Source organism: Cervus canadensis, chromosome 33, assembly GCF_019320065.1.
Source record: "Cervus canadensis isolate Bull #8, Minnesota chromosome 33, ASM1932006v1, whole genome shotgun sequence".
NCBI classification, from domain to species: domain Eukaryota; kingdom Metazoa; phylum Chordata; class Mammalia; order Artiodactyla; family Cervidae; genus Cervus; species Cervus canadensis.
Genome location: NC_057418.1, coordinates 25,751,955 through 26,241,706, shown reverse-complemented (window position 1 = coordinate 26,241,706; position 489,752 = coordinate 25,751,955). Strand labels below are relative to the sequence as shown.

At 41.6% G+C, this 489,752-nt stretch overlaps 2 protein-coding genes, 1 non-coding gene and 3 pseudogenes across 8 annotated transcripts; 3 read left to right on the top strand and 3 right to left on the bottom strand.

Annotated features, from left to right (window-relative positions):
- Positions 1-86,514: 86,514 nt before the first annotated feature.
- LOC122434231 lies at positions 86,515-86,678 on the top strand (annotated as a pseudogene).
- Positions 86,679-171,588: 84,910 nt separating this feature from the next.
- On the bottom strand, positions 171,589-171,861 carry LOC122434199 (annotated as a pseudogene).
- A 7,276-nt stretch (positions 171,862-179,137) lies between these two features.
- CNKSR3 (CNKSR family member 3) lies at positions 179,138-281,222 on the top strand. Of its 2 annotated transcripts, none has more exons than XM_043456870.1 (13): positions 179,138-179,802; positions 241,422-241,585; positions 250,215-250,417; positions 250,890-250,977; positions 256,956-256,997; positions 260,136-260,255; positions 261,836-261,895; positions 266,842-266,910; positions 267,178-267,324; positions 273,452-273,576; positions 276,151-276,356; positions 276,841-276,930; positions 279,760-279,944. In XM_043456870.1, the coding sequence occupies exons 1-13, from the start codon at positions 179,751-179,753 to the stop codon at positions 279,942-279,944; spliced, it is 1,551 nt and encodes a 516-aa protein (XP_043312805.1). In that variant the 5' UTR covers positions 179,138-179,750. The 2 variants fall into 2 exon arrangements, with proteins under 2 accessions (XP_043312805.1, XP_043312804.1); XM_043456869.1 differs by having other exon boundaries at positions 179,140-179,802; positions 279,672-281,222.
- TRNAG-UCC lies at positions 278,906-278,978 on the bottom strand. Its single transcript has one exon. It is a non-coding gene; the product is annotated as a tRNA-Gly (tRNA).
- A 136-nt stretch (positions 281,223-281,358) lies between the features above and the next one.
- On the top strand, positions 281,359-481,941 carry IPCEF1 (interaction protein for cytohesin exchange factors 1). 5 transcript variants are annotated; one of them, XM_043456871.1, is made up of 12 exons: positions 281,359-284,026; positions 367,856-367,899; positions 394,601-394,653; positions 409,386-409,427; positions 410,043-410,211; positions 441,715-441,788; positions 443,225-443,296; positions 450,196-450,254; positions 451,565-451,653; positions 460,370-460,742; positions 473,994-474,187; positions 480,725-481,941. In XM_043456871.1, the coding sequence occupies exons 1-12, from the start codon at positions 283,945-283,947 to the stop codon at positions 480,929-480,931; spliced, it is 1,458 nt and encodes a 485-aa protein (XP_043312806.1). In that variant the 5' UTR covers positions 281,359-283,944; the 3' UTR covers positions 480,932-481,941. The 5 variants fall into 5 exon arrangements, with proteins under 5 accessions (XP_043312806.1, XP_043312809.1, XP_043312807.1 ...); XM_043456874.1 differs by lacking the exon at positions 281,359-284,026 and adding an exon at positions 324,306-324,430 and having other exon boundaries at positions 409,389-409,425; positions 410,042-410,211; XM_043456872.1 differs by lacking the exon at positions 281,359-284,026 and adding an exon at positions 324,306-324,430 and having other exon boundaries at positions 409,386-409,425; positions 410,042-410,211.
- On the bottom strand, positions 283,488-283,927 carry LOC122433986 (annotated as a pseudogene).
- Positions 481,942-489,752: the final 7,811 nt, after the last annotated feature.

Below are 489,752 nucleotides of genomic sequence, written 5' to 3'. Positions count from 1 at the left end.
AGAAACAAAAGCTTGGGATTCGGGCGGGAGCAGGGGAACGAGGGAAGCACGCCTGCAGCCAAGCTTCTCGGTGCAGGAAATGCAAGCTGCATAAAATCCGGCGGGGGGGGGTGGTGCTGGCGTGGTGCAGACAATGAGTGCATTTGTCTGCGCGGCGGGAAGCGGTGCCCAGAACGCAGGAGATCTGCATAGGCGAAAGGGCCCCCGTCCTCTGGAAACGGTGAATTATTCTAAAGGAATTTTTCCCCAGGTTGCTGAGAATCAGATGGTGAATACCGTTTTTCTAGATGAAGTAGGAGATGCTGCTAGCAAAATGCCTCCTCTGTCACTTGGTGCGATGTAAGATAACCCATACCAAATTAAAAGGGAGCATTTAAATGAAAAGTTAGGTGTGTATCAATGAACCCCAGACACCACTGTCGTTTTGCTGGGAGCCGTTTTTCAGCAATTGCTGCTCATCAAAGGAAAGGGAGATAGACGACTGCGGGATTTTTCCTTAGAGGATTATTGGAATCGAGGTAAGAGCTGAGCCCAGAGCCTTGTGAAACAGGAAGACAGACCCTTCTTAACTTGGTAGGGCCTAGTAGTTTTTATGAGTCGTCTTCATTGACAGCTTTAATATGGCTGCTGGCTATTTAGAAGGTAAAATGGAAAACTTCGTAAGAGCTTATGTTTCCACCTTGAAAAATCTCATACCTCCCAGAGCTCCTTTTGCCTCCCATCCTCATAGGCTAAGCCGTTTGTGATCTCTTGCCAGCAACTACAGTAGCCTCCCAAACTGGTCCCTATCCTTCCTTCTCCAGACTAGCCAGAATGGGTAAATTCTTTTTTAAGACACAAATCAGATCAGCTCACTCCCTTTTTAAAATCTTTTTTAAGACTTTCCCGGTTTTATCTTAACCGGTTACCTTGGCCTAAAGGCCCTACCTGTCAGCTCACACTACTTTTCCCCCTGCTGTCTCCTCCTGCCACTCTGGTCTTTGTTCCTTGACCACACTGAGCACTTTCCTGCCAAGGACACGGGGTTTGCCTTTGCCCTCTGGGGTGCTGTTGCTCTGTTCTTTTTTTTTTTTTTTGGTTATTCAAACCCTTTTTTTTTTTTCCATTTATTTTTATTAGTTGGAGGCTAATTACTTTACAATATTGTAGTGGTTTTTGCCATCCATTGACATGAATCAGCCATGGATTTACATGGATTTTCTTCCTAGCTGACTCCTCATCCTCTTTCCTCTTGCCAGAGGAGGTTTCTCCTAATCAGCTCGTCTGCAGTAGCATGCTGGGACTTGCGGAGGTACCCACTCATTTCTGGTCCTGCGGGATCCTAACACACCATTTGCTGCTCTGGCCTGTGAGGGATTATTGATTCAGTCGTTGATGAATGTTGACTGAATTACTTAGGCCTGAGAGACTAAGGTGCAATACAAGCTAAAGAATTACATTAAAAAAAAAAAAAAAGATTTAAATCCATCATTAAGAGTAGTACAGGACTTGATTTCCTAAAGCTTCTATACCCAGAATTGCAGAAGGCATATTTTTATCAAAGGAAGGAAAAGAATTAAAAACAAAAACAAAAAAACAGAAGACAACTTAAGCACACTTTAAATGAGAAGGAAGTTAAACAAGAGGGAAAAGTAGTCTGGGGGCCCAGTGCAATGACTTAATGCAAAGTTTGTATACAACTACACACACCTCTGTGTTGTATGTCGATTCCCATGTGTGTAGTGTATGTATACATGTATATTAGGAGTCTGAGACCCAGATAATAAGCCCACTGGAGCTAGCTTAAGCATTAATGAATTCACTGTTAGGATGCAAACTTCTCTCCTGTAACCCAAAGTCAAGGATGTAGATGGTCCTGAGGAAGGAACCTGAACCCAGAATTAAGAAAACCCAAAGTAGTTTAATCTCCACTTACCTGCTTGAGCTTTCTTTCCGTTGCTATATGCAGCTCAGTTTTACATAGTGGGATATGACTGTTTCTCCTGAATTTATAGTTCTAAACGGCTAGAGGACCACCTGACTGACAGCCTCTCCCAGTTCCAAATACCTTAAGGGAAAAGTAAGGAACTGGATTGACCCAGCTTGGATTAGGTGACCGTCAGTAACAAACTTAAGACCAAGAATTCATATTCTAAAGAAGACTTGACTTGGGAAACAGTGGGCAGGGGTAGTCCAGCCACTGGAAGAGATATTCCCAATGGTGAATTATGAAACTCACATTGCAGAGTTTATGGTGTTTTCTTCTAAATGTGTTTATCATTGACCTTTCTCCTAGGATTTAATCATTTGGGGGAGTAACTCATAGGCTCTAATTCAGCTGTAACGAAGTGGTCAGAGTCAAAAACAGTCTGGAGCAGCGCTCACCATAGAGCTGAGATGGTGGACATGTTCTGTATCCGTGATGCCCAATTCAGTAGCACAGGCTCCTTGTGACTGTCATACACTTGAAATATGTCAGGCACAACTGAGAAAATGAGTTTTTAATTTTATTTCACTTAAGGCAATGGTAACCCACTCCAGTACGCTTGCCTGGAAAATCCCATGGACAGAGGAACCTGGTAGGCTGCAGTCCATGGGGTCACTAAGACTCGGACACGACTGAGTGACTTCACTTTCACTTTTCACTTTCATGCATTGGAGAAAGAAATGGCAACCCGCTCCAGTGTTCTTGCCTGGAGAATCCCAGGGACGGGGGAGCCTGGTGGGCTGCCGTCTACGGGGTTGCACAGAGTCGGACACGACTGAGGCAACTTAGCAGCTAATTGACTCAAGTTTAAATATTTGCTAGCGGCAAATATTTATCCCACATGGGAAAGCAGAAGTCAGGCTAGAGAGGATTTACTCCCATCAATGGGGCATGTCCTTGAGAAGAGTCAGTTTGAGGTGGCAGTAAGCAAAACCGTTATCAACTATCAGAGGTAATGTTTCCAGAAGGTGGGGGGCAGCTGCCAGTAAGCAGGCCAGATTGGTGGAAGATTTGCTTTATTTCAGATACCGGCAACCAGTAGGGAGGGCAGGCGTTTGTCCAAAGGCCAACTCTCTGCACTGACAATCAATTGCGCAAGAGCTTTTCTAACCAGGGTTGGGGGTTGGGGTGGGCTCCATGCAGAAACAGCACAGTCAGCTCTGACAGTCATCTTCAGGTTGATCATTGGTGGTCTGACTAGCCTCATCTTGATTGTAGTTAATTCTTCAGTTCCAGGGTCAGTTTGTTTCCATGTCCTTGAGGCCAGTTCTTGGAACTGTGGCAGCTTATGTCTCAGGTGCAGCCTGATCATCGTGTAGTTAACTTCTTCACCCTTGCAGGGTGGGGACGGGGGTCGCTTTTAAGACAGCTCACTGGATATGGCTCACAATATTGTTGATAGCCCTTGAGAAGGAACTAAAGGTCTTTGACAATGCTAAAAGACCCTGATGCTGGGAAAGATTGAGGGCAGGAGGAGAAGGGGATGACAGGATGAGATGGTTGGATGGCATCACCAACTCAATGGGCATGAGTTTGAGTCAACTCCGGGAATTGGTAATGGACTGGGAGGCCTGGTATGCTGCAGTCCACGGGGTCGCAAAGAGTCGGACACAACTGAGCGACTGAACTGAAATGACTACGTTATTATTATTTGGTCTTTGACAGTTTTTCTGTTTTTTTGGTTTTGTTTTGCATGTTCTCATTTCTCTGATCAAACATATTCTTTGACTAAAGTCTCCACAGATGAAAGAGAGGCGGAGGACACTGGGGCTGGGGCAGGGTGGGTGAGGGCAAGAACCATAGGGTCCTGCTCCGTTTCAGTATATGTATGTGTATGAGTTATTTTTAAACTGGGGCAAAAAAACCTGAAGCATCGTCTAAGCCAGAACTAATGTCCATCCAACAGAGAAAATGAAAACTTGAGATTTCTCCGTATACACTTCTGGAGTGGTTTAGTATTAGGACATAGAAAGAAAATGAAATTTTATACAGCCAACAAAATGATTAGACTGTCAGAAACAATAGGATGGTTCCTCAAAATTTGAATAGAATTAGCATATGCTCCAGCTATTCTACTTCTGGTATCCATCCAAAAGAACTGAAAAGGTGGCGGCACCCCAAGTGTCCATTGACAGATGTTGTTTAGTTGCTAAGTTGTGTCCGACTCTTTTGCAACCAGTCTGTAGCCCACCAGTCTCCTCTCTTCTTGGGATTTTCCAGGCAAGAACACTGGAGTGTGTTGGCATTTCCTTCTCCATGGGATCTTCCCAACCCAGGGATCAAACCCAAGTCTCCTGCATTGGCAGGTGGATTCTTTGCCGCTGAGCCACCAGGAAAGCCCCTATTGACAGATACATTTATGTAAATATATACATTTATACAAACAAAGCAGACTAGGGTATATGCATACAATGGAATATCACTAAGCCTTAAAATGGAAGGAATGTTGATGTATACTACAACATGAATGAAACTTGAAGACTATTCTAGGTACCCCATGTAAGTTGGAATCATACAATATTTGCCTCTTGCTTATTTCATTTAAAGGCAAATATTGTATGATTCTGCTTATGTGTGGTACCTAGAATAGTCAAATTCATAAAGGCAGAAAGCAGAATGGTGGTTTCCAGGGGAGGAGAAATGGGGAGCTACCATTCAATGGGCATAGAATTCATTTTGGGAAGATAATAAAAGTTCTGGAAATGAATGGTGATGATGGTTGCACAAGAGTATGAAGTATTTATATTTAGTGTTACAGGACTGTACACTTAAAAATAGTTAAAATGATAAATACTATATTATGTCTTTAATTACAATTTTTAAAATATTTTAATGGTTAGAAAAAGATTAGAAATATAGGAAAGGGTAAATGCATATGTTAGACTATTAAATAAGGAATGTGAATCAAATTGAAAATGTATTTTAGTTTTAAGAATATATATGCAAAGATTGAAAAAAGATACAAAAATAGTTATATTAGGGTGCTAAGTTTGCAAGGGTTTTTTCAGAAATATTTTTGCCCCATTTCAGTAATTCAGTAATTTCTATCTTTTGGGCTTCCTTGGTGGCTCAGACGGTAAAGAATCTCTGCAATGCTGTAGAGCCGGGTTTGATCCCTGGATCGAACCGGGTTGGGACGATCCTTTGGAGAAGGAAATGGAAATCTCATGGACAGAGGAACCTGGTGGGCTACAGTCCATGAGGTCGCAAAGAGCCAGAAATGACTGAGCGGACTAACACACACACATACATTTAATTTTATTTTATTATTTTTGGCCAAGCCATGCAGCTTGTGGAATCTTATTCCCAAGCAGGGACTGAACCCAGACCCAAAACAGTGAAAGCAGGAAGCCCTAACCATTGGACCACAGGGAATTCCCAATCTTATTATTTTGAATGAACCCAAAAAAACTCACCAAACTTGATACTGAAACCAAGTATATTTCCTGAAAGAATCATAAGATGTTAAAGGTACATAGTAAATATTTTACTTCTACCAGTTTCATTTTTAGAAATTTTGAGTTTGGCAGGTGTGTTTTATTGTCCGTTAAAGAAGTGGTTCTTCAAACAGCTAAAGGTAAAACATCACACATTGTCAGTAATAGTGGTCAAAGATTAAAAAAAAAAAAAACTCTAGATTTTCAGGCTTTGAAATTTGAATATTGATTTAAGCGTAACATTTTCTCCTCAATGAGTAAACCAACAGATCCGTGTCTTTTTCTCATTCATGATGAATCTTTTCTTACTTGTTACACACACTCCTGACCCAATATATTTGCCCAACCCACATACACAACCTTTAGTGTTTCCCCAGACTTTCCAAGTGGACACTACTTCAAGTTGATGGTGAGAAGGAGCTGTTCTGCGTGCCTTAAAGGTTTATGCAGCTATTGTGAAATGACAGGAATTTTCTGACTATAGGAATTTTCATTCATTTCAGACCATTGAAAAGGAGACCAAATTATCTTGTTGCAATAGAATTGAGAGAAGACTCGGGGTGTGATTAGAGAGGTTATATCACCCAGAAGGCATTTCCTTACTTTCCTAGACTCGGTTTAACTTCCTGGTACAAATAGCTGTTATAAATTGAGGGCAAGTGGCATCAAGGTGGCTGTCCAAATAATGCTTCACATGGTGACAATATCTTGTGACCATTGTATTCCTCATCTGTTGATGGATTAGTAACCCAATTTAATTCATCCAGATTAGATCAGAGCCTCATGGACAAACCAACAACAACCAAACATAAGACAATGATGTATGCCCCCCAGAATGCAAGTGTATTAATTTGCTGTTTCATTTATCTCATTCAAGTGACTAGAATTCTCACATCAGCTATACAGGGCAAAGTCTTCTACACCAAGGTACCTGGGAAACTAATAATCTGACAGTTGCTTTGAATTATTAAGTTGTAAAAAATAAAATTTTAGTGACTAGAACTTTTATATCCTTCCCCCTGGATTATACCCTGGCTTCAGTTTTCCTTTTCCCTGTACTATATTGAATAAATACTGCAAACATCTCTCTGATGTTTTTGAGATGTTTGATGATACCTCTTTTGTTTTTGTGCTGGTATCTTTTGGCTAAATTCAAAGCCTATAATAAGACAAGCAAAACCATGGCTTTGTGAAGATTTGACTTTATTCCTTATGTATTAATTTGTATAGATTTTAATCTAAATCCAAAAGTTTCAAGGCACTTTAAAAAAAAAGTCTTTAGTTTATCTTAGCTGTGCTGGGTCTTCCTTGCTGCATGGGCTTTTCTCTAGCCACAAGCAGTGGGGCTGCTCTCTAGTTGCCGTGTGTGGGCTTATTGTGGCGGCTTCTTTTGCTGCAGGGCATGGGCTCTAGGTGAACAGGCTTCAGTAGTTGCAGCATGTGTGTTCAGTAGTTGAGGTTCCCAGGCTCTAGAGCACAGACTCAATAGTTGTAGCACGTGGACTTAGTTGTTCAGCAAGCATGTAGGATCTTCAAGGATCAAAGGTTGAACCCATGTCTCCTGCATTGGCAGGCAGAGCCACAGGGGAAGCCCTTCAGATCAGTTTTCAAAAATCAATTTTGGGTGGTGTTATACACTGTATTGTGTCTCCCCAAAATCCATATGTGAAGACCTAACCCCCAGTACTTCAGAGTGTGGCTGTATGTGGAAATAGGGTCTCTCCTGCACCCCAGCTTGAGACATGATTGACAAATTAAAATTATATATATTTAAAGTTTCAAGGTGATGTTTAGATGTACATTGTGAAATGCATACTACCATCAAGCTAATTAACATATCCATCACTTCCCATAGTAACCACTTTTTTCGTGAAATGGAAATACCTGAGATTTACTCTCTTAGCAAATTTCAAGTAGACATTACGCTATTATTATCTACAGTCATCATGCTGTCTCCAGAACCTATTCATTTTTGTAACTAAAAGTTTGTATCCAAAAAATAAAAAATAAAAGTTTGTATCCTTTGATCAACATCTCCCCTCTCCCCCAACCCCCAGCTTTTGGTAATAACCATTCTGCTCTCTTTTACTATGAGTTTAATTAAAAAAAAAAAAAAAATTCCACACATAAGTAAGATTCGTAATATTTGTTTCTACGTCTAGGTTATTTCACTTCATAGTGTCCCCCAAGTTCATCCATGTTGTTGCAAATAGCAGGATTTCCTTCTTTTTATTTTTTACTATTCTTTGCATGTGTATATATATATATATATATAAATTGTGAAATAGTTGATGTACAATATTATATGTTTCAGACATAAAACATAGTGACCCATTGGTTGTTCAATAGGATGTTGTTTAATCTCCACATACTTATGAATTTTCCAGTTTTTTTTATATAATTAATTTCTAGTTTCACACCATCGTAGTTAGAAAACAAACTTGAGCACAGTAATGGTAGAACTCTGCCAATCCCTAGTGTCAGTAAGCTTTGATTTTGATAACTATACAAAGTTATAGGGAGGAGGAAGAAGCACAGACATTCCTGTATCTGTATCAACAGGAACTGAGTGAAGAGGGAAAAAATTCCCCTGAGAATGTATAACCACAAGTCAAACTTCTTGCATGTTTGTGGTCTAATGCATAATACCTGGATAATGTGAAAAACCTCAAGCAAAGGAGTTGTTTTAAATTGGGATTGTGTTGGCCTACCTCCAGGCAACTGAAAACACAACTGCAATTATTTTTTTCTAGAGGGAAGTGACATCAATGTAACCTTCAAAGAAGTTTAACAAATAAAGGTTTATTGAAGATAAGAGTATAGGGACTTCTCCGATGATCCAGTGGTCCAGAAGATTTTGCCTTCCAATGCGGAGATTGCGGCTTTGATTCCTGGTTGGGAAACTAAGATCCCACATACCTTGTAACCAAAAAAATAAAGAAAAGAAATAAAACCAAAACATAGAAGCAATATTGTAACAAATTTAATAAAGTCTTTTACAAATGAGATGATAATTAAATGAACAGGAAAACAAAACATCAAGAATGGGAGCCAACAGAAATACAAGACAGTAAAATCAAACCAGCCAAAAGTTTAGATGGTGGAATTGACAGATTCAGAAGAAACAAAATTTTAACAGGTGCCCAGGAATATTTTGGACTAGGTTATTCAGATCAGCCCCATTACTAAAAACCACAGTGAATGCTGGTTAAAAGAAAGATAAGTAAGAAAAACTTGGAAAGCACTGAAAATAGGACGAGGCTTAAAGAAAGTGAGAACCAGAGAGAACCTTGAAATTGCTTTTGCCTTGGGTGATTTTCTATTCTGGGCAAACTTGAACTTTGGATTTTGACAGCCTTCTGGGGTGGAAGGGGCAGAAATCAACGCCTGGTGGCCCCCAAGTTGAGAAGTCTAAGAGGAGGGTCTCTACACTTAGCTGGACCCACAGAGGGTGATAACTCAGAATTAGGGTGAAACAGAAGTAAATTCATGTCTCTCTCTCCTCCCAGGGACTCTGAGAAATTTTTCCTTGTCTAACAGAGCAAGAAGAGAGGGGAGGGACTTCCCTGGTGGTCCAGTGGTTGAGACTCCACGCTTTCCATTCAGTGAGCACAGGTTCCAACCCTGGTTGGAGAACTAAGATCCTGAATGCCATATCGTGCAGCCAAAAAATAAAAAGGGAGAGAAAATAGTGGAAAGCATAACCTAGCCTAGCCTTTACATGGATTTGCTGCTCAAAACACATTACCTTAAGCCCTTAATGTAGTTCGAAGCATTCCCAGGCTAGTAGTGCCCCGAAACAACTAGGAGAAGGAAACACAAGTCCTCTCTGAAAGATTGGTCCTTCCTCAAGGCCAAGGAAATCCTTCAAATGAATTCGTAAGACAAATGAATGTCTTTGTTTCCCATTGCTGTTGTGACAAGTTGCTGCAAACTTGGTCGAGGCTTATAACACAAAGTTATTGTCTTACGGTTCCAGACATCAGGAGTCAACAATGAGTCTCACTGTGCTAAAATCAAGGTGTATACAGGACTAAAATCAAGGTGTCTACATCGAGTGTTATCGACTCGATGGACATGAGTTCGAGCAAGCTCCAGGAGTTGGTGATGGACAGGGAAACCTGGCATGCTGCAGTCCATGGGGTCGCAGAGTCGGACACAACTGAGCGACTGACTGAACAGGGCTATGTTTCTTCTAGCTGGAGACTCTAGGGGCAGCATTTGAAAATTATAGACCAGGAATGAGAATCAGCAGAAAAGACAGATGAAACACACATGCATACACATATATTGCTATATCATGAACCAGTAGGGTTTATTGTAGGAATGGAGGGTTGGTTTAACATCCAAGAATCTCATTAGTGTAATTCACATTTTAGGAGATTAAAAGAGAAAAACTATATGCTTGTTTCAGTGGATGCAAAAAAACAAACAAACAAAAAAAACCTTTGAGGTAGTTGAATGTGCTAAGTCGCTTCAGTCGTATCCGATTCTTTGCAACCCTGTGGACTGTAGCCCACCAGGCTCCTCTGTCCATGGCATTCTCCAGGAAGAATAATGGAGTAGGTTGCCATTTCCTACCCCAGGGGAATCTTCCCAACTCAGGGATTGAACCCATGTCTCTTACATCTCCTGCATTGGCAGGTAGATTCTTTGCTACTAGTGCCACTTGGGAAGGCCCGTGATTCAATAACACAATTAAATAAAAGCAATATTAGATTCCAATGGCTCCTGTAACAAATTACCCTGAACTTCGTGACTTAAAGCAACAATTCTCTCACAGTTCTGAAGGCTGTAAATAAAAAACCTGAGCGTCAGTAGGGTCAGGCTCCACTCAGGTTCTAGAGGAGGGTTGGTTCTTGCCTCTCACAACTTTTGTCACCGATCGTGTGTTTTCACTGATGGTGACGTCATTCTGCCCTCAGCCTGTGTCTTCACGTGCCCCTCTCCTCTGTGACTGTCTATAAAATCGCCCTCTCCCTCTTTCTTTTAAGGATACATGTGATTGCTTTTAGGGCCAACCTTGATAATTCAAGATAAATTCCAGTCAAGGTCCTTAATCACATCTTTTGCCATATAAATTAGTTTTCATTCTTGCTGTATCAGATGATATTCACATGGTCCAGCAATTAGGAAGTGAGTATAACTTGGGGGGAGGGGATGTTTTTTCAGCATACCGCAAAACAAACCACAAAGGAGTTCTAAAAGACAACTTCCTTAACTTGTATTTTAATCAGGATCTAAAAACAGTAGCTACAGCTAATTTTAATCATTCCTTTTAAAACCAGAAATAGGAATGGATGACCATTATTACCAGTTCTGTCCTACATTATCCCAGAAGTCCAAACCAACACAGCAAAATAAAGACATAAAAATTCTAAGAACTGAAAAGAAAAACACACAAAAAATATTATTTTAACATAGCTATCTGAATGGGAAACTTTAAAAAAACATCTCCAGATAAGTTACAGAATTAATAATAGTTTAAGTCAATGGCATTTCTATACGCCCATATATGGATTATATTAGCAACTGTTGTCAGTTACAGAAATATATACCATGTAAAATAGCAACCCAAACAGTAGAGGGTGTTATGCTTCCTTCTGTAATGGAATACTGGGACCACACTTGGCTTTTTATGGTAACAACTAAAGGATGTATAAAATATAAGCAGCAATTGTTTTCAGACATCAGGCAATAGAGAAGGATAATAAAAATGTTATCCTGGACTTCCCTGATGGTCCAGTGGCTAAGACTCTGCTCCCAAGGCAGGGGTCCTGGGTTCAATCCTTGGTCAGGGGACTAGATCCTGCATGCTGCAACAGAGATCAAAGATCCCAACTGCTGCATCTAAGACCTCGCACTGCCAAATAAATAAATATATTTTAAAAACCTTTATAAAATAGTTATCCCAATAACACCTCTAGTTTCTTCCTGGTGGCTCTTTCTGAACCACAATGTGGGGAGGAGGAGCCCAAACAGAACATGAGAGTCTTACTGAGTTGAGGAGATGGAGCTCAGATTTTCAAAAGGCGGCTGGAGTTTGGAGGGTAAGATACTCGAGAGGAGAGAGCTATGTGCAGAAAGCGCTCCAGAAATTCATCATAAAGGTCACCCTGAGTTTTGGCTGAATACAAAGCAGCACGTGTCTAGAGAAAATACTACAAGGTCAGGCAAAGCAAAGCCCTTGGGAGCTCATGCTGAATAATTCTCAGAACTAGGAAATACTGAGTTCTCATCAACCAGAGCAGAGAAACCTTACTGAAAAGCTGGGAAGAACTATAGGCACACAAATACACACCCACATGCCCTTTGATGATGGTGTGAATCAAAGCAACACAGGAACCAACTGAAAGAGGTCCCAATGCTAAAGCAGGAACAGTTTACACAAAATAAAATACTTTTGAATTATAATCCAAGAGTGATAACCACACTCAAGAAGTGAAGGCAGTATTGTTAAGGTATCAGTTCCTCAAAATGCTTTAAATGTTCAATGCACTTTTCTAAAAAAAGCAGGGTCTTTTTTCCCCTAGAAATAGACCGGATGATTCCAAATATTATATGAAGATGAAAAGGATTTAGCATACTACGACAATTTTAAGGAAAATTGGAAAGACTGCTACTACATGATCTAAAACAAAGAGGAAGGATATTTCCCTGAGAGTGGTTAGGCCTTGGGACTTTCACTGCTGTCGCTGGGTTCAATCCCTGCTTGGGGAACTAAGATCCCACAAGTCATCTGGTGTGGCCAAAATAAATTTAAAAAATAATAATGATGATGATTATAAAGCTACAGCTTCAAGACAGATTCTTGAACAGGCATATTCTTATTCACTGTGCTACCAGGGAAGTCCAGTTTATCATTTTCAACAAAGGTATCAAGGTAATCCATCGTCTTGCCAAGAAATAGCAGTGGAAAAAAGGGGGATCCATATGAAAGGAAATGTGCCTCAATATTAAAAATAGATAAAAATTAGGAGGAGATGGAACAGTATGTGGAGGGAGGATGGGACTAGGGAGAACAGGGAAGATCATTTCATGGAAGTCACAACGATGGCTATTTCTGGTTACTTCTCCAGTTTTACCATTTCCTCTGATTCCTCTGTCTATAATTTCAGCTCCTTGAATGAGATATTCTATGGTTTGATTCTGATAATGCCATGCTATTTCATTTTACTGAAATGCTTTCTACACAATTACATTTATTCTTTATTTGGGTAACTCCTATTCATTTCTTCTTTTATTTTTCTTTTGATTAATAGGCAAATACATACAATATTTATGGCTTCCCTGGCGGCTCAGATAGTAAAGAATCTGCGTGCAACCCAGGAGATGAGGGTTCAATCCCTGGGTCGGGAAGATCTCCTGGAGAAGCTACCCACTCCAGTATTCTTGCCTGGAGAATTCCATGAATAGAGGAGCCTAGTGGGCAACAGCCCATGAGGTCGTGACTAACCCTTTCATATTGCAATATTTGTAATATATTAAAGAATTTTTTGAAAGAACATCTGTGTAACCCTCACTGAAAGGGATGTCTAAAATCAATCCTAGCTTTGATATTAGCTAAGAGAACTCATACACTCAGAATATGGTCATTTTCACAGTGTGATTTATTACAGTGTAAGGGGCTCCCCAGGTAATGCTAGTGCCAAACAAAATGAGAGTGGTAAAGAACCCATGTGCAATTGCAAGAGATGCAACAGACGTGGGTTTGATCCCTGGGTCTGGAAGATCCCCTGGAGGAGGTAATGGCAAGCCACTCCAGTACTCTTGCTGGGAAATCCCATGGACAGAGGAGCCTGGTAGGCTACAGTCCATTGGGTCACAAAGGATTGGACAAGACTGAATGATTGAGCAAGGATACAAAACAAAATCAGCAAAGGGAAAAGGCACAAGGAATCCAGTTGTAAGCTTCTAAGAGCCCACTCCCAGGGGAGTCTTATAGATGTGACTAACTCTTCCAACAGTGAGTTGTAACAACACACATAAAATGTTGCCTATCAGGGAAGCTCCTTAGAGACTCAGCGCCAAGAGTTTTCCCTGGGAACTGGACATGCCGGCTCCCTCTGCCTGGCATGTATTGAATACCAAAATTCAAGACTTCTGGATGGAAAGCAAGTGTCTGGGATAAACCATATTGTCTAGGCACAGTGAGCCACTCTCATTAGGCAATGGTGGAAACCCCTCCCCTCAAAATGAAATCTAAGCCTCCCAGACACCAGCCAAGGTCAAACTTGCAGGCAGGTCTTTCTAAGGATAGCATCTCAGGCCTGCTATTTATTCTGGTATGCACTTTCTGTTAATGCCCATTCCAAATCCTGAAACCTCCATCCCAAACACTCACCATCCATCCATCGAGTAACCACTCAGTTAATGAGTATTTACTGTGTCCTTCCTATTTTCCCCCTACAGATTTATTACATATGTATGTGTGCCTATGGACTTCTCTGGTGGCTCAGATGATAAAGAATCTGCCTGCAATACTGGAGACCTGGGTTTGATCCCTGGGTGAGGAAGATCCCCTAGGGAAGTGAATGGCAACCCACTTCAATATTCTTGCCTGGAGAATCACATGGACAGAAGAGCCTGGCAGGCTGCTAGTCCATGGGATAGCAAAGAGTTGGGCACGACTTGGCTTCTGAATAACATAATACTATTCTAATATTTTAGGCTTTTATATATCATTATATGGCATGTTGGTTCCACCTTATTGCTCTTCTGTTTAAAAGATTTACTGTCTTATTTCTTGATTCTTTTTATATATGAAATTGGAAATCATGTGCCTACCCTCATACATATCCACGGATGTTTTTATTGGGATCCTATTAAATTTACAAATAGATTAGAAAGGACTGGCATCCTTTTTAAATTTAATCTTCTGCATAGAAATAGATAATAAAATAAGATAGGTATATATTTTTTTATGATAAGTGCTAAATAAGTCAGAGAAGGAGACCAGAAGGTGGGGGTGGAGGCTGCTTTCTAAATAGGAGAGACTTATTGATATTTTTCTAATTAATGAATTAATTTGGCCGTGCTGGGTCTTAGTTACCGCACACGGGACCTTCAATCTTCATTGCGGCATGCGGGATCTTTAGTTGCAGTATGTGAACTCTTTATTGCAGTGTGTGGGGTCTAGTTCCCTAACTAGGGGGTCAGAACCAGGCCCCCTACATTGGGAACTTGGAATCTTAGCCACTGGACCACCAGGCAAGTCCCCTGATGATATTTTAGTATAGACTCTAATGAAGTGAGGAAGGGAGTTCATGTTCCAGATAGAGGGAGTGGCAAGTTCAAAGGCCCTCAGGGATTGGTCTTTAGCCAGAAGCTCAAACAGCTCAGCCATAGACACAGGAGACTAGGCAGAGTGTCCTGCCAAGATGCGGTTTGATGGGTAGATGCAGTGGTAGGCTGGGGTAGACATTCTCCTGTTTTCTTAGTGAAATAGGAAGCTGCGCAGAGTGAGAATCTGGAAGGCAGTGTTAAGAGAAGGGAAGGACGTCGCTGGTGGTCCAGTGGTTAAGAATCTGCCTTGCAATGCAGGGGACACAGGTTTGATCCCTGGTCCAGGAAGATCCCACATGGTGAGGAGCAACTAATATCGTGCACCACAACTCCTGAAGCCCTCAGCTCTGGGGTCTGTGCTCCACAACAAGAGAAACCACTACAAAGAGAAGCCCCTGCTCACTGCAACTAGAGAAAAGTCCACATGTAGCAACGGAGACCCAGCACAACCAAAAATAAATAAATGAATACAAAGAGGAGAAGGGGACCGTGGTATTTCTAGCAGGTGGCAGGAAGGGCCCATTCAACACTAGTGAATGTGTATTCACAGTGAGAATTATGCTCGGTTCTCAGCCACATTCAAACACGTGGGTAGAGGCTCAGAGGAGGCAAGAGGTGGACTTATTCAGGGTTGTGGTTTAACCAAGAAGGAATCACAAGGCAACAGAAGGGCAAGAAAACGGAGGATGAAGTGTTTGGGAATACGGTAATAACAGTAACCATGCAATTTCCGCTGGATAAGGAGAGAAGTAAGGACAGAGGGAGGCCTGGCGTGCTGCGATTCATGGGGTCGCAAAGAGTAGAACATGACTGAGCGACCGAACTGAATTGAACTGAAGGACAGAAGGAGGCAAGGGACCGTGACCTTTCTTGAGTCTTAAACTAGCCCATCAGAATTATTTTGTAAAATGTACTGTAAAACTAGCTTTTTAGAGATCATCCTTCTAACTATAAACCTGTGAAGAGGTCATTAATTACTTGAATGAATTAACATAATTATTAGTACTCTTACAAACCTGAACATTTTTCTATCCCTAGAAGTTATCATATAACCAAGAATATAACAATGGTTAAAGATTCTCTTATTAAACTTCAACATCAATCATAAAAGGAACTTGACCTTTGTAATACTCAAATAATTCTTGATAATTTATGATGTTAAATACAGGCCTGGAGCAAGTAATTAAAATTGACAGAAGGTGGGGATTTCCCTAGCAGTCCAGTGGTTAAGACTCCATGCTTCCAATATGAGGGGCATGGCTTTGAGCTCTGCTTGGGGAACTAGGATCCCACATGATGCAGGGCACAACCAAGGAAAAATGAAATAAGAAAAATTTTTTAACTTACATAAAGTGGGGAAATTTTGGATAACAGTTAAGATAACTGCTCCATTGGAAGCCCAAGCCTTTTTGATTTTTGATACACCAGAATAGCAAATCTGATTAATTACCATTTTATATTCTTTCTTCCCTTGCAAGGGATCTGAGAAATCTTAGGCCCCGCTAAAAACAAGGCCATATTTTGTAAAGTACTGATTCATTGTCCAGATATAGTTAAGCTGACTTTTTTTCATTTCTAACTCAATAAAGCATCAAACCTGTATTTCCTTTCCTCCTCCACCTCCTCCTCCTGTATTTCCTTCCATTCTTCATAAAATCTCAGAGTTGAAAAGAAATAAACATACACCAGTGCTTGGCTCCTATGTGGATTTTTGACAAGGAATCATACAGTTTATTCTTTGGTCGTGCCAGTGATAGGGAAGTCCAATTCATTGTCCAGTGGATTTCAGCTCTGTTTGCTATAAAGTTCTATCTCAAACTGAGCCCAAATATGCTGCCATAAAAACTTTTACCCCCTTGTCTCAGGCTTGTATCCAAAGTCACACTACATAGATTTGACTCCTCTCCCACAGTATAATCTTTCAAAGAATGTTTTTAAAAAACTGCCACACTTTTTACTCGACATAAACAGCTATACTTTTCCTCACTTCTTCGAGTCATTCTTCATATGATGGTCTCACCAATCAAACCCTTGTCCTCAGATCAGCTCCAGAGAGTGGTTTTCCTCCTCAACAGTGGCTCCCAACACAGTACAACAAATAAGGATGGCCCGCCTCAGAGAAGACCAGACCTATGAAGGTCTCTGTTATACTTCCATTCGGACTGAAAATCCCATTTGCTATTTATAGCATCTGTATCACATTGCATTTGTTGCTCTTAAACTGTACTCCTGTGCGGTTGGTTTCCTGGGCCAAGTTCCAGCCATTACATTTGTCTGTATTAAACTTTGTTCTCCTAGATTAAGCCCATCATTTCAACCTACTGCCTTTTCGACTGTCATTCTGTCAAATGTATTAGCCTTCTACATTTACCTCTTCTAAAGATCTAATCAGTGCATTCTCAATGTCATTATATCAATAATGATATTAAAAAGTCTGATTACTAAGCAGTCTGCTCTTTAGCTTTAATGCCCTCTCTCAGTCCTTGTTTCAGCCTTTTCTGATTACTTCACTGAATACAGATCCACTCACGTCCCATCATCTCGTCTACAAAAGCATCGTGCGATGCTTGACATTTCTTCTAAGTGCTGTAGCACTCTTTTCAGAAATCATCTTTAAGTACAACTCCATGGTGGGTACCATGGAGTTAAGCCTACAGCTAAAGACCTCCCTTTTCTGACTGCAATACTGCATAGCACCACAAAGTTCTTTGAAGACCTCTGCCTCAAGATAATGGACTGAGCACAAGCAATTGCCTCGTGTTCCTTCAGAGACTCCACTGATATTTTGCTATGAAATTGTAAAAAGTCATATAAACACTATAAGAGGGAAGATGGTGAGGGGATTTATCAGCAGATAAGAAATTTCAAACACATCTGGAAGGCCAAAGGAGACGGAAGCGTCTTAATGTGATGGGTGAGCTGAAGCTCAAACTCCAGTTCAGTTTGGGATGTGAGCTAAGTCGCTTCAGTTGTTTCAGTCGATTCCGACCCTGCAACTCTATGGACTGTAGCCCTCCAAGCTCCTCTGTCCATGGGATTCTCCAGGCAAGAATACTGGAGTGAGTTGCCATGCCCTCCTCCAGGGGATCTTCCCAGTCCAGGGATCGAACCTACAGCTCCTGCATTGTAGGGTGATTCTTTACCACTGAGCCACCGAGAAAGCCCCTCAGTAGGGTAGCTGTGTAGTTAGGAGGCCAGCCAGAATCTGTGAGTTACGGAGTAGGAAAGCAGAGTGGGGCTGAAAATATGGAAGAGCTGTGCTAACCTACTCCCAGCTTTCCCGCCAGAGGCTGCATCACAAAAGGAGGAAAAAAAAAATCCTGATTCCTAAGGAAATTAAAGGCTATGTTTTCCACTGTGAGTACTGGGTTTGACTCCCTAAAGAAGAAGTACAGCGGTCACACTAAATGACTCTCTAACACATAACAGCTTCCCCTTTGGGGAAAGAGGCTTAACCAGAGGGAGGCAGTGGAAGGAGAAAGTCACACCATGAGATGAAATAATCCATCACCTCTTTGATCTTTAAATACAAGGGAACTAGAGCTTCCCTAGTGGCTCACTGGTCAAGAATCTACCTGGCAATGCAGAAGACGCAGGTTCGATCCCTGGGTCAGGAAGATAGTCTGGAGGAGGAAATGGCAACCCCCTCCAGTATTCTTGCCTAGGAAATCCCATGGACAGAAGTGCCTGGCAGGCTACCGTCCATGAGGTCGCAAAGAGTTGGACACGACTTAGCGACGTTGTAAACAACAACAACAACAATAAAGGAACTAACAAGGATCAACAGAATTTATCAGGAAAAAAAAAAACACATGAATGAGCTAGATCAAGATACACAAGCAAAAATTAATCCCAGAGGAAACAGATAATTCAAGAAGCAAAAAAGGGTTGAAATAAAATAGTCTCAGAAAATATTATATAGATAAAACAAAATAGAAGGCTTTGAAAAAGAAACAGAATAAGAAAGGGCTACTATAATAATAGAAATGTGACAATAAAAATATTTCGATAGAACTAGAAGATAAAGTTGAAAATTATCCCAGGTACCTCTCAAGGATTAACGTGCTTAAGAATCACCTGGGGATCTTATTAGTAAGGAGTCTAATTCGGTAGTTTTGAGGTGAGACCTGAAACTCTACATTTCTAACAAGCTCCCAGGTGAGGCCGACGCTGCTGGGCCATGAACACACATTGAGTAGAAAGGCCATAGATACAGAAGTTTTTAAAAAAGAGAGAGTCCAAAATTATGAAACAAGAAAAAGGAGGGAGGAACTTCCCTGGTGGTCTGATGGTTAAGAATCCACTTTGCAAGGGACACAGGTTTGATCCCTGATCAAGCAACTACGATCCTACATGCTGTGGAGCAACTGAGCCCGCGAACCGCAGCTACTGAAGTCTGTGCGCTTTGGGGCCCGAGCGCCGCAACTGGAGAGCCGGTGAGCTGCAGCGAAAGATGCTGTGTGTGCAGCTAAGACCTAATGCAGCCAAATGAATAAACAACACAATTTTTTAAAAAAGGAGGACAGAAAGACAATCTAGGAGAGCCAACATACGCAACTAATTAAAGTGGCAGGAAGAGAAAATGGGTAAAATGTGTCAAAGAAATAATAGAAGAAACCTTCTAGAATTGAAAAGGGATTCAAGTCCTCAGCTTAAAAGGGCTCATTACTGAGTAGGATGAATTTTAAAAAGGCTCACTTCTAGACACATTCACACACAATTTCAGAATGCTAGAAAATAAGTAAATATAAAGATCCTGAAAGCTTCCAGAGAGTAAAAAGTAGGACAACTACAAAGGAGTTTGGAAGAGACATATATAAAATTTCTATTAGATGGATTGGATGCTAGCAGGCAATGCCTTCGAAATTCTGAGTGTAAACACTGAGGACGTGAATTTTTAGATCCAGTTACTCCTGGTCATTCAAGTTAGGGTAGAACAGAGACCTAAGTAAGGTGTAACAGACTTGAAGTTTGGCTGATACATTTCCATTCCCACCTGCCTTTCCAGTGTGTGTGTGTGTGTGTGTGTGTGTGTGTGTGTGTGTGTGTGTGCACGCGCATGCATGCATGCATGCTAAGTCGTGTCTGACTCTGCTACCCCATGGTCCGTAGCCCAGCAGCCTCCTCTCTCCATGGAATTTTCCAGAATAGTGGAGTGGGTTGTCATTTCCTACTACTGGAGATCTTCTGGACCCAGGGATCAAACCTGCATCTCTTGCATCTCTTGCACTGGCAGGTGGCTTTCTCACCACTGCGCCAAATAGGCGCTGGTGTATCCCAGTGCCTGCTCATAGGCTTTGTACAGCTAGGGAGTGGCCATCAGACACCTGTCTGGTCAGTGAGGTGTAGGCAAAGATCTGCTGAAGATACTTCTGGGGAACTTGGTCCAAGTTTCCTGTATGCTCCAAAAGAAGTTTTGTTTACTGGTTGGTTATATAACTATTTATGTGAAGTTATTAACCATGCTAAAGGATCTGTGTCTTCTCTTACTTTTACTATGCTTTGTCACTAAATTTCTGAGAAGATTAAAATCTCAGCTACATTTATCAATTTATCAATCTTCCCCTGTAATGTTACCAGTTATTGCTACATATCTCTTAAGACATTAAGAATTGATCCTTGGTCATACCATTAGTCTTAACTGTTCCCTTTGCCTTTAGAGCTGAGTGAGTTTGCCATTATTTCTCGAACTGGGAGGTTGGCCTATACCTTGAGAGACTCTTCATGGCTTAAGATAGAACATTTTATAAATATTCCCAATATACTTAAAATTTACTGATGTAGGGTACTTGCTCTTTTAAATATATCTATAATACTTTTTTAGGTCTCTGACTATTCAGTTCAGTTCAGTTCAGTTGCTCAGTCATGTCCGACTCTTTGTGACCCCATGGACTGCTGCACGCCAGGCTTCCCTGTCCATCACCAACTCCAGAGCTTACTCAGACTCATGTCCATCGAGTCGGTGATGCCATCCAACCACCTCATCCTCTGTCGTCCCCTACTCCTCCCGCCTTCTCTGACCATTATTGACCATTATTTTTTTCAAAAGCAGTCCTTAATCAATACGTCTATAATGGCCAACATCAATCATGAAACAAAAATCTTTTGAATCCCTTTCATTTTTGGCAAACAATTTCAGTATAAGCTGTTCAGTTTTCTCCCCCTCCCTCTTTCCTTCTTTTGTTCTTGTTTTAATATAATCCTAAATTAATTCAGACACATTTAATAATAAAATAATCAAAGTAATAAAATTAAAAGTTACTTTTAATATTAGCTAATCATTTTGAGAGCAATCTTTAATATGTGTTTCATTTTATAGTGAATTTAAGGTTTCTATTTTTGCATATTTTAGCTTGTTTCAGTTCTTACCACTCATTATTGCGCCCTGAAGCCTGCTTTGTCTGGGCATGAAGCAAAAAGCAACTTTGAATCTTGCTAAAATATGAGAGAAGATATGACTACAGGCTAAGATCAAAGGGATTAGGCATAGCTTTGGGTGTTTCATATATATTCCACGTTGACCCCAATTAATGAAGAACAAAGTTAAGAGCTTCTCCCCACCAACACTTGGGTATTTTTATACCCGTACCACTGAAGATGGGAGTTCACAGCACAGGACTAATTTTATTTGTGATTTCTAGCAAAAGACTCCAAGTGACTTCAACTGTATAGGCTATAATTTCTGATTCAACATAGCTGAGAATCTTGTGGCAAGAAAATTTCCTGAATCCAAACTTAGGGTCCTTGTCGTGATTTTTCACTGTCCTAGCACTGAAAAACCATTGATATGTCCCTTCTCCATTTAATTTTTAAAAAATCCTAAACTGTAAAATAGACATTGGAAAACCCAAATCAATTCTGGCATTTCTCATGCTGACTTCAGTGGTTTAACAACATAAAGATTTCAAAAACAATTCTATGTATTGGGGTCCTGTTTTCAGAGCACCTTAAACACGTGCATCGTTGGCCTACATGGTCAAGGAACAGTGGTCACAGTTCTCCCCAAAATCCCACTAGGCCACAGTGGCAAAAATCTAATGCCTATAAGGGGCAGGAGGTAAAACAAAATGACTGAGGCACTGTGGGTGAGCTAATGAAGAAGGCTGGGTTTGTGGTGATTAAAAAAAAAAATCCCCCTTGTAAGAGGGATAGAGTTTTTCCACCTCTGGGCAGTTGTGGCCAAAAACTGTTTGCAAATATTGCCAGATCTTCTGATTTTGTAAGAGAAGCCCCAAATACAAATTTTACATGAATACTTCCTGTGTTAGTTTTTGTAACTATTGATACTTAGAAACATTTCAGTATCTACAAATTTTATTTATTTACAATATATATGCTTCGAAGGCCAACAGAAGACATCAATGAATTAAATCCAAGCCAGTGGGTACCAATTTGTGACCTCCGTTGCGTATATATACATGATTTCAATACCTTCTGACATACAAGTGTTAATAGACCATCTTTGTTTTCTTTCTGACTTTAGTCTGTATGACAAATTCTAGGTCCATCTGTACAGATGACCCAATTTTGTTCCTTTTTATGGTTGAGAAATATTCCATTGCACATACGTACCACATCTTGGGCCTCTCAGGTGGCTCAGTGGTAGAGAATCTGCCTGCCAACGCAGGAGATGCAGGAGACGCAGGTTCGATCCCTGGGTCAGGAAGATCCTTTGGAGGAAGAAATGGCAACCCACTCCAGTATTCTTGCCCTGGATAATCCCCTGGATAGGGGAGCCTGGGGGCTATAGTTCATGGGGTTGCAAAGAGTCGGACACAGCTGAATGAGCACGCACACACTCCACATATTAGTGCATGTATCTGGAAATCTAGAAAAATGGTGCAGATGAACCTAGTTCCAGGGCATGAATAGATATGTGGGCATAAAGTGTGGGCCTGTGGACACAGAGAAGGAAGGATAGGGTGGGATAAATTGGGAGATTAGGTTTGACATAAATAAACTACCGCGTGTCAAAGTGATAGCTATTGGGAACCTGCTCAATAGCACAGGGAGCTCAGACCTGTGCCCCGTGATGACCTAGGTGGGTGGGGTGGAGGGGCGAGGTGAGGGGGAGGTCCAAGAGGGTGGGGGTGTAGGTACACACAGAGGCGATTCATTTCACTGTACAGAAGAAACTAATACAACATCTGAAGCAATTATACTCCAATGAACATAAATACCTTCTGAGTCAGACCAGGTAAGATAATTCAGATTACATTTCCCATCATTCAAGGGGGTAGAGATGGGGTTTTCAGGATGAGATTTAAGTTGCTTGAAATAAAATGGAGAAATTTGCTGTTTCTTACAGGTGTGTGTGTAAGTGTGATGTAAGTGTGTGTAAGTGTAATGGCATGTGTGATATAGTAACTCATTACACAAATAATACTTTGGTATCTGATGGTGCCTCTTCTTACTGAGTTCAAAAGTTCTTCGTGAGATACTTGATGTTTACTAAGCTCCATCCCAGAGACCAAGTCTCCAATCAGAATGTGATTTACCAGGCTTGCAAACTTAAATCCTTTTCAGTAGTCATGACTATAAATACTGATCAACTCCTCTTTGCTCTGATAAGTGCATTAGCATTAAACCAGTTTTCTTACCTAGTCTCTGTATTTCAAGATCTGGCTACCCATCAATAAGAATTTAATTTTTTTTTTCCTCAGAGTCTTTGAAATGTATTTTGGATGGCACAAAATTGTTTTTCATCTCACTTCCAGGGTAGTTTTCTAACAACCACATAAAATATTTAAATTGCAAATGCAGCCACTCCAAATAGCTAGGCAAATTAGCATAAATACAGAAGTGAAAGCCGTTAGGATGGTCCTAAATTAAGTCAGGCGACAAGAAGAAATTTTAGTGAACAAAAAAAGATGAAATGTAGAGAATTCACAGAACTGGTGCCGTAGTTCTGGCCATTGGGCCCTACAGCTGTGCATTCTTCCCACTAAGCCCAGGGCATTTCACATAATTTGGTTGTTCAGTGTATACTTGCTACGGGGATGAATGGCTAGGTCTCCTGGCTTTCATCAGGCACCTATCCTAAATGCTCCTGTTGCATTAATATCCCTAAAAAGCTGATTTCCTCACGTCACTCCTCTGCTCAAATACCCTTGCATTATCTATTGACTCAAAGTAAACATTTTCTGGGCCTGAATAAAATCCTGTTTTAATTATCGCTACTTCTAAAATAAATGAGTCCTCTTGCTCCAGCCAACCACGTTATTTAGCACACTTCTTAAAATACACACGGGCGGGTACACATACACAACCTGTCCCACCTCTCAAACCTAATTAAAGCGTCTCCATCCTGTTAGCTTCTGTGGAGTGCTTATTTTCTTCATGAAATACTCCTTGGGCATAACAGCTAGCTTTGCTTTTGCTTTTATCTTAATAATCATCAATATCCGGCTCATCTAAATGCAGACGCCTTGACTCTTCCCCAGACCTAATCAATAAGCTTTTCAGAGGAGGAGTCTGGAAATTTCCTCCTGGAGATATTTTTAATAGGAAAGTTTAGGAAACTGACATAGCACGCTTTCATTGTCATGGAATCATTGATAGCCTTTTACTGTTACCTGTCTGCCTCCTCGGTACTTCTCCTCAGTAAGATGTATGTGTGCGTGTAGTTCCTTGGCTGTGTCTCACTCTTTGAGACCCCATGGGCTGCAGCCCGCCAGGCTCCTCTGTCCAGGGGGATTCTCCAGGCAAGAATACTGGAGTGGGTTGCCATGTCCTCCTCCAGGGGATCTTCCCAATCCAGGGATGGAACCCAGGTCTCCCACATTGCAGGCCAATTCTTTACCGTCTGAGCCACCAGGGAAGCCCGCTCTTAATGCATAGGGATTATATTTATGTTCATTCTTTTTACTCTTCCATGCTGAACATTATGCTGATAATAGATGATTTACCAGTTCCTGTTATTTGAATGGATCATCCGGTAAAAATTTTGCCAAGGCAAATCTTTTTTTAAAATGTGATTTTCTGGACTGACTTACAATGTAGGAGGAGACTCACGGATTTAGAGAACGAACTTATAGTCGGGAAGGGGGTGGGGGAGGGAAGGGGGGAAGGGATAGTTAGGAAGTTTGGGATGGACAAGTACACGCTGCTACATTTAAATGGATAACCAACAAAGAGCTACTGTACAGCACATGGAACGCTGCTCAATATTACTTGGCAGCCTGGATGGGAGGGGAGTTTGGGGGAGAATGAATACGTGTCTATGGCTGAGTCCCTTTGCTATTCACTTGAAACTATCATAACATTGTTTGTTAATCAGTTGTACCCCAATACAAAACAAAAAAAAATTTTTTAATGTGATTTGCAACACTGGTCCCTAACAGAAGTATTTGTGAAGAACAAACACTTTCTAGCTTAAACCGTTCCTTTTTATTTAGATAAGAAAAGAATCGAAATATATACAGATTCAATGTTAAAAGTGAAAAAGGGCATATGGGCTTGTTTAGGAGTAAACTGTGGTGAAATGCTTACTCATCAGAGATTCTATATTTAAGCACGATGTTAGAACAAATTCAAGAATAAATTAAAAAAAAAATCCTCCATGAGTACTTAAGTAAGCCAGAAATGTGAAATGGAAAAGTGAGGCCTTTGAAACTGGAGTCAAACATCTGAAATTACATGATCAGTTTTGATATTTAAAGAAAAAGTTTAGTGAATGGAACCTTGGTTTAATACTAAAGCATCTTCTTCAGTTTGCGTTGTATCAAGTACTTCATTTTATTTTGAAAGTCTTTACTATTGGGTGTCTTTTTGTGAATTTGTTGATCTTCATAATTCATATGTTCCCTGTATAAAATGAGAAAATAGAAGTTACCTCTGATTTCGTAAGATGTGAAAGGTATGTATAACTCCTATTCACTGGCTTGAAATAGAATTAAGTGTTCTGTTCAGCTACTCTATATGCCTTTGATCTGATGAAAATGACACAGTCAATAGCTGTTTACAAAGTTTTATAGGCACATATTCTTGACTGTCTGATAAAGGATGGCTGTATAAGAAGTTAGTTTTAGCTTCAATGAATTTCTTAAGAGGAGAAAACTGCATTTCTAGGGGAGAAGAAAACCTGACCAAAATGATTTGCTATTTTTTAAAAAACTTTATTTATTTATATCAACTGGAGGATAATTGTTTTACAATATTGTGATAGCCTTTGCCATATGTCAACATGAATCGGCCACATGCATACATGTGACCCCTCCAACCTGAACCCCCCCCCCACCTCCCTCCCCACCCCATCCTTCCAGATTGTAACGCAGCATCAGCTTTGGGTTCCCTGACTCATACATCAAACTCCCACTGGCTATCTGTTTTACATATGGGGATGGCTATGTTTCATTGCTGATCCCTTAAGTCATCCCACCCTCTCCTTCTCCCACTGTGTCGAAAAGTCTGTTCCTTATGTCTCTATCTTTTGTGCTGCCCTGCACATAGAGTCATCAGTACTATCCTTTTAGATTCTATACTTATGTGTTAATATACGATATTTGTCTTTCTCTTTCTGATTTACTTCACTCTGTATGATAGATTCTAGGTTCATCCACCTCATTAGAATCGACTCAAATACGTTCCTTTTTATAGCTGAGTGATATTCCATTGTGTGTATGTACCACAACTTCTTTATCCATTCATCTGCTGATGGACATCTAGGTTGCTTCCATGTCCTAGCTATCATGAAGAGTGCTGCAGTGAACATCGGGGTACGCGTGTCTTTTACAATTCTGGTTTCCTCAGGATATATGCCCAGGAGTGGGATTGCTGGGCCATATGGTAGTTTTATCCCTAGCTTTTAAAGGAATCTGCATACTGTTCTCTAGAGTGGTTGCATCAGTTTGCATTCCCACCAAGAGTGTAAGATGGAGCCCTTTTCTCCACACTTGATGTTTGTAGATTTTTTGATGGTGGCCATTTTACTGGTGTGAGATGATACCTCATTGTAGTTTTTTTTTTTTTTTTTGCATTTCTCTAATAATGAGTGATTTTAAGCATCTTTTCATGTGTTTATTATTCTTCTTCACAGAAATGTCTGTTTAGGTCTTCTGTCCACTTTTTGATTGGGTTGTTTGTTTTTCTGGTATTGAGCTACATGAGCTGCTTATATATTTTGGAGATTAATTCTTTGCCAGTTGTTTCATTTGCTATTATTTTCTCCCATTCTGAAGACTGTCTTTTCACCTTGCTTATGGTTTCCTTTGTTGTGTAAAAGCTTTTAAGTTTAATTAGATCCCATTTGTTTATTTTTGTTTTTATTTCCATTACTCCAGTAGGTGGACTGTAGAGGATCTTGCTGTGATTTATGTCAGAGAGTGTTCTGCTTATGTTTTCCTCTAAGAGTTTAATAGTTTCTGGTCTTATGTTTAGGTCTTTAATCCATTTTGAGTTTATTTTTGTGTATGGTGCTAGGAAGTTTCGAATTTCATTTTTTTACACATAGTTGATCAGTTTCCCCAGCACCACTTGTTGAAGAGACTGTTTTTTCTCCATTGTATATTTTTGTCTCCTTTGTCAAAGATAAGGTGTCCATAGGTGAGTGGATGTATCTTCAGATTTTCTATCTTGTTCCATTGGTCTGTATTTCTGTTTTTGTGCCAGATGATTTGCTATTAATAAAGGAAACTTAAGAGATAACCTAAGGAGATTTTAAAGAAGCTGAAATATCAGTTTGGCTTAGGAGGAAATGCCAGGGTTTCTGTACTATTTTCAAAGTATTTTTATACACTTGATAACAATCTACTTTGTAAACACTTTTGTGACAGCAATGGTCCATATCACACTAATTTGCATTTGCTATATGTAGTGCCAAATAGAATTCTTCTCTTGCTACACTTCATGCTCCAGAAGTATCAAACCACTTGTAAGTCTGCAAGTGTAACATGCTCACCCAACACTTGGTGTTTCTCCAGTGCTGTTTGGTATGTCCGTCCCAGCTTACACACTGCAGATTCCTGCTCTTCTAAGTCGAGGTTGAAATATTATTGCCTCTACAATTATTTCCTTGTGTGTGTATGAGTGTGTTCAGTCACTTAGTCGTGTCCAACTCTTCACAGCCATGTGCACTCTAGCCCGCCAGGCTTCTCTGTCCATGGAATTTTCCAGGTAAGAATACTGGAGTGGGTTGCCATTTCCTTCTCTAAGGGGATCTTTCTGGCCCAGGGATTGAACCCGTGTTTCCTGCGGCTCCAGCTTTGGCAGGCGGATTCTTTCCCACTGAGCCAGCTGGGGAGCCCACAATTATTTCCTTATCTCAAGACAAACTTCAGGGCTTCCTCTTCCATGGTGTCAGGGCGCCTCTCGAGGTAAATGTGTCTATTTTAATCTCTCCATTTTACCATAATACTGTAAAACAATTATAGGTCTAGAATGTGAGGGGGGAATTTGTTTGTTTGTTTTTTGGTTTTTATTGGTCTTGTTCTTTTTGGTATCCAGAGCAGTTAGTTGCACTTGTCCAACAGTAAGAAGTCATCAGTAAATAGATTGTGAATGAATGGAAATTAGAAATCAACGGTGATCCCTAAGTGTCCTTGTAACCGAGAACCTCTATAATATTTTCCATATTAAAAAAAAGAAACTTCCAAAATCATATAAAAATATTTTTCCTAGGTGTGGTGTCATTATAGGATTGAAAACCAGTGAGGCCAAACCTAAGGAAAGCTGTTTGATGGTTTGCCTGTCTTCCTTCCAGACCTGATTTTCTGAGCGGCTCTCCGGTGTCTTTGTGGATTCCCCTGCTTCAGGCACTATTCTCATTTCCTAGTATTCTTCTCTACATAAAATCACAAAAGGTTTAGGTTCTATTTGTTTGCGCTCATTACATGATGGATTATAAATTAGGAAGTTCCAACATGTTACCTTAATGATGTGTAAATAATGTAGTCTAGTTTGGGATACAAATTTCCTTTTAATATTCCAATTAATTTTGAGATTTCTGGTTTAAGTGGATGAGATGAGCTCATGCCTTTTAACTTTTCTTTCTTACATCCCAATGAAAACTTCTAATAATGAAAAAATGTGTAAAATCATCACAGCAAAGGAGAGGAAAGATGGACAAGGATTCTAACCTATTAGGTAAAATGGAAAACATATGAAACAACAGCTGGTCATGTAGACTAGGTGGCCCATCGCCTAGAAACAATGTATATAGGGTTGCTGTCAAAAGAGGGCCAATTGGCCATGCTGAATGTTGCAGACACTCAAAATTTGCAGACACCATGCACAGAGTGTGTGTGTGTTAGTCATTTAGTTGTGTCTGACTCTCTGTGACCCATGGACTGTAGCCCACGGCGTTCCTCTGTCCATGGGATTCTCCAGGCAAAAATACTGGAGTGGGTTGCCATTCCCTTCTCCTGGGGATTTTCCCAACCCAGGGATCAAACCTGGATCTCCTGCATTGCAGGCAGATTCTTTACCAACGGAGCCATCAGGGAAGCCCCACCATGCAAGGTAGGGGATGCTAAAAGCAGTGAAAATGTGAGGAATAACGGAGGGTCTTCTTCTTCTTTTTTTTTTTTCCTGGAGACGTTAAATAAAGTGGACACAATCTGGAGGAGAAGATGAAGTGTCTGGGCAGAATCAGGGCACCTTTGGCATTCTGGAACATGGGGCTTCCTCCCTGTCCATCTTAAAGCAACACCTGCCAGTTGACAGACTCAGCCATAGGTTCAGACCATCCCATCAGCTTTTCTGGTTCTCCAGTCTTAATTATGATGACTGAAGATCATGGAAATGAATGAGGAAGAACAAGATAGCAAGCAGGAAAATTGATCTGAGATGAAACAAAAGACACAGGAAACATAAGAGAACATGATTTTATTTTTCTCTAATGACTAATCTCTTTAAAATTCTAGGTTTGTAATACAAGGGAAAGATACCCTGAAAAAGGGACAATCAGATAAGAAGAAAGATTTTCTTAACAAAAATGCTATGGAATACCTGAGGGTGGGGTGGGGGGAAGCTGAAGAGAAATCTCAGGAAGTTGAATAAAACCAGATGGAAAAAATAAGGTAAGGGTGAAAGAATCATTGCAGCGGGTCCAACAATAGGTGGGTTGTCTGTCTTTGTGCAGCTTGTGCGGTCCACAACTTGTATGTGACAATCGAGATGGACCTGAAATGAGAGATTAGAAACAACAGGGATGAGGAAATGAGAACTTCCCAGAGTGAAAGTGTGCATCTTAAATCTGAAGATTTAAAGGAGTCATTGGAAACCCAGCAAAATTAATGCAAAGCCAACACGTAAAGAGAGCAATGTAAACTTTCAAAACATTTAGGCTAAAGACACTATTTTCATTTCTATTATTCAGCTAGTGTATCTTGCATTGCAAATATAGAATTCTATTGGGCCTTGCCTGTTGGTCCAGGGAAGACTCTGTGCTTCCAATTCAGGGGCTGCGGGTTCAATCTCTGGTCAAGGAGAAAAGATCCCACATACCTCATGACCAAAAAACCAAAACATAAATTAGAAGCAATATTGTAACAAAGTCAATAAAGACTTAGAAAAATGATCCACATGAAAAAAATCTTTTAAAAATTCTTTTAAAAAGTAAAGAAAAAAGAAAAGCAGAGAGTTAATGAAGTATAATTTTTCTATCACTTTTTTCAATTGAAAGTGTTTTCTGTATCCTGTTTAAGAAAGATTTTTCTATCCCAAGGTAATGAATCTTTTCCTCTGCTATCTTCTAGTAACTTTATTGCTTTATATTCCATAGTTAGATCTATAATCCACCTGGAATCAATTTTCGTGAATGGTGTGAGGTATGGAAAACTTTTATTGTTCCATTTAGTTGCCTAACTGACCTAGCATCATTTATTGAAAAGACAGATTTTTTTTCCCCACTGCTGCGTGTGTGTGTATTTAAATTTTAAAAATTTACTTATTTTTTTAGACCGAGCAGTGTGGATTGTGGCATCTTAATTCCCCCGCTAGGATCTAGGCTGTGTCTTGTACATCGGCAGTGCTGAGTCTTAACCACTGGACTGCCGGGAAAGTCCCTGTGTGTGTGTTTAAAAATTACTCTTGTAAGTAAACGTGCTTTTTTTTTTTCTTTTTGATATGTTCTGTGTCTTGATTATTATATGTAGTCACAAGTAGATGCAAATGTATTTAAAGTTTCATTTGTAAATTACAATTGATTCATAGCTCATAAGAAAATCAGAGGAAAAAGGAGAGGCAGATATGACATAGGCTAGAAATGGGAGAAGGCAGAAACAAATCTGTAAGGGATTCCAACAGTGAGGAGGTGGATCTGAGCCCCCTTGATGCTCTCAGATGATTAAAAGGAGAATATATGGTCTATATTAAAGTCCAGGTCATGGCCACAGGAAGGATCGACCCGACCAAGTTTGAATACACCCACATCTCCAGATTGGCGAGCTGATTAGCCATGATTTAAGTTACAATTTACACCTGAGGCAGAACGAAGAACCCACAGGTCACTAGGAGATACTAGATGTGGGCTTCCTACAAGTTTTAAATTACTGAAGAAAGTTAGGACAGCAACACCCAATGAGCGTGATTTAGATTTGAATAAAATGATTCATTGCCAAGTAATTGTATTGTTCGTTCCCTATTCCTTACTCTGAAATTCTTCCCCATAGTGACTAAATAGAAATAGTGCCAAAAAAAAAAAAGAAAGAAATTGTGCCATCTGAGGTCCCCAGATTCCAGCAGCTTACATTTAGAGACTTAGGAGGAAAACAAGAAGATGCTGAAGAATGACAGCATCCAGAGTTTCACTTGATACTTTTCACTTTCTAGAAGGGAAGTCTGGATTTCTGCCTCTGGCTGGTGATCATGTGAAGATAATGAAGAGGTTTGCAAGGGGACAGGGAGGTGGTACAGGCCGCGGGGTTAAGAGTAAAAGAGCTTGGATGTTTATTCACTGCAGACAATAATGCGATAGCTCTCCATCAGTTTATTAGGCATAATCTTTCATTCAGGTCACGTATAGTCTTCTGATTTACTCACTCGGTTGGCATATCCATGGCCAGCCGTTAATAGAGCTTTCAGGTGAGGGGAAAAGAAGTGTATGGTCTTTGGTGTTCCCACTGAAATACGTCTCCAGGATTATAATAAGTGGTGCTTGGTCTGAGACACTCTGGAATTCCCTCAGCGTAAAGCCAAAGAAATTGCCATGTAAGCACAAAGTGGTAAATGCATTATCACAGTCTGTTCAAGCTCTGAGCTGGTAGCTGAACCATTTTGTGGTTGAATTATTGATATTATGAAACACGTGATAGCTTGTATCATGTCTGTAATCCAATCTCTGAAGTATCTAGTACAGTGCTCCGAGTATATAGGTACTTAATAAACGCTTTTTGATTGATTGCAAGTAAATCTATAGCAAAATTCTGTAATACTAAAGCTGAGCTCTATTGAATTGGGGATAGTCAGGTGAATGAACACTCAAAAACAACACAGTGATTCACAATAGTGTCTCCTTTGTGGTTACAATAAACTGTGCAAAGCAGACACACAAGAAAGAAGAGGGCCTCGCAATAGCTCCTGATTTCAGCCATCTCAGCCTTTATCTTTCCAGTTTGCATGATTCCCAGCATCTATCCTCTGTGAAGTGGTATAAAAATCCCCCTGTGATTCCCTCAATAGTCCTAATAGCTTCTAAATTCTTGAGGGAAAACTCCGGGTTATTTTGTTTTCAGCTCCTAAAATCCATGTCCTTTATCTTTCCTTAATTTTTGATAGTTTAGCATTTTTCTGTTGAGCTAGTTAGCTTTATCAGCCATCTGGCATCCTGGTGTAGTACCTTTTGCTTGTTCAGAGTATAGCCGATCCTGCAGGAAGAATCAGGAAATGACTAGTAAATAGTTCTGGAGACTGGACAGTAGTCTTTACTATGCTGAAGTCCTCCAAATGAGGGTTTAATTTAGCCTTACAATTGTTAGCACTCCATCAGTATAAATTCTGGGTTTGGTATGAAATTTTTGGTATGGAAAACTTTGCACCTGATCAATGTTTTTCCTCCCTTCCTTATTCCCTGAATGTCCTTAATGTACTCTGGTAAACCTTCCACTCCTGGGTACATAGGTGTGGCCTTGGGAAATAGTGGCATCTAAAACCATCTTGAGGTCTTGATGGTGCCTTGAGGTGCCTTGAGGATATATTTTGATTTGATGTCCTTCTGGATCTTCTCATATTAGTTCAGTTTAACAAATATTATTGATTTCTCCCATATGTGCAACGTTAACCCAAGTGATGGAAATGAAAAGATGAGTAGTTTCTCTTGTCAATGGTAACAATATAATGCAATGATTCCCAACCCTAGGGGAGCTGCTTACTTAGAGAGGCCAAAGCATATCATTACCTGAGTTGCTACATTCAGAATCCAGAATCTTTTTTTAAAAATATGTCTTGGGTGGAGTCTGGGCATCAGTATTTTTTTCAAAAGCTCCCCAGGTGATTCTATTAATAATATATGGTGAAGACCAATTAACCTAGGTGAGTTAATACAAGTTAACATTTATTGTGGACTGCTTTATGCCAGGCTTTTTTTTTTTCATATTTTATATCATTTTATTCTTACAATAACCCAACAGGATGAATATACTGTAACTTCCATTTATGAATGATCAAACGAATCAGGACAAAGTTTAATGACATATCTAAGGCTACTGAGAGTCCCTTGCATAGCAAGATCAAACCAGTCAATCCTAAAGGAATTCAACTCTGAATATTCATTGCAAGGACTGATGCTGAAGCTGAAGCTCCAATCTTTTGGCCACCTGATGTGAAGCGCTTACTCGCTGGAAGAGACCCTGATGCTGGGAAAGATTGAGGGCAGGAAGAAAAGAGGGTGACAGAGGATGAGATGGTTGGATGGCATCATCGACTCTATGAACATGAGTTTGCGCAAACTCCGGGAGATGGTGAAGGACAGGGAAGCCTGGCGTGCTGCAGTCCATGGGGTTGCAAAGAGTTGGACAGGACTGAGCTACTGAACAAGTCTACAGAGTCAGAATGTGGAAGAAGCAAGCATCAACACTGGAGTCTGCTCTGGAGCCTGTGTTTCTCAGCACTATACCTTGAGTTATTTACCTTGAGTGATTTAATTAGACAAGCTCTTTCCTGATGGCTGATTGTCACATATATGGAAGGAGGGCAGAGCTGTTGATTTTGACCATGATTGAGGAGGTTGGGGAATATTTCACAATGGTAGACCATTTGAATTTACCCTTAAATGATGAATATGATTTATAAATAGACAGGACAGTTCAAACAAAAGAGATAGTCTCTGAAAAGTCCACTCAAAAGATGGGCACGGGATAGTCCAGAAATGTGTTCTGTCTTCTGGGTGAGTTCTCCAGTCCCTTTAACCCTTTACCTATGAACGGTCTTTTCTCAGTATCCCAGCCTGCCTAAAAAGTCCACTTTTCCTCAGGGCTTTCTCCTCTTTCATCTTAATATTTCAAGATACATAGATATATGTTTTAATATGCTTCACGTTTTTAAAACTAAAATGAGTGAACACACACATGGAAGCCCTTGTTGATTGTCTTGATCTTGTCTTTCTTAGCTCTTGGTTCTTCTAAGACACAGCACTGATAAGTGGGGTAGATACTGCCTCAGGTAAAAGAGTCTTCATGACCAGGACAGAAGTTTTAGTTATTTCAGCTGTCTTAATAAAAACCAAAAAAAGATGTTAATGATCATCTCCATGCCCATCCTTACTGGAGAGCCTTTTGTCCTTGGAATGTCATATTTATGTATTTATGACATGAGCAATAAATAGAATAGGGTGACATTCACCAGACTCTGGGGGTTGTTGACAAGGGACCTCCATGAATGTCTCATCTAGGCCGTATCTGCCCATGATGTGATAAACTGAGATAGCTCTCCAGAGAAATCAAGTCAAGTCCAAGAGGTAGAGTGTGGGTCGAGCTGTTGTAGGTATGCTCAAGGCATGGGGCCAGAATTCGAAAGCAAATACTTGGTGCTGCAAGACGCTCCTCATAAGGTAATAGGCTTGGTCCTTCCAGGCCGACCTGGCCTCCTTCATACATGGTGTAAAAGACCGTGAACGTGTGTTCTGGGCTCCTCTGACACAGTCAAGCCCTCACTTGACCCAGGCTGCACTGACCACCTCTGTTGACCCCTTAACATGGTGCTGTGGACTCAACTGTGTCCCTTCTGCCCCTCCCCCCGTTGATATGTTGAAGCCTTAATCTCTAATGAGGTGGTATTTGGAGATGGGGCCTTGGCAGAATATTCATTGGAAGGACCGATGCTGAAGTTGAAGCTCCAACCCTTTGGCCACCTGATGCAAAGAACCAACTCATTGCAAAAGACCCTGATGCTGGGAAAGACTGAGGGCAAGAGCAGAAGCGGGCGACAGACGATGAGATGGTTGGATAGCATCACCGACTCGATTGACATGAGTATGAACAAACTCCAGGAGATAATGAAGGACAGGGAAGCCTGGCGTGCTGCAGTCCATGGGGTCGCAAAGCGTCAGACATGACTGGGCGACTGAACAACAAAGATGAGGTTTATGAGGGCAGGACCCTCAGGACAGGATCGGTGCCCTAGTAAGAAGAGCTTTCAGAGGGCCCGCTTCCTCTCTCTCCTGGGTGAGAACGCATCGAGAAGGCGGCTGTGTACAAGCCAGGACCAGTCCTTACCAGGAGCTGAATTGGCTGGCAACTTGATCTTGAATTTCCTGGTATCCAGAACCCTGAGAAATAAATTCTGTTGTTAAGCCTATGGTGTTTGGTTGCAGCAGCCCAAGCTGGCACTTGGGAACGCCTTGTTGAGAGAACAATGGAAATGTTGGAAGCGCTCATTTGTTGTCTGTGATCTGAGGTATCGTGTGGTTTTCGGTGAAAGCTATTGAGAAAACAACCCTGAACCCAGTCTGAGCTGTCATTCCTATCAATTAGCCCTCTTATCTTTCCCTCCACTTACCCTGTGATGGCAAGCAAGATATCCTCCTTTGTTTTGTGTTGTCAGAAGATAAGTGAGTTGTGTTTGAGTTTTGGGTAGACTATAGCTCAGATGGTAAAGAATCTGCTTGCAATGCAGGAGACCTGGGTTCGATCCCTGGGTCTGAAAGATCCCCTGGAGAAGGAAATGGCAACCCACTCCACTGTGCTTGCCTGGAGAATCGAATGGAGAGGAACCTGGTTGGCTATAGTCCATGGGATTTCAGAGTCGGAAACGCTGAACAACTAACACAGACAGACATCTTGACAACCAAGTACTGTGTTCTATTTCAAACTTTATTAAAAGAATAACCAGCATAACCTCTCTTGACAGAAGTGAGATGCTTTATTTTAGTGTCAGTGAAGTGTAGTTGGTGGAAAAAAAGCAACCTCAGGATCTGTGGGACTCTGGTGACACCTGCTGGACACATTGAATAAGACAACCATACCCCACAGTTAGGAGAGTGACCTCTAGCGAAAAAGCCTGGGAAATGTTCTTTTTAATTGAATGTATAAAAGTTCAGAATACCATTTGGACAATACGAAATTAGAAGGAAGAAAAGTGAGAGTGTAAGTACTGAGAATATTCAAATTTATCAGTGATGTTCAGTTCTTTTCCCTGTGAAGAGATGTACCAGAATTAAATTTTAATGATTGTAGCCTATTTTATGGATTTATCGATTTGCGTTCATGTGTTGTTTTATACTGAAAGCTACATAATTTAGTCGTTTGGAGCAAAGAATCTGGAGTCAGAGCCAGGGTTAAAACACAGGATTTGTCACTTCCTAAATTTTTTGCCCTGATCAGGTTATTTAACTTTCCTGTGACTTAGTTTCCTAGGCTTAAAATGTGAACAATTGTACCTACATTATAGAAATGAGAACACTGCCTGACAGGAAGTAAAAATCTCAACAACTGTCAGCATTTTTATTACAAGAATAAATACAATCCCTGTTCAGTTCAGTCGCTCAGTCATGTCCAACTCTTTCCGACCCCATGAATCGCAGCACGCCAGGCCTCTCTGTCCATCACCAAATCCCCGAGTTCACTCAAACTCATGTCCATTGAGCCAGTGATGCCATCCAACCATCTCATCCTCTATCATCCCCTTCTCCTCCTGCCCTCAATCTTTCCCAGTACCAGGTCTTTTCTAATGAGTCAGCATCATGTAGCCAAAGTATTGGAGTTTCAGCTTCAATATCAGTCCTTCCAATGAACACCCAGGACTGATTTCCTTTAGGATGGACTGGTTGGATCTCCTTGCAGTCCAAGGGACTCTCCAGAGTCTTCTCCAACATGACAGTCCTTGTAGTTTCTATCATTCTGTGATAAAAATTAGTCTCTTAGCAATCTCTTTGGCAGAAATAAGTGGAGGACAGATGACTCATCACAAGGATGGGGGGAGCCATTCTACAAAAGGGGGGATTCACATTTGTGCTCGTCACCTCATACCATCTAGATGGAGATTCCAACGAGACGAAGATATCCTAGCACTATGAATGGGGTGGTTCTGGCTATCACGGGAAGTCCAGTTGTTGCGAGTGGATGTGCAGTCACAAGGATGGCATTGGATTAACGACCTACAGTGATTGGGCAGGCAGTCATAAAACACCATGAAGTGATTAGTCATTGCAGAGGGCTAGGACTGGATGCTTGCGCTGTAGGTCCTCAGATATTGTCATTATCTTCCTGAGGTGTCCAGCTGGAATCACACAGTGGGGTATGTGGCTCGAGTGGTAAAGAACCCACCTGACAATGCATTTTTCTTTAAACTATCACAAGTGGGACTTCCCTGGTGGTCCAGTGGCTAAGACTCAGCCTTCTAATGCAGGGGTTGAGAGTTCAATCCCTGGTTGGGAAGCCAAGATCCCAGATGCCTTTTGGCCCCAAAGCTAGAACATAACCCAAGCAACGTTGTAACAAATTCAATAAAGACTTTAAAAAGGGTCCACATCAGAAAGATCTTTAAAAAAAAAGCCACAAGCAAAAAATAATCCTATGTGGGTGAGATTATTTTGCAATTTTGAGAAGACACCTTTTGGCTCATGATGATTTTCTCTATTTTCTCCCATTGCTTCAATATCTAAAATCCATTTGAGGTAGTACATCTTAGTTTGCAATTAGAGAAAAAGCAAATACCCGTGGGAGGGGTAGTACGTTGATTTTAGTTTATTTTGAGTATAAATGACGAGTCTGAGGTGCTCTGCCGGAGAACAGGGTTGAGGGTGTGAGGAGGCAACCACAACGGTGGAATTCCGTAGTGAGCCAAAGGGTCATGGAAAGGACAGAACTGTAATACCGAATAGAAACTCTGCCTAGGGGAAAGCGCGCCCAGCAGCATTATTATTTATTCACTTACTTAAAATTATCCGCATAATGAAAGGAATTCAAGCCTTCTTACAAAGATACACATCATTTATCAAGATCCACTGAAAATAAGAAAATGTAAGTGAGTAGAAAACGTGGGGAGGAAAGAGGCGGGGCCATGAGTGACGTCGGCGGAGGCATGCGCAATGTTGGCTACTTCTGCACATCGGAAGGAGGTGAACCCCAGACCGGGCACGAGTGTTCGGACAGTCCCCGTGGCAAAGACATGTGTGCCCATCACGCTGTTTGTAGTGAACTAGAGCCTCGGAGAGTGAGCCCCTGACATGCATTTTGAATAGCGAGTCATGTTATTCTGATCCATCAAGACTCTAAGGCTTACCCTTATCCTTACTCTAACCTGGCCCCTTTCATCAATGCCTTGCCTTCCACTCACTCCTATGTGGGTGCTGAGGCAACATCCAGATATCTATTCCAGATAAAGTACTGGAAAATCATCTGAGAGTAGAATAAAATGTTTTAGGAAATTGCTTTCTTTGATAGCGATCAGTTGACTAAAGTAATATAAAAGAAGGAAAAAAAGCTTTGAGAGTGCAGACTGGAATGAGATGATCTCCCCTTTATTTCTAAAAGTTAAATAATTTAAACCTAAGACGTTTTAAACGTAAAAAAGAGTCGGACGTGACGTAACAGCTGAACAACAAAAAATTTTACATACAAATATGTTTATAAATGAGACCTCCTTGAATCTTAAAAGTCAACTAATGAAATGATTCTTTAATTCTGCCAAGTTCTTGGCTCTTAAGGGAAAAGTGTTGGACTTGTTAATTATTTGGGAAAACCTCAGCGAAGTCATTCCCAGACGCTTTAGGAATGCTGATTTGTCAAGTTGCATTTCTTAATTGCTTAATGAAGTCCACAGTTTGCCGAGCACCAGTCTGCTGGTGCTCCTTGAGTGTAACATTTTTAAAGAAAGCAGATCAGGGCATTGGTATTCTCTGCCCCCCAACCGCCCCCCCCCCGCCCCGCCCCACCCCGTGTGTGTGCCTGTGCATAGCTTTTCTGAATGTATCTGAACATGAAGTATGCATTGATTTTCATATACTGATTCCCATTACTAGGACATCATTTGAATCTATGGTAAATTTAAATTTAGAGTAAATGCTTTGGCCTCTGTCTCTGATGTTACTGTAATTGAAGTAACTCAGAAGCATGGAAGGTCATGTCAGGCGTTCACGTAAAACTTATTAGAGCTGTTTGTAAAGGCACCTTGTGTATTATTGCTTTGTGCATGCACTTTACAGGAAATCCTGTCATTCTATCATTTCCTTCCATATTTCAACTCTTTCTCATTATAAATAAAAACCTTTATTGCTAACGGCCACTGAGCCACACAAGGTGGGGTGTGGATCTCTGTAAAATCTCACTCACTCTTCACTGAGGCTTGAGGACGGAAGGTGCAGGCTGGATTTCACGTACATTGCATTGCCAGGTCCAAACTGCAACGTGTCATCACTAGACGACCTTCCCAAGAAGACTTTACACACTGGATCACAAATGTATTCACTCACCCATTGTTCATCTGCCTTCTCCCTGGTTAGCAAACCTGACTCCATCACTGAGACAATGGTCATTTTTATAGGATTTTTTTTTTACATAGACTTTTAATAAAGGTCACTTATAAAAATTACCCAGAGATATCTGGCTTCCATTCTCTTCCTCCTCCCTATTGCCCCCTTCCCCTCCTGGAAAATGCAGGATTGTTTGTAAAAGCATCAATAGGAGATAGCTTGAAACCACTAATTTGTATAGAAGATACATGTTCTTTTTAAAATATTTATATATTTATTTTTGACTGTGCTGGGTGTTTGTTGCTCAGACTTTCTCTAATTGCAGCAAGTGGGAACTAGGCTCACAGGCTGTAGGCATCCGAGCTTCAGTAATTGTGGTGCTGGGTTTAGTTGCCCCTCGGCATGTGGAATCTTCCCAGACCAAGGACTGAACCCATTGCCCCTGATTTGGCAGATGGGTTCTTAACCACTGGATCACCAGGGGAAGTCCCATAGAATATATATGTTCTTGATTCACCCCTTGAGAGAGAGCCATGCAACCGGCATCAGAGTATGTCGTGAGTAAGAAATAAACTTCTGGGGCTTTCAAGTCCCTGGACTTTAGGGGTACTGATTCCATCACATAGTCTATTCCATCCTGCCTCCCAGCACATGAGTTTTAAAGTGAAGTGGTGGTCAGAGAGGGAAGTCAGAATTCCAGTTCCTGCATGCAGGGCATGTCCACGAGATGGCCATGTTTAAAATATGACCACATTGATCTGTGACTCAGGTGGAGATAAAGATCATTCTGATCACGGGTGGGAAGCTTTGTTTTAAATTTTGTTTTGGGATGTAATGTCTGACTGCGGAAGTTACCATCAGAAATAAAATGAGGCTTTGGCACTTGACATGGGGCACAGGTTAGCCTGTGCTGATGCATTGGTACCCAGAGGGGCAGTGGGAAAGCTCACGAAGCCTGAGAGAGATGCTGCATGCCCCCTTCAGGCACTCATCCCATCCCCAGTGAGCCTGGATTTGTATTATAATAAGTCCTACCTGTGTGTAGTCAAGATATTGAAAGCAGGTGTGGCTTAGAAAGCAGGTGTGGCTTAAAGGCCTTCCTAAAATCAGCAGTAAAACAGTTGCAAAAATTGCCAAAGTCATTTTAAGAAAAGGTGGTTTCCTAGTCCGACTCCACAGTATCATCACTACCCTTAGTGGCAGCAGCACCTGTGACCCTGCAGGGGGTTGTCCGGGGTGGGGGAAGGGAGTTGGAGGAGTGATGTAGCTACTCTGTAAAGCAGCAGTGGCAATTATTAAACATTTTTAATTGGAGGATAACTACTTTACAATATTGTGACGGTTTTTCCATACATCAGCATGAATCGGACATAGGCATACATGTGTCCCTCCATCCTGAACCCCCTCCCTCTCCCCCCAGCCCTCCACGTTGTCACAGAGCCCCGGCTTTGGGTGCCCTGTGTCATACATCCAACTCGCACTGGATACCTATTTTACATATGGTAATGTATATGTTTCAATGCTATTCTCTCAAATCATCCCACCATTTCCTTCTCCCACTGAGTTCAAAAGTTTGTTCTTTATGCTTGTGTCTCCTTTGCTGCCCTGCATGTAGGAGTGTTAGTACCATCTTTCTAAATTCCATATATATGTGTTAATATACAGTATCTCTCTTTCTCTTTCTGACCCACTTTGCTCTGTATAACAGGCTCTAGGTTCCTCCACCTCATTGGCACAGACTCAAATGCCTTCCTTTTTTTTTTTTTTAATGCCTTCCTTTTTATAGCTGAGTAATAGTCCCTTGTGTATATGTACCACAACTTCCTTATCCATTCACCTGGCGATGGACACCTAGGTTGCTCCCATGTCCTAGCTGTTTTGCATAGTGAGCAGCAGCAGTTCTTATTCTGGATAAAAGTTTAGATTAGGCAAAAAAAAAAAAAAAAAGGTTTTGTTTGGGGGCTTTCTCCCCTTCCTCTTCTTAGTCCTGGGTTCCTTTCTCCTTTAACTAGCATGGCCTCCCTTTGACTCTTTTTTTCCTAGAAATCCTTTCCATATATGTATTCATTCATCCAGCAGACACGTATTGAGCACCTTCTATGCCATGTGTCAGGAATACAAAAGTGAATAAGAGATAGTCTTTGGTCTCCAGGATGGTCTAATGAAGTGAGAAGATGATGACAATAAGGGGGGAAAACCACAACAGAGATGTCTTTGCCAAAGGTATTACATTCTTGAGTGGTTAGAGTACCAATATGTGGATGAAAGCTGAAGGTAGTAATTAATTTCCCTACAGGGACTTCCAATTTGCCACAATATAAGAGCTTAGGATGTCACTCAGCTCTGGTATGTTTACCCAACTAGACTCAGAAAAGATAGGAGGGAAATAGTATATTCTAAGTTCCTGTTGTCTCACCATTTCTCACATATGTTGTCCTCAGGTAACAGATGTGGAAACAAGGGTTCACAGAAGTGGCCTGCTAAAGGTCCATGGTGTGCAGAAGTGCTGAGGCTTAAGCTCAAGTCTGCTTGAAATTGGGGTCCAGGCTCTTTCTGTTTGATCACACTGCCTACCGGAAGAACCCTCTATAGTATCTCAGATGCTATAATAGGTGAGGGGCCCGGTACTTTGGGCAGGGAGCCCTCCCAGCTTCCGTTTTGTCATCCAGGCAGGCAGATGCTTGTGAGACCGGCCCTTTGTAGTGACAGCTGAACTATCCTGCCCTTGTCTGCTGAGAAAGCAAACCGGAGGACCGGCAGGCAGAGTGGATGCGCTCAGCGGGTCTGGCTCCGGAGAGACTGATGGTTCAATGGGGGCTATTGAACCCGCTCCAGGTCCAGTGCCTTTCGCTGTGGTTCTCGGCTTCATCCTCCCGTCGCAGTTCTCAGTAGGGCCACCCTTCCCAGAAGGCCTCCAGCAGCTCTTTCCGGGCAGGGGACGTGCCTTGAATTATTAATAACTTTGTAACCCCTTCTGTGCCGGACATAAGATTCAAGGCTTCTTCAAAAACCTTTTTGGCAAGCTCTGGACACAATATTCTTCCAGGGATGTTGCCTGTCTGTATTAAAGAGTTGAAAATTGATATCTCGTGACTAAGACAGATTTTCTTGTGAACTCCACCCTGAATGCACTGTTGACTGGGACAGGAAGCGCTGTTGTGATCACAAAGAAATACATGATTCACGGGAAAGGCCGCCTTGATTCCTCAGCTGCCGCTGCGTCTGCGGTCATGTGCTTTGAGATGCTTGAACATTCGGGGAGTTTCCAGTCTTGTTTTGATTTCTTTTCCATGAACCTCCCTCTCATCCAGACCCCCCTCCCTGAAAATGGCACGTTTTCCACGTAGTTAAAAACAAAACAAATGACGACAGGACACTGCATCACAAAACCAGGAATTCTTAACCAGCCTGCGGTGATCATTTAAAAATCAAACAAGCACATCTCCTTCACTCCTTTGACATTTTGCTGCTCAAGGCCAGCAGCGTAAACTCTAGAAGTTTCCTTTGGCAGGCAGACACCGAAGATACATTTTCCATCCCTTACAGAAAGAAACAAGAAACACTATTTTCCTTTGCTTTCTTGGAGTCGCTGGGGTTATTATTTCTGCTTCCAGCAGTGACTGGTACAGAGCTTGACGCCTGCCTGTTTCCTGGGTCTGGCCCAGGCTTCCAGCTCATGTCTCACACTGGCTTAGCCAGTGTTCCCTGTTTATGGGCTGTGAACACAGGGATTTGAAGAGTGTGATCCAAATTCTCCTTTCTCCAAATACCGTTCTGCCCTTCCATCTGCTCCCAAACCTGAACCACAGAATTGCTTTTCTTGTTAGTGAGGCAGATGGGGGCAGAAGCCCACCCTGGAGAGGCTTCGTTAACACACATGATTCTGTCAGGTCAGCTGACCAGCAAGTGGGCAAATATTGAAAGTCACATCCCAAGGTATAAGGACAACGGACAGACAGGAAAAACTTCAGGTGACCGTGCGCACCTGAAGCTGAACCAAAGCAAAGGAAGGCTTCCCAAGTAGCTCAGTGGTAAAGAATCCACCTGCAACACAGGAGACCCTGGTTTGATTCCTGGGTCAGGAAGGTCCCCTGGAGAAGGGGTAGGCTACTTCATGTCACCTTAGAATATCAGACTCCAAACTTCTTTGATTTCTTACTTCTATTGGTAAAACATATAACTTATTTATTTTCACATCCCTATAGGCTTCCCAGGTGGTGCAGTTGGAAAGAATCTGCCTGTCAATGCAGGAGACTCAAGAGACATGGGTTCAAACCCTGAGTCAGGAAGATCCCCTGGAGGAAGAAATGGCAATATATATTTAATTATTCCATGGTAACTCAGATGGTAAAGAATCTGCCTGCAATGCAGAGACCTGGGTTTGATCCCTGGGTTGGGAAGAGCTCTGGGAGAAGGGAAAGGTAACCCACTCTAGTATTCTTACCTGGAGAATTCCATGGACAGAGGACCCTGGCGGGCAAAGAATTAGACACAACTGAGCAACTAAACATATACAGTACCTATTGCATATACTGAAAATCATTGACAAAATAGAAATTAAAACTAGAAATAAGCAATCTGATATTTTCTTCCTACCCCAATCTTATCTGTCCACTTTGGACACAACAGCTCTTTAGCACTTGTTGAACTAGATTCTCAAGTCAGATTAAGGCTCACTTCTTATTGAGTAGCAATATCTGTCTAGCAGAGGGAGAACGCTATATGCTCCAAATGGCTGACATCTCTGATTAGAGTTAGGATTTTCTTGCAAGAGTTGGCTACTCTACATTCATTTTTGTGTCTTTCCTATTATCACAAGACATCCCACCCCAGGTCTCCATTTTTAGATCATGCTAAATTACACCCCTTGACAACTCTTCCTTGACTCTTTCAAGCTGGCTCTTCCTAAGCTGAATCAAGTGGATAACTGCACAGAGGAATCTACAAGCATCTGAAAGTTCACAACTGCAAGCAGTTAGAGAATGGTTAGCAAGTTGGATCCAGAAACTATAAACAGTATCTGTAAAATTTCATAGAGTGTTTCTACAATATGAAAGATGCCTCAACTTTTTGTAGTAAATGTACTTTGACTCATCTACAACATTTCCTATCAAAACTAATTGTAAGCTTAGGAATCATAAATTTGAAGGACAGAAACTACTAGGTTTTTTGCATAATAGTTTATATCATTCAGAAAATGACTGGAGAACTTTCTGTGTTCACGGTTGGAACTACCCAAGTTTTATCTATCTTTATCATAGAAAGTGATTTTAGAAGCACTGAGTTTTCAGGGACGTTGAAAGGTTGAGGAGAGAATTTGGATCTAAAAGATGGACTTCTAGATCATTGTGACTAGTGATAATGCATTTTCTTTCCTTCTTTTACTTACTGAACTCAAGTGGGAAGATCAGGTACTCTGGCGTTTAGATGTTGATGCATTGTGATAGGCCAGAAATTTTGTTCAAAATACAAAATAAACATATCATCTTTCCTAAGAACTGGTATTGCAATGGAAGTGTCTATTTATGTTTTAATTTGTTTGTTTTGGAACGAGGGTTTTAATATACTGTGCAAAATAATATTGAGTCCCTTCAAATCTGGTCATGGTTTGTAGGAATTATCTAAATCAGAAATTCGCAAGAAGTTAGGCGAACAGATTCTGTGTGACAAGTGGAATTGTTTAAGAGTTTAAAGAAGTGGGAGGAAGTAAAGGTGGTAACTTTCAAAGAGATCTACAAGGCTACAACAATTAATGAAGACTTTATATATTATATATAAACAATACATGAATTATATATAATTATTTATTATGTATAAAATAATTTATATTTTGTGTATGTTTAACAGCCCAGCTTATACAAGTAGGCTGTTTCCATGGGGGATGTGTTATATAAACACAAATTATTACTTGTTCCACTGAACTTGTGGCTTCTAATCCTAACATGGTTCTTTATCAAGCACTTTGGAAAGACAAACATTTTTTTCATGTATCAAAAATGCTTAACTGATGATTGACATTGCATCTTTCCAACAGATGGTGCTATCTTACTGCCAACTATTCCAGGGCAAACCCTTCAGATAAATAAAATAAATCCCTTTCTCCGCTTATCAACCACTGGTTCAGGTATGTTTGTCCCATGAAACAATCCAGTATCATAATAGCTTCAGAAAAAAAATCTCTTAAAATCTCTCTAATAATACATGTGTTTAATTTCTCAGTAATTTTCCTACATGAGCCTCTTCTCTTTATTGAAAGCCAGACATATAATGGGTGCACAACTTAGTTCTATTGACTTGGCTGTCAGTAGATCAAAGCAAGGAATTTATTAACACAACTGGTTAATAAATTAACAAAATGCTTCCTTAGTGGCTCAGTGGTAAAGAATCCGCATGCCAATGGAGGAGGTGCAGGTTCGATCCCTGGGTCGGGAAGATCCCCTGGAGAAGGAAATGGCAACCCACTCCAGAGAGAATTCCATGGACAGAGGAGCTTGGTGGGCTACAGTCCATGGGGTCACAAAGAGTCTGATGTGACTTAGTGACTAACCAAAAATAACAACAATTAATAAGATACCAAAGGGATTTTAAATAACTCTTCTATGTGCATCTCTGAATATTTAAAAAGAGAATATTATTGTGTGAAACTTTCTAAGAAGCAGAGGCCATATGGTGACTTCTTTAAGTCTCTTTAAGCTTCGTGATTTCTTGACATGATTTTTGAAGTCAGTTAAGGATGTTGGATGCAACATATAAATACAGATCTGGCTAACCTGTAGGTCATTTGCATCTCCTTGGCCAAGTTTCTCTTGAATATTCCCACACTTAATGGAATGGCTTGAAAAGTAAATATAGGTATAACAATTGAGTTATATTAAGTATTTAATAAAATATGCCTTTATAAAGAAATTTTAGTTTAATCTCTCATTACCTTTATTAATGCTTTAACTTAGAAAAATTTCAAACATACATAAAAGTAGAAGGAATAGCATAATGAAACACCATTACCCATCATCTATCTTATTTTAACTCTGTCCCTACTTCTAATCCTGTGTTGGTTATTTTTCCTACAGTATTATTGAGGTATAAGTTTACATACCATAAAAGTCACCCATTGTAAGCAAATGTGCACTTACATTGAATGGTAATAGTGTTTTTTTAGTTGAGGTATTAGCTGATGTACAATATTATATAAGGGTTTCAGGTATATAATAATACTGAGTCATAGTTTTTAAAGTTATATTTCATTTACAGTTATCATAAAATATTGGCTATGATCCCTGTGCTGGTTATAATATATCCTTGTAGCTTATTTATTTGATGCATAGTAGTTTGTACCTCTTAATCTCCTATCCCTGTATTGCCTTTCTCCCTCTCTTGCCCCACAGGTAACCATTGGTTTGTTCTCTATATCTCTAAGTCAGTTTCTTTTTTGTTATATTCATTAGATTTTTTTTTAAGATTCCACATATAACTGATATCACATAGTGTTTGTCTTTCTCTGTCTGATTATACATAACACCCTCCAAGTTGAAAATGGCAAAATTTCATTCTTTTTTAGGGCTGAATAGTATTCTAGTAAATCTATATCTGTATATCAAATCTTTATCCATTCACCTGCTGATGGACACTTAGGTGGCTTCCATTTCTTGGCTATTGTAACTGGTGCTGCTATACACAGTGGGGTGCATGTATCTTTTAGAATTAATGTTTCCATTTTCTCTGGATATGTAACCTAGAGTGGAATTGCTAGATCATATGGTAGTTCTACTTTTAGTTTTTTGAGAAATCATCATACTGTTTTCCACAGTGACTATACCAATTTACATTCTTACCAATAGTACATAAGGGTTCCTTTTTCTCCACATCCTCTCTAACATTTGTTATCTGTGGTCTTTTTGACGATAGTCATTCTGACAAATGTGAAGTGATAACTCATTTGATTTTCATTTCTCTGATGATTAGTGATGTGAAGCATCTTTCCATGTGCCTGTTGGAAATGTAATATATCCATACAATGAAAGGCAATCCAGTAATAAAAAGGAATAAACTACTCTTACATGGTATAGTGGGACTTCCTTGATGACTCAATGGTAAAAAATCCGACTGCCAATGCAGGAAACTCGGGTTTAATCCCTGGCTACGGAAGATCCCCTGGAAAAGGAAATGGCAACCCACTCCAGTATTCTTATCTGGGAAATCCCATGGACAGAGGAGCCTTGTGGGCTACAGTTCATGGGGTAACAGAGTCGGACATGACTTAGTGACTAGACAACATCACATGTTATAGCATTGAGGAATGTTATATCAAAAAACATTATGCTAAGTTAGAAAGGTAAGATGCAAAAGGCTATGTATTGTTTGATTCCACTTATATAAAATGTTTAGAAAAGGAAAATCTATAGGTTTGACAATGAGTGGTTACCTGAGACTGAGTGTGGGAGTGGGGTTTGACTGTAAACAGGCACCAGGAAACTTGTTAGGGTGATGGAAATGATGTGGTGATGATTTCACAACCCAATACATCCACTTAAAACTATCGTATTACAGCACGATGTAAGTGCACATTTGCTTTCCATGCGTGGCTTTTGTGGAGGTTAAAAGTCTAAGATCAAGGTGTTGGCAGAGTTGGCTTGTAGATATCTATCTTCTCTCTGTGTCTTCACAGATTTTTCCTCTCTACATGTGTTCTAAGCTCTTCTGATAAGTAGTCATTCTGAATAAGGGTCCACCCTTTTGTTGTTGTTCAGAAGCTAACTTGTGTCCAATGCTTTGTCACCCTATGGACTGCAGCACGCCAGGTTTCCCTGTCCTTCACTGTCTCCCTGAGTTTGCTCAAACTGATGTTCATTGAGTCAGTGATGCCATTCAACCATGTCATCCTCTGTCTCCCCTTCTCCTCTTGCCCTCGATCTTTCCTAGCACCAGGGTCTTTTCCAATGAGTCGGCTCTTCGCATCAGGTGGCCAAAGTATTGGAGCTTCAGCTTCTAGCAACAGTCCTTCCAGTGAATATTCAGAGTTGATTTCATTTGGATTGGCTGGTTTAATCTCCTTGTTGTCAAAGGGACTATCAAGAGTCTTCTCCATCTCTACTCATTTTAACTTAATTATCTCTTGAAAGGCCCTGTCTCCAAATATGGTCATATTCTGAGGTATTTGTGGTTAGGATTTCAGCTTATAAAAATAATTTTTTCCAGTCCAAAACAAGACAAACTCAATTTACTGCAGTTTGTAATAATCACAAGATTATAGTAGTCTCACCAGTGATGGTTGGGTTGCAGCAAAAAGCGAGTTAAGAAAAACAAAAGCTCTATTTTTCTTAGTTGGTACATTTATTAAAAATATAGACTAATAATTTCGTGCTTAAAGGACATGGTTGTGCACTGGTTTCCATAAAACCTACCTAATGGAAAGGAACTCTTCAACAAATATCCTCTAGACAGAAGTGAAAAAGTACACAGAAATGACTCACAAGACAGCACCATTGCAGACATCATTCTGTTACAATTAATACTTGCTAGAAAATGGAGTTTGACATCATGTACAATTGCACCAGCTTTCATGGAAGCTGAATATCACAGCCATGATGGAGTACCATGGCCATAAAATGACTCTTGATACTTCCCAAATTGTTTTATCTTTTAGTTATAAAGTTCAGGTACCAGAGCCAAACTTGTTCTTAACAAATAGAATTTTTTCATCTATTTAAAGAGTCTCTTACATCCTTCTGGGCCCATTCATTCACAGACAGGAGCAGAAACTGTAACCAGGCTCTTTGCATCATGCATTTACCCATGATGTGCACTCTTCACACACTGTCCAATAACAGGAGTGACTTGCAGCAGGGCCACAAAGATGAGGAATTTGCATCTGGAGGAGATCACATCCTTGCACATCTTTCATTTCATCCCCTCGGGGTCCAGCTTGGGTGAAATGCCCTCCATCTGAAACATCCCAGCTCTGCTGCACGGCTTCCGGCAGACCCCCTCTGTTCTGCTCAGCGGTCTCCTCAGCATGTGAATTTTGGAAGGACATAATTCAGTCCATAACAATGATTAGAAAGGAAGAAACACAACTCCTGTTATCCATGGGTGACGTGATTGTTTACACAGCAGGTAAACGCTCTATGGTTAAACTATTAGAATTAATGCATGAATTTATTTAAGCTGCTGGATATAAAGTTGATGTATAAAAATCATTGTATTTCTATAAAATAGCAAAAAAGAGTATAGACATTAAAAATATGATTTATTAGCATCAAGACCACCAAACTCATAATAACAAATCTGATAAATGATGCACAAAACCTTTTTACCTAAAAAAAAAAAGTAACTACAAAATGCTGTTTAGAAAATTGGAAGAAATGAAAGAAGACGTAACTGTATCACATAAATGACTCAATATAGCAGAAATATCAATTCTCCTTAGTAGATTTGTAGGTCAAATAAAATCCCAATTAAAAAAATCACTGCACATTTAATTTTGTGGACTTTGAGTTGATCTTTAAATTTATAGAAAAATTCAAAGGGTAAAAAATAGCCAAGACCATAGCGAAGAACAAATTTGACAAACGTATGTTACTAGATATCATGACTGTAAAGCTGTAGTAGTTAGCACTGCATCATGGGTCCCCAAGACCATCCTGAGGTTTGAAGATTTTTAGAGGAGGTATACATGACTCAGCCTGGAGTCAGACCCGTGGATATGGTTTATTACGTGAAAGGATATAAACAAAATCAGATGTGGGAAAGGCACATGAGATGAAGTCTAGAGGAAGTCGGGGCAAGCTTCCAGAAGTCTCCTCCCAGTGGAGTCACGTTTAAGTCCCCCAGCAAAGGATGACAACACGTGTGAGATGTCGTCTTGCACAGAAGCCTTCAAAGATCCACTGCCCAGGGTTTTTATTAGGGGCTTGTCATGTATGCATATTCTGCCAAGTATACACCCAAGTTCCAAACACCTAGAAGGATTCAGCATAAGCCATTATTGTTTGAGGACTTCCCAGGTGGTCCAGTGGCTTAGAATCTACCTTCCAATGCAGGGCATGGGGGTTCTATTCCGGATCGGGGAACTAAGACCCCATATACAGTGGGGGGCAACTAAACCTGTGTGCTGCAACTACTAAACCTGTGCTCCACAGCTAGAGAGAGGCCCGTGAGCCACAGCAAAAAGATCCTGTGAGCCACATGCAGGATCAGATGCAGCCAAAAAAGATAACAAAAAACCATATTGTTCATACAAACATTTTTGACACAGTGAGGTACTCCTTAGTTCTGGGAGTGATAGGAACTCTCCCCAAATCTAAGTTCCCACACTCCAGCCAACGACCAACCTTATATGCTGGCCTCTCAAAGAATAGCATCCTCAAGCCTGCTTTGTTAAATCTTTTCTGAACAGGTGCAAAGATGAATAAATAGAATAATAGAATGGGAAAAGAAGTCCAGAAATAGATCTACACATACACCTGATATATGACAATGGTGTCATTATGATACGGTGAGGAAAAGAAGGAATTTTTAATAAATGATGCTGGATCATTTGGTTATCTAAATGGAAAAAAGTAGATTTGGACACCTTCTTTATGTGATATCCAAATATCAATTCCAGACAGGTCAAAATGACAAAGCTTATGGAAAACAACTTGAAAAATGTCATCAGGATCAGTTCTAATGAGATGGATGAAACTGGAGCCCATTATACAGAGTGAAGTAAGCCAGAAAGATAAAGAACATTACAGCATACTAACAACATATATATGGAATTTAGAAAGATGGTAATGATAACCCTATACGCAAAACAGAAAAAGAGACACAGATGTACAGAACAGACTTTTGGACTCTGTGGGAGAAGGCGAGGGTGGGATGTTTCGAGAGAGCAGCATCGAAACATGTATATTATCTATAGTGAAACAGATCACCAGCCCAGGTTGGATGCATGAGACAAGTGCTTGGGCCTGGTGCACTGGGAAGACTCAGAGGGATCGGGTAGAGAGGAAGGTGGGAGGGGGGATCGGGATGGGGAATACATGTAAATCCATGGCTGATTCATGTCAATGTATGACAAAACCCACTACAATATTGTAAAGTAATTAGCCTCCAACTAATAAAAATAAATGAAAAGAAAATAAAGTAATTTACAGCGTTAGGAAAAAAAAAAAGTCATCAGGAGCTTATAGGCAAAGCGTTCTTGAAAATTCCCCCAAAGCAGTAATCATAAAGAAAAGGATAGATGATTAAAATTGGAAACTTTGTTTCATCAAAATCTAGCAATGAATAAAAGAAATAAGCCATGAAGTGAAAGAAAGCATGATAAATATTGTAATTTACAAAGGTCTTGAATGCAGAATCTATAAGGAATTCCCACAAATCAAAACAAACAATTTAAAAAAATGGACAAAGGACTCAACCAGATAGCCATTTCATAAAAAAGCGTATCCACATGGTCAAAAAAGGTATACATATGGGGCTTCCCTAGTGGCACAAAAGAATCTGCCTGTAATACAGGAGACCCAGTTTTGATCCCTGGGTTGGGAAGATCCCCAGGAGAAGGAAATGGCTACCCACTCCAGTATTCTTGCCTGGAGAATTCCAAGGACAGAGGAGCCTGGTGGTCTGCAGTCCATGGGATTGCAGAGTCAGACACGACTGTGAGACTTTCACTCACTCACTCGTAAGGGCAATAAACAGATGAAAAGGTTATTACATGAAGTTCCAACTGTTGCTATAACAAGCTGCCATAAGCTTAGTGAGCATTCATTCTAAAACATGCAACAAACTCTCAAGACTTGTGAACTTTCCTACATGTATGCTATACTTCAGTGAAATAAAGTTAACTTATTAAATAAGTATATAAACAGGTATGGAGTCTTTCTGAGAAATCTATTCTTGACTGCTTGAAATAAATCCAACAGAAATGTGTACCAATACCCATCAAGAGACATATGCTAGAATCCACAGAGTAGCACTATTCAGAATAGCTCCAAACTGGAGCCATCCAAATGTCCAGCAGCAGGAGAATGAATAAATAAACTGTAATAATAAAGTAAATATTATTTATTTATAACTACAGCAATGAGAATGAAGGAACTACTACTATTACTCCATGTAACTACATGACTCTCAAATGTAACACAGAGCAACGTGGAGTACATACTATCTGATTCCACTACACAAAGCTCAGAATTAGGCAAAATTACTGTATGGCGTTAGAAGCCAGAATAGCGGTCCTTTTGGGGATGGTAATGGACAGGAGAGGGCATGGGGAGTTTTGACAGTCTTGGTGATGCTGTAGATCTTGATCTGGGGCTGGTTACACACAAGTATTCATTCTTTTTTCTTTTCTTTTCTTTTTTTTTATTAGTTGGAGGCTAATTACTTCACAACATTTCAGTGGGTTTTGTCATACATTGATAATGAATCAGCTATAGATTTACACGTATTCCCCATCCTGATCCCCCCTCCCACCTCCCTCTCCACCCGATTCCTCTGGGTCTTCCCAGTGCACCAGGCCCGAGCACTTGTCTCATGCATCCCACCTGGGCTGGTGATCTGTTTCACCATAGATAGTATACATGCTGTTCTTTTGAAACATCCCACCCTCACCTTCTCCCACAGAGTTCAAAAGTCTGTTCTGTATTTCTGTGTCTCTTTTGCTGTTTTGCATATAGGGTTATCGTTACCATCTTTCTAAATTCCATATATATGTGTTAGTATGTGGTAATGTTCTTTATCTTTCTGGCTTACTTCCCTCTGTATAATGGGCTCCAGTTTCATCCATCTCAATAGGACTGATTCAAATGAATTCTTTTTAATGGCTGAGTAATATTCCATGGTGTATATGTACCACAGCTTACTTATCCATTTGTCTGCTGATGGGCATCTAGGTTGTTTCCATGTCCTGGCTATTATAAACAGTGCTGCGATAAACATTGGGGTGCACGTGTCTCTTTCAGATCTGGTTTCCTCAGTGTGTATGCCCAGAAGTGGGATTGCTGGGTCATATGGCAGTTCTATTTCCAGCTTTTTAAGAAATCTCCACACTGTTTTCCATAGCTGCTGTACTAGTTTGCATTCCCATCAACAGTGTGGGAATTTCTCCACATCCTCTCCAGCATTTATTGCTTGTAGACTTTTGGATAGCAGCCATCCTGACTGGCATATAATGGTACCTCGTTGTGGTTTTGATTTGCATTTCTCTAATAATGAGTGATGTTGAGCATCTTTTCATGTGTTTGTTAGCCATCTGTATGTCTTCTTTGGAGAAATGTCTGTTTAGTTCTTTGGCCCATTTTTTGATTGGGTCATTTATTTTTCTGGAATTGAGCTGCAGGAGTTGCTTGTATATTTTTGAGATTAATCCTTTGTCTGTTTCTTATTTGCTATTATTTTTCCCAATCTGAGGGCTGTCTTTTCACCTTACTTATAGTTCCTTTGTAGTGCAAAAGCTTTTAAGTTTCATTAGGTCCCATTTGTTTATTTTTGCTTTTATTTCCAATATTCTGGGAGGTGGGTCATAGAGGATCTTGCTGTGATTTATGTCGGAGAGTGTTTTGCCTATGTTCTCCTCTAGGAGTTTTATAGTTTCTGGTCTTACATTTAGATCTTTAATCCATTTTGAGTTTATTTTTGTGTATGGTGTTAGAAAGTGTTCTAGTTTCATTCTTTTACAAGTGGTTGACCAGTTTTCCCAGCACCACTTGTTAAAGAGGTTGTCTTTTTTCCATTGTATATCCTTGCCTCCTTTGTCAAAGATAAGGTGTCCATAGGTTCGTGGATTTATCTCTGGGCTTCTATTCTGTTCCATTGATCTATATTTCTGTCTTTGTGCCAGTACCATACTGTCTTGATGACTGTGGCTTTGTAGTAGAGTCTGAAGTCAGGCAGGTTGATTCCTCCAGTTCCATTCTTCTTTCTCAAGATTACTTTGGCTATTCGAGGTTTTTTGTATTTCCATACAAATTGTGAAATTCTTTGGTCTAGTTCTGTGAAAAATACCGTTGGTAGCTTGATAGGGATTGCATTGAATCTATAGATTGCTTTGGGTAGAATAGCCATTTTGACACTATTGATTCTTCCAATCCACAAACACGATATGTTTCTCCATCTGTTTGTGTCCTCTTTGATTTCTTTCATCAGTGTTTTATAGTTTTCTATGTATAGGTCTTTTGTTTCTTTAGGTAGATATACTCCTAAGTATTTTTTTTCTTTTTGTTGCAATGGTGAATGGTATTACACACAAATATTCATTCTAAAACATGCACAAACTCTCATGGCTTACGAACTTTCCCACTGGCTTGCTATACTTCAGTGAAATGAAGTGAACTTACAAAATAAGTAAATGCATGGAGTGTTTTGGGGGAGGCTTCCCTGGTGACTCAGGTGGTAAAGAATCAGTCTGCAATGCAGGAGACCTGAGTTTGATCCCTGGGTGGGGAAGTTTCTGTGGAAAAGGAAATGGCAACCCACTCCAATATTCTTGCCTGGGAAATCTCATGGACAGAGGAACCTGGCGGTCTACTGTTCATGGGGTCGAAAAGAGTCAGACACAAGGGAGCAGCTAACACTTTGACTTTGGAGTCTCTTTGAGAAATCTTTGAAGGGGAAGCAAGCCATTATCTTGTGACCTTTTCCCTTTCCCACCCCACCCTGTAGTTTTTTACTTGAAGAAAAGAATTGTTTCCTTTTCAGGGTCCTCACACTCTCCAGCTGAAGGCTGGTTCCAATTTTAAGTTAGCAGAGTAGCAGGAAAATCCTTTCCGGAAATGGGTCCTAAATTGTTTGAATGTGTTTCACGGGTTACAGAAACAGGCTTGGTGGGATTTTCAGCCGCAGCATTTAATCTACTGCCAACTTCACTTGACGGAGACATTCCAGTGACTCATCATTTCAGGTTGTGACGATGAGATTAAGATGAGTTCGAAAGTTCAGACACAGAGGGGATCAGTTAGTGGTAAACCAGTGTCTCTCTGTTTTGTCTTTTCAATAATGCAGATATTCTCAGATGCAGATGGCTTTCAACCATCTGCATGACTGAAGATGTGCTCCGAATGTAAGACTCCACAAGTTCTTGAGTGTTTCTTTCAAACTCCCTGAAAATGCTTGTTTACTTGTTCATACACTTGCTTAAAAAACTTCCCTGTGGTCCAGTAGTTAAGAATCCACCTTGCAATGCAGGGGATGTGGGTTTGATCCCTGGTCAGGAAACAAAGATGCCATGTACCGTGGAACAAATAAGCCCGCACACCCCAGCTACTGAACCCATGTGCTCTGGAGCCCCCACATCACAGCTAGAGTCCATGCCCTGCAGGAAAAGACCCTGCATGACACAACGAAAATCCCACATGCTGCAACTAAGACCCAACACAGCCAAGTAAATAGAGAAAAACTTGCTCTAAAAAGCCTGTAGAAAAAGATGGCTTCCCCAGTGGCTTGCTGGTAAAGGATCTGCCTGCCAATGCAGGAGACGCTGGTTAGATCCCTGGATTGGGAAGTTCGCCTGGAGAAGGAAATGGCAATCCACTCCAGTATTCTTGTCTGGAGAATCCCATGCACATAGGAGACTGGGGGGTTACAGTCCACGGGGTCGCAAAGAGTCAGGCACAACTCAGTGGCTGAGTATGCTCATAGTGAAAGACCGACAAGGAAGACTACATTTCTTTCCTTGGGAATCACAGAATTTCGATTGATGGAGCCCTTAAGGATCATTCAGCCAACCATGTATCCAGAGAGTTGTGGGGACCATATGGCCGCGTCTTTGTTTCCATAAAAGAGAACTTCCCCTCTAGTTTCTTAGAGATAACCTGCTCTTCTGTCATCCACTTCCACTTGTTGACTTATCTGCTTGATGAGACTGGAAGAGAACTGTGAGTCCTCAGTGCCTTGGTTCCCTGTCTCTCTCAGAGCCATGGGTCCTGAAGCTGTTGGCATTATCTCTCATCTGATGGAGCCCTTGCTTAAGACAGTGCTGGCTCTGCAGAGGGTGGGCTTGTGGGAGTATAAGCTGAACTCATGGCCATAGACACCAGGAAGTTGATTGTGGTTATGGGTTCAGGCTGCCTCCTTCAATATGCTTTTGTCAGCAATAAATGTGGCTCAGATGGTAAAGAATCCACCTGCAATGCAGGAGACCAGAGTTTGATCCCTGGGTTGGGAAGATCCCCTGGAAGGGCATGGCTACACATCTCAGTATTCTTGCCTGGAGAATCCCATGGACCATGGAACCTGGCGGGCTACAATCCATGGGGTCACAAAGAGTCGGACATGATTGAGCTATTAACACACACAGTAATTAATCTTATAATTTGATAGTTTTTCTCTCTGACTCTGTTTCTTGATTGGGCTCATTCTACTTTGATTTCAAATGGTCACATTTCTTGGTGTGTTCAGGCTGCTATAATGAACTAGCAAACTGGGTATCTTATAAAGAACAGGAATTTATTTTTTGTAGTTTTGGAGGCTGGGAAGCCCAAGGTCAAGTGTCCAGTAGATTTGACGTCTGGTAAGGACTGTCCTGTCACATGGTGCAAAGGGCAAGGCAACTTTCTGGGGTTTTTCTGTAAAAGGGCACTAATCCGCCTCATGGGGGCTCTGCCCACAGGACCTAATCAACCTCCCAAAGCTCCCCCTTCCAAATACCTAACCCTAACCATCACATTGGGAGCTAGAATTTAACACATGAATTTTGGAAAACACAAACATTCAGTCTATAGCATCACACAGCATCCAGGAGTGTGCCGTTCTTCCTGCGAGGCTCAGAAACCAGGGCCCTGTGGCCCTGAACAGTTGAACAGATTAGATTGTTAGAATAAAAAGAAAGCTTTGCTAAGTTTTAAGGGGAGATCAGAAAAGGAATGCAAGAAATATGCAAGGAAATACTATATGTTATCACTTATTTCTGTGATCTTGTGCTCTGTCGCTTGGTCATATCTGATTCTTTGCGACCCCATGGACTGTAGCCCACCAGGCTCCTCTGTCCATGGGATTTTCCAAGCAAGAATTCTGGATTGGGGTGCCATTTCCTACTCCAGGGAGTCTTCCTGACCCAGGGATTGAATCCGCAAATCTTGGGTCTTCTGAATTGGCAGGTGGACTCTTTACCACCAGTGCCACCTGGGAAGCTGATGTCACTTATATGTGTAACCTAAAAATAAAACAAATTAGTGAATATTGAAAGAAGAAGCAGACTCACAGGTATAGAAAACAAACTATGGTTATCAGTGGGGAAGGGCAGTAAAAGAGTTGACGGGTGGAAGGTACAAACTCCTGAGTATAAGGTTGTAAGGATGTGTCATACAACATAGGGAATAAAGCCAATGATTTGTAATAACTATAAATGAAGTCTAATCTTTCAGATTGCAAAAAATTAAAAAAAGAAACATATAAAAAAGCACAAAAATAATAGTTATATAATGAAAGCTAGGTAAATGCTGGTATCAGGAACTGAGATGCCTCAAGACTCTTTTCTTGAGATTGGTTCCTTAGTAGTTTTGCTGCTCCAAAAGTCAACAAGGAAAATGATTTTGTTATTTTTCTGATTAGATAGGTAATACTAAGACATAAAACCCTAGCAACGGAACAGTGTAGAGAAGAAAGTTGAAAATCCCCTAAAATTCCTTCAGTAGAATGCCCACTCAATGTCTTGGGAAACAGTCTTCAGAGAACGGGGCTTCCCAGGAGTCAACAGTGGTAAAGAATCTGCCTGCAATGCAAGAGACATGGGTTCAGTCCCTGGGTCAGTAAGATCTCTTGGAGAGGGAAAATAGCAACCTTCTCCAGTATTCTTGCCTGGAGAATTTCATGGACAGAGGAGCCTGGTGGGCTACAGTCAAGGAGTTGCTAAGAGTCGGACATGACTGAGCACATACACACTTCAGAGAAAGGGCCCGAGGGAGTCTTTTGGAGTCCTGGGAGTGTCCTAGAATTTTATGTGGTTGGTGTAGTCACATGGGTGTATACAAATTAAAAATTCATCAACCTGTATGAGATTTGTGCACTTCAGTCAGTTCAGTTCAGTTCAGTCGCTCAGTCGTGTCTGACTCTTTGCGACCCCATGAATTGCAGCACACCAGGCCTCCCTGTCCATCACCAACTCCCGGAGTTTACTCAAACTCACGTCCATTGAGTCGGCGATGCCATCCAGCCATCTCACCCTGTCGTCCCCTTCTCCTCCTGCCCCCAATCCCTCCCAGCATCAGGGTCTTTTCCAACGAGTCAACTCTTCGCATGAGGTGGCCAAAGTACTGGAGTTTCAGCTTCAGCATCAGTCCTTCCAATGAACACCCAGGACTTATCTCCTTCAGGATGGACTGATTGGATCTCTTTGCAGTCCTAGGGACTCTCAAGAGTCTTCTCCAACACCACAGCTCAAAAGCATCAATTTTTTGGCACTCAGCTTTTTTTATATATCAATTTTAAACTTTTCCACATATTTTCCTCTGTAAATTTTGTAGAAGCAGAATTATACTATCTATGCTGCTTTGACAAGTCATTCCTGAAAGGATCATAAAAATTCTTTCCATAGCAATATATTTTCTTATACATCTTTGTCTCAGACAAGGAATGTTTGGTGCCATAGTTTAGAAACTTATGAAAGCTGGCTTAAGAAAATAGAGGCTTTAGGGAAAGCAAATAATAGGCCTTCTCACAGCATCCTAGATAAATTATAAATCTTATTTTAACATTTTTTTATTATCTCTAAGCCAATTTTCTGAGCCTTTTCTCATTTTCTTACTTGCTATTAGTTTGGGAATCTTAGAATTTTATTGCAACCTCAGAGAAGTGTCATGATTTCTATCAGACAACTTTCTTGATAGAAGGTCATTTAATGAGGTCTAGTTGAATCCATGGAATCCACTGTGTTTGATTTTGTGCCACCCAATGTAGCCATGTTCACAAAGTAGAAAAATAAATGTCAGGGACAGTAACCTGAATCTTATCAACAAATCAGAATCATAGGCTTAACTCAGTGGGCAAGTGGCAGAAAGAGCTTTTCTTGCTATGTTCGAAATTCATTCAGTGGATATTTTTTTGGTTGAGAATCTAATAGGTGCAACATTGTATAGGATGCTCGAGATACAATAAAGAGCATGATGTTTATACTGGATCTCAGTGGTCACAGACTTCAGTTTAAGGGTGAGTATAGACTACTCCAAAGCCTTCGACTGTGTAGATCACAATAAACTGTGGAAAATTCTGAAAGAAATGGGAATACCAGACCACCTGACCTGCCTCTTGAGAAATCTGTATGCAGGTCAGGACGCAACAGTTAGAACTGGACATGGAACAACAGACTGGTTCCAAATAGGAAAAGGAGTATATCAAGGCTGTATATTGTCACCCTGCTTATTTAACTTCTATGCAGAGTACATCATGAGAAACGCTGGGCTGGAAGAAGCACAAGCTGGAATCAAGATTGCCAGGAGAAATATCAATAACCTCAGATATGCAGATGACACCATCCTTATGGCAGAGAGTGAAGAGGAACTAAAAAGCTTCTTGATGAAAGTGAAAGAGGAGAGTGAAAAAGTTAGCTTAAAGCTTAACATTCAGAAAACTGAAGATCATGGCATCTGGTCCCATCACCTCATGGGAAATAGATGGGGAGACAGTAGAAACAGTGTCAGACTTTATTTTTTGGGGCTCCAAAATCACTGTGGATGGTGACTGCAGCCATGAAATTAAAAGACGCTTACTCCTTGGAAGGAAAGTTATGACCAACCTAGATAGCATATTAAAAAGCAAAAGACATTACTTTGCCAACAAAGTTCGGTCTGGTCAAGGCTATGGTTTTTCCAGTGGTCATGTACGGATGTGAGAGGTGGACTGTGAAGAAAACTGAGTGCCGAAGAATTGATGCTTTTGAACTGTGGTGTTGGAGAAGACTGTTGAGAGTCCCTTGGACTGCAAGGAGATCCAACCAGTCCATCCTAAAAGAGGTCAGTCCTGGGTGTTCATTGGAAGGACTGATGCTGAAGCTGAAACTCCAGTACTTTGGCCACCTCATGCGAAGAGTTGACTCATTGGAAAAGACCCTGATGCTGGGAGGGATTGGGGGCAGGAGGAGAAGGGGACAACAGAGGGTGAGATGGCTGGATGGCATCACCGACTAGATGGGCATGAGTTTGAGTAAACTCCGGGAGTTGGTGATGGACAGGGAGGCCTGGTGTGCTGCAATTCATGGGGTCGCAAAGAGTCAGACACGACTGAGCGACTGAACTGAACTGAACTGAACTGATAGACTACTCCTTTCAAAATAAGTTCTTGAGACGGGTATTTCCTGACTCCCTGATTGCCCAAGGATGAGAGCTGCCCAAGGGGAATCTCACAGGAGGTAACGATGGATGCCAAAAATGAAGGAAATGTGTAGAGTTCAAAAGATCAAAGGAAAACACAGGTCTATAAACCCAGAGAGGAATTTGGAGGTTGGTTAAAAAGGTGAAGCAAGTCAGCAGAAGATAAGGAGGTCAGGTTTTGAAGTTAGGAATGTGAGACCTGGGCAACAGAGATGAATCCAGGGGTAGAAGGGGATGGGAAATAAATGTTCTAAAAGAGAATGAAGAAGGATAAAATGAAGTAACTGCCAGTAACTGCTGGCATCAGAGGTTTGATATTAAGGTTGAGTACGTGTGGTTAGATGGCCAGGGGAACAATAACGAACAGACACTCAAGATGAAAAAATATAAATGCAGGAAGTGTGATATAATTCTGAAACTCACAGAACCCACAAGAACAGCAAACCCAGATAAACTGCACTTGGTTCTGTTTGAAGTACCATCTTCATGGAAAAGAAGATAAAAGCTTTAATTACTTGGTACAGGATGCATAAACAAAGTTAGTTATCTAACCTTCTCCTCTCCCCCTGCCCCCAAGAACAGATTACATCTTCTGGTATTTTCTAAGATTCCTTTTCCAGTCCACTTAGATTACACGTTGAATAGAAAAAAACAGCAAGAAACTTAAGTCTTTTCATTAACAGAATATAAATTCTCCTGAAGATGGATTAAAGCACACAACTTAAAATACAACAAAATATTACCAGTTGGCTGTTGGTGGGTGGTCTGGTTTGTTGACTGTCCTAGATTAAGCCTCTTACTGTCAAACTGGAAAAATGAAAGAACTAAACAAAAAATCTGGCCCAAGATAAGATAATACTTATCATTAAGAAGGAGAAAGGGCATTTGAAGAAATAAAACACAGTTAATTGAATGTGAATTGTGTGCGCGCTTAGTTGCTCAATCATGTCTGACTCTTCGTGACCCCATGGACTGTAGTCTGCCAGTTCCTCTGTCCTCTGTCCATGGGCTCCTCTGTCCACAGGGATTCTCCAGGCAAGAATACGGGAGTGTGTTACCATGTCCTCTTCCAGGGAATCTTCCCAACCCAGGGATTGAACCCGAGTCTCCTGCATTGCAGGTGGATTCTTTACCATCTGAGCCACCAGGGAAGCTGAATGAGAATAAATATTCCTATTTAATATAATGGCTAATGGACTTACCTCTGCTAACCCCTGACCTGACATCTAAGCCAAATACTTAGCATGAAAGAAATGCTAATCAGCTCTGTGGAGTTTGATCCCAGTGGAAATTCTATTGTTTCTCAGAATAAGTAGATTTATCTTGGCTTCCACTGTTCAAGGAAATGCTTTGATTGCTGCCTTCTTTCCAGCCAAGGGCACAGAAAGACTTCCAGAGTAGGAAGCAAGCTCTGTGTGTGTGTGTGTGTCTGTTGCAGACTTGGACAGTTATTAGGAATTTTCAATTCAGAATTGATGTGGGAAGATGGAAGAAATATTATGATGAGAAAAGTGACTATAGCCCAGAAGTTTGGTTCCTCTAACCTGCTGAATCAGAGCTAGTGGAGAAGTTTTAACTGTGTTGCTTTCTCTTTCATATACAAAATACACGTATTTTAATTAAATTTCTCATTCACAATAGCTTATCAGAGGGAGAGAGAGATAGAACAAGAGTGGGAGAGAGGGAAGCTTCTCTTGTACTTTTGTTTGCTGTGAATATAATTTTGATGTTATTAAATATGGACACTTCCTAATACTTGCTTTTTAATTAATTTGTTTTCACTACATATTTGTATGTGTGTGTGTGCTCAGTCATTCATTTGTGCGATTCCATAGATTGCTGCCAAGCTCCTCTGTCCATGGGATTTTCCAGGCAAGGATACTAGAGTGGATTGACATTTCCTCCTCCAGGGGACCTTCCCAGCTCAGGGATCCAACTGATATCTCCTGCATTGGCAGTTGGATTCTTTACCCCTGAACCACCTGGGAAGCCCACATGTATATATGTGTATGTGTGTGTGTGTGTGTGTGTGTGTGTGTGTATGTATGTATAGCAGTTGGCCATATTGGCCATATCCAATGTTTTAGGTACATAAGAATGATCTCATGACCATTGGGTAAATATGTACTTAAAACACAGGAAAAATAAAGACCTCATTCTATTCCCTGGAAAGTGCTGGCAAGATCACTGGAGGTTGGCATGTACTTGCCTCTCATAAAGTGCTTGAAAAACCCATGGTCATGAAATACGAATGGGAAAGCCCCATTTGTGGGAAGGAAAAGGAAAAACGAGATGGAGGAAGAGAAGAGAGGATAAGAGCAGGAGGAGAAAGCAGCAGAAGTAGACCAGGAAAAGAAGGAAGGAAGAAAAGGATAAAAAGAAAGCAAGAAAGAAGAAAAGAAAGAAATCACCAATTCCCACTCTTTTAAATATTAGTAGTTTTTACCAAATTCCTGGCACGGGCAGGCTGGTTCCACTTCTTTTTAGCTAGTACCTTGTCCTGAAATATTTTTATGACAGCACAGATGTTTTCCCTGAGTCTTTCTGTCTCTAGCTTCTCTGCATATCAGTTGCATTTAGAAGTAGTTTAATACATAGTATTTTTCTAATATGTTTGCTAGTCTTCTTCTTCTTTTTTTTTTAATACACTGTATCTTCATAAGATACAGTGTAAAAAGCAGAAACATTACTTTGCTGACAAAGGTCCATATAGTCAAAGCTATGGTTTTTCCAGTAGTCATGTATGAATGTGAAAGGTGGACCATAAAGAAGGTTGAGTGCCGAAGAATTGATGCTTTTGAACAGTGGTGTTGGAAAAGACTCTTGAGAGTCCCTTGAATACCTAGGAGATTGAACCAATCAATCCTAAAGGAAACCAATCCTGAATACTCATTGGAGGAACTGATGCTGAAGCTGAAGCTCCAGTACTTTGACCACCTGATGTGAAGAGCTGACTCATGGGAAAAGACCCTGATGCTCGGAAAGACTGAAGGCAGGAGGAGAAGGGGATGACAGAGGATGAGATGGCTGGATGGCATCACTGACTCAATGGATGTGAATCTGAGCAAGCTCTGGGAGATGGTGAAGGACAGGGGAGCCTGGTGTGCTGGAGTTCATGGGGTCGCAAAGAACTGGACACAACTGAGCAACTAAACAACAACAATAACAAGAATCTTCATAAGGGCAGAAATTCTCCCTGTGTGTCACACTGCCTGGTGATACTGAAATAGGAGGGAAGTGGAGAGGGTATAACCTTTAAAAGAATGACGTAACTCTTGCGGGTATGACATAAACTGGTTAGAACAAACTAGGTCCAAGGTGGTGAATGATTCAACTTCCAGGGGACCTTGAGCCTCATTACATGATCATTGAAATACACTAGCATGAGCTAAATGACCCACCCACCAGTGCCGTGACAGTCCTGAAACATGCCATAGCATAACATGGCATGCCATGACAAAGGCCAAAGTGTCGGCAATGGCCCAATTCATGGAAATCTTCACCGCTTTCTGCAAAGTAGTTGGAATACCCACATAGATACATACATGGCTTCCCTGATAGCTCAGTTGGTAAAGAATCTGCCTGCAATGAGGGAGACGCCAGTTTGATTCCTGGGTCAGGAAGATCTGCTGGAGAACGGATAGGCTACCCACTCTAGTATTCTTGGGCTTCCTTTGTGGCTCAGCTGGTAAAGAATCTGCCTGCAATGCAGGAGACCTGGGTTCGATGCCTGGGTTGGGAAGATCTCCTGGAGAAGGGAAAGGCTATCCCCTCCAGTATTCTGGCCTGGAGAAGTCCATGGACAGTCCATGGGGTCGCAAAGATTTGGACATGACTGAGTGACTTTCATTTTCACTTTCATATGTGGAAGGTTAATTTCATTAGCCTATGAAATTACCCAGCCCATAAAAACTAACCATGCCATATTTTGGGGCCTCTTATCTTCTGAGATGGCACACAGTCTGTGGAGAGTGTTTCTCTCTAAACAAATCCACTTTTTATCTATCTATTTCAATCTCTGACTGAATTTTTTTCTATGATGAGACATAAAGAACCCAAGCTTCATTATGTCCTGACACTAGGTATGTGATCTCAATTAGAAGACAGTTCAAGTCCCAACCTGGGTTCTGGCAGGGTTGGAGTCCTGGGCCATGGATTCAAGTCCCATCTGAGTTGTGTGGTTTCAGTACTATAAAAGCAATAAGTACTCAGCTGGTCCCCAACTTTTGGAAAGTTTCACTTTACATTGTTCCCCATCCACGCAGTTCCCCTCTTCAGAGGAGTATATTAGCATTTTCTTGGATGTCCTTCCAATGATAAACTCTTCATATTCAAATAATTACATGTACAGTTCCCACAACTCCATTTTCACCCAAAAGATATTCTGCACTTTGCTTTTTTTTTTATCTGAAAATATATCTTGATTTTTTCCTTCACATCAGAATATAAGGAGCTTCCTCATCCTTTCTTTAAATAGCTCTTTAAGCATTCCAGCATAGGGAGTGTAAAATTTTTTCAATTAGCCAACTCTCAGGACTTCCCTGGTGGTCTAGTGGATAAGACTCCACCTTTCCACTGCAGGGGGCATGAGTTCAATCACTGGTCAAGGAACTAAGATCCCACAGCTTGAGGGACTTTAGTCCCCTGGGATTGAATCCAGGCCCTCAGCAGTGAGAGTGCAGAGTGCTAATCACTGGACAGCCAAGAAATTCCCTAAAATCAACCAACTGTTGATTGACTTTTATGGCATGCCTGCCATTTGCCACTTAATATCTTTCTGTAATTAATAAATAGCCTAAAATATATCATCTTACAGGGGTGTGAATATATATGTAGAGTGTGTGTGTCTAACTGGCTAGGTTAAAAGGTATACATATTTTAAATATTAGTAGTCCCTACTAAGTTCCCTCCATGGAAACATCAAGTACAACCCAATCACTCTTGTCCAAGTATGCACTAACACACCGAATCATTAAAAGTTTCACTTGACAAATCTGATCATTGGAAAAAATATCTCAGTAAAATTTGAATTCCATTTCATGGATCACATCCGTGTCATGGTGAAGGAGTTTGCATAACTCACAATGAGTTATGTAATGATGCTATGAGCCATGGCAGGCAGGGTCACCCAAGATGGACAGTTCAGTTCAGTTCAGTTGCTCAGTCTTGTCCGACTCTTTGTGACCCTATGTATCGCAGCACACCAGGCTTTCCTGTCCATCACCAACTCCTGGAGTTTACTCAGACTCATATCCATTGAGTCGGTGAGGTCATCCAGCCATCTCATCCTTCCGTCTCCTCCCCTTCTCCTCCCGCCTTCAAGTTTCCCCAGCATCAGGGTCTTTTCAAATGCATCAGAACTTCGCATCATGTAGCCAAAGTATTGGAGCTGCAGCTTCAGCATCAGTCCTTCCAACGAATATTCAGGACTGATTTCCTTTAGGATGGACTGGTTGGATCTCCTTGCAGTCCAAGGGACTCTCAAGAGTCTTCTTCAATACCACAGTTCAAAAGCATCAGTTCTTCGGCACTCAGCTTTCTTTATAGTCCAACTCTCACATCCATACATGACTACTGGAAAAATCTTAGCCTTGACTAGACAGACCTTTGTTGGTAATGTTTCTGCTTTTTAATACGCTATAAACGTCTTTTAATTTCATGGCTGCAGTCACCATCTGCAGTGATTTAGGAGCCCAAGAAAATAAACTCTCTCAGTGTTTTCATTGTTTCCCCATGTATTTGCCAGGAAGTGATGGGACTGGATACCATGATCTTCATTTTTTGAATGTTGAGTTTTAAGCCAACTTTTTCACTCTCCTCTTTCACTTTTATCAAGAGCCTCTTTAGTTCTTCTTCATTTTCTGCCATAAGGGTGGTGTCATCTGCATATCTGAGGTTATTGATATTTCTCCCTGCAATCTTGATTCCAGTTTGTGCTTCATCCAGCCCAGCATTTCTCATGACATACTCTGCATATAAGTTAAATAAGCAGGGTGACAATTTACAGCCTTGATATACTCCTTTTCCTATTTGGAACCAGTCTGTTGTTCCATATCCAGTTCTAACTGTTGCTTTCTGACCTGCATATAGATTTCTCAAGAGGTGGATCAGGTGGTCTGGTATTCCTAACTCTTGAAGAATTTTCCACAGTTTATTGTGGTCCACACAGTCAAAGGCTTTGGCATAGTCAATAAAGCAGAAGTAGATGCTTTTCTGGAACTCTCTTGCTTTTTCAATGATCCAATGGATGCTGGAAATTTGATCTCTGGTCTCTCTGCCTTTTTTAAAACCAGCTTGAACATCTGGAAGTTCATGGTTCACATATTGTTGAAGTCTAGCTTGGAGAATTTTGAGCATTACTTTACTAGTGTGTGAGATGAGTGCAAATGTGTGGTAGTCGGAGTATTCTTTGGCATTGCCTTTCTTTGGGATTGGAATGAAAACTGACCTTTTCCAGTCCTGTGGCCACTGCTGAGTTTTCCAAATTTGCCAGCATATTGAGTGCAGCACTTTCACAGCATCATCTTTTAGGATTTGAAATAGCTCAACTGGAATTCCATCACCTCCACTAGCTTTGTTTGTAGTGATGCTTCCTAAAGCCCACTTGACTTCACATTCCAGGATGTCTGGCTCTAGGTGAGTGATCACACCATTGTGATTATCTGGGTCATGAAGATCTTTTTTGTACAGTTCTTCTGTGTATTCTTGCCACCTCTTCTTAATATCTTCTGCTTCTGTTAGGTCCATACCATTTCTGTCCTTTATTGTGCTCATCTTTGCATGAAATATTCCCTTGGTATCTCTAATTTTCTTAAAGAGATCTCTAGTCTTTCCCATTCTATTGTTTTCCTTTACTTCTTTGCACTGGTCACTGAGGAAGGCTTTCTTATCTCTCCTCGCTATTCTTTAGAACTCTGCATTCAAATGGGTTTATCTTTCCTTTTCTCCTTTGCTTTTCACTTCTCTTCTTTCTCAGCTATTTGTAAGTACTCCTCAGACAGCCATTTTGCTTTTTTGCATTTCTTTTTCTTGGGGATGTTCTTGACCCCTGTCTCCTGTACATTGTCATGAACCTCTGTCCATAGTTCTTCAGGCACTCTGTCCATAACATCTAATCCCTTGAATCTATTTCTCACTTCCACTGTATAATCATAAGGGATTTGATTTAGATCATACCTGAATGGTCTAGTGATTTTCTCTACTTTCTTCAATTTAAGTCTGAATTTGGCAATAAGGAGTTCATGATCTGAGCCACAGTCAGCTCCCAGTCTTATTTTTGCTGACTGTATAGAGCTTCTCCATCTTTGGCTGCAAAGAATATAATCAATATGATTTCAGTATTGACCATCTGGTGATGTCCATGTGTAAAGTCTTCTCTTGTGTTATTGGAAGAAGGTGTTTGCTATGACCAATGAATTCTCTTGGCAAAACTCTATTAGCCTTTGCCCTGCTTCATTCTGTAATCCCAGGCCAAATTTACCTGTTACTCCAGGTATTTCTTGACTTCCTACTTTTGCATTCCAGTCTCCTATAATGAAAAGGACATCTCTTTTGGGTGTTACTTCTAGAAGGTCTTGTAGTATTCACAGAACCATTGAACTTCAGCTTCTTCAGCTTTACTGGTCAGGGGATAGACTTGGATTACTGTGATACTGAATGGTTTGCCTTGGAAACGAACAGAGTTCATTCTGTCATTTTTGAAATTGCATCCAAGTACTGCATTTCGGATTCTTTTGTTGACTATGATGGCTACTCCATTTCTCTTAAGAGATTGTTGCCCACAGTAGTAGATATAATGGTCATCTGAGCTAAATTCACCCATTCCAGTCCATTTTATTTCGCTGATTTCTAAAATGTTGAAGTTCACTCTTTCCATCTCCTGTTGACCACTTCCAATTTGCCTTGATTCATGGACCTAACATTCCTGGTTCCTATGCAATATTGCTCTTTATAGCATCGGACCTTGCTTCTATCACCAGTCACATCCACAACTGGGTGTTGTTTTTGCTTTGGCTCCGTCTCTTCATTCCTTCTGGAGTTATTTCTCCATTGGTCTCCAGTAGCATGTTGGGCACCTACCGATCTGGGGAGTTTGTCTTTCAGTGTTCTATCTTTTTGCCTTTTCATGCTGTTCATGGGGTTCTCAAGACAAGAATACTGAAGTGGTTTGCCATTCCCTTCTCCAGTGGACCACATTTTATCAGAAGTCTCCACCATGACCCATCCATCTTGCATGGCCCTACAGGGCATGGTTCATAGTTTCATTGAGTTAGACAAAGCTGTGGTCTATGTGATCAGATTGGTTAGTTTTCTGTGATTGTGGTTTTCAGCCTGTCTGCCCTCTGATGGAGAGGGATAAGAGGCTTTTGGAAGCTTCCTGATGGGAGAGACTGACTGAGGGGGAAACTGGGTCTTGTTCTGATGGGCAGAGCCATGCTCAGTAAATCTTTAATCCAGTTTTCTGTTGATGGTTGGAGCTATGTTCCCTCCCTCTTATTTACCTGGGGCCAAACTATGGTGGAGGTAATGAAGATAACGCTGACCTCCTTCAAAAGGTCCCATGCATATACTGCTACATTCAGTGCCCCCAGCCCTGCAGCAGGCCACCACTGACCCATACCTCTGCTGGAGACTCCTGGACACTCACAGGCAAGTCTGGGTCAGTCTCTTGTGGGGTCACTGCTCCTTTCTTCTGGGTCCTGGTATGCACAAAGTTCTGTTTGTGCCCTCCAAGAGTCTATTTCCCAGTCCTGTGTAAGTTCTGGCAGCTCTGTGGTGGGGTTAATTGCAATCTCCTCCAAGAGTGCTTATGCCATACCCACATCTGCTGCACCCAGAGCCCCTGCCCCTGTGGTAGTCCACTGCTGACCTGTACCTCCACAGGAGATGCTCAAACACAGTTCTGTCTCAGATAGACGGGTCATAGTGAAAAGTTCTGACACAACTTGGTCCACTGGAGGAGGAATTGGCAACCCACTCCAGTGTTTTTGCTCGGAGAACCCTGTGAAGAGTAATAGAAGGCAAAAATACTTGATACCAGAAGACGAAATCCCTTAGGTCAGAAAGTTTCCAATATGCTACTGGGGAAGAGTGGAAGGCAATAACTAATAACTCCAGACAGTAAAGAATCCACCTGCAATGCAGGAGAGATGGATTCAATCCCTGTGTTGGGAAGATCCCCTGGAGAAGGGAATGGCACCCCACTCCAGTATTCTTGTCTGGAGAATTACATGGCAGAGGAGCCTGGCGGGCTATAGTCCATAAGGTTACAAAGAGTCAGACACGAATGAACAATTAACACTTTCATTTTCCAGAAAGAATGAAGCAGCTGGGCCAAAATGGAAATGATGCTCAGTTATGAATGTGTCTGGTATGAAAGTAAAGTCCAATGCTATGAAGGACAATGTTGCAAAGGAACCTGGAATGTTAGGTCCATGAATCAAGGTAAACTGGACATGGTCAAAGAGGAGACAGCAAGAATGAACATCCATATCGTAGGAATCAGTGAACGAAAAATGGATGGGAATGGGAGATTTTAATTCAGATGACCATTTTATCTACTGCAGTGGGCAAAAACCCTTTCCAAGAAATAGAATAGCCCTCATAGTCAACAAAAGAGTCCAAAATGTAATACTTGGGTGCAACCTCAAAAACGACAGAATGTTCTCAGTTCGTTTCCAAGGCAAACCATTCAGCATCATGGTAATCCAAGTCTAGGCCCCAACTACTGATGTTGACAAAGCTGAAGTTGGCTGGTTCTATGAAGACCTACAAGACCTTCTAGAATTAACACCAGAAAAAGACATACTTTTCATCAAGAGGATTGGGATGAAAAAGTAGGAAGTCCAGAGATACTTGGAATAGCAGGCAAGTTTGCCTTTGGAGTACAAAATGAAGCAGGGCAAAGGCTAACAGAGTTTTGTCAACAGAACATACTGATCATAGCAAACATCCTTTTCCAACAACCCAAGAGATGACTCTACACATGGACATCACCAGATGGTCAATACCAAAGTCAGATTGATTATGTTCTTTGCAGCTGAAGATGAGAAACTCTATACAGTCAGCAGAAACAAGACCTGGAGCTGACTGTGGCTCAGATTATGAGCTTCTTATTGCAAAATTCAGGCTTAACTTGAATAAAGTAGGGAAAACCATTAGACCATTCAAGTATGACCTAAATCAAATCTCTTATGATGATAGAGGGGAGGTGACAAATAGATTCAAGGCATTGGATATGATGGACAGAGTGCCTGAAGAACTATGGATGGAAGTTTATAACATTATACAGGAGGCAGTGACCAAAATTATCCCAAAGAAAAAGCAATGCAAGGCAAAGTGGTTGTCTGAGGAGGCTTTACAAATCACTGAGTGAAGAAGAGAAGCGAAAGACAAAGGAGAAAGGGAACAATATACCCAACTGAATGCAGAGTTCCAGAGAAGAGTAAGGAGAGATAAGAAAGCCTTCTTAAATGAACAATGCAAAGAAATAGAGAAAAACAATAGAATGGGAAAGACTAGAGATCTTTTCAGAAAAACTGAGATATCAAGGGAACATTTTAAGCAAGCGTGGGCACAATAAAGTACAGAAAGATAAAGACCTAATAGAAGCATAAAATATTAAGAAGAGGTCACAAGAAAACACAGAACTATGAAGGAAAGGTCTTAATGACTGAGATTACCACAATGGTATAATCACTTACCTAGAGCCAGACATCATGGGATGTGAAGTCAAGTGGACCTTAGGAAGCATTACTACAAACAAAACTAGTAGAGGTGATGGAATTCCAGCTGAGCTACTTAAAACCCTAAAAATGATGCTTAAATCGCTGTGCTCAATATGTCAGCAAATTTGGAAAACTCAGCAGTGACCACAGGACTGGAAAAGAGTCAGTTTTTTCCAATTCAGTACCAAAGAAGGGCAATGCTAAACAATGTTCAAACTACCGTGCAATTCCACGCATTTCACATGCTAGCAAGATAATGCTCAAAATCCTTCAAGCTAGACTTCAGCAGTACATGAACTGAGAACTTTTCAGCTGGGTTTTGAAGAGGCAAAGGAACCAGGGATCAAATTGCCAGCATTCATTGGCTCATGGAGAGAGCAAGGGAATTCAAGAAAAAAATCTACTTCTGCTTCATTGACTACACTAAAGCCTTTGGCTGTGTGGATCACAACAAACTGTGGAAAATTCTTAAAGATATGGGAGTACCAGACCACCTTACATGCCTCCTGAGATACCTGTATTTGGATCAAGAGGCAACAGGTAGAAGAGGACATGGAACAATGGACAGGTAAAAATTAGGAAAGGAGTACAGCAGAGCTGTATATTGTCACTCAGCTTATTGAACTTATATGCAGAGTACATCGTGAGAAATGCTGTGCTGAATGAATCACAGGCTGGGATCAAGTTGGCTAGGAGAAATATTGACACTCTTATTTATGCAGATGACACCACTCTTTTTTTAAAAAAAATTAATTTATTTTAATTGGAGGCTAATTACTTTACAACATTGTAGTGATTTTTACCATATATTGACATGAATCAGCCATGGGTGTACATACATCCCCCATTCTGAACTCCCCTTCCCACCTCCCTCCCCATCCCGTCCCTCAGGGTTGTCCCAGTGCACTGGCTTTGAGTGCCCTATCTCATGCATCAAACTTGGATTTGTGATCTACTTCACATATGGTAATATACATTTTTCAATGCTAGTCTCTCAAATCATCCCACCCTCACCTTCTCCCACAGAGTCCAAAAGTCTGTTCTTTGAATTTGTGTCTCTTTTGTTGTCTCACATATAGGGTCATTGTTACCATCTTTCCAAATTCCATATATGTACATTAATATACTGTATTGGTGTTTTTCTTTCTGACTTAATTCACTCTGTATAATAGGCTTCAGTTTCATCCACCTCATTAGAACTGGTTCAAATGCGTTCTTTTTAATAGCTGAGAAATATTCCATTGTGTATATGTATCACAGCTTTCTTATCCATTTATCTGCTGATGGACATGTAGGTTGCTTCTATGTCCTAGCTGTTGTAAAAAGTGCTGCAGTAAACTTTGGGGTACATGTGTCTCTTTCAATTCTGGTTTCCTCGGTGTGTATGCCCAGCAGTGGGATTGCTGGGTCATATTACAGTTCTAGTTCCAGTTTTTTAAGGAATCTCCACACTGTTCTCCATAGTGGCTGTACTAGTTTGCATTCCCACCAACAGTGTAAGAGGGTTCCCTTTTCTCCACACCCTCTCCAGCATTTATTGTTTGTAGACCCTTTGATAGCAGTCATTCTGACTGGTGAGATAGTACCTCGTTGTGGTTTTGATTTGCATTTCTCTCATAATGTTGAGCATCTTTTCATGTGTTTGTTAGCCATCTGGATGTCTTCTTTGGAGAAATGTCTGTTTAGTTCTTTGGCCCATTTTTTGATTGGCTCATTTATTTTTCTAGAATTGAGCTGCAGGAGTTGCTTATATATTTTTGAGATTAATTCTTTGTCAGTTGCTTCATTTGCTATTATTTTCTCCCATTCTGAAGGGTGTCTTTTCACCTTGCTTACAGTTTCCTTCGCTGAGCAAAAGCTTTTAAGTTTAAGGTCCAATTTATTTATTTTTGCTTTTATTTCCATTACTCTGGAAGGTGGGTCATAGAGGATCCTGCTGTGATTTATGTCAGAGAGTGTTCTGCCTATGTTTTCCTCTAGGAGTTTTATAGTTTCTGGTCTTACATTTAGATCTTTAATCCATTTTGAGTTTATTTTTGTGTATGGTGTTAGACAGTGTTCTAGTTTCATTCTTTTACAGATGGTTGACCAGTTTTCCCAGCACCGCTTGTTAAAGAGGTTGTCTTTTCTCCATTGTATATTTTTGCTTCCTTTGTCAAAGATTAGGTGTCCATAGGTGCATGAATTTATCTCTGGGCTTTCCATTTTGTTCTATTGATCTATATTTCTGTCTTTGTGCCAGTACCATACTGTCTTGATGACTGTAGCTTTGTAGTATAGTCTGAAGTCAGGCAGGTTGATTCCTCCAGTTCCATTCTTCTTTCTCAAGATTGCTTTGGCTATTTGAGGTTTTTTGTATTTCCATACAAATTGTGCATTTATTTGTTCTAGTTCTGTGAAAAATACCATTGGTAGCTTGATAGGGATTGTATTGAATCTATAGATTGCTTTGAGTAGTATACTCATTTTCACTGTATTGATTCTTCCAATCCATGAACATGGTATATTTCTCCATCTATTTGTGTCATCTTTGATATCTTTCACCAGTGTTTTATAGTTTTTTGTATATAGGTCTTTTGTTTCTTTAGGCAGATGTATTCCTAAGTATTTTATTGTTTTCATTGCAATGGTGAATGGAATTGTTTCCTTAATTTCTCTTTCTGTTTTCTCATTGTTAGTGTATAGGAATGCAAGAGATTTCTGTGTATTAATTTTATATCCTGCAACTTTACTGTATTCATTGATTAGCTCTGGTAACTTTCTGGTGGTGTCTTTAGGGTTTTCTATGTAGAGAATCATGAGATGACACCACTCTTATGGAGGAAAGTGAAGAGCAACTAAAGGGCTTCTTGATGAAGGTGAAAGAGGAGAGTGAAAAACTGCCTTGAAACTCAACATTAAAAACACTAGTATCATAGCATCTGGTCCCATCACTTCATGGCAAATAGAAGGGGAGAAAGTGGAGAAATAGTGACAGATTTTGTTTTCTTGGGGTCCAAAATCACTGTGGATGATTACTGCAGCCATGAAATTGGAAGATGCTTGTTCTTTGGAAGGAAAACTATAACAAACCTAGGCAGGGTATTAAAAAGCAGAGACATCACTTTCACAAGAAAGGTCCATATAGTCAAAGCTATGGTTTTTCCAGTAGTCATTTATGGCTGTGAGAGTTGGACCATAAAGAAGGCTGAGTGCCAAAGAATTGATGCTTTTGAACTGTGGTGCTAGAGAAGACCTTCAGAGTCCCTTAGACAGATAGGAGATCAAAAAAGTCAATCCTAAAGGGAATCAACCCTGAATATTCTTGAGAAGGACTAATACTGAAGCTGAAGCTCCAAATCTTTGGCCACCTGACGCAAAGAGCTGACTCCTTGGAAAAGACCTTGATGCTGGGAAAGATTGAGGGCAGTAGGAGAAAGGGGTGACAGAAGATGGGATGATTGGATAGCATCACCAACTCAATGGACATGAGTTTGAGCAGACTCTGGGAGATAGTGAAGGACAGGGGAGGCTGGTATGCTGCAGACCATGGGGTTGAAAGGAGTTGGACATGACTTAGCGACTGAACAACAGCAAAAGCTGAATTAGCATTTCCTTTATTTCAAGTGAGATAGCCTACCTTTCCCTATGCTAAAAAGCTATTTGTATTTCCCTTTCTGTGATCTATCTGGTAACATTTTTAACCTATTTTTCTATTGTTTTGTTTTTTTTCTTATTGATTGTGGGATATCTTTATATATTAGGAAAATGAGCTCTTTGTCATTGACAAGAATTGCAAGTATTTTCCAGATTAGTATCACTTTTATGTAGCCAAAATTAGCAACTCTTCACTGGTTTCTATATTTGAGTCATATTTAAAAAGACCTTCACTGTGTTTTAAGACTTTTTCTCTCTTCAGTTACATTTAATCCTTTGATCCACATGAAATTTATTTTGGTATAATTTGTGAGATCTTTTAACTTAAATTTGTTGCAGTATCAGATGATTACTTTGCTGTTGATATGCCCACTGTCATGAATTTAGTTACCATATAAGTGATGTTTATAGAACCAACAATGTCTTTTAGAAGGAAAAATCTTGAATCTAGTAAGAACTAAATCAGTGTGCCCTTGAAGGTTATGAAATATTGAAAGCGCTACCTAGTAGACTGCAAACCACATAAACATTGTTTTCCATTATACCCTTAAAAATATCTTTACATTATGGTGGGAAAAATGTATTTGCATAATTTGAGGTTGAACTTAACTGCACTTCTCAAAATAAATATTTCTTGCAAAAGACTCAGTGTTTAACATATTGGATAAAGTAATTCTAAGTGATGTATTTAGGATGCTTTCCATGTGAAAGAGGTCATTTTGTAAGCCAGATCACACAGAAAGTTTCAGCAACTTTCAACTTTGCCTAAATGGGGGCATTGAAAGGATACCACCATGGAAAGATAGTAAATGTCAATATACAGATTTCAGGGCCAAAGACAGAAGAAACTTTGTTAATCTTCTCTATCATTTTGCTAAGTTTCACTGAACAAAATTAAGGAATTTGAAGTAAAAATGGATAATTCAATTAAGTAAAACATTTTGGATTTGTGTCTACCCGAGTGACCTTGGTTGGGCTTTGCTGTTTTTGTTCCGGTGTAGTGCCAGCTAAAGAAGGTCACTGCTGCCTCCTAGGTCTACAAGAATTGAGTCATTAGCCACAGCAGTCGTTAACCTTCAACACACCCTGAAAGGAATTCAGGACAGAGATCAGGAATGAGGCACTCTGTACTCTGGGAAAACTGGCAGAACAGGCCTTCAAAAAGTTACATATTTTCATGAGAAATGGTTCATGAACCTGGTTTATTGCATCTTCCCATACTTAGGAAAGACTGGTGTGCTGCAGTCCATGGGGTTGCAAAGCGTTGACCTGACTGAGAGGCTGAACAGCAGCAACGAAGATATCTGTTACTTGTGACGAGCAGGAACCTGTTAGATGTGTGCTTGAGTGCATGTCCCCGCTTCTCCAAAATCACACATATGCTGACTCTTACCCTTACCTCTGTGGAACAGTTTCTCTGAGCTCTTTGAGAGCCTGTCTCCCAGGCTGTAGTCCTCTGTAAGACACTGAATAGACTCAACGTACAGCTCTTAACATTGTGAATTTTTTGTTTGTTTGTTGTTCAAGTCAACGTAGGACTGAAGTAGAACTCATATTGTGAATAAGTTTAAGCTTTCATTGAAACTTTAGTTTAACCATTGTAAGTTACTTTAGAGATCATCTCCAGCCAATCTTTTCATTTTGCTGATTAAAAAATCAAGCATGGGGACTTCCCTGGACTTTGTGCTTCAAATGCAGCAGCTGTGGGTTTGATCCCTGGTCAGGGAAATAAGATTCCAAGTGGCACAGTCAAATGAAAAAAAAAAAAAAGAAATCAAGGATCAATAATATCAGATAACAGGTCTACAGACTTCATATTACTAGCTATTAGGCTTAAAACAAAGTATGTATGGATTTATTTGTTGCTGTTTTAGTTGCAAAGTCATGTCTGACTCTTTTGCGATCCCATGGACTATAGCCCACCAGGTTCCTCTGTCCATGGAATTCTCCAGGCAAGAATAATGGAGTGGGTTGTCATTTCCTCCTCCAGGAGATCTTCCCAACCCAAGGATTGAACCCGTGTCACCCTCGTTGGCATGTGGATTCTTTACCACTGAGACACCAGGGCAGCCCATTGGTTTATAGGAAAGTATAAAAATACAGAAAAAGGGAGAGAAAATAAAAATCCTGCAACCTGGTGGACAACATCACGGGCCAGTGGCTGCTGGAGGCCCAGGCCTGCAGTGGGGGCATCATCAACCCCAACACCGGTGAATGCTTCCCCGTCACTGACGCTGTCAACAGGGGCCTGGTGGACAAGATCATGGTGGACCGCATCAACCTGGCCCAGAAGGCCTTCTGCGGCTTTGAGGACCCGCGCACCAAGACCAAGATGTCGGCCGTCCAGGCCCTGAAGAAGGGCAGGCTCTACTACGAGGCAGGGCAGCGCTTCCTGGAGGTGCAGTACCTGATGGGTGGCCTGATCCAGCCTGACATGCAGGGCCGCGTGCCCCTGGATGAGGCCCTGCAGCGCGGCACGGTGGACGCCAGCACTGCCCAGAAGCTGCGCGACGTCAGCGCGTACTCCAAGTACCTCACCTGCCCCAAGACCAAGCTCAAGATCTCCTACAAGGACGTGCTGGACTGCAGCATGGTGGAGGAGGGCACGGGGCTGCGGCTGCTGGAGGCCGCCGCCCAGTCCAGCAAGGGCTACTACAGCCCCTACAAGGGTCAGCGGCTCCGGCTCCACTGCAGGCTTACGCTCCGGCTCGCGCACCAGCTCCTGGGCTGGCTCCCTTCGCTGCAGCTTCGACGCCACGGGCTCAGGCTTCTACATGACCTTCTCCTCCTCAGGCTACGGCCGCCGCTACGCCTGGGGGCCCACGTCCTCCCTGGGGGGCCCCGAGTCCACGGCAGCCTGACCCCTCCTGCTCCCCGCCTCCCGCTCTGCATGTGGCCTCCCGCCCAAGCGCTGGAGCCTCTCTCTAACGCTGAAAGGTGTCTTCCTCCCAAGAGGTGCCTAAAGTTAACCAGAAAGACTAGACTAACATATTAATATATACCTGCTGTCCAGACAGCCTGTCTCCCGGGCTGTCTCCAGCCCCACTGACCACCCCATTCCCCGGGTCTGCCTGCTCCTCTTTATCTGCCACTCACCACAGCCAGGTGCCTTGGAGGGTCCAGAGGTGGGCCCCCCAACTAAGCCTTCCCATCTTCCCAGGGGGTCCCGTCTGGGTGAGCTTCCCCCAGCCCTGTAGACCAGCCACACCCAACCCCCAGCCCGACCTGCCTGGGCAGCGGATGTAGCCCCCAGCAGCAGGGCCCTCGGGACCAGCGCCTCTGTCTCCAGGACAGACCCTCTCGCTCTGCGCGGGCGGCAGTGAGTCCTGGTCACCCTCCTCTCCTGGGCTGCTCAGGAAGCCCCTTCCCCACGGGAGGGTGCGGTCCCCAAGCAGACCAAGCCGGCCCAGGCCAGGCCCCCCCAGACCCCAGGCCTCTGGCTTCAGCCTTCCAGCCTCAGCTCCCTAGAAAGTGCCTTCTGCATCCCTCTTTGCACCCCAGGCCCCAAGGACCCAGACCTGGGGTGGGAGACAGACCCTCCTGATGAAAGGCTCGCCACTGCCCAGCTCTCAGGCGTGCCAGCCAGGTATGGCGGGGCCCCGTAGGCTTCCGCCCACTGTGGGCCCAGCGCCCCCCAAGGCCTGTGGGACACCCCTTCCCCGGGTGCTGCCTACCTGCTTCTCCCAGGGAGCCTCAGCCCCCGAGTGGGCCCAGGTTGCGGCCGGGGCAGTCTGTGCCAACCAGGCTGCCCGCCGGTGCCGCCCGCTCCTGCTCCATCGCCTGGCCCTGGCGGCTCCACCCCTGCCTCCGTCCTCTGACTGAGCTTTGCATGTCCACTAACCCAGGGAGGTGGCGGGTGGAGGCACCCGGCTTCGGCTACCTCCGAGGGCAGAACACTAACCTGACCATGGCGGGCCTACCGCGCTTGCCCCAATAAAAGCAATTCCAAACCCCCCCAAAATCATTTAATTCATCAATCTTCCTAAAAGAAGGTAAAATGTATTGCCTTGTAAATAAATTACTTGAAATAAGTTTTCAAATATTAGAAAGATTTAGGGGCTGCTTGAAAAGCTCAACTGTGTCATTTTAGGGCAAACAAAAATGATTTTTCTATGTGAAGAATAAGTTCATGGAATGTATTTCCTCAGAAAGTGCTCCCTGTTATACTACAAAGAGATTAAGTTTATGAATGATTATAATTATTAAAAAAAAACTAGAGTTTTTCTGAGTACATTTTTGACCTTTTGAGTTTAACTTCGTGGAAGGTAACCATGGCTTTTCAGAATACATCCCTGTCAGGAAAAGGATAATAAGTTGGTTTAACTAGGTAGGAAGTTTTCTTAGTGAAAGTCAGTTTAAATAGAAATAACATTATGTCTCTCCCAGTCACCAAAAACTTCCTTCCAGAATATCTATTCTTCTAAATGAAAAACAAATATTAGGAACAGTCAGATATGAATGAGATTCCTTTGTCCTAACTGTCCATGTGATTAGAAAAACAATAAAGTCAATTGCCCATTTTGGCTATTGGAAATCTCTCAAGAAGCAGATTCAGGGAGATTCATATTTGTGGAATTATAAAAAGAATTGAAGTTTTGAAGGCCAAGAGTCCTGTGATGAGAACTAAAATCTGTGGAAATATTTAAATGCAAAAGGCTTTATGTTTAGAATTCGCCACAAATTCTTATCATTCATGCCGGCTGTTTTTCTTCTAAAAAGAAAACAGGAAACTTCTCAAAAAGTCACTGGCTCTAGGCTTAAAATCAAAACAACCTTTAAAGGTAACTATGGGGTTTAAAAAAAAATCAAATGAAGACTATTTGTCACTGATTTCAAGACTTGCTCTTTATCTGTTATTAATGAAGTGGAGAGTAATGACATTTCAGGAAATTGCGGATAGATTGTCTGCAAGATGTGGAAAAGGAAAATATGAAGCAGAATTCTTTCTGAGTTGTGTTCCTCACTTAGCTAAGCCAGCTCCTGTGGCACATGTTCTTGTGAGTTTACATTTGGGATTTTTACCAAGCAGACTTTCTTCTGGGAGCAGAATACTGAGTACTTATATACTTAGGATGGGGCTTCCCTTGTGGCTCAGCGGTAAGGACTCCACCAGCAGTGCAGGAGCCACAGGAGACTTGGGTTCGATCCCTGGGTCGGGAAGATCCCCTGGAGGAGGACATCACAACCCACTCCAGTATTCTTACCTGGAGAATCCCATGGACAGAGGAGCCTGGCTGGCTACAGTCCATGGAGTCGCAAAGAGCTGAACACGACTGAAGTGACTTAGCACACATATACTTTGGATACCTATGTATATAATTTTATCAAAGAAGACAGCATTTTCTTTGAACTTTTGTCCTTATTATTTATTCTTGTGATTTGGAATAGGGCTCCATTTCTAAAGAGTTTAAAGTTTCCCTTGATATCTCTTGCATTCCCTATCTCTTCTATCAAAACACATCAATATTTTATATGTTGTATGTTGGTTACAGAAACTCAACCAGTAATTTGGGAATAACACAATTTCTTTTTCTCTATATTTGGGAACAAATAGGGTTGATCTGTGTGAACACTGGCAATTTGGGTCATTTCTGTGCTAGTATTAGAATATAAACTGAAACAGTCCATAGATTCAGGGCAAAATGCTAAGCGGAGAGACAAAAGCAAGTTCTGGTCACAGCGGTTTAACTCTGTCTCTTAGAAAGAAAGTATGACCTCAACTTGGCTGGCTTAACGTTGCCTCCATAAAATGGTCATTCTTTCCTTCCACTCCAGAGCCAAAGATATAGGGGAGAATAAACATATGAGCTTCTTTGGTTTTGCTCATTGTTCCTACTTTAGTGTTTAATAACATCATCTCTGAGTTCATGCTTGCATATATGATTTCTTGAAAATCATTTAGATATTTGAGAAGTAGGATGGAATAAGGATATTTTTATCTCCATTAATTTGAATAGTCAAACGAGATAGCTATTTCTTACCAGAATTATCTTGGCATAATTTAAAGAGAGCCAAAAGGAAGAGTGTCATACATGACTTCAATTTGTCTTTCCATAAACATAACAAAATACTGAGGTATTCCTAGGCAGAAAGAAGCATGCAGAATATAGCTAAACATAGAAAATTGCAATCTGAGAATAATTAGGATATTTCTTCTCAAGTTTGGATGTTTCACTTATTTTGCTTTTTATGTTTCTCTCTGTAGTCTTTGGAGTGATATTTGTAAAACTTTCCCTTGACCTCCCTTCACATGTTGGAAAATCAGCAATCAGCCATGTGTAAGTTTTGGAAGCCAAAAAGTTCATGTATGTGCTCCTCCTGACTTCTGGCAGTTAGGATAGAGGCCACTGGCTCAGGAACTCAGAGGTTGCTGTTTAGTCTTTGAGAGACAGATGAAGTGGTGGAGCTGGTCTGCCTGGGTTTGAGGATCTTAGGCAAGGTGCCCAGTCTCCGTAGCTTCACCTGGCAGTCAGTCAGTTCAGTCACTCAGTCGTGACAGACTCTTTGTGACCCCGTGGACTGTAGCAGACCAAGTTTCCCAGTCCATCACCAACTCCAGGAGCTTGCTCAAACTCATGTCCATTAAGTCGGTGATGCCACCCAACCATCTCATCCTCTCTCATCTCCTTCTCCTCCTGCCTTCAATCTTTCCCAGCATCAGGGTCTTTTCCAATGAGTCAGCTCTTTGCATCAGGTGTCCAAAGGATTGGAGTTTCAGCTTCAACATCAGTCCTTCCAATGAATATTCAGGACTGATTTCCTTGGATTGAGTGGTTTGATCTCCTTGCAGTCCAAGGGACTCTCAAGAGTTTTCTCCAACACCACAGTTCAAAAGCATCAGTTCTTTGGCACTCAGCTTTCTTTATGGTCCAACTCCCACATCCATACGTGACTACTGGAAAAACCATAGCTTTGACTAGACAGACATTTGTTGGTAAAGTCAAGTCTCTGCTTTTTAAAGTATGCTGTCTTGGTTGGTCATAGCTTTTCTTCCAAGAAGCAAGCATCTTTTAATTTCATGGCTACAGTCACCATCTGCAGTAATTTTGGAGCCCAAGAAAGTAGTTTCTCACTGTTTCCATTGCCATGATGTGATGGGACCGGATGCCGTGATCTTAGTTTTCACCTGTAAAATGGGACAATTATTTTCTTCCGGGTGTTATCAGGACAATTAAGTGAGATAGTGTTAACTTGCTTAGAACAGACTTCACAGAGTGTAAGCTCACAGTAGATGTGAACTCTTACTGTGCAGGGGCCAACAAGGCAACCAAACAAAGACAGCTTATAATTTATAATTCGTCTGACAGTGCTTGTGTCTTGTACTTTGAGTGTGGTGGTGGCTTAGCAACCAAGCAGTTCTTTTCACTTGACCCCAGTTGTGGATTCCTTTGGTTTTGTCCTGTTTTCCAAATGTAGTCCTCCAAACCTCCAGTCAGCTTTGTGAGCCACTCAATAACCTTCTGGAAAATTCTTCTGCTTTAAGTTTGTTAGAATCCATACCTAGATGGATATTGTCTGTGACGATCAGATGAATGTCTGAGTACTGTGTCAAACCGTTTTACTTTGGTTTCATTTATATGAGTCTTTTCCTGATGAAGAGGGAGTTAACTTTGAAACGGTGAAGAACCTACCTTGCTTTTTGTTTGCATCAGCCCCGGAGTCCTGCAAGGTACTGGTCCAAGGCACCAAGTGCCACTTTCTCCTGGCCCCTGATCTGGTGCCTAGGAGGCCAAGAGAATACTGAAAGGCACGTTGGATGAAAGAATGAATGAACTCAACAGATGTTGTCGACTCAGGGCTCCAATGTGGTTAAGCTGTGCTATCAACCCTTCAACAGACTTCTGGTTAAATGAAACAGAAATTCTTATATTGTTTGTCATTTTTGATCGAGTATTCTGTGATTATAGCCAAATAGATCCTGACATGAAGATTATATGTGCTTTTTATCCCCCCAGACTCTTTTTTTCTTGCTGTCTACCTACTGCCAAAGAAGCACTTCTTGCCATTTTTTTTGGAGAAGTGGAGAAGTGATTTACAAGTGTGCTCCACAAAGTTCTGTTGGAAACAAATACTGCTTTGGACAGATTTTGTATGGTTCATCGAAACAGGCACTGTTTCACTCTTTTCATTCAGGAGACTCTTCAAACATATGACTGAGGCAAACGCTTTTATTTCAGAATGGAGATTTTTGGAAAGTTTTTGCATGAAGTTTGGCATATTTTGCATTAATTTGTCATTAAGGGATAATAAACTTATTTGGATTATACACGTTCCAAAAATTTAAAAAAAGAATGAAAAAAATTCTATTTAATTCTGAACTGCTACTGTGACCTGTTTTTATAGAAGTATTTTGTAAAAAAAAAAAGGTTGAGTCAACACAGAACAAGAAATCTGAGTGTACACAACAAATCCTTGGAAAGAACTCTAACTGAGCTTTCATCTGACCACCAACCTGAAACACTGATCACAAGCCAGAAAAATCTCTCCACGTCGTCTCTCTTCAAAGGGTGTTAAAGTGCAGTGCAGTCAGGATGAAAAAACAAAGCAGATTTTAATAACATCCAGTCTTAGATGCCATCAGCAAGATGACATTTCCTGGAAAGAACTATGTGATTACAGTATTATTATTTGTAATGATGCTTGATATGATCAACAAAGGAAAAGTAAATGATCCAAATGGGACTTCTGGCAGAGAACTGCATTCTCATTAAAAGAGGTATTAGTGGGCCAAACACATTTGAGTAAACATGGAATATGAACTTGATGTTAGAAAAGAGGAGATGTTTGTGGAGACCAAAGGAATTTATAAGGCCAAGGAATTCCGGTTTCACCCACTTAGAGTAAAACCAGGCTGACCTTTGTCAGACCTCTTGGCAGCCTGAGCCAGGATTTATATTGAAGGAAAACTTAAAAGTCAAAATTACATAGTTTATATGATGTCATGTGCTTTATCGTTTCCATCTTTTAGATACACAGACATAATGGCATAAACCCTAGTACTCAGGCATGTCAGAAAAATACCAGGAAGCGTGGGGGTGGTAGAGAAGACTTCAAATTCTTTGCCATGAGGTCAGTAAACTTGAGAGATAATAAAAAAATTAGAGCTGGCAGGCTCTGAATATGTTACTACTCAGTTTGCCAAACTCAGAGAGAAACATGAAACAAAAACTTTTAACAATGACATCGATGGGTTACTTATGAAAAAAAAGACTAGAGACAATTTAACCAAGCATGTTCATTTCTATTTTTTTGTACAGTTGTCTTTTAAAAATACATAAGGTGGGGAATAAATCAAGGAAAATTTGAGTTAGGTAATGATTATCTGAGACAGTTTCCTGATAGACGTCTGCCAATTCCTGATGTAATAAACACCAATCTTATTTTCTAAAAATTTCTGTATAAATATCAGATCTCCAAGTCCCAGATGTTCAGTGATCTAATTCAAGTAACATTAGATCCAATTCATAAATGGAAGACATTAAACAATTTAAAATTATTTGTAATAGGGTAAGAGTAAGGCTGTATATTGTCACCCTGCTTATTTAACTTATATGCAGAGGACCTCATGTGAAATGCTGGGCTGGATGAAGCACAAGCTGGAATTAAGATTGCCGGGAGAAATATCAATAACCTCAGATAAGCAGATGACACCACCCTTATGGCAGAAAGTGAAGATGAACTAAAGAGCCTCTTGATGAAAGTGAAAGAAGAGAGTGAAAAAGCTGGCTTAAAACTCAACATTCAAAAAATGAAGATCATGGCATCCGGTCCCATCACTTCCTGGCAAATAGATGGGGAAACAATGGAAACAGTGAGAGAGTTTATTTTCTTGGGCTTCAAAATCACTGCAGATGGTGATTGCAGCCATGAAATTAAAAGACACTTCTCACTTGCTCCTTGGAAGAAAGGTTATGACCAACCTAGACAGCATACTAAAAAGCAGAGACATTACTTTACCAACAAAGGTACATCTAGTCAAGGCTATGATTTTTCCAGTAGTCATGTATGGATGTGAGAGTTGGACTATAAAGAAAGCTGAGTGCTGAAGAATTGGTGCTTTTGAACTGTGATATTGGAGAAGACTCTTGAGAGTCCCTTGGACTGCAAGGAGATCCAACCAGTCCATCCTAAAGGATATCAGTCCTGGGTATTCACTGGAAGGACTGATGTTAAAGCTGAAACTCCAATATTTTGGCCACCTGATGCAAAGAACTGACTCACTGGAAAAGACCCCGATGCTGGAAAAGATTGAAGGCAGGAGGAGAAGGGGATGACAGAGGATGAGAGGGTTGGGTGGCATCACTGACTCAATGGCCATGAATCTGAGCAAGCTCCGGGAGTTGGTGATGGACAGGAACGCCTGGTGTGCTGCAGTCCATGGGGTCACAAAGAGTCGGACACGACTGAGTGACTGAACTGAACTAAACTGAAAGAGCAATACTGTTATTTAATAACTATGAAAGTACGGAAACAACTGTTCTACAAAGAAGCTATTTTTCTGTTTTTAAATTTATTTATTTTTAATTGAAGGATATTTGCTTTACAGTATTGTGTTGGTTTCTGCCGAACATAAACATGAACCAGCCATAGATGTACATATGTCTCCTCCCTCTTGAACCTCCCTTCCATGTCCCTCCCCACCCCACCCCTCTAGGTTGTTCCTGAGCCCTGGTTTGAGCCCTCAGCAAATTCCCATTGGCTATCTAATTACATATGGTAATATATGTTTCCCTACTTTCTCCATACATCCCGCCCTCTCCTTCTTCCCCCAACCCCCATGTCCATAAGTCTGCTCTTTATGTCTGTGTCTCCATTGCTGCCCTGAAAATAATTTTATCAATAACATCTTTCTAGATGTATGTATATGTATGTATATGTTAATATATGATATTTGTTTTTCTCTTTCTGAATCACTTCATTCTGTATAGTAGGCTCTAGGTTCATCCACTTTATTAGAACTGACTCAAAGCAGTCTTTTTCATGGCTGAGTAATATTCCATTGTATGTATGTATACAGTTTACAAAGAAGCTCTCTTACAATGGATAAGATAGGTTACTTTTTTCTACCCTAATTTTATAATGATGATAAATTATCATTCTACCATAATGATGATAAATTATGCTGCTGATCGCCTTCTAGTTGTCATACTAAGAAATGAATCAGTCTTGAATGATACTCCATTCATCTGTAAAATAGCAGTAGGTTCACTCAGAGACTTGCTCAGAATATTAAACATTATGCCCCAAATGCTTCCAAACCAGCTGGGGAAATGGATCCAAAAGTCACATTCTTATATCGGGAATGTGGTATGTATTTTAAAATGAGAGAGTCAGCTTGGCGCAGTGGCAGTATCGTAGCCAATGAGATTTATCCGGGGCGCGATTATTGCTAATTGAAAAAAAAACAAATGAGACCTCAGTCATAGGCTTGTGAGGGTAGTGGAGAATGAGATGCAAAGAAACTTGGGACCACTTTTTTGGTTTCTTACAAATTTGTGATGGATTACAAGGAGAAGGAAATGGCAACCCACTCCAGTATTCTTGCCTGGAGAATCCCAGGGATGGGGTCGCACAGAGTCGGACATGACTGAAGTGACTTAGCAGTAGCACAAGGAGAAGGGACTGACTACCCATTCCACTATTCTTGCCTGGGGAGTTCCATGGACAAAGGAGCCTGGAGGACTACAGTTCGTGGGGTCAAAAAGGGTAGAACATGACTGAGCAATCAACACTTTCACAAAGGATTACCAGAAGGCAGGCTTCCTTACACTTCTCGTGAAGTTCTTTTTAGGGGTAAGACACTAGGAAAATTGGACCCTTTACAGATGTCAACCTCTCTCTCCCTGCCCCTCCCTTTCCCTCCCCACCCCCCCAATACCTTCCCTCCCTGTTCACATTCCCTTCATTCCGTGCACAGAATGAAGTTCCAGGTGATAGCCAAATTTGAATCACGTTCCTGTCCCTTAGGACCAAATACTTTGCACCTGGCTCCACCTTTAAAACAATACCCTGCATGGAGTCCAAATGCTTTGATTAATATTTGTTGAACTAAAATATAAAGAGTTGGTTACAAAGGGGATCTGAGCCTTTGGGGCTCCTGACACATTTGCATTCATTTAATGCTATTTACTGGGTCTCTGGGCTCTGGTGCTGTTAGATGAAGACCAGCCAGCCTGGGGAAGAGTAATCCTGGTTGCCGTGCAGATGTGGAGCTACCAGAAGCCCAAAGGGCAACATGGAAAGAGAAGCTTGAGAAGTTTGAAACAGTTTCCCTCTCAGGTGGCTGTGTCACGTCTGCCTGGAACAACATACTCTTTCCACAGGTGAAAATTTAGATCCAAATTTCAGAATCCACTTGGGTAGATTTTAACACCTGCAGTAGGAACCATTTGTGCTCATTCAAAAATGTCCACTTTCTTCTGCAATTTTTTTCACCTCGTATAAAACATAGCCTTCCCTTGAGGGCCTCCCCCTTCTCACTGCTGAAGTCAGAGCTCAGTCCTGGCTTTTGCAACTGTATCCATGGAAGGTTTCCCTTTGTTGGGCTGGAGTTCCACCTAGAATGGGGAAGAATCCGCTGAAGCTGGCAGGCCGAATATCCTCTTCTGAACCTGTTATTTCTTTACTGATTCTGAGGTACACAGTTTTTCATATTAGTATCTCTGACACAGAGATGCTTATTTCCACCTGTGGCATCTTATATTCAATAAAATACAGTGTAATGACCAATACTTCCTTTTTTTAAAAATGAAAATGTTTACCCATTTATTTTACTTTTATTTATTTATTTGGCTGCTTCTGGTCTTAGTTGCAGCACATAGGATCTTCGTTGCATCATGGGGGATATTTCTGTTGTGAGCATGAACTCCTAGTTGCAGTGAAAGGGCTTAGTTGCTTGGCAGCATGTGAGATCTTAGTTCCCTGACTAGGGATTAAACCTGAGTTCCCTGCATTGCTAGGCAGATTCTTAGCCACTGGACCACCAGGGAAGTCCCATGACCCACACTTTCTGATAATGGCGGTAATGACATATCTTTAGATGTTCCTAAAATTATACTTGTGTGGTAGTTTGAGCATTTCATGGCATTTCCTTTCTTTGGGATTGGAATGAAAACTGACCTTTTCCAGTCCTGTGGCCACTGCTGAGTTTTCTAAATTTGCTGGCATATTGAGTGTAGCACTTTCACAGCATCAACTTTTAGGATTTGAAATAGCTCAACTGGAATTCCATCACCTCCACTAGCTTTGTTCGTAGTGATGCTTCCTAAGGCCCACTTGACTTCACGTTCCAGAATGTCTGGCTCTAGGTGAGTGATCACACCATTGTGATTATCTGGGTCTTGAAGATCTTTTTTGTACAGTTCTTCTGTGTATTCTTGCCACCTCTTCTTAATATCTTCTGCTTCTGTTAGGTCCATACCATTTCTGTCCTTTATTGAGCCCATCTTTGCATGAAATGTTCCCTTGGTATCTCTAATTTTCTTGAAGAGATCTCTAGTCTTTCCCATTCTATTGTTTCCTCTATTTCGTTGCACTGATCACTGAGGAAGGCTTGCTTATCTCTCCTTGCTATTCTTTGGAACTCTGCATTCAAATGGGTATATCTTTCCTTTTCTCCCTTGCTTTTGGCTTTTCTTCTTTTCACAGCTATTTGCAAGGCCTCCTCAGACAGCCATTTTGTTTTTTTGCATTTCTTTTTCTTGGGGATGGTCTTGATCCCTGTCTCCTGTACAGTGTCGCAAACTTCCATCCATAGTTCATCAGGCCTTCTGTCTATCAGATCTAGTCCCTTAAATCTATTTCTCACTTCCACTGTATAATTGTTAGGGATTCGATTTAGGTCATACTTGAATGGTCTAGTGGTTTTCCCCACTTTCTTCAATTTAAGTCTGAAGTTGGCAATAAGGATTTCATGATCTGAGCCACAGTCAGCTCCCAGTCTTGTTTTTGCTCACTGTATAGAGCTTCTCCATCTTTGGCTGCAAAGAATATAATCAGTCTGATTTCAGTGTTGACCATCTGGTGACGTCCATGTGTAGAGTCTTCTCTTGTCTAGTCAAGACTATGGTTTTTCCAGTGGTCATGTATGGATGTGAGAGTTGGACTATAAATAAGGCTGAGCGCCAAAGAATTGATGCTTTCAAACTGTGGTGTTGGAGAACACTCTTGAGAGCCCCTTGGACTGCAAGGAGATCCAACCAGTCCATCCTAAAGGAAATCAGTTCTGAATGTTCATTAGAAGGACTGTTGTTGAACCGAAACTCCAATACTTCGGCCACCTGCGCGAAGAGCTGACTCATTTGAAAAGACCCTGATGCTGGGAAAGATTGAAGGCAGGAGGAGAAAGGGATGACAGAGGATGAGATGGTTGGATGGCATCACCAACTCAATGGACATGAGTTTGAGTAAACTATGGGAGTTGGTAACGGACAGGGAGGCCCGGTGTGCTGCAATCCATGGGGTCGTGAAGAGTTGGTCATGACTGAGTGACTGAACTGAACTGAAAATTACACTGCAATCTATAGTTTCATGATATCTAAAGTTCCTACCTCTCAACAGCCGTCTGTGTCCTGTATATTCAGAGGCCTGTGATTCCCTATATGGCTTCTGATCCTCTTAAGGTCCTCTGACTTGATTAAGAGTATATAATGTTTGAGTCAAAAAAAGAGTTGGTTTTTCTGTTTTGTTTTTGAAGGCTAGCTTCCCATTGTTTGCCTATTATAGCCATCACATAAATAATGATAACTAATATTTAAATGGCACCCCACTTTGGTATTCTTGTTTGGGAAATCCCATGGACAGAGGAGCCTGGCAGGCTACAATCCATTAGGTCGCAAAAGAGTCAGACACAACTTAGCAACTAAACAACAAATATTTAGTGTTGACTTTGCAGCAGGCACTGTTGTATGCACTGGAATGGTATTAAGTCACTTAACCTTCACAAGAAAAGCTGTGGCTTTCCCAGTAGAGGAACAACATAAGGCAAGTACAATTATTAACTCCATTTAACAGAGGATTAAGTGGACCGTAAGAAGATCAAACCAGTCAATCTTAAAGGAAATCAGTCCTGAATATTCATTGGAAGAGCTGATGCTGAAGCTGAAACTCCAATAGTTTGGCCACCTGATGCAAAGAACTGACTCATTTGAAAAGACCCTGATGTTGGGAAAGATTGAAGGCAGGAAGAGAAGGGGATGACAGAGGATGAGATGGTTGGATGAACACCAACCAATGGTGATTCGATGGACATGAGTTTGAGCAAGTTCCAGGAGCTGGTGATGGACAGGGAAGCCTGGTGTGCTGCAGTCCATGGGGATGCAAAGAGTTGGACATGACTGAGCAACTGAACTGACTGAAGCGGAAGCTCAGAGAGGTTAAGCAATTGGCCTTTATACCAAGTATTGGAACAGGGATTTCAACCCTGGGTCCATACTTTGAGCACATATCCTCGTCCCATAAAGATTTATGGTGACGGAATTGACTAGCACATCAGCTGCAAGAAGTCAAACTCAAAGCTAATATCATGCAAAGATTTCCACTGAGCATGGTATTAGCATATTATATGATTTGATTTATGATCTGAGATGTGAATTTTAGGGCTGTACAGAAAACTCAACAGGTTTTTACATCCAGCTGGGAAAAAAATATCATTGAGACATGTAGAGATAGACAGCAGGGCCAGGATGCAGAGGGTAAGAGTATAGTGACCACCTTTCTTTTAACTTCTCCTCTGCATGAATGTTCTTGCAAATTACCACACATCTGTGATTGCCTTCACTATCCAACCCTGTTATTCAGTTTTCCTCAGGGTTGTCTGGAAATAGGTGTTGCTTGTTTTTGAAGGTCAAACTCAACCTCCAAAGGCAAAGATTTATCATCACTGAAAACTTTTAGGAGAATAAACTGTAGTCTGCAGAGGTAATTCTAAAAGAAGCTGTCTAAATTGCTTAAATAATGGCAACCTCATTGGGAAAAAGGATGTGTTTTCCTGGGTTGACTCCTGCAAGCATACACAGTCTCTGCAGATGTTTAAGTTATAACTACATATTTTAAAATATGGCTTTTTTTATCTTTAGAGCTCATGGTGATGGTGGTGGTGGTTTAGTCACTAAGTCATGTTTGACTCTTGTGACTCCATGGACTGTAGTCTGCCAGACTTCTCTGTTCGTGGGATATCCTAGGCAAGAATACTGGAGTGGGTTGCCATTTCCTTGGAATAAATGAAATTTCTGTCACTTGCTTGCATTCTTCATGGAAAATTACATAATAGATTTTCCTTTGGTTTTTAGCATTATAACTCTAAATCTACAGTGAGTAAGGATATAATTTGTTTTTCAATCCTAAAGTCCTATTTACACACAATTATTTTGCATCAAGATCATGCTATAAAATAATTCTCCCGAAAAAAGGGAAAATTCCAACTTACCCTATGAATAAAAAATAGCTTCTATTTGAATAATTGACCAGCATGTCAGCATTTTCTCTCTCTTTCTTGTTTAGCTTAATAATCTATCAACTAAGATTTCAAAGAGTTCAGTTAAAATGTTGATACATTTTTGGGACTTCCCTGGTGATCCAGTGGCTAAGACTCCAAGCTCCCAATGCAAGGGGCCAGAATTCAACCCCTGGTTAGGGAACTAGATCCCACATGCCACAGTGAAGAGTTTGCATGCCACAGCTAAAGATCCCCCATGCTGCAAGAAGACCTAGTGCAACCAAAGAAATAAATAAATGAAAATAAATTAAAACAACAACAACAACAAAATTTTCTCCTAAAAAAAGTTGATACATTTTTGTGGATTTCAAAAATGATTTTGTGTAGCGGTTAGCCCTGTTCTCAAGGTGCTCTTAGAGATACAAAGGATTCTCTTGGGACCAGATAGGGTCCATTCTTTCCTCTGGGCAGGAAATGGGGTTGGGATCACATTGGAATCTGCAATGGCTAGCTGAACATCAGAGTGTGGCCCAAACTCCCTTTCTTCTAGTGCCTGAAGGCATACAGTTACCCTTACATGTTAAGTGTATATTCTGGGATCCAAAAAATTTCGTAAGTCTCAAAAACATTTTTAAAAAACATTCAGTTTTCAGTCACTTTCATTCTTAAATTGGGCATAATTTTCAATCAAGTACACTTAAGCAAAAAAAAAAAAGTTGTCAATTGTTAAGTGTATATGAAACCATGTGTGCCAGGTATCAGAGTTGCATTTGGTCCTCAATTCTCTGCTTTGGAGCATTGGTTCTTGCTGTGAATCTAAACAACATTTTGGATTTTTCATACCCGCCTATGCAGGTTAGTAAATTAATTGTTTTTTTGTAATCATTGTATATTTTAAAAAATTTAGGATTCAATCAACTATCAATTTTATACAATTTTTATGAAATGCTTTAACTGTATGAATTACATAAATTTTTATATTAACTATAAATGCATGTGCATGCATGCTCAGTCTTTGTGACCCCATGGACTGTAGTCTACCAAGCTCCTCTATCCGTGGGATTTCTCCAGGCAAGCATACTGGAGTGGGTTGCCATTTCCTCCTCCAGGGGATCTTCCCCATCCAGGGATTGAACCCATGTCTCCTGTGTCTCCTTCACAAGCAGGAGGATTCTTTACCACTGAAGCACATGGTGAGCCCTGATCAAATTGTCCACCATCTCCTAAACTGCTTTTGCAACTCTTTAGGGAAGTGACCAATAGCTGGGAATTAAAAACAACTTTTGACACCTATTTTATTAAAAACTAAAAGGAATGTCTTTAAAAATAATTATTTATTTTATTAAATGCCAAAATAAAATACACACTTAATGGTACAATTTGGAGTATGCAAGGTATTTAAACAAAGAGACAGTCATTTCGTCTCTTCCGTCTCTGAACCAGCCTGAACACATAAAACATGAAGCACTTAAAGTTTCTTCTTCTACTTTTTTAATAAAAAGGATTAACTTTTTTTAAAAAAAGTAGACATATGACATACTGCAGCACAGGGTTCAGTAAGCACCATTTGTGCTTAGCTCTGCTTGAAAGTCATAAAAAGTTGAATTCCACACACGGGGACCCAGAGGCGAGGGTTACAGGATGTCATATCCGGTCAAGAAGGAAGCGTGGCCCTTGGTCAGGGTAAGAGAACCAAAAGAGCTGCACTGGGAGGTTGACACCCTTGACCATGAGGTCAGGCTTTAGTGGTTTGGGCTCTTCAAGAATATTTCAAAGTCATTTTGGCAGAGAGCTAAAGTTTTTTATTTTTATGTTCTGGACTACATCCTTGGAAGGTTATCTGTTGTTTTTCCTGATGACTTATGCAGAGGCAGCATAAACACTTCCCTTCTGGAAAACAAGCTGGTGTTTTGCGTTAGTAGACATTACCCTGGGTCCCAGAGTTAAGGAACTGTTTAGAACCAAAAGGGGACCACAGGGTTATGGTCTGTACCTCCAGGACATTCATCATGAGGGATTTGCCCTCACTTCCACTGCAGGTTCTGGTAGGTGTTGATCTTTGGATGGCTGCTCCAATACCTGGCACCATACTGGGCCCCACTCACGTTTAGTTCTACTTTACTGATGAGGAAATTGAGGCTCAGAGAGTTACATCACTTGTCCAAGGCCTGATACTTGGAGTCTGATAGAGCCTGCCTTTGATTCTAGGTTTAACTCCAAATGCCATGTGTTCTCCATTGCATCACACTGACCCCCACAATCCGGTGCCAGAATTGTACCAGCTTGCGGGAAATGCAAGTATTTATCCCACATAAAAAGAAACTCTACCAGATATAGCTGTGGAGGGCAGAACAAGGTGAGAAAGGATTGAGGTGGGAATGGTGAAGAGGATTATAAACCCAGAGACTTAGATTCCAGGGCAGTTGTGTGCTATTAGGTGAATCACTTCACCTAATTGGACTCAGTCTCCCATTCGTCAGTCAAGAGTGTGATCATGGAGAGAGTAACATGGAAACATACATTACCACATGTAAAATAGATAGCCAATGGGAATTTGCTGTATAATTATAGGGGCTCTGAAACAACCTAGAGGAGTGGGATGGGGAGGGAGGCTCCTGAGGGAGGGGACATATGTATACCTATGGCTGATTCATGTTGATGTTTGGCAGAAACCAACACAATTCTGTAAAGCAGTTATCCTTCAATTAAAAAATAATAAAAACAATAAAAAAGAGTGGGAGCAGTTTGGACTTTGGTCTAGTGGTTAAGACTCCCAGCTCCCACTGCAAAGGGCTCAGGTTTCATCCCTGTTGGGGAACTAAGATCCCACTTGCTGTGCTGAGTGGCCAAAAAAAGAAAAAAAAGAATGTGAACAATAGAAGTAGAATTGCTAACATTTTCTGATTCTCATCAAGGAAGTTTGGAGGGAAAATCATATGAACTTGATCTTGAAGAGAGAAGTGAAGGAATGATGAAACGGCAGTTCAGATTAGGGGAGTAACTTAAGCTCCGAGATGAGTTCAGACGAGCTGTGTTCTTGGGGTCAGTAACAGACCTCATAAATTCATTCACAAAGCAAAGTACAGACAGTTTAGACAGAGGGTGAGAGCAATGCCAAAATAGAAAGGATTTGGAGGTCTATGTTTAGCCCTCTGGTTCTGGATCTCATCTCATCTGTTTTCCCTCCAGTTAAAAGTATCTTATCTTCTCTCTGAGATGGTGAATTGGAAATTTAATCATTTAATGATGAGAATTCTTACAATATAATGACATAAGAATTCCCTGGCAGTCCAGAAGTTAGGACTGTGTGCTTCCACTGAGGAGGACATGGGTTGGATCCCTGGGAAGGAAGCTAAAATCCTGCATGCCTTGCAGTCAAAGATATATGTATGTGTCTATAATAACATACAGGGGACTTCCAGCTAATGCTTTTTCTTATAGACAAGGAAAGAGATCAAATACAGACTAGAGACTTGGGGAAACTCCGACGCATATGCTGAGTCATGAGGTTTGCGTTTATCTCCTCTTATCCTTGCTGGGTGTCCAATGCCATCCAAACAACAGTTTTGAAGAGCTGATTATACAGAGGATGTTATGGATAAAAGCAGCCCACAGCCAAATGAGTCATGCGGTAAAGGACAGTGAAACTGCCAGAGAAGAACTGTGGGGAAGTGAGTGATTAAACCAGGCCAGAAGGACTGGAAAAGGCTTTCCAGAGGAAGGAACAACTGAACTGTACCTTGAAGGAAAGGAATAAGGGGGAGGGAAAAGCCAGTGAGATGAAGGGAACAGCATGAGGAAAGGCATACCTTGCCCAAGCTGGTCACAGGAAGACGAGATCCCTGGAACACGGGCGTCCCGTGTCCATGACAGGGTCCATGGAAAGCTGGAGGAGGACTTAGACATACGTGACCTAAGGTTTCATAATGGCTCTACATGTTCTGAGCAAAAAATGTTCTGAATTTTAAAAACATGTTAATTACTATACCACATCACAAGACATAGCATGGAATTCTGGGAGTGTATCTGGGTTTGTTGGAACACTATAGTTGGAGGACAGAAAGAAATGGATTAAAGTGGCTGATTGAGTCAAACACCAAACCAAACACACTTATTGAGGCTAATAGGCTAAAAGAGGGGTGGGGAACTGAATATGGGGAGGATTAACTGTATATGGGCTTCATAAAAATTCCGGTATAAAATTATATTTTAAATTTATTGTATAGCACAGGGAACCGTATTCAACATTTGTGATAAACTGTAACAGAAAAAGAATAGACAAAAGAATATAGATATATACACGTGTATGCTGTGCTGTGCTTCGTTGCTCAGTCGTGTCTGACTCGTTTCAATCCCATGGACTGTAGGCGCCAGGCTCCTCTGTCCACGGGCTCCAGGCAAGAATACTGGAGTGGGTTGCCATGCCTCTTCCAGGGGATCTCCGCAACCCAGGGATCGAACCCAGGTTTCCTGCACTGGAGGTGGATTCTTCACCATCTGAGCCACCACAGAAGCCCATATATGTGTATATGTGTGTATATATATATATATCAGTTCAGTTCAGTAACTCAGTCGTGTCCAACTCTTTGGGACCCCATGAACCGCAGCATGCCAGGCCTCCCTGTCCATCACCAACTCCAGGAGTCTACCCAAACCCATGTCCATTAAGTCAGTGATACCATCCAACCATCTCATCCTCTGTCGTCCCCTTATCCTCCTGTCATCAATCTTTCCCAGCATCAGGGTTTTTTTCAAATGAGTCAGCTCTTCGCATTAGGTGGCCAAAGTATTGGAGTTTCAGCTTCAGCATCAATCCTTCCAATGAACACCCAGGACTGATCTCCTTTAGGATGGACTGGTTGGATCTCCTTGCAGTCCAAGGGACTCTCAAGAGTCTTCTCTAACACCACAGTTCAAAAGCATCAATTCTTCGGTGCTCAGCTTTCTTTATAGTTCAACTCTCACATCCAAACATGACCACTGGAAAAACCATAGCCTTGACTAGATGGACCTTTGTTGGCAAAGTAATGTCTCAGCTTTTTAACATGCTATCTAGGTTGGTCATAACTTTCCTTCCAAGGAGTAAGCATCTTTTAATTTCATGGCTGCAATCAGCATCTGCAGTGATTTTGGAACCCCAAAAAAATAAAGTCTGACACTGTTTCCCCATCTATTTGCCATGAAGTGATGGGACTGGATGCCATGCTCTTAGTTTTCTGAATGCTGAGCTTTAAGCCAACTTTTTCACTCTCCTCTTTCATTTTCATCAAGAGGCTCTTTAGTTCTTCTTCACTTTCTGCCATAAGGGTGGTGTCATCTGCATATCTGAGGTTATTGATATTTCTCCCGGCAATCTTGATTCCAGCTTGTGCTTCTTCCAGCCCAGCGTTTCTCATGATGCACTCTGCATATAAGTTAAATAAGCAGGGTGACAATATACATATGTATAACCAAATCATTATGCTGTATACTTGAAACTAATGCCACATTGTAAATCAACTGTACTTCAACTTAAAAAATTATATTTTGAAAAATGAGTTCAGGTTCAGTCAGAATCATCAGAGACTGATTCAGTAATTTGGGAAATAAAAAGTTGACTTTTATCCTGTTGTCCTATGTTGAAACTTCATTAATTGGGCTTTAAATTAAAGCTAATTAAATGAACATGCCCTACTTCAAGAAAAGCACAGTTAAATGATGGGTGTTTCTTAAAGTTGGTTTATTACTATTGTTCTTGGACTGGCAGTGTTGAAGGCTGTCCCCTTATGAAAATAACTTCAATAAATATTTAAAAGGTGAGTCATTGTTTAAGATCGAACATTTGCACTTTTATGTTTTTCATCTGAGGGCTAAGAAAATTATTTAATAGACTCAATTAGTTTAGTCAATGCCCATTCATTCATCTTACTTGGCAGTCTTCACTGTACTTTGTACTATGTCAGTAGGAGGAAGAGATTCATAGACTCATGGGTCTATGTCACAAGCTTGCTTAAGAATCTCAAGAGAAAGATTTAAAAAAATTAAAGTATTGTGTAAGCATGTATGCATTTAAAAATTTTTATTTATTGTAGTTTATCTATTAATTGTTAAATGTGATGGGGCTGGGGAGACTCAACTTCGATGCAGTATTCCAAGTAAAACTCCATTATTCCTAGCTTTTTTTCTCTCCTTCATTTGCTCCCAAATCACCTTACTCAACCCCACCACAAATTCAATCTGTCCCCAAGTCCCACTGAGTCCACCTCTGAAGTGTTATCTGTCTGTGCTCTATTCATCCATGCTCTCTGTGCCTTGGGTTCTCAAAGTAGGTTCTCAAGATAACTGGGGTCCCCAAAACCCCTGCATAAGAGCTGTGAGATTGAAATACTTTCATTGCAATTATGAAATATTAATATCTTCTTTCACTCTCATTTTTTGAGGAGTAGAAAGTGGAGTTTTTCAGAAGTTACAGGAACTATGATGATATCATGTTTATGATGGCTAACAGAATGAGTGCTTACATTCTTATATTTAAGAATTCTCTTAAATTTATAATACAATAGTATTTAGATACATATAACTCTCATAAAGGAAAGCTCTTTGGCGCCTCCAATAATTTTTAAGATGGTAAAGGAGTCTTGAGGTCATTAGTGTGAGAATTATTGTCCTCAAAGAATGTCTTTACTTCTCATGCTTCTCTAGACTTGTCCCTACCCTGATCATCCTCCATACAAACAACAGTCTTCTTTCTGAGACACAGGTCTACTAGTTGACTTGAACTTAGAAAGTTACAATGGCTTTGTTTATTATTTATTAACAAAATGACACCATATACTAGCATTGAAATGTTGTCACAATCTGGACTAAATCTTCCTTTCTAGTTCCATCTCCTACCATATATCACACCATCTACACCCTAAGAATCCAGAGCCAAAAACGGCTGATGATGACAATTAACTGGGTGTATTTTCGTAATATCCTCCTAGTCAATGAACTACTCTCCTAAAAAATGAAAGCTCTCCTAGTCCTCCTAAAAACGAACAGCTCTCAAGTTCATTGCAGCACTATTCACAATAGCCAAGATGTGGACACAACCTAAATGTCCACTGATAGATGAATGGATAAAGAAAATGTGTTATATGTGTACCCTAACGTTCATTGCAGCACTGTTTATAATAGCCAGGACATGGAAGCAACCTAGATGTCCATCAGCAGACGAATGGATAAGGAAGCTGTACAATGGAATAGTACAATAGTACAATGGAATAGTACTCAGCCATTAAAAAGAATACATTCAAATCAGTTCTAATGAGGTGGATGAAACTGGAGCCTATTATACAGAGTGAAGTAAGAAAGAAAAACACCAATACAGTATACTAACACATATATATGGAATTTAGAAAGATGGTAATGATGACCCTATATGCAAGACAGCAAAAGAGACACAGATGTATAGAACAGTCTTTTGGACTCTGTGGGAGAGGACAAGGGTGGGATGATTTGGGAGAATGGCATTGAAACATATATATTATCATATGTGAAACAGATCACCAGTCCTGGTTCAATGCATGAGACAGGGTGCTCAGGGCTGGTGCACTGGGATGACCCTGAGCAATAAAATTTGCCAACACTGGGGCTATTAAAAAAATGTGTCATCTGGCTCTGGGATTAATAACAGTTTGGTTCCATTCCATTCAACAGGCACTTACTGGGCCTTAGCAGCACTGCAGGAGGTGGCAGAGATGAAGATGGAGCTAGAGATGACAGCGGAGGCGGAGATGGAGGTGGGTGACACCAAGCTCCCGCCTTCCAAAGCAGCTCACAGGCTAATATAAAAAACAAAGATAAACGTGTAAAAAACACAACTCCTCGTGATCAGGGAGATAATAGGGGGCAGAGGTAGGACCAAACAATGTTAATTCTGTTGAGGTGGTGGTGATGCGAAGCTAAGGGATGGAACCCAGACCCTGGCAGTAAAGGCACCAAATCCAAACCACTAGACCACCAGGGAGCTCCCTACCTAATGCCTTTGTTCTGTCCCAGGACTCCATCCAAAGACCACATGGTGATGATTTGTCATGCCTCTTAGACTCTTCTTGGCTGTGACAGCTTCTTAGATTTTCCTAGTTTGAGGGAATTTGGAGAAGTATTAGTGTGGTGCTTTGTAGAAGGTCCTTCAATCGGGATTTATCTAATGTTTTTCTCATGGTTAGACCTGGGGGTTGTTTTTTGGGGAAGGAAGTACACAGATAGGAAGTATCCTCCTCATGACATCAAATCCAAGGTACCTACTACCAACCTGACTTATCACTGTGGTCGATGTTGACCTTGATATCCTGGCTGAGGTCATATTTGTTAGTTTCCCCTCTGCCTTTCCCCATTGTCCTCTTTGGAGGGAAGTCACTCTTGAGCAGCCCATACTTAAGCAATAGGAAGTTATGCTCCACCTCTTTGGGGACAGAATTTCTATATAAACTACTTGGAATTTTTCTGCAAAAGGTTTTGCTCTTCTCCATTTATTGATTTATCACTGGTGATTTTTTTTTTTTTAACATTTACCATGAAACATGTACTCAGTAAAATGATATTTACTGAAGTCCTGTTAAATGCAAAGCATTCATAACACATTTTTGCTGAACACCATTTTGGTTTTCTCAGAAACAACTTGTTTATAAATGGAGAGAGGCCTTCCCTGGTGGTCCAGTGGTTAAGAATCTGCCTTCCAACGCAGGGGACGTGGTTTTCATCCCTGGTCTGGGAACTAAGATCCCACATGCTGTGGGGCAATTAAGCTTGTGTGTCACTACTAGAGATCCCATGTGTTGCAACCAAGACCCAATGCAGCCAAGTATATATACATATATATATTTTAAAATTGGAGAAATCTGCCTTCCTCCCCTGCCTCTGACATTTCGTTGCTGCGAGCATCAGGCAGGAAATTTCACATTCAAGTCCCAGTGTCCTCTTTTGTAAAATTCAATGGTAGAAAATGATTAACTCTACCATTTTTTTCCAGGTTCAAAATCATAGAAATAGGCTTCAAATAGTCTACCAAAGGGGATTATTAGCATCTGCAGTGGGCTGGCTCAACCCAATGAAACCTGCGTTGAAAATCTTCTTCATCATCTGCTATAGGGAATGTGTCTTTTGCTGGTTATATTATTGTCTTATGACTCAGAGCTAAAATATATACACCCAGTGAAAATATAGCAAGTGGACGATGTTAACCTTGTTAGTGTAAGATATTTTATGATGAAGAAAAAGGTGCCAGACCATCTGCAAATGACTGATTTATGGCTGTAATAGAAACCGCTACCTATGGAAGAAGTTCAGTTCAGTTCAGTCGCTCAGTCGTGTCTGACTCTTTGCGACCCCATAATAAAATGCACTGAATAAAAATGAAGCAAAGGAATTTGGAAGCTATTGCAATATCAGATTGAGGTGGCATTGGGAACTCAAGGAAAGATTCATGTGGACGCTTCCTCACCATTACCTCTGTTAGGAGAAAGAAGCACAAGACAAAAGTGAGAAAAGTTGATCAAACCAGAAGATAAAAAGGAGAGTTTAGATTTGAGAGAAAAATAAACACAAACATTTAAGACTGGCTTCTTAGACGGCTCCTCTTCAGCCAAAAGGAAGGAGGCGTCTTGGGAGGTCTCACTGTCAAATGCCAGTTGCCTCTTGGCTTCATTTTAGGGGAAAGGCAAAGTAACTTTCTTCTACTCCGGCCCTTCACAGACTTCTTCAGGCTCTTCTGGGCAGCTGTAGCCTCTCTCTTCTCAGATGAATGTCTGCTAATGCATTTCTTGCAAATGCTATTATGGATGTTCTTTCCAGGGTTTTTTCTGAAGGTTTGTTTCTGTAAACTCAGTAGTTGTCATGGCAAATTGTAGCTTGGGAATTCTCAGGCGGTCCAGTGGTTAGGACTCCTGTGTTTTCGCGGCTGGGGGTGTGTGTGTGTGAGCGTGGGGAGGTGGGGGCCGGGGGGAGCACGGTTCGATCCCCGGTCGGGGAACTAAAATCCCACAAGCCGTGCAGCACAGCCACAGATCCAAAGCAGTAAAGACCAGGTCTGAGGTGATGCAGTCCGTGTCTCAGAGTGCCTTGCCCAGGCGAAATGCTGTACTAAGCTTTGCTGAGAAGAGGTGAGTAAAATGGAGTCCTTAAGAGCGAACAACTTGGTAAGGGAAACAGAGAAGGGAAAACAGCTGCAATTCCAAGTGGCCCAGACGAGGGCTTAGCAGGAGCACAGAGGCTGGGGGAGGGAGCACTACTCGGCAGCCCGAGCTGCCCGGCTCTGGCTGAAGCAGGGAGGGACATGTGTGGGGAAGGGAAACATACTGGAAGGAGCACTATTTTTCCATTTAGCAGCGGTCGTGGGACCCAGAAAGGTGACGCAGAAAGCACGGAACTCCCTCGGCTTTGTTTTTCTGTCCTGCAGCCTCGAGGCTCAGAGCCGGGCAGCTGCAGGAGGAGGACTGAAGCTAAGGGCCTCACCTTCGAGGCAGGGCGCGGATTCTCTCCAGGTAAGAGTAGGTGAGCAATGGGGAGACGTCCAGCTCAGGGTTAGGTGATTTATATGACAACGAATCTATTCAGTCTGCATGAGGTTATGTTTAACACCTGAGGGATGCTCAAACAACCCTCTTACTCCAGATCGGAGGAGGCCACTGGAGAGTTTCTTCCCTCTGCCTACCTAACGTGCAGTTGTTCTTTAGTCGCTAAGCTGTGCCAATTCTTTTGCAACTCCATGGTCTGTAGCCCGCCATACTTCTCTGTCCATCCAATTTCCCAGGCAAGAATACTGGAGTGGGTTGCCATTTCCTTTTCCAGGGGATCTTTCGGACCCAGGGATTGAACCCATGTTCTCCTACATTGGCAGGTAGGTTCTTTACCACTGAGCCACCAGGGAATCCTGATAGCAACTCCATTATTTGACTTTTTTTTTTTTTAAGGTTAATAAGAATGATCTCTGTTCAGCTAGCCCCAGTTTAAAATGCAAAGGCCATATTATACAGAGTGAAGTAAGTCAGAAAGAAAAACTCCAATATAGTGTATTAACACATATATATGGAATTTAGAAAGATGGTAATGATGACCCTATATGTGAGACAGCAAAAGAGACACAGATGTAAAGAACAGACTTTTGGACTCTGTGGGAGAAGACAAGAGTAGGATGATTTGAGAGAATAGCATTGAAACATGTATATTACCATATGTGAAATAGATCTCTAGTCCAGGTTGGCTGCATGAGACAGGGTGCTCAGGGCTGGTGCACTGGGACGACCCTGAGGGATGGAATGGGGAGGGAAGTGGGAGGGGGGATCAGGATGGGGAACACATGTACACCTATGGCCGATTCATGTCAATGTATGGCAAAAACCACTACAATATTGTAAAGTAATTAGCCTCCAATGAAAATAAATAAATTAATTTACAAAAAAATAAAATGCAAAGGCCACTAAGGAAATCGGTACGATCATTCACTTCACTGAGTATCGGTCATCCCCTCCTGCCTCTGCTCCTAACTAGTGTCAAGAACTATGATGGGTCTGAGGTGTCATCCCTCCTACAAGTTAGTAAGTTAGCCTGTCACGGTTTTGTAGATAAACGGCCGAAGACATGAAACTCCAGGGTCAGAGACAAAGGACTGTGTTATTCATGATGCAGTAAAAAGCAAAGGGAGGTGGAAATCAGGCGTAGTCATGTCTTATAGTTTGTCTAAGCATGATTCGCTTTCATTCTCCCTTGATCAAAACTGACTTTTGCCTCTTGGAGGTTGACCTAAATTAATTACTATATAGGACTCCTTTGATGTGTTACTAGCATAACTTTTTGTCAAACACCAGGAAATGGCAGAAGAGACACTTGGGGATAATTTACTGAATCATTTAACAAAAAAAAATTACAGGATCTGGGACTTCCCTGGTGATCCAGCGGCTGAGCCCGTGCTGTCAGTACAGGGGGCCCAGGTTCGATGCTTGGTCAGGGAACCAGATCCCACATGGCACAACTAGAGTTTGCAAGACATAACTCAAGATTCCGTATGCAGCAACTGAAAGATCCTGCATGCCACAATGAAGACGGACGATGCCGCAACTAAGAGCTGGTACTGCCAAATAAATAAATAAATAAATTCCAGGCTCTTACTATGTATCAGGCATTATGGCAGATGCTGGCGGTAACAAGGGGGCAGACCCTGCCCTCAGGGGACTTACAGTCTGTGAAGAGAGATAGCTAAGTATAGGTGTAGGAATGATACAGACCATTGCAGGCTCCATCAACACCCAATCTGTACTCGTGGAAAGTAGCTGGAGATGGACCAGCCTCTGGGATGTGGATAGGGTGTAACTGGACAGTCAGGTGAATCCTCATTTTCTTCACTGATCTTATTTCACCAAGGATGCATTACATAGTGTTTACAATGAGTTTTAAAATATGGATCATTATAATGAAATTTGTTAGAGTCATTATTATTTATCTTCTTATTCGGGAAGTCTAAGGAAGTATTTACTGTTTGGAAAAACAGGGCGGTCTCTGTAACCACAGCCCAAATGAGAAGCAGTTTTTTAGAAATTCTGTGCTCATGAAATGAAAACATTCCACAGCAGTATTGTTTCCTCCTTCACGCTGAGAAATTAAGTTTCAAAACTGACGTAAATATTGGTAATGCTCCTTTGATGAGCTTGAATTCCTCCCAGTGAGGTTAATGAGTTAGAGGTAGTGATGAAAAATAAACATATCTAAGCTGACAGCGAGGGGAGGGTAACAGAATTCCTTTGGCTAGCCATGCTCATGAGTTTGCAAACTCAGATTCGTTATGGAGGATGAGATGGTATATTTGGTCCAGAATAATAACTTCCATAAGGAACCAGGAAGTGTAGGGAGGTGATCCAGATGAAGTGCAATCTTTTACCTGATCCTTTGTTCGGCTACACTGGGTCTATTTGCTGGGCCTTAACTAGTCCTCCTCCTTGGAGGCCCCAGACATGCAGTTCCTACACTGGACTGTCCCCTTGCCAAATCACACATCCTTTTTGGTGGACAAATTTTCATCTTTCAATATTTGATTAAAGCTTCATCTGCTCAGTGAGGCCATGCCCCAGTACTCCAGAAGATCAGATTTGTGAGTCAAATACAACTAGATTAGAATCCTGGTTCTGTTATACTGGTTCTGAATCCTGGTGTGTGTGTGATGATGGACAAATGCTCTTCAAAGTTTTCTTTTTGAAACTTGGAAAATGAATGTAATAATACCTACTTCATTAGATTGCTATAAGAATGAATAAGATACCCTCAGAAAAGTGCCTCCCACAGGGCATGCCCTCAGGAAAAGTGGGTTCCTGTCCTCTGTGTGGCCACAGATCCCACTCCACAGTGAGTTTTTGATTGTCTCTTTCCCCCGATTGATTGCAGTCTCCTTGAAGATAAGGAATGTATCTTAATTTTATCTTAGAATCTTCTCCACTATCTAGAAATATACTTGACAAGAGAAGGGACTCAATAATGGTTTAATGAATGAAGAAAGAATAAGTGAATGAATTAATAAGTGAGTAATTAACTGATATCTCTTAATTCAGTAGTCCTTAAGTTGCTGTTTTGTTTTTTTTTTCCAGAGAAGTACTACTTGACTGCCTTCAGGAGATACATTGGTGTGTGTGTGTGTGCACACATGTGTGTATGTGTGCATGAGCGTATGTGCACATACATGTGTGCTGAAGGTGAGGTTAATGGCTGTTGTCTATGTCAAGGTATAAACTGGATTGGAAGTTAATTTTCACCAGTGATACAGATGTGAAGAGAAGTGCTTGTGTCTTTATAGTTGATCTGGAGGTCCTCGGGGGTGGTGGTTATCAATCTGACTCATGGCATCTGGTTGTTACTGAGAGGTGTTTGGTTCTCATAAATATTGTGGGAGTGAGCTATGATGACTAGCCCAGCCTTTCTGTGACTAAAATTTGATTATCCTGTATATTAAATAGTAATGTTGACTGTTAATGTCTGCCATGAGTTGATGACTGGATAGTCTTTTGTTTAATTGTTTATAGCACTAGACCTAGATCATCTGGGAGCATTTGGTCTTAGGTGACTCAGTGTTGATTTCACATTCACCTCTATTTAATGATATATCCATCTCATCCATAAAATATATGACAATTATTGAATTCCTTTAACCTACTAGAGAAAAATCATGGGTTTCCCATCCTAGAGAAGGTCTGGCACACGGGCAAGCATTCATCCACCAATTCATTCATTCTTATTCATTCAAGGAATATTTATCGAGTCTACTATGAGTCAGGCACTGTTTCAGGTGCTGAACATACAACTGTGAACAAGGCAGCTAAGTTTAGGGTTGGAGCTAAATCTATTATTACTGAGGGCCTCCTGTGTTCCAGGCACTAAACTGTACTCTGGAGATACACCAAGGAAAAAGAGAGTTCTGGCTGCATAGGAAACACATGAATGATGGAATATACTCACAGATGGGGAGAATGTGAGTACCAGTAAAGACAGTTTTCTGCTTCTTGGAGTGTTAACACTTAAGAATCATTGCCCAGTCTTGTATGGCTACATCAATTCTCCACTTCTGTTGCCAAGTCATGGCGCCAGGCATCATAATAAAGAGGTTCAGCAGAATTTTACAGCTGGTTAACAGCTATAATTTTGAAACAGTTGCCTTAAACTATTCAATACATGACATTCTTTCCTCATTCTGCTTTTCTATTCTCTAGATTAATCTTGAAGCTTGAACTTGGTGTTCAGACCCTGGGTTCTTGTGGACCACAGTTAGAGCTTTCGTCCATCTATACCTGCTCAGACTGCTTTGGCTTAACTCCTGTCCCAGTTCAGCCAGACCCAGCATTGAGGATGTTCCAGCTGACCAACATATTATGAGGCCCTTCCAAACCCAAGAGTAGGATTTGAACAAACCCAATTTATTTCAAATCTTGTTTCTCAAAATCTTTCTCAAATTTCTGTATCCATTTCTGCTTTATGTCTATACCATCTGTTGAATTGAATCTTTCTTTGATACTTGAGGCTCTTGTATTGCTTTGAAGCTCATCAACTTAAATCTTTGTCCTTAAACATTATAATAATCCTTATAAAAATTGGAGATATTTAGAAATCAGCCTATACTTGGTTAATATTCTACTATTCCAATCAATCAAGATGAATTTTTAAAAACTGAAATAGAGCTGATTTACAATGTACTGTCAGTTTCTGGTGTATAGCAAAGTGATTCAGTTTTACATATATGTATTCCTTTTCATATTCTTTTCCATCAGGATATATTACAAGATATTGCATATAATCTCCTGTGCTATACAGTAGGACCTATTGTTTATCTATCTATCCTATATGTAATGGTTTGCATCTGCTAATATCAAACTCCCAATCCATCCCTCTCCTACACCGCTTCCCCCCCACGGCAAGAAGTCAGTTCTCCATGTCTGAGTCTGTTTCTGTTTCATAGATAAGTTCATTTGTGTCATATTTTAAATTCCACATATACATGATATATATGGCAAAACTAGTTTATGAAGCACTAATTATGTTGATATCACTGAACAAAGAGGGCTGACTGCCAAGAGATACCAGAGTTCCAAAGAAATGGAGGGAGAAAGTTGACTTCATTGAAAGTCAGCAACATAACACGATCCAGGACAGATACCAAATTAGCGGCAGGGGCAGCGAGCCCTATCAGAACCCACAGCTGTGAGAAAATCACTGCCGAACAGCGTGGAATCTGAGCTGGGCCTTGAAGAAGAGCTGGGATCTCAATAGGAGGAGAGGAGGGGCGAAACCACAAGAAGGGTTGGTGGTGTGAACAAAGCCGCAAGGGCGAGGAGGTGCCCGCCTCTGGATAACATCAAAGGGCTTCAGTTTTATGATCTGGCCAAAGCTTCCATGGCTTTCAGGTGGCCTTTGTGTTACAGGAGAATTTGAGTTCCTAGATAAGAATGACTGGCAGCTTTCAGAAGACTTCAGTTGAAAAGCAGAGAAATGATGATCCTGGGGAGCAGTTTGTTTAACTCCATAAACCTTGAATCCCTTTGGGTATCGCTCAGAAGAGCCATGCCCTTCATCATCAGTGATTGGACTTTTTCGGTTTAGCTTCTCTACCAGGGGGAAAAAAAAGACTCTTTGGCTGCTTAACTCAGGTCACTAGAGGTCTTCTCTGGAAAATTACTCTTTGTGGATAATTTCACTCATTGCCAGTCAGATTAAGACCTTCACCTGCAGATAATGACATTTTCCCTGGACTGCTGTTTCTGTGAACTTCATTGTGACAGCTTATATTTGAAAGGTGAATTTGTGTAAGCTATGTGTCTAATGGGATTTTTTAAAGTTTGGTATGAAAAGTGTTCAGTACAGCTGTGACTCAGAGGGTTTTGGTTCTCTACAGTTTTGCAGGAATGATTTTCCTGTATTAGACAAATGATCAGTTTTGTGCCTAGGGAAGAGTGAAGGCTGGGGGTTGGTACCTGCCTCCTGGTCTGGGTTACACTGGAGAAATACACTTCCATCGGGGAGGGGTGGGAAAGGGTTACTATTGATCAGGAGGTCTGTAGAGGGTGTTCAGAGAAGAGTAGCTGGTGTGAACTCTGATTTTAAATATTGAGATGCCAAGGATGTATCCAGAAGGATAGTGTGCGTGTGTGGTCTCTGTGACCCCGAGGACCGAAGCCTGCCAGGTCCTCTCTCCATGGAATTTTCAAGGCAAGAATACTGGAGCAGGTTGCCATTTCCTACTCCAAGGATCTTCCTGATCCAGGGATCAAACCTGTGTCTCTTGCATCTCCTGCTCTGGCAAGGGGATTCTTTACCAACTGTGCCACCTGGGAAGCACAGAAGGGCAGCACTTGGTGTTAAATCTAAGGGTAGAAATAGGATACATTTGAAAAGTTGGAAGTTTGAGGACTGTGGGAATTCCCTGGTGGTCCAGTGGTTAGGACTCCATACTCTCACTGCTGAGGGTCTGGGTTCAATCTCTGGTCAGGCAAGTAAGTTCCCACAAGTTGCGCAGTGTGAACAAAAGAAAAAAGGTTAGAGTACTTAAAGCAGGACAGAGTGCAGTGTGAGGAATGGGTGTAACAGGCAGTTCTTCGGGAAGGAGCTGAAGGCACGATGCCTGGTGTGTGATGCAGCCATTCTCTGAGGAACCGTACTAAGTCTGGACTCCATTCTTTTCTGTGGTGTGTGTGTAGGGGGGATCTTATCTGGGTGAGGGGGGGTGTTCTGTGCCAGGATCTCAGTGTAGAGGAAATTGATGGTGTTTCAGGGAAAGTCAGGGTTGGAAGGTGGTGACCCATCATCCTGTGAGCAAAGGTCACTGGGCCAAATTCCTCAGGGTGAAGTGGTTCATGCATTCCATGTGGAATGACTGTGGAACTTGAATGGCAGAACATTGGGAACATTGCTTTGTAGGAATGGAATCTTGAAAGGCAACTCTGAACCGCAGAGACTTCCAGTTAAGTTGCTTTGGGCTTTGAGTTGGACATATTCAAGGGTGCTCAGGTGAAATCAAGTGGTTTTGTTTGTTTTTGTCTTGTGTGTGTGCGCGTGCCTGTGTGCATATATCTGAACAGAAGGGGTGTGGCTAGAGATGGGCCAGAACAGGTCTCTAATGCAAGGGCTCCAGAACCTGGGTCCATGGGGCATTCCCTTTATAGCCTGCAGCGTGGCGTTATAACCTTGAAGGAAAGGACTCACTAAATCCAGGGTTGCTATTTTGAGTAGCTCCAGGGAGGCAGCCAGATCTCATGATCATGAGGTATTAAACCCTCTTGAAGTCATGTCTCTAAGCCCAAGTAGGGTGCCTCTTGTCATATGGCACCATTGGTCATGGCAGGGTCCATTGAAATAGCTATGTGTACACGAATAGGTTTTTGGCAACATGTCCCATCCCTCCCCACCCCTTCACTGCTTGCATCTATCTGAGGAATTCCTCAGTTTGTGAGAACCTGCCCCTTATTATAGAAGTGAAAGATGACAATTGACACTCGCTTTCCCAGACTCCTTTGCACCTGGGGAATATGACCTACGCTCAACCAAGCAGACGCATCTACCTAGAGCAGAGCTTCTCAACCACCATGCTGTGGCATAGGAAGCCTGAGATAGGGAGCTCCTCAGTCCTTGGAAGTGTCAAAGCTCCTGGACATGTCACCTCTGGCCACAGCATCCTCATGTACCCCAGGGCACTGTAAAAATACAATTTTCTGCAGTGCTGTGGCATGAAAAAGCTGTGAGACGCCAGACTAGGAAACTGAACTGGGAGCTGGTAGCACAGTTATGGAGACCTTGGAATCTGAAGTTCTCTCTGTGACTCAATGCTTGCTGCAAGAGATGGTATCATGGGTTGCCCTGGGCTGAATGTTTGCTCCTGGGATCACTTTTGTGAAATAGTTCTCCATCCCTTCAGCTAATACTTAATTTTTTTTTAATAGATTCATTTTCTGTTTCAATCAGTCAGCATTCTAGAAGAGCTGTACAGTAACAGAATACAGAAACTCCACAAGAGGGGAACCAGGTAGGAGAGTGCATACTGAATACTTCTTCCCATTCCAGGGTAAATCTGAGCCAACTGAGCCCTTTGTTGGACAAAAATATTCCTGAATAGGTCACACACTGTAAAATTTGGAGCTGGAGGAGACTTTGTAGTCTCTTGTAGTTCAGTCCTAATAACCCAAAGTGAAAGGGCTCCCAGGATCCCATAGTTACTGGAAAAATAGCGAAATATGGCTTATTTCTATTGTCTGAGTGGGTATTTCCTTTAGCAATGCCATCTCTCACTTTTTAAGAAAATCTTGGACCATTTGAGGGTCTAGCTGTTCCTGGCATTCCCTTTTCCATAGGAAAGAATGCTTTTAATGGCTTTAAGTTAAAGCAAATACTTTTTTCGCCCCCCAACGCTTGCTAAACAGGCCAAGTACGTTCTTCGCTTCCTTGGAATTTTCTTGTATTTTATTTGTTTTTGAAGGTGAAGCGTGCCAGACAACTAAGCAGATTGTGGTGTAAATTGCACATGGATTAGCAAAAAGCCCTAGAGCGTCAGAAGGTTTAGATGAAGCAATTAAAAGAGTATTTGCAAAGAATCACTTTTTAAAATTTTTTTGTTTATTTCTTTTGTTTTGTTTTTAAGCCAAAGGCTCTTGTGGGAGACTTTGAAGATTCTTGTAGTTCAGTCCTAAGAAGCCAAAGTGAAAGGGCTCATAGGCTCCTATAGTTACAGGAAAAATGGTGAAGTCTGGCTTATTTCTATTCATTTTTAAGTGATGCCTGGGGATGCGAGTTGGGGTGCAGGAGGGGTTGTGGGAGGAATTACCGAGGAGTGGGAGGATACTTTGGGGGGGGTTGTGATGAGATGTTCATCATCCTGATAGGAGCAAACATACCTCAAAACTAATTAAATCATATGTTTTAAGCATGTGCAGTCTGTTCTATGTCAATTATAGCTCAACAAGGTTGCTTATAAAAAATGAAACAAATGAAAGACCAGTTCACGAAAAGACTGTGTAAAAAGTTAGGGAAAGAGAGGAAGCCAAAGGATCAGAAACTCTGCTGACCAAGCTGTTCCAAATGACCAGAGAGCATATGGAAAACATTATTTTGAAAAAGCTGCCCACTCAGCTCACAGGTTATCACCAGATTGGAAGACCTACACCACGACCACACGCCATTTCTTTATGAATGGCACTTCCAAAGGCCTCCTCTTGGGTCTACTTTCTCTAAACTCTTTGCTTAGGCTTTCTTGATCATCTCTGCCTAACATAGGAGACGGGCCTTTCTTGTGTTTGAAAAAAATTACCCATTTATTTTTCAGAGGAGTGCAGCAAGGATTTATGTTTATTAAACATAATTCTATAATTGATCTGAAAGTTCTTGGAATGTGTGAATTATATGTCAAGCTTTTGACCATAAATCTAAGGCACTGCTCAAATTATGTTTCACAGGAATTCATGGAATTTTATCCTATCAATTGTTGTGTGGAATAAATGAGAGAGAGGCTCAGAAGCAGAGGCTGAGCTCCTACTGAAATTGATTAGAAGCAGGGTGACCATGTAATTTACTATCCAGAGACAATTTTGAGAGTTAAAAAAGCCACTATTGATTGGTGTCTATGCTGACAGCAGAGATATAAACTAGGACTGTTCCTGGTCACCCTCCTAGAAGACTCTTTGAATTTCTAAAAGTAGAAATTGATGGACCCAGGTCACCTTTTCTATGTGCTGGGGAGTAAAGCAATGTGCATACAGTTCAAGGTGGCTAGATCTCAGTCCATCTGGTAGACTTGCTTTACTTGGAGCTGGAGAGAGAAGTGGGCAGTGGAGAAGAAAGGGAGGCAGGGATTACTCAGAGATTTCAAGGACCAAGTCAGCCACTAGTGACAAGGATTGATTACTCCTTTTAAGAGCTTAGGGTGAATCTTTCCTTATTCCTTTGACTTGAGGAACATCAGAGCTATACAGAAGCAAATCCTTGCACTATGGCAACAATTCGGCCTCTCATATTTGAAGAAAAAATTGGTTATGACAAATATGACTTTTTTTTCAATTAAGCTTCCTAAGTCTACCATAATCTTTGCAATCCAGAAAGCAAAATTTAAGTGGACTCTATTGGTTATTTCTTTTATTGATTTTTTAATTACAATTTTTAAAATAGCTTGTACTTCCTTTTCCTACACTCTTAAAATTGCTGTTGCCTAATGCCAGCTGCTCTAAGTAGCTTGAATTTGGAAATGAAAGAGTAGATGGCAACATCACAGAGATGAGAGTTACAAAGGTTTTCAATATGAAAATATCTTTAATATCCTGCCTGGGTATGAAAGTGACAGGCTGTGTCTTGGATAAGCTTTCATGAGTCCATGATAATTAGTTTTTATTACATTGTATTGAACAGCTTTTCCTAACATGTAGCCTTTTCCAAACAAGGTGGTGTGCAAGGCTGTGTATGATTTTAGTCTTGCTTATCTCGCTAGTTTCATCTCTCAATCCTTGCTTGACTCACACTTTATATTCTAGCAATATTAAATGTCTTGTAGTACCTTGTGTCCCACATAGAAGATTTTAGAGACTTTGAACAGCTCTTTATCTCTCAGTCTTTTTTGTTGCTATGTTCTTTTTTAGAGAATGTCTTTTCTTCTACTTCATTCCTCCTCTTTAAACATTTAGTGGTCACTGTTTCCAGGAAGCCCTTCCTAATTCTTTTCCTTAATTCTCCCTTAGTTACTTTAGGATTCCTTTTCTCTGCTTCCTTAATATGCATGCAACTCTCTATTCCTATGTGTTGTCTTATCTTATAGTTGTGTATAGGGGAGAACAAATCTGACTCCATAGTGAATCTGTTTCTTTTTACTCTGACCTTTGTATTCTATTGTTTTTCCGACAAGTTAAGAGGTCTATAGCCTGAAATATCCAGGAAAGCCCATTCTCAAGGTTCTGACTTTTAAAGGTCTGACACTTTCCCATTCATACAGAGATTGAAAAACTGCAGAACAGAGAATAACATCTATCTTGCTGTTGATTTATATGAGCATTGTGACTAGACCAATGCGGACAGCTGCAGTAGCAAAGAATTCCAGCACTAAGAAGCTTTGCAGTAACCATCCACACCACCTACCCTTTTAGTGAAAAAGAACCCTAACTTCTAACCTAGGGAATATGGTTCTTTGGGTCACTAGTTCACCATCTTTTCTGTCTGTTGGCTTTCTGAATAAAGCTACTATTTCTTGCCCCAACAACTTGTCTCTTGATCTACTGGTGTGTTGATCATGTGGGGAGCAGTATAAGCTTGGATTCAGTAACAGTTATAAGGTTTTATATTTGTGTCTGACATACACTGAACAAGCATCTAGAAAACTGAATCTAGTATAGAATGTTTTCTGTCTGTCTGTCTCTCTAATGGCTGGCATAGTTGACCCAGAGTAGGTGTTTCCAAAACCTAATAAAATTGTACATGAACCTGAGAAAACAACCAGTTGAAACATTTCCAGGAAAGACAGGTGTGTAAACGATTCCAGCTGAGAGTAGGTGCAATGCTGTTTACTTTAACTGCTCTTGAGACAGCTTTGCTTTCTCATTTCCTCAGAGTAAATATGTGAACATATTAGATAGAAGCAGATGCATAGAGTTTAAGTGCAGTGGTGCTATCATCAGATCAAAATAACACAGGCTTTGTTGACCCCACAATATTGGATTCATTTTTAGCTATTAGTTTATTTCATGTCAGTTTCCATTTTTTTCTTGGAACTGAGAAATAACACATATTTAACTGCACATTTTTAAGGAAAATGAGGGTAATATAATGAATACAAAGTGTTACTTCCAAACTGCTATTAATGAAAATGCAAGGTTTATTTTTCCAGTATCCTTTTTGACTGAGAAATCACTGTTTCTCAGTGGTTGGACCAACATTGTTGGACAGCATCTTTATTTTTGAAGAAGTACATTACCCCAAGTAGCAGGGATTTGAAAAGACTGAAGGAGAAATGATTAGAAACTAATCATTAGTTCAAATATATTTAGTTTTTAAACTTTTGAAATCTTAGTGGTTATTATGTGTTCAAATGGTAAACTTAAAAAAATATTATTCTAAAAGCTGAGAATCAGGACTTGAAGTTTGTATAATATGTTTCTTAAATTAATGTTATTAGAAAGTTAGCAGAAAGCAGGGTAGTCTAACCTGATTTCTCATTGCAGAAGATAAGGTTCAGTTCAGTTCAGTTCAGTCACTCAGTCGTGTCCAACTCTCCGACCCCATGAACCACAGTACGCCAGGCCTCCCTGTCCATCACCAACTCCTGGAGTCCACCCAAACCCATGTCCATCGTGTCGGTGATGCTATCCAGCCATCTCAACCTCTGTCTTCCCCTTCTCCTCCTGCCCTCAACCTTTCCCAGCATCAGGGTCTTTAAAAATGAGTCAGCTCTTCGCATCAGGTGGCCAAAGTATTGGAGTTTCAGCTTCAGCATCAATCCTTCCAATGAACACTCAGGACTGATCTCCTTTAGGATGCACTGGTTGGATCTCCTTGCAATCCAAGGGACTGTCAAGAGTCTTCTCCAACACCACAGTTCAAAAGCATCAATTCTTCAGTGCTCAGCTTTCTTTATGGTCCAACTCTCACATCCATACATGACTACTGGAAAAACCATAGCCTTAAGTAGATGGACCTTTGTTGGCAAAGTAATATCTATGCTTTTTAATATGCTGTCTAGATTGCTCATAACTTTCCTTCCAAGGAGCAAGCGTCTTAAGCAGTCTGATTGTTACCAAACCCAAGTTCATGTGCCTGACATACAGTGAGGATAAACTGAAACATGGGAGTTTGAAGCAGAGAAAGGTTTTTGCAGGGCCATCCTAATGGCAGAAAGCAAAGAGGAACTAAAGAACCTCTTGATGAAGGTGAAAGACAAGAGTGAAAAAGCTGGCTTAAAGCTCAACATTCAAAAAACTAAGGTCATGGCATCCAGTCCCATCACCTCATGGCAAATTGATGTGGAAAAAATGGAAACAGTGACAGACTTTATTTTCTTGCACTCTAAAATCACTGTGAACAGTGACTGCAGTCATGAAATTAAAAGACGCTTGCTCCTTGGAAGAAAAGCTATGACAGCATATTAAAAAAGCAGAGACATCACTTTGCCGACAAAGTTCTGTCTAGTTGAAGTTATGGTTTTTCCAGTAGTCGTGTATGTGAGAGCTGGACCATAAAGAAGACTGAGTGTCGAAGAATTGATGCTTTCAAATTGTGGTACTGGAGAAGACTCTTGAGAGTCCCTCGGACTTCAAGGAGATCAAATCAGTCAATCCTAAAGGAAACCAGTCCTGAATATTCATTGGAAAGACTGATGCTAAAACTGAAGCTCTAGTATTTTGGCCACCTGATGCAAAGAGCCAACTCATTGGAAAAGACTCAGATCCTGGGAAAAATGTAGAGTAGGATGAGAAGGGGGTGACAGAGGATGAGATGGTTGGATGGCCTCACTGGCTCAATGGACATGAGTTTGAGTAAACTTCAGGGGATAGTGAAGGACAGGGAAGTCTGGCATGCTGCAGTCCATGGGGTCAAAAAGAGTAGGGCATGACCCAGTGACTGAACAACAAACCAGCCAGTCCTAGATGGCTCCAAGCAAAAATGACCATACTAAGATTAACTGAAATCCCTGAACAGGGTGTGGCTAAGGTAAAGAAACTGAAGTTCTACTAATTATTTAATCCTCTTACATTGTTATAACATCAACTTTTACAGGAGAATTGGAAGTCCCTTCCCTATGATATACACACATGGCCAAAAAGCTTTTGGTTTTCTGGAATTGTTGTTTAAAATTCCAAGTAGTCTGAGTGCAAATTAGAGGCATTAAAGTCTTGGCTAGTACTGACAAGTTCAGGAAGATTATTAACATATATTTCATTTAAGGTATTATTTTCTGGAAGGCAGTAAATATGCACTTGTAAAGCTTTTCTTTATGAAACATACAGAGAAATATTTAATCAATACTTTGCGTGATAGTGGTGGTCGTTGAGGATTACATTGAGAGTGCAGATAATTATGATGAACATAATTTTTTCTAAGCAGAGAACCAATTTGGCTCTCTTAACTAGAGCTATTGCCTAATCAGTTAAACCAAGAGCCAGAATGGCAGAGACATGTACTAAGCTACAAATGACCTTAGTAATAGGCATTTGGATTTCACATAACTTAGAGTAGTATAGCATTGTAAAAAGAGATCAAAAAGATCACACAGAACTAATTGTGTACAGATTTGTAAATTATACAGTAAGGCTACGCATTTCAGTTACATTGGCAAAGTCAATTACATATAATTGCAATTCTAGCTCATGTGCCTGCATAATATAAATTTTACTAAAAGTTTACTACGTAGAGCAGGTTTCAGCACATGGTAATGATTTTAAAGTAAATTTCTAATCATATCATACAAGAAAAATTTTAAATTACTTTCACATTTTGATAAAACTTTACTCACCTCCAAATAGGAAACATGTCCAACTGTCCTTAAAATCCACAACTCTGGTATATATTCTCTGAAACCAAACAGAAATGTTATATTTAACTACCAGTAAGTAAGTCATATATCAAGATGAAATACCAGCTTAATTTTTTAAAACTCAGTTCTTACAAACCTCTTTGCTGAACACATTTTTATTAGTTCTTCTAATTTATGAATATGACAAAAATCTGTAAATGGAGTGAGTAACCAGATATTCCATACAAAATACAAAATAGCTCATTTTTTTTTAATATAAAAAATTCTTGCTTTCTTATATATAACTTGGATTCCTTTTGGCCAGGTTTGAAGTTGGAAACACTTTAGATCCAGGATCTGCTACATCTATGATCCCATGAGCCTCTGTCATCAGAGACTGTGTTCTAGGTGAGTTCATTACTCATCTGCTGTTTGGCTTTGGAGAGCTATATCTCTTGGCCTCTGTCTCTTTAGTTCTCATTTCCTTTTCTGTAAACTAGGGGATAAGTAGATCAATGGTTTTCAAACTGTGCACTCACTATAAAGCCTTGATGTGACTGTGGATACTCTTAGAGACCTCTGCATGGGATGGCAGCAGTGGGCACAGGGTCTGGGGCTCTGGGATCCTATAGTACCTGCTCAAATGAAGCAGTTTTACTTACTTCTACTGGATTTATTGGCATTCTATGTGAGCTTTCCTTTGAGGAAAGAGCTGTAAGGTAAAAAAAAAAAAATTGTAAACCATTAGACTAGATAAAAATCAAGGTTACTTTTCTAGGATTATTTTACTCCAAGCAATTAAATGGGTCTGGCATGAAATGGCTCTCAAGAAATCTCTGTTGAATGAATGGTGTTCCTGCCTTTACAGAATTTATAACCAGATGAAAAATCTTTCTCATTTAAAAAAATACTGTAGTTCAAATAATGCTTCATTTATCCTACTACCATTACACTTTCAATTGTTTCTTAATCTTTAAATTTTGTAAGCAGCAAAAAAAATGTCTATTCTTCATCTTCAAATGTACCTGTACTGAAATCATCCCATTCAGATAAATATCAGATGACAAATTGCAGGCTATGATTGTTAGAAGCTTCATCATTAGTTTGTCTAGCTCCTATAATAGATATAGCCTAGAAACACTGAACTTACTGTATAAATACAGAACATTTTGGCAGGATAAATAGAAATATTTCTTTGTAGAAAGAAAGCTCTTCCAATGATGTGTACATGAGTACAAATGAATATATCTTAGTATGTTTTCTAAAGAACTTCAAGAAAACTTTCAATGAGTTCACATTAGAACAAGTGTAGAAAACCATGGAGTTGAAACAGTGTTCAGTTGGCAACTAAGCAACAATTTCATAGTAGACTAGAACTATGATTTATAAATCAATGAAAGAAAATCAAAAGGAAAGAAGGAAGAAATTCTGACATATGAGACAGCAAGGATCAACCTGGAGAACATTATGCCACGTGAAACAAACCGGTCACAAATACTGTATAATTCCACTTTTATGTTGTTTAGTCACTAAGTCATGTCCAACTTTTTGTCACCCCATGGACTGTAGCCTACCAGGCTCCTCTGTCCAAGAGATTTCCCAGGCAAGAATACTGGAAAGGGCTGCCATTTTCTTCTCCAGGGGATCCTCCTGACCCAGGGATTGCACCGGTGTCTCTTACGTCTCCTGCATTAGCAGGCAGATTCTTTACCACTGAGCCACCTGTGGCGCATGGATTTAGTTGCTCCTGGGCATGTGGGATCTTACCAGACCAGGAATCAAACCAGTGTCCCCTGAATTGGCAGGTTTTTTTTACATTTAAAGTGCTTTTCTCATAGACAGCACTGTAGTTAGGTCTTGCTATTTTTAAATCTAACAATCTGTGTCTTTTGTTGTTTTTGTTTTTTGCCTGTGCTGCGTCTTCACTGCAGCTCATGAGCTCTTCATTGTGGCATGCCGGTTTCTTCTCTAGTTGCAGTGCACAGGATTAGTTACCTAATGTGGCATGTGGGATCTTAGTTCCCTGACCAGGGATCAAACCTGCATCTCCTGCATTGCAAAGTGAATTCTTAACCACTGGACCCCCAAAGAAGTCCCACATATTCTTCAAATTTAAAGACAGAGTTTCCACATCATATACTTCCCATTAACTAGTAAAACAGGTTATGAGAATTTTAGAGTTTACAAAATGGAAGTAAAAGCTTTGAAAAGATTTTTGAAAGAGATTCCATGTTTAAAAACACACGACTCTGAAGAAGTGCATAACCAAAGCCGAAGACCAGAGCGTCCAATCCAGTTTTGATGTTTGCTTCAAATATATTGAGAGATTCAAAGAGATCTTCAAATAATCTTGCTCAACCCACATGATGCTTCCCTGAAAGAGGAAGAAGCCTCCTCTCTCACAGAACCCAGTTGCCCCAGATCACCTTGGCTTTTGAAGAATTATTGGTTTGGCTGGGATCCCACTTTCAGAACATAATTCCTTAGATCTGGAAAACTTGAATTGTGGATTGATGACCACTTTGCTTGTTTGAACGGATTCTCTGGTTTACTCTCTGATGTGGCCTCACGTGTAATGCACATTGTCCCCCTCCCCCACCCCAAGGAAAGCTGGGTACCACACGCACCTACTTCACTGTCTCTTGGGCATTGTACTTAATCACACTTAGATAAGACTGTAAGCAATGACTATAGATCCAATGTTCCAGACAGTGAAGTAGCTGCAATACCACCATGGGGCTGTGATGGGAAATTTGGGCTCTGCAACCCTATGGAATGTATAGCCACAAAAAGAAAACTTGTTAGAAGCCCGAGGTTCAAATGCCTGACCCAAGATCTATTTCATATGGGTCCTGGGGGAAAACCAATTAATTGTTTTCTGAGGCTCAATGACTCCAACTCTAAAATGAGGACAATAACAACTTTGCTCATGAGTTGATATAAGGATTATAATGAAATGTATGTCAGAATGAGTTGTAAGCCACAGAGCATCGTATGCACATGTGCCTACACACACCATACATGGATGCATTGCTGTTGTGGTCAGTGATGAGTAGGGTAGGGGGCCTGTTGAAAGATTCCAAGGTCTGAAAGAATCTGTAGCCTGCTGGCCAGTACATCTGAATGCAATGTTTTGCTGCTCTTCCTGATCAGACGACAATAAGCTTTTGCCCTCAATACGCTTTTCAGAGTATTGAAACTGAAAAAAAAATACAATTTTCATGTCCCTTTTGGATCTATAGTCACTGCTTATGGTCTAGTCTAAATGTGATTAAGACGATGCCCAAGAGACAGTGAAGTAGGTCCATGTGGTACACAGCTTCCTTCATTACTGTGGGAGCTTCTGCCCAGGACTGACCTCCATCTCTGGGTTGGAGGCAGTCCCTTGTAGCTACCGCAAACTGGCCAACCTGAAGGAGATCCAGACACCCCTGTGAATTCCTTACCTTGCAGGGTGGTGCCAGTCCTGGGGCTGAGAGGGCATGCTTACTCCTGTGATCTCGGCTGTCCAGTAAAAGATGATTATGGCCCTGCTTGCTGTGTGGGAGGCAGGGATGTGATGACAGCCTCCCTTGACAGATGGCAGGCATGTGTTCCTGTGCTAACAAGAATTTCTTGCTGGATCATCAAAAGGCGTTTCCCTTATGGGGACTGGACCTTGCAGAATCTTACTCCTAGGTCTGGTGCTTCAACATCTGGGTTTCATCGTCAGTCGACCTGTCCTCATACAAGAGATCTGGAAAGAAACGCTTTTCCAGAAGTCATAAACGTGCTATTGACTTTTACTTCCTACTGTTAGCCCTTCCTCACTACCCCCCAGCGGTTTCCCAAGAATAGTAAATATGTGTCTTAGGCTAATTGGACTAAACTGGTTTGTCAGATCTCCTTACAAGCTCCTTTTAGTTTATTTGTTTGCTAAACTTCAATTCTGTGTGTGCTATTTTAATACCTTTCTTGGCTTAGATTAAAAAAAAAAATACAAATCGCAGTGCTTCCATCAATACAATCATAATAATAATAATCCATTTCCAGACTCAATTGTCAATCAGATGTTTTATACACATGATCTGATTTAATGCCCATAATGTTCCAGAGTAGGCATTATTGTCTCCCTTTTACCTATGAGGCTTAGAGGGTACAACAATTTGTTTAAAGCTACATAGTGATTATTAGACCTGGAATTGAAATCTAGGTAGATTTAAATCCAAGAGTACATTCTCTTCACTATATCATCCTGGATCTTGAATCTTTAGTTACTCTTTGGCATGGCATTGGAAATCATTACTATTTTCGAGTTTAAGCTCAGATTCCTTTTAGTTTCTCTGTGCAGGGCTGGACGATAGGATACAGGTGGTTTCATATTTTACAAACCAACATGTTTCTAGAAAGCATACTATGAAGCAGATTGTCATGAATTTCACTAAACACCCAGAGTTAGTCCAGATAATGTTGATAGGGAGAAGGAAACACAATTACCATGAACAGTATCAAATGGTAGATAGACGCCCTGTTCTGACTCCCTTCAGACCTCCTTTCAGTAGCCAGAGTAATCATTCAAAAACACAAGTCTGATTATGCCTTGACCATAATGTATAAACTTACTTTCATCTGTGTCATTGTTCTTAAGTTAATGGCAGCCTCCCCCAATATGGCTCAGCTGGTAAAGAATCTGCCTGCAACATGGGAGACCTGGGTTTGATCCCTGGGTTGGGAAGATCCCCCGGAGAAGGAAACAGCTACCCACTCCAGTATTCTGGCCTGGAGAATTCCACGGACTGTCTAGTCCATGGGGGTCACAAAGAGTCGGACACGACTGAGTGGTTTTCACTTTCACTTTCCCCCAATAGACTCTAAGCTCTATATGGGCAGGAAGCATTTTTCTTTCGTTTGGCCCTGAATCCTGTACTTAATGGTCTCTAGCCCTTTAACACACCAGGCTTGGTCCTGATTCCAGGCATCTATGCCGACTGTTCCTTCTGCCTGGAAAGCCACCTTCCTCCCCACTGCGCCTGAATGCCCCTTTCTCATCTCATGCAAGATTCTGCTCAAATGTTCCTCATCCAAGAGCACTCCCTGGCCATCCTGTCTAAAACAACACTCCCTGCCCCTACCCCACGTCCATCACCTCTGCATCTTCTGCTTTTTTAAAATTAAAAATTGTTTTTCCTAGCACAAGTCACTGACTGATATGATATGTTATATTATTACTTACAAAAAAAGTCTGTCTTCCTTCACTAGATTTCTAAGCTTATCAAGGGAAGGGACTTATTTTATTTCCTGCTGCATCCTTAGTCCTTAAAACCATGCCTGGAGACAGTAGGTGCTGAGTAAATATTTGATGATCTAATCAATTAATACAACTGCAATGCAGGAGGCCTGGGTTCGATCCCTGGGCTGGGAAGATGCCCTGGAGAAAGAAATGGCAACCCACTCCAGTATTCTTGCCTGGGAAATCCCATGGACAGAGGAGCCTGGCAGGCTACAGTCCATGGGGTCACAGAGAGTCGGACACGACTGAGCGACTAAACCATCACCAATCAATGAATAAGTAATTTAATTAAGATTTACTGAATTCACGAATGCCTCCCGCAATCCCGACAGCGGCAGACACTGCTGGTGCCCTGTGCCGCATCCCCTCTTGCCCAGCTCTGCCTGCAGCTGTGGCGGGGGTGGGATGTGGGGAGCGGGATTTCTGTGCATGTGGACGCTGGTTCACTTCTGCAGGCTGAGTCCCCTGTTTCTCTGCATCAGGCTTTCTCGGAAATGGTCTGGGGAGTTGCCTGACAGCCTGGAAGTACCGGAGAGTTATAGCCCAGAGGCAACCCTCTGGCCCCATGAAGGGAGTCAGGGGTAAGTGCCAGGCTGCCCTTCCTCAGAGGGACAGCGTGTGCCTCCTCCAGAGCTGCCCCGAGTCTCCAGCAGGCTGCGTCCACAGTGGTGAGCCGCTCAGGAAGCCCTCTTCATGGCGTTCCCTCCTCCTTCCTTGCTCTGGCGTCCTTGCTGTTGCTCAGTCTCTCAATCACTTCCGATGCTTTGTGACCGCATGGGGCATCCTTGGGTCATCTTTTAAACTATTTGCCCTCAAATCTTTGCACCAGGAAAACCCAAACCAAGGCACGGTCCTCTTCAACACTAGTATCAGTGATTCAGAAGTGACTCTTTGTCAAATGTGCATGAATATTAGCAATATTGTTTGTTTACAGTGAGTTTTATAGGTATCAAATGCTTCAACTTAGGTTGATTAACAAGTTGCCTCACAGAATCACGAGCCAAGTAAAATACTAAAGTATCTTGAAAAATGAGCTAAATTCAAGACATGAAATCAAAGGAGAAAAACTATAAAAGGACAAGGATTGGGACTTCTCCAGTGGTCCAATGGTTAAGAATCTGCCCTGCAATGTACAGGAGGTGGGTTTAATGGTTGGTCAGGGAACTAAGATCCACATGTCATGGAGCAACTAAGCCCATATTCTACAACTACTTAACCCTGCACGCTCTGGGCCTGTGGGCTGCAACTAGAGAATAAGAACACAGCAAGGTTAACATCCCAATGCCACAGCCAAGACCTGATGCAGCCAAATAAATAAGTAAATAAATAAAAAAATAAAATACTAGCCAGATTCTCTGTTTAAAAAAAAACAACCCTTATAGACACATACATAGAATGGGAAGAAATAACCCAATCCTCACTCCAGTGGTTGTTGCTCAGTAGGCAGCTTGGATATTGCAGAGAGTGATTCCCACGTCCTAAGTGATCCTTGACATCTTACACAACTTTGTTTCAGCTGTTTCCACAGCCTCACTGTGGTTGACATGCTTCCCGTGGCATCAGCTTTACAGAGGAGGCCTACAACCAGGGATGTGCCTGTAAATGTTAACAGCCAGCTGTCTGGAGAAGGATCAAGCCTTGATTTGCAGCATAATGCATATTTCCATGGCGGAACTACTTCCCCCAAGGTTGACTTCAGGCTTCTGATGGGATGCATAGAATGTGGCGTGGGGAAGCGATGGTGGTGGGGTCAGCTCCAACAGGCCACTGCTGGTAACGGCATTTTAGAAGAGGCTCGAGGACTTCTCTGGTGGTTCATTCGTTTAGACTCTGTGCTTCTGCTGCAGGCGCCGCGGGTTGGAGTCAGGGGGCTAAGATCCTGTGTACCACGTAGTGCGGCCAAAAAGAAAAAAGAACTGCAGAGGCTCATTTAATTTTTTTATTTTATCAAGTACTGCTCCAGATTATCAGGGATGTAGGGCAATCACAGTGGGAAATTTTAATCAGTCACTTCAATTAAAAACTAACAACATCTATAGATGTAAGAAAATATCTGATGAGTATTGGTTTCCATTTGGGAAAGTTTGCCTTCTGAATATAGGAACAGTAGTCTTGGTACTCTTCCTTTTCTCTTAAATCCTTGGCCTCTGTAAGGTACTAAAGGTCTTAAAAAAAATAGTGGATTTCATTTGTTAGTTCAATACATGAAGGTCAGGTCTAAGCAAACAAAGCCTAGAACAAGAAAAGATTTTAATCATATTTCTTACACAGGAGTCCCACCAAAATGAGAGAGCTCAATGGAAAGCCAATAGTCTGATTAGGCAGAATTTTTCAAAGCACACTTCCCTCAAAGGACCCAAGCTTGTTTTAAGACAGATCATCAGCCCAGGTGGGATGCATGAGACAAGTGCTCGGGCCTGGTGCACTGGGAAGACCCAGAGGGAGCGGGTAGAGAGGGAGGTGGGAGGGGGGATCAGGATGGGGAATACGTGTAAATCCATGGCTGATTCATGTCAATGTATGACAAAACCCACTGCAATATTGTAAAGTAATTAGCCTCCAACTAATAAAAATAAATAAAAAAAAAAAAAGAAGAAGAGTACCCAACGTTACCACATTGCAGAAGTACTGAGGACTCCTTCCTACCAACAGGCTGGTCTCTTATCACTAAGAGACACTTTTTTGGAGCGTCTGGGGTCATTTCCCCTTGGACCACACCCGGTGTGTTCTCGGCCCATGAGCACGAGTGCTCCCGTTAGGATACGGCTGTGGGTGCCCCTGGACACGTGTGCGGGCTGGTCCTTGCGGGTGAGTTGTCTGCCTGTACCCAGGCCTGCCATGCCCTGTACTAAACTGCCTCTCGGTGATAAAAAACCCCCAAGAACAGATGTTTCCTACGGAACGCAGAGTGCAGCAGATCGTTCCAGGAGAAATATAAATAAGCAGATTTTGAAACAGTATTCAGTTTCTAGAAGGTTTGTCTGTAATAATAACATCTCATTATTAAAATCAGAATAGGAAAGAAGGACAACTGATGTAACGGATGTTCTGATTTAGAAATTTCCCCCATTTATTCCAGATTGAGAACTAGAGAAGACATAAAACAACAAAAGCAGCCGGTTGAAGGACCACCCAAATATTGAGCCAGTCATTAAAAGGAGCTTTAGGAAGAAGCCTGTGAAAATTCTTAATTATTATCAGTTCTCTAAGGACTTTGTGTACTTTTGTTGAACTTAACAGTGAACAAGAAGCTGATTGTTTGAGATACAGAGCTCTCTTGACAAAGCTAATGTTGAATTCCCCGCCTTTTTAAATAGGATGAAAGTGAAAGTATTAGTCTCTCAATCCTGTCCAACTCTTTTCGACCCCATGGACTGTAGCCTACCAGGTTCCTCTGTCTATGGGATTCTCCAGGCAAAAATACTGGAGTGGGTTGCCATGTCCTCCTCCAGGGGATCTTCCTGACTCAGGGACTGAACCTGAGTTTCCTGTATTGCAGGCAGATTCTTTACCATCTGAGCCACCAGGGAAGCCTTAAATAGGCTAATAGGCCCTCAAATAAGATACTTGTCTTTAAGTTTGAAAACCATAACTCTCCTTCAACACTCTGATTTTTTTCTTCCTGAAAAATTAATCCATTAATACAAAGCCCATTAGTAAAGGCAAGAACAATAATAACTCAAAAAAAAAAAAAAAGGACAATAATAGCTCTTAACATGTAGTGAGTACTTGCCTAATGAGTTATATGTCATTTAATGTACACACACACACACCTCTCTAAGATGAGCATTATAATGTGCAGACTCCTGTTTATAGGTGAGGAAAGTGAAGCTTGAAGGAGTTAAGTGACTTGCTCATGAGTACCTGAATAATAAGTGGAGATGAGGAAGATGGGATGTGAGTCCACATGGTCTTTTTCTAGACAGTCCTATAATATTCCAAAGAGGGTTAAAGGAACCTCCCAAATAACACTGGGTGAGAAATCCCTTGTCCCTGTTTCTGACATTTTTATCTTGTTCAAGTCAAAGGTAGCAAGGGTGGGGAAGCTGGCAGGAGAAGTCAATGGGAGCCTGAGCTGTGACAGTGAAGGAAGTATCCAGGCAGCTCATTATCTTTAATTTTTTAAAAATGTAATTCCTTTCTAAACTCTTTTAAGAACACACACGTTTATTTAATTGGCTGCTCTGGGTCTTAGTTGCAGCTGATGGGAACTTGTTCCCCAACCAGGGATTGAACCCAGGCCCCCTGCACTGGGAGTGTGGAGTCTTAGCCACTAAGTCACCTTCTATTTGTTATTAATATTATCAATAACCAATCATTTTATGTTATTAATGTTGTTGTGGCAACATTAATTATTTATTAATAAACAATTAATTATTGATATTTCTGGTATTATTAATATTTTATGATAGTGATTTTGTCACCTTCTTCTGATCGCCTTCTCTCCCATCCCCCCCTGCACCAACACTGAACACGGGCTGCTTGATTCTCCCAGGACGGCACAGGTGCTTTAAATCAAGGGGCCTCTGGGGGTCTCCCTGATCACCTGTATTCCATGAACCATCCATAGTTTAACTGACTCATCCATGACTCCTGTACCAGATATAGAATATAATGATGCCATTATTTTTCCTATTTCCTAATGGATATTATCAAGTGGCCAGTTTGATCAGAGAAACAGTTCCCCTACTGTTGAAGGTATTAGGTTTTAGTTATTAAATACAAATTAAATATAGTTCTTGGTTGACTATGATTGTAATCAATAGAGCAAACATTTTCGTGTCTCTGCAAACTTCAATATCAGTCATCTTGAGCTTAATCCAAAACTCAGTAGCCATGAGCTGTAGGCTTGGGAAGCACCCTCCCTTGATATCCTGCCCACTATACCCACTGTTGACTCAAGCAGCCCTTTCTCACATGACTGAGGTACCTAAACTCTCAGCAAACAAGAATCCCCTTAGTTCCTCGGAGGATATATGGTGTGGGTGGGGTCAGGCTGTTCAGAACTGGGTAAATAAAATTACATCCTATAGCATTTTCTGTAAGTTGACTTGCTTGTTGCGGCCATCATCAAAACATCTGTAAAGATTAGGGTTTTTGTGTGGACTATCTGGCAAACTTTGAACTGCAGTGCTAAAGAAGACTCTTGAGAGCCTTCTCTCAGCAAGGAGATCAACAGTCAATCTTAAGGGAAATCAACCCTGAATACTCATTGGAAGGACTGATGCTGAAGCTGAAGCTCCAATCCTTTGGCCACCTGATGCAAGAAACCAACTCATTGGAAAAGATCCAGATGCTGGGAAAGATTGAGGGCAGGAGGAGAAGGGGGCGACAGAGGATGAGATGGTTGGATGGCATCACCGATTCAATGGCCATGAACTCGGGCAGACTCTGGGAGCTGGTGATGGACAGGGAAGCCTGGTGTGCTGCAGGCCATGGGGTCTCAATGAGTTGGACAGGACCTGGTGACTGAACAACAACATGAGGCATCTGCATTTGGGGAACCTCTGTATGTGTGTGTCTGAAATGGTGTGAGCGGATCAGGGCCAACGACGTTTAAAAGCAATCAGGCATCAAGAATTTTCCCAAGAAATATGTCCAAGTATCCCTTTTACCTTAAAATTATTTGAATTAGAGGTGAGCATTTTTTTATTGGGCAGGTCCCACTATTTCTCACCCCATCTTTTTTTTCTCCTACATACCATATCCCTGTCCACCTAAAATGATAACTCATACTTCTAACCCTGTGTTGTTGACAGATCACATTCACATACCTTATTCTATGGCTCCTTGACCTCCCTGGATTCCACATGTTTAACAAAGGAGGAGACTCAAGGTCAGAGACCTCATGACCACAGTAAGCTCACATCTGTGGTGAATGTGCCACCGGCTGGAAGCCAGGTCATGTGAGTCTCTCTCAGTTCATTTCCACTAGACTCAGGGCCAGCTGGCCTGTTTGGTGCTGGGTTTGGGGGATCCTGTTTTGTTTCTTGGGCGATGAGGTTTTGGCCCACAAAGAACATAGTATCAGCCAGTCATAAAAACACAAACCAAAAAGTAAATATCACTTTCCAGGATGTTAGGAGAGCAAATGTTCCATGCCACATAGAATAATACTGTGTCCAACCCCGTTTGGCACTTCAATAGAAACGTATTTTAAAATGATACCATCATCCGTCTGGTGACATTTAAACTGACCAGGTCTAGAGTTGTGCATTCGGACCAGATGCTATTCTTCTATTGGGCCATTTCCCCTCATTGTATCCACAAAATGGTTACTGAAACACAAAGCTATGCCTGTAGGTTGCTGGTACCTGATTGAAATTTTCCTGGATGCTCATCTACTTCCTAGCAGCAGTTTAACTGAGGCAGAAATATGAAATGAACTTGCCTTCTGGTTTTGACATGTCATCAGATTGCAAGATGCTTCCCCCCACAAACCTAACCACTGGCGTATACAGAAAGATCTGAAAATATCATTCAATAAAGTTTATCAGAAAAAAGTATCCGCCCCCAAATGCTATTTTGACAGCTGTTTAAGACACAGGCAGCTAAAGTGAACCCACTCAAGTACCCTCAGTTTTATATCTTTAAATCGATGGATTGAATTTATTGTTGAATCACCTGATTTCATTTATTGTTTGAGTTCATATTTTCAAACCCAAGTTTTTGTCTTGTATTACAGTCACAAAATATAGCGACACCTTATTGTGCTTTTCTTAGGAATTACAATGGATTTTAGAAAAGGTTTTGCATCATGATTTCTTTTCTTATAGATTCACTAATCTGTTCACTCGTCCATGATGCATGTTTGAACGTGGTGTGTGCAGCTTTGCTTCTTGTCTTTATTGAGGACTTTAGCTACACAGGAAGTCTTTCCTTCTTGGTTTTGTTTTTTTACTGTAATGACTTTATAGATATGTAATTTAAATACCATATAATTCACTTGTTTGCAGTATAAAATTCAGTGGTTTTTAGTATGTTTACAGAGTTGTGCAACCATAACCACAATCAATCTGCGAATATTTCATCACCCCCAAAAGAAATCTCATACTCATTAGCAGTGCATGGACAATCTTCTGTGTGTGATTATAACCCTGTAAATTCTGCTTAAATGTAGAAGATTAATACATGTTTTTATCTCTGCTTTTTTTCAAAGCCCCACTAAAATAATAGTAAAGAAAAAAAATTTAAAGCATAAAACCAAACAGAAAGAAGAGAGGAGATAACAGTAAATGATTCTAACTGATTTTGGAAACTGAACTGTGAATGGACAAGTTGTAAATGACAGGTGGCAGTCAATCAGCAACAAGCCAATTGTCATGGCAGGACCCCAGAAAGTCTCAGAAATTTGGGGCATCAGCAACCTGAAAGTAGAGGTTCTGGATGGGGCTGTGGTTAGACGCTGATGATTGGGAAACTGGTTGAAACACTTTTAAGGGAAGAAGTGACGTTTCAGTTTGAGGCTGAAGACTCCATGAAGGAAGAAAACAATGTACCCCCTTGAGAACAGGCAGGAGAAATCTCCTTATTCTGAGTGAGGTCAACTTTTTGTTCTAAGCAGGCCTTCAACTGATTCAGTGATGCCCACCCAGATGAGGGAGCGCAGTCTGCTTTACTCATTTTACCCATTTAAATGTTAATCACATGCCAAACACCCTCAAGAAATACACAGAATAGTAACTGACCAAATATCAGGGCACCCCATGGCCCAGCCAAGTTGACATATAAAATTAACCATCATAGTCACCCTACCTGGCTTTGTAAGTCCAGCAACATTCAGAACCTTCAAGAGGCTTCTGAGTGTTTTTTGCCCAAATATGAGTAGACAGCCAGGGATGGCCAGGCATCTGAGGACAGTCTTTAAGATGCAGGAGTGATCCCAAATAAAGGCAACTTGGGGGAAAAAAGCAGAAGGAAACATGAAAACAAGCAAAGAAATAAACCAATCACTGTCAGTTAATACACGCAGAGAGGATGAGTGACAAAGTTCTTATAAAAGAGAGAAAACTTAAAAAAAAGGTATGATTCAGAGACTCCTGGGTATTAAAACAAAGATGGCATCCCCCCGAAAGTTAAATAGAAGGTAAGAAAAATGAAGTTGAGAAAACTTCCCCAAAGTAAAAAAGACACTGGGATAGAAAACAGAATTTTAAAAAATGAAAGAAAGAAAGAAAGGAAAGAGGAAAGGAAATTAGAGGACCAATCAATAGTTATACTAACTATTGAGAGAACAGTGAACACAAGGGATGGGGTGGGAATGGAAGGAGAGGAGAGAATTATTTAGAAAACTGAGTCTGCTGCTGCTAAGTCACTTCATTCGTGTCCGACTCTGTGACCCCATGGACAGCAGCCCACCAGGCTCCCCCATCCCTGGGATTCTCCAGGCAAGAACACTGGAGTGGGTTGCCATTGCCTTCTCCAATGCGTGAAAGTGAAAAGTGAAAGTGAAGTCGCTCAGTCATGTCCGACTCATAGCGACCCCATGGACTACAGCCTACCAGGCTCCTCCGTCCATGGGATTTTCCAGGCGAGAGTACTGGAGTGGGCTGCCATTGCCTTCTCCGAGAAAACTGAGGACTCAGCAGTAAATGCAGGGATGCACGTGACCCAAGCCGCAAGAGGCTGTGTGCGGGACACAAACCAGGACCAAGACAAGAAGATGGCTTACTCTGGGAAGTTGGCAGGATGCAAGTTCATTGTTTCTGGTGGTGGTTCCTGTTTCTCTTAATCTTTGGAGAAAGCTGCCTACTTTATCCAGGGCAGAGATAAGATAAGGGAAGAGACAGAGAGAGATAGGGAGGTGAGGAGGAGGGGAGAGAATTCTGTGTTGGAAACTCTCATTGTAGCCGTTTGTGAGACCAGACGCGCCTTCCAGTCTTCCTCCTCTAGAACAATGGGGAACAATAACTTCTTTCCCCGAGATCTTGAGAATTTTGTTTTCACCACTTTCAGTACAGGGGACATTGGTGGTCTTGACCCACAGGCCACCCATGCTCATGTTATCTACAAACTGCAGATTGTAAGAAAGAACTTCATTTGACCACTCACAAAAGCAAATACTCTTTATATATATATATATATATATATATATATATGTATCAGTTCAGTTCAGTTCAGTTGCTCCAACTCTGCGACTCCATGGATAGCAGCACGCCAGGCTTCCCTGTCCATCACCAACACCCAGAGCTTGCTCAGACTCATGTCCACCGAGACAGTGATGCCATCCAACCATCTCATCCTCTGTCATCCCCTTCTCCTCCCACCTTCAGTCTTTCCCAGCATCAGGGTCTTTTCAAATGAGTCAGTTCTTTGCATCAGGTGGCCAAAGTATTGCAGCTTCAGCTTCAGTATCAGTCCTTCCAATGAATATTCAGGGCTGATTTCCTTTTAGGATTGACTGGTTTGATCTCCTTGTGGTCCAAGGGACTCTCAAGAGTCTTCTCCAACACCACAGTTCAAAAGCATCAATTCTTCCGTGCTCAGCTTTCTTTATAGTTCAACTCTCACATCCATTCATGACTACTGGAAAAACCATAGCTTTGACTAGAGGGACCTTTGTTGGCAAAGTAATGTCTTTGCTTTTTAATATGCTGTCTAGGTTGGTCATAACTTTCCTTCCAAGGAGTAAGTATCTTTTAATTTCATGGCTGCAGTCACCATCTGCAGTGATTTTGGAGTCCCCCAAAATAAAGTCTATCACTGTTTCCATTGTTTCCACATCTATTTGCCATGAAGTGATGGAAACAGATGCCATGATCTTAGTTTTCTGAATGTTAAGCTTTAAACCAACTTTTTCACTCTCCTCTTTCACTTTCATCAAGAGGTTAGGTGTAAGGGTGGTGTCATCTGCATATCTGAGGTTATCGATATTTCTCCTGGCAATCTTGATTCCAGCTTGTGCTTCATCCAGCCCAGCGTTTCTCATGCCGTACTCTGCATATAAATTAATTAAGCAGGGTGACAATATACAGCCTTGACTTACTCCTTTCCCTGTTTGGAAACAGTCTGTTGTTCCATGTCCAGTTCTAATTGTTGCTTCCTGACCTGCATACAGTTTTCTCAAGAGGCAGGTCAGGTGGTCTGGTACTCCCTTCTCTTTCAGAATTTTCCACAGTCTGTTGTGATCCACACAGTCAGAGGCTTTGGCATAGTCAATAAAGCAGAAATAGATGTTTTTCTGGAACTCTCTTGCTTTTTCAATGATCCAACAGATGTTGGCAATTTGATCTCTGGTTCACCTGCCTTTTCTAAATCCAGCTTGAACATCTGGAAGTTCACAGTTCACGTACTGTTGAAGCCTGGCTTAGAGAATTTTGAGCATTACTTTGCTAGCATGTGAGATGAGTGCAATTGTGTGGTAGTTTGAGCATTCTTTGGCATTGCCTTTCCTTGTGACTGGAATGAAAACTGACCTTTTACAGTCCTGTGACCACTGTTGAGTTTTCAAAGTTTGCTGGCATATTGAGTGCAGCACTTTCACAGCATCATCTTTTAGGATTTGAAATAGCTCAACTGGAATTCCATCACCTCCACTAGCTTTGTTCATAGAGATGCTTCCTAAGGCCCACTTGACTTCACATTCCAGGATGTCTGGCTCTAGGTGAGTGATCACACCATTGTGATTATCTGGGTCATGAAGATCTTTTTTGTACAGTTCTTCTGTATATTCTTGCCACCTCCTCTTAATATCTTCTGCTTCTGTTAGGTCCATACCATTTCTGTCCTTTATTGAGACCATCTTTGCATGAAATGTTCCCTTGTTATCTCTAATTTTCTTAAAGAGATCTCTAGTCTTTCCCATTCTATTGTTTTCCTCTATTTCTTTGCACTGATCACTGAGGAAGGCTTGCTCATTTCTCCTTGCTATTCTTTGGAACTCTGCATTCAAATGGGAATATCTTTCCTTTTCTCCTTTGCTTTTAGCTTCTCTTCTTTTCACAGCTATTTGTGAGGCCTCCTCAGACAGCCATTTTGCTTTTTAGCATTTCTTTTTCTTGGGGATGGTCTTGCTCCCTGTCTCCTGTACAATGTCACAAACTTCCGTCCGTAGTTCATCAGGCACTCTGTCTATCAGATCTAGTCCCTTAAATCTATTTCTCAGTTCCACTGTATAATCATTAGGGATTTGATTTAGGTCATACCTGAATGGTCTAGTGGTTTTCCCTACTTTCTTCAATTTAAGTCTGAATTTGGTCATAAGGATTTCATGATCTGAGCCATAGTCAGCTCCCAGTCTTGTTTTTGCTGACTGTGTAGAGTTTCTCCATCTTTGGCTGCAAAGAATATAATCAGTCTGATTTCAGTATTGACCGTCTGGTAATGTCCATGTGTAGAGTCGTCTCTTGTGTTATGGAGGAGGGTGTTTGCTGTGACCAGTGAGTTCTCTTGGCAAAACTCTGTTAGCCTTTGCCCTGCTTCATTCTGTACTCCCAGGCCAAATTTGCCTGTTAGTCCAGGTGTTTTTGACTTCCTACTTTTGCATTTCAGTCCCCTATAATGAAAAGGACATATTTTTGGTCTGTCCCTGTTATTCATGGAGCTTTTTGTCAAACGGCAGAAAGATGTGAAATTTAACGTGGTTGATCCATGAAGCAGAGGACTGAAGGAAGACATAGGAGTGATGTCCCTCCTGTCTTGGTGGCAGAGACAGTGAACGGCTTATTTCAGAGTTGAACAAGTGAGGATGCCCTGGGGACAGGAAGGGAGAGGGGAGAGTGTTTGGAAATTTGCAAGCATTTCAGTATGCCCTTGCAAGGAGATCAAACTAGTCAATCCTTGAGAAAATCAACCCTGAATATTCACTGAAAGGACAGATGCTGAAGCTGAAGGTCCAACCCTTTGGCCACCTGATACAAAAAGAGCCGACTCATTGGAAAAGACCTTGATGCTGGGAAAAGCATCATCAACTCAATGGACATGAGTCTGAGCAAACTCTGGGAGATGGTGATGGACAGGGAAGCCTGGCGTGCTGCAGGCCATGGGGTCGCAAAGAGTTGACATGACTTAGTGACGGAACAACAGCAGTGTGCCCAGAGCAAGAGGTGAACTTGGGGGGATAAGCAGGACCTACCTAGCGGTCACGAAGGAATAAATAACTGTAAACATCAGTGCAGTGAAGCTGGTAAATAAGGAAATCGGAGAAGGACAAAACCAGTCTCCTGACATGTTTCCTTGGTACTTGGCTGCAGCTTGTTGTGGTGATTATGTGAACTCGGTCTGACTTTTGACCTTCCCTGGGGGCCCAGTGCTAAAGATTCCGCCTGCAATGCAGGAGCGGCAGGAGATGCCGGTTCGATCCCTGGGTTGGGAAGATCCCCTGGAGAAGGAAATGGCAACCCACTCCAATGTTCTTGCCTGGAAAATCACATGGACAGAGGAGCCTGGTGGGCTACAGTCCATGGGGTCGCAAAGATTCAGACACGACTGAAGTGACGGAGCTCAGCACATGTTTGGCTTTAAACTTGTCCCAGGATTTTCAAAATGCCTATTCTCCACATCTGACAGTCTGAGTTCTCGGGTCATGTCCACGATTGCTCATCCTGGGTTTTAGCTAGACCCTAGGTACAGGAGAATGCAGGGAGCTTGTGTGAATTGAGGGAGAACCTGCCTCCCCCCAACCCCCTGAAGGATCCGGAAAGAGGCAGCACTGTCCAAGATTACGCCATTTGGCCATGCCAAGTGTGGTCAGGGTGACCACACAGAGTACCACACCGGGAAGCCACACAGTGGGCAAGCTCATGAAAGCTGCTCAGCCTCTAGAACATACTCATGCTGGTCGCCCGTGGGCCTGTCCACTCGTAACCTACCAGTCTGTGGACACTTTCTTCCCCAGGCTCCTAAAAGTTCTAATGGGACACAAAGATGTAAATTTCCAGACAGTTATTCCGGATAGCTGATAATCTGCTTTGTATATCGGTAATTGTTTTCTCCCTCACATCAACCCTGCCTTTTTTAAAAAAATTAATTTGGCTGTACTGGGTCTTAGTTGCATCATGTAGGATCTTTAGTTGCGGCATGTGGGATCTAGTTCCCTGACCAGGGATCGAACCTGAGTCTCCTGCCTTGGGAGCGCAGTCTTAGCCACTGGGCCACCAGGGAAGTCCCTCCAACCCTGCTTTTTAAATGTGAGGAATGTGGTTTATTGAACCTGTCCTCTATAGAGTCATTACATGTAGAAAAATGGAAAACACTTCCATCAGAACATCATAACCAAATTTTACTCTGATTAGCAGTCCTTGTACCTGGTCAGGGATAGCAAATATTTGCAGAGCTTTTTTTTTTTGTCCATATGAAAGAAAGACAAATACAAAAAATCCTTTCTCTTCCCCAGAAAATAAGTAGTGAGAGTTACGGGAACAGTTGCCAGTTTAAACCCTAGAAGAAGTTTTATAAGGATGCCTGTCTCCTCTCTTCGGTTGGGAAAAACCCTTTGAGTATTGTGCCAGGCCTCGGATGGAATGGGTTTCCCAGGGCATTCCAGCTGCAGCTGAAGAATTCAGGAGTGTTAGATGTCCTGTTACCAAAACACAACTCCTCACTGCAGCCTGTTCAGATCGGCGACCTCTGACCCCTCTGACTTCTCACGCCCTGCAGTAACAAAACGGAGTTCCTGCTTGCCTGTGGTGGGTATTACTGGGCTCCAAGATTACACATTAATCCAGACTATGTAATTACCTTGAAACTTAGTTCTCTTAATTGTGCTGAAGTATCTAAGGAATTCGACAGTGCTGGTGCTAAGCTTGGCATTTGTTTACACCAACAACATACATCATTAAGCCGCTTAAATTGGCATAAATGTAAGGCATTAGGAAATGTTATGATTCAAAAGTGAAATCGTATCAGAACATAGCTTAACCGAGGTGCAAAACTGTGGCTTTTTATCATGAGTAGAAGGAGTCATTCCCTTGGGTTAGGGCATGGTTAGGTTGAACAGAGAAGTGACATTATTCTGACTTTGGGCATTTGGCCACATGGGTAGTACACCTCGCATCCTCAGTAAAGGGGAGCGTTAACTTGTGTCTTTCACCGTGAGAGGGAAGGATGTCAGGTTTAAATCAAATTAAATGCAGATCGTTTTCAAAGTCTTCAAACTGGGCTTCCTGGATTTCCCAGGCGATCTAGTGGTTAAGACTCTGAGCTTCCACTGCAGAGGCACAGATTGGATCCCTGATCGGGGAACTAGGATCTGGCATGCCATGTGGTACAGCCAACCCTCTCCCCGCCCCAAACTGGACTTCCTAGAATTGGACTCAAAGGAGCAATTGTCTATATGCGAACTGGATTGGGGGAAAATTTGAAGTGGCCCACCTTTCCCCGTTCTTTATCTACCGCTGATACTCTCGACACCACTAAACAGGGGATTCTGTGACAAAAGGGAGTGGCTGATGCCTAGAACCCCTAAGTCCCTCCAGAGAGCCTTGGCATGGTAACACGATGACCGTGGAGAGGGTCTAGAGATAATTGTGTGGCTGTGGGTTAAATGTTGAGTTTCCATGTGTCACAAACAAAATTGTCTCAATTTTTCCAATGATCCTTTTTGCTCAGGAAGGAAAAGGCACAGGGCTGGGACAGAAACTTGAAAGGCAGGCAGAACTCTGGATCTTCTCCTGGCTCACTTTGAACTGTCTCTACGACTTTACACAGAAAATGGGAGCATTTTAGAAGCGATAAAACATAATGTAGATTTGCAGTTTCTAGAAATAAATCGTGTAGGATAGGGGGGCCAATGAGTGGTTTGGGCGGCAGAGAGGTCAGGTCTGAACCTTGGCTCTGGGATTGAATTTCTGAATCGTCCAGGCAAGTTACCCTTGGAATCTCTCAGGGATTCCACTCCCTCTTAAATAAAAACAACTACCTCATAGAGTTTCCTGTGAATTAATGCCATGATATCTGTTGTGCAACCAAGTCATTGCCTAAAAAGTAGGAGGTCCTCAGTAAACAGTAAGAAATCTTATTGTCTGTAATATGCACAAGTTGGGTAACAGACCTCTATGGTCTTTGTTAGTAGCAACTCCTTTGCCCCATAGTAATTAATACCTTCTTTACTTAAGATTTTGCAAGAACAACAACATGTTCCCCATTGCTTTGGAAACTCCTAACCTCCATTAATTGGTGCCATTTTTATTTAGCTGTTCAATCAAACACAATGTCTTTTCATAATCTAATTGTTGGTGGTGGTTTAGTAGCTAAGTCGTGTCCAACTCTTTCGACCCCCACGGATTATGACCCACCAGGCTTCTCTGTCTGTGGGATTTTTCAGGCAAGAATATTGGAGTGGGTTGCTGTTTTCTCCTCCAGGGGATCTTCCCTACCCAAGGATTGAAACTGCCTCTTCTGCAATGCAGGCAGACTCTACCTCTGAGCCCTCCATCTAATAATTAATAGTACTAATGGTATTAATAGTACTAATTAGTATTAATAGTACTAATAGTATTAATAGTATCCCTCAGATCCATTCATTTGATCCCATATCATCACTGCCATAAACAACTATTATTTATATCATTATTTCTCTTTCTCTTTTTTCCCCCTTTCCTCATCATGGCCACTAATCCTGTCAGTTGCTGTCTAATAGCCTAGGATTATATGCTGTTAGAAGCCATTTTGGTGTATGAGCTGTTAAATTTCATTTAGAAATGTAAGTTTCTCTTCCAACTCTGTCATCCACTTATGAGAGTACTGAATTTCCTGTTTGTTTTACTTTGAGAACTGTCTGAAACTTAAATGATTATCTCTTGCATAAATTGTTCCAATTGCCTTTTTTTGTTTGTTTTTTAAGTTGAAGTGTAGTGGATTTATAATGTGTTAGTTTCAGGTATATAGCATAGTGATTCAGCGCATATATATATATATTCAGCATATATATATGTGCTGTGCTTCATGGCTCAGTCATGTCTGGCTCTTTGTGACCCCATGGACTGCAGCCTGCCAGACTCCTCTGTCCATGAGGATCCACCAGGCAGGAATACTGGGGTCGGTTGCTATGCCCTCCTCCAGGGGATCTTTCCAACCCAGGGATCAAACCTGGGTCTCCCACATTGCAGGCAGATTCTTTACCGTCTGAGCCTCGAGGGAAGCCCATATATATGTATAATTCTTTACCACTGAGGGAAGCCATATGGTTGACACCTGCCTGTGTAGGAGACACAGTTTTGATCCCTGATCCAGGAAGATCCACTGGAGAAGGAAATGGCAGCCCACTCCAGTATTTTTGCCTGGGAAATCCCCATGGACAGAGGAGCCTGGCAGGCTACAGTTCATGGGGTTGCAAAGAATTAGACATGGCTTAACTAATGAATAACAACAACAATATATATATACATATATGTTACATTTATTCATGCATATATAATATATATATTCTTTTTCAGATTTTTTTTCATTATATTTTACTACAAGATATTGAATGTAACTCTTTATGCCACACAGTGGGACCTTGTTGTTTATTTATTTTATATGTAGCTGTTTGCATCTGCTAATCCCAAACTCCTAATTTATCCCTCCTGTCCTCTCCTCTTTGGTAACCATAAGTTTGTTTTCTAGGGCTATGAGTCTGTTTTAATTTTATAAAGAGGTTCATTTGCATCACTGTTTTAGATTCCCACATATTTGGTATTATATGGTATCTGTCTTTCTCTGTTTGACTTACTTCAGTTAGTATGATCATGTCTAGATCTATCCATGTTGCTGCAAATGGCATTCTTTCATTCTTTCTTATGGCTGTGTAATATTCCATTGTATATATGTACCACATCTTCTTTATCCATTCATCTGTCAATGGATGTTTAGTTTGTTTCCATGTCTTGGCTATTGCAAATAGTGCTGCTATGAACATAGGGGCACCTGTATCTTCGCAAATTTGAGTTTTCTCAGAATATATGCCCAGGAATGGGACTGCTGAATCATATGGCAGTTGTCTTTTAACTGACTTTCAACCTTCCAGACTTGTACTTCTGACTTTATCAATGTGTAACCATGAATGGATTCCAGGTGTGTTCATCCCTTCAGCTCTCACAGCAGGGCCTAGAGTGACCTCTTTCTGTCCCCTCATCGTGCCTTACAGTATTACTATTTTCCATGAGTATCATGGGTACAAAATTTGGAAAGCACTAGCATCTAATCCACTTTCTACATTGCAGCCAAAGTGACCTTTGAAAGAAAATAGAATCATGTTTGTGGCTCTTCATATTGCCTTTAGGATCAATCAAAATTCCTTTAGCTGGCCAGATTAAGTTCGCTTCATCAGCTTTAATTTATATCAGGCTTGCCAGGCTATCTTGAGAAAATATTTTCCAAATTCTTTTAATTCCTTTTTTTTTTTTTTCCAGCAAACCAACAACTAACTAAGCTTGGAGAAGTGAGCTTACAGAATTCTCCCGCAGTGTAGAGGAGAGAATCCTACCTCAACTGTAGATGGAGTCAGAAAGAGGAGGACAGGATGGGGCAAAGTACGAGGAAAGTCCCCCTGTTTTCTGGCCCTGGGGAGCATGGGGAGGAGAAGGGAGACCGAGAGTGTCTGTGTGAAGAGTAAGGAGAAGGAGGAGAGACAAATGTCAGTCCCGAGTCTCTGAGATGGTGAAAGCAGAAATGTTAGTTGCTCAGTTGTGTCCGACTCTTTGTGACCCTGTGGACTGTAGCCCGCCAGGCTCCTCTGTTCGTGGAAATCTCCAGGCAAGAATACTGGAGTGGGTAGCCATTCCCTTCTGCAGGGGATCTTCCCAAGCCAGGGATCTAACCCAGGTCTCCTGCATTGCAGGAGGATTCTTTACTCTCTGAGCCACCAGAGAAGCCCCTCTGAGAGGGTGGGGACCCACGAAATCAGTGGGTTATGCTGAGGGCAAGTTCGGGAGCTCTTGCCACAGCCACCATCATGTATGGTCTCAAAAAATACAGCAGCGTGGGTAATTTTTGAGGTTCAGCCTCCTTCTTGTGTAAGGATGAAGCTAAGTCAGCCTGGGGTGCTGAGGCGCAACAGGGCAACCTGCTGCGGGGCTGGGAGCCCCGGGCACTCGGGTCAGAGAAGGCGGCTGGCAGGAGCCCAGAGTGAGGTGGGGGTAGCCACGTCTGGTCCTGGCCAGGCTCAGAGGGCCCGACTACGGGTCCAGCTAACACCTAGGATGCAGAGGAACTCTGGATGATGCTGTGTGGATCTGGGAATCCTAGCATCACCCCCAAGCCTCAGAGACATCTCCATCCCATACCTCTGTTTCTGTTCACCCAGAAATACTTCAAGAAAGAAGTGGGAGACGGGCAGGCGTCTTAAGTATCTTTTCCAAAGAGAGACTTGGCATCCCCTACACGTGCTATTTCAATTACTGCGCTGAGCTATGCTTTTAACAGATGTGAACATTAACTGAATATATTTTTTTATTAATCAGACTTACGAAAAAGGCCAGCATAAAGAAGTTACATTTTTTTCTGCACATCCCGGTTGGAATGTGTGAAGCAGTCCACTCACCGTTGGTATTTGTAAGGCACAGTAAAAGTAGGATGTATGATTCTCAGTTCCCCTTTCTCACTTCCCCCCCTTTCTTCTGCTTCAAATGTTTTACAAAGTCTGGAGAGAACCGAGGGCAATTTTCTGAGGCTCCAAATTCGGGAGACTGACTGGGTGAGGCTGCTGCTAACGTACTCAAGATTAGAATGGATTTGAAACGGGAAACATGATTAAAACTCCATTTAGGACAAGTAAGAAGAGTATACATTGATGGTGGAGGAGACAACCAGTAAAAAAGACTGAGAAGGAAGAATGTTGCTCGTAAAGTGTTCAGCTGGAAGAAAGCAAGACGAGGTCGTGGAAGGCGAAGAAGAGACAGCGTCAGGAATTGGTCTGTGACAACCTGGGTCAAATTAGTTAATTAATTATTAATTCATTCAACAACAGCTAAGCGCTCATCCTGTGCCTGGTGGGGAATTAGGCTCCAGGGATACAAAGATGAAAAGACAAAAGCTGCAAAGTCGTTGGCAGCTTGCCAGTTTGGGAGAGGTCACTGGATTTTGCCCCCAGGAAGGCTTGTTGTTGTTCAGTCGCCCAGTCGTGTCTGACCCTTTGCAGCCCCGTGGACTGCAGCATGCCGGGCCTCCCTGTCCCTCACCATCTCCCAGAATTTGCCCAAGTTCACGTCCATTGCATTGGTGATGCCACCCAGCCATCTCATCCTCTGATGCCTCTTCTCCTTCATGTAGTTTTAACAAAATGATGGGATCAGGGTTAAAGCCATAGTAGCTGAGGCCTGGCTGGAAGAGAAGAGCTTCCTTCAAGACAATTTGGGGTGAAATGTAGGAAAGCATTGGGCTTCCCAGGTGGCGCTAGTGGTAAAGAGCCCATTTGCCAATGCAGGAGACATAAAGAGACACGAGTTTAATCCCTGGGTTAGGAAGAACCCCTGGAGAAGGGAGTGGCAACCCACTCCAGTATTCTTGCCTGGAGAATCCCATGGACTGAGGAGCCTGGCGGGCTACAGTCCATGGGGTCACAAAGAGTTGGACACGGCTGAAGTGACTTAGCATGCATGCATGAGGAAAGCAGTGGGGAATATGCAGGAATGCATATTGGGAGGCAGAATGTCTTTGGAAGGGAAATAAGAGCATGTGTGTAAACTGAGTGGAATAAGGCAATGGATCGGACATGACTTTTCCAGCAAATATTTATGGACTAGCTTTTCTGTGTCAGACACTCTTACCGGGTGAGGGGGCATGGAGCAGTACAGTAAAACCCTGTCCTTAGGGGCCCCGTTCCAGTGGGGGAGACAGACACATGTTCTGAACATGTAGAAACATTTTCAGATTTGGGGAAGGTAATAAACAACCTACAAGGCCAGTGATGTGGGAGAGGGGCCCTTTGTCCAGAAGCCAGGACCCCTGTGGATGCTGAGGCCAGGGGGAGGGGGAGGGGCAGCACCCAGGCACCCATGTGAGCAGCCAGGGAGTGGGGGAGGGGGTTGGGGGTGACGGGGAGGTGGGTGGAAGCGAAGGAAGGATAAGCAGGAGCAGGGCTGCAGGAGGGGAGGCGAAAACCCAGGCAGGGTCAGCTCACCCTTGGCTAGTCAAAACAAAGCATTTGGCTTTTGTTTTAATCTCAGTGGGAAATGACTGGAGGTTTGAAATAGAGGATGGATTTTTTTTCCTTGTTGGCTGTTAATGGAAAGAGTCTGTTGGTATTGCGGGTAGCGGGACCCCTTCCAGGGCCCAAGAGGGGGCTCTTGTCTAACACTTGGAAATGAATTGTCCGAGGAGTCGCAGGTGCTGCCAAAGCAACAGACTTCATTGGGAAGGAAGACCTGGGCAGAGAGTAACACGGTAAGGGAACCCAGGAGGACTGCTCAGTCACGTGGCTCGAATTCTTGGGTTTCCCAAGTGGTGCCTGTGGTAAAGAACCTGCCTACTAATGCAGGAGATGTCAGAGACGTGGGTTCGATCCTTGGGTCAGGAAGATCCCCTGGAGGAGGGCATGGCGACCCACTCCAGCATTCTTGCCTGGAGAGTCCCATGGACAGAGGAGCCTGGCAGGCTTCGGTCCATAGGGTCGCACAGAGTCGGACACCAGTGAAGCGACTTAGCATGCACACATGGGGTTACTTTCCGGGTTGTTGTTTCTGACCTATCACTCTGACTCAGGGTCCTTCCTGGTGGTGCACGCCTTGCTCAGACAAGATAGATTTCAGCCAGAAGGATTCTGGGAGGTGGTGGGATACGTGGTGTCTTCTTTTGACCTTTTCTGAACTCTTTGGGGAGGTGCTGGCGTTTTAGTTCTGTGCTCCTTCCTAGGTTCTCCTGTTGTAAAATAACTCACACGAATGGTTACTACGGTGCCTGGCCAGGGTGGGTGGCTTCAGCCGGTGTGTTTCCCCCAATATTGGGACAGGAGATGGGGCAGTGAGAACCCTCAGGAGGCGGGCATGGTGGGTGAGGCCTGAGTGCCCGGCCTGGACCAGGCCCAGGTGTTGGGCACCAGGATGTTGGCAAGTGGTGGCATTCAGGACATTTTGGGATGGAAGGCCATCAGGAGACTGTGGGAAGTCAGTGGTGGGGTTCTGTCCCAGCCCACGGGCTGGTTTAAGGCCCAGAGCCCGAAGGCTGGAGAACCAGCAGCGCTGATGTGCAGAGGGTGGCAGTGAGTGGAGATTCGCCCTTCCCTCCGCTTCTGTTCTTTAGAGGTCCCTGGGAGGCTAAGGGTGCCATCCTCACAGATGTGCGTGTCTTTACCTTTCACACAGATTCAAGTACTGTTCGGAGAAGGCAATGGCAAGCCACTCCAGTACTCTTGCCTAGAAAATCCCATGGACGGAGGAGCCTGGTAGGCTGCAGTCCATGGGGTTGCTATGAGTCGGACTTGACTGAGCGACTTCACTTTCACGCATTGGAGAAGGAAATGGCAACCCATTCCAGTGTTCTTGCCTGGAGAATCCCAGGGACGGGGGAGCCTGGTGGGCTGCCGTCTATGGGGTCGCACAGAGTCGGACACAACTGAAATGACTTAGCAGCAGCAAGTACTGTTGGAGAATCAGCCTCACACACACACACCCAGAAATAACGTTTTCTCAGCTATCTGAGCATCCCTCAGCATAGTCAAGTTGACACATTAAAATTTATCCTCACGGGAGGATGGAGTAATTGATAAAGCCTCCAGAGGAGGTGAGAGGCATGGGTGTGCATTCACAGGTGTGTGTGTGCAATAGAGATGCTTTGGTGGTTTTTTTTTTTTTTCTCCTATAATTTTATTTATTTACTTTTGGCCGTTCTGGGTCTTCGATGCTGAGCGCAGGTTTTCTCTAGTTACAATGAGCGGGAGCTACTCACTAGTTTCGGCATCTGAGCTTATTGCCATGGCTTCTTTGCACAGGCTCTAGGCAGGCGGGCTTCAGTAGCTGCAGCATGTAGACCCAGGAGTTGTGGCACCTGGTCTTAGTCGCTCCTCGGTATGTGGACTCTTCCCGGAGCAGGGATCAAATCCATGACCCCTGAGTTGGAAGGCAGATTCTTAATCAGGAAAGTCCTGTTTTATTTTATTTAACCACCTCCGCCGCCCCCCCCCCCCAACTAGCTTTGTTGAGGTATATGATGAACAAATATAATTGTAAGGTTCTTCAAGTGCACAATGTGATGATTTGATGGGTATATATATGCTGAAAGATTCCCCCCCCCACCCCATGATGTTAACACGCCATCACCTCACTTACTTACTTTTTGGGGGTGTGGAGGTTCTGATGAGAACATTTCTATTCTACTCTCTTAGCAAATTGCAATTATGCAACACAGGGTTATCAACAATGGGATGGTTCTTTTTAGACTTAGAGGAGGGATACATAAATGAAAACACTCTGGTGAATTCCTGAACTTCTCTGAGTCTTTTTTTGTAGATCAGAGAATTACCCTTGGGATTAAATCGGCTTTCAAGTGCTAAGGGCTTGGCATAATGCCTGGCACCACAGCAGACAGGTAGCCACTAGATTGTACACATGGGGAGAAAGATGCTGAAACAGGGCAGAGGAAGCTGAAGGGCTTCTTACCCTATGAACAGTATTTTCCTGGAGACCACTTGAGGGACTTCTCTGAGAGTGAGGGCTTGGAGGGAGGAGCAGGAAGGGGCCAGGAGGAGAATGATAACATTTAGAAAGCTGCTGGGGAGGAGGCCAAGGGGGGTCAGGAACTGCTAAGGCTGCTAAGGTTCTTGTTGCTCTGTAGTTCAGTGATATTTTTTTCCCTGGAAGTATTTTTTTAAGCCAACAGTTGTATCCAAAAGTGAAGTCTCTCTGTACTGATTCCAAGAACAACAGAAGTCATATTACAATGATAGGACTTGACAGGAAAGCAGTACCCAAGAGAGCTGGCTGAGGATATGTTTGGGAGGGATTCCCTGCTCATCCCCCAAGCTGACCGAGTCTGGTCCAACCTGAAGACTCTTACCTGGAAACAGGACCTCACCTTGGAAAGGATGGCCTTGGTGATGCTGATGGTGGCCACGCCAGTTTACTTCTAGGCCCCATCCACACGTGCGTCATGCCTGATCAGTCGCTCAATCGTGTCTGACTCTTTTTGACCCTTTGAACTGTAACCTGCCAGGCTCCTCTGTTAATGGAATTTCCCAAGCAAGAATATTGGAGTGGGTAGCCATTTCCTCCTCCAGGGCATATTTCCCACCCAGGGGTCGAACCCGAGTCTCCTGCACTGGAGGCAGATTCTTTACCGCTGAGCTACCTGGGAAGAGCTATGGGATTTGGTTACACCCAGTAAGAGCCTGAAGAATAGCCACTGATAAGTAATGTTCTGCTATATAGTTTATATGGTGCAAGATCCAATTAGGATATATTTTGATGGATTTAAATACCAAGTTCATTCTCTTTTTTTTTTGCCATTTAAAAACATATTTTGAAAGCATAGAATATGTGTATAATACTCCTATCCTAAAAAATTACTGAAACTTTGTGCTATTTTTCTTTGTAACTAGTTTTCCTTGCACAACAAAAATAAGTAATTTCGTCACTAAAATACTGTGCTTTTATTTTCCTAATGTCCACTGTCTCTGAAGTCATTAGGTGAATTAAACTTCTTTTGCATGTCTTGTTTTCTTTATATAAAAAATAAAATATACAAGTATTTTCATGCAGCTGTTAATAAAAGAAGTTAATGTAATCCTTTGTGATACTGATTTCACAATGTTTCTTTTCTATAAACTGCTGTTGCTTGTTTTAATGAAATAACCTGTGAAATTTCCTGAAGTACTGTTATTTTTCTTTCTCTTCCTTTTTCTCACCTACTTTCAAATTTAGTTTGGAAGTTTGCAGCATCTTTATTTTGGTAGCTAACTGTTAAGGTTCTTATCCTTTAAAAAGCTTTCCTACACAGAAATTAAAAATCCAGAATATATTTATGGCTTTAGACTTGCATTTAAGTTAGGAAGCAGTATCTATTGCTGGGACTCACCTGATGGCTCAGACAGTAAAGAATCTGCCTGCAATGCAGGTGACCTGGATTCAAGCCCTGGGTTGGGAAGATCCCTTGGGGAAGGAAATGGCAATACACTCCAGTATACTTGTCTGGAGAATTCCATGGACAGAGGAGCCTGGTGGGCTGTGGTTTATGGGGTCTCAAAGAGTTTGACTTGACTGAGCAACTAATACACACGTACACATCTATTGCTGATCAGTAGAAGGATGATCTTCACACAAGCAGCTGTCTTTGACTTTTCTTAGAAAGTGACCTTTTCTTGTTAAATGGCTATTATTAGGAGAGTCATGAGAAGAGATGGAAAGACACTGCATGGGGTTTATTAATGAGGCTCCCTGATATTAAGTCTAAGAAATTTACATCAATACTTCAGATGTTGGTTTGAAAATCTGATCAGAGATCAATGTAATTGCAATCCTTGGACCATCTAGACCCCTCCACTGGTGCTGTGATTCCTTTTGGCAGGCCTGCTGGCTCCACTTTCTGGACTATTCCTCTTCAGCTTAACTGAAGTTGTATGTTGTCTTATGTAGCTGTAGAATAGCATCTGGCTTCCTCAGTGGCTCAGTGGGTAAAGAATCCACCTGCAATGCAGGAGACGCAGGAAACACAGATTTGATCCCTGGGATGGGAAGATCCCCTGAAGAAGGGAACAGCAAGCCACTCCAGTATTCTTGCCTGGAAAACTGCTTGGTTAAAGGAGCTTGGTGGGTTACAGTCCAAAGGGTCACAAAGAGTCAAACATGACTGAGTGACTAAACACATATAGTAAATAGCATCTAGGCACTGAATATCATGTCTGTAAACATATGCCACCACATGAGCAAACTGAAAAGCCAATTACCAATGCTTTAATTTATTTTATAACACTATTTGCTTTAAGTATTTTTAAAATTTTCTTGCTGCCTTTGGACTGTAGTCAAATTCTCAATGGAAACGATGCAAATATTATATTCAACTGAATTTCTATGCAAGTTAAATTTCCACTCTTGGAGAAGTTAAAATAGCCATTGCTTTTGGGCAATCATTTTCTCTTGATGGTTTTATAATTTAGACTTCAAATTCTGCTTTAGTGATCACAAAAAAATGTAGTTTGACATTTGAACAATGACAGCATATTAGTTTTTTTTATTTTTTGGCTACACCACACAGCTTGTGGGAATTCCCTGACCAGAGATTGAACCCACGTCCCAGCCATCAAAGTATGGAGTTCTAACCACTGGACCGCCAGGGAATTCCCCAGCATATTTGTTATTTTAAAGAACATAGGCTTAGGATGGAGGGTAAGTATGAAATAACAGCATTGGGGATTTAGATTTTCTGGTCACCAGGAAATGGATATGTTTTCCCCCCACCAAGCATGATAATGGGGAGAAAATTTGAAAGTCCAGATCAGAGAATCATGAAATTTTTGAGGTATGGAGAATCTTAATTCTAATATGATCTAATACAACTCTCCTATTTTTATAAAGATGAAAGCAGAAGGAGGTGATTTGTCTGAAGGTGTTTAGTTTTTAGTGGTAGAGATGGAGCTGGGTTTGAACTCAGGCCTCCAGACTCAATGTTCTGCTTATTAGCCAACAAATCATGTAAGTGGAGGTAGGGGGAATAAGGAGGGCTGGGCAGGATTTTGAAAGCAATTACCACCGAGTTTTCCTTTTTGGAACTCACAACTCTGAACCAAAGGGAGCTAATTAAGCAGTTACCAAGGGGAAATGCAGATGAGATTTGCCTTGCTATGTTTCACACCTTGAAGCCTGCAAGAGATTTGGAATTGAATCCCAATTTTGACATTAATGATTTTAGGCTTAGATGCCTCAATTGTTAAGAAAAAAAAGGGCTAGCCTAAATCAGTGATTCGAAGTTTACCATGCATCACCTGGAGGATGTGTTCAAAACTAGCTGTGTAGGCTCAGTCCCCAAGCTTCTGGTTCAATAGGCCCAGGTGAGGCACCAAAATTTGCCTTTCTGATAGGTTTGTATGTTGTCTGAGAACCATATTTTGAAAACTAGTGGCTTAGAGATAATTTTAAAGGTCTTTTCCTGCACAAAAGCATTCTTTTTTTTTTAAATCAACTTTATTGAGGTATAATTTATATGCAAGTGAAATGCATGAATCTTAAGGAAATAGTGAGCTGTGACAAATGTATTCATGCATGTAATCACCACCAAAGGCAAGGTGTTAAGATTTTTCCACCAAGGCAGTAAGCTCCCCAATGCCCTGCTAAAGTCAGTGTCATTTTCTTTTTTCTTCTTTTTAACCAGTTTTTACATGGAAGTATAGTTCGTTTAGAAAGTTGTATTGCTTTCAAGGGTACAGCAAAGAGATTCAGTTTTATATATAAACATATATTCTTTTTTGGGCTCTTTTCCATTATAGATCCTGCCTGAAAAATTCTTAACCTTCTTACCTTAACTTTCTCAACAAACGAAAAGTTTATACATTCATGGCCCTTGGAAAGCAAGGGCAGGGAGATGTTTTATTTGTATGAGAAATTAAGTTTTGTGAGGTCTTCAAATGAAAGATGCAAGTTATGTTCAGTATGACTTTAACAGAGTATTATTTTGAAAGTCACAAATGTTGTAGGAAAAGGAATGTGAGCTATTTTATGTAACTGGCGAAAGAAAATTGTGGAAGAACTGACTCCTCTAGGTACTGAGCACACACTTCTCGGTGGGGCCTTCCCAAGGAAGCCGAGCTCATAACAAACCTTATTTATTTAAATTGGAGCCAGTGGGAGTTCCCGACAAGAAAAAACAGTTATAAGATCAAAGCCCTAAGTGAAAAACCAGGAAATAAGAATTTTATGTAACTTCTATCTAAGGAATTCTGAGGGTAAGAATTTTCAGTTACATTTTATTGATGTTTTTTCAGAGTTAAAAGAGCATGAAGTCATGGTTTTAATCCCACTTCTTTCTCAAATGTTAGTACAAATACACTTGGTTGTTCTATTGAGTTTGGCAGTTCTTTAATGATAACAAAGAGAAATGGGGGAGTCCAAATGGGTACTAAGTTTTTGTGCCTATTACAAATTGCAGCATCTTCTTACAGGAATATATGTTGGCCGAGGTTGCTATGCTGAGGTTTTAGATATTACATTTTGTACCATATGTAATGTAATGGCTAAATGGACACACTGTTTAAACACTGTCTTAGGCCAGCTTTTAAAATATTCCCAAGAGTTGGAACATGTCTTTGAAAAGGTAAAAATTGCACTTTAGGTGTGAAAATACACCCCCAGTATAAAAAAATAATTTACTTTTTATTTCTTTAAAAACAACCTCAAGTCTGATGTAAGCCACTTAAAAAGAGGTGACTTGCTTTTTCTGGTAAAGATCGAATACACTATTGATCTGCTTTTGTCCTAATGAGATATGACCCTTATAAAATACAAACGCATAGGAAAGAAAGAAAACGAACCCATACTTCTCATTTGGCTTTCTGTTGGCTGTATAACAGACGGTGTTTTACATGGTTTTTCACAGACTCAGCAGGGAGGAAGTTGTGTGAGAAAGGGTCTTGTGTTGAAAAGTAGCCTGACTGATCCTTTAAAGACCATCTGGGAAACCTGCCTGCAAATAGCTGATGGGCCTCCTGACACTTAGTGCTGGGCCGCATAGTCCTACATAGCACAGAGAAGCTCTGCGACTGGTGTCCGGCTTAATTAGGGCTCCGGAATTTAAGAATTTCTTTCTTTCTTCCTTCCTTTCTTTTCTCTATGTTTTGGCCGCACTGCAAAGCGTGTGGGATCTTAGTTTCCCGACTAGGAATTGAACCTGTGCCCCTTAGAGAGGAAGCGTGGAGTCTCAACCACTGGACCACCAGGGAAGTTCCCTTTTTTCCCTTAATCTGGGTGATTTGTGACACTATCTGTGATTTTGTTTCAGAAGTATATATATCAGTTCAAAATGAGGTTCATTGTGGTTATTTTTTGGAAGTCAGATAATAACAAATGCTGGCGAGGATGTAGAGAAATTGGAACCCACGTACTTTGTTGACCGGATGCAAAGTGATGCAGCCACTTTGGAAAACAGTCTGGCACGTCCGTAAGTGGTTAAACACGAGTTCCTGTGTGACTGGGGAGCTCCACTCCTCTCCCCCTCTCTCTTCCTCCCCCTCTCTCTTCCTCCCCCTGCTTCCCGTATTCTTTCAAACTCTCCTCCCCGGAGTGTAAGCTCCGTAACAGTCCAGGCCTGCGCTGTCTGGTTGTTGCTCTGCCTCTGACGTCTGGGACAGAGTTTGGCACGTGGCAGGAACTCAGTGTATTTTTAATTGAGCAAACCAGTAGGAAATAGGCATACAGTAAAGTTATTCAGAGCATAGCCTCTGGAGTTACCCTGCATCACTATGAATTCAGGCCCAACTCTCCCCGTGGGACCTTGCTTTTATTACTCAGCCTTTTTGAGCCTCAGTTTCCTCAGCTGTGAAATGGGATAATAACAGCACATAAGATTTTTGACTGACAAGCCCTCAAGAAAACGTATTAAGAATAAATAAGATTCATTTGAAAAGTGACTAAAGAAATTCATTTAATAAAAAGTTATTAAGAATTGATTGCATAACACTTTGTGCCATATAAAATGAGCGTCATCTCCGTAGATGAATAAGATGTGGTCTCCGGCTTCAAGATCATGAGGAAGTGTCACCCTAGTTGAAAAGAGATCCTTAAAAACCAAGAAAGAGACCTAGGCCTGAGGAGAATATGTAAAGTGAACGCACAACCTTAGCCAAACACTTTAGTTTAGCCTAACTTTGTTCCCAGTCTTTTGCATTAAGGAGAGTCATTTTGAATTGAACTTGTTTCTCCAAAATATTGTATATGGAGACATTAATTCCTATGTATTTCAAGTGGACACAATTTGGCCATTGTGAGAAAATTTAATTTTATGCCTGGCCTATTTGCTTCATTTAAAAAGAAGGAAGGGAATTCCCGTGGTGGTCCAGTGGTTAGGACTCAGTACTTTGACTGCTGAGGGCTGAGGTTCAGTCCCTGGTCAGGGAATTAAGATCCCACAAGCCTTACAGTAAGGCCAAAAAAAAAAAAAAAAATAGAGCTTTGTCTTCCTCCTCTTTAAAGTGTATCCAGTGGGAGTTCTTTCCCCTGCCCCTGATGATAGCTTGGGCAGGTGCTTTGACTCTGGGGCTCACTTGTAGATCCTTTTAGTTCTGTTAGCTGTGATCATAATAGCAGGCTGTGCCTTTCTTGATCCAAAGTTCCCCTTATGCCAGAGTTCCAGAAGATGTGAAAGAATTCACAGTTCAGAAATGCAATACCTTATGGGAAAACAAAATAGAGATAAGAGACTGGGCCATAAGTCAATCGATTCTTTCCTCAGATTTGCCAACTCTAGCTCATAACAATCAAACTTGGAACATTAATCCGCACAAAAGCACCCCAAAACTTCTGCAGCTGTTGTAAGATCACTTATAGCTGGGGACTTCCCTGGTGGTCCAGTGGCTAAAACTCCGCACTCCCAATGCAGGAGGCCCAGGCTCGATCCCTGGTCAGGGAACTAGATCCTGCAAACTGAAACAAAGAAAAAGAAGATCCCGCATGCTGCAATGAAGATCAGAGATCCTGCGTGCCGCAACTAAGACCTGGCACAGCCACGTTAATAAATATATGCATATTTTTAAACAGATCCCCTGTGGCTGGAGGTCTATAGTTGGGACATTTTTCAAAGTTTCTCAGAAGATTATGATGATCTACAGACGCTTCCAAAACATGGAGGCAAACGGAATCATTGCGAGTTCTGCTAGTTTGGGTGCTCTCAACCTGGCTGTTTAAGTACCCGGAAACGCGTCTCGATGACATCCTTAAAAGAGAGGAGAATCCTGGGGAGAAGAGAGTGGCAGCTGGGAGGTGGCACATTCTTATTCTTAGCAGACTGATATTGGGAACTTGTGTAAAAGAATCAGGGCTGGGTTTTTAACCAACACAGTTTTTCAAAAGTGCATTTTTTGGAAATCTCTAATGTAAAAGTCGTTATTAAGAACATTACTACAAGCATAGGATGTCTACCTAATGGTTTTTACGGTTATCACTATCACACCTAAAAATATTATAGGTATATATGGGATGTGAGTCTCTTTTTTTAGTCCTAATACTTGGTGAAGGCACCAAGTATCAACAATCTGCTTTCTGTTTAAATAGTAGAGGCATTTTCACCACTGTCCGGTTAATACTGGAATGCCAGTGTTTGCCATCTCTATAGCAGAGGCTCAGCATGGCTTCTCTGTATAAGGTAAAACTAATTCTTTACAGAGCAGACAAAGATCTGATTAGTAACAACCTTTGTGTGATGAAAATTCATGTAGTCTGTATAGTCCCTTGTGCCTATTTTTCCATTTAATTAAAGAAAAGAATACACTAAATTAAAATGTTTTTGGAGGCATTTTATACATGTTAAATTAATAATAATGAGTACAGGGGCTTGCCTGAGAGCTCAGTTGGTAAAGAATCCGCCTGCACTGCAGGAGACCTGGGTTTGATCCCTGGGTTGGGAAGATCCCCTGGAGAAGGGAAAGGCTACCCACTCCAGTATTCTGGCCTGGAGAATTCCATGGACTGTATAGCCCATGGGGTCGCAAAGAGTCAGACACGACTGAGCGACTTTCACTTTCAAGGGACCATTCCTTGTCATATACTGTAGCTAGGAGCTTTCTTTCTCTCCTCCTTTTCTAAGATTTTAAATAAATTCAATTTACTCTATAACAAAATAGATCCTAGAAGTAGTTTTTCCCCTTTCTGGTTCTCCAGCCACACGTTCAGAGCCTCTTGTGGCTTCATCCTCCAGAGCTACGAATGCTGGTCTCTAGTTGCAATGGGAAAAAAATTGGAGAAACTTTTACTAAAGCTATTTGGTATACTTAGTCATTTCTCAGTTTCCCAAACCCCTGTCCTCACTGCGACCAGGATACAGGTTGTACAGTCCTAGCTCTGCTCACGATCACTTCTTGCCGATGTGCCTGAATCTCTCTGGCCCCTGGAACCGATCTGAGTCTCAGGTTCACTTTCCCATAAACTCTCACGTTATGCTCAAGGTTTGTACCTGACTTGATCACAAAAATCTCAGCTTCTGCTTTGCTTATGTGAGTCTCAGGTGTGTCTCTTTGCGACCGCATGGACTGTAGCCCACCAGGCTCTTCAGTTCATGGGGTTCTCTAGGCAAGAATACTGGAGTAGGTTGCCATTTCCTACTCCAGGGGACATTCCAGACCCAGGGATCAAACCTGTGTCTCTTGCAGTCTTTGCTGTGATCTAAATGCCATAGTAAAGTGAGTCCACCGTACTTGATAATGGCATCAGGGAATGTGTGGCTGGGGAAGGAATTTAGTATTTAAAAATTAAAAACAAATTGACAAATAGCCATATACTACAAAACATTTCACTGATGGGCTTCTTAATATAGGATTTAGTGCTGAAAAAATTATCATGATTATTGCTAAATCTGTTCAGTAGATTTTGATCACATGTTGTAATTAAGCATTGTTTGCCCTCCTCTTCTATTTTTTTAAATCTAAAACTTTAATGGAAACATAAGCTTTTTGTTCTGCAGCGTCCTAGTGCATTGCTAAATGGGAAAAGGCCACAATGTCTCCTTATATCACAATTACAGTATCCGCAGCTGTTTGACCCTGGTACTATGTTGTAATACTTCTGAAATCAGGGTTAGATTTTATTTATTTTTGCATTTCTCCTTGGCTTTTAACATGTTTAATAAATTATTAGGGGGAGAATATTTCTCATCACTGTTTTTTTTTTTTCTTCCTGGAAGATGATTTACAAAAAATACTAAGGTCATTGTGAATATATATCTCCTAAAAGAAATAAAATTTATTTTGTGCCAATTAGTCTTTTATTTCAATAGCATGAAAAATTGCAAAGCAAATAAGGAATATAAAATCAGGACAGTCTCTCCAAATTCTTTTATAGCTGAAAAATCACACAAGGACCTTTTGTCTGAATGTTTTAGTTTGCTGCTACCATTAAAAGAACTCTTAAATCACTACCTGAGACACAGTTGTTGTGGGCAAGTCTTCAGGACTTGCCAATCTTTTCTCTTCTTCAAACTAAAGCAGGTCAATAAAAGGGAGAGATGGAAGACACAGAGATGAAGGGGCGCACGCACGCACGCACGCACGCGCGCACACACACACACACACACACACACGGCTGCCTCTGTGACCACCCTGCAGGCTCATTTGGTGTTTTACGGCCTTTATTGTCTTGCTCAGGACAGGGAACTGATGACCCCACCGCCTGGTGACCTGTGAACACCCAGATGAAGCTGAGCTCTATTGTCAAAGAAAACAATACAGGTGAGCTCACATATGCTAGTAACAAACATAAGCATCACAGAGATGCAAGGTAATTAAGCAGCAATATTTAGCATCTTGTATAAATTACTATAATAATTATTTATTTTTATTTAAAAAAAAAGTAGAGGTTTATAGTTGCTTCTTTGGTGTATTTGTAATCAGTCCAGAATGTTCTCCGTAAAACCTGCCATTCCTTTTTGTCATCATCAGCAACGACTCCAGCTGCATTTACTCACAGTACTTGGGACTCCTTGCCTTCGACAGCATCCCTTCTGCCTCCCCCAGCCGACATCCTGCCTGCGCGCTCGGACCCTCCCCCAGCCTCCTCCATCCCGCTGCCCTACCCGTTACTAGGGGGGCCCTTACACCACGCCTCCCGACCCCGAAACCAAGGGGTGAGCATGATGCCTGTGGACTCTACGGTGGGTGAGCCAGAAGATAATAATCCATCATAAAAGGGTGAGTAAGAAAGTAACAATCCGATATAATAGGGAAGGAGGCCGAAGTTCAAGGACAGTCATGTAGGAATAAGAGGGCCCCTTGAGACTGAAGCCTGGCTCCCCAGAATCCTTGAACTGTGATCCCGTGTATTGAAGGAGAGGCCTCAGGAAGGAAGCAGAGGGCCTCTCGCAAGCACCTTATTCACCCTCTGCTCAACACCATCCCCGACCCCGACCTGAAGCCACAGACTTCTCACCCAGCTCCTGTCAGGACTCACAGAGTGTCTCTGACACCCCCACGTTGCACGCCTAGTGTCAATATTCTACACGGATTGAATTTAAGGAGGTTAATGACAGTGGGTTGGCCAAAAATTTGTCCATTTCCCCATAGAATGTTATGGAAAAACCCAAACAACCTCTTTGGGCCAACCCAGTAATAACACGCCAATTAGGTCTGGAACTATAAAAAGAGTGTTTTCAGGTAAGCATAACTGTTGTTCCCATTTAAAAATAACTTTAAAAATTTCAACTTTATTGAGGTATAATAGGCATATAAAATTATAAGATAGTTAAACTGTACATCTCAATAACTTGATATACTTTTATACCTTGTGAGGACTTCCCAGGTGGCTCAGTGGTAAAGAATCCGCCTACCAGTGCAGGAGATGCAGAGTGAATCCCTGAGTTGGAAAGAACCCCTGGAGAAGGAAATGTCAACTCACTCCAATATTCTTGCCTGGGAAATCCCATGGACAGAGAAACCTGGTGGGCTACAGTCCATGGAGTCACAAAGAGTCAGACATGACTTAGTGATTAAACAGCAACATAATATTGTGAAAGAATTCCCCCATTTGGTTAATTATTAGGTCTATCACTTTACATATTTATCTTTCTTTTTCCTTGGTAAGAACATTTAAGTTCTACTCTCTTGGTTGTTGTTGTTTAGTAAACCCTGTGGACTGCAGCGGGCCAGGCTTCCCTGTCCACTATCTATCACCCAGGGTTTGGTCAAACCCATGTTCATTGAGTCCATGATGCCATCCAATCGTCTCATCCTCTGTGGCCCCCTTCTCCTCCTGCCCTCAATCTTTCCCAGGATCATGGTCTTTTCCAATGAGTCAGCTCTTCGCCAAAGAGGTGCCCAAAGTATTGGAGCTTCAGCTTCAGCACCAGTCCTTCCAATGAACATTCAGGATTGATTTCCTTTAGGATTGACTGGTTTGATCTCTTTGTGACTAGTCCAAGGGACTCTCAATAGTCTTCTCCAGCACCACAGTTTGAAAACATCAGTTCTTTGGCGCTCAGCCTTCTTTATGGTCCAATTCTCATATCCATATATGACTACTGAAAAAACCATAGCTTTGATGAGATGGACCTTTGTCGGCAAAGCGATGTCTCTGCTTTTGTGTGAGCAAGCTCTGGGAGTTGGTGATGGACAGGAAAGCCTGGTGTGCTGCAGTCCATGGGGTCACATAGAGTCGGTCATGACTGAGTGACTCAACTGAACTGAAGGCTTGTCATAGCTTTTCTTCCAAGAAGTCAAGCGTCTTTAATTTCATGGCTGCAATCACAGTCTGTGGTGATTTTGGAGCCCAAGAAAACAAAGTCTACTCTCTTAAGAAATTTCAATTATACCTATTTTTAAACAATTCATTTGAGACTCAGAGAGGAGCCGTTCTGTAGCTAGCTGGCTACAGAACCCTGGCTCATGAAGTAGGGGGCTTAGAGGAGATGCTATGAGGGGCAGGGAAAGAAAAGGGAAGGCAGATACCTGAGTAGGAAATTTCTGTCTTCCTCCCTACCCTCTTGTTGCGCTGGCCTCAGTTCATTTTCATCTCTGTGCAGTCATTGAAGGACTGTCACAAAGGGTAAATGGGCCCTTGGAGGTGGGCCCACTTTTTCATCTCAGCAAGGATTATTAACTGCAATTTTGAAAACATGAACAAAAGACTACCCTATTTTTGGAAATTGTTTCCTACAGTTTTCATTCGAGTTATGTTATCACATTCTGTTTATCCTTCTGAATTTGAAGGAACCGTAAAAATCCTCAACTGTGCTGACATCTGGCCTGTTGCATCTATGAGTCATCTTAGGAAGCCTTCTTCCATGTATAAAACATTCCACTGTAGCTTATGAAATATTGAACTGCTTCCCTGCTAATCCTACTCTTTTCTAATTCTAAAATAAGAAAAAAGTTCATTTAATTTTTAAATGAGATTTAAAAATCTGTTGTTTTTAGATGGCAAAATATTCTCAGCCCACTCTTCACAGCTGGGAAATAGTTGCTCTTAGGGCCTTTTCTCTTGCTTTTTACGCTTGCCTTCTGAATTTTATGTTCAGATCATTTTTCTATGAGTTGAGAGAGGTTTATGTTACTTATAATGTACTAGCAGGTCTCTAAATGACCAAACCAGTGGTTCTCAAACTTTTTAGTCTTGGGATCTTTTTATGTGGTTTTTTTATGGGATGTTACTACCGATTAAAAAAATAAGTTTATTACTATTTTTATTTATTTATTTGGCTATGCTAGGTCTTAGTTGCAGCACACAGAATCTTCAGTCTTTGTTGTGGCATGTGGAATCTATTTTCCCGACCAGGGATTAACTCAGGCTCCCTGCATTGGTAGCAAGGAATTTAGCCACTGGACCACCAGGAAAGTCGGGAAGATCACCAATGTTTACCCATAATGGAAAATAAAACTGAGAAAATTGTGATATATTTATTTATAATTCATTTAAAGGAGCAATAATAATGTTAACTGAAGTAACATTATTTTTTAATAAAAAAATATACCAAACCAAAAGAATTTGTGAGAACGGCATTGTTTTACATTCTGGCAAGTGTCTTCACTATCTGCTTTAATGGCTGACAGCTGATACTGTAAAGAAATTATTCTTCAATTAAAAATAAATAAATTTAAAAAAGAAGACAGTTGAATTCTCATATCTGCTTCTGCTTCGATTTGTTGCAATATCACACATCATGTAGCCTCTGGAAAATTCCACTGCAAAAAGCCCAAATAACTTTGTTTTATTTTGAAAGTGGTTTGACTTTGTGGAACACCAGGAGGGTCTTGGGACCATGATAGTCTCCAAACCACACTTTGATAACAGCTACACTCAACCATCATGATAAGGAATTAGAAGAACCTAAGAGGCTATTTCTAATAAGTACGGTCATTCTTAAACCCCTCCAAAATGTTAGCTATCCACAGGTATGCTTATAGGGTGCCTTCCCATGACTGCATTAGAGCATTTCCTTTTTTTTTTTTTTTTTGGTGAATTTCATCATTTACATGCTATCAGAAGATCCTAATGCTTCGAGGTAAACAACATAATACAATGGCTAAGAAAAATTGCTTTACAAGATGCAGAACACTGTGCGCTCCCATTTGTGTTAAAAATAAAGAGTGAAGAAGAGATACTTTTATAGACTTTCTAGAAGAATATATAAAAAACTAGGAATAGTGGTTCTTTTTGGCGTGATGACTAGGGAACAGAATATTGGAGTAGAAAAGAATGATTACCTCCCATTTATGGACTTCCCAGGTGGCACAGTGGTGAAGAATCCACCTGCCAATGTAGGAGACACAGTTCAATCCTCAGGTCAGGAAAATCCCCTGGAGTAGGAAATGGTGACGTGCTCCAGAATTCTTGCATGGGAAATTCCATGGACAGAGCAGCCTGGCAGGCTACAGTCCATGCGGTTTCAAAGAGCTGAACATGACTGAGCACACACACACACAGACCTCCCATTTATGGTTCATGATTTATTTTTTATTAAAATTTTTTTTGTCCATGCCATGTGGCATGGGGGGATCTTTGTTCCCTGACCAGGGACTGAATCTGTGCCCCCTGCAGTGGAAGCACAGAGTCTTTACCACTGGCCCACCAGGGAAGTCCCCAGCATTTTTTAACCAGATGCATGTATTAGTTTCTCAATTAAAAGATGTAGCTAATAAAAGGAAAAAAACAACAAAATCTTTAGAATCAGAAAGATTTAACTTAGAACCTTCAGTTCAGTTCAGTTCAGTCACTCAGTCATGTCTGACTCTTTTCGACCCCATGGACTGCAGCATGCCAGGCCTCCCTGTCCATCACCAGCTCCCAGAGCTTGCTCAGACTCATGTACATTGAATCAGTGATGCCATCCAACCATCTCATCCTCTGTCGTCCCCTTCTCCTCCCGCCTTCAATCTTTCCCAGCATCAGGGTCTTTTCCAATGAGTTAGCTCTTCACAACAGGTGGCCAAAGTATTGGAGTTTCAGCTTCAGCATCAGTCCTTCCAATGAATATTCAGGACTGATTTCCTTTAGGATAGACTATTTTGATCTCCTTCAACTTAGAACCTTAGTCTGCCATTTATTACCCACACAAAGTATGAAAGTGAAAGTGTTAGTCACTCAGCCACATCCGACTCTCTGAGACCCCATGGACAATAGCTCACCATGCTCCTCTGTCTATGGGATTTTCCAGGCAAGAATACTGGAGTGGGTTGCCATTTCCTTCTCCAGGGGATCTTCCTAACCCAGGGATCAAACTCTGGTCTCCTGTATTACAAGCAGATTCTTAACTGTCTGAGCTACCAGGAAGCCCACACAACTTTGACCTAATAACTTAACCTATTTATTACCAATTTTTTTTAACCTGTAAGTTGAAGTTACTGCTAGTATCTACCTCATAAGACTACTGTGAGTATTAAAAGAGAAAGTAAAACTAATATCTTACTCTTGGCCCATCGAAGCATATGTTTTACTTATCACTGCTAATCATAACCATCGTCATTTTATGAATCAAAGGCTTATTTTGAAAGTTGCTAATCATTCTTTCATTTTCCTTTTATTAGGTGATTCTGAAGTTTCATTAGACAAATATGATAATGTAATTGCAATCATGATCAGCTCATTGAAGACCTGTTGAAAAGTCTAGGTTGGGCTTCCCTGGTGGTTCAGTGGTAAAGAATCTGCCTGCCAGTGTGGGAAACTAGGGTTCGATCCCTGGTCCAAAAAGATCCCGCATGCTGCGGAGCAGCTAATCCTGGGTGTCACACCTGTGGAATCTGTGCTCTGGAGCTCTTGAACTGCAACTACTGAGCCCATGAACCCTGGATCCCATGCTCCACAATAAGAGAAGCCCTCACACCACAACTAGAAAGTAGCCCCCACTCACTGCAACTGGAGGAAAGCCTACCCAGCAACAAAGACCCAGCACAGACCAAAACAAAAGTAAATAAATAAAAAATTATTTTAAAAATTCTAGAGTATTCTATCAATTTTGACTACATCTTCTTATCTTTATGCTTAACACTGTTCGTGCATAACCATACATCTTATGTCTCACTCCTGTCCTTGATCACACTTAAGCTGGGTCTGATTCATCAGTCCAGTCTTACTTAACTCTGCGGCAGAATCTCTAGCTCTCGGTCAAGCACTCTGAACTGGCCTTTGGCCCGTGTTGTGTTTGAATGTGCTTCATTCTGCTCTGTCATCCCTGTATGGGATTTGGAGTCATCCGTTTTTAGTAAACTTTTAATTTCCTGATTATTCTATTCAACTAGGCTAAATTTGTAAGTTCCCACTGATTTTGATTCGGTATATGTTCTTTTTTAAAAAAAAATTGATGTGTTTCTTTGGCTGCGTTGGGTCTTAGCTGTGGCATGCAGAATCTTCGTTGTGATGCACAAACTCTCTAGTTGTGGCGAGCAGGCTCGGTAGTTGCAACGCCCAAGCTGAGTTGCTCCGCAGCATGTGGGATCTTAGTTCCCTAACCAGGGGTTGAAGTTGCCTCCTTGCGCTGCAAGGGGGATTCTTAACCACTGGACCACCAGGGAAGTCCCTCTGTGTATATTCATTCCTGTACCGTATTAATGCATTCCTACTTAACCTAATATCTGTATGATTATTTTCTTCTTGCCTCACATCCCATTTTTCTGGGGTTGGCTCCCTGCTGGTCACTTCACAAGTGTCTAAGCTTCATCTCCTACATCTTGGCGCCTAACAAATCAGAACATGCCTATCTCATTAATGTACAGATTTATGTGAGAAGCAGAGTCCTGATACAAGCGTGTCCCCTAGCAGAGATGGCTTTGGTTGAGACAGCACTCTATAAAGGGTGATGCTTATTAGATTTTGCCAGAATCTTGGTAGCGACTGTTGTGAGCTCACCCAGTCCAGATATCTGTATAAAATAATAGCTATGAAATTATTGGGAAGACAGAAGGATTTGTTGAGTATGAAATGAGAAATATATACTTTTTCTATAGACCTTTCTTAAATTCTTATGGATTTATAATGGGTTCAGGTATCAATCTTTAGGTCCTTTTCAATAAAGAAGTGGCGGTAAACTTAAGGAGTGCAGCTAAAAAAATAGCCTTTATTATAGTTTAGTTCAGTTTCTCAGCCTGAGCACCATTGACACTTTGAGTGGATAATTAAGTCAGTGTTGTTGGGGGCTGTTCTGCGCATTTTCAGATGTTTAGCAGCTTCCTTGGTCCAACCTGCTGGATACCAATAGCACCCCCTTAGCCACGATGATCACAAACATCTCCGGATTTTGCCAGATGTCCTCTGGGTGTGAAAATCATCTCCTGCTGAAGACTACTGGTCTTGTCTTTGTAAATTTATGACAGTATAGTCTAACTTAATTTTCAGCAAAATGGGTGCAAGAGTATTGGACTTAATTTCCTTCTTCAAAGTTTTCATTTTGTGAAAATATTTTATTACTGTTAATTTTTTGTTTTCATTCTTTCATCTTTTGTTTCCCTTACCAGAATACTGAATTTTTATATTTGCTACATTTTCTTGTAATTGTTTTTTTGTTATGATTATCATCCCTATTAATAGCTATCTATTTTCCCCAGGGCTTCTGAACATGGTGCAGAAAAGAAAAACTTTTTCTGGACCAGTGTATGTCCTTGTCTATATTAATTGCTGTCGATTGGTAGGTGCTTAATAAATATTTGTGAAGTGAGTGAATGAATGAATTCTTATGCTTGAATTGGAGGCAGGAAGTTCATGCAAGACTAGAATAAGAGTCAGAAACTCTGGGTTCTAGTCTTGCTTGCGCTGTGGGCGCTTTGGCAAATCTTTTCATTTCTCTGGCTTGCCATTTCCTCTTAGGTAAAATGATGACCCACAAAAGATTCTTCTGTTAACTTACTAGGGCTGCTGAAACAAAAGTATGAAGTACTAGCTCAACAGGTAAAGAATCTGCCTGCAATGCAGGAGACCTGGGTTCAGTTCTTGGGTCAGGAAGATCCCCTGGAGAAGGAAATGGCAATCCACTCCAGCATTCCTGCCTGGGAAATCCCATGGACAGAGAAGCCTGGCGGGCTACAGTCCATTGGGTTGCAAAGAGTCAGACACGACTTAGTGACTAAACCACCACAACCGCTGAGTGGCTTAAAGTAGAAATTTATTTCCATACTTCGCTCTTAGACTGGAAGTCTGAAGTCAAAGTGTTGGCAGGGCCATGCTCTCTCTGAAGCCTGTAGAGGAGAATCCTTCCTTGCCTCTTCTAGCTTCTGATGTTTGCCAGCAGTCCTTGAGTTCCTTAGCTTCTTCTATCTGTGTTGCTCCAATCTCTTGCTCCACTGTTACATGATCTTCTTCCTGGTGTCTGTCTCTCTGGGTCTTTTTACCTTATAAGGACAACAGTCATACTGAATTAGAGCCCACCGTAATGACCTCATCTTAACTTGATGACATCTGCAAAGACCCAATTCCCAAGTAAAGTCACATTCAAGGTACTAGGAGTTAGGTCTTCAATGTATCTTTTAGGCAGACACGTTTCAACCTATAACAGATCCTATTTAGCCTAAATGCTTCTATTATGGTTTCTGCCTTTGTCCATTGCTCTTACATTATAGATAATAATTAGTATTGAGAACAGAATTATTATTTGAATCTAGTTTTGTGATTAGATCCCTTGAAAAGAAAGGGCTGAAATAGTGCTTGGGGAACCTCTGAGGATTGGCTTTGTTTCACTGTTACTACAGGCTAATGCTGTGAGCATGTGGATACCCAAACTTTATCTCCACCCCCTACACACGGCCCGCCTTAGAACTTGATGGAGCGTACTGCAGCCTCTCCACACTTGGGAAGATGGACTTGAAGAAGAGCTTTGCACAGGCACTGACCGCAGACTTGCGTCTATTGGGGCAGTATTATTTTCCTAAGGACTTCCCTGGTGGCTCAGCTGGTAAACAATCTGCCTGCAATGCGGGAGACCTGGGTTCAATCCCTGGGTTGGGAAGATCCCCTAGAGAAGGGAAAGGCTACCCACTCCAGTATTCTGGCCTGGAGAATTCCATGGACTGTATAGCCCATGGGGTCACAAAGAGTCAGACACGACTGAGTGACTTTCACACATTTTCTTAAACTAAGAGACTGTATATCAAAGTACCATTTGGGTACGTTGAGTACTTGGTGGCTTAAACAACACAAACTTATTGCCTCACAGTTCTGGAGGCTGGGAGCCTGAATCAGGATGTTGGCAAAACTGGTTCCTTCTGAGGGGTGGGAGGACCCTCCTCCCGGCTTGTAGATGGCCATCTCGTCCCTGGGTGTCTTCGCATCATCTCTGCTCTACTTGGGTTTGCTTCTGTACTCAAATTTCCTGTTTTTTGTTTTAAAATAAGAGCACCAGCCATATTGGAGTAGGGTCCAGTCTAAGGATGTCGTTTTGGTATTTCCCTGGTGGTCTGGTAGCTAAGATTTGGTGCCTCCATTGCAAGGGCACGGGCTCAATCCCTGGTAAGGGAACTAAGATCCTACATGCCACACAGCACAGCCAAACAAACAAATAAAACAAACACGTAAATATCTAATGACATCATTTTAACTTATCTTTGTAAAGACTCAGTCTCCGAATGAGTGCACACTCTGTGGCACTGGGGGTTAGGACTCCCATCATGATTTTTGTTTGGAGGACACGATTTACCCTTATCAGACAAGAATCCTGGGATTCTGTGGAGCCTGGCCCAGAGGGGTCTATGGGTTTCATGTGGCCAGGTCCTCTTAGCAGAGGAAGGTCCCCTATACAGAGGAAGACCGCAGGGGCCCAGTGGGTAATGGGCCTGTGAGCAATGCACTCTGTAATGTAGCATATGCAATTATAAACTGTACCAAACTCTGCCCCACCTTTTCCTCCTGCCTTTGCCATTCCAGAGTAAGCTGGGTCCAAGATGAGTAAGACAATTTGGTTTTAGCTCAAACAACTCATACAAGACCTGGCATTAAAGATTTTTCCTGAAATGTTTATGTTTTTTTTTTCTCTTGTAGAATATTTTTTATTCTATGAAGGAGAGTGTAATAAGTCAACAGGTAGAGAAAATAAAATAGGAATATGTATTGGGTGAACGATAGGAGAGGAACATTAGTCAGGGTGGTAAGAGAAAGCTTCTGAAGAAATGACATTTGGCTTAAGACCTGACTGATGAGAATGGAATGGCCATGCAAAGAGCTGGGGAAGAGTGATCCAGGCAGAGGAAACAGCAGGTGCAAAGGCCCTGAGGCAGGACTAAGCTTGCTCTTTAGGAGGACAGGAAAAAGGACAGGATGACTGTAGCCCAGTGAACAAGGGTGACAGTGATGTCGAAGGAGGAGGAGGAGGAAGGAGAGCAGGAGAACAGATTTTTGTTGCCTGAGATCACACAGCTCATCAGTTACTCATTCAGCTCTGTGAATTTTGAATTCTAGCTCTGTGTCAGGTCTCATGCCAGGCTCTGGAGCTTCCAGTGCAAGAGATGACTGACGCTTGTGCAGTGCTTTATAGGTTATCATTGAATCATCAGGGTGGTTTTCTTATGAGAGATTCCTATTTGTCAATAAAGGCAGAGAGGTAAAGTCTTTATCAGGGTCACAGGCTAATTAGTGACAGAGCCCAGTCACTCGTATACTTGAACATACCAGTCCTCAAACTGCAAATCCATGTCTTTTTGCCAATACCAGGTGACCTAAAAACTGATGACAATATGTTACTTATTTATCTTAAAGAGGATTTCTAGATACTTATATTTGCATTTTGCTGCTTGCTAGGTCACTTTAGTCATGTCTGATTCTCTGCAACCCTATGGACTGTAGCCCACCAGGCTCCTCTGTCCACGGGATTTTCCAGGCAAGAATACTGGAGTGGGCTTTATGTATTTTTGATATCACCAGGCTTCCATAGTTTCCATTTCTGTTACATAATTCAGTCAGGAAATTGAATTAATCAATATACAATTTCTCCAATTGCCTAACATAAGACTAGTGTGATAATCCTGTCTATTACAGTAACATTTCAGGGCGTGGGTTTTATTTCCTCTTAGAAAAGATTATTTAATTTTAAAAAATCTTATTTCATTTAATAAATTACTTAGAGCAGTAGGGGCTGGTGGTAGATACTCAACTCCTTCATGAGTTAATGACAAGATAAAACACAGACTTTTTAAAGCTGTCTTAGACCTGACTGGTAAAATACAGCATAATCGTTTACTAAGCATCTCTTTTATGTCCAGTGAGTATTAAAAAAAGTAAAATGGTACAATGACTGCCATGGAAGAGCACAGAGGAATTGTATAACTTTAATAAAGAGTTAATTTAATAGAGAAAGATTTAGTTGGACACGGGTGGAAAATAATTAGATTGACTAGATGGGTCTTTAGATGCAAATGGAAAACTGTTGAAATGAAGAAAACCAATGGACCTATCCGAGTCTGTAGTAAACACAGGAAAGCAGCTGCTTTGTAATTGTTGAAAATGAACACTGTACTATTTATTTTGGTTCTGAGAAGACTTACCACATTGTACTCATGTTACTGCTCCTCAGCCTTTTCAAGTTATCAATAGAGTTAATCACATGACTTAGAGAACTTTTAGTCCATTCTCCCACACTGGATTCTAGGGTGTGGTGTGCATGTGTGTTACTATTTTGGTTTTTGTTTGTTTCTTTATTAAACTCTCTTCTCATACTTATTTGTTGGTTAACACTATGTGGAAAGATTATAGAATTTATCTCCAGTTGAGCCTGTTCCTTTTGTCAACAAATAGATTTCACAGATATTTTGTCTATAAAATAAAAAATTATCTGAACATTAGAAAGGTTATTCCACATTTAGTATAAATATTATTACCATTTAGCACCTTTGCTGATATTTATTCAGTCTGTGTGTGTGTGCGTGCTCTGTCACTCAGTTGTATCTGACTCTTTGAGACCCCATGGGCTGTACCTCACCAGGCTCCTCTGTCCATGGAATTTTCCAGGCAAGAATGCTGGAGTGGGTTGCCATGCCCTCCTCCAGGGGATCTTCCTGACCCAGGGATCGAACCCATGTCTCCTGTGTCTGCTTCATTGGCAAGTGGATTCTTTACCACTGTACCTCCTTCCCAAACTAAATTGGGAAGCCCACAGTTTAGTTTACTACTGATGAAACAGCAGTTGAAAACATATTTTTTTAAATTCTGCACTCTTCATCTGATAGAGTATGACAAATTCATCAAATGAACTGTGCACTCAAGAAATGTATATTGAGTACCCACTCTGTGCCCTGCACTGTTTTTCCCTGTAAATGCACTGCACAAAATAGAAATTTTCTGCTTTCTTGCAGCTTATTCTGTTGAGAGGGGTTTGACAATGGGCAAATTAATAATGTTTGAGATAGTGACATACTGTATATGTGAAAGAAGTCTATGTAGAGATGGCTCAAATATTCTATACTAGTTATCCATTGTTACAGAGCTTAACCCTAAATTTAGCTGCTTAATTTAGAGGTTATCTTACCCACTTTCCATGAGTCAGGATCCAGGACTAGCTTAGGTAATGGTTCAGTCCAGGGCGTCTCATTGAGGTCACGATAAAGATGTTGACCAAGGCTGGAGTTATCTGAAGGTGGATTGGGCGTGAAGGACTCCTTCCAAGGAAGCTCCCAGGGCTGGCAAATTGGTGCTGGTCTTTGACTGCAGGCCTTAGTTCCTGACCACGTGGACCCTCTGCAGGGCTAGGGGGTCACTGCAACAGGGAGGCTGACTTCCCCCACTGAGGCTGATCGAAGAGGAAGAGGCAGAAGCCACATGTCTTTTAAGCCATGATCTTAAAATAACACATCGTCACCTCCACCATATTCTGTTAGAAGAGAGTCACTCACTCAAGGAGTTGGGAATTAGGGTCTACCATTTAAAGGGGTAATAGTAAAGAATTTGTACATTTTTAAAAAACCACCATAATTACTTAGATACATTGAAGAGCAAATAAGCAAATTAAATATGTTACAGAGCTATTCCACAATGAATTATGCCTTTTTAAATATACATTGTTAGTATTATATACTAATATATATATATATTAGTGTATATATATATACATATATATACTTGTTGTGCCTTATTTTGCAGCTGTTGGTTTTTAAAAATTGTTTTTAGACCAAAAAAAAAAAAAATCATTGAAAATTTAGGTTTCCTGAACTTTACCTTTTTCTTACTGTTTTGATTGATTGTTACTATGCTGTCAACACTGTCTAGGGTTCCACAGATGAAAATACTCGAGATCATTTTTTTTTCATTTCTGGAATTAGTTGATGAATTTAAGGTTATTTGTATTACTCCACATTTGTATTGAATATGGTTTGTCTAAATGACTGGAAGACTGGAGTTTCATAGCCCAGGAGTAAACTAAAATCCCCTTTGGTTCTCAAATAAGTTACTTTTGGTGGGGCATCTAAAGTCTATGAAACATGGACTTCCCTAGCACAGTGGAGAAGAATCCGCCTGTCAGAGCAGGGGACACAGGTTCGATCCCTGGTCTGGGAAGGTCCCACATGCCATGCCTCGGAGGAACTAAACCTGTGCGCCCCAGCTACTGAAACCCGAATGTCAAGAGCCCATGCTCTGCAACAAGAGAGTAGCCCCTGCTTGCCACAACTAGAGAAAGACTTCATGTAGTTGCAAAGACCCAGTGCAGTCAAAAATAAACAAATTAATTAAAAAAATAAAGTCTATGGAAACATAACTCCTACATGGAACCCACATAAACCTGCCTAACCACAAATGCTGTACCTTGAGATTACAATTTAAAATTGTGGTCAGCTACACTTTAGCTTAGAAACCTGGTGAGAGATTGTGTACGGTTGCTCAGAGGATGTAAATAACACATAGAGAAACATGGATAATTCTCTGGCTACGTGGCTATAATATTTGTATATTTGGTTGGAATAGACAAGAGGCACCCTTTTGTGGCCCGTGTGTGGCGACAGTTCCAGGGCTTATCTCTTAATGATTTGAAATGATAAATTTGGAATTCATCAAGCTTAACTTTTCTCTGTGACTGGACTTCCCCTTTGGGCAGTCTTCCATGGGAAGCCTTTAGTGAGTCTTTAAAAGTACAGCAGCTCTATTGGAGATGGACAATGATTTAGCCTTTGGACCTTTAAAGATAAAAGACTCTTGTCAACTGTATAAGGCCTCCTTTTCTCAGAAGGGAAGAATGCTCTTAAGTTTCTTAGTGGATTAATTAGTAACTGAAAATAGCACCATTCTTTGAATTCTTCCCTCTTTTACGGCAGAAACAAGTGCCACCAGAAGGAGAAAAACAGATAAAAGATGATCAAATTCCAGACCTTATCATTTATGTGAAGATTTCATCCCTACTCCTAGATCCTGCCCCAAATAGAAGAAGCTACTGATGGAGTCAGGTGCTGAGGAAAGGGGGAACAAAAGAGGCAGTTTTTCTCCCCCTGTATTGGTGGGAGTTTACTGTCTTGAATATCTGAGACATTTCTAATTGTAGAGAAGGATGAGAGCTAGTTGTTTCAGAAAAACATACTGGTTTACACATGCATGCATGCTAAGTCACTTCAGTTGTGTCTGACTCTTTGCGACCCTATGGACTGTGGCCCTCCAGGCTCCTCTGTCCGTGGGATTTTCCAGACAAGAATACTGGAGTGGGTGGCCATGCCCTCTTGCAGGGGGTCTTCCCGACCCAGGAATTGAAACTGTACCTCTAACCTCTCCTGCATTGGCAGGTGGGTTCTTTACCACTTTTGCCACCTGGGAAGCCCTGAAAGCAAAATGAAGAACAAGAATAAGGGGCGGGGGGTGCTCCCCAGGTGGTCTAGTAGTTAAGAATCTGCCTTGCAATGCAGATGACACTGGTTGGAATCCTGGTCTGGGATCTACGAGCCCACATACCATGGAGCAAGCAAGCCCGTCTGCCATGACTACCAAGCTTGAGCTCTAGAGCCCACAAGCCACAACCACTGAAGCTTGCATGCCTAGAGCCCGTGCCCCACAAGAGAAGCCATCCCAATGAAAAGCCCATGCACTGCAGCTAGAGAAAGCCCGTGCAGAGTAAGCAAGACTTGGCATAGCCACCCACCCCCCCCCCAAAAAAAAGAACCGCAGGTTCTCACTCAGGTAAGATGGTTCCTTGGGAAAAACAAACAAACAAACAAAAAAACCCCCCAAGTGCTGAATAAAGCCATACTTGGATCCAGGGGTTCTTTTGAATTGGATGAAGCAATCCTCAGATGTAGTACTTATGTTTGTTCTTAGATAACGTTATACAGTGTTGCAATGGTTAAATTCATGATGCAGAGCTGGGATAGACTTTGTAGAGGGTTTGGTTCTGACCCCAGAGAGATGGAATGATTTCGTAAATCATCACTTGGTGAAGGGATGTGGTCAGAGCTAGTTCTAGAAACTTCCAGTACGTTATTTTTTTTTTTCTGAAGACACCAAGCCACTGATTTTTGGATTTTTACGTTTTATAAAATAGTAATCTAATTAGAGGTTATTGTGTGGATATGTTTTCATCTGAGGAGGAGAAAGAAAAAGAAACAAGAGCCGCAGAATTTAATAGAATAGGTATTGTTTAAAAAAAAATCAGTTGAAATTATAATTTAGTGTTTGCTTGTGGGCCATCCTGGGCTGGGGAGAAGACAGGGTGAATGGGCAGGATGTAAGACAGCGGTTTGGGTTCTAAATGCAACTGGGGTACCTCCCTTCACACCAAGTGACATTTATTTCTTGGGGAGCCAGACCCTCATGGTAGGGCCAGAGTGGGCATCTGATAGTAGTAAGTACTTTTTTGTGTATTTAATATTTTTATTTATTTTATTTTGATACTGGCACAAGTGAGACCCCTGGTTTAACAACAAAGCATGATTTGTATCATTACATTATTGATAGCTTCTCACAAACTTCATCCTGACCAATGACACAGTCAGTTCAGTCTCTCAGTCATGTCTGACTCTGCGACCCCATGGACTGCAACATGCCAGGCTTCCCTGTCCATCACCAGCTCCTGGAGTTTACACAAACTCATGTCCATCGAGTTGGTGATGCCATCCAATCATGTCATCCTCTGTCATCCCCTTCTCCTCCCACCTTCAATCTTTCCCAGCATCAGGGTCTTTTCTAGTGGGTCAGTTCTTCGCATCAGGTGGCCAAAGTATTGGAGTTTCAGCTTCAGCATCAGTCCTTCCAATGAACACCCAGGACTGATCTTCTTTAGGATGGACTGGTTGGATCTCCTTGCAGTCCAAGGGACTCTCAAGAGTCTTCTCCAACACCACAGTTCAAAAGCATCAATTCTTCGGCACTCAGCTTTACTTTATAGTCCAACTCTCACATCCATACATGACCACTGGAAAAACCATAGCCTTGACTAGACAGACCTTTGTTGGTAAAGTAATGTCTCTGCTTTTTAATATGCTGTCTAAGTTGGTCAAAGCTTTTCTTCTAAGGAGCAAGCGTCTTTTACTTTCATGGCTGTGATCACCATCTGCAGTGATTTTGGAGCCCCCCAAAATAAAGTCTCTCATTCTTTCCATTGTTTACCCATCTATTTGCCATGAAGTGATGCGGCTGGATGCTGTGATCTTAGTTTCCTGAATGTTGAGTTTTAAGCCAACTTTTCACTCTCCTCTTTCACTTTCATATCTCCACTCCGAGTTAAAATCTATAAACAATGTACAGAATATTGAATCTCCTCCATTTTCTCCTCTTATCACTACTCCGTATCTTATTTTGAAACTCAGTGTCAGCAAGTCAGTTTACGCAATCACGATGAGTCCTCCAGATTTATAGAAGCCACGAAGCAGGGTGTCAGCTTCCTCATGCCAAACTGCCCTCCCTCTCATCTGCCCAACTAATTGATACTGCAGCATTAGGAAAGAGAATTTTGATGATTTAAACAAAAAAAAAATTTTTTTTTGTCTGCGCTGGGCCTTTTTTTTTTCCAAACCAAACTGTACCTAGCTCTATTAAGTATACTTTTCATAAACAATCATGGTATTTCAGGCAGGCCATGGGCAATCGTTAACAGTATACAACTTTCAAACTCCCTTTTTCAATGGACCACCAAAATCGGAAAGCCATTATAAAACCCAGGGAAGTCTTCATGCGATGCTCTGAACAGGGCAAGTTTAGAGTGAGGGCTGACTGTTCACATTTCGCGTGTTGTTTGACAGCTTTTCACAAGCTGACCCTACCTTTCAGGAAACGGGAATGAAAATGGGGGCGGTATCAACCCGAGGAGGAGCCACAGTCTAAAAAAGGAACCACTGCTCTTTCAAAGAATGCCATCTCAGTGTTGACACTGGAAAGTCCAAATTGCCTGACATACTGGTAACCAATTTTGGGGGGGGGGGTCAGGTTCTGACAGGTCTCTGGGATTAGGGGAGTCAAGTCTATGCTGAAGTAGAGAAGGAGAAGAGGACATAAAATCTAACTTTAGCTTTTCCATACCACAAGGCGTTTGTGCCAAGGTGGCTAATGTGTGTCAACATCAAGGCATCCCTCCTTCCTGGGAATCAAGAAGTCTCTCAAAGCTAGACGGGAAAGATGTTTTTCCCCCCATGTCAACCCAGCTTTGGAGATGCTCCATTAGTGACATGTATCCTTCCCCTCCTCCCAAAACAACGATGAAGTGTTCTTTGTGCTAACAACATAGCTTAAAAAAATTCTGAATTTTTATAAAACTTCATAAAAAATAGCATTTCCAGCTGTACAGTCATCAGAAGTACACAGTTAACAAAAATGCACAAACTTCACTTGGCATCTCCAGCACCTTCAGCTTTCTGAGCCTGGTCAGTTTTGGCAACTCCATCTTCTGCAGGGTTATTCTCATCCCTGCCAGCATCAGCTTTCCTCCTTCTCCCTTTGGGTCCCTTCTCTCCCTCCTTTGCAGGGGCCTTTGCAGGCTTGGTTCTGGCTTTGGAGGAATAGGTTGAGCAGATGACCTTGCAGATCTTCTCTGTGGTCCAGCCTTCACCTTGGCTTTAATCTCCTGTAGCATCACTTTCAGCCTTTCTCTTGGGCATGATGGTGACAGTGGCGGGACGTAGGCGCTGCACCCAGGCACCCAGGGGCACGCGGGCACTGGTCGGTCCAGGGGTCCCTCTCACCTCTTCTTCTGTGCTGGCTCTTCAGGGGGCGCGGAATCTTCTCTATTGAGGTGCATGGGTTTAGTTGCTCCCCAGCAAGTGGGATCTTAGTTCCCAAACCAGGGATCAAACCTGGGTTCCCTGTATGGGAAGGTGGAATCTTCACCACTGGGCCACCAGGGAAGTCCGAGAAAAGAGAGTTTAGAAGCTAGAAGGATTCCCAAAGTTCCTTTAGACCTAAATCTTCAATGCATAAGCCCCCAAAAGCTGGCTTGCTCAAGGTTACAGGGTGGCTTATAGACTGCTTCAGGACTGGGGTGATCAGGTCAGTTGGGATCTCAAAGCATTTCCCTTCAAGATATGGATTCTCTAAGAATAAAACCAGCCTGAGCCAGCACCTCAGTAGAGATGAGGTTATTTAACCACGGGACACGGGCACACGGGGGGAGGAGGTGGCCTTGGAAGCAGAGGCGATGCAGGCGGCAAACCTGGCCTCCTGACCGTGTTGCCTGGGTCCTTGCAGATGAGGCCAGCATCGTGTTTCTCCTGTTCTTATCTCTTGCTCCACCTGGCCGGTATCCACAGGGGACATTATTTGGAGCAGGACAGAGGTGAGGCCTCTCTGGTGTTATGCGGGTCCTTCCGTTGTTTCTTTCCTGCCAGCACCAAGGATTTCCTAGGACCCAGGCATCACAAGCTCGACCAGCAAAGGGCTTTCTGTTGGCCCTTAAACTGAGGTTCCTTTAGCTTCTGGAATCAGCCCCCACCCCCACCCCATCCCAGCTCTTTCACTGGAACTAAACCCAGAAGAAGGGAAAGAACGTGAAAAATGAACAAATACAACCCCATTCCTTTGTAACTCAAAGCAAAACTTATATGGAACTCAAATGGAAAAAGAGATTTGATCTGGCAGGTTCTTTTTTTTTCCCCCAGAGTGGCATGCATACTGTAAAATGATTACTGTAAAACAATTACTGTTGCTAGCATTTGTGAGCTGGTTGTGGGTTTAACAACCATTTTGCTGACTTTTTGGCAGCAAGTGTGAGTTTTCCTGTTCAATTAGACCTTTGGGAGTGCTCTTAAAATCCTATGGAATCATCTGATTCCCTCCAGGAAAACACTGATTGGTATTAATTTTCATCCTTTCCCTTTTGATGCTGAAGTAGACTGAAACACTTCCTGCTTTTCTAATATGTTCCTTTTCTTTCTACCTTTCCTCCATCCCCAGTGACTACAATATTTCCGAATACAAGGCCTGGTTGTGGAAAATTAAGGAATAGGGTCCTGTTACAGGCTCAAATGTACAGATCCTCAAAAAGGATCCCAAATGGAAGGCATAAACATGTCTTTAGTGAAAATCTGGGTGTGTTGAATAGCAGAGGCTGAATAATTTAAATATTCTGATAGGTTACAACTAGAAGAAAATTTCTTCTTTGGTGTGCAATTGTAGCTGTATAATGAAAGAGCAAACTTCTTTAATGAACTCAAAGTTCATTAAAGCTGCTTAATTATAGTCTGAGCACGTGGATTTATATTTCTATTTGATGTAAAATGACATTATAAAATATCTCTGTAAAAAAAAAAAAATCTCTGTTATGCCAAAGTCAAATTAGGAAAACATAAAATAGTAAGTAGACAACTGCTTTTATGTCCTTCCTGTTAACACTTTAGAGATTTTTGTGAAATTGTGACGTAGTGTGTTTATGATTCTCAAATCTGTGTTTTATTTCTCATGTTAAAAGTTTACTTGGTTTGCTATGGAGAACAATATGGAGGGTCCCTGAAAAATTAAAATAGAGTTACCAGTGGGATCCAGCAATCCCATTCCTGGGCATATATCCAGAAAAGACAAAAACATTAATAGGAAAGATATATGCACCTCAATGTTCTTAGCAGCTGTATTTATGATAGCCAAGACACGGAAACCATAGAAATGTCCCCTGAGAGATGAACGGACAAAGGAGATGTGGTATATATGTACATTAAATATTGCACAGCCATGAAAAAAGAATGAAATAATGCCATTTATAGCAAGATGGACAGACTTAGAGATTATCATACGAAATGAAGTAAATCAGACACAGAAAGAAACATACCACATGATATCACTAATATGTGGAATCTAAAAGAATGACACAAATTAACTTATTTATAGAACAGAAGAGATTCAGAGACACAGAAAACAAACTATGGTTATCCAAAGGGAAAGAGGGGTGGGGAGAGGCATAAATTAGGAATAGATTAATAGATATACACTACTATAAATAAAATGGATCTTAAAAAAAACAAAGAAAAAAAAGAAAAAGAAAACAAATAAATAAAATGGATCTACTATACATATACAGTATAGTATACACACTAGTAATATATACTACTATATATAAAACAACAAGGACCGACTGTATAGCACAGGGGATTATATTCAATATCTTGTAATAAGCTAAAATGGAAAAGAATCCGAAAAAGAATATACAGATACATATATGTGTGTATACAATTGAATCACTTTGCTGTATATCTGAAACATTATAAATCAACTATACCTCAACTTAAAAAATATAAAGAAGTATTTTTTGCTTGGTTCATTTCATTATAGTTTTATTTTTAAGTTTTATTATGACGAACAAAAGTACTTTTTCACCCTAAGCTTTTATCTGTTATCATCAAGTTGGAATTTATGTTTCAAGCAGAAATCACTGGATCTGAAGCTCTTGGCACTGTATTTTCATGTGCAGAGATGATGAGTCTCACAAAGTTAAATGGAAACTGTAAGAGCAACCAGTACAAATGGCATTTGGTTCCTTCCTGGACTCTTGGCAGCTTGAGAGCTGGAAGGAAAAGTAGCATAAATTCATGGGGGAATGTGTAGGATTGATTGTTTCTTCTTGGCCTATAGCAAGCTCCCCTAATGGCTAATTTAACAGTTGTACATAAAGAACTTTTTTTCTGAGTATGACCTCATGTAACAATTCTTTCAAAATACAGCTCTAAGTCCTGGAAAAGAAGATTTAACAGTGTCAACCCTTCTCTTTTGTGCTACAAAAGTGTCACCAATTTCTGCAACTCTGATTTCAAAAGATGAGGTTTCTGAACATTTATCCAATCAAAATTGATCTCTGAGTTACAGATAGGGCTCAGTAAAAGAAAGCCAAATATCAACTTTCCTGCTGTAGGAGGAGTTAATGTAACTGATCAGAAGAATATGGATAAGTAGGGCAGCCCTTGTGAGAATTAAAAAGACAAAACAAAAAAAGTTGGAGGACTTTCCTACTTGAAATATCTGATAAAAAACTCAGCATATTTAGGAGGGTAACTGCATGATTGTGGTGTGAAGTTCTGACCAAATGGAATTGACTGACAGACAAGATCATCAACAGCTTGGATAATTTACTTAACCAGTGACTTTGCAGTGAGGTCATGTTACAGATAAGAATGCTTAATGCAAACCAAGTAGAATACTTCCCAGGTAGCATTTTGAAGAATGGTTTGGGATCTCTCAAGATGTAAGATAACATAAGAGATATACATGAGACAATTGTATGTGCAGAGAATATTAAGTAATTTGGAATGTTCTGAAAAGAATAAAAAAAATCAATGTGATGGGAAAAAATGATAATCAAAAGAAGGATCATAAATTGTGAGAGAAAGTAGACTGGGGAAGCTCACTTTATTATATTTTTTTCTCTTATTCTGGAAAACATTGCTTTGGATTGGGGGAGGAGCCTGGGTCTTTACAGATTAATTTGCTTACAGGTTTGCTTATTTTGCTTCTCTTGTATTTATCAACTAAATTATGGTAATAACTACTAACACAAATTGTTTCATCTCTAGTTCTCAAAAAATTAATAAAGTATGGACTGGCTCAAAAATGTTCATATCTTATTGATCCTTAGAACTCTTTGGGTCAAACAGGGTACTTTAGTCTGATTAAAGATTAGAGGAGAAACTCCTCCCTCTGAAAATCCCATGATATCTTTATTCTACAAAGGCTGCGAAGAACTGACTCATTGGAAAAGACCCTGATGCTGGGAAAGACTGAAGGTAGGAGGAGAAGGGGACGACAGAGTATGAGATGGTTGGATGGCGTCACTGACTCAATGTACATGAGTCTGAGCAAGCCCTGGGGGTTGGTGATGGACAGGGAAGCCTGGCATGCTGCAGTCCATGGGGTCACAAAGAGTCAGACATGACTGAGCGACTGAACTGAAGTGACAAAGGCTACTTGGCATTTGTTTCTGTGCCTAGTTTCGTGCTTTAATAATACAGAGTAAATATCTCATTGACTGAATAAATGACCTATGCGTGTAAGGAGACCCCAAGGCAGAAAAATAAAGGTGCTGAAAGGAGAAATCTAGGGAGCCTGGGCTTTAGTATCAGTTCTACAAATTCAGTTAAAAAGAGGATTTATTTAGCTCTTTGTTCTGTGTCAGGGATTGCGGTAAACATCAAGCTGCCGGTGAGAAATTCTACTTCTCAAGAATCTAGCCTGGCTGTTGTTTGGTAATGTGCCTGCAAGTGCAGTGTAATAGAGTGGTAAAAATTATAGCAAGCAGAGAAGGAAAATTGGCACGTTTATAAATGATCATTTTGTATCCACTTTAATTTCCAAAGTTATTTACCTAAGATTCTGCCTTTATTATCTGCCATTAGTGACTGGACATCTTCAAGTCTGCATTTCAGATAGGAAAGCAGGCCTCCCTCAAACTTTCACATGCTAACAACTGTAATTAAGGTAGAAGGCCTTATTTAAATAGTAATTAGCCTTCAGGACTTGAAGTGTAAACAGAATGCTAATTCATTTAGGTAGTTAATTGGTCTTCCGGGTTAGAGATCTTCACATAGCCTTCCTTTTCAGCAATGATGTATTTATCATCAACACACAGATAATAGGTTGACTCAGTGGGATAAAATTTTGCAAACTCTTGTTTGACTCTCAGAATTTTAGCTTTTAACACTCTGGTAGTGACGAATGCAAATGAGTTTGAAAACACTGTGAAAACATCAAGTAGAATGCTATGGTAAAATCATTTGACATCATTTGACGTTTTCTTCATAATTACAGGGACCATATGGCTCAGTTAATTCATGTTATTCCATCTTAAGTACTGGTAAATCCCCTTTCAGATTCAGGAATATCTTGGCTTGCAGATAAATTGTGTGGTCACGCTAATCATGACTGAAAGAAGTCACAAAATTCAGTGATTACTGTAAATAAAGCTGTAGATAAGATTGGTTACATTTTCCAATGAATTCAGTGACAAACATTGAGAGCTTCCCTATCTGTTGCCATAAAGAAAAGATGGTTAACAATTGATGTTATTAATTTTAAAAAGTCATTTTTTTGGAAAGACTACTCCATCTGGAATTTTGTCATTGCCTTTACCAAGTTTCCTGGTCTACCGGTAACTCTTGCTCAAACAACAACAACAAAAATCACTATATTTGATAACTTCATATCGGTGTTGTTATGGCTTCTCTGTCCTATAGGTAAGTTGCATGGAAGGTGGGTCTGATGTTTCACTTTTCCAAATATGTTTTTTCTTCTTGGGCACTCCAGCTCATCACACCATACAACAGAAGCATAGGCCTTCTGTTAGCCATCCTTCCAACACTGTGCATTCAAGCAGACCTGTATAAATAGTACATATCACCAATTCAACAGATAGTTCATGAATGCCGGGGCTGGCTGGCACTCAGGAGGCATCCACAGATACATATTAAGTGAACGGAGAAACGCCAGCCACACCTTTGACTCCTGCTAGATGCCAAGTGGTAGGAAGAGGGAGAGAAGAAAAGCTCTATATAATATCAGGTAAGTTCTGCCCCCCAGGAGTTACCAGTCTCCAAGGGGAAGACATAAATGAATAATGCAATTGAAGCTAAGAATCACTAAGTGCCAAAGAATCTCTGTGAGTGGGAGGTAGAGGCCACAGGGACTGGGGTGTGGTGGGGGGCGGTGCAGTCGGACTTGAGGGAGGAGAGGTAGATATTCGAATTTAGGATTTTCTCCCAATGCTGGGTTAACTCTGGCCTCAGACAGAGTTCCTGAAAGTAAAAGGGCCCTCTGTCAGTCGCTGAAACAGTGCACGGGCCTTTTTTTTTTTTTTAAGAGTTGGCTAACAACTTTCCCTTCACGATTGATGACTAATTCAAATAAGCGTTAGCTCCGTTTGCAAATCTAAGTATTACAATACAGCAATATAGAACGCTAAACGCTACCAGTTTTTTATGACTCATTTTAGTTTCGAAGTTGAAATATTGCAACAGCGTTAAAAGAGAAGTGAGTTACAGACATAGACTTGTGGTTGCCCAGGTGGGGAGAGGTGGAAGAGGAATAGGTTGGGAGTTTGGGATTAGTTGATGCAAACTATTACACATAGAATGGATAAGCAAGAGCCTACTGTATAGCACAGGGAACTATAGTCAACATCCTGGGATTAACCATAGTGGAAAAAAATATGAAAAAGAATGTACATACATGTATAACTGAATCACTTTTTGTACTGTAGAAATTGCGTGCGTGTGCGTGCTCAGTAATGTTCGACTCTTTGCAACCCCAAGGACTGTACCCAGCGAGGCTCCTCTGTCCTTGGAATTTTTCAGGCAAGAATACTGGAGTGGGTTGCCATTTACTCCGCCAGGGAATCTTCCCCACCCAGGAATCGAACCACACTCTCCCGTGTCTCCTGTATTGGCAGGCACGTTTTTTACCACGGCACCACGCAGCAGAAATTAACACATGTTAGATCAACCATACATCAATAAATTTACAGAAGGGAAGTGAGTTAAATTACCACAATGTCATCTAAGATATAAATAAAATAATTTTCCCTAAAGAAATGTAAAAGGAGGAGGTCTGGCTCGAAGAGCAATATTAACACAAAACACTTAAACACGCAGATCTCAACTTTAGTTTTTGACTTTATTATTTTTCATTGTATTGCTGGTCACAGCCAGACAAACTGAACTAGTACTAAATAGGACCCTGGCCTCCCCCAAGCCCAACGGGCTTTCCAGGATGCACGCGCATCTACAGTGGGCCCCCTGAAAAGGAAAGTCGGCGGGGACCACTCGGGGTGAACGAACGCAGGTTTCCAGGGCGAAAGTAACCGGAGTCGGCCGACCGGGGCGGCTCCGCCCCCTCCCACGAGTTTCGCCGGGTGTCCGGCCCCGCCCTCTCTTTTATTCCGCGCTTGCAGCCGGGAGCTGGAACTTTGTAACCCGAGCGCGCGGGCTCTGCGCTCCTCCCAGCCCCGGTGCGGCCCTCCCGGGAGGCGCAGGAGGTGGGACCTGCGGGCGGGAAGGCTCGGGACGCCGGCGCACGAGGATCGGGGACCCCGGAGAGCTCAGCCGCCCAGAGGAGGAGCTGGACGGGGAGCCGAGCGCTCGGTCCGGGAACCGGAGGCAGCGGTGCCGGCCCGGGGGCGCGGAGGGGCGGCGGAAAGGTCCAGCGCTCGCAACCGAGGCCGGCGGAATCTGGACTCCTTGCCCCGCGTCGCCGCAGCGGCCGTCGCCTAGGAGCGGCAGCTGTGTCTGGGGTCCCAGCGGCGGCGGCGGCCGCGGGGGACGAGGAGGCGGAGCTGCAGCTGGACGGTGGCGGCCGGAGGAGGAGCCGCGCCGCTGTCCCGTGCGCCGGGGAGCGGGCAGCGCCGCCCGGGCCGAGCCGTGCTGGGATGCCCCGCTGACGGCGGCGGCCATGCACCCTTGACAGGGCGCTCGGGCGCGGGGACCGGCCGTGGGGCGCGCCCTCCCGGGAGGGGGCTACGGGCGCGGGCAGCAGGACTTCACCGCCGACTCCAGCCCCGCTGGGTGCCCGGCCCTCTACCATGGAACCCGTGACCAAGTGGAGCCCCAAACAAGTGGTGGACTGGACTAGAGGTGAGCGAGCCTGGGGGTTCCCCGGCGTCTCCAGCCCGGGGGATCGGGCCGGCGGGGAGCTGGGATCGGGGAGGGGGTGCTCAGCCCCTGCTGCAGGCGAGAAGCTTTGAGAGCGCAGCGCGGTGAGCCTGCAAACTTCTCTGCGCCCGTGGCCCTGGTGCCCGCTTTCGGGGCTGCGGGTTGTGCCCAGCCGAGGGGAGCCTCATCTTTAAACCCGGGGGGTACGGGTGGCCTCTGAATGGAGGATGAGGGTTGGGGGCGCGGATGTCGGGCCGGGGCGCCCGCCTTGCCCTGCCCGGGTGCGGAGCCCGGCGTCCCGGCCGCCCACCCGGGAGCGCAGAGGCACAAGGCGCCTTTGTGTGGGTGACCCCCCTCGGACCTCGTAAAAACGCCGCCTGCCCAGAGCAGTTCGCCGCGTGAAGAGGCGGTTGGACAGGTACGGGGAGACTCCGGCGGCCCGGCGAGCCTCTCTGTTTTTGTTGGAGAAGGAGACAGGGCAGCACCCGAGCCAGCACTGAGGTATTCGCGCCGGCGAGAAGCCTGGAGCCAGACTCCCCGGGACTCGGTGACTTTTGCTCCGGGAAGGCGCCAGTACCCCCCGCTGGCGCCGCAGTCTTAGGCCACATTTAAACCCTGGGAAGAAGTCTGCGTGGAACCATTATCCTGAGTTACGCCGTCTTTGGGGACGAGGACAGGCCGGGGGTGGTGGACCGAGTCTGCGGACTTGGACTGTCAGCTGTCACTCTTCCTGTTAAGTACCTCCCACGATTTTGAAGCAAAAGTGATAGAGGTTCCTCAAGCCTCTCTGAACCCTGTCTAGAGAACGGGTCCGCCAAGAACACCCCGTGTTTTCGTGGGTTCCGCAACCCCCGCCCAGCTCAGCATCTCTCTGTGTCAAGTTACTATTTTGTTTTCTTTCTTCTATCTGCTCTTTCAGGTGAGGAATGGTGTCCTTTCTCAATAATAATAACTAGAATTGGGTAGCGCTTTACAGTTGGCTAAGAGCTCTTCTCTGTTATTGCCCTTGGTCATCCGTAAGCCGGAGAGGTAGGTAACGCGGGTAAGATCAGGTCATCTTTCTAACTGTCTCACCCATGGCTGCAGCATCTCCAACACCGGTCATCTCTGCATCTCATTTCTCCCGCCTGCCGAGTACACACAGACCATGTGCAATGGGGTGTCCCAGACGTGTGGGAGATGTGGGGTGTCAGCGGGGGGAATGTCTGACCATTCATTCTGGGAGAAGGGACAGGATACACTCTCTCCTGAGAAGAGGTTTGTCCAGGGACCAAAATTTGGGGGGTTCTTACTTAAAACGAAGATGAAAACACCAAATACTTCTATGTGGAGTAATGTGTAACTAACAATGTCTGTGCTTAATATAAAACATAAAATCTGTAGAGACCCAGATGCTATTTTGAAATGGGATGTGTTCCCCCATCCAAGATACTACTAGGTCCCTTGTCTAGTGACTTGCCTGGCCTGAGGTGGTTGGCCTATTTTACCATCGTGTCCATCAGAGAAGCAACCTGAAAAATTGATGACATCAGTTTTTGATCTGGAGAGCTGCTCTGTCTAATATGGTAGCCAGTAGTCACTCATGGGCCTTGGGCTCTTGACATATGGCTGGTCCGAATTGCCCTGTGCTGTGAAATATACACTAGGGTGAAAAATAGCATATAAGCTATCTCATTACTAGTTTTTTTAATACTCATTACATGTCGAAATGATAATATTTTGACATTGGGGGTAAATAAAGTTTATTACTAAAGTTAATTTCACCTGTGTATTTTTACCTTCTGAAAGGTGGCTCCTGAAAAATGTAAAGTTACACAAGCGGCTGACTTGTACAGCTCCCATTATATTTCCGTGGACAGTATTGCGCCGGAGTGAAAGAAAGGGTTAAACTTAGCACTCTTTGGCTTTCCTGAGCAGTTGCCAGCCTACCTGATAAAGTACAACCAGAAAAGCGGTAACAGGCACACAGGGGGATTTTGGAGTGAGGTCTTCACACCCTCAAGATTTCTGTCTTTTTTTTTTTTTTTGGTCCCTTTTGGGATTGGGAGAGAAGTGTAAATTCACAATCTATTATGCTTGTTTAGCATTTAAAAGGCAGAGCAGATTAAACTGCTTTTGGGATCCTGCTGCTCTGACGTTGTGACTTAGTTTTGAGACTGCTTTCATTGAGCGGAAGTTCCCTATTGGCCTGCAAGAGAAGTTATGGGTGGTTCAGTTTTCAGTGTCTTGATTTCTGGAGCACTGGATGCTGATTAGGGTACATACCTGTGGCTGCTACTTGGCAACTTTGTACAAAATGCTTGTGCCCTTTAGACCCTTAGGTGCAGCCCCATAGAATGACCCGGATACTTTCCGTGTTAGAATCTAGAAAAGATAGAAAGAGCAAGTGTGTAGCCAAGTCTTAAACAAGAGGCTACATTCTCCCAAATTGCTTGACACATTACTTGCATATTTCTCAAGAGTCATGATGTGAAAGTATTGACTTTTTAATGAACTGTTGGCTTATGCAAACTTGTTTGCTTATACGACTATTTTTAGCTGTCTTTGTTAACCTTTCTACCCAACCCCCATTTTATAAATACATCCTACTGATAAGCAGCTCTTCATGTAGACTTTACCACTCTTGGCATTGCGTGAGTGTGGCAGCGGTGATGGTGAGCACTGGAGAAAGCCTTAGATTTAAAACTGTCTAAATCCAACCGCAATCTATAGCTTGCTTTCTTGCTGATGTTATTAGGCAGATGCATACATTAGGAAAAAGGTTGATGTCTACAGAATGAAGTAATTCATCTGGTTTTTATTATTGTTACTATTTTCATTTGTTAATCGCTAGCACTACCACCACCAGTGTTGAAATATTAGTAGAGAAGTGAAATGAAGTGAAAGTGTTAGTCGCTCAGTCATGTCTGACTCTTTGTGACCCCATGGACTGTAGTCCGCCAGCCGCCTCTGTCCATGGAGTTCTCCAGGCAAGAATATTGAAGTGGGTTACCATTCCCTTCTCCAGGGGATCTTCCCAACCCAGGGCTTGAACCTGGGTCTTCCACATTGCCGGCAGATTCCTTACCTTTTGAGCCACCAGGGAAACTGTACCAGAATTTTAGTGACACTCAGTGAGTGTTAGCACAGGTCTAAGCATTGTACATGTGTTAGCTCCCTTAAATACGTAAGCACCCTGAGGCAGGAGCTGTCATTTCCATTTTGCAGCTGAGAACATGGAGGCACAGGAAAGTTAAGTGCCCTGACCATTGGCACACAGCTGAGAAGTGTTTGACCACAGATGGTTTGGCTTCGTTTCCTTCCATCTTCTCATGAGGTTCTTCCCAGGGTCACCCCTAGAGGACTGTCAGCATCTTTACCATACTGATGAGGAGACCATCAGAAGCCCCACCAAGAGTTCTCTTTTATATGTTAGTGCGGGAGACTCATCTGCTGTGTGTGTCTTATTCTCCCTATTCTGTATGTGTCAGGAAAGTTATTTGTGAGTCATATCACTTCATCATTTCATGGCATCATGCCTTCCAGATGATTTGGTAAAGGATTTTGCAAAGCAAATGAGCTTTTACAACACGTATCAGGCAAGAAAAAAGGTCAGCTGTGTGTAACAGAAAACCCAGTTTTTGGTGGACTAACCAAATGAGTTGTGGTTTTTCCTTGTCAAAGAAGTCTGGGGATAGGGAGTTTAGGACTTCATGGGGGCTTCGTGGTGCCGTCCGGATCCCAGGCTCTTTGTCATCCTGGTTCCAGTTAGCTGATTCTTCTTCCTTTAGCCTCTAGGGTTGCTGAAAAAGGAAGGTCCTTTTCTTTTGGCAGCTGTAGGTCTACCATTTGGCCATGGGTCAAGAACTCTTTGCTTTATTCCAATTTCTTGCCAGTTCTATCTCCTGGACTCCAGCCATAGAGTTTTCTTAATCATAATAGTAGAAAAACATTCACTGAAGCATTTATTATATATCAGACAGTGGGCCATGTACTTCATTTAGGCTTCCTCATTTCATCCTCAGAAAACCCAGAGAGGTGTAGGAACCATTATTAGCCCACGGTAAAGACAAAGAAACTAAAGCAGAGAGATGCAGTGTTTGGCCCCATGTTGATAGGCGGTGATGCTCTAAACACCTTTTTCTGCTCCATTATTTCATTACTTCTGTGGCTTATACCAGGTATTGGAACTTAGAGATGTGAGTAGGGGCTGTGGAATCAGATTCCTGGTATCTCCTCTGCCGGTTTGAGCTTATGTAAGCTCTTATATTACTACTCCTTGTTTTATTGCTTCCTCTCCTCTTTAATCCTATGGCTCCAGGACATGAATTGTTCTCTCTGAGCAGCCTTCTGTCAAACGGTTGATTCTTACCATTCAGGGATACCAGTCGGTGTCATGGAGATTTCTCTGCCAAGCACGCAGGGAACCCGGGGTGGGACTTGTAGCTGGTCAAGAAGGTTCTTGTTTCCTGCCCCCTTCCCCCTTGGCTTTTTCTACGTTGATATTTTATTAAATTCTTTACATTTTATACTCATAACAATACTGTTGCATCCTATGTGCAAAGTAAATTCTAGGTGTAGCTAAAGCTTAATTAAGAAGAGTAAACTTGAAAATATTAGAAAAAAAGCATATGGAAGACTTAATTCATCTCAGGCAAATTTCTTTTAAAAATACTAAAATGCAGAAACAATAAAAAGTGACAAGACGCACATAGATGCCCAACAAGTATATGGAAAGATGCTCAGCATCACTAATCAGGGGAAGATTCTTGGTTTGCCGTGTGATAATAGGGGCTTCTCGCCAACATCATGAGCCCTCTTTGGGAAATAAGTTCCAACCGTATTTTCTCAACTCTTTTCTTGCAGTAACTGGACTTCCAGTGACCATGGCGTTAGGACTGGCTCTTGCTTTGGACTGTGGACCCCTGTCTGGCGCCTAGTCCAAGACTCGTGGCACCCGAATCACCCGGGAGCTTGTTAGAGATGCAGAAGCTACAAGCCTGCTGACTCAGAATCTGCATTTTAACAAGAGGCCCTGGTGATCCGTGTGCTCATTGTGGCTGGAGAGCTCTGTTCTAGCAGCCACTGCATTTTCTTCCTTCGCTGGCAGGTCCCGCTGTCTGATCAGACTTGGGCTCCATCTGTTTTATTTAAGTTCCCCAGGGATGACACTTAATTTCAGGGTGCTTGACTTGGCCACTAATTAAAGCAGAAAAGCAATCTTAGGGTGTGTGTTTATGTTTATAAGCGCCACCTAGCAACAGCATCAGTTTCTTCTCTGCAAACTGAATGAGACATCTCTCTTGAGCTTTCTTCCATATTTCATGGGACATGAAGCGTTCTCATAACAACATATTTTTTTTTTAAGGTAAGTAGTAGGAAGGGTGTCAGGGAGTGGCCGTGGGTATGTGTGGTTGAAGTGTGCTTTTAAGATCCTCAGGTGGACTCAGGGGGATGAGATGGCCTTTTGGCCAATCACTGGGCCATACCATCTGCGATTGCACCAGGTTCACCAAACTTAGATGATTTTGAAGGGAGACTTATTTGTTGCTGGAAAATGACACTGAATGTCATTTCAGGGCAGGTCTCAAAGTTTGGAAGCACATCGAGACCGGGTGTCTGAGCTCTCTGTTGGTGGAGATTGTTCAGGCCGCCCCTGCACGCCACCCTTATGCGTTCACATCATTGCGGAAAGCTGTGGGTGCATCTTTTTTCTGTCTCGCTGCTTCTGTGTCACCACCTCGATGTTTGTTCATTTCTAGCCTGTTGTGTTCCAGCTCTGGGACATCCGTGTCCTCAACTCCTTTTCCTCTTTGCTCTCGTCTCGTGAGGTTTCTGGGGTTTTCACCCCTGGCTTAGCCATTGCCGCTGCTGCTGCTGAGTCGCTTCAGTCGTGTCCGACTCTGTGCGACCCCATAGACGGCGGCCCACCAGGCTCCTCTGTCCCTGGGATTCTCCAGGCAAGAACACTGGAGTGGGTTGCCATTTCCTTCTCCAGTGCATGCATGCATGCTAAGTCACTTCAGTCATGTCTGACTGTGCGACCCCATGGACAGCAGCCCACCAGGCTCCTCTGTCCACGGGATTCTCTAGGCAAGAGTACTGGAGTGGGTTGCCACTTCCTTCTCCAGGCTTAGCTATTAGCTAGGCTTTAAAGCAGGTTTTATTTACCCGAGCTCTTCTGACATTTTCACAAGCCCCAGAGGGGCACAGTGAAGGTATCCCTCTACCATAAATGAGGAGAGAGGCTTCGGACATGAAATGAGTTGTCCCAGCTCAGAAGGCCAGACCCCGCAGACTTCTTGTTCCCTTGTTCTGTGCAGCCCCTGTGCCTCCTCTGGCCAAGATGGTGCTTTTCATTCTCTCCATCAACAAGTGATCGGAGGGGCAACTTCAAAGAACTTTTGACTTTTCTATATCCTGAGGATTGCTTCAGGGTTTCCACTCAGGGGATACATTCCTTTTCTTTCTCTTTCCTTCTTTCTTTTTTTATTTCACAGCTTGAGTAGAACCCTACATATTTTGGGCCTGACCTTTTAGCATTTGAGACACTTCTTGCCAGTTACTTATTTTTATTGTAGTTTGTTGACTGTGTTGTATTGTTTCAGAATGCAGCTCCGTAATGGAATCAGTCATTTCACTTTTTGACTCTCTTAATCTGATTTTTATTTTATTTTATTTTGAGTGTCATATGGTAGGATTTTTTTGTCTGTTACAATTAACATTTCTATTTGAGGGAACCACATCCATCCATCCATATATACCTTTAACTTTCTTCAACAGCACCTGCGATTTTTATGGCTTCATTTCCTGCTTGCCTTTGATTCCTCACAGCTTTTTCATTGTAACTGCTATGGGAGAGATCAGGCCTGGTGAATCATACACATGGTTTGGGATAAAATAGATCTGGATTCAGATTCTGTATGTGACAGTAACTGATTTGAAAACTTGGGTAAGTATCTTATCTTCCCAAAGCTTGCCTGAGTTTTCTCATCTGTGAAATGGGACTGCTAATTAACTCAGAGTGTTTTTATTAGAATTAAAAGAGGTAACGTTACAAACCATTTTGCATAATGTATGGCATATACGTGTTCACAAACTCGTTATTGATTAACTTATAATGACTCCAAGTTAATATGTACTGTAATTGGGTTATTATTGCTTAAATATTTTATTCTGTTGTGACTGATCATCATCTTTCACATTTACTAATATTTTATGACAGTTCCATCCTCCTCTGTGTTGACAGATAGGTGGTGAGTTAACTTCCTTCTCTGCCTTCTCCTCGTTATTTCCTTGGGCACTTTTCTCTCACTTCCTTTGGGGACCTTGTGTGTCCTTTAGGGGGCTTCCCAGGTGGCTTAGTGGTAAAGAATCTACCTGCCAATGCAGGGACGCAGGAGGCGCGGGTTCAATCCCTGGGTCAGGAAGATCCCTGGTCAGGAAGATCCCTTGGAGGAGGAAGTGGCAACCCACTCCAGTATTCTTGTTTGGAAAATCTCGTGGAGAGATGAGCCTGGGGGGCTACAGTCCAAGGGGTTGCAAAGAGTTGGTCACGACTGAACAATTGATCACGTGTCCTGTAGGGAGGTGGTTCCATGGAAAGGTTTAGTCGTGGCTCTCTTGGAGAGAGCTCAGGAAGAACACTTTGCTTGACGTCAAATTCCATGCTGAGTAAAAAGAGAATTTCATTCATTCAATAACAGATTGCTGCTGCTGCTGCTGCTAAGTTGCTTCAGTCGTGTCTGCTGAGGACCTACTAAGTTCCAAGCATTGTGGAATTTAGCACCTCTAGTTCCAGGCGCTGGAGATCCGTCTGTGTTTTAGGTGCAGGGGTCCAGCTGGGTGCCCACTTTAATGGGGTAGAAGTAGAGATGACGAACAACAATAACAAAACCCCCACCAAAGCAAAGCAGATGACCAAGAAAATATCTAGTCGTGATCAGCACTGAGAAGAGAGTGAAGCAGAGAGGTGAAGGAGCATGACTGATTGGGAGGCTTCTTTGGATGGTGTCTTCCTCTGAGAAGACGATACTTGGGTATGAAAGGCAAGAAGGAACCAGTCACTGGAAAATTAGGGGGAGGGCCATTGTAGGCGGAGGAACAGTCAGTGCAAAGGCCCTGAGGCTTGGAGCCTTTGAGGAGCAGAAGCACGGTGGAGTCATGAAGAGCAAGGACAGCCGGGCTGTGCTGGATGGGGTTGGGGTGAGAGAGAGACACAGCGGTCAGATCATGGAGGGTCTTACACGTCTTAGGCATTTGCGATATTTTCTAGTTACTGTCGAAAGCAAGGGAGTGACTTGATTTGATCTGGATTCTCGAGGCAGAAATGAGTTTAGGGAGCCCCGCTGGAAGGCGCTGCGATATTCTGGAGATGACACTATTACTATCTTGGTTGAAGGTATTGGTGACTCCAGCATCTGAGAAGCCAAGTTCTAGGTACAGTTGGTTCACCGGTAACATCACATCTGGATAATTTAAGAATTATCTTTGAAACTGGGATGTAGATTCTTTTTTTTTTTTTGCTTTCTCTGCCAGGTTTAAGAGCTCCCCGTCCTCTCCCCTCATCCTGATTACTCTCTTGTCATTTAAAAGGGAGGGTGCAACCCTTCTTTCTGCGTTCACATGCTTTGTTCACGTCATTGTTCTCTTCTGGCACATTTTGCTGGGAGCTACAGTTTCTGAGGCTGTTTATTCATCTATGAATAGGGTTTTTGTGAAAGTGGACTTAGCCTAGTTTGTTTTCTTTGACATCAAATGACTGATTGAACAGTTTTTAACCTGGGATCAGGAGGGCAGAGGCAGTTGTGTTTACTAGAGCAAAACAGTTCCTTAGAATTCAGTAGGTTGTAAAAATCAGAAAGCTTTTTGTATGAAAACTTGAAAATAGTTGAGTCAAAGGAAGCTGATCAATAGATCTAATGGAAAATATTTTGCTCCACTAAAAGACTATCATAATTTTACTTTACAAAATTGAGTCACCATATTTTTGATTGAGCAGATGGTATTTTGAGAAATTTTCAACAGGTGAGAGTTGAACACATTAAAAAAAAAATCGCAATGCATTACTTATCAACAAGGAAGGAGTGAGTGGGAGAGAATTGAAGGTTGGTAGGGCTTCCCTGGTAGCTCAGACAGTAAAGCGTCTGCCTACAATGCGGGAGACCCGGGTTTGATCCCCTGTGTCGGGAAGATTCCCTGGAAAAGGAAACGGCAACCCACTCCAGTATTCATGCCTGGAAAATCACATGGACCAAGGAGCCTAGTGGGCTACAGTCCATGGGGTCGCAAAGAGTCGGACACGACTGAGTGACTTCACTTCACTTTGCTTCAGGTTTATACTGGGGCTTCCCTGGCAGCTCAGCTGATAAAGAATCCTCCCGAAATGCAGGAGACCCCAGTTCAATTCCTGGGTCCGGAAGATCTCCTGGACAAGGGATAGGCTACCCACTCCAGTATTCATGGGTTTCCCTGGTGGCTTAGATGGTAAAAAATGTAATGCGGGAGACCCAGGTTTGATCCCTGGGTTGGGAAGATCCTCTGGAGAAGGGCACAGCAACCCACTCCAGTATTCTTGCCTGGAGAATCCCATGGACAGAGGAGCCTGGCGGGCTATGGTCCGTAGCGTCGCAATGAGTTGGACCTGATTGAAGCGGCTTAGCACAGTAGCACAGGTTTATATTAGAATAACCTAGAAGCTTTACCTCACACACCTGATGTCAGCCCCACCCCTTTAAGGAGAGTATCTTTCGGGCTTTTAGAGGAAACCCCCCTGTGTCATCAGACAGAAAAGGGGCGGTGAGCATGACCATATGAATCATGCCTTCCTGAGGAAGACCTTTTAGTGAAAGGAAGTATTCTATTTCCTATTTTCAGAGATTTGCAGCAGAGGGGAAATTCAGAAGTTTGGGGTTTAGGAGTGGATGTGTGTGTACGTGAGTGAGTGTGTGTTTATGTGTTTCTAACTTTAACCTATGTTAATTGAACAGACTTTTGTGTTCTCAGAGTAATTTTATATTACCATGTCTTGGAGAGAAGCAAGTCAAAAGTCTACCTGGAATATGACCTTTGAAACAGAAAAACTAGCTTACTGTGTGGAGTGGGACCAGACTTCACGAAGCACCATTGATATTGTCAGCACCGTCTTTGTATGGATTCCAGCTGGAATCTTAAACTCGCTGTGATCAGGTGATACACCTGTGAGTAGGGTTTATGAAAACGACTGTCTACACTAAAAGCTAAAATTGTTGGTAATAAGTATTAAATAAAAAACACAAATACTCCTTGCTGGTAAGACATCGAGAGGCAGATGGTATGAAGTGACTTGGTTACAAGCACCCCTAGGCCTTTTCATACTGTTGCTCAGACTACCGCACAATTGCACTCATCTCACACGCTAGTGAAGTAATGCTCAGAATTCTCCAAGCCAGACTTCAAAAGTACATGAACAGTACGTGAACCATGAACTTCCAGATGTTCAAGCTGGATTTGGAAAAGGTAGAGGAACCAGAGATCAAATTACCAACATCCGTTGGATCATCAAAAAAGCAAGAGAGTTCTAGAAAAACATCCATTTCTGCTTTATTGACTATGCCAAAGCCTTTGACTATGTGGATCACAACAAACTGTGGAAAATTCTCAAAGAGATGGGAATATCAGACCACCTGACCTGCCTCTTGAGAAATCTGTATTCAGGTCAGGAAGCAACAGTTAGATCTGGACATGTAACAACAGACTGGTTCCAAATAGGAAAAGGAGTACGTCAAGGCTGAATATTGTCACCCTGCTTATTTAACATATGCAGAGTACATCATGAGAAATGATGATGGATGAAGCTCAATGGGCTGGATGAAGCTCAAGCTGGAATCAAGATTGCCGGGAGAAATATCAGTAACCTCAGATATGCAGATGACACCACCCTTATGGCAGAAAGTGAAAAAGAACTAAAGAGCCTCTTGATAAAAGTGAAAGGAGAGTGAAAAAGTTGGCTTAAAACTCAACATTCAGAAAACTAAGATCATGGCATCTGGTTCTGTCACTTCATGGCAAATAGATGGGGAAACAATGGAAACAGTGAGAGACTTTATTTTTTTGGGCTCCAAAATCATTGCAGATGGTGATTGCAGCCATGAAATTAAAAGACACTTACTCCTTGGAAGAAAAGTTATGACCAACCTAGACAGCATATTATAAAGCAGAGACATTACTTTGCCAACAAAGGTCCATCTAGTCAAAGCTATGGTTTTTCCAGTGGTCATGTATGGATGTAATAGTTGGACTATAAAGAAAGCTGAGTGCCAAGTAATTGATTCTTTTGAACTGTGGTGTTGGAGAAGACTTTTGAGAGTCCCTTGGACTGCAAGGATATCCAACCAGCCCATCTGCAAGGAAATCAGTCCTGAATATTCATTGGAAGGACTGATGCTGAAGCCGCAACTCCAATAGTTTGGCCACCTGATGTGAAGAACTGACTTATTTGAAAAGACCCTGATGCTGGGAAAGATTGAAGGCTGGAAAAGAAGGAGATGACAGAGGATGAGATGGGTGGATGGCATCACCGACTCAATGGGCATGAGTTTGGGTAAACTCCAGGAGTTGTGATGGACAGGGAGGCCTGGCATGCTGTGGTCCATGGGGTCACAAAGAGTCAGACTTGACTGAGCAACTGAACTGAACTCCTCAGCCAGGTTTAAGAATCTCATCTAAAGCTGATATGCAAAGAAAGACTCTTTTCAGAGGTGGAGAAACACTAATTCTTACTATGTGCTTAGTCACTCAGTTGTGTCCAGTTCTTTGCGACCTCATGGACTGTTGCCCACCAGGCTTCTCTGTCCATGGGATTTCCCAGGCAAGAATACTGGAATGGGTTTCCATTTACTACTTCAGGGCATTTTCCCAACCCAGGGATCGAACCTGGGTCTCCTGCTTGGCCGGCAGAGTCTTTACCACTGGGCCACTTAGTTGGGATACTTAATGAGCACCTGTAAATCTGTGACAATTGTCCCTGGTTCCTGACGTTTACAAGAAGTAAGCATAATGTGGCTCAATGTCTTGTCACCACTGCTCTTGAACTTTCTTTTTCTTTTTTTGTTTTAGTCCTTCCAAACTGCAATCTACTTTTTGTTTTAAACAAATGTATATATTTAAAAGCTGGATCCTGTTTTAATTTAATTAAGCGTAAGGTTTTTAAAAAAAAATTTAGTGAAATATAGTTGATTTGCAATGTTGTATTTAATTTCTGCTGTACAGAAGAGTGACTCAGGTATATGTATATACACATTTTTTTCATGTTTTTTTTTTCCCATTCAGGTTTATCACAGGATATTGAGTATAATTTCCAGTGCTATATAGTAGGGCCTGGTTGCTTATCCATTCACCTTCCCTTTTCAACATCAGAGCTTAGACATGTAAATTCTCAGGCCGTATCTGAGAGCCACAGATTCAGAAACTCTGGGGGTAGGATGCAGGAAGCTCTGTTTTAACCAGTCGGTCACTGATTCTGGTGCTGGCTAAAATTCGAGAACCACCGATGTGTACCACTCGTGTGGAACCATAAATGATGTATGTCAGACCATCCTCCATAATTCTTGTCTCCAGCTGGTTTTCAGCTAGTACATAACGGTTGATTAGGAAAGAGAACTTTTCTAGTAGGGACAGTTGTTACATATTTCAGTAGGTGTGTCCATGCAACGAGGTCTATAAGCGTCCTTTCCACAGAGTGGGCAGGGAAGGGTTAAAGCCTTTGCACCTCTGGGCTTCTAGCCAGTTGCACCACCCCAGGCCCAGGGGATCCTTTGGTCGTGAACCTCACCCAGGTGAGTGTTCAGCCCCAGGAAGACACAGAATGAGGGGAATGTTTTACGGTCAGGCAGCACCTGTTTAGGTTTTTGTGTGGGATTTCCAGGCCTGGTTCTCAGGCAGGAGCAGAATGTGACACCTCCTCCGCCATTCCACTTTGAGGGAGAAAGGATAGTTTTTCTCTTTCATTGAGCGTGCTGGCTTTGAACAAGCCCTGCAGTTGTAAAGGTCAGGGAGGGAAAGAAAAAGCAGAAAACAGTGGCAAACATGTTGCAGTCCAAGGTGAAAAGCTCTTTTGTTTTAGGCCGGTGGACAGGAGGCAGTGCAGGTGGAGTTTGAGAGCTCCCTCCTGCAGCTGACAAAGGCCAGGAGAATCCAGAAGTAAAAAGCTGCTACAGAAGTGAACCCTGAGGACCAGGGGCGGTGCTGAGACTTGCAACAAGAGTTGCGGACTTGGATGCCGACAGGGGCCTGGAGGCAATGGCAGAAATTGAAATGGGGGGGCAAGTGAGCAGCAGGGAGTGGTGGAGACTGTGGCAAACCCACAGATACATGTGCTACTCAGTCTCTGCTGACGATGAACCTGCAGTTTCCAGAATCTTCTGATTTTTTGTTGTTCTTGTTGTTTTCGAATGAAGCTGGCTGTCTGGCTTTATTTGTGTCATTTTCTAGTTTTTAGGAATCTGTCAACAGTTGTTTTTTTTTTTTTTTTTTGGTATAGGCCAAACGTCACATGTCTATGGGCTAGTGTGCTGATTCTCCCATAGACAGCTGTGTGTGCATCCTCAGCCACTCAGTTGTGTCCGACTCTTTTGTGATCCCATGGACTATGGCCCTCCAGGCTCCTCTGTCTATGGAATTTGCCACATAAGAATACTGAAGTGGGTTGCCTTTTCCTACTCCAGGAGATCTTCCCTACCCAGGGATTGAACCCATGTCTCCTCCATTGGCAGGTGGATTCTTTACCACTGAGCCGTCTGGGAAGCCTGTGGACAGTGGTGGTCAGATGTTAATTGTCTTAGTGAGAAACAGACATATAAGATGTGAATACACTTAGCTACGTAGCAGTCCATTAATTATTTAGCCTATCTGTTATCTTTAGTTTCATTTTGCTACTTAACTAATTCTCTTATTTCTAGGATTGTAATATGTAATTCCCTACAAGTATTATTAAGCCAGAAATACCAATGCCTTGATGAGCCCAGCAGACCATTGAGTAGTTACTCTTCAGTGTGAAAACAGGAATTTGGCTTCTCTGGATTGAGTTTACTTTGCCACTGGGATGGTGGTATTGGTGCCTGACAGGAAGTGTTTCTGTTTGTACAGTAAGATTTTACATATAAAATAAAGCATATGCCCTGAAATAAGGCATTTGCTCCTAACTTCTCTGCTGGCTTTTGTGGTTGTCTTTGAAGAGTTACCAGTTTACTCAGGGTCTGCCTATCTTCCCGGTGTTCTGAATTGGGAGACACGCAGGAAAAGCAGTAGTGTTAGTGCTTAAACTGGGGCAGTGCTCACCCCAAAATGCAATCCACAAAACTTCACGACAAAGGTTTCAGGATATTTCAGCTTTCCAGCTTGCTTTGTAAATAAACAATCCATTTGTGAATGAACAGTGTGTATATGTGTGTGTAAACACACACACGTAAGTGTAAGTATACAGGCTGTGTTTATATAAATACATACACATGTTCATTATGGATCATCTTTTGTTAAACTTTCATTAAGTGTTTATTTCTACTATTTATTCTTTTTGAAAATTTAAAATGAAAAAATATGTAGATTTCCTTTTTGGTACCAGTTCCTCTGCTTCGTGCAAGGAACAGAAAGACCAGTTATAAACGACAGTTTGAGAGCCACTGGCCTTTAGGAAGTTTGTTGTTAATTCAGTGGATAATGGAGAAGTAATACAGGGGTTTTGAAAGGAGGCATAATGCTGGCAGAACTGTGGGGTGTTGGGGGGTGGGCTTTGGATGGAGGAGTGGTTGGAGTCTGAGACCAGCTCCAGGAGGCATTTGAGCTGGCCTCTTGGAGAGAGTTGAAGAGGCCTGTGTAAGACCAGGGGTCTTGAGGGGGGATGGGAGGAAGAGCTGTTGAGAGAGGCATGGCCCATGAGCGGTCCTGAAACCTTGGCAAGGTCTGCTCGTGGGGGTGGAGAGCAGGGGACCACTCGTGTCTGCCTGCCGTAGCATGGCCGTGCCTCACTGGAGTCTGTGGAATTCTGGAAACAGCTGCTCTGTGGGTTTGGGAGTGAGCGCACCTTCCAGGTACCACCCTCAAAAGCCGATCCGGTTTGTAGAGGAGACATCTTTTGCACGGGCCCAGCATCTCGCATGATTCAAACACTCCAGAAAACACAGTGCCCTCCCTCACAGCGGCACTCTGATCGTCTCATGTTTTAATGAGGTGTAAATATCATGCAGGTTGGCACACGGAATGTGTTAAAATAGGAGAGTGTTAGCGGAAATTTAGGTCCTCCACCTTGAGTGTGAAATGATGCAATACACATGAATTTGACACCCTGAATTATTTCGGTACGGTGCAGTCTAAGAACGGCACACGAGGAGAAGATTAGAGCCCTGCAGGACAGCATGTCAGTGGAGATCCAGTCAGTGCTCAGTGCAAAAAATGCATCTTAGAGGAATCGCTTCAGTCTTGTTCAACGCTTAGTGAGATCAGCGTTTCTGGCTGCCATTCCCGTGTGGGTTGAGGAGCCGGTTCCCTGAGATTAGTGGCTCCTTTGCATGACAGCGGCTGGAAGAGTGCCAAGGGTGTGTAGGTCTTGTCCAGGGCCTGGCACTCAAGGGGATGACAGGTCTGTCCTCCACAGGCGTGACATGACCTGTTTTCTTATTCGTCATTGGCTTTACCAGCCCTTAGAAGTAGATACGATCTTTTCTGTGAGTTTCAGGTAAAGCTAATAGATTCTTTACTCAACAGGAACCACTGTAATACGGTGGGGCTTCCCTGGTGGCTCAGATAGTAAAGAATCTGCCTGCATTGTGGGAGACCCAGGTTCGATTCCTGGGTCAGGAAGATCTTCCGGAGAAGGGCATGGCAACCCACTCCAGTATGCTTGCCTGGAGAATCCTTCTGGACAGAGAAGCCTAGCGGGTTATAGTCTGTGGGATCACAAAGAGTGGGACACGACTGAGTGACTTAACACCACCATAAAATGATAGGCGATCTTTCTTACAACATCTTGCCTGGTATTCTACATGCCTGACATTTCTCTTAAAATCTGTTCATTTCTAAACTGTGACTTTTAAATACTAACGGCACTACCTGGTATTCTGAAATGATGCCACATGTCTTTCACATTAGGTGTAGCTCTGGAAATAAAGTTTTGGATGAAGTCGTGTCGCTAGGCCATGGTAAGAGGAATATAACTCTAACTCTTTTGCATTTAACTTTTCCATCTGTTAACTCGAGTGCCCTGTTAGCTGGTACTTACACCAGGCTTGGTGAGGGTAGCTAGTCACCAGGCAGTCATTCAGCAGATTTGTATCAAGTGCCTACTCTGTACAGGCGCTGTTCTGAGAACTGAGGGTCCAGCAGTGAAAAGAAGAGAGAGTCGTTCCTATCTTCCTGGAGCTGATGTTCTCATGGGGCAGACAGACAGTAAGGAAAACTCGTAGCACGTGGGTGTGGTACAGGCTGCGGGCCAGGCCCATAGGTGGATGCAGAGGGACGTTGGACATACGGCATTTGCTGGGATGACCAGGGGAAAGCTTTTGGTGGGCACCTCGGCTAAACGGGTGAAAGAATGTTCCTGGCAGAGGGAAGATGCTCTGAGACGGGCCAGGTCCTGGCATGTGGAGGGAGCAGGGAGGCCAGGGTGTCTCGAGCAGAGGGAGCCAGGAGGAGAGCAGCAGGAGATGAGGTCAGAGGAGGGGGGGGGCCCACATCGTGCAGAGCCGTAGGGATCGTTATGTATGCTTTGGCTTTAAGTTGGCATTTGAGGAGTCTTTGGAGGGATTGGAGCCAAAGAGTGGTATCAGATGTACGTTTTAAGGTTACCGTGGTTGCTGTGTTGAGTCGACAGAAGTGAGCAAGCGGCGGGGATCAGGGAGCTAGTTAAAACACTGCGGTGGGCTTCCCGAATGGATCAGTGATAAAGAATCCGCCTGCCATTACAGGAGACACGGGTTGCATCCCTGGTCTGGGAAGATCCCACATGTCTTGGAGCAACTCAGCCTGCGCACCACAACTATTGAGTCTGTGCTCTGTAGCCCGGGAGCTACAACTCCTGAAGCCCGTGCACCCTGGAGCCCCTGCTCTGCAACAAGAGATGCCGCTGCAATGAGAGGCCCTCTCACTGCAACCAGAGAGTAGCCCGCTGCTCTCTGCAACTAGAGAAAAGCCCGTGCAGCAACAAAGACCTAGCATGGCCCCAAAATAATAATACTAAGAAAAGACACTGGGGCAATAATCATCTCAAGGGTGATGCTGGGACCGGCGCTACCTGTGGCCCTTCTGTGAGAGGTGGCCGCGTTCTGGGTGTTCCAAGTGGCCGTATCCTGGGTGTTCTGAAAGACCAGGGGATTTACCAAGAAATCAAATGGTGGTGTGCGACAATACCCATGATGTTTTTGGTCTGGGGAGTGGGAAGGACAGAGTTGCCATCCACAGAGAGGTGGGGGAGTGTGGGAGGAGGTGGTTAAGAGAATATCTGGATTTGAAATGTCCAGTGCTTACTGGTTTGCTGAAAGAAGCAGGTGGTTGGATGAGTGTGTGTGCATTCATGGGGGAGCTTGGGACGAGGAAGACATTTGGTGACCACTGGGGTATACGTTGGGGAAGGAAATGGCAACACACTCCAGTGTTCTTGCCTGGAGAATCCCAGGGATGGAGGTGCCTGGTGGGCTGCCGTCTATGGGGTCGCACAGAATCAGACACGACTGAAGTGACTTAGCATGTCCATCCTAAAGGAGATCAGTCCTGGGTGTTCATTGGAAGGACTGATGTGGAAGCTGAAATTCCAATACTTTGGTCACCTGATGAGAAGAGCTGACTCATTTGAAAAGACCCTGATGCTGGGAAAGATTGAGAGCAGGAGGAGAAGGGGATGACAGAGGATGAGATGGTTGGATGGTATCACCGACTCAATGGACATGAGTTTGGGTAAGCTCCAGGAGATGGTGAAGGACAGGAAAGCCTGGCGTTCTGCAGTTCATGGGGTCGCAGAGTCGAATACAGCTGAGCGACTGAACTGAACTGAACTGATGCATTGGAGAAGGAAATGGCAACCCACTCCAGTATTCTTGCCTGGAGAATCCCAGGGACAGGGGAGCCTGGTCGGCTGCCATCTATGGGGTTGCACAGAGTCGGACGTGACTGAAGCGACTTGGCAGCAGCAGCAGCAGGGGTATACACAGTATTAAAATCTCTGAGGCTGGATGATATCACCCAGTGAGTGGGCAGAGGGAGAGAAGAGAAGAGAGGAAATCTGGGGTATCCCCACCTTTACAAGACTGGAGGAGTTGAGCAACCAGCCAGTTGCTGCCAGTAAATAGAAGGACATTTGTGGGGAGGGGGGTGATGTACAAGAAAGAGTGGTCAGTGGGGCCCAGTACTGCTGCTGGGCCAGTAAGGAGAGACTGAATACACACCAGTGTCTTTAGTGTGTGGAAGAGATTGGTGACCTTGACAGTTTTGGTGGGTTGATGGATGCAAAAGTCTGAGTAAAACTCAAGAGCAAATGGGAGAAGAGGCATTGATGTCCTGAGAGACCATGCAGTGTTAAAGCGACTTCCCGAATGTATGACATAAGGACTGAATGCATTTTATTTTATTTTTTTTAATTTTCTGAATGCATTTTAATTGTTTAAAATCCGTAACCATCTTTTGGAATAGACGATGGCCTGGCAACTAGGTATTTGATGAATTGGGACATGTTTCGCCCTCCCTAACTGGGTAACAGAACACCATAGATTATGGAGTCTCTTAACTTTTTAATACTAACAAAGCTATTCATTCCCTGAATGACTATGGACCAGTGGCTTCTATATAGAAAGAGTTATTCCGTAGAAACTGTCTCTCTGCTTCATGCATGCGTGCTCAGCTGTGTCTGACTCTTTGTGGCCCCATGGACTGTAGCCCGCCAGGCTTCGCTTGTCTATAGAATTTTCCAGACAAGAAGACTGGAGTGGGTAGCCATTTCCGCCTCCAGGGGATCTCCTCCCCGGGGATGGAACCTGTGTCTCTTGCATCACCTGCATTGGCAGGTGGATTCTTTACCACTGGATCTCCTGGGAATCCCTCTCTGCTTCATGTTTTTCCATATATATATATATATATATATGTATATATGTATGTATATATATATTTTGAAATGAGAGTAAATGGCTTTCTATCTGGGTTTTGTGTTATTCCATAGTTTACCCACTTAAGTAGAAAAGATTTATTATGGATGGACCCCAAACCTCAGAAGAATCCCTTGTTTCATATAAGATTGATATGAAATGTTTTGAATGCAGTGAAATCATGTATGAAAGTGAAAGTGAAGTCGCTTAGTCATGTCCAACTCTCTGCGACCCCATGGACTGTAGCTGAACAGGCTCCTCTATCCATGGATGTTTCAAGCAAGAATACTGGAGTGGGAATACATTTCCTTCTCTAGGAGATCTTCCTGAACCAGGGATGGAACCCGGGTCTCCCATATTGTAGGCAGACGCTTTACTGTCTGAGCCGCCACGGAAGTCCCGAGATCATGTATAAATGATGTTTATTACAGCCCAGCCAGAAGTGGAAGCCATTTGTCAGCAGGAAAACTGGTGCAGATAGAGATAAACCAGTCAACTTTAAATGTAAATCATCAAACATTCATCAAACACCTATCCTTTGTCTCTAGTAGGTGCAGTGATAGGGTCCCTGTGTCTTTGGCACCTTCTATTGAATGGCGTTTACAGGCAAGTGCATAGACACTTCAGCTCCAGGGCATCCTAGGAGTGCAGAGGAGTAATCGAGTGATTGAACGGGCATAGCACGGAGGGCTCTTGGATGAAACCACATCCAAGTCCTGACCTGTAGGGTGAGCAGAAGGTAGCCAGATCTAGAGGAAGGAGGAGGGGAAAGAGAAGGGGAAAGAGGAGGCGAAGGAGAAGATTTGGGAGAAAACTGGGCAACCAGAGAGACATGCAATTTACTCGCAACTGAAAGAACTTGATTGTGCTGGGTCTGTCCAGAGGTGGTGTGGAGAGAGATGAGCCCAGAGGAGTGGTGTGTGCGGAGTAGGCTGCGTCGCCAGGGACCTGTTTATGCTTCTGAGCAGGTGGAAGTCAACGGAGGACTTTATGTCTTGGAGTGGCCTTCCTTTGGGAGGAAATAGGTCAAGTAGATGGGGAAACAATGGAAACTGTGACAGTTTATTTTCTTGGGGTCACTGCAGATGGTGACTGCAGCCATGAAATTAAATGACGCTTGCTCCTTGAAAGAAAAGCTATGGCAAACCTAGACAGTATATTAGAGAGCAGAGAGGTTACTTTGCCAACAAAGGTCTGTCTAGTCAAAGCTATGGTTTTTCCAGTAGTCATGCGTGGATGTGAGAGTTGGACCATAAAGAAAGCTGAGCGCCAAAGAATTGATGGCTTTCAAACTGTGCTATTGGAGAAGACTCTTGAGAGTACCTTGGACTGCAAGGAGATCAAACCAGTCCATCCTAAAGGAAATCAATCCTGAATATTCTTTGGAAGGGCCGGTGCTGAAGCTCCAGCTCCAATCCTTCGGCCACCTGATGCGAAGAGCCAACTCATTAGAAAAGACCTGATGCTGGGAAAGATTGAAGGCAGGAGAAGCGGATGACAGAGGGTGAGATGGTTGGGTGGCATCACTGACTTGATGGACTTGAGTTTGAGTCAGTTCTAGATGATGATGAAGGACAGGGAAGCCTGGCATGCTGCAGTCTGTGGGGTCGCAAAGAGTTGGACATGACTGAGCACACACGAAATGTATGGGAAACCCTTGAATCTCAAGGAGAAATAGCAGTTAAAGCCTTTGTGCAAAAATTAACTTGGCTTCCTGGGTATTTATTTCCTTTGATCTGTAAATGTGAAATTGACCAGACTTTTATAGCACAAGGGAACATAACTCTTCATTAAAAAAAAAAGAAGTTATTAAAACATTGACTTGATTGAAAAAAGAGATAGGAGTTGGGCTGCCAGGCAGTGGGAGAGGGGAGGAGGTGGTGAGGATTGGAGGGGAAAGGCGTCTGAGGAGGAGGAGGGGGCCGGGGAGCTGGAGGAAGTGAGGCTGAGGGGGTGTGGCCTGGAGGTCACACCTTGAGCTGTGGGTATTCAGTGTGTTATCACCTGCAGTCTGCTGCCCGAGGCTGATTAATGATTAATGACCCGTCCTAGCTCCGAGTATAATGTAGTCTTTATGTGAGTCAGAGTTTTCACTCTAGTGGGTGAGCTAAAGCAATAGCGGAGTTATTTGTAGGAATTGACGCTCTAGAAGTGGTCATAATGTGACCGCCTGGATGGGAGGAGAGTTTGGGAGAAAATGGATACTTGTATGTGTATGGACGACTTGCTGGGCTCTGCACCTGAAACTTGGGGCTTCCTTGGTGGCACTAGTAGTAAAAATCCTGCCTGCCAATGCAGAAGATGCAAGAGATGTGGGTTCAGTCCCTGGGTCAGGAGGATCCCCTGGAGGAGGGCATGGCAATCCACTCCAGCATTCTTGCCTGGAGAATCCCATGGACAGAGGAGCCTGGCGGACTACAGTCCTTGGGGTCGCAAAGAGTTGGATACGACTTAAGTGACTTAGCATGCACACACACACCTGAAACTCTTACGCTGTTTTTCAATTATAGTCCAATATAAAATAAAAAGTTTTTTTTTTTTTTTTTAAAGTAAAGCCTTGGAAAAAAAAGTGGTCATAAATATCATCCAAGGGTTTGAAAGTCTCCTCATCCCTGCAACCCAAAAGTATGCTAGAGCATGTAAGAAATGCTGTCCTCTACTCCCATTTCCAGTTTTAGTTTGGTGCAGTTGATAACTGAAATCTTAACAGTTCATACTATGAACATTTCAGATGCAAGCCCAGATGAATCACACTGGCTCTACCAGAAGTGGCTGCGTGGGTATTCATTTCTGAGGTCCTGAACTCTGGAAGAACACGCAGATTATACTTAAAACTAATGGGACTTGATTATGGTAGGATGAAAAACAACAAATGGGGACCCACCTCTGCAGGGCGTGGCTGTCCTTCCTCTTGCTCGGCATTGTTTCCCAGATGGTTCTGGGTGGTGGACGTTGCCACATCACTCCCAGGGTTAAACATATACCCAGTTCTGGGAAAGCTTCCATCTTCAACAGTCCACAGTGATCCTTCAGTGGAATGTGGTTTTAAAAATAATTTAACAAGGTAAAATTTTAGTTTTTAATAGTTACCACTTAAAAACCCCAGCCAGTTTTTCTGCTTCTATCCTCCCTGCTTGCTTCCCTGTGATTTCTGAGTATCTTGGAAGATCTTTATAGCGTTTACTGTAATCAATTTCACATCGTTCTCTAATATGTTTTAGCAATGGGAAGTTCTGTAGTGTCAGTTCTTTTTGCATCACTGAAGGTGTTCCTGTTTCTCCTTCATCTTTAAAAAAAGAGCCTTAGAATGGAATGTTGCAAAAGTGTTTTGTTAGCTACTGTATAGTGCTGGAACTCTGCTCGATATTTTATAATAACCTAAATGGGAAAATAGTTTGAAAATGAACAGATACTTGTATACGCATAACTGAATCACTTTGTTAAACACCTGAAACCAACACAACATTGTTAATCACTTACACTTCAATATAAAATAAAAATTAAAAAAGTATTTTATTAAGGTAGCATGTATATTGATACCTTTTTCGTATTTTCTGTTTTGAAACTAATTAACTTGAGATAGTATGTAATATCCCAGTTCTGCTATAGAAATTCCAGCTTCTAAAATCATGTTATAATGAATCAAGGAGAAAAGGAACATTTATGACTGACTAATGATAAAAGAAAAGTACAAATGCCTAGAAGCAACTGTAGAAATTCAGGGAGAATGCAAAGGAGCTAAGAAAAAGCTGTCTTATTAAAAATAGCTGTGGTAGGCTTCCTGGAAGTGGTAAATGCAGTGAAATCAATCTTTTATAATGACATAATTGTCATCAGAATATCTGAAAACAGTTTTATGGGTTAGGGAAGGTAATTGGGCTTCCCAGGTGGCTCAGCTGTAAAGAATCTGCCTGCCAATGCAGGAGATGTGAGTTCAACCCCTGGGTCAGGAAGATCCTCTGGAGAAGGAAATGGCAATCCACCCCAGTGTTCTTGCCTGGGAAATCCCATGGACAGAGGAGCCTGGTGGGCTCCAATGGGTGGCAAAGAATTGGACATGACTTAGCGACTAAACCATCGTCATGAAGGTAATTATCATCTTTGGTGATAACTATGCTTCCCTGATAGTTCAGCTGGTAAAAAAAATCCGCCTGCAATGCAGGAGACCCTGGTTCGATTCCTGGATCGGGAAGATCCGATGGAGAAGGGATAGGTGAAAGTATAATGTTATAAAAACATTGCTGGGCTCTTTTTCTTGTAAAAGCAGACTTCATACATAGATCTTGTTATTATAATTATTGGTTTTATTTGCTTTTCATAGATCCAAAAGGATAATGAAAGGGACATGGTTGCAGTGAGATGTAAGGAGTAGAGTTGTTTTGTTTTTTGTTACATGCAGTTAATATTCTTTTTCTCTTTTAAAAGATAACAGCACAGTTTCATTCCAAAGCCTCATGACAGGATTAACATTTGCACTTGAGGTGGTCAGGCATGGTGTTTTTTTCTACTCAAATCACGGCCTGCCTGTGCAATAAAGCCCTTTGGTCAGCGCTTGATGGGGGAGAAGGTAAAACCTAACAAAGTTGGAGTCAGCTTTTAAAAATCATGGCTGTCGATGGAATGTGTTTACTCTGTAGTTAATTGCCTGCGGTAGAGGAATAACTGTTTTAAGGAGTTTGCCTGGAGAGAAAATGTATTCGTGTATCCATTCATAGCCGCTCTCTTTTCTGTCTGTTATGATTGTCTAAATTTGTGTGTTTCTGTTCGGGCCATTTCTCATCCTAAAAACACTTGTGGCTGCCCCAGTAGTACATAGTGGTTGAGACCAGGAAGGGCTGCTTGCATCTGGATCCTCTGCCAGGCACTTACTGTGTGTGATGTTCACCAGTTTCTATGCCTTGTTTAATCAACTAGCTTATTTTTATTTTTTTAAGTTTTTAGTTTGTTTTGGTTTTCATGGCCAGGCCACGTGGCATGTGGAATCCTAGACCAGGCATCGAACCCACGTCCCCTGCATTGGGAGCTCGGAATCTTCACCACTGGGACCGCCTGGGAGGTCCTTCAACTAACTTATTTTTAAATTTGGGATCACGCTGTTAGTAAACTCCTAGGGTTTATGTTGAGGATTCAGTGATATAATGCTGGTAAAGTGTTTCCCACAATAAATGGTAAAATAAACTATATGGTATATAGTCAGTGCTTAAAAAAACTCTAGCTCTTGTTCTGTTACATACATCACAGGGATATCCTGGAGAAAACACTTTTCACATTTCTGAGAGAATTCCCCTGTGGCTCAGTGATAAAGAATCCGCCTGCAATGCAGGAGCCGCGTGAGACTCAGGTTCAATCCCTGGGTTGGGAAGATGCCCTGGGGGAGGAAATGGCAACCTGCTCCAGTATTCTTGACTGGAAATTCCATGGACAGAGGAGCCTGGCAGGCTACGGTCCATGGGGTTGCAAAGAGTTGGACGTGACTGAAGCGACTTAGCATGCGTGCATGAACACATACTCTGCCTTTAACAAATGGTAAATTACAACTCAGTGAGGAGACTGGTAGAGAGAGGCTGGCCCACACACCCTCTGGGGAGTGTGTCGATATCAGGTAGCACTGAAAATGGGAGATGCCAGTTGTGCCCCTGAAACGTAAAGATATGGGCGATTTCTGAATCTTTCTCCCTAGTTATTCCACTAACATTGTGTTGGGAGGCTTAAGAGCTTCCTATAGCAATCTGTAGGATACACTAGCAGAAGTCAGAAGAAAGGCTGTCGCCGGCGACGGGCCCTTCAGTTTGTATTTTCTGTTTTATCACAATTAAAGTCCACGACTTACTCCATTTCCTGCTCTGCTGTGGCATTTGATAACCGGTGGGTGTGACAGTAATCCCTGGGTGTGTCCCTGCTGGAGTGTATATTCCACTGACTAATCGTCTTCTGTCATCAACTACCGTCCATTAGCCCCACATGGAAGGTGCTCCGTCTCGCCAAGCCCCAATTAAGGAAACCAGCCCGGTTTCTTCTTGGGAGCCAAGAAGTTATTTCGTAAGACGTGCTCCTGTAAGCACTGTGGGAATAGCTGTCAGCCTGGTGATTACTTGTGTTCTGTAGTCCCCAGGCTTGATTCCCTCAGTTTGAGAACCACCGAAAGTTGCAAACTTTTCAAGGGATTTTTAGGGTTACCCGTGCAGAGGGAGAAAGAATGGTCCCCATGGATCTCAAAGAGGCATCTTTGCAGGTAGGTACCTGGAGTGAGATGGACCATGCTGGAGCAGATCTGGACTTAACGGGCAAGACCCATCCCTGATGTTTCTTAGGGAGGCACAGGGGGCTAAAGAGAAAGCTTGGAGTTGATCTTTGGGCAGAGTACTTTCTGTAAGGCATCTTTGAGTGGAGGGAGTGAGTGTTGTTTTGTTTTAGTCCATGTGTACCTGCTTCCAGAACAGGGTTTCAGCAGTGATGAATGTAGACAAGTTCTCTTAAAACCGGATAAATCTGTATCAGGCCCTTCCCCCCTCGAGAACGTGTGTGTTCCGTCGCTCAGTCGTGTCTGATTTTTCGACCCCGTGGACTGTAGCTCTTGAGGCCCCTCTGTCCATGGAATTTTTCCAGGCAAGAATACTGGAGTGGATTGCCATTTCCTCCTCTGGGGTATCTTTCCAACCCAGGGATTGAATCCGCACCTCCTGCATTGGCAGGTGGATTCTTAACTCCTCAGCCAGGAGGAGTATATTCCTGGAAGTATTCCAGTAGGAGTATATTTCCAGGAAAGCTGGGAATATAAAGAAAAGGGTATTTTTTTTTTTTTTTTTTTTTTTGCTGAGGCTATGGTTCCAGGCTGCCTCCCTGGTGGCTTAGCGGTAAAGAATTTGCCTGCAGTGCTGGAGCCACAGAAGATGCAGGTTCGATGCCTGGGTCAGGAAGATCCCCTGGAGGAGGGCATGGCAACCTACTCTAGTATTTTTGCCTGGGAAATCCCATGGACAGAGGATGCTGGAGGGCTACAGTCCAGAGAATCGCAGAGTCAGACTCAACTGAAGTGACTTAGCATGTACACATACCACTGTGATTCCAGCCCGCTGTTTTTTCCCCCACTGCTGTCTAATCTTGAGTGTTGGCAATAACCGTTGGTCATGCCGTCCAAATACATGTTCTTTTGAATAAATAAATTGTTTCACTTTAAAACTAAAGAAACTGGCCCAGAGAGTCCCATGGCTAAGATGTAATGGCAGGACCTAGACTAGAAAGGGAATTCTCCGGATTCCCAGTTCTGGATGTTTCTGATTATAGTATTTCCGCAATCTTACCCTAACTGCCCTCTACCCACAGATCCTATAAAACTGATAGCCTTGTAGGTCCCACCCACCAGCAGTGGTGTGTAACGTCACTTGCCCGTCTGTACTGCAGTCAAGGGCAGTGAGCCTGGTTAACCATCTGTGATGCAGACTGAATGTGGACTTACGGGGGGTCCAGTGGGGAGGAGCTTTCCATCTAGCAGGGAGGTGGCCATGCTGATTATTATACCATATGGTGCGGTGCATTCAGTGATGGACGTGTTTGCAGGTCTAGAAGCTGTACAGAGGAGCAGAGAATGCATTGTGTGTGTGTGTGTGTGTGCGTGTGTAGGGGACAGTTGCTTGTGAAGGTTTTAAAGGATAAAGGGGAGTTTGCCGGCCAGATGCAGGTTGAGGGTGGAGCCTTCTAGGTGAAGATTTTGGGAAACTAAACAGTCCATTGGCGGTGCTGGAGGATGAACTCGGGGGTGGGATCACAGCCGCCTGCAGACGTCTCTAGGTGGTGCTCACATTGTTCACTTCCCCCAGTCTGTTTGAGAATGGAGAGAGATATGGAAAGTTCATCAGTGACTCTCAGTTTCCTTTTGGGCTAAAGAACATGAAGTGTCTTTGAATAGGACGGTTGGTGTGACCCAGAGAGGCGGTGACGAGTGTGGACTGCCAGGTCCCTGGGGGCTCTGTGGCTCAGGTGTCATCAGGGGAGAAGGTTCAGGAATAGTGCTTGGCTTTGGACTCAGAAAGGCAGCAGGTTCTGCCCGGAGCCTTCCTGCCCTTCTTCCAGGATGCTGTTGGGTGAAGATGTGGGTGCAGGTTTACATGTTCAGCTTCTGGAAGCAGACACCACTGCCTTTGGTTTTCATGGCTTTGGAGGAAACAGATAACGAATGATAGGAAACAGCTGTTCCTAACGTGGCAGCCAGAAATGCAGCCTCATGGAGCAGCGTGGTCATCACGAGAATATTCACCCAAAGTCCTCTCTGATTAAACACTGAGAGCTGTGGAATGTGGCTTGTTTTTGTCTATTTACCCCCCTCCCCCCATTGTCTTTCTGTTTGCCTGCAGCTTTTATTTTTATTTGTCCAATAACACAGAAATGTTTCCTTGTAAAAAAATTTAAACAAGTTAACTCTCGATAATTAGGGTTTCCCTGGTGGCTCAGATGGTAAAGAATCCACCTGCAATGCAGGAGACCCGGGTTCCATTCCTGGGTTGGGAAGATCCCCTGGACAAGGGAATGGCTACCCACTCCAGTATTCTTGCCTGGGAAATCCCATGGACAGTGGAGCTTGGAGGGCTACAGAGCAGTGGTTCGCAAAGAGTCGGACACGACTGAGCGACTAAGCTTACACACTAGATAATTAAAAAGATATCTAATTTCTGCCTTTGTGCTAAACCCTTTTCCTTTGTCAGAGTTGGGTGTGAGCACCTTCTAGAATCCTTCTGGACATTTACATACATGTTTATACAGGTTCATGTGTAATTATTTTCATTTATATAAATGGATTTACATATAGTTTGAATCTGATCCATAGTTTTCTTTTTTTCACATTTCATACTGTCTTAAAGGCCTATCACTCTATTTAGATAATCCATTTTAGAAGTAAGTTTTTTATACAATCAAACTTAAGTAACTTTGTCAGGAATTTGGGAATGGTGGTATAGAGATCTGGGTGTCTCTTAGGAATAGGAGGTTGTGGTGGCTTATATGTTGGTGCCTAATAAGAATTCAGGATGTTTTATGGCAGACGGGCTGGCACCTGGCAAAATATCTTGGATCAGCCTGACGGGAGAACTGAGTCAGACACGTGTCCGACTGTGAGAGTTTATTACTGTTTGTAATAAACTAGCTTGGTTTCAAGCACACAGTTAAGTCTTTTCTTGCCAGAATCATATTAAAGTGAGAGATGGCTGATACACAGTCTTTGAGACCTCTGACTTCATTGAGAGAATGTGGGACTTGAACCTTTCCTCAAAACGTGCTTCATAATTTTGCACAGCTTACTTAAGAGAAGTTGACCCAAGGGGACAAGGGAACTTTGGATTATAACCCAGCCAACTGGGACCCAGAATTGATGAGAGGGAAACCTTTGGAAGGGGAAATGGGACCAGTCATTGTTGTGATACATTCATGGGCTGCTGACATCATGGGAAGCAGTTGATGACCTCTTGCTAAATTTGCTCATTTGGGCTTGCCAGACCCAAACAGACTGTGGGCATTTGTGGCTGTTTCCCAAAGCAGAGCAGCAATTGTCCCAGGAGCTGTTGGAATGCTGTTGTTATGAGCTCTGTGCATGTTGTTTAGACAAAGGGGGGAGACACCTTCTCGGCTTGATAATTTGCCAGCCACCTGCTGTCATTCTTTTTCTTCAGTGCTTTGAAAGTGACCAGAACATGGTCATCAGGCCTCTTGTAAAAATAACAACATGGGCATGCGTAAAATCACAAAGTCCAAGACGCTGATGTATTACAGAGGACACATGGCAAGGGGTGCCTACGTTCCTCATCTGTTTTCTTGATGGCATCAGTCTCTCATATTTCATGTGGCCAGTTGCTGCCTTAAAGGGGACATTCTAGAGGAGAGATGGACTTGTACTTAGATCTTTTACTGGAATTAGCTATTATCAAATAAGCACTGCAGTGACCTTCACATTTCTTGACTATGTGGGGCCATGTGGTGGCTTTATAAAGAAATCTTAACTGAATTAACTATTTTAATCTGGCTTTCAAGGAAACTGGGGTTGGTGGGAGATAAAGCTGTTAGGAACGTGGTATTCTTTCAGCTGTGAAATTGAGCTTTGCAGCTCCGTGGTGTCATGGTACAGTGGGTGAGAGGGACAGGGTTCGTGCGTTCTTCTTTATCACCCACTGCCTTCCTTGGCTTAATGAAGCATCAGCCAGTTTGATCACATGAAGGACCAGTCAGGGAGACAGCTCTGTTGGCCTGATCCATCCTGCTCTTGTGATCCTCCCATGCTTGAGGGCAGTACTTGCCTGGGGAGGTCACGCTGCAGGGAGGGAGAAGGCAGAGCCTGCTTCAGGCGGAACAGAAAACCCTGTGTGGAGTTCTCATGCCAGTGCCTCCTGGGGGCATAACCTTACACATGGAGCCCTTCAGAGCGTGCTTCCGCATCTGCCAGTGGGGCTAATTAGGACTTCTCTGGTGGTCCAATGGCTAAGAATCCGTCTTCCACTGCAGGGGACACAGGTTCGATCCCTGGTCAGGGAGCTAGGATCCCACATGTCTCGGAATGACTAAGCTACTGAGCCTGGGAACCTCAACGGAGAGAAGCCCGCACACTGAAACTAAGATCTGATGCAGCCAAAATTAAATAAATAATATATATATTTTTAAACGGGGGATAATAAGTCCATCCTCTTCATCTGCATCTCCATTGCTTCCCTGAAACTAGGTTCATCAATACCATTTTTCTAGATTCCATATATATGCGTTCAATATAGATTTGTTATTCTCTTTCTGACTTACTTCACTCTGAAGTAGAGGTTCTAGGTTCATCCACCTGACTACAACAGCATCAAATTCACTTCTTTTGTGACTGAGTAGCATTCCATTGTGGGGCTTCCGCGGTGGCTCAGCAGTAGAGAATCTGCTTGCAATTCAGGAGCCGCAGGAGATGCAGTTTTGATCCCTGGGTCGGGAAGATTCCTCTGGAGGAGGGCATGGCAACTCACTCCAGCGTTCTTGCCTGGAGAATCCCATGGACAAAGGAGCCTGGCGGGCTATGGACCATAGGGTCACAAAGAGTTGAACACGATCAAAGCAAAGTGAGCATGCACGCCTGCAGCGTTCCATTGCGTCTGTGTACCACATCTTTATCCATTCATCTGTCGATGGACATCTAGGTTGCTCTGTGATGACCTAGAGGGGTGGGATGGGGGGAGGGGAGGAGGCTCAAAAGGGAGAGGAGATATATATATATATATTTATAACTGATTATCTGTATAATTATGACTGCGACTGATTTGTAGTACAGCAGAAACCAACGCAACATTGTCAAGCAACTTTCCTCCAATTAAAAAAAAGAAGAAAAAAAATGTAGATAATAATACATTATAGGGTTCTTCTGAGGATTAATCAGACCCTAGGAGTGAGTGCCCAGCTCATGTTACAGAGTACAGAAAGATCCAGAAATGGAACTTGTGATTTCTTTCTTTGTCTTTCATATTCCCCTGTCCTTAAGTGAGATGGCCCCAGCCCTGGACATTCTGGTGCTTTGTTCTCATTCATCAGGGATAACTCTCTGTGATTTACAGTCAACAAAAAGAAGGTTTGCTTCTTTAAAAATCTCCTCCTGGAGTTGCAGCCATCCTGCCATCTGTCTCCCTCTGGCCCTCCCCCAGCCTGACCACTGCAGTGCAGTAAACCCCAGGTCTGTTCAAGGGAAGAACTAATTTTAACCACAGTGTGAAGGCATGTGGGGGCTGGGGGAACCTACCATATAGAGTTACAGTAAGTTGCAAGCACACAATCTCAAATTATGACTTTGGCACAAATTTTACATTTGTAAGTCTCTTCCAGGTGCTTCCTCTAGACCAAAGACGTTAGAATTCCACAGAAAAAGGACACTTGGTTATTTAAAAAACCATTTTGCAATACGTAAACATGAACGTTTCACAAAGCCGCTGCAGTTCTGAATTGCACATCTTCCTATTAATCTTTCGCAGGGGGCTCGATTTGTGTGGTGATCACTGTCGGCCCTGGTTTGACTCATGCATTCCTCGCGGCCGCAGTAAGATCTGTGTTTATGTGAAATATGGAAACGATTTCTTCTCCCTCTTTCTTCTGTGCTTGAGTTGGGATAGAGCCGCTGAGTTGTTTTCCATTGTTATTTTTAAAGGGTCTTCAGTTTCAGAATTCCAGTCTGGGCTTGAACTGGACAGCTGGCAGTGTGGCTTCGGCTGATCTTCGGGTGATCTGGCCTTGGATCCAGCATCCTTACCCCGAAACAGGAGGCCTTCCTTTCTAAAACTCTGATGAGCCCCACCCTGAAAACAAAGTGGAAGCTAAAATAGTGGTAGAGAAGTCGGCACTGATGGAAGAAGTTTTTTACCCTGAAATCTGTCTTCTTTATCAAGACCAAAATGTCTTGTGTCTTGGTCTCTGCCATTTTTTTTTTTTTTCCTTCTCCTTCAACTGCTTGGGTACCATGAGGATGGGCAAGGTGTAGGCTGAGTCATTAGGGGTCCAGAGTTTAGTTGTACAAAGAGAAAAAACCAGAAAAAGAGTGTGTTTTGATCCTCCTGGAAAAGAAAGTTTTGTGAGAAGGATTCCAGGCTATGAAAGAGAGGATTAGCTGGCTTTCATTGGGTCCAACACCACATTCTCATTGCATCGTTAGCAATCCTCGTAAAGTGTCTTGGCAAATAGGGGCGCTTCCTTCACAGCGGAGTGTTTTTCCAACTGCAGATTTATAACTGCTTCATGTGCCATGACGCATGGCGAGGTGTCAAGATCATTTTATGGGAGGAAAACCCCCTAAAGACTTCTAAAGCATGCAGCTTTCGGGGGAAAAAATAAGTCAGTTTTACAAAGAGAGTTTTAAATAAAAGGGTATTGGTGGGTTTATGCTTTGCTCACGGGCAGACCTTTTTAAAGATGACAGTGTAAAAGGAGGACATAGGTCTCATTCATTCATTCACTGAGTCCCTAAGGCACTGCTGTCTTGAAGGGCCAGGTGCTGGGAGTGTAAGGATGAGTGTCACTTTGGACTTTAAGTGGTGGTGGTTGCAGTTTTGTTGCTAAATCGTGTCTGACTCTTGTGACCCCGTGGACTGTAGCCCACCAGGCTTCTCTGTCCGTGGGATTCTTCAGGCAAGAATACTGGAGCGGGTTGTCATTCCCTTCTCCAGGGGATCTTCCCCACCCAGGGATCGAACCCATGCCTCCTGAATTGCAGGCGGATTCTTTACCGACTGAGCCATCAGGGAAGCCCCTTTTCCTCAGGAGTCAGAGGCATGAGTCAGAATACCTCGTCCAGATGGCAGGAAATTAGGAGTGATGAACTCTACTGGGGTGGGAGGCGGTGGGTGGCTGGTGTCCAGAGACGACCTCATAAAGGAAGGGAAGCTTCAGGTGAATCTCAGAAGATGGAGAAGAATTTGCCAGATCAAATAAGAGTGTGGGAGGCGTTGCAGGCAGAAGGAGAGCAAATGTGAAGGCGTGAACGTATGAAGCAGCAGGATGTGATAGGAGAAGGAGCCCAGGTCTGGGAGGCCTGAGCTTCCGGATGCGGGAGGCAGCAGGCAGGGGAGGGGTGGTCAGGAAGCCTGGGGGCTTACTTCCAGAGGCCTTTGTAGGTCACAGGGTCGTGCTGTGGCTTTCTGGACTTTGCTCCCCTCACGTGAGAGGCTTTCCCTGATTAGTACCGTTCTTATTTCTTTTCCCTGCCTTCTTCCCAGCTCTTACCCCTGACCTGTCATTGGCTGGTGTGTTTGGCCTGTGCCCCACTGTTTGAATGGAGACCCCAGGAGAGCAGGGGCTTCCTCCTGTTTCCCCAGCGCTGGACACCAGTGATGTTACAGAGTGTGGACTTCCTCCTCTGAGTGCTGGAGAACTGTTGAAGATGCTAACTAGGAGTGGGGTGGGGTCACATGAGTGCACCGGGGTGTTGGGAAGAGCAGTGTGAATGTCACGTCCAGCTGATGACAGGTGAGGAAGGAAGCGCCTTGGTGCATACGGAGGGCAAGGGAAGGAAGCCGAGATCCTGCTCCTCGGCTGCCTTGGATGGGGCCCAGCCTTGCTGCCCTGGTTGATTATCAGTTGGTGGTGCTAGTGGTAAAGAACTTGCCTGCCCGTGCAGGAAACTTAAGAGACCTGGGTTCGATCCCTGAGTCGGGAAGATCCCCTGAAGGAGGAAATGGCAACCCACTCCAGTATTCTTGCCTGGAGAACCCGTGGGCAGAGGAGCCTGGCAGGCTACAGTCCCCGGGGTCACAAAGCAACTGAAGCGACTTAATACCCACAGTATTGATCTCATTCTATAGCAGATGTTTTGAAACTTTACTAAACGTTACAGAGAAGCTCCAAGAATTTTCTTTCCTCTCCTTTACAACCCAGTAGCTGCCTGAACATTCCAGTAGATATCCTGATGTCATTATATGATAATCACTTTAATCACAATAATATGATAATAGTCATAGTAGTATGTATGATAGTCACATACATGTATGTATGATAGTCACAGTAGTATGATAGTCACTTTCTTTATTGATACTTCAGTGAATTATCTTTCTTTGGAATGCATTGAATGCTTTGATATAAAATGAATTCTTTAGGTAAAAATAGGTTTGAGGACTTCCCTGGTGGTCCAGTGGCTAAGATTCCATGCTCCCCATGCAGGGGGCCTGGGTTTGATCCCTGGTCAGGGAACTAGATCATACATGCCACAACTAAGACCTCAGGGCAGCCAAATAAATAAATAAATAAAAATAAAAATAGGTTGATGTCAGAATATGATAATCATTTATTGCATTTATTTATACTTCCATGATGGATTTGAGAAATCTTAATGAATTATCTTTCTTTGAAATGCCTTGAATGCTTTAATATGAAATGGATTCTTTATGTAAAAATAGGTTTAATAGTTTCAAGACAGCTGACCTCATAGCTATTTGTGGCTTGCAGCTAGATTGTCTGGAAAGTTAAAAAACAAGATAAGAAAGAGGACATTCTGCAGTTCTTCTGAGAGCATTAATATGATGTATTATCCTGTTGATTGGACTTGAAGAAGGAGTGAATAGTTTCTCATATATAACTTTTCTTGGTAACAGAACTTCATCACTTTAAGGCCTGGGTATTTTTTATTTTTTTCTTCAACTTTGGATGAATATTTTCCTAAAATTATTTACTTTCTTGTGTTCATAAGCAGAGTGTATTCAACTTCCCTTTCCTGGGAAAGAAAGAATTTTGCACAATGATTGAGGCACATGATTACTGTAATGGTTATTGATTGGCTGAATATACATTAGAAGGACTGATGCTGTAGCTGAAGCTCCAATATTTAGGCCACCTGATGCGAAGAACTGACTCATCGGAAAACACCCTGATGTTGGGAAAGATTGAGGGCAGGAGGAGAAGGGAATGACAGAGGATGAGATGGTTGGATGGCATCACTGATTCAATGGACATGAACTTGGGCAAACTCTGGGAGATAGTGAGGGACAGGAAGGCCTGGCATGTTGCAGTCCATGGGGTTGCAAAGAGTCAGAGATGACTTAGTGACTGAACAACAACAATGTATTGGCCACTTGTGACTGTCCTGACAAGTGACTCCAGAATGCCAGGTTTTCAGTTACTGTCCTTGGTTTTTAAGTAGCGGGTGCTCCCCACAGCATACCCATGTGTGCCTTTCTTGAATTAATTCAACCTTCCTCTTGAAGCCTGGTGAACAAGATAGTTTATTTGCTTTGTAAAATGAGAGTAAATAGGCCATGGGAGGGGCTCTGTCTGAGAAGACCTGGGTAGGTCAAGTGAGTGGATTTTATTGCATAGACTTTCTCATATCCTTAAAAAAAATATAGTTCCCTGTGATATACACTCAATGCTTGTTGCTTATCTATTTTATTTTATTCATTTATTTTTATTTTTTGGCCATGCCACAAGGCATGTGGGATCGTAGTTCCCCGACTGGGGATTGAACCTGTGCTCCCTGCGTTGAAAATGCAGAGTTTTAACCACTGGACAGCCAGGGAAGTCTTGACTTTATCATAGCTTTAACATTTCAGAGAAAGAGGACTCATTGTTTATTTTTCAAGCTTTCCTAACAAGTAATCTGTATCTGAAAAAAAAAATGATTATCTCTCTTCCACTGTCAATGATGACACTGGGTTTGTGAAGGGAAAGAAAAATCCTCAAGTCTCTTATAGTGTTTGTCCAAAGGCCCCGTTGCTTCCTTTAGGTCGAAGGTGTTTGAGAGGAGGTCACTGGAAGTGTTTCTGTACTAAAGGTTGCCATCGTCTCTGATGACTTTCTGGGCAACTACCATACATAAGGCACTTTGAACAACACAACAACACAGGAAGTGCCTTCTTCCTAGAGATTTGAATCCTAGTTTGGAAGAGCAAGTAGTGGAGGAAAACAACCGCAGCGCTTGGACGTTGGAAGGGGACGCAGCAGTGTGGTGTAACCCTAGAAAGCCCAGGGCTGAACAGGAGACGTGTCTCCAGAAGGTTGACAAGACAACTCAGGTGGAGCCGAGGGGAAGAAAGAGCCCCGGATAAGGCTCGGCAGCCAATCAGCCGTGTCCATCAGCAGGGTGGTGCATAGTGACCAGGTCAGCATACCGAGTTAAAGCTTGTCTGCACATGCCTGGAGAGTGGTGTTAACAGCGAGGGCCACGGGAGTCGGAGGGAGGTGATCACGTCCATATGGCGGGGGGAGTGGTTCATGAAAAGTGCATAGAGTGGGAGGGTTTTTTTTTTTTTTTTTTACTTTTTATTTTATAAAGAAGTATAGAAAACTCCAGGAGATAGTGAAAGACAGGGAAGCCTAGTGTGCTGCAGTCCATGCGGTCACAAAGAGTCGGACACAACTTAGAGACTGAACGACATAGCTGATTACAACCTTGTGATAATTTCAGGTGGTCAGTGAAGGTACACATATACATGTATCCATTCTCCCAGGAGGGTTAGTGCTGGATCTTGATGATTTGAGTGCCATTGCTGAATCACAGGAGCGGGAGGGCCGGCCAAGAGGAGGCGAGGGCTAGGATGGGGAGGGGAGGGGTGCTGAAGGGCCAGGTGTGTGTCACGACTCTGTCCTGCTCGAGAAGAAGGCTCCTGTCTTTGAGCCTCCCAGTGGAAAGACAATGGGTTCTGGAGTTGGATGAACTGGTCCCAAGACCAGTTCTACCACTCTCCAGCTGTGTCCCCTTCAGCAGTTTTCTTCATCTCTGTAATATCAGCTTCCCTGTAAGAGGAAGGGAGATAATAAGATTGATCTGTGGACTCTTCAGAAGAGTACAAGCCTTATATTTGACCGTGCCCCACAGAAACGCAGTATGTGCTCAGTCATTGGTCGTTTCCTTGGGCTAGCCCTTCCTCGGGGCCCTGATCTGCAGCTTCCTGATGCCCACAGGCTGTGTCCACTTGCTGACTCCTTTGTAGGTGCAATCAACTCAGTAGGTGAGGGACCAAATGCATTACATCATCTTCTAAATGTCTCCTCTCTCATATCAGATCTTTCCCGTTTGCCCTTTTCTGTGGCTGGGATTTTTTTTCTTTCTTTAATCTGCTTGTTCAGTTGCTCATTCATGGTCAACTTTTTGTGACCCCGTGGACGGCAGCATGCCAGGCTTCCCTGTCCTTCACCATCTCCCAGAGTTTGCTCAAGCTCATGTCCATTGAGTCGGTGATGCCATCCAACCATCTTGTCCTCTGTCATCCCCTTCTCCTTTGAGTTTGAATTCTTACAAGTTAACCCAGCTCAAACCCTTGGTGTCATCTTTGGTTAATTTTTGTCTTTCATGTGACATTTCTTCTTCTTTTCAAAAAAGATTTATTTATTTGGCTGCATTGGGTCTTAGTTGCAGCTTGTGAACTTTTAATTTTTTTATTTATTTTTTTTCTTTCTTTCTTTCTTTTTTTTTTCAGTGAGTTTTGTCATACATTGATATGAATCAGACTTTTGTGAACTTTTTAAATTGCAGCATGTGGGATCTAGCCCCCCTACCTAGGGATTGAACCCAGGCCCCCTGCATTGGGAGCATGGAGTCTTAGCCACTGGCCACCAGGTAAGCACCCTCATATGACATTTATAGTGAAGTTAATGTCTTTCTCTTGCGATGTTACGGACTCCATCTGCACCGGGCTCACATCGTGTCACGAATGGATTCCTCAGAAGCTTCCTGACCTTGGTCAGTCTGTCCAGCTTGCATCCTTTAGGTTCTACTGAACACCTCCGTCCTTCCACAGTTCTTTGTTGTAGCCATACCTTTTCCATCTAATCTTGCTTTTCATGAGCTCTTAGAGTAATAATAGCTCATGTTGGTTTATGCTGCTTGTGAGCCAGGTATGTGACAAGGACTTAGACCATTTTCTTTATTTCAGCCCCCGACTTTGCACAGCTTAGTCAGTGTTTGAACCCAGGCAACTTGGCTCCAGACCTTACGCTTTTAAGACCTGCCTGTCTTCACTGTCTTCCTTCCGTATAAACTCCTAGGGAGCAGGATCCATGCGATTCATCTCTGCTCGCCACGCTCTGTGCCGTGTCCTGACATGTAGTAGACACCACTGAATGCACTCACTGCATAACTTCCTCCTTCCTCCTCTGGGCCCTAGTTCACGCCGTCCTCTCCCAGTATCACGGTAGGAGGTTCAGGAAGGGGTTAGTGCTCTGACATGAACTCGTACAACCGGGTTCAGCTCTCGGACATTATACCCACTGTCTCACCTTGTTCTGGTCACTTCTCTGAAGCCACAGTTGTACTCCATAAAAGGGGGATAATAGTAATGTCACCTCATAAAGCTGATACAATGAACCAGTGAAGTAATGTGTGTCAGATACTTTAGTTCTGTGCCTGGCATATGGAAAAGGGTCCATATGTATTCGCTCTTATAAGCAGTTGTATTAAAATGCCCTCCTCTGCCTCTTTCAGCTCATTTTTGTCTGTTCTTTTAGGCCTTTTTCAACTTGCATCGGGCTTCCCAGGTGGTGCAGTGGTCAAGAATCTGCCTGCCCAAGCAGGAGATGTGGGTTCAATCCTTGGGTTCAAAAAAATCCCCTGGAGGAGGAAATGGCAGCTCACTCCAGTATTCTTGCCTGGAAAATCCCATGGAGAGAGGAGTCTGGTGGGCTACTGTCCATGGGGTCTCAAAGAGTCAGACATGACTGAGCGACTGAGCCCACACACAGCTTGCATCATCTATCTGGCACTTATGTAACTTCTTCAGCTCACAGAGAATCAGATGCTTGCTTCTTTTTGACCATTTATTAGCTGTGTGACTGAGCAAGTTACTACACTTTACAAGTCTCAGTTGTCATGTGATAAAAAGGATTTTTTTTTTTGAGATTAAAGAAAGAGTATGTGACACATTGTAAACATTTCGTAAATTTTAGTTTTCGTGCCTTTTTTCCCCTCCCTGGTCGCCAGCTCCTCCACCACTGACCAACAGGTCCCCGTAAAGGCTCATTGATAGACTCAAGTCCTAATTTCATTGTTTGGAAGTTACGTGAAAGAAAGAGAGGCTTCTATTGTACGGAAAGAACTGGATTGCAGTCCAGTAGCAGGAATGCGAGGAAGTTGAAGAACATCTGTCCTGTGCCCTTTGGTCTTTTTGAAACATAGTTTTGATGGTCATTGTAAACATTGTTGTTGTTCAGTCACTAAGTCTTGTCCAACTCTTTGCTACCCCATGGACTGCAGCCCACCAGGCTTCCCTGTCAGTCAGTGTCTCCCAGAGTTTGCTCAAACTCGTCCATTGAGTCAGTGATGCTATCTAACCATCTCATCCTCTGCCACCCTCTTATCCTTTTGCCTTCAGTCTTTCCCAGCATCAGTGTCTTTTCCAGTAAGTCAACTCTTTGGCGTCAGTTGGCCAAAGTATTGGAGCTTCAGCTTCAGCATCCGTCCTTCTAATGAATATTCAGGACTTATTTCCTTTAGGATTGACTGGTTGGATCTCCTTGTAGTCCAAGGGATTCTCAAGAGTCTTCACCAGCACCATAGTTCAAAAGTATCGATTCTTTGGTGCTCGGCTTTCTTTATAGTCCAACTCTCATATCCATACATGACCATTGGGAAAACCATAGCTTTGACTATATGAGCCTTTGCAGGCAAAGTCATGTTTTTGGTTTTTAATACACTGTCAAGGTTTGTCCTAACTTTCCTTCCAAGAAGCAAGTATCTTAATTTCATGGCTGCACTCACCGTCTGCAGTGATTTAGGAGCCGAAGAAAATAGAATCTATCACTGCTTCTACTTTTCCCCCTTCTATTTGTAAACATAGGCAAGCCTTATACTGTATAACAAAATTTTGACATTTTTTGAACTCATTCATTCAGCAAATAATCCTTGAACACCTCCTTTGTGCCAAGAACTGGCCGAACTGTTGCGGGAATAATGATGGGCAAAACCAACCTGCTTCTTGTCCTCCTGGAGCTCGTCCTGCTGGGGAGACAGACACCAGGATGCAAATATTAAATAATAAAGTGAGTTGTGTCACGAGGGACAAGCGAAGGTGCTGGGAGATGCATGCTAAGGGGATTCAGTATTGAGGGCCAAGAAAATATTCCCACTGGAAGAGAAGTTTGAACTGAAATCTGAGGGGTGGATCGGAGTACCCAGAGAGGCAAAGGAAACCTTCAGATGGAGTGCTGCTTCTTTTTCTCTTAAAGTAAGATGCAATTTAGTGTTATGCGAAGCTTGGATGATGACGGATGATAATTAGTTTTCAAACCTGGAGGTGCCTGAATATGCTGTCACTGACTGTTTTTATCTCACTTGTGCATAAATAGTGCATGTGGCGGGAGAGGGAGGCTGAGTGTACCTGAGCACAATCAGGCGTTGTGTTTTCATTGTACTCGGGGCCAGCGCCGTCAGTCAGGCTCTTCCAGGCAGTTTGTCACATTACGCGTGGTGCTGTCTGGACTTGTCTGCCCAGGGGCAGATGCTCTTTCCTTTAATTCGCATTACATCTATTTGCTCGGAAAGTTGTTTTTGTTGGAACTTGGAGGGCCAGGTGCTTGCAGCTGGAGAACAGGCCAACTTATTGGAAATTTGAACGAAGTTCATTAAAACAGAGAAGGGACACCGCTCAACCAAGTGTAACAGGCTACCGAAATATGACAACTCTTAGGGAGCCGTCCTTTAACACCCCTCCAATCTAATCATCGTGATGGGACTCATTTCCTGACCTCTTTCAGGAAAGGTATTTCCTGAAACGTTGTAGTAGACTTTTCCAAAGTGAGGCGCCCATGATAGTCTTCGAGATGACTTTAGAGTCTGACAGGTCAAGGGAACTGTCTTTGTAGCTAGCCTTTTTTCAACACCTGTTCCTTGCAAGTTCTCTTTTAACATGAAGAAGCAAGCCCTTGGAGATTAATAGCTAGCTAACTTTGCTTTTGTTTTCATTATATTTATGTTTATGATGCTTTCTGCTTATGGCAAGTGATAACTAATATATAGTAGTGATTTACAGACTACTGTAAAAAATCAGTAGTTTTTTTTAAAATGACTTTTTTTAAATGACATATTTTTTTAAAATGACATATGGAATAGTAGAAATGGCACCCAGGGTTGACAAAATCATTTAGGTGGTTCTTGAATGACTGAAGTTAGGGGAACACTGCCTTTGTATCATCTGGGCTTTTTCCTGCTATCTGGCATTTTTATTCTATTTTGGAGGACCTATTAATAATTTGGATGTTAAAATCTGATAACAATAAAATATTACACCACATTGACTAGTATAACTCTAAAAAAAGATGGATGATAATAAGTGTTGGTGAAGATATGGAGAAACTAAAACCCTCATAAATTCAGAGTAAGAATGACAAATGGTGCAATTCCTTTGGGACATATTTTGGCAATTTCTCAAAAAGTTAAAATATAGAGTCATGGTATGGCTCAATAATTCCACTCCTAGGTATATACTCAAGAGATTTGAAAGCATATGTTCAGGTAGACACCTGTGCATGAATGCTCATGACAACATTATTCATTATGGCCCAAAAGTAGAAACAACCCATATATCCATCAACTGCTGAATCAATTAAAGATAAATATATAGTCTATCCATACCATGGGTTATTATTCAGCCATAAAAAGGAATGAAGTATTGATGCATGCTGCAACGTGGATGAACCTTGGAAACGTGCAAAGTGAAATAAGCCAGACACAGGAGGCTACATCTTGTAGGGTTCTATTTCTAAGAACTGTCCAGAAAAGGCACATACATAGAGGCAGAGTATAGATGAATGGTTGCAGGATTTGGGTAGAGGGAGGGTGGAGAGTGGTTGCCACTGTGTATGGGATTTTCTTTTTTGGGTGATGGAAATGTTCACAAATTAGATGGTGGTCATACAACCTTTTGAATAGACTAAATATCACTGAATTTTACATTTTTAAAATTTTTTATTAAAATATGTTTAATTCAGAAGATGAGAAAAGTTCACTCTTGCCAGATTAACTAATTTACAGATGTATTCTCATGAACCTTTTCATTGGTGCCACTACAAATATCCACTCAAGATGTCTTTCATAACCATGACAGAATAATTCATCATTTGCAAAGTACTCTCAAACTCAGTACTTCTTGTTGTATTAGTTCAAAGCTAAGGAAACTGAAGTCTAAAAGTTAAGTAATTGGCTCTGGACACACAGCAGAGTCAAGCTGGATTATAAGCCGGGTTGTCTGACTCTATGCCTGCTGTGTTTTGTCTCTCTGTTCTTTCCTCATGTTTTGTTTGGAGCATGTGGATCCATGCATTCTTCATTCATTTGACAGTTACTGAATGCCTTGTAGGAGCAAAGATGTTCTCGGAGGTGGAGTCATGCAGGTGATAAGATAGAGAAGGCCTGCAGCTCTTATGCTTTAGATGGTTTAGAGAGAGGAGACTGACGGGAGCCCATTAGCTAGTAAAGCAGGCACTTTCAGAGTGATGTCTTAAGAAGAAAATAAGATGGTAAGATAGAAGTGACTGGGCCGTGTCTCTGGACTTTTAAAGATTAGGTGGTCAGGGAGGGCCTCTCTGAAAGGTGACATCAAGTTGAGACCAGAAGGACCTGAGAAAGGGAGCTGGGTAAAGATCTGGCAGAAGACTATAGAACATCCATTGTAGTGTAGACCCTCAGCATTTCCTGTGTTCTTTTAGGAACCAAATTCCTAAAGACTTAAGCCACTGTTCTGAGACAGATCACTGTTCTGGTTTTCTGGATATATCTATACTGCCAGATAAACTGTGTGTATATCCATACTGCCAAAAAGTAGAAAATGACAGAAGTATACATATACATACAAACTCACAAAGAGTCACACGTGACTGGAGTGACTGAGCACACACACATATGATATGTACATGTATGTGTATTTATCTATATATATAATGTCACTTATGTGTATGTATCTACATATGTAGCTATAGATATACACACGGTATGTTATATAGTATAAATGAATAAATAAGAAACGATTATAAAAAATCAATTTCAAATTAAATATATTTTCAAGAGAAAGATAATCTGGAGGTGTGAGTTTCCCATCAGGCATAAGCCTTTTACGAAATCACTTGAAGCGATTCCCTCTTAGGAATCTGACCTGTGGTTTTTGCTTGGGTGACTGAACAGTTGTCATGATGACCGTGGAAGAAGGTGGTGTCTCCAGTTGCTGTCCTTCATCAGGACCACCTGTTGACCATACTTTTCATGAGACCACCCCCGGCCTCCAAAACCCTTGCACGCTGAAGGCGTTTGCAAACCCTCCACACATGAGTGCTAGTGAATGTGCTCTGCTGCGCTTGGTTGGTCAACTTTGTCCAGCTGTCTGCAGCCCCAGTGAACTGTAGCCCTCTAGGCTCCTCTGTCCATAGGGATTCTCCAGGCAGGAATACTGGAGTGGGTTGCCATGCCCTCCTCCAGGGGAATCTTCCCAAACCAGGGATCAAACCCAGGTCTCCCTCATTGTAGGGAGATTCTTTACCATCTGAGCCACCAGGGAAGCCCCAGGCAGTGAATGGTTGATGCTAAATGAATAGATCAAAGTTGGCTCACATAGAATGAACTCATTGTTCTGAGGAAAATGTCACTCTTTCCGGACTTACGAGCAGAAAGCTTGTGTTTTGTTGGTGTGTGTGTGTATGTGTGTTAGTCACTCAGTCGTATCCGACTCTTTGTGACCTCAGCCCACGAGGCACCTCTGTTCATGAAATTCTCCAGGCAGGAATATTGGAGTGGGGTGCCATTCCCTTCTCCAGGGTATCTTCCTGACCCAGGGAGCAAACCCGGGTCTCCTGTATTGCAGGTAGATTCTTTACCATCTGAGCCACCAGGGAAGCCCGTGTTTTGTTGGTAGTACCATGCTTTTCTAATATAAGAAACAGGCTGATGAAAGGATAGAGGTGATTGGAGTCAAATACTGTGAGCTTCGAGCCACGGGTGGTGGTGGTGCGGTGGGATTGGGGAGGATAAGGTAGGAGGGTCTCCTGAAAAAGATTTCAGTAACCGTTGTTGTCTTTAAGGTCCAGCTGGTCTCCATGATGATTGTCAAGGCTTTTTGGGGTCTCTCAGTGGAAACAGAGTAGCCGTCGAATCTGCAGTTCCTCTTCCTCAGAGCTTCTCCTCTATCTTTACTTTCCAGTACAGTATGGCCCCTAAGAGTGTGTGTGTGTGCGCGCGCGCACGCACTTAGTTTCCCAGTCGCGTCTGACTCTTTGTGACCCCATTGACTGTAGCCTAAAGGGTACCTTTGTCTATGGGGATTCTCCAGGCAAGAATACTGGAGTGGGTTGCCATGTCCTCCTCCAGGAGATCTTCCCAACCCAGGGATCAAACCCAGGTCTCCTGCATTGCAAGCAGATTCTTTATCATCCGAGCCTCCAGGGAAGCCCAAGTCCCCTATATACGTGCCTTCAAGTTGCAAACTGTCAAAGATGTGAATGTGCGTTTGCATGTTCAATCATGTACGTAGGTCACGTGTCTGGCAAACGTCACACGCGTGCACCCTCTGCACGTGGTTGTGTCCTTGTGTCCTCCGCTGTACCGTGCAACAATGACAACGATGACTGGATGGAGTCCAGGGCTCCCCAGACATCACCTGATCGTCTTTTCAAGGGGGTACATAGAACTGAATCCAGCCAGGAACCAGAACCTGTGCCGTCAGTGTCAGGCAGGGGTGACGCTGCACCTTGCTCTCCCATCGTCGCTGACGATCCTTCAGCCCTACCACCTCCCGCCTCCTGCCTCTCCTCCAGGCAGGAGTTCTTCTTGCCTGTTCACTCGATGCCAGCCCCTGTATGCCAGCTGTTGTCCTGAACTACTGGACTCTTCAGGGTGCTGGACTGTAAGATTAAAAATATCTTCTTTACTTTTTTCTGGTTGTTTTGTTCTTTATGTATTATTAAGGTGAAAATTATATAAACCTGTTAGAGTGCAGTACTATATAGACGATTGTGTTACTTGGATTCCTTGGCTAATTCTGTTGGGCTTACCTATGCGCTCTTGGAGTGGAACTCGTTTGTATGGAGGGACTTACCGAACCTGCCTGCTGCCTCCCTGTCTTGCTTATTCTCTTTGCAGTTAACTCTTGTTCATCAAGCAGCACCTTACATTTTCTTGGTGGTGTTAAAAAATACAAGTGCAGGACAACAGCTCAGGACATCTTTCTCCCTCTTCCTCTTCTTCCCCCACTTAGGGTTTCTTCCTGAGAGTTCTCCAGTCTTGCCCCGAGAGCAGAACCAGGTAGAGCCCTCCAGTTTTGTGCTATGTCCCAGTTTTTGCACCATCCTTGCTCATGCTTGCCCTTGCTCATGTGCTTCTGGAGGGCAGGTGCTTCTCTTCATTTTTTTTTCTGTGCTAGATGCAAGTCCATACAGGAGCCCAGTGAACTGAGCTGTTCTCTGCTTAGAAAGTGCAACATACACAGGCCCCTCTCCCCCCTTGCCCCGCACCCCCCCGCCCCTGTGGTTTACTTGGCTGATTTTTTAAATTGGAGTCTAGTCAGTTAATGATGTTGTGTGAGTTTCAGGTGTGCAGAGAAGTGATTTGGTTATATATATATATATATATATATATATATATATATACTTCTATTCTTTTTCAAATTCTTTTCCATTATTGATTATTACAAGATACTGAATGTAATTCTCTATGCTATCCAGTCGGTCCTTGCTGTTTATCTGTTTTATACATACTTGTGTGTATCTGTTAATCCTAAACTAATGTATCCCTCCCCACCCACCTTTCCCCCTTGGTAACTGTAAATTTGATTTTTATGTCCGTGAGTCTATTTCTGTTTTGTGAATAAGTTCATTTGTATCACTTTAAAAAAAAATCTATTTTTAATTGGAGGATAATTAGTTTAATATTGTGTTTGCTTCTGCCTTACAACAGTGTGAATCAGCCATAAGTATATGCATGTCCCCTCTCTCTTGAACCTTCCCCCCACCCCACCAACCCCATCCCACTGCTCTAGGTTGTCACGGTGGAATCTAGAAAAGTGCTGCTGATGATCCTACTTGCAGGACAGGAATAGAGACGCAGACAGAGATGACAGACTTTGGACACAGCAGGGGAAGGAGAGAGTAGCATGGAAACATATACGTGATCACATGCGTGATCACATGTGAAATAAATGGCTAATGGGAAGTTGCTGTGTTGCACAGCGGGCTCAACCCGGTGCTCTGTATGACTTTTTTAGAGTGCACATCTAAGTGATATCATACGGTATTTGTGTGGCTCTGTCTGACTTGCTTCACTTAGTATGACAGTCTCTACATCCATCTATGTTGCTGCAGATGGCATTATTTTGTTCTTTTTTATGGCTGAGTAATATTCCATCATATATGTATACCACATCTCCTTACCTGTTCCTCTGTTGATGGACATTTAGGTTATTTCTATGTTTTGGCTATTGTAAACAGTGCTTATGAACACTGGGGTGCATATCTTTTTTTTTTCCTCTGTCGCCCTTAGGATATACAGTTAAGTGTTGCACTGACAGCTACTTCTCACTTTCCCCTTCTCTTTCTCTTTGTTTTTGTTGTATTTACTCTCTTTGCCTTTGTCTTTTTCTGGGATGCTAATGGCATACAGAAAACTTGAAGTATACTGCCTGATCTTCCCTATTTTTATTTGATCTCAGAAAGAGATAGCTTGCCTTTTCTTAAGTTCAAGGTTTTGAAAAGTTGTCTGGGAAATGTAGGTGTAGAGAGAGTTTGGTGAAGCCTACAGATATTTAATTCTTTAAAGGCAGTCGTTTTTATTGGTGTATCGCTACCTTCTTACGGTCATCACTGGCCTAAAAGGCCGGTTTCCAAAGTCACTTCAAAAAATGGAAGACCTAGAAAAGACTTAAAGTTTCCTAGGATAAAAGTGCAGTTTGTCTTACCTGTGTCTTAGAGTGTTGTTAGGAAATGAGGCATCAACAGAGTGGGTGCTTCATGAGCAGGGAGTGGATCCAGGGAGGTGGGTTACACTGCGTCCTGAATGAGTCCTCGATGAGCCGGCACAGGGCCAGTCCTTAAATTATATACAATACAAAAGCAAGGAGTATACACTTTACAATTCCACCTTCATTCTGGCCCATATGATCTTATGAAAGTGAAAGTTGCTCAGTCGTGTCTGAGTCTGCCACCCCGTGGACTATACATATAGTCCATGGTATTCTCTAGGCAAGAATACTGGAGTGGGTTGCCATTCCCTTCTCCAGGGGATGTTCCCAACCCAGGAATCAAACCGGGGTCTCCTGCATTGCAGGTGGGTTCTTCACCAGCTGAGCTACCAGGGAAGCCCATACCTTATGGTATTAAAAAGTACTCTGTTCCCCATGTTAGTTACTGTGTATTAATAGTGCTAACTACCTATCCTTTGGATGGGAGCTGTAGTCATGTATGGACATGAGAGTTGAACTATAAAGAAAGCTGAGCGCCGAAGAATTGATTTTGAACTGTGGTGTTGGAGAAGACTCTTGAGAGTCCCCTGGACAGCAAGGAGATCCAACCAGTTCATCCTAAAGGAAATCAGTCCTGAATGTCCATTGGAAGGACTGATGTTGAAGCTGAAACTCCAATACTTTGGCCACCTGATGCGAAGAGCTGACTCATTTGAAAAGATCCTGATGCTGGGAAAGATTGAGGGTGAGAGGAGAAGGGGATGACAGAGGATGAATTGGTTGGATGTCATCACCGACTCAATGGACATGAGTTTGAGTAAACTCCGGGAGTTGGTGATGGACTGGGAGGCCTGGCATGCTGCAGTCCATGGGGTTGCAAAGAGTTGGACACAACTGAGTGAACTGACTGACTGACTGACTGGCTTTGGTATTTGAGCCCTTGCCCTTTCTTTTAACAGGAGGTTGGATGATGGTGGTATTTTACTGATTTGAGGATGGGAAGAAGAAGCTGGTGACCTAAGATCCATGTGACTCCATGTAGTTTAGCCTGCCAGGCTCCTCTGTCCATGGAATTCTCCAGGCAAGAATACTGGAGTGGGTAGCCATTACCTTCTCCAGAGGATCTTCCTGACCCAGGGATTAAACCTGGGTTCCCTGCACTGCAGGCAGATTACTCACTGTCTGAGACCCCAGGAAAGCCCCAAGATTACAGAATTATATGACAATTCTCTGGCAGTCCAGTGGTTAGAACTTGGTGTTTACACTGCTGTGGGCTTGGGTTCGATCCCAGGTTGGGGAACTAAGATCCCGTAAGTCATGCAGTGAGGCCAAAAAAAAAAAAAAAAGAGACTACAGAATCGTAGAAATGTATTGCTTTTTTGACCATAGGGTCAGCTTTCCAGCCCTTGCCTTTGCACGTGGGAGGATTGGGTGACATGATCTGCTTGAGGTCACAGAGCTCCTAAGAACTGGAGCCACAGGCCTGCATGCTCTTCACAACATAAAAGTGACTTTGCAAGATGAGGACTTATGAGATCAGTGTCACTCAGCAGTGCAGGACGTGGGACATTTCATGTTTTACCAGAGAGTAGTAAAAACTGGGATTTTTCTGGAGAATGCGGGAAAAGCGTCACTTAATCCTTCAGGAAACCAGATCGGACATTTTCTCAAGCCACAATTATGGAAAACTTGTGGGGATTTTGTGTGAAAGAACCCAGACGATTCTTCTGCCGCCACACCATAGCTGCAAAGGCTAGGACCTTCTGTATTTGGTTTTCCCATCAGGAATATCAGGAATATTCACAGCTCTGGTCTGAGGGGGTTCCAGAAAGAAAGATGAGGAGATGAGGGCTAGACAGGGTCCCTCAGAGGAGTATGGCAGATGGAGGGAGGTGGGGTCCTACAGCCTTCACCATTCATCCCTTCGGAGTTGGGGTCTTCAACCTCAGGCAGGATTTCTTTTCTTTTTTCTCTTTTATCCAGTCAGTATCTGAGGTGGGTCATCAACAGAGGCCTGCCCGGGCCCCATGTTTTAGAGAGGCAAAGGCAGACTAATGAACAAAGAGATGCTCACAGGCTCGCTAAGTCCCAGGAAGGAACAGATAGGACATACAGTGAAGAACAGTGGTGATGGGGCTCCTTTCTCTCCTGGGGTCTCCCTGTAATGTGATATCTGAGCTGAGATGAGGGGCGAGGAGGAACAAGTGTTCCGGGTTAAAGGAGCATCGTGGGCACAGGTGTTGAGGTGGAAAGGACCAGATATCCTCCGTGTCGAGCAGGGCGGTCTGGGGAGGATGGGGCAGGACCCAGACACACCAATCTGGACTTTGCTGGCCACGGATTTTATCCCAGGTGCCGTGGGAGCCGGCAGGACTTGGAGCAAGGGAGTAACATTTAAACTGTGTGTTGAGAAGGTTTTAATGAGTCTTGAGAATGTTAATCTACGTGAAAGGCGCCAATCACCAAAAAACATATGACCCGATTTATGTGCAGTATCCAGACTCCATTATGTGAAATAGCCAGGTAAACCCAGAAAGACAGAAACTAGGTTCATTTGGGCCTACTGGTGGGGGTGGGGTGGTGAAATGGGCAGTGACTACTTTAGGGGTCCAGGGTTTATTTTTGGGGGGGGTAGGGTTGAAAATGTAAATTTGGTTGTGATTATGGTTGCAGAATATACCAGAACTCATTGAATTGTACAGTCTATATAGGCAAATTGTAGGTTCTGTACATCATAGTTCAATAAAGCTGTTATTAAAAAATAAAAAAAAAAGATCGATGCTGCCTGACAAACTTGCTCCGTTGTCCGAGGCATCTGTCTCCAGCTTAGCAGCTGTGGGGGCCTTTCTCCATTCCCCTTGTATGTGAACATCCCTTGCATCAGCTGCTGATACTGTCAGCTTCTTGCATCAGACTGAGACAGGCTGGGACCTGGGACAGTGTTTGCATCTGGACACACCTGTTCTCCAGCAACAAAATACAGAGAAACTGTATGGGCCTAAAAATAGCTGCATGCAGGAGCAGTTGGGTCCAATTATGGACAGGAAGGTACAAAGAGACCAAGAAACCAAACTGCCCCTTTTGAAGAACCCAGAGTGAAAGTAGGGGGTCAGGCAGAAAAGCAGATTCTGTGCACGCCCCCTGCCCTCAACACCACCTCGGGTGGTCAGGCCGCCTCTCCTCCCCCCAGCCCCACCCTGGACACACCACTACCCTCACCCTGTAGCTTGTTCTCACTCCCCCTGCTGCAGGATAAAGCCTTGCCTGAACTTCTTGCCTGGCCTCTGATCAATTTCTCTAGATTAAGGAGGCCAAGATCTCTGGAGGGTAACAAAACCTCCAGGTCTTCCAATCTCACACGGGCTTCAGTACTGTCCTTTCACATGGCTCACGTGTGTGTTGTGAGTGTGTGTGTGTGTGTGTATGTGTATATAGGTGCTCAGTTGTGTCCAGCTCTTTGTGACCCTGTGGACTGTAGTCTGTCAGGCTCCTCTGTCCATGGGACTCTCCAGGCAAGAATACTGGAGCGGGTTGCCGTTTCCTCCTCCAGGGGATCTTCCTGAACAGGGATCGAACCCATGTCTCTTGTGTCTCCTGCATTGGCAGGCAGTTTCTTTACCACTGCACCATCTGGGAAGCCCAGAGGGTTGGATAGACTATAGTTTTTCCACGGAAATCTCAATGGACTCAGGCAGGCAAACTGGAGGTGATTGTGTTGTGTGTTTAGGAGCAAGGAAGAACTTGCTCCTGGGTGGTACTGATACTCAAGCAATGAGTGAAGCTCCCAGGTTGCTACTGTGGCCTCCACCTGGTCCAGATTCTTGAGTGGATCGTCTGCAGTTCTATGAACTTGAACTTGCTGTGAGTCCAGGAAACTGGTCAACTCTTCCCTGGGTTCAGGGTTAGCATGCCAGTGACAGTAGTTTTAGCCAATGTTTGGTTTTTAGACCAAACCTAATTTATAGTTTTGGAAAAATAAACTGTGCTGGGGGTGGTGGAGAGTATGAGTTACTGGGCAAAGGACAGTAAATTCTTTTCTCATCTTTCACGTGTTGCCCGCCTCCCTCCCCTCTTGGTCCACGGTTCCAGAATTGGATACAGTGGTTTGGTTACTGAATTACAACACCAGCCTTGGAAAGTTCACTTTTCTTTTACCCGAGAGTATTGTGGCTTGCTTTGTGTTCATCTTCACAATTTTATTTTTGTTTTTAGCATCTGAAAACTTGGCTTGCCGTCTTTGTTTAATAACAATGGTTATATGTATGTGTATGTACGTACACACACAGTCGCAGACATCTACATCACTGTTGAATTTCTTCCCTGCCCTCGGTGTTAATCTTTCAAGTTTATCATACTTTTGGGGGTTGGGGGCAAGGGAAGGGGAATGCGATGCTGAGCTGTCAGAGCTATTATATTCTGAATTTTCATCATCCCTTTAGACCATCAGTTCTTTGGTTGATTCTGATTCGCATGTCAGTGCTTTTTCAGTGATTTAGAGCAGGATAAATATCTTCCTCAAATGATGGTTTCAGACAACAGTAACTTCTGTCCTTTCCCCTGTCCCCACTCTGGGCACTTCTCCCCTTTGTGGCCAGACTCAGGATGCTGGGGGTATAGCAGGCTGCCCTTTCACAGCATCAGAGGTTGTGCAGAGTCTGGGTAGGGGTGGGGGCAGGGGAAGAGTTGCCAGACTTGCATCTTGGAAGCCAGAGTTTCCTGGTGAAAATCTTCAGTTGAGTTGCATTCCTTCCTAGTTCATAAACCTCAAATGAGGGCAGCTCATCTGACTGTTGTTTTCTGGGTAACTTGAATCCTTGAACTCCTATTTTCACTTTCTTAAATTATCCTGGTGTGGATATATTTGCTATTTCCAAGTTTTGTTTCAGTCATAAATCTTCCACGTATATAGTAAAACCCAAGGAGTTGGCTGGCTTTTTGGTTCCATCTTCTGATGTCCTTAGAGTGATGTAAGTCTTAGAAGATGTTGGTTACTAGCAAGAAAGCTGAGTTTGCTTTAGAAACACAGTACTTATTTTGATTGCTTCTCCATAAGACATCAAAGCTACATTCTTTTGCAGCTCTTCCATGATGTAGGGACCAGCCTCCCCTAAATGTTTAAAAGCACAGACTTTTTAAAATAATTAATTAATTAATTTTAATTGGAGGCTAATTACTTTACAGTATTGTGGTGGTTTTTGCCATACATCTACATGAATCAGCCATGGGTATACATGTGTCCTTCATCCCAAACCCCCTCCCACCTCCCTCCCCATCCCATCCCTCTGGGTTGTCCCAGTGCACTGGCTTTGAGTGCCCTGTTTCATGCATTGAACTTGGACTGGTGAGCTGTTTCACATTTGGTAATATACATGTTTCAATGCTATTGTCTCAAATCATCACACCCTCGCCGTCTCCCACAGAGAAGTCCAAAGGAGTCCCAACAGAGTCCAAAAGTCTGTTCTTTACATCTGTATCTCTTTTGCTGTCTCACATATAGGGTCATCATTACCATCTTTCTAAATTCCATATATATGCGTTAGTATACTGTATTGGTGTTTTTCTTTCTGGCTTACTTCACTCTGTATAATAGGCTGAAGTTTCATCCACCTCGTTAGAACTGACTCAAATGTGTTCTTTTTAATAGCTGAGTAATATTCCATTGTGTATATGTATCACAACTTTCTTATCCATTCGTCTGCCAATGGACATCTAGGTTGCTTCCATGCCCTAGCTATTGTAAACAGAAAAGCACAGACTTTTATTTTGTCTTCAGTACTTCTATTTTTTCAGCTTGGTGCCCGTTCCCCTCCTCCCCACCCCAGATAGTCAGCAGAGTGTCCCTCCTCCTCAAAATAAGCTGCTCCATCCCATGAACATAGTGAAGAGGCTTTGTTGGTTTGCAGTTGAGCTTTAGTATCTCTGTTTCTTTGGCTGCATCTTTGGCTGTGTTTGGATTTCAAGCAGCTTCTGCTTTCAAGGCGGTGGCAGCCTTGGGCATGACTTCGTACAGTCAAAGCTCTTATGAGGGCAGAAACCCTGATGGAGTTTTTCTCAAGACCAGATTCATTCATTTTGATGTTTGTCTTTGGCTCTAAGGAGGTTTGGGATTCCAGTTTCTGAGCAATTTATTTCCTTCTTTATAATCTGCAACTGTAAGTACAGGTATCAGTACTAAGTGGAGAAGTGTAGACTTTTAGATCTGAAAAGTACTGAGAGAGCTTTTTAAAAATTTATTATTTTTTTTAGTTTATTTTTAATTGGAGGATAATTGGTTTACAATGTTATATTAGTTTCTGCTGTACAACAGGGTGGATCAGCCATATGTACACGTACATCCCCTCCTACTGGAACCTCCCTCCCACCCCTGAGAGTTCTTTTCAGACATTATGTTTAGTTCTGGTCCTCTTTCTTTAAATTATATTTAATCAGAGGCCTGGTAGGATGACTGAGTAAATCAAAGAAGTGAGTAAAAAGTGTGTGGGGGTGTCAGTCTTAATGGAAGTCTGTTAGTTCACACGGGGGGCCCAAGAACTGGAAATAAGTGATTTTGTGTGCATGGCAGGACAGGGACCAAAGCCAGGCTGAGAAATCAGGTTCCCTTCATTAGAAACCAGGGCACTGGTTACCAGGGGCCATGGAGAAAGAACTGACCCAGCAAAAGGGCCCAAGGCAACTGTTTGGGGTGACAGAAATTTTCACATCATGATTGAGGTATCACTGCATGGCTGTAATATCAGTACATACATGGCTGTATGTATTTGTCAGAATTCACTGACTTGTAAACAGAAAAGGGGTGAATTTTGTTGTATATAAAGTGGATAGAAGTTGTAAGAGGTCTGGACTTTCCTGGTGGTCCAGTGGTTAATGCTTCATGCTCCCAATGCAGGAGTCCTGATCTCTAGGTCAGAGAGCTAGATCCCACATGCTGCAGTGAAGACTGAAGATTCCCCATGCCACAACTAAGATCTGGTGCAGCCAGATAAATAAATAAAATTATTTAAAAAAAATTGTAAAGGGTCTCCTAAAACATGTTCAGGACTTTTTTGGGGTGAGAGGAAGGGAGATAACATTTTTTTCCTGCTTTTTAATTCAGTGTAATTATATCAAGTGATTCTTCTAAAAATATAAAAAGAAAAGAATCAGAGTCACTTCTTTCCCAATCTCGTCTGTTTTTCCAGTTGGCAGATTTATCATCCCTCTGAACTCCTCGTTGCTGCTATTGGTTATACCAAGGCTTGGCGCACCTTTTCTGTCAAGGGCCAGATAGTAAATATTTTAGGCCTTGGAGGCATTTGGTCTCTGTCTCAGCTACTCAGTTCTGTTATTGTATCTCAAAAGCAGCCAGAGACAATATATAAACAAAAGAGCGTGGCTGTGTTCCCATGAAACTTTACCTCTCAAACTGGGCAGTGGGCTGGATTTGGCCCATCAGTTGTATTTGCCAGTCTCTGAGTTACACCTTTGTTCCTTTCAGAGAAACTCAGGGTGTTTTCTCCATTATCAGCAGAAGGAGGAACGTTATAGAAAAGTGAGATTGTAGAGGTGTTTGGAAGAGGACAGTTCCTGAAAGTCTTGGAATGCCCTGCTAAGCTCACAGATTTGGATCTGTTGAAGGAAAGTTATGATCAACCTAGACAGCATATTACCCACTCCAGTGTTCTTGTCTGGAGAATCCCAGGGATGGGGAGCCTGGTGGGCTGCCGTCTATGGGGTCGCACAGAGTCAGATACGACTGAAGCGACTTAGCAGCAGCAGCAGCAGAGCATATTAAAAAGCAGAGACATTACTTTGTCAACAAAGGTCCATCTAGTCAAGGCTATGGTTTTTCCAGTGGTCATGTATGGATGTGAGAGTTGGACTATAAAGAAGACTGAGCGCTGAAGAATTGACACTTTTGAACTGTGGTGTTGGAGAAGACTCCTGAGAGTCCCTTGGACTGCAAGGAGATCCAATCAGTCCACCTAAAGATCAGTCCTGGGTGTTCATTGGAAGAACTGATGTTGAAGCTGAAACTAATACTTTGACCACCTGATGCAAAAAGTTGACTCATTTGAAAAGGCCCTGATGCTGGGAAAGATTGAGGGCAGGAGGAGAAGGGGACAACAGAGGGTGAGATGGTTGGATGGCATCACCAACTCAATGGACATGGGTTTGGGTGGACTCTGGGAGTTGGTGATGGACAGGGAGGCCTGGCGTGCTGTGGTTCATGGGGTCGCAAAGAGTCGGACACGACTGAGCGACTGAACTGAACTGAAGCAGAGGATGGTTTTTGCTCAGGTGGCCTTGTGGAGGCTGAACTAAGGGGAAGAAGGGACTGAACATGGAAACCAGTTTCTAGATGAGTGTAGAAACCTAGGCAGCTGTGACAATAAGATAAGATGGAGGGGTTCTAGTGGAGGGGCACTCAACATTGAGATGGTGAGAATTCAGAGGCCTAAAGACTGGAAGTCCTGGGGATGAAGAATCTGGAGGAGGAGGAGAGGGGGATGGCTCCCACTTTCTAGCTTGGACAACTCTGTAAGTCTTGGAGTCATTAACCTAAATGATGAAAGTGGGGGAGAGGCAGGCTTGATGAGAAAGATGAGGAGTTCCGGTTTGAATTGTGTTGAGTTTTAGATTAGTTAAAAGAATTTGGGAGGCATCACTGTAGAGCTCTGTAGCTTTCAGATTTTTTGTTTTTTCTTTTTTGCCACAGTTCACAGCATGTGGGGTCTTAGGTTACCCAGCCAGGAATTGACCTGCACCCCGTGAAGTGGAAGCACCACTAGCCTGCCTGGAAAGCCCCTGTATGTTTCAGATTTTTGATCGTGCTTTCCCAGGGCACACATCAATAATACATGGACACTTAACTATAAGTAATGTACACATTCTGCTGGACTAGCATGCATATTATGAAACCTAATATAAGAAATTTATTGTTCAGCGGCTAAGTTGAGTCCGACTCTTTGTGACCACATGGACTGCAGCACGCCAGCCCCTCCATCCTCCACTATCTCCCGGAGTTTGCTCAGATTCATGTCCATTGAGTCAGTGATGCTATCTAACCATTTCATCCTTTCCCGCCTCCTTCTCCTTTAGCCTTCAAGATAAGAAATATGCTGAGTTGGTCCAGTCGTATCCAACTCTTTGTGACCCTGTGGACTGTAGCCCATCAGGCTCCTCTGTCCATGGGGGTCCTCAAGGCTAGAATTCTGGAGTGGGTTGCCATGCCATCCTCCAGGGGATCTTCCTGACTCAGGGATGGAGCCCTCGTCTCCTGCATTGGCAGGTGGATTCTTTACCACTAGCACCACCTGGGAGGCCCCAATATAAGAAATAGGCATTTCCAAAAGGGTAGGAAATATTTTTTTTAGAAAAATCACAAAGCAAATACCTGTTTAATGTGTGATTCTTCATTAGCATGAGATGTGATGCTGTATTTCTCTTAGATTTGGTCGTGACTAGATTAAAAGCATCAATTCACCCCTTGTAATAGTTAGCTTGTGCTTGTGTTATCTTCAGCGTGCAGTTCATTCTGCTTTTCATCCTTTTTCAGATCAGTAGGGGAAGACAGATGATCTTGAGCCGATAAAGGGAAGTCATGGCTGTAGTTTCTCTCCTCAAAGCGGACACGGGATATTCTGATAGGGGAGAAAGAGGATGGCTTGGGAGGAAACTGGCTTCTTCCATGTTGAGAGGGAGGAACTGTGCTTCCATCAGGGGCCTCGGCAGGTGCAAAGGCTGGCGGTGCCCTTTTGTCTCAGCCTGTCCCTGGGGCTGAGACAGGCTGGGGCCGGGGACCCTCTGCTGCAGCCCGTGCACCTGGACAAACATCTCCTGGAGCAATAAAATACAAAGAAACTAGAAGGGACAAAAATAACCATGTGCATGCCCAACTGGGGCAAGTTATGGACAATAAGGTACAAAAAGACCAAAAACTCCCACCTGCTGCTTCTGAAGAGCTGGGAGCAAAAGCAGGGTATTGCACTTGCCCCCAGCAGACAGCAGCACCAAGGGGGTGGGCAAACCGCCCAAGCCTCCCCTCCAAACCACCCCTGGACCCGCCCCTACCCTCCCTCCATATAAGGAACCAGCTTGCCTGCCTTGGGGAGGGAGCAAGGGGACTTGTTACTTGTTTTTGCTCCCCTTGCTGCAACAGGGGTCCCAATAAAGCCTTTCCTGAATTTCTTGTCTGATCTCTTATCAATTTCTATTGATTAAGGAGGCCAAACACCGTGATCCGCAACAGAATTACCTCCCTTTCTCCTTCCTAGAGACACTGGTTGTTCTTTTGACTCATTAAGAAAGGCCAGTGGGTCAAGGGCTTGTCTGATAAAGCAAAAAGTATCCCTCAATCTTTAACTGAGCTAAAACTCAGTATACCCTGTGTTTCAAACATGCTGTTACTGCCTAAACTCAGACTGCTGTGGTTAAACCACTTGTATCAACTAGCTTTAAAATTAAGGCCAACAGACCTTGACAAAACGGGGTGACAAAGAGCAGTTATTCCAGAAGGATAGAATTGGGTGGTAGGTAGTGTTATTACCTCTGTTTTACAAGTGAGCCAACTGGGTAACTTGCCCCAGGCACCAGTTAGCAGGAAGTGGACGGAGACTGGACTCAGGCTCCTAGCCGCTGCCCTCTTGGCTTTCTGATATAAATCAGAGAATAGTATTTTTAAAAATCATGAGATGTTTGTTTTTTTTCCTTTTTGCCTTTGGGATTTCTTTGAGAGTGTAGGATTATTTTCAGGTTTAAGGATAGGGGAGGGAGTCTGGGTGTCTCTCCCTGCGGCTTCCATTCTCTGGGAACCCTATCCTTTTCCTTCGTGGTTCTTTTTACATTGAATTGTGTGTTTAATTTAATTTGTATAAATGGAATGTCTTTAATCTAATTTGGTGTAATTATGTCTTTCTCTCAGCCCTGCTGGACTTTCTGTAAGTTCCTTGAAGCAAAGAACTGGTAAATAGATACATTTGACAAATAAGTTAAAGTGCAAGGTGTATTACAAATTCTAAAACTGGTTTATTTTAAATTGGGGATTTTCCCCTCCTTTGTGGGATCGCATAATAGTTTGATTTGGCTGTTTGTGAGTGTTTAATTGTATTCTAAACAATAGGATAACTGAACAATAGGCCATGATGTATTGGAATAATAAAACTGGAGACAATACTCTTTAAAACATAGCATATTCAATATATGTGTCCCTTGTGGGGAAAGTCTTTTTATTTTTAAAATTTTTTATTGAAGTATAGTTGGTTTACAATGGTGTGTTAGTCTCGAGTGTGCAGGAAAGTGATTCAGTCATACATATATATGTATGTTTCTATTCCTTTCCAGAGTCTTCTCCATTGTAGGCTATTATAAGATATTGAATATAGTTCCCTGTGCTATACAGTAGGTCCTTCTTGGTAATTTATTTATAGTACTGTGTATCTGTTAATCCCAAATTCTTAATTTATCCCTTCCCCTTTGGTAACTGTAAGCTTATTTTCTTCATGAGTCTGTTTCAAAGTTCATTGTATCATTTTTTTTATTCCACATATAAGTGATATCATTTATTTGCTTTTGTCTGACTTACTTCCCTTAGTATCTCTAAGTTCATCCATGTTGCTGCAAATGACATTATTTCGTTCTTTTTTATGGCCAAATAATATTCCAGTGTGTGTGTGTGTGTGTGTGTGTATCACATCTTTAGCCATTTGTCTTTTGACAGGCATTTAGATTGCTTCCACAGTGGGGAGTCTTTAAGTCACTCTAGATTCTGTATTTGGGTAGGTAACCACATGGTGTTTCTACTTGATAATTCTACTATATCTTGGGGATCTTTTGATTAGTTGAGGTCAAACCATTTACAGTCCTCCAAATCCTCAAGGAGATTCTGGACCTTTCGCAGGCAAATGTTCTGCTGTTTTCTTCACTTCTCTCTTGTCCTATCCAGAAACGTCTTTACATCTCTCATATCAACCTTCTTCTTTGTGTCCAAAATATTTCCTTAATGCTCAGAAGCTATTTCTGAAATCCTGTTTCTTCAGTGGAACTTTTCACAGTTAAAAGAGAAGCCTGGCCTCATCTTTATTTCTACTTATTATTAAGGGATGAAGCTTATGAACACCTATGGTGCATGGGTCCTTCACTTTAAGTGTAATAGACTCGTTTATTCTGCACATGAGAAGTAATGTGAGCCAGTCTTATTCTCGTATTTTGAGCAAAGAACTTGCTTGGCACAGTAATTCTGTTGGTCATTGGGCCTTGTTTATTTTAGGAAAAAGTTTATCACATGTGGATGAACATGAAGTAAAGTATCATTAGGTTTGTGTTGGTTTGTTAGAGCTGTCATAACAAAGCACCACAGACTGGGTGGCTGAAACAACAGGAATTTAGTGTCTCCAAATTCTGGAGGCCAGAAGTCTGAGATCATAGTATTCGCAGAGATGGTTCCTTCCGAGGCCTCTCTTCCTGGCTTGTAGAGACCTTCCCCTCTATGTCTTCACACGCTCCTCTCTGGGTGCGTATGTCTCCTCTTCTCCTGAGGACGCCAGTCATCCTGGGTTTGTGTGCTCAGTCGCTGTTGTGTCCGACTCTTTGTGACCTCATGAACTGTAGCCCACCAGGCTCCTCTGTGCATGGGATTTTCTAGGCAAGAAGACTGGAGTCGGTTTCCATTGCCTTCTTCATACTGGATTTGGGCTCGCCCATATGACCTCGTTTGACTTCTTCAACTCTTTAAAAACATTACCTCCAAGTTCAGTAATGTTCAGAGGTACTGCCAATTAGAACTTCAACATATATATCTTGGGAAGATCAATTCAGCTGTAACAGGGTTTAAATGTTTAATATAGTTATCCTAAACATTTATGACAAATTAAACAAAAAATTCCTTTTAAAGCTTAAGAGCAGGCAAGGAAAGAGAACATTCTGAAGGAGGAGAGGGTGTAAGATATTGAATCAATCTGGCTTGAAACTGGCTCAGTAATTTAGGGTAAAATTCACAGTGATTAGTCTTTCATTCATACTTTCCCACTTTTGGGGGTCAGTGAAATGTGAAGTACCTTCTCAGGACCCCTAGGTTTCCATGATTCTGTTTTAATAACTGGAATTAGACCTTGCTCCTTATTTAGGAGCAAGCTTGGAGAGGAATTTTTATAGTCCATGTTTGCTGGGTAGAATGCAAAAGGACCGGGGCTTGTGTCAACAAGCCTTGATGTTAATTTGGGCTCTTTTCTTCTATACGAGGCTGAAGAAAATGGCCAACAAAGTCGTTCTCTTGGCATTGTACCAGCTATGTAACTGTGGGCAAGTTACAGAACTTCCACGAGCCTTGATTTAGTCATCTGTGGAATGGGGACAAAGTTTTAAGGAGGCTCTCCTGTCTCTTGGACTATCTTGGACTGTTGTGTCCTGCAGATAGACTCTGCCCGCTTGCAGACTGCCCTGGGTACCCTGGATGGCCACCCTCCATACCTGCTGGCTGGTGTGGCCTCCATTGCCTGCGTGACACATGCGATGGAGGCCACCCGTGGCTCGAGGCTATCAAAGTGGAGGTGGGTTTATATCGGTGCCACGACCTCACTGCCGTGTGACAGAACCCTTCTGCTAGATAGATGTCTCTTCAGGGAGGGTGGGTTAGTTCTGACTAGTTACCATAGTAACTAGTTACTACTTACTACTAGTTACCGTAGTAACTTGTTACCATAAAATTAATTTTTTCTTAGTTTCTTCTTCAGGTATTTGATAGTCCCAAATGGTTATTAGGACAACTGTTTTCTCTTTCTACATCTTACCAGGAGGCAAATGGTGAAAGTTTTTGCCACTTTCAATACTTTCAAAATAGTGGGGCAGAGATATCATTTAACACATTTTGATTGCTAAATGGACTCTAGATTTTGAGATTTGTGAACTCTAGTATTGCCAAAAGTAAGTGCCGGACTTATGTATACTTTCCTGGTTCAGAGTACCCACATAGAGAGCTTTCGGGAGGGGTAAATGAAGCATGTGTGTGTGTGTGTGTGTGTGTGTGTGTTTAGGTGGGGAGGGGACAGCAGCATGCTTTCCATATACTTTGTTCTGCTTAAATTGAGTTTTCATCCTTTGTGTGGGATTGAATTTATATAAATCTAGTCTTTTAAAACACTCAGATGGCTTTTATTATTAGGCTTAATAGATAAACTGATTTCATGTAAAATCTTCTAGTAAAACCATTAAAACATGTTGACCGGAGAGTTCTCTATACAGGAATAAAGAATCCCAAGTTCTATTAGGCTTACCTATTTTAATCATTGTATAAGAATATTAAAATACAGCACTGTTGGCAGGAGAATTTGACCTGGAAAAATTCCATAAGCGAACCCATTGAACACTGTCTTTGTCTGGCTCCACTCCTGATACCTTCTTCCCTGGATTCTATATTCATCAGAACTTTTCAGTTGCAAGAGACAGAAATTCAACACAGATAAGCTTAAGCTAAAATGGAAATTTATTTTGATGTAAGTAAAAATATTCTGGGGTTAGAAGTATCTTTAAACAGGATTAGATCCAGGGAAACATAGGATATTACGGGGGCATCTTCTTTGTCTCAAACGGATTTATTTAAAAAAAAAACAAATCAGAAAAATGACTCCCAGAATCTCCAAGACTGTATCTTTATGACTTCTAATTGGAAAAGAAGAAGGAGACTTTGTCTTCGTTTGTCCACGTAACAAATATCAGGGGAGATTTTGATTGGTTCTGCTTGAATCACATGTTCATCCCTGAACCTATTACTGGCTGGTGGCTAGAATAGTGTGGCCAATCACTGTGGCAGAGCATCTTCATTGGCATGTCCACTGGGATCACATGGGCTGGAGAGGGCTGATGTTCCAGAGAAAGACTGCTTAGCCAACCGACAGATGTGTGTGTAGCACAGATAACTAGCATTGCAAGCCACTAGGGGTTAATGTTTATTCTTCTAGCTGAAAGGGAATGGAAAGGTGACTGTCAAAACGGTGTGGGATCCATCTGAAAATTTAAGCTGTGATTTAAATTTAAAATTTAGATTTAAAATTTGTTTAAGAAGATGAGAACACACTTGATTGTGTGGACAGTCAAATAGTGGAGCATAATTGGTGATCCTGAGGCTGATGTAAACGTGGGCGTTTTTTGGAGTAAGGGGACAAAATGACAATAATGGACTCTTTTGCTTTCTTGGTAGGGCTGGATGACTGCCTGCAACAGTACGTCCACAAATTTGAACGAGAGAAGATTAACGGAGAGCAGCTGCTACAGATTTCCCACCAGGATCTTGAGGAGCTGGGTGTCACACGCATTGGACATCAGGAACTTGTGTTGGAGGCTGTCGACCTTCTCTGTGCACTGGTTAGTTCAGGAAAAGATGATCTGTACTGCGATGATGGTTTTTTAAGAACCTCACCTTTTAAAATCTCCTTGGTTTTGCTATCTTGCTTGTCATCATTTTCTTAATGATCCACTGAAGTAGAGCATGAGCTGAAGATAATATCAGAAGGGAAGAAAAGAAATAATTTTCTAGGAAGAGCTGGCAAACAATAGCCTGCACCTTCAATCTGGCCCACTGTCTATTTTTGTAAATAAAGTTTTATTGGAACACAGCCATACCCATTCATTTTAAGTGTTATCTGTGACTACTTTTATGTTACTGTGGCAGAGTTGGGTAGTTGTTTCAGGGACTGTGTAGCCCCTTAAAGCTGAAAATATTTGCTCTCTTGGCCTTTACAGAAAAAGTTTTCCTTTTATGGAAAAAATTCTGTATTCATTTTATTTTCCTATCTTTCATAAAGAATAAAAAGATGAAGATGGTCCTGAATGAACATGTAATCTTCTCCATTGAAATGACAAATGGGTTCTGATTTTTTTGGTGTGTTTTTGTTATGTAAAAATCATTTTTATATTTTACAGATATTTGTGATATTTTAACAACTGATGCTGGTGCTTGAAATATTCAGCCTATGAAATGGCAGCTGGATGGGGAAAAAAAAATGTGAACTTAGTTACATTTCTCAGTTGACTGAGTTTTGGCTTGAACATGAGTGAGTTAAATCCAGCCAGGTTCTGACTCTTCATTGCATCTGTGATGTGGGGAGTATTGATAGCTCTTTTAGGTGTGGGCTAAAACCACCTCCAAGGGCATCGTGTTTATAAACTGGTTGGCATAGGGTGGGATCCACGTCAATTGTGGTGCCATGCAAAGGATGCCATTTCCTTAACTGTCTTGCTTTGGACAAAGTCGGCAGCATTCAGACTGCTCTGCTGTGAACCTGAGCCAAGGGCATATACAATTACATCACTGAGAATGGTGGGAAAAAATGTGCTCCCGATTGCTTGCCATTGGCGGTCTGCATCCCGTTGATTACATAACACTTGCTGCATTGTGCGTGTTCTTCTTAAAATGGACAGAGCCTTGTCTTCTGCTCTGAGATGCCCTACTCTTGTTTAGGAAAGTAACGGGGGAAATTGTGGTTGATGAATGAGCTGCCGCCAGGGAGACGCTGTGGCCAAGTGGTGTGAGCGCTGGCCTGGGAGGCAGGGTTTTGCATTTTAATCCAGGCTCTGCTGCACACTCTTGGCTCTGTGACCTCCAGGGAGACGGCGGTGTCTGTTTTCCCCATTTGTGCCGTGACACTCCCCTAGATGTGAAAGCCTACACTCTGTAGCAGCAGAGGGCATATGGGACAGGGGTGATCAGTTTCCTGTTTGGAGCCTCGGTAGGAGATGGGCCCCAGCCTCCCTCCTTCAGCCAGTGACCCGTCCAGCATCCATCAATCAGGGAGTCAATCCACCCCAAAGTGGGGCCCCCTGCGGTCTTCACACCTTGGAGGCTTCATGCGTGGGACTGCGTCAGGAGTAGCAGGGAGATTGTCCTTGCCTTCAGTCCCCGGGGAAAGTAGCCTGGTTCTTTCTGGATGGGGCCAGCTGCTCCATGGCCTTCTGGCTTGGTTCTGGAAGCTGCCACGGCCCCAGGGCAGTGCTGAGCAGCTCGATCAGCAGCTCTACCAGCGTGCCAGTCTGCTTCTCTAGAGCCTGGTGCGAGCTTTCAGACACAGCTGCCCGTCACACAGGATCATGTGCATCTGGGCAAAGAGAGGTCAGAGGGATGGGGCCGGGGGTTCGGGGTCAGGGAGACTTCCTCCCTGCCCTGCCGAGTAAGGCAGCAGAACCAGCATTTAGCTGTGAACTAACATGTGAGTGTTTTGCGCTGCCCAGAAGATGTCTGAGTCCTGTTTATGATGAAAACGTACATGTTTCATACAGTAAGACATGTTTGAGTTTACTCTTGTTGCACTTTCTGGGAACATTGCTTTTTGGTCTTTTTCTGCTGTTTCAGATCATCTCTTCGGCTTTGCGGTAGTGCTTGGAGGGCAGGTAAATTACTTTGAAATCCACAAGATGGAAGGGGAGGAGGCAGGATGGACTGCAGGCACGTTGTGGACGACAAGCGGGCTAATTAACATAACAGCTGCCTCTCTGCTTCCCCTCCCTTCCCTACCTCTTAAAATATTAGACTAAAGTGAACAAAGCTGGAGAAATGCCAGAACCTAAAGCTGTGTTTTATCTCCTACAATTTCCTTCTAATTTCCTTTGTAGACAAAGTTTTGACCTCAGACTCTTTCTGGGCATGTTTCATGTAGCAGAGTGCCAGTGAATGCATTTGACAGGAGGGTCGTGGAAGGGTCTTAAATGAATGTGCCTTTTTTGAGTCAGGCAGGGTTTTCAAGCATTCAGTAAAATATCTTTGGCCTGGCTATAATCTCCTTTTAAAATATTCTTATTATAATGCATCTGTTTATTATATCAATACTGTGTTTAATCCATTTACACCATATAGATCTTTGTATATTTAAACAAGTGTATATTTAATAAGTGTATATTTAAATAACTTCTTTGGCTTGAACAGTCCATCCCCTGGACAGTTAATATGTATTTGCAATTGTCCCTGGTATTATGAGAGACATTTCTATGTAAACAGTTTAGTGGATGTTGATTTTATGATGGACAGGAAATGAGTAGAATTAGAAGCAAGAGAGGGAGGAAAAAAACAAAACCACTGGAAAGTTTAGGAAAGAAAAGGGCAGATAAAATCTATAGGAACCTAAAGTAAGGAACTGCTATTAAGATCCCGAAACCAGCAAGCAGATGGGCCACGAAGAGCTGGTTCTGGATACAGAACAAGGAGAACTCCCTTCTGTGAACACTGGCCTTGGCTTGCTAGAGTGGCTTAGGAGAGTGACTTGTTTTCTGAGGCAGAACCAAGACCAGTTCTCAGGCTTGAGCTCAGAATCCAGTTTTTCTCCCTCTGTCTGGAGCCGGGGGTGACTGGGACCGGCTGTAGAACTGCTTTTTTTCCAGTAGCTGCTACATGTGACCGTTTAAGTGAAAATGAATTAAAATGAAATAGTGAAATTCAATTATCAGTCGCACAGCTACATTCCAAATGCCCAGTAGCTACTTGCGGCCAGTGGCTACCATATCTGGACAGTGCAACTAGAGAACATTTTCATCATTGCAGAAGATTCTGTTGGACAGCATTGGTCTCCAGGGTGGGATGGAGAGTTAAAAAGTACTAATGTAACTGTAAAATCCATTTTCTTTGCCAGATCAACCAGACCCTAGTTTCCTGAAGATCAAGGCAGGGACAGATGTGTTTTTAAGGTTGGAGTAGGCTGAGGAAAGGGAACAGAGTTGGAATTCATACATACATCAAGTGATGCCATCTACTTATGTGCTTAAAACGAAATACCTGTGATGTGTCTACCTGCCCAGGGTGCTTCTGTGCACTTGTGTACCCCAGAGATGACCCATTATTCATCATTTACCATTCAGTGAAGCAGTTTAAAACAATTTTTAAAAGTTTCAATATGTATTCATTTATCTGGTGCATGGGGTGTTAGTTGCAATGTGCAGGATCCTCATGTGTTGTGTGAGATCTTTCACTGGGGTGCATGGACTCTAGTTGTGGCGAGTGGGCTTGATTAATTGCTCTGAGACACGTGGGAGGCTAGTTCTCCAACCAGGGATTGAACCCACATCCCCTGCATTGCAAAGCGGATTCTTAACTCCTGGACCACCAGGGAATTACTGCCTGCGCGCCCCCATCAAATATTATCCTTTTTGTGGGAGAAATCACGCAAGAAGAGGAATCTTTGCTAGCCATTTGTGTTTACCTTGGTTTGCTTATGAATGGGAAAAGAAAGTAGTGGAGAAGATGTATAAGATTTGCCCTTAGCTAAAATGGGTGCTTTTGAACTGTGGTGTTGGAGAAGACTCTTGAGAGTCCCTTGGACTGCAAGGAGATCCAACCAGTCCATCCTAGAGGAGATCAGTCCTGAATATTCATTGGAAGGACTGATGCTGAAGCTGAAACTCCAGTACTTTGGCCACCTCATGCGAAGAGTTGACTCACTGGAAAAGACCCTGATGCTGGGAGGGATTGGGGGCAGGAGGAGAAGGGGACGACAGAGGATGAGATGGCTGGATGGCATCACCAACTCGATGGACATGAGTTTGAGTAAACTCCGGGAGTTGGTGATGGACAGGGAGGCCTGGCATGCTGCGATTCATGGGGTCGCAAAGAAGCGACTGAGTGACTGAACTGAACTGAACTGAGCTGAACTGAAAATGTGTGCAATTAATGACACCAGAAGAGGGGACTGCTTCTTCCCCCTGTCTCATCTATTGTTTTTCTGGCCAGACCATGAAATGACCCCTGATGGCTAACTTCTAATGAAGTGGGATCTTGGTGGAAAGTTTTTAGTACATGTCTAAATTTTTGGAGATTCATTTCATTCCCTAGTTTGTACCTTCTTGATACCTTATCTTCAATTAAGCAGTTTCTGAAGGAGACAGACGTTAGGGAAAAGATTAGTGAAAATGATCAAATCTGGTCTGGGAGATTATTCATTTACTCTCTTTCATTGTGGGGCACTTAAGTCAATAATCCTTTGCTGATTATGTTTCTACAGTACAGGTTCTTTGGAACTAATATAATCGGTTTCTTGTTTTCTTATTGTGGAATGGGGTGGAAGGGGAAAGAATTTTCCTTTCTTCCTTTGTTCCTTCTTTACTGCTTTTTAAAATCGTAATCTATGTAGAAAAAGCAAAACTATAGTGACAGAAAGAATATCAGAAGTTGTTGGGGACGAGCAGTTAGGGAAAATGACTGTGAAGTGGTATGAAGGATGTTTGGGGGTGATGCAAGTGTTCTATAATTGTCATTGTGATGGTGCTTATGTGACAACATGCATTTGTTAAAAGGGACTGTGTGGTGCATTTAAGATTAGTAAATATTATGGATCATAAAGTATATCTTAATAAAGCCTATTAAAATCTCTAAAGTACCTTAAAAATAGAATTATAATCTGTTATAGCTACATCTGTTCATCCTTCTAGTCCCATGATTTGTGGGAAATGGAAAAAAATTTTCATCTCAGTGGAAATGAACCAGTTAACAAGCTACATTCCTCCTTTATTTTAATATTAAAAGTGGTTGGTTTATAGGAGATTGAGGTTTAAAATTTCCTGTAACACTAAAGTGCATTGAATCCTCTTTGAGTTCAAGAAATAAATGCTGCGTACAGTAATAAAAGTTCCAAGTAATTCATGGTGACACTGGCTATAGAAAGCCGAGCTTCCCGATCTTAGTTCAGAGCTCCTGCCATAAGTTGGCAGGCTGAGTAATTAACTGAATGAGGGGACAGTTCCCTTTAATCATAGTCACAAGTCCTTCAAATAGGCTGTATCAGGTGGCTATTTATCCATTCAGTTGTGAGTCTTTGATTCTCTGAATTTAAAAAGCCATGGTGAAAATCCATCTTTTTATTTCTGTCTTCTCTATTGAAGAACAGTGCCATGTTTTGGTTTCCAGAAAATGACAGTGAAAAAAAAAGAGTGGATGCATGTAAGGTTTAGATGGAACGTTCCTGTTGATACAGAAGACTCATTTTCGTTATGAAATTTAGATTTTTGTAAACACTTGCAAAGAGTTTTCATATAATGCAGCTGAAGAGTTTTTGTCTTTATATTTGTTCTTAATTTTTTTTCTATCTAAATTCTTTTTTTTTTTTTGGCTGCACTATATGGCATGCAGAATCTTATCTTAGCTCCCTGACCAGGGATTGAGCCCATGCTCCCACTATAGGGAGCATGGAGTCCTAATTACTGTACCACCAGAGAATTCCCTCTAAATTAAAATTTTTAAAAAAATTTTTTTAAGAAGTAAGATGCCACATAAATTTAAACTTCACATAAAATCTAATTAAAGTTAGAAATGTTTTCATTCAAGGTATTGTCTTTTGTTGCTATTGTTACTATTTACCATTGTTCATCTTGCCAAAAGAAAAAGTTCTCACAGACTCCCTGGTATATTTATACTTTATGTATCTTGACTTGGGGACATTACTCACCCCTCCCTGAGACATTAGAAATGGGGGCTGTAAGAGAAAAAGACTGTATCATTTTAATACCTTTGGGCCATGAAATTTTTGTACTTTGTTTTATGTCCCTGGATATGTTCCAGTGTCTGTCTCCTAGTTTATAGTCTATGGGAACTCGAGTAGAATTTGTATCCTACTGTTGTGTGAAAATTGTATAAATCTTAATTATGTTGAATTGGTTCATGGTGCTTTTTAGGTTTACTATATCCTTCTACTTTTCTGTATATTCGTTCTATTAATTTTTGAGAGTTTGAAATGAAACTCCAACTAAAGATCTTAATTTACTACTTAAAAAAATAATCATAATATATACAGAAACTATATGTAACTTTATTCTGTATTTTCCAAGTCTCCTGTAAATGTTGTCATACTTTCATAATTTAAAAAAGGAAAAAAAAAAGAAATGAAGGCTGTAACAGAGGAGGGACCAAGGGACAGGCTAAATGCAGTGGGGACGAAAAGCAGCAATTAGATCCAAAGAAAGTCTGCTGGCCTTCCAGAAGGGTGTAGTTCTGGATGGCTGCAGCTGGTGAAGGAAGCTTCTAACACATCAGAGGGAATGGAGCGGGTCAGGATAGAACTTAGAGGGGTTAAGTTTGGGCTGGATCCAGGATGACTGGCCACTCTTCTTTTTCCTTGTCCAGTATCCGTCCTGTTTTCTGTCTCATCACTTTGCCCTTTCTTGGACAGGGGGTATGGAAGGGGGGATACACAGCTTTGGGATCCAAAGCTTGTACCCTTGATGCAGATCGCCTTGGTTAGATCCTACCGCCTCCACGGATTAGCTGTGTAACTTTGGAGCATTTATTTAACGTCCCTGTGCCACAGGCTGCTTACCTGAAGAATACAGATAATACCACTTTCACCTTCATAAGCTGTTTGCCTGTGATAATGTTTGCCAAGCACTTAGCCCAGTTTCTGGCATAACATGTTCAATAGTATTGGCCATATATTATGACCAAATTTTGCATGCTTTGGGATGCTATCGACATAGTTTAATATACCCCAGAGATATTTGTTTATTTTTGTTAAAAAGTGATGAAACACCTATTTAGGACATGTACATGGAATATGAAATTCATCCCTCCCCTCTAAAGTGGTCTCAAATTTCATGTTGTTTCTTGGGATTTGTTCTTTATCTGGAAGGGAGTTCAGTCACTAAGTCTTATCTGACACTTTGCAACTCCATGGACTACAGCATCCCAGACTTTCCTGTCCACCACTGTCTCCAGGAGTTTGCTCAGATTCATGTCCATTGAGTCGGTGATGCCATCCAACCATCTCATCCTCTGCCGTCCCCTTCTCCTTTTGCCTTCCATCTTTCCCAGCATCAGATTCCAATGAGGTGGCTCTTTGCATCATGTGGCCCAAAGTATTGGAGCTTCAGTTTCAGCGACAGTCCTTCCAATGAATAGTCAGGGTTGATTTCCTTTAGGATGAACTGGTTTGATCTCCTTGCAGGTAAAGGAGTAGTCTAGGGCAATACTGTCATATGAAATGAATTTTTTAAAAGCACCCATGTAAGTTGAATGTTGTTCAGAAGGAACAGAGATTAGAAGCTCACGGGACAGTAATGACCTTTCAGGTGAGCTGATGTTTAGACAGTGCTGCTCTGTTTCTGCGTGAGTTTCATTTGATGGAAATTCATCTATTCAATGTCTGCTGTCCTGGAAGTGCAATTCTGAGGGATGTATGCAGAGCCGAGCTCTGGCGGACCATGCATCCGAGTGAGGAAGACAGTGAACAAGGTTGTCCAGAGACAACGGAGAGGTGATGGACTAGAGAGTGACCTCAGAAAAAACTTGGCCATGTCTGAAGACATTTTTGTTTGTCACAACTGGGGAAGGGATACTACTGATTTTAACAAGTAGAGGCCAGCTAAACATTCTACGGCTATAGGAATCCCACCTTAGTCCATCCAAACAGAGAATTATTAGATTTTAAATGTCAGTAGGGTCCAGATTGAGAACCTGCTCTAGATGGTCCTGGAAGCTTTGAAGAGGAGGGCATATTTGGGCTAATTAGGATGTAAATGGCCTTCCCTGGTGGCTCAGTGATAAAGAATCTGCCTGCAGTGCAGGAGATGCTTGGGAGATGTAGGTTTGATCCCTGGGTCTGGAAGAGTCCCTGGAGAAGGAAATGACAACTCACTCCAGTATTCTTGCCTGGGAATCCCATGGATAGAAGAGCGTGGCAGGCTACAGTCCATGGGGTTACAAAGAGTCGGATATGACTAAGCAACTGAACACACAGGATGAAAGTGATAAGAAAGAGCTATCTATGCCAAAATTTGTGGGAGAAGCATTTTGGGAAGAGAAACTATCAAGAACAAAGTCCCCGAGGCAAGAGTAGGCTGTGGAAGGAACAGAAGGAAGGCTGGTGTGGCTCATGTGGGTGAGATCAGTACTGTGGGTAAATCATGTAGGGTTTTGTGGCTGACATAGGAGTTATTCAAGTGACTCAGTGGGTTTTGAGTTATTTTAGGAGATTTTGGACATTGTTGATTGTTTTGAATTTTTCCCTTTGATTTTGTTTTCCAGAATTATGGCCTTGAAACTGACAATATGAAGAACTTGGTTTTGAAACTGCGAGCGTCCTCCCACAATTTACAGAATTACATAAGCAGCAGGAGGAAAAGTCCAGCTTATGATGGGAACACCTCACACAAGCCCCCCAATGAGTTCCTGACTTCTGTAGTGGAGCTCATAGGTGCTGCCAAGGCCTTGTTAGCTTGGCTGGACAGGTAAGTGATGGGTGTGCTTTACTGTCCTATGAAAGGAGGTCTGTACTTTGCCTGAGGAAAATGAACCATTGCCCTTGGCATAGTTCAGGAGTTCGGGGTCAGTGGTCCATTTTAGGGTCCCTTTGGAAGTCCTAGAGAAGGTGAATAGCAGGAACAGATTAACCTCAGCTTAGAGAAAACTTGAGTTTTACTGAGGTTAGACATTACTGATTATCTGGTTACATGAAGGCTATTAGTTGACTTTTGAATGGATGTTCATTCTCTTGGCTCATTTTTGGATGTCTTTTAATCTAGAACTTCTCTGTCTCTTTTCCATTCAGATTCCTATTTTGTGTGTTACTTGAGAGGAAACTTACATAACAATTTAAACCGGCCTGTTGTGTGTTGTGGTTGTTAATACACTGTGTGGGATTCTGGTGACTTCAGCTTCTTCACTTTTTTTTTTTTTAAGAGAATTTTTATTGCTTTCTAGGGCTCCATTTACAGGGATCACTGATTTCTCAGTGACGAAGAATAAAATTATTCAGCTTTGCTTGGACCTGACCACTACGGTCCAGAAGGTGAGTGCATCACTGTTGTTTTCTAAAAGTTTTTTCCTTTTCCCTTTTCTTCAAAGATTTACATTCAGGTATGAAGTACCACTCTGTCTTTCTCTCCTTCTCCCCCCCTTCATCCCCCCTTAAGAGCTAGGGAGAGATGAAGGGCTTTAAATTAGATGTGTTATACAGATAGTTTCTGTGAAAAATGACCAGTGGCCTTTACATCAAAGATTGCCTTCTTTTGTTTGAAAATAGTTGACCTAATAATCCTGTGCTTTCTGTAAAATGTTACTGCACTGAATTTTTTAAAAAATAGAAGTTCTGGAGTAACAACATTGCACCATAATCTTTGTTCCAAGTATGCTATGGTATCTGCTTCTTAATTTTCATTTTGACCTGTGGTGGTTGGATTTGCCAGTCAGGATGAGCTCAGTGATGATGCAGTAACAAACATCCTTCAAACCTCAGCGACTTACTCCCTACGTGTAGATGGGTCAGCTGGGAGATCTGCTTCAGCTCTCCTCCCTGCAGGATGTAGGCTGACAGAACCTCATGTTGTTTTTCCCCAAGGCAGAGGGACAGAGAACCTGGGTGATTCTCACACTGACAGATGTTCTGGTTTGGAAGTGACACGTCAGTTTCATACACCACTCATTGGCCAGGCTTTCAAATCTTAGTGAAGGCCAGGAAGATATTAGCTGGCACGTAGCAGACGCTTGTAAAATTATTTTTGAATTGAGTTGAAGCCATGAAAATGTAAGGAAGAGCTTGTTCATTTTTCACGTCCCACTTGGTTCAAATATTCTGAGATTGCACGTTTGTTTCCACTGCTGATTTGGCAGAGTAAAGAACATCCTTTCCTCAGTTCTAACCATGCCATAAAGTAGATGCAGTTCTGAAAAGCCACGTGCTTTCTGTCTGTTCCTGGAACATGAAGAGTGAAGTTTGGCTGTTGGTTCAGGTCCAGTCCTGAGCGGCCCTTGAACTTGAAGCATGTGTGACTTCATTGTATGCTTTTGAGGCCACGTTTTTAGGAAAGTGCCCAGAGCAATAGAGAGATGCTGAGTTTCAGCTCTTTATGTATAAAGTCATTTTGACAAAAAGTCTGATACCAGTCACGTTGCATTCATTATGTAGCCACCACGTCCTGGCATTTCTGGTGGAGGGTGCCCAGGGGTACAGATCCTATTCAGAAGGGTGCCCACTCATCGCACTTGCCCTTGTTTACTGGGGCAGCCTGACGCCCGGTCCGTGATTATTGGCGCTTTCTAAATGTGTGTTGAAATGAATGAGATAATGCTTTTGACAAATAAGCTGGTGAGAATTTACTTCTTATCAGGAAAAATTTAACCCAGGCTTAAGGGACACCGGAGATATTGTTTTTGTTTGTGTTTATTTTTTGTTTTCCCATTAAGCATATGCATATGCTTTAAGCATTAAGCATATGCTTCAGAGATAGACAGCTGCAGGCTCAAATTCTACCTCTACCATTAATTAGCCCTGGGACTTTGGACAATTCACTTAAAACTTATGAGCCTCAATTTTCCCATCTGTTAATTGGGAATACTAGCAATTACCTTACCAGATGGTTTGCTTTAATTTCTACAATTAATTGTGGAATAAGAAAAAAGGAGGAAGAAAGTGTAATATGAAGACACATTTTAAAATATATGTGTATTTGCAATACACAGATACATCTGAAAACCTATATACAAAGAAATATCTAAATATAGTGGGAAATTTGGAAGAAAAGTTGGGTTTACCTTGGCAGGGAGAAAAGTGGGGAGAGAATGTATGAGTCAAGCTAAAGAAAAGAAAACATTTTGTCATTTACAAAAAAGCACGTATGTGATCACGTTTATTTATTCACGTAAGAATGGATCTAGAAGAGAAATATAAAATATTTAAAACATAGTAAACCTACCTCAAAAAGGTTATGAAGATTAAAGAAGATATATGAAAAGCACAGTGCCTACTTAAGAAATAACAACCTATAGTAGGAAATACAAAAGTCTTTGCTGGTACCAGTTTTCTGGAACCAAACTTGTTGGCTTAAGAAGGAGATGAAGTTAAGACATATGTTAGTATTTCTTGTATTTTCTAGCTTATTTAAATTTGAACAATTGTTATGGATTAAGACTGGAAATGTATAAAATATATATGGGAATGTCATTTTATGAACTTGGGTTGAAAAAACATGTTTAGGTTGTGAGGAACATGCGTTTTCTGCAGTGATTAGAGCACAGAGGTGCTTTGGCAAGTGCTAGGATTTGCGTGCATGGTTGAAGGATGTGTGGACTGTCTTCTTCCATGGGAGGTGTCATGGCAGCCACAAGGCTCATCTTGCCAGGGATTTCACACCCTCTTACAACTGGGGGACGTGCAGTTTTTCTCAGAACTTCTTGGCAGAGAATCTTTTGACTCTTTAGGAAGAAGCCTGCCTTTTACATTTATTGCTTTTTTTTTCCCCTGGGGGAATTTAAAGAGTGAAAGCTGGGTCTCTATTATTTCTAGTGACAAGGAACATGTTCTCCTGGAGTCTTTATTTTGGTGTCCCTGTCTGTGAAGAGAGGCGTTTGTTTGTCCCTTTTCTTGTTCCTCTGTTCCACATGCTGCCCTTTTCCTGTCCTCTTTCTTGTAACTTTCTCTGCATCCTTCCCTCTGATGACAGTGTGGTGTCTCTCCTGATTGGAAGGATAGAGAGTTGTTTTTTTTCCCCTGCAAGGAAACGGCACACTTCTTTCGTGTGTGTGTATGCATTAGTTTTTTTTTTTTCTCTTTTCTTTTTTTAATTGAAGTGCAGTTGATTTATCATGTCATGTTAGTTTCAGGTGCATAGCAAAGTGATTCGGTTCTACTGCACACTTCTTTTAAGCCTGCTTGGGCTGGAGTCCCCAGCCGCCCCAACTGAGTCCACAGATAGATCTTCCATCCAGTTTCCAGGTTGTATTTCAGGGGAAGCCTCCTGTGGTGGGAAGGCCTTCTGACCTCTGTCTTCATTCTCTCCTCTTTGCGAGGATGTGAACACTGGCGTGGTGCTGACGAGGGACAAAAAGGCAGTGGCAGATGCTGGGTCCCAGCGTAGAATGAAATGGGGGGAAATGAGCCCTAGAAAGTGAAGTTGCTCAATCGTGTCCGACTCTCTGCGACCCCATGGACTGTAGCCCACCAGGCTCCTCCATCCATGGGATTTTCCAGGCAAGAATACTGGTGTGGGTTGCCATTTCCTTCTCCAGGCGATCTTCCCAACCCAGGGATTGAACCCGGGTCTCCCGCATTGTAGGCAATCACGTTACCATCTGAGCCACCAGGGAAGTCCTAGAGAGCCCAGGAAACGGAGGAGAGAGGACCATCCTCAGAGAAGGGAGAGCCAGGGGACCATTTATTGGGCCATTTATTGGTTAGGTCTCAGCTGTGGACTACCTGCCTGACCTGTCTTATCACATTTAATTCTCAACAATTCTCTGAGATGGCTGTTATCCTCCTGGCTTTGCAGAGGAGGAGGCTCAGGTGTGGAGAAGTTAAACCCATCTTCCAAGGCTCCTCAGTCAGTAAGAAGGTAGAGTAAGGAGGGAGGGGAGCGGATGCTGTCCTTGACTGGGGCTCGGCTCATCCACGTGACCAAGGGACGTGACAGACCTCGGCCCTGCTGTCGGAGTCCCGAGGACCTGATTTGGTTCCAGCGCTTCTTTTTTCCATTCCGTTGCTTTCATGCCAAACGGCATGAAGTCAGGCCTGCAGCTGCTTCCTCCCGGTAGGAATGGGTGTGGGAACCCACGTTCACGAGGGCAGAAGGTAAAAAGCGCGCCCTTTCACACGCTGCCTTGGATGGTTCGGGGAGGCAGGAGCACCCCTCACCCACCTTGGCTCCATCACCACAAGGAGCCTGTTTTCTTTCTTAGTGGCTCCTTGGATCCATCAAAGAATCAAATATGAGGAACCATGAGGTCACACATGCACCTTGATGCCTGGGCTCCGGTGTATGGAGAGGAGCTCTCTGCCTGTGGGTGATTGCCTCATCAGCATGACTGTCCTCCTGTTATTTGGGGATTTGTAATGCTGGGCTACCCAGGTGGTGCTAGTGGTAAAGAACCCGCCTGCCAGCGCAGGAGATGTGAGACCTACGGGTTCGATCCCTAGGTTGGGAAGATCCCCTCAAGGAGGGCATGGCTACCCGCTCCAGTGTTCTTGCCTGGAGAAACGTATGGACAGAGGAGCCTGGTGGGCTACAGTCTTAAAGTCACAAAGAGTCAGACACGACTGCGCGCGCACACACATACAAAAGGAAAAATCATGGACACAAACCATTAGTTTTATTTCCAGAACAAGACCTTATGAATATTCTGTTTTGCTCAAGTTGACATTTCCTTAATATTTCTGTCCTTCAGCTGGTTTGAATTAGGGGCGGGGTCGTCATGGTATTTGATGGTCTAGTTTCATGCTCAAGATGGAGGAGGAAAAGCACATTTTTGGGCTCTCATCACTCATATTTTACAGAAGTTGCTCCTGGAGTTTGAATTTACATCAGACTCACACGTGCAAAATTGTACTCCTAAATTTCTTTTTTAAAGTGTTTTCTCACCAGGCTGCTCTTTTCCTGAGAGTCAGTGTAAATTTTGGGAGCAGTAGAATGACTATTATTTCCCACATTTTTATCTAGTAGATAAAATTAAAAAAAATTTTCAGAAAGCGCTAAAATCTGATTATGAAGTCATAGGGTAGAACGCCATACATTTTAAGCCCTATCCCCAGTGGCAGAAAAAAATGACCTAAAGTGACATTTCGACTGAAGCAGAAATCCCTATCATTCCAACAGAGTTGATGAGTATCCTTCCCGTACATGAAATACTTTGAATTTTGCTTAGGGTGCCCCAGTTTGGGATTATACTTAGTGCATGCTGTATGCTAAACTGCTTCAGTTGTGTCTGACTCTTTGCAGCTCCATGGACTGTAACCTGCCAGGCTCCTCTGTCCATGGGATTCTTCAGGCAGGAATACTGGAGTGGGTTGCCATCTGTCCATGGGGCGAGAATACTGGAGTGGGTTGCCATTTCCTTTTCCAGGGGATCGTCCGGACCCAGGGATCGAACCCCCATCTCTTGTGTCTTCTGCACTGGCAGGCAGTGGTGCCAGATAAACTCTCAGGAATCGCATTGGTCTCCCTCTTCTTCGGCATGCACAGTGCCATGTAGCTTGAACTCTTCTGCTCTGGATCCTGTTCTAGAAGGTTAACTGAGAGTTTCACATTGTCAGTTTCACTTTGGCTGCTTTCAGTCAGGACAATGGTGAGTCCTGTAATCAGCTAACTGGGTTCATAGGGTTCTGAGTCTTTTGTTCTTAAGCTGAGTAAACAATGCTTTGCATTCCGGCCCATTATTTAATGTCATCAATAGCATACTTTAAGACCACTTTTTTGGCAGCGTGTTAATGAACGTTTTGTTGAACCCCTTTCATCCGTTAAGGACTGAAATATCTGATTTAATCTCAGTGGTGCTTAAAATAAACTTTGTGGCTAAGTTTACTCAAACCCTTATTTGAAAGCTATTCTTATGGGCAGGCCCAGAACTAAAGGCTCCTGGCTTGTTGGCCCAGTGCTAGCTCGGCCTGGGGTCACGTTTGAGAACCATTAGCAACTTGCTTGGACTCTGACTTCTGGCTTCCTCCTCTCTGTACAGTCTGGACAGTGGGTAGAGTTTAGTTCAGGTGATTTCTATAGGCTTTCTGATTAAATAATTGGTCAGATGGGTTCCTTGGATGATTAGCCTCCTGGATCTGGAGACAGTAGAGTCTTAGGAGGAGTCTAATGTCAGCCCCTCTCTTGCTCTGCCCCTCTTTTCGAAGCCTTCTCGTCCAGGTGGTCCAGGAGTCCAGGCCGCAGGGTCGGGGGGTGTGTGTGTCAGGGACCTCCTTGGGTCCCAGGAAATAGCTAGCAAGCTAAGCCAATTGTATCTGAAAGTTTTTGTCTCTTATAGTTTTAATTTTCTTCTTTCTTCCTTTAGGATTGCCTTGTAGCGGAAATGGAGGATAAAGTTTTGGCTGTAGTAAGTATACCTTCTAAAAGTTACTGTAAAATTCCTTTTCTCAAAACAGTGGGAATCACATTAATTAAAGTAAATGTATTGTGGCTAGGTATTTCAAGATTTGCTTTGAAATACTGACGTTTGGGATATGAGTCTATTAATTTAGGTAGAAAGGCAAGAATACAAGTTATTTAACAGCAAGACCAACTAAACTGGGTATATTGGGGTCTCTGCTTTGCTCCCCCAATGCTTTTTCAAGGTATAATTATATTTAGATAGCTAACTCTCAGTTCTCAGGGTTAAACTGATGAGCAAAAATTTCACTTTTCTTTTAATTAAAAAAATCTTGGCAAAAATCTTATGATGGAAGGGGGATGTACTGTGACTGTTTAAAGAGCATTTTGTAACTATTCATCATCACTTCCTCCTTTTGACATAAGCCAGCCTGTGCTCTTTTGATAAGGCCTTCCTCCTACTGATGTTGAGGAATTTAGCAATGAAACCGCTATAAATATATTTTCCATAAATAGGGAGGTTAAACACATTGGAGGCATGCAAAAAGTGTCACTTCTTGGATTCTTCCCCCTTAGAAGAAAAAAAATCACTCTTTAGAATTTCCTGATTTCTTTGGTTGTTTAATTTTGAAAGGTTAGATGAATCTGATTGGGAGAAATAACCACACGTAGCCACTATGATTTCTGCATGGAGACCACTTAATAGGGATCCTCATGTCTCTATATTTATTTTATCTGGTCAGTGTTTGGTGTTCAGAGAATGTGAGTCATCACTGAAGACAGACCTAAATGTAAAATGGGAAACTATAAAATGCCTAGAAATAAGAGGAGAAAATCTTGCTGACCTTGGGTTTGACGATGAGCTTTTAGATATGACGTGAGATGTGTGATCCGTGGGCTTCCCGGGTGGCGCAGTGGATAAGAATCCGCCTGCCAACACATGGGACTTGGGATCTATCACTTATCTGAGAAGATCCCACATGCCACGGAGCAAGTAAGCCCACAGACCACACTACTGAGCTCATGTGCTGCAAGTACTGAAGCCCGCATTCCCCAGAGCCCATGCTCTGCAACAAAAGAAATCACTACAGTTACAAGCCTTCGCAATGCAACTAGAGAGCCAGCCCCCTCTCACTGCAGCTAGAGAAAGGTCCAGCTCATGCAGCAACAAAGATCCAGCACAACCAAAATATCAATAAATAAAAACAAATAAGAAGATTAGAATAGTCTGCTTGGAAAAAAAAAAAGAATGCCTTGGGTTGGGGATAGATCAATTTGTTGACTCTTTTTACTAATGAAAGATGGAGCCAATCCCAGCTAGGGAGCACATCTGGATGTGTGAGTCTGCTGGGAAGCTCAGGAGTGAAAAAATAAAAACGTGTGATCCATGAGAGGAAAACGGGTAAGGTAGACTGCATTAAAATTAATATCTCTGCTCCATCAATGCACTGTTAAGGGAATGAAAAGACAAGGCACAGACTGGGAGAAGTTGTTCTCAGAACACACATCAGATAAAGAACTTATATTCCAAGTGCACAAAGAACTCTTAAAGCTCAGTAATAAGAAAACAAACAACCTAATTAAAAAAGCAGGTGAAAGATCCAAACAAACACCTTCTGATAAAAGATATACAGTTGGCAGGTAAGTATATGAGAAGAAATTCAGCATCATATTTCATTAAGGAATTTCAAATTAAAATGACAATGAGGTACCACCATACACTTAATAGGATAACTCAAATCTAACACGTGATGACACCAAATGTAGAGCGGTAGGAACTCTCCTTTGTTGCTGGCGGGAGTGCAAAATGGTGCAGCCACCCTGGAAAGCATTGCGGCAGTTTTTTTCCTTACAAAACTAAATGTACTCTTACCCTGCAAACCAGCAGTTATCCACCTAGGTGTTTACCCAAATGAAAGAAACTTAGATTCACCAAAAGCTGCATGAAATATCATAGCCACTTTAATCATAACTGCCAAAACTAGGAAGTAGCCAAGGTGTCCTTCAGTATATGACTGGATAAACCTGGTACATCCAGACAATGGAATATTATCCAGCAATAAAAAGAAAGGTGCCATCAAGCCATGAAAAGATATGGAGGGCCCTTAAATGCATATGACCAAGTGAAAGAAGCCAATCTGAAAATCCAAAATCTATATACTGTATGATTCTAATCATGTGAGATTTTGGAAAAAGCAAAACTATGGAGAAAATAAAAAGGTCAGTGATCGCTAGGGGTTCATAGTGGGGGAGGAGGGACAGACAGGTGGGTGGAACTGAGGGAATTTTTAGGGTAGTGACACTGTGATGGTGAATATATGACATTGTGCAGTTGTCAAAACCTGTAGAACCGTACACCATAGAGAGTGAATTCTAATGTAAACTACGGAACTTAGTTGACAATAATGTGTCACTATTGGTTGATCAGTTGTAACAAATGTACCATATTAATGCAAGATGTTAATTGTGTCTTATTATTAACCATTATAATAATATAGCTGTGTTAGAAACGGTTGAGATGAAAAAGAAAGTAGATGGAACTCTGTAATTTCTGCTTATTTTTTCTCTAAAATGAAAGCGGCCTTAATTTTGTTTATTTACTTACTTAATGTTTTGGCTGTAACACTCCGGTGACATGTGGGATCTTAGTTCCTGACCAGGGATCAAACCCACACCCCCTGCATTGGAAGCGCAGAGTCTTAACCAGTGGACCGCCAGGGAAGTCCATAAAACTATTTTAAAATATGAAATGCAATTTTTAAAAAAAGGTGCAGGACAAAATAATTTATTTTTACATTGTTGGTATTGGGTATGCAGAGAATGTGAGCCATTCTTAAAAAACCACAGAGATGGCTGGGAATACGTGGTTCTCTTTAGCTCCTGAAAGGGGGTTTCCGCCCAGCCTTCTGGAGCTGCCCAACTTCAGCAGTTGTAAATAAGTTACTCTAAAAGCTGCACTTTTTAAGCAAAGCTGGAATAATGGCACTGTTCTACACATTGCAAATATGGAAGCCACATGCCACGTGTTCATGGGGTGGTATCATCACAGTAAAGATGATCGGTGAAGTGCATTTTTAAAAAAAGATTCAGCCGGAGATAAACTTGGTTAATGATTGACCTTCTCTATTTGCCTCTCCAACTCTAGGTCAAGGTTTTAAATGGCATCTGCGACAAGACCATCCGATCTACCACGGATCCTGTAATGAGCCAGTGTGCGTGTCTGGAAGAAGTTCACCTACCAAACATTAAACCTGGGGAAGGTTTGGTAAGACTTCTAACAGCATTTGTTTATTTTCGGACACCATCATTTATTAAAGTTGCTGTGTTTTTTTCAAAACAATAATTCCGTATTGCTTTCACTAGAATTCTGAATAGTAGAATTAGACTGATTTCCATTATGTAGTTAAGAATTTGCCGTCTTGAACTGTTGATACGTTTTATATCAAAGCGTCTTCAAAGTATAAAAATAAATACAGTTTTAAAACTGTAAACTCGTATCTTGAGGAATTGTCTTAACAGTTTTATTTTTAGGTCTTAGCAATATAAGGAGATAGAGCACATTTCCATAAAGGAAAGATGGTCTCTGGGTAGGAAACAACATCTGCTGTGAAGTCTCTATTAGCACTTAGGCTTTATGTGAGAAGAGACAGGTTGAAAGAAATGATTCTTTTAAAAAGGTTCAGAAATGTTTTAGAAGTAATGTATGAGCTCTGGAATAACAGGCCCCGAGAATACCTACAGGTCGATAACCTAGATCAGCACCTCGGTCCACATTCTTGGTAAGGAGAAATGTACAGACCGAGACTGCTCCACTTCAAAGTAAATGATGGCTTATACGGACGTATAAGCCGGAAGGCTTCCTGGGGGTGGGCTTTTTCACGTATTGAAGTGGAGAAGTGCCCGAGTGGGCAGAAATGGAGTTGCCGTTCCAAATGGTGACGTTATCCAAGCAAAGGTCTGTGAAGAGGAATACCATGTAGGGGGAGAAGCTGATAACTCTGATATGAAAGTGACAGGAGCCGAGAGGCAGGGCAGAAACCTGAAGGTTAGTGCTGGATGAGATACTCATCCCCAGAGGCTTGTAGATTGCTGAGCGAGGCAAGTTCACGGTCAAAATGACTTCTGAGGAGGTTCTGTGTTATTATAGCATTGGTACCAGGGTGAGCAACTACTCTTTGCTCTCTCTACCTTTTATTCTTTCCCCATCTTATAAAAGTTTAATAAACATTTTTTAAAATAATACATAGTGCCTCAAACTGCAGAGATGGTTTCTTCCAGGCTATGCATTCACCTCTGAGTTTGCCCACTGGGCATTTGAGGATGGAGTGTATTAATATTTATGCCTCCCTTAAAATGCAGGAATGCCTGTTTCTAATTTATTTCTTATATTGTGTTACTGAGCAGGCTCTGCTCTTACATCCTGGTTTGGTTGTTTGTGGCTTGAATAAGTCACCGTGCAGTGACTGCTGAGACCAAATTAAGTGAATATATTATGTCACTACAGAGAGAGATGGTCGGGAGAGGACCGGCCTTGTTTGAACTGCCTCATTCATTCAGCAGATCTGAGAACGTTCCTTCTGAGTCCTCAGACTTAGGGCAAAATTCTGTGTGCCTGGTACACACATTTTAATATCAAAGAGATCTCGTTTCTGATTTCTTTCACTAGTATTTGGTTAGTTCCCCTTCACCGCTCTTTGGATCTTGTTTTACAGTGTTTCGGGAGGCTGAAGAATGAGGGGTGTTCTGAAATGACTGCCTTTAATCTTTTGTTACGTCTAAGTCTCACTTGTGGCTCTGTTTCTGAACGCTGGAGTAATGAGTTAATATGTTTGTGACTCACTCTAGGGTATGTACATCAAATCGACCTATGATGGATTGCACGTGATTACTGGAACCACAGAAAATGTAAGTGCATATCCATTTAATGTAAAAGCTGTTGTGTCTGCAAACAGATTTGACAGTGTCCCTGTTCTTTCCATTTAAATATGTGTATGTTGTTCTGTTATCTGTAAGGGAGTGCGGGCGCCTGTTTTGTTTATTTCTGTTGTTAGTGTGCTGCTCATAACCAGCTGTCATCAATGTATTATTTAGATTGTCCTTTATTGCTCTCGTTCACACACCTTGCCCAGCTTTTGCCATCCTGTGTTTATTTTTCTTTTTTTTTTTTTTTGCACTCTTGGAAGTGTTAACTCATAAATACAAAAGCAGTGATCTCTTTGTTGTCGAGAATCACTCTTATAAGAGCTGGAGTTGGTGACCATATGTGTTAAATATGGTGTTTTTTTAAAAAGTGAAATTTATATGTGTCACCAGAGCAACTATTTTCGGGTTTTTGCATGACAAAGTTTCTTTTTATAGAGCTGTATTTCATAATATTTGCATGATACTGAAATTTAGTTTTTTCCCCCCTTAATCATTTGAATAGAAAAAGCAGGGCCATTTCTGTTGTGAGGAACTTGTACTCTGTTATCATCCTTTAGGAAATTCTGCCACATAAAAGGTTTTTCCTTAGTCCCTCAAACATTTTGAATTTGTGAAAAGTAGAGCTAGTTGAATGCTTTCTTTATGCAGCCTACAATACGGCTAGCTTTTGAATGACATTGATACAGAGCTTGAAATGTCTGAAAAACTTCTCTGCATCTGTGTAAAAGTACCATGTGTCTATGGAATTAATTGCTATTTAATCAAATAAGACAAGAGGATGTAATTCAAGACACAAGAAACTTGGTGACTACTTTGCTTCATCGTTGTTGTTTTAGTCGCAGAGTCATGTCGGACTCTTTGTGACCCCATGGGCTGTAGCCCCCCAGGCTCCTCTGTCCCTGGAATTCTCCAGGCAAGGATACTGGAGTGGGTTGCCATTTCCTTCTGCAGGGGATCTTCCTGACCCAGGGATCGAACCTGGGTCTCCTGCACTGGCAGGGGGATTCTTTACCACTGAGCCACCAGGGAACTACTTTTCTGATCTGGTGGAAAAATATGTCGAAGTTTGAGCTTCAGCTGCTAGGTCTGTTGATAAAATAAAATGGCATGATCTTTGATGAGGGTTTGTGACATATTTGATTGTTATAATAAGAAAGAAAATGACACCACCTAAGGCATTCAGTGAATTACAGATAAGTTGTGTAGTTCTGGCAGACAAATGAGTAGAAGCTGGTAGTGTCTCTAAGCATTGTTTCTTGGGTGAGAGCACTCAGACCACTGGGAATGTTTTATACCACGGCACCTGAGAGGCAAAAATGGCACAGGATCCTCTCTCCTTTTAGGCTGGGGACGGTGCAAAAAAAAAAAAAAAATCACAATAAATGTTCCTCCCTTATCATTGTCAGAGACTTTGTGTATTTAGCTGAACATACTCATGTACCACTCAGTACATTGTTCTGAAGTTGGATAGATTCAGAGGGATGGTGAATGTCATTTCAGTTTTTATATTTTATTTATTTTATTTTTGGCCTGGGTCTTTGTTGCTTTGCATGGGCTTTCTCTAGTCATGGTGAGCAGGGCTACTCTTCGCTGGCTGCTCTAGCTTCTCAATTCGGTGGCTTCTCTTGTTGCAGAGCAGGGCTCTAGGTGTGTGGGCTTCAGTAGTTGCAACACTCAGGCTTAGTTGTGGAATCTTCCTGGACCAGGAATTGAACCCATGTCCCTTGTATTGGCAGGCAGATTTTTATTCATTGCACCACCAGGAAGGTCCTATTTTAGCTTTTAAACAGTTGAAGTTTTGCATCTAGTAATTTGGTGATTGCATTAACAACCCAGACCTGTGCAGTTCGAGACTCAATCAGGGCTTTGAACCAATTTCAATCTTGGATAAACATATAGAACACTGTAATATTACTTCCTTTCACTGTCTACCTCATCCCTGGCCTGTTTCCCCCCACGCACGGTCACTATTAAGGATGGAGAGCTAAAGAAAACTGCCTTTGAATCAAATCAAATGTCAACTGATATATTCTATAGAATTCCTACCAGACTCTTTACCTGGATGTGGTCGATCCTAGTGCTTCCACACAAGATGGTACCTAAGTCATCCTTGAAAGAGATGGTTTCCTTCTTGTTCGAGATCAAAGAAGGGGAAACTGGTCTTATTCTATCTGGTAATCTGCTAGAAAGTGTCCCTCATTCTCGCAGTCACCTATGTTCATTGTCTGGAATATGCTACATACTGTGTAATTCTTGTCGATGACAGTGAGGAGTTAGGTAAGAGCCCACTTCTCAAAGACTTGATCTGAATACTGTATACTTGGTGCTGGATGTTTTACACTTAAATGTTAAATGCCAGTAGAAAATGCCAGCTCCAGGACAGCTTTCTGTCTGTCACTGAAGGTTGCTATGACTTTAGTGTCAGAATGTTTTCATAAAAGCCTAGTGTTGGAGGGTGAGAGTGGACAGAATTCACCAACTTCTTTCTCATGTGAATTGTCTCTACACTCCTCTGTCTTGGACTCTGGCTGATGCGATGCCAGCAGGTCATCGCAGGCCTTTAGTCCTTTTTTTTTTTTTTTTTTTTGAGGTTACCTGAGAAGTCAGGATCATTCCAAGATCAGACAACCAGGATCTAGTGATTCTCTATCTCCTTTTTTTGATGTTGCTCAAGACCTTGACAGAAGTCTTGATGGGATCTTAGCCCTATTCCTCTTCTCCACCCCTGACATGAGTTGGGAAGTAGGTGAGCCTCTGAAGAATGGATGCATTCTTCTCCAGGGCATCACTCTTTTGCAGTAAGCCAGATCAAGCATCATTTTTCAGGAGTCCGGCACGTGGTTAAGGTCATCAAGAGTGACTGCCCTAGGGAGAATGTTGATATCAGGCTCTCTATTTACCAGTGTTCTGCCAAGCACAACACTTAATCACTTGGTAGGACATTGGAGAAATGAATATGTGAAGATCCTTAGGAATGGAAGTCAGTTCAGGACACTGGGGCTTGTTTTTTTTGTTTGTTTGTTTTTTTTTTTTAAGATTGCTTATCTGTAAACAGGGACTTTCTGGCTTCAAGGCTATCTTTTAGAAAGTGAAGCTTACCTTAGCTGAATCCCCAGCCCAGGAAGATTAACTGGGACTGGACTGATTATGATCAGACTTGCCAAAGTTGACCTGTAACCATGGGTTCAGCATCTGACACCAGGGGCAAGAAAGGAGCATTGACACATTTGTTTGTTTAAGAAGTGCCTCAGGAGCAGCGGATTGGAGACAGACCATCTCCCTGTGGTACCCACGGTGCTGGTCTCTGAGGTGAGGCACAGCTGGTAGTTATGGTGGCAAGTTAAATGTTTGCAAAAGTAGCTGGCATAGTTACCTGTGCCTTGTGTTGGCCCAGGTGAATCCAAGAAACTGTCTCTACAGTTTAATGCTAATCTCTCATTTTTTTATTTTCCTTGCTCATTTCTTGTTGCGCCTATCACAACAGCTGAGTGAGAAAGTTCAGCTAGGGTGTCTTGAGTTTAGTTGCTCCCCCCATTGCTGTGTTCAGAGGTGTTATTTTTAAAGGATGGTTGTAAATTGCTTGAAGATTTCAGTTATATAAGTCACAAAATAAAACATTCTGGCTTAGATAACAGTTCATTATAATTTGAAATCAGAGTTTCATCCTTTCCTTCTCTTTTGATCATATGAAGTGTCTTTTTTTTATATAATTCTGTTTTGTTTTATTTTATTCCATGAATTTATTGTTTTTGCAATTAAATAATAATAATAAACCTATACTTCTAGGTAGGATTAGATATTACACTTATCCTAAAATTCTTTTCAAATTCTTTGTCAAAATGTTTAGTCTGTAAAATGTATTAATGAGAGAAAAAAAGTTGAGAAGAAATTATGGCACAGGATCCCTTTAAGATGAAATAATACTTCAACATATAGGTACAATTTATCAGGGGAAAAGTTTGAAGGTATTACTTTCATGTTAAAAACCACCTAATAAGCATAAAGTTATATTCTACATCTTTCACATACTGTGTGTCCATAACTGAGTTATTTACCACTGAATGTCAATTTCCTCAAAACTCCATAAAATAAGCCTAATGATATCTGTAAAGTTTGTTGGCAGAATTTTTTAAACATATTTTAAAATCGTATGAAATATCTTAAACACTGAGTTACAGTTTGATTAAATGAACAAGAAACTATGAGAAAATATTTGACGAATAGATTACATTTATTTATCTGCCTATACACACATATGTGGATGTATATATATATATATATATACAGATAATTGCAAATTTGTAGCAAACTATTATTTGAAACAAGCCAAGTCTGGACTTTGTTTTGATACTGTGAAAACACACCCATTTAGAATTCAACCTGAAGACAAGAAAATTTAAATTTTCTCTAAATATCTTCTGTTTTCACTATCTTTCTATTTTAACAGTGTGTTGATAACATGTAAAACAAGTTTGAGTAAAAGAAAGATTTAGTTTTAATCATCACGTAACAAACAATTGTATGACAGAGTTACAGGGACCATCTGTACATGTTAAGCAGTTGGTCCGCTTTTACAAGATTAACTTTGACAGGGATATAGGGAAGGTAGCTTTTAGATGAACCAATGGCTTTGATCAGCCTGTTACCTGGACAGTGTGTGCCACTCTTCACGGTAGGTTAGATGACCCTGGCTGTTCCTACTGACAGATTATCTGTTGTAACAAACCACTGGAGATAACACGAATATTCACATGCCAAGTTCTACAGGCTGTGTCGTTTCAGGAAACTCAAGCACACTGTGTAACCGTTCTTGAGAAAATTGTATTCCCATTGCTTATTTTGTGTAGAAGAAGGGAGACGAAATAGAAGCAGAAAGAAACAGGAGGCTTAAAAGATAAGACAGGTCTCTCTCTGTTTGTTTCTAACAGTCTCCTGCAGACAGATCTCAGAAGATTCATGCTGGTGATGAAGTCATTCAGGTTAATCAGCAAACTGTGGTGAGTTTGTTCACTGAAGCTTCAGATTTCTTCTTCCCCTTCTAGAACTTTTAATCCATTTTGCTTGCATTTTAAAAATTTGCAGTTTATATCCAGTTTTCCATAATTTTAAGCAGTGCTAGAACGAACAGATTTGTATCTGCCTGTTTGCTCATAGCTGATTTCCTTGAGATGAATTCAAGGAAATTTGAATTCCTTGAACTCAAGTAGGCTTGAGTTTTCATTATTCATGAGTAAGCCCCCTCTCCTCATTGTCTTTCTTTGAAGGTGGGATGGCAGCTAAAAAATCTGGTGAGAAAGTTGAGAGAGAATCCTACAGGAGTTGTGTTACTGCTTAAGAAGCGCCCCACGAGTTCCTTCAACTTCACTCCTGCCCCCCTGAAAAACCTGCGGTGGAAGCCGCCCCTGGTGCAGGTACTGTTATTGGTTGTAAGCCTTCCTTTGACATCGGTGCAGGAACAATGTATAATATCTGAGTTGTCTAAAAAAAAAAAAAGATTACAGTTTGATTGGTTTCGGGAGTGTATGGATAATTATTCTATAATCCCGTACGTACAAGTGCTCAGCTGTGTCCGACTCTTTGCGACTCCATAGACTGTGACCTGCCAGTCTTCTCTGTCCATGGGATTTCCCAGGCAGGAATACAGGAGCAGGTTGCCATTTTCTCCTCCAGGGGGTCTTCCCGACCCAGGGACCAAACCCTCATCTCCTGGGTTGGCAGGTAGATTCCTTACCACTGTGCCACCTGGGAAGCCCATCCAATAGTCTTACTTACGTGAGAACAGACTTGCTGGATTTGCGCTAATATGGCAGCCACTAGCCACCTGTGACTGTTTCAATAATTAAAATGAAAGCTTCAGTTCCTCTGCCTCACCGGCCACATTTCAGGTGCTGGGTGGCCACTTGGGGCGAGTGTCTGTTATCACTGCAGACACTTCCTTCTGGCCCTTCTCCTCTCTCATTTCAAACACACACTCCCATAAAGGAATCCAGTTTGAACACAGATCTGAGAGAGACCGCCTGGGGTAGAGTCCTCAACAGTGGTTTATCAAGGCAGGGGTAGGGACTGTGAGACCAACCCCCAGTCAGGGAGCTCTGTCACGCCTTTGTTTAGATTTAGTAGTCTTGGATGATAATAAAAAGTGGACTGGCTTTTAGTTTTATTATTTGAATTCTCTACAGACAATGCACTCCTTACTGCTTACACTTGGGTGGACATGCACCCCACCAACCCTCTCCTTATATCATCGGTTCTTTGTGTTTAATTTCTAAACCATGAAAGAAAATCAGCACACTTTAAAACTCTTTTATAAGATTGAGATTGTCACCTATGTGTAACTCTCTGTGATTTTACTGTCCATCTTCAAATGGAAAGAACGGCAGTATCTCACGCCATCAATGGATGTTTCGTGATGCACAGGGCGCTGGAAATCTGTCTGTGTGTGTACCTTAGGGGGGCGGGGGACACATAAAAATAAAGAACAGGATGTGGAGAGTGGAGCCAGGAGGGGCACATAATTAAAGCCACTTAAATAAAAAGGGAATGTATCAATCGCACTCCGGCAGCTTCTGTTTGCTTTGGTTCAGTTCAGTTCAGTTGCTCAGTCGTGTCTGACTCTTTGCGACCCCATGGACTGCAGCACGCCAGCCTTCCCTGTTGTTCTGTCTGCGTGACTCAGTATACAGGGCACCGTCTTTCAATACTTCTGGAATTCTCAGAATGTGTTACTTAACACAGAAGAGGTCTTACTTTATCATTGATAGTTGATGGAGGGCTTCCCGCCAGCCAGCTCTGCCAGCTCCTTGGTGCAGGGGGGTGAATGTTGGGTTCTGAGGAAGGGGCGGTGGGCATGGACAGGTGAGCAAAAGCGCCTTTTCCTGAGGAGGTGGGAGCCTGGGAAACTCGGTGGGATTTCGTAGGCAGATGGGAGGCTCTTGGTGGAGTAGATGAACGCTGTTCACACGGCCACCAAGGAAGGATGCATTGCTGTCAGGGCAGGTGGTGTCCAGATAGGGTTTCCTGGAGGCAGAGAATGTGGCAGACGTTCTTATGAAATGATTTAGGGCACGTGCTTCCCGTGAAACTTGTCAGGGAGGGAGGGAGGCAGACGAAGGAGGGGAAGCCCGCAAGATGCTGTCTCAGGTAGGGTCTAGTCTTGGGCTGTTACCCAGGTGTAACCACACATCACAGGCTCTGGCAGCTGTATTCAGGGGTGTCTGCTGTTGGCTGAGGGCAATTCTATGGAGCAGGGGGTGACCGTGAGCTTTTAGCAACAGATAATCGCAGCAGCTGAATTTACTGGCTGACCAGAGGGGCTCTGGGTGAACATCACAGTTCCCCTGCATGAATAAGTAGACCAGACTCTCGGGCAGAGGGTGGGAGAGGAAGCTGGACCCGTGGGCTGGGCTGGACAGGTGGGTATAGAGTTCTAGGCTAAGGAGCAGGGACCTCATCCCACAGGTAATGTCAACAGGTTGACAGTTGGTTTTTACACTAAGGTCTGGGTTGGTTTGCTAGGGCCGCCATAACAAAGTACCTGCGACTGGGTCACTGAAATGAAAGTGTATTCCTTCAGAAGTCTGGGGGCTGGCAGCCTGAGAGCAAGGTTGGCTTCTTCTGATGTCTCTTTCCTTGGCTTGCAGATGGCCATCTCCTTGTGTCTTCACGTGGTCTTTGTTCTGTATGTTATTGTTTAGTCGCTAAGTCATGCCTGACTCTTTGTGACCCCATGGACTGCAGCACTCCAGGCTTCCCTGTCCTTTACTGCCTCCCAGAATTTACTCCAACTCATGTCCATTGAGTCAATGATGCCATCTAACCATCTCATCCTCTGTTGCCCCCTTCTCCTCCTGCCCTTAGTCTTTCCCAGCATCAGGGTCATTTCCAGTGAGTTGGCTCTTTGCATTAAGTGGCCAGAGTATTGGAGCTTGCTCTGTATGTCTGTGTCCTAATCACTTCTTCTTACAGGGACACCAGTCGGACTGGATTAGGGCCCACTCATGTGACCTTATTTTAAATTAAGCATATCTTTAAAGACTGAAAGTACAGTCACATTCTGAGCTACTGGGGATTCAGGGGACCCAGTTTAGCCCATGCCAGTATCTAAACTTGAAACAGCAGGTGGGAGGTGTTACATGTCTTTTGTTGTTTTTGTTTTTTAGTGGCTAAGTCATGTCTGACTCTTTTGCGACCCCCATGGACTGTAGCCCACCAGGCTCCTCTGTCCATGGATTTCCCAAGCAAGAATACTGGAGTGGGCTGCAATTTCCTTCTCTAGGTTTCTTCCTGACCCAGGAATCAAATCGTCGTCTCTTGCATTGACAGGAGGCTCTTTACCACTGAGCCACCTGGGTTCTGAGTGAGGCTGGGACAAGGGCGATTCTGTGAAAGACTAACTCAGGAGATCTTTTGGAAGACGCATCAAGAGGACTCAAAAAGCAGAGGAAGGGGCTCCAGAACTGAGTTTCTTGCACTCAAATCCCATCTCTGCCTCATCTTAGCTGTGGGGCCCCAGATAAGTAGTTAGTATTTCTAAATCTCAGTTCTAATTACTTCATAGTGACCTTTAGAAAAGTCTTTGAGTTAGGCGTAGGCAGGCAGGGAAAGTGAGCAGCAGATGTGAAATGTGGCAATGACCTTGGGTGGTGATACCAGTAACAGAAATCAGACAGTCAGAAAAGAAGCATCTAAGAGGCAGAGATGACAGGTCTTCCGAGCATCACTGAGTTTGATATGACAGAGGACAATTCAGGTGGATGTGTTCAGAAGGAAAGCGAACATTATTTCTAAGTATAGGCTAGCATTAGTTCCTTGACCTCTGGAAATTCACTTAAGAAGGGACATGCTTCCTTTTTCTTTTGTCTACCTTCCTGTCAAGTTCCACTCACTGTGCAGTTTCGGGGGAGAGATGAAGGTGAAGAATGAGACATGTAGCTTCATTTCCAACCCAGCTAGAAAACAGCCATCAGAATGCAGAGGCTGGGGACTTCGCTGGTGGCCCAGGGGTTGAGAATCTGCCTTCCAACGCAGGGGACCCAGGCTTGATCCCTGGCTGGGGAACTACCATCCCACATTCCACGGGAAAACTAAGCCCCCAGCTCGAGAGCCCTTGTGCCACAAACTATAGAACCCACACACTCTGGAGCCTGTGTGTCCTGTGAGCATAGCTAGAGAGAAGCCCGCGCACTACAGCAAAGATCCCTTGTGCCTCGGCTAAGACTTGATGCAGCCAAAAATTAAAAAGTAAATAAATAAATAAATACTCTGAAAAAAAAAAATGCAGAGGCCGTTTTACAGCTTAGCCATAAAATATCCCAGCGCTGAGTCCAGGATTTTTCAGAACAAGCACTCTGGTAGACCAGTACTCTGTACACTTTCTCAGCCCCCATCCTGGGCTTTGCCCCTTGTGTTGTTCTTGAGGGGTCTGTGTGCCTGGGTGCCCACCTCTGTTGGGAGGGAGCATCTCTAGTTCTTGTCAGTATCATTAATGTTGTTCCCAGAAAGGTGTTCATTGCTCTGTTTTTAGGCCACCATCCTGGTAAATGAAGGTTATTGATTTAGAAGTAACAATCAGTGTTGATGTTTTGGGAAACACCTGTTCTGTGAAAATGCCCCAGTTTCCTTCTACTTCTCTTTGTGGAGAGCCTGGGTCCCGGGCCCTGTGTCTTCAGATGTTGTCCAAGATGATCAGGCTGAGATGTGGATCCGTTCCTTGGTGCAGAGAGCTGACAGGCTGTGTCTTAGGCACCGATGCCTGGGATGTGAGGATGATGCTTGGGGAGTCTGTCTCCCTGAGTCTCAGCATCCTCCCCGAAATGGGTCTGTTGCTCTCTGAGCACTGATACTCCCAACCTCCCAAGCCTCAGACTCCATTTCACACTCTCACTCCCGGGAGGGTCTCCAGCCATCATCACCTGGGCCAGACAGGGCTTCAGTGTCTTTCTCTGGCTCCCCAGGGCCTAGCACAGTCCTCAAATGGTGCTTCCCCCTGGCCTCCCCTAAATATCTTCGTGCCTTGACTCAGATTTCCTTGCTGTTGTTCCTTTTGTTATTGTTGTTTAGTTGTAAAGTCATGTCCATCTCTGCAACTTCATGGACTGTAGCCCGCCAGGCTCCTCCTGTCCATGGATTTCCCAGGCAAAAATGTTGGAGTGGATTGCCATGTCCTTCTCACTGTTCTTTTACCAACCAGAAAGGGCTGATCATCGCTGTTAGACTATAGGAGACATAGGATTGAAGGTCTCACAAGCTTTTAAAAAAATAGGTCCCCTGAGACCAATAACACGATTAAAGTGAAGCCATGTGAATTTAAAATTTAAAAAATTAGCTCTTGAATACTCAAACTGCATGAGGTTGTGTACTTACTGCGTGATGAGCCTGTGCTAAGCCCGTTACATGTGTTACCTCATTTAATTCTCATAGCTGCCCTTTGTTGCTACCGTGCGTGTGTGTGTGTGTGTGCGTGTGTGTGTGTGTGTGCGCACACTCACTGAGTTGTGTCCAACTCTTTGTGACCCTGCGGACTGTAGCCTGCCAGTCTCCTCTGTCCATGGGAGTTTTATGCTTGTTCCCGTTTATTCCCATTCTGTAGATGAGGCACAGAGGAGTTGAGTGATTTTGCCTGGAGACACGCACGCATCAGAGGTATAACGGGGATCGCACCCAGAGAGTCTGAGTTCCGAGGCCACACTCTAGTCAGTGGTAGTGTTGCTAGTGATGAGTGTGAACTCACTCACTCTGTCCTCACTGCAGCCCTCCGTGAGAGGTACTGTCAGTATGACTGCTTTTCAGAGGAGGAAGCTCAGGATTGGGAGTTTAGGTGCTTTGCTCAGAGCTAAAATTCTAACCTCCTGGTCTCCTGACTGCCAGGCCTCTGATTCTCACAATGCATCTAGCCTTTCAAAACTCTTGGTAAATGGTTTATACATACTATGGAGTATTAGTCATAGAAAAGAATAAACTAATGTCATTTGCAGCAGCATGTATGGACCTAGAGATTATCAGACTCAGTGAAGTAAGTCAGACACATGTCATATGATATCACTTAAATCTGGAGTCTAAAGAATGATACAAATGAACTTATTTACAGGACATAAACTCACAGGCAGAAAATGAATTTATGGTCACCAAAGGGGGAAGGGCAGGAGGGATAAATTAGTAAGTTGGGATTAAACATATACACCCTAATATACATAAAATAACCAACAAGGACCTACTACTGTGTAGCATAGGGAGCAATATTCAATATCTTGTAATAGCCTATAATGGAAAAGCATCTGAAAAAAAAATATTGTTACACATATATACATAGGTATAACTGAATCACTTTGCTGTCCGCCTGAAACTAAAGCAACATTGCAAATCAACCATATTAAAAAACGAAGACTTGTGAGTGTCTCAAGGAAGAATATATGTTGAGTGTTGCTAGTAGCTGCAAACACACAAATGACCCAGGACCCTGTTTACCCAGAGGCTGGTGTTGGTTTTGCGGAGAACGATCTCCGAGCTAACCTCCATGCTTTTACACTTGCTCCCTTTCAGACCTCGCCTCCCACCACCACCAGCCAGTCCCCAGACAGCACGATGGATGCCTCGCTGAAGAAGGAGAAGCCGGCCATTCTGGATCTTTATATTCCTCCTCCACCAGCTGTCCCCTACTCGCCCCGGTAAGTCCGTGACCATTTTTGTGATGTGCTCGTCTCCTGGGCCTGGGGATGTTGCGGGTGGTGGGGAGATCACGAGCATCTCAAGAGGAGGCTGAAGCTTGAATCCACTGTCAGAAAGCATCAACCTGAGTGTGGGGGTCAGGAATGGGTGAAGGGGTTCAGAAAAGTACAGACTTCCAGTTACAGGCTGAGTGCTGGGAATGGACTGTTGGGGTCAACAGCATGGTGACTGTTGTTAACAGTACTGCGTTGTGTATTTTGAAAGTTGCAAAGGGACTAGATCTTAAAAGTTCTTATCAGGAGAAAGAAGGAATTAGTCTCTGTGTGGGGTGATGGATGTTACCTAAGCTTATTGTGGTGATCATTTTGCAGTATATACATAAATCATTGTGTTGCACGTCTGAAATGAATACAATGTTATATGTCAATTATATCTCAGTAAAACTGGGGGAAGGAAGTGTAATTCTTAAAGGGGAAGTATAGGGATAGATCCAGATCCAGATCTGGACCTTGAAGCCAGACAGTTTGATGGGGAGGAGGTGGCTCATTAAAGCATGTGCTTTTGGGTCACATCATTTTCGTTCTTCACTGGGCAGCAGAATGGGCTGTTTGGGGGTTCCCCAAAGCTGAAGTTTCATTAACTACATGGTAAACTTATCTCTGGGGCGGAAGATAATAAATATTTCTGCGAGGTCAAAGTTAGTTTTATCTTGCAGAGAGAGATATGTGTTCTTCATAGGAGTTAAAAAACGTGAAAACAGGTGTGAATGGGAGGTATTTGCGCATTCATCTGTGTTTATGTGTATATATCTATTATGAATTCTTAAAGATCATTACTTTCTTAATGGCTATTTAAAATGTTTATGGTGAAGTGAGGATGGTCATGCTAAACGTTATATAGAGGGTGATTGAGGTATGAAATACAGGCTTATTTATACCATCTGACATATTTACATATGCTGGTAAAACTAGAGATTCTGGCTCATTTATTCAACATACATTTCCTGAGAGTTGGGCCTGATTTACCACCTCATGCAAAACAGATGTAGTTCTTGCCCCTAGAGAACTGGCAGTGTCTTAGTCAACTGTTCAAGAATAAATTGAGAAATACGTAATCATGCTGTAATATTTCATAAGATAAAAGTTTGGACGGAACTTGTAGTGATGTTTCACTTTATATTGGAGTTTTTCATTTGTTTTTGTTTTAAGCTGAACTCTTTGCATCCACTGTGTTTCTTTCCTGGGCACAAAAAAGAAGTAACATTGTTTTCCTCCTCCTTGAGTCTTGGTTTGCCCAGAACTTATTACAGGTGGAGCAGTGACCTCACTGATCAGGGCATTCTGGTTGGTAGATAAGACTCTTTCCTGGATTCGCAGACCAGAGTTCCTCTGGTTGTGGGATCTTAAGTGTATATAAGGAGCTGTTTGTTGCTTCTGCATGTGGTGAGCAGAGGGTTTCGCTGATGACCAGCATGTGGACTGTTCTATCAGAAACTGTAGGGAGGATCACCCTGATACCCCTAATCCTGAATATTCTTGCCTGAGTCTCGGTGAGGGGGGTCACAAGAGCCATAACAAGAAAAAGAGTATGCACATAGTAAGGGCAAAAGGGAACTGGGGCTTTTAATGTATTTGGGAGAAGACATGTGGGGACACATACATACAGAAAGACACCATTAATAAAGTATATTTTATTAGGAATGAAACATGCACATGGTCATAAGAACAAGTGGTGAGTGTGGAAAGCATTGAGAATGGGGAAGTTGTGTTCCAGGTTTAAAAGTATAGAAGGAGACAGATTCATGGTGGCGATGAAGGGGGAGAGCTACAGGTACAGGTATTCACTGGGAATACCAGTAGGCCAGGCTGACCTTTAGACTGTTTGGACTTAGTAGACTCTGTATTTATATAGTAGTTTTGCAATGATCCCCTAATGGAATTTACTAAATGCAAAAAGTTAACCAGCTGGTAACTTGGACTCAACTAAAATTAATTTTATGTCTTAGTATAAGCTGACATTCAGAAAGAATTAAGTTGCAGGCGGTGGTCCAATTTTTGCTGATTTTCTGTACTTAGTTCAGAAAATAGACAGTTTCCATTGGTCACTATAAAGGCCCCTTTGTATTTTTTGACATCATTTTCAAATCCAACAACTGCCATTATACTTCAAGTGTCTTCTTTGCTTGATCTTGGCAAGGATACTAATCTTGGCATGAGAAAAAAGGTTTGGTCATATCTTCACTTGTGGTGTCTGTGGTAAATAGGAGATTCAGTTCTACTATAGGGTGGGTGTACAGCAAAACCAAAGCTAGCTTTTCAAAGGTATATTTGTATCCTTTAAACTGTATATATGAAAAAGTCTCATTTGCCCTTATTTAGTAGCATCATTTTCTTTTATTTAATAGGATCTCTATGTATTTGAGAAGCAGCTGTGCTTGAAAAAGTATTGCTTTTTCCTCCAGAGGAAAAGGAGAATTTAACTTGTCTTCCATGTGCTGGCAATAGTATGTCTCATAATTCTTTTGTTTGAGAGGATCTTCGTAAGCAACTTAATTATTGCCTTCCATCCTGCAGGGAAGAGAATGGGGGTTCTGTTTACGGATTCAGCAAATGTAAACAGCCACAGCCTGGTCCGAAGGGTTCCGAGTCCCCCAATTCCTTCCTGGACCAGGAAAGCCGGAGACGGAGATTCACCATCGCAGATTCTGATCAGCTGCCTGGCTATTCCGTGGAAACTAATATTCTGCCCGCGAAAATGAGAGAGAAAACGCCATCTTACGGTACGTTGCTGAGTGTTCATTTCTCTTCCCCTCCCCCTTCCTTATTTGGAACTGTTGGATGAATTTGGCAGACTTGAAGGGTAATCTGAGGAAAACATAAACCTCAATGAAATTCAGAGTATGAGACCTTTATTCATCTCTCCAAAGCCAAGGCTGGTTGAGTCATCACACCGCCTGTCATCCAAGCCCAGTGGGGTGAGATCATGTTACAGTTTTAACTTTCAGTTGCCTGCATTTCAACTTGCAGTTGCTTTGCTCCGGGGACCCACAGACTCAGGTTCAGCTCGCCTCTGTCCTCATGGCGTGTTGAAGAAACCCAATGCTTTAAAACACTTTTTCCTTATTTTAAACTAGGTTTTACTTACACTGCAGTGAGCGTGGTATTGGGGTGGTATTGGGGTATTTCTTAGTCTAGTACTAAAGAAAGGGTTCTCTGAAGTCCAGAAACTCTCAACTTCTCCTTTTTCTTCCCCTTCCTCTGAAGGCAAGCCCCGGCCTTTGTCAATGCCTGCGGATGCGAGCTGGATGGGCATTGTGGACCCTTTTGCTAGACCTCGAGGTCATGGGAGGAAAAGTAAGTTTAAGCAAACGGAAAAAGCACCAAACGTAAAGCCCAGGCCTTCATCTCGGGCCTCTTCCTGAGTGTGCTCAGTGACCACAAAAACCATCTTCTCCTCTACAACATCAGGGCTGCTGAAGGCCTCTAAGGGTCTATCTATGTCTGTGTTGTTGTTCACCTGCCCAGTCATGTCTGACTCTGTGCGACCCCACGGACGGCAGCACGCCAGGCTTCCCTGTCCTTCACGGTCCCCGGGAGTTTGCTCAAACTCACGTCCATTGAGTTGGTGAATCCTAGTTAGCGCTTGTAAATCTCCTAATTAGTATCGTGTGCTTTACACAGACTGTAGAGGTCGATGGTCCAATTTCTAAGCAAGTAGAAGTACCTTATTCATTAAACAATTCCATCCTCAATTTTGAGCTTTTCATTAGTGGAGTCTGTCTGATTTTTGATGGACAGGAGTAGCTTTTTTCTTCCCCGTCCTTATGTTAGAGAATAATTACTATTGGAAAAGAAACTTGTGTTTAATTTACCCTCTATTCCAAGTTACTGATGATGATGCTTCTCTTAAGGGAAATGTTGGCCCAGATTACACTTGATTGTCAAGACATCCTAACATTGATTTTGCAGTGCTGAAACAAAGAGCTATTGAAAAGATAGACAGCAGGTAGGCCTGAGATAGTAAAAGGAAGAAGAAATAAATTCTGGTGCCTCAACTGCCGAAGTGCTCAACCCCTGACATTTCCCTGGGACTTGGTAAAGTTTGTCACCTAAGTAGCTGAATCGCCTGGATGAACTAAATTGGAAAAAGGAAGAAGATGCCATCTAAGGTCCAAGACACCCTTAGCTGATGTGAAAAATCTGTGGAGCAGACAGCAGGGGGCAGGGCAGTCCTTTGTTTAGATCTGAAATGTCCACAGCCTTGTTGCCAGTCTTTTTAGCCTTTGAAGTCCCAGATGTAGTCTTTTAATATTTGAGATACAGGGTGTAGGGGTGGGGAGTGTGAGGCTGGGAGAATGGAAAGATACTTGACCTCTATCCCACCTGCCACATTTTCCTGGTGTTATGATTTTAGAAGGAAAGTTATCTGCATAAAATAATGGACACTTCAGGAAAACAAAACAAAACACCTTTTTTTGGAGAGACAACTCACATACTATAAAGCTCACCCTGTTAAAATGTACAATTCCGTGGGTTTCAGTACATTCACAGAGTAGTACTAATTCCAGAATATTCTGTCACCTCAACAAGAAAACCCTGTAAGCAGTTATTCCTCATTCCCACCTCCTTCAGCTCCTGGCAACCAAAAATCTTTCTGTCTCTTGATATACCTACTTAAGGCATTTCCTATGAACAGACTCCTATGGGCACTTTAAAAAAGTAACTTTCTCCCCCTTTGATTACAAAAGCAAAACAAATAGAAAATATAAGAAAACTTATCTGTAATCTGCTTCCCAACCTAGAAATAATCACTCTTGAGTGTTTTGTATTTCTTCTAATTGTTCCTATATTTACATATTATACACTTAGGAAAAATATGCAAAATGGAATAGATAGATGTTCAGAAATATTATGTAAGAGGAACACGTACATTTTTTGTAATAGTTGCGTTAGTAATCTGTCTTACGGCAATGGTGGTGGTTTATTTGCAAAGTCCTGTGCAACTCTTCTATGACCCCACAGACTGTAGCCCACCAGTCTCCTCTGTCCATGGGATTTCCAAGGCAAGAATACTGGAGTGGGTTACCAATTTCCTCTCCAGGGGATCTTCCTGACTCAGGGATCAAACTTGTGTCTCCTGCATTGCAGGCAGATTCTTTACCATCTGAACCACTTATTCAGTTTGCTATGGTTGGACATTTGGGTTATTTCTGTTTATTTCCTCTCAATTGTAAATAATGCTTCAAGAAACACCTTGTACATACATCTTCCTATGCTATTTTAATTTTTTTTTCTGGCCAAACCTCACAGCATATGTATGGGATCTTAGTTCCCTAACCAGGGATTGAACCTGTGACCCCTGCAGTGGAAGAGCAGAGTCTTAACCACTGGACTACCAGGGAAGTCCCAATCTTTGTACATTTTTAGAAGTGGAATTTCTTGATCAAAAGAAGGCTGCCAGGATGCCCTGTATTTTACATTTCTATTTGATTTCTTACCTCTCCCGCCCTGCTCCCCATCCCAGAGGGGGTGACTTTTAGGGTAGGATCATTCTTCCTTCTCCAGAAATGTCCCAAGCCTTGCAGAGCGGTAGAATCTTTGAACCCCACCCATTAAAGGTGGAGAGTGCCTGCTCTGCAGTCAGGGTGACAAGCAAAGGTACCCCACCTTCCTGAATGCCCCTGAAGGATGCTCCTGGGTAAGAACCACGGTTCCCAGGGCCGGTGCTCCAGGGTGCAGGCATTGAACAAGCACAGATGTGGAAGGAGTGATAGCATTACAAGATTTTCTTTGTTTTTCGATTTCAAGTGAAATTATGAAAATCCTACACTGATGAAAAAGGGCAGGCTTGTTGATTCTTCTCTGCCCGTCGTGTTACCTCTCTGATAGAAAAGCAGCCTGAAGTGTGGCTGTCTTCCATATCTGCTTTCTTAAAGCCCCGCGGGGTGGGCCCAGCCGCCTGGGGGACCCGGGAGCCCATCCCCGAGTGGAAGGCAGGGTGCGGTGCCTCTTTCAGAAGCAGGGCAAGGCTGAGCAGCGGGTGTGCGGATGACGGGTATTTTAATGGACCGCTTGTGGGCTTTATCCGGTAACAGGTGAGGATGCCCTCTGCCGGTATTTCAGTAACGAGCGTATCCCTCCCATCCTCGAAGAAAGCTCCTCGCCCACGTACCGCTTCTCAAGGCCCGCGACCGAGAGGCAGCTGGTCCGAGGCGCAGACTACATCCGAGGCAGCAGGTGCTACGTCAGTTCGGATCTCCACAGCAGCGCCACGATTCCGTTCCCGGAAGAAGGGACCAAAAAGAAAGCCGGCTCCTCGGCCGCCAAGTCCTCGTCTCCAGAGCCGTCCCTGCTGGTCAGCTGGTTGACTCGCCTGAAACTGTTGACTCACTGAGCCCCGCACTTCCTGGGGCTTCCCGGACTCCTGCTAACAAGTGCCTTGTTTCCTCGGTCGGCAGTCTTGTTCTTATTTTCATCCACAGTATTATGTAGCGGTCTTACGCGATTTCGTGGGTTTCCTTTTTTTTTTTTTTGGAAAGTTGTATATTGCACTTCTTGGAATCTTGAAGTCATTGGATGGGAATAAATCCAGAGAATCTTAGATCAGATGCTGACTTGTGGCGGCCAAAGGAGAGAAATGGGGAGAGTCTGCCCCCCTGCCCCCACTTTTTTTTTTTTCCCCCTTCCTTAAGAGTCAGAACACAGAGACACACTCTCTAGAGCAGAGCCTTGGCCAGGAACGGTATGATCGTTACAGAGAACTGGGCCATTGTTCGTTTTGAGGGTGGAACTGCAATTGGTGGCTGTTGTCACACAGATGTGTTGGGTTTTGGTCCAAGTTCTTCACCTGAAAAAGCCAGTGGAGAAAAGTTTTGTTTTGATTTTTCAAGCTATATATACCACATGTGTAGGTGTAGCAGCCTTGACCTTGAAGTAACACGTGGGCAGCATCTGATGCTCTTTCAAAGCAGAGGTATAAATGTAGGCCTGTTACACTTGTTTAATGCCATTTGCATAACAATCAGTGTAGGTCAGTTAATACAGAAACACGTGAAAACAGTTAGATAGGGCTTACTACACACAAAGAAGTTTATGGTTATTTGTGAGGGGTGTCATTGTTGATGTTGTATATTATTGTTTTTAAGGGAAAAGAAGCTATAAGACTTGCTGACAGCCAAAGTCTCATTCAGAAAAATGAAGCAAGCATACTTAGGTTTATGAGAGAGACATCAGTTTGCATTTTAACCTGTTCAGTGACTATCTTCCAGAAAAGAATGGATGGTTCTTCAAAACTGTACACATTTTGCTCATTAGAAACCTCTTGGAAAAATCTCACGGTCACTCATTTTCAACTAGTATATGGTATTTTGGAAAAGTGTGTCTGTGTATTAACTCTTGTTTAAACTGAATGTATGATACTTTGTTAGAATGGAAAAGTACTATCTTGTTAATTTAAGTGTTTTAAATATAGTTGTATATTTTTCTTACTCTTAGTCACATATAATTGGTATATTTCTGTTTTGTGTCCTACATGAAGCTAATGAAAAAGTGTTCAAGATGTTTTCAGGTTTACCAGTGAGCACCATGGCTGTTGCCACCGTGGGCACTATTGTTAAAAAAGAAAAAAAATAAACCCTCTGAAGCAATTTTAGAATTTTATGGATTAGAAATGGGGACCTTGAGCGGGCATGTGTGAAGTTTACATTCGGGGAATTTTCTGAGCTGTACCCCTGGACAAAGCTGGTATTTGTCTTGAATTGTCTACTTTGCTGAACTGCCTGAAATCAGAGATTCCTTGGAGTTAGCAAACATCTTCCTTTTAAAATGCCTCAGTGTGATTGAGGGAGTTGGTGAACTTCAGGGAACTGGCAACCACTTGTGTATTTGTGTGAATGAATTCAGTCAGGCTGTTTTGGTGTCAGCCAACCCCCAAAGGAACTGCAGTGAAGATACAGTTGTTTCATGGAAGTGACAAGGGGTTTGGCAAATGGAGGGAAGAAGAGGCTTGGAATGTGTGATTCACTGGGTGCTTGGCAATACAGTATAAGGGCAAAGCCAGGGCGGGGTGGTCTGCTAATAGGGCACTGATGACTAGGAGGACTATGGAAAAGAGGGAGCACCAGGCTTGGCCTTTGTATGTTGGCTTGGCTGGCTTTAAGCCCAGACAACAGGGGCAGGGGACAACTCTTCCTCTCACTCCTCAGCTTTAGGGGAGCTTTAGATCCCCTGAGTTATGAGTTTAATGGCTGTGGAGGTCTTACCTGGAGGTCAGCCCCTTTGCTGTGGACTAAATGCCCTTTGTGATCAAATGACCATCCTCAAGCGAATTTTCAGTGCCCAACTCAAGTAGCTGTACTAGATTGGTGTTTCTCAGACTGTTCCCTGAAGTCCTAAGATGGGGACTTTCTATCTCTACGTCTCTCTCCACCAAACTGAATGTACCTGTTTTGTGGGGCTTATGATCATTTTGTTTTTCCTCCCTGAAAATAAAGCAGTAGCCTCCTGGCCTGAAGACCATGAATATTCCCAAGTTTCGGCTTATTAGCCCTCAGAGAACTCTTAGAGGTATTTATACTTACCTTTTCATCCCCCCTAAAGAGCTGGTATAAGTAAATCTCTGATACTTGAGCATGTTGCTGTTTTGCCACCACAGGCACAAATGGAATGATCATGCAGGCCTAATGTGGCTGTTTCCACCTGTTGAATATGTGGTTAGTACTTGCAGAGAGTGTTAAGTCACTCAGTCGTGTCTGACTTTGTGACCCCATGGACTGTAGCCCGCCAAACTCCTCTGTCCATGGAATTCTCTAGGCAAGAATATTGGAGTGGGTAGCCAATTCCTTCTACAGGGGATCTTCCCGACCAGGGATTGAACCCAGGTCTCCTGCATTGCAGGCAGATTCTTTACTGTCTGAGCCACCAGATGTTGGTCACATTTTGCTTCCACCCTTATGAATAGAATCACTGCATGATTTGCTTTGGGATGAAACTTCTGCCCAGTTCTTCCTTGGAGGTTATTTGGAAGGTGGGCACCTTGAAAAGGAAAAACCTCCTCTTGGTATGGGGTTGGCCAATGACATTTGAGGGCTTCCCTGATGGTAAAGAATCTGCCTGCAATGCAGGAGACTCGCGTTCGATCCCTGGGTTGGGAAGGTCCCATGGAGAAGGAAATGGCAACCTACTCCAGTCTTCTTGCCTGGAGAATCCCATGTATAGTCCATGGGGTTCCAAAGAGTTGGACAGGACTGAGCAACTTTTACTTTCACTGACATTTGATTTCATTCACCTTTGCAGTTCCCCTGCTTGTGTGTGTGTGTGGTTTTTTTTCCCCACTTAAAAGGCAGGTAGGCCATTTACTAGCATTGGGAGAGCATTCCTTTAAACAAAAGAAAAAACTCTGAATACTAGAATCTCACCCAGTCTATGAAAACTTGAGACCAAACTCTCCAGCGTCCGTACACAGCTTAATCATGAACAAGAGCAAGAAGTTGAGTTAAATAAATTAAACCAAACTGTCCTGCTACAAGGAAATGAAAACTGGGGGACCGCTTATGCCCTCCCTTCCCCCGCCTCCACCTCTGAAGTCCTCGCTTTCACATTTCAGTGTTTCTGCTCTACGAATGTGAAAATTCCCCAGTGCAGTACAAAACCGCTTCCCATTGTCTCTTAAGGCAGTCATTTAATTACTAATCGCCAAAGGCTAAGAAATTTCGTGGGAAAGGGGCGTACCCTTTGGCTCTGTGTGTGATCTGTAGCTGAGGAGCCAAGTTCTTCAGACCCCACCACTGGCGGACACCTTTTTCGAGGAGAGCGCCCTCACAAAACCTCAGGCTTCGGGGCTCAGCGTCTCCATCTGTAACATGTAGGCCTGGAGAGGGAAGACCCGCTAAGCTTGCGGATCGAGGTCGTCATTATACTCCAGCACGTGTCCCACGAGTCAGCCCAGGGGACGCGAAGGCCCCCAGCTGCGCGCGACGAGGGTCAGGGCCGCCGCGGGGGCCAGCGCACACGTGGCCCTGCTCCCGGAACGCCATGGCGGCCTGGCGGTGCTTGTGCCACGCGCAGCTTGAGGAGCACGCTGGGCAGGGCAGAGGGTCGAGGCCGTGAGGACATCGCAGGCTTCCAGCGACCGCGGGCACGAAGCCGGAAGCGGGGCAGGCGCCCGAGGGTTGCGCAGGCGCCGTGCACACCTCGCGCCCCGCCCTGCCCCGCGGCTCGGAAGCCTGTTGTCCTCTGGCCGCTGCAGTGACGTCGTTGTCGCGACACACGCAGCAGCTCGTGGAGGTTGTGATCCCTGACCTCCCAGTTCAGGCAAGTCCACCTCCGTCAGCAGCTTCTGCTTTGCGGCACTTAAGTTTCTGCACCGTGATGCTGCTGGGATCCTGCAGGACCCAAGGCCCTCCTGCTTGTGTTATTTTTAAAAAATATGTTCATGCTGATCACCCGGAAGGTGAGTATTTAAAAATCTGCTGATGAAAAACTGGCTTAAAGAGTACGTAAGGCCGGGCTTCCCTGATAGCTCGGACGGTAAAGATTATACAAAACTGACGTTTCTGATGTTTCTTCAAATATGTAGAAGACCTTGCGTGATGAATCAAGCCCAGGAGGACCTTAATGCAAGTTTACTGATACCTAAAGGGCCTCATGGAGAAGGCAATGGCATCCCACTCCAGTACGCTTGCCTGGAAAATCCCATGGGCGGAGGAGCCTGGTAGGCTGCAGTCCATGGGGTCTCGAAGAGTCGGACACGACTGAGCGACTTCACTTTCACTTTCATGCATTGGAGAAGGAAATGGCAACCCACTCCAGTGTTCTTGCCTGGAGAATCCCAGGGACGGGGGAGCCTGGTGGGCTGCCGTCTATGGGGTCGCACACAGTCGGACAGGATTGAAGCGACTTAGCAGCAGCAGCAGCAAAGGAACTCATAAGTTTCCCTCATAGCTCAGTTGGTAAAGAATCTGCCTGCAGTGCAGGAGACTTGGGTTTGATTCCTGGGTCAGGAAGATCCCCTGGAGAAGGAAATGGCAACCTACTCCAGTCTTCTTGCCGAGTCCTCTAGTCTGGCGGGCTACAGTCCATGGGGTTGCAAGAGTCGGACATGACTTAGAAACTTTCATTTCACAAAGGGGACTCATAAAGTAGATTTTATAAACTGTAGAATTTGGGATTAGAAAATAAATTATTACTCTTCTTACTGTAAAAATTACTTTATAATTCTCTGGAAATTTCTCAAATGCTAAGTTTTTACTTAGGGATTTTATTTATTTTTGGCAAGAATTGTTGCTAGAAGTGTTCTGGTGTGTGACTGAGGTTTGGCAAACAAAAGTAAAGGAAAAAGTGATTACATCAAATTTGAATTTACTGGAGGGCCATGTATTTCTCTAGTTTTAGGAACTTGAGGCCTGTCCCAAACCATATGTGTGTGTGTGTGTGTGTGTGTGTGTGTGAGAGAGAGAGAGAGAGAGAATTTTTTCTTGTTTCTTCTAAGAGAATTTTTTCCTACTACAAAAGTCCTGAAACAATGTCCTATGACCTATTGATTTTGGGAAGAGAAGAGGTAAGAGTTGTCTATAAGCAACAAAATAATGTTACTTTGTCAACAGGGTGTCATAGACAGTATTTCAGAACCTTTGGGGCTCATCTTACATAGAAATGCACCTAGTACTGGGCTTTTAAAGTCTAGATTCTGGATGTAACCTGGTCATTCCTCAGTGTGTGGTAAAACTCTATGGCAGTGTTTATGAAGCACATCTTCTAAGTCAAACATTTACTGTTCATGGGATGCCGGTTTACAACAGCCCACAGGGGTTAAAACATGTGAGGAAACAATGGAAGAAGAGGATGTTAATCTTCATTCTTTCCGGCATCTGACTGCCCTGGAGTCACTATGCAGAGAAAGGCAATTCCCAGCCTGAGGTCTTCATGTCATGCTTGTGGCTGAATATTGCACATGCTCTCCTTTCCCAAGCTTCTTGTTTCTCTGAAAAGTTGTGAAACTGGAACTGTAGGAGAAAATGAAGAAATCAACCTCAAAGGTGTTTTAAAAAGGACTCCATCACCCCCTCAAATCCAGGGATGTTGATAGTCTTATCATTTTCTCCCCCCTTGCCAGGAGCATTGTAAATCCTCAAATGTTTGTAAAGGAATGATTAAAAGGGGAGAAAACATCAGAGGAAAAAAAATCCTATTTTTTCCCTTGTTCTTTCATTGTCTAGACCCACTGAAAGGGATTTCCCATTTAACTTTATTTTTTGGATGACGAAGTCTAAATTTGAGGATGCTTCTTCAACATTTTGACATATCTCCGTGTGAACATTTTGATTTATCTTGAGAAAACAGTAAGAACTTTAAAAATGAACTTTTAATATAAAGTAATATTGTGTCTGAAGTAAGAAATTGTCCATTTTAATTTTGTGAGTGTGGGGTTCTGTTTTCTTACTCATCTATACCTCTCTGTCCTTCTACTGAGGTCATGCCAGGGTAAGAATGGAAGGATTTCAGGAATTAGTGTTAATTTAGAAGTCGCTGACCTTTGGAAGTTGGCATCCAGTAGTTAGAAGCAGTTGAGGGCTCAGCTTTTGAAGTTAGATAATTCAGCTGTCTCACTGTAGCATTTACAAGCTCTGTGACATGAAACAAGTTACGTATCTCTCTGCTCCTCAGTTATCTGTGAAGTGGGGATAAAAATAGAAGCTCATTCGTAGGCTTACGGGAATTAAATGAGATAATGTTCGTAAGGCCTGTAGGATCCTCCAGCACCCAGGACTCAGGAGATGTCGACTCTTGTTGGAACACTTGAGTAGCAATGTTTGCTCCATCTTGCATGCATGCTCAGTCATGTCTGACTCCTTTCGACCCTATGGACTGTAGCCCACCAGGCTCCTCTGTCCATAGAATTTTCCATGCAAGAATACTGGAGTGGGATGCCATTTACTTCTCCAGAGGATCTTCCAGACCCAGGGATTGAACCTGTCTCCTGCATTGGTAGGTGGAATCTTTACTACTGAACCACCTGGGAAGCTCCTTGCTCCATCCTAACCTCCAGGAAATAAGGCATTCAGTCATAAGTCATAAATCAATAGGCTTTTGTCCATAACCAGCAAAATTATGCTATGGCCACACTGTTAGAAGGTTGCTGTGTAGTCTGCAGCCTGGAAATGTGGCTTTTACTGGTACAGATCTCAATTATTCAGAAGTTTTGGATGAGTCAAAATTCAAAAATGATAAAAGTGTATGATTGGATGCACTCTGAATAATAGAGTATTATTTTAATATTGGCTTGATATATCAGCATATTTTCTCTTTAACTGCACCCCCCCAACTTTCTTCAACAGAATAATGTATGAAATAAAGGAAATCTCAGCATTTCCCCATCTCCTAGTTGACTGAATGACTTTTGCCTCCCATCCCTGTTTTAAAATGGTACCCCTAAATTTATTTCTGTGTTTCATATAATTAGAAGAAAAGGGATCGTGTGGAATGGTTTCTGTGTTGGAAATTCTCATGCAAAAGGACTCTTTCATACATATAAAACTAAGAGATTGTGTTGCCTTTGTAGAAGGTGAAAAGGATTGTCCTCATGTGCTACTCCCAACTAATGCTCTGATAGGTCCAAGGAGACATACGGAAAGAAATTCCTTGAGATGGTCAAGGGGAACTAGAAAATGGTTGTTGGGCTTGACTTTCTTTTCTTTCTTTCTTTTTTTTTTTTGCATTTTGCCTTTCAACCATCCGGACGCATGGAATGTATCAGTGAGCACACAGACCAAGAGATGTTAGGCTAATACAGATGTAGCAGCTCCATTCCTGCCCATCCTTGGTTTGTCTCACTCATCTGTTAAGCAGAATCATATGAATCGTGAATATTTGGCCATATTAGAATAAAAACCTACATAGCCAGCAGTCAGTTTGATTCCACCTGGTAGATTACAGATGCCCCAAGATCAGAGATCATGTTTGTTTCTTCTTTTTCAGTTCAGTTCAGTTCAGTCGCTCAGTCGTGTCCAACTCCTTGCGACCCCATGAACCGTAGCACGCCAGGCCTCCCTGTCCATTACCAACTCCCGGAGTTTACTCAAACTCATGTCCATCGAGTCGGTGATGCCATCCAACCATGTCATCCTCTGTCGTCCCCTTCTCCTTCTGCCCCCAATCCCTCCCAGCGTCACGGTCTTTTCCAATGAGTCAGCTCTTCGCATGAGGTGGTCAAAGTATTGGAATTTCAGCTTCAGCATCAGTCCTTCCAATGAACACCCAGGACTGATCTCCTTTAGGATGGACTGGATCTCCTTGCAGTCCAAGGGAATCGCAAGAGTCTTCTCCAACACCACAGTTCAAAAGCATCAATTCTTCTGTGCTCAGCTTTCTTTATAGTCCAATTCTCACATCCATACATGACCACTGGAAAAACCGTAGCCTTACTAGACGGACCTTTGTTGGCAAAGTAATGTCTCTGCTTTTTAATATGCTATCTAGGTTGGTCATAACTTTCCTTCCAAGGAGTTAGCGTCTTTTAATTTCATGGCTGCAATCACCATCTGCAGTGATTTTGGAGCCCCCCCCAAAAAGTCCGACACTGTTCATGGATGTTAATTGAATGATACTCTTTAGATAACATAAAATACAAATGATCGGGGTGTAAGCTTTTGTTAGTGTGTTAGTTAACAACTAGTTAATTTTAGTTAATGCTATTCCAGAAACCCCTGCTGCTGCTGCTGCTACTGCTAAGTTGCTTCAGTCGTGTCCGACTCTGTGTGACCCCATAGACTACAGCCCACCAAGCTCTGCCGTCTCTGGGATTCTCCAGGCAAGAACACTGGAGTGGGTTGCCATTTCCTTCTCCAGTGCATGAAAGTGAAAGTGAAGTTGCTCAGTCATGTCTGACTCTTCGAGACCCCATGGACTGCAGCCTACCAGGCTCCTCCACCCATGGGATTTTCCAGGCAAGAGTACTGGAGTGGGTTTCCATTGCCTTCTCTGTGAAACCCCTGACCTAGCATTTACTTCTGGGTTTTCAACCTGAGGATGGACTCGTCCTACTAGGTCCAGCCCCCAAGGTGACTCCCAAGGTCATTGCTATGAAGCCTTCCTTGAACTTGCTCTGGACGGAATTCACTGGTCTCTGCTGTTTTTCTGTAGCATTGACTCCTTCTGTTAAATGTTTGACTCTCCAGCTTGGACTATGAACCTTTCTGAGCAGGATCTCTTTAACTCATATGGTAGGTAGAGTCAATATTATTGAGGTAACTAGACGGTAAAATTAATGACTGTACAGATGGGAAAAAATTTTTAAAAAATTAAAGTTTTAGGTGAGAAAAAAGATTTTATATTAAGATTTTTTTTTGCATACTAATACATACAGAATTTCATGACATAAGCTCTCATGCCAAAAGGAAAACATTATACCAGGTGTCAGAACTTCATCATATTTATAGGACAAATAAACTTAGGCTGTCAACAATAGCTCCTTTGCTTACAGGATTACAGTAACAGCTGAAAATGTAAGCATTTGCAGAAGTCTACAGAGGACTCATTTAAGAATTGTACAAGCAGTTTCAAATTAACCATAGGAAAATTAGTAGTGGGGAGTTGGGGCAAAAGGACCTTCCTAGAAATTTAGGCAAGATGGAGGACAATTTCAGTTGTGTGAGGTTTGGTCGAAGGAGACTAGTTTGGACCTGAGAAAATCAAGTGTATAAATACTAAAGCTGTTGATGAGACAGTGAAATTCTGTCTAGAATTTCATCCTAAGAGATTCAGAGATAGAATTACGGAGAATATTGTTGCTGTGTTTTCGAGACAACCAGCAATGCTGCCCATACTGTCTTCAAGACCTGAAAGTCTAGCTTTAAAATGATGTCCTCTGCTTGAGGCTACACGGGACTCACCTGAGCCTGTGGAAATCTACTCTGTTGATGTATGAAGACAAGCAGAAAATATGCTCCCCTCCGGAATCTGACTCTCCAAACGGATGACAGGTAGCAGGAGACATTCCACTAGGATGTAGCTCAAAGACCAACAATGAAGTTAAAAAGGAAGAAGTATCAGATGATTAAATAAACTCCTTTCCAGATCAAAATTAGTGATGGTGCTGATTCCTGGGCCTCTGGAGGGCTGCTTGCGCCAATGAAGACAGCTGTGTACTTTGAGCTGGGAAGATCCTCTGGAGAAGGGAAAGGCTACCCACTCCAGTATTCTGGCCTGGAGAATTCCATGGACAGTCCATGGGGTCGCAAAGAGTCAGACGCGACTGAGAGACTTTCACTTTCACTTTTCTTCCCTTTGATCAAAAGTGCTCTTGTTGAATTAGCTGAAAATGTAGGCTATGCTTATTATATGGGAAGTGGGGTTGGATCCTCTTCTTGGCAGTGGAAAATACTTTGTGCGCTCAAATGACAGTGCCTACCCTGCTTCTGTCTCTTCTTGCATGGGGAGCCCCTCCCCCGAGTGCCCCAGGAAACCCTGCTTCCTGCTCTGCTTGCTTTTCTTCCTCTTGCCCTTTTGCTCACCTTCACTCTCTACTTTTGGCCTCTTTTTCTGCTGTTTGTCCTTTGTGTTTTCTCAGTGCAGTTCAAACCCTGGCCACCCTTGTTCCTCGGACTTGCTCTGCCTGCTCATTCCACCTCAACGCCTTCTTCCCACGTTGAGAAAACATAGCACATTTATTTGCCAATTGGAAGAACAGGAAACAAGTACTCCAGCGCATTCAGTTTCATGTATGAAACTCGCAGTATGTTCTTTCGAATAGAGTGGAGAGATGGAAACACGTTTGACAAGGGGTCCAAGGCCAGGGTTGGGCAATCAGTTACCTGATGGCTTTTCTAAGGCTCAGGAAGGAACAGTTGTCCCTCTGCTGAGTCTGCTGATTCTTTGTTTTCCATTTCATTGCTCTTTGCTTTTTCCTTTTCTCCTTCCGTTTCCTTTGGGTTTTGCTGTTTTTTTTTTTTTAATTTCTTGTTTTAGATTCATACTGTAACACCCCCAATATCTCACTGATTTAACACACCGAGAGTTTACATTTTCTCATGTGCAAAGTCCACGGTGGGTGTTCCAGGATGGAAAATACTCTACCATGGCCCTGCTCCAACCAGTGACTCAGGGACTCAGGCCACACTTCTGTCTCTGGTTTTTCCAACTTGGGGCTTCAAGCTTTCCCTGGCATCCTCCATCTGGTAGACTGGGGTATGAGACACGAGAAAGGGAAACTGAGTAGTTAACCGTGTTGGCCTAGAAATGACATTCGTGGCCACCTTACTACAAGGGAGGTTTGGAAAGGGCTATTGGTGAGAACTAATGGTCTCTGCCATGTTCCCTAAGTTGGATACTTAGTTCATTAATATATGATTTTTCTTGTCTCATGTTAACACTCAAGGCTATAGATTTCCTTCGAAGCATCACTTTTGCTATATTTTACAAGGTTTGGTGTGTAGTGTTTTCATTATCATTGAATTCCAACTAATTTAAAATTTCTGTTATTATTTATTCTTTGGTCCACACATCATTTTTAGGCTTATATATTTTTATGACATTGAGATAAGGAAGGATTTCTTATACAAGACAATAAAAAGGTCAACTATAAAAGACAACATTGAGACTTCCCTGGAGGTCCAGTGGTTAAGACTTCCAAAGCAGGGGCTACAGATTTGATCCCTGGTCGGGGGACTAAGATTCCACATGCCACACAACTTGGCCAAAAATAAAAAATTGAGGGAAGATAACAAATCTTAAAGATTCATCTAGAGTATATAAATAATCCTTACAAATTGGTTAGAGAAAGACAAATCAGGACAAAAATGAGCAAAAAACATTTCACAAAAAACCCCACAAATCATCCATATGCACATGAAAAGTTACTCATTAGTCATCAGGGGAGTCTAAATCAAAACCACAGGGAGATAGTCTTCCATATCTAACTGATTATCAGAAATGAAGTAACTGAGAAATATTATGGGGATCCGTGGATGTGCTCAGAGGGTCATTGCTGGTACGAGGTTGAATTAGCAGTGAATGTTCATACCGTCAGCTCTAGCAGTTTCACTCCTGGGAATATATGCTGGAGAATAAAACGGTAATGACCTGAGATGTAAATGGGCTTCCCAGGTGGCCCAGTGGTTAAGAATCCACTTGCCAATGCAGGAGACTCCAGAGATCTGGGTTCAATTCCTGGGTTGGGAAGATCCCCTGGAGGAGGGATTGGCAACCCACTCCAGTGTTCTTATCTAGAGATTCTCATGGACAGAGAGCCTGGCCTACAGTCCATGGAGTTGGGTTGCAAAAGAGACATGACTGAGCAACTAAATGTGCACACAGGAGACATAAATACTAACAGGTCAAAGATTGATTCCTTATAAGCTCTTATCCCCGTAAAGGAGGTGGGCTCCTGCAGAGCTCCATAGAAGCTAACTATGACCTGTCATTTAGGGCAGTAAAATCTGATCATGTGCAAGGCTTCGAACCTATTTACCTGGGTCTACCAGGGGAATGAATGGCGGGTTGTTTCCTGACCCCCGATGGTAAGGGAGCAACTCTGCGGCTCAGCTGCAATCCTGCACCCTGATCATGCCAGGGGAGGGCCTGCTGCTTCCTTAAAGATGCAGCTTGAAAGCCACACAGGTCAAAGGACTCTCTTCCAGAGACCGAGGTTGGGCTCTGTAGGACCTCTGTCTGCTGTTCTCCGTGAAACTGACAGAAGGACCCGTGTTCCTTCTGCTGCTTTTTCTGAGGGTCCTCAACACGTGGTCTCTAAAAGGCCTGTTTGTGCTTGCTTGCCTTTGTTTGCTTGCCTTCTGCTGATGTCTATCAGCAGAAAATGTTTATACTGTGGCTTATTCTTAAAATGGAACAGTCTGCAGCCAGTGAAAATGAATGGATGATAGCTGTTCACATCAAAGAGATGGAATTTTATCAATGTAATGTTGAGTGGAAAAAGTACCAGAATGCAGCATATAGTGTAACACTCTTTATCACATTCTAAGACAGGCAACACCAAAGAAAATATTATTTAGATATAACATATAAGTGAAGAGAGAAAAGAGAGGGGATGAAAACACTCAGTTTGGGCTGTTGGTATCTCTTGTGGGATGGCAAGAGCATAGGAAATGAAGGAACCCACAGGCAGATATACATAATGAATTCTCATATAACTCAGCTCTCTCTGGAGTCAAGGATGAAAGTATTGATGCTTTATCTGCAAGTTAAAGCTCAGGGCAATTGGAGTGAGAAGAAAAGGAAGGGAGGCAGAAGATGTGAAGCAACAGAGTGTTATGGGCTGAATTGTGTCTCCCCCACAAATTCATGTATTGAAGTCCTAACCCCAGTATCTTAGAACAGAACTAGATTTGGGGGTCAGATCTTCAAAGAAGCAGTAAGGTCTTACTCAGTTAAGGTCCAAGTAGGATGGCCCCTACTTGGATCCATCAATGTTGTGTCCTTGAAAGAGGGAATTTGGACACAGACATGTATGTGCACAGAGAAAGGACCGTGTGAAGACGCAGGGAGAAGACAGCTGTCTACAAGCCAAGGGGTGAGACCTCAGTTAAAAAACAACCCCACTGACGCCCTGATCTCCTGGGCTCCAGAACTGTGAGACAATAAATTCCTGCTGCGTAAGTTGCCCAGTCTGCGGGACTTTGTTAAGGCATTTTAGCAGGCTAAAACACAAAGAGATACCCACGGTCACTTCTCAGATTAGCTCAGAAGACACACAGCGGGTCTCCAGGCAACTGTGTTCTACTCAGTGAGGCTCATCTGGAATCTCCAAGAGGGGAGGCTGAAGGGAGGATTTATCTTCTGGCTCAGGGCAGCCTGTGGGAAGTCCGTGTACTGTTTTGTTGTGTCACTTACTTCTCTTTAGTGACTGCTCAAAATGCCAGCACCCATGCTATGCTGCATAGCCTTTCACCCGAGTCCAGAGAGGGCAAGAATAGCTGGATGTGTAGGAGGTTCGCCCAGTTGACCGTGGTTGATGGTTAAGGAGATGCCCTGCCCTGACTGGCCCTGGACAGGGGACTCCAGAAGCCCAGCTGGGTTGGATTTGTGACTCATCAGTCATATTCTAGCCCTTGGCTAGCATAGTGGGTCTGTAGGTATTCGTTTCATTATTTTTAAAATAAAATTTAATGTACAAAGAATCAAAGGCTAAATGATGCTTAATTCAATCCTGTGTTTCTGAGGATGTGTGTTTTTCTGTTCAAAAGAGAATAGCAGCTGCTTTTCAATTCTGAGAATCCCTTGCTCTTCCTTACATCCAGGAAATTAGTTGGTTATTTTAAAAAAGCAAATTTAAACCTATTTGGGGGACAAAAGGTGTCAAATATCCAGTAAAAATTCAACTCTTACGTCTCGGACCAGTTTTATTCATGAGCTATTATTTCTTTTTTTCATTTAATTTTATTATTTTATTTTTTCCCAAAGTTTAAATTTTTTATTATTGAGATGTAGCCAGTTGACAATGTTGTGGTAGTTTCTGGTGAACAGCAAAGGGACTCAGCCATACTTTTACATTTATCCATTCTCTCCTAAACCCCCCACCCAGTCAGTGTTAAAAAAAGAATGTACAATACATTTGATTATAGAAAATATTTCTCATTAAATAAGGCATAATAAAGTAATTGAATACATATGTTTCTAATTTCCACTGCTTGCCAGGTTCTTAAGTTTCATTAAAAATGGAAGAATTGTTGCATGTGCATGTTCAAGTCTGTTGTGAATTACTCATGCGCCTTCAACAGGCAACAATCCATGGTTATCACGGATCCTGAACATGGCAAACATTCCTACTTTTCATAACATTCCTTTCCTACTGCCTCGATTAGTAATGTACACAGTGAAACAGCTTTCTTTAATTTTCTTCGCAGCAATGCCTTCGTTATTTCACGAGTTATGTAAAGTTGTGCATCCTGCGGTTGGCCTATTCTTTTCTAACTTACTCTCCTTTGTAAGAGAGTGGACTGCTTGATGTATTGCTACGAAGGCTAAAAACGTCATTGATGCCCAGTGCTGGTCATGGTCATTGCAGGAAACAGATGGCACCCTTGAAAGGGTCATGGGTGAGAGTCTCATGAGTGGGTTATTTGCAGTAGGTGCGGAGATTCCAGAAGGGGTGGTGAAGCATCCCAGAATCAGCAAGAGGATGGAGAGTTAGGGGAGGGGGAGGTCCCTAGAACCCAGGGAGAATGTGGCAGCTGGAGTGGGGCTTACTCATCAGGAGCCATGACCTTTGGTAGAAGGTCACTGCCAGTGCAGAGAAGGTGGGCAGGAGAGAGAGGGAGGGGAGAATATGAATCCTGAGCATTCTCTCCTTCTGTCAATTCCCCCCTGATTGGCAGGACCCAAACAGAAGCCAGAGGGCTGAAGAGCCCCAGTGATGGAGTGGTCCATGGAGAACAGCTTCCCTGGCACTTGGCATTGGTGGGAGGTTCGAAGGAGCGCAGGGTAGATCTGAAAGGACAAGCAGAAAGCATCTGACACGCTCACAGGGCAGTTCTACAGGGCTGAACACATTTTTAATCATTCAAAAAGTACCTTACTCTCCATGTTTTGATAATTGCCATATTTGTTAGGAGACTTTTTTTTCCCTTTTAAATTTTAGGTTTTAGTGACTTAGTCCAATTTCAAAAGTGAAGCACCCCAGGGGAAACTTTCCTTTAGACTTTAGGGGACAGCTCTTACAATGTTTGATCCTGGGGACAAACAGGTGGAAGGATAATGTCTGAAATGATGTGCTCTTTGTTAGGGAGGAGGGACACAGGAGGGTGGAATGGTAATAATTTCATATGAATCTTTGTGACCCTGGTACTGGGAAAGAGTGAAGGCAAAAGATGGAAGTGGCTGAGAATGAAGTGGTTGGATGGCATCATCGACTCAATGGACATGAGTTTGAGCAAACTTCAGGAGATGGTGATGGACAGGGAAGCCTGGCTTGCTGCAGTCCATGGGGCCACAAAGAGTTGGACATGACTGAGTGACTTAACAACAATGACAATATGTACTTTAAAATTACTTTTAAATGGAAGGTTTTGGGATTGCTAGTCTGTAATGCAGCAATCCTGAAAGATGATGCTGTGAAAGTGCTACACTCAATATGCCAGCAAATTTGGAAAACTCAGCAGTGGCCACAGGGCTGGAAAAGGTCAGTTTTCATTCCAGTCCCAAAGAAAGGCAATCCCAAAGAATGCTCAAACTACCGCATAATTGCACTCGTCTCACACGCTAGTAAAGTAATGCTCAAAATTCTTCAAGCCAGGCTTCAGCAATACGTGAACTGCGAACTTCCAGATGTTCAAGCTGGTTTTAGGAAAGACAGAGGAACCAGAGATCAAATTGCCCATGTCTGCTGGATCATCGAAAAGCAAGAGAGTTCCAGAAAAAATCTATTTCTGCTTTATTGACTATGCCAAAGCCTTTGACTGTGTGGATCACAATAAACTGTGGAAAATTCTGAAAAAGATGGGAATACCAGACCACCTTACCTGCCTCTTGAGAAACCTGTATGCAGGTCAGGAAGCAACAGTTAGAACTGGACATGGAACAACAGACTGGTTCCAAATAAGAAAAGGAGTACGTCAAGGCTGTATATTGTCACCCTGCTTATTTAACTTACATGCAGAGTACATCATGAGAAACGCTGGGCTGGAAGAAGCACAAGCTGGAATCAAGATTGTCGGGAGAAATATCAATAACCTCAGATATGCAGATGACACCACTCCTATGGCAGAAAGTGAAGAGGAACTAAAGAGCCTCTTGATGAAAGTGAAAGAGGAGAGTGAAAAAGTTGGCTTAAAACTCAACATTCAGAAAACTAAGATCATGGCATCTGGTCCCATCACTTCATGGCAAATAGATGGGGAAACAGTGGAAACAGTGGCTGATTTTATTTTTGGGAGCTCCAAAATCACTGCAGATGGTGATTGCAGTCATGAAATTAAAAGACGCTTACTCCTTGGAAGGAAAGTTATGACCAACCTAGATAGCATATTGAAAAGCAGAGACATTACTTTGCCAACAAAGGTCTGTCTAGTCAAGGCTATGGTGTTTCCAGTGGTCATGTATGGATGTGAGAGTTGGACTATAAAGAAAACTGAGTGCCGAAGAGTTGATGCTTTTGAACTGTGGTGTTGGAGAAGACTGTTGAGAGTCCCCTGGACTGCAAGGAGATCCAACCAGTCCATCCTAAAAGAGGTCAGTCCTGGGTGTTCATTGGAAGGATTGATGTTGAAGCTGAAACTCTAATACTTTGGCCTGCTGATGCGAAAAGCTGACTCATTGGAAAAGACCCTGATGCTGGGAAAGATTGAGGGCAGGAGGAGAAGGGGACTACAGAGAATGAGATGGTTGGATGGCATCACCGACTAATGGACATGGGTTTGGGTGGACTCCGAGAGTTAGTGATGGACAGGGAGGCCTGGCGTGGTGCGTTTCATGGGGTCGCAAAGAGTCGGACATGACTGAGCGACTGAACTGAACTGAATGCAGCAAGATGTATTTGGCAAATACCATATTATCTCACTTATATGTAGAATCTTAAAAAAAACAAAAACAAAAACAAAAACTCAAGCTCATAAATGCAAGGAACAGATTCAGTGGTTCCCAGAGGCGGAGGGTTGGGGGTGAGCAAAATGGGTGAAGGAAATCAAAAGGCACAAATTTCCAGTTATAAAATAAATAAGTCTTGAGATTTAATGACAGCTATAGTTAGTAATCTTATGTTGCATATTTAAAAGTTGCTAAGAATGTCAATCTTAAAAATTCTTGAGAGAGAGTGAAGTCACTCAGTCATGTCTGACTCTTTGTGACCCCATGGACTGTAGCCTACCAGGATCCTCCATCCATGGAATTTTCCAAGCAAGAGTACTGGAGTGGGTTGCCATTTCCTTCTCCAGGGGATCTTCCCGACCCAGGGATCGAACCCAGGTTTCCCGCATTGCAGGCAGATGCTTTACCCTCTGAGCCACCAGGGAAGTTCTTGAGCGCCTCAAAAAAGTTCTTGAGAAAAAAATGTTGAAACTATGTTGGTGATGGGTGTTAAGTAGACTCATGGCGATGATTTCAAAATATATACAAATACCGACTCATGTTGTACACCTGAAACTAGTACAAGGGTATATGTCAATTATATTTCAAAGAAGGAGGATGTTGTCTTTAAGAAATTTAGATATTGCGAGATGGAAAAGACACAGAGCTCTGTCCCATGAACCTAGCTGCTTTTGCATTGTGCATTTTTCTTTTCAAAGAATTCTGAGAGTTAGATAAATGGAAGGAAGTTGATGCATATAAATTTAAGGATTAAAGCATTTGAGTGAGTCTTCAGTTTGGATGGGGTACAATTATATTTCTTCCTCAGGAAAAGAAGAAAGTTCCTAGATATATGTACCCTGAGGAGTCTGTTTGATGTTTCATCTTCCAAGGGGTCTTCCCAACCCAGGGATCGAACCTGTGTCTCCTGCATTGGCAGGCAGATTGTTTACCACTGGGCCACCTGGGAAGCCCCTAAAGAGTCTATTTGGAAAAACATTGTTCCTGCCACTCATACTCTCCTTTCCCTGGCAGGTTGTCATTCTCTGTCACTTGGACAGTGTTCCTTGCAGACAAGACTGTGGGGGAGCTCTGGACCCACCTTCCTATATAAATCACCAGGGGCTGAGACTTGCTTCTGGATGCTGTCATATCATAAAACCACAACACTGGCAGGATGAAAAGTCTAAAATCTGAAAGTAATGCCCGAACAGGCTCACAATAGATGTTGAGCAGATTTGGAGTAGATTTAAACAAAATCAGATTCCAAACATCTAAAATTTGAAGGGAAAAATGTTCCTAGAGCCAGCTCTCTCCAGGTGTGCTGTTCCCAGGAAAAGTGAGGGGCATGGTTGGGGGGGTGCATAGAATACAAGAGCAAGGCAGAGGTGTCCTTGAATTCCCTTATCACCAGATTTTATATCTTCTTGCAAGTTGATAAGGGGAAGTGGACATCATGAAAACACATCACAAGGTCAAAGGAGTTTCCCACACTGAGCTGTGATGTGTTGGCTCCTGAAGGGCAGGCAAATCTTAGCTTTCTTATTATCTCCTAGAATTCTAGAAAATTGTCTGGCACATTCTGGTGGTAGCTTCATACACATCTCTTGAATATGATTATTCAGGATGAGGAGGGGCTCAGAAGATATTAGTGATGTTGATGTGCCTTGTGGAAAGATCCAGGGCTTCTTTATGCATTTGGCAACTGAAGTTTTATGTAAATATTTTATAACCACTGCTTTGTTGTACTTTGGCAGATTTCTGGCTTGGTAACCGAGCAGTGACAAGGGTAACATTGTTTTATAATTAAGTTTAGGACTTCCCACCTCCTTAGAAGATGGCAAGGAAATTCCAAAAGCCCTGCAGGTGCTAGCCTATCAGGGATTCCTGAAAGCAAAACAAGACAAAGAAATGGAGTCTGCCATGATTCCACAATTAAGGTTACTGTCAGAAGTAGAAGAGGAAGACTATTTTTTTTTGTTTTCATTGAATGGAGCTTATTATTCTGTGGAAAAATAACTAACCTCCCAAAACTCTCAAGAGACATACTTAGGAACCTTCCAATAACAACTTTCTGCCATGATCCCATTGTTTCTATCAACTTGGCTGCTCCTCAGTCTTTAGTCATGAAATGTAATTTCATTTCTGGAATCTCAGAAAGACGTAGGTGATAAGATAAGCCCCAAAGCTGTGAGGTTTCTTGCAAAAATGAGAAGTCATCATCTTTTGCACAGAAAATGTAACAGCTTACTTTCTGCTCTTTATTCAGCAGACTGGAGTAATTTACAAATTAGCAACCTTCAGGTTTTGGGGGTCTTTGGCTTTAAATCCCTTTCATAGGAAAAGTATTTGCCAGGCTTGGTAGGCAGCCTAAGGGAGACCTCCAGTGAGGTCCATCACCAAGTGTTGAAACCCATGTGTAATTTCCTCCCACCCTGAAAAGAGAGGACCTGTGATAGCAATAGTGATACAGTGGAAAGGACACCATGTGGTTTTTGAGGTTGGTCATTGGAGATGTGGAGGCCTCCACCTTCTTCTCTCTTAGACCACTCAACCTGGGGCAGGCCAGCTGCCATGTCGTGAGGGTACTCAAGCAGTCCTGTTACGGAGAGGACCATGTGCTGAGAAACCGAGGCTCCCAGCAGCACTCAGCACTGACTCACCAGCCATGCGAGTGGGCCAGCTAGGAGGTGGATCCTCCGACCGGTCAAGTCTTCAGATGACTGCGGCCCCAGCTGACACTGTGACAATAACCCCACATGAGATCCGGGGTCCCTCAACTGTTCATCCCCAGATTTCTGACTAATATAAACGGGATGAGAAAATAAATGTTTATGGCTTTTCCAAACTGTTAGATTTTAGAGGATTTGTTCTACAGCAACGGGTAACGGATACCAAGTGATGATTATTAGCTAGGAAATAGAATTAGTCATTAAGAATAAGGAGAATAGGACCTGAGATGAGGCACAAGTTCAGATAAAAAGCGTTTCTTCACTGCATAATTTTTACTAGGATTTTAAAAATCAAGGGAATGCAAGGCTCTTGAGTTTGGGAAGCCTGCTTTATAAGTAGTGCATGAATTACAGCAGGGCTTGAGTGAGTGAAGGATGAGATAAGAAATGGGGGAGGGAGAGAAGGGCCTTCCCTGATAGCTCAGCTAGTAAAGACTCTACCTGCAATGCAGGAGACCGCGTTTCAGTTCCTGGGTTGGGAAGATCCTCCAGAGAAGAGATAGCCTACCCCTCCGCCCCCAGTACACTCCAGTATTCCTGGGCTTCCCTGGTGGCTCAGATGGTAAAGAATCCACCTGCAATGTGGAAAACCTAGGTTCGATCCCTGGGTTGGGATCCTCTGGAGGAGGGCACAGCAGCCCACTCCAGTATTCTTGCCTGGAGAATCCCCATGGACAGAGGAGCCTGGCGGGCTACAGTCCATGGGGTCACAAAGAGTCGGACAGGACTGAACAGCTAAGCCCAGCACAGGAAGAGAAGATGTTTGGTTTTTAAACTCTTACAATCTCATTAGTAACTTGGGCTCTGAAGGTAGATTTAGGTAGTCAAAAACTAATCCTTGAAGAGTGAAATACCAACCAACACACATTCATCTGAAAAATGCAGAGGTCGGAACTGAGGCTGTCAAGGCTAAATTCCTGGTGGGCTGTCACTCATTGCATGCCTACTCATAGTAGAAACTGAACATGCATTCCTGAGGGGCTTAGAAAAAACAATCCAAACTCCTCCAAGACAGAATTTCCAGTAACCACTACCAACTATTCGAAACTGTCATAGATAATAATGCTCTTCAGGGGTAGTAGCATTTGAAGTAGGATTTGTTATAATCCTTCCTTAGAATATAGCCAGGAAGGGAGATTCCATTGAAGGCCAGAGGCTAGAATTATGAAACCACAGACTTCCACTCATAACCGTTTGGGCTCCTAGCTACTACGAAGAACCCTCTTGCTACACGACAAATAAATCTTGCATTCATCACCGTGAAGATATTTTATAAGGTGCTGGAATATTTGTAAGAATGCATGAGCTCAGAAGGAGGAGAATGGACAGGGAAGTGTTCCTGAGGGCAAACTCTTAACATCAGTCCTGACATGTGGAACCTAAGCATTGTCTGTATAACACAGAGTCTCACCCAGTAGGACTCTGAGGAGGCAAAGGTGGCCCCAAGTCATCACTCAGCTCTTAGCAAATGCAAGCACACACCCTCTTTGGCAGAGGCCTGAAGGAAAGAAAGGAAAGAGGATCAAGCAAGAACACACAGGTAGCTTCAAGGATATTGTGATAGTCTAGCTTTTAAATTGCAGCATGGATTGTGTTTGCATTTACATCATTAGTTACCTAGAGTTTGCACATGTATATGTGTAGCATTTTTATTTAAAGCAAATAAAATGCCTCGCTTACCTGTTCCCACAAACAAGAACCATAGGACTGGAAAAGGTCAGTTTTCATTCCAGTCCCAAAGAAAGGCAATGCCAAAGAATGCTCAAATTACTGCACAATGCACTCATCTCACATGCTAGTAAAGTAATGCTCAAAATTCTCCAAGCCAGGCTTCAACAGTACATGAACTGAGAACTTCCAGATGTTAAACCTAGATTTAGAAAAGGCAGAAGAACCTGAGATCAAATTGCCAACATCTGTTGGATCATTGAAAAAACAAGAGAGTTCCAGAAAAACATCTACTTCTGCTTTATTGACTATGCCAGAGCCTTTGACTGTGTGGATCACAACAGACTGTGGAAAATTCTGAAAGAGATGGGAATACCAGACCACCTGCCTGACCTGCCTCCTGAGAAACCTGTTAAGAAGCCAAGAAGCAACAGTTAAGATCTGGACATGGAACAACAGATTGGTTCCAAATTGGGAAAGGAGTATGTCAAGGCTGTCTATTGTCGTCCTGCTTATTTAACTTATATGCAGAGTACATTATGTGAAATGCTGGATTGGATGAAGCACAAGCTGGAATCAAGATTGCAGGGAGAAATATCAGTAACCTCAGACATGTAGATGACACCACTCTTACGGCAGAAAGTGAAGAAGAACTAAAGAGCCTCTTGATGAGAGTGAAAGAGGAGAGTGAAAAAATTGGCTTAAAACTCAACATTCAGAAAACTAAGATCATGGCATCTGGTCCCATCACTTCATGGCAAATAGATGGGGAAACAGTGGAAACAGTGACGGATTTTATTTTTTGGGCTCCAAAATCACTGCAGATGGTGACTGCAGCCTTGAAGTTAAAAGAAGCTTGCTCCTTGGAAGAAAAGCTATGACCAACCTAGACAACATATTAAAAAGCAGAGACATTACTCTGCTGACAAAGGTCTGTCTAGTCAAAGCTATGGTTTTTCTAGTAGTCATGTGTGGATGTGAGAGTTGGACTATAAAGAAAGCTGAGCACTGAAGAATTGATGTTTTTGAACTGTGGTGTTGGAGAAGACTCTTGAGAGTCCCTTGGACTGCAAGGAGATCCAACCAGTCCATCCTGAAGGAGATCAGTCCTGGGTGTTCATTGGAAGGTGACTATTCATCTTCAGTGAATATTCAGTGAATACTTTGGTCACTGATACGAAGAACTGACTCACTGGAAAAGACCTTGATGCTGGGCAAGATTGAGGGCAGGAGAAGAAGAGGACGACAGAGGATGAGATGGCTGGATGGCATCAGTCTGAGCAAGCTCTGGAAGTTGGTGATGGACAGGGAAGCCTGGAGTGCTGCAGTCCATGGGGTCGCAAAGAGTCAGACACAATTGAGCCACTGAACTGAACTGAACTGAACAAGCATTTGCTTCTCAGGGAAATACATGTCCTTTCCATTCATTCTCAAGATGGATTAGATGTCCCTCCCTCTGTTTTCAAAATACACTGGGCAGATCTCTGACACTGCACTCCCTGAATTGGGCTATAATTATTTGCTTGTGTTTCTGTCAGCTAGTTCAAACAGCTGACTCTGAGAAGATCATCTTGACACATCCAATGACTGATAACAACCTTGTTGAGTGAAAGAATGAAATAAACGAAGAATGTCAACTAAGGGGTTTGAACATTATCTGAGATATTGAGGACGCAGGAGAGGTTTTTTTTTTTTTTTAAAGGGCAATGATTTTAACTCACTTTTGACGACAAAGCATTGATGAGAACAAAGATATGGAACTACTAGCTGCAGAGGCGAGGAGAGGGCTGGTCCATGGTCCACTTGGTGGAGGAGGTGGGAAGGCTTCTCGGAGGAGGTGTTGTCTGAGGTGAGACTTGAGGACTCAGTCATCCATTCATTTATTCAAAATGGATTTTACTGGGCACGTACTATTGGCTAGGCTGTGGCAGAGGCTAAGGCTGTAAAGATAAACAGACAGGTCTCTGAGTTAGGCAATTGGACAATGGGGGCAGGGCAAACATTCTAGAGGGGAAATGACTCTGTGACTATCTGGGCCATCAAAGAGCGAGGCATTTGAGTGAGTAGCTGGCATTCAGCACAGAAACAGAATATGTGAAAATGTAGTATGTGAGACTTGACTGAGGGGAGAAATTCACGCACATCCGTTATTTTGAGGCTGAGAATGGGCGTGAAGATGACAACTACGTTCCAGGTATATTCAGCTTGTTATGCGGAAAGATGCTTGAGGTGGGGGGCACCCCAAGTTTTAGCAATCTGTCTTTGAATAGCAGATGATCACCCAGGGGTGGTTACTGAAATAGTTTTCTTTATATGTGAAATAAGGATGATGATCCCCGAAAAAGGGCATTGAGTTTTCACTCTAACAGTGAGTTTGTTGATCTGGAGGAAGGATGATGCTGCTGACCATTTATTTTTTTTCTTTTTGGGGAGAACATGTGGCAACGCAAGGTAGGCAGGAGGTGATGTTGCCTTCGGAATTATCAAGAGCATACATATCAATACCTTGGGCAAAAAGAGCAATTTACGTCCCCTTGTTAAAAGGGTAGACAGTTCTTGCTTTGTACACTAGTGCAGGGCCATAGGTATGATCTTGCAGACAAATACCTTGCAAGGTGATCTTAATAATCAGGGGGCAAAGTTATAATTCTTCTGTGAACTCTCAAATTTCCTTGTCAGAACATCAAATGCTCCCTTTCTGTCAGTTATGAATATATTGTTGTTGTTTGGTTACTCAGTCATGTCCGACTCTTCGCGACCCCATGGACTGTAGCCCGCCAGGTTCCTCTGTCCATGGGATTCTCCAGGCAAGAATACTGATGTGGGTTGCCATTCCCTTCTCCAGGGGATCTTCCCAACCCAGATATCGAACCTGGGTCTCCTGCATTGTAGGCAGATTCTTTACCGTCTGAGCCACCAGGGAAGTCCTGTGGCTTCCCTGGGACTATAGGGAAATGAAAAAAAAATAGTAAAATTGATGTATATGTATATATTTAGTATATGTATATATTTATGTATATGTATATTTAGTATATTTATATTTAGTATATGTATATATTTAGTACCCAGTAATTTCAAATGTTAGAAAGATTGAGAATGAAAATATTTTATTTCTTTGTAAAAGCTATGTCAAAAACAGTTTTTACAGCTTGCCTTCTTTGGATCTTTTTTCTGTCTTAAAGAATTCTCATACTCCTTTTAAAATTTGAATCGGCTCTCAACATTTTATCCTTTGTGTTTTAATGAGGAATAGCTCTCAGAATTCTTTCAAGTGACGTTGTTTCCCTGTTTTGTGTCTCAACCGCATCCTCACTCACGAGACTAACTTCATCTTCCTTAATCTTCTGGCAGCACGTCTGGAGTCTCAGGAACCAAGGCCACATCCATGTTCGTATGATCGACTCTTTCTTCTCTAACCCTGCATTTGCTTGGAAATTGACTTCCAGCCATATTCCTTCTTCTTTCTTTGCCGCACTTTAACGTGTGCATGTTTCACTGTCCGTTTTGGTACACACTTTGCTGGCTCCGTGTGACCTGAATAACAGATGCACAGTTAGACCCTCACTGATAGACAGTGGTAGAAGTGAGGTCACTGGTCTTGGTGTGCGCCTGCTAGTTACATAGTGATTAGGGGACTGAAAGCCTAGCTGTGAAGTTTTTGCAATTGCCCACAGTTAATACACTTCGGTACCTGCCATTTGCGCCATGTTATTGTACATCTGATGTCATCTGATTAAAACATAGTAACAGAAGTTTAGGTATATTGGAACTGTTGCATTGTATAGTTTTGTGTATATAGAAGATTGCTCTATCTGGATGTGTTTCATTTCTTAATTTTTGATAAGGAAAATCATATTAATACAATAAAACCACCTATATTATCACCTTGGGGCTTCCCCAGTGGCTCTGCAGTAAAGAATCCACCCGCAGTGCGGGAGCCACAGGAGACACAGGTTCGATCCCCTGGGTTGGGAAGATCCCCTGGAGGAGGGCATGGCAACCCACTCCAGTATTCTTGTCTGGAGAATCCCCATGGACAGAGGTGCCTGGCGGGCTACAGTCCACAGGATCGCAAAGAGTGGACACGACAGAAGCGACTTAACATGCAAGCGCATGTTATCATCTTAATATAAAATTTTAAGTTTACTTACAAAATGCTATCACTGCTGATAAGTTAATCTCTGACACCGTTTCTCCTTCCATCCAAACACTAACCAGGACCTACCCTGCTTAGCTTCTGAGATCAGATGAGATCCGGCGCGTTCAGGGTGGTATGGCCATAGACCCATTTCTCCTCGAGCTTCTTTCTTTGGGTCTAAAATGATCCCAGTAGCACTTTTTTTCCCCCATGCTAATAATTTTAAAAACTGAGGTGTCCCTTACAAATGTGACCCTGAGTTCCACATTCAACTTCATGTTAATTTTCTCTTAGATGCACTTTGCTGCCAGTCACAGCCTTATAGTTATAATCTTAGTTTGGACTCAGTTTTTCAAACAGAGCCAGGATTTTCTGGCTTTGTTTTCCTTCTCCCAGTGCCTGCAAGGGTTTCTCTGTAAATTCCCGCCAGGAGCAAAACGTGCAGATTCCAGAGAGAGATGCTTGGACCACCCTGCAGGAGGGCCGTCTGGTGTTGGCCGCTCAGGTCCGGGGGGGCTTGCGCAGTCTTTGATGGGAACTGGAGTTATGTCTTTGGCTCAGTGGTGGTGCTTGGGGCGTGTTTTGTGAGCTTAGTCACGCGTTTGGTTCCTTCTCTGTCCCTGCTTGCTGTCTGGAAGGATATCAGAGCAGCACAGGCCGGGGGGTCATGCAAGGCTGAGAACAGTGAGCCTGCAGGAAGATGCCCTGGAATTCGTTTCTCCTTGAAATGCAGAGCTTAGCATGCGTGCGTGCTAAATCACTTCAGCCATGTCCAGCTGTTTGCAACCTATGGACTACAGCCCACTGGGCTCCTCTGTCCACGGGATTCTCCAGGCAAGAATACTGGAGTGAGCTGCCACCTCTGTCTCCAGCAGAGCTTAGAGCCACAATCAGGATGCTGATGACAAATGGTGGAACTTTTCTATGAAAGTTTTCATTGTAGGAATCGCTGACTTGAGAGTTGAATGCTGTTAAGCCCTGGGTGTTTTTTTGCCCAGCTTGTAGGGCAGAATAGTCTTTTCAGCATCCAGTCTCTGGGGCTTCTCATGCTTTTCTGCTCTCTGGCTGTTGTAGCGTGAGCCCTAAATCTTACTGGTTTGGCTCTGATGTTCAATTTTTTCCCCCCACTTATAATCAACATGTGAAAATCTCCACTTTACTTGGGTCTGCAGAAATTTAAATCAGAAATGCCACGTTAAAAAAAAAAAAAAAGACTCAGCTATATTTTAGCTGGTTTCAGTGTTTGTGGCCACCTAGATTTCCTGGCTGTGAACAACCTGTTTAGAACATACTGTGGTAAAGAGTCTGCCTGCAGTGCAGGAGATGCAGAAGACACTGGTTCAGTCCCTGGGTCTGGAAGATCCCCTGGAGGAGGGCATGTCAACCCACTCCAGTATTCTTGCCTGGAGAATCCCATGGACAGAGGGGCCTGGTGGACTGCAATCCAATGGGTCACAGAGAGTTGGACACGACTGAGCAGAGAGACAGAGAGAGGGAAAGGCAGTAACAGCATAATGATTGAGAAGTTGTAAGTGAGTATATTGGACTTCAGAAATTTCCTGAAATTCCCTGAGTTAATAGCTGTGTTTTAAACATAATTGAGGGATGGCATTTTACCAAGAATTATAATCTAAATATACCACAATATTATTATAAATATTAAAAAAAAATCTCTAAATAGATCCAAACAAGAGAAAGGCAAAGGCAAAAAATAATGGACAGTGCCTGTATAAAAAGGAAAATGAACCATGTTGTGATTCTGATACTAGGCCCATCTGTATGTACGTATTAGCAGTTCTTTGCATCAGATACTTCTAAGTAGCTTAGAGGGGCTATTCCAGAACTCTTCTTTTCAAGAATCTTATTTTCCATCCTGTAATTTTAACTGTCGGAAGAAGTATTTGATCTCAAGTAGGAATGAGAATCATTTAAAGTTTTCTAAACAGGATTCCTAACCATATCTTAAAAAACAGTTGGCACATCAGCTTTATAAAGGTGAAAACATAATAAGACCAATTTGTTTATATTTGTCATAATTAGAGATAATTTCCCTCTAAAGACTGTTGTTTAGCTTGATGCCAGTGGCCACAACCGAGGAAAAAACAGAAGAGAAAGGTCAGAAGTCCACAGATCAAATACAGAATCTTAATTTTTAGTTCCTCAGTGCCACCTTGTTAATTAATGACTGCATATCTCAGCTCTCAAAGTTCTTGGTGACTCAGATGGGTAAAGAATCTGCAGTGCAGTGCGGGAGACCAGAGTTCGATCCCTGGAGAAGATCCCCTGGAGAAGGGAGTGGCTACCACTCCAGTTTTCTTTCCTGGAGAATCCATGGACAGAGGAGCCTGGTGGGCTGCATGTAGTCCATGGGGTCGAAAAGAGTCGGACACCACTGAATGACTAACACTTTCGCTTTCTCTTTCAGCTCATATGTTCAGACCACAGTAATAGATTCTAGGACACCTGGCCCCTAGTTGCCACTAATTCTGTGAATGTAGTCAAGAGGATGCTTCTTTGTTTCTTTTGATCTTGCGGCCTGTAGGATCTCAGTTCCTGGTGTGGAATAGTCATGGTGAGGTTAGTGGCTGCATCCTGGACACTATAAATCATGAAACATTTCTGTCTTTGCAGGAAAATTCTGTTGAAGGAAGAACCTAGAGGTAGAGGTTTCCTCAAGTATAGCTGAGTTTGGGTGTTTGAGCAAAACCTCTGGCACTCACTTCTTTCTGCCTTTCAACTAGTTTCCTATGGTGTTGGCTCTGTTCTCATTCCAGCAAGGTGGATTACTGACTGTAATCTCACATCTTGACAAACTTAAGTTCAGCATGAAAGAGAGTCTCTTTCCAAGAAGTCCTGTACAAATGCTGGAAGCTGGCTGATTGGACCTGCTCAGATCACAAGGAAGTGTCTGATTGGCTTAGGCCTAGTCACTTGCTCTAGCCCTGGGCCCTGGACCATTAATGAAACACAAAGGAGCAGAAAGCATAAAACAAGCTGACAGAAGAGTAGATACAGCAGTTTTGAGAAACACAAGTAGATATAAAGTCTTCAAGTATGTTTCTATAAAGTATCAGACAATATCCTATGAGCAACAAAAAACACCAAAAATGAAATTACTTAGAGGTGCAAGGAAAAAAGAAAAAAAGGTGGGCAAAGATTAGAAAACAGAAAGACCCAAGAAAATGGGAAAAGACAATATTAATTTCAGATAAGATAAATTTCAATGCAAAAGCATTGGGTAAGACAGAATGTCATTTTAGATGAAAGATACAGTCTACAAGGAAGATGTAATACTCAAAAACCTATGTCAGCCCAAGTACATGAACCTGAAACATATTAAACAACATCTACTGGATATATAAGAAGAAATTGACAATACCCAATGTCATCAAAGTTAACAAATGTCCCTGTCTTTGACAGATCAAGCAGACAAAGTAAATAAAGGCTTAAAAAGCATGACATAATCTGAAAGTTGAATTAATAGATGTAAATTATTTACAGTACAAAGAACTGACCTTTTAAAAAGCATTCATGGGACATATATGGTAATTAATCATAAACTTAGATAATACAAATCTATTTTACATAGCATAAATTGTACATCTTACAATCTAGTTATTATTTTGTGGTAGATGTAGAGATAAATAGCAAAACAATGATAGAAAATGATCAGTGCTCCAAACTTAAACATAAAAAAGCAAACCAAGACATCACTGCTAATGACTTTCAGGTTTAATATTGATACTATTTTTAGCTCATCCTTTTGTTTTCAAGGATCAGAGATTCTTGTAATTTATCTCAGGAAAAGGGGAACAGATTGCTAAGCTACAGGAACTAGAATAGGAGGAAAAATGCCTTTGGAACTTGTTCCCTGCTTCTCTCTGTTAGGGGGCGTCTATGTGTCCCCCTCTTCTTTCCTCCTGCCCTGAACCCCAACCCCTGTTACAGGTACAGAAAAGAATAATTAGGTTAAAGCCAATGTATAATGCGTTGCACTTCTTTTACCAAACAAATACATAAATCTGCTTTCAGGTTTTTCTGTGTGACTTGGTTAAGGTGAGTCAGCATCCTTGCATCCAGGAAAACCCCAAGGCAAGTGCAAAGTGGAGTTTCTTTGTCATAAGGATGGGCCTGATCCTGGATGCTGGTGAATTTACAATGTTACAGGCATGAAATTAAAAGATGCTTGCCTCTTGGAAGGAAAGCTACAACATTAAAAAGCAGAGACATCACTCGTCCAACAAAGGTCCATATAGTCAAAGCTATGGTTTTTCCAGTAGTCATGTATGGGTGTGAGAGTTGGATCACAAAGAAGGCTGAATCCCAAAGCGCTGACACTTTTGAACTGTGGTGCTGGAGAAGACTCTTGAGAGTCCTTTGGACTGCAAGGAGATCCAACCAGTCAATCCTAAAGGAGATCAACTCTGAATATTCATCAGAAGGACTGTTGCTGAAGCTGAACCTGCAATATTTTGGCCACCTGATTCAAAGAGCTGACTCACTGGAAAAGATCCCGATGCTGGGAAAGATTGAGGGCAGGAGAAAGGTTGAGGCAGAGGATGAGACGGTTGGATGGCATCACTGACTCGCTGGACAGGAATTTGAGCAGACTCTCATAGACGGTGAAGCAAACTCTGGGAGAGCAGCCTGACATGCTGAAGTCCATGAGATCACGAAGAGTCGAACACGACTGGGCAACTGACAATAGCAGTAGCAGGAGCCAGCCCTCCAGGCAGTGACTGGCTTTTCATGGCTGCACCAAGGGAGACTGACACATCATGTTATTCTAACTTCTGTGTCAGCGAAGTTAGAACATTATAGATGGTTAAATTGTCAAAATAATTCTTGAAGACACAAACTTGAGTTACCTTGAAAATAACCTTCTAGATTGTCATATTCCCTTTAATATCAAGAAAACAAGGTATTACTGTGTTTTGCAAGGCTGAATGTGGAAAATAGAAGGCAAGAACTGATTTCTATTGTGACACTCACAAGAATTTTTACTTCTTTTTTCCTGCTGTGATATAAAAATCCCATAAATTGCTGTTCTGAGTCTCAGCTCATCACTGAACCAATGAAGGTCTGAGACATATTTCACAACCTTTCTTATGCTTCAAAGGCTTAATGGGAAGAATGAGAGGCTGCGGTGTCTGGCTTGCTGATTCAATGACAGCATTTGCCACATGGTGGCAGTGATCAGACCTGCCTGAGGAGTCGATCACAGACTCCTGTGATTCATTCTGGATTGTGAAAATCTAATGTTATAAATACGCAGTATCCACTCTTGTGAATAACGTATGAACTAATGGACCACTAATGGGTTTCCTTATAGAACGAAACATGTGAAATCCAATTAAAATAATCGAAATAATAAAGAAGCGGCAGATTCTTGATGATAGGGTCTGGTTTTCAAAGAATTTTTTTTTTTTTTCAAATCAGTATCTATTATCGCCAGTTATGTTCAACAACTATTTCAGCAAATATTTCTTTGGTGTTATATGCAACTCCTGGGGAGGGACAGATGTGTGTCTTTAAGGGGTTACTCCAATCAGGGAGAATGACTTGGCGAGACCCATTAGAGGTGAGGGGTTTGGTCGGAAAGGTATCACAGGTCTGCCGAGGACGAGACCTACACGTGGAATGAGGTGGTTGGCAGAGTTGGAAGGAGATTAAAGTGATAAAGTTTGGTGATTTACTCCTAAGGATAGATAGGGATCTGGAAAACACAATCTAATGTCTGTCTTGCTTTGGCTTGTTGTTTAGTCGCTAAGTGGTATCCGACTCTTTGTGGCTCCATGGACTGTAGCCCGCCAGGCTCCTCTGTCCATGGAATTTCCCAGGCTGGAAAATACTGGAGTCAGTTGCCATTTCCTTCCTAACTCAGGAATTGAAACCGCGGATTCTTTACTGTCTGAGTTGCCCAGTGATGTCCATGTTCTAATCCTTGTGTGTGCTAAGTTGCTTCAGTCATGTCCAACTCTTTGAGACACTATGAACTGTAGCCCGCCAGGCTTCTCTAGAGGTTCGTGGGATTGTCCAGGCAAGAATACTGGAGTGGGTTGCCATGGCTGCCTCCAGGGAGGAGATCTCCCCGACCCAGGGATCAATGCACATATCCTTTTATGTCTTCTTCATTAGCAGGCGGGTTCTTTACCACTAGCATACCTGGGAAGCAGTCTATGTATATGTTATTTCACCTGGCAAAGGGACATTGCAGACGTGATTAAGTTAAGGATCTTGAGATGGCGAGATTATTTTGGATTATTCTAGTGGGCCTGGTGCAGTCATAGGGTCCTTACAAGAGGGAGGTCAGAAGGTCAGAGCAAGAGGTGATTTGACAACAGAAGTGGAGGTTGGAGTGATATGGGGACAGTGGGCCAAAAGTGAAGGCAGTCTTTGGAGGTGGAAAAAGCAAAGAAGTGGCTTTCCTTAGAGCCTTCAGAAGGAGTGCAGCCCTGACAGACCGTCCGGAACCTCTGGCCTTCACAGCTATAGGACAGTAATAGGGCTGTGATGCTTTAAGCCCCCGAGTTTCTGGCGATTTGTTACAAGAGCAATGGGAGAGACTTCCCTGGTGGTCCAGTGGCTAAGACTTTGCTTTCTAATGCAGGGGATGTGGGGTTGATCCCTGGTCAGGGAAGTAAGATCCCACATGCCTCAGGTCCAAAAAATCAGAACATAAAACAGAAGCAGTATTGTAATAAATTCAATAAAGGCTTAAAGGGGCTTCCCAGGTGGCGTTAGTGGTCAAGAATCCTCCTGCTAATGCAGGAGATGCAAGAGACATGGGTTCAATCCCTGTGTCTGGAAGATCATCTGGAGTAGGAAATGGCAATTCACTCCAGTATTCTTGCCTGGAAAATTCCATGGGCAGAGGAGCCTGGTGGGCTGCAGTCCATGGGGTTGCAACATGCCTCAGGGTCAAAAAACCAAAATATAAAAGAGAAGCAATAGTGTAATAAATTCAATGAAGACTAAAAATAGAACATATGAAAAAATTTAAAAAAGAGCAATGGGAAACTGATGCATCCACTTACATTGTTTCTTTACTTCGTCCATCTTTCCTTCATTTTTTCAACAAATATTTATGGAGTGTCTGCTACGTGCTGAGCATTGTGAGATATATCAGTGAAGAAGAGACTGGCCTTGGCTTCTAGGAATTTATAGTGTATAGTGAATTATTATCATAGAAGTACTTCAATTTACTGTATCATGAATTTTGGGACTTGTAGGTTTTGAAGAAACTATCAGTAAGTCCTATGTCTAGACGAAACTTTGTACTTCAACACTTTCTGTCTTCATTCTATACTGTCTCTAGTTGCTAGTAACATCTTGAAAATTCAACAAACAATGTGTACTAGAAATCTTGCTGCAGATATATATTTAAAAATATTTCCAGCACCTACCCCATTGCTTGTATGTCCAATTCTTTGATTATCTATTTTGTGAGAGTCTCTTACCCTGCCTCCGCCACTACCCATCCTTTCAGGCTCCAGACTGTCTGCTGGTAGATGGCACTCAGACATGGCATGGAAGATCCAGTGGAGCTGAGCCTCTGAGCAACAACCATGGCTGGAAATGTAGGAGATGGGTAAAGAGTGATCAGGAGTGTTGGAAGGAGTCCTTTGGGAGAAGCATTTGTGGCTGAGAGATGCGACCCTCACTTGTCAAAGGCCTGTTTCACTAACCAGCTACTGTGTGCCTTGGGTGGGCCCTGGCCTCACCTACAGAATATTGGCTTTGTCCTGTCCTCAAGACTGAGTGAGTTAAGTGTGGCTGAAATGTTGTGTCTCACCTGGGCATGGTCTTCTTCTTATTGATTACTGCTTGATTCAAAGGTGGTAATACAAGGTTCTCAACCAACAGCATTGCAGACTCCCTGGGATTTGTCAGCAGCTTGCTAAAAGGCTAAAATTGACCCATTTACCAACTCATTCACTGAAACAGGGAATGGTTATTTTAAATTTTTAATTCATAAGCATAGGGGTTTCTGAAAGCTGATAAACAACCCATTAGGTGAGACTGATATGGGGATCTTTGCTGGTTAAGATGAAGACTCCAAAAGAATCATGTTGGAGCTATGGATTTTCCTATTAAGTAAGTGACTGAGGATTGGAAGGGAGAGAAAGAGAGCAAGGCCAAGCACCAAGCTTTTACATTCAGTCGTTAATACTGGAAAGTATAAATAATTCAACCAACATTACTTGATCATCAGATACCAGGCATTGTACATTGGGGTTTATAGTTAAAAAAATCCATGCCTTTCAAAATCTTCCTTATTTTAACAAAGAGAAGATTTCTGTAGAGAAAAAAATAGAATATTAAGAAATTACATTATATTCAGGATGCTTTTTATTCAAGGAGGCTGGGATCCTTCTATACAACTCATCCCACACCCCTTGGCTTGGCAGGTGAGCTGTGCCCAGTCCCAGCCATCCTTTCACTTTTATTTCTTGTTACTTTTCTTTCTCATCAGCTTTAATTATCAACTGTGCCACTGATTCTCCTCCTTATCCAACTCAATGCTTTCCTTTTCTTGATAAAATATGTGGAAATGTCCTCTTTACTAGCTTGGAATAAGATCCATAAATGATACAGCTTACTTATAAGCTTAAAAAAAGCATCCTGTGTGTGTGTTAGTCGTTCATTTGTGTTCGGCTCTTTGTGACTCCATGGACTGTAGCCCACCAGGCTCCTCTGTCCATGGGATTCTCTAGGCAAGAATACTGGAATGGGTTGCCATTCCCTTCTCCAGGGGATCTTCCCGACCCAGGGCTCAAACCCAGGTCACCTGCATTGTAGGCAGATTCTTTACCATCTGAGCCACCAGGAAATCCTTTTTTACCTTTAAACTTAAACAAACAAACAGTGCAATCCAGTACAATAATTTGATTAAGGGCGGGAGGCCTAGAGCCAGCTTGCCCAGGTTCAAATCCAGCCTCTGTCATGGGAGCTTGGGCAAGTTACCTTACCTCTCTTGGCCTTAGTTTCTCCTCTCTGAGTTGGGGGTAAGAATACCCATCTCAAGGGGTTATTGTGAGGATCACAAGTGACTCATATGTGTAGCTCTTAAAATACATATGGCACACAATAAGCTCTCTGTTAACTCATAATGTCCTCAGTGAGATATAAGGAGGAAATAAAAGTAGTTTATAATAAAATAATTTATATTTTAATATAAGAATGCTCAGACATGATCACATTAGGAAAACAAATGAAATAGTCAGACTCTTACTCCGATTTATAAGGAGTAAGTTTTTATTTGAGTAAGATATTCAACTGAGTGTTGTTGATATTTGAAAGGATATTTGGCTTTTGAAGAACACCTAACTCACTGTATCCTCATACTTACGTCAAATCAGTGTAACCTGATGGCTACTAATACAAGTGTACACAAGACTGATTCCATAAGCAGGCCTTCCAGGGCTATGGTGATTTTCTAAAATGGTAACTTGTTCTTTATAAACTTCTAAACAAAAGAGATTTATAGGATACATTCGGAAGTAATGATACTTTAATGTATGTTAAAGACATGCCAAAAATACATTGTTTCTAGACTGAGGTAAAAATCTACTATTCATCTCTATGAATATCTGTTCATAAACTGGGCTTCCCAGTGGCCCAGTGGTAAAGAATCTGCCCAGCAATGCAGGAGACTCAGCAGACTTGGGTTCGATCCCTGGGTTGGGAAGATCACCTGGAGAAGGAAATGGCAACACACTCCAATATTCGTGCCTGGAGAATTCCGTGGACACGGGAGCCTCGTGGGCTGTGGTCACAAAGAGTCAGATCCTGTTTGCTGCTGTTGTTCCGTCTCCAAGTTGTGTTCGACTCTTTGCGACCCCATGGACTGCAACACGCCAGGCTCCCGTGTCCTTCACTATCTGCTAGTGTTTTCTCAGATTCATCTCCATTGAGTCAGAGATGCTATCTATCCATGTCATCCTCTGCTGCCCCCTTCTCCTTCTGCCTTCAATCTTGAATACTATATAATAGTAGTAAATAATAAATAAAGTAAGGGTTATTATGTTGATTAGTGGAAAAGGTTGAAAAAATATTTCAGGTCAGGCAGAAATTAGAGATGATGTCTTATGTTTTGGATGGATTTTTTAAAAAAATCTTGAATATTGATATATTTTCATGTATCACACTAACATTTTCACTTCACTGATATGCAGTGGCTGAGGTTCAGGAAGTTGAGTTATTTGTATATATGTTTTACCAACACGGTCCTAAATCAGTAACACAGCTGAGGGTTGTGTTCAAAATAAGATCTTGAAATGATTTGCCTGCTTTTGGAATAGGGTTGTTTCTATCTGAACTGAAAGGATCTAACAAATTCCTATTGGTTCAGGTTTGCTAGTGGAGCTTAAAGGCTGCCCTCCCAGAGGGACTGACAGTGAAGAGAAGGAAATGTCTTAAAAAGAAAGGAATAAAACTGTAATTATGGCATTTCAGCCACCCGAGAAAGAGTCAGAGATGCTTTATGGATGGTGTTAGGGTGATCCCTGGCATACTACAAATCACAGCTTTCCTGAAAGATAGATTATGTTCTTGGATCTTAGAGTATAAAATTATAGCCCTCACAAGTAAAATATGCATAAATATCAGTTATGAGAACAGTGATTTACTGAGGGCCTTATGCTAGTGTATGGGGATACAAGTTTAAAAAACAATCCATCCCTGCTTTCAAAGAGCTGACAGTCCAGTTAGGAGGCAAACTTCCAAACAGGGCAGCTGCATAGTTTGCAGGTCCCAGTTCAAAGTGAGAGCAGGGGAACCCGTGTCCATGGATTATTGAGAATTTTGAAAGGGTGAGCATTAAACCAGAACGGGGGCCTTTCTAAGGACCAGGACTTGAGAAGACACATGTCACATGTGCTTATAAACATAATTATAATAAAACCTAATTTGAGATTTTGTACAGAATTCTGTGAGAGCAACGAGGAGGGAATAGCTGTCTGAAGGATGGGGAATGCTTCCCTGAGGAAATGACTCTTGGGCTGAACCTTGAAGGGCGGTAGCTAGGTCTGGCGGGTGATCAGTCAAGGGGAGTGAAGGGACAAGCACTTGCCCTGTTTCAGCCCTCTCCACTCCAACCTGCTGACAGGCTTCCTGCTTAGCTCTTCTGTTTTTAATCCTCCTTGTGATTTCTTTACACGGTGTTCATGGTCTTTCTGTTGTTGTTGATGTCAATTTCAGATGTTACCTTTTGACCTCAGAGGACACGAGGTGAGGGTTTGGCTCACTTGAGAACACCATCCTCAGCGCCTTCCTCATTCCATGATAATACAATCTCCATTTTTTAGTGTTTTATTGTTGGTTACTTGGGTGACTCCCCCCCCACCCCTCCCCCCCGGCTCCTTTTTTTGGTGTGTGCGTTTTAGCATTAAAAGAAATTATTTATTTTTAATTGAAGGCTAATTGTTTTACAATATTGGTTTGCTTTCTGCCACACATCAACATGAATTAGCCATAGGTGTATATGTGTCTCCTCCCTCTTGGGAGGAGAGCCTCCCTCCCACCTCCTATGCTTTCCCACCCCTGTAGATTGTTGCAGAGGCCCAGTTTGAGTTCCCTGAGTCATATAGCAAATTTCCACTGGCCATCGGTTTTACATATGGTGGTATATAAGCTTCCACAATACCCTCTTCATTCATCTCACCCTCTTTTTCCTCCCCCACCCTTGTCCATGAGTCTGTTCTCTATGTCTGCATCTCCATTGCTGCTCCGCACATAGATTCATCAGTACCATGTTTCTAGATTCCATATATATGTATTAATATACATCGCTTCTTTTCACTCCATTCCCAAGTTTGGTCTTCTCTTCTCTGGATTCTGCCTCTTCGTTGTCTGGTTTACTCCCCCCATTTGCCAGGCTACATCACCAAAGAATTTCCTAGGAAAGGGTTGTGGGAGGTCATCTTTCTGAGTCACCTTTTCTGGGTCTGAAAATAGGCACGTTCTGCCTTCATGTTTAATTGATAGCTTAGTTCAGGATCAACAAGCTTCTGCCCATGGGCCACACATAGCTGCTGTCCTGCTTTTGTACAGCTCAGAAGTTAAGATAGTGTTTGATGTCCTTACATGAATGAAAAAAAAAATCAAAAGAAGAAGACTATTTTGTAACACATAAAAATGATACGCAATTCAAATTCTGGTGGCCATAAATAAAGTTTTATTGTAACACAGTCTTGTTCATTCATTGATATATGGTCTATAGCTGCCTTCGGGCTGCAGCAGAGGTGAATAGTGATCTGTGACCATTTATTACTTAAATATTTACTATTTAACCCTTTACAGACAAAGCTTGCTGATTGCTAGTTTAGGTGGTCAGAGTCAGAACCCAGGTTCTCACTGTGACTCCATGCAACCAAGCCATAACTCTGTATGGCCTTCCTTCACTTTCCTGAATGCTTTTGCTCGACTCTGGTCAAACTCACCTTGCTGCTGTTCCTCTCGCCCATCATCACTCAGGTTTCAGGGTCTCTGGACTTCTGCATCTGCCCTTCCCTCTTCCAGTCATTCTCTTGGCTCAGATGTCTCCTGGTTCTCTCCACTTCTTTCAGATCTTTAGCCAGAGGTCATCTGCCTTGTGAGTCCTTCCCTGGACACCTCATCTAATTTTTAGCCTGATTTTCTCCCTGTATTCCATGTATTTCTTCAGTTCAGTTCAGTCACTCAGTCAAGTCCGACTCTGCGACCCCATGGACTGCAGCACGCCAGGCCTCCCTGTCCATCACCAACTCCCGCAGCTTGCTCAAACTCATATTCCTCAAGTCAGTGATGCCATCCAACCATCTCATCCTCTGTCGTCCCCTTCTCCTCCTCCCTTCAATCTTTCCCATCATCAGGGTCTTCTCCAATGAGTTGGATCTTCACATCAGGTGGCCAAAGTATTGGAACTTCAGCTTCAGCATCAGTCCTTCCAATGAATATTCAGGACTGATTTCCTTTAGGATGGACTGGTTGGATCTCCTTGCAGTCCAAGGGACTCTCAGGAGTCTTCTTCAATGCCACAGTTCAAAAGCATCAATTCTTCGGTCCTCAGCTTTCTTCATGGTCAAACTCATACATCCATACATGACTACTGGAAGAACTATAGCTTTGACTAGACGGACCTTTGTCAGTAAAGTAATGTCTCTGCTTTTTTATTTTTCTTTACCCTGCTTTTTCTTCCTTTCTTCCCCCCCTTCTTAGCACTTATTACTACCTAACACATTAGATGTGGCTTATTTTTTTAACTTTAACTTTTTATTTTGTGTTGGCGATTAGCCAGTTAACAATGTTGTGATCACTTTAGGTGGACAGCAAATGGACTCAGCCATACATACACATGTCTCCATTCTCCCCCAGACTCCCCTTCCATACAGCCTGGATGTGGCTTATTTTGTGTAGAGAGCACACCATCCTGATTGGAAGGCTCCTGAGGGCAGGGTTCTCCTATCATTCAATCCCTGCTGTAACCCTTGGAATGGTGCACCAAGATGTTTGCTGATTGTATGAATGAATGAAAATAGTGTAAAATTAAGCAGAACTTCAGAGGTTTTACTCACTTGCCTTCTAACCCTTAGTTCTACTTCCAGAGAAGTCTGGAACCCTTCTGTTTCTAGTTTCTGTGGACATGACTTGTTTTTTCTCTTTGGGAGATTTTAGGATTTTTCTCTTTTTTCTTTGGTGTTTGGGAATTTGACTGTAAGTTGAAACTCTTTCTCCTGGGCCCTCAATGAGGCTTTTTAATCCAAATACTCTTGAACCTCACTTAAGGGAAATCTTTCATGCTATTTCTTTGATAAAGTCATTGAGTAGCATTTCCTGAAAGATTTACTTGAATTTATCATCCAAGCCTTCCATTAAAATCTTTATTTTGCAGTCATATTTATACTATTTAAGGGTTCTTTCTTGTTCTCAGATTATTTATCTTTCTTAATAGCCTGTTTTTTTTTATGGATACACCATCTTCATATACCATCTGTAAGGATACCGATTAGAAGGTAATTTTCCCTTCTTTTTTACATTTCTTGTTTTACCCAAAAAGGAGATATGCTATGCTCCAGCACGTCCTGAGTGACACTGTCATTCCAGAATGTGGTGTTTTCCCTTTGAAGCGCCCACATGCACATAATTGTCTGTATTCTCTGTATAATTTTAAATTTTTTAAAGAAGAATCCCTCATGATATTGCTCAGGGTAGGGTGAAATGCTGCCTGCAGGATTGTGTGTGCTTGCTGTGTAAAGGCTGGGCCGATAGAGGTGTTTGGCAGAGGGGTATGGGAGAAGGCTAGGGTCTTAGAAACTTTCAATGAATCTTCCAATTTTCATTCTCCTTGCTTACTTAGATGTTCCACCTTCTCTTGTCTTTTTGAGTTGTGATTCTCTCAGGCATTCTGCATCACAGATGGCCCGTTTCTCCACCATGGTGTCCTGCTCACTGATGGAATTCTGTGACTCCCCTGCCCTCCTTCATCTCTTTCCCCTCCTCCGTCATCCTATCTTCTGGAAATTTGTTGAGATCTCTCCAGCTCTAATGCTCTTCCTTCATTTTTGCTTCTCCAGAAGTAGCACTGTGGGCTCATATGTTTTTTCTACTTTTCCTACCATTTTAGGAGTCTTGGGAAGGAGGGGAAAGGGCAAAAAGAAAAAAAAAAAAAGGAAATCTGTGATAAGCCCATCTTGAATTGGAAGGACTAGAGGAGGATTCCACTTCTATAAATCAGGTGATTATGCTTGGAGGATTTAAGTGGCTTCGATCCTGGCCCCACAGTTGTAAATTACATGCCCTTTGAGGATGTCTTTGAAGATGGCATTTAAAGCCTGATGAGAAACAAGGCCCTGCTACTGATGTCACTAAATACTTTTCGTATCATCTATTACTTTTCACTGCTATTGCCTAATGCAGAGCACTAGAGGACAACTCAGCACAGGGAAAAGATGAGCAGAACTGCCTCGAAACAGATGTTTCTAAAGCAAGAAGCTACTGGGAGAACTTTCATTGTATCCCTGGTCAAAATGTACAGCATCTTCTTATAATCCTGTCACTCCTCCACAGATTTGATTTAATTTTTATCATCTCATGAAATTAATATAAAGAAGTGAAAGGATGTCTGAGACCAGAAACTGAACTAGTTTTCAAACTACTCTTTATTCCTCAAAGGCAAAGCTTTGAATGAGGTAGTAACTTGGTTATGTATTCTCTTTCTTTGTTCCCTCAACACTTACTTATTTTTAATGAAGTTTTTATTGACATTGGATGGTGAGGTATGGGGGGTGTTGGAATGCAGACTATGTTTAATCTATAAATTAAATAACTTCTGAAAAAACAGAGACACAAACCATGCCTTACAGAGGATTTCCACTTTGCTTTTGAGAATGTTGCCCTTAATCTACTGACAAACTGCAAATCCAGTGACACTGGTCTCTGTCAGCTGTTATCAGCACCTCTTCACATTAGGAAGATCCAAAGTCAATTTAGGTCTTAGAATTATTTACTTCTCCGCCAAGAATGACCCTTCTTTCCTCATCCCCAGTGGTTGTGCACCAGGAAACAGGCCCTCTGTCCTGGTCTAAGTAGTTCATGTTTGCAAAGAAAGATGGAAGGAGTGACCTGCTTTTGTGTCTGGGGGCTCCATGCAATAAAACGTGCCTTGTTGTCCTTGGAAGGAGCAGATTCATTGACCCTTAAGAGGAGAAGGGCCAGGTGTCAGGGAGTTTTGATCCTAATGGGACAAATGATTAAGGTGACTATATAAACCTATATAAACTTACAGAAAGGCAACTCTGGGCTTATGTTGAGGTTTTCTCATGCCTGTGGTTAGGTAAAAAGTTATACTTTTTTTTTTCTGACTGAAATTGCTTCAGCCACCTTCCAGATTTTAGGCTAATTTTATAGTGTCATTTAGGATTTTCTCATGTGGTACTTTGTTTTTTGGCGATGGAATGATGGAGATCATTAGGTGTCCAGGGCTGAGCAGTGTAATCTTGGTAATGACTGGAGTGGGCTGCAGGCTGATTTACTGCCTGGATGAAAGTCTCAGATTTCCCGCTGTTGCTATGTCTATACCAAGGATTATATCTTTAGGTGAGTCTTTCCTTTTGTTAATATTTGGATGGACAAGAACAACGTCAGTTTGGATACAATTTTGTATACTTTATCTAAATAAACCTGTGTGCGCCCCACCTCCTGGAATGAATGCTTTATAGCGTTCTCTCCCCCAGAGTGTGGACTGGATCAAGAAACTAGCTTCTAACAAGCAGAATGTGACAGAAGTATTAGGATATCACTTCTGAGAAAAGGTTACAAGAGATTATGACTTCTGTCTTGCTCATACTGTCTTTCTGTCAGGAGGTCAGCTGAGCTGGGCAAGGGAGAACTGAGTTGTCAGGGGTTGGAGTAACAAGCCAAAAAGGAAAGGTCACTCACTGTGAAGGCACAGGCGAGTCTACAACTGGAGGAAGGTCAGAGAAGGGGCATGGTGGAGGGTCAGGACTGGTGTGGGAATCGTCTCATTGTTGCTGTTGTTCAGTTGCTCAGTTGTGTCTGACTCTTTGCAACCCCGTGGACTGCAGCACACCAGGCTTCCCTGTCCACCATTTCCAGGAGTTTGCTCAAACTCATGTCTACTGAGTCGGTAATGCCATCCGACCATCTCATCCTCTGTCATCCCCTTCTCCTCCTGCCCTCAATCTTTCCCAGCATCAGGGTCTTTTCCAATGAGTCAACTCATTATTGACTTAGTTCTATGAGTCATCAGGTGGCCAAAGTGTTGGAACTTCAGCTTTAGCATCAGTCCTTCCAATGAATATTCAGGACTGATTTCCTTTAGGATGGACTGGTTGGATCTCCTTGCAATCCAAGGGACTCTCAAGAGTCTTCTCCAACACCACAATTCAAAAGCATCAATTCTTTGGTGCTTAGCCCTCTTTGTGTTCCAGCTCTCACATCCACACACGACTACTGGAAAGACCATGGCTTTGACTAGGTGGACTTTTGTTGGCAAAGTACTGTCTCTGCTTTTTAATATGCTGTCTTGGTTTGTCATAACTTTTCTTCCAAGGAGCAAGTGTCTTTTAATTTCAGGGCTGCAGTCACTGTCCACAGTGATCTTGGAGCCTAAGAAAATGAAGTCTGTCACTGTTTCCATTGTTTCCCCGTCCGTTTGCCATCCCCAAAGAAAAGACAGAGCAGTTTTATGGCCCCGGAGGTGCATGTAGGTATGTGGGAGGAGGGCCAGGAATAGACTGGTCCTAACTGAGTAATGGGGATTTCCTACCTCCCTTCACAAAGAGGCCTCTAGCAGAGGCCTCAGAAGAGAACCCTGCCCCAAGGTCTCAGGTAAAATTACTCTGGAATGTCAATAGGCCAGAGAGCAGGGCTGACAGGCGGCCTGGGCCTTTGACTGCAACTCCCCTCAGATGCTGTGGTATCCTGCTGTCACCAAGTCTGGTGCGGGGAGGGCAGGATCCCTATGAAGCCTTCCAGGGAGAGCCTTCATAATTGCCTGTGATCAGGTCTAAAAGATGACGGGTGGGGATTTAGGACGAGTTGGGCTCCTCATCCTCCTTCACTCTCACTTATGTGCTCTGATGAGGAGCCGCCATGGCCTGAACGGCCTGAAGGGAGACCCACGGGAACAGCTGGCACTGAATCGAGGCCGTCAGTCCTACTGCCCTTGAGAAACTGAATCCTACCAACAGTCATGTGGGTGAGTTTGGAGGCGTTTCTTTTCCTTGAGATGGTTACAGTCTCTCCTGATTCCTTGGCTATAACCTTGTGGAGACTCCAGCTGAGCTGGGTCCAGATTCCTGGCACTCAGAAGCTAAGAAGTAATAGATGTCTGTTGTTTTCAGCCTCTAAGTGCTGGGGTCATCCATTACACAGCGATAGATAACTAATACACGTGCTAAGGATCTAGTGACCATATTTTGGGAAACTGCATGGTCATGAGCCTGTTTCGAATGATTTGATTCCTTTTCGTTGAAAGTGGACCATAAGTACAATGAGATTATGTTCTTTCCTCAAGAAGGTTTAAGGAGGCAAGATGCTGGTATTGAAAAAGAGAAGTCGGAAGGCAGGCATTTATTGGTGGTGAGTTCAGGTCTCTCTAATTTTCCCCTGTCATTTTCCTTTTCAAGCATGTGAAAGAAAAGTTTTAAAGTTAGAGAATCTATTATATATGCTATAGGAGAAAGGCAGGCTGACTTATTTTTAACATAAGATAGTTTTTGCGCATTTATCTGTGTCATCTATTTAGGAGTAATACAAACACTAGGAGATGAGAAAGAGGGGAAATGCAAAAGAACATTGAGCCTAAAAGAGGTTGATGATAAAAAAAAAAGTGGCATTTCAACTAAACACACCGGGACCAGCTCTGCAAATGACCTTACCTCACCCCACCCCACCCTCGCCTGCAAATAAACATCTTTACCTCCAAAATGAGAATGCAAAACCATATAATGTTTCCCACATGTGTCCTGGAAATGAACGTACTGAGTAGTGTTTAGTGATCAATGGAATCGGACAAAGGGGACGTAATTAATTTACATGAATTGTGTCCTGGGTTTTGGAATCAAGGAAGGCTTATTAACAATAAGAAGGAAGAACAATGAGATTGGGGAAGTAGAGATGACACTTCCTCTTCTTTCGAAAGAGCTTTATTCTCTGGCCAGCTTCTAATGGGCGTCCTGTGGAGCTGTCCGAGCTGTGGCCGAATACAGTGGAATCCTCAACCTTGACCTCAGAGTATTATGAATTTTCTGAAATCAGGGATAAAGATCTGGTGCTTGGATTTACTCTCTTTTTATTGCATGTAAGTAAAACCACTCCTTGGCTGATGTATAAAGTCATTGCTTGGCATCTCAAGATGGTGAAGCAATGGATACTCTGGCACTCTCTTTAAAATAGTGAGCTGTGGGTAAGATGTGACTCTTGGGATGTCACGTTTGCTCAGCTCTTCATAAACTTGCGGTTGGGAAGTCCAGTGCTATAGACACTCTAACTCTGTTAAGAGTTTTGAAGGAGAGAACTGTGAACTCCCCTTTCCTCTATTTCTGTAGTGGATGTTGTATTGATAACTGCTGGGACTGCAGACCACGGGTTTGATTTAGAAAAACACAGTTTAGCATGTGTGTGGTTCCTGAGGAATTCATCTGGGAAAACACTCTGTGGACACCCTCTTTTGAGAAAGTGTGTTCTTTGTAGAGAATCCTCCTTTGTATGCAGACCACTGGAGGGGATTTTAGTTTTAGACTAAAAAGTCACAGACTTGATAAGATATCTCTGTATGAAAATGGGAACTTAAGTAATGTTGGTTCAGAGGTTTTTACCCAGGACGTCTGGAACGTTTGGTTTTCTTTGCTTGTGAGTGTGTGAAAGAAGCTTAATTGTAAGAGACAGGATTATAAGCCCCCAAGGCATTGCTGACTGTAGTAGTGGAATTTATTAGTATGTAGGGGCCTCTGTGTTCTTAGGCATTGTATAGTCATACACAGACTCAGATTCCTCTACAGCTAATTAAAATTTGACTTGTAAATAGAAACAGAAATAGCATAGGTTTTCTTCTGCTCACATCATTCAAGTGAGAAGAAAAAGGACTTCAGTTTGTGTACTTGTTGATATACTCATTCTTTTATTTTTAAATGCCCCTCTTCTCTCTTTATATATCAAGTGTCTTTTCTGAAGACAGTCCATGTGTGAACTCTTAACAGGCAAGCTGTGTTAAGCAGTATGGAAATAGGAAGTTCTTTCCTGTGGTGGCTTGCTGTGGCAATAAATGATAAGAAGTTACTTCATGACTATTGCCTGAGACTTTCCTTTTTACTCGTGCATCCTTTTTGAGCAGTTCACTTCTGCTTTCCATCTGGTGTGGAGGCCAGGCAGAATGAGTTGGGAACTCAAGCAAGTTTAATGGGGTAAATGGTGTTGTGAGAGTGAAGAAAATCCTATAAGCTCCTCGGTATTGATGAAAATCCTACAAATGGAAGAATTACTGGACGCTTCAGTGCTCAGAACCGTGCCTGTCCCATACTATGCTGTCAGTCATGTTTGTGGAATGGATGAATGAATGATTGGGATTGTTCATAAAATGAGTGTGGTCCAGCAGTATTTGCCTTGTCTCTATGACTCAGGCACATAAGGAGTCCGGGTTGGAAAAGGTCAGAGTGAAGCAGGAGAGGAGAATATGAAGGTGGGAAGAGAAGAAAGGGTATATAGAAAAGAGATGATCAGAAACCTTTAGGGTGGCATTATGGTGGTATGTGTGGAGGTGTAGGAGTGGCGGAAGTGGTGGTGGTGGTGAAGGTGGTGGTGATGTAGAGTTTGAGCTACTGGTAGAGATGATGGTGGAGGTGGTGGCAGAAGTGGTGATGACGAAGGTGATGCAGTGGTGGTGGTAGAGGTGGTGGTGGAGCTGATGATGGAAATGTGTGCTGAAAGCGGTGATAATGGAAGTGGTGGGGATGGCAGAGGTGGTGGTGGAGATGGTGGAGGTGATGGTGGAGATGGTGGAGGTGGTGGTGGAGACGGTGGAAATGATGGTGGAGATGGTGGAGGTGGTGGTGGATACTGGAGGTGGTGGTGGAGATGGTGGAGGTGGTGGTGGATACTGGAGGTGGTGGTGGAGATGGTGGAGGTGGTGGTGGATACTGGAGGTGGTGGTGGAGATGGTGGAGGTGGTGGTGGATACTGGAGGTGGTGGTGGAGATGGTGGAGGTGGTGGTGGATACTGGAGGTGGTGGTGGAGATGGTGGAGGTGATGGTGGAGATGGTGGAGGTGGTGGTGGAGATGGTGGAGGTGATGGTGGAGATGGTGGAGGTGGTGGTGGAGGTGGTGGTGGAGATGGTGGAGGTGGTGGTGGAGATGGTGGAGGTGATGGTGGAGATCCTGGATGTGATGGTGGAGATGGTGGAGGTGATGGTGGAGATCCTGGACGTGATGGTGGAGATGGTGGAGGTGATGGTGGAGATCCTGGACGTGATGGTGGTGATCCTGGACATGATGGTGGAGATGGTGGAGGTGATGGTGGAGATGGTGGAGGTGGTGGTGGAGGTGGTGGTGGAGATGGTGGAGGTGGTGGTGGAGATGGTGGAGGTGATGGTGGAGATCCTGGATGTGATGGTGGAGATGGTGGAGGTGATGGTGGAGATCCTGGACGTGATGGTGGAGATGGTGGAGGTGATGGTGGAGATCCTGGACGTGATGGTGGTGATCCTGGACATGATGGTGGAGATGGTGGAGGTGATGGTGGAGATGGTGGAGGTGGTGGTGGAGGTGGTGGTGGAGATGGTGGAGGTGGTGGTGGAGATCCTGGACGTGATGGTGGTGATCCTGGACGTGATGGTGGTGATCCTGGACATGATGGTGGAGATGGTGGAGGTGATGGTGGAGATGGTGGAGATGGTAGAGATGGTGGAGGTGGTGGTGGAGATTCTGGAGGTGGTGGTGGAGATGGTGGAGGAGATGGTAGAGATGGTGAAGATGGTGGAGGTGGTGGAGGAGATCCTGGACATGGTGATGGAGATCCTGGATGTGATGGTGGATACTGGAGGTGGTGGTGGAGGGAATGGTGGAGGACGTGGTAGAGCTGGTGATGGAAATGGTGTTGAAAGTGGTGATAATGGAGAGAGGTGTTAGTGAAGGTGATGGTAAAGGTCCATAGATGTGAAGGTAGAGATGATAGTGGTGGTGATGGAGGTGGTGGTGGAAGAAGTGGTGAAGTGGAGGTGATGACGGGGGGTAGTGTGATGTAGTTGGGAAACAGTCTGGAGATTAGACACATCTGTTCAAAATCTGTATGCACCACTTACCAGCTCTATGATCTCTGAACCTTCAAAGTGATGGTTATAATAAAACGACCTTCTCGTGCTGTCGTAAGGGTTAGAAATGCAGTTGCATGGTGCCTGCCATCTCATAGATCTTTACCAGATGGAGCTGCCAACATATTTTCTTCAGTTTTTAAAACCCTATGGTCACACTTACAAATTTAATCACCAATTTATCTTTTCATTTTTTGCTGTTTCCTAAATTTCATAAAATAAGCATGATTCAGGAATTATGGATTAAAAATAAATGTTGTATGCCTAGTTTTCAAGGTTGTTAAGTACATGATAGTGTATTAAAAAGACCATCAATAAAATGATGTTTATGAAATATTGTGATATACTAAGGTTAAGTTAACAAAAAGAAGAAACACAACTTTCAGCTAAGTTGTGTTTAACTAAACACTGCAGAAAAGCACGACTGAGGTAAATATGTTACTACATTAACATATAATTAATTTGGTTTATGGGCTTCCCTCATAGCTCAGCCTGTAAAGAACCTGCCTGCAATGCAGGAGACCCAGGTTTGATTCCTGGGTCAGGAGGATCCCCTGGAGAAGGAAATGGCAACCCACTCCAGTGTTCTTGCCTGGAGAATCCCATGGTCAGAGAAGCCTGGCAGGCTACAGTCCATGGGGCTGCAAGTGTCAGACATGCTTAGTGACTACACTACCACCACCAATTTGGTTTATAGCTGATAGTTTTATTTGTCTTCAAGCTTTTCTATTTTTTTAAAAAATTTTTCATTAGTGAAGCATATTGAGACCACCCTAATAATCTGAAAACAAAATAAATGTGGAATTAAAAAAAATCCACAAAAATTTAACTCTCTTAATCTTCCACTAAGTAGTTTTTAGTTATAGTGTGCTAAAGTTTGTGGTTCCTTGCAGTTGAAATGACATGATTTATATTATTTAATCTTCATGGGTAATCCCTTTGAGAAGAAGTCTGGTGCAGAATTGTGTGACAGCTCTAAAGAGAGAACAGTGAACCAGATCCCCTCTGGGGCTGACTGGTCTCCTTGGTTCCTAGAATCACATGAAAAAAGGCTATTTTCTCTAGATGATTTATTACTGCCTCTGAAGCTGTATTGGGTGACATTCTAGCAAGTTCAACAGTCAGTTGGATAGTTCTAAATTAAGTATACATCTGCTGTTGTTAGAGTAACTAGTTTTTAAGGGAATATTGACTTGTCTTTTTCATGTTGGTATACCTGGGGAGAGATCAGAAAAATATTTTTGTAGAGTAACAAATACTTCTTCTTAGGATCTTGGCCATCCCACTCAGTACTGACTGGTCACTGTGGAGGAGGCCCTTATCAGAGACTTAACCAAAATCATTTATTTCGGCTTATAGGCACTGGAACAAATCTCCTATCCTTGTATTAGAAATGGTCAAGTGAGAGATTATTGGCAGGAAAGAGGCAAAAAATGAACAAATGTGAGCAAAAAACAGGTTTCTGAAACTGACACAGGAGTTGAAATGGAAAGCATTGAAAGGTGAAAATTTAACAAGTTTAAACTCATCCCCAAATTACTAGAGTATGGAAGAACTCTTAAAAAAATTCTGAATAAAAAATGACCAGTTCTTTAGTGAAAACTGAAATTTAGATTAGGGATGAAAGAATTAAACCAAACAGACAGTGAACCTTCTGCCCAGTTGTAAAAACCAGGTAACCCAGTCAGTATGCAATGCAAATTGAACTAGAAGTAGCACCGTGGTAGACTTTGGAACAGATGGTCCATAGCATTTACTGAATGTTCATGTGTGGAGCATTGAATACAAAGCAAAGATATTATTGAACAAGGCACTGTAATCAACACGTTTATTTTCACATGAACAATTGTCAAAGCAATATCTTTTCAAAACAGTCCTGGAAAATGCTAATAGCATTGATGGTATGTCCACGAAGTTGAAGCTTCAAGAGTTAAAATAGCCTAAAAGCACTCGGCTAGGCAGGTACAGAGACAGGACTCAAGCCCAGATCTTTGTGCATTTCTGAGCCTGTGGCCTAACTACCAGTGTACATGACATTGCATTGATTTCATTTGCATCCAATATTTTCTTATATAAGATAGTGAACTGAAGCCAAGAATTGGGAGACCAAGGGGGAATATGAGCAGATTCACTTCCTACTTTGAAATTTCCTTAACTGATATTCCTTTCTATTTCTTTGTTGAAGAGTTCATGGAAAGGAATTTTTCTTTTTGGTGGGGGGACTCCCTGTGTCCTGACCTGACAGCATGTATGTGGTTGTCAATATAGCTACTTCCTGGTGGTGGTGTTTAGTTGCTCTTGCATTGACTCTTGTCTGACTCTTGCGACCCCATGGACGGTAGCCCACCAGGCTCCTCTGTCCACGGGATTCTCCAGGCAAGAATACTGCAGTGGGTTGCCATTAGGCTGACCTAAAGGTTTATGTAGGGAGTACTTCTCAACCAAATGGAATGAATGGAGTCTGGAGAGCCAGTGGGCTTCATGACTTTCAGAACCATCCTTGGATAGTCTGTGACCTTCGTCAAGAGACATAACACTTGACCATTGCAAGGGTCTCTCCTGTTGCTCTTTTGTAACAATGTCCTATTTAATTTGAAAAATAGTGATGATACTACATGTTAGGCCCTGTTTATTAGTGGGAACAGCACAGATGAAGAGGTTAGGATGCCTGAGTATTCTGCCTGTGGCAGTATGAAGGTTGTGTGCTACCAAGCAAGGCCTTTAACTTCTCTACACTTCAGGTTTTCTCATCCATAAAACCTGAGATAAAAATACCTATCCAGTTTGTTTTGTCATGTGGACCAAATGCAATTAAGTGGAAATGCTTTGAAGAAAGTGAAAACATTATAAACCAATGGGGCCTTCTGTCTTGGCTCAGATTTTATTATCTTACCATGTAGAGACTCAGTTGGTATATAAGAGCTTTATGGGCAAAAGAGGATTGGATGAAAGTAGTAGGGAGTGTTATGAGTTAAACTGTGCCTCCTCCCCCAAGGAAAAAACCTGCTAAAGTTCTAACCTCCAGTACTTCAGAGTGTGGTCATATTTGGAAATGGAGGAGTTGTGGATGTGATTAAGTTAAAGTTATAATGAAAGGAGCCCTGATCCAAGCAGACTGATGTCCTTATAAGAAGAAAGCCTTTTGAAGCCAGAGGTAGCCAGGGAGAAAGCCATGTGATGAGGGAAACAGAGATCTGAGTGATGTAGCTGCAAGCCAGTGGTCACCAAGGAATGGCCAGCCCTCCAGATGCGTAGGGGAAGGTGAGGAGGAATTCTCCCCTGTGGGTTTTATGGTGAGTGTGGCTCTGATGACACCTTGATTTCAGACATCTGGTCTCCAGGGTTACGAGAGAGTAAGTTTCTGTTGTTTTAAGCCACTCAGCTAGTGTTTTTTTGTGACTATAACCCTAGGAAACTAAAGGGAGTAAAGAGTAAGAGTCATAAACTCATCTAATTGCTGGCAAGTGCTTCTAGGGACCAAATCCAGCATGACTCATTTCTCTGACTTTAACTGGTGGCTCTGGGCCTCAGACAGTAGATCCACTTCATCACTGAATGGGAATGAATACAGACACTGAACAATGGGACACATTAACAAAATGGAAATTAGGCTATTGTGAAATCTGTGAAAGAGCCTCCTTTCATGAGTTGAGTCTAGCTGGGGATTCCAGATTGTTATACTGTTGTGGTCATCTACTAGATATGGAACATGAGTGTCCGTTTGAGAGGATGTTTACTTCCTCAAGCTGTACAGCGAAAGAAAAGTTCAAATATTCTGAACTGGAAAATGATGCGATGTGATAGTGCTTTGGTCCCAACATAAAAACTCAAGACTTCAATCTACACATATAGCTAACAGAGACTTCCAAGGTCATTGATGTTGGGTCATTTTAGTTGTTTCACCTATGGTTATTGATCCCTTTGATACATAAAGTTAGTTTGGTATCTGCATAGCTGTTTTAATGGCAGCATAAATAGCCAGGATTTTAAGTATATTCTTGGGTTTTTCTGCAATTTGAGAATCTCTTACATCCTCTTTTCAGTCAGTCCAGTTTAAATTACCCTAATCCCTATTACCATAATTATCCCTAGCAGAACAACATTCTTATAGCAGGAAAACATTACTGTAGGTTGGCTAGTTCATTTAATCTATTCAAAACTAAAAATATCTCTTTTGTTCCTCCTCTTAATTTATTAATAATCAACTTTCTTTAGACTTGTTATTAATATTAGGTAATTTCTTTCAAAATGCTCAATGGAGACTTGTGACTGGTTAGATTCTTTCACACCAAACAAATTAGAATTTCTTTTTCCCCCCTGACTTTCATGAAGGGAAATACTTCCTTAGGAGTCTGGTGTACTAATCTCTAATATTACATAGGAATAGAACATTTAACCATTTATTGACAAATTTTTATATTGATACCAAACATATCTAAAGTAGGAAAATACAAGACCTCTTAGAAAAAGGAAAGAAATGGAGCTGACTCAAAATTCTTCCCAGGAGTCTCAATTTAACATTATCCACTCCCACAGAATATAATTCGGTGTAAGGTGTCACTTCTTACCCAGAAGACACTTGGCTATACTTATATTAAGTCACGTTTTAAGGAGGAAACCTTTAATTCTTTTAAAAAACTGAGAAAATGACTGGGAACATGAAAACCATGCTTTTTATGGGTATAAAGCTACTTGTTTATGATCATTCTGTTTGGATAACTCGGAGTATAAAACCATATGGGGGATGTTTGTACTCCTTTTTCTGGTCTGATGACTCTATGTTACCTCATCAACTTCTTGAAACTTCTGCGAGTTTAGCAAACTAATGGTTGTGGCAGGAACATTTTATTAAGTCACTTGAAGTACAGGTCAGTTAAAACAACTTAGTTCTTTCTACCTATTAAAAGCCTAAGGCAAATTATGCCGAAGGCCTTATTTGCTGATTCCTTGTTGAACCATGAATCCAAGCCTCTCTTATGATCCTGATAAAATAGGCAAAGAATTGTTCTCACTCGTGAAAGTAAATATTAATCATATAATATGATGAAAAGGCCATGTTTGAATATTTAACATTCACCAAGAGCCTTTTGGAGATCTCATGTTTTCCAGGGGTTTTATTGCAAGAGAACAGACATGATCACCTTTTAAGTTCCCTTATCATCATGTGAATTAATATTACCTTTCCCTGGTTAGATTCAGCTACAGCCATTCTGTCAAAGAGAAGGCTCTGAACTTGAACTCTCTTGGTGAAACTTGGCCAGGATTTTCCAGCTCGAGCTGCATTTCACCCTGGAACACAAGCCACCGAGCTCCCTGGACTTGAATTTTCAACTTGATTAACCAACTGGAGGCGTTTTGCGTAGGCAACAGGGACTTAGAGGGAACTGTCGAGCAGGGTTGGAGGTAGGCACTAGAGCACAGTTTATTTTGTGGACGCTCACCAGCATTCCAGAGTGAGGTACAGATCAGTTGCCCTGAAAAGAGCGTCAGACCCCCAGCTATCCTGTCCTGAGAAGCCAGCAAGAGGAGAGAGACCCCAGACCACTTAGCGGAGTAAGTGAGCAGAGCAAGCCAGGCTCGGCTGTTCCTTCGGAAGGGACTTGCTTTTCAGTTTGGTGTTCCTGGGAGCAGCAGAGTCCTAGACGTGGGGTCCTTTCCACGTTGCATCAAACACCTACTCCTCTGTGCTCTACGCCGGGCGCAGGTTGGCAAGATTCTCCTGTCAATCCCGGGTGGAGTTCAGATACCGAGCACTGCCGTCTGCTCCCCGCAGCCTCGTGTTCCTCACCATGGACCTGGGCCTTTTGCCGATGGCTGGAAGCCCCTGGCCAGTGAGGTCTCCTCTAGAACTTCCTGGGCAGTGAGCGCCGCTGAGGTGAGCTTTCGAGTGAAGCCAGAAAATAGGGTTCATGAGGGCCCCTGGTTTCCAACCATAGCTGCCGACGCAGGCTGCATTGGTTTCCACACCCCCAGCTGTGCGTCACGTGTAGTTGGCATCACTGTTATCACTGACTTAACATGAATTGTCTACTTGCTGCCTCCCAGGGACAATGTTAAAGGCAGTCTAATCAGTGTCTGATTTTCTCAATCAAATCACCCTGGAAAGTGCTACCTCCCCTTCATCTGATGAAGAGACAGGCTCAGAGAGTTTAAGAACTTGGCTCAAGGTCACACAGAAAGTGGTGTAGTCGGGAGCCCAACCCCAACAGAGCCCAACCTTTGATTCTGGCACCAGAATTTAACATATGGCTGCCTCGGGGGAAGAGGTAAAAGGATGCTGCGAGAGTTCTTATTTTTAGATAAGGCTGATTTGTGCTTCTTGCCCTCTCCTCTCATTCCCGGGCTGGGAGTATGCGTCATCTAACTCCATTTAGGCCAGAGGATGCTTGTTTGGGTGAAGAATATAATGTCAGGAGTGCTTGTCACTGATTTGCCCAAGTGCTGAGGAATATCTCATTTCTAAAGACATTTCCAGATCACAGCTGAGGAGGCTTGGGACAAAGAGATAGGCTCTTTGCTTTTAAGCATTCAGATTGAAAAGGAGAACAAAATAGACATTAAAAGTTAGGCAGGCAGGATTTTGAGGTGTGTTTGAATAGTCTCCTTTCATGGTTTCAATTTATTATAAGGCCAGAAGAAGTTCTTGAGAAAAAAGATTTGTAAATACCAAATTAGATAAAAGGAGAGTATAAGAAGATTTCTTTAGGCAAATGCTTTGCATTCAACCTCATACTAAATTAATATTATCAACTGTCATGCTATTTACTGCTTGTTTTTAAAAATACTTTTTTTTTTAGCATGCATATAATACATGTTGATTGCCAAAATGCACATAAGCGAGGAAAAGATAAATATTTCCCATTTTCCTACCATGTTGAACTAAACATAGTTAACATTTTGGTGCAAAAATTTCAATACTTTGTCCTTTTTCTTTATATATGTGTGTACTTGAAAAAAAAAGAGATACAACTGTACTCTGACATATTAAAATCATTTTCCTATTACATTACTTGTGTTTAGAATTGAATACTCAATATTCTTATAGCCTTTTGAGAACTCATGGAGAGTTGATCAAAACAAACTTGGTTGGGTATAATTTTAAAAAAATCATCAAGCTCTCTTTCCCCCTCATTCAGGGGTTAATTTTGCTTTGTCGAATCACACTTGTATTGATATTTTCTAGGTCAAGGTAGCTTTGTTGTCTAATATTTCTCTTCCTAGTTATTCAGGCAAGAAAAACTGTCTTCTTTTCCCCTACCTGTTGACCCAATCAGTAGCCCCCAGGAAATCTTGGCTGTGCCCTAGTCTTTTTTCTTTACCCTTACTTCCAGATTTCTGTGCCTCTTTTTCATGATTACCTGGGCACATTGGACTAATCCCTCTGCTGAACCCTATCGATTGCCTCACCTCTCAGCATGTGTCCTGTTTCCTGGTGTAAACCAGAGATTCTCTGACTCTTTTGATTCCTTGAATGTCTTGTGTGGTCCGGGGCTTTGAGTAAGTATGACAAAGACTTGGGTTTAGCAATCTTTTTATCATGCCATCATTTCCAATGAAAAGTCTGCTCCCTGTTCTCTTGGAGAGCCTAGAGACAGTGAAGTGAAGTGAAAGTGAAATAGTCCCTCAGTCATGTCTGACTTCTTTGTGACCCCATGGACTATAGCCCACCAGGCTCCTCTGTCCATGGAATTCTCCAGGCAAGAATACTGGAGTGGGTAGCCACATTCCTGTCTCCAGGGGATCTTCCCCACCCAGGGATCGAACTTGAGTCGCCTGCATTGCAGGCAGATTCTTTACCGTCTGAGTCACCGAAGTTTCACCTATTGACATTTCAGTGTCCATATTTACAAGTGGAAAAGTTGGAAGCGATTTACTCAAAAGATGTTCTTCTATCCTTTTGTTTGTTTTTGTTTTATTTTTGGGAAGGAGACCTCCTTCTAAATCCTAAATGCCTATTCATGTGGAACCTCTGAGCTATGATGTCTTTACAATCACCCAGGGGTGCTTGTGCACATTTTCTTAGATCAACTTTGGCTGTCTGTGTGCAGGGCAGATAGTAATGGACCCATGGAGGAAACTGAGGCTCAGAATGGTGAAGTGACTTGTCCAACATCATTTTACTAGTGAGTAACTGAACTGAGGCTCTAGTCTAGCCTATTGCTTCTTACAGGAGGTTTCTGCCTCCGGAGCATCCTATTGCCTTTTGTCAGTCAGTTGTCTCTACTGATTTATCATCTAGGTAAAGTTTGAATTCAAGCCTAATTATCTTCTGCTCCTCACTGTGTCCTAGCCTGGGTCATCCCACTGAGCAAGTATTCTTAGCTTATATTGGATGTTTCAGAAGGCCTCTCCCCAACTGTGTTGGAGGCCTGATGTCAGTGCCTACTGCATAGAATCAGACACCAAACCTATTTTAGCTCAGAGGGACTGTGGACTCCATTTGGTCCCCATTTATCACTTTATGGATAGGGGATGGAGGTCCAAAGAGCTTTTGTGATTTTTCAAGTGTGAGCAGCTCGTTAGAGGTAACACTCAGTTCACTGCCTAGATTTCCTGACTCCCAGACTCTCCACTGGGTTAAATCTGGGTTAAAACGAGCACATTCTTGGAAAGGAAAAGTCTTTCAGTTGTCATGAGTTACAATACCATTGTGTGAATTAGCTGGTTCTGACTGGGAGCTAGTTTTGGTTGCCAAACCACTTGGCTCATCTGTCCCACAGCTTCAAGCTGATAAACACTTAGCCTAAACCCTCTAAATGTCAACTGCCCGGCAACAAAGACTGCAGCATTTATTCTTGAAGATTCGTTCAGCTTTTTTTCTGATTTAAAATGTCTTTCAGTATAATGCGGTATTGTCCTGTGTGTGTGAAGATAGTAGATTTCCTTCATTTCATCCTTCCTCTCTCCTAATACTCATCTCTGTCAAGGCTATGCCTGTACAAAGCACTAAGGTTGAGTCTGTGACTGATAAGATATCTAAACAGACTGGCTTATTTGAGGAGCCAACCCGTTACTGGATTTTCAGTAACACTCCAAAGGCCGTCAGAAAAGTAAGTCGATCTGGGTTTGGGCACTTTGGATAAGAGACAAGCCTGTATTTCCACAAGGCAGCAGCTAATGCTGGCTTTTTCATTAGAAGAAATTTCTTTCAAGTCTTTCCAACCACGATCCCCTCCAGGGCACCCCCCACCAGACCTGCTTCAAGATCAGCTGAACATGGAGATGTTGTAAGGTTTTGGGGGAAACCTCCTGATTACACAGATCTTTACTGATAATTTTTCTTTACCTTGTAATGTGCTTTTTTTTTTTTTTTCAACAGAGCCCCTACCCAATCTCCCTTTCTCTCCTCAGGCTCTCTCATTAAGTGACAACTTCTTTTGGGCTCGGAGGGTATTTGTGCTGACTTTTTGCCTGGTGGTTTCCCCAGTGATTTAGAAAGCTGCACAGATGGGGCTGGGGGAGGGCACCCAGCTGGCAGAGAAGATGTGGGAATTCAAGCAGAACTGGAGACAAAATACTTGAGTCTCCAGTTCTATTTGCCAAAGGAGAGAAATCTCTTCAAAGTTTTCAAGGTATTTTTTTTTTTTTAAATCAAGAAGTTCTTAAGTACACCCTTAAGCAAAATGACCAGTTTTAGCTTCTTGATAAGCTTAGATTCTCAGATAAATATTTGTCACTCACAGGCTTTCACCAGGAGGTGAATTTGCCTCATAAAAAGTTATTAAATGTGAGGTCAAAGATCTCTCATAAAGTATGAAAATGTCATGGTCCCTGATTTTTCAGTCACGTATGTCCTGCGTGCTTGCTAAGTCACTTCAGTCATGTCCGACTCTTTGCCACGCTATGGACTGTAGCCCTCCATGGGATTCTTCAAGTGGAATGGGTTGCCATTTTCTCTTCCAGGGGATCTTCCCGACCCAAGGATCAAACCAGCTTCTCTTAAGTCTCCTGCACTGGCAGGCGGGTTCTTGACCACTAGCACAACCCAGGAAGCCCATGTTTGTCCTGCATCTGCATTAAGGAAATTGTAGCAGGATTTTCTTGGTGAGAACATCACCTTTAAAAAAAAAAAATGGAAACAAAGAATTCTTTTATTAAGGTTCACCTTTAGCTAGTAGACTGTTTTGGTCCAGGAAGCTTTGAAAGCAAGGCGTAGCAATAAAAAGTCAAGAGCTAACAGAACTTTGGAAGGCTTGGATCCATGTCTGAACATACTTGTAAGAGAAAATTCTTGGATTCGTTTTAACATTTCATCCAATAAAACTTTCTTGGGCAGAGTGTTCGCTGAAAGAGAGGCTGTAATTTTAAAAGTCCCATTGGTATTCTGTTAACAGGGAGGTTGTTTCCCATCCTATTTTGTTTTGAGGAAGTGGTTTGAACTGGATCTCTTTTGTTCCATGCTTGAAAAAAATGGGTATTGCATTTGTTGTTATTGGTTATCGCTGTGTTCTCTCAGAGAGGATTATCCTTATGAGGAAGTAATCTGGTAGGTAGTATTGAATTTCAGTTGTTTTAAGCACACACATGTTCAGTCTTCACTTTCTTCTACCAGGGGACCAAGAGTGAGCTCCCTGTGACAGAGGTATGTTATGCTGTAATTCTTACCAATAGAAGCTGGAAGTTAGCTGTGAGCTAATAAGAACTATGACCACATGACTTTCAGAGTAGGGCCAGGAAGTACGCTAGAGTTTGCTGAGAGGAAAGCAAAGGTTAAAAATGGAAACTTGTCCTGCTTTGAGCACAGATGATAATTTCCTCTGATGGCAGGAAATCTATTAATTAGCATAGAGAAGGAAGAAAGAAACAGAGGCTCAGAGTGAAGCACACTTCTTCCTTGAAGAATTTTTTTAGGGGACTAATATGCTAACAGGTGCTGTTAATCTCCAACATGGGGAAAATTTTTAATTGTGGGGAAACTTAATAAGCGGCTTTTTCCAGTTTATTGGCCAAGAAATCCCTTTATGACCAAACACTGAGCAAGCCTTGTGCTTATCCACTGTATTTTAGAATATTGGTCTTTAGCTCACTCCATCCTTTAACTAAAGTATACATTTTTAATAAGTGAAGCAAATTCTTAACAGCTATAATTTTACATTTTGTTGGCATAGTTGTTCTGTATCTAGAGAAAAAGACACAGAGATGCAATGGAAATGAAGACAGGCCACTGGTGAAAATTCTATGTGTATGAATGACAGTAAGTCTTTGGGGTGCTTTTTGTCCTGAATCTTGGTGACATAATTTAGGTTTGAATTCTAAAATAATGAATAATAAGCAATAAGGGAGTGAGAGGCTTCTATACCCTCAATAGATAAATTGTAGAACAAAGGCATAGCGGTTAGAAATGTTTTGCTGCAAGGACAATGAAGTTTTCCTGCTGCTGTTGAGTCGCTTCAGTCGTGTCCAACGCTGTGTGACCCCATACATCTATGGGGACCACCAGGCTCCTCTGTCCCTGGGATTCTCCAGGCAAGAATACTGGAGTGGGTTGCCATTTCCTTCTCCACAAGGAAGTTCTAAAATGGTATAAATACATATGGAGGTACGAATCATGTATCTCTTCTTGCTTCTTCTAACTTGACAAAGCCTATCCAAATTATGATGATGACAATTGTGTCAGTTCCACAGAATGCGTTTCTATAGTTACTATTGTATGTAAGACTCAGTGTATTCCCTTACATTGAGAAGGGCACATAGCCAAAGAAAACATTTGTCAAGTTGCTGTCAAAAAATAACTAGACTGAACAGAATTCATTAGAGACTTTTATGGTTCTTCCCTCGGGAACATGTTACAGCTGGGGATAGAGGTTTATGTTGGTTTTCCATCACCTATATTCTTAGCATTTCAACAGTGATTGACACAAAGAAATACCTATTGAATGTATTAATTTAGCTTTTTTAAAATCAACTAGTTATTTTTTCATTGAAAAGATAATACAGATATCCATTTAAAAATTTAGACTTTATATAAAGCACACAGGATGGAAAGTTATATTTACTATTCACACAAGATTTCCAGGCTTCCAGTATAAAAACAACCACTGTCACCGGTTTATACAATGTTCTTCTAGAAAATTCTATGCATATAGAACATACGGATGTATTTCAATACATATGGAATGTATTTAAGCATAAGGCATATATGTGTATATATAGATACGCATGTAGATACATATTTAGTTATTTAACATGGGTAGAGGTGTACTATATAGATCATGCTACATCTTAAATTTTTTCCCTTAAATACTCTTAATGATGTATATTTTAAGAATTGCTTTCCAATACATATAACATTTCAATTTTGCTTTTCATTTCTTTATGATTGAAGTTGACTGTCTTTTCATTTGTTGCAAACCTTTTGTGTTTGTTTTCTATGAAGCGCCTCTAAGTTCCTTTTTAATTTTTCTATTGGTTTAATGGTCTTTTATAACTGATTTGTAAGAGGTCTTTTTACATTAAGAAAATGAGCTCATTGTCATATGTGTTGAAATATTTTTCCCAGTTGATCATTTGTCCTTTGACTTTGCATGGTATTTTTTTCTGTGCAGAAGAAAACTTTTATGTCATCACATTCACTCATCTTTTTGGAATCTGGGTTTTGTGTATTGTTTAGAAAAACTTTCTCATCTCCAGAGGGAAATACATTCTCCTATACCTACTTTTAATAGTTTTGTTCTTTTATTTTATGCATTCAAAATTTTTATTCACCTGAAAGTTACATTGGTGAAACAGCTTTTTAAGATGTTTTCCACACAGCTAGTCAGTTGACTAAGCCATGTTGCTAAATTTTAGCATATGGACTTTGTGACCCCATGGACTTTAGCCCTCCAGGTTCCCCTGTCCATGGAATTCTCCAGGCAAGAATACTGGACTGGGTAGCCATTCCTTTCTCCAGGGATCTTCATGACTCAGGGATCAAACCCAGGTCTCCTGCATTGTAGGTAGATTCTTTACCATCTGAGCCACCAGGGAAGTCCCAAACATTTATTTTTAAAAAATTAACTTTATTATTATGGAAAATGCCCAACATATAAAAGTATATGGTGAACAGTGTGGAAGATGACCCGATAAGCAAGATTTTGACATTATTGACCATATCTAAGACTGGAAATGTTTATTTCTTTTCTCTAACAATTTCAGCTACGTAAATAAGAATTAACAAAGATGTTTATTTAAACTGATTTCCTGTATTTCCCCCCAAAAGTAAAATAAAACAATCATCTTCATTAGAAAGAAATTAGGAAAATTTTTCATAATTTTTACATGCCAAATAGGATGATTGCAGGGAACAAAATATCAAACAGTATTGTATAATTCCGTTTCTGTGCTATCTTTCTGTTACTTTGTGCTCCATGATTCTGGGGATGCCTACAATTACCTGAAAAGTCTTACTAACAAATTGCACTGATTTTCTAAGAGTCTAGCTGGATTTCTTATCTTTCTTCAGTATATATGTGAATAGAAGCTATTTCTTAGAAAACAGTACATCTTAGCATATTTTGTTATTTTGTATTTCTGGTAATATATTGATTTTTATCTTATTCATTTTTGTATATACACCTAGCTAGATTTAGCAGACCGAAGGCATAATCAGTATCAAATGAGTGACATTAAAATATAATCATTGTCAGAGAATAAGACAAGCCACAGACTTGGGGAAAATATTTGCAAAAGGCATATCTGATAAAATACTGCAACCCAAAATACACAAGGAACACTTAAAATTCAACAAATAGAAAACAAACAATGTGACTAAAAAATGAGCAAAATATCTGAACACATACCTTACCAAAGATACAGATGACAAATGTGTATGAAGATACTCAGCATCTTATCTTGTTAGGGAAATGCAAATTTAAACAAGGAGATACGTCTACACATCTGTCTGAATGGTCAAAAACCATAAACACTGCCAATACCAAATGCCTGTGAGGATGTGGAGCAATAGGAATTCTCATACACTGGTGATGAGAATGCAAAATATGTACAGCCATTTTTGGAAGTCAGTTTGTCAGTGTCTTACCAAACTAAAATATTCTTACCATATTATCCTTCAGTTGCACTCCTCGGATTTTACCCGCAGGAGTTGAAAACTTACATCCATATAAAAACCTGAATGCATGTTTATAGCAACTTTATTCACAATTGCCAAAACTTGGAATAAACTAAGATGTCTTTAACAGGGGAATGGATGTATAAACTGTGGTTCATCCAGATAATGGAATATTATTTGATGTTGAAAAGAAATGAGCTATCAAGCCATGAAAAGACATTGAGGATTCTTAAGTGAGTTTTACTAAGTGAAGGAAGCCAATCTGAGATTATATGCTATATGATTCCAACTATATTATATCCTGGAAAAAACTCAAGGAACATTTCACATAAATGAGATCATATTACTGCTCTGTTTACAATCCTCCATTTGAATGTATTTCACACAACTGACTGAGCCTATAAAGACACATGTGGTCTGGCCCCGCTTACCTCTAATTTTGCCTTTTAATTCCCTCTCACTCATTCTGTTCCTAGCTACACTGGCCTTCTTTCCATTTCTTAAATTTATGGACACTAATTTCATACTGCTGCTGCTGCTGCTAAGTCGCTTCAGTTGTGTCCGACTCTGTGCGACCCCATAGACGGCAGCCCACCAGGCTCCCCCGTTCCTGGGATTCACCAGGCAAGAACTTTGGAGTGGGTTGCCATTTCCTTCTCCAATGCATGAAAGGAAAAATGAAAGTGAAGTTGCTCAGTCGTGTCCGACTCTTAGCAACCCCATGGACTGCAGCCCACCAGGCTCCTCTGTCCATAGGATTTTCCAGGCAAGAGTACTGGAGTGGGTTGCCATTGCCTTCTCCAAATTTCATACTAGGATGTTAGAAAAAAGAAAAACAGCTTTATTGAGGTACATGTGCTCTGTTGCGCTCAGTCGCTCAGCTGTGTCCGACTCTTGGAGGCCCTCTGGACTGTAACCCGCCAGGCTCCTCTGTCCATGGGATTCTCCAGGCAAGAGTACTGGAGCGGGTTACCATTTCCTTCTCCAGGGGATCTTCCTGATGCAGGGACTGAACCTGTATCTCTTGTGTCTCCTGCATTGGCAGGCAGATTCTTACCACCGTTCTACCTGGGAAGCCCTTTACTGAGGTGTGATTGATGTTTAATAAATGGCACAATTTAAAGTGTACAGTTTGATAAGTTTTAACATATATTGACACCAATGAAACTATCATCACAATCAAGGAAATGTAATTGCTCTCACCGCCCTTCCTTATTTTCCACATCCTCAGGTGACCACTGATCTGCTTTGTATTATAGATTATTTTGCATTTTCTAGAATTTTATGTATCTTTTTTGTCTGACTTATTTTTCACTCATCATAATTATTTTGAGACATCCCTATTATTACCATGTATTGATACTCAATTTTATTTATTTTTACAATGGTGCAGTATTCCATTGTGGCCTTCCCTGGTGGCTCAGACGGTAAAGAATTTGACTGCAGGTCAGGAGACCTGGGTTCAAACCCTGGATCAGGAAGATCCCCTGGAGAAGGGAATGGCTACCCACTCCAGTATTCCTGCCTGGAGAATCCCATGGACAGAGGAGGCTGGTGGGCTATAGTCCATGGAGCTACAAAGAGTCAGACATGACTGGGCAACCAACACTTTCACTTTTCACTTTCAATATTTCATTGAATGGGTATACTACAATTTTGTTTATCCATTTACTTATTGATGTATATTTAGGTTGTTTCCAGTGTTTGGCTATTTCAAATAAAGCTGCTATATACATCTGTGTATGTTATCTTTGAACATACATATACTTTCATTTCTCTTGGATAAGTATCCAGCAGCAGGATGGCTGGGTTCTAGTTGGTGTATGTTTAACTTTTTAAGAAACTACTGGTTTTCCGAAGTGATTGGACCATTTTATATTCCCACCAGTAATGTATGAGCATTCTCTTTGCTCCATTTCTCCATTGAGGCCTGAGATCAATATTTTTAACTTTAGTCATTCTATTGGATATGTAGCGGTAACATTGTGTTTTTAATTTTCATTTCCCTAATGAGTACCAGCACTGAACATCTTTTCAAATGCTTAGTTGACATTTGTCTTCTTTTGTGATTTTTCTGTTCACATCTTTTGCCCATTTTTTTAATTGAATTGTTTTCTTGAGTTTTGAGAGGTTTTTAAATATTCTGGATATGAACATTTCATCACATATAGTTTGTCATTTTATTCTCTTAAAAATGTCTTTCAAGAAATAGAAGTTATTTTAATAAAAGCTCCTATTTTTTCCTCTACAAATTTTATACTTTCAGGTTTTACATTTAGGTCTATGATTCACTTTGAGTTAATTTTGTGTACAAAGATATAAATCAAATATGGGTTTTTTTTCTTTTTTGCACCTAGATATTCAGCTGTTCCATCACCATTTTTGAAAAGATTATGCTTTCTCTGCTGAGCTGCTTATGCAGTTTTATCAAAAATCAATTGACTGTATATTTGTAGATTTATTTTTGGACTTTCTGCTTTTTTCCATTATCTATTTGCCTCACTTCATGTCAGACTATACTGTCTTGATTACTTTAGCTTTATGACGACTCCAGAATTAGGTGTGTAACTCGTTGTTGTTACTGTTATGAAGTTGTTTTGTCTATTTTAGCTCCTTTGTATTTAATAAAAATAATAGTTTATCAGTTAAAAAAATTCTGTTGGAATTTTGATTGGGTGTGATTTGAATTGATAGATTAGTTCAAAGAGAATTAACATCTTAACAATATTGAATCTTCTGACTCTTGGATAAGGTATATCTTTCCATTTCTTTAGATCTTTAATTCTCCTTGCAATAGTTTTTGCATTTTATTGTTAAGTCTTTCACATCTTTTGTTAGATTTATCCCTATTTTGAGTGCACGTCCTTCTACTCTGCCGTATTGAACCAATCTCACCCCCCCATTTTGTATTTTTTGATGCTATTATAAATGGCATTAGTTTATAATTTATTTCCATTTCCAGTTTTTATTGCTAGAACAGATACAAAATTTATACTTTATATTTACCTTCTACCCCACCCTTTGACGATTCAGGTAGTTCTAAGAGCTTTTTTGTTTAATTTCCATAGGATTTCCTTTCAAAATGTTCATGCCGTCTGCAAAAGAAGACTTTTTCTTCTTCCCTTCCATTCTGTAGAATTTGTTTAAAATTTTTTCTTGCCGCATTGAACTGGGTAGCTTCTTGAGTACAATGGAGAATAGAAGTGGTGAGAGTGTTTCTACCCTCACCTTGTTCCTGATCTTTTCACAACGTGAGCCTGAGTTTTTGATGCGTACACTTTCTGCATCTATTGAGATGATCATGAGATTTTCTCCTATTATTCTGTTTATATGGTGATATATATTGATTGCTTTTCAGTTGTTGAGCCTGGAATATACTTCCCACAGTCATAATATAATATACTTTCTATATGTAACTGAATTTAACTTGCCAGTATTTTATTAAGAGTTTTTACATCTGTGTTCATGAGGGATACTGGTCTACAATTTTCTTTTCTTATAAATGTCTCTGTTAGTTTTTCATATCTGAGTTCTGCTGCCTTCTTTAAAAGAGTTGGGAAATATTCCCTTCTCTACTTTCTGGAAGGTTTTAAAAGGCTTCTTGGGTTGTTTTGATCCTCATTATATTTTAATTCTCCAAAAGTTAAAAAAAATGAAATGTATGTAGTATCTTTTTTCCTGAAATATTTATCTAGTATGTAATGAAAGTTCATGGATAAAAAAGTTGGATCATCTGTAGGTTTTATTTATTCACATATTGTAATTCTTTACCTTCTTCTAAAGCTAGCATAGATATTTAAAGTGTCGGAATGCCGAACCAAAGCCAACACTTACATATATGTGTTTTACGTGTATTATTTTATTAACATATATTATGTAAATATGTCTATTTGTTTGTTTGAGGAAGTATATCCTAAGAGGTGCTTCTCTGAGTATATAGTGTGGTTTCTGGATTTGAGCAACTTTTCATATTATTTCTTAACAGAATGTCTAAAAATAGTATGTCTACTGTTACACTTTTTAATCAGTGTGACAGGAATTAAGAATATTAAGGATTATTTAAATTCTCAGAGGCACCAAAAGCTTTATTAAGCTGGATGTTCCAGGCTTCTTGAAAATAAAGCTTTTCCTCGGGGCTGTTGAGGTCAATTATACTCATTTTAGTCTCATCTGTCTCTTTTTCTTAAATCTCCTTTTTTTTATTCAGTCACTTCTTTCCAGAGTGAAATGAGTTATGAAATGGCCAAAAGGTAATCATGGAAAAGAAAGGAAAACAAAAAAAAAAACACCTCAAGATCTTTAGTTAGACACAGTTTGGAAATGTAAGTCCCAAATCGTCGAAAACAGTTATTCTTTTTATTTTTGCTTCTTGACTACATATGAACTGATGTTTGCTTCCAGGATTTATAATGCACTCAAGAGTCTTTGCTTTCATTCTTTTCTATTTTGCTTTGTTATTGCTTATGATAATACATGAATAAAAGTGAGAAATGTTTCTGGGTTAAAACCCAAAACAATCGAATGATAATCAGAGAGGATCAATTTATTCTAACTTAGTGTTCTAAAGAGTATGCTCTCATGATTTAACTGTACCTTACATTTCTGGAAAAGTGTATGAACTTAAAACATGTTTGACTTTTAAAAATAAAGCAGGGAAGAATTAGGAGACATGTCTGTGTTGTGATCTGGAATTTTGGGGACCTAGGAATGACTGCCTCTTGAAAGCCAAGAATTTTCGCCTTTTTTTCTTTAATTTGGAAAACTCATGGTCGAAGTTGTGCACTGGGAACACGAAACAGGCTTCAGACACGTTTGAATCATCAGCAGCTTTCTTCAGATGAAGTCTTGCTAATCTTGGGGTTAGCACTGAAGCCAGTTGTTGTTTGGGGGGCTTTTTAACTTAAATAAGATATTGTTGCCTTCATATCTCAACTTAATTTTGTGCTTCTCACCCGCTGATAAAAAAAAGACATGATGCATACTTTGATTAAGCTTGGGACATAATGATTGGTAGCAAGAGAGGACCCTGAAGCCAGAGGAAGGGAATTAAGGAATCAGAGACAGGACATCTTATTTCTGTTTTCTTTATGCAGAAATGTCTCAAGATGAGATTAGAAACAATGTCTTGCACAAATATATTTTAAAAATGTTTAGCAGGCACATTTTCCAGTCATGTTATGATGAGAAACAGATGTAGATGCTGTTAAATCATGTCGAATATGAACTGCCTGTGTACCCCGTGTATATGTGTAAATATTTAACTAGAAAAACAGTCACATGAGAATGGCTCTGGAGAAATCTTGGAAGCAGGAAGCCACAAATTATAGGTCTGAAATTTACCATGCATGGCTTAGGAGTCCAGATAAGTAAAACCAAATGAAGAGACAGAAAGTTGTATAAATAGTTCATGTTTTTTTGGGAGGGGGAGGGAAGAGAAAGGATTAGGGAGAATTTTAAAATACTTAACTACAGGCAGTACATTTAATTATAACCAGAGTGCTAAGAATCATATGATTGGAATTTTCAGTTATGTATTTGAATCTAGAGTATATTACTTACCAACTCACATAGGAAAAATTACTATGGACTTATAGCTTATCCTCTTTTAGTTTCTAAAGTCACTGTATGAGGCAAAAATCATACATTCAGCCTTATCCCTGACAGTCTTCCTGGAAGGCACTCTGTTGGAGACAGAGAGTTCTACTAACACAGCTAGTAGATCTGTTGGAACAGATCTCCATATTTCTGTAGGTTCTGGATGAAGTTGTCTTTAGTTCATGGGCCAGAAAGGTGCAGGGGTAGGTAATTACTGATTTCAGAAGCATGTTGTATGGAAAAGTAGAAATGAAGCCAGAATTGCAGCTTCCATTGCACCCATAATCTTGAGTTTACACTCCTTGAGTGGAAGAGTGAAATGGATTTGCCCAATTTTGTTTATTTTCTTAAGATGAAAAAATATAATTTTATGTATTTTTGTTTTTGGCTGTGCTGGGTCTTCGTTGATGCTCGGACCTTCTCTTGTTGCAGTGAGCAGGGGCTCCTTCTCTCGTTGCGATGTTCAGGCTTCTCACTGCAGTGACCTCTCATTGTGGGGGAGCACAGGTTGTCGGGCACATGGGCTTCAGTAGTTGCGGCAAATGAGCTCAGTTGCTCTGTGGCACGTGGGATCCTTACGGATCAGGGATTGAACCCGTCTCTTGCTTTGGCAGGTGAATTCTTCACCACTGAGCCACCAGGGAAACCCTAAGGATTTTATTTTATTTTTTTGGATGCGGACCATTTTAAAGTCTTTATTGCATTTGTTACTATCTTGTTTCTGTTTTATGTTTTGGTTACTTGGTTGTGAGGCTTGTGGGATATTACTAGCTCCCTGACCAGGGATTGAACCCGAACCTGCTGCATTGGAAAGGAAAGTCTTAACCACTGGACCGCCAGGGAAGTCCCTGAATTTGCCCCATTTTATTACTTTATTTGTTTTCAGGTTTAATTTTCATTTCATCAAAATGATATTGTCTAATTATCTCCTGAGCTTTAGGTTATTTGATGGAAGTATCATCCCCACGTAGTGAAATGTGCAGCTCAGAAGGGTCAGAGTTCTGTGAGTTTTAACAGATGCATGTTTTCATGTAACCCACACTGTTACCAAGATATGGAGTATTTCCCCTGTGCCCCATGACAATCAATCCCGTATCCTCTCCTCTCCCCAGAGACAACCATGGCTCTGATTTCTTTCCCTGTAAATTACTTTTGTCTGTTCCAGAACTTCTTGTCAATGGCATCGAATGACATGTTCCCTTAGGGATCCAGCTTCTTTTGTTCATCACAGTATTATTGTGTGTGGGATTAATTTTTGCTGTTTTATGTATTGGTGATAGTTCATTTCTGTTTGCTGCTCCCTGTTCTATCATATGAGCACACCCTAATTTGTTACAGATGGAGGTTTGCACCTTTTGGTCACCTTCACCCATTCCCCCCTCTTCCCATTGGCACTGCCTTCACTGCCCTCTTCCCCTTCCTTCCCTCACCTCTGGCAGCCACCAATATGCTCTCTGTATCTGTGAGGGTTTTTTCTTTTTTAAGAGTTTCCTTTACTATTCCACATGTAAGTGAGAACATGTAATATTTTTCCTTCTCTAACTTATTTCACTTGGCAAAATGCCCTTTAAGTGCATCCATGCTGTCATGAATGGCAGAATTTTCTCTTTTATGGCTAAGTAATATTCCACTATGTGAGTGTACACACACACATATACACACACGGTTGACCCTTAAACAACATGGGTTTAACTGCACAGGTCCACTTACATGCAGATTTTTTTCCATAAGTACATGGAGTACTACATGATCCAAGGTTGGTTGAACCTGAGAGGTGTTCAGTTCAGTCGCTCAGTCTTGTCCGACTCTTTGGGACCCCATGAACTGCAGCATGCCAGGCCTCCCTGTCCATCGCCAACTCCTGGAGTTTACCCAAACTCAAGTTCATTGAGTCGGTAATGCCATCCAACCATCTCATCCTCTGTTGTCCCCTTCTCCTCCTGCCCTCAATTTTTCCCAGCATCAGGGTCTTTTCAAATGAGTTAGTTCTTTGCATCAGGTGGCCAAAGTATTGCAGTTTCAGTTTCAGCTTCAGCATCAGTTCTTCCAATGAATATTTAGGACCGGTTTCCTTTTAGGATTAACTAGTTTGATCTCCTTTCAGTCCAAGGGACTCTCAAGAGTCTTCTCCAACACCATAGTTCAAAAGCATCAATTCTTCGGCGCTCAGCTTTCTTTATAGTCCAACTCTCACATCCATACATGATCACTGGAAAAACCATAACCTTGACTAGATGGACCTTTGTTGACAAAGTAATGTCTCTGCTTTTTAATATGCTGCCTAGGTTGGTCATAACTTCCCTTCCAAGGAGTAAGCATCTTTTAATTTCATGGCTGCAATCACCATCTGCAGTGATTTTGGAGCCCAAGAAAATATACGGAGAGTTAACTAGGAGACTTGAGCACCTGGAGATTTTGGTGTCCTCCCTAGGCTGGTCCTGGAACCAGTTCCGCCTGGATCCTGATGGACAGCTGTATACCACGTTTTCTTGACCCATTCATCCATCAGTAGACACGAAGTTGTTTCCATGTCTTGGCTATTGTAAGTAATACTGCAGCGAGCATGGGGGTGCAGGTATTTTTTCAAGTTAGAGTTTTCATTTCTTTTGGATAAATACCCAGAAGTGGAATTGCTGGTTCATATGCTAGTTCTATTTCTGGTTTTCTGAGGGACCTCCATACTGGTTTCTGTAGAGCAGACATTAATGTTAATCACACAAGATAAATACAAATTTGTGAGGTATTTGGAGTCCTGGGTAGTTTAACACAGAGAGCTCAGGAAAGAGCTCTATCTGAAAGACATTTTGGGGGAATGGAAAGGAGCTAGCACAGGATACATAATGTTTAATAAAGGTTAAGTTTTCTTTTTTTGGGGAAATCATATTATTTGGAAGAGACAGTAATGTTTTAGCATACATTAACCTTCTTCCCCATATGTCCCATTGCAGAACTTTCCTCATCTAAGATGACTTGTCATACTTGTAAAGGAGTTCCTTGTTTTTTTTTAAAAAAATAATTGTACTTGTTTACACTTTAGAAATGGAAACTATGAAGACTGTGTCACTCACTTTTAATGGACTGCCCCATGTTCCTAAGTTACAAATATCATAACTGATCTTAAGTTGAAAAATATTCTTATACTGTAAAACTAACAACAAATTAGAACCTTCAGAAGTATTACTGCTTTATGGAAATTTTAAGTGCATATTACTGTTCCATTGTATTGTAGTAGGGGCTGGTATATTTATAGTTCTTTTACTAATGTCTTTTCTGAGGAGGTCTGAAGTTAGTACGAAGCATACTTTATTCTTTGTTGTATATAAAAAGTGCTTTGGGAAGGAAGGCTAATTTCTGATTAAGTTTGGTAAAAAAGATGAATTAAGTGGTAAAATTAAAAATGTGAAGCCCTCATTAAAATATTTCAGAAAGGAATATAAGCATGTGCGTCATAGATTTTGGCCCCTTCTCATCCTGCTCTTATTTCTTTCCTCAGTTCTCTGTCTTTTACTTTTCCCCCTCTCCCCCTAAGAACTGCTAAAGCTTCTAGAGAACTATTTACACTTAAGTGGCAGTTTTCAAAGAAACTCTGTGCCTTTCTTCTTTTCAACAGTAGGATTCTTATGAGAAATTCTTTATTTGCTGGTTGTAATATTTGTCAGTTGGGTGCGTGTGAGAGGGGCAAGTTGGGAAGAGTAATTCAGTATGTGGGGAGTGTATGTACTATGAGTGTAGTACTTAGCACTAATGGGCTTAATGCTGTTAGCAGACGTTAATTATTACTCACTGTTTTTAATGAATGTTTGAAGCAAAAGGCAGGATGTAGATAGCAATAAAGACATGGTGCATACCTTTCTAGGTTCTTCTCACTTTAAATTTAGATCTGCAAAAGAGTCTAAACCTTGTTAAATACTAATTTGTGTTATTATTATCATAATTTGATGAAAGAGATTACTTGGTGAGGGAGTGAGATTAAGGATAACAGAAGTAGAAGGTACAATTCTGGACTCCTGTTATGGACAGAATGGTGTTCTCTCCAAATTCATATATTATAGACCTAACCCCTAGAGCCTCAGAATGTGACCGTATTTAGAGATAGGGCCATTGAAGAGGTAATTATGTTGAAGTGGGAATGTTAATGGGAATCCTAAACTAACTGTGACATCTTGATCTTACACTTCAGCCTCAACAACCCTGAGAAAATAAACTTCTGTAGTTGAAGCCTCCCAGTCTGTGATATTCTGTTGTGTCATCCCTAGTAAACTAATAGAACCACCCATATGATGGATCATACACAGAGGGGAAGAAACACAAATGTGGGTTGTATATAGTGTGTACAGGTGGAAGGAGCAGGAAGAGAGAGAAATTAAGTGAGATCTGGGGGTAAACACATTGAGGTCTGAGAACTGAGTCTGGCATTGACTATCTACATGACTTTGAGCAAATAAGTTATTGGGTTGGCCAAAAAGTTAGTTTGGGGTTTCCCATAACATCTTTTGGAAAACTCAGATGAACTTTTTGGCCAACCCCGTGTTCGCCCTTCCTGAGTTTCAGATTTGTCCTTCATAAAATGGTTTCATTGTGAGGGTCAGGGCTGAGAATTGGAACTGGGAGGTGTTCCTGAGTGTTCATCACTCTGCCTCTTCATTGCCATGTACCTGCTTTCCTGAGAGCAGCTGTAGGGTGAGGGTATGGATGCTGAGACCTTTCTGCAGAAGGCTGTCACAGATCGTCTCTGGGTCTTGGTTTCTTGACTGCAAAGAAATAAGGGGATTGCATTGTACTGTTGAGCTTTAACCCAGGGTCATTTCTTTAAACTCTAAAATGTTACATTTTTAAGGAATTTAAGGAAATGAATTTGGATGAGAAGACATGTAAAGGGATTCTAGATAAAAGTCACCATGTATACTGAAACGTTATTAAATGATGAGAAAACAAGCACTGATGAGGTTAATTTGACTGTCATGGAGAGCTTCCTAGAATCAGATACCTGAGTGGGTAGAACCGGAGAAGAAGGAAGTTGAAGGTAGTTTCACTGGTTGAAAGGAAAAGCTAATGATAGAGAACTGTTATTCATTTCTTTTAAAATTAGTGAGATGTAATTTTTGTGAAAGCTCGTTCTAATATGTCTGTGTAAGATGGATAGATGCAGAAAGAGGAAGAAGGTAGAAATATAGGGAGAAGAATAAAGATAGATGGGCCTGGTGATGGTTGTGGAGATGGAAAAATGCTTGATGAAGAGAGTAAGGTAGAAATTACTAAGGAGTGGGTGTAGTAAGTGAAGGACAAGGGAGCCCAAGAAAATGAGAAGCAAGGGTGGTGAACCAGGCTCTTGAGGGGCAACTGGATTTTTCCTCCTAAGAAAGACAGCTGTCTCGGTCAGTGTCGAGATGGAAAGGGCTGAGTAGACAGCCCAGAAGTATCAGCCTTCTCGTTAGTTTTCTCATGACTTAAAACAAAAGACTATTTTAGGCATAGACAGACTGACTCTGTCTAGAAATGCAAAGGAGGATTTTTTTTTTTCCTTTTCCAATTTGAAGATAGGTGGGAGAGTTTCCAGGTTAATGTCATAACCATTTGTGGTACTAGGAGGTCAGCAGAGAGCCATCAGTAGGTGGCTGTCTATGGATCTGATCACCCTGGCCTGTTGTTTTTCAGGATCTCTGGCTTCTGTTCCAATGACTTACTCTGCTAGGAAGCCCTGATATAAGAAGTACCTCATTCAAGATATCAAAATGGTTCTTTTTTTTTATTTGTTCAGTGTTTGCTCCCAGTGGTGTTAGTGGTGAACCTGCCTGCCAGTGGAAGTAGACGTAAGAGATGTAGGTTTGATTCCTGGGTTGGGAAGGTCCCCTGGAGGAGGGCACAGCAACCCACTCCAGTATTCTTGCCTGGAGAATCCCACGGACAGAGAAGCTTGGTTGGCTATGGTTCACAGGGTCGCAAAGAGTCAGACACATCTGAAGCGACTTAGCATGCACAAAGTTCTAGGTGATGGGCTGAGAGTTGGGAAGGAAAAGATAAATACAATGCAAACCCTTTCATCAAGAAAGACCTGGGCTGAGGGCTGACAGACTTGGATATGGACTTGTATATGCTCCTAAGGCAATGTGACTGTGTTGCTACACAGCTGCCTTCTAAACCTTATGGGGACTTATGCAGAATGACTAAAGCTGTTGGGCTGTTGATCAACGCTGACTCCAGATGGTAACTGTGTGTTTTGAAGGTGATCTATATAGTTGCATATTGCAGAGTCAACAAATAGAAACATAAAGGAATGTGGAAAAAGAGCAACAACTAAGCATTATTAAGCATCAACAAAGTGCCTGAGACCAACTGGGCAAAGTTAGGGGAATTGTGTTACTTTGTCTTCACAAATGCCCCAGGTCCTAAATTATAATCACTTAATAGATGCAGAAATTGAGACTTGGTAAGGACAATGGTTTCCCCAAAGTCTCACACAGCTAGTTGGAAGCAGAAGCAGGATTTCAGTGTGTGTCCACAGTCCTTCTACCACGTGGTGTGGTTACAAATAAATGAGACAAATTAAGCATGGGTGAAAGAGGAAGTGGGAAAACTGAGTTTTGCTGCCTCTGTGAAAATGCGTGTGTGACTCAGAGATTTCTGACAGCAGGACCCACAGTTTGTGCAGTCAAGGTCTGGAAATATTTCAGTTACTAGATGCAGGAGATTTTTAACTCAGTGACAGAGGCTTGCTATCAGCCAAAAGCTGTGATAAGCATTTCTTTGAGCTGGTATAGAGATTTACCTACGAGAGCAAGGTGGCCTCTCTGAATGTTTGACGCTGAAAACCAAGTGTGGGTGAATCTCATTTATTTGGAAATTATCTATACCAAAAACTCATACATCCAGCATATAGCAGAAATCAGCAAATCAGTAACACTGTGAATACTCAGATAGATATTGTAAACAACAAATAATAAATCCCATGCACTATAGTTTTTATTCCCTTCAAAATGACCTGAAGCCCTAAATTTCTTTCTTATTGCATGTCTGCTTTCCAAATCTATTGGGACATAGAAGAAATTTTTCACTAGTACTATTGAAAACAGGGAGAAATAATGTCTGACATGAAAGAATTAGACAAAAAATATTTAAAAAAAAATAAAAAGCAGCTATAAGAGTTCAGAGATCTCAGCATCAATTCAAATTATGGTCAAAGACCCTCAGTGGATCCTAGGAATTACCCTTTGTTGACTGAAAAACAACATGAAGCCACTAAAAGTTGAGAATTATGTTTCATTCAGTGGACATTCTGAGGACTTCAAGCCCAGGCGACAGGACTCTCGGATCACTCTGAGGGACTGCTCCTAAGAGGCAAAGGAGTAGCCAGAATATATAGGAGTTTTTTTTACAGCAAAGACTAGGTGATTGGAACATCAAAAGATTGCTGTTAATTAAAGAAAACCAGGTATCTCAAGTTAATGAATTTAGTGCTTTTCTATGTATGGGGAGATGCAGGAGTCTGGGCTCACTGAAATATTCCTTTGATGTGCACCTCAGCCATCTAGGGCCAGTATTCTGTGTTTTTTCATCCCGCGTTTCATCCCCCGCACCACTGGGGGCAGCTGTAGCCGTTGACTGCTGGATGTCAGGCATCCTGTTTCCATGCTGAGTTGCCTCAGAGCTCCCTGTAGGGGAGGCTGCAATGTGATGGCTTGATGGCTGCAGTGTCCTTTGTTTACGGACAGGGCAGATGGCATTGTCAATTCACACCTTGTAATATGCCCATGCAAGAAAGCAGATTTTTTTAAAAATTATTTTTTAATTGAAGGATATTGTTTTACAGAATTTTGTTATTTTCTGTCAAACATCAACAAGAGTCAGTCATAGGTATACACACGTCTCCTCCCTCCTGAACTTCCCTCCTATCTCCCTCCCCATCCCACCCCTCTAGATTGTTATAGAACCCCTTTTTGAGTTCCTGAGTCATAGGGCAAATTCCCGCTGGCTATCTGTTTTACATATGGTAATATAAATTTCCATATTACTCTCTCCATACACCTCACCCTCTCCTCCCCTTCCCCGTGTTCATAAATCTGTTCTCTATGTCTGTTTCTCCATTGCTGCCCTGCAAATAAATTCGTCAGTGCCATCTTTCTAGATTCCATATATATGCATTAGTATATGATATTTATCTTTCTCTTTCTGACTTATTTCACTCTGTGTAATCGGCTCTAGGTTCATCCACCTCATTAGAACTGACTCAAATTCATTCCTTTCTATGGCTGAGTAGCATTCCATTGTATATATGTACCACAACTTCTTTATCCATTCCTCTGTTGATGGACATCTAGGTTGTTTCCATGTTCTAACTATTGTAAATAGTGCTGCAGTGAACATTGGGGTACATGTGTCTTTTTCAATTTTGGCTTCCTCAGAGTATATGCCTAGTAGTGGGATTGTTGGGTCATATGGTGGCTTTATTCCTAGTTTTTTAAGGAATCTCCATACCATTTTCTATAGTAGCTGTATCAATTTACATTCCCACCAGCAATGCAAGAGGGTTCTCTTTTCTCCACACCTTCTCCAGCATTTATTGTTTGTAGACTTTTTGATGATGGCCATTGTGACTGGTGTGAGGTGGTATCTCATTGTAGTTTTCATTTGCATTTCTCTAATAATGAGCAACACTGAACATCTTTTCATGTTTGTTAGCCATCTGTATGTCTTCTTTGGAGAAATGCTTGTTTAGGTCTTTTCCCCACTTTTTGACTGGGTTGTTTGTTCTTCTGATATTGAGTTGTATGAGTGGCTAGTATATTTTGGAATTTAATTCTTTGTCCGTTGTTTCCTTTGCTATTATTTTCTCCCATTCTGAGGGTTGTCTTTTCACCTTGTTTGTAGTTTCCTTTGCTGTGCAAAAGCTTTTAAGTTTAATTAGGTCCCACTTGTTAATTTTTGTTTTTATTTCCATTACTCTAGGAACTGGGTCATAGAGGATCTTGCTTTGATTTACATCATTGAGTGTTCTGCCTGTGTTTCCCTCTAAGACTTTTATAGTTTCTGGTCTTACATTTAGGTCTTTAATCAATAATGAGTATATAGCATTAAGGAAGTGTTATGATTTCATTAGTTTACATGTAGCTGTCCAGTTCCCTCAGCACCACTTATTGAAGAGCTGTTTCTGCCCCATCATATACTGTTGCCTCCTTTGTCAAAAATAAGGTACCCATAGGTGCATGGGTTTATCTCTGGGCTCTCTATCTTGTTCCATTTGTCTATATTTCAGTTTTTGTGCCAATACCATACTGTCTTGATGACTATAACTTTGTAGTATAGTCTGAAGTCAGGAAGGTTGATTCCTGCAGCTCCATTCTTCTTTCTCAAGACTGAAGAAAGCAGGTATTCTTAATGTTGACCCAGAGTCATTAATAGAAGATTAAACTACAGGCTACTTTTCTAAGTACATAAGAGGTATATAGTGCATTCATAATACATTCAGTTGTGTAAAATAACTAACATGAAAAAAAGTGTCATTGCTTAAAAGGTAAGAAATCAGCCATCTGAAAACTTGCTAGTTATGCAAAGTGAGGTATACTGAGAGGAGCTGGCACCTTATCATTTAACTATGAACTTTGATTTCCAGCTACAACTTTCACTGGCATAGGGGCAGGTGGCCTGGTGCTAATAAACTCCTGCTGGCCTGAAAGAGAGAGAAAGAGACTGAGAGGATAAACTCCACCTTGGCAGGGACACGCCACCTGCCTCAATTCCTGCTTCTCGCTGTAGTTTTCACGTGGAGTAATGTCTGCTTCTGCTGCTGCTAAGTGGCTTCAGTCGTGTCTGACTCTGTGCGACCCCATGGACGGCAGCCCACCAGCCTCCTCCGTCCCGGGGATTCTCCAGGCAAGAACACTGGAGTGGGTTGCCGTTTCCTTCTCCAGTGCATGCATGCATGCTGAGTGGCTTCAGTTGTGTCCGACCTTGTGCGATCCCATGGACAGCAGCCCACCAGGCTCCTCTGTCCACTGAGGGTGAGAGTAAATATCCCCGGTCAGTCCTTAGTCCCTCTCCTGACCTTCCATCAGTGAAACTGGAAAGTAGGAACAAAGCCCCTATCCCATGGCCTTTGTGGAGTGGTGTCTCCACATGTATACTATCCCCCCCAACACACTCATACAATGTCACAGCAGTAACTAATTTTCAAGTGTGCATTGAGTAATCATATTGACAGCCTTTTGTTTTAGTTCCTTATTCTTGTCCTACTCTAGTGGTGCTAAAAGTACCAAAGTATCTGATAAAAATTCAAAAGAAGGCTGACTCACAAGGGAAAAAAAAAATAAAAGGGAGGGGCTTAGATAATTTGCAAAGTGTATAATGAGTCTTCACACAGTACTGATTCTTAAGAGGTGTTTTAAAATGTCAGTTTTTTTCTCTTTCTGTCAGAGAAATGCTGACCCAAAGTTTCACAAAGCTGTTAAGTGTCTTTTTAGAAGTTATAAGTACAGACTTAAGAAATGGATTTATTATGTCGGGGCTGATGGTGACCTTTAATGTCAAGGTGTCTATGAGACTCCTGCAGCTTCTAATATTCCCTTTTATTTAAAAGAAGATGCCTTAGTTCTCCAATTAAGAGAAACCACTATTTCCTAGCCATAGTATAGCTCTCAGTAAAATATTTTCAAACACTTTGTAAAATGCTGCCTAAACAATTTGTGTGTATCAGTGTTTTGACTTCTTCTATGCCCTGGAAGCCCTTGGCAATTGGAAGAAGCCAATGGACCCTTCACCTGGGATATTCCAGGTGGCACAGTGATAAAGTATTTTGGGCTTCCCTGGTGGCTCAGATGGTAAAGAATCTGCCTGCAATGTGGGAGACCTGGGTTCTATCCCTGGGTTGGGAAGATCCCTTAGAGAAGGGAAGGGCTACCCACTCCAGCATTCTGGCCTGGAGAATTCCATGGCAGGCTACAGTCCATGGAGATGCAAAGAGTCAGATACTACTGAGTGACTTTCACACTTCACACACATGGACCCTTATTCAAAATAATGGTTTTAAATGCATAAGACAAAATACAAAGGATTACAAAGAAACCAGATATGTAAAATATAATAATAAAAATGTGTGATATAGTAATATGTGTGCTTCTATATTAATGCATTAAATAACAATCCAGCAGCAAGTCTGGTGACATTTGAATGGTGGTGAGGAGCATAAGTGATATTTGGAGAGAGCTGCAATAACTCAGCTAGAGACAAGAACACCTGTAGTTTCTATGGGAAACAAAATCACAGACACTGATGATACTTCTGTGGTTTGTTGTCAGTGTTTATACTTGAAGGAACTGTTAAATGTCAGTTAGAATTCAATGAAACAGAAGGTATGTTTTCCCCATTTGAGTGTGTAGAATCCCAGAGTTCTGTTCACAGGACCCTTGGAAGGTCCATGAATCTCAAACTAAGGGCCCTTAGAAGAGGAAAATCATTCTCATGGAATTATGAGCATGGTTGAGATAGTTTCTTCAAAGAAATATTTGCATATAATTTCCAAAGCAGTTATGAACATTTATATTTTTAATTTTAAAATGAAAAGGTCATTCATTTGTTCATTTCTATTCTTTTTTTGGTTCACTTTGTTTTTAATCTTATTTATTTATTTCTGACTGTGCTGGGTCTTTGTTGGTGCATGAGGGCTTTCTCTAGTTGCAGTGAGTGGGGGCTACTCTCTAATTGTGTTACATGGACTTCTCATTGTGGAGGTTTCTCTTGTTGCAGAGCATGGACCCTAGAGTGTGCAGGCTTCAGTAGTTGTGGCTTCTGGACTCTAGAGCACAGACTCCGTAGTTGTGGCCCACGGACTCAGTTGCTCCACAGCAAGTGAAATCTTCCCTGACCAGGAAAGATTTTTCCCTGATCCAACCTGTGTCCTCTGCATTGACAGGTGGATTCTTAACCCCTGGACCACCAGGGAAGCCCTCATTTATATTCTTACTTATAATCTGACTTGTTTTCGAGACCATTTGAGGCAACTTGCAGAGATTCATACAGCAAACTATAATAAAATGGCAAGTTAGTGGATGAGAAAAAGGAAAAGAATGGTATGAAATGTAAATGATGTTGTTTGATGTAAAGTTAATATACACAGTTATATGTGGGAAGTTAATATACACAGTGTATGCAGGAAGGTTCTGGACCTTTACTAGAGTACAATGGCAAATTTGATTCTAAGTTTAACCTTCACTGTAAAGGGTAAGAAGCAATTAGCTATCAATTCATGATCACATCTCCTGAGATGCCCAGCTCTCTCTCTACTAAAACTAGACAACAATCCTTCTGTAAGCTTTGCCTCATACTCACTGTCTTAGCTTGAGCTGCTGTGGCAAAATACCCTAGACTGGGTGGCTTCAATGACAGACACGTATTCCTCACAGTTCTGAAGGCTGGCAAGTTCCATGTCAAGGGGACAGCTTGGCTGGGCTCCAGTGCAGACTCTCTTCCTGGCTTGCAGACGGCCACCTTCTTGCTGTGTCCTCACAGTGTGGAAAGACAGTGATTGCTCTCTTTTACGTTCTTTTCTAAGGGCACTAATCCCATCATGATGTTTCCATCCTTTTGATCTCTGAAAGGCCCATCTCCAAATAACCTTCACACTGGAGGTTAGACTTCAACATCTGAATTTGGGGGCGAGGGGGACACAATTCAGTTCATAGCAACAATACACTAGGGAATGAAATTAACAGTACATTTGAAAACTTCCTTTGTTTTATTGGGCTATCTCTTATAATTTCTCATGTAAACCAATGACATGTTTCTACTGGCCCAGCTTACTTTAGTAATGGATTTTAAACTTTCTAGTGTAAATTTTTTAACCTTTGGAAGGTATGAAGTGTTGTTATTTATTTTTATTTATTTATTTTTAGTACCACCTCCTTGGTGGCACTTGATGTGTAAATTAGTGATTATTAACTTTCATAGACCAATTTGAGACTCTGATAAAAGCTATAAATGCAGATGCACATTAAATTCCATATACAGTTTCAGGGAATCACAGACCTTCTGAAGTTTCAGCACTCTAAGAGTAAATAACTGCAATGTAGAGTAATAGATAGGCCTTTAGACATATTATATAAATATTGTTTACTGTAACTTAGCATTTGAAATGGATTGAGAACCAGCCAGTTGGATTTAATGCTCTTGGCAAGCATGGGAATGCAGCTATTCCATGCTGCAGATTAAACAAATGCTTCAATAACTTGGAGAACAGGAAAGCTGCAGGCACATTTAACAAAATACAATGCTAATATTTCAAGGTTGGAGGGATATCTGGCTCACACAGCCCCAAGTCTTGTGCCCAAGATTCTCATGTTGCTTGGAGAACATCACAAATCTCTGGCTACCACCATTTCGTGGTCCCAGGAGAGGACGACCCAAACATGAACATAATCCTCAACTCCTTCTTTAACCCCTTCTCCCCATCACTACCATTGCCCAACTGAGACCAGGCTGTAATGTGAGAAATTGGAGCTAAACAAGGTGCAAATATCATGCAGACTTACAAAGAAAAAGTTCTAAGAAACTCAGTATTGAAAAGACATGTCAGAAATGACAATAAATTTCACATGTTAAAAAGCTGACAAAATACCAGAAACAGCACATTAGTCAGAAAATTAAGGTCATTTAAAGACTAACTGCCTAACAGATCTCTGAAATACTTTGCCCCTACATGTTTAACTGTGTGTTCTTTGGTTGGCTCGTCACACGATTGTGATTTTAGAGTCATTTTTCTCTAGATAACGTAGAAAGATAATCCAGCCTGTCTGGCATAAGCTGATTGGACTTGTTTTTCATTTTTACTGATTGTTGAAAAAAAACTTCTTTGGGCATCACAGCTTATGGCTGATAATGTAAAATTTTAGGGTTTCTCTCTCCTGTTTCGTTTGACCGTGAGCTTTAAAATTTGGAAGGATTTCCCCCAAACTTGCTTCAGGTTTATTTGAAATCCTGTTTCCCTTCACTTGCCATAGAGACAGAGAGACACAGAGACCTATTTACACCGTGATATGATCTCTGGTCCTGAGCCATCCTTATTGTGCCAGGTGAGTTGGCCAGTGGAAAGCAGAGTGTTTCTGGAAGTTATTACCACACTGAACAGCTGGCAGTAACCTGACTGTGCAAAGAAGAGAGTGCAAGCAACATATATATCCCAGTAAGGACAAAACAAGTACATGCCTCTCTGTATGCCTGCTCTCTGAACTCTTAAGTCAGCTCAACCGTGTGAGAGTCTTTTGCTCTCCTCTCTCCCAGGCGGCTCAGTGGTAAAGAATCCGCCTGCAGTGCATGAAACGCAGGTTCAATCTCTGGGTCAGGAGGATCCTCTGGAGAAGGAAATGGCAACCTGCTCCAGTATTCTTGCCTGAGAAATCCCATGGACCTGGCAGGCTGCCGTCCACAGGGTCACAAAGAGTCGGACACGATTCTGAACTAAACAGTGAACAACTCTCCGCCTACTCCAAGGCCTGCCAATATATGGCTGTGGCCATTTTTGTAACACCTCCATAGAACCTTCTAGTAAGTGTCCTTAGAGTCAGGTTCAAGACAGCCAAGCCAAGACAGAAAGACGAGGAAAATTTTTCTCCTCCTGATGATGCTGGTAACCTTAATAGGAATTACTCATTTTCTATTGAAAGGAGAAAAGATGTTCTTCACTCTTTAGAGAAAGGTTGCTCTCCACTTCCTTTGCTTTCTTTTTTTTAAACATTTATTTTTATTCATTTGGCTGCGTAGAGTCTTAGTTGTGGCATGTGGGATCTAGTTCCCTGACCAGGGATCGAACCCAGCCCCCCTGTATCAGGAGCGCAGAGTCTTAGCCACTGGACCACCAGGGAATTCCCCTTCCTTTGCTTTCTTTGGGCTTGCCTCATTTTTTTTTTTTTTCTTCTTCAGTTAACTGGGTACAGTCAGTTTCTTGTATGAACAAATTAAAATGTCCTCTTGATTGGAGATGATATAATTGACTATAATAACTCTTGAAATGTTTGGGAAGTTAGAGTTAAGCTGTTGGCCTAAATTTAGTTTGTTATTAAGATGTCCTTTACAAACCAACTCTAAAAAGAAATTTTGGGGACAGTTTAAGAAATTGTTAAATCAAAGTGGTGTGTACTTGAAATATCATCATAGTATGTTTTCTAATATGTCCTCAACAGTTTTTCTAAGAAAGTTTTTCTATAGTTTCCATAGTTGTCTAACACAGAACCAGTTGATCTTGAATCTGACGTTTTTCAGTGAATTTTGAGTGAAACAATCTTTGCTTTCTGTCATTATGTAGCTTTCTCCCCCAAAGAACACAGAAATGTTAAACAATGAATACTTGATATGGCACCAATCATTGAACCTTATAAGTTATTGGTCTTGTTCTCAAAAGCACTTCAGTGCTTTATGTGCTGGTTTCAAATGCCGAAAATGTCCATGTGGACTTTTACATTGTTCTACACCCTAGGACCTCCTGCTCAACAACCAAGATAAGAAAAGAATGCTCTTCAGAGCATTACAGCTCATTAGGGTGCTGTCCAAAATCTCATACATGCCTGATAAAGTTAGTGGAATGTCAGGGCCTCTGCTGTGATTAAAGCATCTAAATGTGACTTGCCAAATAGCGCAAATATTAGCTCTAATCCCCATTTGCACAGAGCTCTGAGTTGAGGCTTTGTAGACACAAAGCTCTATGTTTAGAACATCCCTTGTTACATTCCAAATTTTCCAAATGAATAGAAGAAAATGGGGCAGGAATACACAACAAGTTAAGAGTGGGGGTATCTCTGGAGTTGGGCTCATGGATGATTTTTGTTTTCTTTTGTTAATGTTTTTCTTTTGCATTTTAAATTTAAAACAATGCAAATAAATATGTTTTACTATCAGAAACATAAAAAGGGGAATTGATGCTATGGTTATTGGCAGAGCCACCTTGGAACAAGGACATGGTGGACAGAGGTCCTGAAGAGACTTTGTTCCTTCGAACACTCAATAATAGGCACCATATCAGACATGCCTGTCAACTTCAGGTTTAAAAATATGCTCGTAAAAAAAACAAACAAACAAACAAAAAAAATATGCTCGTGGTTGTTGTTTAGTCGCTAAGTTGTGGTCCGACTCTTTTGTGACCTCACGGACTGTAGCCCACCAGGCTCCTCTGTCCACGGGATTTCCCAGGCAGAAACACTGGAGTGGGTTGCCATTTCTTTCTCTAGGGGATCTTCCCGACCAGGGATGGAATCCTCATCTACTGCATTGTCAGGTGGGTTCTTTACCACTGAGCCCCCAGGGAAGCCCATGCTCTTGGTGTGGGCATGCATGCTTAGTCACTTCAGTCGCATCTGACTTTGTGTGACCCCATGGACTGTAGCCCACCAGGTTTCTCTGTCCATGGGATTCTCCAGGCAAGAATACTGGAGTGGGTTGTCATGCCCTCCTCCCAGGGGATCTTCCCCACTCACCATTGCAGGTGGATTCTTTAGAGCTGAGCCACTGGGGAAGCCCATGCTCTTGGTAGGGATGGTGAATCAGGAGCCTACTCTTGCAAGAAGGACCAAGCAACTAGAAATGTAGTGGCTTTAGGAACTACAGGAAAGAGAAGGGGGAAGCTTCTTGTATAATCTACATTTAGCATTTGCATCTCATTTATCCACCCTCCATCCCACCATCAGGAGGTGAGTAGGGGAGGGTGTAGGTGGGAAGGTCCCAATAGCCTCTCCTACTTTAATGTTCCTTCATCTTTAAACCACTGATGCTGATATTCATGAACCAGCCTTTTATGCAGAATACCCGTTGTGTTCAGGGGGAGGTACAGAAAGGGAGTCTTCCTAGGTCAGGAAGTTGACATAAGTGAATCTGTGCTCATATGAGTTTCTAGGGTGTATGTTGGAACTTTGGCGCTAGTGGTAAAGAACCCGCCTGCCAATGCAGGAGACATAAGAGATGCGGTTCAATCCCTGGGTTGGGAAGATCCCCTGGAGAAGGGCGTGGCTATCTACTCTAGTATTCTTGCCTGGAGAATCCCACGGACAGAGGAGCCTGGTGGGCTAAGGTCCATAGGGTCGTACAGAGTCGGACACGACTGAAGCGACTTAGCATGCATGCATGCATGTTGGAACTTAAGGGAGGGCGGACGTAGGTAAAAGGTGTGATTTCAGCCTCTGGGAGGAGCAGAATAGGGAATGGCAAAGCTGAGAAGTGACTTTTGTGTTTCGTGTTTGTCTGTCTTTAGATCCTCTTCTGTGGCAACTTCTTTCCCTGACCTGCCATGTCTGGCCCCCTGCTGCCCTCTGGCTGGTCCAAGACCTACAATAACTCACTGTCCAAATCGCTCTCTTCCCCCTTCTTTTATTTCTCCTTGTGCTTCCTTTCATTCTCATCAAGTGTACCCAGAGTACACAGCATATCAAAGCCCAGAAAAGTCTGAAAGTCATGAACTTCATACTTTCTTCATGGGACACAGTCTCTTGAACCATGTCAGGATGAGAGTTGGCCAACGCAAGTGGCAAAGTTAGTCTGTGGCCAACCAATCGCTAATGTATGTGTGCATGTCATAGCAGGGTCACTCCTGGCTGGCAGAGAGCATCTGGCAAATAGCTGAGCAGCTTCATAAATGACTCAGAGGCATGTCCAGGTGCAATGCTCAGGGTCCAAGAGCCCTGGAAAGGAGGGGCTGAACTTATCTGCAGTTTCGGTTTAGACACGACAGACTCAAGTGATGAACAGAAAGCTTCCAAAAGCAGCTGGACTAGAGGGAACCCACAGCTTCTCCTACTTTAATGTTCCTTTGTCTTCACTCTAAACCACTGATGCTGATATTCATGAGCCAGCATTTTATTTGGAATACATATTTTGGGCAGGGAGAGGTACAGAAGGCAAGTTTTTCTAGGCACAGGAAGCAGACACAAATAAATCTGTACTCATGGGCATTTCTAAGGAGTGTAATGGAGCTTTAGGGAGAGAGAGCCCTGGGTACCTGGATAAAGCTGAGATGAGGGAAGTTTGGCCTCATGAGAGGAGGTGGGGGTGTGGATGCAGAGGTCACTGACCTGGATCCTCCCTGTTCTCTACACCTCCCCACACAATCCCTCTTCCAGGGTATCTGGGTTCTGGAGAGAAAGAAATACGATCAACAGAAAGTTGTGTCCATGTGGAGAGCCCACATCAAAGTACTGATTAGAAAAAGATGTGTGTGAAGGTTTGTTAGGGGTTCGGGGAGGCATAGGAAACCGCCTGTGAGCATTGGGGTGACAGTTGTTCACAGAGTAGTGAACACCAGCCCATCCAGAGCTGCACATTTCAGGACATTTGTCTTCATCTGTAAAATGGGAATAAAGACAGCACCAACTTTACAGAGTTGTGAAAACTACATGATGAATGCATGTACAGCATCTAGCATAAACACAAATGAAATAATAATCAGGGCTTAATAAATGTTGGCTATATGATTTTCAGGCTTCCCAGGTGGTGCTAGTGGTAAAGAACCTGACTGCCAATGCAGGAGATAGAAGAGATGTGAGTTTGATCCCTGGGTTTGGAAGATTCCCTGGAGGAGTGCATGGCAACCCACTCCAGTATTCTTACCTGGAGAATCCATGGACAGAGGAGTCTGACTGGCTACAGCCTATACGGTTGCAAAGAGTTGGACACGACTGAAGTGACTTAGCACACACGAACATTGTGATTTTCCTCGTTGTTTCATTGTTCTTTTTGTGAGATGCCTCCTCTCTGCTTATCTTCAACTTATTTTCAAGTGATTGCAGAGCATTGATTTTATTTGGTACAATAAGATGGGTTTTGGCCATGCTTTTGTTTTTAATCAGAGAAATTACTTCTTGGAATGTTATAGAAAAGGGTTAGATTAATCCTTAAGTAGATCAGATTTGAGCAAAATTTTTAAAATGATTGTGGCATCTCCAGTTTGAATTTTTACTGAATAAAAAAGTTAGGCACTAATGTCATTTTCTTTTTGCTCTAAGAAGATTGTGAGAATAACTAATAACATTTGGTAGAGGTTAATATAGTATTGAAAGCAGTCATTTGAACAGTTTTGAACTCATTTTCAAAGACATAATTGGAATAATTTTCAATAGACATCAGTCCTTATTTCTTAGGAAATGACAATGATTAAATTAACCGCAGACAGCCTCTCGTATTGTTGTTTGAAGACAATGGGAGTCTGTTGAGAATTGGTGGGGGGAAAATGAATGGTACATGCTTTATTAAAGACTTCACTGCTGAAACATTTTTCATCCACTCTTTCTGTCTGGCTGCAATTTATATATTCAAGGCATGGTCGTCAAAAGCAGCTTTCTTTACTGTATTTGACCTACATAATGAATTCAAATGAAGGGTAAGAATAATATATCTTAGCCTTTGCCTAAGGCTAAGATATAGTTTTTTCTTGGAGGGGGTGCATGATATGCCAACTCAAAAAGAAAATGATGTTACAATTGCAGCATTCTGTGGAAGTTGAAAGAATTTTGTTCCTTCTTTGGGTATTTTCAGGATTCTGTCTCTGCTTCCTTATGACACTGAGCACTGGATAAGGGTGAAATATCGCACTCGTTATTCAGGCATTTGAAATTACTTTTTTCTTTTGAAATGAGATATTCAAAGCATTGAGTGTCAGAGAAATTGTGCCTGGGTGGAAGAGTAAATGGATCTTAATCTGTCTTCTCAGTGTGAGGCTTTCTGGAGGTGGTGAAGTGGTTTTAACCAGTGGAAAATAGCACCCAATTTCTTTAAGATCTTCCTAAACTCAAAGTGATTTAGTCAGTACATCTGAGTCCAAATACCACCCAGATAAGAATCTGCAGTCACATTTACCTAGACATGGGTGGTATTACTTTTTAAATTTCAGTATTACTATAAAACTTGTCTGGCTTTTACGCCCATGAGTGCTCTTGATGGGAAAACCTGTTTGTGCTCTTTCTGGCTGGAATGTCTACTTAGAGATTCGTTCTTCTGGCTCTGAGCAAGTTAACATGCACTGATACCCCAACTTTTCTTGAGTTTCCCTTCAACCAAACAATACCAGGATTGTGAGGTCCAAGAGTAAAAAGAAAAATTTTACAGCCAATTTAATATATCAATACTAAGAAGTTCTTGTACAAATGCTGACTACCACAGCGTGAAAGAGTGCTGTTTTCACTGCTTTGAAAGGCAGAAAGAAGTGACATCAAGTCTTGTGGGGAGAAAGATGGCTGGTTTACTGCTAGATACACTAAATACAAACATGAACAGAAGCCAGTGACTTGGCATTCAATGCAGATAACATTCATCTACTTCTACCTTGTTTCTGGTGAGGTGTTATAATTTCAAATCATTGTACTTGGAAAATATTTAGGTAAAACATAACATCACATTACCTTGCAGTTTAAAATAACAAAGCTAGAAATTTAAGCCACAAAGTGTGAACAATGTGCAGGGCAGGCTGTAGAAGAGGAAAAAAGGATGTATGGTTGTGTTTGATATGAAAATAGAGGACTTTTTACTGTAGTGATGGACTAGATATTGTCATATTAAGTGAAGTCAGAGAAAGGCAAATATCATATGATATTACTTATATGTGGAATATAAAATATGATACAAATAAACTTACTTACAAACCAGAAATAATCTCATAGACATAGAAAACAAAGTTATGGTTGTTGTCATTATGATTAGAAAGTTGCGATTTTGTTGCCTTTTCTTGGGGGTTGATGTGGTAGGACTTTGACCTCCTCCCATGCAGTTGTCCTGGCAGAAATCTGATGACCTCTTTCTTGACTTTTTCTTGTACAGATCTGAAGCAACAGAACTGGAACAAGGACCCTCATAACTTTTTGGTATGTAAATGAGAACTCTTCAGAACTAATTCTTTCTCTTAGTGATATTTGTGACTTGAACAGCCTGTACTCCACTTTGTTATTCTAATTTGTGAACCAAATTGTAGTAGCCTAGGTATATTTATCCCTATGGTAGGATTAATGCAGAGAGAAGCTAATAGAATTAATAAATAACCAGTTGTATTTGGTCCTCTGGATTTTCCTGAGGACCTAAAAATGGATTCTTGATAGTGATTACTTTTCAGTAAGATAGCTGTTTAGTAAAGCAGTTTATTTATGGAATTATCTTGTTTGGTCCCTTTAGTGGCCAGGAATGTACCATAACTATCAAATACCGTAAAACTATCATTATGTGAAGAATCTATTTTATAAGCAACTAGCTGTCCACATATAAATTACCACCATTTCCCATAGCACTTTTCATCTTGTAGAGCTGAAACTTTATGCCCATTAATCAATAACTCTCCCCTTTCCCCTCTCACCAGCCCTTGGCAATAAGTGTTATACTTTCTGTCTCATGATTTTGATTACTCTAAATATTTCATATAAGTGGAATCATACAGTGTTTGTCTTTTTTGTAACTGGCTTATTTCTTGTAACATAACGTCCTCAGGGTTCATTTATGTTATAGCATTTTGCAGAATTTCCTTCCTTTTTAAGACCGAATAATATTCCATTGTGTGTATTTTGCTTATCCGTTCATCTCCTTTTTGCTGGCATCCATGTTTTGAGCTTTTGTGGATAATGCTATTATAAACATGGATGTACAAATATTTCTTTGAGATTCTGCTTTCAATTCTTGTGACTACATCCCCGGAAGTCAAATTGATGAATTGTATGATAATCCTATTTTTAATTTTTTAAGGCACCACTGTATTGTTTTCCACAGCAACTGTACCGTTTTACTTCCCACCAGTAGTCTTCACAGAGTACAGAATGCTTTTCTAATTATTTTGACATATTCTTGCTGGGCAGTGAATATTGTAAAGTTTTGTGTGAATATATTTTGAACACAAATATGTTTTTTCCTATTCTTTTTTTTTTTTTTGCTGTGCCTATGAATATTATCTTCTAAGACCTACTCAATGTTAATTTATGTTTCCAGGTGATTCAGAATTTCAATAGAGTTTTTTCCAGTACAGAAATATGTAGGGCCAAGTCTCAGACTTCTAATGGAAAAACAACTTAGACTCCAAAGATTTTTATTTTAAAATAGACTCTATGTTAAAATCTGTTCTGGCAGTGAAGGAGTAGTTACCACATATGTTTCTTTCTTCTTGAAGACTTGTAATTCTTTTGCACAAAGTATACCATTTTGACCCTGGAGGAGGTCACGGCTATCCACTCCAGTATTCTTGCTTGGAGAATCCCATGGATAGAGGAGCCTGGAGGGTTACAGTCCACATGGTCACAAAGAGTTGGCCACAACTGAAGCACCGTAGCATGCATGCATGCCAGTGTGAACAGGGGTAGGGACTAAATTACAAAGAGAGGAGAAATTACTGAGAAATTACTTACATAGGTGTTATTCTTTGAAACAGAATCTGCAACCTCTTCAAATTATTGAGACAGCAGATTAACGTTGGGGCTGTTATTTTAACTGGTTAATGATATTTGTGCTTTCTTAAATTTTGGTTCAAAATATGAACATAGCTTTCTAAGGGAAATCTAATTTTAGAATTTTAGAATCTGATTCTAAAACTGATAGGTATTAGCTGAATATTTTGAAATCTTTTGAGGTTACTTGCACAAATTAATGGAGCATTTTACCAGAAAATGTTCTGCATTTATTGTTTGTAGAGAGTGAGAAAAAGGGGGAGTAGAGAAATAAGCTTACTCAGGAAGCAAAACAGTTCTTATTTCAGACATTTTTCTCTGAGTTTATGGTCCTCAGTAGAAATGTCAGTGTGTTTGCTAATCAAACACCTTCTACTAACGTGTTCAAAAAAGGGATTAACTCCCTTGGGTATATGTCAGTTTACTTTACAAGAGAAAAATTTACACCTAACTTAAGTAAATTAGAGAAGTCTTTTGTTAATGATTAGAAAGGCAAAATAACCCTTATCAGGCCATGCTAGGCTGTGCCATGGTAGCAGATTAACTCTGAAGGCTCAGTGGCTTTACACAAGAAACTTTAATTTCTTATTTACACTATATATTCAATACTGGTTGACATGAGAAGGGGAGGGCTCCTCTACTCCACCCAGTCACTCGGGATGCAAGCTCCACCCCCTGTGGCATCACCATGGCAACAGGTGGCTTCAGGGTTTGCCGTGACAGCAGAAGAGAGCACGTGGCCGACTCACACTCGTCTCCAGACGGGAGGTGTTGCACATCACCTCCACTAATGGTCAGAACTAGGCGTATTGCCATTCCTCACCACATGGGGCTGGAAGTCTTCTTGGGGGGCAGAGGGGAGAGGAAAACCGGTTACAGTGAGCACCAGTCATTTCTTCTTTGATTAATTTTGTTGGAAATCCTTGTACTCGGCACATATATGAAACAACTTTCTAACTCTGTCACCTCTCTAATTCTTTATATTTTAATATGTTTTCCTTTGGTGAGCAGTTTTAATCTTTTAAAATTAATTTCATGTTTTTTTACTTGCTGACTTGAGGTTGGGGAAAATAAAGCAAGTATTACTGACAAGGAATTAGGGATGATACAGATATAATCGACAATGGAAAAAAATGGCCCTCAAATGTTTAGATGTCTATAGACTCTATTTGTATTATTAATAATATCTATTATTTCTTCTAAATAAAACCATTATTTGAAATTAAATATAACTCTAAACACAGAAGTTTGATTGCAAAATCAACTCACAGGACATCAAGCAAGAAATATGAAACTAAGAACAGTTTTAATAGATTGTCTTTCATAATTTTTTCCCATTATTCAGCTTTCCCTAAATCTGAATATCATGGTTTTTTCCTTTTCACTTTATTAGAGTATTTTACCAAGCAATACTTTTATATAGGGTACATGGGGAATAAACATGTCTGAGAAGGTATTTTGACCTCATGATTGATTGTGTGTTTGACTAGGTATTGAATTTTATGGAGAAAATTTATTTTCATTTAGAACTTTCAAGGCAAAGCTCCAATATCTTTGACATCCCATGTTGCCTATGAGAAATCTGATGTCATTCTTATTTTGTTTCTGTGTAGATAATACCTTTTTATCTTGTCTATAAACTTTAAGAATTTTCTGTATCTCTTAGGAATTCTGAAATTTCTTTAGACATGTCCCTGGTGGCTCAGTGGTAAAGAATCCGCCTGCCAGTGCAGGAGATGCAGGTTTGATCCCTGGGTTGGAATGATCTCCTGGAGGAGGAAATGCAACCCACTCCAGAATTCATGTCTGGGAAAGCCCTTGGACAGAGGAGCCTGAGTGCTACAGTCCATAGGGCTGCAAAGAGTCAGACTCAACTTAGCAACTAAACTACAAGATTCAAGTGTACATCTTTGGAAGTATATGTGATTCAGCATTTTGTGGCAGAGGAAGCTTTTTTCCCCTTTTGTGCTCCGCTTCCCACTGTTTTGGTTTCATTCTCCAGTCTCTCTGCCAGGTAACCGAGATGGCCACTGTTAACTTCAGGTTTGTGTTGTATTATGACTAAACTCCCAGGGAAAAAAAGGACAAATCTCATCCTAATACTCCCAGAAGAATTTCCTGATTAGCCTGAGTTGGTTCATGAACTCCTTTCTGAATTGGTCATTTTGTCAAAGAAGTTAAGTATTTGGGTCCATCTACTTCTTATCACCTCTACTGCTTCTGCTTGGGCTCAAGACATTCTCACATCTTCTTGGGATGATCTCAGGGAACTCTTAACCAGCTTCTCAGTTTATATTCTCACTCCCTTCAGTTTCCTTCAGTGTTAGAGTCAGAGCTGCTAATGTGTTTGTCAGATCAAAACCCTTCAAAACTTGCCTGTTTAACTGCAAGGAAAGCTGGAGTCTTTAACCTCCATCACTTGAAAGACCACCAAGATCTAAAAGATGATACAAGAGAGATGCAGGATACAGCTCATGGAAGGCGATGTTGACAGATTTGTACCATGTCATAGAGTTGATGAGAAGCCTTTGAAGGGTTTTTAATTGACAAGTGACATGATCAGATCTTAGAAAGGTTTATCTGGTAGCAGGATTGAAGATGAAATGGAAACATAGGAACCAAGATAGGGGGAATCAACTAAAGTGGCCCAGGCCAGGTGATGATGGGCTGAACTACCCTGTGAAGCAGTGAGAATGGAAAAGAGATCAATTTCTATCTGTGATGCTAACAAAGGAGAATCAGTTGGTCTTTGTCACTCTATATGACCTTAGTTCAGACCCAGTTCTCACACCTACTAGATTTATGTAGTTTACATAATTTATATAATTCTCAATTCAAATTTCTCTTTGACTTTAAAATAAAAATGATAATTCCTAATGCAAAAAGAAAAAAAAAGACCACCAAGACCTGCATGCTCTGACTTCCCATGACCCCTCTGACCTCATCTGCTGCACCCTCCTTCCGTGGCTTACTCAGCCTACACTGCTGGACTGCTTGTAATGCCTCAACATGCCAGACACACACTTAATCCCAACCTGGGGCCGCTGCATTGACCGTTCCCTAAACCTGGGCTGCTTCACCCTAGAGTAGCCATTGGCTGTTTCTTGACGTCTTTCAGGTCTTTACCCGAATGTCAGCTATTTAGTGAGTCCCTTTCTATCCATCTATTTAAAAATCACAACCCTCTATAATACTCTCTACTATTTTATTTTTCCCCATTTATCTCCACCTAATATACCATTTGTTTTACTTACTTATCTTGTTGTTTGTCTACTCCCATGTTTGTAGATCCCATGAGGGCAGGAAGTCTTATCTGTTCTGTTCAATATTGTATCTTCAGTCTGTTAAACTGCCTGGCATATGACCAGCCAGTACCTATTTGCTGAATGAATGAATGGTTGGCAAACCTAAGCCATATACTTGCTCCTGTGTGGGAATGTGGGGCCATACGATTAACAGAGCCACAGTGAAGGGAAAGAGGCAATTTCTTGAAGTAAAAGATGCTGGTCAGACAAAAATTAATAAATAGTCAATAAAAGATCCTTCTAGTGAAGAATTTGAGAAATGGGGGGCCTGTATTTAAAGGGCCTATTAATAGGTGGAAGAAAGCAGCAGATCTGAAACCAGATGGTAATTTTCCAATGTGCTTGATATTGAATTTTACATGATATAATTAGTTTTTAAATGTTAGGTAATTTTGCCTGAAAAAAATTATAGGGAAAATAATTTTCTCTGATTTTATGAATAAGTTATTTCATTTTCAATTATATTTTTACTCCCACTGATCAATGTATGAAAAATGTTAGACTTTGGCAAAGAATATTTTATTTCTTTCAGGAAAGCAGATTCTAAGATGGATAATTGGGTAATATCTCTACAGTAGATTTCTTTCTTAACTATTTTTCTGCATTTGAATGAAATTTTTTGATGTTACCAATTTCGGGCTGAATAATTGGTAGGTTAAGAGTTATAACTCAGAAGCTTTTATTTGCATCTAATTTTCCTCCCTTATCAGTCTTGTTGAATTTCTACTTTACTAATTTTTTGTTTAAAGAATTAGCTTTGTGTTTTATTAGTCTTCTCTATATTTTTCTATTTTACTGATTTCTGCCTTTATTTTTGCTATTTCCTCATTGGGTTTGTTATTTTGCTGTTTTTCTAGTGTCTTTGTTAAGCTCTTAATCTGTTTTTATTCCTCTTGTGTTTTGATAAATGAATTTAAGGTATAAGTTTTCCTTTGAAAAATGCTTTAGCTGTGTTTCCTAATACTTTTGATATGTGATGTTTTCAGTGGTGATAAATTCTAATGGTTTCCCATTTTCTTTTTAATCCATTAAATTTTAAAAATATTTTTAAAGTTTAATTTTTATCTTTATATTGGGGTATACTTGATTTACAGTGTTGTGTTAGTTTCAGATGTACAGCAAAGTGATTTAGTTATATACATATACACATATCCGTTCTTTTTCAGATTCTTTTCCCATATCAGTTATTGTATCGTAGAATATTGAGTGGAGTTCCCTGTGCCATACACAAGTCCTTGTTGATTATCCAGTTTTTTTTTTTTAAGTAGTGCAAGATTTAGTTTCCAGACATACAGACTTTTTTAAAGCTATTTTTTCATTATTAGTGGCGTTAGTCACTCCGTGATGTCTGACTCTTTGCAGCCCCATGGACTATAGCCTGCCAGGCTCCTCAGTCCAGGGAATTCTCCAGGCAAGAATACTGGAGTGGGTTGCCGTTTCCTTCTCCAGGGAATTGTCTCAACCCAGGGATCGAACCTGGGTCTTCCACATTGTAGGCAGATTCTTTACCATCTGAGCCACCAGGGGCCAAAGTTTTCATTATTGATTTCTATAATTAATGCATTGCAGTCAGAGAACATAGTTTGTGTTAAACTGACTTTGTGAAATTTATCCAGACTTCTTTGTAATACAGTACTTTTATCAATTATTGACAAATACTGTGTATTTTGAAAATGAGAGTTTATCCTTTGTTTCTCAAGTGTAGAGTTTATAAATTTGCTAATTTGTATCATCTACATTTCTGCTTATTTATTGTCTGCTTAAGCTATTGATAAAGTTTAATGTCAATAAACTATGACATTTTATTTTTGTTAAGTTATCTATAACATATATATAATTGTTAAGTTATATATTTTTCTTTCCAGTTCTGAGTTGTGGTTTCTTAAGACAATATATTTATCTGTTTATGCTGGTTATATTTTCTGATCTTAGTTTTTGTTACAAATGTGTATATTTATCATGAATTTTATATTTTCAGATACTAAAATTGTCATCACAGCTTTCTTTTAGTTTATGTTTGCCTGGATATCTGTTTCTATCTTTTAATTTAACATTTCATATCTTTTTTAGTTAACATATTGCTAATTCTTACTTTTTAAATTTTATTTTGAAATAAAACTTACGTTAAACATATTAATAGAGGAGAGTGCACAAAACTAATTTGAATAGCTTGATTTATCACACAGAAAAAATTCTTGTAACTACTACTTGAATCAAGAAAGGATACTCTTAGGACCCCAGGACACCTTTTGTGCCCCTTCTATTACATCCCTGCCTTTCCTTAAAGGTAACCACTTTCCTGCCATTTGTGATCTTTACTTCCTTGCATTTCTGTATAATTTTATGACCCAAGTGTACTTTGCTAAACACTGAGGTCGAGTTTTTCCAGTTTTATTATTTTGTATAAACAGATCATACCAGTTATTTTCTTTGATATCTGATTTCTTTCTCTCATTATAAGGCTGTGAGATGAGTTTCCCCCTTTTTATTGCTAAGTAGTATTCCATGTGTGACCAATCCACAATTTACTTATCCACTTTCCTGTTGATAGAAATTCGGATTTTTAAAAACATTTTTGCTATTATCAATAAAGCTGCTAGAAACATTCTTATACACATTTTCAATGTTTGTGTGCATGAATATCTGATGCATGTATACTTAAGAATAAAATTGATGGGTCATAGGCTATACTGGTTAGCTTTAGTAGATTTTGCCAAACAGTTTTCCAAAATGGTTGTCTTAATTTATACTTCCAGCAGCAGTGTTTGATTGTTTTCACTGGCTCTACAGTGTACTTGCTATTGTCAGTCTTCTGAAATTTCATGATTTTGATGGATGTTTAATGATGTTTCTTTGCAGGTTTGCCTTGCATTTCACTGACTGTCGATGAGGCTTAGCACCTTCCCATACATATATTTACTAGCTTATATCCTCCTTTGTGAAATGCCTAAGACTTCTTTCATTTTTCTTTTGGCTTTTTCTGTGTGTTTCTGATTTATAGGAGTTCTTTATACATTCTGGTATATTGCCTTGTACAGGTTATATATACTGCACATATCTTTTCTCATTCATTTTCTTGCTTTTACAGTCCTTAATGTTGTCTTTTGGAAAATAAAAATTCTTAATTTTAGGGTTCCAACTTAGCAAGTTTCTCCTTTATGATTAGACCCAACAAGGAAATGACAGTATTTTCAATAAATGTGCTGAGACAATTAGTTATTAATTTGAAAAATAAAACTAACCAGAATCAAAAATCAATTGCAAATAGATTATAGGTCTAAAATGAAAGACAAAAACAAAAAATTTAAAATAAAAGGTAAAATAATATCCTATGGCTGTAAGATAATAAAAATAACAGCAAAGAACAGGTTCTAACTGTAGTCATCTTTGCAATTGAGTCCTCTGATTAATGAACGTGATCTAGCATTCTGTTTCTTTAGATCTTAAATTTCTTCCAATAGTGTTTTATAGATTTCCTCATAGAAGTATTGCATGTCTTTTGTTAGATTCATTCCAACAGATTTGGGATTTAATGATGTTGCTATATGCATGTCTTCTTACAAATTTTATTTTCATGCTATTTGTTTCTGGAATGTAGAAAAGTTATTGGTTTTTACATACTGGGCTGGTATTTAGCAAGCCTTCTATATCCACTTTTAGTGTAAATAATTTGTGTTGATTCTTTTCCACATGTAAAATCATTGTTGTTGTTCAACAACGTGTAAAATCATATTTTCTGAAAATAGATGATCTTAATTTCTTATTTTTTAATTATTGTAATTCTTACTATTTTTAAATGAGCACTTCTGACACAATGTTAAGAATCTTTGGTATGGTCCTAATATCCAAGAAAAGGTTCAAGATTTTGCCATCAAATACGCTGTGGAGGAAAGAGCTTATTGAAAATGGTAGAGGACCTCATTGGTTTGCCCATGACAGAATTTGGGAAGGGCTTGGCTTGGCTTGGCTTGGCTTGGGAAGCCTGGCAAGCTGCTGTCTGCTGCTGCTGCTAAGTCGCTTCAGTCGTGTCCGACTCTGTGCGACCCCATAGACGGCAGCTCACCAGGCTCCCCCGTCCCTGGGATTCTCCAGGCAATAACACTGGAGTGGTTGCCATTTCCTTCTCCAATGCTGCATTCTCTGGGGTCACAAAGAGTCAGACACGACTGAATGACTGAACTGAACTGAACTTGCTTGACTTGGCTGTTCATCTGTTGCATGTGGTTTCAGCTGGGGTGGTTGGGATGGAGGACCCACTTCCAAGACCACTTTTTCAGCCACACATCTGTGTTCTTGGCTTCACCTGGCACTTTGTTCTCCTGGGACTCCACATGACTTGGCTTTTCCTGGTACGGCAGACTCAGAGTGAGTGGACTCTGTAAATGTTGTCTGGTTTCAATGTTGTCTGGTTTCCTCAAGAGCAAGTGTTTCTCTTTCAGAGCTAAAATTCTACAAGTTGGAGTCCATGCATTCACACACATTGAAATTTAACTTATCTATTTAATTAATAAAACATTTCTAAATGTTGGACATAACCAAATTTCAGTAAAATGGTGTCAGGAATAGGTAAATAATTCCTTGCTTTCTTGTGATGACAAGACTTTTACTTTTGAGGTTAAAATTATCTAGGGCAGTGGGAGGGCGGCAGGTGCATATAGAAGTTGAATGTGAGAAGATGGGTATAAAACTGTGTGTAGGTGAGGTGTGGGTGAGAAGGGAGCATGAAATGAAGAGAGCGGGCAGGCCACAGGAAGCTGGGCAGACCACAGGAAACTGGCTGGAAAAAAAAAAAAAGCTTTACTTAATTAAAAGCAAGAATAAAACAACCCAAAGACAATGGAAAATCTCACACATAAGGTCTGTGAAGAGGTGGAAACCAAAAATAAGCACACATGTGTTCAGAGAAACACAAGTGGCTGGTCAGTTACATTCTGCTCTCATTTCTGTGTTATTTCTCAGGACTTTATGTGGATGATAGTCTAATTTAAAAAACAATAAAAGAGCAAACATTTCCTGTAGAAATGAACATAAAATGATATTTTGTAAAACTTAGATATCCAGTTTTATGATCCCAGTAGTTTTAAAAACTGCTCAATTGAAGTCTAAAGCATGTTAAATTAGAGAGTCAGAATGATCTTTCAGTCCGTCTCTGGTTTCAAGCTCAATAGTGTACATATATGTTTGTCCACTAGGTGTCTCTTTGCATATATATTATGATTCCAGAGACAGCTAATCTAGTTCTGAAAGCAACAGTACATGGATTGTGTCAACAAATGTCTCAACCTGGGGGTATTTAAGAATGGCTTTTGGCTCAGCCGGTAAAGAATCTGCCTGCAATGCAGGAGACACAGGAGATTCGGGTTCAATCCTGGTCAGGAAAATCCTCTGGAGGAGGAAATGACCACCCACTCCAGTATGCTTGCCTTGGAAATCCCATGGACAGAGGAGCCCATCGGGCAACAGTCCATGGGGTCACAAAGAGACATGCCTGAGCAACTGAGCGCGCGTGCGCACACACACACACACACACACACACACACACACACACACACACGAGAATGGGTTTAATAATTTAACAACTCTTCTTAGATAGTAAATAGATATGCATCTTGGCAAGAGCTCTAATACTTCTTTAAAAATTTTGCAGACATTAACCAAGAATTTGTCAGCAGACACAAAAATCAGGTACTTGCATCAAGGTTGTTGAGAGACTGATACAGATATTTAGGACTGCAACCAGGAAGTGAGCCCTACATTAGTTATGAATGAGGTCTTGGCGAGAGTGCTTAATTTGAAAACAAACTGCGTTTGAGTCTCTGATGTCTCTTTCTAGGTACTATATTCCTTGCTGATCAGATCCTTCAAAATCACCCCATAGCAGCTGATCTGTAGCCCTTTGAGTGCATACTTAGTCGCTCAATCGTATCTGACTCTTTGCAACCCCATGGACTGTAGCCCGCCAGGCTCCTCTGTCCATGGGATTCTCCAGGCAAGAATACTGGAGTGGGTTGCCATTTCCTCCTTCAAAGGATCTTTGTGACCCCAGGATTGAACCCATGTCTCTTATGTCTCCTGCATTGGCAGGCAGATTCTTTACCACTCAGCCATCTGGGAAGGTCAGCCCTTTGAGTAAAAGATGTCAATTGTGGTGAGTCACATAAAGCTTCTCTGAATTGTTCAAATTTGGTAAATTGTTTAAGTTTACTCTAACTTGTCCTAAAGTAGAGGGAGGGTCAGAATAAGTCAACAGATATTTATTAGGTGCCTGCCGTATGCCTGGCCTGGAGTGTCTACAAGAATTATGGTACTCAATTTATTCTCTAAGAATGTGATGAGATTTACTGTTTGCAGAAAAATTAAGCATGCTGTTAAGGAGAAGTTGAAAAGGCAAAGTTTATTAATAGAGGCAGCACTGCTGATATCCAAAGGACCCCAAGCTGGGAGTCTGAAGACTTGAATTCAAATTTTGACTTTACGACTTACTAGCTATGTGAAGTAGCTAGTCTATGAGCTCTGTATATCAGTTTCTTTATTTGTGAAAGTATAGGTATTGTTACTTTACTGAGTTGATGTGAAGACTGCTAACAATTTTTGAGAATCCTGCCGAGTGTCACTGTATCTAAGAGAAGTCGCCTTTTTTTTTTTTTTTTGGATAAAGGCTGTATCTGTGCTCAGATGCTCAGTTGTGTCCGACTCTTTGCGACCCCATGAACTGTAGCCCACCAGGATCCTCTGTGCATGGCATTTCCCAGGCAAGAATACTGGAGTAAGGTGCCATTTTCTCATCCAGGGCATCTTTCTGACCCATCTTTCTGTGTCTCTTACCACCTCCTCCTGCATTGGCAGGTGGATTCTTTACCACTTTTGCCACCCTGGAAGCCCCTTGGTTAAGGCAGCCTTTCCTATTTTGATGCACAGCAGGTTAGCTCCTTATGGTCATGACCTCTGCTTTTGGATTGGGCCTCATGCACTATTTTGCAAAATCCTAAGTCCCATTGAAACAATATTTCCCAAGAAAGAATCAGCCAAACAAAAGAGGAATTTTTGCCCAACTCCAGAGCAATGGGTACAAACAGCAGGCAGCTTTTGTAATAGTTTTTCTAGCTTCTTTCTAGCCTGCAGTGGTCCCATAGAAGAGGGCACTGCTGCGTGGAGTTTTAGTTACTTTCGTGGAAAGAGGGTTGAATAGAAGGTTGTTGGGTAAAGGTTAATTAAGATGACAGGTTGCCTCAGAGCAGTGTAAACACAGTCTGGATATCACAGTCAGAAACACGTACCCTCTTCCAGAGAGAGAAAATATGCCTGTAAGTCACATGGAGAAATTTAGGGCTGCAGATTATGGAAAGGGAAGGGTGATCATTTGCCATTCTTGTCTGGCCCATCTTAGCACAGAGCATCTACTCTCTCCCCATACAGGCTGGAGTGAAGTGAATTTAGGGATCAGGTGTTATTACTAGGAGCTGCTACTGTGGACCAACAGGGTGTATTTCGGGACACCCTGTACTGGACCTAACAACTGATACTTTGTGAGAAGGGTTACCAGTGGCTCCTGGGGCCTTGTCACGGGCCTCGAAGCCCTGTTCTTACTTGTTGGAGCATCCTGGGGCTAGTCAGACCTTTGGGGAGGTTCCTTGGGTTTCCATCACAGATCTTATAAATCCAGCCTCAGCACACAGCTAGTTTGAATGCTAGAATGACTGCCTCCTAGAAGTTCCTTCCATCTGTCACTGGTGTAGGAGAGGAGGCAGGTACTTTGCAGGCTTTATCTGCATTGGTGCACGAAGTTGCTACGATGGTGTGTGTTTTTGTGCGTGTGTGTGTTGAGGGGGTGGGTGAAAGTATATTTTGCAGGGCCCCTGCCTTTATACATAATTTGAAGAGCCCAAAATCAGTGTGCTAGTCCAATTCTGGAGGGCTGGTGGGATTAATCTGGGCTGGCATCATGGAATTTAAGACAATCACAGGAACAGAATCAAACCCATAGGGATGAGCCCCACTGGTCTCTGGGCATCTGGTTGACCCCGCTAGCTGCTAAAGGGAAAGTGCCTTCTTTGGAGCAGTGGGCGCAGGGCACATGTGGGCAGCTCTAGCTACACCGGGAGGGGGATTGGCAGGGCTCCAGTCGCTTGCCAGAGCCCTAGGGCATGCTGGGTTGCAGATCATAATCTGTGCATCTTTCGGGTTCTGGAAGCTGCAAAAGGACCTGTACGTCTGAGGTCCAAGATGTAAAGGAGCTTCGTGACTCGCTAAGAGGAGGGGCCAGCAGCCTTCTGGGTTGGTGCAGATTCCTCCAAGAGGTAGAAGAGGGGTTGTTGGTCATCGCTTACAGTTTGCCACCTGCTTGTTACTATGGTGAAAATGATCATTCGGGGATAGAGATTGACATTATTGGCTGAAGGAAAGGCTTTTCCCTCTTATATTTGTGGATTTTTATGTCTAAATCGTGATTGTCAGGGCTGAAAGCTTTTGTGGGAAGGCAGGATGGAGAAGAAAAGATGAGGGCTGCCAATCTCCCCAGACGATGGATCACAGCATTTCAGTGGTGTTGAAAATAAAGTAATTTTAATTATAGTTTCTGTTTAAAAAAAGCTGCGACTCTTAAAACCATCTGTCGGTTTATCCTCTAAGTGGAGAGACCGCAGAAAAGAAATGCAGTGAAATGAGTGGAAGAGTTAATGACAAAAAAGAGAAAATAAATGAAAGAAGAAGAATAAGACTTTTAAAACCTGTAGGAGAGATGGATTGGAACAGGATGACAATAAAGCTAAAAGGAAAAAGTTTGGGATAATTTGAATAAATTTTTCCCTTTCGTAAATTTCCTGGGCAAAGTAATAACCACAGACAAGCCCACCCAATACACCCCTGCATGCATGCTCCCGGGGGGCGGGGGTGAAGGGGGGCATCTTGAATTTTGCTCCCTTCTCTCCTACTCTGCCTTAATAAGATATGTCCTTCTAAGGAGCAAAGCTAATGGATGGTTTCATGTCCTTCACTTTTTTTATCTGAGCAAACATGCATTTTCTCTCCTGCTCCCATGGTGTTGCTACGATGGACAATCACTTAACAGAAGATGCTTACAGGCTGGTGTCATTACTAGTTAAGTGTCTACTTTGTTGTCACACACTTTCCTTGCTTTTTGATGATTAAGAGTTCTGCCTTTAGGGTGACCAGGGTTTTTTGCTTCCGAAGAGCTCTAGTTTTTGGATTAAGAATGATGCACATTGTTTGCCTACACTCTTGGATTGTCTATAAATCCATTTACTGTTCTGAGAGTGTCTTGTTGAATGCTAACACTGTAATTTTAAAGGATAAGCCTGTTGTGAATGAATCTGTTGGCTTTTAAACTTTTTGTTCATTACGTTGTTTTCACTTGAGGCTCCCTGAAAAAGAGAATAAGCCTAGCCCATATTTTCTTTCAAACAGAAAACTATCTTGAGATCATAATAAATTGTCTTCTTTAAAAGGGTAGGCATGGTACTTGTTTTACTGCATCATCCTCAAGGTTATAATTAAGACGGTTACTTTTGGATCAATGGAAACTATAACTGCCTTTAGTGACTTTTTTATAAGTTAAAAAATGCTAATTATTAACTGTCTGCTTTATCAATAGTGCATTTGTTGTGTATTGATATTCTTAATTTATTTTCTGGTTTTAAAATGATATGGGGCCAGAATACATATTTCTACTTAACTTGTTTACCAAAAAGTTTCTAAAATAAATTGCTAGAATGAAGTTTTATATTGTTAGGATGAAACAAAAAGGAACAATTCTTCACCAGCATCTTAGCTAGCTTGGGCTGCTGTAACAAAATATTGTAAACAAGGGGGCTTATCAACAACAGAAGTTCATTTCTCACAGTTCTGGAGGCTGGAAGTCCAAGAACATCGTGTCAGCTTGGTCAGGTGCAGGTACGAGCTCTCTTCTGGGTTGCAGACTGCTGATTCTTCTTGTAGCTACACATGGGGAGAGAATGAGTCTGGCCCCTTCTTATGAGGGCACTAATTTCATTTATGAGGGCTCCCCCATACTGCATCGTGACCTAATTACCTCCCAAAGTCCCCACCTCCAAATACTATCATGTTCAGAATTAGATGTCAACATATGAATTTTGCAGGGATACAAACATTCAGTCCAGAAAGCCAATAATAAATTTAGGAACAATCTCATCTTTGGAATTGTAATGAACTACATTTCCACTTTTCAATTACAGGACTTACCAGAAATACAAATATTTTATTTGATTTCATTTCAGAAATACAAATATTGTATTTGATTTCATCTCACTGACTTAAAAAATAGTAATGACCTTAGTGTTTTTGCTAAGTCTCATGTGGTATTATGTTAAGGAATTGTTCTTTAAAGAAGGTAATTGTCTCAGATATGACTGAGAAAACTATTTCCTTAAACTCTGAAATAAGGTACCAAAAATGTCTCTAGGAGAGTAGGTTAGGGAGTTTATTCAACCTTGAAGTGGGAAAGCTATTTTATTTGATGAAACCTGTTATCTAACTTGTTCAAACGCTTTAGTTGTGTGCTTACTCCATTAGGAAGAATAGTTTTCTATAACAAAGCTATTTCTGGGTAATTGCACCCATTCTAGGTAATTGCTACCTCTTATTGAGCATCCACGTGTCTCCCATATGATATTTCACTTAATTCTAACAAAATCCTATCAGCTGGTTATTGTCATTTCTGTTTAACGGATGAAGCTCCTACTATTTAGAGAAATTAGGTGATTTTTTTTTTAAAGTTTCCACATTTAAGTGGTGGAGTGAGATCTGTTTGGCCCTAAACCATGTGTGTGCAGTGATTTTAAAATATTTTTTTTGGTTGTGTATCTGTAAAATAATATGGAAACTCTACATACTTCCTCACATTTTAAGTTGTCACCCAGAGTTTTTATCATACATTTAAATAGTTGCAAAAGATGTAATTTGTGGCATATTATAAATCTTGATAGTGAAAAAGGTTATATGTGCATGCTAAGTAACATCAATCATGTCTGACTCTTTGAAATCCTATGGACTGTAGCCCGCCAGGCTCCTCTGTCCATGTGATTTTCCAAGCAGGCATATGGGAATGGGTTGCCATGCCCTCCTCCAGGAGATCTTCCTGACCCAGGAATCAAACCTGCATCTCCTAAAGCTCCTGCTACCGGGGAAGCCTGAAAAAGGTTATATTCTCTTTAAACATAACTTATGCAAAACCTTTGACTGTGTGGATCACAATAAACTGTGGAAAATTCTGAAAGAGATGGGAATACCAGATCACCTGACCTGCCTCTTGAGAAACCTATATGCAGGTCAGGAAGCAACAGTTAGAACTGGACTGGTTCCAAATAGGAAAAGGAGTACGTCAAGGCTGTATATTGTCACCATGCTTATTTAACTTATATGCAGAGTACATCATGAGAAATGCTGGGCTGGAAGAAGCACAAGCTGGAATCAAGATTGCCGAGAGAAATATCAATAACCTCAGATATGCAGATGACACCACCTTTATGGCAGAAAGTGAAGAGGAACTAAAAAGCCTCTTGATGAAGGTGAAAGAGGAGAGTGAAAAAGTTGGCTTAAAGCTCAACATTCAGAAAACTAAGATCATGGCATCCAGTCCATCACTTCATGGCAAATAGATGGGGAAACAGTGGAAACAGTGTCAGACTTTATTTTTGGGGGCTCCAAAATCACTGCAGATGGTGATTGCAGCCATGAAATTAAAAGACGCTTACTCCTTGGAAGGAAAGTTATGACCAACCTATAGCATATTAAAAAGCAGAGACATTACTTTGCCAACAAAGGTCCGTCTAGTCAAGGCTATGGTTTTTCCAGTGGTCATGTATGGATGTGAGAGTTGGATTGTGAAGAAAGCTGAGCACTGAAGAATTGATGCTTTTGAACTGTGGTGTTGGAGAAGACTGTTGAGAGTCCCTTGGACTGCAAGGAGATCCAACCAGTCCATCCTAAAGAAGATCAGTCCTGGGTATTCACTGGAAGGACTGATGTTGAAGCTGAGACTCTAATGCGAAGAGTTGACTCAATGGAAAAGACCCTGATGCTGGGAGGGATTGGGGGCAGGAGGAGAAGGGGACGACAGAGGATGAGATGGCTGGATGGCATCACCGACTCAATGGACATGAGTTTGAGTAATCTCTGGGAGTTGGTGATGGACAGGGAGGCCTGGCGTGCTGCGATTCATGAGTCGCAAAGAGTCAGACATGACTGAGTGACTGAACTGAACTGAACTGATGCAATATAAACAGAAATTTTATATGTTTATTTTTTTAAAATAATCTTTGGAGTTTTAGATTTTACATAGCACTCTTCTCCCCCCAGAACTCATATCTTCATTCTGATACTCCATGGATTTTTGTACAATTATATAACATTTTTATGCTTAAAACACTAATAATACTGTAATACATCTCAACAATATATTGCTTATATTTAAAATGAAATTTATTAAAAAATTTTGAAGTGACATAATTCTTTAAACCTAAATGATTTCATTTGGAGTGAGTCATTATAAGTATTATTGGTTTGTAACTTAGCAAAAATATGAATATGTTACACATCTTGACAAATAATGATTAATACAGGGGTAAATATTTTTATTGAAGATTCAGTGTTTAATGACACAGATGAAACTTTCTTCCTAATTATGTAACAATTTTGTTGTTCAATTGCTCAGTCTTGTCCAACTATTTGGGACACCATGGACTGCAGCATGCCAGGCTTTCCCGTCCATCACCATCTCCCACAGCTTGCTTAAACTCATGTCCATTGAGTCAGTGATACCATCCAACCAGCTCATCCTCTGTCGTCCCCTTCTTCTCCTGCCTTCAATCTTTCCTAGCATCAGGGTCTTTTCTAATGAGTCAGTTCTTCACATCAGGTGGCCAAAGTTTTGGGTATATAACTATACCCATGAGTATTATTTATTTCTAGTATTAGAGTTCAGAGCCAGTTTTTTATTGTTTTTTATGGATGTGAGCACTTAAAACTAGTTTTCATATAAATAAATACGTGGGAACTGAGCACTTTTTGAACTTCTTCCAAGAATATGCCAAATATCACATGGTAGTCTATCAAACAACCACTTTTAATGATTAAGAGATTTAAAATAGATTTTTCTTCAATTTTGTTGAAAACAAAGATTTTGAAACTTGATTTATAAATGTTACTTGTTACCCTTGTTAGGCTCTTATATGTTTTTAATTCCTGGGAATTATACAAATTCTTTATCAAAACATCAGAGAAGTTAACACTTCTTCCTTTAACTTTCACTCGTAGGCACCTTCCTCAAACTAATATTCTCAGAAAGCTTGGGGCTATGGAAAAATTATTACTTCCAAAACACTTTTGCCAGCATTATTATTATTTTCCACAAGCTAATTTTATTGTGTGCTTTATAAATATTTTTATCGACTCTTGGTGCTACCTATTTTTTAGAGATACCATGTACCCTTTAACATCGTTAGCTGAGCTGGTTCTTTTTGTTCAGATTATAAGCAAGTGTATTTCCATGAGTCTTCATAAATATCATTCCACTTCCTAGTTCTTCTAAAATATGGCTATGTGCTTTGTATGGAAGAGGAGAATGTGGATTAAGCTTAGGTTGTTCTGATGATTCTTCTGCCCCACTTTGAATCATTCTGGTGACATTTTGGATTTCACATATGTCAACTACCTCAGGAAATATAGTACCAAAACTCCAAAACCACTACGTGAACTACATAAGTGAACACTCATATAGCCTCCATAAAGGCACGTCACCTCACCTGTGCCTCCTTGCACCAGTGTTTGCATATTATTTCTGCCCATTTGCCCTCTGACTCGGGGAGGTTTGACATCACACAGTCTCATTTCCACCTTCTGCAGATTGGGAAGGAGATGTCTCATGGGCTATTCGTGACAGTATTATTCCACTAAATGAAAAAAAGATAGAAATTCATAAGTTTTCTTTATGGAAACTCATCTGTAGTTTAGAGCTTTTATTGTTTGTATTTCAAATTCATTTACTCAACAAATGTCTATTTAATCAACCACTATACAAAGACTGGGTACAGAGAAACAAAATAAGACAGAATGCCTGCTGCCCTCAGGTAAGTTATTACAGTGGGCATCAGATGCTAACAAAGTAATTGCAAAATTAATAATTCTGTAAAATTATGAGCAAGACCTTCTATGAATAAAATATAAGGAGTTATGAGAACATATGAAAGGATATTGACCTCTAATAAAGATCATGGAAAGCCTTCTTGACTAAATGAGAATTGTCCTGAATGTTGAAGAGCATGCACAAAGGTTCTGAAATGGGTAGAAACGTGTTTAAGGAATTGATTCTTAACCACTGGGCTACCAGGAAAGTCCCACTGTACATATTTTGCTGTAGATTTCTTCAGACTTTTCCCTCCAAGGCACTGATGTGTGAGTTGTATCATATAAACCTGTATTTTTATAGTAAAAACTGAATGAAGTTCCACTGCACATGTTTTCCCTACTTTTTCATTAAGAGTATTTTGTAAAACTCTTGGCATGTTTGGTATGGTGCTCAGCTGCTTCAATCACATCTGACTCTTGCGACCCCGTGGACTGTAGCCCACCAGGCTCCTCTGTCCATGGGATTCTTCAGGCCAGAATACTGGAGTGGGTTGCCATGCCCTCCTCCAGACGATCTTTTCACACCAGGGATTGAACCTGAGTCTCCTGTGTCTCCTGCATTGGCAGGTGGGTTCTTTACCACTCGTGCCACCTGGGAGCCCATAGTTGATGGCAGATAGTAAAGATTCAGCAGATGTCAGCAGTCATTGTGAATGTCACCGGTGTCATCAACATCACCTTGACAAATTGCCCTCCAGCAAGGCAATTGGACATCCCAACAACAAAATTTTCAACACCCTCCACCAAACTTAACTTCTAACAATTTTTTTGTGTATGCCAGTCTCGAAGATTAAAAATGGAGTTAGGCTGCTGTTTTACTTTGAGCTTATTTCATTACTAATGAGCCTGAATATTGTGGTTGTTTAGTCGCTAAGTCGTGTTTGACTCTTTGCGACCCCATGGACTGCAGCACTCCAGGCTTCCCTGTCCATCACTAACTGTTGGAGCTTGCTCAAACTCATGTCTATTGAGTTGGTGATGCCATCCAACCGTCTCATCCTCTGTTGTCCCCTTCTCCTCCTGCCCTCAATCTTTCCCAGCATCAAAGTCTTTTCCAAAGAGTCAGTTCTTCACATCAGGTGGCCAAAGTATTGGAGTTTCAGATTCAGCATCAGTCCTTCCAATGAACACCCAGGACTGATTTCCTTTAGGTTGGACTGGTTGGATCTTCTTTCAGTCCAAGGGACTCTCAAGAGTCTTCTCCAACACCATAGTTCAAAAGCATCAATTCTTCTGCGCTCAGCTTTCTTTATAGTCCAACTTGCTCATCCATACATGACTACTGGAAAAACCATAGCTTTGACTAGATGGACCTTTGTGGGCAAAGTTAATGTCTCTGATTTTTAATATGGTGTCTAGTTTGGTCATAGCTTTTCTTTCAAGGAGCAAGCGTCTTTGAATTTCATGGCTGCCGTCACCATCTTCAGTGATTTTGGAGCCCCATAAAATAAAGCCTGTCACTGTTTCCATTGTTTTCCCATCTATTTGACATGAAATGATGGGACAAGATGCCATCATCTTCGTTTTTTGAATGTTGAGTTTTAAGTCAAATTTTTAACTCTCCTCTTTCACTTTCATCAAGAGGCTCTTTAGTTCTTCTTTACTTTCTGCCATAAGGGTGGTGTCATCTGCATATCTGAGGTTATTGATATTTCTCCCAGCAATCTTGATTCCAGCTTGTGCTTCATCCAGCCTGGCATTTGTATACTGTAGTATTAATATGAAGCTCCTAATTATCCCTCCCCTTTCCCCTTTGGTTATCATAGTTTTGTTTTCTGTCTATCTGTGGGTCTGTTTTTGTTTTGTAAATAAGTCCACTTGTATCATTTTTAAAGATTTTGTGTGTAACTGAAATAATATGATATTTGTCTTTCTCTGTTTGACATTTCACTCAGTACTGTAATCTCTAGATTCATACATGTTACTGCAAATGGCATTATTTCATTCTTTTTTATTGCTGAATAATATTCCGTTGTACACATACCACAATTTCTTTAATCACTCATCTGTCAGTGGGCACTTAGCTTGCTTTCTTGTCTGGCTACTGTAGGGTGCATGTATCTTTTCGAGTTGGAGTTTTCATCTCTTCTGGATGTAGACCCAGGAGTGGGATTGCTGAATCATATGGTAACTATTTTTAGTTTTTTAAAAAAAATCTCCATACTATTCTCCACAGTGGCTGCATGAATTTACATTCCCACCAACAGTGTAGGAGGGTTCCCTTTTCTCCACATCCTCTCCAGCATTTACAATTTGTAGAATTTTTGATGACAGTTATTCTGACTGGTGTGAGGCGATACTGCATTGTAGTTTTGATTTGCATTTCTCTAATAATTAGCAATGTTAAGTGTCTTTTCATGTGCCTGCTGGCCATTTGTATGTCTTCTTTGGAGAGATGTCTATTTATGAATAGGTCTTCTGCCCATTTTTTGATTGGGTTGGTTCTTCCTTTTTTTTTTTTTTATATTGAGCTGTATGAGCTGGTTGCATATTTTGGAAATTAATCCCTTGTCAGTTGCATCATTTGCAAATATTTTCTCCCATTCTGTAGGCTGTCTTTTTGTTTTGTTTATGATTTCCTTTGCTGTGCAAAAACTTTTAAGTTTGATTAGGCCTATTTGCTTATTTTTATTTTTATTTTGTCTTGGGAGATTGACCTGAGAAGACATTGCTATAATTTATGACAGAGAATGTTCTTCCTATGTTCTCTTCTAGGAGTTTCATGGTGTCATGTCTCGTATTTAAATCTTTTTTATTTTTTAATTTTTACAGTGTTGTGTTGATTTCTGCCATATGACAATGCAAATCAGCCATAATTATACATATATCCCTTCCCTCTTGAGCTTCCCTCCCCTACCCCCACCCTCCCCTCTAAGTCATCACAGAGCACCACACTGGGATCCCTGTGTTAGCAGCTTCTCACCAGGTATCCACTTTACACATGATAGCATATTTGTTGATGCTGCTTTCTCCATTCATCCCACTCTCTCCCTCCCCAACTGTGTCCACAACTCCGTTCTCTACATTTGCATCTTCATTCCTTCCCTGCAAATAGGTTCATCAACACCATTTTTTCTAGATTCCATATACATGCATTAATATATGATATTTATTTTTCTCATTCTGGCTTACTTCATTCTGTGTAATAGGATCTAGGTTCATCCACCTCACTAGAACTGATTCAAATTTGTTCTTTAATGTCTGTGTAATATTCCACTGTAAATATGTACCACATATTCTCTATCCATTCATCTGTCTATGAATATCTAGATTGCTTCCATGTCCTAGCTGTTGTACATAGTGCTGCAATGAACATTGGGGTACATCTATCTTTCAGAACTCTGTTTTTTTCAGAGTATATGCTCAGTAGTAGGGTTGCTAGGTCATATGGTAGATTTTTTTTCCTAGTTTTTTAGGGATTCTCTGTACTGTTCTCCATAATGGCTGTATCAGTTTACATTCCCACCAACAGTGTAGGAGGGTTCCCTTTTATCCATATCCTCTCCAGCATTTATTGTTTGTAGATTTTTTGATGATGGCCATTTTGACTGGTGTGAAGTGATACCTCATTGTAATTTTGATTTGCATTTCTTTAATAATTAACGGTGTTGAGCATCTTTTCATGTGTTTATTATATGTCGTCTTTGGAGAAATGTCTGTTTAGGTATTCTGTCCATTTTTTAATTGGGCTTTTTCTTTTCCTGTCATTGAACTGTACGAGCTGTTTATATATTCTGGAGGTTAATCTTTTGTCAGTTGTTTCATTAGTTTCAATATCTTCCCATTCTGAGGGTTGTCTTTTAATCCTGTTTATTGTTTATGGCAGAAGCTTTTAAGTTTAATTAGGTCCCATTTGCTTATTTTGTTTTTATTTCCATTACTCTAGGAGGTGGGTCAAAGAGGATCTCTCTGTGATTTATGGCAAAGTGTGTACTGCCTATGTTTTCCTCTAAGAGCTTTATAGTTTCTAGCCTTACATTTAAGTCTTTAATCCATTTTGAGTTCATTTTTGTGCATGGTGTGAGGGAGTGTTCTGACTTCACTGATTTACATGCAGCTGTCAGGCTGTCCCAGCAATACCTGCTGAAGAGACTGTCTTTTCTCCATTGTATATTCTTGCTTCTCTTGTCAAAGATGAATCAACCATAGGTCTGTGTGTCTGTTTCTAGACTCTCTATTCTGTTTCATTGACCCATATGTCTGGTTTCATGTCATTGCCATGCTATTTTGGTTACTGTAGTTTTGTAGTATTGTCTGAAGTCTGGGAGAGTCTTGATTCTTATTCTTTTTCTTCAGTATTGCTTTGGCAATTCTGTGTATTTTGTGGTTCCATATAAATTTTAGGATTGTTTAATTCTGTGAAAAATGTCATGGGTTATTTATCGGGATTGCATTGAATCTGTAGATTGCTTTGGATAGTATGGTCATTTTAATAATATTAATACTTTCAATCCAAGAGCATGGGGTATCTTTCCATTTCTTTGAATTGGCTTCAGTTTCCTTTATCAATGTTTTATAGTTCTCCATGTTTAAGTCTTTCATCTCCTTGATCAGGTTTATTTCAAGGTATTTTATTTTTTTGACATGATTTTCAAAGAGATTGCTTTTTTACTTCCTCTTTCTGACTTTTTTCTTTTCTTTTCTCCCTGTGTCTGGATATGTTTCCTTCTTTAGGTCTGGGAAGTTTTCAAGTGAATTTCTTCAAATACATTTTTGATTCCCTTTTCTCTTTTTTTTTTTTCCTTCTGTTACCCTTATTATGTGTAGATTGGCATGCTTTATATTATCTCATAGGTCTCATATGTTGCCTTCTTTTTTTTCATTTTTCTATCTGTTTTCTCTTCTGATTGGGTGGTTTCTAGGTCACTTTTTTTTGTTTGGTATTGTTTAGTTTGCTATTTATTGCTTTAGCTCAGTTTTCATCTTGGCAATTGAGTTGTCTAATTTTAGCTGGCTCCTGTTTATAGTTTCTAGTTCCTTGTTACAGTGATCCCTATTTCTAGCAATAATCTTTCTTAATTTCCTCAGGATTTGTATTACTTCCTTTTTGAACTCAGGGTCTAGTAAACTGAAAAAGCCTGTTTCAATTATTTGGTCTTTCAGGCGATTTCTCTTGTTCTTTTATTGGTGATTAGTTTCTCTGCTCCTTCAGTTTAGTTATACTTCTGTGACTCAATTTAGGAGAAACAGTTATCTGTTGTGGTCCTGAAGGACCTGTTGTTGTTGAAGGACCTGAAGGGCTGTTGTTATGTGGGGAACAGTCTCTATGAGTCTAATTGATGCCAGAGCTGCTTTTGGTATGGATACTTGCCACATCGTTCTTTGGGGGTGTGCTAGCCAGTACCCCTTTTTAGGGGGTGAAGGTTACGTTGTGGTGACCAGAGGCTGCACTGGGTGTTGGAGGGGTCTCCTCTTTGCTCTGCCGTTGTCATAGCTCTGTCAACGGCGGGGCCCGTTCTCCAGATGTTGGAGTAGAAGCTCTCGGATCTGGTTCAAAGCTGCGGTGTGAGGTAGGCAGGACTGGCGCACTTTTGCTGGTAAAGGAGCCCGTGGGTATTCTTCCGCCAGAGCGATCCACTGGGACATGCTCTCTGTGATATTCCCTGTCACCCTTGTGCGTGCTCACAAAGCACGCTGTCGCTGAAACTGCCCTCTGCCCCACCTCAGCAAGGGAAAAGCCGGAAGTCAGCTTGGAAGTCCTTCCGGTGCGGTGCTCGGGAAGCTGCCAGTGGCCTGAATCTTCTGTGAAAGTCACGCGCCCACCAGGAATCAGTTCAGATTTCAGCCCCACCCTGCGTGTGGGCCACCCACACGTGCTTGTGTGTGCCCAGAGCTTGCAGTAGTGAAGCTGTACCCTCTGTGAGCAAGCTGAGGATGAAGCTGCTCTGGGCGGGGGCAGGGCGGGGGGGCACGCCACTCCCTTCGCACGTGCATTGACAAATCGGGTTCCCATTGGTCCTGATCACACCTCCGGCGGCCGGGACCATTCTTGAGGCCCTTGCAATTGTCTCTGCATCCAAACCAAATCTTCTCCCTGGGTCTGTCTGCTGCAGCCCCGTGTACCAGCACTCAGCCCCCACCATGCCCTCCACCAGGGATGCATCTACGGCTGGAGCGTGCAGTGAGGTGGCCAGGACCTTCTGGGCACGTTTCTCTCTGCCCTGATCCTGCAAGCTGGCCACTGCTTCCTCCTCTAAGCCCCTGAAACTCCATATCTGGTTGAGGGATCCCAGAGTGAGAGACGCTTTCATAGCTCAGGTCCATCTCAAGCTTCTTTCTTTTGTCTGTTCATCCTACCCAGTTATCCGGTGGTCTTTCTTGCAGCTTTGGTTCTATGAGATCTTCAACCAGCATTCTGTGGGTATTCTGTGAGAACTGTTCCACATGTAGATGTATTTTTGATGTATTTGTGGGAGGAGGTGAGCTCCACATCCTTCTATTACATCGTCTTGATCTCCCAGTCTATTTATTATTTTCTTATTGGTGAATAAGAGAACTCTTTATGCTGTGACTTTTATGTATTAAATGAATACTGCAAATGTTTTCACCAGCCTGTGATTTGATTTTCCATTTATGTTTTACTGTATTTTTTAAATAAGTGAGTTAAAAATTAAGTAAATTGGTCAGTCTTTTTTTATTGTGGTTTTTATCTTTGGCATTTTACAAATAAATGTATTATTCATATCTATGTAATATAAATATGGCATTTTTGACATAAAGAAGGGCTATGCATTTTTCAGAATTTGGGAACCATTTGTATAAGAAATAAAGTCACATGGAGTATGGATCTGTCAGTGGGAAGAGGTGAAAGGCTCTTTGCTTTGCAGAGAGTTTCAGCGGCTTGCGGATGTTTAACAAGTTTGTTGCTTATCAAAGTTTGAAGATGTGAGATTTTTTTTCTTAGTCTGAGGATATGAGATTTTCTTCTTTTTGTTTTCATCTTCTTTTCTTGAAACCGGAGTGTCTTGTTTCTCAGGTAATCCACTACAAAGTGCAATACATCAAAGGGGGCTCATCTTCATATTAAAGTTGAGATTTCTGAGGCTGAGGGATTGGTTACATTTTTGAAATTGTTCAGTTAATACCATCAGAACAATAGTAATGGATCAGATATGTCCACATCTTACATTATGTTTTTCATCATTAAGATGAAAATATTTTCACTTTTCAAAAATGTATGTTTATGTATGATACAATATTGTTGTTGTTTAGTTGCTCAGTCATGTCTGACTCTTTGCCACCCCATGGACTGTAGCCAGCTCCTCTGTCCTTGGGATTTCCCAGACAAGAATACTGAAATAGGTTTGCATTTCCTTCTCCCGGAGGACTTCCTGACCCAGGGATGGAACTTGTGTCTCTTGCATTGTAGGCGGATTCTTTATCGCTGAGTCACCAGGGAAGCCCATAGTATAATATTAAGTAGATAAAATATATATATAATACATATTGCTGTAGACTTGAAAGAAATACTGACACATGTGCAATTAAAATTCTGGCTTATTTTATGAACTCTGTTTTTAACAGTTGGCTTATTCTGAATTAAAAGGCCTTGTAATGAATTGCTTTTATTGTGAAATCATCAATCAAAATACAAGTGCTTTTCTTCCTGTCAAGAAGATATATACTTTTTAAGAATGATTTACTCCAACATTTAACTGAAGATGTTTTTTCTCTTCTAGCTTTTGTTTCTACCAATCCGATGTCATACATGGCTACTGATGGCAATGAGCTTGTAAGTATTCTTAGGAATACTCAGACTTTAAGTATCATTAGTTTGATGAATGAGTAAAAAATTAGGTTGATTTTAAGTTTGACTAGCTACTTATTGTCCAGTTCATTAGTCGTAATGGAATGAAAGAGCTTCCCTAGCAGCTTAGATGGTAAAGCATTTGCCTGCAATGCAGGAGACCTGGGTTCAGTCCAGTGGTTGGGAAGATTCCCCTGGAGAAGGAAATGGCAAACCACTCCAGTGTTCTTGCCTGGAGTATTCCATGGACAGAGGAGCCTGGCGTGCTACAGTCCATGGGGTTGCAGAGTCAGACATGACTAAGTGACTAACACACACAATAGAATTAAATGATCCCTTTGTTAGAGTTCGAAAGTTTCTTATGATCACCAAGCATTTGTTTAAGACCCCTAGCTGTTTAAATATCAAGAAACATAACCACGATTTTGACATACTGTACATAAATTTGTCTCTATTTTCAATTAATTCTGGTATAGTGTAACCTCTCATGCAACTTCTTTGGGAATAATTCTGCTAATTATTATGTGCAAATTATAGCTTCCTTTTAAAATAATTGAGCAATTGAGCAAGTTTCCTCTATTAGATGAGGAAACTCATGCAGGGAAAGTAGAGATGTTGATGTAACATGATACTTCAGATGGAAGGGGATGCACAGACTGTAGCCCACCAAACTCCTCTGCCCTTGGAATTTTTCAGACAAGAATACTGGAGTGGGTTGCCTTTTCCTCCTCCAGGGGATCTTCCTGACCCAGGGATCGAATCTTCATCTCTTGTGTCTTCTGAATTGGCAGGCAGATTCTTTACCACTAGTGCCACCTGGGAAGCCCCCTTAGTGGTTGATTATGCAGGGAAAATAGAGAAGTTGGTATAAGTAACATGACACTTCAAATAGAAGATGCAGTGCAGTGTGGGATTGGGTGGTGTGCATCTTTTGGCAAATCTAATGACTTCATGATGAATGCATAGGACAGAGTTTTTGGAGTAGAGCCAAAAGCAGAAGCAGAAGTGGGGTGTTGAGAAAATATAGTATAGACTTCTTGCCACACATTTTCCTGATGCACATTAAGAAATGGATGTCAAGGCAGGTTGTATTATAATGATAGAGAAATTGAGTGAACTAGACAGCTCCTGGAAAAGACACCTTACTAAAAAAGCAGGACAGCATATTAATTCTCTTCTTGATAACAATTTCATATTCCAGAGAGAGAGAAGGCAAAGAGCACTTTTGTTTTGATGCTCCTTCTACTTGAGGAAATCCTTGCTAATGATGAAAAATGGTGGATAGTTTGGGAGACAAGGGTGCAGAAAATTAAAAATGAAAATTATAGTCACTTATGCAACCTAGGAAATTCACTATCTAAAACTTGCAGAAAGAGGGAAGTCTGATTTTTTGCACATGAATGGGTATGTGTTTGATAATAGAAATATGAATAATCACAGTGAAGATAGGGAAGAACAATTAAGAGAATGAATGTGGCTGCAATGGAAAATTTTTGTTAGGATTAGATTATAAAGCTGTGTGTACAGGATATTAAAGGAGGGTCTTATGGTCAAGGGCAAAAGCACACAGAGGTCACAGATCTGTAAAGACAGAATCAGGGAGACTCAGGTTTAGAGTAGCCAAGGTTTATGAGAAATTTAAAAAGAAAAAATGCATGTGATTATAAGCATGTGTATGTGCTTATTTGGGAAAATGGCATGAAAAGAAGGAATTAGGACAGTTGAATCTTTGAAAAAGGTAATGCAGGGTTTAATTCTGATGAAAAAAAAAACTGTAATTTTCCAGCTGGAAGGAGTTCATCCTATATGTTTAAGAGGAAATGGAAAATAAGATAATGAGAGCACCTAAGAATTTCAAATGAATAAACTGATTCATTGAAACATTCATTTAATGTTCACTGATTACCTCTCCTGAGTTTGTTATGTGTCAGCCACTGTACTACGTAAGAATTGGAGATTTAATGGTGAGTTGAAACAAGTCAGAATCTCCATGTCTTTTAAAAAAAAAAACATAGCCTTGGATTTTTGAACAAAGATGGCAGATCTGATTACCCAAGGACTAACGTATCATCCTGGAACTCCCAATCTAGGGCTATTACCGCTGTAATATGTAACCAGCTTCCCCTTTTGCTCTGGGCACAAGTGGATTCTGTTCTTCTTGGTGGGAACTATTTTTGGGCCTTTCTCATTTCATGAGCCATCATGCTCCACTCCCCGTGTGTGTCAGTTTACCTGTTATTTTTATCTCACAGCCATCAGTGTCTGGCTGGGAACGCTTAATATCTCTCTCAAGCATTTCTTCCAGCTGCTTTTCAGTGGTTACCCTCCTTTAGCTTTCCATTCAGAAAATTAGTTCCATTTTCTGCTGTCATTTGTTCTCTAAATAAAATGTAGCACCAGAGACCTATTTTTATGCTAGATAGTTTTGGTAGGCCTGACACATTTGACCTAATGACATCCCGAATTACCCTGCATTTCCACTAAACTAATATGCACTGAGCTGCGTGTGCTGAGCTCTCTGCTTGGTGCTGGGGTACTTAGAGGAGGAGCCGACCACCGGTGGGGACAGGGTGATACTTCTAAGGGACTTTTATTGATCCCGACATGATAGGTATCATTGAAGTGGTATGGTAAATAGTGCTAGTTCCAGAAACTAGACTCTATGCATTTGAAATTTTATTATGTGCAGAGTAAAAAAGCACTGTTCTTTTTTTGTTGAATTGTTGTTATCTGATAGTATCCTTCTCTTGCCTCTGATTTTCTCTCCTCTGAAGGGAAGAAGCAGGATTTTCAAAGCTAAAGCTTCACACAGAATCAAAAGGATTAGCTCATTAAGTTCTGTCTGTTTTAACACCTAAATGTTGGGTTGACCAAAAAGCCTATTCGGGTTTTCCCAGAAGAGGTAACAACAGCCCAATATTTCCCCATCTTCACAACACTTGCCCTCCCCCTGCTCACTGGGCTCTTTGCCTCTGCCCTTGTCTCCTCCCCAGCCCTCAACTAACCTCAACCTGCCCAACAACAGCCAGGGTGGATTTGCCTACACGTAGATATGATTTTTCTACTCATCTTTGTCCATCTGTTCAATGGCTTCCATTGGCTTTCCGATGAACTTTGTACTTTCCAGCATAATTTGCAAGGCCCTTCGTGATGTGACTCGGCCCCTCTGAACATGGTTTCCACCCCCAAACCTGCCCGTCCTCTGTGGTCCATGCCTGCTGACTTGTACCTGCATTTCTGTACCACATCCTCTTATCTTTATCTTTATCTGGAGGGCCTGCCCTGACTCCTCAGTTCTAGGTAAGCACTGTGATGGGGTGCAGACCTTGTTATCCTTGCTCAGTTCTTTTCTGTTTCCCTGGAAGCTATGTTAAAACTTTCTTGCCACTGAATTGCTGGTCCTTGGCAATGAGTGACTTTGCAGTAAAGGGTGGGTGAATAAACAAAAACCATAATTTACCATATTGTGAGCTGAAAGAAAGCACTGGCATAATCACCTTTAGGATCTGGGTCAGAGACCTTGGGGAAATGTCCACCATTATAATTATATTTGGTACAATCGTTAAACATCCATTGTGTAGTTCTTATAAGGCTTTCTGTACTTTATACTGTGCTTCTTCATGTGGCTCAGTGGTAAAGGATCCACACACCAATGCAGGAGACATGAGACTCGAGTTCGATCCTGGGTCGGGAAGATCACCTGGAGAAGGAAATGGCAACCCACTTTAGTATTCTTGCCCGAAAAATCCCATAGACGGGGGGCCTGGTGGGCTACAGTCCTTGGGGTCACAGAAGGGTCAGACATGACTTAGCAACTAAACAACAGCAAGCAGCATGATACTGTGGTGATTCAGCATTATATACTAAATCGGTATGCTTTGTTTTCTTTTATGTTTCGTTTCTCATTAAAATAAATAAATAAATAATAACGACTAGCATATGAGTCTTAAAGGCTTGATTACAAAAAAAAAAAAAAAAGGCTTGATTACTAAACTCTTAGATTTTAGTAACGGCATTTTAGTTAAGGAAGGAAAGCAGCCTTAACTTAAGGATGACAAGGCTCAGAGAGAATGTGACACAATATCTCGTTTACCGTTGTACACAATTCTTTTACCTAAAGCTTTCAAGAGTCGCTTTCGGGGATTGCTCTAGTGGGGAAGAAATGTCACAGTTCTCTTAGATCAAAACTTTATGACAGTGTTTTCTCAAAAATTGTTTAAAATAAATTTCCTTCCCTAAATGTCTCCTGGAAAAAAGAAATGCCAAGTGAAAACTTTTTGCTGAAATGAAAGTCTCTGCATAGAAATCACAGTTGCTTGGCTCAATCTTTCTGCTGATGAGGACAAGCTCACCCAGTGTGAATGGGCACTTACTTCCGGCACTGTGGTCGTTGGGTTTTCTGCTGTTGCTGGGACTGCATCTGTGCAATGATCTAACAGCAAACTGGTCCTTGATGTGTGTGCTTTACCAAAAACCCCCTGCATACATCATTCACAGAACGTGTATTGCCTGGTCCTTCTGTGTGCTGGGAACAGCTGCCACGTGATTCCAGCCCCATGGGAACCTGCCCTGCCCCCCACTCCATCTCTGTGCCCATGGCGTGTGTCTCAGGGATGTGGAAATATTCAGAAATGAACCGAGGAATCTCTTTCCCACCTTTTTGATCAACCGGAAAGAGCTGAAATGTTGGCCGCTTGCTTTTTCGGCTCCATCAACAGAACGCTGTGTTGAATTGGCAGGGCCAATGCTGCTTTGAAGGTAGGAAGCTGCTGTGCATATTTTCTGTCCCAAGTAGGACGTGGAGTGGAGAAGCAGAGGACAGCTGCCTGGGGAACAGATGACAGGGTGGGGGCTTGTTGGCTACCTCTGGAGGACTTGTGTCCCTCCTGCCAGCACCTCTTCTCCACCCCATGCATTCCTGTTTCTTGGGTTCCAGATTCTTTGTCTTTGGAGGATATGGTTAAAGCAGGATGCCGAAGAAAGCTACTGTGGTTTTTCAGGCAGAGTATTTTAGCTTGAAGTAGAGATTTGTCTGCTTCAGTCTCCTGTTGTTCTGAGCTTCCCTGGTGGCTCAGTGGTAAAGAACCCGCCTGCCAATGCGGGAGATATGGGTTCGATCCCTGGGTCAGGAAGATCCCCTGGAAAAAGAAATACCAACCCACTCCAGTATTCTTGCCTAGGAAAGCCCATGGACAGAGGAGCTTGGTGGGCCACAGTCCATGAGGTTGCAAGAGTCGGACATGATTTAGCGACTAAACAATAATAAGAGGTTTGTCCAGCACAAGTCCATTTTACCTTTAAAGAGGCATCCGGGGTCATCTCTCCAGGTAGGTTCAAACTTAGTGTTAGTTGACCCCAGGAGCTTTTCCCTATGTATGTGGCTCTCTGTGGGGAGAAAAATGCAGAGCAACTTGGATGTTGCTTTTCTCTGCTGATGTTCGTGGAGGTATTTTCAGCTCTGAGTGATCAAACACTGGATGGCTTTCCAGATATTTGTTAAGTCTCCCCTTGTACCAGGCACTATCATTAAGGCATTATAGGAAATAAAAGTTGACATAAGGCACAGTTAACCTTTTGGTAAATATTTATCGAGTGCTCCCTGTGCGTTAGGCATCGGGCTAAGCACTAGATTTTGAAGTCATGGTGTGTTCAAGAACATGGTCGCGGTCGATCATTCAATCTAAGCAGAGCTGTCATTTAACTATAGAGCTGATAAAGGAATTTGATAAACTTTAAGAAGCACCATTAACAGAGGAAGTGATTAAGTAATTATGTAGGATGGAAGAAAAGCCTATATAGATTAACCACAGGTGCTGGTTTGGACCACTGGATGGATTGTGTCACCAGCACGTGTTACCACTCAGATTTGTGAACAGATAAGTTATCATACCCATTGGAGAGGAGAGGCATCAGCAAACCATCGTGGAATAAAAAAGACAGAAGAAGTAGAGTAGCCTTGAGTTAAACAACAGACTTAGGAATCTGAATGGCCAGGTCTAGTGTTGGCTCTATTGCTAGCTCGATGTGATCTGAGGGGAGGTTACTTACCACACCAAGATGAAGTTCCTCCTTTGTGGAAAGGAAGGTAAACATAGTACCTACCATGAAGATCTTTGGGAAATAATAGAAATCAATTCTTACAGTGATGCGATGGTAAAGCTCATTCCACATCCAGTGGCAGCAACCTCCAACTGATAAAGAGGGAGCCATGGGCATAATGGGGGAAAGGAGAGCAGCGAGAGGGGAAACGGAGAGAGAAAGAGAACATTGTGAGTGAAGACCCTTCCCCGCACAACTCTGCAAACTTAAGTTCCAAAACAGGCTTGAAAAATGCTAAGAAAGGTAGACTATGAAGTAAAAATTGTAAGTCTAATTTTATTTTACATAAAAGCAAAATTTCAAAGCCTAACAAAATTTTTTTTTCTGACAAAATTTTTTAAGTGTGAAACTCAAAGAATCTTTTATATAATTTTGAAAGAAAGTGGGCACAAATGAAAAAGTATAAAACACAAGTGGGTTTTGAAAAAATTAAGAGGTATTAGAAAAGAAAACATAATTTTTTAAATAGAAAGCTCAGTTAATGACTTACATTCAACACTGGATACTTTCTAAATGAGTATTTGTAAATTGAAAAACCTGTACAGGACATGCATGGCACAGAGAGATAGACAGATGAAAAATTAAGACAAAGAAATTAACAGCAAAACACAGTGGGATAGGAAAAAAAAAAGGAACGGGTAGAAAGATGGCTGAAATTTTGAAAGAAAAGACCAAAACATATTCCAGGTTGTAGAGAATTAAAAGTTTTATACATCGCATGCATGCATACTAAGTCACTTCAGTCATATCTGACTCTGCGACCCTATGGACCATAGCCTTCCAGACTCCTCTGTTCATGGGGTCTCCAGACAAGAATACTGGAGTGGGCTGCCATGCCCTTCTCCAAGGGAATCTTCTCAACCCAGAAATCGAACTCACATCTCTTGCATCTTCTGCATCGGCAGGTGGGTTTTTTACAACTAGTGCTACCTGAGAAGCCCTTTCTTAATTGCAAGGATTGTAAATAGGACACTTTGAGAGCAACCGGGGGATATCCAAAAAATTAAGGATGCATACTGTGCAATCTGCTGCTGCTGCTAAGTCGCTTCAGTCGTGTCTGACTCTGTGCGACCCCATAGACGGAAGTCCAACAGGCTCCTCCATCCCTGGGATTCTCTAGGCAAGAACACTGGAGTGGGTTGCCATTTTCTTCTCCAATGCATGAAAGTGAAAAGTGAAAGTGAAGTCGCTCAGTCGTGTCTGACTCTTAGTGACCCCATGGACTGCAGCCTACCAGGCTCCTCTGTCCATGGGATTTTCCAGGCAAGAATACTGGAGTGGGGTGCCACTGCCTTCTCCAATGACCGTGCAGTCTACTTTCAGGTAAATACTCTAGCCCATGGACATATGTGCCCATGTGTATTAAATTGTACAGTGGAAGTTATACAAAGTTGATAATTGCAACAATGTTGTGGCAGTGAACAATTATATATTAAATGTGGGTTAATATGTGAGTCATGTATGGGTATGATAGTTGGACTATAAAGGAAGCTGAGCACTAAAGAATTCATGCTTTTGAACTGTGGTGTTGGAGAAGACTCTTGAGAGTCCCTTGGACTGCAAGGAGATCCAGCCAGCCCATCCTAAAGGAGATCAGTCCTGGGTGTTCATTGGAGGACTGATGTTGAAGCTGAAACTCCAGTACTTTGGCCACCTGATGTGAAGAGCTGACTCATTTGAAAAGACCCTGATGCTGGGAAAGATTGAGGGCAGGAGGAGAAGGGGACAATGGAGGATGAGATGGTTGGATGGCATCACTGATTCAATGGACATGGGTTTGGGTGGACTCCGGGAGTTGGTGATGGACAGGGAGGCCTGGCATGCTGCGGTTCATGGGGTCGCCAAGAGTCGGACATGACTGAGCGACTGAACTGAACTGAACTGAACTGAACTGAACATGTGAGTGGATAAATAAACTGTGAAATTTTCATTGACTGCAGTGCTGTCTTAGAATTACAACTACTTATCTCAACATGAAAAAAAATCTCAAAAATACAATACTGAAAATTAAACACCTCCTTTAATGCTATTTATCGCTTATGGTATTGTTAAATGCTGCTTATAAATACTAAAATTGTATGGGAATGATAAATATCACATTCAGTTTAGTGTAACCTGGGGTGAATGAGAGGGAAATGGAAAGGGGAAGTTGTATATCATGTATTCATATTTCATTCCCTAAAAAATAAAGTGAAAACTAAGAAGGAAAAGAAGGAAGTAAGAAATGTGTACTCAATGAGTTAGAATATGAACAGCTGAGACTTTTGATATCATGTAGTTAAATGGCTTTTCGGTTTCAACATCCCACTATCAGTGAACAAGTGTTTATCTATAGTTTACTGCAGGAGAGATTATAAGCACAGGAGCATGGTTTTGAAAACACATGTAACAATGTCTTTTGGCCCCAGGACTCCTGTTACCATCATGTCTCCTCTTTTCAGTCAAGATTCTGGAGAGACTAGTCTTTAGTGCTCTGTTAACTTCTTCAATTCCCACTCCTCCCCAACCCACTGAAATTTGTTTTCTAGCCGACACGACGATGACACTGTTTTGCCAAGGTCTCTAGTAATTTTTTCTTTCTCTTTTTACACCGGTCAGTGTTTGATGGTTTTGGCTCACCTCTCCCTTCAGTCTCTCCCTCACTTCCGAGACAACCCCTCTCCTTATTTTCTTGTTTTCCTCTGCTGGTCTGCTCTGTCTCCTGATAGTCTCCATTCCTGTTAGTTCTGTGTAAACGCTTTGGTCTTCCTTTGGATTTTGACTTCAGTCCTTTGACATCCTACACATCTGAGTGATCGTACCCAAACTCAAGATTTCCACTCTCTGTACACTGATGATTTCTCATTTTACGTCTTTATTCCAGACTTCTCCCACATCTCTAGACTTGTAAATACTATATATGCTATTTTCCCATGTGTCTTACATACATCAAAGTCAATATGTTTACTATGGATATATATGTACAGATTTATAAATGCTACTGTGTTAAGTCGCTTCAGTTGTGTTTGACTCTGTGCGACCCTGTGGACTGTAGCCCACCAGGCTCCTCTGTTCATAGGATTCTCCAGGCAATCCTGGAGTGGGTTGTCATTTCTCTATTTAAGCCATGTGCTCTATCAGTTCAGTTCAGTGACTCAGTCATGTCTGACTTTGCGACCCCATGGACTGCAGCATGCCAGGCCTCCCTGTCCATCACCAACTCCTGGAGATTACTCAAACTCATGTCCATCGAGTCGGTGATGCCATCCAACCATCTCATCCTCTGTCATCCCCTTCTCCTCTCACCTTCAATCTTTCCCAGTATCAGGGTCTTTTCACATGAGTCAGCTCTTTGCATCAGGTGGTCAAAGTATTGGTTTCAGCTTCAGCATCGGTCCTTCCAGTGAACACTGAGGACTGATCTCCTTAAGGATGGACTGGTTGGATCTCCTTGCAGTCCAAGGGACTCTCAAGAGTCTTCTCCAACACCACAGTTCTCTACATTGTTGCCATTTATTCCACTGATTAAGCTAGACACTCTTTCCCTGACAGGTTTCTCCCTCACTTTCCGCCTTCTAGCCTCCTCCTTCTCACCCTCCCTCCTTCTTTTTCTTCTCACTAGTTCTTCTTTTATTTCTCCAATTTCTCTTCAATCTAGAAAGTGCCATTGTATCCAGCTTCCCTTCAAACTCCAATCCCTGCTTTTCTGTCCTCTTATTTTATATAACATCAACAACCAAAGCAAATAACCTTAAAGGTTACTACTTTGTGAATTTTATTCTTTGAAATAAATATATGTATTTTACCATTTCCTTTTGTGACTTTGGGCAAAACACTGAACCTTGATTTACTTCAGTTTTCTCCTCCGACCTAAATGGTTGGAAGGAAATCTAAAAAAGAGGGGACGTACATATACCTGTGACTGATTCATTTTGCCATATGGCAAGAGACTAATGCAACACTGTAAAGTGATTGTACTCTAATAAAAATTAATTAAAAAATTTTCTTCTCGGTAAAATGTGCATTATAATAACATCTAAGCTGTAAATGTTGTGACAGTTCAGTCCAAGTGTTTATGAAAAGACTCACCCTGGCTATGGCAAACACTATGGAACTATAAGGTTTATGCTTCTTGGTTATCATTGTTTTCAATTATTGTCTATTGTTATTATAAAGTTATCTATCTTCCTTTTTCACTATCAGAGGGATTCTTTTCATATTAACTTAGTAATATCTAAGGTAGCTAGTCTTCTGAAAAAAAGTAGCAAGTTTTTCATGTATTTTTACAGGTGAAATTTTAATATTTAAAGCTTGAAATTTCTCTTTACAAAATTGAGTTTAATTTTCCAGGAAAAAGGAGTGATTTTTTTTGGGAGGGGGGCAAAGGTGTTTTGTAGAGAAACTCCCTAGTGGCTTTATCAGCTGGAGCTGGTTTGGCCCTAAAAAAATTTAGGAATTTTTGTGGCTTGGTTAATGGAGAAGGAAATGGCAACCCACTCCAGTATTCTTGCCTGGAAGATCCCATGGATGGAGGAGCCTGGCGGGCTATCGTCGGTGGGGTCACAAAGAGTCGGACTGACTGAGTGACTAATACTACCCTAGAGCTTTGAGGCTCTTTGTGTCCTTCGGCTCAGGCTGCTGGCCACTTAAAGTATTGGTAGCTTAAAATTGACAGTGCTGTGAGGTTTTATACCATGGAACTTGGCAAAATGCCACAAATCGGGACCCGTCATAGCATATCACCGTACAATTTTAAGATGAGATCATTGTGAAGTTTGATGTGATGACAAACTATTTTATGGTGAATTTTAATATGTCACGGGCAAATTGTACCTTTAAGATTTAATTGTTGTATAAATTAGTGAAGTGAAGTCGCTCAGTCATGTGTGACTCTTTGCGACTCCATGGACTGTAGCCCACAAGGCTCCTCTGTCCATGGGATTCTCCAGGCAAGAATATTGGAGTGGGTGGCCATTTCCTTCTCCAGAGGATCTTCCCGACCTAGGGATCGAACCTGGGTCTCCCGCATTGTAGGCAGATGCTTTTACCATCTGAGCCACCAGGGAAGCATAAATTAGAAATCAGTATAATAATTACACTTAACTTGGATGTGAACACCATCATTCAATATCAGAGGAGGTCCATTTGTATATTTTACACTGGTTCCTTTGTATATTTATACAGCATGTGTTTTTGAGTGATTAATAACCAAGTGAATTTTTTTAAACCCCACCCCCTAAAAAGTAAAAGAAAAATATTCTTTTTCAATAAAAAGGAAATATTTATTTAAAAAGAAAAATGTCCTCAAATTTTAGAGCCAAGTTAGTGCAAATTCAGAATTTTAAGTTTTACTTTTAATATCCCAATAGGAAGAAAATCTTGTGAGAAAAATACCTTGTTAGGCTTCAGATATTTGTTATGAAGAGATACAGGTTCAATCCCTGGGTCAGGAAGATCACCTGGAGCAGGAAATGGCAACGCATTCCAGTCTTCTCTGGGGAAATCCTATGGACTGAGGAGCCTGGTGGGCTGCCGTCTATAGGGTCACAGAGTGTCGGACATGACTGAGCATACTTACACACACATTTGCTATAATGGTTATAATTCCCTATCAAAAAAAATGGTTTCATAAAATGCTCACTGTTTGCTTGGCTTTTTCTTGCTCATCTAGTGGAATAAACCACATGTGAGATCTTTTTGAAACTGACGAGTTCGTGGGTTCCACTTCCTGTTGTGAGGAGTTAGACATATCTCAAACTTACTGAAGTTCTCAAGATTGTTTTCATTCTCTCATGTAAATCAATTTAGGTTTCAGGTTCATGTCGATCAAGTGAAAATGCAATTCCCTCTAATTTATCATTCCTGTAATATGCAGCTCTGCTTCTGGTTGGGGGAAAGTTTGAACACTTATAGAGATTTTATGATCATTTGCCCTAGGAAAAGTTCTGTCTGAGGTGTAGGGCTGACTCAATGACTAAACTCCTTGCCCTCGTTTTTAAAAAAAAAAAAGTCTGAATAAAGTCCTCTCAGTTTTGGGTGCTCCCCCTGCTTGAGGTATTGTCCAGCCTAGAGCCCCACTTCTCATTAGTCCAGAGGCAAGAATCTAGCATAGACCGAGGCCTGTTTTGGGGCCAAGTAGAGACACAGCATGCAGTTTGATAGAGGGTTTTCTCCAGAAGCAGCCATCAGCTTGTATGGTAGAACTGGAGAGACCTTGTCAAACTGTGCTGTGCTGAATCGCTTGAGTTGTGTTAGACTCTTTGCAACCCCATGGACTGTAGCCCACTAGGCGCCTCTGTCCATGCAATTTTCTAGGCAAGAATACTGGAGCGAGTTGCCATTTTCTCCTCCAGGGGATCTTCCCAACCCAGGGATTGAACCTATGTCTCTTATGTCTCGTCTCCTGCATTGGTGACAAGAGATACCTTTATCACTAGCGTCACCTGTTAAGCCTAGGAGCCCATAAATTGATGGATGGAGGAGATTCGCCTGCTCCCAGTCAGGAGAGATAGGGATGGAATGTGGACTGCCTCCCTTCACAGATCTTACAGCCTCCTCTCCTACTTTCTCTTCTTTTCTAAGCTGTTCTTTTTGTATAAGCTAATGTGATTGACCTTGTTCAGATGGGCCAGAATGGTCTAGGACTGCCTGTGCCTACAATTCCCTTTTCTTCCTACTCCCCTGTGGTTCTTAATTTGTCTTGAGAGCTTCCTGGGGTCTCCTGGACCCCAGATGCTCTTAAATTGTTCCCACTGTCTAAAGTGACTTAGTTTCTTCTTTTTTAGTCCTGGTTCTCAGCTAAGTTCTAGGTATCCAAATAATATACATTATCCAAACAATATATTTGGGCTAAAATATTTTGTTAATGGGCTTTGCTAAACTCAGATAATTGCATATAGAAAAAACCCCAGGAGAAAGAACATTTGAGAGAATAGAGGGAATTTTAGACCAGGATGCAGGTCAGTGTGGGAGATTATCTTATGAAGTGGAAATGACTAGAACTTGCTAAAAAGTGCCTAAATTTTAGTTGCCTATCTTGACTCTAACATGTCTTCTCTTGCCTAAAATGTAGGGCAGTTATTGCCTTTCTCAAGTTCATTTTTCAAAAGGATGATTTATTTCTTCAGGGTTAAAATTTTATGCTAATATTTGTAAAATAAAAAGTCAGTATGAGGTTTCTCAGGAAATATAGTTTAAGGCACTTTAACTTCATCACTGAAGTTAAATATTGAGAGAAATATATCTGAGAGAAATATAAATCCTACCTATCCTAAAACTTATTAGGAAATTTTTGGTTATTAGATATGAAGTATTTGTTTATATCTATAATCATATAATATTACAGTGCATACATACAGAATTTTTAATTTTTAGTGCATTTTTGTATACAATCATATTAAATACTTATGAGACTTATGCGATTGGAATTATAAATATCTTGATTTTACAAATGAAGGAAGTTGGTTTTGAGTGCTAAACTGACTTTTCCCTGGCTAACACAGCTACTAATTATAACAACTGTAAGTTGATTTCAGGTCTCTGAATTTAAAAATCCCATCTTACTTCCACTCGGTCATATTCCCTCTTCAAACATATAATAGAACCATTATAATTATTAGAGCAATAGTTAGATGCAGAGAATATTAGCCAGGTGCATCTAGAATAACTTTATAAGATCTTGTAATAGGATTGCATATCAATTTTTAGAACTCCTCTTCGATTATATACATTTTTTTTTCAAATTCTCCACTCAAAAGATTATGTCATTTAACCCTGACTGAATTCAGCGTAGATATCATGGAGGCAAAAAAATCACACACACACACACAGAGCCAGTTGAAAGCATTTTTTTTTCTATTTTTGTTTATAGTCTGATGATTTTACATGAATTGTTTAAAATGTACTGTGAAAAGTGTGTATTTCAGATATAGCATCTTTTTTTCTAATTTAAATCTTAGAAGAGCTAGTATAAAATAGAAATTGGTAATTAATTTATCTTCCATAAGACAATATGTGAATTAAACCTGGCTGCAAATCAGAATCTCCCAATAAGGAGGGTTGATAGGTACTTACACCTCACCGAAAGAGGTTGTGGGACTTCTTTTTCTGGGATGTTTAATTCATGTGGTTTGCATGCAACCCCGTGGAGGTAGCAGGACCATGAATTTAGTAGTGTGATGTAAACCTGTAGTCGTGTGAGATTGTAATGCTTGGCTTCCAGGTTTATTTAAATAATTGCTGCTCTTTAGAAATGGCACAAAAATGAAGCATGCTACAAGTTTTTCTTCTCTCACAAAAAATAAAAGGGGAGATATTTTTATTGTTTTTAAGAACTTGAGAGAACACTATCCTGTCATAACTAAAGTGGTAGTGAGAAAGGTGACTGTGGGTGGAAACAGGAAACATTAGTGATAAACGCTGTGTTCAGTCTTTTTTTCAGGTGCAGCCAGATGCCTATTGATTCTAATTAGCACATTTTGTGCCTCAGCTAGTAAGCGCCCCTTTAGCTCTGCTTGGAGAGTTTTTTTTTTTAGCTTCCATCCTGCTCATAAACACTGCCACCTCCTCCCTCCTTCTCTCTTTACAAATGTTACAACACAATCAGAAATTTCCTCTTTCTCTCCTTCCTGCATTTCCAGCAGGTTCCCTTGCGTCAGAAGCAGAGAAAGAAAACTCAAGGTAATTAGATCTTTTGTTTCTTTATCCCCTATTTGTGTTTGTGTGAGTGTCGTGTTCTCCTGGATGTCTTCTTTGGGATCCGATTTTTGTCTGTCTTAATGCTAATACCAGGACGTGGATGGCAGATTAATGTGGGGTTCTTGTTTTTGGATCGATTTTAAGAAATGATGGCTTGCTGTTCATTTGGATTAATCCCCCGTGGTATGTCAATAGAGCTTACAAAGACTGGCACTGAGTCGGCAAGTGGCTATGTTTCTAGGTGGGCATTAACCCTTTTCCATCTCTTGCATAACTACTGCTATTATTGTTGAAACAAGCTGGTTAGTGCAGTGATGTGCCTGCCAGAATCATGATTTTCATGTTTTCAACTTACTCGATTGAAGAATGTTCTTAGACTTACACCTGCCTGTGTCTCACTGTTTCTTTGATCATGTCCCTTCTAAGCCCCAAATGAATGTTTAAAAATAAAATCGATACTTTATGTTTCACATTCACTTTGCATAAATCTTGGTACAAAAGTCCAACTTCCTGAAGGTAAACAGCGTACAGTTCCCTTTCACTCTGTCTTATAAATCAGGATACGACGTTACCTACTTTTTCATGTACTCATTTGCAGGTTTTTTCAGCATGAGTCGAAGGAGGATATCGTGTAAAGACCTGGGACATGCTGACTGCCAAGGGTGGCTCTATAAGAAAAAAGAGAAAGGAACTTTCCTAGGCAACAAATGGAAAAAGTTCTGGGTGGTCCTGAAGGGGTCGTCGCTGTACTGGTACTGCAATCAGCTGGTGAGTCCACTGTCTTCCTCCTCTTCCCTCTTCAACAAAGGGTGGGTCAGAGATCATGATGGAGCAGGTGGTCCCTATGGGAAAGATCATTTCAAGTTCTGGGACTTGGAATAGAGCAAATAAACCAATAAGCTCTAGAAACTGCTTCTGTGGATATGTAGGTTTTTCTGTTGTACTTGGAGGAGAAAACCATTGGGCTTGACTGATCTTTGGTTGGAGGGGAGCATCCCAATGTATACCTGTCTTAAAGAAGGATTTTGGGGCCTGTTAATGTTACTTTTCCATGAGAGATGCTAATCATTTCAGGATTTCCATGAACAACCTGTGCTATGGACACTTGACTTAGCTAAGATCTCTACTGAAAAAAGGGTCTCAACTTTAAGAAAAGTTGAGGGTATAAACTGATTCTGTCCACTGAAGCTGTTTCCATTTCTCCTCCTTCATTATTTTCTTTTCCTCTGACCTCCTCTATTGGGAGGTGTGTGTGTGCAGGGGTTGGTTTTGGAATCTCTAACCTGCGTGCCGACATTGTGTTGGTGACTGTCATCTCTTGTTTTTTGGCGTGTACACTGATGGCTTTAAACTAATGATCCTTGGACAAGTCTTGATAAGAAAGTTGCCTAATTTATCCTGTAACAGGCCGTGTACTTTTGAGATCTGTTTTGCAGGCGAGTTTTCTGTTGGAAAGGGCTGGAAATAAAGTTATTGTTAAAATGTGTGATGATCAAAATTTTAAAAAAATGTGTGCTGATCTTTCCTGACTTGAGGCATCCTGAAAACAATGATGTTGTTGAATATTGACCAGAGATCTTTCAAAAAAGAACCCTCTCCACTAACCCCAAGTAGCCAATTGCTGATCTCAGGAGAGCTTGTTTCCCATTTCTGTCGAGTGAAGGTCAGCAATGGATGTCCTTTAATCTATTAAGGGGAAATCATTTAAAAATTGACCACAAGCCAGAACAGTTCTTTTTATGTGATGCCATTCTTTTAAAACGTCTTGTGTATGCCCATCTCTCAAGCAACAGAGCTTTAGGGCAAATAACTTTATAAATGTAAAATAAGTGCCCTGTGTAGTTTGAAGGTGAAATTTTCAGCTGAGAAATTTACTTTCACTGGCCACTAATCGAAAGCTTGTGTATCCACATGACCCAAGGCACCTGTCCTGTAAGGATCTGGTTAAACTGGACTCAAATCCAACCCCAGTGCCCTGGAATCAGCTCCCTCTCTTGTGCCTCTCTCTGTACGCCCCCCACCCTGTCTCCTGCTCCCAAGTTTATTGCTTTGGTTTCACCCAAAACCTGGTACAAAATTCTCCACTGAGTTTTACAAAAATATATATTTTTGAGTTTTAGCAATTTTATCAAAGATTAGGGAGGTTCACAAGTAAGAACCACCTTGCAGAATATGTCATCCTCCACTGTCTCCTTGGTCTCTCTTTTGTTCTCCTCTCCTGGATACATTCCTCATCTCATCTAGCATGGAATGGTTTTATTTCAATTAGGGCAACCTTGGGCTGGGCTCTCAACCTTCTATCCTAAGGGTTTTTTTCCTAAACGAATACAGCTTTCTTCTTTTAATTTTTTTTAATGAGAAAGTTTAAGATTTGTTTACTATAAACTTTCAAATATGCAATACAGTATTATTTACTATAGTCACAGTATTGTGCATTACATCCCTATGATTTATTTACTTTATAACTAACAGTTTGTACTTTTATTATCTTCACCCCTTTTGCTCACCCCTCAATCTCCACCTCGGACAGCCACCAACCTGTTATCTGTATCTCTGAGCTTGGGTTTGTTTCTTTCTTTTTTAAAGATTCTACATAAAAGTGAGAGCATACAGCATTCATCTTTGTCTAATTTATTTCACTTAGCATAGTGCCTTCAAGGTCCATCCATGTTGTCGCAAGTGGCAGAATTTTGTTATTTTTATAGCTGAATGTGTGTGTGTGTTAGTGGTTCATTGTGACCCCATGGACTGCAGTCTGCAGGCTCCTCTGTCCATGGGATTCTCCAGGCAAGAATACTGGAGTGCATTGCCATTCCCTCCTCCAGGGGATCTTCCTGACCCAGGGATTGAGCCCAAGTCTCTTGCATTACAGGCAGATTCTTTATCATCTAAGCCACCAGGGAAGCCTGTCATAGCTGAATAATGTTCTATTATTTACATACCTCAGTCAGTTGAGTTCAGTCGCTTAATTGTGTCCAACTCTTTGTGACCCCATGGACTGAAGCATGCTCACATCCTTTTAATCCACTCATCCATTGATGAACATTTGGATTGTTTCTGTATCTTGGCCTTTGTCAATAATACAACTTCCTTCTTATGAAGGTTAATAAATTAGGGTTAATATAACCTTCTCCTTCTCATTTATAATATTTTAGGCTTTTTCTTTTGGCTAGTTGTGGCAAGTTATAGTCTGCCTCTTTTATGAAATGAGACGGCTTACTAATTTACTTTTTAATAGCTCTTTAGGAATTTTCTGAGACTGTTGGGAGCATTGGGTGTTGATGGAGCAGAGCACATCTGTGGGAAGTAAAAAAGCTCAGAAATAAGCCTGGCATTAATTTCCTCATTCAATTGCATTTTTCCTCAAATATGTTCTGGGTGCTGTTCCTATCTTCATAGAATTGAATCCCCTCTGAACCACACATAGTTACAGAGTTGGCTTATTTGGCCTCATCAGTTCATTTGGCTTATTTCTCTTAAGGGAGCAATGAATTACCTATTTGGGCATTAGGAATCTCATGCTTCCATAGGGAACAGCACTGTTGATGGAGACTTGATGAGAAGGAGGAAAAGGGGGACCATCAAACCCCCTCGAGCGCCCCTGTCCTCAGTTGCTGCCATACAAACACATAAAGCAACACTCAGGGAGCAAATCATGGATTTGAGTAGAAATAGATTAGCAACATTGAATGGAGATAACTTATTGTTATCTGGCCAGAGAATTATCCTATTCAGCTAGTGGTATATAACAGAACAACCCTTTCAGCTCCCTAATTCTATGCTTCTGTATTATAGAGGAGTCATCTCTACACACACACATACACACACACACACACACACATACACCCTGACATCTTAATTATATGTTTGTTTGGGGGAAAAAAGGCTACTCAGTGAATACTTAATTAAGAGTCATAGTCCTGCCATCCGTGTGAATATCAACTGTGAAGTAAGAGTCAGACACATTCCCTCAGGCTGAGAACATTTATTTACTTTAAGCCACTCCAGGAATTCAGACTCAATAAAGTAGCTCCCAAGGCATCTATGCCGTATGAAGGAACTTCTTTTTCTTCTACCTTCCCTGTTCCCCATTCTTTTTTATACGGTAACGAAGCTGATAGTTTCATAGCCAGAGCCTCCTCTTATCAAAGGCCTGCCAAATGCCAAGGGAGAGTCGAAGTACCTTTCCTACATGCTTTTTTAAAAAACTCCTCCAAAATACCCTCTGAAGTAGCAGTTGTCACCACGTTTTGAATGTTGGGAGAAGGCTGAGACTCAGGGAACTCACACACATTCTCCAGGTGATCCAAGTCCTAATGGGGGTAAAACAGATCCCCTTAAGCCCCTTAGACTTCTCAGCCCTAGGCTGCTGTCCTATGCCAACCTGATTCCATGCCGGGTCCAGGATAAGCTTGGTCCCATGTGGTTCCACCCCGCTATTGTCTGCCTTCAGTGGGGCTCAGAAAGAGCAACTCTAGAGGTGAAATGTGAGGCTGGGCTTATGTGCAAGTCCAGCGGATGTCGTGGCATCCCTCTGCTTGTCGCTCTTGGTCCCTGACAACCTGAGGAGACAGCACTCTCACCTCTCTCAGGGTTTTGTTATTGTCGTTACCTAGTAACCGACACATGGTGTACTTCCTTCTTCCATCACTCTTTGCTGCTTTAAAAAATGCTACACAGATTTTCTTGAGAAAGGTCAAGTCCAGACATTCATCTATCGCTTTTCACACCCCATCTTATGTGCATAGAATCTCATGCTGCACACAAGAATTTATGCCATGTTTTATAAAACCATATTCAAGTTGAACAGCCTTAAAAATCCAGGCTGTTTAAAATCCTGGATTGAAATCCATACAAGTGCTTTTCCTTGCCCCTAAAGTACCAGTTCATTTCCTGGCTCCTGATAATCTCCTGGCCTATATCTGTCTTACTCTCCCCACCCTCTATATTGCCACCCAAGCTGCAACTGCAGAACTAATTTTAATTCTTTATTAATGGCATGTATGCCAGCTCTCTCTTTAAGCCTTTGCATATGCTGTTTATTGGCTCAGATAACTCTTTGTCTTCACCCCCTAAAGTCTTTCTCCCACTCAATCCCATCAAGCTTACTCCTCCTCCTAAGTCAAATTTTAGGTTGAATAGCTGATCCCCTTAATGTCCTTACCTTTCCTCTGACCCAGATTAGGCCCCCTCTTCTATGCCCATGGCAGCCTATACTTAATACTAATTACACTTATCTTCCTCTTTTGTACATCTTGTTGTGTGTGTTTAGTCGCTCAGTCATGCCCAACTCCGTGTGACCCTGTGGACTGTAGCCTGCCAGGCTCCTTTGTCCATGGAATTCTCCAGGCAAGAATACTGGAGTGGGTTGCCATGCCCTCCTCCAGGGGATCTCCCCCACCCAGGGATTGAAGCCTGGTCTCCCATATTGCAGTCGGATTCTTTACAGTCTGAGCCACCAGGGAAGCCCGTACATCTTGTAGATCTTGCTGTTTTCCATAACGGATAATAATCTCTGTAGAGCAAGACTGAGTATATCTTTAGCACCTTAGGCAGTGTCTGACACTTAACAGGCACTCATGTTGTATTTGTTGGTTTTATAAATAAACAAGATTTAGGAATCACCAGCATTTACCTTACCCGTGGGGGTTTTGAGAAATGGGCTGGTGAGTAAAGGTGGCTTTTGATGGAAAATAATTTTCCAGTAAAATTACCTCTATTAAAAATAAAATAGTCATATCTAGTCAAGTCTGTTCTTAATAATACAGGACAAGATCCAATTTGAGATTTGCTAGAAGAGTTCCGTGGTCCCAAATAGGTCCCACATAGCTGCTTGCTCCCATTTTGCTAACATCTTCCTAGAGTTTATTTTATTAGACTCTTTCTAACTGTGGCCTCTGGCTGAAAACAAGGGTTTATTGATCCAGATCACCAGGTTGGGGCAGAAATGTTGAAAGAGAGAAGGAAGGCTTCCCAGGGAGTCCCCTCCACCTGGATTCCAGGCACATCTGAAGACTGATGTTTGGGATCAGTGTCTTCTCTCTGGAGGAGGAGAGACAAAATTTTGAATTATTGTTTTCTTTCAGGCGTGTTGCTATGACATAGTGACAGGATAGGTCCTTAAGATGTGATTACTCATCGGTGAAAAGTATCTTATATTTTTTTCAGCTTTTAGATTTCCCCTTTTGCTATAACTTATTTTTCTTTTCTAAGAATTCTTCATTAAAAGTTTGCATAGTTCCTTGAGAAATATTTTGTGGATTTTATTTATACCCAAGACTGATCATGTGGTGAAAGTGAAGTCACTCAGTCGTGCCCGACTCTTTGCGACCCCATAGACTGTAGTCTACCAGGCTCCTCCGTCCATGGGATTTTCCAGGCAAGAGTACTGGAGTGGGTTGCCACTTCCTTCTCCAGAGGATCTTCCCCAACCCTGGAATCGAACCCGGGTCTCCTGCATTGTAGGCAGACACTTTACCATCTGAGCCACCAGGGAAGCCTGGTCATATGGTAAATATTATATATATTATTTTGTTATATAATCCACTTAAAAGCAGTGAGGTTCTTAAACGTTTCTACTCACTGAGCATTTAATCATCTTGGTGGTGTATCTTCTTACTTTATCTAAAGGCATATGTGAGCTATCAAAATTCATCAAGGGAACATAAAATTAGGTTAGTATAAAACTTGGAGGCATTGCCTAAACAATTTAGGCTTTAATTACAAAGCACAGTTTAATATTAATTACAGATAACAGATATTAAAATTCTCTTTCTAAATGAGCCAAACATGAAAAGTTTATCATCTATCCTTCCATTCATCCACCTACCCACCCATTTACATATCCTCCCATCAGTAAATATTGAGGACTTAAAAATAATTTGGGCTAACTAGTAGATGTAGATGTTATAAATGTAGAATTAGAAATAAATGAGAGACTGCGATTCTTCACTCTGTTAAGAGCTTACAGACTTGTGGACACAAAAAGACCTATGTAAATGACATGATCAAGGAAAAATTGGTGAAGAAAATGGCTCTAAGAGTGAGCAATATAGATGAATTCTATAACATTTGGGGTAAAGAGAAATATTTTGGGTTGAATGTGGGAGAGTTCTGCCAATCAACTTTTATTCCTGGAAGATTCTTTTCCCTTTCTGTCTAGGAAGGTGTGTTTTTCCTTATCTCATTGTTTTCCAAAGCTGTGTGATTTCCGTGGTCAAAGAGGCCAGCCTTCTTTACTGGATAAACACAATTTTCACCAACAAAAAAGGATTATTCCTGTGGATTGCAGTGAATTTAGAAAGTCTTCATGGAGAAGTCTTTGAAGAAAGTCCATGAAGACTTTCTTAAGATCAGCCTTGGAAGACAGTTTTTATTATTTTTTATTTTTTAAGGACAGAGGGTAAGAGGGTGGGCATTCCAGTCCGGGGACTAATGTGAACAAAGGAATGAAAATATAAATGAACTGTGCCAACCCGTTGTGTTAGGCATTATACTGAATTCTCATAAACCTCGGCAAGACAGAGTTTATTATTCCCATTTTTCAAGGCGTTTATTGCAGCTCAGGGAATTTAAGTAACTTGCTCAAACCTGGTTAAGGGGTAAGTGGCAGGACTGGAATTCGGAGCAAGATCTACCGGTACTAAAGTCAAGCTACATGACCTCCCCGTTTAGAGGTGAGCGAGGATCAGTGACATGCACATGGTAGGAATGTGGGTTTGGTCAGTAGGCAGTAGGGAGCCACTGCAGATTCTTGAGTCTGAAGATGACCTCATGAAATTGGCGTGTGAAAATACCATCTGAACAGTAATACAGGGGCTACGTGCTGTGCCGTGCCCAGTCGCTTCAGTCGGGTCTGACTCTGTGACCCCATGGACTGTAGCCCGCCAGGCTCCTCTGTCCATGGGATTCTCCAGGCAGGAATACTGGAGTGGGTTGCCATGCCCTCCTCCGGGGGATCTTCCCCACCCAGGAGTCGAGCCCATGTCTCTGGCATCTCCTGCATTGTAGGCCATTTCTTTACCCAGTTAACTACCTGGGAAACCCATTAACACACTCAGTTAAGTTCAGTTCAGTTGCTCAGTCATGTCCGACTCTTTGCGACCCTATAAATCGCAGCACGCCAGGCCTCCCTGTCCATCACCAACTCCCGGAGTTTACTCAAACTCATGCCCATCAAGTCGGTGATGCCATCCAGCCATCTCATCCTCTGTCGTCCCCTTCTCCTCCTACCCCCAATCCCTCCCAGCATCAGGGTCTTTTCCAATGGGTCAACTCTTCGCATGAGGTGGCCAAAGTACTGGAGTTTCAGCTTCAGCATCAGTCCTCTCAATGAACACCTAGGACTTATCTCCTTTAGGATGGACTGGTTGGATTTTCTTGCAGTTCAAGGGACTCTCAACAGTCTTCTCCAATACCAGAGTTCAAAAGCATCAATTCGTTGGTGCTCAGCCTTCTTTATAGTCCAACTCTCACATCCATACATGACTACTGGAAAAATCATAGCCTTGACTAGACGGACCTTTGTTGGCAAAGTAATGTCTCTGCTTTTTAATATGCTATCTAGGTTGGTCATAACTTTCCTTCCAAGGAGTAAGCGTCTTTTTATTTCATGGCTGCAATCACCATCTGCAGTGATTTTGGAGCCCCCCAAAATAAAGTCTGACACTGCTTCCACTGTTTCCCCATCCATTTTCCATGAAGTGATGGGACCGAATGACATGATCTTAGTTTTCTGAATGTTGAGCTTTAAGACAACTTTTTCACTCTCCTCTTTCACTTTCATCAAGAGGCTCTTTAGTTCCTCTTCACTTTCTGCCATAAGGGTGGTGTCATCTGCATATCTGAGGTTATTGATATTTCTCTCGGCAATCTTGATTCCAGCTTGTGCTTCTTCCAGCCCAGTGTTTCTCATGATGTACTCTGCATATAAGTTAAATAAGCAGGGTGACAATATACAGCCTTGATGTACTCCTTTTCCTATTTGGAACCAGTCTGTTGTTCCATGCCCAGTTCTAACTGTTGCTTCCTGACCTGCATATAGGTTTCTCAAGAGGCAGGTCAGGTGGTCTGGTATTCCCATCTCTTTCAGAATTTTCCACAGTTTATTGTGATATACACAGTCAAAGACTTTGGCATAGTCAATAAAGCAGAAATAGATGTTTTTCTGGAATTCTCTTGCTTTTTCCATGATCCAGAGGATGTTGGTAATTTGATCTCGGGATCCTCTGCTTTTTCTAAAACCACCTGGAACATCTGGAGGTTCACAGTTCACATATTGCTGAAGCCTGGCTTGGAGAATTTTGAGTATTACTTTACTAGTGTGTGAGATGAGTGCAATTGTGCGGTAGTTTGAGCATTCTTTGGCATTGCCTTTCTTTGGGATTGGAATGAAAACTGACCTTTTCCAGTCCTGTGGGCACTGCTAAGTTTTCCAAATTTGCTGGCATATTGAGTGCAGCACTTTCACAGCATCATCTTTTAGGATTTGAAATAGCTCAACTGGAATTCCATCATCTCCACTAGCTTTGTTCGTAGTGATGCTTTCTAAGGCCCACTAGACTTCATATTCAGTTATGTCTGGCTCTAGGTGGAGTGGTCACACCATCGTGATTATCTGGGTCGTGAAGATCTTTTTTGTACAGTTCTTCTGTGCATTCTTGCCACCTCTTCTTAATATCTTCTGCTTCTGTTAGGTCCATACCATTTCTGTCCTTTATTGAACCCATCTTTGCATGAAATGTTCCCTTGGTATCTCTAATTTTCCTGAAGAGATCTCTAGTCTTTCCCATTCTGTTGTTTTCCTCTATTTCTTTACATTGATCACTGAGGAAGGCTTTCTTATCTCTCCTTGCTACTTTTTGGAACTCTGCATTCAAATGGGAATATCTTTCCTTTTCTCCTTTTCTTTTCACTTTTCTTCTTTTCACAGCTATTTGTAAGGGCTTCTCAGACAGCCATTTTGCTTTTTTGCATTTCTTTTCCATGGGGATAGTCTTTATCCCTGTCTCCTGTACAATGTCACAATCCTCCATCCATAGTTCATCAGGCACTCTGTCTATCAGGTCTAGTCCCTTAAATCTATTTCTCACTTCCACTGTATAGTCATAAGGGATTTGATTTAGGTCATACCTGAATGGTCTAGTGGTTTTCCCTACTTTCTTCAATTTAAGTCTGAATTTGGCAATAAGGAGTTCATGGTCTGAGCCACAGTCAGCTCCCGGTCTTGTTTTTGCTGACTGTGTAGAGCTTCTCCATCTTTGGTTGCAAAGAATATAATCAATCTGATTTCGGTGTTGACCACCTGGTGATGTCCATGTGTAGAGTCTTCTCTTGTGTTGTTGGAAGAGGTTGTTTGCTGACCAGTGCATTCTCTTGGCAAAACTCTGTTAGCCTTTGCCCTGCTTCATTCCATACTCCAAGGCCAAATTTGCCTATTACTCCAGGTGTTTCTTGACTTCCTACTTTTGCTTTCCAGTCCCCTATAATGAAAAGGACATCTTTTTTGGGTGTTAGTTCTAAAAGGTCTTGTAGGTCTTCATAGAACCATTCAACTCAGCTTCTTAAGTGTTACTGGTTGGGGCATAGGCTTGGATTACCGTGATATTGAAAGGTTTGCCTTGGAAACAAACAGAGATCATTCTGTCATTTTTGAGATTGCATCCAAGTACTGCATTTCAGACTCTTTTGTTGACCATGATGGCTACTCCATTTCTTCTAAGCGATTCCTGCCCACAGTAGTAGATATAATGGTCATCTGAGTTAAATTCACCCATTCCAGTCCGTCTTAGTTTGCTGATTCCTAGAATGTCGACGTTCACTCTTGCCTTCTCCTGTTTGACCACTTCCATTTGCCTTGATTCATGGACCTAACATTCCTATGCAATGTTGCTCTTTACAGCATCGGACCTTGCTTCTATCACCAGTCCCATCCACAACTGGGTATTTTTTTTTGCTTTGGCTCCATCCCTTCATTCCTTCTGGAGTTATTTCTCTACTGATCTCCATTAGCATATTGGGTACCTACTGACCTGGGGAGTTCCTCTTTCAGTATCCTATCATTTTGCCTTTTCATACTTTTCATGGGGTTCTCAAGGCAAGAATACTGAAGTGTTTTGCCATTCCCTTCTCCAGTGGACCACATTCTGTCAGACCTCTCCACCATGACCCGTCCGTCTTGGGTGATTCTACACAGCAAACAAACAAACGAACCTACCTCCCCAAACAAGGTCACCTCAATTCCCTGCCCTGCCCCACAGTAAAAAACATGAATATAGCAGTTCAGAATTCATCTTTATCTCCTACCTGCCCCATCAGTGGAAGTTTAAAGTTATGATTTTTTTAGACTTTCAAATTTTTGTATATAGAATATAAACTTGTATTAGATAACTGATTTTTTAAAAAAATTCAGGTAGAGACAGAAGCAATAACTTTAAACTAACACCTTCTACATTTTTTTTATTACTGTTCAACTTGCAAAATTTTGCAAATTTAGCAAAAAGCAAAATTTTCATGGTGTTTACCTCAAATCTTATTGCTTTACAGCTGTGGCATACCCTCCATTAAAAATAAAAAGATGAAGCAGTGAATCCAGTAATTAATTTAACATGGCTTTCATTGGGAAAAGGGGGAGGGGAAGAGGGGGTCATGACGAAGAGGAGACCAATAGACAAAAAAGGTAAATTAAACATACAATGGTTTTCTTAAAAAAAAAGAAAAAGAAGAAGAAAATGTTATTTTCAATAAAAGGGGGAAAAAGCATTGAGAGCCCATGAGTCAAGCCATAGCCAAAACCATATTCTATTTTAAGTAGCTTTTCTTTTTTTTCCCCCTCTTTTTTTTTCCTTTTTTAAAAATAAAATCTCTCCCCAAACCATCATCACTTTTAAAATTCCCCAAACTGGGCTTCATCTTCAGTCTGGGCAAGATGATATAGGGGCTATATTGGAGTAATATAGGCGCTCTGATGATATAGGGGCAATATCGGATGATATATATATATCCTACAGGATGATATAGGGGTAATAGATAGAATGATATATATATATATATATATCTCCTATAGGATGATATAGAGGCAATGGCAATATAGGGGCTATACTGGAGAATAAAGGAGCTTTCAGAGGGTCCATTAGGAGATGGTGACAAAATCCAGTTGTTGAAACATGAACTCCTAGACTGGACGGGAAACTAAAAATTTAGTACACACTACACAATAAGTCGGGGAAGGCAATGGCACTCCACTCCAGTCCTCTTGCCCGGAAAATCCCATGGATGGAGGAGCCTGGTGGGCTGTAGTCCATGGGGTTGCTAAGATTCGGAGATGGCTGAGTGACTTCACTTTCACTTTTCACTTTCATGCATTGGAGAAGGAAATGGCAACCCACTCCAGTGTTCTCGCCTGGAGAATCCCAGAGACGGGGAGCCTGGTGGGCTGCCGTCTATGGGGTCGCACAGGGTCGGACACGACTGAAGCGACTTAGCAGCAGCAGCAGCACACAATAAGTGGGGCTTCCCAGGTGGTGTGAGTCAGAGAAGTGAGTGAAAGTTGCTCAGTCGTGTCCAACTCTTTGCGACCCATGGGCTGTACAGTCCATAGAATTCTCCAGGCCAGAATCGCTAGAGTGGGTAGCCTTTCCCTTCTCCAGGGGATCTTCCCAGCCCAGGGATTGAACCCAGGTCTCCTGCATTGCAGGTGGATTCTTTAGCAGATAAGCCACAGGGAAGCCCAGAAGTCATACAGAAGGGAAGTCAAGGGAAGTTGTAGAGAACCAGCCTGCCAATGTAGGAGATGTAAGGGATGTGGGTTTGATCCCTAGGTTGGAAAGATCACCTGGAGGAGGGCATGGCAACCCACTCCAGTATTCTTGCTTGGAGAATCCCATGGACAGAGGAGCCTGGAGGGCTATGGTCCATAAGGTCACAAAAAGTCTGACACAGCTGAAGTGACTTAGCATGAACACACACAGTAAGTAAGGGAAAGGTATGTGGAGCACTTGATATAGGACACAAAATACTTGAAGCTAAAACAAATCCAAGTTTTAGAGCATGGGGAGACTAGGAAAATAATATGAAAATTGAGGAAGTACAAGTCTGTTGGTAAAAATGTGAAGTTTCGCTTAGACTCATTGTCAGTGACTTTTCTGGTTTATTTTAGTTTTGTACACTCTGTATAAAACTACTAGGAAACCCGTGTTCTTTCGTAGTAAAGTAACCATTTACTGATGCCTTTTATGCTGTTGCATCAGTGATTCAAGGGAGCCCAGGGACCCCTGGGCCTCATACAGAAAAAGGTAAATCACCAACTCTTTATTTCATAAACACTTTTGGTAAACTGGTGAGGTTTGTGTGTTAATATAGGGTTTAATGGGCTTCCCTGATAGCTCAGTTGGTAAAGAGTCTGCCGACAATGCAGAAGACCCCAGTTCGATTCCTGGGTTGGGAAGAGCCGCTGGAGAAGGGATGGGCTACCCACTCCAAGTGAAGTTGCTCAGTCGTGTCTGACTCTTTGTGACCCCATGGACTGTATCCTACCAGGCTCCTCCACCCATGGGATTTCCCAGGCAGGAATACTGGAGTGGGTTGCCATTTCCTTCTCCAGAGGATCTTCCCAACTCAGGGATTGAACCCAGGTCTCCCGCATTGTAGTCAGATGCTTTACTATCAGGGGAGTCACACTCCACTCCAGAATACCTATTATACAGACCTTGCAGTTCTTTGAGAATTCAACCTGCCAGCCCAAATGTGACTGACTTTCCCCCTCACTGCCTGAATGATTCCACGTGTGTGCAGGTTCAAGTAACCGTGACTATATCAGATGTTTTCAGTATTCAGCTGTATATTCAGGTCATGTGAATTTTGGAAGATCTTAGGTTTGAAAGGGATTTTTCTTAGAATCAGTTTTATGAGAATCTCTACAGAAAAGACTAATACAGAATTTGGATTAAACTGAATATACCTTTGCAGAAAAGGTTACTTGAAAGCCTGAATTTCCCTTTTTATGAGAAAACTGCTCTGAAAGTTTCACTCAATATAGAGCACCTTTTTTTTTTTCCACCATAAGAAAATAAGAAATGGGTTAATTCTCCCTTTGAAAGAGTTGTTGACGTTTTCTTAACTTTTATTAGTAATCACTTATTAGCATAGATTTTGGGGAAAATGTCTGAACATGTTTAGCATAGGTTGAAAAAAATCTGTAGGAATTTATATTGCAATCAGAGCTTATTATATTCTTTTTTTCCTTTTCCCCAGTATAATGGGAACACCTGAGGGCATATATTTTATCCCTCTGCTTTTAACCGTGTCTCTAGAGACTTCCGTGGCAGTCCAGTGGTTAAGACTCCGGGCTTCCACTGCAGGGGGCATGGGTTCGATCCCTGGTCAGGCAACTAAGATCCCAGATGCTGCCTGGTGTGCTGCAGTCCATGGGGTCACAAAGAATCAGACGTGAGTGAACAACAATGCTGCATGGAGCAACCAAGAAAAAAAAAAGTCGGTGATCAGCATTCAGAGTTATCCTCCTTGAATACTGGTGACCACCTTGGTCTTGGGATATCACTGAATGTATAGAGTAAATGACACACCCAGAAAGTGAGAAAAAAAGGCCAAAAACCAGAAAATTGTGTCCCTGGAGCCTAGAACCAGTAGGCACAGAATAGGCACCAATCATTTTTTTAAATACAGTTACTTAATTATCACATTACATAATTGTCAATTATTTATATAAATCAATTAATCAGAGCATGTTGAACATCTGATTATTCCTGGAGTTCTACCATTCATAAAGGATCTTATGAATGATGGGCTTCTAATTTGTTTGATCTCTGTATTCATTGTTTTAGCCAACAACCAGCTTCTGAGAATATCCCAAACAAAATTCCAGTATTTAACAATGCTTCTTCAGTGAAGGCAGTTCAAACCACTTAAGTAAAACTGATACACTTGTTGCCAACCGTGTTCCTGGAAGTTGTATGGGAAGGGAGAATGAGAAGGTGAAATGTGTGGACAGGTCCACATAGGGCCTAAGATTTTTTAGCAGCTGGAAGTGAGTGGTTACCTGCAAGATGATGACTTGAATGAAAAGAGAAAACGCAACAGTTTAGGTACCACTTGAAAGCCTGAATTTAGGAATGACTGAAAACGTTTTGAATTCTTGTCCTTCCCTTGTTATAATTCAGGTATGTGGAAAAGATCTTTAAAACGGATGCTTGGTTTTGATTTAATGTATTTGTTGTCTGTGATGCTATCACCGTGTCCTAATGTTTATTTTCCTTGGTAGGCCCCTGAATGCATTTCTAAAATAATGGTTCCCCACCCATAGCTTTATTTATTTATTAAAAATTTTATTGGAGTGTTGTTGCTTTATAATGTGCCAGTTTCTACTGTATAGTGAAGCAACTAGAAGATATACTTGGGATTGACATATATCCAATATTGATTCTAGGATAAAATAGAAAACTAACGAGAACCTGCTGTTTAGCACAGGGAACTCTACTCGATGCTCTGTGGGAACCGAAATGGGAAGGAAATCCAAAAAAAGAGCAGAGACCTTCCACCCATAGCTTTATGACCAGGGCAATCTGTAACTGAGGCAGGCTGTCCTTTATGACTTCTTGTTGCTAAATTCACACAGTGTGGGAACAGCTGCTGACGTTGCCAATATTATTTTCCTTTCAATTCTTTCCAAACTTTGCCGAAGAAGTAGTGAAATACCAGGGCTGTGAAATATTTGACCTGTTGTCTTGTTCTCAGCGCAGGTCCATGATGTTTGGGCACTGCTGCTTTGACGGAGGATCCCAGGGGTCATGATGTCGGTTGGGCTGTCAGAGGATAGTCCTCAGCTCATGGCAGGGACTGGAATGCCCTCGGGAGATCAGCGTTATCTCGTCTCCTCTCCTCTGGTGGGCAGTGCCTAGTGCTTCTGCTGGTGTTTCCATCACCTTTCTCTGTTTTACTTCATCTTTTTTGGGTGGAATCCAGCTTCTTGCTTCTCAGAAATTTAAATAATTTTTAAAATGCCTTAAATAATTAAGAAAATGGTTTAAAATGTCAGACAGATATGGGGAGAAACAGAAAGAAATAAGTGAATTGAGATCATTTATTTATTTAAATGAATTATGATCCCATGACCTTGATGCAGTCACTCCAAACATTTTGGTGTATGTGTTTCCAATCATTTTTCTGTATTTTCCAAAAATACAGTTATACCAAGCATGAGATCATAACTTGATTTTCTCACTAAGCAATTATTACAAAAATATTTTCGTGTCTATATGCTATATATGTATATATATCCACAGCATCATTTCTAATGGCTGTATTACATATGGATATATTATAGTTCATTAATGCATAGAATTTGAAATCAGAAATCTTGGTTTTTAAAATGCTTTAAAACAGCTAATAGGAAATAGAATTTACAAACACACATATACTAAGTTGAGTGTAAAGCAAGATGTGTTTAACTTATAGTGTATGTTTATATGGGCTTCTTGGGTGGCGCTAGTGGTAAAGAACCCACCTGCTAATGCAGGAGACGTACAAGATGTGGGTTCAATCCCTGGGTCAGGAAGATTCCCCTGGAGAAGGGAATGGCAACCCACTCCAGTATTCTTGCCTAGATAATTCCATGGCTAGAGGAGCCTCGAGGGCTCATGAAGAGTCAGACATCACTGAAGCAATTTAGCATGCAAGTGTGTTTAATATATGTGCATTTATATGGTTATTGATATGCATATAAATATATTGATAGGTGAATGTGAGTGTGAGTGTGTGTGTGTGTGTATCTCGGTTATTCTTTTAAAGGAGCAGGCAGGAAGGTGAGTTTTGCCAGCATGGGCAGGAAGGACAAATGTCACAGGGCCCATAGTCCTGCCCTTTCATACTAAGCTCTCTCATCCTAGGTCAGTGATGTAACTCAGTATGCATTCATTTTCTTATAAGTACCTTTTGACCAAGAATACCGTCCCTACATAATTCTGAGTGGTTGTGAGAAGATTAAATGCATTTTAAGGCAATATATAAAAGATCAAAGGAATACATATAATGGCAAATTTGTGTACACTTTAGATGAAATGTGTGTGTATAGCATTGTGATTTTAGGATGCAGAAGGGTTGTGCTAAGGATTTTCTTCTTTTTATATATATATATATATTTTCATTTATTTTTATTAGTTGGAGGCTAATTACTTTACAATATTGTAGTGGTTTTTCCATACATTGACATGAATCAGCCATGGATTTACATGTGTTCCCCATCCTGATCCCCCCTCCCGCCTTCCTCCCCACCCCATCCCTCTGGGTCTTCCCAGTGCACCAGCCCTGAGCACTTGTCTCATGCATCCAACCTGGGCTGGCGATCTGTTTCACCCTTGATAGTATACTTGTTTCAATGCTGTTCTCTTTGAACATCCCACCCTCGCCTTCTCCCACAGAATCCAAAAGTCTACTAGAAATGTTTGCTTTTGTTTTGGCAGCAATGGCTGCCGTGTGCTAGAGATTCTAAAAGTACTCCTACTGACCCTATGTAAAGGGTGATTTTTAAGCCATAAAACAGGAAAGTGAACTAGGAGGCCCTGGGGGGATTCTCCAGCACAGTAGTTCCTAACCTGGAGTAAGAGCTTAGGTAATATGTGATTTAGTGATGAAGGCTGTGTGCACATTTTCCAAACAATAAAATGAGAAGTGACCCATGGGATGAGCTGAACTTTTGGTTAGATTTGAGGATTTTCCTGAGAAGTCATTATTTGAAGATTTATCATCCCCTCCGGAGCAAGCTTTTTAAGGTCCAAGGGACCAGATGCTTCTACTGACAAGTTAGCTGATAAACTCATCTGTCATTGTCCTGCTGTGTTTGGTTTTCTATAAAGCGTGTTTCAAGCACATTTTGAAAGGAAGCTATGCAGTGGAAGTGAAAAAAATATATATATATAGAATATTTTTTAAAGGAGCCAGAATTTAGAACATGTTTGAAACAATGTCTTCAAAAAGAACAAAAGGGACTTCCATGGTGATTCAGTGGTTAAGACTCTGTGCTTCCAGTGCAGGGGGTGAGGGGTGTGGGTTTGATCCCTGATAGGGGAACTAAGATCCCACATACTGCACAGCATCCTCTCCTCCCCCCTCCCCCGCCCACCAAATAAATAAATGAAAAGGACACAAGGAAATGACATCTTAGAGTTGAAGTTGTCCCTAGAGTCAAAATCAGAAGGATGCTGACTCCTCTGATGCTGTAGCCACTCATCAACTTGGGCCAGCCCCCACCCTCTCCGGGCCTTCTTTCTTATCTGTTAGACTGGAATGGGAATCGCTGGCTCTTCCCGGGAAAGAGGCAGTCTCATGAACAGCGTGTTAACCACTGATATTTTCCTATTGGAATCTTAGGAAACTTCCTGTGGCAAATGCATTCTCATCCTTCACCAACAAATAATGATTTTCAGAGGAGGACCACCACATTTTTTGGAATTTATTTTTGGAAAATTGTGGTACCTCAAACATAACATGCGCTCTCCCATCTTAACCATTTCTAAGGGTATAGTTCAGTGGCATTAAGTACATTCACATTATCGTGCAACTGTATCCAGAACTCTTACCATCTTTTAAAACCACAGTGCTATATTCACTGAACAATAACTCCTATTCCTTCTTACCTCCACCTCTGGCAACTACCATTCTACTTTGTTTCTTCATGAGTTTGACTATTCTTGGTACCCCATTCAACTGGAATCATACAGTATTTGTCCTTTTGTGACTGGCTTATTTCACTAAACGTAATGTCTTCAAGGTTCATTGCATCATACTGTGGCATGTGTTAGAATTTTCTTCCTTTTTAAGACTGAATAATATACCATTGTATGTGTAGGCCACATTTTACTTACCCGTCATATCTATTGATGGCCTCTTGGATTGTACCCACCTTTTGGAGATGGTGAATAATGCTTCTGTGAGTATGGGTATACAGAAGTCTTTTTGAGACCCTTCTTTCAATTCTTTTGGCTACATACCCAGAAGTGAAATTGCTGGATCATGTGATAAGTCTATTTTTAATTCTTTGAGGAACTGTCACACTGTTTTTTTTTTTTTTTTTTTTGGTGGCCATTTCACATTCCCACCAGTGATGCACAGGGGTTCCCTTTTCTCCGCATCTTCACCACCATTTGCTATTTTCTAGTTTTTTTGTTTGTTCTCGTTTTTGGATAGTAGCCATACTAGCAGATATGAGGTAGTGTCTCATTGTGGTTTTGATTTGCATTTCCCTAATGATTTGTCACCTTGAACATCTTTTCATGTGCCTTTTGGGCATTTATATATCTTCTTTGGACAACTGTCTTTTCCCAGTGGAGTCTGTTTAGCTGTGGCTGAGCAGTAACTTAATGGCACTCAAGAAACTCATGAAAGCAGTTTGAAGAGATTTGAAAGTTTCTGGAGTATTGGAAGATTTAATATGCATGGTGTGAAGGCACAATTATGTGCTATAATAACTGTGATTTTGAAACAAGTTACCTTATTTTTCTTATTTCTCCAAAACTTCTAATATTGAAAGCAAACACACCAGACTTCAGATTTTCTTAAATGATGTTCCTTTATTTATTCTTCCCTCACTCCTGCTCTAGCCATGGATGGAAGATGAACTTTATTGGGAAACAAGACACGTAGCTTATTCTGTAATAGTGACATTTAGTCAAATGTCTTCCTGTTCATTTAAAAATTTTCCTTCCTGTTTAGTGCTCTTTATTCCCTTTTTTTTCCTGATCATGCTGCCGAATAGACCAACTCTAAGTAGGTGGAGGTAATAGCGTCTCTAGGGTTTTAAGGTTTCTAAAAGACTGGTGGGAGTTGAAGCTGGATGTGGAAGATCACAAATGGCCTTCCGTGCTGAGGCTTGTGCCCTGTGGGGAGGATTTTATATTACAGAGGACAATAATAGAAGATTCTTTTATGCTATAATTTCCACCTTGCTCTGATAATGATATTTCAGAAGATAATGACTACCTTTGTATGTCAGACTGCCAGAAAATTCACTGGTAACTTAATTTCATTAAAACCATGATTTCATAGGGAGAGAATGGAAGAATGTAAATAAACATGGCTAGCTAGGGGAGCTGATTTACAGATCATAGAGTGAGATGCCAGTCACTTGTGTGTGTGCGTACTCAGTCACTGAGTTGTATCTGACTCTTTGAGACCCCATGGACTGTAGCCCGCCAGCTCCATAGGATTTCTCAGGCAAGAATCCTGGAGTGGGTTGCCATTTCCTTCTCTGGGGATCTTCCCGACCCAGGGAACAAACCATGTCTCTTGCGTCTCCTGCAGTGCAGCAGATTCTTTACTACTGCCCCACCTGGGAAGCCCGTGGTCACCACTTAAATATGACCTAATATGATAATGAAAGAGTCATATCCTTGGGCAATTTTTAAAAGGAAATCATGAAGAGGGCTTCAGGTGCAGAGCAGATGGCTGTTCGTGAGCAGGAACCACTAGTAGGAACACTTTCTGTGAAAGGAATAGCATCGTGGTTTAGATTTCCCAGAAGCAGACCCTGAGAGAGAATTTAGGTACAAGTACTTTATTTGGGAAGTGATACCGGAAATATTTGGAAAGGAAATGAGGAAGCGAGAAAAGGTGGAAAGTTAGCTGATAAAGCTCTCTTGAGCATGCAGATCGTGACTGTGGGTAACTAAAGCTTAATTCTGCTGGGGAACTCTGAGAGTATGTGAAAAAGACACACCTCTGAGTTTTCCTCCCAAGGGACAAGGACCCTGGAATATATATACACCAAGTCCCACCAGTTTTTAGTTGAGGGCTTGTCCTGGGGGCAGTGCACCCCTGCACAGATGGGGAGCTGGAATCTGGCAGAGAAGTCTCCTACAAAGAGATGCAAGGGCTGGCAGTGCAGTCTGGCCAGCTTGCCCCGGTGGCCAGGACGTGGCCATGTGGCTGGGTCACCAACAGTATTCTCTGCAAGTGGTCGGCTTCCTTCTGAGCCCTTTTCTTTGGAGCCCCAGCCTCTTCAGAACCGTCCTGATTATTACCACCAACACCTTCAGTCCATTTTTATAATGAATGGCCACGATCTGTGGGTTCGGTAGGAAATCAGGCCTTTGTGTTGATTAGTCAAGAACACTTGCCAAATGTCTCCTATGTAGGACATCTATTTCTAAGCATTTATAAGAAGAAAAATCTCTTTGGATGAAAATCTCATTATATGCAAAATACAGTGCTAGATAAACCCAAATGCAATAGCATTTAAATAAAAGCATACCCCAGATACTGTATGAAGGATGCAGAGAGCTTGCTAGCATTATTGCTCTCCAAAGAATTTAAAATATTTTTCTACATCCATTAATCTGAGACAGAGGAAATAAGGAGAGTTTAGACTGAGAAGGAGATATTCGGAGGGCTCGGCTGAGAGTGAGCAGAGTGGAAAACTTATTTTATTTCACCTTTGTCTTTTTTGGGTCATTCCTTCTCCTATTTTTTTTCCCAATTCTTCTCACTAATAATAAAATCTTAAATTTTATTTTAACTGTATAAAATTATACAGCTCTGACAACTTAAGAGTGTTACATAGATTCATATTAGTTCTATTTAGCCTCGCTGACCCAAGAGGTTAAATGCTCTGCCTAGGATTACACAGTAAGTGACTTGCTTCAAGATACTCTGATTCAAGTCCAGGATTCTTTCTTCTATGACATTTGTCAACTGCAGATTCTCTTCTATGATATTTCGTCTATGGTTGAGACTGAAGAAATTGTTGTCTAGAATTATTTAACTGACTTCTGGGTTCTGGTCTGAGTTCTGTCACTTTAATGAACCATATAACTTTTCTATTGTACAATGCCAATCTATTTAGTGGTTGTGCTGGGTCTTAGTTGTGGCATCTGAATGCTTAGTTCAGGCATGTGGGATCTAGTTCCCTGATCAGAGATTGAACACAGATCCTCTGCATTAGGAGTGTATATCTTAGCCACTAGAGCACCAAAGAAGTCCTGAATGCCAGTCTAGTTTCATGTGTAGGTTAAATAGTGATCAATTTTGTAAATTCTGTGTTTGAATATAATTAATTTTTCTCTAAATACTAAGATATTAGTACCTAGATGTCATGTGCTTAGTACTCAACAAAAGTTAGGTTTTACTAGATTTTACTCAAGATTATTATAATTACTATACTTCTCAACAAAGGTCTGTCTAGTCAAAGCTATGGTTTTTCCAATAGTGATGTATGGATGTGAGAGTTGGACTATAAAGAAAGCTGAGCGCAGAAGAATTGATGCTTTTGAACGGTGGTGTTGGTGAAGATTCTTCAGAGTCCCTTGGATTGCAAGGAGATCCAACTAGTCTATCCTAAAGGAAATCAGTCCTGAATATTCATTGGAAGGACTGATGCTGAAACTCCAATCCTTTGGTCACCTGATGTGAAGAACTGACTCATTTGAAAAGACCCTGATGCTGGGAAAGATTGAGGGCAGGAGGAGAAGGGGGCGACAGAGGATGAGATGGCTGGATGGCATCACCGACTCAATGGACATGAGTTTGGGTAGGCTCCGGGAGTTGGTGATGGACAGGGAGGCCTGCTGTGCTGCAGTCCATGGGGTCACAAAGAGTCAGACATGACTGAGGGAATAAACTGAACTGACCGATACTTCTCACTGCCAGTCTTGCTTCTGATATCTAAAAGAAGAGAGAAGATCATTCTTTCTTCTTCCTTTGCAGTGCTTATCAAAACCCAGTGCTAACAATGTCAGCTGTCTGCCTGCAGGCCCACATAACATTAGCAGACTGGAGACGTCTGTGGTGTATAATTTTTCTAGTTCCTTTCCTGAAAGGAAGAGGGAGTGGAGTTGACTTTTCAGAACAAAGCAGCATCACATAGTCTGTCATCTAGAGAGAAAAGCCGACTCCACCCCCTCTTCCTTTATATTTCAAGGAATTTTTTGAGGGGAAGAAAAACTACTAAAACCACCTAAAAATACGGACAGTGTCACTACTAAAAGCTTTTAGACTGTGTTCCACTAACTATGTTGTAGCCAAAATTCTGTGCTCTGTTATTATTTGTGTGGGGTTCTGTCACCATGTTTATTATAGTTAATTAAGGTCATTTGTTTCTATTTGTTTTTAATTTTGGGAACTGCTTCTTTTTTGTTTGCATTTTTTTAAAAAAAATATAAATCATTTATCCAATTTCAAAGTCAAAACTATATAACTAATTATAACCAGGTAAGACTTACTTTTGTCCCTGTTTCTCTACCCTTTTGCCTCCCTCCTTTTATATTTGTTTTTAAAATTTTTTTCTACTATTTCTTTTTACAAATAAAGATGAGTATGTAGGCATGAGCATATCCTATCTCTTTTTTCTTGCATGAAATTAGCATACTGTTTCTATTGTGCTATACCTTACTTTTTCTCTTACCTTGTCCTGGAGATTACTCTGTATGTATATATGTCATTTTTCTTAGTTATTCATTGTATGTGGATGCCGTACATACTTTATTCAACTGTCCCCTGGTGATAGACATTTGGATTATCTACAGTCTTTGGTTCCTGCAAATAATGGTGCAATTCATGTGCCATTCAACATACTTACATTCAGGACAGATCCCAGGCGTAGGGTTTCTGGGTCAAAGAGTCAAATACATTTTTGCTAGTTACTGCTCAGTTTCCTTCCAGTGGCTTCCATTTTTGCATTACCACCAACAGTGTGTGAGTTCATATAAAGTTGTTATAAAATATTGGCTATATTCCCTGTGCTGTAAAATATATCCCTGCAATTTATCTATTTTATACCAGGTAGTTTGTATCTCTTAATCCCTCTCACCCATTTTTCTCCTTCCCCCACACCTCCCTCCACTGGCAGCCACCAGTCTGTTCTCTGTATATGTGAGTCTATTTCTGCCTTGCTGTATTTTTGTTCATTCATTTTAGTTTTTAGATTTCACATATAAGTGAAAGCATACAGTATTTGTCTCTATCCATCTGACTTAATCCACTAAGCTTAATACCCTCTAGGTCCATACATGTTGTTGCTAATGTCAAAAGTTAATTTTTTATGGCTAGGTAATATTCCATTCCATTATGTATATGTATACCACATCCTCTTTATCCAGTCATGTTGGTGGACAAGAAAACTGGGCAGCAATACTCATATCAGGCAAAGTAGACTTAAAAATATATAACAAAAGACAAAGAAGGGCATTATATAATGATAAACAATTCAATCCAAGAAGAGGATATAGCATTTGTAAACATAAATGTATCTACTTTAGAAATATCTAAGTATATAAAGCAAATATTAACAGACATAGAGGAAGACATTGACAATAATATAATAATAATGCAAGAGGACTTTAATAGCCTACTTATATCAATGGACAGATTATCCAGTCAGAAAATCAATAAGGAAATAGTGGCCTTAAAAGACACACTAGATCAGATAGACTTAATAGATAGCCACAGAACTTTCCATCAAGATCAGCAGAATACATATTCTTTTCAAGTGCACATGAAACTTTGTCCAAGATATATTACATGCTAAGCTACAAAATAAGTTTCAGTAAATTTCAAAAAATTGAAATTATTTCAGATATTTTTTCTTACCATAATAGTATGCAACTAGAAGTCAATTTCAGGAACAAAAATGGAAAAACCACAAACACATGGAAACTAAAAAACTTGCTACAAAAAAACCTAATGAGCTAATGAGAAAATCGAAGAAGAAATCAGAAAATACCTTGAGACAAATAGAAATACAACTTTTCAAAATCTATGGGATGCAGCAAAAGCAGTTCTAAGAGATGTTTTTAGTGATGTAGGCCTACCTTAAGAAACAAGAAAAATCTCAAGTAAACAACCTAAACTTTCCATCTAAAGGAATTAAAAAAAGAACAAAGCCCAAAGTCAGCAAAAGGAAGGAAATAATAAAGATTAGAGAGAAAATAGAGACTAAAAAAATAGTTAAAAAGATCAATGAAAGAAACTGAGTTGTTTTTTAGAAAGATATTTTTAAAATTTGGTAAACCTTTAGCCAGACTCATTAAGAAAAAAAGAGAGTGAGACCAAATAAACAAAATTAGAAACGAAAGAGGAGAAGTTGCAACCAATGTCACAGAAATATAGTCACAAGTGAATACCACAAATAGTTTTATGCCAAAAAATTGGACAACCTAGAAGAAATGATTAATTCCTAGAAATGTACAATCTTATAAGATTGAATTAGGAAGGAATAGAAGATCTAAATAGACCAATTCTTGATACTGAAATTGAATCAGTAATAAAAAAATCTCCCAACAAATAAAACTTTAGGACCAGATGGCTTCACGGGGGAATTCTGCCAAACATTAAAAAAAGAGTTAATCCTTCTCAAAGTGTTCCAAAAAATTAAAGAAGAGGGAATACTTTCTAGCTCATTCTACGAGGTCAACATTACCCTGATACCAAAATCAGACAAAAACACTGCCAAACAAGAAAATTGAAGGCCATTAGAATTTAGTGACAACTGTTCCAAAGTGACATGAGAGTGAGCTGCTCTGCTTAGAGTTTAGGCTTCACTTGTTTCCAACTTACTGGGAGTTTCAGGGTAGGGCTGAGAAAACCACAGATTTATGTGGAGTACTAAAGTTTTGCAAATTTCCTGATTTTGATATTCACTGGATAACTTCACTGAAGTTTATTTAAAGTAATTTCAAGAGTGTCAAATTCATATTCATGCATAACTGCAAAAGCATATTACAAAGAAGTCTATATTTTGTTTTCTAAACTATTTTTCTCTTGAATTTAAGATTCTATTCATTTAAAGACCTATACTTTATTGAATAACAGGATTTTGAGGGAAATGGTACAAGGAAAATACACATAGATTCTATGGTGCCTCTTGATTTCAGAATTATTGAAATGTTAAAAATCAGGCTTCTTAGAATCAAGGAAATAGGGTTCCACTGAGAATAGACAGATAATTATACTCTTTATTTTTAACCATGAAATACATAGTAGTTTCCTATATTATACTTAATTTGTTTCTGGCTTGGTTTTCTTTGACCTACTTAGTCCCTGGGATATATTATAGCATTCTTATTTTTCTAGGTCTGCCCTTCTACTTTTCTGACATATGTAGGTCCTTAAGAACTGATTTTGTCTATTTTGTAAGGTTTTGTATTATGAAAAAGTCAAGCTTTATTGATGGCAATGAATGCTTATTTTGCATTTAGATATTAAAACTTAACATCCTATTTTAATTAATTTAAAAAATATGTCTGAGTGCAGCAAATTCTATGTAAAATATTTTTCACTCTAAAATTCCTGTAGTCCAAAATTAAAGCAAATGAGAAATATTAACCTAATTTTGTGTCTAAAGTTTGAACAAGTCATATTGAGTTAGCAGCGGAGTCATCAAAGACATACTATTTTGCCTTCTTTTAAGTCTTACTGGTAGACAAACAGGAAAAATTTCATTCATAATTTTTTATTCCCCAAACTTTTCCTGCATCTCATATTTTTAAAAACAGCTTTATTGAGATATATTTTACATATCATAAAATTACACTATTCAGATTTACAACTCCATGATTTTTGGTAAATTTACTGAATGGTGAGCCATCATAAAAAATCAGCTTTAAATAATTTTCATCATATCAATAAAATCCTCTATGCCTATTTACAGTCAATCTTCATTCCCACACCAGGCAACCACTATTCTACTTTCTGTCTCTATAGATAGATTTGCTTTTTCTCTATATTTTATATAAAAGAATAATACAGTATTACATGATTTCTTGTGTCTGTCTGTCTTTTACTTAGCATTGTGTTTTTAAGATTCTTCTATGTTTGAGCTCATGTCAGTTGTTCACTAAACAGTATCCTGTTATATGAATATACGACACTATTTATTTACCAGTTGATGGCTATTTAGATTGTTTCTAGTTTTTGGCTATTATGAATAGTTCTGCTATAAATGCTTGCAGGCAGATCTTTGCATGGGCATATGCTTTCACTTTTCTTGGGTAGATATCTAGGAATGGAATTGCTAGATTGTATGCTAGACTGTATGATAATTATTAATACGTGTTTATATTTTTTAGAAACTGCCAAACGTTTTTCCAAAGTGATTTCTGCATCTCATTTTAGCACTTTATTGACTGAGGAAGAAGACCCAAGTTTCTGTCCTTCCTTCATTCATAAAGCTCATTTCTTTATTTCACTTGTGTTGAACACCTTAGCTTATCTCAATAATTGATGATATAACTGTAAACAACAAAATTATTTCCCTCAAGGTGCTCAGTCTGTTGGAGAAACAGGGATACCTTGACAACTAAATACAGAAAGAGAAGTATGGTAAGCAGAGCCCACTGTGGGGGTTGGGACACAAAGCAGAGAGCACCAGTTCTAGGCTTGGAGGAGCAGAGGAAAGTTTTGGTGAAGGTCACACCTAAGATGATTCGTGGAGACATATCTAGTGAAGTGAGAGAAGAAGGGCTTTTTAAGCCTAGGAACAGAAGGCCTGCTGCCCTGCTTGCAGTCAGACCCCTTTACCCAGATCAGTTTTACTTTTCTCCATAGTAATTATTGCTTAGAGTGTGCTGTGTAATTTATGTGTTCATATGTTGAGCTATTGTCTCTTTTCTCCTTTAAAGTAGATATCTCTGTCTGTTTTGTTCACTGATAAAGCCCAAATATCTGACACAGTGCCTGACACAAGGAAACGTATTCAGTGACTATTCATTGAATAAATGAATGCATAACATGAACAGTTTGGATAAACATGTGTATTTCATGCTGCTAATACACCAACTGCAGATGAAACTTCACTAAGTTGAACAACATCAGAGTTGCTAGAAAAAGTAGAAGGATGAATACGTGAGATTTAAGGTTGTAGAGCATCATATCACAAAGTGAAAAGCAGTGTCTTGTTTCAGAATGTTAAGTCTAGATCTGGCAAGACAAGTTTGCACAGTGACCAAAGGATGGTGTGATACTTCTGGTAAGAGAACAAGATTTTTATTACATTAGAATCCAGGGAGGAAAATGCAGGTACCAATGAAGAACTTTCAAGTAACTTTTCAGAAAGTTAGAAATGATTGAAGAGAAAGGATGCTCTTCGAGAAAGTTATTTCAGTTAATGCAATAAGGAACAAGGGATCTGAGGGGGTGGGAGGAGGGAAAGGAGGAGAAAACTGTCATTTCCTTAGGATTTTCCCACTGTGATTGTCATTTTTGAGGCATTTTTTGCAAGTCAAATAAGCAAAGACAATTTTTGACACAGTTATCTGTGGTTTTGAATACAGTTTGAACATAAAGTGAGAAATGCCTTTGCTCATAGAAGAAAAATTTACTGGGGAAATATTAAGGTATCTTTTACTCATTTTTATTTAGGCTCTTATTTGAAGAAATCTCAGCCATTTCAGTTTTGCCAGAAAGAAATCCACCAAAATGAAGATTCACAGTTTTTCTCTTACATATATCTGTATTTAGTTTTTTGTTGATTGATTTTTGTGTTGTTGTCATTTAAGATGGCCTTCTTGTACTGATAGCAGGTTATCTAGCGAGTAATAATGCTATAAATTTGGTATCAATTCTAATTCAGCTCAAGAGAAGTATTTTTTCTGTGTTTTAATTTTTTCATTTACTTTTGGTTGAGTAAGGGATAGGGACACTAGAAAAGATGAAACTGTATAATTGTGAAAGTGAAAAAGTGAAAGTGTTAGCTGCTCAGTCAAGTCTGACTCTGTGATACCATGGACTGTAGCTCTCCAGGCTCCTCTGTCCATGGGATTCTCCAGGCAAGAATACTGAAGTGGGTAGCCATGCCCTTCTCCAGAGAAGATGAAACTGTACAATTAATCATGGCGTAATTGTGAAAGGCCTTTTATACTCTGCTTAAACACTTAAGGAAATGGCAACCCACTCCAGTAATCTTGCCTGGAAAATCCCATGGATGGAGGAGCCTGGTAGGTTACAGTCCATTGGGTTCAAAGAGCCAGACATGACTGAGTGACTTCACTTTAAACACTTAGACATTCTCCAAGAGCAACTGGGAACCAAGCAAGATTTTAATGAAAGAAGAGGTTTGTGGAGTGAAGATTTGCTGTGATTGTGATTTGGACACTAAATCAGAGGGAAAAACAGAGCTATGGAGAGGGATAAGGGTTAATGGTTTAGAGGACTTCTGCAGTAATTCAGGTGAAAGTTCATGGTGGTCTGAAGGAGGTGTGGGTAACAGAAGCTTTGAAGAGCTGTGGCAGATAGAGCAATGTTACAACTTAGTGGTTACTTGCACAGATGCTGAGAAGGAGATTGAAGTGTCAAAGATGTCTCCCATATTTCCTATTTTTGGACAACTGGATAGAAAGTGACATCATTCACTTCAGAGGAGAACACAAGAGAAAGAGAAGCAGGCATTTCATGGAGTGAGATGATGAGTTTGGTCTTGGATTTGTCACTCTTGGGGAGAATCTTAGTCAGTTTGTGATGCCACATAGCAAAATACCATAGTCTGCATGGCTTAAACAACAAACATTTGTTCATCAGAGTTCTGGAGCCTGGGAAGTCCAAGATCAAGTTCTGGTGGATTCCACACCTGATGAGAGGTTTCTTTCTGGTTGGAAGACAGCTGCTTTCTTGCCATATGTTTAGATGGAGGAGGCATGGGGAAGAGCGGGAAAGCACTGGTGTCTTCATCTTTTTATGAGGACACTAATTCCATCATAGGAGTTTCACCCTTAGTACTTCACCTAAACCAAACTACTTCCCCAAGACCTCACTTCGAATACCATCATGTTAGGGTTTAGGGCTTCAAAATATGAATTTGGGATGTGGGGGAGCACAAATATTGGGTCCATGACAGGGAGCCTGTGGAATACTCATTGAATAGGTACATGAGGCAGTGGAATCTTGGGATGAGTGCACTAGGATTGAAAGGAGTTTGCGGGTATAGGTTTTAGATACGTATGTACAAATGTGGTTATACATGCTGCCGTGCAAGTGTGTGTGATCCCCTGTGGAAGGTATTGGAATGAGAAGAGAGTGAGTTTGTACTTAGGAATCTGGGGCATAAGAAACAGAGGGGGAAAGAAGACCCTATGAAAGAAAGCAAGGAGCAGTTAAATGGGGAAGAGGGGGAGGCTGAAGAAAGGCATTGTCAGGAAAGAGACATTTCAGAGGGAGGGAGTGGGCTCTAGTGTCAGTTTCCAGAGTTCAATTAAGTGAGGGCTAAAAAGGGTACCGGGGATTTAGCAACATGAAAATCATTGTGGTTCTTGGTAACAACTCTTTCTGTGGACTAGTGGGTGTAGAAATCAGTGAAGGTAGGAAATAGAAACAAATGGTGAATATAAATTGTTTTATTCTTTCTAAAGTAATTGTAGGAATTTACATTAAAATACCCTAGTCCAACATAGCATTTTTTTATTGAGATAAAATTCACATGAGACTGTTGTTTAGTTGCTAAGTCAGGTCCAACTCTTTGTGACCCCATGGACTGGTGCCTACCAGGCTCCTCTGTCTGTGGGATTTTTCAGGCAAGAATACTGGAGTGGGTTGCCATTTCCTTCTCCAGAGGATCTTCCCAACCCAGGGACTGAACCCACATCTCCTGGACTTAACTGGACTGCCAGGGAAGTCTCAGACTCATTTATGTTTAATGTTGTGGACTGTATTTCTCTGTTCAGAGACACTAGTGTAGATGGGAGATTTGAGTTCTATCTGTCACAAGCAATCTAGCCTCCTGTGGTTCCGTTAAATTTTATTCATAAAGACTAAGAAATGTTTTAGAGGCAGAGCAATGATTACATTCCCTGTAAAAATTTTTGCTATTTTTTAATCTTTTATATTGAAGTCACATAGTTTTTATATAAAATTTTCATAATGAATCAGATACAGTACAAAACTCATTAGATTTTACATAATGGTTGGAATAAATTAGGTTAAGTTGCTGAGCTGCCCAACATCTTTTATTATTTGTTGAGAAGATTTCCTTTTTTTTTTTAAATTTTTTTTATTAGTTGGAGGCTAATTACTTCACAACATTTCAGTGGGTCTTGTCATACATTGATATGAATCAGCCATAGATTTACACTTATTCCCCATCCCGATCCCCCCTCCCACCTCCCTCTCCACCCGATTCCTCTGGGTCTTCCCAGTGCACCAGGCCGGAGCACTTGTCTCATGCATCCCACCTGGGCTGGTGATCTGTTTCACCATAGATAGTATACATGCTGTTCTTTTGAAACATCCCACCCTCACCTTCTCCCACAGAGTTCAAAAGTCTGTTCTGTATTTCTGTGTCTCTTTTTCTGTTTTGCATATAAGGTTATCGTTACCATCTTTCTAAATTCCATATATATGTGTTAGTATGCTGTAATGTTTTTTATCTTTCTGGCTTTGAGAAGATTTTTAAAATTTATATTTGAAACCCTGACATGAACTTTTAAAAAAAACACATTTTATTTTGTATTGGGTATAACCGATTAACAATGTTGTGGTAGTTTCAGGTGCAGAGCAGAGCACCTCAGCCATCCATATACATGTATCCATTCTCCCCTAAGTGGTGTTTTAAAGTGGCATTCACTTTATGTCCTTAAAAGTGTCATTTTCCTGTGCACTCCTTCCTTTATAGAAAGAATTGATTATGGAACTGAGATTTTCCAAGACATGGCTCTGTGATTTAACCCTCTGGGAACTTACTAAACTTGAGAGGAAAACAATATTTGTTGAGGATCTGTTAAGTGTTTTATTTTTCCGAGCTTATTTAAATCCTATAACAACCAGTAAGTGGTGGATCCCTGATATGAACCTCAATTTTAATGAACTCCAAAGTCAGGCCTCTGTTCCTCATGTAATAGGGCATGCTGTTAATGACCATGTCTGTGATGCTAATTAGGTTCCATCTTAGATACTTGGGGCTCACTAGAGAAGTAGGATGAGAAAGATGCTGAAGATGGCCATGGGCTCAAGAGGATGTGGAGCTCTGATCAGCTAGCCCTGATGTTTTCTAGGAAGATAGACAAGAAGGGGTTGGTTGGGTCCTACTTGTGCCACACGTTGGCTGCCCTAAACTGTGTCATGTTACTTCTCAGAGAAGATTCTGGATGCTTTGTCAGAAGAATATTAATTTCTCTTATAAAATGTATGTCTGGGAGAAGTCCAGTGCTGATTCAGAGAAGTTTGAATCAGCAACTTGATCCTCCTCCATTTCACTTATTCTGTCTCTGTTCAACATATGATCTCAATAAACAAACTGCTCGGATTGATGCATTTATTCCTATTTGTGGTGTGTGTTTATTTCAGGCAGAAAAAGCCGACGGATTTGTTAACCTGCCTGATTTCACTGTAGAGAAAGCGTCTGAATGCAAGAAAAAGCAGTAAGTTGTCTATCATTTTCCACAAAATAATGGGGCCAGGATAACAGCCTTTTTATAAGTTCCTCAGGTGATATGGTGATTTGGAAGTTCATGATGGTGATATTCAAATGTCTAAAAATTTTGACTTTATGGTTTGGTACACCAAACAGTAATAGAAGCTTTTAACCTCTTGTTTTCTGGAATTTCACTTTGTGAAGCAGATGGATCTTAAAACCCCACGGAGCCCTGGCAGGCCATGCTGCTAATGACCATGTCCATGATCCAATGAGAAACGAGCCGCCATCCAGGCCTGGCAGGGTGATCAGATGTCAAGGATGTGTCCTTGTAAAGAGAATGGCTAGTTAAATAGGACTCAAAGGAGCAGCAGATATGCTATGAGACCAGTTTCTTTTTCTTAGTTCATGAAATTGTCAGTAGCATTCTGAAATTGAATTCTCTGAGCTGTCTTAGACTTGGGGATTGCACCCAGATATACTTAAAGTTTAAGAGATTTGACAACCAACAGAAGCCAGAGTCCCCAGCCTAGACCAACTCTCCAGACTCCCAGTTAAGTGCTCTTCCTATAACAGGATCCATCTTCATTTAGTATATGTGTCTTTTTCATCTTTTACTTATTCTTTTGTTCTGCTTTTGACATCATTTCCTGTTTTGTTAGAAAAGGGCAGTTCCCTATTGACCTGTGTTTCTAGTAGCAGCAACTGATGATTTAAAAAAAAAAAATTAACCCGTTGTGAGCTTTAAGTCTGTGCCATTGTGATGTAGCTGCATCAGAAAGTACCTAGTGATACATGAGGTTGCATCTATTCTTGTGGTTCTGACCAAGCTGGTCATGTGCAAAAACTCGGGTCCACACTGCAGGACTTCCTGTCTAAATGGTAAAGAGGAAACACTTTGTTATCTTCAATGTTTTATACTTTTCCTTTAAACTCAAAAATCTGCCTTGTAGTTTTTCTTTGCTAATAGAGGATAGCTTGCTTAATGTTTTTGATGTGTTGTCACAGTGTAGAAATTTTATACCTAATTGTTTTTCTATAAATGCAGTTATTGTATCTGAATTTAAATACTTTGCTTGATGGAGTTGATCTGGGTACTGTGAAGTTGCACATCTACCACTTTATATTTCAGTTTATTGCCTCTATAACAAGCGGCAATTGAAAATAAAAGAATATGTCCATATGTTTTAAGTAGAGACTATTGATTAGTCAAGACTAAGTCCTGGTCTGAATGTCCTGACGTGATGAATTCACCCTCTGCTCCCTACATGTAATAGAGATTAGACAATAGACGTTTAATGTAATTAAAAATTCTGTTTTTGTAAATTAACAAAGAAAGCAGATGAACTTGCCATACGTATATTTGACTGTTTTACTTTTGACTGCATTGTTGACTGCGCTAGTTTCTAACTTCTCATGTGTTTGTGCTCTTCCCCTTCCAAGTGCTTTTAAGATCAGTCATCCACAGATCAAGACCTTTTATTTTGCTGCTGAGAATGTGCAGGAGATGAACCTGTAAGTAGAGAAAAATCACTCGATATAATCTTTATAGGATTCGATTATTTTGGTTAAGTGTCTGAATTTTAAGCATATGTGCTCATCAGTTATTGTTTTATTTGTTTCTGCTGCTTTACGGCCTAATCTCCTTAGTGGTTATAAAGTCTTTCTGCTTTCTTTCCTAGTATTTGGAAACATTTTGGAGCACTACACAGGTCAAAATGGCTGTTTTAGGAAGAAGTAATAAGGTTCTTCTAAGGGAAGCTCTCAGACACTAAACTGAGAAAGGAATAGACAGAAGACAGTGTAAGAAAATGTGAAAATGAGAATTAGCATCACAGGGAGAAAAGCCTGAAAGAATCGTGTTACAGGTCCCACAGCTTTCAGAATTCTACATGGGAACTGTCTGTGCAGGACTTCGTGTGCACTGTGTGATTGTCACGGTGACTCATGTGTATCATCTCTCCATGTTCTATCCTGGACATTTTGCAGCACGTCTTTGTTCAGAGTACCTCTAATATAAAAATGTATATCACTAACTCCATTTCCTGTTTCCTCGGGTTAAGTAAGTAGAATATCCTGGTAGAGGATTGCCTGCCTTGCAATATCCCCTGCTGGTTTAGATTACTGTGTGATCCCAATGGGTCTTATTTGAATGAAACTATATATATTTGAGGTGCTTGTGGCATTGGAGGGCATTTTGTTTAATTAAGTCCTGTTCTCAGAATTGTCAATATTTCATTGCTTTCAGTTAATTAATTAACAATATATCTATGGATTACCTATGATGTACTCCCTTGTAATAGATCCTGGGCATTAAAAATGAAGAATACAGATTTAATATCTCCATTCATAGAGCTTATGGTTTAATCTATTTTTTAATAGATTTATATTTTTGTATCTAATTATATCTATTAATTTATTTAGACATAATGACTTTATCCATTTACTCTCTGTAATGTCTTTTTTGCCTGTTGCTCTAGAAGCTTAAAGAAAAAAAAACTACTTTTCACTAAGCATGCATGAGCAAGAGTACACACACACATGCACACACACACACACACACACAGCACCTTACTCTGTATCCCCACAGAAGCCCTTTGTCACTAGAATCATTCTCATCTGTTCCCTACATTTACCTTCCCATTACAAACCTTCAAATGAGGGCAGAATGGCTTTTTAGCACAAAGTAAGGAAACCCTGTATTAGAAATAACAAAGCAACGTATTGACAATCAAGTCTTCCAAACAAGTCTTTTATTTACTTGGACAAAGGGAGAAATAGTTTCTATCCTCTTTTGATTTTAGCTTTTCTCTCTGGCTTTCTCAAGCATCTGAAAGAAATAGGAGCAGATACACAAAAGGAGGATGAGATGGTTAGATAGCATCACTGACTCAATGGACATGAATTTGAACAAACTCCGAGAGACAGTGCAGAACAGGGAAGCCTGGCGTGCTGTAGCCCGGCGTCACGAAAAGTCAGATATGACTTAGAAGACTGAACAACAACATAAAAGGAGAAGATAGAAAACTTGACAGTCAAAGTTCTTTATTTCTCATTTTATTTGCGTTGGTAACTCTAAATCCTATTGATTAGCAAGGTCTCAGTTCAGTTCAGTCGCTCAGTCGTGTCCGACTCTTTGCGACCCCATGGACGGCAGCATGCCAGGCCTCCCTGTCCATCACCAACTCCCAGAGTCCACCCAAACCCATGTCCATTGAGTCAGTGATGCCATCCAACCATCTCATCCTCTGTCATCTCCTTCTCCTCCTGTCCTCAATCTTTCCCAGCATCAGGGTCATTTCAAATGAGTCAATTCTTTGCATCAGGTGGCAAAGTATTGAAGTTTCAACTTCAGCATCAGTCCTTCCAATGAACACCCAGGACTGATCTCCTTTAGGATGGACTGCATTCTTTGTGGAGTTATTTCTACACTGATCTCCAGTAGCATATTGGGCACTTACCAACCTGGGGAGTTCCTCTTTCAGTGTCTTATACTTTTGCCTTTTCATGCTGTTCATAGGGTTCTCAAGGCAAGAATACTGAAGTGGTTTGCCATTCCCTTCTCCAGTGGACCATGTTTTGCCAGAACTCTCCACCATGACCCGTCCGTCTTGGGTGGCCCTACATGGCATGGCTCATAGTTTCATTGAGTTAGACAAGGCTGTGGTCTGTGTGATCAGATTGGTTAGTTTTCTGTGATTATGGTTTTCAGTCTGTCTGCCCTCTGATGGTGAAGGATAAGAGGCTTATGGACGCTTCCTGATGAGAGCAGCAAGGTCTAGATGTGTGGAAAACTTAATGTCTTGCCCAGAGAGTGTCAGTCTGGAGCCGAACCATACATCAGTCTCAAGTGGTCCTTTCTAAATGGTGTGTGTGTGTGTGTGTGTGTGTGTGTGTGTGTTAGTTGCTCAGGGGTGTCTGACTCTTTGTGACCCCGTGGACTGTAACCCACCAGGCTCCTCTGGCCACGGAATTCTCCAGGCAAGAATACTGAAGTGGGTAGCCATTCCCTTCTCCAGTGAGTCTTCCTGACTCAGGGATCAAACCCAGGTCTCTTGCATTGCAGTTGGACTCCTTACCTTCCCTTGCAACCCCATGGACGGCAGCACGCCAGGCCTCCCTGTCCATCACCAACTCCCGGAGTCCACCCAAACCCATGTCCATCGAGTCAGTGATGCCATCCAACCATCTCATCCTCTGTCATCTCCTTCTCCTCTTGTCCTCAATCTTTCCCAGCATCAGGGTCATTTCAAATGAGTCAGTTCAAATGAGGTAAGGAGCCTCGAGGGAAGCCCTTTTTAAGCTTTGCTGGTGGTGAAATAGAGCTGCCCCTCAGCCACCTCTCCCCACCCCCGTGGGCTCCTGCCAGTACCTCGCTTCTCCCACGAACTTCCTGTATCTCCAGGTTTCTTCCAGTCTGTATCCTTTCTGTTCATCCCAGGGCTGGTTCTTTCAAAGTAGTTCTGTTCACTCCAACAAGGGGAAAGTAAGACTGACTTTACCAGGGAAACGACTGCAGAGTCTTTTGTCACCTAGAGAATTTCTCTACCTACGTGGTGAAACCACATTTTAAACCAGTAACAGGGTGAGACCCTTACAAGATTATCTGAAGCTCTTCTATTTCAGGCAAATCTGCTCTCTCAATCACACATCAGAGCCCTTTAGCTCTTGCTCACCCACTATTCAAGTTTTGCTTCCCTATCTGGACCATTCATCTTCACTTTCACGTTTTCCCTTTGCAGTAATCCCCAGTTATATGAGCATTAGCTACATACTCTGCCTATTTGACTATTACGTCTAAGCCTTTCACAGTTATCAAAGCCAGGGTCTTAGGGCCTTTCTATGTTGTGAAGATCTGTGTTACTTGAGATTATTTTAGCGTTTATCTTTCCAGTTTACAAATAAGATTATAAATTGAAATTTAAGTGTGAGGTGTCCTGGCTCCTTATTTTTGAATCAGTGACCTTTATACACAAAAATTGTCTAGCTAGCCACTCATAAGTAAATGGCCCATTTTGTCAATGCCCGAATGTACCATTATGTTTCATTTATAATATCATTATTAAGCTTTGTTATTCTGAAGATGATTTTTTCTAGTAGCTAACAATGCAGAATCCCTTTGGGATTGCCAGTTAACCTCCTCCTTCTCCCACAAGCCTAAGCAGAGGATGTTTAAAGATTTGCTCTGCAGTAGCCACTGAAGAACTTCCTTTCTTACTGATGAGGCGTGTTGGAGCCAGGACATAATGCCTCTGGGTATTAGTGAGGCGAAGAGGTGCTAGGGAACAAGGGAGTGATATTTGGAGAGACGGGGCCTGTTTTAGAAGATCCCCTCTTTGAGAAGCTGCCTTTTTGGGTGGTGACGTTTCTCATGAAGGAAAAGGTAATTAAGTTTAAGAAATGCTGTGTGTTCTGCAGGGACCCTCAATTTACAAGTGCAGGGGTGAGTAATTAAGGGTAATGTAAAAGTTGGTTTCTAAACAAAGGCTGGTGGTAGCTGCCTTTCTCACGCAGTGTTTGTGGGAAGAATGTTCTCATTTTGTACATCAATTTCTTAACACTTGTGCTTCTTCAACGCACACATTCATAGCAAGTTAACATACAACAAACTCCCAGGAAACATCTGTCGTCTTCTTTTACATAAATATAAGTCTTTTTGCATCTATCTATTTAGCTACAAATAGAAAGTTTTCTACTGCCTAGATATTTAAAAAAAAAAGTTCTTAGCAAAGATGGTACTCTAAGCCTGTGCGTTCTAGAAAGAAAGCAAACAAGATTCTGAACAATCTTGAGTTTTGCCAGCAAGTAACTGATGGTGTCAATTAAAGGGAGAAGAGTTTTGAGTGAGGGCTGAAAGGAATCTTTTCTTTACTGCCAGTATTCTTCTGCACATTTCTGGAAAGGAACTTAGGAATGTCTTTTCTTGATTCAGGCATTCTCAATTCATCAATTTTTTTTTTTTTTGTATTGATATGTTAAAAAAATTTGTCTATTTCATTTTGAGATGCTTTTTTTGGGGGGAGAGAGTCAAATGCAATTACAAAATTATGAAATCAGGAATAAACTAGGAATTAGTTAGCCATTAAATTCACTGTGCTTTGCCTGATCAGTTTTTAAAAATGTATTTTTAAGCATTTTAGTTGAGTAATGTGTAAAATATATTCTTAAAAAAAAAAAAATATATTCTTGTAAAAAAAATCTTGTAATACAGAAGTGTGTAAAATGAAAAACCTCCCAAGCCATTTTTCACAATATGACTATATCCTCTCTGATGCTTTTCTTTGCAAATCAAGTCATGCACATAGTTTTAGAAGCACATTGATGACATGTATACACTACTATGTATAAGTAGGTAACTGTTGAGAACCTACTGTATAGTACAGGGAACTCTATTCAGTGATCTCTGGTGGCCTAAATGGGAAGGAAATACAAAAAAAAGAGGGGATATGTGTCTCTGTATAGCTGATTCACTTTGCTATACAGCAGAAACCAACAGAACATTGTAAAGCAATTGCAATAAAAATTAATTTAAAAAGCACATTGAATCAGGATAAACACTTTGTTTTGTATCTGCTTTTTTTACTTAACACTATGTTAGGATTTTTCCAGATCTTGACAAGGCTCCCTCACCCAACCTCTGTCTTTTTATTTGTTTCTTTATAACATGGTACTGATGGAATTGGTACCATACTTCATCCATTTTTCTGTTAATGGACACTTCTATTGTATCAGTTTTTTTTTTTTTTTGTCATTGCAATCCTATCGAATTAATATTCTTCCACATTTCTTATATATTTGAAGATGTGTTTTGAAGGATAGATATTTAGAATTAGAATTATTTGGTGAAGGGGAATGAATATTTATATTTTGAATAGTATCATCAAATTAACTGCTTAATATTGACTATACCAGTTTTTCAGGGTCAACTCAACAAAGGATGAGACTGTTTCTCTTAAAATCTAGAAGTTAGCAAAATTTAAAAATTTTGCCAGTCTCATGGTGAACATTTGCTTGTGCTTGAATATGCATTTTATAAAATATTGAGGCTGAGAATTTTCCCCTATATTTATTAGCCATTTGTAGTTTTTTTTTGTAATTTTCCGTTTCTTTGTTTTGTTTATTTTGCGATCGAGTCTTGATGAACGTTTTTCAGTTCCTCTGGCATGATCTGGGCTTGGGTGTTGGTCTAGTTTTAAGTGGCCACTAGAGACACGTGTTTATCATGATTCAAAAGGGGACTTCCTAAATGAGGCTGAAATTCATCTTCCTTCTTATAGAAAGTTCTATTTTATTTTTAAAATAAAATTTACTTTGTATTTCCTATTAAAAAATTATCTAGACCATGGCAGGTTGAGGGCTGGGTAAAGATTCCTAATTTGTTGACAATTGCTGACTTGGGAATATGCAGTGTTTATGCTTTGGTGGGGGTGTAGCTGGATGGTTTATGGTTTATTGGACTAGCAAAAATAAAACATATGTAAGTCAATAAGTGCATAGCATTATTATTGTCATTTTGTTGATAGTTGACTTAGGCTACTTATGTTTCAAAGAAAGATGAATATGTATTATGGAATATTTTTTTAAAATAAGGAAAAGTGGAAAGAAATGGAAAATAGGTCATTTAGATTATCACTGTCCCAAAATAGTATTTTTCCTTTAAATAGGTTATATAGCTAGGAACATATGAAATAGATACATTTTATGTCTTTTAAAAATTTGTGTATTAAAATAAATTTCTAACTGAACCCTTGGCCTGAAGTCATAAGCCATATTTGCATTCCTTCAGGTTTGTCTAGTTCTATTTTTGTTATGGATGTGTAGTTGAAATTCATTGCCAATAAAATGGTAAGTCAGTGGAAGATGAGACAGTGTCAATTTTACCTTACATAAAATTTTTCAAGGAATTGAAAATTTCCCTAGCTTAGGAATAACTGTGAAACTCTGGCCAGATCTTTTTCCTTATTGATATAAAGATCATGGTTTAAAAATAGATCATCATCACTTTTTGTGAAGTAAGCTTACATTTTAAGAATTAAAGAGATAGAACTTTAAAGGTCAAGTTATGAAATTCATTTTGATGGTTGTGAAAGAATTTCAAATATGCAATTACAAAGCATATATTTATTTGTATATTTAGAGTATCTAATGTAGTTACCCACTTTAACTAGCTGTATAGTGGGCCACCTCATATCTTATCATATTACTTACGATATGGACTATAGTGTGAAACCAGTGGTCTTAGGTTTCCATAAACATATTTAGGCTGTTTCTGAAAACATTTACACTGATATAGCACATGACTTAATTTCATTATGAAGTCTGGTACAAGACCTTCCTCTAGTGTCTAGGATAAGGGTGAATAGGTGAGGGACCAATCTCCCTGGTCAAACATCTATTTTCTATTTGAATTTTAGGTGGTTAAACAAATTGGGATTAGCTGAAATCCACCCTGAATCCACTTCAAAGGATGAAGGTATGTTCTGTTTTCAATTTCTGAAAATTTAGCAGCGATCTTAGAATAGGGTGAAAATACAATGTCAAGTTCTATGTAGAGCCTTGTTCTAATGAAACATATTTTGTTATTTAAAATTATCTGAAAATATGTAGAGACAGACATAGTCACACTGTCTCACCAACATGGAATAGAGCCTCCCAGGCTGGCTAAGAATGCTTTTCACACTTCACCCACACGTTAGCAGCTGTGGGCTTCATGGAGATCGCAGTCAATTGCCAATGCAAATGTTTTATTGTCCCACTTACTGAATTCTTACTCATCGGTGTGATCTTGTCATGATCTAGACAGATAACTTTCAGCCCACTGTTTCCTCTCTGATATTTTAGTATTTTCACCAGGTGTGTGCCAAGACTAATTACCCTAAGTTTGCACCAGGAGCCTGAAAGTCAGCCTGGGATAAAGGCCATCTTTTTAGTTCAGTCTATAGCTTTCAGTGTTCAAAAGCTCCAGGAGTCTAACTCTTCTTATTGATGCGATTGCTCCTTAATATTGAGAAGAAAGATGTCTGTAGATGTGTCAGGGTCACAGAGTTGACACTATTTCTGAAATTCTCAGACCACATAAAACTCAGGATTTAGAAGTAGGGAGTTATTTCTTTGGAGAACAAATCATAAAATCTTAAATTTAGAAATGGAAAAGTGGCAACTTGTTTTAGAATAAAGAAGTATAATAGGATACTGTGAAATCAGTGTCCTAACCATCTCCTTGGTCCTCTTTTTCATGAAATAAATTCTCATGGTATATTTGCAGTACTTTATAGATTGTGAGCACAAAAATAACTACACAAAACCCTCTTCCTTATCCTGTTATGTAAGGCCTTCTGTGATGCGACATCAAGCCACCTTTCAGCTTTGTTTTCCACCCTGTCCCTTAGGGAACTCTGGGTACTTGGCGCCTGGAACGCGCATTATTCTGTGTGCATCACTGACGGTTTACTTATTCTGCCATTTTCAGCTCCTTAAGATTTCTCTGCTCAAAGTTAATCACTGCTGATTTTATACTCCCTTAGTGTATGACTCACACCTCTTTTGAGGAATTAGTTTTATTTTCCCTGAGCTATGATTAGTCCTCTTTCTGCCTAGTGGACACTCTTTGAGGGCAGAAACCCTAACAGAGAGAAACTCTTATGTATCAGGTAGCCCACTAGATGAGTACTTTCTGAATTGGATTGGAATTGCAATAGCCAGATGGAGAAGAACCTCTGCTCATGCATTATGGAATGAGTGATGACGGCGTTGAAACGTTCAGCATTTTCCTTTTTGTTCTAGAATGCTACAGTGAGAGTGAACAGGAAGATCCTGAAATAGCTGTCCAGACGCCACCCCTTCATCACTCTGCAGAGAGTCTCTCTCCTTCGGTAGGTACCAAATTAGCCTGTTGCTCATCGATCAAACGACATCATGTGGATGTCGTTCCTTTCAGCTGGGTAGAAACTACCTTGACTGATACATTTTTAGAGCAGGCTAAATAAAGGTATTGCCAAAGAGCAAGTGCAGTTCCCAGGATGCCATAGCAACCCATTGGTATGACAAATTTGGTGCATTTGTTTGTGACCCACAGATGTGTTGTGCCCAGAGGATTCTTGCTAACGTAGAGGGCTTCTAGGTAATAGGCCGATGCTTGCAAAGATTTATTTTATAACATTTATTTATACCCTACTTGTTCTCAGAAAGAATTAAAAATGCCTTTCCTAGGTGCAGGCCCTGTAGTGTTGTGAAATGAATGTAAAGGGGATGAAGGCAAGACCATGAAGAGAAATTTAGAATCAGAAAGAGAGCAGGAAGCCAGGAGTGGGGTTAGCGCATTCAATCTGCCTATAGAATGATTCGGTATGTTCACTCGAGAGCAGTCCAAGTTTGATTTGAAGCTTTGGAAGCATCAAAGTGTAAGTTCAGGTTATTGATGGATATTAAGACTATGAAAGTGAAAGTGTTAGTCACTCAGTCGTGTCCGACTCTTTGCGACACCATGGACTGTAGCCCACCAGGCTCCTCTGTCCATGGAATTCTTCAGGCAAGAATACTGGAGTGGGTTGCCATTTCCTTCTCCAGGGGATCTTCCAACCCAGGGATGGAACCCACGTCTCTTATGTCTCCAGCATTGGCAGGGGGATTCTTTACCACTAGTGCCGCCTGGGAAGCCCGCTGTAGCTTTATAGTATATGCCTTTTCCATTGTACCTTGACACTCGTTCATCCACAGACCCCAGTAAGGATAATTTCTCATAGGTTACAGCATCTCCTTTGCCGACCAGAACTCTTGTACCAGAATTTTCTGTTTTGTGTGATAAGGTTTTTAATCTTCATTTGCATTTTGCCAGTTTCTGGGTTAAAGGTGTTAATACATCTAAATAATGAGCTCTACTGCTTTTATCTGCTGTCAGTCGAGAATTATGGTCACATTTCGAATTTATTTGGCTAGCAGTCAAGACCATTGGAGAGGAAATGGCACCCCACTCCAGTACTCTTGCCTGGAGAATCCCAGGGACAGAGGAGTCTGGTGGGCTGCCGCCTATGGGGTGACTTAGCAGTAGCGGCAGCAGCAGTCAAGACCAGTAATAAATATTTGTTGAATGAATGTTTATTTAAAATTTCTATTAAATAGGATTAGCTAAAGTTAAGCAAGATATAAGTAAAATTAAATGTTGACTATGGTAAAATGTTGACCAGTTTTTGAACTAGACATACAATATAGCCTTTCTTAATATGTAAATAGCTTTCCCTTGATGTAGTCTGAATCCTCTTCTAAAGTCAGTTTTTGCATTTAGAAAAAATGAAATAAAAAATGAAATAGATGTGCCTTGTTGGCTTAAAAAATAGAAGCCTATATTTTTGTTTAGCTTCTTTCTTTGTCTCTTTCTCTCTGTGTCTCTCCTTCTCTATCTCATTTGAACTATTTTAGTTTTAAAATTTTGTGATTTTCAGTTTTATAAATGGCAAACTATATCACAGATTCAGTTCAGTTCAGTTCAGATGCTCAGTCGTGTCCGACTCTTTGCGACCCCGTGGACTGCAGCACGCCAGGCTTCCCTGTCCTTTACCATCTCCCAGAGTTTGTTCATATTCATGTCCATGCAGTCGGTGATGCTATCTAACCATCTCATCCTCTGCTGCCCCCTTCTCCTTTGGCCCTCAATCTTTCCCAGCTCTTTTCCAATGATTGGCTCTTTTCATCAGCTTCACCTTCAGCATCAGTTCTTCCAGGGAATATTCAGGGTTGATTTCCTTTAAGATTGACTGATTTGACCTCTTTGCTGTTCAAGTACTATTTAGGATTGTGGTTCTCAATAAATATTAAATGAATAAGCATATGCATGATAAAGTCGCTTCAGTCATGTCCGACTCTTTGCAACCCTATGGACCGTAGCCCACCAGGCTCCCCTGTCCTTGCTATTCTCCAGGCAAAAATACTGGAGTGGACTGCCACGCCCTCCTCCAGGGGATCTTCCCAACCCAGGAATCAAACTCTAATCTCTGGCAACTCCTGCATTGGCAGGTGGGTTCTTTACCACTGAACCACCTGGGAAGCCCAAATAAGCATATAAGCAGGATCAAGTTACCAGACAACACTTTTAAAAAATTAAACTTGGAGGGAAATTTGTAACAAATTTTTAATGAACTTTGAGCTTTTAAATCACTTTGTATCATATAAAATTAATGAGTTTGAATTATAATGAGGTCAGTTCTGAAATCATGGGTGGTGATTTTAACAAAGGATCTTCCCAAGTGAAACCTACAGAGTCCCATCTATCTTAAGCCTGCCAAAAAGCTCTCCATTTTTAATTTCTCTGTAAATAAATGGATGTCCTTTCCATTATCCATCCTGTGGGGCTGTCTCAAGAAGAATAGACATGAACAGATAAATCTCTTATTTACTCAAAGACCCGGTAATATTCCTTATGCTCTTTGTGAAATGTGGTTTCACCACTTAGAAGCATAAGTCGAAACTTGTCTGGTGCTGAAATCTTGTTGTTTATAGAAATCAAAATGATTAGACATAGAATTAAAATTTTAATTCAAGATTTTATCATTTTTGAAATAATTTTCCAGAATAGTAATTATTTTATACTCATAAATTCATTATTCCAAAATGAAAGTTCATTATCCCAAAATTTGAAAAAAAAAACAAGAACTTGGAAAAGATTTGGGTGTTTGCTTTTATTTTGTCTTGTTCTTTTGCCTAGGCTTATATAGCTCAGTCATGGCCAGCCTATGCCAGATTCAGCCAAAACAATGTTTGCTCCTGCTCTGTACAAACGTTACCATAATTTTAAAAATTTCATCTGTTTAAATAAAAAGCTTAAGTGTTATTTTAACCAAGTGTCTAGCATGTCTGCTTTTCAGAAACAAGAGAAAACAAAAACAAAATCTGCCTGGGATATATGTGAGCAGCAGCAACACATTCTGTTTCTAAGGAACTAACTGTTCAACATTTATCTATTTCTAATACATTCCTTCAGAAAAATAATGTTAGCCTTAATGGTCTTCCAGACAATGCTTAACTTAGAACTTTAAGGAATAACATTTGATTGACATTTGGAATAACATTCTAAACACTGCTCCCATTTCAGTGACCTAACTTAGTGGTCTCACATCCATCTTTTCATCTATTTGTATTGAAACAAGCATTCTCTGGGCTCCTACTGTAACATTTGGTAAGACTATTATATAAACTCAGCATTAAAAAAGCTAAGATCATGGCATCCTGTCCCATCACTTCGTGGCAGATAGAAGGGGAAAAAGTGGAAGGCGTGACAGATTTTATTTTCTTGGGCTCCAAAACCACTGCAGACGGTGACTGTAGCCATGAAATTAAAAGGTGCTTGCTCCTTGGAAGGAAACCTGTGACAAATCTAGACAGCACATTAAAAAGCACAGACATTACTTTGCTGACCATTAAGGACTTTGATGTTTTGAGTTCCTCAGCCTTGGGAGTTTTGAGCAGAGGAGTCATGTGATCAATGTCCATTTTAAAAGGACCACTCAGGCTACCATGTACGAGAGACTTGTGACATAGGGAGAAAGTCCAGAAGCAAAGAAATCTAAGGAAAAGTGTGCAGTCATCTAGTATGAGAAGTGAGGATTGGGGTCAGCGTGTAGTTGAGAGATGGAATGGTTGGATTTTGAACATGGTTCTAAGACCAATTGGTGGATCAGATATGAGAGAAACTGAGAAGATATTATCATCCCAGATTTATGCAGCTCATGGAAATTATTTTAACATCATAGTCCTTATATTTTAATGCTTTCAAGAAGTATAGTTCCTTTATATCTAAAAGATGGGGGGGCGGGAATCAACTAAAACAAATCAAGGAAGCAATAAGTAGAAACAAACTCTGCACATTGTGGCTCATTGGCCCGTGGCAGAGGAAGAGGTCAGAGATTAAACACAAAAAAGGGTAAAAACAGTTCTATAAATTCAAATTTAATCTTAGTAGGATAGTTCTTGCACAGTTGTTTACTAAAGGACACGATCTTTCATTGTGTGTACTATATATAATAATAGAAATGTTCGCAAGGGAGATAATATGGATGAAAAATCGGATGAAAAAATTTTGGATGAAAAATAAGTGGATTTAAAATTATTCATGCATTACTTTTGTATTTTCATGTACTTTGACTAATATTGCTTAAGATTTATATGCTGACTCACTCCTTTCTAATTACAGGCTTTTGGTGGCCATTTTAAACTTTTTTCGCTATGTCACGCTTGTGCTTTAGAAGCAATTCAAAGAAAAGAATTTTAGAGCTAATCAGCTTCTTAACTAAGCTTTTTCAATGATTAAAAATGTCTTATACAGAAAATGGGGAAAGAGTATCAATTATTTTATTTAATAAAGTGCATAGTTTCCTCATGAAAACTAAGATTTTAAAAATGTCCTTTATTTTCTCATTAAAAAATAAGATTTTAAAACCCAAATGTTCTCAAATAAATTAGATGGAATACAGTTATTAAGGGAGTAAGTGAAGTCACTCAGTCATGTCCGACTCTTTGTGACCCCATGGACTGTAGCCTACCAGGCTCTTCCATCCATGGAATTTTCCAGGCAAGAGTACTGGAGTGGGTTGCCATTTCCTTCTCCAATACAATCATTAACTGATAATAAATAAAATAATTATGTTTGAGATTGTGAAGACATTTGTGGGAATATTTGCATTGCAACCTGTAATCCTGGATCTTGGGATTAGGATAAATCATCCATAACACTTTACAGAGAATTTCAGGGTGCTCCTGAGTAAGAGACTGAACTTCTCTGGGCAGTTTTTTTACACACAGCTGGCTGTCTAGACCAGTCTTTGTAGCGTTGGATTATTTGTTGCTGTTTGGTCGCTAAGTCATGTCTGACTCTTTTGTGACTGCATGGATCATAGCCTGCCAGGCTCTGTCCATGATATTTCCCAGGGAAGAATGCTGGAGTGGTTGCCATTTCCTTCTCCAGGGGATCATCCCAACCCAGGGATCGAACCATATCTCTTGAGTCTCCTGCATTGACAGGCAAATTTTTTACCACTGAGCCAGCTGGGAAGCCCTTTTAGTTTATTACCAAGTACTAATTTATTAATGTCAGGCACAAATGCAAAAAAAATGGAGATGCAAAAATGATTAAAAACAGCCTTCTCTCAAGTAACTCACCAAAAAAAAGAGGAACAAATTGATCAGCAATTACAGTAATAGTTGACAAATAAAATGATATTCCACCTGATATGATAGAAGTAAGCATGGGAGAGAACCAGGCAAAGACGCCTGCCTCTCCCTGAGGCAACCAAAGAAGGCTTCCTGGAGGAGCCAGCCCTTGGATGGACACTTGAATGGTTGATAGAATGCACTGGGCTAAAAGTTCTCTGTTTGACTTGTAGTTATGGGTAGCTGGAGAGTCATAGAAATAATGAACCGAGTTTAGCACCACAGGCTTTGCAAAGCTCATTCCCACATTGATTCTCTGTGGCAGTACTCCAGGTAACTTTAGATTTGTGTCAATCTCTCTTTGAATGAAAATTCCCTCTGACCTGGTACATATCATCTTTTTCTCATTTGTTTGTCCTTCTTTCTAGTCCTTTTCTTAATCCCTTTTGCCCCTCACCCTTCTTTTCTCTGTTCAAAAATCAACTTTGTAAATGTTGCATGGCACTGGAAAAAATGGATTGGAAGCATTTGCTGTGTGTTTGAGGAGTACCACAAGAGAGTACATTTCCTAGAAATTTCTGGTGCTCGTTGACTATGTCCTTCCTCAGTCATTTAAGTGAAGTTTATGGGTTCAAAAAGGCTTATAAAAAGTGCTGCAGCAACAGCTTTTTGTACAAATGGCTCGTTTTGCTATAATCAAATTACAGTACTATCAGTGGGAGCAACAAGAAAATCTTGCGCTTGGTCTCTTTTCAGAAAAGGAAACTGATCACACTGAAGCCAAGTTTGACTAAAATAACTCACCATAGGGGACCATGTCAGCACTGGGCCTGAATGGGTATTTTTGATAATATTTATTCTTGTAGATCTTGTTAAAGAGTAAACAAGTCTTGGCATTTATTTGGACAGTTTGGTAGGGAGTGTATTAACTCCTTCAGATCACTAGGGTTTTCTTGTTTTTTTTTTTTTTTAGTGAATTGCAGATCTTGGATCTCCCAGTTAAGTGATCGAGGTGGTTGAAGGCAGCCAGTTTGAAAGCTCATTGACATTCCTGAAAGGAAAGTTTTCATGTCATGCCAAATATTTTGTTATTAGGAAGACGTGTGTGATGAGTTAGTATCTTCAGGCAGTTTAGTTCAGTCGCTCAGTCTGACTCTTTGTGACCCCATGGACTGTAGCACACCAGGCTTCCCTGTCCATCACCACTCTAGAGCTTGCTCAAACTCACATCCATCGAGGTGGTGATGCCATCCAACCATCTCATCCTCTCTCATCCCCTTCTCCTTCTGCCCTCAATTTTTCTCAGCATTAGGGTCTTTTCCAGTGAGTCAGTTCTTCACATCAGGTGGCCAAAGTATTGAAGCTTCAGCTTCAGCATCAGTCCTTTCAATGAATAGTGAGGACTGATTTCCTTTAGAATTGACTGGTTGGATCTCCTTGAAGTTCAAGGGACTCTCAAGAGTCTTCTCCGATACCACAGTTCAAAAGTATCAACTCTTCAGTGCTCAGCTTTTGTTGTGGTCCAATTCTCACATCCATACATGACTACTGGAAAAACCACAGTTTTGACTGGACAGACCTTTGTTGGCAAAGTGATGTCTCTTCTTTTTAATATGCTGTCTAGGTTGGTCATAGCTTTTCTTCCAAGCAGCAAGTGTCTTTGAATTTCATGGCTGCAGTCACCATCTGTAGTGATTTTGGAACCCAAGAAAATAAAGTCTGTCACTGTTTCCCCATCTATTTGCTATGAAATGATGGGACTGGATGCCATGATCTTAGTTTTTTGAATGTTGAGCTTTAAGCCAGTTTTTTCACTTAGTATCTTAACTAGATGCTTTAGTGCCATGGCTCAGTGGGTAAAGAATCCACCTGCAATGCAGGAGTCACAGGAGACACAGGTTCCGTCCCTATGTCAGGAAGATCCCCTGGAGGAGGAAATGGAAACCCATTCCATTATTCTTGCTTGGAAAATCCCATGGACAGAGGAGCCTGGCAGGCTATTGTACAAAGGGCTGCAACGAGTTGGACATGACTGAGTGACTAAGAATGCATGCTGCTAAAAAGTGGATTTATTGCTTATTTGACCATCCGTGTCTAACTTGCAGCTGGCTAGGCATTCATTGGATATATACTGACTTTTTTCATCAGAGCATAGAGCTTAAGAACCTGCAAAATTCTTGGGAACATATTAATTTATAACAAAGTCAATTATCCTGAATTAGTTGCAATCATTCTGAGTTTTTTAGGAGAGGATCCTACTTTGCTCTTTGGCTTCTTCACTCCAACAGTTCCTCCCTACCACTTCCTCCACTTCCTTGGAGTTCTGAATGCTTGAACTTGACAGGATTATCTCATAGGATGGCGTAATGAAACAGAACCAGAACATAGACTTCTCTGTCTTATCTGCCACTGGAGATATAGGGTAACCCCAGAGCACTGGTGTTTAGACTTTTGGATTTTTATTGACCAATAAAATTAAAAATGGAGGACCAGCATCTAGTTGCCAAATCTTTATTTTGCCATGCAGAACATTTAAAAAGCTCCAAAAAGACAAAAGGTAATAGCTACCATTACCATTTTCCAAAAGAAAGCATATATTTTAACACCAACATATAATAAAGATAAAATGTCAGAATAAATGAAGTCTTTCCCAAGAGAGGACGTTGGAGATGTTGCATTAATAGACTGGTGAAAATTTTACCAAGGTTGTCATTCAACCTTGGATTGTATGTCAGCAACTGCTTTCAGAAGATACTATATCATCAACCCATTTTTCATAGTTCTTGGTTTCCTTCAATGAATTAGGATGCTGTATATGTATTCTTGTCTGTTTTGGAGAAAGTTTATTGACATTTTAAAATTATTGAAGAGTGGATGAGTTAACATCTGTTCACCTAATTATGTAGTTATGAGCCGATACTGGTCATGTGCTAAAGAATATCTGAAAAATATTTGAGGGTGTAAATATATATATTTTGTGTTTTGTCTATATCACTGGTCTTCCATTCAATTCATATTATTGTGCTTCCTGTTTGGCTCCAGCTTTTGCTTTCTTTTAATCACATTTCTTAAGAGTTTTTGCCCAAGCAGTGAAAATTCAGTGATAGATTGTAATCTACCTTTTGCTCAAAGTGTCCTTCAGTGTTCCAAAGAATTCCCCAAATGGGTCTTTTAAGTATCTGGAGAGCATTAAAGGACAGAGTAAATCATGATACAGAGATTTTTTTCAGATCCTAGAGTCATGAATTCAAAGTTATACAAATTAATTTGGGGAAATGACATCATCATGCCTATCACACAGATATAAACACCATCTAATTTTCTTTCAACTCTTTTATTATTGGTGCCTTTTTGACACACTGGCATTCCTTCATTGAAAATGAAAAGTAGAGGATGTTGACTTAATCATGATTTATTTCATGCTCTTTTGGTTTTCTTTGTGAAAAACAGGCTGCACAGCAGGCATCTTCATCTTCACCCAAATTGAGTGAAACATCACGTTCCTTCTCTTCCATGGAAAACATAAAAAAGACTCCCAGCAGCCTGTCTTCCTCCGTATCGAGAGAAAGACAGTCCTGGATTGACGTGGTCCGCAGCTCGCCTGCCGCTGAGGATACGGGACAGTCTGTGACGTGTGCCGTGCGGCTGCTCTCACCGGCCCCCTCGGAGGCGAACGGTCGCGGGGCCCTGGAAAACAACGCTGATGCATCAGAAAGTGGATTTTTGAACTCTCTATCGAGTGATGACACTTCTTCCTTGAGTAGCAACGTCGACCATCTTACCGTCCCAGACAAGCCTGCTGGATCAAAGATGACGGACAGAGGTAAAAGCCAGAAATTATTATTTTTTTAGCATAATTTTATTTATTTATTCATTTAATTTTTGGCTGTGCTGGGTCGTTGTTGATACGTGGGCTGCTTTCTCTAGTTGCAGCGAGCTGGGGCTACTCCCCAGGTGTGGTGTGCGGGCTTCTCCATATGGTGGCTTCTCTTGCAAAGCATGGGCTCTAGGTCACGTGGGTTCAGCAGCTGTGGCTCCCGGGCCCTCGAGCACAGACTCAGTAGCTGTGGCCCATGGGCTGAGTTGCTCCGTGGCATGTGGGATCCTTCTGGACCAAGGATCGAACCCGTGTCTCCTGCACTGGTGGGCAGATGCTTTGCCACTGAGCCACCAGGGAAGCCCTAAAAATTTATTTACTCTTTTCAGAAAATGAGTATTTGTATGTGGATGTAGAACGCTAAGGTGGATTGTAGAAGGAATGTTGAAAGTCGTGAATGATTTGATAATTAAACAGTCAAGTGAGGCTAAGTCCGGAGGTTACTTCTGTAGAGGAGGTTGCATGTGGAAAACTCCAGCTTCAAGGCCGTTCATTGCCCACTAGCGTTGCTTAGTCGCTCAGTGGTGTCTGATTCCTGCAACCCCGTAGACTGGAGCCCTCCAGGCTGCTCTGTCCATGGGATTCTCCAGGCAAGAATACTGGAGTGGGTTGCCATTCCCTTCTCCAGCCCACTGTAAGTGTCACTAACCAAATGCTTGCAACTATGAGACATGTGTTCACAAAATAATGATACCTTTTCACCAATCCGAGATAAAAGTTTGAGTTTTCTTTGTTATTTAATTCATTATTTTTTTTTGAAGGATAATTGCTTTACAGATTTTTGTTGTTTTCTGTCAAACTTCATCGTGAATCAGCCATAGGTTGTTTCTGTTTTGTTTGGTCCCGTGTCCTCTGCTCTGGAGCTTGTGGTGACTAGCTCAGCATTTTGTCGATGACATCACCTCCTTGGTTCAAAACATGCACAGAGCAACCACCTTCCCTGAGCTATCACCGCAGACAAGGGCTGGGTCCTAAGCGAGTCGGCTCCTGGGGTGCCTGCCCATTTACTTAACAGAAAGAGACAATCTGCGTGTACTATGGAGAGCACCACTAGAACTTTAAAACCAAAGGAGAGCACAGCTTATGTGTTTAAAAAAGAAAAAAAAATCATTTTAAGTCTTAGCAAAAGAAGGAGTTACTGGAGTGTAGAAATGAAGAGTGTGGGCCTTCTTAATGTTGTTAAGTCTTCAAGTCATGTCCGATTCTTTGCGACCCCTTGGACCACAGCACGCCAGGCTTCCCTGTCCTCCACTGTCTCCTGGAGTTTCCTCAAGTTCATGTCCATTGAGTTGGTGATGCTATCTAATACTTCTTAATATTCCATGGTGATTGGTCCTTATCTTTTGTCCAGACTAACTTTAAAACAATGATTAGTTTTCAATCATGATGGGTTGTTCCTGATGGTCTGTGCCTTATTCATTCCACTGTCAAACAAGCTTACCTGATAGAAGATACTTAAAAATGAGAGAATGATGAGTTGACCGGCTAAATTTCCAGGATCGCCAGCCACGGTGATCTGATGGTGTAAATGACTGCTTCGCCCCCTCCCCCAGCTTCATCAAGGACAGTTCTTTAAGTTCTCAAATTTTCATAGGTACCCTATTAATTTGATATTTGGTATCAGAGTAATTTTGGAGAAGGAAGAGGCACCCCGCTCCAGTATTCTTCCATGGAGAATTCCATGGACAGAATTCCATGGTGGGCTACAGTCCATGGGGTTGCAAAAAGCTGGACACGACTGAAGTGACTTAAGACAGCACAGCACATCAGAATAATTTAGGCCAAGGATTAGAACTCTACAGACCTTGGTGTGTGTGTGAGTGTGTGCGTGTGTGCATGTGTGTGTGTGCGTGTGCATGTGTGCGTGAGTGTGTGCATGTGAGTGTGTGTGTGTGTGAGTGTGTGCATGTGCGTGTGTGTGTGTAGCCTTTATTTGGATTCTCAGGCTGGGAGCTCCTTCTCCAAGTCACGACAGGTGTCACCACTGTCTATGTCCTTATCTGAAGATGCTTCACACAGTTGAATTACCTGCCAGGCCCCTGATGGCATTATATTTTCAAGAAAGCTTGAGAATAGGCTATTTTATTTTGTTAATTTATTTAGTTTTCTGGCCATGCTCCTGAGGCATGTGGGATCTTATTTCCCTGACTTCCCTTGTGACTCAGATGTTAAGGAATCCGCCTGCAGTGCAGGAAACCAGCATTCGATCTCTGAGTTGGGAGGATCCCCTGGAGGAGGGCATGGCAACCCACTCCAGTGTTCTTGCCTGGAGAATCCCATGGATAGAGGAGCCTGGCGGGCTGCAGTCCATGGGGTCGCAAAGAGTCAGACACGACTGAGCGACTAACACTTTGACTTTTAGGGATCGAACCCACACTCCCTGCGTTGGAAGTCTGGAGTCTTAATCTCTGGGAAGTCCCCATCTGATGGCATTTTTGTTGGATACCCTTAATTAATGCTAATGATCTACTTTACTTTAGTAAATAAAGTTATTGCCAAAATAACCTGCTCCTAGAGGTGAAGGAGGTTGGGTAGGGGGGAGAATGGAAATAGCACCACTGATGAGTAAGGGGAGATGGGTCAATATTGGACTGTACACGATAGAAGGCAGGTGATTCAGGCTGGCCTCAGCTTGGGGAGGTGCTGTCATGTGAAGGTACTGGACTTAATTTGCACCTTTGTGGAAGTTTGAAATTGATGTAAATTTTGAGGCCAGTGATTCACATAAAAAGGAAATAATTTTCAATTCAACATTAGAAACTTCTTTTTAACATTGAGAATTGTTCAAAATTGAACAGGCTCCTTGGAAAGTAATGCGTTCCTCATTGATGAAGGTGTTTACTCTTTCTGAGACAACCATTTTCATTGGGTATTAATTGCATATTATGTGTTGATTACAATTTTTGGTCTTATGAAGATATACTAAAGAGGGAATTTAAGCATCTTGAACTAGATTGCTTCTAACTTGTTATTTAGAAAAACCTTCCAGATACAGGATGGGGGAACTAAAGAAAATAATGAAAAGGACCATATTTACTTTTTCCTGTTACCAACTCTTACTTTAATCGTTGGACCACTGGTAGGACTTAAAAGTTTCACGCATGCACAGACAAACTTGCACACATGCACACACACACAGCATCTAGGATGAGGCTTCAGAAGCAAATGAGAATAAAATTCCATTATCATTCATTCTCAAGAGGTAACTCTGCAGATTGAGTTTTCCTTTAGGACGAATGATCTGATAGTCATGGGAAGATGCCTGCAGTTCTTGTCCGTGTCTAGTGTCATTCTGGGCATGTGTATGCTGCAAAGCCTGGCTGAGTACCAACAGCTCTTTTAATCTTCAGAGGAAGGAACCAGGTATTTTCACATTTTGAGTTAGGTGCACAGTGACCAGTGAAATCTGGGTGCTTCTTCAAACAGCTGCACACAAAGGTATTCCTTTGGGTAGAAAGGAAGAGAAAATAAAACTATTTTTCCCCTCATTGATTTGTTGGCATTTGCCATATGGTACAGAATGTTTGCTGATGCTTTTCTCCTACTGCTGGGGATTTGGTCAAATTCCCAGCAGAGTTAAGCCACAGAAAGTCATTGCTATGGAAACAGCAACCCAGTTTTTGCTTGCATTTGTGATGACATGTTGAGTAATCAGGTTGTGTGTTTCTGTGTGTGTATGTTTTACATATGTGTTTGTGTGTTGGAAAAGAGGTAGCTTTTCATTTTTCTGATTTCTAAAAATTATTATTTTTTATCTGCAAATTGAAAAAGAAAAGTGCTAAAATTCCTATGTCGGAAATATGGTTCAGGATGCTTTTATTAATATGACAGGGATTGAAGTTTCAACAAGGTCTATGATAGGAGTTAGGATTTTAGATTAAATCCCAGTCTCAAGATGTGTTTGCTGGAGAAAGAGGCTTTTATCCTAGAAAAGATTCTTAAAGGTTAATAACTGAGCCCAGAAATAAGCAGACAGCATGTATTATAGCCTTCTTTTTATTTAGACAATGAGAGAAATATTTTACAGTTGGTATGCAATTAAAATTGTAGTTGCTAGAATTTTATACTGAAGTTATACCCTTTTAGACATCTTCCTCCACAGAGTAAACTGTTTAAACAATACATGATGTTAATTGCATTCTATTGCCTTTCCACATTGGTAGATCCAGAGGTCTTCAGACTCTTCACTGAGTCTTTCCACAAAGCAAAGCGGGGAAAGAGATGATGAGGTTAATGGAATGTTCATCTCAGCTCAGTTTTATCCTGTACTGTTTCTTTTCTTTTATGAAAGGTTATTTGGCCCATGACTCATGCCTGTGTGATGATGACTCACAGTGTCTTTTTCTACTTATATTATGTTGACAGTGTAAGACAGTTATACTTACTCCATGAATGAAGTGGCCATACCCTGGATGCTGACAAGTTGAATAATCAGTAATAAGTGTGTGTGATAAGTTGTGTCTGACTCTTTGTGACGCAATGAACTGTAGCCCCCATGAACCACGCTCCTCTGTCCATGAGATTCTCCAGGCAAGAATACTGAGTGGGTTGCCGTGTTCTCCTCAATCAGTAATAAGACTGATACCCAATTTATGCAAATAAATTGTCAAGTAGAAGTACAGCAAGATTGAATGTGGGAATCATTTTGAATAGAATGCATTTTTAATGAAGATATACACATAACTAGAGGATGCATGACATCGAAGGAAAGTGACATAAATGAGCCAAATTTGGAATTTAGCAACTACCCAAAACCTGACCAAATACCAGTTTTATGTGCATGGTGATGTTTTTTGTCTGCTTAGAGCATGAGCAGATGTAGACATTTTTTTGTCTGCATTAACTATTTCACCTAATCCAAGGTGTTCTTATGATTGGAAGAATATGTTTTAAAAACAAATGGAATCTTTGTTTTAAAAATGTAAAAAGCTACTTATTAGAATCTTGGGTAATGAGCTCAACCTCAGGTTATTTCTGAAAATCACTGCCACACAGGCAATAATAATAAAACAAAAAAAGCAGCAGACACTGAGGGTCTCCCCATGGACTAGGTTTATTCTTATCAATAAAAGCAATGATATAGTATAGGGGTACTAAGTTATCTTGCTTAATAGAAACATCAAATATCCATGAGAAAATATTAATAGATATCTGACTGGTAGAGAAGGTAAATCAAATATAGGAAATGAGAAACCAAAGTAAAATTAGTCTCAGAGTTACAGGAACGCAAGATTATCCTTGGTTTATACTCGGATGCTGTCTCTGACTTTCTCTCAATCTGTTTGATTTTTTTCTTATAGAATTTCCTTTACCTGCCATCATTTTTTTAGACCCCGACTTTGCATTCTCCATTTCTGTGCCCTTATACCTTTGTTGTTTTGGGGGTCCAGCCTACCCTGATAGCTCCTGATGTGAACTGGTTCATTATCCCCAGGTGCCTGGTTCAAATGCCCAAGCAGAGAATCTGATTCTCCAGCCTGTGTCTTAAGTTGCTCACCAGCTTATGAATTTCGTCTCCTAGGACTGAGTGCCCTGTGAGAACAGAATTTAAGGTATAAAACCTGGGCACCTCAGAAGCAGGGGCTCTGGGTGGAGACTTTTCCCTTGGAAGACAAAGTTGAGGGGCCAGAGATCTGAGCCTTGGTCTTGCCCGCTACCATCTTGATGACTATGCATTATCTGACTTGAAATCCTCTTCCTTGAATTTCATTCAAGGACAGTGTATCAAATATTTTTATAGCATAAAGCATAGTGTTTAAGGCAATGAGCTTTGGGTCAGAACTTAGATTTGTTTCTTTGTGAATTTTGTCAAAGTTTTTAATCTTTCTGTGTCTTGACATTCTCTCCTTTATATCAGGATTAATAACACTTCCTTGTAGGGTTGTTACAAAGGAATTAAGATAATGTTGTTATAGTAGTTAACTGCCTGTTACACAGTTAAAAATTCAGTAGGTGAAAGCTGTTTCCACCAGCATCAACAGCAGCAGAGATAAATAGTCAGTCTGTCTCTAAAATTATACTATGCTAATATTCTTGGTTAGTAGTATCCTTATGAGTAAGATGAGTTGTCCAGATTTATCTTAGTTGCATAAATTAAATTTGTGTGTCATTATGATTCTAAATTTGACTGTCATTATGTAGAGCTGTCAGAATCATTAATTAGACGAGGCCTGTAAAATGCTTTTAATCTCTTTGCATCAGGTGCTATTGTTGTTTAGTCACTAAATCGTGTCCAACTCTTTGAAACCTCATGGACTACAGCCTTCCAGGCTCCTCTGTCCATGGGATTCTCCAGGCAAGAATACTGCAGTGGGTTGCCATTTCCTTCTCCAGGGGATCTTCCCGACCCAGGGATCGAACCCACATCTACATTTGGAGCAGGATTCTTTACCATTTAGCCTCCAGGGAAGCCTGTCAGGTGCTAAAGTGAATGACATTTGTAAAGTCTTAAAGTCTGAATGTCCAAATGACTGTGTAGTTATATCTTCGCTTTGTAACAAGTAACTTCCATAGTCTTTCTTTTCTCAAGTACTTAGAACACTGCATATGAAACAGGAAATACTGTTTTCTATGTAAACTTTTTAAAGTGTTTCATATTTAGGAATGACTGTCTTCCTTGGGAGATCATTTAGATTTTTCCAACCTCAAAAAGTTTCCCTTTCAAATTCTGATATGAAATAGGAGGTGTGAATTCCCCTCTTGTCTCCTGAAGTCGGCTTTTATGTTCTGAACAGAAAATAAAAAGCCCACAGTCTAGAAAGCTCAAGGAAGCACCAAAAATAAGATAGTGGGGGAGGCCAAGTTGACAGTGCAGCATTTAAAGAGATAATCTTCATACAGTGTTCTCGACAACCAAATTCCAGACTTACTGGAGCGTGTGTGTCCCGTCAGAAGCACACAATAGGCTGAGTACGTGGGAGGTAGCAAGAGAGGAGTGCATGCGTTTGGCATCCTCTTGAAAAGGAAGGAACTAGTAACTATTCGTTAAAAGTGTTGTTTTGTCTTTTGTTCATGTCAACAAGAAAGATCTTGCTAAAAAAAAAAATACCATCCCTTTCTTGAGTCTAAATCATTAGATTATTAACCTAAATTTGGAGAATGTTTTATGTCTGACCCCTTCAGACATTCTGAGTGAGTCCAACAGAAGTAAAGGGTTGCTAATATTAACCTCAAATTCCTACCAATTCAATGTATGAGATAATGATGCTTTAGAGCAAGGATTCGGGATCCTCCTTTGAGCAAGCCAGATTTTTTTTTTTTTTAAATTAAGCTATGGTGCAGAGAAAGAGATGCTGCTTTCTGGATGAGTCCCAACTTTCTGGTTGTAATTTCAGCCCCTTTCTCTTCCAATGAACTGAGACAGGTTTTGTGTGACTAGCTGTTGGGAAGCAACCCAGCCTTGCTACTCAAAGGATGTCCAGGAACCAGCCATTCTGACATCACTGAGGAGCTCGTTAAAAATTTAAATCTCAGTGCCTGCTGTCCTGGACTGAAGCAGAAGCTGCATTTTAACAAGATCCCTAGGTGATTGCTTATTAAAGTTGGAGGAAACTCATCCAGAAGCGCACAAGCCTGCACAGCGTGGAACTGAACTCTTGTTCCTAATTTTGCACCGATTTACATTTTGGAAAGATTGCATGCTGTTTTTCAAGAATCTCCACATTTTTTTCTCATCTGTAATGTAAAAATAGTTTTCATCTTCCTCGGCAAGGAACTTGTAAGGCTTGATGAGATAGACTACAGCGTGCCGTATGAGAAGAAGGAAATTAAAGTCCTGTTATTTTATGTAAGAAGAATGAAATAGGCACTTGAGAGGAAGGATAGCAATTGCATGGGAAACACTTGATTGTCAGACAAAATTCATTTTATTTTGCCACAGAAGACAAAGGAGGTGAAGATAATGAACTTGGCTTCTGTTTACAGTGGGAGAGAGACCAAATGCCCTTCCTGCCAATCATTTTTTGTTATTTTGCTTTTTTTATAATCTGGTAAAATAAGGGAATAATCTAGTGTTTTCTAATATGAAATTAGAATTTAGAAAAATATTTACATAAAAAAAGATGAAAAGGAGATTACAAAAAAATACTACTTTATTGAAAAGCCTTTGAAAGGTGTGGGGGTAGCCCTGTAAGATTAGCCAAGCAAGGCTAGTCTTCATGTAGTGATTAGTAAGGACTTTCATTTCTGCTTTGAGGTCGGGTGTAAGCTGTCTTTGATATGCTTGTACCCTTTGGGTCCTTTTTTGTCCTATGCTCCTACTTATCATCTACTTCCATTTTTATTGGATCTTCTGTTTATGGTCCTATGAAGACCTAGGCACCAGCCATTAGCAACAGTAAAATAGTGTAAAATCCCCATCTAGGTCATGGACAAGGCTGGGTCACAGGTCTTACCCCTGAATATCTAGTAATATGTTGTGTATTCCACAGATTATTATGCAAAAGAAGCAATCAGGGTATTTTCTTGACTCTTAACATCATCATTTATTATCTTCTCAACTTTACCTTTGTGAGTGATTCTGGAATCAGGTAATTAGAGGTCAGACATATAGAGTCTTCTAGTCTCAGGTTTCTTTTGAAGAGGGATGAAGAGATGAGAGGTAGAATGTAATGGTAATCTGAATTCATTTTTCTCCATTTTTCCAGCAGCTTAAAATTTTCTATGAATATACTCACTCTTTACTACTATCTCCAATTTCTAAGTGAATCCCAATGAGAAAGTGTTTGTTTTTTGAACATTGTTTGGTCATATTTTAGGTAAATTGTATTAACATTTTGTAATTACAAAAGGTCCACTTTACCTGCATATTAATTTGAAACGTCCACTATTTCTAGGAGAAGCAAGTTACACACACACACAGACACTCACATACACATCCCCATGGCTAGTGCCCTGAAGTTTAATTTAGCGAAGGAAATGGGGGTGGGGGTGGGGGGAGAGGGAGATAACATGTGATTTTTTAACTTAAAGGTAATATATATTCATAAAAATGTATTAAATAATATAAGATTATCCAAATAAGCCGTCTTCTTGTTCATTTAGGGAATGTACTTTATACCATTTTATTCCAAGATCCTAAAGCTTATTTTCATCCTTACTGATTTATTGTCTGTCAAATTAGATATAAGATCTTATAATCATTTTTACTCTGGCATAATTACAAATTAACGTGCTAGTCAAAAATAATTTTATTTTCTATCACAAGCTTTAGCAGCACAACTGAACATCTTGGTGCACACAGGGAAAATAAACCTTCTGTTTATTTTTGTTGTATACTTATTTTGCTGATTTCTTACAGTTTGTTAAATATATATTATTTTAAAAATACTGTGGTATTAAAAGCTATGTGAAAAAAGTAAGTGAAAGTGTTAGTCGCTCAGTGCTGTCTGACTGTTCACAACTCCATGAACTGTAGCCCGTCAGGCTCCTCTATCCATGGAATTCTCCAGGCAAGAATACTGGAGTGGATAGCCATTCCCTTCTTCAGGGCATCTTCCCAATCCAGGGTTTGAACCCGGGTCTCCTTCATGGCAGGCAGATTCTTAACTGTCTGAGTCACCAAGGAAGCCCTAAAAGCTATATATATTCACACTTTATTTGAAGTAGAGTCCTGCCTGCCTATCTGTAAAAAAAAAGATGTATAAAATTCTTGTGATCTTGTGGGACTGAAATCTCGTGGAGTCCTCAATGCTAACGTTACCCTCTAGGAGTCAGATGTCTTTTAATTTCAATTTCTTAACACTTTCTAATGTCTCCAGCTTAACTCCAGGACTGTTACCAAGCTTAGTATCGTTCCTATGCAAATGTCATCAGTTATCATGATAATCTTATTAAAGCCTAATTTTTAACAGCTTTATTGAGATATACTTCACATATGCATGCTTGTTCAGTTGCTCAGTCGTGTCCAACTCTTTGCGACTGCATGGACTGTAGCCCACCAGGCTCCTCTGTCTATGAAATTTTTCAGGCAAGAATACTGGAGTGGGTTGCCATTTCCTTCTCCAGGGGACCTTCCTGACCCTGGGACTGAAACTGTGTCTCTTGCGTCTTCTCATTGGCAGGTGGCTTCCTACACATACCATAAAATTCACACATAAAAAACAGTTCAGTGGTTTTTAGTATGTTCATAGAGTTGTACAGCTCCACAATCCAGTGTGAGGTGTGGATCACACCACACACAGGAAAACCCCATACACATTAGCGGTCATTCCCGCTTTGTCCCCTCCTCAGCTCCAGCCAACCACTAATCTACTTTCTATATCTATGGATTTGTTTATTCTGGAAATTTTATTATAAATGGACAGTACGGTATGTGCCTTTTGTGACTGGCTCCTTTGACTTCAAAGAATTTTTCGCAGTTCAGCCATGTTTTAGTATGTGTCAGCACTTCATTTCTTTTCATGACTAATACTCCATTCCATGCCTGTACCGTATTGCAGCAGTTGATGAACATTTATTTACACTGTTGTACGTTTTGTTTGTATCTTTCATGACATTCATGCACAAGTTTTGTGTTAACGTATGTTTTTAATTTTCTTAATACATAGTTAGAGATGGAATTGGTGGGTCATATGGTGGCTGACAGTAAAGAATCTATTTGCAATGCAGTAGACACAGGAGACATGGATTTGATCCCTGGGTCAGGAAGATCCCCTGGAGGAGGGCATGGCAACCCATTCCAGTATTCTTGCCTGGACAATCCTGTGGACGGAAGAGCCTGGTGGGCTACAGTCCATAGGGTTTCAAAGAGTCAGACATGACTGAAGCGATTTAGCACACACACATGGTAACTCTACAGTTAGAATTTTGAGAAACTACCAGATTGTTTCCTAAAGTGGTGGGTCCATTTTACGTTCCCACCAAGGACTTTAATGTTCCAGTTTCTCCACACTTATGTCTTTTCTAATTTATCCATCCTGGTGACTGTGAAATAGTATCTCATTGTGGTTTTGATTTGCATTTCTCTAATGACTAATGATATTGAGCATATTTTCATGTGCTTATTGACCAAAGCCTTCGTTTGATATCTGCACCGACTGAGCCAAAAAGTCTGTGTTCAAATGTAGTTTTGAATATTTCCCTCCTTTTTTGATATTGTTTTGATAGGAAACAAAGAAGTTTATTGACCATTACTATAATTTAATTGCAAAGTTAACCCAACATCTTTTCTCTCCATTTTATGAAAGAGTACTCTGCATGCTTATGGACCTTCTGGTAGTAGAAGGGGGAAAAAACATTGCCTAAAGACACTTAATTTTACAAGAGTAAACTGTGAAGGAAGTGAGTGTGCTTAGTTTTGATGCTCCTAGACTACTATTGTATGATTTTTTATCCCCTTTGGAGAGACTGTTTTTCAGTTCTCCTAAGGCCATGCTTTCTATATGATCCTCTATCAATCTTGTTCTCAGGATGGGAACCAAATATCATAAGTTCCTGCATGCATAGAGAAAACTAAGAACTGCACGGTAGAAAAGAGTCTTACTGTTTATCTTTCCCAAGACTGTTTCAGAGACCAAAGTGAATAAAGGACTGAAGTTCTTAGTAAGAAATTAAAGCAGCAGCAGGAGATGATTTTCCTTGAGTAAATTTCTATATCATCTGAGACTCTTGCAGTTTGCATATGACTGAAAACAACATCCAGATTATCTTAACAAAGGCAATGGATTGGCTCCCAGGAGCTCCGAGGACACTAACGGTATCACCAAGATCCATGTCTCAGTTGTATCCTATGGGATTGGCTCTGTTTTCATGACTCTTGGCATGATTCCTGGAATCTTCCAGGTCATATCATCACATCACTCAATTTAGGAAAACAGGGAGATTGATTGCCTGATACTCCAAACTGAAGTCTCAGAATTGAGTCTCTTTGGCCCCTTCAGCCTGATCTGAGAGCCACATGCATCCCTAGATCAGTGACTGTGGCCAGCATGATGGGACTGCCTAAATATATAGGGTCCCCCTGAATACTGGGTGGAGTCACTTCACTGGAAGCATTTGGGCTGAGGCTGGCAAGGCCTTAGGAAGGAAGAGAATGGGGCATCTGGTGTAAGAAATGATTATTATCTGCTCAAAGCCACAGACCACAGGCAGATTCCTTCTTTCAAAGGGCAGTTCTAGGAAGGACATTAAAAAGGGATCTGAGACAATGGTTCTCATGCTTTAGGGTGTATATTGGTTTGCAAAGGTTTTCCTGTCCCACCATTGTATTTGAGAAGCAGAGAACTTGTTTGATTTCACATGTTCACAGGTGAAGAGGAAATTTTCCCTAGGATGAATCTTCCCCTGAGTCCCACCACTCTGATTTAGATGATATTTGGACAAGACTTAGAGTTGACTTAGAGTTTGAGACTTAAAGCTGAGTGTTGGAGTGGGTTAAGACTTTTGGCGATGTTAGGATGAATGAATGTATTTTGCCTGTGAGAGGAACATGAATTTTGGGAGGCCACAGGGTATATACTTCCTAGGTAGTGCTAGTGATAAAGAACTTGCCTGCCAGAGCAGGAGATGCAAGAGTTGCAGGTTTGAGCCCTGTGTGGGGAAGATCCCCTAGAGAAGGAAATGGCAACTCACTCCAGTATTCTTGCCTGGAAAAGTCCATGGACAGAGGATCCTGGTGAGCTACAGTTCCCGGGGCCACTAAGAGTCGGATGCAACTGAGCACGCAGCACAGAGGGTGTACTGTTATGGGTTAGTTTTGTCCTTCCAAAATCCCTGTGTTGAAGTCCTAACTGAATTCATCTCAACATCTCCAAAAGTCTGAATCCATTCCAATTATCAACTCTTAAGTCTTAAACTCTAAGTCAACGCTGAGTCTCGCCCAAATATCATCTAAATCAGAGATTGATGTCCCCCTAATCAATATGACTGGTGTCTGTAAAAGGGGATATTGGGACACACCGACACGCCCACCCTAAGACACCAAGTGAAGATGAGTCCTGCTGCCAAGAGCCAAGGAACCGTCAAAAGTTGGGAGAGAGGCCTGGAACAGATCCTGCCCCAGAGCCTTCAAAGGGAACATGGGCTGTCGTGACTAAGTGCCATCAACTGAGTAGCTTAGACAATAAAAGTGTACATCTCACCATTGTGGAGCCTGGAGGTCTAAGATGAAGGTGTCAGGAGGATCTTGTTTTAGGGCCACAGTGTCAAATGTTCTGTCCTTGATTAACTGGGCGTATTGTTGTTTTTTTATTTTAATAGAAGAGACAAAAGCACCTGAAGATGACGAAATGGAGAAGCTCTACAAATCGTTAGAGCAAGCTAGTCTGTCTCCTCTTGGGGACCGACGACCTTCAACCAGAAAGGAGCTGAGAAAGTCCTTTGTCAAGCGGTGCAAGAATCCATCCATAAATGAGAAACTCCACAAAATACGAACTTTGAATAGCACGTTAAAGGTAAGAAACTCCAGACGGTGGATGAACTCTGTGGATGTGGGGTGAGAAAATGCTAGGTGTGTGGAACAATCCATGCTAACCTCGGTGTGTTTATGTGGCTAGAGGGTGGGGAGAGGCAGTAAAGCCAATACAGTCTCTACAGGGTGAGTTGACCCTTGACATTCCTAAAGCCCTAGGGAATGCAGTTTTTACAATAGGTCTTGATTTTTGCATTCACTCTGGCATAAAATCTCAAATATTAAGCTTCAAGATGGCAAGGATCATGTGTAACTTGTTTTTGTACCCTTCTACCTGGAATAATAAATGTTAGAGACAGTCTGAGATAGTCAACTTGTGGGAGTACACAGTAATATTTAATAAGATCTTGGGATTTCACCTGATTCATTAAAGGAGGCCATTCTTCTATACTAGATCCAGAAGAAAATGTCTACATTTTAGAGACAGCAGAGACTTGGGTGACTTCAAGCTGTTGAATTTGAAGCTACAAAACACCATGAGAGCTGGGCAGTGGGAAAGAGATACTTCCTGGTAGCAGGGGATTTCATCATGAGAATAAGGGGCAGTGTACTGGATGTACTGGAGCTATTTCTAGGGCCTCCTGTAACTGAAAGGGTTCTTTGTAGCAAGAGCATCCTGCTTTCACATTTAGATGACAGCAGAAACAAGGGGAAGCCAGAAGACTTTGTAAAATAGTTCTGAATTAGCAGAAGATTTAGAGATTCTGAAAAGCCTTGGCAGACCTGAAATTTAATTCTGTTTTGTACATGTCCTTTTCTATCTTATGAACATGAATCCCTTTCCGGGAAGAAATATCAGCAAGCAAAAAGACAAGGCTATAAAAGATGACTGAGTGACTTAGTCAGATGCCCCTGTTCATCCATAGAAAACCTAAGCACCCTAAAAGCCTTGCTAATATGGGGCTGAAAAATAAAAGGCAAAGGTATATTTTATTTATAGAAAGAAAGCCCAAATGTCGAGAAATTTCCCTAGCATTTAATGATGAAAAACATCACTAGCACTCATTTCAAAATCAAATATGTTATATTCTGTCGTACTGGGTTGGCCAAAAAGTTCACTGGGTTTTTCTTAGGATGTTACTGAAAAACCTGAATGAACTTTTTTGGCCAATTCAATATTTGCAGAGTTGTGGTTCTCTGTGACCTCTTGTTCTTCATGTACTATAGCCACAGAATCGATGAATCCAACAGATTTTTCTTTTCTTCCCAGGTTTTAGTAATCTTTTAGCTAGGCGACAAAATACCCCCAAACACAGCAGCTCCAGGCACTAGACATTTATTGTCTCCCAGTTTCTGGGAGTCAGGAGTTTGGGTGTGGCCTTCAGTGTTTCTGCTTCCATGTGTCTCATGAGGCTGTAATCCAGGCACCAGCTGGGGCTATCCACATTCCTCCACTGGGGGAAGGTGTGCTTTCAAGCTCTTTCATGGCAGAGTTCAGTTCCTTACAGGTTGTTGGACTGACGGTCTCAGTTGTTCATTTGTTCACTGTCTGTGGGCTGGAGGCCACCCCCAGTTCCTTCCCATGTGAGTCTTTTCATAGAGCAGCTCCCAAAGTAGAAGCTGACTTCCTGCAGAGCGAGTAAGGTGGGGAGAGTGGGCAAGCAGGGTGGGTCATACCCCAGCCTCAGGAGAGACCTCACATTGCATTTACAGTGTTCTATTCAGTAGAAGCAAGTCGCTAGGTCAGCCTCCCTACAGTCAAGAAGGAGAATTACAGAAGGGCATAAATACCACGGAGCAAGGAACGTTGGATTATTTCAGCCCCACCCAGCTGCACTCTCTGAACATCACTGGAAAGAAGGCCTTTCCACAAATCCCTTAGGCTGGGGCTGATGAGATATATTCCACATTGTGTATTCCTGTGAATCTCCTCAAGGTCAGAGGGCAGGATGACGTGGAAATTGACCTTGTTGGAAAAAAGAAAAAAAAAACAACACATCAACCTCTTCATTAGAGAATGATCATTTGGGACAAGCATGCTCATTCATGTCAGAAAGCTATCAGAATAATTTTCTTCTAACTATCTTTAATTTTTTTTTTTTTCATTTATTTATTGGCTACACTCGGTCTCCATTGCTGCATGTAGGCTAGTCTCAAGTTGCGGTGCGTAGGCTTCTCATCCCAGTGGCTTTTCTTGTTGCAGAATATGGGTTCTAAGCATGTGGGCTTTATTAGTTGCAGCACACAGGTTCAGTAGTTGTAGCTTTCAAGCTCTAGGGCCCAGTAGTTGCAGCACACAGGCTTAGTTGTCCTGGGCCATGTGGGATCTTCCTGGACCAGAGATCGAACCCATGTCCCCTGCATTGTCAGGGGGATTCTTAACCACTCCACCAGTGTTTAAAACTCAAGCTGTCAGGATAGTGGTCACCTTTGAGGAAAAGGCGAGGATATAAACTGGGCAGGACCACAGTAAAGCTTTTGAAATGCCAGATAAGAGTCTTTCCTTGACTGTGACAGTGGTTATACAGATGTGTTCTTTTTGTGATAATTTTATTAAGTCCAGACTTTATGTGTACGTTTTGCTCTGTGTATATTACATTGCAATATAAATATTTATTTAAAAAAGTACTTCAAAGCTGGAGTGTGGACAAGTGAAAAAAAAGCAGTTTCATGCAGAAACAAGGAAACTATTTTAATAATAATGTTTATAGTAGTGGTAAGCACATTCCAGAAATAAAGAAAAATCCTTGCACTGGGATTGTATTGGAATGAATAACTGTTTATGGAAATTCTTTTAGGAAGTTGAGCAAACTATCGCGTCACACACTGGAGATCTTTAGTTCTTTAAGAGTCTCCGAGAGCTCCACCTCCCCTGTCTTTTGGCTAAGCCTGTCTTTATTTTTAAATGAATGGTTAATGGAATGATTAATGAGTCCAACTGAAACTTTCTCCGAAAACTCCCCTCACTTGTATCTGAAGAGGAACAGACCCTTCTTTGCCTAGCTGCTTCGGTAGAATCCATTTCCAATGCTTAATACAAGCCATGCACTGAATATTTGGAGTAAAAAAATGAAAAGATGGTATTTTTCAGAGCTCCTATCAGACCCTGCCTGCCTGCCTGCCAGAAAACCAGAAGGATGTCGTAAAAGTAGTTCAAAGCATTCAGCAAGCCTCTTGCTCTACAGGGGTGAAGCAGGGCTTTTGCCTGATGCTCTTGACCCCAGCTTGCCAAGCCTAGGAAGGAGCTCAGAGAGTTTTATTGTTTTGCTAATTTCCTTCCTCTCTATTCTTATCTCAGTTTTTTTCTTTTATCCATAAAGGAACTAACACAGACTTGAGCTGAATGGGAAGAAATTTGAATTATTTAGAGCTAGAAGCCATATGAGAAGTGTTCGCCCAAAGTTGAAGAGATCCTTTCCTAAAACCTTTTATCCCCTTTAGAGGGGTGGTGAATTCATTTTTGCCTTGAAAAAATCAGTTTTCCAAATTTTGTTGATTTGCCAAGATCTTATTTAATAATTTCTTCAATAGCATATTAAGATCTCTCTCTGAACAGATGTCAAGATTTCTTAAGAACGATGTAAAATTCTTAAGTGACTACTTACGATAGTACTATGGTAAGGGTAGAGAAGAGAAGCATATTTTTGGGAGTGGGAAACATTGTTTTTTGCAGTGTTGATGCTGGACTCAGAGAGAAAACTGTCTTGACTCTGTTTGACTTTTTAGCAATCCTTGCTAGTTACCCACTTAACTTACTTACCTTTCTTTCCTCTGTTTCTTGGTCTTGGCCAACCTCCTTGTTATTCCTCTTTGGTTACTTTCCTTCTGCACAGTTTTTCTCTCCTTCCTGAAACCCAAATGTATCTTTTAACCTCCATCTATCACCACACTCTTGCTTTTGTGATTCAAAATGATAAATCTCACTACTCAGATTACTGTGTGTGTGGACCTTTTCCCTTGAAATCCATATTATTCTGGTCAATTTAGAAACAGGAAAAGAAGACAAGAAAATATAATAAAACAGTCCAAATAAAGCATAAGTTAAAGCTGAATGTAGAGCACAAACAATACATTCATGTGCCAGTGGGTCTCAAAAGGCGGGCACAAGGACATTGGAGACAGAGAAGAATGAAACAGGGAAGGGGGTCAAGGAAGGGCTTTTATGATGGGAAAAATAAGAGCATACGAGTAGGCCGGTGACAATGATCACCTGGAGATGGGAACCTGATGAGTCACAGCAAAGGAGTGAGAATTGCTGGAGCCAATTTCTTGGATGTACGAAAGAACGTGCTTTTACAAGTAGAGAGATGGGTCTTTGCTGGAAGCACAGATATTTCACCCGAGTGAACAGCAAGGAAGGCAGCATGTATCTGTGCTGATGCAGATAGAAGGCAACAGGAGCTTGGGAGAACTACTGTTGTGATTGTTTCCATTTCCTCAAAAAAATAAAGAGCAGGGTTGTCAGCTACAGGAGGGGAGGGTTGGGGAGGAAATCTGAGCAGAAATGAGAAACTCTGAAATAGTTATTTAGGGGAGTGGGAAAAAAAAAAGGGATGAGAAAACATAATTACTGAATAGTAGTGAAAGTCCGCTTAATGGCAGTGGTCGTGAGTTTGAACTTTGACCAGTGAGCACAGTAGTGAATGTTCACCTCTGCACCTGCTGCCCCGGATCTAGCAGAGATAGTTCACAACTGAATGTCTCCCCGGCACTCAGCCCTGAGTGAGGTGCAGGGAATACAGGAATGAATAAAATATGTTCCTCGTCACCTTCCTTAAGAAGCTTTAGAATAGACGACGTGACAGACCCATGAACATCTAAGTGTGACGTGATAAGTTCTAAGAGGGTTCCAAGCATTGGAAGGCACGCAAGCATGAAAAAAGCTTCTCAGTTCAATCGGGGGGCTCAGTTTTTTGGAGAGCATGATGCCCGAAGTGAATGTACATTTATGAGCTGTAGTAAAATCCATTAAAAAAAGAGAGAGAGAGAGAGAGAGATTGGGCAATGTTCCATGTGAAAATCACTCTAGGAATTAGGGTCCACTAGGTGAAGAAGAGTGAAGAAGGTCCTATGCCTGAAATGAATGTACATTTATGAGCTGTAGTAAAATCCATTGAAAAAAAAAAAGAGAGAGAGATTGGGAAATATTCCATGTGAAAATCACTCTAGGAATTAGAGTCCATTAGGTGAAAAAGTGGAGAAGGAAATGGCAACCCAGTCCAGTAATCTTGCATAGAAAATCCTGTGGACAGGGGAGCCTGATGGGCTGCTGTCCATAGGGTCTCACAGAATCGGACACGACTGAAGTGACTTAGCATGCATGCATGCATTGGAGAAGGAAATAGCAACCCACTCCAGTATTCTTGCCTGGAGAATCCCAGGGACGGAGGAACGTGGTGGGCTGCTGTCTGTGGGGTCGCACAGAGTCAGACACGATTGAAATGACTTAGCAGCAGCGGCAGCAGGTGAAGAAGGTCCTCTGTGTAACATGTCCTAGGGTGGTGAATTAGCATTGTGTGGGGGAGAAAACCCACATCAGTACTCCTAGAGAGGAAAGGGAGAGGCAAGTGGACAATCAACAAATGGGCTCATGTCTGTGGAAACTTGGGCGAGAAGGGAAAACTTTAAGAGGACTCAGAATTTCAGGGGGACCCCCTGGACTGTCGGACAGAGGGTGGATACAAAGTGGGGGCTGGAGGCAGGACCCTCACTTGGAGGCTGTAGCAGCAGATGAAGGGTGATAGGTGAGACTTTATGTCCCAAACTGGGATTACGGTCACAGAGATGGAGGAAGCAGGAATAGATTTGCGATAAATGTGTTAGGCTGAGAAATCTTTTTTTTTGAATGTGGAGACTGATACATCGTATGTTTCATTCCATTTCTTGACTACAGAAAAGTCCCGTAACCTGTGCTGACATTTCAGAAGTGTGTGTCACTGGTTGCAGAGGAGGCAGGGTGAAATGGCATGAATAGACTATTGGCATCATTGAAATACACATTGTTGGATGGAAGTTTAATGATATCGTTTTTGAATAAAAAGATAGCCTACCTATTTAGTCTGTATACATTAAATAAAAGCGTGAAATTTATTTAAAATTAGTACAATTTAATAGAAAATAAAAGAGAGATATTTTGTACTGTCTTATGTCTTAGGAAAAGTACTGTGTCCCAACTTCATAAAGTTTGGATGGTCAACAACATGGTTATACAGTTATCCATTCCAGGAGGAATAAAGCTCACACTGAGATAGAAATATGACTGTGGCATGGAACACTGGATTCATCAGGAAACAGTGACATAGGAGACCTGGGTTCTGTGTCCAGTTCTTCCCCCAAGCCTTGTGTGGGGTGTCTACCTCTTTGTGGTTAGCTTATATAAATGGGCGGATGTTCTGCCATTTCTCTTAGGACTATTGTGGGGATTTGAATATTAGTGTGTAAAAACACTTTGATAATTTTACAGTCAAGGTATATGTGCATTTATTTGCAAAAGGCTGAAGATGGTTTATCGAAGTTAAGATCATTATCACGTCTCACCCTCCTCTCTCTGTGTCTCTCTTTTTTTTTCCTACTTGGACAGTGTAAAGAACACGACCTGGCCATGATTAACCAGCTGCTGGATGATCCGAAGCTGACAGCCAGAAAATATAGGGAGTGGAAAGTCATGAACACCCTGCTGATCCAGGACATCTATCAGCAACATCAGCAGAGGCGAACCCCCACCTCTGCCTCTGAAGGCTCCCCCCAGAAACCACCTTCCTCTGCCCGCCTTGAAAATTCTATCTGAGAACAAGCCAGGATGCTCTCCCCTCCTGTCTTACCCCTCAGGCAACTCTTCAAGACGTTGCGATAGCTTCACATTTTTCCTTGTAAAGGAAAACTGAAACCCAGTTCCTGGAAACACCAGCTCCTCCTAGAGGGATGCGGTTGGGATGAAAACAAACAATGATGCTGCCTCACCAATTCCAGGGCTCCCATTGGACTGGAGGGATGGAGTTCAGCTGAGAAATCTGTGTCTGTGTTCCTTTGGGGACCGCTGGTTACACTGGGTTCTAGGTGGGATATGAGAACCACATCTTCTGTTTCTTGTTCTCAAGAGAAGGACAGCATTTCACGGACAAAAGATCACTTTTGGCCAGGGATACTTCTTCATAGAAATATTCCGTTTTCCAAAAGGAGAATGTACATATTCTATCTGGTTGGGTAGCTGAGTTCCCCAAATCACCTTTTGAGTGGAGGAATGCTTTCTACAGAGCATCCGGAGCAGGATAGGTGTGGTATCGTGGAACCCAAGTTCCTTGCCTTTGGTCCAGAATGGTGGTGCCTTTCCCACGTGTTGAGAAATGCTTCATAGCAAATGGTGTATGGGAATGCTCAAGAAGGAGACATGTTCTGTATTCCACTCATTCAAAGGACAGCTTAATATTTTCACACTTTATCCCGGTTGGGGTAGGGGACCAGATTCATGTGTCCTTTCCACACAACAGCTAAAGACAACTCTCTCATCACACTTGGACACTTCTATTCAGACCTAAGCTTTTCTGAACCAGGACATAGTAATAACATCCAGCGAGGAGTGTTTCCTGCCATTGCCCTTGGGTGTGGTAGCTATGCATGGTATAAATGTACATCCAGGGAGTTCCCTGGTGGTTCAGTGGTTAGGACTCCATGCTGTCAGTGCCGAGGGCCCAGGTTCAATCCCTCGTTGGGGAATTAAGATCCCACAAAAAGCACAACACGGCCATTAAATAAATAAATGTATATCCATGATCCCCAGGATCAATATTGACAAGGTGATTCTGGTGTCTGAAACTTTTAGTATCTTTACTCCAAAAAAAAAAGTTAAAATTGTTTTATTTTTGTATGTGTATGTGTCACTATGTGAATAGCTATATATAATATGTTTATTATTTAAGGATATTTATAGAAGTTCAGATTACTAGTGTCTTAAAAGAGGCTATATACTATAGTATGTTTTGTTCAGTATATATTTCAAAGTATATCCTTTTTGCTTGAGAAAAATAGAAATACTATGGATTCATTGGAGTTATGATATTGCACTATAATGTCTGAGGAATGCTCAGGAAATCTTGTGGGATAAATGTAGGGCATGCATTGCTAATGATAATCTTTATTTTCTGGCTTTTCTCTCTGCTTCTGTCTCTGTCTTTCTGTCTCTGTCCCGAGAATGCTTAGCTTTCTATCTGTTGTAAACCATTCTCCTAACCAGAAAAGGACTTTCCTCTTACATCATCCCTTCTAGTAAATACACTTTAAGTTTTATGCCATTTATGCCCACACATCCTAAACCAAATGAAGCACAACTAATGCAGTCTTCTGAAGACTAATAGACCAATACCCTTAAAGGGAACTCATTTTATTAGAGAAACAAGAGGCAAGTCTCCACTCACTAATCACCACGAATACTTCTCTCCATAAGAATAACCGCAACACATCAGAGACCATTTCAGCCTGACCTCGAGCAAATTGTCAACACAACCTCATTGCCTTTGTAGTGTCAGAGTGTGTGGCTTGACATTCAAATGGAAATAACCCCACCCTGAATTTTAAATGCAAACTAAGTGGAAATAGTTGTTAAAAATTTCCCTAAGCTTTACTAAGAAGTCTTACTATTTTGTAAACAAAAAACAACTTTAGCATTAAGAAGAGGAGGGGGTGGAAACCAAGCAAGAAGCACATTGTAATACTAGAAGCTTCTGAGAGATAAACGCCATGCTGGTCAGTTTGACCCAGTAAGCATTAAGGTGCTGTTGCCCCAGGTGGAACTGTTGGCCCCAAGAGAAGGAATGATTCAGGTCTTCAGGCTGGACCCTGAAGCTTCTGGTTTGAAGACTGGTGTTTCATCCTCTTTACTCTAGAAATTATCATTGATTCTGCCTGTAATTCAGTTCAGTCAGTTCAGTTCAGTCACTCAGTCATGTCTGACTCTGCGACCCCATGAATCGCAGCATGCCAGGCCTCCCTGTCCATCACCAGCTCCCGAAGTTTACTCAAACTCATGCCCATTGAGTTGGTGATGCCATCCAGCCATCTCATCCTCTGTCGTCCCCTTCTCCTCCTGCCCCCAATCCCTCCCAGCATCAGGGTCTTTTCCAATGAGTTAACTCTTCGCATGAGGTGGCCAAAGTATTGGAGTTTCAGCTTCAGCATCAGTTCTTCCAATGAACACCCAGGACTGATCTCCTTTAGGATGGACTGGTTGGATCTCCTTGCAGTCCTAGGGACTCTCAAGAGTCTTCTCCAACACCACAGTTCAAAAGCATCAATTTGTCAGCACTCAGCTTTCTATGCTTGTAATTAGCTGCATCTAATTCTTCCTGTTTCCATTGTTTCCCCATTTCCCCGTCTATTTGCCATGAAGTAATGGGACCAGACGCCATGATCTTCGTTTTTTTGAATGTTGAGTTCTAAGCCAGCTTTTTCACTCTCCTCTTTCACTTTCATCAAGAGGCTCTTTAGTTCCTCTTTGCTTTTTGCCATAAGTGCGGTGTCATCTGTGTATCTGAGGTTGTTGATATTTCTCCTGGCAACCTTGACTCCAGCTTGTGCTTCATCCAGCCTGGCATTTCTCATGATGTACTCTGCATATAAGATAGATAAGCAGGGTGACAATATACAGCCTTGATGTACTTCTTTCCCAGTTTGGAACCTGTCTGTTGTTTCACGTCTGGTTCTAACTGTTGCTTCTTGACCTGCATACAGGTCAAATTCTTCCTGTAATCAGAAGGTGGATTGTTTAGGGTTCTCAATGGAAACAAAGTGGTGAGAAAAGCTGATAAATCATGGAGGAAAAGATATTATGATATATGTTTTTCTGCCTTATTTCTCTTTGGTTTCTAGCACCACCCGATAGATGTCAAACCAATTTTCCCCAGGAGGAAGTGCTTCAACAGCTTGCAGATATATTTTAATGCTTTACTGTGACTTTTCGTTAATATATACATGTAACTGACCTTTTCAAGTCCACTGGTACCACCCCAATTTAAAGGCAAAATAGATCTGTGAGATGACTTAATACAGTCTTTCAATTACTTTTCAAGGTGAAGTCAGTTGACACATTTTTGCTTTGTTAGTTGAAACAGCTACCCTACAGAACCAACTCCCCCCCACCCCCGTGAAAGTTAAAACTGAGTTGCAGGATTTTGCGCCCAGCTTTTCTAGACCAGACTCACCTGCTCACTTGTGACTTCCCTTCTGGGGATGTGTTCAGTCTGTGTTCTGTTGTGCTAGGAAGTAGGGGGGGCAGCAGCTCTGAGTTCCCACCTTCAGCTGTGGTTGAAGAGGAGGGCAAGAGAAGTGAGAACAGGAGGGTGACATTCTTCAGAAGTAATGCCAGTAAGTCTCTCTGTGCATGAAGCCATTTTTTTCTTATCTGAGGGATACTGAGAAAATTGGATTACTTCCGATTTATTCCTGAGGACTGGACCATCTCTGAAATGGATTTGGGGCCATTTCGTGTGGGTCTAAGGGGAGATTCCTATACCCTTTGCTGTTGTCAAAGTTTACTGTTCCTCCCATACTGATCTGCTGCTGGGCTGGCTGTGGATTGGGGTGTAACTTATCATTCTGCTTCCTTTCCTTCCTTCTGTAAAGTACACTGCTTGTTAGGAGCTGTGAGACCCTGGGATAAAAGAGATCTGTTGTCAAGGGCTGTGGAACCGCACACCACCATGACCACTCAGGAAGTGGAGAAGCTCTGAGCGTAACTGGGTCTGAACCTACGGCACCTGCCGTGGACTAGGATCTGGCTTGGACTCCTCTCTGGGGTTGTTGTGGGTCGGGGGACTGCTTCCCTCCACTGCTTGCCTTGTGCATGATGTGATGCTTTCACTGATCGGACCACTGCAGGATCTGCTGAGTCGGGTCCCTCACGTGGAGGATGTCTGTTGCGTTGAGTAATCCTGAGTTGTGTCACAGTCTCTGTTACCACACCCCTGGCCTACAGCCTTGGACGAAGACTCTAAAGCACACTGTGGTGAAGACTCCCGGAAGCAAGCTTGGGGAAACGCTTGTGCTGGAGTCAGAGGTCAAGGTGACATGATGGTGCCTTAGGTTTAAGTAGCACTTTGTAGTAGTTTGCAAATGGATGTGTTTCAGGTTCCCCCTCCGCCTCTGGAGGGGTCTCTGTAATACTGGGGATGGCTGTGGATTATCATTCCTTCTGGCCAAGGAGTGTGAGGTGCCTTGGGGAGGCCCCCACGTGGTGTGGCCAGGACGTGAGCGTGAGTCTCCCTCCATCTCTGCCTTGCGCGGTGGTGTGGGGGCCCAGCAGGTGAACTTGACTGTACGTGCCCTTGCACTGCCGTGGGCCCAGGGCCGTGGTGGCTTTTCCGAGGTCATCCACCAGAAACCCGAGGGCCCCTGTTCTTTGAGTACAGTCTCTTCCCAGTGGCCTGAAAGTTTACTGTTCTCCCCTACTGATCTGCTGCTGGGCTGGCTGTGGATTGGGGCGTAACTTATCATCCTGCTTCCTTTCCTTCCTTCTGTAAATTACACTGCTTGGTAGGAGCTGTGAGATCCTTGGATGAAAGAGATCTGTTTATTTTTCCTTTTTAAACGTGTCAGGAGAGGCCAGACACTGAGCTTAGTGATTAAGGGTTAGGACCTTAAGTTCCTCTCAGCTCTTTTTTATGTCATTATGCTAATTTCCTCCTCTAAATCACAAGCAGTATCACAGAGGTGAACCAGACACTTTCAAGTCTTTTGAGGAGAGGCACTGTACCAGTTCCAGCCATATATAAATTTATGGACATATACCTCTTTGTATGATACTCCAATTGATAATATTTTGATGAAGTCCACAGAAGATCAAGTGAGTAATTTAGGTGCAGAAGGGGGCCACCCAATAGTCACTCTGTGTTGGAAAGCCGCCATGTCTAAATGAAGTTTTAGAATGGATCTCCTCTTTGGTCTAATATTTGATATTTGATTGGGGCTTTCCAACTGACTTCACCATATTAATTTTTTTGGGGGGGGTATACTGATACTTATATATAAGAGAAATAGAGTCCCAGAAATGTGGAGTGACTGCCTCCCTAGGGTTTTGTAATATGTCACAAAAATGGAAGCCCCCGAAACTAGATTTTAAGAACTCATAGGAAATGGACTGAGGTGGATCAGTCATTCCTCCAGCACCCGGAGCTGCTGTCTCAGTGAACAAGATAACGAACTCGTTTCTGTGTGTTGTGAGACAGGAAGCCTTCTCTGCACATCTTCACCCTTGCACACATCACCACAGACCACAGAGAAAATGAAGAAATGGATTCTACATTTTGAATAATACTTCTGTTTCTCGTGCTGTGAGAAGACTTCGCTGCCCTGTTTTGATACTTCTTTACCTTGAATCCAAAAGGGGACGCATGCCCCAGGGAGACGATTAACATCTCATCATAAAGCCCAGGATTTTATTCCACCGTGTCTTTTAACGTCCTTGCATGATGGGGATGTGACTTTTTGCACTGCATGATGTTTGCGGGCAAGATGTTACTGTCGAAACAATACCTTTAATCATCTCATACTCTGTCATCTCCCCTCTTGGAACGAACTGAAAAAAGAGGCATGACTCATTTCTCCTGCTTTCTGTGTTTGAGGATGACTTGTCAGATAAAAATAAAAACAGGAGAAAATATGTCTAGTAAAATGACATGGGAAACTGGAAATGTTCTGCTTGTGTTCGTTTTCTGCCCTGCGATGTTGCTTGGTCAAAATAAAAATTCCCTGGGAAGTATTGAGTGGCTGGGCTTTTATTGTCTACAAAGATTAGGGCGCCCTCTGGTGGCAGCTTTAAAATAATTGCTTCTAGACGATTTTTTAATTTTTAAATGTAAGTGTACTGAGAAATCTACTTCAACAATAACTAAGGTGACCTTCTCCAGTGGTCCTCAGCTGACAGCTTTCTTGATACCGAGATATTTACACTTTTAAAAATTGTTGATGCACACAATTTACCTCATCATTTTTATGTACCCACATTTTGTTTAGAGAATCTTAAAAATCTGCAGATTACAAAAATTACAACCAGTAGCACATAAGCTCCTTAAAACACGTAAGATATCTCTGTGAAAAAGGGACAATGAAAATACTGAAGTAGCATCATAAATTGCCTTTACTCTGATCCACTGATGAGAGGAGGTTAGTTTGCATTGAACTTAACACCTCCTTGACTGCTGCATACACAGTGTCATTTTTTTTCCTTTCTCCTAAATTTTCACTTTACATGCCAAGTCTCATCCTCTTTTTCCTCCATCTGCCACCAGCAAGTCTGTCTAGGCTCCCACACAGAAGCAGTAAAAAATTATTCTAGACCAAAGGGATTATTCAAAGGCATCAATATAGCATGTTCTTGATTTCCAGAACAATCTTGCATTAGTTTTCTCTTGCTGCTGTACCACTGCAAATGTAGCAGCTTAAAAATGTGTTTTCTTCCACTTGTGGATTCAGATGTTTGATACCCATGTTTCTGTAAGCTAAAATCAAGGTGTTGTCAGAACTGTGTTCTGGGGATTGCCTTGGTGGTTCAGTGGTTAAGGATCCATCTGCCAATGCAGGGACCACGGGTTCTATCCCTGCTCCAGGAAGATCCTACTAGCCAAGGGGCAACTAAACCCGTCCGCCACAACAAGAGAAGGTACTGCAATTGGAAGCCCGCACACTGCAACTAGAGAAAGCCCTTGCACAGCCAAAAATAAATGTAAGAAAAAGAACTGTGTTGCTTCTGGAGTCTCCAAGAAAGAATGCATTTCCTTGTTCTCTCCAGGTCACCCACATTCTTTCTTCTTGGCTGTCTTCCTCCATCTTCAAAGGTGGCAACGTTGTATCTCTCTATTCCTCCTCTCTCTAGTGAGAGACCTTCTCCAGACAGGCTCTTTTAAAGACCCTTGGGATTACATTCAGCCTGCCTGGGTTAATACAAGCGACCTTCTCTGTTTTAACAACCTGAATACAACCTCCAACCTTAACTCCTCTTTGTACCATATTTGCAGGTCCAGAGAGCCGTGGTCATCATTCTACCATGTAAATCCGCTGGCTGTAAACCTCTATTTCAAATATCCTGTTTAGTCCCCCTGAACCATCGATGTCTTCCCCAAATTTCAGAATGTCTAAGTTTTAAGGGCAAGCATGGAATCCTTTGTCATACCATGTGGCAAATTTGGTTTCATCAAAATATATCCACTTTAGGAAAAGTATTAATAATTCCATTTTTATGAGAAAGGGGGAAATGTTTCTCGTTTTTAAACTGACACATACTCAGGTGTGACAGGTACAGGAGTTTCACAGTTAGATCAAGTTTTAACAACACCTGCATTTAAAGACAAAGCGTTAGAAAGTTGCTTTTGAGAATTGAATATCGTTTAGCAGAGGGTGACTTAGGCCTCAAAATCTTAGGTATATGAGCTGCTCTGTGCCAGGTCCTAGACTGCTCTCACAGGAAAGAGTCCAAGAGTCTAGTTAGAGTCCATGATGATGTTCAAATGTACCAAGAGGCATAGAATTTGCATTGATCTTGGCACTTGTAAATCACCATCTGAGTACTGTATTTGTCTTGTCTCTTTGAACAACCCAAACAAGCCTGTCTTTACAGGTAATTCCTTGATGCCGGTCTGCTTGTTTTTCTAGCCTCGTGCTTTAGGAAGTCATAAGCACTCTGCCTGCCCTTATGTCTCTGATGAGTGTGTTGGCAGTTTTGTCCGGAGCAGGTGGTGTGGGGAAGGGACAGAACTCCCAGGCCAGTGGGGTGCCTGGATGCTTCACTAGATATTGTCCTGGTGCCAAAGATTGTTGTTGTGGACGCTGCGGAAGCCAGCCCAGACCCCTTCACTTGTCCAGAGTTGTTATGCCTCAGGATTTGCAGTTAATAGCATCCCCCTTTTCCAGAAAATGGTCCTTAGCCAAATGAGACCCACTTAGGCCAGGATGTTATTTATGCCCTTCATTCTCGACCAGGGTGGCTGTGGCCAATAAATGCCAATGCCAGATGGCAACACTTAGCAGGCACAAGCAAGGTAGTCAGAATTAGTGCAATGGGCAAACAGTGACAGCCTAGGGCTGGTGCTGACCATATGGATCTTTGGAGATTGCTAATAGAAAACGAGTCTCCAGACACAAAATACATGGGAAGACAGTGGTATGCAGAAATACCTTCAAGGGAAATTTGATAGGATCCAAATTGTTGCTGATTCCCAGGAACCCCTTCCAAATAATACGGCCACTGGGTTAGGGGAGGGAAGGGAAATATACAGGCCAAGTGATAAATGGCCCATGTTCTCTAATTTCCTTTTTCTTCTTTAAAATGTTTGATTGCACCATGTGACATGTGGGATCTTAGTTCCCTGACCAGGGATTGAACCTGCACCCTTTGCAGTGGATGTGTAGAGTCTTAATCACTGGACCTCCAGAGAAGTCCCGCTCATTTCTAAATGTACAATTGGAAATGCTATACTTGGAAGCTGGAAGAATTCTCACATCGGTTTTTTGACCAGTAATAGGTATTGTAGTGAGAAAGGACAACAGAAGTCCTTGAAGCTACGTCTTTCAGAGTAGACAATAAATGAAAACCAACATTGCATCCGAGGGAAACGGCAGAGGTT

Bases quoted from the DNA above. Each gene is read 5' to 3' on its own strand.
- CNKSR3 (XM_043456869.1), top strand. From the start codon at position 179,751: ATGGAACCCGTGACCAAGTGGAGCCCCAAACAAGTGGTGGACTGGACT. The intron at 250,978-256,955 runs GTGAGTGCATCA...TTCTTCCTTTAG, and splicing joins TGACCACTACGGTCCAGAAG to GATTGCCTTGTAGCGGAAAT. The intron at 266,911-267,177 runs GTGAGTTTGTTC...CTTTCTTTGAAG, and splicing joins AGGTTAATCAGCAAACTGTG to GTGGGATGGCAGCTAAAAAA.
- IPCEF1 (XM_043456871.1), top strand. From the start codon at position 283,945: ATGCTGCTGGGATCCTGCAGGACCCAAGGCCCTCCTGCTTGTGTTATT. The intron at 284,027-367,855 runs GTGAGTATTTAA...TTTCTTGTACAG, and splicing joins TCATGCTGATCACCCGGAAG to ATCTGAAGCAACAGAACTGG. The intron at 451,654-460,369 runs GTAGGTACCAAA...TGTGAAAAACAG, and splicing joins CAGAGAGTCTCTCTCCTTCG to GCTGCACAGCAGGCATCTTC.